The sequence below is a fragment of the Carcharhinus amblyrhynchos genome, chromosome 29 (genome assembly GCF_965287045.1).
Source record: "Carcharhinus amblyrhynchos chromosome 29, sCarAmb.v2.hapA, whole genome shotgun sequence".
Lineage (NCBI taxonomy): Eukaryota > Metazoa > Chordata > Chondrichthyes > Carcharhiniformes > Carcharhinidae > Carcharhinus > Carcharhinus amblyrhynchos.
Window position 1 is genome coordinate 10,413,196 of NC_137352.1, and position 576,716 is coordinate 10,989,911.

Below are 576,716 nucleotides of genomic sequence, written 5' to 3' on the forward strand. Positions count from 1 at the left end.
TGAAGAGTAAAATCCACTGTTGCAGTATCTTTCTGACAAGCATTCATTATTTATACTTTATCCCACAACATTGTTACTGTCAGGGGATCTATAACCAGTGACTTCTTTCATATCTCCACCAAACTGATTAGACATACTGATCCTCTGAACCAAGACCATTTCTCACTACGTACTGATCTCACCCATCATTAACAGAGCCACACCACCTCCTTTCCCTTTCTTCCTGTAATTCTGAAACTTCAAGTTCCTTGAATATTCAGGTCCCAGCCATGATCACTTTACAACCGTGTCTCTGTAAGGGCAGTCGTATCAAATTCCTTTATGTCTATTGTACAATTCACTCATCTTTTTATGGTGTTAATTCAGATACAAAATGAGATTCTCCCATCCCAACCTGCTAATGTTTTGGCCAGTCGGCCTGGGAGAATCTCACATCGGCCATTTTGCAGGATCTGCACAAGAGTTCACGCTGCAATTGAGCCATCCAGAACTGGGTTTCTGGTGGTGTCTGCACGGTGCGGGAAATCGGCAGGGAGGCGGAGCTGATTTGCAAAACCTAATTTAAATATCATTTCAAAGTAATTAGCAGGCCCAGGACTGGGCCCAATAGCAACTCCCACTCCGTCAGTATGAAAAGAAAGTGGCGGCGTTCAGACTGGGTCCCCACTTTCGGGGAACGAGTGGCAGGTGCCGCTGAAGTGAAGGGGGCAATTGGAGCCCCCAACTGGGGTCAGGCAGCAGGGTGGTGGCCCCTGGGCATGGGCCACCCTGGCTTTGCCAGCCTATGACCCTAGCACTGCCCAAGGGGCAAAGTGCCCATACCCAGAAGACACTTTGGCACTGCCCACTGGGCATTGGACAGTGCCAAAGGGTAATGCCTAGTGAGCATGGCCAGCTGGGGGCAGGGCCTAGGGGGCGATCGGGGTGGGGGGAGGGGGGAGGCCTGCTTGGAGAGGGGATTAGGGCGCTCCAGGACGGTGGCTGGGGGGGTTCGAGGTTGGGCCAGCCCAGGAATGCTCATGGGGTGGCCACAGTTGTATTGTGGTATAGGGCAGCACTGCAGGAGTCCTGGGCTGGCCAACGATTGAGCTAGCCGACAAACTGCTGGCTGACAGATGGGGGCCACTGCTCATGTGCAGAGCTCCAGAACAGTTAGACTCCAGCATGAATAGGCCCCATCCTGAGCTTTTAATGATAATCACGATTGTGACCTCTGCAGTGCACAGCGTGGGGGAAATTCGGGTCTGAACTCCCACTGAAAAAGCAATCGTGAATTACACCAGTTTTTCCAAAAATTCAGCGCTTAGAACTTTTTTCAGAGAATCGCCCCCAAAGTTTTTTTTTGGTATTTTCCCTTCTCTGACTTTATATGCTGGTGCACTATATGTTTCTATGCCCTGTCACACTCCGGTCATCATTACCTGCATCGTTGCCTTGACCTTTCTCTTTAACTTTATAAATCTCCCCCCCCCTTTTAGTTTAATCCCCAGTTATAAAATTCATCAATATACTGGTCCCAACACGGTTCAGGTGATACCCATCCCAATGGTATAAACTCTTCCCCAATGCTGTGCCAGCACTCCATGAACATAAACCTGTTGCTTCCAGCCCAATCTTCGAGCCACTCATTCAACTCTCTCTTATTCATCCTATGTCAGTTTTGCTCACAGCTCAAGATAGTAATCCACAGATGTTACCTGAAGTTCCCTAGCCGCTCATGCTCCTTTCTCTACAGAATCTCCTTAGAACTAACTGTGTCACCTCTTTCATTTGCAAATCTTTTGACAGTTCAGTAGCAGTGGATTTTAAGCCATGGTCAAAACTATATTGTGATTGCCTGACTTAAGTGTATTAATGAGGCATCCAGCACTCTACACACTACAACTCAGGATACTTGGGAGTCCCAATAACCACCACCATTTAAAATAGTGGCAAAACATTGAACATTTTGTTGGGGACAAAGAACAAAGGAAATTACAGCACCGGAACAGCCCTTTGGCCCACCATGCTGCCCAACTGAACTAAAACCCTCGACCCTCTGGGACCATAATCACTCCATTCTTATTCTATTCATGTATTTGTCCAGACACCCTTTAAGTCACTGTTGTATCCACTTCCACTACCTCCCCCAGCAGCAAGTTCCAGGCACTCACCACCCTCTGTGTAAAACATCTGCCTCATACATCTCCCTTACATCTTCTAAATATAAAGTTTTTAACCCTTTCTTCCCACTAACTCTCTCATCCATTTTGGACAGGACTTTAATTTCTAAGGCCACAGTATCTATCCCCCATGGTTTTGCTCTCCCTTCCCCTACACCTGCAAAATAATTAAAGCAATGTAAGAATGGGCAATCTGAAGTACATTTCCTTCTAAAGTTTTAATATTTGAAATCCGAGTTTATGTTTATAATGAGAATATTGGATTGCATGTAAATTCAACCTAGTCTGACATTTGGAGAAACTGATATTACCCAATTAGCACAAATGTACCAAGTCTCAAGAACGTGAGGAATGGGCAATGAGATGCAGGTAGATTTAACATCAGAATCCAGTACGTTTTGGGAAGAACAAATCCAGCTCTACTCCCACTTTACCTTCCATCCTTTCAGTTAACACACTTCCAACATAGCTAATTTCTCCCATTTCTTGTGTATTGGACTTTGCCCACCTTAAGAAATCTTAAGAGCACACCTTAAGAAATCTTAAGAGCAAAGGAGGAAGGTTGACATAGCCCATTACCTGCGAGCAAGTACCATGTGGATCTGTACAACATCAAGTGCCCGCATAAGCAGACAGGAAGGCAAATGTCAGATTCATGTGAATTCAGGTCACACGCTTACGAATTAAGACACATATTTGGCTCAAAAGGCTTGGCAACTTAGGAATGTTGATCAAAATAAAATTATTGCATTTTTTAAAATGCTTGTTAACTTTGTGAACAAAGTTAAAATAGAGGCCACAAGTCTCTGAAAATTAACAGCTCTGATTAAAATCACAATTCAGCTGCAGCCATACCACAGGTCTGGAGAGGGGAAATAGATTCAAATCCAGACCAGTGTTCGCAAAGTTCCCCACACAATCCGATAGAAATTGTAGACAACTCTGCTGGGCAGCAATGTTTTTGACGCAGAAGTGTGAAGCAGTACGATATGGAATTCCACTCAGTAACTAGCCCTTATCATGTCACCAAAGAGGACATACTAACCAGACAGGTTACTTTTTCACAGGAAGGGTGAAGCATATCAATAATGGAAAGTAAGCACTGTGATAGTATTTTAAAAGCATTCAGGCGTAGATATTTGGTCGTTTGAAGTTTATTTGTGTCACAAGTAGGCTTACATTAACACTGCAATGAAGTTACTGTGAAAATCCCCTCGGCGCCTCACTTCAGAGCCTGTTCGGGTACACTGAGGGAGAATTTAGCATGGCGAATGCACCTAACCAGCACGTCTTTCAGACTGTGGGAGGAAACCCACACAGACACGGGGAGAATGTGCAAACTCCACACAGTGACTCAAACCAGGAATCGAACTTGCCACTGTGAGACAGCAGTACTAATCACTGCGCCACCATACCAGCCCATTGGCTTCTTGATAAATAGTCAATCTGCAGTACTCTTTCAATGACAAATTGTAGTTACATGAAGGCAGGTATGGCTGAATTAAACCATTTCAGTTCGATCACAAAAAAATTAGACATTTAGTTTAATTATCGTTCCTAAAATTGCCAGGCCTGATTCAAATATGTTGCCTAGTTCACAGTTACAAATTACTAGTAGTTGCAGGTAAATAAATGATCCAGGCTTTGATATTCCACTACATGCACAAGGATTTTAAATATTTATGTATCATGGGATTGGAGTGTTGCTGGCATGGCCAGAATTTTTGCCCATCTCTAATTTTCCTTGGGAAGGTGGTGGTGAGCTGTCTTCTGGAACCGCTGCAGTCCATGTGGTGTAAATGCACTCACAGTGTTGTCAGGGAGGGAATTCCAGGCTTTGGCCCAGCGACGGTGAAGGAACGCTGATATATTTCCAAGTAAGGAGGGTGCGTGACTTGGATGGTGATCTTGGATGTAGTGGTGTTCCCATGAGCTTTCCTTATTCTTCCAGGCAGCAGAAGTCACAAGTTGGAAGGTGCTGTTGAAGGAGTTGCTTCTGGAATTAAACCGTTCAATCAGCAGAACAAGCTATTTACTCTGGAAGGTATTAGGCATGAATATATGTCTGTTGATCCTAAGGTTGCAGTTAAGCCACATTGTAGTAATCAGGGTATAGTAAACGTTACTCAATTCACATTCCATGTTATATTTGACCAGTAGAAATTCACCATAAGCATTTATTTGCCTTAAATATGGAAAATACTAATGTCCCACTGTTATCCTTCATTGCAATGAATTGCTCATTTAATTTAAAATATAGCAATTGTATACTTTTAATCAAATTCAAACTTTGGAAATTCAGAAACATATTGGGAAAATTACCATTTGCTAAAATAAATACCATGCTAAATGGTTAAATGTTGATTTTTAAGTATAATCTTTTCTACAAAAAAGGAAACTTTCATTTGATTCAATAATTAATATTTGAAAATATGCACAATTCTGGATATTTCAGAGTTGGCACAGCTTTGGTGACTGGCAGTATACAAACGCCATCTTTGCCTTGCATATCTACTAAATTTTTGACTCACATTTTGCATCTATGAACCTGCTCACTCCTAATGTTTGTTAGGCTCACTGGCCATGCTAAATTCTCCCTCAGTGTACCCGAACAGGCGCAAGAGTGTGGCAGCTAGGGGGTTTTCACAGTAATTTCATTGCAGTGTCAATGTAAGTCTACTTGTGACACCAATCAATAAACTTTAAACTTTACCTTCTCCCTTGCTGTTCTTTTAATCTAGCCCAGTTGAATCTGACAATGGCAGAATGAGATTATTTCTGAAGAAAGAGAATTTTTTGCTGAGAGTTCAGATGCATTACCATTTTTGAACTCCATGATAAAATAAGGATCTAGAAGTAAGGCGGCAGGAGATGTACTAGAGATTGCGTGAATGTTTAAGTGTGTTGCGACTTTATCGCACTACATGAATTAAAGTCCATAATTTTCCAAGAATGAATCAATTATAAAATGCAATAGCAACAGATCTCTTAAATTGTCACAAAGCATCAACAGCTTGGAGATACTTTATCCATCATCGTAACCCTTTACCCAACAATGTACGTGGGTAATACACTTGTCCCAATTTAGAGCACTAGTTTTTCACTGCGCTGGCAATAAAGGTAGCCAACTACAAATGTTGAATTTTGGACCAATTCCCTTAAGTATCACAGCTCTGATGAAGGGTCATCCAGACTTGAAATGTTGGCTCTATTCTCTCTCCACAGATGCTGTCAGACCTGCTAAGTTCCTTCAGCATTTTCTGTTTTTGCTTCAGATTCCAGCATCTGCAATATTTTGCCTTCTTTAAATATCAACTGCATCTGTTACCACCATAACACATTTCAATCAATCAGCTTAAGACACGATTACTATGTTACGTTGTGGTGCAAATGCACCCGAAACATCAACAATCCATTATTATCTCTTTGCCTAACTTGTCCAACATGCCAACAAAAACAGAAAATGCTGGAAAACTTCAGCAGGTCCGACAACATCTGTGGAGAGAGAATCGAGCCAATGTTTCAAGTGTGAAAAGGGTGATCAGATTTGAAACGTTGGCTCTATTCTCTCGCTACAGATGCTGCCAGACCTGCTGAAATTTTCCAGCATTTCCTGTTTCTGTTTCAGATTCCAGCATCTGCAATATTTTGCTTTTATCCAATAAGCCTACTGCTGTCAGAAAGCAGAGAAAAATAAAGAGCCTCCCAACTTTTATGCCCGTGCTCAACAAGATACTGCAAAAGTGAAGAGGGGAAAGGGACTCAGGAAAAGCGCTTACTGTTAACTAAATAAGTAACATTTGTCAGATCAAATTACATAGGTTTTATTTGTCATGATCCCACTTTCCAACTAAATTACTAGTTGCAAGTGACCCACACAATGTACTAGATCACTGAACCTTTTGTCCAACATAAACAAGAAAAAATACTTTTCAACATTTCCGAAACAGAAATAGCAAAGTATATTAATATACATTCAACATATACTGCGTATTGATTACTACAATACAAAGCAACATTAAAAATGTGTTACAGGTGAGAGATGGCACTGCATTTCAGTTCTGATTTTGTTTTCCTTAGATTGGCAGTTGACTCTCCCATAAATACAGTGTCATGTAAACAAAAAAAAGATACATACAATAAAAGCTTTCAGTGTTTCCTTGGTACCTTCCCGTCGAACAGCTGAATATCAAGTTTTTTACTTTTTTTCATCAAATAAATGGAACAAAAAATATACAAATGACATAAGTTGGACAGATGTGTAGTTTAGAAGCAGATAAATGGGTGATATTTAAATTTTCATCAGGTCTAAAAATTCTCTGTCCGAAGCTACTTTTTTTTGTTTTTTTTTAAAACCATGATTATTAAAATCACAGTTAAACACTGCTTGACTGGCTTAGTTGTAGTCTTTCTTTCCATTCGTGCAAATTCCTTTCGAAGTTCTGCTTCTTCCCCTTTTCTGAAGCAGCTAAATCTTTCAAACTTAAATTTCATTTTCTGATCAGTTTTAGAGTTCAGAAAGAAGCCCCAAAAACCTTGGGCAGGTTCTGGGTGTTTCAATATATATAAAAAAGATGACATGACATAGAAACATAATACGCACTGTGAAATTTCAAGGGTTAACATTAACAAATTTCACCTGGCACAAGGAAACAAGTCACATTACAATGCCATAAAAAGGGAAAAATACTTTAACAAAGGTGCAAGTTACAATTCAAATATAACAAAATCATCTATTTTGACAATTTATTTTTAACACGCGGTTCATTTAATTGATATCTTAAGGTAACTTAACAGGTTCTACGTGGATGGAAAACAAAAACCATAAAATCTAACTTGCTTTTTTAAAAAAAAAATGGCCGTACGCTTTTTTTTGGTAAATGACGCAGAAATTAACATGAGAAAGAAAGCACAACGACAAACACTGGAAAATAAAACTTAGGAAAACAAAAGCATATTGCACCACTGTTAGGCAAAAATCGAAAATGGAGGAGTATCAGAGGGACAGCAAGCAGTCTTATTGCTCACAGAGTAAAATAGGCCTCAGGGCGCATGCTGCACTGCTCAGTTACTCTGCCTGGATAAAGTGACATCACAGGGCGTGGAGGGTTTTTGTTTCTGCAGGGTAAGGCCAGGGCGAAAGGGCTTGACGCATGAGGATGTATGGGAATCATGGCTGTTTTGCTTTTTTCTCTCTTTTTTTTGTAATTTTGAAAACTTCAGGCTTCTCTTCTCGTGACCGTGGCACTGACAGATGTGGCAAGTAGCGCAACCCTCAACTGACAGCAGACAAGTCACGATATTGTGCTGGAAAGAAATACAATGAAGTTTTGGCGTGATGCTGCTAGATACTGTTGGCAAAATGGACCTTGCACCTCAAAGCTGAACACACTCATCTGTAAAACAACGAGATAAAACAAATGGTTAGTTTGCAATTTTTTAAATTTGCCAACTGTGAATTGTATCCAAACTCCCTTGATAGCTCAGTGAGTATTGAATTATTATTGTCACATGTATTATTACTATGAATTACTATTATCAAATGGGGTGGCACAGTAGTTAGCACTGCTGCCTCACAGCACCAGGTTTCGATTCCCAGCTTGGGTTACTGTCCATGTCGAGTATGCACATTCTGTATCCTCTGTGTGCTCTGGTTTCCTCCCACATTCCAAAGATGTGCAGGTTAGGTGAATTGGCTATGCTAAATTCTCCCTCAGTGTACCCGAACAGGTACCGGAGTGTGGCAACTAGGGATGTTCACAGTAACTTCATTGCAGTGTGAACGTAAGCATTCTTGTGGCTAATAACAAATAAACTTTTTTAATGTGTTGGTCTACAGTGAAAAGTACTGTTTCTGGTATGCTATCCAAACAAAACATACCATTCATAAAGTTCACAGAGGAGAAGAAAAGGATAGGGTAGAGAATATAGCATTGCAGATAGGGTAAGAAGAATGTGTGAGCTTAGTGCATGATAGGACCATTCAAAAGTCTGATAGCAGGGAAGAAGCTGTTCTTGAGTTGGTTGGTGCATATTTTCAGATTTTTGTACCTTTTTCCTGACAGAAGAATAGCACAGAATGACAAGGTTTCAGGCTCAATTTCTAGTACAGGGAAAGTTAGCTGGGACCCTAAATTAAGTAGCACTGGCTTGTAAGTGGCAAAAAAAAATCTGTCAGGGGTTTTGTTCTTATCATTATCTGTTGACTGTGTTTGTGTGTGAATGTAAGGACAGAATTTGGATCTGGAATGCTGTAATGGAAAATAGCTAGCCAACAAAGTTTACAGGTCAGTAATAGCTAGGTAGGCCCAGAGTGTAAACTGCATGTGCGTCAACAAGGAGCCAATTACTTCAGAAAGAGTGGAGAGAAATACCATTTAAATGCTCTAAATCTATAATATTTTCCTCAGAGCTCTAGAGAAGTTTGACCAATAAATGGATTTTTAAACATTTATTGTTCATCCCTTATCCTTCCAAGCACATGGGGTGACCCTTCTTCTATTAGATACTTAGTTATCCAGAAGCAAAGACGTGCAGGTTAGGTGGATTGACTATGATAAATTGCCCTTGGTGTCAAGGGCACTAGCAGGGTAAATACATGGCGTAATGGGGAATAGGGCCTGGGTGGGATTGTTGTCGGTGCAGGCTCAATGGGCCAAATGGCCTTCTTCTGCACTGTAGATATTTTATGATTCAATGATTCAAATATGCAATGAAACCGAACTTGTTGCCTGCAATGCCATTTTAAACTAATCATAAATCTTTCAGTACAAAAGGAGGCCATTCGGCCCATTGAGTCTGCACTGATCACAATCCCATCCAAGCCCTATCCCCCATGCATTTACCCTAGCTAATACCCCTTGACACAAAGGGCAATTTAGCATGGCCAGTCCATCTGACCTGCACATATTTGGTCTCTGGGAGGAAACCCATGCAGACACGGGGAGAATATGTAAATTCCACACAGACAGAGTGATCCAAGCCAGGAATCGAACCCAGGTCCCTGACGCTGTGACACAGCAGTGCCAACCATTATGTCACGCCAGAGTGAGTTTTGTTGATTTCAGCCATGGCTATAGTGGAAGTATTGATCAACATTTTCCCCAGTCACTACACAATGAAACCTGCTAAGAACTGCAGGTACATAAATAAGATCAAATTTAATTTTAATGTGTGTTTCAAGGTTGAAAAACATACTCACTTTGTTCAATTATCCAATCTACCCATTTTTCATTTTCTAGACTCATAGTTGTAGAATATTCACCTGGCATATTTGCAATTTAAGGGTGCCTTATGGTTGGGGTGCACTGGGATATGGGGGTGTGTGTGTGTGTGTGTGTGTGTGTGTGTGTGTGTGTGTGTGTGTGTGTGTGTGTGTGTGTGTGTGTGTATTTCAGATTGGAGGGAAAATATTACTTTACAACTCTCAAATACTATACTATAACCTGTTTACAGAGGTTTTGTTTCATCTATCAGATATACAGAACATGCTAAAATTTGCTGTTCAAGGATATTGGTAAAATTATATTCTTAACATGCTTGTATGACATTGCTAAACCCTCTACATTAAAAAGGGTATTAACTCATTTTAGAAAATGAATTCATGCCTCATTTAAATTAAGACAGATATCAGAAGGCACATTAAGCAGTCACTCACTACAGCCACACAGTATCATTTCAGCCTTGCATCATTATGGTATCATTCTTTTATCAACTGAGCTTGTCAACATTAAAGCGCACAAACTCATAATCCTGCAGCATTATGTCAAAAAAAAAACAAAACACCATAGAATACATTCCCAAATTTGAAATCTTGGCTTTGTTTTATTGAATCCAGGTCTCATAATGTAATACTAATGGTCAAATCACAGCTGAACTTGTGTGTTCAGGTCTGACAGCTATGTGGTGTGTCAGATTAACAGTAGTTGTAAAATGTGTGGAGAAAAGCAAGAATGATGCAAGTGAAAAAGTTTTAAGGAATGATTAAGGGGGATTTAATGGTATTAGCCACGGCTCAATGGGAAGCATTCTTGTCCCCGGGTCAGTAGATATCAGTTCAAATATTACTTCAGAGACTTGTGTACAAAGATCTAAGACTGACATGCTGGTCTGTAATTAATTACACCAGATTGGTACTTAGGGAGATGTTGCACTGTTGGAGGTGTGTCTTCTGGATGAGAGGTCAAACTGAGGCCCCACATATTCTCTTGGGCGGATGTAAAAGATCCCATTACAATATTCTGTAGGTGAGTACCCCGGCATCATAGCCAATACTTTTTCTTCATCGATATTGATAACACAAAAAAAAAGGTCCCTATAACATTGTTATTTATGGCTGCCACATTTTCTACATTACAACAATGACTACAAACTCAAGAGTACTTCAACAGCTCTGAAGTGCTTTGGGGTATTCTTGGGTTGTGAAAGGTGCTCTACGAATCTTTATATCCTAGAATCAAGATACATAAATTATTAAGTAGATAACATGAATACAGAATTTTGAGGCTAGTTTGGGCCAAATGGAGAGCTCAACATAATTTTAAATTATGGAAAAGGAAAATAATCTTGTAAAAAAACGGTTCATCTCAGGGTGTTGGCTGGCAGGCAGGCTATGCTGCTGGCTCAATAAGAAGGCTGGTAGCACCACTGGGTGAGGCGGACACTGATGAGGTAGTTCAGGGACAGCAAGGACACTCCAACATAGAGGCAGTACACCAAGTGAAAATAACTAAAACCAAGGGTGGTAAATCATTAGGGATGGATGATAAATTTCGTGCTAGGGTGTGCCTGCAATTGTAGTCATTAATGATGTGGAGGTGCCGGCATTGGACTGGAGTGGGCACAGTAAGAAGTCTCACAACACCAAAGTTAAAGTCCAACAGATTTATTTGGAATCACGAGCCTTTGGAGTGCTGCTTCTTGATGAAGGACCAGCGCTGCAAAAGCTCGTGATTCCAAATTAACCCTTTGGACTTTAACCTGGTGTTGCGAGATTTCTTGTGGCCTCTTCAATGCAGCATGGAGCCTGTCTCCTATTTTCTCCCAGTCTGCCTGAGGGAAGGGGGGTGGGGAGGCACCTAAACTAGTGTCCTCCACATGAAGTGGCGTCTGTTGCACCAATGGCAAAAATGCTGGTAAGGTTGAAAATTCACCCCTAATTGCATCTAACCCTGTTGCTATCCCTCTATTTTCCTGGCCCTCTACTTCAAGTTTGCCATTACAAGCTCAGGACATCTCAGCGCAAAGCCTGTTGAACTCATACTTCAGTTTGATAGGCATAGCTTTATTGTACAAGTAAAACTGTCCTCTGCATATATTTACTTTGATGATAAAAATGCCAATGCAAACCTATGTGAAACAAGACAAAATTTTCATACACAATAAAACTACTAGGAGCACAGACAAGCCAAATACACACGTTCTCCTATAACAAGTTATGTTGAAGCCCACCTCTGTATGCCTTACACTCCAGCTTGCTCCATTCCAAAGGCCAAATCAGCGTGTTTGTAGGTGAGAAGTTTGTTGTCAAATGGTGGATTCAGTTCTTTCAGAATGTCAGTGAAACATTTGGTGGTGTAGCAGGAACTGTTTGAATGCGGTGAACCCTCTCCCGGATTTGGATCAGCAGAACTCTGCGAACCTTCATCACACTCTGAAAAACCATTGAAGAATCCAACAAGACAGTAATTTAAAAAAACGTTTGCACTCAAACCTTTATGTTTTCTCATAGATCATTGTCAGCTACAATGAGAGCCAGAAACAGGGAATTCCAGAATTTTTATCAGCGTTCCAGTAGTAACATTTCTCATTTCTTGTTGCTATGAAGTTGCATATTTAAGGTTAAAACTGTGATGTTTGAAAATGTACATAATGAAAAGAAATGCTATGAAAAACAAACAAAAGAAATCATAGAGCATTGTCTCTTTAAAAAGCATGCGTCTTTCTGTGGATTTTAAACTGCAGCAGCAGGTTTGTAACATCTTCACATTCAAAGCAACAGCCAGTGTTCCAACATAGCAAAACAGGCTTTTGAATTGAACCAATTAGTTTAAAGCAAGCACACAGACACACAGGACTAATGGAATTCAAATGTGAGTTTTGTTGACAGCCTCAAGCCACTGAGATTGCAGAATATGAAGAGGTAATTCCAGGTATTTAACAATTATTTCCCCTTGACCATGTTTAGAGTAAGCTTGCATCTCTTTAGTCAGAAGGAGGGGAGGCGAGGCTCTCACATAGGATCCCGCAGTAATATCTGTATCTCCAGGAAATCACCATCTAAGTTGAAGGAGCTTCCAGCTTGGAAAGTATTCCAGACAAGAGCATCACCGAAGAATGTTTAAAGATGCCTAGTTGCATATTATTTGAGAACGATTGTATTCTATAAGGATTTATTTCATTATTCCTGAATGAGTCTTGCAATATTTGGACAGCAGTCTATTGGGATGTTATTTAGTTTGTTAATTGTTTCATAAAGTTGTCATCAGTTTAAAAAAAAGACTTGTTAATTATTCATTACAGCCCGTGGCAGATCCTGCTTTAATCTAACAAAACCAGTAGCTTCCTATGACCTCACACACATTCGTATAAGATTACTAGGCGAGGTATATCCCTTTGGGTGGTTCCAAAATCGCGCAGAGTGACACATCACCTCCATGTCCTAACATTGTTCATAATCTGACCTGTTGGTTTATGAAGGATTGACTAAGCCAAACTATGTTTATGTCACATGTAATTACAGGATTTTAATCAACATTGCTGGTATTAAAAATCACAAATCCACCATGTTCCAGTGAAAATCACAAGCCCAGTCACCTTAACAAATGTTTATTCTAAAGCTTCATCAAAACATAAACTTTAAATTTTTTTTCAGAAGGCCGGCTTCTTGTATTCCAATTGATTTTTTCTGATGAGAATAGGCTACCTGATTTTGTTCCCTTCCTGCATTCAGGTCATATATCTTTTGATGTACAGAATGAGCAGGCAAATTGCTATCAACCTTCGCTAATATCACTGATGTAAATGTTCCCGCGAGGTGTTAAAAGGATATGCTTTTTTTCATAAAATAAAAAAGATACTTTCCAATTCTTTTTCTGGCTGGGTTTAAAAAAAACAAAAAACTGTAATCGCATTAAGACAATAGAGAACTGCAGCTAGCCACAATATACAACTTACATTTCACCCAAAAGGGACAGAAACCCAAACTCCCCTGAGCATATGAAGGACCCCATTTCCTTTAGGCTTTTACACTATCCTGAAATTTTCCATAGTTTCTGAGATGAGGCATCAAAATGCAATTACCAATGACAAAAGCAAACACGGATTAATCAAATTCCTCTAATATATACAGCCAGCAGAAATTTAAGAACCGGTTACCAAGCCAGAAAGATCATGACTGGAATTTTCCCATCCTGCTTGCCTTGGGAATCACTGGGGGGGGAGGGGTGGATTTCCAGTTTTCGGGCAAGCACAGCTGGAACATCTCGCCTGAGAAGTCAGAATGCTCTCCTGAAAAGCTGCAAAGAAGCTGTCTCTCTATCTCTCTCTCTTTCTTAAACTCTTGTGCCAGAATTTGCAAAGGTACCACCCTAAAGAGAGAGATCTGCTGTAAACCAAGACTTCGTGGGAATAGAACGTGGAAATCTGCTCCATACAACAACTGTATCCATGATGACGGCCAAGCAGAATGACTGCAATGTGGAAACACTCCATCAGGGCCAGCCAAAGGACAGCTAACTTTGTATCCCTTTGTTTGTTTGTCTTCTTCACGAATTGGAAAAATATCTTTAAGCCTATCGTCTTATTTTACTATTTTACCAGTGTATATGGATGGGGGAATGTGTGTGATGTGGTTTTGATTTACCTAGTTGAGGAGCAAATTTTCTCCCAAAGTGTGGTGGGGATCTGAAAATTACTGCCTGAAAGGTGATACAGACAGAAACCCTCAACATATGAAATAAAAACAGTTGGCTATGCACTTGAGAAGCTGTAAACTACAGGATATGGACCAAGAGCTACAAGGGACCGGACAACTCTTCTTCAACTGGCAGGAACATAATGGGCCAAAAGACCTCTTTCTCAACTATACATCAGTTATTTTGCTATCTTGTCAATAAACTCAATTTTACCCAGATTATTTTGTGCAACCAAGGCATAACTTCTCATTTAATAAATTAAAAGCAGTCAATAAGAACATTTGATTGACACAATATTTGATGTAGCCCATGGAAATGAATGATGGCAATGAACTAGTAGCACAATGGTTAACACTGCTGCTTCACAGCTCCAGGGACCTGGGTTCGATTCACGGCTTGGGTCACCGTCTGTGTGGACTTTGCACGTTCTCCTTGTGTCTGCGTCGCTTTCCTCTGGGTGCTCCAGTTTCCTCCCACAGTCCAGGGATGTGCAGGTTAGGTTGACTGGCCATGCTAAAAATTGCCCTGAGATGTGGAGGTTAGAGGGATTAGTGGATAAAATATATAGGGATACGGGGGCAGGGCCTGGGTAGGATTGTGGCCTCTCTGTACTGCAGGGTTGTGGAGAACGCAAGACCATTCTCCAGAGATCATTCCAAAATAGAGAACATAATTTGTGCATCATGCAGCATGTAACCAACATTATCACATCAAAAATATCAACTTCTGCAAAAGCAGTGCATAGAGAGCACAACACCTTTCCCATTGCATTTATTGGAAAGGCAAATAATTAAACAATTAATTATTACACACTTAAATGATGCTGACGCCAAAACAGATTTGAGTTAGTGCATCCTGTGCAGAGGTATATTATTTTTGTGTCAATTTGCTAAGTATTTAACTTGTGTTTAAAGTATTATGGATAGCATACTCAAGAAGCTCTGACCTTCATTCTCTCTGGTCTGCAGCTGTTGGCTTCCTGTGAGTGACGACTGGCTAAGGACAACATCTGACATTCGGGCAGAGCTAAGCACCTTTCCAGCTAACAAACTCATCCCTGAAGGTTCCGCCTGATCCTTAAAAATAAAAGTTAAATGTGAGAACAAGGGTAAACGGGCACAGTAAAGAAACAAGCAGCACCATCAGTGTTTTATCCCTTCAAGGAAATCAAATAAAGGCCAGAACTTTCCGGCCATTAAGACCAGCAAGATCTTCCAGTCCTGGTAATGGTGTACCTCTGCTGCAGATTTCACAGCAGCAAGGGGTACATTCAACTGGAAACCCAGTTGACCACGGCGGGATCAGAAGATCATGCTGCTGGCAGAGGTCCTGCCGCTACCACGTAATACACAGCAGGTTGCATAGTAAATCCTGCCCAAGGATTTTCTTCTTTTATGTCTTTTTATAAACAGAAAATATTAGTGACATCATACGGAGAGGAAACTTGGAAAACTCCTTTGCTCCAGATGAGAGTTTAGCAATTTCTCCAGCTCCCAGATCACAAATCATAGAATCAAAGCACAAAGACACTCAGAAAAGAATGTCATTTATCCAACTGTTGCTTGATGCTTCAGCTGACTCTTTAGCGAACTGTTTAAATTTCTCAACTTCTTACATTGTCTCAGGCAAAGTTGTTTTGGAGCAACTTTGTGAGGCAGAGCGGAGTGGACACTGGAGGCAGATTGGAAGAGGTAGGGGTGAAGGCACAGTTGAAAACAAGACTTGAGTTTATCTTGAAACAGAAACACTGATAAATCAGACAGCTTTTAACCTTAATTTTGATGACTATCAATTAAGTCAAGACCAATCACTGTTGGGTTTTGCTGGGCAAAAAACTGTCAGGGATTCTGCATAACTAAAGCTCCACTGATTGTTTAATAACTCACTAAATATTCTGTTCTTTGCTTTAATAATCTTAAATATTGAAAACAAAGAAAGTAGAACAAATTAAACTTAAAACAAAATGCACCCCATTACTCAGACACCTTCTGTTACACTTTAAAGCAGGGATAATAAGCAGATATTTAATAATCAAAGATGAAAGAGAGTAAAAGTGATATGTACGTACATAAGCATCATCACTTGTCTGAATGGTGTGATGCCGTTGGAGGGTTCTAGTTGACTGTCTCGTTGTATAACTGACTCCATTGTGATCATTCACCTCCATTGGCTGCATAGGAGCTCTTCTCCCATCCATTCGATCCCCTGTCATGGACTCTGAAATGAGAGGATATTTATGTAGCTTCAATGCTTTTTTTTGGCCAGCCTCCCATCCACTGACTCTGTCTACACTTCCCGCTGCCTCGGAAAAGCAGCCAGGATAATCAAGGACCCCACGCATCCTGGACATTCTCTCTCCTGCCTTCTTCCATTGGGAAAAAGATACAAAAGTCTGAAGTCATGTACCAACTGACTCAAGAACAGTTTCTTCCCTGCTGCCACCAGACTTCTGAATGGACCTACCTTGCATTAAGCTAATCTTTCTCTACAGCCTAGCTATGATTGTAACACCACATTCCGCAATCCCTCCTTTCCTCCTCCCAATGTATGCTATGAACAGCATGCTTTGTCTGTACAGCGCACAAAAAACAATACTTTTCACTGTGTACTAATACGTGACAATAATAAATCAAATCAAATCAAAAAGTATCTCCGGCTCTTGGTTTTTAATAAATTAAGATACATTCAATGCAACTGTCCTCAATCTTTGAATGTGGATCATGATTTATATTTAAATTAATATAACCTTGTATAAAAGGAGAAATAAGAGGAACTTGATCATGAAGACATTACATGGGATTTTCTTGGGTCCTGCTGTATCTAAAGCTCTCCATTTAACTTCTTCATTGAAGAAGGTGGTAAAAATTTGAGTGCAAATAAAGAGGGAAATGAAAGGCCAAGGCATTTCAAGTTGCAGAGGGAAACAGAGAAAAAAGTCAGAGTGATTTGTTTGTGGGTAATGCACTACATTCAAAGTATGAGAAAAAAAACATACCAATAGGTAGGCAATATAATGTTCTGCTTTAGTAGAAGCATGCCTAGCTTGATCTGGTCAACAAGTAAGATCCCCCTATTTTCCTAAAATAGTTACAAGTTCTGGCATATCACACATTATCACTTTAGCAGCTGCATTACTGTCTATTCATCATGAGGCTGTTCAGAGTGCCAACTCGCTTTCTCTGCCCACTTTCTCCTCTGCTACTGGTGTCTTAGATATATAAAAGCTTTCAATAGCTGCTCAGTATCTTCCTTGCTGATGCTCCAACAGCTGATCAATGTGCTCTTTGTCTCAGTGAAATATTAACTTTTCACCCATTTTGATTGTCAGGAGCAGAGGTGCCCCAGCCATTGTGGGAATTAATCAAGGTTTTATTCTAAAAATCACATAGCACAGTGATTGAAAGAAGTGTAGATGATAAATGTGACAAAGCAATCACTTGTCACATTTTGAGTCAAGTACAATCTACTGTAGTTAGCAGCTGTTTGAATGGAAGACTGCATTTTTTCCAAGGCAAAGCAGGAAATGAAGTCCACGTTTGCACTCACAGTGAGTTCCTGTGCAAGGAATAGCAAACATAAATGAGAAACTAAGTTCAGATTGGAAAGAGAACAAAGCTCTCTTCTGGGAGCTAACAAAAAAAAAAATTCCTTCTGAAGCTATGCCCTTCGCAAGGACAAAAATGATCTCACCGTACTGCTGTGTACTATCAATAATAGCAAACTTGTGTTTCTGGTATGCTATCGCCCAGATCCATTGGCACTAACTGCAGCTCCCAGTTATCTTGAATAAGCAAAACTAATTGTTGAAGTAACGTTTATGCCATTAAGACAATTTTCATATTTTTCAATAGAATCTTTAACATACAGATTACACATTCACACCGACATCTAAAATGGTCATAAAGCTTTTAAGCCAGCTGAGTGCAGTTCCGAAATGTTTCAAGTAAGTTTATTTACTTCTGTCACAAGCAGGCTTACGTTAACACTGCAGTGAAGTTAATTGAAAATCCCCTAGAAGAACAAAGAACAAGAAAAGTACAGCACAGGAACAGGCACTTCGGCCCTCCAAGTCTATGCCGGTCATGATGCCCTAACTAAATTTTAAAAAACCTTCTGTCCGTACTTGGTCCTTATCCCTCTATTCCCTCCCTATTCATGTACCCATCCAGATGCCTCTTAAATGTTGCTCAGGTGCCTGCTTCCACCACCTCCTCTGGCAGCATGTTCCAGGCATCCACCACTCACTGCATTAAAACCTTCCCCCTCACATCTCCCTCAAACTTTCCCTCCAAAATCTGTAAAATTGTAAGGGACAGTCAATTGATTATTTGCACTTCTGAAGGCCTTGGGAATTGCTTCAAGTCAGGAGTTGATATGAGCTGCTTCTTTGTTTTTCCTACAATGTAAAGAGCAAAAGAACAGTCTGATAATGCCCATGAAATAATCTGGAATTTGCCCATCTTGTCCCACTGCCAAGAGGAATTCCTCTTGCTGGCCATTAGCAGAATGATTCTGGCAATTGTTAAGAAATCTGAAGCTTTGACTATCGTGTTTTATTTAGCATAGTAAAGCTACAAGAAGTGGAAAAAGATAGTTGAAATTTTAAAAAAATAATTGCCATGTTAAATCAAGAGCAAGTTGCGTTGAACTCAGCAACCTTATAGTGTATGGGCAGGAAGAATTAGTTATCTCTTTGAATCTGCACTTGCTGAGATATACCATATAGTGTTCGATCACAGAGAACAAGAGAACAATGAACAAAAAACTGTACAGCATAGGGACAGGCCATTCGGCCTACCAAGCCTGTGCTGATCACATTATCCTATCTAGACCAACTGCCTGTGCCCCTCTATTCCCTGCCTGTTCACGTGTCTATCCAGATAAGTCTTAAATGTCGCTAACTTGTCTGCCTCAACCAACTCAGTTGGCAGTGCATTCCAGGCCCCCCCACCCTCTGTGTAAGAAACTTCCCCCACATATCTCTACTGAACCCTTTCCCCCCCTCACCTTGTGTCCCCTTGTAGTTGTCACTTCTGACTGAGAAAAAGCTTCCAACTTTTCACCTTGCCTATGCCCCTTATAATTTTATAAATGTCTATCAGCTTGCCCCTCAGCCTCTATCATTCCAGGGAGAACAATCTCTCCGGGAGATATTAGGAAGACAGATTTTAGGATATTTTGGTGGATGTTGCTGGGCTGAAGATAAGAATGAGGTGGATGGGGGCATTGGGGACTGGGGGTTGGGGGGGTGGGGGGCGAGGAATGGTGGAGGTAGGTTGGAGCATGTGTCATTTCAGGACACTCATTCAGTATGTTCAGTAGCCAATTGCACAGGAACACCAGCAGAAATCTTAGAATAAGTTATCTGTTTTTTGAGGAAGTAATGCACAAGATAGAAAAAGGAAGAAATTGGGAGAAATACAAGGTGAAAACAATAGATGTTTAAAACTTTAAGTAGTGATAATTCTTCTTTCCTGTCCCTGTAATGATTTGCAAGAATAAAGGAGGGATTAGGTACTGTACAGGAACAGAAAGTCAACCTAGGCTGTCTTCAAATCTAATTTCATTTAATTATCAGTAACTCCTCAAAACTTGATGATTTTGCACATTTCCAACCTATTTCAACAACAAAGAATGCCTTGACAGAGCTTATTTCTTATTATGACAAACTCCGTAGCTCCAACTGTTTCTTCTGAACATCACAATAGCATTTATATAACACCTTTAATATAGGAAAAAACATCCCACAGAGAATTACTTTATAGAATCACAGAACCCTTACAGTGCAGAAGCAGCCATTCGGCCCATTGAGTCTACACCAACCACAATCGCGCACACGCCCTATCCCCATTACCCCATGCATTTACCCGAGATAGTCTCCTTGACATTAAGGGGCAATTTAGCGTGGCCAATCCATCTAACCTTATGGAGACATTGAAAAACAGAATGTCTCAAAATGAGTCAAGCAAAGATAACAAGGAAGGTAAACAAAGTTTGGCCAAAGAGATAGTTTAATCATAAGAAGTGTTGAGTAGAAGCGACCATATAGCCTCTTGAGTCTGATCCACCATTCAATATGATTATGACAAAATATAACAGCCTGAAAGAGGTAGAGGTGGAAAGGCAGAATTATTTAGGAAGGGATTTCCAAACTGTGGGGCCTAGTTAGCTGAAGCATTGACCACCAATAAGCAAAAGGGACAGAATACAACAGAAACCACTGTCAATGGGATGGAGGGTTCAGGGTATGGTGTGAGGGAGAAAATGAACTTTAGAGCCTGGAGGATGTCACAGAAATAGGAATTCCAAAAGTCCTTCCTAATATGCATCAGAGGTTTCAATAGCTATTTATGTATTTAGTATCTGGATATTATTAATTTGTCACCAGACTCTGCATTCCTCATTTTAAGCTTTGTCGCTTGCTGTAGCGATTGTACCAGTTTGTTACCATGCTGGTCTAATTTGAGAACTTGTAAGGATGGCTGAGGATATTAAGCTTTAAGTCGGGGGTTTGGGGGGTGGGGTGGATATTCCATGTGCCAAGCGAGCATGAAAACAGGTGAAATTCACACTTTTTATTTGGGCAACTTAGAAGTCGAATTTTATCACACATTGTCAAGAAAATCTTGACAAACTTGAAATTTACCAGTAGGGGGAGTTGTCCTAAATCACCAGAAAGCCAGCTGATAGCATCATGTACAGAGACTGCTGTGCTGCTATCAGCTGGTCTCCGTGCCCCAGTACTCCCACACCCTGCTACCGCATGGCTCTGTGGCCAAATCACGAAATAACACCCCCCCTCCCCCCACGATTGCAACCTTCCCTCCACCCACCCACCAATCGCCATTGCAGAGTGGCAGCGTTCCCACCTTCTCCCCACCGTTTGCTATTGCAGAATGTGCAGTGCCCTCTCCCCATTCCCCTGTCAGGTTTCACTGCCTGGTGCCCAGTGGGCAGTGCCAGTGTGCCAGCTTTTCAAGTGTGAGGCTGATTGCACTGGATACCCGGTGCGTTAAGATTGCGAGAGACAAAAAATCAGGTGTGAACCTGATTCCATGGCTCTCTCGCAATCTTACCAACTTGCCCCACCTATCGGCCACCAGGGTGCAATGTATGATCATCCCCAGGGTATTGAATTTAATCCCATTTTCTTTGCCACGAAAAGTTGATCTTGTGTCCAGCAAACATAAGAAAATTTGTCCAGAAGCGAAATACTGCAGATTCTGGAAATCTGAAATAAAAACAGCAGCTGCTGGAAACATTCAGTTGGTCTGGCAGCACTTGTGGAGAGAAACAGCATTAACATTTCAAGTCAATTTCAGTCCTGATCAACCTGAAATGTTAACTTCTTTTTCTCTCCAAGGCTTTGAGTATTTCCAGCATTTCTGTTTTTGTTTGAAAATGCATATTGTGCTCTAACTCATCTTTTGCCAGGATTTTTTAATGACTTCACTATCCATCCTTCCTCCTAAAACCTGATGCTTTTAAGAACTTGTCATGGGTCACAGAATCCTAAGCACAGAAGGAAGCCATTCAGCCCATTGAGTCTGCACTGACCACAAGGCTCTATCCCCATAATCCCATGCATTAACCCAACTGATCCCCCTGACATTAAGGGGCAATTCAGCATGGCCAATCCACCTAATCTGCACACCTTTGGACTGCGGGAGGAAACTGAAGCACCCAGAGGAAACCCACGCAGACATGGGGAGAATGTGCAAACTCCACACAAAGTGACCCAAGCCAGGAATTGAGCCTGGGTCCCTAGCACTGTGAGACAGCAGTGCTAACCTCACACCATTTCGCCCCTAATTGTCATTTGGATTTATCCAAATTCTTTGCAACAGAATTGCACTAGAATTGCACTCCTTTTCACCAACCTATTTAATCAAACTGGATTTACCCAAGACACAGCAGTCCATTTTTTCAGTACAAAAGTCATACATAAAGGTCACAGCATATATAATGATCTCAACAATCCTTTGCAACTTGCCTTTTACATTGTGCATAAATTGTTAATGTCCTTGGATCAGATATTTTCTAATTTTCTCTGACTCATATGCAGTGTTTTAATAAAAACAAAATAAAAATCTGGAATGATTAGTAAATCTCAGCAGAGCTGAATCCCATCGCAGACTGCAATTTTCTAATGATCTCTTTAAACCTTATTTATAACAATACACTGATTTGATTTTACTTAATTTTTAAAAAATTTTATTAATGTCATTAGTAGGCTTACACTAACGCTGCAATGAAGTTATTGTGAAAATCCATAGTCGCCACACTCCAGCGCCTGTTCGGGTACACTGAGAGAGAATTTTAGCATGGCCAATGCATCTAACCAGCACGACGTTTGGACTGTGGGAGGAAACTGGAGCACCTGGAGGAAACCCATGCAGACACGGGGAGAATGTGCGGACTCTGCAGACACGGGGAATATGCAGACATAAGGGAGAACGTGTAAATTCCACGCAGACAATGACCCAAGCCGGGAACTGAACCTAGGTCCCAGCTGCTGTGAGGCCATCGTGTCTCATGCATGTGTATCCTTTCTTAAATAAAAAACTAAAACTGTATCCAGTACTCTACATCTAGTTACATCAATGCCCTGTACAGCTGTAGCAAAACATCCCTACTTTCATATTCCAATTGAAAACCGAGGACTGCATGAGAAAGCATTTGTGGTTTCATTGGCAAGTCAAATGCAGGAAAGGTCAGAAGATGCCAAAAAACGGTGAGCTTTGAAATAAAATTTGGGTTTTATTCTGGGCTAAGAGGAGGAGTATTCCCTTAGGCCCCACAAGGCAACCCTGGGTGACCCCCTCCTCCGGAGGCTCCCTTTTCCGCAACTTTGATTCCCTTCGTCACTAGGACGCTTACCGGTAGTTGTAGTGTTTTTTTTCTTGAGCCCCTAATCCTATAAATTAGCGCAGAGAGGATACCCGATCCTCTACACTGGTAGAGAATCCCACCCTCCCACCTCCTCTAACCTAAATTATAAGTGTGGGAAAGTTTTTTTTTCTGCTGGTAATTGTTTCAGGGATGGCAGTTCCGGCAGTGTGCTGCATCTCCTGTGGGATGTATGTGGTGAGGGACTCCAGTAGTGTTTCAGGGGATTTTACTTGTAAGAAGTGTGTTAGATTGAAGCTTCTGGAGGAGCGTGTAAAGGAGCTGGAGGTGGAATTAGAGGAACTCCGCATAATTCGGGAGGCAGAGGTGGACATTGATAGGAGTTATAAGGAGATAGTCACTCCTAGAAATCAGTCTTGGGTCACTGCCAAGAGGAGGGGAAAGAAGCAAGTGGGGGGACAATCCCCTGGGGCTGTTCCCCTCCAAAATAGGTTTTCGGTCCTGGAGGCTACAGTTGAGGAGGAATCAACTGGGGATAGCCAAAGGGAGCAGGTCTCTGGGGGTGAGCCTATCGTAAAAGCTCAGGTGGTTAGGGGATGCAAAAGATTGGGCCTCGTGATTGGGGACTCCACAGTTAAGGGGACAGATAGGAGAGTCGGTAGTAATGGTAGGGACTCAGGGCTGGTGTGTTGCCTACCAGGGGCTGGAGTCCGGGATGTATCAGAGAGGATATTCAAGACTCTTAGGGGAGAGGGAGATCAACCCCAAGTTATAATTCATGTGGGGACACATGACATAGGGAGGCTAAGGGAAGGGGATATTAAGCAGAGATTCATGGAGTTGGGGTGGAAACTAAAGGCCAAGTCAGACAGAGTGGTTATCTCTGGACTCTTGCCTGTGCCACGGGATAGTTTAGAGAGGAATAGAGAGAGGGAAAGTTTGAACTTGTGGCTGAGGGGATGGTGCAGGAGGGAGGGGTTCAAGTACTTGAGCAATTGGGGCTCATTCTGGGGAAGGTGGGACCTCTATAAGAGTGATGGTTTACACCTGAACCAGAGGGGAACAAATATCCTGGGGGGTAAATTTGTGAAGGCTATGCGGAGTGGTTTAAACTGATTCAGAGGGGGGGTGGGATCCTGAGTAGAGGGGGTGAAAGTGAGGGGGGCATAGATGGGGACTGCAATGCACGGCATTGTGGGGGTGGGGCGGAGCAGGGTTTGAAATGCGTATACTTTAATGCGAGGAGTATTTGCAATAAAGTGGATGAACTTGCAGCGTGGATCAGTACCTGGGACTTTGATGTTGTGGCCGTTTCAGAGACATGGATAGAGCAGGGTCAGGAATGGATGTTGCAGGTCCCGGGGTACAAATGCTTTAGTTGGAGTAGAGAAGGAGGTAGAAGGGGGGGTGGGGTAGCATTATTGGTCAAGGACTGTATCACAGTGTCAGGGAGGAAGTTTGATGAGGGCTTGTATGTTGAGGTAGTATGGGCGGAGATTAGAAATAGGGGAGGAGAGGTCACCCTGCTGGGAGTCTTTTATAGACCTCCAAAAAGTTCTAGAGAGGTTGAGGAAAGGATTGCGGAGACGATCCTGGTTAGGAGTGAAAGTAATAGGGTAATTGTTATGGGGGACTTTAACTTTACTAATATTGATTGGAATTGCTATAGCTCTAGCTTGTTAGAGGGATCAGTTTTTGTTCAAAGTGTGCAGGAAGGTTTTTTGACTCAGTATGTAGATAGGCCAACTAGAGGTGAGGCTATATTGGATTTGGTGCTGGGTAATGAGCCAGACCAGGTGCTAGACTTGGAAGTTGGTGTGCATTTTGGTGATAGTGACCACAATTCGGTTACGTTCACCTTAGTGATGGAAAGGGATAGGCATGAACCTCGGGTCAGTGGTTTTAGCTGGGGGAAGGGTAATTATGAGGCTATTAGGAGAGAATTAGGAAGCATAGGTTGGACTAGGAGATTACAGGAACTGGGAACGTCCGAAATGTGGAGTTTTTTCAAGGAGCAGCTACTGCGGGTCTATGGTAGGTATGTCCCTGTCAGGCAAGGAGGATTTGGTAGGGCTAGGGAACCGTGGTGTACTAAAAAAGTTGATTCGTTGGTTAGGAAGAAAAAGGAGGCTTATGTTCGGATGAGGCTTGAGGGCTCAGGTAGTGCACTAGAAAGCTTTAGATTGGCTAGGAGGGAGTTGAAGAGGGAGTTAAGAAGGGCTAAAAGAGGACATGAGATGACTTTGGCTGATAGGATTAAGGAGAATCCTAAGGCGTTCTATAGGTATGTCAAGAACAGAAGGTTGGTTAGGGCAAGATTAGGACCAGTTACAGACAGTAGAGGGAAGTTGTGTGTGGAACCGGAAGAGATTGGAGAGGCATTGAACCAATATTTCTCTTCGGTGTTCACGCAGGGGGACATGAATGTAGCTGAGGAGGACACTGGGGTGCAGGGGTGTAAAATAGACAGTATTGTAGTTGATACCGGGGATGTGCTGGATATTCTAGAGGGCTTGAAAATAGATAAGTCCCCTGGTCCGGACGGGATTTACCCTAGGATTCTCTGGGAGGCTAGAGAGGTGATTGCAGAGCCTCTGGCTCTGATCTTCAGGTCATCGTTGGTCTCTGGTATAGTACCGGAAGATTGGAGGACAGCGAATGTTGTCCCATTGTTTAAGAAGGGGAACAGAGACTTCCCCAGGAATTATAGACCGGTGAGTCTTACTTCTGTTGTGGGCAAGGTTCTAGAAAGAATTATTAGGGATAGGATTTATAGTTATTTGGAGAGTAATGAATTGATTAGAGACAGTCAGCATGGTTTTGTAGCAGGTAGGTCGTGCCTTACTAACCTTATTGAGTTCTTTGAGAAAGTGACCAAAGAGGTGGATAGGGGTAAGGCAGTTGACGTGGTATATATGGATTTTAGTAAGGCGTTTGATAAGGTTCACCATGGTAGGCTTCTGCAGAAAATGCAGATGTATGGGATTGGGGGTAATCTAGGTACTTGGATCAGGAATTGGCTAGCAGATAGGAGACGGAGGGTGGTGGTTGATGGTAAATATTCGTCATGGAGTTCGGTTACGAGTGGTGTGCCTCAGGGATCTGTTTTGGGGCCACTGCTGTTTGTAATTTTTATTAATGATCTGGATGAGGGTATAGTTGGGTGGATTAGTAAGCTTGCTGATGACACCAAAGTCGGAGGTGTGGTAGATTGTGAGGAAGGGTATCATAGTTTGCAGGGTGACTTCGACAGGTTGCAGAGCTGGGCCGCGAGGTGGCGGATGGAGTTTAATGCGGAGAAGTGTGAGGTAATTCATTTCGGTAGGAGTAACAGATGTGTTGAGTATAGGGCTAACGGGAGGACTTTGAATAGTGTGGAGGAGCAGAGGGATCTAGGTGTATGTGTACATAGATCCCTGAAAGTTGGGAATCAAGTAGATAAGGTTGTTAAGAAGGCATACGGTGTCTTGGCGTTTATTGGTAGGGGGATTGAATTTAGGAGTCGCAGCGTCATGTTGCAACTTTACACTACTCTGGTGCGGCCGCACTTGGAGTACTGTGTGCAGTTCTGGTCCCCACATTACAGGAAGGACGTGGAGGCTTTGGAGAGGGTGCAGAGGAGGTTTACCAGGATGTTGCCTGGTATGGAGGGGAGGTCCTATGAGGAGAGACTGAGGGATTTGGGGTTGTTTTCGCTGGAAAGAAGGAGGCTAAGAGGGGATCTTATTGAAACGTATAAGATGATTAGAGGTTTAGATAGGGTGGATAGTGATAGCCTTTTTCCTCAGATGGAGAAAGCTAGCACGAGGGGGCATGGCTTTAAATTAAGGGGGGGGTAGTTATAGGACGGATGTCAGGGGTTGGTTCTTTACCCAGAGGGTGGTGAGGGACTGGAATGCCCTGCCTGCTGCAGTTGTAAATGCGCCTAGTTTGGGGGCGTTTAAGAGATCTGTGGATAGGTTTATGGACGAAAAGGGATTGGTTTAGATTAGTGGGTCAGTGTTTTTTTTTAAAAAACTGGTCGGCGCAACATCGTGGGCCGAAGGGCCTGTTCTGCGCTGTAATGTTCTATGTTCTATGTTCAAGACTCCCTGGCTACTTACTAAACTTCCAGGGATCATTCCATAGGGTTCCTGTTGGCTCAATTTTCCCTCCAGCCTACTGATGGAGTAGTGAATTTGTCCAGAGGGTTCAAGCTACTATCAGGAAATGCAATCCATAAACTCATTCCTTGGAGCTTCACATGGCCATTTGCCCAGCCCACGCCTCCTCATTAGTAAATTCACCCCCATTATTTGTAGATGGAGAGCAATTGAACTAATCACTAAAAGTTGAGTCCATCACTGTTTGGATTTTAATAATGAACCGTGAAAATGGCATCTTATTTCAAGGTAATATATCTGGATTCATGCGGCAATTAATATAACAGACTGGTACTATCAAAAAAAAGACTACTCTTTAAAAAGTGAGTGACTGAGTGTGATCTTGAGTAGTAAGCATTTAGTTTATACCAGACTGTACAGCATCAAAACGAAAAGACATATGCAGATAATGCACCTTTCACAACTTTGGATCACCTCAAAATACTTTACAGTCAATTAAGTGTTTTTGAAGTGTAGTCACTGTTATAACATGAACACAATAGACAATGTACATGCAATGGGCTCCTATAGACTGTAAGGAGATATTGACTCAAATTTGTCACATTGGTTAAAGAATAACTATCTGTCAGAACACCCAGGAAAACTTTTTTTGCTTTTTGCCAGAATAGTGCTATGTGGAATCTTTTACACGTACCTGAGAGAATTTACCATCTCATCTGAAAGCCACCATCTAAAACAGCATTGCAGTCACTTGGTACAGCGCTGGAGTGTCAGTCTAGATTTTTTGTGTTTAAATTGTGACAGCAAGAAAGCTTCCCTTCTGTAAAAAGTGAAATGTTATGAATGTGCCTAATATGCCCATGAGGTCTGAAAAATACTTATCTTTGTCAGCGATAAACATAAACTTACGTGAATCTTGCATTACAGCATGTTGACAAATCTGAGGCTGCACTCTTATCGATTATATACTCAGTTATTGTGCAAATCTGACAACAGAAGCTCCATGTGCATATGGAGTCATGTTCCCAAAATTTATGAATGGTGCAAAGTGCTACCCAACCAGACAACAAGCTGAGCTTTTGGCTTCTCAACATCTTGAGGAAACAAGGTTTTAGTAATTAGAAGTCCACTACTTAGACTAAAACTATCTAAGCACAAACACTTGCTCTTACCTCTGCTTGGCACTTTGCTTCTGGCAAAACCAGGGACTGGCTGATGACTGTATGGCTGTGCCATCTCATGCACATGATTCATATTTACTAGTAGTGTCTCTGTATCCCCACATCTAATAGCATTAATCAGTGCTGGGTTCTCTTGGCAGCCTTTGGTGGGTGTGTCAGTGCAGTCTGTATTGTCCTGATATCCCTCCCTGTTCCCCTCACTCACACAGTCCTCTTCCATACTCTCTGAATGCATCAACGGGGAGTGGTGTACAAAACTGTGCCCTTGGGATGACGAAGGGGGTTGTGGAATATGCTCTTGACCTCTGACCTGTAATAGACGATGGTGCTGATGATAAGTTTCTGTACTTTGATAAGGCATATTTAACGCTTGGCGCTCTGATAAAGTCTGTTGTTGCCCACATAGGTTGGCAGTCATGTTCCCAGCATCCCCCACCCCTTGGTTCATGTGCCTCAGCAAGTCATATTCCTGCTGCTGCTGTTGTTGTTGTTGTTGCCGCTGGTGACGTTTTAAGAAATGTGCTGTCTCAATAGGAGGCAAGCGCAGATCCTGTTGTCCCGTCAAAGAATGTCTGGGTGATAGCAGGCCCTGGATCATATGACCATACTGTTGTGAAACTTGCTGGTGTCTTGTGTAGTCAGATGGTGTTGGGGAGAGCAATGCCTGATGTAGTGACGAGGCCGTGAGATCCTGCTGTTGTTGCTCATGCTGCAGGAGGGCTTTGCCAGCCATGTTTTGGTTATAGTTTAAAAGCGGGTCCATCTGTGCAATTTTCATGGCTTGGGAAAATGCTGCTGCTGGATTGAAGTTGTTAGTTACACATCGGAACGGCTCCTGATAAAGGTGAGGGTGCAAGTGTGTCTGATCGTAGCTCAAAGGAGAGAATCGACTGATAGGTCGACTGAAAACAAACAGAAATCAGTGTTAACAGCCAGTTAAAAGCATTATGAATAGACACATACAGATCAGCTGGGTGAGGGAGCCAGCTTCAGTGCAGGACATTAATAAAATATTTGTGTTTTTATTACAATTGGACTGCATTCGTGGCTCATTAATTGCCATATTTACAGGACTTCATTCCAGGGCTCACGGATGGTATTTGAACTCATGGCCTGTCTGTTGGTTCTAGGTCATAGTCACTATACTTCCATTCACACTGGGGGGCTTGAATACGCTCAAAGGCAGATAGGATGAAATTAGATCTGTATTGCTTTTGGAGGCATGATCATATATATTGTCAAACTTACAACTTTGGAGTTAATATCGCTTGTTCTTCTGCATATTTAACTAATTTCTTAAGCCCATTTAACCCTTTCAATACTCAAAACTGTAAGATCACATTTGGGGATCATGATAGGATTTTTTAGAACAACGTTTCAACATTAGTTATTTTCTTCTCCCCATTAATTTTGATTCCAACCATGCAATGCTGAATTCCCCAAACAAATAGATGGCAAAGCGATTCCCCCTCTCGACCCAGTTGCTAGGTGGTGAATGAGAATAGCTAAAATGCACTTCAATTTTCTCTCCTTTACAGTGTAAACATCTAACTTTTCTTTGCTGTCTTGCCTTAATAACGTAATTAGAATTGGGAGCTGGTTTTTCTGACTATTTCACAAATACTGGGATACACAGATTCACACTGGGGCAGCAATTCCAATCAGGGGTGAGGAGTTCTGGTCCCTGAACACTGGAAGTTTTAATGCCACATCATTCATGCTTTTTATTTGATATGTAGAGAATGGTTTAGAAAGTGGGAGGCATGTACAGGGGTTGGAAGAGGGGACAGAGATATGGGGTGAATGATCATGGTAGAGAATCAGTGATCAGGAAGATTGGGTTGGGGGAGTAGAAAAGGGTGGGAAGTTCGCCTTTCTAGGAGAGAAAAATATTACTTTGGTGTGGTGGCAGCTGGAAGGAAGCACACTGTTCCTGCTAGCCCATAGGCAGTGCTGGAAAGAAGCTCTTGTGTTTCCTGAGGTTCCAGAAACCTGGCAGGCTGTGATTATATTTAAAATAGAGCTAAGAAGTGAGACCTGCAATCTATAATATATTTAAATAGCCCACCTACTTCCTAGGAGCAGGTTGGTTTCCCCACCACCACTCCTCTCCTCACCATCTATATCCACTTGCCCATCCTCCACAACCCATCCCTTCTCCATTAAAATGGAAAGTAGGCCTTCTCAAGGTATGTTAGGATGTGAGTTTTTTTTTTAAAGGTTCTCCATCCTGCCCAACCCAAACCCACCTGTTTCTGGGGGCTTAAAATTACCCACAAGCTGTCTAAATCACCATGTCATCATTTACAATGCATGAAGCAACCCACAAGCCTCCTGAGGCACATAGTACTAATTTCGTGCCAAGGAATTGGTTCTTAACCTCAACAGAAGTTAAAAGAACGAAAAGATTAGAAGTCATCAGCTTAACTTCTCAATAAAATGTCCCTGATCCATACACTATTTCAACACCATAAACGGGAATATAACATTTAAAATAAATTCATACAAATCAGAATTCATTGCGTGGCGATTGCCATTTAAGGGCTGTGACTGATCATGTTAAACAGTTAATTTTAAAAAATATACGATTTTGGATAATTAAAAGGTCACTATAAGTAATCAACAGGTCATATTAAAATTACGGCTGGGATTTTCCACTCACCCTCCGGTGGGAGGTTTCCAGACAGCGGCTGCTTTGCACTGGATCTTCTGGTCCCACTGAAGGCAATGGTCACTTGCGTTGCTTGCCGGACACCTCATTGGGGAACATGCCACAGGGTGCTTTTTTGGAAGGACCAGAAGATCCTGCTAGCAAGAGGGCTGCAAAATCCCAGCCTGTGGCACTGATTGATTTCCAACTGATGTAAAGAACACGTTTCAGACATTCTGGAGAAAAACTTAGATCTTGAGGGCCTACACATCACAATTGGGTTCAAAGATAATCTTACCTGTTTGTCTCTGCACTGTCAGCACTCAGTTGTTTTGCTAAGGCCCTATGCTGTCCAAGCCCAAGTGATGGCATGTGCAATCCTCTCTGCTGCAGGGGTATTTGATTCCCTGGACTGATGATTCGGGGGTGCGTGGTGTGCAATGGCTGTCCAGCAGTTTGTAGCAAGTTGTTGCTGAGCATATCTGGTGGTTCTTGGACTTGGATTGTAACCTGCTGCGTTTGTGATTGCTGTGATAAACCAGACTGTAAATTCATTCGAGGCAGATTGAGGTTTGCAGGAGGAGGGCTATTACTCGGCTGTTGGAACGGTAAGCCTTGAAACTGAGATGGCGAGGAAACACAACCTAAGGAATTAAAAACAAACACGGGTGTTAGAGATGGAAAGGTGGTAGGACTGGAGGGTCTTAATGACATTACTGTTGCTAGAGAGGAGGTGCTCAACAGACTGGAGGGGCTGATTGTGGACAAGTCGCCAGGACCGGATGGAATGCATCCGAGGGTTCTGAAAGAAATGGCGGAGGTGATAGTAGATGCCCTGGTGGTTATTTTCCAGACGTCGCTGGATTCCGGGGAAGTGCCGGAAGATTGGAAAACGGCTAATGTTACGCCGTTGTTTAAGAAGGGTGCCAGGCAAAAGGCAGGGAAGTATAGGCCGGTTAGTTTAACGTCTGTTGTAGGTAAAATGTTAGAATCCATCATCAAGGAGGAAATAGCGAGGCATCTTGAGGGGAATTGCTTGATAGAGCAGACACAGCACGGTTTCGTTAAAGGGAAGTCGTGTCTGACAAATTTACTGGAGTTCTATGAGGATGTGTCTAGGGCGGTGGATAGAGGAAAGGCGGTGGATGTGGTCTTTCTGGATTTTCAGAAGGCGTTTGACAAGGTACCTCACAAGAGGTTATTGCAGAAGGTCAGGGGACATGGAGTTGGGGGTAGGGTGTTAGCGTGGATAGAGGATTGGTTGTCAAATAGGAGGCTGAGAGTGGGGGTCAATGGGTGCTATTCGGATTGGCGGATGGTAACTAGTGGAGTGCCCCAGGGGTCGGTGCTGGGGCCTCAGCTTTTTACCATTTATATAGATGATCTGGAGGAGGGAACCGAGTGTAGGGTGTCGAAATTTGCTGATGACACCACGATTGGTGGAATGGCAAATTGTGCGGAGGGTGTGGAGAGTCTGCAGAAGGATCTAGATAGGCTGGGCGAATGGGCCAGGAAATGGCAAATGGTATTTAATGTTGGCAAGTGTGAGGTGGTCCACTTTGGTAGGAATAATGGTAGGAAGGATTATTACTTACGTGGCGAAAAACTGTAGCAGGCGACGGTGCAGAGGGACCTCGGGGTCCTTGTGCATGAGTCGCAAAAACCCAGCTTGCAGGTGCAGCAGGTGGTCAGGAAGGCAAATGGGATGCTGGCCTTCATAGCGAGGGGGATTGAATATAAAAGTAGGGAGGTCTTGCTGCGGCTGTATAGGGCATTGGTGAGGCCGCAGCTGGAGTACTGTGTGCAGTTTTGGGCGCCGTACTTATGCAAGGATATTTTGGCCTTGGAGGGAGTGCAGAGGAGGTTTAATAGGCTGATGCCAGAGTTGAGGGGGTTGAGCTATGAGGAGAGGCTGAATAAATTAGGTTTGTACTCGTTAGAGTTTAGAAGAATGAGGGGAGATCTCATTGAGACATATAAGATGATGAATGGGATGGATAGGATAGAGGTGGAGAGACTCTTCCCACTCAGAAAGGATAGTAGGACTAGGGGGCACAGCCTCAAGATAAAGGGGGGGCAGTTTAGAACAGAGTTGAGGAGGAACTTCTTCACTCAAAGGGTGGTGAATCTCTGGAACTCTCCGCCCGTTGAAGTGGTGGAGGCTACCTCGCTAAATATTTTTAAGACGCGGGTTGATGGGTTTTTGATAAGAGAGGGGATTAAGGGTTATGGGGAGAGGGCGGGAATGTGGAACTGAGCCACGACAGATCAGCCATGATCTTATTGAATGGCGGGGCAGGCTCGAAGGGCTAGATGGCCTACTCCTGCTCCTATTTCTTATGTTCTTATTTCAGATAGTGAACTATTCAGCCATTTCAGATGGAAGTTAAGAATCAACCATATTGTTGTGGATCTGGAGTCACATATAGGTCAGACCAGGTAAGGATGGCAGATTTCTCCCTAAAGAACATTAATGAACCAGATGGATTTTACCTTATGACAATCAGTGCTCTTTTCATGGTCACCATTACTGAGACTAGCTTTATGTTCCAGGTTTATTAATTGAATTCAATTTTCTCCAGCTGCGATGGTAGGATTTGAACCCATATCCCCAAAGCAATAGCCAGGGCCTCTGGATTACTCGTCTCATAATATTATCATGATGCTACTTCTCCCCAATTATTTTGAGATAGGCCGCATCTGAGTACTGATTTTGTAACTAAACAAAATACTGGCTTTTGAAGGAAGCAATACCACCACCCACAATGACAGTGCAACAAGATAATAGGGAACTTCCTATTTGACGGTGCACCATATTTTCCTGCTGATTAGATTGGGTGAGTGTCACTTAACCAAGCATATAATACAATTGGAGTGAAATGAAAGTCACCGTAGTCCCAGATGACTTGTGGTGATTTAACCTGAGGGCCATCACAGCTCAGGCAAGGGGCTATGTTGAGAAGGTGGGGCCTTTATGGATAGTCTCAGCCGGTACAGGAATTGAACCCGTGCAGTTGGCATTGCTCCGCATTACAAACCTGCCACCCAGCCAACTCAGCTAACCGACCCAAGTCAGTTAGGGACAGTTATGTACACTTATGAAAGAATTTGGGCAGAACTTTACCGGCACATCCACCCAAGTTTCATATGATTCTGTCCAAGGCCAACAGAAAATGCCATTCTCCAAGCCTTGCACACCCTGGAATTGGGTTGTGCGTGCAGGTAAAATTCCGGCCTTTGTCTTTGGTTATTCAGGTGTCTGACATGGGAGGAACACTATTACCACGTTTAAGTTTCAAAATCAAGCATCTAAACAATCCAGATGTGTAGAAATTTAGTTTGCTTATTGTAAGGTGCACAATCCTTCTATAAGAAAATAATAAACTATCTGAGCTTATAAAAGTGTAAGAGCAGCTGGGTTGAAGCGGTCTATCACTAAGATTCTTATTGCTTGTGCAGCATTAATATTAGAGCATTGGCTTGCAGGGTTATGTGAAACCAAACTGGAAGAATCCTGGTCTTCGCTATCAACTCTACTGCTTCATTGGGAAACCAGGTTGCTAGTCAACCATTCGGTTCAGGTAACAATTCAGGAAAGTAGTACAAAGCATCGCCTGGGTTCCAAACTACCTCTTACAGGCATATCACCTTGGAGCCACATCGAGCAACTCCACTTACCTAGACAGAAAGATGATAAATTGAAATAAAAAAACTGCAAAAAATGTTCAGACTGGTTCATTTAGGCCTTCAAAATTAATATGGAAAATGCTTACCGCCGGATTGTATGATGGCCGTGGTGCCAGGAGAAGGGCTGTTATTAGATTTGCTGAAGAGATGGTTGTTGGGATGGTTTGGAGGAGGGCTTGACTGTTCATGCTGAATTTGTAACCTGAAAAAGGTGATTTTTTTCTTAATATCATAATTTGGAGGCAATTGTAAATAATGTAAATTAACTGATCATTGTTAATAAAATTTGCAAATATAGCACTGATCTAAAATACAACCCAAGATTCCGCTGATAATAACTTACCATGAGTGAGCCACTCCTATAAGATAATTTGAAATTGACAAACCCTTGTGGGTTATAGCCATAAGGTAAATTCTGCTGAATGCAATAGGCTTTGAATGTATTATCTGACAAGTAATGTCAGTTATGGTGAAGGTTTCACTTATAAATGTAACATTAGAATGTTCCCATTGTAATTTCACAAACATTTCAGATGGTGCAGTTCCACAAACGCTGCTTTAATTCCAAATTAAACACAATGCAAGTATTAAACACTTTACAAGGTCAATGGCGATGCCTGCAAGGACAGGCAGGTATTCGGGGGAAGACAGATTGTGGAGGGTTCGACTGCTGGGAGGAGGTGGTGGGAGAGGGTGGTGCTGTATTGGTTCAGTAGGGGCTCCTCCTCACGAGCATGGAGTTGAAGGTCCAATGATGGGGGTGATGCCCTGGACATGCAAGAGGGCCTCACAGTGGTTTTGGCATGTGAATAGGGAAGGTGGTGGTGAAAGAGGTGGGGAGGCCTGTTGAAAACACTCTGCTCCCTTGACCCACACACTTTACATCATGGATTCAACTCTTCATCCCCTTTAAGTGGCTGAGTGTCCTGAACCTGGGGAAATCCAACCGCCTGTGGTGAAAATGAAGGCACACAATCGCATCATAATTTTGAAATATCAAATCTGTTTATCGAATGCTCAGCCTACAAATAACGCACACTACGTTAAAGTTGTCGATTACTCACCTTTGCAGCTGGTGGGTGATGAACGCTGGCTGGTTTTCCATATGTTGTACCAAAGAAGCTGTTGACAATGGAGGTGAAGGTTGAGCTGGTCGAATACATTCCTATAGGCCAGAGAAATGGATAGTCACATCTGACAAAAATGCATTACTGTGCAGTGCATATGGCACCAAGCTTCACTAAAATCAAACATACTGATTTACTGTCATGGATTAGCTGGTCATTGTTTTTTTTACTTTAACATTCACTGTGGAATAAAATCATACTCTGAAATTTGACAGGCCCTGCTCTACTACGTTGGGCTCTCCTGTTGTTGTGAAAGCCACTTGATGAGGGCAGAACACTGTTGCCCTTTCTCCAAATCTAACAATGACCTCCTTGAAGTGCCCACTTGTCATCTTAAATTTCCCAAAACACTGGTAGCCCTTTAACATGCTACAATTGTAAAAGTTTCAAAACATATACCACACACCATCTACTCTGCCAAATTCAAATCCAGTTCAAATCATTTGATAATTTGATGTTCTAGCATTAAATTCCCATTATTCTGTGGAATTTACGTTGCTTGATTTGAATTGTTAAACATTCAAATACTTAAGCACAAAAAAAATTGAATTATCAGCAATCAACTTTATATTGTAAACAGTTCATGTATAACTTAAGACACATTTTAAGAATACAAAATAAGGGCAAAAATACTCCTAGGAGCTTTGGCTGGCGTGCCTGCCCCTTTGTGTCTCTACAGTGGTTTTTTTATCAATTTACATTACACAGTATGACTTCTGGGTGATCTATGTTTATCATGGATACTTTTATAATGGGGAGCTTTTGACATCTGATTTGATTTTAAAGTGTACTTTGTTGCTCCTTGAAGAATTACTTCATGATTAATTGATTCTCCTTTCCATTTAGCAAGCAGAAACTGTAGGCTGCTTTTGGGTGGGAAAGGAAGCTGTGTCTTCCAGATTGACTATTTTTGGAAGGGGAGTGTGCTAGGGTCCATCAGATTAGCCACACCATCAAACTAGCCAATTAGTACTTGGACTCACAGCACAGCCAGTATGCCACTGTAAATAACAATATTACCTGAATCTGTTGGTGTAGGATTTGTTGCTCTTGTTGGTAAAGTATGTGTTGTTGCTGTGTCTTCTCAAATATCTTTTCATCCATAGCATTTCCATACATCTTTTGCAAATGTTCACATTCCTAAACACAAAAATAGAGCTTAACACTGTCTTTTGGAGAAGAAACCAGTAATTAATGTTCCTGAAACACTGGATCAGCACTAATCAGTTTAATATCCACAAAAAGAATCATTGGACAAAATCTTTCAGCTCTTCACGCCAGCGGGACCTTCTGGTCCCATCGATGGCACACCCTTGTCGTGGGTTTCCGAAGGGGTGGAAATCAATGGGAAGTCCTATTGATAGAAGTGGAACCAGAACATCCCAGCACCAGCCCACGGTGTGCCACCTCCTGCCACCGAGAGACATGCCACAGGGAGGCCAGAGAATCTCGCCCCTTATGTAACAGATCCAAAATCTGAAAATATTCTGTCTATGAGACAAGGCAACCAGTGTGCATTCCTGATCTTCTTGGAAGTCACTAATCATCAGTTAAAAATACATGAGAAAATACTGATGATAAATATTTACTTTCAGTGGAAGATGCAAACAATCTGTTAAATGACCAGCATTTTGTAACTGTTCATAGCAAGTTCCACTCCATAAGTAATTTTGGCTTTATTAAGTATTAGCAGGTAATCATGCAGGTTAAAACTACTTCCCTTTTTTCTGTTGAAAGGTTAGGTCTGCACTTTCAAATGGAGATGGCAAGCCTTAAACCTGGTATATGAATAATTCCTAACAAGGCAGATAGCGTCCCCCTACTGTTTAATCCACTGTCATCCAAACTGTGGCAGTGGTTGGTCTTGATTGATGTGCTTCAGATCTAAACAAAGGCTGTCCCTTACGTAGTTTCAATTACACAAGATGACAAGAATAGTGGAAAGTACATGCAGGGTGTGGAATCTTTCCCATTGATCCTCCAAACTGAAGAATCATATTTTGGTTTTTTTTGGTTTAGCTATGAGAGGCTGAATAAACTAGGCTTGTACTCTTTAGAGTTTAGAAGAATGAGGGGAGATCTCATTGAGACGTATAAGATGATGAATGGGATGGATAGGATAGAGGTGGAGAGACTCTTCCCGCTCAAAAAAGACAGTAGGACCAGGGGGCACAGCCTCAAGATAAAGGGGGGGCGGTTTAGAACGGAGTTGAGGAGGAACTTCTTCACTCAAAGGGTGGTGAATCTCTGGAATTCTCTGCCCGTTGAAGTGGTGGAGGCTGCCTCGCTAAATATTTTTAAGACGCGGGTTGATGGGTTTTTGATAAGAGAGGGGATTAAGGGTTATGGGGAGAGGGCGGGAAAGTGGAACTGAGCCACGACAGATCAGCCATGATCTTATTGAATGGCAGGGCAGGCTCGAAGGGCTAGATGGCCTACTCCTGCTCCTATTTCTTATGTTCTTATGTTCTTAAAACACTGAGGAGCTGAAATTCTTCTGAAATTACCATTATTGTTCTCACATCAACTTTTTTACAACTCCCTCATAATATTAAAAGCAAAACAATGTGAATGTTAAGAGACCTAAAACAGAAAGTATTGGGGGAAAAAAGGTGGCATCTATGAAGAAAGAAACAGAGTTAATGCTTTCTCAGAAGAAGAATTATATTGGACTCAAAATATTTACTCTGTTTCTCTGATCACTCCTTCAGTTTGGATGACAATGGATAAAACAGTAGGGAGATGCTTTCTGTCTGGGTAGGTATTATTCAGATATTTCTCTTAAGGTTTACTATCTGTGTTAAGGGTCAGTACGGATAATGAAATTACACTTCACAAAGTTAAACAGGTTTTCCTAATCAATGTTGTGGAGTACTGTTACCTGTTGTAGCTGTTTTATACTGCTGTTGGTGGTTGTGCTTTTCTCCATTTTCTCCAAATGGGCTTTGAATGCCTGTATGCTAGCAGCACCGTCTGAGAAACGGCGAACTGGAGAGAACCTTTCAGTTGGAAGGTGCAGGGTGTTGGGGTCTTTGTAGCAAACACTGAAATAAAATATATTTTAAAATTGGGTTCCATGGAATGGCAAAAGAATCAGACTCACTTACACCACTTTAAACTCAAAATTCTGACTTAACCTTATTTCATTTTGCAGCTGTGTATATGAGGTGATAAGCTATCTCTGCATCCCACATACATAAATTCCTGTAAATTATTCACCGCTTCACTGTTTACTTTTCTCTGTTTCAGTTTGCATTAACCAACTTGCAAATGGAAAGAAACAACTATGTTACATAAAGATACTTAAATATAGATTAAATTCTTAAATAAAGTAACTTCCTTATACAATTCTGGCTTGGCCTCAGCAGGAATTCTCATTCTGGAGACTGCACTTTAGGAAGGATGTGGAAGCTTTAGAGTGGACGCATATAAGATTTACACAAACATTTTTAAATATGAGCGGCTTCAGCTTTATGAATAGTTTGGAAAAGTTGAGGTTATTCACAGAGAGGAGAAAATTTAATGGTGATTTGATGGATGTGCTGAAAATAATGAGGGGTCTACATGGACAAAATTGAGAAAAAGGAATCTTGAGAGGGTAAATAAAATCTGTTTCGGTTGCCAGGTTCAAGACTAGAGGGACACTGATTGAGAGTGATTCGAAAGGAACCAATCGCAAAGCAAGAGAAAAAAACTTTATATTGGGTTAGGGTCTAGAATGCACTACTTGAGGGTGTGATAGAGGCAAGTATAATCAGAGTTTCAAAAGAGAATTGGATAAGCACCTTAAGGGAAAACATCTGTGCCCTGGGAAAAGTGTGGTATGAGGAACAGCCAAACTGATCTTGCAAAAGCCAACACAAGCACAACAGGCATGGCAGGCTGAATAGTCTCCTTCTGTGTTATGATTCTATAAAGATCTGTTACCATATTTTTAAGCTTAGTAACTCTTCCAAGCAAGCTTCCTGAATTAAAACTTAGAAAGCATAAAACATTCAAAACAAACCATATCATACTAAATGGCCTGCAAAATGCTTTTTGTTATTTTCTTTTCTACGAATACTGTTTTAATTCCCACCCTCGCCATGAACCGTCTGTATTACCATAACAGTTTAACTGGCATCTGTTTACTTAATAGCAACAAAATTGCTTTAAAGAGACAGCATCACTGCACTGGGACTGCACTGCAGTCTTGGAGGACCGACTGGCCTACCCCTGCTGCTATTTTCCATGGTAAAAAGTCTGACAACACCAGGTTTAAGTCCAACCGATTTATTTGATAGTACACTCACTAGCTTTCAAGGTTAGTCCCTTCATCAGGTAAACTTCGTCAAGGGACTAACCCCGAAAGCTCGTGAGTGTACTGTCAAATAAATCAGTTGGACTTAAACCTGGTGTTGTCAGACTTTTTACTGTGTTTACCCCAGTCCAAAGCCAGCATATCCACATCATGGCTATTTTCCACACCAGGTCGACAAAGCCTGGCAACGCCGAGACCAAAACATTCTACTGATTTTTGAAGCAGAACTCATTGGAATTCAATTTTTCTGTTACTTGCCTGGCAGCCTTGGGGATTGTCCCTGACAATTGGCAGGTGTGTTGGTTGAGGGGGGTGGGGTGTGACAGTGAGACTTTGGAGTAGGGATGGGAGGCCATCACAGGAAGGAAAAGGAGAAAGGTCAGGACAAGGCGAGTGCAAGAGGGGCCGTGGAGGGAGAGAGAAAGATATTTAGGCTTGTGCAGTTGGGGAGTGGATGGATTGTAGAAACTGAGCAAAAGTGGCACCAATTGGATGAGATTGGAGGGCTCAGATAGTGCACTAGAAAGCTTTAGATTGGCTAGGAGGGAGTTGAAGAGTGAGTTGAGAAGGGCTAAAAGAGGACATGAGAAGACTTTGGCTGATAGGATTAAGGAGAATCCTAAGGCGTTCTATAGGTATGTCAAGAACAGAAGGTTGGTCAGGGCAAGATTAGGGCCAGTTACAGACAGCAGGGGGAAGTTGTGTGTGGAACCGGAGGAGATTGGAGAAGTATTGAACCAATATTTCTCTTCGGTGTTCACGCAGGGGGACATGAATATAGCTGAGGAGGACATTGGGTTGCAGGGGTGTAAAATAGACAGTATTACGGTTGATAAAGAGGATGTGCTGGAAATTCTTGAGGGGCTGAAAATAGATAAGTCCCCTGGTCCGGATGGGATCTACCCTAGGATTCTCTGGGAGGCTAGAGAGGTGATTGCAGAGCCTCTGGCTCAGATCTTCAGGTCGTCATTGGTCTCTGGTGTAGTCCCGGAGGATTGGAGGATAGCGAATGTTGTCCCATTGTTTAAGAAGGGGAACAGAGACTTTGCCGGGAATTATAGACCGGTGAGTCTTACTTCTGTTGTGGGCAAGGTTTTAGAAAAAATTATTAGGGATAGGATTTATAGTTATTTGGAGTGTAATGAATTGATTAGAAATAGTCAGCATGGTTTTGTAGCGGGTAGGTCGTGCCTCACTAACCTTATTGAGTTTTTTGAGAAGGTGACCAAAGAGGTGGATGGGGGTAAGGCAGTTGACGTGGTATACATGGATTTTAGTAAGGCGTTCGATAAGGTTCACCATGGTAGGCTTCTGCAGAAAATGCAGATGTATGGGATTGTGGGTAATCTAGGAAGTTGGATCAGGAATTGGCTATCAGATAGGAGACAGAGGGTGGTGGTGGATGGTAAATATTCATCATGGAGTGCAGTTACGAGTGGTGTGCCTCAGGGATCTGTTTTGGGGCCACTGTTGTTTGTAATTTTTATTAATGATCTGGATGAGGGTATAGTTGGGTGGATTAGTAAATTTGCTGATGACACCAAAGTTGGAGGTGTGGTAGATTGTGAGGAAGGGTGTCATAGTCTGCAGGGAGACTTAGATAGGTTGCAGAGCTGGGCCGAGAGGTGGCGGATGGAATTTAATGCGGAGAAGTGTGAGGTAATTCACTTTGGTAGGAGCAACAGATGTGTCGAGTATAGGGCTAACGGGAGGACTTTGAATAGTGTGGATGAACAGAGGGATCTAGGTGTGTGTGTACATAGATCCCTGAAAGTTGGGAATCAAGTAGATAAGGTTGTCAAGAAGGCGTACGGTGTCTTGGCGTTTATTGGTAGGGGGATTGAATTTAGGAGTCGCAGTGTAATGTTGCAACTGTACACTACTCTAGTGCGGCCGCACTTGGAGTACTGTGTGCAGTTCTGGTCCCCGCATTACAAGAAGGATGTGGAGGCGTTGGAGAGGGTGCAGAGGAGGTTTACTAGGATGTTGCCTGGTATGGTGGGGAGGTCCTATGAGGAGAGACTGAGGGATCTAGGGTTGTTTTCGTTGGAAAGAAGGCGGCTAAGAGGGGATCTTATTGAAACATATAAGATGATTAGAGGTTTAGATAGGGTGGATAGTGATAGCCTTTTTCCTCGGATGGAGAAAGCTAGCACGAGGGGGCATGGCTTTAAATTGAGGGGGGGTAGCTACAGGACGGATGTCAGGGGTAGGTTCTTTACCCAGCGGGTGGTGAGGGATTGGAATGCCCTGCCTGCTGCAGTTGTAAATGCGTCTAGTTTGGGGGCGTTTAAGAGATCTCTGGATAGGTTTATGGACGAAAAGGGATTGGTATAGGCTAGTGGGTCATTGTTTTTGTAACTGGTCGGCGCAACATCGTGGGCCGAAGGGCCTGTTCTGCGCTGTAATGTTCTATGTTCTATGTTCTAATTGGCAAAAAGGAAGCTGAAGGTTTCCTTGAGAAGCCAGCTTAACTCCAAAAGAAGGGCTGTAAAAGGCACTTTAAACCAACACGCCATGGAATCCCCTGGTTGTAAAAACTGCAATTGACATGTACACAGTAGCTTGAAGACTCATTTTCCACTAAATTTTTCAAGCCACCTCTCCTACCCATCGTTGGGGAGTTGATAACAAAGCCAATGGAGAAGATTTGACGTTCCCAATTTTGGGAAGCAGGAATGGCAGAGGTGGCGAGGAGTCACACGGGAATCCCAAAACAGTTTTTATGCCAGCAGGATCTCCCCAATTCATCCCACACCTTGCCAATGTTGTAAATGGAATTCCCCTTTGCATCAACATAAATATTATTATCAAGCCCACCCCCCACAATTGTCCATGCATGTCGGCACGACAGCATGTGACTTGAATCATGATAGGTCCCCTATGATGTCCATTTGGTATGCAGAACTTACTAGATGCGCACAGCTGAGTACAGCCCCAAGGAGGGGGTCATGCCTGGTTAGTACCATGACACTGTCCCTGGTAGTGACCCTGGGGAAGTTTATCTTTTTCTCAACCTTTAAAAAGCACCTGATTTTTTAAAAGCCTTAGCTGCTACTGCAGCGGGCCCTGAGCATGATGTCATGGAACGTGCCCCTTACCATTTTTTTCTCAATCAGTTCAAAAATACAGCGGGGAAAAACAGCAACACTGCTGACGGACTACCCTTCACTTTTCCCACCCGAGATGATACTTTGCCAAAAAATAACAAAAATCTGCCCAATGTATCTAAATGTGGTTATGGTTGGAGGTATGAAACTGGCCTGTGTTGGAAGTATATATGTGTCTCATATGTTGTAAGGAATGGATCCAATTCCCTCCTGCTGGTTGCCATTCACAGTATGACTGAAAATGAATAATGACCACTTGGACAGAAATGGCACAATGGTTAGCACTGCTGCCTCTCAGTGCCAGGGACCCAGGTTCATTTCCTGGCTTGGGTCACTGTCTGTGTGGAGTCTGCACATTTGCCCTGTGTGTTTCCTTTGGGTGCTCTGGTTTCCTCCCACAGTCCGAAGGACGTGCTAGTTAAATGCACTGGCCATGCTAAATTCTCCAGTAGTGTACCCAAACAGGTGCCGGTGTGTGGCGACTAGGGGATTTTCACAGTAACTTCATTGCAGTGTTAATGTAAGCTTACTTACGACACTAATAAATAAACTTAAACAGTTTTTTTATGACTGCATGAGTCAGCAACTATGAAAGAGGGAAGAAAGTAGTTGAAATATACTGTAATATCTGAACATTTTAAAATGTTGCTTCTTCTGCTGCCCTATCTATGGAAGTTAATTTGGCAGAGATTTAAATATTAATTTTCAAGAAATTAATCACGCTCCAAGGAATGTCATGGTTATAACATAGCAAACTCCAGAGAGTTCTGGGTCTAACTGTAAAAATTCTGGCTCTCAATGAGTTATTCCTTTCTTTGAGGTATATGGCATGTTACTTAAAAGTTCTCACAGGTAATATGGTTAAATATTAACATTATTTCAAGGGCTATTGAACATAATCATAGAATTCTACAGAGCAGAAAGAAGCCATTTGGCCCATCGAGTCTGCACTGACGACAATCCCACCCAGGCCCTACTGCCATAACCCCACATATTTACCCTGCTAATCTCCCTGACACTAGGGTCAGCTTAGCATGGCCAATCCACCTAACCCACACATCTTTAGATTGTAGGAGGACGTGCAAACTCCACACAGTGATCCAAAGCTGGAACTGAACTCCAGTCCCTGGCGCTGTGAGGCAGCAGTGCTAACCACTGTGCCATCCTGTACCACACACTGGATAATGATTTATTCATTATTTTAGTCAGAATACATTTTTAGTTGATTTTTACTAAAAACTATTTTTAAACTGAATATTACAATAATTTCAGAACAATACATTTGGCAATTAAATGTCTTTATAGTAATGTGAACATTTAGGTAACTACTTATTTTTAAAACACATGATACAAAATATGTGCAAAGTTTTAAAAAGTGGCTAAACCTAACCAAACTTAATAAAAAGTTTCCTAACAGAATTAAGGGTTTAAGATTTTGCAGCAAACAAAATATGGATAATGATGTTTTAGGGTGATGGTTCAAATGATTAACTGTCTGGATCGTTTCCAACAATTTTGTTAAATCAGCAAGTATAATTCCAAGTGTTGACACAGACAATGATTTTTATTTAGTCAATAATTTGCTGCTATTAACAATATCTGCGTTGGTATCTCTTATCACCACGTGCGAGAATTCCAATGTGGCAGCAACCCTGAAGTCCACTGGTCTAATTTTTCAGAATGAAATCAATAGCCTTCGTACCTGTAAATTTATTTAGTATTTGCTTTCAACAGTTCACTCCGACAATCTTTTGTAATAGATTTATTTATTAGTGTCACAAGTTAGCTTACATTAACACTGCAACGAAGTTACTGTGAATCCCCAAATTGCCATACTCCAGCGCTGTTCAGGTACACCGAGAGAATTTAGCATGGCCAATGCACTTAACCAACACATCTTTCGGACTGTGGGAAGAAACCAGCAGGAAATCCTTTCTGCTCTGTAGGATTCTATGATTATGTTCAATAGCTCTTGAAATAATGATTTTTTTTAGTCAATAATTTGCGAGAATTCCAATGTGGCAGCAACCCTGAAGTTCTTTCATAGTTGCCACACACCGGCACCTGTTTGGGTACACTGATGGAGAATTTAGCACGGCCAACGCATTTAACTAGCACGTCCTTTGGACTGTGGGAGGAAACCAGAGCACCTGGAGGAAACACACGGGGCAAATGTACAGACTCCACACAGACAGTGAGTGACCCAAGCCAGGACATGAACCTGGGTCCCTGGCACTGAGAGGCAGCAGTGCTAACCATTGTGCCATTTCTGTCCAAGAGTAAACCCACACGGATACAGGGAGAACGTGCAGGCTCCACGCACTGACCCAAGCCGGGAATCGAATCTGAGTCCCTAGCACTTTGAGGCAACAGTGCTAACCATTGTATCACCCCAACAGATTATATCTGAGGAGATAATAAACCTAATAAAATAATCACGAAGCCCTAAAATGTATGTGAAGCTGCAGGGCGTGGGAAATCCATCCAAGCATTTTTTTGTCAAATGTGAACCAATTAGCAAGGATGGTTAGGTTTGAAAAGTTGTAAATATTACAATATTAAATATATCCATACATATATGTATGTTTATATATATTCACATACAATATTTTGCACTTAATTTCTCAAGTAAAGTAAATAAGATAATTCAAATGTAGAACAGCAGGTATTGCGCATGCATGAGGTTCAAAGGGCTGAATAATGGGAACAGCGCCCCGACACAGGGGTCAGTGGCCTTAAATACAGGTCAATCCAGTAAAATAAGGGATGATTGGTCACTCCAGCCTCCTCCTTCCCACAAAGTTAGGTTCCTATCTTTGCTGTTCCCAATTCATTCCCTTCTTATTCCCATGCCCTTTCCTTGCTTTCCCGAGTTCCACCCCCACTCTCAAATTGTTGTAAGGTACACACAACTCAAAAACAATTTTTAAAATGCGATTTAAGAACATAAGAACATAAGAAATAGGAGCAGGAGTAGGCCATCTAGCCCTTCGAGCCTGCCCCGCCATTCAATAAGATCATGGCTGATCTGTCGTGGCTCAGTTCCACTTTCCCGCCCTCTCCCCATAACCCTTAATCCCTTCTCTTATCAAAAACCCATCAACCCGCTTCTTAAAAATATTTAGCGAGGCAGCCTCCACCACTTCAACGGGCAGAGAATTCCAGAGATTCACCACCCTTTGAGTGAAGAAGTTCCTCCTCAACTCCGTTCTAAACCGCCTCCCCTTTATCTTGAGGCTGTGCCCCCTAGTCCTACTGTCTTTTTTGAGCGGGAAGAGTCTCTCCACCTCTATCCTATCCATCCCATTCATCATCTTATACGTCTCAATGAGATCTCCCCTCATTCTTCTAAACTCTAACGAGTACAAGCCTAGTTTATTCAGCCTCTCCTCATAGCTCAATCCCCTCAACTCCGGTATCAGCCTAGTAAACCTCCTCTGCACTCCCTCCAGGGCCAAAATATCCTTGCGCAGGTGCGGCGCCCAAAACTGCACACAGTACTCCAGCTGCGGCCTCACCAATGCCCTATACAGCTGCAGCAAGACCTCCCTACTTTTATATTCAATCCCCCTCGCTATGAAGGCCAGCATCCCATTCGCCTTCCTGACCACCTGCTGCACCTGCAAGCTGGGTTTTTGCGATTCATGCACAAGGACCCCGAGGTCCCTCTGCACCGTCGCCTGCTGCAGTTTTTCGCCACGTAAGTAATAGTCCTTCCTACCATTCTTCCTACCAAAGTGGACCACCTCACACTTGCCAACATTAAATTCCATTTGCCATTAATAGACAGGTGATTAATAATGGATTTAAAACTTCATTCACTGTGTTTTTTTTAATGAATTTCAATACTGGAGGAAGTCATATTGGGAGTAATTTTCTCTTCCCAATGGCCATGGGAATCGTAGCGGGCAGGGGATAGACCATGCAATGGTCTGTTGATCTCTGGTAGGATTTTCCAGTTTTGGGGCGAGTGCGGCCGGACCATCCTGCCAGAGCACCATCCACAATAATCTCATCTCTGCATTCTTTTCCCATACCCTTGTTAATTTTGTTCAAGTGTTTATTTTGTTTTCTTACATAATCAGACTGGACTGTCTTCAATGATCATTTGTCAGACATGGCTCAGTTAATAGCTCTCATGTCCAAATCAGATAGCTGTGGATTCAAATCCCCCTCTAGGGCTTGAGCATAAAATCTCGGCTGAGAGAGTGCTGCGATGTTGGAGCTTTCAGATGTGATGGCACAGGCAGCATGGTGGCACAGCAGTTAGCACTGTTGCCTCATAGTGCCAGGGTCCTAAGTTCAATTCCAGCCTTGGGATACTGTCTGCGTGGAGCTTGCACATTCTCCCGTGTCTGCATGGGTTTGCTCCAGGTGCTCCAGTTTCCTCCCACAGTCCAAAGAGGTTAGGTTGATGGGTCAATTTAGCATGGCCATAGTGTCAGGGGGATTAGCAGGATAAATGTGTGGGGTTGCAGGAATGGGGCCTGGGTGGGATTGTGGTTGGTACTGACTTGATGGGCCAAATGGCCTCCTTCTGTACTGTAGGGATTCTATGTTAAACATATATAGATATTAAGTCAAAGCTCCATTTATCTCTCAAGTGCATGCATAAGATTCTATGACATCAATTCAAAGAAGAGCATCAAGTTAACCTTGTTGTCCTGGTCAATACTTAACCCTCAATAAATGTCATAAAAAACAGGTTACCTGGTCATTATTGAAATCGCATTGGTGCAGGCTTGTTGTGCACAAATTGGCTGCCTCATTTTCTGTATTACAACAATGACTACACTTCAGAAGTAATTCACTGGCTGTAAAGCGCTTTGGGACATTTTGAAGTCATGGAAGATGCTATCTAAATGAATATCTTTTTATGATAATACCTTTCATATTTCATAATCTTTCATTTCATTTGACTTCCCCCCTTTAAGCTTCGAATATTAACACTGGGTAAGAAATAATAAGCATTAATGTACACATAAGATTTGTTGCATGTGAATAATTTAAATTGTAGATAATTTAATAGTCTTCCATTTACTCATAATTATTTGGGTTCTTATGTATTGTTCCAGTTTCAAACTGTTTCCTATTGTAAAGGTTAGACTGATATCCTGCTCTCATTCATCTACTGCTCTGTAACCAGATAGGGGCTGTCTAAGAGCAATCTTGGATCATTCACCTGATAAATTATTCCCTTTGGCATTCCAGGAAACCGCAACTGTGCAATGATATCTACCCTCTTTACCACCGAAATAAGCCGTAGTTTAGAGCTAGCATTAAAAAACAGAAAGGTACATGGAAAGGAATTATCCTGTGCTGTTGTCCATTTCTAACGGTGCCCAGGAGATTTTTGTAAATAAATCTCCTTTAAAGATCCTTAAAATAATCTAAGTTGGTCACTCTGGAATCTATACACCTGCAGTAGTTCAACTCTAACATCTGAGGTTTCTGCGCAAAAGCCACTCACCGGCTGTGCTGCTCAGGGTGGGGAACCCAGGCCCGTGAACGGATTGCCTGTTGCTGTCCCAGCTGCCTCTGCAAATCTAGGGGAACCTCAGCTGTAGGGTTGGTCATTGCAAGGGTATGGCGTTTAGACCTGTTAGCCAGATACCTGCAACACAAGTGTATATTTAAGTTGAAATATATCTATGTGATATAGATACTATAATATTATCTAATAATTAGAAAGTTAGGATTAAATTTATTTTTTTAAATTATCAGTGATTATATGTTATTTATTAATCTTTTGTAAATGTGATATTTATTATTTAAGCGAAGGTTCTGAGCCTATTCGGATTCAAATAGATCATCTCTGCAACCAGTGACAGCACCAAGTTTTCCCAGTCTAGTCAATGGTGAGGTTTAGGTACCCTTATATTGTGCTTCTCAACTCTTTTATGAACACTGATCATGGATTTTCATCAAAATAAAGGTAGCAACACATAATATTGTCAAATAATCTTTTCTCCTGCCTGAGTTATTTTGCTCTCAATGGCAAATTGTGTGTGTTCCTGGAGCAAGAAAAGGTTAAATTTGTTTGAGCCAGAAAATGAATTCTTTAAAGGGGCAAGATTTTATCTGTGACTGGACCCTTATATTGCCAACAGAGCTCATATGATGCCAACTAAGGTACGGTCCATACCACTCCCAACCCCCAGCCTGTGTAAATTTTTAATAAGAACAGATCTTTATAAACACTAAACTACAAAGCATACATACTAACACTTGTGACATTGCTCAGTTAATAAGATATAAATAACATGTTGTTTAAACAGCAACAGCAATGTATTATTTTATAGCACAAAGGTGATTTAATTTGTTTCCTTTGTGCAATGACTAGTTCCAGACTAGTGACATAAAACAATAGTTGATCAGCACAATTGATATTTGCGGGTTGCTGCTTCAACAGGCAGAGACAACTTTTTCTATTCACATGGTGACAATCAGAAGTTTGAACAAATCATAATGCTTATTTGAGCAACTATTATTTGAGTCATTTACAACCGCTAACTGAAGCTATGGGCACATAGTGTCATGCATATTAAACACAAGACTTTTAGTGAAATAAAAATTTAGATATAGATCTCCCCTTTTAATAACCTAGTCCAGTACTTGTGCTCTGACATATTTGGTTGTTTTTTCAACTAAGGGTTTCTACCTGGCATTCAAATGTAGACAGCCACCAGAATTCCCAGTTCCTCCACCTATCAATTTCTCAAATATCTATGTATTTAGATAGCATCTATAACAAAGAGCAAGATCCCAAGGCACTTCACAGAAGTTTAATTAGGAAACAAAAATTACCAATACCAAGCCAAAGGAAATACTGAGAGGCGTGATCAAAAGCTTGTTCTAAAGTTAAGCTTCAAAGAGCGTCAATGGCAAAGGAGATGAAAAGGCAGATGGACTCGAGGGATGGAAGATCCAGAGCTTTGGTGTTTGAAAGCATGGTTATCGACAGTGGTTGAAGTGAGGGTGAATTTATAAAAGTCACATTAGAGTCCGGGAGATGGTAATGGCAGCTTTCAGATTTTCAACAATAGATGGACCAAAGCAAAGCCAGATGCAGAGTTGGGTGATATTATAGTTGTGCAAGTAAGTACTGGGAATGCTAAATGCATGCTTTCTTATGGGTATAGCCTGGAAATAGAAAGAGATCAACAACAAAGAACATCACTGCTACAGTTACATACCTTTGCACAGCTTCCTGATCTGGCTCTCCATCTGAGCTCTCCTCATCTACTGGTGTCACGACTGGCACAGCGTGCTGTGGGGAAAGTAAGTGAGTACAACACTCTATGTAGAATTAAATGTGCAAGGGCATGGAGGAGCTACAAAGAAAAGAAACCAAGAGCTGCACAAAGATATGCTGAACTGCATTCATTAAGAAAGACAATGGGCAACACTTATTTAAGGGTAACATTACCTAAAGAGAATGTGTGCTGTGCAGTCAGCCAATGTTTAGTTATTGCACAGCTAATAGTCCTAAGGATTTGGAAAGATTCTGACTTCTTCAAAAATTATAGCCATTAACTGACAGAATCATCAAAATTAAGTGACTTTACCAGATTTAAAAATCAATGCAGCAGTTATCCAGTATACTGTCTGCTGGCAAGAGGAGAAAAACAAGTATTTATCTTGATTTTTTTAATTCATTATAGAGGGGAAGTATAAGGTAACAGAATCTTATGAAATAGCCTGCACTAGGAAACCAGGCTACAAGTTCAAAACTTTTTTTTATTCATTCAAGGGATGTGAACTTCACTGGATAGGCCTTTATCAGTACTTCTTGCATCATCACCCCTCTTTTCTTCATTTGCAACATCCTCAGTGACATTCAGTCTTTCATAGGTAAAGATAACTTTTTTGGCAGGATTTAATCGGGCAGGACAACTTGGATCTTCCTTCATGTTTTGTTCAACATAAGCAACTGCATTCCTTGAGCTAGATGACGGTTCAAGTGGTTCTGTTGATGCAGATTTCAGTGGCAATTTATTGTCCAGCCCTAATTGCCCTTGAGATGAAGGTGTCGAGCTGCCTTCTTGAACCCTTCAGTCCTTGTGGTGTAGATATATCCACAGTACTGAAAGGAAGGGAGTTCTATGATTTTGATCCTGTGTGAAGAATAATAATGTATTTCCGAGTCAGGACAGTGAGTGGGTTGGAGGGGAACTTCTAGGTGGTGGGGTTCCCAGGTATGTGCTGCCCTTGTCCTTTGAAATGGTAGTGGAAGGCCCTGTTGCAGGAGCCTTAGTGGATTTCTGTAGTGCATCTTGTAGATGGTACACAGTCCTGCTATAGTGCATTGGTGGTGTAGGGGCTGAACGTGGAAGGGGTGCCAATCAAGCAGGCAGCTGTGTCTTGGATGGTGTCAAGCTTCTTGAGCGTTGTTGGAACGATACAGAAACAGTTTAAAAGGAAGCTCCTTCTGTTTGCCTTTAAGATCAATACACAGGAGAATATAACAATGATTCAAAATACTATGCTACAAGGTAAAGTTTATGATCGCTTATGGTCTCTAACAAGGCAAGCTCCTGTCAGCCGAATGAAAATACACAGGAAATGTATGCACAGAAATAAAAATTTTCAGGATATGTAACTAGTCTGCTCACTAATACATACCACTGGACACTCAGTGTCAGCATCATCCTGAACAATATGCCCGGATTATAGATTCAGCTGAGAAGATGCAATCAAATATTTTAAATTCTACCACATCGCTAACTGTGTATTCAGCATAATTCATCTAGGAAGAAAATGCCTGTTGTTTTATTGTCCCTCAGTTGGGACTGGTTTTCTACACAGTTGCATCTCATGTCACTACTTACTGGATTCATGGTGACTAATGGTGAAGGGCCTCTTGGACGTTTTAGTAACTGCTGGGCATGCAACTGAATGTTGGCTCCACCATCAGATGCACGGCGACCGAGAGGTCCCATCCCATTTAACAACTGTAGAGTTGGAGGCTGAAGCAAAGATTGTTCCTAAGGAATTCAAAAGAGAGATTTAGAAAAATGCAATAAACAAAATTAATTAAAAGTCGACTCCTGACTTTTGAAAATGTCCTGCCTAGTAATATCAGGTACAGCACATAAACAGAACATATTTTCCTTAATACAGTTTCCTAAAAGCCAATTTCTCATTAATAAGTTTATTAAATGTCACAGCATTTGCACATTATCACCGTGCAGGACTAAATGTCTTCTACAGAATGGAAGAAAAAGAAAAAGCTGTATGAGATGAAGGGAACAAAGAAGACTGGCATGAAAAAGCAACACACTAAACAAGAATTGAATATTTATGATACATACACAGCACCAGCCACGACACTGCTCATGGTCAGAGGAAATTTTAGCTGTTTAATCTAACAGATTTACAGTGCCCTCTCTGGATCAAACTTAAGAGCAGCTGTTTGGCCACTTGTAAACCAGGTAAGAACATCAGACATTAGCACAGCAGCATTATTTACGTGGGCTATTCAGTAGAAGATAATTAGAAGTATATATATCAATAACAGAAAGGAAGTACAGGAGAGAGAGAATGGGGTTTGAGCAGAGGGAAATGTTTATATTCATTATTTTACATAAATTCTGTATTTTGTTGATTAACAATGAAGTGTTCCTGATACTGGACTAATTTTATTACTGAAAAACTTGCATCCAATATCATGGTAGGGAAACTGAAAACTTCAACATGTCAAAAGTGTTGAAGAATCAATGCATTTGTATCCATCCCATTCCTTGTTCCACACTGCTATGCATAAACAGAAAAGTAGCTGCGCTTCTCATGTCAATGTTGTATAAAAGAACAGGATACCATTTATGAAAAATTTTGAAAATTACATATTTATACTTTAAATTTCAAAGAGTTAAATAGTGAAACATTCAATGAGGAATGTGCAGCATTGAACAAAATGAACTTAAAAATGTATGGTCAGAAGTAACTAGTTCTTATTGTAAATTTAATGCATTGTGTGTTTCTTGGCTGCTTCGTTTTTTTTTGTTTAGAAGGGCAACAAGGGCTGGGTAATAAATGCTAACACAGCCAGTGACACCCATATCCCAAAAATGAATATAATAAAAATCAACAAGCACAGCTAACCATATTTTTACATATTCGTAAGTAAAGTAAATATGCGGTATTTTTAATGAGTGCAATCCAGCAACAAGAATTTTCTAAATTACAAATAAACTGTTTGGTTTAGCCATTTTCAATTTGTCTTTTTATTTGAAGCAAAAGCTTAGAATTTTCCATTAACCACATCTTTTCACCAGTGTTCTGTCATTTAACATGCAAGTTATTTTAGGAAACCTGGGCACAAATAGCCACTAAGTTTGTTTATCATATTTAGTGCAAATTTATGAGATTTTTCTGAATCTGATTAACGTGGACATCAACACCAGACATTCCTATCCAATTGAAAATCTGACACATGAAGGCAGAAGGCTTATCCTTTATCTGCTCCCTGTACCTTCTTAGGAGACTGAAGGTGCAAGGACAGATAAAGCGGACAACAGGAGTAATCCTCATCAAGGATAAATATGCTTTTCCGCAGCCTCCGTCCGAAGTGCGATAAAACTGATTTGAATAAAGATGGCAGTTGTGAGTTACAGGCAGCTGAGGTTACAAGTTGTCTGATTTGCAAAGAATTGATATCGCACATAAAAGTTTTTAGTTTATTCTTATCGAATTAATAGTTGAGCTCGAGGTTACAAGGCTCCCCCGGTGCGAAAAGTGAATGCATCAAACGTTCAGGGTCAGGTTCAACTCACAGCAAGTTACTGATTAATGACATAGATTTCACAGACTGTCTTTTCAAAAACAGAAAGCTTACGTTTTATTTAGAAAATTTGTCAGAAAAAAAACTAACTCGAGGTGCATCATCAGTTTTTTTACATTTAGATATTATACTTAAAAACACCTGAGTACCTTCAACACAAGCAGTGAAATTGGTGGGATTAATCCTCACGTTTGGAACTTGTAGGGCAGAATTTAATACAAGCAGTGGGTGTTCCGACTTTCAAAAGGAAAACTGGTGGCACTCCCACCAGCCTGATCTCCAGCAGCTCCAAAGGAATAAAATTCCTAATAGACAGCGGAACCCCGTGGGGCTCTTGGCTGCACAGAGGGCATGAAATCGTCATACCATCTAGTGTGGAATCGATATAATGAGTCAGAGAGCTGCCAGCCAATCAGATTCTGCAGCTCTCTAGTACCAACCGGATACCAGTAGCGGTGGTCACTGTTGACTCAAGACTGCGACCTACACCAGGGATTGTTGCTAGAGTCTTCGCAAAAAGGTAAGTGGAGTGGGATGAGAACTCCAACGATGGTGGCACTAGCAAGAGGTGGGAGAGGGACATTGATGGAAGGACATGCATGTGGCTCCCCAAGTTATTCCCCATCCCTTCTAAATGCCAGTTCCTCTAGTGGGCCCAGAGTATCTGAGAATGAGGGATCCCTCAAATGAGGCCCACTTTGCTGGCCACTGAAGGCTTTGTTTGGCTTCCGGGCAGGAGGACTGCTAGCCATCTTTCCTGCCAAGAGCTTGATGTGTGTAGTGTGGCAATACGAAGCTGGCAGGTCCATTCCACATCCTACACGTTTCCCACCCCCAGCCCCCCACACCTTCCTGTTCTATGAGGTGGCACAGTGGTTAGCACTACTACCTCACAGTGCCAGCGACCTGGGTTCAATTCTGGCCTTGGGTGACTGTCTGTGTGGAGTTTACATGTTCTCTCCCATGTCTGTGTGGATTTCCTCTGGGTGCTCCGGTTTTCTTCCACTGTCCGAAGTTGTGCAGGGTAGGTTGATTGGCCATGCTAAAGTCCCCTTAATGCCCCAAGATGTTTAAGTTAAGGGAATTGGTGGAATAAAAACTAGGGCTTAGGGTCTGGGGAGGCTATTGGAGGGTCGGTGCAAAGTCAATAGGCCAAATGGCCTTATTCTGTACTGTAGAGATTCTATGTTTACACAGCAACCCCCTATCATTTGCTCCCACCCCATCTACCCCTACTTCTGAACCCGTCTCCATAAGTGCAGCGGGAGACATTAAATTCTCACTATAATCCCAGTTGACACTTCAGTACTTTTTTTCGGGTTTTCACTACTTCACTAACTAGCATACATATTGGTTGGCATTGTTTGACTTTACTCCCAGCTGGGATTCTCCAGTTCCACTGTAACGAATGGAATTTTGGCTGAGTGCCAAATTCTCTGTCAGCGATGGCGGGGAAAATGAAATGGGAGAATCTCAGCCATTATATTTTGTTTAAAAAGACCCTTCTCAGACAACACAATGAATTCTGTTTAGACATCCAATATGTGTCTCAGTTAGAATGCAGAATGGTAACACAGAACAAATCAATTATTCACCAGTCATAGGAAATTCAAAAATTTTGAATGGTACAATTGCATACTCTGAATGTGGAGCTTCACCTGCTGTGTAAACACTGTAGCATATTACATACAATTAACTCAAGCTCTCATCCATTCATTTAAATAGATGTAAAATCAGCTGGAAATCCCAAAATAGGCATTTGGCAGATAAAACTTCATCCTAAGAGCACAATAAATTAGCATCCTCTTTAGAATCCTGCAGATTAATTAAATGGTGTTTGCTGTATGTCTAATTTATACATACATATATACATTTACTTACACTCAAGCTGCCAATGTTACCACCTTCACCTGTTAATTGATGTAAAAATGGAAACTTTTTAGCACATTTTTCAATTTTCATTTGAAACCTCTGCAAATACCTGCAATACTTCCATGTGCCTTGTAGAGGCAATGTTGATGTACGGATCTGCTTAGGAGCACCACCAGCAGATACCGAGTAGCACTACATTCCTGCACTGATGTAAATTATAATTTCCATGGTAATCTCGTAAATGTGGGTTAAAAATCCTGGTTACACAATTTCTGGGATCAATAACAACAACAACAACCTCTAAATGCAGGAATGTTAAGTAAGTAGTCACTGGAAAGTTGTGCTGTACTGACCTTCAGCTTGGGGATAGCAGGGGTCCTTAGTTAAATCTCAAGTTCATTATTTATTGATAATTTTACAGCAGAAACAGCCATACCTTGTACTCCAACTGTGTGGCTGGTTGTAAATTCTGCGTAGGTAGCATGTTCTGCATTAGATTAACATTTGGAACAACTTGGAGGAAAGGAGCCTGAGGCATGACACGTGGAAAACCAGGCAGGTGGCATTTCTGCAGATCTTCAGTAACTTCAGTTCTACATCATAAAAACATTTAACAATTAATTTCATAATCAAATATCCTCCCATACTTAACCTTTTCCTTTAGAGTCAGCAATCAGATTTTACATTGCTCTGTCCACATTGGCAACCCTCTGGTAAGCCACCTGGATATTCTTGACATGCATATCTAAAGAATGACTGTCAGCAGGTTGTTCATGATGTGGATATGCCGGCGTTGGACTGGGGTAAACACAGTAAAAAGTCTGACAACACCAGGTTTCAGTCCAACTGATTTATTTGATAGTAAATTCACTAGCTTTCGGGTTAGCCCCTTCGTCAGGTGAATGGAGAGTTCACCATTCACAGAACTCTCCATTCACCTGACGAAGGGGCTAACCCGAAAGCTAGTGAATTTACTATCAAATAAATCGGTTGGACTGAAACCTGGTGTTGTCAGACTTTTAGCAGGTTGTTCAACCATGGAGAAACAATAGCTTGACCTTGTTCTCACTTGGCATCCACACATCTAAAAACTCAAGCAAAAACCACTTGATAGTAATTAAAAACAGGAAAATTACACAATTCTTTCATAGCTCAAGATCACTGGGGTCAGCTTAAATCTTCATGATCATCATTCTGACAGAGAACTTAGATCTGTTACTAAAACGGAATCTTCTTGGCGTGTATGCTTCAGTACCATACCAAGCCATGCATTTATCCACTAAACCATTAGGGAGGCTGTTATCCAATGTTTTAAACCAGCAGAACTATAATGTTTTCCAGTAATGTAATGTTCAATCATTAATCACCAAGGTTGCCAACTGCAATTAAGTGTAATCCAGGAGGTTTCATCGTATAACTTGCCTCCACACTCCAGCCATTATTCAGCCAACACATCCATCCTTGTGATGCACTGCCTTCCTACTTCAACTGGAAAGCAAAATGACTCATTACCCATTCTCTACCATTTGCAATAATTCTTATATCTGGTAAAAAGAAATATTCAAAGAAATGACAAAAAAAATTGTTTAATGTCCCTGTGATTTTCTTTCCAGGGCTGCACACAGCATTATCCTGGAGATTGACCTTCAATTCCTATGGACTCAGATCTATCCTGTGATCTGGCACATATTGGGTTACGGTAGGACTGAGTACAATACCACCCAAAGTGTGATGTAAGGGGACACATGACCTGCACCACATGCAAACCTAAGCATGGAGACAACTCCTAGTTTTCACCCTTTACCGTATACTTATAAATAATTAGTTATTAAAGACTTACAGTTAACTAAAGACTATGAAGATTTCATCAAACTACCAAGATGTAACCAACACCCTTGTAATCATTGGAATGAGCATTATAATTGCAGTCTATCTAACGTGATTCATACTTTTTGCATTGCGGTTCCCCATACAAAAATCTCTATCAATGCAAATAATTGAGCCTTTGTCCACATACCTTCCTCCACACACAGTTTTTAAATTTACCTAGTCCTGACTGGAGTACACATCCATAAGGCTTGGCTAGTACAGTTGAACTCGCTGTGTCTCAGGGCACATGATTCTCTCTTCCCTAAATCCCCACTGCTGTGAAATTCAGTCTGCACTAGCTCATTCTCTTTCTCATCTCCCCCAGTAATTCTGAGCATGGAACTCTCAAATTTATTCTTGAAATTCTTGTATTGAGAATATTACCATGACAAGCTCAAAATCAATTCTGAAGTAACGACCTTTACTGGTATGAACTAAGTCTGATGAAAACAGAACAAATGCAATAGAAGCACATTTCATTGTCCTCCTCGACAATATATACGTTTGGGCCCTTTCACGTTTCATAAAAAACACAGGGCCATTCAGTATCACTGCATGTTGCTTATTTTCCTGATATATATGTATAAACATGAAATAAAAGCAATTATGAATCAATGATGTTTATATTGGTTATTTAGACAAAGTCACCACATTGATAATACTAACCTGGGGTCAGCCACACCAACAGTATGTCTCCTCATGGATAGGTATCGTGCCAGTGCCTCCGGCGATGGTTCTTCACCTTCGTCACTATCTAGATTCATGTTACCGTCAGTCTGAGAAGAAAGTTAACAACACAACTGACTTACGGGTCACTGTTAGCCTTATTCACCATAATTAAATCTGACCCACTATTTGAAAACAAACATTTAGACATTTTGTAAAAGAAATCGTAGTAAGATCTTCATATAAACCCCTGAATCTATAAATTTTAGAATTACGAGCTTCTAGATAAAAATGGTACAATTAAGCCAATATTCATCAGGACAGACAGCTCAAGGCCCGAGTTGTGAAATCTAAATGACAAAGTGTCACATTCCAATAGCTAGCCTGGAAAGTAGAAGGCCAATGGCAGATCTTAACAAAAAAACTAAATTAACTAACAAATGCTCTATCAGTTATACTTTTCAAACAGATTTAAAGATTAGAATGCCGCAGACTGCCATTTTTCTACCAAAATAAAAATATTTGTAGTTTATGCATGAACAATAATAGAGTTGAAGCAATGCTTTATGGTTTAATGCCAGTTAGTATTTGTCACTTGAGAAGTGTCATAACATGTACATAAAAAAAATCTGCAATTTATCCTGATTGTTAGATTTAGAAACAGGATTAAGGTTAGCCTAGCAAGCCTATTAACATAAACACAGGAAATGCTATGCTAGAAAATTTCAGCAGGTCTGACATCATCTGTGCAGAAAGGGTAGAACTAACATTTCAGCCAGAATTTTATCGGCACGCCTGCCCCAATTCCGGGGATGACCGAGGCTTGGGGAGCAGCATTCTCCATTGGCCATGGGTGGAACTGTACAAACCTCAAGCAAACATGCCAATAAGATTCCACCATTCAAGTCTGGCTGACTCTTCAGGTTCCAGCATCTGCAGTAATCTGTTTTCGATGAGCCCGTTAACACAGCTGATTTCCAATGAAATCTTCACTGACTATTTAATTTTTTTTGGTACTTGTGTGTGTTTTAAGTTGGGACAAATTATCCGGATTTCGATTATAGAATCATAGAATCCTACAATGCAGAAGGAGGCCATTTGGCCCATTGAGTCTGCACTGACCAAAATCCCACCCTGGCCCTATTCTCACAACCCCATGCATTTACCCTGGCTAGACCCCTGACACTAAGGGGCAATTTCGCATGGCCAATCCACCTAACCAGCACATCTTTGGAGTGTGGAAGAAAGTCAGAGCACCCGGAGGAAACCCACGCAGGCACTGGGAGAATGTGCAAACTCCGTACAGACAGTGACCCAAGTTGGGAATCGAACCCTGTTGGAACCTGTATTGCTAGTTTTCACTTCCATTCAATACTAGAGGAAGTGATTGGTGCGGCATTACATCTGTTAACAATGAATTCGCGTGATATCAAATTACTCATTTTATTTATTGGGCCAGATTCTCCAACCTCACCCACGGCTGGGATTCTCCAGTCCCATGCTGTGTTTTAGATTTGGCTGAAAGCCAAATCTACTGATCTTGCTGGCAGCAGTACCCGGGACCTGCAAGACTGGCGAATTCCAGCCATTACGTACAAGTACATATTTGGCTTGTGTATTATTTCAAAAATACTGTTTGTGTCTTATTCCAGATATAAAATGAAGTAAATGGTCTCAAAAATAAATTGCTTGTTATTGTTTCTTTTATCTTACAGATGAGAATTTGGAACAAATATCAGCATTAGTAAAAGTTTAATAGATTATCACTTAATTGGAAATAATTAAGGTTCTCAAACCAAAAAATTAAAATGTCCAACACACAGTTATATGTAATTAGGTCTTCAGTGGATAGAAATGCCATTTATAAAGAAACATATTTATTGTACTTAAAAGAATGAAACAAGAAATCATAAGTTATGCATTTTAAATGTCAGAGAAAAATCTGTGCTCAAGTTTACAACCCATGTAGGGCTTGACTTTGCAAAAGTAAGAATAGAATCCCTACAATGCAGAAGGAGGCCATTCAGCTCATCAAGTCTGCACCCACCACAATCCCACCCAGGCTCTATTCCCGTAACCCCACATTTATCCTGCTAATCCCCTAATACTAGGGTCAATTTAGCACGGCCAATCCACCTAACTTGCACATCTTTGGACATCTTTTAATGTTAAAGGAAACCTTTCTAAATTTTTAATATAATTAATTTAAAAAGTATGCCCACTATATTATCAGCACATTTGTTCACCAGAAAAATAGAAGATCACTAGCTACAGAAATGATAAACACAGTGGGTTAGAAAGGGGATCTTGATGACTGGGTAGCTTCAGGGAACTTGAGGTTGTTGTGCATGATCTGAAAAAGGAGTGGGCCTGATGAGCTGAATGGCCTTTCCTCATCATCAATGTTCTTCAGTTTTATTCCTGTTCTTTGCTAACATGCAGAACTGGTGCCAGGATGAAGATTTCTGTATCTTTTAAATCTGTTGTCCTGTAACAAAAAGTCTCCATGAACTTAATCCCATAGCCCCTACCTGCCACACCCAAAAAGGGATATAAAAAACTATCAAAAAGATAATCTAATTGGGTAAGAATTTTTCAAACATGCCCCAGGAAATCCTGATTATCAACAAGTGAAGATTTGGCAGAGTGGTTAGCATTGCTGTCTCTCAGCGCCAGGGACCTGGGTTTGATTCTAAGCTTGGGTAACTATCTGTGTGGAGTCTGTACGTTCTCCCCATGTCTGCGTGGATTTCTTCCTGGTGCTCCGGTTTCCCTCCACAATCTGAGGGACATGCTGGTTAAGTGCATTGGACGTGCTAAATTCTCCCTCTGAACAGGCGTCGGAGTGGGGCGACTAGAGGATTTTCACAGTAACTTACTGTAGTGTTAATGTATGCCTACTTGTGACACTGGTAAATAAACTTCTAAAGATTTGAAGGGTTCCCCCTCCCCTTTCCTACATCAAAGAAAGAAAAATAAATCAGCCATAAATATTAAAGATTTTGTTCTCACAATTTCTGATTTTTAAAAATCCAAATATGGCTACTGTAGCCATAAGATGCCAAAACTGTTTGATGACCTCACCAGGAAAAATTCAAATAAATCACATTTGAACATATCGTGCATTTACAAAAATAAGGGTCTCATAACTGACCTGCACTATCTGGTTCTCTGGGTTGATGAGCTGCACTTGTGGCACATTTAGACTCAGTGTGTTACCTGTTTGCTCAGCCTGGTGTTAAAGATCATAGGAAAGTCAGAAAAGAAGCAATCAGTTTCTCCAAAATGTCATCCTCAACACAAAAGTCAGAATTATTCCATAGGTTTTCATACAGATATAGGTGTCAGCAGGGGATTTCTTTTTCTTCAAAATATTCTCGTCTCAAAATATATCAGCATGTACATAACAATTGGTTAAGACTGAAAGCAATCCCTGGCCAAGTTAGAAAACAATTAAAATGTAGAGGAGAGTGAGATCTTGGAATAAGAATTTAAAAATAGAAAACCAGACCTGGAGGAGAAAGAGTAAGAATAATATAAAAGAGGAAAATAATTCCAAGCCAAATAAACAAATACTCAGTAAATGAAGGCCTACATTTTTTTTTCCAAGTATAATTAAATACCACAGTCCGAATGCTAGAATCAATAAGGATTCAAGTGAATGACCAATTCCCCAGGAGAAATAATGGTGTTGCAGGAGTTTGAAAAACATGGGGGTGAATTCCATACGCAGAGGTGAAGAATGCTGCAGCAGACAGAAAAGCCTAGTCGCAAGAGTAATGCAAGAAATTAAGGATAACAAATTGATAGTCAAAAGATGCCCGCTTAGTTATTTAGTGGGTAATGGAAAGAACATGATGAGATGGCAAGGATATGTTCAGATAGTTGTACTGTTGCTTTGGAGAATCAAGGGGTATAAGAGAGTGGAGGAAAATAGGAGTAGGTAGATTAGCCATGGTCTTTATAGTGGTGGAGTAGGAACAAAGGCCTACAATCAATCCAATATAAACTGAGGAATAATGAATGGAAATGAGATAACAAAATCAACTACTGGTGCTGAGGAACAACTGCATTTAGATATTGCATCTTTCACATCCTTGGTATGCCCCAAAACTTATAAGGCTCAATTAATTACTTTCAAAGTGTCATTATGTAGATAAACACTGGAGCCAATTTATGCACAGAAATATTTCACAATGAGTAATGAGATAAACTGCAAATTATTTTGCTAGCATTGGCTGTGGGATGAATGTTGGTCAGGTAAAAGAGAATTTCTTTCTTTCCAAAAGTGTTAGGGATCTTTTTAAAAATTCCAAATGAATTGCTGGGCAGGGTCACAGTTTAATATTCACCCCGACACTGCAGCAATCCTTTAGAATTGCACAGAACTGGCAGAAAGAATATGTGCTGGTGTCCACAATGGAATTTCAACTTACAATCTTTTATCTGAGATTGGAGTGATATCTGAGCAAAACAAAAGGTCAAATATTGTTTATTGATCAAATGTTTCAAGTACCCCATTAATAACAACTTGTTTCTTTCAACTAGTTCTTATAAATGATCAGTGTACATTTCATAATAAGCAGTAGTGGATCTTCTATTGACTAATGACCACAATATAATGACACTAAAGATGTGCTAGCATTGGCAGCAAGGAAGACAACTGTAGCTTCATTTAAAGTGGAACATTTTGAAAGAGTATGAAATAAACTACTACATGTGGCAAACTTAAATAAAAAAGGTCTTAGCTGAGGAATGATGGAACACTTTTATAATTATAAACGTTGAAACATCCAACATAAGCATTTACACAAAAACACGTTTAAAAAAGTGGTATAAGATCAATAGAAAAAAAGGAAAGAAAGAATGATGAGAGGAGTATTTGGTGTTGTATTTTCCAGGATAAGTTGAAAAGATATTAGAGATACAAAGAGGAGCCTTGAGATAAACATTTCTGTAGTTGGCAAAACTAAAATGTTCTTCTTGCATTAGAATCAAAGATATGAACAAATTATCTGAAATATTTGATTAATATTTTCTAGAGGTTTTTATTCAAACACAATTCTAACTTGTTATTTAATTTCTGTATTCAGTATCTCAGAAAAATTGGAATTCCCCATGTCTATGTCTAAGGCATAAACTAGGGGCAATTAAGATCAGTAGATCCTCTGGAATGAGCTGTATACAAGATGCAGTGAAGGGGGAGACTAGTTAAGAAACTTGTGGGACATTGGCTATTAAAAAGTAATCACTAGACACTGGTGAGAATGCTAAAAGCTTGAAAGTAAGCATACATCATACAGCAGGTCCACTTAAATCAGCTATAAATCTGACCTAGCAACATACAGGCTCAATACCCATGCAGGTAAAACACTGGGATCTGTTTTGTAGCATTGACTGGAAGTGCACTTGCATAGCAGGAATTCCTAATATTCAAAAATTCCACTTACCTCATTCATCAATCTTAAAAAATACATAATAAAATGTTTGAACATACCATGTACAGAATGCAAGACTGCCAGTGATCCTAACAGTTTATAATGCACTGGTCAGACTAAATTTATTGTACTTAGTTTTGCAAACAAGCCACAAAAAAAATTGATACATGTGTTAGAAAGGGGCAATAATTGCAAAGATAAAATATATAAGGATGAAAACTTTGCAAATTACAAGAAGGGTCACTGAAGGGAAATCTCTTTGAATGCATAAGATCTAAAACCGTACCCATAATAATAATATTTCAAAGTAAGGTAGGGAAAGAGGGTGTAAATGGCACTAAATGGAAAGCTTAGCTTAAATTTAAATCGAATCAAGAAGAACTTTGCTCAGTGTGATAAATGTTTTGGTGACTGCAGGACAGGGATATGGAGGCAAAACCACAATGGTTGCTAAAAATTATAGTTTTATGTGATGGAAGAGGTAAGGTTTTTGAATAAATGGGTTTCAGGTCATTCAGTTGCCTCTTCTAGTCCCAAATGTTCTTGCGCTCTTGTGACAAAGCACTCCACAATTAATGGTCACTCAGGCTATGGCCATCTGCTATTTTGTAAAAGGTACTTGTCATGGAGAAAAATTAATTGGTGTTGTTTCAGGGTCACACACTACAAATGGAAAATGATCACTGGCAATGAGCAAAAGCCCACACTTGATTTCGGAGGTGTGAAATGATAGGAAAACATGCATTTCTGACATATGAAAGTGCACTTATTCCTTTAACAACCCAAAAATAAGCTGCACCCAACTAAGTGCTTAATTTTAATAGGTTGGCAAGCCATGAGCAACCATGCCCTGGTTGTTTGGGAAGCTGTAGCTGGATTTGTGCAGTTAACATGCTGTCCCTTCAAGACCTGCTGGCCAGAGGGCTGGCAGCTAGAGTCATAGAATCCTGCAGCGCAGAAGGAGAACATTCAGTCCATCAAGTCTGCACTGACCACAATCCCACCCACGTTCTATCCCCATAAATTTACCATAGCTAGTTCCCCTATCACTAAGGGGCAATTTAGCATGGCCAATCCACCTAACCGAGACATCTTTGTACTGTGGGAGGAAACCCATGCAGACACAGGGAGAAGGTACAAACTCCACACAGACAGGGACCCAAGCCGGGAATTGAATCCAGGTTCCTGGCGCTGTGGGGCAGCAGTGCTAACCATTGTGCCGTCCATAAACTCTTCAGTTCCAGCAGTGTCACCTGAAGTGGTGGCCACTTTGGGACGGCACCCAGCTGACAGGATGCAGTGACAGATGCCACCTTCTCAGCAAGGTAAGTGGGTTGGGGTGGTCACTGGGATCAATAAGACAGACTCAGTGAGGAAGGGGCAAGTAGATTGGTTGGTGCGGCAGGGAGTTAGAGGCACAGCCACTGCTGCTGGTTGTGGGATGAGTGTGGCCTGTGAGGGCCTAACAGTGCACAATTAAGAGCCAACCTTCCCTACAAAAGGCCACCAGGATTCACCAGGTGGTCTCCCCATGTGCCACTGGTAAAATGCAAGCAGCGGTGGAAAGACACCCATAACTGGCCATTTAGGCAGCAGAATTGGTCTCTGGATAGTAGAGCCATTCTCCTATTCTTGTCACTGGCAAAATGACATGGCAGCTGGAAGATAACAGGCCTTTGCCCACCATGCCTTCCCTTGCTACTTTCTGCCCTCCTGTGCTCCTTCCCCCTTTGCAGGTCCCATGCAATTCATCCCAAAATATTATTTCAACCAGTTAAAACTGTTGCCAATGTCACTATTGATAGCTGCACCTCCCTCTCTTAAATAGATTGCTTATTGTTCTCTTGGTTGTGTCTGTTGTGTACAAGCTTTGATGGTTTGTTGCACAATGTTTTTTTTGTCTAAAGAAGCAAAAACACAAGGTATTGTTGTGCTAACACACTGTGCCATGGAACAGTAAGACACATAATTAGAATGGTTGATACATAATTTGAGTAACTTAATTTCATACGTTCTCTGAAATATTACTGGTATTCATTCATTCAGTGTATGCACACTGTACCTCATTTTCCTGTAATAAAATGATTTAAGTTTGCATTTTAACATGTCAGATATGCAGAATTCAATTATATCACATCTCACAAGGCAGAAAAGACCAGTTAGCTGCCTTGGCCTCATAACTTGGCCCTACTTAACAAATCAAATTTCTGATCTCAGCTGAATGGGTCATCATTAGCACTGCTGTCTCACAGCGCGAGGGACCTGGGTTTGATTCCTGGCTTGGGTCATTGTGTGGAATTTGCATGTTCTCCCTGTGTCTGCATAGGTTTCCTCCTGGTGCTCCCATTTCCTCCCACAGTCCAAAGATGTGCAGGTAAGGTGCATTGGCATGCTAAATTACCCCTTAATGTCCCAGGATGTGTAGGTTAGAGGAATTAGTGGGGTTATGGGGATAGGGCCTGGGGTGGGATTGTGGTCAGTTTAGATTCGATGGGCCAAATGGCCTCCTTCTGCACTATAGGGATTCTACAATTCTATGCATTCTATAAATCTTCACAATGAAATAACCAACATGCTAGTTTGTTCTCTGTTGAGGAGGAGGAGAAATCTAACTCTTATCCTCTGCTGGTTATAAACCACTTAAGAACATAAGAACATAAGAAATAGGAGCAGGAGTAGGCCATCTAGCCCTTCGAGCCTGCCCCGCCATTCAATAAGATCATGGCTGATCTGTTGTGGCTCAGTTCCACTTTCCCGCCCTCTCCCCATAACCCTTAATCCCCTCTCTTATCAAGAACCCATCAACCCGCTTCTTAAAAATATTTAGCGAGGCAGCCTCCACCACTTCAACGGGCAGAGAATTCCAGAGATTCACCACCCTTTGAGTGAAGAAGTTCCTCCTCAACTCCGTTCTAAACCGCCTCCCCTTTATCTTGAGGCTGTGCCCCCTAGTCCTACTGTCTTTTTTGAGCGGGAAGAGTCTCTCCACCTCTATCCTATCCATCCCATTCATCATCTTATACGTCTCAATGAGACCTCCCCTCATTCTTCTAAACTCTAACGAGTACAAGCCTAGTTTATTCAGCCTCTCCTCATAGCTCAACTCCGGTATCAGCCTAGTAAACCTCCTCTGCACTCCCTCCAGGGCCAAAATATCCTTGCGCAGGTGCGGCGCCCAAAACTGCACACAGTACTTGGTGTCCCTTTCAAGAACAGTATGAACATAAGACAGTGCTAAGGCAAAATTAGCTAGCCATCCTCTCATTTACATAATATGCAGGGGATTAGAGGAAGAAAAGCAAACCAAAATGATCACAATAAATTAGTTAATTGATTGGGTTGTGTATCAATATTCATCAAGATGAAATTTTTAAAATATTCTCTAATTCAAAGAAGCATACATCTTGATCAAAAGCAGAAGTGAACACCATTATTTTCTAGCAAAATTAGAGGTTTAGGATATTACTCTAAGAGGATTAAAGGGTGGCAGGAATATAAATCTACAATTTTTAAAAATAAATAAGCATTGTAAACACATGAAATAACTTTCATAATTAACCGTGTCAAAAGTTCTTCAAAACCGGTTTTCCTTAATTATCAGAATTTACACTAAACAATTAGTTTAAAGTTTTAAAGTTTAATTATTGTCACAAGTAGGCTTATGTTAACATCACAATGAAGTTACTGTGAAAATCCCCTTGTCGCCACACTCTGGCACCTGTTCAGGTAGACTGAGGGAGAATTTAGCATGGCCAATGCACCTAATCAGCACATCGTTTGGACTATGGGAGGAAACAGGGGCACCTGGAGCACACCCACACAGACACCGGGGGAACGTGCAGACTCCACACAGACAGTGACCCAAGCCAAGAATCGAACCCAGGTCCCTGGCGCTCTGAGGCAGCAGTGTTAACCATTGTGCCATCGTGCCTCTTGATTTAACTGTTTGGCATTCATGAAGTACCAGTCACAGCCCTTTTATTGAAGCTAAGCACAACTAGCCTATGTTTACCTTTTTTAAGGTATATTAGAAAAATGAAGGAGTGACATTCAAACAAAAATCTATACGAGTGTCACTCTCCCACTCTCCTTTTGCAGCCAATCCTTATTAGGCCTTTACAGTGGCTAGATCACAACAAGAGCTAAAGTAATCTGTTCAATTGGTCTTCTTCCTTACACCTGATCTAGAGCATGAGCTGAAATAATTAACCTTCTGCTGTGTATTCCATACTGTTTTCTGGGACATTTGTCTCAATTTCAGAAGTAAAAGTACTTCAAACTCAAACCATTTGTGCATTGTGGCAGAATGTAGCATTTCCCAATAAACTATTCACAAAAACAACTTGGCAGGTGGATTTAACATGAATGGAATTGAGGGTAAATAGGGAGGGAAGGGGGTGGAGGAAGAATTATGTTACTGAAGTCTCGGATTTAGCCTACTTTGTAATTTTAGCTATGGCCAGTCAGGTTTCCATCAACCTTGGGAAATCAGGCAGCTGCAGCAAGGTGAAGAAAGCCTTGGGGAGAAGCAGAGTGCCTTCACAGCACTAATTATTTGGCCAGGAGGCTGGTTTGCTTCATCCTGGCCATCCTACATCATCAGGTGTTTCACCCCCCCGCCCTTCCCCCCACATCAGGATCAGATTCTCTCCTCTTAGCTAATTCTTAGTGCTTGAGGAACTGAAATGCCTGGTTAGAATTCTCAAGATATTTATAGCTTAACAAAGATGGCAAACGAGTACCTTTCTGAAAGTCGTTAACAGAAGTCAGCAAAATGTTCTGTACTGCATGACAATTGTTCCATTGTGCATTTTCTGGATGACATATTTAACATTTAATAACATTAGTCGACAATTGCATGGACATCGCTGATACATTACCTGGACATTTGCAGGTGACTGAAAGGGCATAGTGCGAGGCACACTAGGAGGTGCGGAGATGCGTAATGTCTTGTGCCGTTTTAGCTTGTCACACAGCAGGCTGTATATTGCACTAAAGTGATCATAGGCATCTGTCTTCAACGACTAGAAATAAAATTAAATTCAAAGTTAAACTGAAGCATACAGAGATTGGATTCGACAGCAACACGCAGCTGCCTGGTACTCAGAACTAGATCAATTACACAATACAGGTACTCTACATTTCACAGAACAGTTTGGGTTTTCTAATGAAAATGGCACCAATGATATCCCACTCTTTACACATAGGGTGCTATTAATCTTACACTCAGAAAACCAATACTGACACATATAAGAATTGTTAATCATGAACAAACCAAAAATAGATTTGAATTTGAAATAAAACAGAAATGATTCTGCAGCATATATACACAAGACAATAAATAAACAACATATAAATTAAGATCATAAGACGTTCACAATACCTGTAGTGTGCGTTCTCTTTCCAAACCCAACTCTGTCATGTACATGAGTACCTGCTCATTCAATGGTTCTGTCTTAATTTCTACTTTAATTTGCTTAGATTCTGATATTAACTATAAAAAACACAAAAATACATCATTTTACCTTCAGCTTTACTGCGTTTCGCAGGTTTATGAACTTCAACATTAATAACTGAAACTGAACACAAGCTAACTTCACTGGTGGTATGAAGTGCAGAGCAATTCTGACTACTTCCCATTGCATGTGAAGCTGGTTTAGAAAAGGAGACATGAATGTGATCTTTTCGATTGGATGGACCCAGATTCCAAATAACAAATTCACTCAGTATCACAACACATTTCTATTGCAGAAATAAGTATGGACTTGCATTCACCATAGCATCTTTTATCTCCTCTGGACTTTTATTCATAAATAATTAATTATTTTGAAGTATAGTCTTTAATGTTATGTAAGGAGACATAGCAACCAATTTGTGGACATTACAGTCCAATAAGCAATGACGTAAACAACCAGTCAGTGGCTGCAAGATCAAGTCAGTTGTAGTACAATTGGTATCTTGCTCCATTCCAGAGATTTGAACGTGTTAGTGGCTCTTATTTTAATGAAGTACTGCATGTCAACAATGCTGTCACTCAGGTGAGATTTTAAACAAGGCACTGTTCAATGGCTCCGGTTAAGCGTAAGAGATTTTTTGAAAGTGAACCCAATGTTCTGGTCAACTCTTATCCCTCACATAACACTTTATCACATTTCTCACTGGTGTAAATTGACTCCTACATTGGCAATGAAGTGCTAAGATTGTGAAAGTCGTGCCATAAATGCAATTTTTTATTCTCTCCATTTGATTTTGGTGGTGCTGGTTGAAAGATAAATGTTGGCCAGAAGACCTTGCATAATCTTTGGTCTTTTATATTGATCTGAGTGACAGACAGGATCTCGATTTAATGTCTCATCTAAAGAACAGCACCTCTAACACTGCAGTGTTCCCTCAGTAGGGCACTTGTTAGCCACCTAGGTTTTGCATCTTTTCTCATATTCACTGATCTGCAAAGCCCCACATACATTTGATAAAAATTAGAAAAAGGAAGTCCACTGGTATAGTCTCATCCTCAGACAGTACACATTTGGAATCTTGACTGAGTTACTACAAAGTTTCATGTGGTGTTTCACTTTGGGACAAAGAAATTCAATTAAATGTTCAGCTTGCTCACTATAAGAGTGGTTCTTATCCTATGATAATCTATGATCTGGCTCAGCCCTTGTTTTTTAATTAGGTTATTTTTAAAGATGAACTTTTTTTTGGGAGACTAGAATATAAATCAGTATTTTTGTGATATTGCAATATTCTCACCCTATCAAACTCTGGGTCAGGATCACCTATCTTCATCCATTTATGTTTGCAGATCTGTTCCACAGATAAGCGCTTGCTTGGGTCTAGCACAAGCATATGTCGGATCAAGTGCTCGCATTCTGAAAGGAACAAGTGTAATTAGTAAACACACCTATGCATTCAGTAGTGCACTGATTATTTTGCAGATCAGAATTATTTTGCTCAAATATGTTACTATAGTATGGAACACAGATACATCATAGAACATAGAACACTACAGCACAAACAGGCCCTTCGGCCCACGAGTTGCGCCGATCACATCAACACCTACCAACCTACAGACCTATCTATAACCCTCAATCTCATTAAACCCCATATACTCATCCAGAAGTCTTTTAAAAGACCCCAGCGAGTTCGCCTCCACCACCACTGACGGCAGCCGATTCCATTCACTCACCACCCTCTGAGTGAAAAACTTACCCCTAACATCACTTCTGAACTTCCCTCCTTGCACCTTAAATCTGTGTCCTCTCGTAGCAACCATTTCAACCCGGGGAAATAGCCTCTGAGAGTCCACCCTATCTATTCCTCTCAACATTGTGTAAACTTCTATCAGGTCGCCTCTCAACCTTCGTCTCTCCAGGGAAAAGAGTCCCAGCTCCCTCAACCTAACTTCATAAGGCATGCCTTCCAGTCCAGGCAACATCCTTGTAAATCTCCTCTGTACCCTCTCAATAGCTTCTACATCTTTCCTATAGTGAGGCGACCAGAACTGCGCACAATACTCTAAATGAGGCCTGACAAGGGTCTTATAAAGTTGCAGCATTACCGACTCCTAAACTCAAACCCTCGATTAATGAAGGCCAGTACACCATACGCCTTCTTGACCACCTCCTCCACCTGCGAGGCCGATTTAAGAGTCCTGTGGACCCGGACCCCTAGATCCTTCTGCTCTTCAACACTACTCAGACTTCTGCCCTTGATAGTGTACTCGTTCATCCCGTTGGTTCTGCCAAAATGGACGACTACACATTTATCCGCGTTGAAGTCCATCTGCCACTTCTCCACCCAGTCCTGCATCCTATCTATGTCCTGCTGCAACTTTTGCCATCCTTCCAGACCATCCACAACACCACCGACCTTAGTGTCATCAGCGAACTTACTTACCCATCCCTCCACTTCCTCATCCAGGTCATTTATGAAAATGACAAACAACAAGGGTCCCAGAACAGATCCTTGAGGCACTCCGCTGGTGACTGACCTCCATTCAGAAAAAGCCCCATCCACAACCACTCTCTGCCTTCTGCAGGCAAGCCAATTCTGGATCCACAAGGCCAAAGGCCCTTGGATCCCATGCCCTCTCACCTTCTCAAGAAGTCTTGCATGGGGGACCTTATCAAACGCCTTGCTGAAGTCCATGTACACTACGTCCACGGCACTTCCTTCGTCAATGTGTTCAGTCACATTATCGAAGAACTCAACTAGGCTTGTAAGGCACGACCTGCCCTTGACAAATCCATGCTGACTATTCCTGATCATGTCAAACCTCTCCAAATGTTCGTAAATCTTGTCCCTCAGAAGCCTCTCCATCAGCTTACCAACTACTGAGGTCAGACTCACCGGTCGGTAATTTCCCGGGCTATCTCTGTTCCCTTTCTTGAAAATAGGAACTACATCCGCAATCCTCCAATCCTCCGGAACCATTGACGACGCAAAGATCATCACCAGGGGCTCTGCAATCTCTTCCCTCGCCTCCCACAGTATCCTGGGGTACATCCCATCTGGTCCAGGCGACTTATCTACCTTGATAGAATTCAAAAGTTCCAACACATCCTCCTCCTTAATATTCACGTACTCAATCTTTTCCATCTGCTGCAAATCCATAACAAAATCTCCCAGATCAGCTTCCACTGTGAATACTGAGGCAAAGTACTCGTTAAGCACCTCTGCCATTTCTTCTGGTTCCACACAAACCTTTCCCCCCTCACCTTTTATAGGTCCTATCCCTTCTCTTCTTATCCTTTTACCTTTCACATATTTATAGAAGGCCTTGGGATTCTCCTTAATCTTACCCGCCAAGGTCTTCTCATGGCCCCTTCTGGCTCTCCTAATTTCCCTTTTAAGTTCCTTCCTACAGTCCTTATACTCCTCAAGATCTTTAACCTCTCCTAATTCCCTGAACCTCTTATACACCTTCCCTTTCCTCCTGACTAGGTTCAACACAGCCTTTGTGCACCACGGTTCCCGCGACCTACCAAAACCCCCTTGTCTCATCGGAACGTTGTCATTCAGAGCTCCAGACACACATTCCTTGAATATCTGCCACCTTCCTTCGGTACTTTTCCCTAAATATGCTATAAATCAAATTTTTGTGTTGCAGTCATAAGCATGTGTTTTGGGATTAAGATGAGAGATTGACTTTTCCGCGCATTTACTGTTGGTGTAGACTAGAATCGCTCTACAAAAGTTGCTTATACTGTCAGCAATCTATTAGTGTTCACGATTACTCTGAACAAAACCAGTAAGAATTTCATTTGCATGTTCTTAATCATGCCCAGTGTCCATTTGTGAAGGTGTTTAATAAATTTTGCATAAACAGCTGAATTCTCAGTGTTATAACTGAAGCTTTTATTACTTTGTTTTACAGCAAAGCCAGATCTATGCCTCATTAGACTGGAACCCGGTGCCACAGTGTGCATTTATCAATGACCTGAACACAAAGCAAACTGAGTAGATTCACAGAATTTACAAAACAAAAATTTTTTTTGTGTGTGTGTGAATAGTACATTTGAAACTAAATGTTCATGGCGTACACAGGTTTCTGAAGCGTTCAGGGGAGAATCTGAACTGAATCCAGAGAGAATGTAATAGTAGCGTTGGAGATGAAGTTGCATATAGAAAGGGAAGAAGGAAATTCAGTTGCAAGCTGGCAATTTATACTGGTATTGATCTGTTCATGTTCACATTAAAATAAGGGCCTATTGACATCCTCAGAGTGGAAATCACTGGCAGACTGCCATTCTATAGCAACTTACCTGAGGGGCTTGGTCAGGACGTTTAAAATAGCTACTATGAAGTTAGAAGTATTTTTCTTCTAACCATCAGCGTTAGATCACTTTGTCGGATGGTTTCCAATTGTCCAGGTGAAGTTGGTCCTTTAGGACAATTGTCAGGTGAAGCCTACAAGGGAACCCCCAAAGAGCCATCTTTGGGGTTGTCCCCAAATCTGATACCGGGGAGCTGGGAAGTCATGTTCCAAAGTGTGTATCTATTAAAATAGTTCTGAGTTACACAGGCATCAACCTTTAAACCAACGCAAAGATAAATGGAGATCAAATAAATTTTACCTTTCTGAGTTTATACCATGGGTGTGATTTAAAGGCTTGAGTTCTTGGCATGTAAAGGAAATTCCACTGCCAAACAGTATCAGCTAGTGTAATATCCTAACTAGGCTAACTATTATTCTTTCTTTCTTTTGAATCGCAACCTGCACTTACTCCCCTTTCTCTCCAGCAGAAACTAAATTAGCTTTTTCCTTTAGTTAAATGGCATATCCCAAAGTGAAAGTCTGTTCGGGAGAAAGTTAGTGAAATTGCTTTTCATTTGCTCTGATATCAATTGATCCACTAACCGTGAAAGTGCATAATATGCAATTTCCCATTTTTGGAAAAAAAAGAACTTACAATGCTCGGGCTTCAGTGACAGTGAGAGCTAGTGCACTGCCCTCTTACCTCCAGGATCTGTCAATGAATACAGCCCAGAGAGACAGCATTAATATCTCCCCTCACTGTTAACGAAAAGGGTTCTATATGAAATGAGATTGAGCAGTTTCAAACCCAATAATGAACAACTGAGCATAAGCACTCCCTACTAAATACACTGGATACTCACAATTATTGATGTCTTTTGCTCAACTTGTTTTGCTTTGTTGAGAACTGCAAACATTTGATTTGTGTTACTTCTTCAGAGTTTCTATTTTGCACATAAAACAAAGACTACCGGATATGTTGAAAGTTAATTCACTTTATTCAGTGTAGCACTAAATGGATTTGCCAGTTTATTATTTAATGTGCAAGTGTCCCTTCAGCTGAAGAAGTAGCAGTGGCAGGTAGTCAACTGGAGAACTTCATGGAATTCAGATGGTCCCACCACCATCCAATTTATCCTGGGGCTAAACTAAATTCAGTTCAGGGTCTAATTCACAAAACAGTTCTAAGTTGCCGGCAGCACAATGGCTAGGACTGCCACTTCACAGCGTCAGGAACCCGGGTTTGATTCCTGGCTTGTGTCACTGTCTGTGTGGAGTTTGCAAATTCTCCCCATGTCTGCGTGGGTTTCCTCCAGGTGCTTTAGTTTCCTCCCACATTCTGAAAGACACGATGGTTAGGTGCATTGACCCAAACAGGCGCCTGCATGTGGCAACTGGGGGAATTTCACAGTAACTTCATTGCAGTGTTAATCTAAGCCTACTTGTGACTAATAAATAAACTTTTAAAAAGTTTTCTAATTTACTAATTTTACAATATAGGTGTATATTACAATGTGGCATTGGGGTTTCATTTTGTACCAATGCTAAGAAATTGTAGGTAAAATCAGAGTCACAGGTGATTGCAGAGCTTCGTAGAGGGAGATTTCATTCTCCAAGCAATTTCAAACTACTTTTCACAGGCATTTCAGTTGCAGTGTATGTGAGGTGTCACAAATAACAAAAATATTTACAGAAATTCTTGCTGCCCACAAAAATATGAATCACATCACTTATTAAACTTTCACATCAGACTTTAAAAAGATAATGTTGTCTGGCCTCACCACAAACTATAATGTATTTATATCAAGTGATGAATATATGACAATATGACCAAAAATCCAAACACATGGGTTAAAATTTTCACTAATTCCTGCTGTCAACTAGAATGGTGTCAAGAACTGTTTCACGTGCACATAGTGCGGCTGCTGGTGCATGCGCATCTATTTCTGACGACTAGCCGGTTGATGGGAGATGTTTGAAATGGCATTGGTTTCACTGCAGCACATAGAATGGTCCAGCATCAATTCATCCAGGTCCCAATCTGCGATGGGATCTCAATCTCAATGATATTTTATGTGAGTGCTACCTTCTTAAACTAGACCTAGTACATTAAGGTTTTGTGCAGAGAATTTCTAGACAGCCCAGGCAGTTCAGTTGCTAGATACTGGGTTCGTCACTCATTCACAGAATCCCTACAGTGCAGAAGGAGGCTGTACAGCCCATCAAGTTTGCACTGAACACAATCCCACCCAGGCTCTATTGCCATAACCCCACATATTTACCCTGCTAATCCCCCTGACACCAGGGTCAATTTAGCATGGTCAATCAACCTATTCCGCACATCTTTAAGCTGTGGGAGGAAACCGGAGCACCTAGAGGAAATCCACGCAGACACGGGGAGAATGTGCAAACTCCACACAGACAGTGACCTGAGGCCGGAATTGAAGCAGGGTCTCCAGCGCTGTGACGCAGCAGTGCTAACCATCGTGCTACCATGCCAACCATTGGATAATGATTTATTCACTATTTTGGTTAGAATACATTTCTAACTGACTTTAACTAAAAACTGTTCTTAAACTGAATATTACAATAATTTCTCTGCATTGGAAATTGGAAATTCATTTGCTGAAATTTCCGGATTACATGTCTCCATCATTTACTGAATCATCAAAACATGTCTTGAAGAGGGAACAGTTGACAAATGATATGCAGACTAAGTAAAAAGAGTTTGTAATTGGTCATTAAAACACAGACCTAAAAATGGGTAACGTGGCTTTTATTCTTAGTTTGTGAAAAGCCAACTTGTAGGTTTTAATGCTGGCAGTCAATACTGGCTAAAATTGAAACTACAAGTGAACATGTGCAGGAAGTGTTGTAGTGCAAATAAAGACAGCCTTTTTTTTAAAAAAAGTGTGGTGGCGGTCAGTTACTTGGTGTTTGAGTTGCAGTGGCAACATACACTTTTATATGCATGTTGCAAACTGGAGCTTTGGATTGTGACTCTTACTGCCCATCACTGGGCATGTGCCAGAAGGTTTTGTAGGTTGATAATCAACTTATTTGCTTGTTACGAATGCAGCTTCATTGGCCATTCAAGTCTTGGGGTCAGACCAAACCTGGGACTTCCAGCTCACAGGCACAATTGCTGAACCACTATGCCTTATAGCCTCTTCGTTTTTAAGTGCACTCTGAGAATATGTTTTTGTTCCAACATTTTTCTTCCATTCACCAAAGATTGCAGATTGGGCTATTTGTAGAATTTTTCACCTGTACGGGGAAACTGTTCTTAATTTAATTTCATGAATTCCTATGTAATTCTATACAACATGTTCTCAAATGGTAACTTATTAAGTGTATTTATAACCATGGTTTTCATTTTTCATTTCTGTGCAAAACAGTTGAAAAGTTGACATCCCCAAAGAGCTCTTATCATAACTGCCGAAAGGTAGGAGCAGACACACAACAGAAAAAAAGCTATTATTTAATTGACATAGATCATAAATAAGTGGCAAGCAAGTCAACAAAAATAGCTCCATTTATAACAGTTACAACAGTTGTTGTAAGTAGGAACTTGAACCAAGTTAGGGAGCGAGTAAGTGAAGGAGTGATTAATAGAAAGTTTCCACCCCAAATACTAATCTATAGCAGTAACCTGCACTATTATTAAAACCACAACTGTCTGAACTCTTTGCAGTAGCAAAGATCACAGGAATTTGTGTGTTACCCACTGTATGCATGCAAGCTTGGGTCAGTCAGCAGGGAGTTGCTCCAACTACCAGAATAAATTGACAGCATGAACCAACTGTGGAGGTGTGAGCCAACTATTTAATCTGAACCAGAGAAACATATTCTACATGCTGGGAATTTGGAACACAATTTTAAGCAGGGAGATATATTTACGTTCAGATTAATGAAATATCTAATGCTATTACTGCCTCATGCTGCACTAACTTAAGACTTCTCTAAACACATAATTTCCTTTGGAAAACACTGATGAATTTTATTTGCATAATACTGCCCACTGACCTGTTCCTTTCTTCTGATTATAAAAACACTAATTTTACTGAATGCATATGATGAATGGATTAATAAATTTAACAGGATTTGTTCATTATTTGCATCTTAAAATTAGAATAAATTCTAGAAAATACTGCAGTTCATCACAAACAAATGATACAAATGGGCAGTGTTTCAAAAACTGGTATGCATATCAGCATATTATCACCAAAGGAAAATTCTAATTTACCAAAGATGTATGACACTTAATTGTTGCTTGAAACAAAGTTGCTTGATGATGAAGAAGTCTTGTAAATTGGCTGTATTTTAGACTTTTTTCCCCCAAAATGCCAGCAGATGTGGAAAGTTGTCTGTGCAAATACACAGCTGAATGGTGAGTGCATTACCAGTATCTATAGCCCAATTGAGGGGATCAAACAGAAGCTCCAAGTGTGTTTCATTCCCTATGATTAGACCTGTAATCTACCAACTGCCAATGTCTTGAATTATTTTGTATTGAGCCTAGTAAATTTTGGAACTTGAAAAGAATCCTGAAACCTTCTGACCCTTCTGGCACATAACGCACTTACCACGTGTAAACTTTCTTGAATTGTTATGCATGTGATATTGTTTCTGCAATCAGAATATTTGCACAAGACGATAATGGTAAGTGACAACAGGGTGTGTGACAACAGGACCTTAACTGATAAAACAGCAAATAAAAATCTACTGTACTTCATTTTGATCGTTAATTGGTTTTCTCCAATAGCTAAAATACCTAAGTGGTCTTTTTCAGCACTTACATTTGTATTTAAATTTTATTTGACAAGTCAAGTCATATTAATTCATATTGTATAAGTTTTCAGGAAAATCTTTTCTATGTTTCTACAATCCTAAGAGGACAAAACAATGGATTAAACAGATGTCAAAATTAACTGAAACCAGGTATTTCAATGAAAAACTGTGGAACCAGAAAGGAAAATCTGTTTTTAAGTAAAATCAGTCAACTGCCCAGACACAGAAGTTCCCACTTGATGAACCATCTAATACTCCAATTACTGTATTATTCAGTACCAATCAGTGTCAAATATAGCCATTAAGTCATGCACTCTACTGCTTCCAATTAAGTATTACTGACAGCTGGACTACAGGGAATAGGGTATAATAAGAGTGTTAACCACAAAGAATGAAAACATTGCCTTGGGGGATTAGTAACAATAACTTGTAGTTTTAGATCAATTTACTGAATGTTCAATAATCCCTTATAGATTATTGCACAGTGTATTCCACACAAAAAAAAGTTTGTATCTATTCTTGTAAATGTCTCAAGAATTTTCAAGTTGTGCAATTGCGTAATTATTGATGTTTAAAAGTATGCATAATTTTAACTGTCCAGAGAAAACTACATAAAAGCCACTGATTCCAATAATAAATGATGTGTTTGTGGTAATGAAATTTGGCACTCAACTTTAAGTGGCTTATAAATGCAACCTACACAATTTTACCATTTTCATCTCATCTAACATAAGGATTGTTAAGATGTTAAAACAAGAAATAAATTTTCAAATCAAAAATCGTTTAAAAATATTGCAAGAAGTGATATTCAAGTTTTAAAAAAATAAAAAAAACTGTATTGTGCTAATTCTGTCATTGTAAAGCCCCCTTCTTGAATCCACTTCTGAAGGCATTGGCACATTGTTCCACATCATCAGCAATCCTCTTGCTTTTAGTCCAAGTGTTCTTTCTTTACATGCAAGTTTAGACAACAAACATAAGAAGGCAAGTTAATCATAGGCCAAGCCTATGCTGTCCTCAATGTAATGTCCAATTCACCCTCCTAGTGTTGATGTCCAAGTTGCCCAGCCTCAACTTCTGATGTCTAACTCCTGCCCCAAGTGCCTCTTGTCCAATTCCCTCATCTCCCAATTTCTTATGTTCTGCACTCAATGCCCAATGGACCCCAACCAAAGATGTCATACATCCAACCCTTTCTACTGTCAATGTGCCATGGGCAGTGCCAAGGAAGTGGAGCCTGTTGGGTTGGGACCTGAGCAGGGGCTATTATAGTGGTCATGAAGGAGGGGGCACATCAGGGGCTATGATGGGAGGGCATAAAGGAGGGAGGGTCATGAAGGGGATACATGTTGGGAGTCATGGGGAGTGTATAAAGGGAAGTTGTGAAGGGGGGGGCACGTCAAGGGCATGAAGGGGGGGCATGTCAAGGGCATGAAGGGGGACCCATGGGGAGGCCACCAATGCCAACGATTTGTATTGGCAAGCAGGTGGGGGAAACTGAGGGGAGCAGCGGGGGCAGTATCCTGATGTCCGTGGGGGGGAGGAGGGGGTCTCCCAATGCACTGTGAGATTGAGCCTCACTTTCAAAATGGCATCTAATCGCTTTGCAACTGGGCTCACCAGCGTGTTTAGGCCCCTGCTCCTCCGAGAACAGCGTGCAGCTCGCCAAAAATAACTAAGCGTGGGACAATTGTGGTCCAGCCTGTGCTGGACAGACCGGCACATGGGTCCCTCTGGTTTTCTTGCTATTATGACACTTAGTCATTTTTTGGAAAAATCATGGTCTAAGGGACCTAATTAGTGTTTATTAGAGGGATATGTAATGAGATGAAGCTTATATCAAGTATCAGAACAACTTTTAAAATCCCATGTGATCTACAGAGGAACCAAACTAGGTCCTTAAAGTTTATTAGTCACAAGGCTTACATTAACATCGCAATGAAATTACTCTAAAAATCCCCTAATCGTCACACTCCGGCACCTGCTCAGGTACACTGAGGGAGAATTTAGCATGGCCAATGCACCTAACCAGCACATCTTTGGACTGTGGGAGAAAACTGGAGCACCCGGAGGAAACCCATGCAGACAAGGGGAGAATGTGCAAACTCCACACAGACAATGACCCAAGCTGGGAATTGAATCTGGGTCCCTGGCACAGTGTAGCATTGCTGTGAGGCAACAATGCTAATCACTGTGCCACCGTGCTGCCCCTGTTGCCCTCAAACATTTGCTGCTCTCAAAGACAAGCAAAGGAGACTTAAACTGTGAAAGAGCATGTGCTGTGAAGCTTACATTATTCCTAGCATCTGCAAAAATTACAAGAAATTCAGTAATATATAACATATGTAAGTACAAATATATTACAGTATATATTAGACGTCACTTCAATATCGTAGCCTAGAAGAGGACCATGATAAAACATAAATGCTCTTTCAACTACTGTGGTCACATTTATAAAATCATTAAAATGATTGTTTTTGAATCATACATCAATGTATAATTTTGCTGTTTAAAATTTATGTCTGTGAGGTTGCCATCAATATATCAGCGCCACTCTTATTCCCACTGGCTCAGGCTAAATGAAAGTTCTTACCTGTAGACATAAAGAATGGAATGCGGAACTTGCCACTCAGTACCCTGGCCCGCAGGTTCTGCAGTGTGCTGCCATCAAATGGTAGGGCCCCACACACCAGCACGTATAGTACCACCCCCAAGCTCTGCAAGAAATAGAACTTGGTAATGAAATGGGTCATATTGCCGTGAATCACTTCCTTTTAACTGCTTATACTTTTCTTACTCTCCCTGACCCTCCTGCTGAACTCCAATTTGATAATGCAAAAGAAATTGTTGACTCTCAGCTGCAATTTAATCAGTCTCATACTGTCATCTCAGCTGGCTGAATATCTCCATCCACACAAGGATGAAATCGGTTTCACGTTGCACATATTTCACAGAAGTGTTAGTGAAAGGAAACAGCAAAAGGAATATCGACATTTCTTGATTTATTTAAGAAACTGAGAGCTTGACAAATACTTCGCTCACGCACTGCGCATTTAGAGATACTGCAAAACTTTAGCCCTATGGCCGAAATAGTATTATCCATGAGTTAATGATTTTACTTTCTTGCATAAAGTGTATAATTTGTTCCATTTACTGTATTCTGAATGCATAAAATATATTGATTTGGAATAGAGCAGCATGGTAGTGGTGAGAAGTTTTCTGAACTCAACAGCCAAGCATAACATTAATTTCTTCAAAATTTACGTAAGTTCTATTTGACAATACAAAATGGCTTGTATTCCAGGTTTATTTTGTAAAGTACTATCATCTTTCAATAGTAAAACATCGAAACAATCCATACATTCGTAGAGGGGGATAAAAGTACTAGTTAACAAACTCTTATGACGCAACCTGCAAAAGGAAATCTGATGGCAACTTCAACATTTTTTTAGTCATTCAAGAGATGTGGGCGTTACTGGATGGGCCAGTATTTATCGCCCATCTCAAATTGGCCTTGAGAAAGTGGTGGTGAGCTGTCTTCTTGAACTGCTGCAGTCCATGGGGTTTAGGGAGGGAGTGAGTGCTGTCAGGGAGCGAGTTCCAGAATTTTGACCCAGCAACAGTGAAGGAACAGCTGATATATTTTCAAGCTAGGATGGTGAAAGGCTTGGAGAGGAACCTCCAGGTGTCCCCATGTATCTGCTGCTCTTGTACTTTTAAGATGGAAGGTGCTGCCTAAGGAGTCTTGGTCCTACTACTCTGCATCATGATGAAGGCAATGAGTGTTTGTGGATGGGTGCCTATCAAGCAGGTGCTTTGTCTTGAATGATGTCAATCATCTTGTTTTGTTGGAGCTGCACTTATCCAGGCAAGGAATTCATACATTCCTGACTTACGCCCTGCAGATTTTGTACAGATTTTGGAGAGTCAGTTGGTGAGTTACTCACCGCAGGATTCTTAAAGTGACCTACTCATGGTATTTATATGGCTAGTGGTTAAGTTTCTTGTCAAAGGTAACCCCCAGGACGTTGACTGTAGGTGATTCACTGGTGGTAAGGCCATTGAATGTCACAAGGAGATTGATTAGATTCTCTCGTGTCAGAGACGGTTATTATCTGGCAGTTGTAGTGCGAATGTTACTTGCCACTTGGCAGCTCAAGCCTGAATACTGTCCAGGTCTTGCTGTATTTGGACATGGACTGCTTCAGTACCAATGGTGCTGAAATCCCCACTTCTGACCTCAAGACAGAAGAAAGCTCAATGATGAAACGGCAGAAGAGTATTAGGTCTAGTGCACATGTCTGATGAACTACTGCAATGATGTCATGGATTTGAGATGGTTAACTTCCAAAAAACCACCACCATCTTCTTTTGTGCTAGGCATGACTCGAGCCAGCAGAGTTTTCCTCGATTCCCATTGACTGCAGTTTTGCTGGGTCTCCTCGATGCCATACACAGTCAAAAGTTGCCTTGATATCAAGGGCAGTCACTCACTCTCACCTCATCTCTGTCGGTCAGCTTTTTTATCCACATTTGAACCAAGGTCAGGACTGTGTGGCCCTGACAGAACCCAACTGAGCATCAGTGAGCAGGTTACTGCTCACTGTAAGATGTTCCTGATGATTTATTTTGTAATTTTGATTGTAGTGCAGTCAAAAATAAGTCATTTATTTAAATGCATTTGATAAATGCTCTTTTACTGATCGAGACCAGTCGTTGCTGGACGACAACTGTATAACATTTAGCCAAATGGGTGTTAAAATTTGATGTCTTTTTGAGAAGACAATATCAATGTAACCATTCAGATACAATACCTGCTTGGGAAAAACAATGGTAAAATAAAACCTGATAGAGGCACGTATGTACTAGAAGTTAAAGGAGCCTTTACAACTCACCCAAATATCTACTTTGGGACCATCATACTCTTTTCCTTCAAATAGCTCAGGAGCTGCATATGGTGGGCTCCCACACCACGTCTTCAGCAATTGTCCTGGGGTAAAGATGTTGCTGAATCCAAAGTCTGAAACACAATAATCTCCTTAATTTAGTATATTTAAGTAATGTGCATCATAATTTTTTTTAAATTGCTTTGGTAACAATTTTACACAGAAAATACACATTTATTTTTTCATATTAGTGCCTGGTATTTTGCCATAATGGTTTCAGATTAATGCACCACAGAATAAAAATATTTTGGTATTTGCACTCTGTTTTGTTTACAATTTGAACATAAGAACATAAGAAATAGGAGCAGGAGTAGGCCATCTAGCCCTTCGAGCCTGCCCCGCCATTCAATAAGATCATGGCTGATCTGTCGTGGCTCAGTTCCACTTTCCCGCCCTCTCCCCATAACCCTTAATCCCCTCTCTTATCAAGAACCCATCAACCCCCTTCTTAAAAATATTTAGCGAGGCAGCCTCCACCACTTCAACGGGCAGAGAATTCCAGAGATTCACCACCCTTTGAGTGAAGAAGTTCCTCCTCAACTCCGTTCTAAACCGCCTCCCCTTTATCTTGAGGCTGTGCCCCCTAGTCCTACTGTCTTTTTTGAGCGGGAAGACTCTCTCCACCTCTATCCTATCCATCCCATTCATCATCTTATACGTCTCAATGAGATCTCCCCTCATTCTTCTAAACTCTAACGAGTACAAGCCCAGTTTATTCAGCCTCTCCTCATAGCTCAATCCCCTCAACTCCGGTATCAGCCTAGTAAACCTCCTCTGCACTCCCTCCAGGGCTAAAATATCCTTGCGCAGGTGCGGCGCCCAAAACTGCACACAGTACTCCAGCTGCGGCCTCACCAATGCCCTTTGATATCAAGTCCCTTCCATTCTTAGTGAGTGAAATTGAGTGGCAATACCACCACTTGGAAATTCCCCTCCAAGCTATTCACTGCCACTTGGAAATATATCACCATTCCTTCACTGTCACGGGGTCAAAATCATGGAACTCCCTTCCTAACAGCCCTGTGGGTATATTTACACAAGATGGAAAACAGTGGTTCAAGAAGGCAGCTCAGCACCTTACCAAAGGTAATCAGGGATGGATACCAAATGCTGGCCTGGTCAGCAACACCCACATCCCCTGAATGATTTTTTAAAAAATTGATTACAAACAAATTATTTTGAGCCAAATTGTACCACAATGTGCAACAGTTGTAACTGATCAGCCATCACTATTTAGTTTATTTATTAGTCACAAGTAGCCTTACGTTAAAACTGTAATCAAATTACTGTGAAAATCCCCTAATTGCCACACTCCAGCACCTGTTCAGAAGCGCTAAGGGAGAATTTAACACGGCCAATGCACCTAACCAGCAAGTCTTTTGGACTGTGGGAGGGAACCGGAGCACCCGGAGGAAACCCATGCAGTCATAGGGAGAACATGCAAACTCCACACACGCAGTGACCCAAGCCAAGAATTGAACCCAGGCCTCCAGCGATGTGAGGCAGCAGTGCTAACCACTGTGCCACCGTGCCACCCACAAGGATAAAGTTGTAGTAAAGGGACAGCCAGCCAAGTCAACATGCAGAAAATTAACTTGAAGTCCCATATCTCAGCACAAAACCTTCCATTTAATCTGTGCAAGACATTCTTATATTTAATCTTAAGTGAACCCCTTTGGCTTGCGCTGATGTTTCCAAACATGAATTTTATTCTGAGATTTTATTTTGCTCTGCTTCATCTAATGAACTAAACAGTTCTGTCACCAACACGCTTTGAGCTGAAAATGAATAACTCTTTAATCAGCCTGATGTATAGTTTTTTACTCACCAACTGATGTCAGTGGGCAAACTTCTGCTATTAAATGAACTGGCTGGCCCAGGAAAAACATTGACAACAAAACTCACATTCCTCGAATGAACTCAATTCCAGGAGTACAGAATTATATTGCAACATAATTTGATCTACTTTGTAAGAACATTCTAGCACACTTCGTGTTGGAACTGATGTAAATTAATGCATGCAGCACTGTCTATCTCCTATTTCAGCAAAGAGCACATCAGATTATCACCATGGATTGGCGCACCATAAAAAAAATGTCAAAACCATTTCTAGAAAAACCACATTATTTATCATCCTAAACAAAATAATTTATCCCAGTATACCTCCTAAACATTACAGCTGTGTAAAAGCTCTAACAGAGAGAGGACTTTTAACCAATTGTCGCATTCTGTTATTACTGTCTGCTTTCATTGATGATATCCTGTTGAATTCTACCACCATTCAAGCATGCTTTATAGCCTTTAATAACTTACTAAATGGAACTAAGGTCATTCATCAGAACGGATTTTCGACTAGAACAGTGAACGACAAGTGTTTTGCTGTAGCTAACAGAGGCCCATTGTGTTGCAGTGTACAAAAACGTAATTCACTTCAAGGGGAAATAGATGATAAAAGATGAAGACCCTGTAATGCATCTGACGCACTAGAAAGTTTTAAATGCTCGAAATGTTTAAATGTGAAATGTTTATCAGAATTTTACACATTTTTGTAAACTAATTTCAATTTTTTTTTCTTTTAGTGAATTCCCAACACATTCCAACGATATGAAATAAATGCAACCGATTCGCTACTCAGGCATTTTAATTCTCGGGGTAACATCACAGTATAGACAATACAATGTCAGAAGGCATACAAAATAGCTCAGAATTTTGCATGGGCACTGTTTGAAATGGCAGTCACCATCCCAATCAGAGTGCCAAATTCAAAACCCTTCCCCAGTTAAAAAAAACTTCCCAAAGGAATTCTGTCAGGAGCTTGTGACGGAAACTACTGAGGCATATGAAAATGTCCAAGGATGTTGTTAATGTCACTTAATTAACTCACCAGAATGTATGTTCAAGCATCATATGAAAAGACCTCTTGTTAGCCATACTTCCCTCCAGAAGACTCCACTGAGACATCAACAGTCACTGTACGTCAAAACTAATTCACTAAGCAAAGTGTTTGCAGCCATTTCAATTAAGTGGAGTTAAATAAATGTGAGGATTAAGTAAATTCTTATTCCATCAATCCCAAATCAACCTAAATTCAAAGGGCAATTGAAGCAGGTATTCATTCATAAGGTTTGATGTGTTAGACTAAAGTCTGACATTTAGTATATCGTATTATTTCATTTCACGGACAGAAACTCAGTTTGAACCAATCTTTATTTAACCGAGCTTTCTTCTCTGAAGAAATATGTTTACAAGGTAACTTGAAGTTGTTCAGCACGATCTGCTTTGGTTGGTCAAGTAATGGATCCCAAGTCACTAAGTCAGTTAGAGACTTGGACTTTGTCATAATGAAGCCCATTTTTCTAGCAATACCACTTTGTAATTATGAAAATAAGAACAGTTACCCTGTTACACAGCAGAGTTACACAATCTCATAGTTCCAATGCGAGAACAGTGGATTTTCAACTGGTTCTGACTCTATCATTTTTAGTAATCCATGGTATTACTTCAAAGTTGGGGAAATACCACTTATAATTTCTGTTAAATCGTTCTCTTCATTCATTTTAACGCACCATTTTTCTTCCATGAATCAGACATTTTATTTACTGTGACAGCAATTATTAGATTCATAATTATAACTTAACACATATTTGTGTGTGGAAGCACAAGTATATCAACATGTTGTACTTAAATATTAACATAAGGCAATACATCATCAAGGATGTCCAACCTTTTGGAACTGGACCCTGGATGTATGTGTTAAAACTAACTAGTTGGCCACATATTTCTTTATGATTAGGATGCAAGCCCCTCCAATGCATCCACATCCCCAAACTAAAAATGAAATCTGGCATGGACCCCATCCAATTTTGTTTTCACTTTTCCTTCCTATTCACATCTCATCACTGCAGCACAGTTCTTCCTGTTCCAACTTTTTAATCCCCTTTTATTTTTCCCCATTGCATTTTCCTAGTTCTGTCTCCCTCCTTTTTCTCTAGTAAATACTGATGTCAGTATTTATCATTAAAACTGCCTATAGTATCCTCATCAGTGTTACTAATATATAGTTCCTGAACTTGTTAAGAATATTTGTCCTGTCTTCCTTCCTTCCCGTATGTTCTGCCTGAAGGCAGGTCCTTGGCACATTGTCTGCTGATTCACCCTAAGACATTTTCTTGGCAATTTACGCCAGTGGTGGTTTGCCATTTCCTTCTACTCTCATGAGCAGAGCAAGGGAGAAAGTCCCAAATCTACTTAAGCCAGAACAGGAATCGTACCCGCGCTGTCGGCATTACTCTGAACCACATGCTCATCATCTATCCAGCCTCCTCAAATGTATTAATTAATTGAACACTCACCTTCCAGCATTGTATTTTGTTAGCTTTCTAATTATTTCTGCTAAAATTCAGAGCATAATATTATTATTAAATATTTATATCACACACTAAATGAAAAAGTGCATTTCCATTTGCAATAAAACTGAAATTAAAAAACTCCAGAACACCTTGAACATACATTGTGGATTAGCCAGATTCTGAAAGCAAAACAAAACACCCTGCCAGCATTCTGTTTTAATCCCATTAATTAAAACTAGCAAGGTGATTTTCTTTGGTCTGACCTATGCAGGTACAGCCCTGAAAAATGCTTTAGTGTAATCCTCTCAAAGCATGACAGATGCACAGTATCCAGTATCAATTAGCCCACAGCCTTTTTTCATTCTCAGCAATTCAAATTCTGGATTTATTTTCTCTACATTTTCTGCAAATCTGTTAAGTGAATCAGTTACAAGGTTAAAAATTCCACAAGTGATTATTTTTAAGTGACGAGAAAAAAAATTAATTTTAGATTAATTATGTCTGGCCTTTTTAATGTGGTGCAAACCCAACTAGAAATAATCACTACATAAAATTAAACCACTCAACAAATATCATTTCAAGGCTAGAATTTTTAACAGCAAGGAAGTTAAAAGCAAGCTTTGATCAATGTATAGATTTTATCAATGGATTACTAGATAATTTTTTTTTTAAACCAGAACACTTTATCAGCTGCCATCCATCTCTGAGTTCCAAGATGGCCTTGTGGTCTGGTGTTTTGTAATATACGCTATTGATTTTCCATTAGCTGCATTAAAAAGGAACTGGATTCATATGAATTACTACACAATACCCAAATGTACCAAGTAAAAAATTCACTGTTACATTCCCATGGTATCTTATTACCACGCTGCATGCAATAAAGCTTAGATAAAATGCAACCTTGTACGATATGTTCAATTTCCTTTTTCAATGTATTATGCGTAAAATGAGCTACTGGAGGAAACTTAAGTTGATCATAATAGGGACAATTCAGATGAATTGAAATCTAAAAGATGAAAATAAGCTCATGCATCAACTTATTTTAAGGGAGCAGTGCACTGTTGTTTTCCAATAATTAAATGTGATTTTAATATTCCATTATACCTTGCTGACTAGTTTCCTCTGCTTTCACACGTTTGACACTTAAGAACATAAGAAATAGGAGCAAAGTGGACCACACGATCCCTCATGCCTGTTCTGTCTTTCAATAAGAGTACGGGTGAATTTCTATGTCAAGTGGGGAGGGGTGGTCTTATAGTCAGCTGAACTCAACCAATACAGAGACCACGAAAGACAGCATGTAGTTAAAAGTGAAAAGAAGTTTATTGCTAACGCGTGCATCAGAAGATAGCCAGCAAGCGCCGGTTACTCTTTCTACTGTAACAGAGAACAATTCAGCACAGAAACAGGCCTGTTGGCCCTCCAAGCCTGTGCCAATCACGTTTACCTATCTAAACCAACTGCTTATATCCCTCTAATCCCCATTTGTTCCTATGCCTATCAAGGTAGGTCTTGAATGTGGCCAACATAACTTCCTCATCCACCTCACTTGGCAGTAGTGCATTCCAGGCCCTCACCACTCTGTAAAAAAACTCCCCCTGCACATCTCCGCTGAAACTTTCTCCCCCCATCTTGAACTTGTGCCCCCTTGTAACTGTCATTTCTGCCCTGGGAAAAAGCTTTCAACTGTTCATTCTATCTGTACCTTTCATAATTTTATAAATTTCTATCAGGTCGCCTCTCAGCCTCCGTCTTTCCAGGGAGAACAATCCCAGTTTATTCATAGCTAATATCCTCCATACCAGGAAACATCTTGGTAAACCTTTTCTGCACTCTTTCCAAAGACTCCAAGTCCTTCTGGTAGTGTGGTGACGAGAATTGGACACAGTATTCCAAATGTGGCCTAACATTTAATACAATTGCAATATAATTTGCCAAATTTTATACTCAATGCCCCGTTCAATGAAGGCAGCATGCCATATGCTTTCTTCACCATCTTTTCCACCTGTGCTGCCACTTTCAAGTATCTGTGAACCTGTATTTCCAGATCTCTGTTGTCTATGCTCCTGAATGTTCCGCCATTTATTTCATAACTTCCACCAGAATTGGATCTACCAATTCAGTACAAGTGTGAGACCGATATACTCTTCTGAACACTTCAATTTCCCACCCAGCTCGTCCATCAAACTGGAGGGTTCATTTACAATATTACACATTATTGCTTTAGCCACTAACGCTCTACCTGTCAGCAGTATTGGGAGCTCATTAATTCATTGTACCCGAAAGTTCTTCCCTCATTCCTAGGAAACCTAACTACATAAATCCGGTAGATTCAAGAATATTGTTATCATTTGCAAATTTGAATTGGTAAGGGGAGTCAAGTTTATTGCTAATTATAATTCTCATTATCAGCATGAGAAAGCGTACCAACCTCGTTAATCATGAGCTAATACACTCCTGTACATTCTAGTACATTCCAAAGCCCTGATTAACTTGCAGCTGCCTGACTCAAGCTGTTAGGGAGAACTGCTCTCTCTATACTCCATTGCCTCAAAAGAATTTGGTCTCTCTCCCAGTGTCTATTTCCCATCATGTTGAGCAGTTAGATGGCACATTGGCCAAGGTTTGCAAAACACATTAAGAATACAGTTTAATTTCAAAATACTTGGTTAAATTGTGGTTATAGAGATAATACCTTAGTATATTGTATCTATATAAGGAACCTTATAATCTTTACCTTAACCTAGTCTACTTACTGTAGTAAGTTTAAAACAAGGGGTTTTTATACTATTACCCTTTTCTTATGCCCTATTCACAAAACTCTTGACTTTCTTAGTTGCAGTTGTAAGAAGTCTGTGGAAGTCAAATATATTTTTCAGCTAAGCATCCACAGCCCTCTGGGACAGAGAATTTAAAAGATTCTCAACCCTCTGAGTGAAAAGTTTTCTCTTCATTTCCATCCTAAATGGTCAACGCTTTACCCTGAGATTTTGACCCCAATTCTGGGCTCTCTAGCCAGGGATAACTGCCTCCCAACATTTACCCTGTCAACTATGTGAAGAACTTTATATACTTCAGTAAGATCACTTCTCATTCTTTTAAACTCCACTTTCTCTCCCTCCTCAGCTGACAGCCATGTCATCCTAAGAATAAATCTACTGAACCTTTGTGGCAACCCCACAAAGGATTCCTTCCTTAGGTAAGGAGGCTAAAACATTATACAACAGTACTCAAAGTCCTATATAATTACAGCAAAGACTTCTTTACTCTTATTCATCAACCCTCTCACGAATATAAAGTACGATTTTAATCGTTCAAAGTTAAATATCAGTTATTGCTCTCTTCTATTCTCTTGCTTTTATGACACAACACTAAAAAGTTCTGATATATCTAGGTTCAACCTCATAACTCACTTTTATATAACCGAAGCACTCATATTTAGACGTCAGCTAAATAAATTTAATTGTATTGATGATTTCTGGTTGTAGCTGGTATGCCTCTAGCAATATTTTCACACCTGACTAATAATTAAACCGACACAGACTGCTCCTCTTGCATTTAAGCAGGCTGACAAATCTGTCTCATCTGTGATCATTTAGCAGAATTTTCCAAATGATTTTGCACTGTGTAACAAACAGACGTGTGACATGTGAGCTCTTTTACTGCTAGCAGCATTAATGTTTCAAGCTAATTAGCTGAACACCCCACTCAAATCCTTTGAGGACTGCAGTGCTCAGCCTGCATATAATTTCAAATTTTGAAAGCAGAGCATGGTGCATTCAAATACAAGTGTGACAAATCTAAATCTGTGCCTAGAATTCCCAACAGTCAGTTCCAAACAGAGTAGGGATGGCAGCACAATGGTTAGCACTGCTGCCTCTCAGTGCCAGGAACCCGAGTTCAATTCCGGCCTTGGGTGACTGTGTGCAGTTTGCATGCGCTCCCCATGTCTGTGTGGGTTTCCTACCACAGTCTAAAGATGTGCAGGGTAGTTTGATTCACCATACTAGATTGTAGTGTCCCAAAATACGTAGGTTAGGGGGATTAGTGGGGTCAATACGTGTGGTTACGGGGATAAGGTCCGAGTAAAATGCCCTCTCGGAGAGAGTTAATGCAGACTCAATGGGCTGAATCGCCTGCTTCTGTACTGTAGGGGTTCTAAAACAAAGAACACAAAAAATGACAGCCAGGAGCAGTCTCTTCAGCCCTCCAAGCCTGCACTGACCATGCTGCCCAACTAAACTAAAACTCCCTACCCTTCTGGGGACCATATCTCTCCATTCCCATCCTATTCATATATTTGTCAAGACGCTCCTGAAAAGTCACTATCATATCTGCATCCACTATCTCCCTTGGCAGCAAGTTCCAAGCACCCACCACCCTCTGTGTAAAAAAACTTGTCTCGTATATATCCTTTAAACCTTGTCCCTTGCCTCTTGAACCTATGCCCCTTAGTAAATGACTGTTCCACTCTGGGAAAAACCTTCTGACTATCCATTCTGTCCATGCCTCTCATAATTTTGTAGACTTCTATCAGGTCGTCCCTCACCCTCCAACGCTCCAGTAAGAACAAATCAAACTTTTCCAACCTCTCCTCATAGCAAATGCCCTCCATACCAGCAACATCCATTCTATGATCCTATGAAAAATGAAATTGCTATTTTACAATATCTGAGAATCTGTAACTCACAATTTAAATATCAAAGGTGTTGCATCTCCCTTGACCCATGCTACGTACATTTCCCTAATTTTATTTGAGAACTATTATTACAAATAGGAAGAAAATTACTTTAACAAATAATGGAAAATTGTAAAACACGGGAAATAGACTGTGTAGCAACTTAATCTAATCTGTGCAGATCAAAAACTTATGCATTTTTGTGTTCATATGAATAATTGGAACAAAATATTTTGACTAAATATGCCTTACTTTTTTATCAAATATTATCTATTCTTAATTTAGCTCATTTTTTTCTTTTGTGTTGAACTTTGATGTATATTGTTATGAATGAGACTTTACAAGCCAATTATGTTTTAAACGGTTTCTCCAATTTAAGGTGAAAACAACATGTCCTCAAATGGGAGATCATGAAATCATGTGAACTCTGTCCGAAGACAGGCTCATGTGATTTGATTGCCACAGGGAATTGGTTTAGGTCAACAACAATAGAATGTCAAGTGCCAGTTTTCACGCCTTGACAGAGAAGAGGGGCTTATCCTGATCTTTCTGGGAAGACTATCAGATTCAAAGAGATTCACCAAACAAAAAGACTGTTTTGCATTAGCTGCCAAGCAGAATGGTGGTTGTACAGCACTTTTGGAATTTAAGGGCCAAGGAGTCAACAGAGATTATCTTGCTTCTGGAAGTCAGTTTGAGGATATTTAGAAGACTCAGCGAAGGGACTTTTCAGTGTGACAGCAAAGAGAGAGTCTTTTGAAAAGCCAGAGGTACATATCTGTGTAGGGTGAGAAATAAAGTATAAATAGGTCTTGAAGCGCAGTGGGTAATGCCCTTGCCTCTGAGCCAGAAGCTCTGGGTTTGAGTACCCCACCCCAGATTTGATAGTCAAGGAAGACGTGTCCATAATGTGGTCAACAGGTTGATGTGTCAATCTGAAAACCCTTCCAAACATGCCAATGGCTGATTGCACGGGCAGGAGAGATTCCTGGTCAGCCATGCTTGATGTGAAGTGGCACCCCTCAAGCTTTAAGCCCCTAGCTACAGATTCGCGACCTGTCCCGGGAATTACTAGCTGTGGAAGCAAATAAAAATCTGCCTTAGTGCACCACTAGGTGCAGGAAAGGAATTGGAACAATGTATTAATAGGTCATAAAGTATTTTCGGTTGAGGCAATTAATGAATTGGAAAGTACTTTCTCTATAATTTGAGGATGTAGCTTGCCTATTAATATTTAGTCTATGTTGATTTCAGATGGTTTATTACAGCAAAAGTCTTAAAACTGAAATCTTATCCTGCGATTCTTTCCATTGGTCACTGGGAATAAGTTATCCATTTCTCTGGGGATGGCAACAAACAGCTTGGATTAAGTGGCCAGTGTCAAAGAGATGGTGTTTGCCACTCAACACAAAGTAAGCTGTCCCCAAAATTATAGCAATCTTTTCGACATAGATTTCAACTTTCTCCACATTTTGGCACCGATTACATATGGGTGGTGTATAATGATGTAATCAAACAGCCCTTCCAGCCAATCACACTGAAGAATTCTTAAACAATAAGCCAGGAACTCTCAATCACTAATTTTCCTTCGCTTCTTAATATTTTTATAAAGTAAAATTGTGACATACCCATGGGTTTAAAAATAGGTGAAATATCATAATTAATCTTTTTTTAAAATCTTACTTTAAAAATCTACCAGAATTAAGGAATTTGATAGTTCACAAATATAAAGTTAGTTTTTCAGGGTCACAGAATTTGTTCACAAGTTATGATGATTTATTAGACCATTAAAAACTTAGTTACACCTCATTCAGCAAGGTATAACATTTTAAAAGGTTTAAACAATACGGTTAAAAGCATTAACATGGAAGTTCAAGTCAGATCAGTGATTTCTAATCAATTTCCACTGGCAAGGAACTTTAACAGTGCACCTCATGAAGGAGTATGGAATTACTAACAGCAGCTTCTGGATTTATGTATTTAACTGTGCATGTGCTGAATCAGAAATTGCTATCAATTTCACAGAACAAGGGCACAAAATCTGGGCCATTGAAACTTGTTAAAGCAATCACAAGAGTGATTTCAGTAGCATTTCATCCATCTGATCTAATCCTAATTCTGAGAAATCAATGCTACGAATAGGTTTCCACTAAAAACTCCAGGATCCAAAATCCATCATCTAAATCGCTAAAACATAAACTACATGCATGCAGAACTCAAGTTATTTTAGAACTATGATTTGAGTGTTTGTCAATGTTTACTAAAATAGTTTGCTTCATACTTCAAGTTATTTGCTTCTCTATTCTACCACATGCCATTTTCCTTGGGAGTGAATAGGGAGATTATCTGCTCCTAAATGTACAGCAAACCTGTTTTTGCATCGACTGCTGAGAGAAAACAAACACAATGATTGAAATTAGGGTCTCATCAATGTTACTTTCATCCATTGCAAAATAGCACTGCATAAAGATTTCAAAGTAATAATTCATTAAATGTACCATGAACGGTTCACTTTGCTGTCCTTTGGCCGAACGTTTGGTACTAACACACTGCCTGCATCAGTGTTTCATCCATTAAGACAATCTACTATATTGGATTTTCTTTTGCACACTAGTTTTGGAGCTACATAGTCCTCGGACCCTTCACATGCTAACCCAACTTAACATCTATTTGCCCTGCAGGAGTAACACGCTGTCTATTGTACTTTGCCTTCCGCTGATTTCCTCTGTTGCCTGTACTGTTCATTTATATTACGCAACTCTTTCTTCCCACAGCTGTCAACATTACCAAAAGGTTCATTATGCTGGGAAAAGCATGACTTGTTTGTAACTAAACCAAACCATTCATCGTTCCACTATGTTGCAATCACATTGCAATGTCTGGAGTCCTTAACTTCTTTAGCTGGCCTTTACAAAAACTTTAGCAGTAAAATTCTTGTATTCTTTAATCTTTTTAAGGTGATGGTATTTTTATAACTGAAGTGTATGCAAACTAAAGGCACCAAAATTATCAAATTGCACTGCAATTGAAGGAACATTTTGTGACTCTGTGCAGCTCTTTCATTCATTTTATAACAGGCACAGGTTATTGATATCAACATTTTCACAGATGCCATATCACATGAAAATGCATATTTTTATTATTACACAAGAGTAACCATCTTCAAAAGCTTATGCTACTTGCCTGCAGGCCCTATTCCCAAAAAATATAACTCACCACAATAAGATAGTAGTTTAAACCAAAGTAAACAGTGAAACTGAAAAACATGGAATTCAGTTTTACACCCAGTGACAGACAGCTCAATATTATGTGAGCATGCTAATGAACTGGTTTATGTTTCACATTCACAACTGATGATAGAATATAATAGAACTGATACATTAATTAAAAAGTTAAAGTTTATTTATTAGTCACAAGTAGGTTTACTGCGATAAAACAGTGTGAAAAGCCCCTAGTCTTCCAAAATATATTTGGGAGACATGATTGAAAAATGCAACAGCATCAAACCAAAGCCACATTCTGGTGCCTGTTCGGGTACACAAAGGAAGAATTTAGCATGGCCAATCCACCTAACCAGCACATCTTTGGATTGTGGGAGGAAACCAGAGCACCCGGAGGAAACCCACACAGACAAGGAGAGAACATGCGAACTCCACACAAGCTGGGAATCGAATCTGGGTCTATGACGCTGTGAGGCAGCAGCGCTAACCACTGTGCCACCCCTGCAAAATATATTTGGGAGACATAATTAAAAAGTGCAACAGTATCAAATCAAAGCACTGGCCAGCCTTATGTTATATTACTCTTTCAGAGACAACATTATTGGTATCAAAAATATCAATACAATCTGCAACCCTTGTGAATTTGAGATATCTATAAATTTAGAAGCCAGAAATGTTTATGCAGTAACACAAAATTGCAAAAATCAGTGTTTCATCATCAAAAAATTACGCTATTTAAGCTTTGATAGTTTGCATGGCCACACAGAAGCACGTAGATCAGAGGACTGTTTACATCTTCAAGTCTAAGTTGCAGTTAAATAGTAATTAATTTACTTTAGGGAAGTTTACCAGTTACAGCTTCAAATTAAAACATTGTCGAGAAGTCTCCACACAAACCACATGAATAAAACAATTGACTGAATGAGAGAGATACTAATTTCCAACATCCCACTTCAGTTCTGAAATTTCATAAGTGCCATAATTTACAAGTGGCATAATTATTAAATTCTTCATTGGGATCTCAGAAAAGCCAAGTTACCAGTACAATACTGTATTTGAAAGCATGATTTAGGCAAAATTAAATCCAAACTCACAATATATATTCACAAGAACAGTACATACTGGGACAAAATGTATTGTGAACTGTAAATTACTGATCCAGTTTGCTAATTAAATATAGCAGGAGAATTTTTTTTCACGGATGCTGCAAATTGGTTCCAAATTTGGTCCTGAGTACATTTTCCTGATCTTTAAATCAATAATTCTTCAGCTGAAAGAAGGCAATTTATTCAAGTGGCAACTATATTAAATCTTTTAGTTCAAAATAATAACAACCACTTTGAGATCAGTACTCCAATTAAGCTGGACCTACATGATTCATATTACTTTAAAAAACATTGTGTAGCTGATATGTATATTTTTAAGGGGAGAAAGACAAGTAAGGCTTGCTCCAATATGCAAGACTCCAATTCTGAGAATACAACTGACATTTAAACTTCACTACGTGTACTGGTGAATTGCATAAGTTTTCAGCAAGATGGAGCACTTTACATTGTAAAGCAAAATGCCTCACACTAGCGAAGTCTGCCTTGTCCTGAGTATCACAGAGCAACACAAACATCAACCAGAAAGTGGTCCAAAATCGAAGTCATCCTCGCTCACTGGCTAAGGAATGGCAAAGTATAAGGAATCCCCAAAATTAGAATATTAGAAACAAAATGCACATATTAAATGCTGCAAGAGATATGATAATCAAAAATAATCCAATTCATGATACATTCTTTAATCATGCACGGACACACTCAGGGGGACACGCACACACACAAACAGACATAACAGGGGCAAAAAGAGGCCATTTCCTGCGAGCCTGCTCCATTTAATAATCTGATCTATTTGTGCTGAATTCCACGTTCCCATCTAACCCCAATAATCTTTATTTCTCTTGTCTAACAAGAATCTATCTACCTCTGTCTTAAATACACGCATGCGTACACGCCCATGTGCATGTTCCCTTGCCAATCAATCAGCATTCTGTTCTCACACAGTGTAACTTGTGGTTTTGCCTTCATACTGATATTCTTGTGAAATATCCTGATCAATGCAAGATAAAAAATTATTCCAAGTTAAAATTTAATTTAACTTGCCTTTGATAAAAGCAGTAGCATACCAACAAAATCTTAATTCTACTTGGTGAAATTAAATTTTATAGCTTTGTAGAAAATGGCTTTGTATTTAAATTTGACATAGCTCTTCTTTTAGCAAAATTTAAGTAACTATTTATTCCTATCCTTGCATCTTTTCCCTTAAAAAGTTACGCAAGAATTACATTTTTATTTTCTGTAATACTAACAAGACCATTGCTTATTTACTGTAGATTAATGACTTGTGAAAGACTGCAGCCCTAATTACAACTTAAAATTGTATAGGTGCATTAACATTAACAAAGCATCCCAAAGTGCTTCAGAGGAGAATCATCAAATAAATTTGACATCAAGCTGAGTAGGAGGTAATAAGGCAGGTGAACAAAAGGCAGGTTAAAGAAAGAGGGAAGAAAGGTAGGCAGGCAGAGCCCAATTATGGTAAACTGCATAAATCATACAACTTGCATTTAAATCAATGTTTTAAAATATAAAATCATCAGGTTTGGATGCAGCCTCTTCAGACTGGAAAGACAAGGCTTTTCCATTTGTTTATAAAATATTAATATACTCTCAGAACCCTTGGGCCGTAATATTTTTGGTGATAGAAGTGCATGTTTGGGAGGGATATAAGACAACCTCACAACGTATATTGCTGTTCTAGTCCAGGAAATGGCATACAGACCCAGAAAATGGATTTTACTTCTCTGAAAATGTGTCAAGCCCAAGCATCAAAACCAATAAAATAATTTCAGCAAAATTGCTCCACGTACTTTAAAGAACATTTATTCAAGAATACCCAATATTATTCAATTAACTCATGAAAAAGGCAAATTAGAATCTACATAATATAAGGATTTCTTTGAAACTGTGGCATATCTCTGGGGTACAAGGTGGTCCTTTTCACCTTCAGCCAACAGATCTACTCACAAATCCATTTTCTATGAAGCTGTAATATTTAATTTCACAAAGTAGAATGAAGATTTCGCTAGTATGCTACTGCTTTTATCAAAGGCAAGTTAAACTAAATTTTAATTTGGAATAAGTTGAGGCAGAACAGTGCAATATGTTGCAATCAGAGATATAGGGGGTGATTTTCCCACCTTGCCGCACCTGGCACGGATCGCACCCATCCTGGAAAATTGGTTTTGTGCCCTGCGCCAAACGATTTGCAATCGTCCCAGTCCTTTTTTTAAATGGCATAAACTGGGATGGGGGAGCCTACCCCAGACCACCTGGGGGCTTCAATACCCTCCGATTCCCCCAGCGAGGCCATCATGTCTTGTCTCTCTGCCTATGGAGACCAGCTGTGATTCTCACCAGTCGGAAGCTTACTGAAGCTGTCCTTTACTAACACCAATGAATGTAATTACTTATATCTCAAGGAATTTAGTAGGAACACTTGTCACAGTCTCCTGAGCCAGTGCACCAGTTTCAATTGCAACAATATTCTCCAAATTACAACAGTTTGGCCTTTTAAGTGGAATATGCCACAGAACAGCAGTTCCTTAATATCAGACAATTTCATATAAAGTGCAAATGAAGTTAAAACACATACTTTAACCACCATCCAATCTATTACAGTGATTGCTATTGCCAATCCACTATCAAGCAGTCCACCACTAAGAAATGAAAATAGGTCTCCAGAGGGACTTTGAAACTTGAAGATTGACCTCCTAAGGAGGAAGATGCATCTCCCCCAAAATATATGTGTGGTTGTGTGTGTGTGTGTGTGTGTGTGTGTGTGTGTGTGTGTGTTGGTGGTGTCGGGTCTTCAACTGCATTCCATTAATAGGATACAAATGAGGTTCCTGTCAGCCATAGTGGTCATGAGCAAAAGATCCCACTCTAAACTCAAGCCAGCATGAAACCAATTTCTGGGCTTCCCACCATATTCTCCCCATCCCCATGCTTGCTATCAAATCTGCTGACAGGAGCTTGGAAGAATTCCACCCTAGGTTCCTAAGACTATGGCTGTAACATCCTTTTGACTTACACTGCTTTTTTTTAAACTTCCCTCTCCTAAGAAAGAGCATAGGAAATGGAACAGGATTAACCATTCAGCCTCTTGAATCTATTCCATCTTTCAGTAGAATTGTAGAAAATCTTCTACCTTACAAAAGCCTTTCTACACCATCCCTGTACCCTTTGATTATCCAAAATGTTGTCAATCTTTGACTCATATATATACACAACAACTGAACATTGACAGCAAGTTGCTGTGGAAAATTTCAAGGATTCATGATCCTTTAAAGAAATTTCTCCATATTCTAGTCCTAAAAAGCTGACCCTTTACTCTAATTTTGTTTGAAAAGAATTAATTGTTAACTGCCATCTTTAAACTGGGCATTACATTGCACCAAAATGTCTGGTAACAACAGTGTTTCAGTATGCTGCCATCAATATGATTGAATCACAGCTCTGTTATAAGTGACCCAACAAAAGTTACCCAACATAATTTATTCAAGAAAGTCACCATCCTGACCTCAATGTATTCAATATGGTTTGTAAGTAGATAGATTACTTATTTAGTTTGCTGGTATCTATGGATGGGATTAATGTCATAACAATCATTATTTTTAGACAGCTTGAAACCTTTCTAAACTAACACCACTGTACTCATGGTAAACGTTACAGATACAACCAAATACCAGTACAAGGCCAGAAGATCATAATTCAGATAGCACACATGTTTGCTCTTGGCTTCAACTTGCAATCTACCAGCCAGGAGCGAGATTTTTTCTTATATCCATGCACATTTTCATTGCTCACAACTCCACAGTCTACAATACTCTTATTTGGTCTATAAAACACTAAATTGATCCTCAGCGTTTTTAAACTCTGCTTTGACATTTCATCAGCGTTAACAAAATCACGATGGAAAGTATTGGAAAGAAAAGGTACAGACTTTCCGTGGCATTAGATCTGTTGCTTTCCAATTCTGGTAATCCTGCTCAATTGCTTTGACACTAGCTTTTATTTAAATTGCATCTTCAATATCCCAAGGCACTTCATAGGGTTGTTAACAAAACTTGTCACCGAGCTACATAAGCAGTTTATAGGACAAATAGCCTAAAGCTTAATCAGACAGGTAGGTTGTAAGGAGAGTCTTACAGGAGGCGAGGGAATTACAGAGAGGCCTAGAGGTTTAGCAAAGGCATCCAGAGCTTAGGGCCTTGGAGTAGCTGCCAATAGAGGAACAATTAAAATGTGACATATGCTAGAGGCCAGATTTGGAGGAACGTATGCAGCTTGAAGGGTTGCAGAGATAGGCAGACTGCAGAGATAGGAAGTGGCAAGAGTTGACAGTGAGGGATTTGAAAACAAAGGTGAAAAATGAAACTAACGTAGTCCAGCACGCATAGAAGTGATGAATGAATGGGACTTGGTGCAAGTAAAAACATCGGCAGTAGAGTTCTTACACAGAGCAGAATGTACAAGGTCCATGAAAATTGCAATATCAAGGCCAGAGGTAACAAAGGCATGGACAGAATTTCAGAAGCAGATGAGCTGAGATGGGGCAAAGTCAAGTAATGTTATGGAGCTGAAATGAATGGTCTAGGTGCTTCATGCATGTGAAGCTAGTCCTGGGGTCAAATGTCACACTAAGGTTGTGAACAGTCGGATTCCACCTCAGATAATTGACAGGGAGGGGAATAGAGTCTATGGGCCCAATTTTACCATCAAGTTGCGTCCATTTTCGGATGTGAAAACTTGGTAAGGTTGGGCATGAGGTGACTAGCATGATCTGTGCCTGCCTCCGCACCGGTTTCCCCTTTATCAAGACCGGAAAATGGCCACGATCAGGGCCACGCCAGAAACAGGTGCAATAGCCATTTAAATGCATTACTCTCTTTACCACCACATTCGCCCATCCAGATTCGGCGCAAAATAGACATGCTCTACAAAAGTCCAATTCGGGTGCTCCAGCTAGTGAGGAGTTTAGTGCTTGAGATTGGTGTTGGGGTGGGTGTGGGTCTGATAGCTCTCTGCTTGAGATTGTTGGGGCGGGGGCCTACTATCCTGCCTGTGAAGAGTGAGGGGAAGGGGGCTCTGCTGCCACTCTGCCTGAGATCAATGAGGGGGAAGGGAGGTCCGCTGCCACTCTGCCTGAGATCAGTGGGGGAGGGGGATAGAGGAGTCCGCTACCACTCAGCCTGAGATTGTTGGTTTGGGGGGGCCATGATCGGTCTGGGTGGCCGAGGCAGTGGGGAGATAAGGGGGTCAGTAATATTGTGGGGTGGGACAATGTCTGTGGGGACCAGGGGGAGACCATATCTGGCTGGGAGCAATGTGGCATTCTATCTTTTTTACTCTGCGCATGTGCAGTTGGAGGCTCCGATCAGAGCTGCAGGATTTCAGGTACATTAGGCTCCCCCCCCCAGACTTCTGCAGCACGATTTGGAATCACTGATATTTTTGCAGGCAGAGTGCATATGGGTGCCTGAGAATGGGTCCAGAAGTCAGATCTGAAATACTCCCAGTTTCAAGTTCACCCTGCATTTAGAATCAAAAATGGTAAAATAGGGCCCCATGGTTAAGGAAGGGAGTTTGCGGCAGGGACCAAAAACTATAACGTCAGCACTACGTAGAATCTGCAGCATAGAAACAGGCCATTCAGCCCACTAGGTCTAAGCCAGTGTTCATACGCTATTTGAGCCTCCTCCTACCTTATTTCATCTCACTCTATCAACTTGGCCAATCGCTGTCCTGATATTGTATCCAGTTTTGATATGCATAATCCTGTTCAGTTTCTGCCAATGATGACCCATTTCAAAATTATAATGGTCGATGAGATAGTAATGCTATTAACAGTCAGGGGAGGTAACAGGGCATTTTTTGGCACTTACGTTGTTTAGAAGATAGTAGTGCACATTTAATTCTGAGAAAATACTTCCTAATATTTTCTCTCTTTGAAGATAATTCTTTACATATGAACAGTATCCCGTTAATCCCCTTGACATTTCTTCATCCTTCTCCTTTGTAGCAGGCAGCATTAGTATTTGGTCTACTTTCAGAATGTCACCAATATTGTGTGACTCTGGCTGCCATGAATCTCATTTCTAATTTCATCACCATCAACTGCTCCCTCCACAACTTTCCCCTCCCTCAGCAATTAATATGGCTTCAGTCAGGATACACATGACAATCAAACTACAAATGTGTGTTCATTTGAGTATTAGCTACACTAGTGGTAGTGGCAATGGATTGACTGTCCCAAGTTTTACTTATTCTTTAAAATGAGTCAGAATGTAAAAATGAAGGTAAGTGCAAAAATGAACTGAATTCAACCTACTTCTCAAGGAAATGTTGGCAGAATACATACTGTCTTCTTTATAAAGACAAACCTGTGTAAGGCAGCTTCTTGGAGGAGTTTTCTACTCAAAGATTTAAACAGAAGCTTACAGTCTGTACTTGAGACTGCCAGGTGTGCATTGATGGCTGTGCAAAATCACGATGTACGGAGCAAAATTGAAATGTGAATGCACAAATATCAAAGTATTATAATGCCTTTTGAAATACAACACCCAAATCCCACGAGAATGAAAAATTTGAACTGAGGGCTTTTGAGTGCTGTAACGCCACAGATGGACATACATGGTTCCAATTTTCAAAACAGCAGGTTAGCGTGATTATTTCTTTAAATGAAAGTGCACACAGCTTTGACATCGTAAAGGCAAATCAGAAAATGACATTAACACCGAGGTTACTCTTAAAAAAAAGTATTGGCTGAGTGAAGTTGTTTACCTGCTCTTTCAGTAAGAATACATGGAATATTTGGAAAGGAACTGCAGCAGACTTTTTTTTTAAGTATGGTTTCAAAAAAGAAATGAATAACACAAGCATGAAACTGTGGCCTGATAGTAACTGAGTGCTGTTGGGATGGCAGAGGAGTAAAGGTTTCCCACAGATCCTACTGAATTTAATAGCAGGGTCTGTTTTAAATTTTTCCAAATTTCCTGTCTGATAGCTAACCAGCTTGACAGCTTTATTCAAGCCCAAAAGCAGCCAGGGAGCACATCAGTCTAACACTGCGAGGAGAGGTGAGTGGGGGGGGGGGTGCTTTAGCAGGGAATGGAGCTATCTCAGGGTTCGAATCAAAAGGGAGTAAAACACAAAAGCTTGCTGAGCCAGAGGAAGCAATTCTGCTCCTCTTGGTCCACAAGCACTGCTGTAAAAGCTTCCCTGATGGATCCAGCTCTGCATTCCCCTCTTCTGGTTTCCCAAGACTAGGGAAATTTCATCCACAGATGTCAAAAATAAAACTGTATTAAAATAGAGACATGCATCTTCATTAAAATACTTAAATGATCAACCTGCCACATGACAGCATGGTGGCACAGTGGTTAGCACTGCTGCCTCACAGCTCCAGGGACCTGGGTTCAATTCCCAGCTTGGGTCACTGTCTGTGTCGAGTTTGCACATTCTCCCAGTGTCTGTCTGTGTTTCTTCCTGGTGCTCTGGATTCCTCCCACATTCCAAAGATGTGCAGGGTAGGCTAATTGGCCATGCTAAATTGACCCTTATGGGATGTTACAGGGATTAGCGGGGGAAATATGTGGTGTTTCAGAGATAGGGTCTAGGTGGGATTGTTGTTGGTGCAGATCTGATGGGCCAAATGGCCTCCTTCTGCATTTGAGGATATCAATGAATCTATGAATGACACTGCTTTGGTCAGAACCTCATTTAATCTGAGTGGGTGAGTTAAATGGCAAATATTCCTAAAATTCAAATGGTTAATCTTCTATCTACAATTGGCTGTGCATCAGATTTTTATAGCTTTGTTAATTAAAATGTAAAATATCTCAAGAAATTGAAATTTTCTTTTATAGTACAATTTTATTTTAATTTCCTGATAACTTCTGCCAATTTCATTTAATTACTCTGTTGTTAATGTAATTCTTTTTTACAGATGTACACTGCTTTCCTCCCCAACTCATACGTCTGAAGTTTAACACACAAGAACAGGTTCAGGTTCAATGTTTTTTTTAAAATCTGAATTCAAGACTCCAAACTGCTCACTTCCGGGCTTTTGAGGAACTGAGACAAAGGGAGGGCAGCCAGGTGGGAATGAAAACTACTTGTTTTAAGGCGGCTGGTAGCCTTTGATTTAACTTGTTTTGCAGGTTTTACAGTGGCCAGCAGAGATCTCAGGCCTCACAAAACCTGGTCGTTGAAATAAGGCAATGACAACCTTGGGAGAAACTGGATTAATAGTAGAAGCATAGGGTAGCAGAATTCTTTTTAATGGCCTTCATACCTTTACTTGTCATCCAAGAAGAGCAGAAGTGTTTCCTCCTGGTCTGTCCACTTTCCACCACACGCACACACACACATACCCACCACACATACATCTACACAAGTTCGGAGATCCACCTCCCACAGGATTGGTTTGTGGATCAGAGATCAGACCCACTTTGTCCTCTAGCCTGCTCCTGAGTACTCACTGTTGTGATGTTACTGTTTTTAATATTCTTAAGAATATGGTGGTATTCTGTAAATCTGTGTGTCTATATGCATGCACACAATTAATTAAACTGGCAGAAAGTTAATAACGACAGCTTATCTATGAAAGCGGAGAGATAAACTGGTCAGGTACTTACTGCATGTATGAGAGGCAATGGTGAGGCTGGATTTCCAAGTAAATTGGTTGGTTTTAAAATTTGCATGAAGGGATAGGTACGGACTTTGCTTTTCAGCTGTTAAAGTTCAAAGGGGGGTTAGAAGTTACAAGGGACTTTTACAATTTACAAAGGTTTCATAAGTAAACCGGGAAGGTTATTAAATTTTATTGACTCAGGAGTGGAAGCAAGAGGAAAACATTTTTAAAAATTATATTTTGGAAAAGTTGAGTTCAAAGATGGGCTTGAGAAAAATCAAATCTGAGATAAAAGGGGAAAAGGACATTTATGGGAAGATGTTGAGCTGAGTTGGGGTGACTGTGGTGTGATGGCCATGTCCTGACAACAGCTCGGGGAAAGTGTAGAAGTTGTAACCGCCACCCAGTCAAGCGAGAGAAGTCTGGGTTTTCAGACAGCTGACTGTTTCAGAACTTTCTTGGACTTCCACAGCCAAGTGGAATTGTTAGAGGAGTTGTGTGGTATACCACTATTAAAGTGACAGCAGTTTTTGCCTTGGGTAATTCAACTGGATTTTTCTAGTTAAAAATCAATCAGGAAGTTGTTGCTAAGAATGGAGTTTGTGACTCAGTGGGTTTTTTTGGAGGGTATTTTGTCAGACACAGTTGGAACTGTGGAACTTTAATATTGTGCGCTTACATTTTTTCCCTCATTAATAAATACTTTAATTTTTATAACCCTAAAGGAAGTATGCTTCATGGATCAATCGTTTTCCTCCTCATTTTCAAAATACAAAAAAAAGACAAGTTTCTCTCTAGAATCTGGTTTGCTTAGCAAATAATATCTACCCAACCAGAAACCAAGTCTGTCAATCAGGCTGACTTCCCAGCAGAGAACTTTGTAGAGCCAAAAGGCATATGCTGAAAAATCTTACCTCCACAGGAAAATTCAGACCCGCATCTTCCAACCAAAACTCTAACCACACCACCAAGGAACGTAACATCAACCAACCCCACTTTCATCCTTCCTGTCCCCAATTTAATATCCAGACCATTGTTTTCAACTAAACAAAAGCCTAATAAAATCTGGGAGGCTTTAATTTTTTTTGGAACATGACATTTGCATATGAAATCTAACATTTCGACATTTAACATGACAAAATAACACAAATCTCATGGCAAGAAACCATACGTTAACTTCAACATAAAGTTTCCTTTTCCGTTATGTAAGTAATATATCATTGTTTGTTGACATCTATGTTATTTCTTTTCAGTCTATTTTCTAAAAGAACCTAAAGCCTGCAGACATTTTATTGAGGTAACAAATTACTTTCAAGTAAAAATGGTCTCCAGGCACATGGCCAGACATACTGATGGCTCCCAGTGTAGACATGTACACAAAGAGCCCGGAGGGTCATGAGCGGAAATTCCTTTCATGTGATCAGTTCAACACACATTTAGTAATAATTTAAAGCAATGGAATTAACTACTTCATGTTTAACCAAGATTTGAAGTGGACCAGGCAGACCTGAATAAGCTTTTCTTCAAGAGAAATCAGTCTGAGTAGAACATGACACCTTCAAGCTAAGCTCATAATTGAGCAAATTTTTGTCATTGGTGTAAACAAATTAGTGTTCATTGGTGAATGTGACAGGGCAGAGCTGTTAAAAAAATACACTAACGTACAGGGATTACAAATTTTAGAGTAACAATTGAGAGGTTGTAATTTTCACTTAATCCCACAAGTACATGCTGAATGGACACTTTGCCCAAATTACACAATATCACTTTTATAAACCTAACCAAGAACAGCCTTGTTTTGCATCATGTAAAATTCCTGAAATAAATACTCCTTGATTATATTCAGTCAAGCATACCATTTTGTGGAACCAATCCACAGTCACAATTATTAATCCTATGTAGGCTACTTATTCAACTTCAATTTGAAACATACATGAAAATATCAAACTACATATTACAGAAATTGCAGCCAATTTTAGTGTTTTAAAATCAATAGAAAATATTCCATCTTCATATTCTATAACTGCAAATCTTTGTACTGTTTTTGTGTAAATGATAGAAACGTAGAAGAACCACAGAATCCCTAGAGTGCAGAAAGAAACCATCAAGTCTGCAAAGACTCTCTGTAAAAGCATCTTTCCGAAGCTCTCCCCTCTGCCCTATCCATGTAATCCTGTGCATTTCCCACTTACACATCTTTGGACACAAAGGGACAACTTAGCATGGTCAATCCACCTAATTTGCACGTTTTGGGCCCTTTTTGTCAATGCATTCAATGCTTGATTGTTTCCCTTTACTCCTGATGATTGAAATCAGACAAGGTACTCAAGGTATGGTTTGAACCTAGTGTTGCAATTTAGTCATAACTTCATCTGAATTGTACGCTACTGTTTTGTCAATACAGTTCAACATCTTATTGATTTTGATTGCCTTGCTGCATTGCTTGGACTTGTTGAGTAAAGTCTACCAAGATATTAGTTTTTTTTTTAATTGGTCCTTAGCTATTTCAATGTCATATACATAGACTGTGTTCCCCACACTTCCGCTTTAGAGTTGGCATGTTATTTCATTCTGGAAGATATCACTGCCTAATTGTTTCCTTGCTTAACTTCCACACTCCTATTTTAATTTTGTCACATGCTATAAAATGTATGGCCATAAATCACCAGCCCTTTCTACATTTCTCTTGATTTTAATTTCCACTGACCTCAGAGCTTGAAAGGCTGAGGAATAGCCAGCATCCACCAAGATACGGGAAGCTATTCCCGATGAAGATAACATTTTCTTCAAAGTTATTCTCAATTTTGGTAGTATTAGTAGATTGTGCATGTTAGACACATTTTTCAGCTCTCTGTTTAGTATCCCAACCATGCACACTACTTGGAGTTCCCTTCATTTGGCAGCATTCTTTACTGCATGTGTGTTTATATTTCCCATGAGCATGATCAGCATGGTTTTTAACATGCCCAATTATTGCCAAATTAGAGGCAATCTCATGCTGGGTGGATGGCCACTATGGAATTAAGTGAAGCTTCCAAAAACATTTAACATGCACTCACAAACTGTTTATGATGCAAACTGTAAACATCGAGGCATGTCCATGAGTATTGCCTAATGCAAGCCTCATCCCATTGTTGATTCCATTTATTATATGATACAGTTTCACACTTAAGAAATATGTTCAAGATCTGCAGGAACAGAATAATGATTAGTAGGTGACTGCATCTTTAGAGCATTGTGGTACTCCAATATCATAAAACAGAAAGCTACTTGTACAATACGAGGCTCATTTGAAGATTTGTAGCTACATTTAAAAGAAAACATTTTAATTGTAGGAGCACAGAATCAAATTTTTCCTTACTATTATCCAAGAAAATTAGGAACCACCTAATACAATTCAGTTATTACTATAGTCTTCTTAGGAAAGTTACATTACTACACAGTACTGTGAGATGAAGAAAACCCACCCTATATTGCCTGCATAACAATAATTTAAATGGCATGCAAATAACATAACTACACTTTTTGAAATACTGCAGGATTGCAAGATTGTACTACCGATCTCTTCCCAGAGATAATCAGTAAATGGCAGCATCTACACCTTTACAGTTTGGCAAGTATCAAAGATGAGATATGACCATTCAGCCCAATGGACCCTTTAAATGCCTAACCCTATCAATGCATAGTCCAGTTAAATTCAAAATTTGCTTCTCACATCTTTTCAATGCTTTGACAGCTTTCTTCCCAACTCTTCATTCCACGCTGGCATTCTTCGCCTCCTGATTCACGTTTTAATGCCCTTCCCTCCCATTTCAGACGTGCACTCCTCTGTGGTACACCCCCTAGAAGTTTGCACCTCAGCACTACTGCCAATTCCAACTCTTGCTGCTCCAAATGACTGAACATTTGTGCGATAGTGAGTGACAATTCATGACATCAAACCAATTCCCTCCCAGTGCATCTCAGTATCTGTGTATTTGCAAGCAGGACCTTAAAATAGGTGTCTTTCAAGTTAAAATCCTGGAATTTTCTGTGTTTCACTTCTTTAATTTTAGCATCAAAAAAACCGAGAAAATTAGATCCCAAAAAAACAGTAAATTTGTAAAATTCGGTTGTAATTTTCAACATCACTAAGCCCGAAGTAAACATACAAGAGCTTCACAAAGTCGCAATTAAGCAAAATGTTCAATTATTTGCATAGTTCAAGACACTGTTTTATGTGGCTTACTGGCAGTTGCGAAAGTGACTGCCGCAAAATACTGTCAAGTTTCATTAGCACTAAATATAGTTGTGAATGGACAGTGCTACAATATGTTGATTGCTGAAATGTATGTTAACTCAGCAGATTACTATCATAATATCAAGAAGAAAATAATTTAAAGTCTGATGGAAAATATGAATAGCTAATACCAAAATTAAATTATCCAGTCTGTTTGATGAATGGTAAACTGTGACCATTGTACTGAATCTTTGTATTTTGTTAATGGCATTGCTGTCATCATTATCTAAGCTCTTCAACACATGTGCTGGCATTGCAAATGTAAAGCATGCATATTTCCAGGCCTGACTTTTGCAACAAAGGGGAAACAGGAGGTTCCCCCACCCCCACAAATCTATGAGGAAATCTTTTTTTTAACAGATTCACTGCCCAAGTAAAACCGAGCAATTTTCCAGTGATAATTAGTAAAAACTGATTTTGAAAGATTCTGATGGATGTGAAATATTATGAATCAACAATATGCTTTAACAGATCTGGCAAGGGCAAGTATAACGTGTCTCAGAATTTAGAACATTTGGCTAGACGTTAAGCCAAAAGTGTTTGTAAGAATGAAGGTCTGTTTAACAGAACAGTAAAAGCCAGGCACTTCCTCAAGGCTGTGTGAGGGGAGGTATTGAGAAAGCAAAAGAGAAGAGTGAAGGAGAGATGGAGGGTTGCAAATCCCAGAGTATTAGCATAGACCTCGTAGCAACTCACTTAACTTCCCTCTTTTTAATTGGTGGGCTGGCTGGTTTCAATCTACCTAAAAAGGGATGTTAGTTTACCCCTAATATATTCACAAAGCACTTGCGCTAACCACACTTGGTTCATTTCAATAGGATATCAAAAATCAAGAAGTCCACCCAAGAAAGCAGCCAACTAAGAAATCGGATGAATTAATTCCATGTGCGACTGTATTTGAAACCTGAGACTACGGGTGCAAAGCAAATGTTTATAACCACTGATGTGAGAGCAAATGTACTTGGAATATGAACTCAGCTGGACTAGTTCCTGTTAGTGCCAAAACATGTTTTGCACTCATCACATCACTCGTGCCAGTCAGCATAAATACAGTGTAACCGTAATCCATAAAATATGGTGAAGGATTCAAAGGGGATTTCTGTACCAGTCTAGAAGAAAGAAAATTACACATGCACTGAAGAGATTTCTTTAAAAATATGTATATGCTAACACTGATCATTGAATAAGTTGACAGTCAATCAGCAAAAATGTAAACGCAGAAATTTAAAGCCAAGCCTGTGGTCCTTAAACATGAACATCAGAACCATAGTGAAAGGAGAGGAAAAATAAGTTTGTCAGGAACTTTCATGGAGCAGTGGTAAGGATTAATTTAACGTTAGCCAAATTTAACTTAAAAACCACTTGGCATAATTCAAGACTGAACCGCTGTCATCTGTTATTTTCAGCACTAATCCCATTTTGTTTAGAGAATGGGTTTCAACATCAGAAATATTTCACCTTATAGTTTAACATTAATGGACCAACACGTCAGTAAAAACCACAGTAAATGTGAAAATATTGTGTTCCATTTGCTGACCTGGATTTGTTGCAATTTAAGCTTGTGAACAGCCACAGACATCAAGTCTAATATTACAGAAATAGATAACAAAAGAATGGCAATGCTCAAACATTTATTCTTCAACCATATGGTGTCTCCATACTGCACCTTTCACATTGATGCTGAGCCAAAGCTAGCTCCAACAGATGGTAAAACAATGCTAGTGCAGTCCCGAATTGAAGGAAGTGAGAACACCTTCAAGGGATGACTGCCTCCCTTTACTACCATTGGTGTGAAGCCTATTAATAAAAAATATTTGGCAGCTGATTGCTTCACCATTGCTTCCGAACTGCAAAAGAAAGATCTGAGTCAGAAGCTGGAAAGTCATTATTCAAACACAGCTCTTCTATTTCCCCACGTTGTAACAATGCAAGTGGGCACCACCACTTGTCAGGAAGCTAAGACAGTTTTAAGCAATCTGTATTTGTATTTGTGGGCATTAGAATCATAAGGGGCGATTTTCATAGATCATCACAGAATCATCATAGAAACCTACAGTTTAGAAAGAGGCCATTCAGCCCATCGAGTCTGTACCAACCACAATCCCACCCAGGCCCAACCCCCATATCCCTACATATTTTACCCGCTACTCCCTCTAACCTACGCAACTCAGGACACTACAGGGCAATTTTTAGCATGGCCAATCAACCTAATGATGTGGATATGCCGGCGTTGGACTGGGGTAAACACAGTAAAAAGTCTGACAACACCAGGTTTAAGTCCAACCGATTTATTTGACAGTAAACTCATTAGCTTTCGAGGTTTCCCTCTTCAAGAAGATTGGACTTAAACCTGGTGTTGTCAGACTTTTTACAATCAACCTAACCCAGACATCTTTGGACTGTGGGAGGAAACTGGAGCACCCGGAGAAAACCCATGCAGACACAAGAAGAATGTGCAAACTCCGTACAGACAGTGACCTGAGCTGGGAATCGAACCCAGGCTCATGGAGCTGTGAAGCAGCAGTGCTAACCACTGTGCTGCCCACTTTCCTGCACTCTCTGTCTGAGGGAATGACAGCACACTCAAAATCCAGAAAGCACGATTTTTTAAGGCAAGGATAGATAGATTTTTGAAAGGTAAAGGAATTAGGGGTTATACTGAGTGGGCGGATAAGTGGAGCTGAGTCCACAAAAAGATCAGCCATGATCTTATTGAATGGCAGAGCAGGCTCAAGGGGCCAGATGGCCTACTCCTGCTGCTAGTTCTTATGTTCACGCTGACGAACCTCCGAACTCCCATCTTACCGGCCCCTTGCTAGTGGAATGGTATGAAACACACCGCGGGAAAGCAGGAAGCTCATTTTGATACATTAGTATGTCATTAGCGAGCACTCTCTCCGGGGCTTCCCTCCTCGCTTAATATTCAGCAGTGACCCACGTGGTACGTCAAGCGGACGCCATTTATAAGAGGCTCACTTAACTGATAATCAGGGGTGGGAAGGCGATTCCTATCAGGTGTGTTGATAGTCACCTGAGACCTCAAATGGTGGGCTGGGAATATATTTAAATAGGGTGCCCCAATCTCAGTGCAGCCAGGTTTTGCTGGCGTGTTTAGCACCCTCCTCCCCACCCTACCCCATAACATGCTCCCTTGATTTTTGTTTACTGCAGAGTGTCATAACATCTGGGGAGAAACATACCCAGTTTTCTTACCAGAAACAATACTCTGCCATTTTTTGGTGAGATTTCACCCATGCTATAGTTTTAAGAAAGTTTAATTTTCTGTTACTATTTAAGCTTTTTCAGTTAGCTCATGTTAAACAAAGGTGCTTGCATGTATTATGGATTCTGGTTTCATTTCAAACTATCCCTGCATTTTAATTAAAGGGTTTACAACATGGAAAAACAAGGGTTAAAGAAAGGCTGTGCTGTTGCTTAGCAACCAGAGTTCATCCTAAGTTAGAAAGAATTTTTGAGTTTAACTTTAAGCTACAGCCAGAAGGAGCTGGACAAAACCAAAGGGTTACAAAGAGTAGACTTCCCAAAGGAACACATTGTGGTCCAGAAATTAGGGAATTGAGACAAAAGGTATGTCACAGGAAGATAATTAATTTAAAGGAACAATGAACAAGTTGAACAAGGTCCTATGCAGGAGAAGTCAAGTTAATGGACAGAAGTAGTACTCTGAGTTAAAGAGACAGCTCAAGAACCAGTTTCAAAGTCAGCTACGTAAGAAGCCAAACATCTGAGGTAAATCAAAAGTTTAGTGACCTCAATACAGTCTATGAAGCAATAGTATTCTGTCGGCATTGCTGAGTACCTGAAAGACTGGGCGAACGCTTGAATGCGATACAAGACAGAGGAATACTTAAAGGAGAGATTGAAATCCTGGAAGCGGATCATTGGTGAATGCATTCAAGAGAAAGCATTGCTTGAGAGAAGATTATATAGCGTGTTTTTCAAGAGTGGAATTTGGAAATACTCATGTGGAAGTCAGAATTCCAGTGAGACCAGTTGGCTCACAATGTGATAAGTATCTACGAGGGTTTAATGAGAAACCACAGAACTTGCATTGGGTGGCGTCTATCACTTGATTTCAAAGTGTAGAGTGTGTGCTGGTTTACTTGGCCTGCATTCTTACCAGGAGCATTATGATATATTTTGTAACTTATGTTACCTTTAAAAGTCTGTGACCATCTGTGAAGATATTGTTGGGGTGAAGAAATATTATAGTTAGTCTTTTCAGGTTTAATATTTTCTTATTTTGTTAAAAGTTAACTGGCAGTCTTCATCCACATGTTTAAAGAAAAATAAAAGTTACAGTCTTTTGAGCCAGGATTCCATTCTGGGACCTGACATTCTGATAGTAACATGAGCTGAGAGCATAACAACTGAAATACTGCAGCAGAAAATGTATCGTACAGACAGCATTCATCACGGAATCAAACTTATAAATAAATGATCAAAATCGTATTTCTTATAGATAGGAACACTACAATAGCAGGTGGCCATTCAGGCTCTCATACTACCTGTCCCCTGCCCCCATCCTCCATTGAGCTTGCTTTGCCATTCACGTAGATAAGGACAAATCTGTAATATATCTCCATTATATAGGAAAGTTGTTGTGCCATTGAATTTAATATGTTTATTTTAGGTAGCTCATTGTAACTTCTTTTGTCACATTTAAATTGTCATTTTCTAAACAAGTTGTGAAAACAAGTGTGGAATGTATCAAAATAACTGATTACAGGAAAGCTTAATGCACATTATAAACAAGTTAAAAGCAGCAGGGAATCTCAAAGTTTTTTTTTGGCAGACTTAAATTTTTGGCAAGATTTGCTCAAAGGGAGACATTAACTTAGGTACCAATATTTCTACAATTGGCAATGTGGGTGTTAGGAGGCAGCAGTCATCACTAAGGGAGGCAACCACTATTGATTTGAGCAAAAACTTCTGGAAGTAAAGATTCCAAATGGGTTCACATTCAAGTTCAAAGCCATTGCTTGCAGCAATTCCAAAGGAACTTCTTAGTACATAGAGATTCTTACCATTAATATTACTTAACCAGTCTTGCTGGGAGTAACTGTAGAAATAAGAACATTTACATTTTTAATAAATATCCCAAAATTGCTCTTTTCCTCTAAAATGGGAGAGTACTGTGAACACAAGGAATGCCCCCTTATATCTTTGCAGATGGAATAATGTTTTTGGCCAAACATTCTGCACAGCCACCATAAATGCCATTCCAAGTCAAACAAATAGAGCCGTGCAGAGGAAGAGCTGGAAGTAATTTTCCCAGGTCAAAGAATTAAGCTTCAGTGGTGACAGAGGTTTAGAGTGGTATTCTCCCATTTTGAGACTATCTACTGTGGCAAGGGGTAAAACATGGAAAAGGCCGGTGAACGGAGTTGAGAAACTCCATTAGCCATGATCAAATGGTGGAGCAGACTCGATGGGTCGAATGGCCTAATTCTTACATATTATTATATGTATTACATTCTTGTAATATATTATGGCCTTATGGTATTTCCTGCTACGGCCAGCAGAAACATATCAAATTTTCCAGCCCTGACCTCAACAATTATGCATCTGGATGCTTCACATCATTTTCAGTGGTGGGACAGATCTGGTTGGAGTGCAGTCTGCCATCGTATACGAGTTCCATATTAATAAGGTGCCCAACATCGCTGACCCACCACTGAAGAAAGAAAGTGGACCATCTGAAAATGAAGATAGATCTCCAGAAACATTCTGAGGTTGGAAGATGGACCACTGCAGAACACTTGATCTAGAAGATCCACCTGTGGATGGTCCCCCGATCCACTGCTGTGGTGCTCCAGGGACCAGGAGCTTCTTTCCTGAACTCCAGAGGCGGATCCAAGCATTGTTCAAATAAAACCTGACATCTGCATGTCAAGTTCTTCCAAATGCATTTCATGTTGGTGTGTTTTTCCACTGGCATCACGAAGAATCTGGGGGACTGGGCCTTCACCTGCATTCTTTTAACAAAAGATCCTACTGTAAATTCACACTGATATGAAACCTATTTCTGGCTCTCCTACTATATTCTCCCACAATTCCCGCCATCAATTATGCCAGCAAGGGCTTGGGAGAATTCCACCCATAATTGCAGGTCAACTGCATATGCTTTAAGCGAAAGAATGGTGTGTGGTGCAGGGAAATCTAAATTAAGTGGTAGCAGTTCAGAGTAATTTAAAAACAAAAGGATTTCTTGAAGCTAATTGTTGACTCATCAATAAAACCACACTGTCATTTGAAGCAGAAAGCACACTCAAATGAAATGCTAACACAATGCATCTTCTTTCACTTTTAAAGCCAAATGGCTGAGGTTGCCTTTGGAGTTTGGACGATAATCCATTCCATAAAACCAGTTTCTTCTACAAACAATGTACAACTTGCATCATCAACTCCGAAAAGCAGCTTTTCAACCAAATTAGCTGCATTTATTTAAGGAAGTGAATAGCATCAGCTTAAATATCCAATCAGGAAAAATGGGAAATTTCTAAAATACATCAAAAACAGCAATATAGCCATTCAGGAAAAATAAGGGCGAGTGAAGCAAGTGGTCTGAAAATGCCTGAACGACACAATTAAAACCAAAACAAAATGGACTAAAAATAATTTATGCAAAGTCTACAGGAAAGGGGGAGGAGAGAACTTTGGAAAGTACACACACAGATGGAAAAACAAAGGACATTAAATACATGCAAACCCTTTTTGCTATTGAAACAGAAAAGTAGTTAGAGAATTTGTTTCTAATTCTAGCACAAGGAAATATTTCCAGTTGTGCGGAGACCAAAACCAACATCCATAATTATTAGGTGGTCACTAAGAAATCAGGAAGAATTTCTTTAGCCGGAAAGTGGTTAGAATGTAGAACTCATCACCACAAGGAGACAAATAGTATAAATGCAAGGGAAAGCTAGATGAGGGAGTAAGGAATAGAACATAATGCAAAAAAGGAAAAATGGAGAAAGGGTACAAAGCTCTTGTGGAGCACAAACAATGACTTAAACCGATTGAGTCAAGTGGCCTGTTTCTGCATTGTACATTCAATTGAATTCTATGTAAAGTTGTGATGAATTATTTAATAATATTGTCAAATTTTAACCGCTATTACTTAAGGAGAATAACTTATTTTCTGACGCTAAAGGATTTCCAGCAAACATAAAGATAATAAAGAAATTCAAAATAACAATGGGTTGTGTGAATTCATTGCCTGTTCTTGTCTTCATAAAACATAATTCCTATTTTAAGGAAGAAGAAATATGTTTCCTACTTCCTTTCATGACCACATATCTCCAATTTTTCCTCTTTATGTGGAAGTACCAAACGAAATCGGCATTGTTTCATTCTATGGCACTAAATAATGGTGCTGAAAGGAATACAAACAAGAAGCAGGAGTATGCCCCTCAAGTCTGCTCGGCCATTTAACAAGATCATGGCTGATCTGATAACAATTTTAAATCTGCAACCCAACTACCCGCATTAACCCTATCATCCCCTTGCTCACCAACAATCTATCCACTTCCACCTTAAAATTACTCAAAGACTCTGCTTCCATTAGTGTTGATGTCCCCACACTTGAGAACAAATTCAGATGACACAAACTTAGCAGGTCACCAGTAACAATGAGACACTATATTCCCTCACATCCACTTCATTTTCTCTCCATACGTTCAAACAATGCAAAGCAAAACTACGTTTTCTAAAATTCCATTGTTTAAAAACTTTGGAAAATTAACATCTATATACCTGCTATCTTGATGTTGAGGTTAGCATCTAGGAGCAAGTTTTCAGCTTTCAGGTCTCGATGTACAATGTTTCGACAGTGGCAAAAGTGGACCGCTGCAACAATTTGCTTGAATTTCTTTCGGGCTTCTTTCTCTGCCATACGTCCATGGGCGACAAGGTGATCTATAATTTGAAAGGTTGAGGGAAATAGGAGGAGAAACATGAAATAAAGAGGACGCTCACGATTTTTGGCAAAATAAGAGAGTCATCACATTTTGGTAATACTAAACAAAGTACACAAATATTTGTGAGCACGTACATATATATATATCTGAAGTAATTATTGGAAATTTAGCAAAAGCATAATGTTAACTTTGAAGATAGTTTTCTTTTCATAATTCTCCCCTCAGTACCCTGCCATCACTCTGGCATCTCCACAAGCAAACGCAACAATCCAAATTCCTTCCCAGCTTCCTTTATAGCTATTTTTCAACAAACACAAAGCAAAATTTAATGCTGAGAAGATGGAAAATAGTCCTCCATGGTAAGGTTCTGTTGGGAAGTAAATGATTCCAATGAGTGACATATTTCAGAAATGTCAATGGTGTCTAGACTTCAAACTCAAGTCTACAGAAGTGTGGATACCACAGTACACAGTGCAGCCTTAGCATTCTGTGCACGAGACAGATTATATTTGGTTCAATGTTCTACTCAGGTTGCAGCCTTGCTACACAGCAAGGCACCAGAGTTCAGACAGTCTATTCAGGCTAGGAGGGAAAAACTGAATAGTCATATTTTGCCAGACTGGGCTCCCTGACTTCCTGGTGGTTATTCAAGAGCAATATTTGCAGCAACCAGAGGAAATGGCCACCTACAAAGAATAGTGTGCATACTCAGAGAATAGTATGTACTTTCAATTCAAAAGAAAGGCAACAGTAGTGCCAAATACATCATTTAATGTTCTATTAGGCAGCTTTAAGTTTAAATATAAACATGCCAATTCCATATGCAAGATAACATGAACGTTAGTTTGATAGATGTTGATGCTCAAGAACGGCTATGTTTATTACCCATCCATAGTTGCCTTGTGGTGATGAGCTTTCTCCTTCAATTGCTTGAAGTGATGACACTCTCAGAATACTGCTGGGGTAAATCCCAGAATTGTACCCAGCAACAATAACAAAACAGTGATTTATGCCCAAGTCAGAATGCCATGCGAACTGTAGGACAGAGATAATATTCTTTTTGGTTGGACATTTATAGGGACATAGCTTTGATAAGTGCTTGCTTTATGTCCAGTGATCTGAACACATTGGAGCCCAATAAATGCTGGACGCTCAGTTCGGTAATAAGTGAACCAGTCAGGTGAACTGCTTTGTCCTGAATGCTCTCAAGCATTTAGCAGCTGCACTCATTCTGACAAATGACAAGTATTCCATCATATTTTTAATTTGAACTTTTCAGATGGATTGTGAAGGGTAAAGAAGGGAGACACTCAAAGGCCCTTATCTGCTCTCGTAGGCATCAGGTGGACAAAGCTAATAAAACTTAGTTTCTCGTCAACAGAAACCCTTAGGACATTGATAGTGGTGCCAATGAATGGCAAGCAGATGCAGCTAGGCTCTCTTTTATTCAAGGTGGGCATTGTCTGACACTTTCTGATATGAATGCCATTTGTCAGCCTAGATTTACTCTAGGTTCAGTTGTAAACTGGCAAGAATTCCTTCCTTATCAAAGGGGTTGTGAACAGAGATCAATATTGTGGAATTGTAGGTGAATAACCTCACTTCTGACCTTATAATGGAAGGAAGGTCACTGATGGTGCAACTGAAGATGGTTGACATATTGATAGTAGGTAATGCTTGATGACACTATTAATGACTTCTTGCATTAATTTACTAATGATTGAAAGAATGCTGATGTGATGTTAGTGGTCAGGTTAGGTGGTGTCCTATTTGTTTTAGGCAAGACATCCTTGAAAAATTTTTCACTTTGTCAGATAATACCAGTGTCACATAGTTGTACTGAAAAGGTTTGGCTGGAGTAGTGAGTTCTCAGGCACCACTGTCTTTGCTGTATCCGATACACTTAGTCACTTTTTAACGTTATGTGAAGTGAACTGAATTTGCTGTACATTGGTATCTTTGATGATGAGGGCCAAAGGAGAAGGCCAAATGGGATCACCCACTTGATCCTTTTGACTGGTTACATTTCTGTAATAATCTTTAAAAGAATACAAGGGTAGCCTAACAATGACAGTATGAAGGATAGATGATCAACTAAAACAAAAATCTTGAATTCTTCCTTTGACTAAAATCTGCCGGTTCTTGCTTACACTGAAATCCCCAATTATTGCTCCTCAATGTTGCAATATTTCAGCAGGTAAAATGTAGAAAATTAATGCATCTTAGGATAGGGCAGGAATTTATAAATAGAACCTTTTCACCCCTACGCTTGAATGCTTATATGTAAATACACCATATGTAAATTGCCACGCCACAGAAATCATGATATAATTTCTATGACAAGCTTCCTTTCTAAATTTAAAGCTTTTGGGGAAATTATCACTTGCAGAGCATTTTTAATAATGGTATCAAGAGATTTGGAGCAAAGTGTGAAATAGAGTTGCGATGCAAATCAGCCCAAGGCTGCTTTCATGGCCTGTTCTTAATGTTCTCATGTTTATTTGAACTAAATTCAAAGCATTCCAACTGTGATGAAAAAGGATCTCATGACATTCGTCTGGTCAACAAAATGAAATATTTCACTTCAATGTGAAATGTTAAACTTGTAAAATAAATCCGGGAAGGGGAGCATGTGCCAGCAAGCTACTGCTCTACTAATGAGACTAACATAGTTAACGTTAGTACAGTTTATTTTGTTTAAATGTACAAATGAATCAGAACTGATACAAGTAACTACTGGAAAAATTAGATTCTACTAACGCTGACAAAAATCTGTAAATAAGGTTACCTCTGACCAAGAGGATTACTTTTCATTATTTCATATCATGCGTGGACTAAAAGTTGCTTTTTTTTCCCAGAAAGGAGAACTGGAATTTTGTCTCATTCTTTACCATGACCACAAGTTATAACCTGGGTTTCTCATCCAAGATATTTTCCCTTCTTCAACAACGACTTGATCCCTCCTCATAACTCTCTACACACTCACCACACATCACACCTTAACCTTCCCTTCGTATAAATTCTCCCACACATTTCCATTAACACCTTTAATCCTGCCAACTTACAATTTTACAAAATAATTCAAGAGTGCAGAATCGTTCACAAATACAATGATGGTGCTCCCCACCTCTCGCCAACACTGTATCACCCTCTGTGCTCACCTCCAAAAAACGTAAACACAGTATTCATCTTAGTGACAGAGAAGCCTATTTGTTTACCTGCCTTTGCTGAATTCCTCATTCCTCAGGAAGGCAAACACACCAAGATTCCCCTCCACTGTATCCTTGAATGAATACCTTTCTCCAGTTTCCTTCCTATCATGGCCTTTCAGCGCTCACCTTGTACTTGAGCCCCATTGCCTGTTCTCACAATTTTATTCTCAATCCAAGTAAACTGCTCAGTACTTCCCTTCCTGGTTGCCATGCTAGGTAATGGCCCTCTCTCTTCAGGTACTGTTCTTTCTTTTCAGGTCACCCCACTCCTTAAAAATCTAGACAATCTATCTGTGCTTGCAAGCTACTAATCTTGAGTTGTACTTTCCTCTTCAAACCACTTAAATTGTTGTCTTCCAAATCTGTGATCATTCTTCTTGCAACTCCTTACACGAAACTCTCCAATCAAGTTTCAATTTTACTACAATACTTAAAAGACTGTCACCAAAGTTGGAAATAACATCCTTTGTGACACTGACTGTAGTGCATTCTCTGTTCTACATCTCTGTAGTCTTTGACATAAACAATCTCATCTTCCTCCTATATTTGCTCTCTTCTACTATTACTCAATGGAACAATCCTCACTATTTCTACACGTGCAATCATAACCACAGCATCTCTAGCAATGCTTCCTGTTCCCATCTTCACACAATTATCTCCAAAAGTTCTCTAAGGATCTCGGACACATCCTCTTCCTCCTTGGCAATCTCAGTGAAGACACAGGATCAACTTACACGTGTATACTGCGACACCATTCAACAGTATTGTCAGACAACTATTTTCTGGCGAGCTGCTACTCCAACATGTTAAACAATGGGAAGACTGAAGCCATCATCTTCAGCCACAACTTGAAATGCTGTACCTCTGCCACTGATTACATGTGACTACTAGACCATCATCTTCAGCTGAACCATACTGTTCTGTGTGCTCTCCTGAGCTGGTTTCTATCCCTTATCCTTTCCATTGTGAAGATCACATATATACAACCCTATGTCATCACCAGACCCTGCCCTGCCTCACAACATCTGCTGATGAAATCTTCATCCATGCTTCTGTTATCTCCATACCTACCTATTCCAATGTTCTCCTGGTTGACTTCACAACTTCCATTTTCTGAAAATTTCAGTTCACCCAAAAATGTCCAACCCCACATCTAATCCAATTTGTCAGTCACCCCAGCACTCTGAGGTACTGCGGCTCCTAGTTCCTCACTGCCTCAATTTTGAAATTCTCATTCTTCTGATAAATCCCTCCATGACCTTATCCCTCACTATTGCTATAATCTCTTTAAGTCCACTATTAGCTGAAAGCTCTCTTTAGCTGCCTAGTTCCCATGATCTGGTATTCTGTGCTTCTACTCTTGAAACTCAGACTCTTCCTTTAAGTCCAACCTTAAAACTCTCCTCTGTGATTCAAGTTTTGATCACCTTAGGTTCAGTTTTAATTTTCCCTTGCGTCTTCTGAAACAACTTGGGGCATTATGTTCCACAGTATAAGCATTACACAAGCTTTCGTTGTTCTGAAACATGGAATGGAAGATTGCCTTACTGGTTCATCATTTCTCAACAAATTGACATTTTGTAACAATTTTGCATGGCTATGAAGAAATTCCACTTTAAATAAAAGTACAATCTGATCAATGCATTTTTAGTTTTGAATATTTTATAAGACATATCCATTCAAAATGTATACTGTAAAATCCTGCTGAGTTGAATCCCAGAGGATCCACCCAAACACGTGCTAAGCAGAATGCATCTCTATGTAATCTGATATGGCCGCAACAAAGCCTATGTCAAAAACAAGAGATTCAAATGCTAAATGAAAACACAGTAATACAGTAAATTTGTAAAAAAAAACTTTATTCAATGTATTCATACTTTACAATGACTTCAACCTGTAAAACGAAGGAATATTTAATTGAAAAATGCCAGGAGTTAGTTGTGGAAAAACTCGATAATCATTTTCTGTTAAGGATGCTGTCTTCACAAATGTGTGGTACAATGCACTTGGTCATCAAAGCAGTCAAACATGTTTTTGGTGTTTTTGTGCTGCAGTGCAAAACTCCCAGAGCATCTCTTGCAGAACTGTTTCAAGATGCTCAGCTTGTGTTCCATAATGGTGGACAAACTCAACGGTGGAATCTCCCACTCCTTTGCAAGGTCTGCTTTCTGCTTCACAGTCAGAAAACAAGCTTGGACAAGTTTGGCTAATCCGGAGTTACCAAGGCAGGATTTCGGTTTATTATGGGCACTATTCTATTGGACTTGTTTTTCTGATGGCAGGAATGTTGATGCTTTGAGATAACTAGAAGTTTGTCATCTGAGTTTGACTCATCACAATTTCATTGTATATTCCCTTACTTCACTACTATGAAAAAATGAATGACAATGATACACTATCAATTTTTTCAACCCCTATTTCACTCTAACCTTTAATTCCAATTAATTTTTTTACTGTGTTTATTCAAAAAAAATAATCAAAATTAATTTTAAATTAAACAGTTAAAGATGGAAACTATATAATCCTAAAGGCAGTGAGCTCCAAATTGGACCAGCTTTCCAAGAAATTTATAATTATTGAGAAAACATTTTTGGCTTCATTAAAAAAAATACAATTACAAATCTGTTACTGAAATTTTTCAAAATAACTTGTTAATCTACTTTTATCATTAAATTGAAAAATCACAAATGCTGTGCAGCAAGTCGAAGATGATTTCAATGATATGGTTTTGCTGACAATCGCGGCCAACTCCAACTTCCTTCCCATGGTTTGGGATGGCAGTAGAATGTTCAAGTCAGTTACTGCCTTCTAACTTTCTGCTAGCCATCCATTCCACAAATGTAAACTTACATAATTAGATGACTACATTTTCTACCCTATGAGATAAGGTCTTACAACTCCATTCCATCTCTGAGGTAGAAACCTTCATCCTAATGATGATAGTTACATTTCTGCATTGATTTCTTTGGGCTAAATATTTTGCTTTCTAACTTTAACTACACACATGTAATTTTCCAACTCCTATCAATATCATTGGCTAGATTGAGGTAAGCAACTCAACCAGTTTTACAGATCAAGTTGGCTAAGAATTGCTTTGCAAAAGGAGAGGTTCTAGGATTGTTTATAAAGTTGGTCAATTTGAGTATGAAATCAGCTCAGAAATAGAAAATGGCATTCCCTTCAAGACAAGCCAGTAATTTAATGGGGTAATTACTTAGCATAATAAAACGCATCGATTTACACCAATGGTTCCCACTAACCAAATTCAACAACTAAGCCAGGTTACCAGGAAGAAAAGAAGGATATCACCAAGGTCAGCTACGTGCCAAGAGGGCAAGAAAAAAATAAAAAGTCAACTTAACTCAAGTCGCACCCCAGTGCCTAGTAGCTGGTTACAGAAGGACAAAGGCACAGAAGGTGGTGGGCTCCTTAACAGGCAGAACTATACCAAGGGATCAGGTGAGGGCAAGAATTAAACCCAAATTTAGTCAGGGTGAATTCCACACAATAAAATACATCTCAAAGGCTATGCTACATACTTAATAACAATTTTTTTGTTATTTATCTTAAAGCTGACAGGATATTTTCTTCAAAATCTTAATATAATAAAAAATAAGATCAAGAAACTGAGTAGAATAATAACTAACTATAGGAAAGTTTTTTGAGAAATCCTAAGGCGTTACCAAATCTCTCATGTTTAAATGCTCCAGTGTTTCAAAATAAGATATTTTTATTGATACAAGTGCCAATCAAATCCCCCATCTCCAAAAGCCCAGGACCAGACATGTGCCAGGTTTTAAGGATTTTGGGTCCTCAGCCTACATAAAATAAAAAATAAAATGGTTTTATTCAAATTGTCACCCAGGATAGCAGCTTTGAACGTACCCTGTTTCTCAGGTCTTCCTAGATTTTGGGACGCTGGAGAAGGGATCCAGTCGGTACCTGCACTTGTCAAATTGCAAGTCACCAGCATTTATTTACTGAAGTATGGAAAAGGTTGGCAGAGCAGTTTCACCAGAGTAATAATGTGCAATTTGACAGAGAAACTTAATGAAAACAAAATGAATTCCTATAATGAAATAGCACTAAGAACGAATAGTAGAGGTCAAGACTGAAAAAAATATATATCAGCTAAAAGAACTTCGATAGAGAATAACCTGACAATTAGTGAAATGAGTCAGGAGAGAATTAACTGTTCAAGTAAATAATTGCTGCTCTTGGCAAAGAGCATCAGAACTGCTACTAACAAGGAACAAGATGTGAATGTTGGATAAGAAACTATGTACGGGAAGAGTTAACATAACTTACTTAGCTACTGCGAGGAAAGTCTTAAGGGATAGTGTCCTATAATTATCTCTCTTCCCTCTCATTTAGATGACAGCCTATTCATTTGTAAGGGGAAACATAAATGAACAGGAAACATTTAGGTTTACTAAATTAGCCATCAACTGCCATACTGGCATTGCTAAATAGGATGCGAGCAAATTACTTATCTGCTGCTTCTTAAAAAAGGTAGAGTCAAACTTCGTAGTATAGGATATCACTAAGACTTTAAAAAGTTCGGAAAAGATGAGTCAAAACTCATGAACTTTCATCATTCATAGCAATTAAATGACTCGTTCATTCTCAAAGAAAATCTTAAAAGATACTACATACTCCTATTTATTTTTGATCCCCATAGAGCCTGAATCAGTGGCAACGCCAAAAGCAGTAATGAGTTTTGTCCAATCCATAAACCCTAGCCCTTCCTATCATCAGCTCTCTGCTCTTTCCAGTTGGATAATGCACAAAATAGAACAGTCTCTGCCCCAGAGACCTGCTTCAATACTGGGATCTGTTCAAACATTGCCAAACAGAAAATTGTTCCATCCGGAGAGAACATCGCTCGCTTCTTTTTCACAAATTTTGTGTATTCTTAACTCCCAAACAGACAACACAGGCTGAATCAACCCTACTGCAATTAGCTTTCTATTTACTCTTTGCTTCTCAGCAGTCCATTCCCATGGAAGCCTCAGGTCATTTGGGCATTTCTTGGAACCTAATGATGTCAGAATCAGGGAACACACTAACCTTCTTTCAGAATACTCCCCATCCCACTGTGGTCTTTAAGAGACATCACACAACAGAAAATGCAGGCTTTTCCCAGCACATGGGCCATCACAATTTGTTCACAAGTTTTAAAAAATAATTGAAGTTTTTTTTTAAGAAAAATAACCAAAGTTTAACAGTGGAAAAAAATGTAAAGAATCTACTGGTAATCATTAATTCCAGCAGTAAACACAACTAAAGCATAATTTAAAAGATTATCTACAGCTATCACTCTTCAAACTATCAATACAAGAGCTGCATTGACATTCAATGGTTACTGAATTATTCCTGTCACTCCACCTCACTCTGGACTGGGGTTCAGTAAAAAGGCAGATGTTAATTTTGTGAGGGTTCCACTTATACCAGCATCCTTCACCCTGCCACGAGCAATTTATTTTTCCGTGCTGCATTTTTCTTTCTTGCTATCCACGTTTCCCAGACAAACAGTCTATTGCTATGGAATTCATTTTGGAAATCCATACAAATATAAATTGCACAACATTGTAATTATTGGTACCAGATGAAATGTCATATCCTATCCTATTTTTCAAATAAAAACACATATCCAAAATGACTGGGAAACACTGAGAACTTTAACTTCAGCAGTAGTACGGGTTATCGAATAAAGTAAACACTGTGCAATCTCCTTCATGTGACTGCAGAATTTGTTCAGTGTATGGCAAAGTGCTGTTTGTGTGCTGTTATAGTTAGTCCTTTGTACAGTGTTCAATTAAGGAGAGCCAAAGGAATGTGACACGGGCTGTTCAGCGAAGACGGCTGTAGTTATTTCCATCTTTCTTCTGCAATTTATTATTTATTTTGCAACAAAACTTGAAACAAGGGGCTATTCATTATACTTTTAAGTTCCATCATAAACTTTAATAAAAATGCTGCGCTGCTGTCAAACAGCCTAAAGCGATGGGGTTAGGGAATATTTCCATATATAAGCAAGCAAGCTTTTCTAATTTGAACGTTTTCTTTTTAATTTTCCACATATTTTAGTAATTACCTTTGAGAAATGCGTAAACAAAAGCTTGTTCCAGAATCACTTGGTTTATTGGAAAGTCTAATCTCCTTTTGGGGCTGCATTTATAGATAAAGCAATTGCTCCGACATCGTACAATCCATCTGGCATGCCAAACTTTCAGAAAGTCAAGTGTATTTACTTAAAGAACATCTGGTCTTCTTACATAATGAACCATCGGTGAAAAGATCCAAGAGGAACTATGCTTGATCAACTATCAATCTAAGACAGAGTAAAGCAGATCTGTGATCAGAAGAGGTCCAAAAATTTGAGTCCTTATAAGTGGAGTCAAAAGTGCTCCTCTTAGCTGGAGGCTTCAAAAAAAATCTTCAAATCAAAATGCATAACAAGATTTGTGTGTGAAGAGTACAGTATCATTCAGTGGGTTTGTATCTGCAATTAAATCAGTGCAAGACAGCAATGAATTGATTCTATAAATAATCACAGTTTAATAATAGTGCATTATCTTCAGCAAAGGTCTGTCCAAGACACCATCGTTGGCAATAGAATCAAGTAAAGACCCACAATTACTCTGTTCCAGGCTACGGCAGTAAAAAGGAAGTTGAAAGGCACCATCGTGTTGAGTCTCCAAGCAGGACAGGCGCCAAGAGAGAAGTACCATGGATGGGATTTTCCAGCCACACTCGTCGCAAAACTGGAGAGTCCCACCTGAGGTCAGTGAATCTTTGCATGGTCTGCCCCCCACCACAACAAACTACAATTCCCGTGGCAGGCAGGACGGGAGAATTCCGGCCAATATCTCCAACGCCATGATTGCAAAAGTTAGTTAGTAGCATGAATGCTATACCCAATGATGCTAGTTTCATTGCATAATAGAATTATGTTAGCTGTGTAGATATTATGCAAGTGAATTGGTCATTAGGAAATAAATAAAATGAGTGAAACAGTTTGTTAATTTGTTATCATCCATTCAGGTCCAGAGGACAAGAGATCTGCCACACTGATAGCAATTTCAAACTATTCCCCTTACTATGAAATTAAACATTTTTCTCAATGAAATTTCCATTTTAGTTGTGGTAGACTAAGAAATCATGGAGCTTCCATACATTGCTTCAGGTTATTTTAACCCAGCAATTTTCTGGCTGAAAAATAAGAGTTGCTGTAGAGGCATCAAGAATGTGATTGGAGACAAACAGCAAGAAAATGGCCTTCTATGAATATAAAATCAAATGAATAAAATAATTACTTTAGCAAATGGCACTATTGTTTTGACCAAGTGATCTATGCAGTGAACAATAAGAAACCAATCACAAGGTTTCCTGGAGTCAAAGAAATAACAAATATATTACCCACAAATAGTAAAAGATGTGACGTTTCTCATTCACACACACACACACATCAGAAACAAGGAAAGTTAAAAGGATACACAACTAGAAGTTCTTTGCTTGTCTTGACAAGAGGTAACAAGTGGAGTGCTACAGGCTTCATCCTCAAGTCCCAATTATTTACAATCTATATTAATGATTTGGATGCAAGAACAGTAGATACTACAGCCAAATTTGCAGACAACACTAAAATAGGTGGTAAAATAGTTGTGATGATGAAATAAGAAATTTGCAAATGAATATGAACAGGTTAAGTGAATGGGGTAAAATTTGGCAGATGGAGTTTAATGTGGATAGGTATGAGATTATCCATTTTGGTAGGAAAAATACAAAGGCAAATTATTGTCTAAATGGAAGGAAGCTTCAAAGTGCTTCGGTGTAGAGGGATCTGGGTGTCCTTGTGCACGAATCGCAGAAAACTAGTGTGCAGGTGCAGCAGGTAATAAGGGAGACAAATAGAATCTTGGAATTCATTCCTAAAGGAATAGAACCTAAAACTTACAAAGTGTTGTTGCTACTGTACAAAGCATTAATCTCTCCCTCAATGTCAGCAAAACGAAGGAGATAGTCATCAACTTTAGGAAGCGCAGTGGAGGGCATGCCCCTGTCTACATCAAAGGGAATGAAGTAGAAATGGTCGAGAGCTTCAAGTTTTCAGGTGTCCAGATCACCAACAACCTGTCCTGGCCCCTCCAAGAGGATTCTATCTTTAAGAAAGCTCACCAACGCCTCTACTTTCTCAGGAGGCTAAGGAAATTCACCACGTCCGCTACGACTCTCACCAACTTTTACAGATGCGTCATAGAAAGCATCCTTTCCAGATGCATCACAGATTCATTGAGAAGGTGGCCCAGTCCACCAGACAAACCAGCCTTCCATTCACTGACTCTGTCTACACTTCCCACTGTCTCAGAAAAGCAGCCAGCACAATCAATTATTCCATGCATCCTGGACTTACTTTCTTCCACCTTCTTTCATTGGGAAAAAGATACAAAACTCTGAGATCACGTACCAACCAACTCAAAATCAGTTTTTTCCCTGCTGCCATCCATTTTTAATATAAGTTGAGCTTTCTCTACACCCTAGCTATCACAGTAGCATTACATCCTGCACTCTCATTTCCTTTCCTATGTATGGTATGCTTTGTCTCTATAGTGCTCAAGAAACAATACTTTTCACTGTATGCTAACATGTGATAATAAATCAAATCAAATACTCCTGCTCTTATTTTCTATTTTTCTCTGACCTTAAATTAGTCTACTCAATTTCATGATTTGAAGTAATGTATTTAGTGATACAAATGCTAGGCTGTTAGAAGTGGACATCAATTGATCATAGAATAAGGCAAATCTCTATTTCAGTTAAGGGAAGCTGCAGAATAAGGACAGAACTATAAAGAGGGAAAATTCTGTGGTTGTTAAGCTACATATTAGGATTTCATTATTGTTCATCGAAAGATCTTCTTTACAGTATACCAGCATAATCCTTTCTCATTTAAAAAAAACCTTTTCCAATTTGTATTCATTTTTCATTCTTTCATGAGACATGGGCATTGCCAGCAAGGTCTGCATTTGTTGACCATTCTTAAAATTACCTTGCAATGGTGGTGCTAACAGCTTTGCGAACCGCTCTATTCCACGTGCTGTACATACACTTGTAGTGCTGTTCGGGAGGAAGCCCCAGGGTTTTGATCCAACAACACTGAAGGAATAGCCACATAACTCCAAGCTAAGATGGTACATGACCTGGAGGGCAACATGCATGTGGTGGTCTGTGCCCTTGACCTTCCAGTTGTTAGAGGTCATGGCTTTGGAAATTGCTGTTAAAGTAGCCTTTGTGAGTTGCCCAAGGGCTTCTTTCAGATGGTATACACTGTTGCCACTGTGAGCAGTGGTGCAGGGAGTGGATGTTTGGGTTGGTGGATGAGGCCGGGGGAGGGGGAGCTGAACAAGCAGGTTGCTTTGTCCTGGATGAGGTGAATTTTTTTTTAATATTGTTGGAGCTGCACTCATTAAGTATGTGGAGAGTATTCCATCACATTCCTGACTTGTAGAGATTAGACAGTGAGTTGTTCACCTCAGAATTCACAGTCTTTGGCTGCATTTAAATATAAATATCTTCCATGCTAAACACCTGAAACTAATTTTTCATTCATCTTTTCACAGAATACAAAATATGCAGAATCACACAGCATTTTTTGATTTACTCTAGCATTCTGGATTTAAAACAAAAGTCTCAAAACTTACGAAAATTGATGTTCTTTTAGTTTGAATAGAACTATTCTCAGTTAAAAGAGCATTAAATGTTTTTAGTCATTTTAAGCCCAATCCTGCTCAAACCACAGAAGTGTGAAAAGTGAGATTAAGGGTTACTTACCAATTCAACAGTTATTAACAGAATTTTAATATGGTGAATTAGTTTAATCTGGCTAACACCCGGAGGAGAAAAATGGCTATGTCACAGATATTTTTATTTAACGAACTGGTTGGCGAATCACTCCCATATATTTTACAAAATATTTGGACAATAAATAAACTTTGTTAAAACAAGCAAATAAAGTAACAATGCACTAAAAGGAATCCTCTTCAAAAATATATATGTATTTAAATGTTTACAGGCTAGCTCACAGTAAAGATATTCTTCATGTAAACTTATGAGATCACTGAGTGCAGCAAAATCTTTACACAATGCATATTATCTTAACGGACCCGATTTTGCTATCAAAATAATGGTGATATTAATGGTGCCTGTGAATATTTATACATAAATAGGCCCAGACACTTCACGGAGAAGCCAAAGTCTTGTCAATTCAAGTGTGAATATTCTTTTAATGAAGTGATAAATCTTAATTGATGCCAATCAACCTCTCTGGCACAGAAAATTTAAAATTACCGGTGTGGAGTCTCATTCCTTCAGGCATTATTTGTTGTTGGAGATTTTATAAATGTAAAACATTCCTTTTTTTAAAAAGCTTTTTCTTTGTCTCTCACTGCAATTTGTCTTTCTTTTTCTTCCTTTACACTATTTGACATTGAGTTTGTGCAAATATATACACTTGCTACTCAATCCTTTGCTATTTCACAATCCTTCAATCTGATCATTAAAAGAGATACAGAGTTGCTTGAACTGTTTGATTAGTCCCCTGAAGCCGTTTCCATCACTTTGCTGTTCGCACTTTCAGCAACTTTGCCACCTTAAAACTTTTAAAACCTAAATATATAAAGACAAGAAAACTAATATAGACAGTTGTTAGATGCCATGCTACAGCAAAAACTGCAACAATGATTTCAGTCACATGGACTGCAGGAATTCAAGGCGGCAGCTCACCACCACCTTCTCAAGGGATGGGCAATAAATGCTAGCCAGCCAGCGATGCCCATGTCCCACAAATGAATAAAAAAATCAATTATTCCTTAAGCTATCCAATGTAGTACTGGGAATCCCAACTACTTATATTGCAACTGTCTCGTATCACACCATAAAAATCACTTCTTAATAACCAGATGGATTAATCAGCATGAGGACGTAAAAGGCAATACAAAATTCCTCCATTATCTCCTCCGAAAGCAATCTGCACAAAAGGTTGTAAAGAATAATTAGGTTAATTCAGCACAGTCACAGAGAAATGGCAGATTCAAAACCAAACTTGCTGAAGGCTTTGGAGGGTAATGTTGTTCTAATTGCAAATTGCATGGCTGATTAGAAACTATGCCAACAGTAAAAGACTTGTGAATGGTTTGAATCTACTACTATTCTAAGAAAGGGCAGAGAAATTCCTATTCATATTTAAATAATTCTTATCACAATGTTACCAATTCACAGAAGTACAAGTATTTACCTTTAAGATGCTTTGTGAACAAAAGGATCTAGGCAGTTATGGAATATGATAAACTCAAGCCAGCTAAGAATCCAACATTAGGCAAGACTACATTTGGGCTGGTGAATTTGCGTATAGATTTTGAGTTAAACATGAAGTTCTGAATGGGGTGGGGGGAATTAATTGTTTTCTTCTGAAAAAGCTGCTCACAGTGTACTGCATGAGTAGAACTATCTCTAAACTTAACCCAAAGGTTCCTGCTCAGGTACGGTATAGGCATAAGGAGGAACACTCAACAATTAGCTTATTAATCTCCTGCTTTGTGCTGGATTTCCCTAACATTTTAGTACCTACAGAAATACAGGAGCACTGGATAATTAACCCTATTCACAAATAGACCACTGACCTTCCCAAATAAATAACATTCCCTCTCATAAGGCAAGTTTGAAGTGATGGATGAAAACTTCACACTGCTATTTCCTCATGCAGGTATACTCTCTCTATTTTTTAATTTAGAAAAAAAAATCCAAACACAAAAAAAAAACGGGTTGGCCCAAAGAGAAAACAACCAGTCACTGTTCAAGCTTAAAATTAATTAGAGGGGAATATTACAAAAAGGCAAATGAATTAAAGCAACTTCTACAAAGGCAAAATATTACTGATGCTAGAAATCCAAAACAGCACTGGAAATACCACCTCCAAAGAGGGAAACAGAATTTGAGGTTCACATTGGTGACTTATTGTTAGAAACTTCCAGTTATACCAAGGAGAGATGATATTTCTGGATATTTGCAATGAGAACATAAACTTTATTCCCATGTCTTAACTACCCCTCAAATTAACTTTCTCTCCTGCACCTTCCACCGTTGGGAAAAAGATGCAAAAGTTTGATGTCATGTACCGACTGGCTCAAGAACAGCTTCTTCCCTGCTGCCGTCAGATTTTTGAACGGACCTACGTCGCATTAAGTTGATCTTTCTGTGCACCCTGGCTATGACTGTAACACTACATTCTGCACTCTCTCCTTTCCTTCCGTATGAACGATATGCTCTGTGTAGCATGCAAGAAACAATACTTTTCACTGTATGCTAATACATGTAACAATAATAAATCAAATCAAATTTTCTTGCACATTTTTTAATTAAATAAACAACTTGTGTGTTTTAGCAGGCAGAAGAGCAGATGTTCCACAGAGTAAGAGATTGAGGGGAATTAATTATCAAACTAGAAAGTGACAAGCAAAGAGAAAGATAGCTGGGAATGACTTCACCTTCCACCATCAAAACAGGATTGGGGGAGAAAGACTGCCAATCAGATCATTTACAACATGATTTAAAAGAGCCAGTTGTAGGCTTGCACACACGCACGTGTACACAAGCACACACATCTTTAATATATCTCTGTTATTCAAACCCAGGTTTTCATAATTAGTTTTCAAATATGCTTACCAGGCAGCTAGCCAAAAATAACTTTAGTTGAAACTGGATGGGTGATCACCCTAATTTCTTGTAAATTTTAAAATTAACTGAACCTGCTACTAAATTTCCAATATAACAAACTCTTTTTCTAAAAGTAATATCCAAGTCCAGACGATTTATCTGAATATATTTCATAACAAGAGGTTAACACACAATGCAAAAAAATCACTTAGGCTAACAAAGGGTATCTCAAACCGAAACAAATAGTTCAATAAACCATCTTTTTCCCCTAACAGTAGTTAACAACTAATTTTTGAATCAAACAGTGGATGAAATTTAATAACCAATCGTCCCTTTCTGGACATGAGTTCAGAGATAGGGGGAAATGTTTGATCAGGCGGATAGTGCAGGCTGGGGACCCTGATATCTTCTCACCTCCCATAATCAAGCTTAGGGCAGAAGGATGTCACAGACTTTCCACCCAGAGGCCAACTGAGGTCCTTAAAGAGCCATTTAATGGTCACTTGTGGGTCTCATTCTGCCACTCCTATTACTTAACCAGTGCATGTGAGGCAATAGCCCAGAACACCCTGTGGGGTTCACACACTAAGAATAATGAAATTGTGCAAAACTCACATCCACTGATATTCTTTCAGCTCTTAAAATAAATCAGAACATGCCAAAAAGAACTGTAAACTGGTAAATGTAACACCAATATCTTGCGCCAGTCACAGATGATCAAAGGTCCTTTGCAGATTTGGTGGATTGTAATCAAATAGCTTGTCATTAATGTTGAGAAACAACTATGCCCGCATGTGACAAATTAATTAGAATATTTTATTTGTTTTGATGGTTTTATTTCATTAATGAAAATCACAAAGGCAAAATTTAGTAACAGCAACATTTCATGCTTCAAGCTAACTAATCCACCACAAAGCTATTCTGCTGATTCACTTTGTATCTAAACTGCTTTTTTGCAAATAGATGTTTCAATTTTTGTTTAATTCATTTGTGGGACTTGGGCTTTGCTGGCTGGTCAGCATTTATTGCCCATCCCCACATAATAAATTATAATATTTGGATAAAGAAAACTCAACTTTTCATTGAAAAGCAGTGTTAAAATAATTTATTACTTACCGATAACAATATAATAACATTTCAAACGGACATAATCAGGAGCATCAACTTAATGCCATTTATAAGTGAACATAAGAACATAAGAAATAGGAGCAGGAGTAGGCCATCCAGCCCTTCGAGCCTGCCCCGCCATTTAAAAAGATCATGGTTGATCTGTCGTGTCTCAGTTCCACATTCCCGCCCTCTCCCCATAACCCTTAATCCCCTCGCTTATCAAAAACCCATCAACCCGCTTCTTAAAAATATTTAGCGAGGCAGCCTCCACCACCTCAACGGGCAGAGAATTCCAGAGATTCACCACCCTTTGAGTGAAGAAGTTCCTCCTCAACTCCGTTCTAAACCGCCCCCCCTTTATCTTGAGGCTGTGCCCCCTAGTCCTACTGTCCTTTCTGAGCGGGAAGAGTCTCTCCACCTCTATCCTATCCATCCCATTCATCATCTTATACGTCTCAATGAGATCTCCCCTCATTCTTCTAAACTCTGACGAGTACAAGCCTAGTTTATTCAGCCTCACCTCATAGCTCAACCCCCTCAACTCCGGTATCAGCCTAGTAAACCTCCTCTGCACTCCCTCCAAGGCCAAAATATCCTTGCATAAGTGCGGCGACCAAAGCTGCACACAGTACTCCAGCTGCGGCCTCACCAATGCCCTATACAGCTGCAGCAAGACCTCCCTACTTTTATATTCAATCCCCCTCGCTATGAAGGCCAGCATCCCATTCGCCTTCCTGACCACCTGCTGCACCTGCAGGCTGGGTTTTTGCGACTCATGCACAAGGACCCCAAGGTCCCTCTGCACCGTTGCCTGCTGCAGTTTTTCGCCCCATAAGTAATAGTCCTTCCTACCAAAGTGGACCACCTCGCACTTGCCAACATTAAATTCCATTTGCCATTTCCTGGCCCATTCGCCCAGCCTATCTAGATCCTTCTGCAGACTCTCCAAACCCTCCGTGCAATTTGCCGTTCCACCAATCTTGGTGTCATCAGCAAATTTCGACACCATACACTCGGTTCCCTCCTCCAGATCATCTATATAAATGGTAAATAGCTGAGGCCCCAGCACCGACCCCTGGGGCACTCCACTAGTCACCAACCGCCAATCCGAATAGCACCCATTAACCCCCACTCTCTGTCTCCTATTTGACAATCAATCCTTTATCCACGCTAACACCCTATGGCTAACTTTCATCAATTATTTAATTTGCAATTAATTATTTCATTTACAATAATGGAACAAAATAAGTTACATTTATACAGCATCACGCTGTTTCCAGTCTGTCAAAGTTCTTCACACACAATTGTGTACAGGTTACTGGGTGAGTAAACATGGTAATAATTTTACACCCAGCAAATTCTCAGAATCAGCAATGAGGCCAATGACTAGTTAATTTAACCATACAATATATAATCCCACTTGCTATTCTGACCATAACTAACCTGAACTTTGCTCATGAGATTGAAAACACACACACACACACACACACACACACACACACACACACACACACACACACACACACACACACACACGTGGTCATTGCGCACCATCAACTATTAGATACTGGATGCAGCTTTACTAATTAAAAGCAGTTTTAAAATACTTCCAATTCTGAAGGTAAGGAAAATCTGGGTGGGATTTTACAGCCTCGCTCAACCTGAGGCCGGAAAATCCTGCCCGACGTCAACGGACCTTCCCATTGTCCATCCTTCGCCCACTCCAATTTCCGTAGCGGGTGGGGCAGTAGAATTCTGACATATATCTTTTTTAAACTTCTTTCAGTTGGCAGTATAAATTGAAGAGAAATATAATGAACCAACACTTTGCTGCTAGGTTTGCAAAGGAGTGAACCATACCTTTTCAAAGTAAAGCCCACCAGCACAAAGATACTGGAGTCTATTAAAAGATCTGATATATGCTTAGCAGAGAACCCTCCTGCTGAAACAACCAACCAGAGGAAGCCAGGGAACTACAACGAATTAGGTCAGCAACATGTGACCAATTTCTGTTCTCTCTGTTGCAATTGTATAGGGTGTTGGTGACACCACATCTGGAGTATTGTGTCCAGTTTTGGTCTCCCTATTTGAGGAAGGAAATGGCGGCATTGGAGGTAGTTCAGAGGAGGTTCACTATTTTGATTCCGGGGACAAAAAGGTTGATGTATGAGAAGAGATTAAACAGTTTGAGTTTGTTCTCACTGGAGTTTAAAAGGATGTGAGGGGACCTAATCGAGGTATATAAAATACCAAAAGGGATTGATAAAGTAAATGTTTCCTCTTATGGGGCAATCCAAAACAAGAGGTCACAAGTATGGCTTGTGAGGTGGTAAATTTAAAACTGAGATGAGGAGGAACTACTTCATCACAGAGGGTGATGAACGTGTGGAACTCACTGCCCCATAGAGTGGAGGAGTCTGGATCATTGAATGGTTTCAAGAGGGAGCTGGATATATTTCTAAGAAGAGAAGGAAAGAGGGATATGGGGAACAGGTGGGGAGGGGGATATGAGACAGGGAGAGATTAGCCATGATCTGATTGAATGGCAGAGCAGGCTCGAAGGGCTGAATTTGCCTACTTCTGCTCCTAATTCCTACGTTCCATGGTGCTCCATTTATATTTTCCACCCCAGAACAGAAAAATTAGTGGTTGGCATACTTTCTCCAAAAGAGAAATAATTCTGGATTGTGTGGAATCAAGCCCCAGTTTAGAGAAAACTCTAGAAACTCAACAGGAATCCAGATACTAGGGTTGGGGTAATATATTCTGGACAGATCACTGGTACACAGGCTAAATTTTCAGAATGGCAAGCGCTTAGTGTCATTCTTCCAAGGCGTCAGCAGACAACGTGTCCGCGCTGGCTCCAACGGGTCTGCTGCTATTTCACTCTCTATTGGCAGAAGGCAGAAGGACTTCTTTCCTCACTTGGAAGGAAGTCCCACCTTGGACAGCCATAGGCCAGATTGTCAGCCAATCTCCAGCCCATCCAGGTGGAGTGCTGCAGTTGTCGGAAAAGATACTGCAGCACCATGCCTGAGGCTGAGGATGGAATTCTCCCATCTGGGACTAAGTCCAGAGGCACTGCTGTGAAAGCCAGTGGGATCCACGATGAAAGGGCAAAAATCACACAAATTTAAAAATCACATAAGCTGCAAGCTGAACCTCAAACACAGGAAAAGCCATGTGCAAATGACAGGTTTTGAGAATTGTAAGCCCAGATAAGGCCCAAGGACTTCTAACCGAATGATGTGCAGCTGCAATTCTTGTCTGCATTAGAACAAAGAACAATGGAAAGGGAAGTTCAAATACCACTGGTCAGAGATACAGCTATCATTTTTTGATGATATAACATGCAAAAGTTTAAATTGGACGTTATACCCTTACGTGTCCGTAATGTAACCATAACTATGATTGGATAGAATAACTCCTATTCTGTTATTGGTGTATGCTAATTACTTGTAATCAATACTGTGTCTTTAATTATCTTCGTATTTCTGATTTTTCACTTAATGCCCTGAATGGATATTCAGGGTCATGTAACTGGCTATAGTAAAGATCATCCTGAAACCACTCTTGTTACTTTGTTTGGCTACTTGAGGAAAACGATAGTTTTAAATACAACAAGAAAGCCATCATAACAGCCCCTAACGCACACCATATCTTGCAGCCCCAGCCTCATTAATTATGCAGCTGGGTGTTTTGCACTGTATTCAACAGTGTGACAAGCCTGATGGCGTGTTGTCTGCTATGGTACCCAGGTGCCATATTGAAAAGATGCCCAACATCACTGGTTCACTGTTGAAGAAAGAGGTTGGACCTCCTAAAATTGAAGATGCATCTCCAGGAATGTTCTGATGCTGGAAGATGGACCTCCTCAATGCTGCTGAATCTGGAAAGTCCACCTCTAGTTATACTCCTCACCCACTGTTGCGGTGTCCCAAGGTCCAGGGCTGTTGGCAACCTGTGTTTGGAACTTGGCACGCAAACCCAAGCATTGTTCAGCTGGGTCCTAACACCTGCATGTCACATCATTCCAGACATGTTTTGCACTGCTGTATTTTCCCATCGGTGTTACAGAGAATCAGCGGTGGGTGGAAGATTTTGATCAGGCCTTGACATGCAACCTATTATGAAATGCAGATCATGTCCACCTGCAGCAGGTTTCCCGATCCTCCAGTGAGACCAGCAGAACGTGCTGCGGAAATTCACAATTTTTGCACTCTCGCCAAATTTACCTACAGTCCCTACCATCAAACCATGGTAGGGCCATGAGAGAATTTCGTCCAAAGTCCAGGGAATCACAATGATGGTAAATACCAAGGTCCTGGGAAGGACAGGGTAGGGAATATTCTATAAGGTCACATGGCACTGATCTCACAGACAGAGGGTAGGTCTGGGGGTTCTAGTTAAAAGTCTTAGAGTCATAAAGTTAGAGAGGTTTACAGCATGGAAACAGGCCATTCGGCCCAACTTGTCCATGCCACCCTTTTTTTAAGCCCCTAAGCTAATCCCAATTGCCCGCTTTTGGCCCATATCCCTCTATACCCTTCTTACCCATGTAACTGTCTGAACGCTTTTTAAAAGACAAAACTGTACCTGCCTCTACTACTACCTCTGGTAGCTTGTTCCAGATACTCACCACCCTCTGTGTGAAAAAATTGCCCCTCTGGACACTTGTATCTCTCCCCCTCACCTTAAACCTAATGCACTCTAGTTTTAGACTCCCCTACCTTTGGGAAAAGACATTGACTACCTACCTTATCTATGCCCCTCATTATTTTATACACCTCTATAAGGTCACTCCTCAGCCTTCTACGCTCCAGAGAAAAAAGTCCCAGTCTATCCAGTGTCTCCTTATAACTCAAAACCATCAAGTCCCGGTAACATCATAGTAAATCTTTTCTGCACTCTTTCTATTTAATAAGATCCTTTCTACAATAGGGTTGGCCAGAATTGTACACAGTGTTCCAAGTGTAGTCTTACCGATGTCTTGTACAACTTCAACAAGACGTTCCGACTCCTGTATTCAACATTCTGACCAATGAAACCAAACATACCGAACATCATCTTCACCACTCTGTCCACCTGTGACTACACTTTCAAGGAGCTATGAACATGTACTCCTATATCTCTTTGTTCTGTACTCTCCCCAACGCCCTTACTTGGGGCTTGGGTAGACTTCCTGTCCAAAGCTTGTCTGTCCCCACCATAACCATGCTATTTTAACTCATCCCCACACACACCACCCTGAACCCAGCTGAGGAATAGTTCAGGGGGAGATACAGAGAGGAAGAGAGAGAGCAGAAAATCCTGTTTATGACCATTGGCATGATGATGGGTAAAGGCAAAGCCATTCTTTTGAGGGTGTGTTACTACAACAGTAAATTAACTTTGCACTACAGATGCAAATATTGTCATTTATTACCAAGTGATGAAACTTGTATGACTTGGAAAAAAGCAGACTTAGGTAGGATCGAAATCTAGAAAATTCACTATTGCTAACCTTGCTGAAACAATTTTGAATTATCTTTTTAAACACTCCAGGTGTTTTGCACGAAGATGGGATAAAATGCAAACCTCTTACAACAACAGACTATTTACAAATGGTAAACTGTACTGATCCTGACTAAAAGCAAGGCATCCGTCTTGCTCATCAATAAATCTGAAGACTCAGAAATGCACTGGTTGTGTGAAAATGCCTTGGAATTAAATTACGTAGCTGCAAATATGATTTGCAAGACTAATTTCTCAGAAGCAATTTCTTCCTTTTCTTGAGCAAAGTAGCAAAGTCATTACATACACAAATTGGAAACTGATGAGCTCACTTCAAACTAAGACAATAGATTCATCCCTTTGGCAACGTGCTCCAATTTGTCTTTATTTTTTACACCTCCGAATATGAAGGGAGAGACACTTTTTTATTCAAAGAATGAGCACGCTGCTGGCTGGGCAAGCATTTATTGCCCATCCCCAAGGGCATTTAAGAGTCAATCATATCACTGTGGATCCAGACTCACATGTAGGCCAGACCAGGTAAGGATGGCTGATTTCCGTCCCTAAAGGACGTTAGTGAACAAGATAGGTTTTTACAAAAATCAACAATGATTTCCTGGTCATCGTTAGACTCTTAATTCCAGGTTTTTATTGAATTTGAGTTTCACTGTCTGTTATGGTGGGATTCGAATCCGGGACCCCAGTAATTATCCTGGGTCTCCGAATTACTAGCCCAGTCACAACACCACTGTGCCATTTCTCCTTCACTGAAAGGAGAAAGGTTTCTTCAGTAACCTAGGATAACCAAAGTGGATAGGTAACTTTTCAGGAACATTTAATTTTTTTTTTCAGGCATGAGATCTGGCTAGAGTTTAGATCGAGTATACTTCTCTTCAGAGAAAATGTACACTTTCAAAAGCAAATATACTATCCTCGAGTACAAAACTTCTACAATGCCCCTAGTGGAAATCATCATTGATCGTACTCCTAATATTCATTTCCAGCATTGTCACTCACCGCTAATAGCTCCCAGCAACACAGAATACTTGCTTATATCAGAACTGGGGAATGAGTTTCACAGGTGCAATTACTCAAATTAAAAATTCCAACCCATGGTGCAGGATGGTCAAAACCCAAAACCTCAATGTAGGTTTTTCAAGTTGTGCAAGGTTGTGTCAAGGTTTTCAAGTTTTGGGGCCACTGCTGTTTGTAATTTTTATAAACGATCTGGATGAGGGTATAGTTGGGTGGATCAGTAAATTTGCTGATGCCACCAAAGTCAGAGGAGTGGTAGATAGTGAAGAGGAGTGTCATAGTTTACAGAGAGACTTGGACAAGTTGCAGAGCTGGGCCGAGAGGTGGCAGATGGAGTTTAATGCGGAAAAGTGTGAGGTAATTCACTTTGGCAGGAATAACAGATGTGTAGAGTATAGGGCTAACGGTAGGACTCTGAATAGTGTTGATGAACAGAGGGATCTAGGTGTATGTGTACATAGATCCCTGAAAGTTGGGAATCAAGTAGATAAGGTTGTTAGGAAGGCATACGGTGTCTTGGCGTTTATTGGTAGGGGGACTGAATTTAGGAGCCGCAACGTCATGTTGCAACTGTACAAAACTCTGGTGCGTCCGCACTTGGAGTATTGTGTGCAGTTCTGGTCCCCACATTATAGGAAGGATGTGGAGGCTTTGGAGAGGGTGCAGAGGAGGTTTACCAGGATGTTGCCTGGTATGGAGGGAAGGTCCTATGAGGAGAGACTGAGGGATTTGAGGTTGTTTTCGTTAGAAAGAAGGCGGCTAAGAGGGGACCTTATTGAAACATACAAGATGATTAGAGGTTTAGATAGGGTGGACAGTGATAGCCTTTTTCCTCGGATGTAGAAAGCTAGCACAAAGGGGCATAGCTTTAAATTAAGGGGTGGTAGTTATAGGACAGATGTCAGAGGTAGGTTCTTTACCCAGAGGGTGGTGAGGGATTGGAATGCCCTGCCTGCTGCAGTTGTAAATGCGCCTAGTTTGGGGGCATTTAAGAGATCCGTGGATAGGTTTATGGATGGAAAGGGATTGGTTTAGGTTAGAGGGTCATTGCTTTTTTTAATTGGTCGGCGCAACATCATGGGCCGAAGGGCCTGTTCTGCGCTGTAATGTTCTATGCACACTCTGATTACTTTGTACCGAATTCAATGTTAATATATTCTGCTAAAGATGAAGGGCTACTGTTTCAACCTCTGGTATTTCTTCCATTGTGTTGTAGAAGGCAATGATTTGTAGTCCCAACTTACACTTTTGCCATAAGACAGCAGTCAGGCTTCACTGAGGGTAGATCAGCCACGCAGGTCATAAATAAGACAGGTCTGATACAACTACAAAATGGTATTTCTCTGTTGTAATGTGTGGCAAAGAACTGAAGACGATCATATAAATGATTCTTTTCCAACTAAGTTAGGCAAAGCCAGGATGACTAGCTTTTTTTTTCTTAGAAGGGACAGATAGCTCTATAAATTTCATGTAGATGTATGTATCTTGCCCATGGCATACACTGAAAGTAATTGAGGAAATGCCGTAACATATAGGAGGCATTTTCTAAGGTAGGAATTAGCAGATCAATATGAGGAGATATCAATGAAACATTAATGAAACAGATGGAAAGGAACAGTGTAACCACCGTTAGTTGGATTTCTATAAAAAGGGACAGCAACCATGCAAGTATACAGGAAGGTACTTCCCCCCCCATTTTAAATTGTTGCATGCATTCTAAACCCAAGCAAGATCCTGGGAATAGAAAGCCTGATGATTTGAAACAGTATCAGTGCAACATTGAAAAACCAGAAAACAACAGAAAATAAACATCAACTGATAAATACCTGTATTGTGATAATAAGGACCAAAGAACTTTTATCTCCTTTTAAGTAAAGCTGTGATATAGTTTAGTAGAAAAATAATCTGTTGCAGCTGCAGACTAAAATTAACAAACAGGTTTTCAAAATACAAGGGTAGGTTTGTATGTTTAAATATAGTGATTCAGTATGTCTGATTGCTAAAACTCCAACATAGCATAACAACAACTTTGATGGATGTTTTAAAGCCCTACATCGCTAACATTCATCTCAAACGATGATATTACTCACCAAATATCTCCCCACCACTTGCATACTCCGTCACCAAATAAATCATCCTTTCTGTCTCCATAACCTGTAGCACAAGGACATAGTATCAGATAAGGGAAACATTCTAATAGACCAAATTTATTGCCAAGTTTTGAAAATATTGGCTAATCATAGTCATTAAACATATAATACTCAAACAGAATTGGAAAAATGTTTATAAATGAAAAATAAATCATAAGAATATGTGGAAAGAGCAAGGGAATGGAACTAATTGGACTGTCTTAAAGCCAGTGCAAACATGATGGCACATGACATGCATTGGCAGCTGGGATCAAGTGAATCCCTTGAAGAGTATAGGGGGTGCAGGAGTAGAGTTAAGAGACAAATCAGAGGGGCAAAAAGGGAATGTGAGATTGTTTTGGCAGATAAGACAAGGGAGAATCCAAAGAGCTTCTACAAATACATAAAGAACAAAAGAGTAACAAAGGAGAGAGTAGGGCCTCTTACGGATCAACAAGTCATCTGTGTGCGGATCCACAAAAGATGGGTGAGATCCTAAATGAATATTTCTCATCAGTATTTATTATTGAGAAAAGCACGGATGTTAGGAAACTTAGGGAAATAAACAGTGATGTCTTGAGGAGTGTACATATTACAGAGGAGGTGGTGCTGGAAGTCTTAAAGCGCACCAAGGTAGATAAATTCCCAGGACCTGATGAAGTGTATCCCCCGACATTGTGGGAGGCTAGGGAGGACATTGCAGGTCCCCTAGCAGAGACATTTGAATCATCGATAATCATGGGTGAGATGCCTGAAGATTGGAGAGTGGCAAATGTTGTGCCCTTATTTAAAAAGGGCTGCAGGGAAAAGCCTGGGAAGTAAAGATCAGTGAGCCTCACATCTGTGGTGGGTACGTTGTTGAAAGATATTTTGAGACACAGGATCTACAGGCATTTAGAGATTCAAGGACTGATTAGGGACAGTCAGCGTGGCTTTGTGAGTGGAAAATCATGTCTCAAAAATTTGATTGAGTTATTTGAAGGGATAACCAAGAAGGTAAAGGGCAGCGCAGCTGATGTTGTCTACATGGACTCTAGCAAGGCCTTTGACAAGGTACTGCACGGTAGGTTGTTGCATAAGGTTAAATCTCGTGGGATCTGGCGGGGGGGGCGGGAGGGAGAGATATCTAAAGGAATACAAAATTGGCTTCTTGACAGAGGGTGGCTGTAGAGGGCTGTTTTTCAAACTGGAGGTCTGTGACCAATGGTGTGCCTCAGAGATCAGTGCTGGGTCCACTGTTACTTGTCATTTATATTAATAATTTGGATGAGAATATAGGAATCATGGTTAGTAAGTTTGCAGCTGACACCAAGATTGGTGGCTTAGTGAACAGTGAAAGAAGTTATCTCTGATTGCAACAGGATCTTGATCAATTGGGTCAGTGGGATGACGAATGGCAGATGGAATTTAATTTAGCCAAATGCAAGGTACGTATTTTGGTAGTTTGAATCAGGGCAGGACTTACTCAGTTAATGGAGGACACTGGGGAGAGTTACAAAACAAAGAGATCTAGGGGTACATGTTCATAGCTCCTTGAAAGTGGGATCACAGGTGGACAGAGTGGTGAAGAAGGCATTCAGCGTGCTTGGTTTCATTGGTCAGAACACTGAATACAGGACCTGGGACGTCTTGATGAAGTTGTACAAGGCATTGGTACGGCCACACTTGGAATACTGTGTGCAGTTCTGATCATCCTATTATAGAAAGGATATTATTAACTAGAAAGAGCGCAGAAAAGATTTACGAGGATGCTACCGGGACTTGATGGTTTGAGTTATGAGAAGCTGGATAGACTGGGACACTTTTCCTCTAGACCGTAGGAGGCTGAGGGGTGACCTTACAGAGATCTATAAAATAATGAGGGACATAGAAAAGGTAGATAGTCAATATCTTTTCCCAAAGGTAGTGGAGTCTAAAGCTAGAGGGCATAGGTTTAAGGTGAAGGGGAGAGATGCAAGTGTCCAGAGAAGCAAATTTTTCACACAGAAGGTGGTGAGTGTCTGGAACAAGCTGCTATAGGTAGTAGTAAAGGCTGGTACAATTTTGTCTTTTAAAAAGCATTTAGATAGTTATACGGATAAGGCGGGTATAGAGGGATATGGGCCAAATGTGGGCAGTTGGAATTAGCTTATGGGTTTATAAAAAGGGTGACATGGACAAGTTGGGCCGAAGGGCCTGTTTCCATGCTGTAAACCTCTATGACTATGAGCAGAATAGCCTCCTTCTGTACAATGCCATGATTCAATGGTATAAGGAAAAAAAGGAAAGAAAATGGAGAGAGAAAAGAAAGACAACTTTATATTGCACCTTCCATGACCAAATGATGTTCCAATCTACTTTAAAGCTAACGAAATACTTCTAATGTGTAGTTACTGTTTAACACATGGCAGCCATTTTGCACAACAAACTCCCACAAACAGCAATGTGATAATAACCAGATCATCTCTTTTAGTGATAGTGATAGAGAGATAAATATTGACAATCACTCGGGGATACCTTCCCTACGCTGCTTTGAAATAGTGCCATGGAATCTTTACATCCAGCTGAGAGGGCTGACGTGGTTGAATGTTGCATTCAAATGACAACATCTCCTGCAGTGTGGCACTTCCACAATACTGCACCAAAATGTCAGCCTTGATTTTTGTCCCAGAGTGGGGTTTAAATTTTCAACTTTCTGATTCAGAGGTAAGAGGTCTACCGATTGATCCGCAGCTGGCAGATTCTGCAAAGAAACTTGCCTCCAGATATCACATCAACAAATTGATTTCCTATGTTCGCAGACAAAAAGCAAATAAAAATTTGGTTCTCTCTTCACCTCTCATTATCTACCACTCACAAATTGTGCATGTTTCACTTTTTCCTTTCTGTCTTCAACCTTCCTCTTTATTCATGGCTGAGATAAATTTATACTGATGTCTTTATATATCCATCTATGTTTGTACCCCACCCATGCCTCTCACATCAGGTAAATATGCCTGTTTCCTCACCTATATGCCTTCTCCTCTGTGCACAGATTGCAACTTATGCTTTACTCTATATTGTGTCAGTATCACTTTCCATGTCACATTCTTTTTGTCTGTTTTTCTTTCAATATAATCAGCCAAACTATGTGCCTGCACCATCTTTCGTACTCTGTTCTCTTTTTTCCTTTCTTTAACCTATCAATTTGCTTTTTTCTTCCTTTCTCATGTCCACAGGGAACATTAAGTAAAATAGAAGCATTTTTCTGTTATATAATGAAGTAGATGCCAAACACTACAAATTTATTAATTCACATCCACTTCAATCTAAAGGCAAGGGATGGCATAGTAGTTAGCTCTGCTGCCTCACAGCAATAGCAAACAGGTTCAATTCCTGGCCTGAGTCAATGTGCAGACTCCACACAGACATTCTCCCTGTGTCTGTGTGTGTTTCCTCCCACAATCTGAAACACATGCTAGTTAGATGCATTGGCCACACTAAAAATTCTATCTTAGTGTACCTGAACAGGTGCCAGAGTGTGGCGACCAGGGGATTTTCACAGTAACTTCATTGCAGTGTTAATGTAAGCCTACTTGTGACACTAATTAATAAGCCCTAGTCAAAAACTTCAGTCAATGTTCATTTTATTATATGCTCTGTACCTTGAATTTTTAAAAGAAACACAGAAGATCAAGAATGGATAAGGTAGGAACTGAAGATAACAGTCAGCAAATAAACAGCAGTTAATGGCAGAAATCACTTTAATAGTGATTCATACAAAACGTTGCAACTCAATCTTTTTGCAAGCGACTGACACAGCTTACAAAATCTGACATCTGGTGCACAGACCATTGCCTGTGGTTTGGAACATCAGCAGACAAGTGTTCTCATTCTACAATTCCCCAGCCACCAATTCATAGGAAATAGTAAAAAACTACTGTGACAAGTGGCATACTTTCAAATGATCCCTATTATTATTTTACTCAAAAGACATAATAAATAAAACTTCACAGGTGACACTATATTCATTGTTCTTTCAGAAATGCAAAAGGCAGAAATATTACAGGCACTAGGCAATTATGAAGCTTCGAGCACAACTGAAAGAACAATAAAAATCTTACCATGGCACAGCACAATATTTGAGTTTGAGGGTATTACTAGACAGCCAATTTTTAAAAGTGTACCAGAACTCTTTCTGTCACATGAATTACTGTCTGTTTTCTTATATGCAGTTCATGGAAATTAAAACTCTCTTGAGAGCAAGTTATAAGGCAATTATGTATTCATAGTTAAAACTGTTCAGAAAATTAGACGTGAAAAGGTGATAGTCACCTGAACACCATCCTGCAGCACTCAAGTTAAGGATTTGAAGGAAATTAGTTTAATTTTCTTCATCTGACTGGAACATGACACTTTAGTCACAAGGTAGTAAAAATCCAAAAAACTGTCTAACTTCAACTGGCATTCCAGGTGGTATTCCTTGAATTTTACTAAAACTATAGTAGAATTTGTTCCATAAACTGCATAATGCATAAACTGTTCTGGTTACTAAAATGGTATAAACACTCTTTCCTGTTCGGGAATTATTCACTGGTACTCTTGTTATCACTAACAGCCATTTTTATGCTTAATATGACAGGAAAGTTCTTTTTTAAATTGGCAGCACAGTGGCACAGTGGTTAGCACTGAGGCCTCACATCACCAGGGACCCAGATTCAATTCCAGTCTTGGGTGACTGTCTTATATGGTACAGACTCGAAGGGCTGAATGGCCTCCTTCTGCATTGTAGAGATTTCATGGATTCTGTGTCAGGTTAAGGATTCGAAAAAAATTAGTTTAATTTTCTTCACCTGACTGGAATATAACATTTTAGTCATAAGGTAATAAAAACACAAAAATTGACTAACTTCAAATAGCATTACAGGTTATTCCTTGGATTTTACTAAAACTATAGTAGAATCTGTTCCATCAAACTATAATGCATAAACTGTTCTGGTTACTAAAATGGTACAAAAAGGAAGACTTGTAAGAAATGGCAAAAACTAAAGTTCTTTTACACTCAAAGAAATAAAGGACCATTGTTATTATTTCAAACAGAAAATTTGAGAAATACTCATGGGTCAGGAAGCACCTGTGGGGAGAGTAACAGAGTGAGCGTTTCAGTGACCTTTTAGCAGAACTCACAGCATTTGCAGTACTTTTCTTGTGTAAAAGGATTCTTAATGGTGGCGCTTCTCAGCTATAAAGTTAAATACTACTTCAACAAGCAATGTCATTAATTTCCTTTATAAGGAGGAACACCTCCATAAAATCAGAGAGATAATGTGCCTGATATTCTGCTCTACTGGTGGAAAACATGAAGTGAAAATCAATCCTTATAAAAGGTATAAGCCTCTCACCTGATACAACCTAATAATATGGGGGTGCCGGAGCATTTTCATGATTTGAACTTCTCTGAAGATCTTCTTCAGGTTTTCTTCCTCGAGTTGTGTTTTATCGACTATCTTAATAGCAACCTGAAAGGCAGAAAAATCTGAAAATTAGAAAACTTAAAAGATTCTATCCTAATTTTTACAGATGATCCAACGAGTATTTTTAATACATCTTTAATACATCAAAAGCTGCAGCTGGTTATAACATTATTGGTTTAGTGTTGCCAAATCTTCAATAATTTTCTCCATTGTCCTCAGCCAGCACACTCATCTGACCAGTTTTTCCTCTGGCCACGTATGTCTGGTTAAGTCACAGGCACTTTCACAATTTTATGGCTATAGACATCTCAAAGCTGGTACCAACAGATCTGTCACTTTTACCAACAAAAGAAAATGAAGCAGATTACAAAAGGATTAGGGCAAATTGGTAAAGCAGAATAACCAGAAAGTGCCAGAAGTACTTGGCAGTTTCGGCAGGGAGAAAAACAAGGCTAACATTTCAGGTCAATAAATTCTTCATTAAAGCTTAGATCTGGTTGAAATTTTGACAAGTAAAATGCAGGGGAAAAGGAAAAAGAGAAAGGGGCAAGCAAAAGGTGGCTTACAGGAGATTAAATGGCAATAACAAAATCATTGCCAAGAACTGCTCTCCCAAAAAATGGAAGCAGAAAGTGAAAAAAATGTCCAACCAAAAGATAGGTTATTGTTCCTCATGCTTCCACTGAACTTCACTGTTGCAAAAAAAGGACAGAGAGATCACATTTAGAGCGGGAGGGAGAAGCATTGCCTGTAATTACCCCCGTCCCCATGGCTGGCAATCTCTCTCGCATTGCCTCTTTCTACCACCTCTTCCGCCCCCCAAAATTCACCATCGCAGACAATTCCCATCTCTACCCCCATTGTCATGTTTCTGACCCACCCGCCCCTTGAGTGGTTATGTCAACTGCTGGAAAAAATAGTAGTGGTACCTGCCGGAACATCTGACACCCCCAGACGCTGCGCATTATGCCTTTTAGAAATATTTAAATACATGCAAATTGAGAGTTAGCAGCCATAACAAGATTGGCGTCCATGGCCTATAGGCACGACTTTCAATACATTACAACATGAAATGTGTAGTCTAAATATCTATAAACAAAATGCTTAAATCACTGGTTATAATTCTACAGAAAAACACAAACAAAATTATCTTTAACATTCAATATTCATATTTCTAGGCTGACTTATTTCCAAGTTATATTTGCTAAAACAAGGGTGCTCGACTACACTGAAATTGCCTCATTAACCATTTCTCTCAAAATGTGAGGTCAAATGCTTTGTGTTTTTTTTCCCAGAAATATCCAAAATATCTGTACAATCTAAAACCAGTTTTCAGAAAGGACAGAACATTAGAATTTATTTTTATTTTAACATGCAGGAAACCAATCATTTTTGCAGCTTCTATTCATCAGTGTCACATCAAATTACAGAACAGAATATACTGTTTTGCTATATGTGCTAATTCTCCTGTGTTTGTATTAATTTTCTGCAGAATAACCAAGCATGCTACCATCATACTTCTTATTTAACCATATCAATCACAACAATAAATTCACACTGAACATGTTCAGACTGCCCACACCATAACAAGGACAAAGCAAACAGGAGCAAAGGAATCCGCATGAGTCTAAACAATTAAATAGTTCAATCCATTCAAGTGACTTCAGAGTTTACTATCAAGGCCTACCACAAAAATTTATTTTCAAAGAAGAATTATAGGATATTTTTATATGCAGAAAATCCATGCTGATATTCTGCGATAATGTAGTGAAAGCAGTGCCAAAGGCTAAATTGGTTTGCTGTATCTACAGTAAAATCATTTACATTTTGATAAAAAATATTATTTTAAGGTCATTTTGAAACCATGAATACTATTTGAAGTGTACAAACCTATTTCACATGGTAAATTTTACAAATTGTAGTTGACAATTTAAAGGAATTTTTTGTTATTACATTTTCATTCTAAAGTGGCAAGTTTGCTAAACTTGTGTATTTGGGAATTTGATTTATTGTCACATGTATTTGGATACAGTGAAAAGTATTGTTTCTTGCAAGCTGTACAGACAAAGCAAACCATTTATAGAACACATAGGGGAGAAGGAAAGAAGGTACATGTAGTGTTACAGTCATAACTAGGGTGTAGAGAAAGATCAACTTAATATAAGGTGTATCCATTCCAAACTCTGATGGCAGCAGGGAAGAAGGTAGAAAGATCTTATATCAATTTCACTATGATGTCACATAATTGACAATGAACGTTGACATGTTTTGCACCATGTATATTTGGAAAAAGGAGGAGGCTTGATAAACACAGTGATTGTCAGTTTAACAAGTTGGAAATCAAAGCATTAAACATGCATTTTAATTTATAATTGGATCAGTTTCACCTACTGAAGGGAGCTCAAATTTCCATATCAAGGTGTACACATGCTTGGAACAAGAAAAAATTCTGAAGCTTGATTAACAGTTCTGAGAGGATGGAGTGTGCTCAATAAACTTGTCTGACGTGCCATCAAATGCTACCTTAAATCATGAGATACAACAGGACGAGAAACAAATTCACTGTTGCTAAGGTGATGTCATGTGGAAACAATGAAGATGGTACTGGCAGTTCTGTATAAAACAGGTCTTTTGAAAAAAAAATCCACTTCTAAATACAAGGATAACTTGTCAATTCTTGCAAGAAAAAAACTGAACGCTTCAAAATCTAGATTGGAAACATATTGTAAAGAATTTTGGATCTCCATAAAGGAAGGACCAGGAACTAAGTTGATCAAAATAAATTACTGCGGATGCTGTAATCCGAAACAAAAGCAGAAAATACTGGAAAATCTCAGCAGGTCTGACAGCATCTGTGGAGAGAAAACAGAGTTTTGAGTCTGGCTGACTCTTCGTCAGAGCTGATCAACTTCTTTTAACATAGGTCAGGTTAAAAATTGAATGAAGAGACGTTCAATATTAAGGGGGCAATTCGCCCATTCCACTGCACTGCTTTTTTAGCTGGGAGATTCGAGTGGTGGCCAATCTGCGCTGAGTGTCAGGCCTTCAGCATGTCTCCTAGTGCAGGATTTCCAGAGCCATCAGCTCCATGCTGGAAATTGGCGCAGAGCTGATAATATATATGCAGACACTGATATTAATATAACTTAAATATAATTAGCGGGCCTGGGGCCAGGCAGTGCCAGCCTGGGTCTCCTGGCACTACCCAAGGGGCAAAGTGCCAATGCCCAGAGGGCACCTTGACACTGCCCACTGCCATCAGGCAATGCCAAGGCGATAGGTCTCTGTTGGTGATCTCTGGGATCGGTGGGTAGAAAGGGAGGCCAGTGATCAGGGCAGATCATGGGACTGCAGGGTTTGGGGCGGGGGGGTGGGTGAGAGAGGCCCGGCACTGCGGGATTGCAGAGCTCGGAGCTGACAGATCAGCACATGCACAGTGGCCCGCTCAGTGCTATGCTGTCAGTTTCTCCAGAACAATAGACCCTGCTCACTGCTTTTGAGTGATTCATGGTAGTGCACTCTGCAATGCATGAGGCGAAGGAAATTTATTTTTAAGCCCCGCTGAGGGAAAAAAAAGCATGATTTACTCCAGTTTTCATGGGAATTTGACAGAATTTTTTGGAAGAATCACCCCCATGGATTTTTGGTTTAAAAGAAGTTTGAAAGCTGCTTTAATTACTCAGCAATTTTCATTAAACGTATAGCATTTTATTTTTGAAAAGCTGTAGATTGTACCCCAGTTCTGACAATTTCAGAAAGATGTTCTAATCTGATTTAGTGAAATACTGGATAACAACATTCATGATCACATCAGAAGAAAGAATAAAAATAACCACAAAAAATTCGTAAAAACTTCTCCAAAATACAACTGAAGTGTTACAATAGAGACTAATGAATATTGAATAAATGAATAATGGAGATATTTGTATTATGTAATAAATTTATATGTAACCTGTACAGAAAGATTCTTCAAAGGAGCTAGAAATCTCAAAATCTTCAAAACAGAGCAGAACCTACTAGAATCAATCTTGACTACAAAATGTAGTGAGGTACCTATTCTACAGAGCAACAAAGATGCAAATAGTTAAATGTAAATGTGATTATGCTTGGTCAAAGTATTCATTAATATGCAAGATCAGGCAAGGTGTGAACAGGCTGTAATTCTATGACCAGGATGCTCCAACATGCTTTCAATTGACTGAGAGCTTATTACTGAGATGTTTTTAGATTGCCTGTGGGATTTACTACCACAGAAAGTAGGTGAGGCCAAAACTTTGAGCGATTGCAAGAAGAAATTAGGTACAGCTCTTGGGTCTAAAGGGATCAGGATATTGACTTTGATGATCAACCATGATCAAAATGAATGGCGGAGCAGGCTCGAAGGGCTGAATGGCCGATTCCTTCTATTTTCTACCTTTTGTTGACATTTTTGTTTCTCATTTACTGTAGCGCAGCTTCAACGTGACAGCTCTCAAAGCAGCAACAGCTTTGATCAGTGCTGTTCCACCACGTTACATAGGAATGTGGTGTAATAGTACCCAGAAATCCAATCATGGTGCCTTGATAACATGTCCCAATATTTTTATTTGAACTGCCCTCAATTATCTTCTTTCAGTTCACAGTAGAAGACAATTGTACACAGCATACCATTACATATCCTCAAGAAATGCCACAGCCATGTCAGCTGAACATTGATCTCAATCCATGCTAAACAATATGTGCCATGACTCCAGAGTTTGGGATCTTGTCTGATGTTCACAAAGTAGAAGATTTCAAAGTCTTATAAAAGTAACTAATCAGTTACACAAAAGCTTGCACACACCTGCAATAAGAATTTTGGCCATCAATTTGCAAGAATACATCCATTGTGTAAACTGGCCAAAAGTTTTATTAAAAATGGCTCTTTACTTTTTTTGTACAATAACAAATGCGGACATCAAATAAATTCACTGTTTGAAGCTTAATGATAATTTAAAAGCACAGCACAAAAATTGCAATACATTTGCAGTTCTCTTTTACCTTGGAAGTAAATGGACAGTTTAAAGCATAACTATTTACAACCTAACATTCTCAACATCTTCCAGGGACTTGGAGGACTAGCAATTTAACCACTGTAAACACAGATACTACTGCCATTAAACCAAGCATGAAAACCTTACACCTTCTTCCCAGCAAAGCACCCTGGAACTCCCTTTAACAGTCAGGGCACCCAGTCCAGTTGTTTGGCAGTCCTCAAAGCAAGTCACATGACCCCTTTCATATTATCCTAAATTAGAAACACAGCCCCAGTACAATCTTACAAACCTTACCTTTGTACCATCCTTACAATATAACACAGCACAAGCAGCCTGCGTAAGAAGCGTGAAGTAAAGCCTCTAAATACTCCTGAAATTCTACTTGTGATGCTGTTGCTTTTAACCAACCCTTGATCACCTGCTTTATGTTGCTCTCCAGTGAGTCACTAACCCAAGCTCCAATGCTGTTGCCCCTCACTGCTCATAATGACAGACGCGAAGCCAGTAAGAATAAAAACAGAAACATAAGGAAGGAAAGGAGAAAATAAAACAAGAGGACAGTAAGGAGGCTGAGGAAAGGAAAAAAATAAAGACTCATATCTTGTAATGTTAAAAGTTATGTCTTACTAATGCTGATCTGTTACTGATCAAAATTGGCCAAAACTTTCCTGTTAAATTATTTCTGAAGTTACTAAATCATTTCCTAAAACCCTTTAAACGCTTACATAATTTTCTCAATTTTTATTTTAGAATTTCGACATTTCAGATCGTTATCATCCTCATTTCTGTATTACACATGGATAATAATCCAACCCTTAGGACATTTCAGAGTGCTCCACAGGCAATTAAGTACTTTTTAACTTATTGTGCAGAGAACCATGGCAGCCAATTTATGCACAGCAAGCTTACACAAGTAACGATGAACAGATAATCTATTTCAGCTATGCAGATTGAATGACAAATTTTGGTCCTGGAATGATAAACATTGGAGCACTCACTTGCACTTTTGAAAATAATCATAAGATCTTTTATGCCCACCTGAGTGGTAGATGGGCCAGGGTTTAACACCACACCAACACGAGACAATGAAGTAAAGGAAAAGAGCAAGTCTAAAATGTAGCAGAGTGGAGAGTCTCAAATGAAGGGGGAGTTGACAGAGGCTGAAATGAAGGACAGTGCAATTTAAGAAAATACAACATTGGCACTGGGCAAAGTAGTTTCAGTTCTGAACCCACACTTAAGTTCTATGCAGAAACATCCCTAATCAGATTCAATCCACTCACTGATTGCAGCACAAAATTGAACCTACCACTCCAAAATGCTTAACACCTTGAGTATACATAAGCTCATTATAAGCAAAAAACTGCAATAAAACATATTAAAAATGAACAAGAAGCAACATAAACTGCATCACCTAGCTAGCTTCTTTTATAAAATTTAATTGAAATGAATGACTGTTGACCACTTTAACTATTGTAAGTACTCTAACTTTAAAAGCACTTCAAGATTTTGCAGCCAAGGTTTCTGCACTGCCTCACTCCCTGCTGTCAGGCGAGTCTGTCAGAGTACTCCAGTGAACATTTGGATTTATTATCATTTTTTGAACAGTTATTACGTGTTTGTTTCATAATAAGGAGAGATAAGAATGATTATATTGATGGGTGAATGATGATGATTCAAAGTAGTGGCATTGCAACCTATACAGATTAGTAAGAGATGGCAGCTTCTCTCTCCGCCTACATCTGTCCCTCAAAACAACAGAAGTTCAAAGTGTTAATAATAAGCCATGGCTTATTGATGGTGATCAGTAACTGATCAAAACTGGGCAAAACTTCCCTATTAAATTATTTTGAAGTTACTAAATCGTGTCCTAAGAAGTTTTAAATGTTATAATTTTCTTAATTTTTATTTAGTATCTTTTGACATTTCATTAGTTTACATTTTAATATCTGCATTAGAAATCCAAACCAGCCCACTCTAATGCAATTATACTGTCTTAAGAATGCAGAAGGAAATTATTCACTATCCTTAGAAGGCACACTGTCACTAAGTACAGTAGCTCATTTATCATTACATAATTACATGTAGTTCCAATAAAGAATACTATTGCTGTGGCTGACAAAATTTGGTCTTTTTTTGACAATAAGATGATAAACTTTCACCTGTTTTAGGGTAAAGTCACATATCATTTTCTTATTTATTCCATAATTGAAGCTGTTGATAATAATTTCAAGACAAATACTCCTGCTTCAGTCTTCAATGTTGATGTTTGGACAATATGAGATAGAAAGGAAAGGTAAAACAGAAGCACAGACTCGATGTTAATTAATACTGGTTAGCTTAACTCAATTGGTAATACTTGCATCATTGAGTAAGGAAGTTGTGGGTTTCTGCTCCACTCCAACAGCTGGTCAAGACTGACATTCCAGTGAAATACAGTGCGAATGCTCCACTGCTGGAGATAACTGCCTTTGGATTTGGAATTTGAACACAGACTGTCTCTACTAGCTCAGCTGGATGTAAAAGATCAGATGCACTATTCATGATGTCCAAACTAACATTCTTCCTTAAAATACATCAACAGTTGAATAGCTCATCATTCAAGTGTTCTTCTGTCGTGTTGGCTACAAACAGTATGTGCAATTTAAATGTGGTTCATTGCTGCAAATACTTTAGGGCATTATGTGGACTTTTGCTGTTTAAAAGCAAATCTTTTGTCTTTTTATCTTTCACGGTCCTGACCCCCAAACCTTTCTGAATCATATCATGCAGTAGTTCACCTCAAGTTTTTATAAATTAGGTATTAGAAAATATCATTCTGGAAATTGAACCTCGTGTTCTTTATTCATTCACGGTGCCAATGGCATCACCTTTTATCCATCCCTAATTACCATCAGGAAGGTAGCATCTTCTTGAACCACTTTAGTTGTGTGGTATAAGTATATCCATAGTGCTATGTAAGGTGCTGAGTGAGGGAGGAGTAGTGAGTTCCAGGAACTGATGGAACAACAATTCAATTCCAAGTAAGGATAGTGTGTGACTTGAACAAAAATTTTCAAGTGGTGCTTCCATGCACCTGCTGCCTTTGTTCTTCTAGGTGGCAGTGGTCACAAGTTTGGAAGGTGGTGTCAAAGCAGACTTGGCAAATTGTTGTTATGCACCAAGTACACACAGCAGCCATTGTGCATGCGTGATGGGGAGAGTAAATGGTTAGGTCAGTGAATGGAGTAACCGATCAAGCAGGCTGCTTTGTCTTGCATATTGTTGAGCTTTTTGAATGTTGGAGCTGCACTTATCCATGCAGAAGGGAATATTCAACACACCTCCAACCTGTGTCTTTTGTGTCTTGTAGGTGGTGGACAGGCTTTGGGGTGTCAGAAGATGAGTTACTCACTTCAGAATTATCAACCTTTGACCTGTTCTTGGATCCACATAATTCATACAAGTGATTCAGTTAAGTTTCTGATCAATGGTGGCCCCTAGGATGTTAATGGGTCATGATCAGCCGGTGGAATATGTGTAGTCATCCATGGTTCTCTCCTTTTGAGAGATATACTGAAGATTCAAAAGATGGCTGCAAAGGAGAAGTAGCATTTACTGAAATAATATCTGTACTGTCTAATAATGAGGAGAGACTGAAAACAACTAGACAGACTGACTTGAGGCTAAGGGTGTGATGTATAGAATAAACCTTTAGTTTTTCAGTGGGGCACCTTTTGCAGTAAGGCGACCCTATCCAATCTGATAGATCCACCTAAAGACACAGGAGTGGAGCAGTTGCTTTATAGGAAAGCATTAAATGAGATTTGGGTTGTTGCGGTAGATGTATGAGCACAACTGCACTGATCACAGCAAATTTAAGGGATACTAGTGAAAATATAAATCAGGGTACAATAAAAACAAATTCTAACGGGTGGGTAAAAGAAACTAAAGGTACTAACAAATTATGCAGAAAAGGTAAAGAGAAATAGGACTATGTTTACATTCATGAAAGGAATCTAACAAATATAAAGTGTGGCCTGCATCAGTTTCATCATAGAGGCGTAGAGGAATAATTCAAATCAATGGGAAGCATATGTCGAAGGAATAATTTGTTTAGAAAAGATCATATGAGGAGAAATGGAAAAATACAATTTTAGTATTAAGGCACAATAGTGAGATGATTTAAAAAAGCAAAACAAAAACGCAGAGTTACTTTGTGCAGGATTAATAGATGATAATACAGATAAACAATTATTGAGTGTATGTTTTAGATCCCATGCTATAATGAAAGACTCTATCTGGAAATATGTGATGAAAAGTAGCATTTGTAAAGGACCAAGTAAAGATTTTAACTTAACCAGAAAATGTTAGGATGAAAACACAAGTGATATCTAGAGTTAATGGACGACTACTGTGACTCAGTTTGTAAAAAACAGCCTACAGTTTTGCATCGTGATCATGAGTAATACGGCCAATCAAATCTCTAGCAATAAGGTGGATGAGGATTAAGGCTTCAAGGAAAACGGTACAGAATTAAAATAGATCCAAAAGCAAAAAGGTAGAATTATAAAAGTAAGACATTAAAATAACATGAAATAATTCAAATTCAACCTGGCAATAAAAGAAAAGGATATTAATAAAAAATTAATTGAGAACAAGGAACAAAGAACAATACAGCATAAGAACAGGCTTTCGGCTCACCAAGTACATGGCGACACAGATGCCTCTGCATTACCTTCTTGCCTCTACATGGTCCATATCCCTCTGTCCCTGCCCATTCATGTATCTATCCAGATGCCTCTTGAACATTGTTACAGAATCTGCTTCCACCACCACCTCCAGCAGTGCATTCCAGGCATTCACCACCCTTTGTGTGAAAAACTTGCCCCTTGCATCTCTTTTAAACTTTCCCTCTCTCACTTTCAACCTATGCCCCCTGGTAATTCATCCTTCAACCTTGGGAAAAGGGCTGACTATTCACTCTATCCAAACCTGTCAATCTTATAAACCTCAATCAGGTCCCCCTTCATCCTCCGACGGTCCAATGAAAATAATCCAAATTTGTTCTACCTTTCTTCATAGTCCATATCCTCCAAACCAGGCAACATCCTGGTAAATCGCTTTTGCACTCTTTTCAATGCAATCCTCCCGGTAGTGTGGCAAGCAGAATTGTACACAATACTCCAAAAGCGGCCTAAACAAAGTCTTATACAGCTGCAGCATGATTTTCCAATTCCTATACTCAAAGCCCTGACCGAAGAAGGCGAGCATGCCGTATGCCTTCTTGACTACCTTGTCCACCAGAGTTGCCAACTTCGAGGAACTGTACATCTGTACACCTAGATCTCTCAGGATGCCAATATAATTGCTTTAAGAGAGAAAGAAAAATGGAGGTTGCCAACTTAAGATGGGAACTAATAAGGAAATGGCAAAAGGTGCGATGAACATACCAGCTGATCCATCAAGCCTGCCTCTCACCTTATGATGACTTGAGAATTATAACTAAACACTTCCCCACACTTCCAACCTCATCTTAAACGTAGCCTGCAGTAGCTTTTTAAAAAGATTCTTTGCCACAGTTTTTATTAAGGAGGCAACAGTAAAATAAAGACGCAGAATCACTTTTAGTGGATTAATAGATGATAATAGAGATAAGCAATTATTGGGTTTATGGGCAGCACGGTGGCACAGTGGTTAGCATTGCTGCCTCACAGCACCAGGGACCCAGATTCAAGTTCTGGCTTGAGTCATTGCCTATGTGGAGTTTGCACATTCTCCCTGTGTCTGTGTGGGTTTCCTCCGAGGGCTCTGGTTTCCTCCCACAGTCTGAAAGACGTGCTGGTTAGGTGCACTGACCCGAACAGGTGCCGGAATGTGGCGATTAGGGGAATTTCACAGTAACTTCATTGCAGTGTTAATGTAAACCTTACGTGTGACTAATAAATAAATTTTAACTTTGTGCTTTACTTAGATCCATGCTATAATGAAAACCTCTATCTAGAAATATATGATGAAAGGTGGCATTTGTAAAGGACCAAGTACAGTAAAGATTTTAACTAGCTAGAAAATGTTAAGCTATTGAGGACACAAGTTGACCTGGAAGTAAACTCAAGGTTTTGCAGCAGCAAGCTGACATATTATTCATATTATTACTAATATGGCTGTCAAACAGCTGTGCAACCTTAAAAATATATCTCAGGGGACAGTTAAATTGCACCCAAGAATCCTTATGGAACTAAGGGAAGAAACAGCAGGACTGCTTAATATGAACGTTCCAAAAATCATTGAAAACTGGAGAGGCACCTGGAGACTGGGAAAAAATTATGCTGTATTTTTATTTTTATGGTTAGCAAAATCAACCCAGTTACCTACCAACATTAATCAGGAGGTCCATTATGGGTAAATCTATCATAACCCTCCCATCCCTTGTTCCTAATATGCTTGTCTAGCTTCCTCTTAAGTTCATTTCATTTCAACTACTCCTTGTAGTAGGGAGTTCTACATTCTCACCACCCTTCGAGTAAAGGAGTTTCTTCTGAATTCCCTTATGACGACTCCCTTATATTGTCACCTTTAATTATAGTCTTCCCCACTACAGGAAACATTCATTCTGCTATTTCTTTATTCCAATGCTAATTTCTCATCTCTACCTTTGAAGGTCTATCAATTACTTAAGGCATTCTCCTTTTTTATATGCATGTAAAAGCCCTTACTTCCTGTTTTTATATCTAGGTTAAATTACACTTGTATTCTATTTTTCCCTTTTTATCAACTTTTTCATCACCCTTTGCTGGTTTCTAAAACTCACCAATCTTCTTAAAAAGATTTGTTGCCACAGTTTTTATTAAGGAGGCAACAGTAAAATAAAGATGCAGAATCACTTTTGGTGGGATTAATAGATGATAACAGAAGTAAGCAAGTGCAGCCACACCAGAGTTTTGTACAGCTGCAACATGACCTCATGGCTCCAAAACGCAATCCCTCTACCAATAAAAGCTAACACACTGTACGTCTTCTTAACAACCCTACCAACCTGGGTGCCAACTTTCAGGGACCTATGCATAAGGACACCAAGATCTCTCTGCTCATCCACACTACCAAGTAACGTACCATTAGCCCAGTACTCTGTATTCCTGTTACTCCTTCCAAAGTGAATCAGTTCATACTTTTCTGCATTAAACTCCATTTGCCAACTCTCAGCCCAGCTCTGCAGCTTATCTGTGTCCCTCTGTAACCTGCAACATCCTTCCGCACTGTCCACAATTCCACTGACTTTAGTGTCATCCGCAAATTTATTAACCCATCCTTCTATGACCTTATCCAGGTCATTTATCAAAATGACAAACAGCAGTGGCCCCAAAACAGATCCTTGCGGTGCACCACTAGTAACTGAACTCCAAGATGAACATTTCCCATCAACCACGACTCTATCTTCTTACTTTCTGATCCAAACAGCTAAATCACCCTCAATCCCATGCCTCCGTATCTTCTGCAACAGCTTACTGTAGGGAACCTTATCAAACATTTTACTAAAATCCATAATACACCACATCAACTGCCTTATCCTCATCCACCTCTTTGGTCAACTTCTCAAAAAACTCAATAAAGGTTTGTGAGGCACGACCTACCCTTCACAAAACTCGTGTTGACTATCACTAATCAAATTATTCCTTTCTGATGATTATAAATCCTATCTCTTATAATCCTTTCCAAAACTTTGCCCAGAACAGAAGTAAGGCTCACTGGTCTATAATTACCAGGGTTGTCTCTACTCCCTTCTTTAATCAAGGGGTCAACATTTGCTATCCTCCAGTCTTCTGGCACTATTCCTGTAGACAATGACAACCTAAAGATCAAAGCCAAAGGCTCTGCAATCTCCTCCTTGGCCTCCCAGAGAATCCTAGGATAAATCCCATCCGACCCAGGGGACTTATCTATTTTCATACTTTCCAGAATTGCTAACACCTCCTCCTTATGAACCTCAATCCTGTCTAGTCCAATAGCCTGTATCTCAGTATTCTCCTCAACAACATTGTCTTTTTCCTGTGTGAATACTGACAAAAAATATTCATTTAGCACCACTCCTATCTCTTCGGACTCTTCACACTCTGCACAACTTCCCACTACATCCTTGACTGCCCCTAATCTTACCCTAATCATTCTTCTATTCCTGACATACCTAGAGATAGCTTTCAGGGTAATTTTCTGCAATATGTCCTATTATGATCAAAAGACCAGGCTATATTAGATTTAGTAATGAGCCAGATTTAGTTAACACCCTGGGGAAAACAGGATGATCAGAAACAATATAGGAATATCATCACTCTAGGAGAATGTTGCCAGCGGGGCTCAGGGAGGTTGGTTTGTGGGATCTCTTCATTTCACATCTTCTTAAATGATCTGGAATCATGGGTGAATCTAAGTAATAGGCATCCTATAAGTGGGAACAGGAGATCTTTAAATGAAAATCAGATAGATACCTTGCAGAAAGTAATATTTTGTGATACAGTATATAAGAAATCAGACAATCAAAATAAGCTAAACGTAGCACATTTCAATGAAATGGGTAATTCTGAACCTATGGTTGCCAAAGCTTTGCAGGACTGCCTGCCTTTCCTTGCCCTATGTCCAAGTCTGTTGTAAACGAACTCATTCATAAAGATTGATGCCCATGATTCACTTTCAACTTTATTATTGTTGCATTATTCAGCTCAGCCACCATGACAGTAAAAGGCAAACCAGATGCACTTGGTGTTTTTTTGTCTAGAAATTCTTAAGTTCTTAAATGCATTTGTAGGATATTGCTATTATATTGCTTGCATAACTGCCAAGTTTAATCATATATACAACATTTTGGGTGACATAATAAAGGATGAAATAAATATTGGTATAAATCCATGAACTAGTTAAGGAGCTTTTTCTTCAAAAGCAGTTTTGCAACAACAGAAAACTGAAAAACATTTAGATCAAAATGATTCTTTTTCTTTGTCAATATTAAAATTTCAGGCCTTTTCAGCAGAAATGCATGGAAATTTAATCAAAAATGTGGATCAATACAGGAGAAAAACATGAAGAAAAATTAAATTCAAGTTATTTCTAGATCATCAACAAGCAGTTTGAGAATCACCAGAACATTCAAGCATCACAATATTTTCCACTTTCCTTTGATACAGCAATGATCCGTATCACAGGAACCTAAAGTTTAGCCATGATCAGACTACCACTCCCCTGTTAATTGTTATAAAGAATTTGCCAGAAGATGGTAAGTATCAGTCTAAACAGTCTTTCTGAAACATTTGGCTGATCTCATGGAAAGTAATGGATGAAAAATTCAGCTGTTATTCTCTATTCTCAAATAGTCATTTTCTGTGGAGGCCACAAAAAGGGGAAGATACAAAAACTCAAGAACAGCACATAAGCATTCAAAGAAAGTAGCACTGCCCACATTGATAATTCAATTGGGTCAGTCAGCTTTATCTGAATCATCATTTGAAATTCCCTAAAGCCAAGCCAAGTCAAAAATTACAATAAGTAATGATACCATACCTGTTGTACAAGTCTGCTTTTCAGTCACAAAGCCAAAAAAAGTCCCAATTTGACCCCCAGTCTGTGATGAGTGATTATACTCAGGCAAGACTGCAGCAGCAATGCTAGAGTTAACTGGCATTAGCTTTTGGTTAACAAAGGAAAAATAAAGTGTGGCTCAGATACCTAATCTCTGCATAATAATACTCTAATAGAAATGTGCATGTGCACTTCATGTGAAGACAGAATGTGATAGCTTCCCTCACCATCAAGTCTACAACTAAATAATGGTCAAATACTGAATCTAAACTGTCCTATGGAACCAATACGTAATGATAGTTCATGCCTTCAGGTGAGAAGAGGGGATAGGATGGGAGAACACTAGGAATGGGGAGGGGAAAGAACATCTTTATTATCTACTAGAGATTCACTCAGAACAGCAAATGTTTACACTATAAACAATTTGTCTAGAGATTTATACCAATAAGAGATTTGCACCTAAATACTACTGTCTTATTGTTGTATTGTGCAATACTTGTTTTAAAAGCAATGGATGTTCGATGGTGTTACTCCTTGTAAATTGGAAGGTACGCTGTTTACGACCGAAGCATTGTCTAATGTAATGAAAATCTATTATTCTTCTGTCATGGCAGTGTTTAGCTTAACAGGCCTATCCTTTTAAGGCCATGAAATCTCTCCGTAATAAACATCCTGAGATCAATTACAGATTAATTGCTGTTGCTGAGGGAAGTTTGGAGATTGGCGGATGTTTGTAAATTTCTGGCTCTAGATAAGAAGAAACTGAAATATGATGCGAGTCTGAAAGCGTACATATATTTATACACTATTAAAACTTCCGTCGTATTGTCCACAGCTAGTCAAGGACCTAAAATTAATTTTATGATATTTACTGTGGTTCAGCTGTTGGCTGCATATGAACGCTTATTCTTTGATACTACATAGAAATTTTACAAAACGGAATACAACTGGGCGAAAATAAAAATATGACACGCATTAGCATCTAGTTTCATAAATGCAACAAATGTAACATGATTTACCTACTTTACAAAATTTGAAAACAATTTTGCTCACTTTTCCCTCCCATTACTGGTTATTTATAATTTTGTTCCACCACAGGTGGTGAATCTGCAGTATCTGCTTACGGTGCACTCATTTCACCTGTTCAATCTTGTCAGCTCAAAATTATTTTCTCAATTGTTATAGAGCCCCATCATTTCTCTTGAATTTACACCAGTCACCTTTAACAACTCATAAGGTCAACAAAGGACTTTGCACAAATAGAATAGATCATAAAATCCTACCGTGCAGAAGGAAGCCATTCAGCCCATCGAGTCTGCACCGACCACAATCCCACCCAGGCCCTATCCCCGTAAGCCCATGCATTTACCCTAACTAGTCCCTCTGACACTAAGAGGCAATTTATCATGGCCAGTCAACCTAACCTGCGCATTCTTGGATTGTGGGAGGAAACCAGAGCACCCAGAGGAAACTCACACAGACACGAGGAGAATATGAAAACTCCAAACAGACAGTGACCTAAGCCGGAAACTGAACCCAGGTCCCTGGCGCTTTGAGCAGCAGTGCTAACCATCATGCCACTGTGCTTCCAATAAACTAACAAAAACCACGATTCGGCCTATCGGTGACAACAGCTAAATGAGGGCTCATCCGTGATTTGCACTCAGGACCTCTCGCAAACTTGTGAATTTTAACACTCAAAGCGAGAATCATACCCCTAGACACGAGGAGAACATACAAACTCCACACAGTGATCCAAGTCAGGAATCGAATCCGGGTCCCTGGTGCTGTGAGGCAGCAGTGATAACCACTGTGCCGCCTAGTTTAAAATATCTGTGTCGAAAAAGTAATCAAGTTCATTGTGAGCAATTGTCATGTCTGTTGATTCATAAAATGCTTTGAAAAAACACAAGGAGTTGGTTTCTTGGTTTCCTTTTGGTTGCAGATTTCACATCACTACCTTTTACTATTTCGATTTATTTATATTTAATCAATTTAATACCTGCTTAGTAACTTAATGTCTTAATTTTTTATTTGGTCATATTTTGTACACTTCTTTCAAATGTCCCCTCAACATCCTTTGCTCCAGGCACAACCTCAGCTTCTCCAACTTAAACTTTTAGCTAACATCCCCACAGCGTAAAGACTAGACTTATTGGGCGAAATTCCCAATTGCTATTCTTACTTTGACCTGATACCTATACGACTAATAGAATGCAAAAGCATTTGCTCCACTCCAGCAACAATTTAAAGCAAAAGTGATGCAAATCCCTAAGAGAAAATCAACAGCCAATTTCTGCACAGGAAGATCCACTATACAGCAATGAGACAATGACCAGATAATCTGTTCCTGTTTAAAATTTTGGTTACGGAGTAATATTTGGTAAAGGCACTAGAAGAATTCCCTAACATTATTTAAAATAGTGTCATGGAATCTATTACATTAATATGAAGTGGGAGATGGGGCCTTGGTTAACATCTCATCAAGAAAACCACCTTCAACTGTGCAGTATCCTCTCAGTACTGCACTGAAGCACCAATGTACATAATGTGATCACACTTCATAGAAATCATAGAATCCTACAGTGCAGAGGAGGCCATTCAGCCCATCGAGTCCGCACCAACCACAATCCTACTCTGGCCCTATCCCCATAACCCATGCATTTATCCTAGCTAGTTTCCTTGACATTAAGGGGCAATTTAGCATGGCCAATCCACCTAACCCGCACATCTTTTGATTGTGGGAAGTAACTGGAGCACCCAGAAGAAACCCATGCAGACACAGGGAGAACGTGCAAACTCCACATGGACAGTTTCTGGTGTGAGTCCTGAACCCATAACCTTCTGGCTCAGGAAGATGAGTTCTATCACATTTCAAAGGTGGACATCTTCTGAAACTTTCAGAAAGTTTATCCATTAATGGGTGGTCCAATTCACCACAAAGTGTTTTAGTTGAAGTACAAAGTTAATGTTTATGACTGACAGATAGACAACAACAGGACAGGAAGAAAGCTGAAATCAATCTAAAATGATCATTCATAATTTGTTACTATATGAACATATTCTTTGCAATAGTCATTTCCTCCAGACTTCAAATGTAAAAACCTTCATTCAGGTGTCAGCTTGACTCTGTGATCAACTTTGCCTTTGTGCAAAAATCGTAGGTTGAAGTTCTGCTCAAGATTCAAGCCCAAAATCTAGGCTGGCAAATCAGTGTTGTACTGAAAGAATGTGCATTATCAGAGGTGTCTTCTTTCTGCGGAGATATTAAGCAGAAGCGCCATCCTTCTAATCAGTAGAACATAAATAATCCTAAGGCATTATTTCCAAACAAGCAGGGTAGTGTTCTGGCCAATATTTCTCCCTCAGCCAATCTATCAAAACAGATTAAACAATTACCTGAAACATTTATGAATCAATAAATATGATGATACGTCCTACTGATTTGTTGTTTGTTGCGTATAGATGGAAGCAGATGGAGCCATGTGAATAAAGCACCAAGAAATGCTTATATATTTTCCGTTTTTAAAGAAGATGCTAACAATGTAACTGTAGGAATATCTTCAGAAAATATGAAGAGTGAGGGAAGGAAACAAATATTCAAAAGAAATGTATTAAAAGTGGCAATGAGACTGAAAATAGAAGTCATTGGGTCAACTGGTTTGCAAGAGCGGCACAGTGGTTAGCATTGCTGCCTCACAGCGCCAGGGATCGGAGTTTAATTCTAGTCTTGGGTGACTGTATGGAGTTTGCACATTCTCCCCATGTCTGCATGAGTTTCCTCCAGGTGCTCTGGTTTCCTCCCACACTCTAAAGATGTGTGGGTTAGGTGAATTGGCCGTGTTATTTGGACAGTTGGCCAATTGACCTTTAATGGCAGGTAGATTAGTAGGGTAAATATGTGGTGTTACGGGGATAGAGCCTGGGTGGGATTATTGTTGGTGTAGGCTCGATAGGCCGAATGTCCTCCTTTCTGCACTGTAGGGATTCTATACTGGCGCAAGACATTGTGGAGGCACTAACCACAGCTTCCCAATGGAATTGAGTTCAAAAAGAGGGAAATAATGAACTAGTTCGCCTTCGGTTGTAGACAAATTTCTAACATACATAATAATGTATGAAAGTGGAGAATGCTTGATCCATGGGAAGTCAAGGGCCAACCACATGGAGTTGTAAACAAATAGGTCATGCCTTACTAACTTAACTTTGAGGAAATCTGTGTGAAGATAAAAGCAAATGCAATCAACATATATAAATGTTCATATGGTTGATAATATGCCATTTAAGGGATTGAGATCAAGTGCAGAGAGGATATCGTTGCATTAATACTGTACTTGCTTGGAGCCAGAAAGCAAAGAGAAATGGGTGGATTGGCAGAGTGGGAGTGGTAATAGGCCCTAGCAACCTGCTTTGTGTAACTTCAACATTGCTCCAAAAGCACAAAAAAAATGCCTTTTTCAGAATCTTATCTATGTTCATTCTGGTAGGCTGTTGCACTGAGACGATGCAATAAAAAACAGTACATCATTTGATGTACGGTCTTCTAGTCACTAATAACTCTTTCTGCATTTCAATCTTTCTTTTCGCTTTATTTAATTCACAGTATTATGGCTCTTGCTTCTCTGAACTCATTCCTTCTGTATGTTACACAAATCTAGACACTAATTCTCCTGCTGCAACCATTCTTGAGATCTCACTATTTCAGTCTGGTTCCAAATCTGTGAAGCTTAACTTTCTCAGTCTTCAATACTATTTAGACAATAACGCACAAGTTTTTAAAGCTCACACTTGTTCTAATTTAATAACAACTTGTTTAACTATTCATGCTTCCTAAATCATTCCAGCCCGGGTCAAAAAGTGCATTATGCATCCTGACCCTTTACCTGATTTTCACAGATGTTTACAGTTTGATCATTTATCTTACAGTAATGGTTACCACTGCACAAGTACAGAATCAGCAACATTACTAAACTGTTCAGACACTACAACCACTACTATTGCTAAGATGCTTGCACTGTCCAAATAACAACGTTACTTTCTTTGGATTGCATTTGGCACACATTACAAACAGGAATATTGGTAATCATTACCAAAAGAAAATGCTCAGAATGCTGTACTCTTTTGGAAACTAGCACTCAAACTAATCAGTTGGATTGAAATGTCTGAATATTTGCTAAGCGTGCTTAGCCTGTTTCCAATCAGTCAACAATTAAAACTAGCAGCTCAACAACTGGGTTATAAGCGTTGATGAACTAAATATTTTATTTAGTTTAGGAATAAGAATCATAAGAAATAGGAGCAGGAGTAGGCCATCCAGCCCTTCGAGCCTGCCCCGCCATTCAATAAGATCATGGCTGATCTGTCGTGGCTCAGTTCCACTTTCCCACCCTCTCCCCATAACCCTTAATCCCCTCTCCTATCAAAAACCCATCAACCCGCGTCTTAAAAATATTTAGCGAGGCAGCCTCCACCACTTCAACGGGCAGAGAATTCCAGAGATTCACCACCCTTTGAGTGAAGAAGTTCCTCCTCAACTCCGTTCTAAACCGCCCCCCTTTTATCTTGAGGCTGTGCCCCCTAGTCCTATTGTCTTTTTTGAGCGGGAAGAGTCTTTCCACCTCTATCCTATCCATCCCATTCATCATCTTATACGTCTCAATGAGATCTCCTCTCATTCTTCTGAACTCTAACGAGTATAAGCCCAGTTTATTCAGCCTCTCCTCATAGCTCAACCCCCTCAACTCCGGTATCAGCCTAGTAAACCTCCTCTGCACTCCCTCCAAGGCCAAAATATCTTTGCGCAGGTGCGGCACCCAAAAATGCACACAGTACTCCAGTTGCGGCCTCACCAATGCCCTATACAGCTGCAGCAAGACCTCCCTACTTTTATATTCAATCCCCTTCGCTAAGCTGCACAAGGTTGAAAGAGTTCAGAAGAATTTAATGTTAATAAACTTGAAGTCTACATATGATTATACTGAGCTTGATGACCTTATTTTGTGTACAACACAAGAAAATTAAATAATAATTCATATCATTTTCATAATTGCAAAAAATTAGCAAGTTCGATTTGAACTTAATAAAGATGCATTTGAACTGCCCAATACAGCAAGTGTACCAAATTGGCAATAGCTGGAATGGTCCAGTGAAAATATTTTTTACTTGGATAGAAAAAACGATCTACACAACTGTTACACGGATTGCTTTCCATAGCATGATTCACATAAAGCACTAAAAGTATGAATTAGGCCAAAGGAAAACATCAAGGGGAGCTGCAGATCTGTGGCTACAGTAAAAGGTAATTAAAAATATGGAGACGACCAGCTGTGGCTGGCAATTTAATATTTTTCTTAAGCCAGTAATAATGCATTTTAATCTGACCCCTACATAATGTCTCCATTGTTGAGCCTGAAGCATTAATTCTGTTTTGACGAACAGTAGCTGGCAGTGTGCAGTAGTATTTCCTGTTGTTTGACTTTCAACAAGCTGTGGTTCCTTTGAATGATCCACTGATCTACAAATTGTGAAAAATGTGCAATGGTGTATTGCATTAACAATTATTTTTAAAAGGGTGAAAATGAAAACACCCCAGTGAAGCTAGTTCGATGTAGCAACTAATTTCAAGAAGTCACTTAACTCAAATCATGTCCAAACAAGGCCAAGTAAGATTTAACTTGAGCAAATTCATCATGGACCTACAATGGCTTAATACCTGTTCAAGGCAAACATAGGCAGAAAGCACAGCTTCATTTTGCCACAGTGACACAATTTCTCAAGTTACATAGGGATTTTGCGTGGGATAACTGTTCCAAATATACCAGTTAGGAATTCATACAGACAATATTCCAACTACCACATGCACTTTAATAACTTGGATTCTTTACTACTGTGTTAAAATCTATTGTTAAGATAAGAGAATTGCACACAGTCAGCCAGTGGGGGAAAAGCATATAATGTTGTAACCTTTGAGGAATTAATATCCATTTTGGGTTTGAATGCATAAGAATCTCTTCACAAAACAATATATTTCCCAGTCTAATAAAAACAGAAAATGCTGGCAATACACAGCAGGTCCAGCAGCATCTGTGGAGAAAGAATTAGAACTAACGTTCCAGGTCAATGACCTTCCATGAGAACTCAAGGCTACTTTCTGGCCTGATCTTTTTAAGACTGTATACATTAAACAAGGAACAAAGAAAAGTACAGCATAGGAAGAGACCCTTCAGCCCTCCAAGTCTGTGTTAATCACCATGTCTTAACTAAACTTAAAAAAAACGTTCTGCCCTTACTCAGTCCACATTCCTCTACTCCCTCCCTATTCATGTACCCATCTAGATGCCTCATAAATGTTGCTAATATGCCTGCTTCCACTATCTCCTCTGGCAACTTGTTCCAGGCATCCACCACTCTGCATGAAAAATTTCCCCCACGCATCTCCCTTAAACTTTCCTCCTCTCTCCTTGAACCCCTTGTAATTGACACTTACATCCTGAGGAAAAGCTTTGACGATCCATCTTGTCTATACCTTTCATAATTGTGTAGCCCTCTATCAGGTTTCCCCTCAATCTCTGTCTTTCCAGTGAAAACAACCCTAGCTTATTCAACCTCTCCTCATAGCCAACACCCTCAAGACCAGGCAACATCCTGATGAACCTTCTTTGCACACTCTCCAAAGCTTTCATGTCATTCTGGTAGTATGGTGACTGACTGCATGCAATACTCCAAATGCAGCCTAAGCAAGGTTTCGTATAGTCACAATTTCCCAACTCTTATATTCATAGAACAAGTATTACAGGCAGTTCTCGGACATATGACACAAAGCGGTTTTCAGGAACCAAGAAACATCGTAAGTTGGAACAAATTTCCCATGGGAACAATGGTATAACTGGGGGATTGTTTCCTGAACCGAGGCCAGAAATCACTAATGCGGCATTCAGTGGTGTGAAATGCTCTTGACTCCTGCCCTGTCAAGTCACTGTCTGCACTCCATAGCACAAGTTGCTCAGGTAGTGTGTGGGCTTTAATGAAGCCAATTCCCTGTTTAACCTTGAACTTCTGAATGCATATTAAATACAACATAAGTATATAAGTTGTTTAAGAAGGGTACCAGGCAAAAGGCGGGGAATTATAGGCCAGTTAGTTTAACGTCTGTTGTAGGTAAAATGTTAGAATCCATCATCAAGGAGGAAATAGCGAGGCATCTTGAGGGGAACTGCTTGATAGAGCAGACGCAGCACGGTTTCCTTAAAGGGAAGTCGTGTCTGACAAATTTACTGGAGTTCTATGAGGATGTGTCTAGGGCGGTGGATAGAGGAGAGCCGGTGGATGTGGTCTTTCTGGATTTTCAGAAGGCGTTTGACAAGGTACCTCACAAGAGGTTATTACAGAAGGTCAGGGGGCATGGAGTTGGGGGTAGGGTGTTAGCGTGGATAGAGGACTGGTTGTCAAATAGGAGGCAGAGAGTGGGGGTCAATGGGTGCTATTTGGATTGGCGGATGGTGACTAGTGGAGTGCCCCAGGGGTCGGTGCTGGGGCCTCAGCTATTTACCATTTATATAGATGATCTGGAGGAGGGAACCGAGTGTAGGGTGTCGAAATTTGCTGATGACACCAAAATTGGTGGAAAGGCAAATTGCGCGGAGGGTGTGGAGAGTCTGCAGAAGGATCTAGATAGGCTGGGCGAATGGGCCAGGAACTGGCAAATGGAATTTAATGTTGGCAAGTGCGAGGTGGTCCACTTTGGTAGGAATAATGGTAGGAAGGATTATTACTCACGTGGCGAAAAACTGCAGCAGACGACGGTGCAGAGGGACCTCGGGGTCCTTGTGCATGAGTCACAAAAACCCAGCTTGCAGGTGCAGCAGGTGGTCAGGAAGGCGAATGGGATGCTGGCCTTCATCGCGAGGGGGATTGAATATAAAAGTAGGGAGGTCTTGCTGCAGCTGTATAAGGCATTGGTGAGGCCGCAGCTGGAGTACTGTGTGCAGTTTTGGGCGCCGTACTTACGCAAGGATATTTTAGCCTTGGAGGGAGTGCAGACGAGGTTTACTAGGCTGATACCGGAGTTGAGGGGGTTGAGCTATGAGGAGAGGCTGAATAGATTAGGCTTGTACTCATTAGAGTTTAGAAGAATGAGGGGAGATCTCATTGAGACGTATAAGATGATGAATGGGATGGATAGGATAGAGGTGGAGAGACTCTTTCCGCTCAGAAAGGATAGTAGGACTAGGGGGCATAGCCTCGAGATAAAGGGGGGGGGCAGTTTAGAACGGAGTTGAGGAGGAACTTCTTCACTCAAAAGGTGGTGAATCTCTGGAATTCTCTGCCCGTTGAAGTGGTGGAGGCTGCCTCGCTAAATATTTTTAAGACACGGGTTGATGGGTTTTTGATGAGAGAGGGGATTAAGGGTTATGGGGAGAGGGCGGGAATATGGAACTGAGCCATGACAGATCAGCCATGATCTTATTGAATGGCGGGGCAGGCTCAAAGGGCTGGTTGGCCTACTCCTGCTCCTATTTCTTATGTTCTTATAATTGCATTAAAATCTTGAATGTCGAGCCAAAAGGATAAAACACTACTTTCTAACCTAACAAAGACAGTGCGATCTGTCCACTCATACAGATGGACAGCACAAAATGTCAATGCACACCTATGAACATGCTAGCATGGCATTGTAAAGTTAAATCCGACATAATAAAGTCAAAGTGGAGTGTCAATCTATAAACATTAGTGCCGTTCTTCATAACTCGAATGCCACAAAGCTGAGGACTGTTTGTGTTAAGCAGCTAACTGAGATAGCAGAAGTAGTACGTTATAAGATGCAACATTCCACAGTAGAAATATATTGATCTACTAACAGTCTCCTTTAATAAAGCACCTATCAGGGGCCAGGGAATATAGTCGTTTATGGCTCAATCAGGCAATAATCTAAGATGAACCATTTCCACTTCTTTTCCAGTTTCCTTAACAATTCTCAGTTTAGTTCCAACTACCAACATTCCTAGCTGTCGCAAGTGTCTATTCCCCTCCTCCACGTAACTGGGTTGTGATTACAGAACAGAACAGTAAGCTCACAGACATGAGGTGGATGGTTTACAGACATGAACTGGATGTGGTTAACCCAAATGAAGATTTATCACCAAATATCACTGGCTTAATGTTCCTAATATTGGAAAGTAAAAGAGAATTCATCTACTCTAACCAAAAAAAAGTTGCAGAATTACTAGCAGGCTAAATACATGGGGTTATGGATGGGATTGTTGCCGGTGCAGGTTTGATGGGCCAAATGGCTTCCTTCTGCATGGTAGGAATTCTAAGATTCTAATGGACCTGACTAAAGTATATTGCATTCTTCTCAAAGGAAACCTTGCACAGTTATGATGACATTATTATTCATGGTGAAGGAGGGTCATCACCTTGGTAAAAGACACTCTTGAGTCTCCCTGTAACTGGCTGATCTTCCAGTGCAAAGAACTGTCCTTGGTCGAATGTCACAGACAAGCACAAGATCCAGAACTACTTGTTGAGGGATACATTTAAACTTAGGGCAACCAGCAAGGTGCAATGGGGAAACGCCTTTCAGCTAATGTTCAGCGAGGAGTTGGTAATAGTATAAAAAAGTCTCAGACAGTGCCTAGTCCAAACCATATGTAACTGCAATGAAGCAATGCAGAATGGAACATAACCAATATATATAGTTGGGAAAAACAATGAAAGTATTAAAATGCTTGTAATATTCTCATTACTGAATTGCCGCACCTCAGAGTGCATCTTGTTCCCTGGAGAAAATGTGAATATCATTGCATTTTATAGTTATAACAATTTGAAATGTTTTGTAACTTTCCTTTCAGAGATTTTTATGAATAAACTATATTTTTCCCAAAGTAAATCATTTATCGTGAACTTGTCCGCCTCAGTTGGCTGGACGGTTGGTTCGTGACATGGAGCAATGCCAACAGCGCGGGTTCAAATCCCATACCAGCTAATTTATGAAGGCCTGTCTTCTCAACCTTGCCCCTCACCTGAGATATGGTAACCCTTGGGTTAAAACACCACCAGTCAGTTCACTCTGTCAAAGAATTGGGGGGAGCTGCCTAGAGTCCTGTGGGACTTTGGCCACTTTCATTTTTCATTTCACCATCTAAAAGTCACAATGCACAGTTCAACCCTTCACTACAGTGTTGTGGCTTCTGAGTATATTTTAGGAAAAGCTGCATTTTAATGAAACTTTGCTAGACAGCAAAGTGAAGGACGGCAGAAAGTGGGGTCCATCCACCTGGTTGAGTTAGTTGATGGATTTCACAAAGTGTAGATGGACTACTGCGGGAGGTGTGAGGATGGCACAAGATGGATCTAGATGACATACCATGACAACTAATCTCCTGGTAGCTACAAATAGAGACAGGTATGCTCCTTACATTAAATTCTTAATTCATTATTTCCAATTGCTTCTAGCACCACTAACATCAAAAACTACCAGGACTTCTCTTCATTGTTATACAGCCAAAAAAACTCTCGAGGCACAACCCAAGGCTGGAAGGGCAAAATCTGTTATTGTACTTCTGGACATTATTCATCATTCAGGTACAGCTAGTGACTAGAACAGCTGTAACAGTGGGAAAACTGACTTTATAGCAATCCGAGCCAACTCAAAGAGTCAAAAAACAAAGAACAAAGAAAATTGCAGCGCAGGAACAGGCCCTTTGGCCCTCCAAGCCTGCATTGACCATCCTGCCCGACTTAACTAAAACCCCCTACCCTTCCAGGGGCCATATCCCTCGATTCCCATCCTATTCATGTATTTGTCAAGACGCCCCTTAAAGTCACTACCGTATCCGCTTCCACTACCTCTCCCGGCAACGAGTTCCAAGCACCCACTATTCTCTGTGTAAAAAATCTGCCTCGTATATCTCCTTTAAACCTTGCCCCTCGCATCTTAAACCTGTGCTCTCTAATAGTTGACTGGGAAAAAGCTTCTCACTATCCACTCTGTCCATGCCTCTCAATCTTGTAGGCTTCTATCAGGTCGCCCCTCATTCCAGTGAAAACAAACCAAGTTTCTCCAAACTCTCCTCATAGCTAATGCCCTCCATACCAGGCAACATCTGGTAAAGCTTTTTTGTATCCTCTCAAAGCCTCCACATCCTTCTGGTAGTGTGGTGACCAGAATTAAACACTATATTCCAAGTGGGGCCTAACTAAGGTTCTGTAAAGCTGCAGCATGACTTGCCAATTTTTAAACTCAATGCCCCAGACAATGAAGGTATGCTGTATGCCTTCTTTACCTTCTCCACCGGCATTGCCATTTTCAGTGACCTGTGTACCTGTACACCCAGATCCCTTTGCCTATCAATTCTCTTAAGGGTTCCACCATTCACTGCATATTTCCCATCTGTATTAGGCCTTCCAAAATGCACTACCTCACATTTGTCCAGATTAAACTCCATCTCCCATCTCTCCAACTGATCTATATCCTGCTGTATCCTCTGATGGTCCTCATCGCTATCCTCAAATCCACCAATCTTTGTGTCATCCGCAAACTTACTAATCAAACCAGTTACATTTTCCTCCAAATCATTTATATATATTACAAATAGCAACGGTCCCAGCACTGATTGCTGAGGAACACCACTTGTCACAGCCGCCCATTCAGAAGTGCACCCTTCCACTGCCACCCTCTGTCTTCTTTGACTGAGCCAGTTTTGTATCCACTTTCCCAGCTCACCTCTAATCACATGTGACTTCACCTTTTGCACCAGTCTGCCATGAGGGATTTTGTCAAAGGCCTTATTGAAGTCCACGTAGACAACATCTATTGACCTACCCTCATCAATCATCATCGTCACTTCCTCAAAAAACTTGATCAAGTTCATGAGACATGACTTTCCCTTCACAAAACCATGTTGCCTCTCACTAATACGTCTCCTTATTTCCAAGCAGGGATAAACCCTGTCTCAAGGAATCCTCACCAATAATTTCCCTACCACTGATGTAATGCTCACCGACCTGTAATTACCTGGATTATTCTTGCTACCCTTCTTAAACAAAGGAACAACACTGGCTATTCTCCAATCCTTTGAGACTTCCCCTGTAGCCAGTGAGGATACAAAGAATTCTCTCAAGGCCCCAGCAATTTCCTCCCTTGTCTCTCTCAGTACTCTGGGGTATATCCCATCAGGGCTTGGGGACTTGTGTATCTTAGTGTTTCTCAAGAACCCCAATACCGCCTCCTTTTTGATCTCATTATTACTCAAACTATTGACACATTCTTTCCCAGACTCATAATCCATCAAGTCCTTCTCTTTGGTGAATACTGGTGCAAAGTACTCATTTAATACCTCACCAACTCCTCCAACTCCACACACAGATTCCCTCCATGGTCCTTGAGTGGGCCAACCCTCTCCCTGGCTACCCGCTTGCTCTTTATATATGTATAAAAAGCCTTGGGATTTTCCTTAATCCTGCTGGCCAATGCTTTTTCATGACCCCTTTTAGCTCTCCTTACTCCTTGCTTAAGTTTCTTTCTACTTTCCTTGCATTCCACGCTTGCTTCGTGTGTTCCCAGCCTCCTAGTTTTGACAAATGTTTCCTTTTTCTCTTTGTCTAGGCTCACAATATCTCTTGTTATCCAAGGTTCCCTAAACTTGCCATATTTATCCTTCATCTTACAGAAATGCACCGGTCCTGAATCCCTATCAACTTACACTTGAAAGCCTCCCACATGCCAGATGTTGATTTGCCCTCAAACATCTGCCCCCAATCGACATTCTTCAGTTCCTGATTAATATTGTTGTAATTTGTCTTCCCCCAGTTTAGCATCTCAAACTGAGGATTACTCTTATCTTTATCCATCAGTACCTTAAAGCTTACTGAATTATGGTCACTGTTCCCGAACTGCTCCGCTACTGAAAGATCGACCACCTGGCTGGGCTCATTCCCCAATACCAGGTCCAGTATGGCTCCTTCCCTAGTTGGACTATCTGCATACTGTTTCAAGAAGCCGTCCTGGATGCTCCTTACAGTCACAGAGGTTTACAGCATGGAAATAGGCCCTTCAGCCCAACTTGTCCATGCCATCCCTTTTTTAACCGTTAAGCTAGTCCCAATTGTCCACGTTTGATCCATATCCTTCTATAACCATCTTACCCATCTAACTATTTAAACGCATTTTAAAAGACAAAATTGTATCCACGTCTACTACTAACTCTGGCATCTTGTTCCAGACACTCACCACCCTGTGTGTGAAAAAAATTGCCCCCCGGGCCCTTATGTATCTCTCCCCTCTCACGTTAAACGTATGTCCTCTTGTTTTAGACTCCCCTACCTTTGAGAAAAGATATTCACGACATAGTTGATCTATGCCCCTCATTATTATATACACCTCTGTAAGATCACCCCTAAGCCTCCTGCACTCCAGAGAAAAAAGTCCCAATCTATCCAGCCTCTCCTTATAACTCAAACCATCAAGTCCAGGTATCATCCTCATAAATCTTTTTGCACTCTTTAGTAACTACAGAGAAATGACACAGCACTGAAGAATTGCACAAGCCAGCCGTACTTTTCATTAAATTCCTATTCCAAAATAGAAAGATTGAAAGAACTTTACTTTTATATAGCATATCTCAAACTCCTGTGTTCCAAAGGACTTCCGAACCAATTAATTACATTTTTAAGTTTAGGCATCTTTGTTATTGTTAGGGTAGCAGCCCAGAAACTCCAAAGTATGTTATGAAACCAGGCTGAACCCCAACGACCTTCTATCTTGGCATTAGTGTGAGGATGAGATGTTTCAATCCAGGCACAATTCTACTGACAAACTGGAAAGCTTTTATCAAAGCAAACTTTATTTAACAACACAGTTTAAATATATCAAATGAATTAGCTTAACCTTTAACAGTTGAAGAATACTTGAACATGACAAGATACAAGTCTTAATTGCAAACCTGTCACTGAGTCCCAATTCAAGCAATATTCCTCTGCGACATAAACCCCCCTCTTTAAAATTAGTTAGCAAAAAACAGGCATACTTGCTGTGACTTAGGTTACCAATCCTGAAGCTCTCAGAGAAGCCTTTTCAGAGAGAGAGAGAGAAAGAGAGAGAGCCGCTGCTTTCTTCTGGTAGCCCAGACAACAACTGCTTGCATTTTAAAATGAACCTTAAACCCTTTTCTTTCCTGCAAGCTTAGATCCTCCTATTAATCACACGACTGTCTCTGCCAATTAACTTAATCAAAACTCTACTCTGTTCTTTGAAACCCGAGGGGCAATTCAAGTAAACACAAATCCATCAGCTCTCCTTAAACAAGCACTCTGTGTCTAAAATGTATACTTATTTTGTACTCCTAACTATTAATTTGAAGATTTTCCTAGAGAAATTGGCATCCTGCAAAACAGATCTGAATTCTAAACTTACCCCTTACAAGAAACATGCTATAAATATATTTCTTAAAGGCACAGTAACATCATTACGTAAACAAACATAATATTCAATTGTACACAGCAAGCTCTCAAGAAAGATCAAATAGATAAATGACCTGCAAATATGCTTCAGTAGTGCTGGCTAAAGTATAAACGTTGGCCAAGAAACATGATAATCAGAATGGATCAAAAGTGATTCATTTCAATAATGAAACAAAATTATTAACTTTAGGGTGTTTTATTTGTTCTAGTAAATTGGAAAACACGCAGTATTCACTGTGTTTTCCAGTTTATTAGAATAATTTCTAGTACACTCACGTTACAAGAAGGTTATTCTTTCTACCATCTGAAGTATGAGTAGTCCAGCCCTGGAAGGAAAAAACAAACTCCTGAACTGGGTCACAAAAAGTAGAATGCGCAGTGTTCTAAGTTAAAATCTGTACTCAGTTAACAACTTTAGCCAGGTCAACAATGATATTACAACTGTCCTCAAATCACCAACGTTACTCAGTGACTGATCGTTGAAAATCCAGATATATCAACATTTGGTCTTGACAGCATCAGCTACAACATTTAGCATCACCTACAACATATCCCTCTCTTCCCCTTAAGATGCTCACTGACACTGCACACACGAGGAATATCATCTTGAGTGAAGTATCAGAGGGTTGCTGCCACCTACGAAGCTATCATAGTTTGAATCAATGCCTTTAGAAAGGAATAGCACAAGTAAAGCTGAACAAAAATTATAGCTTATCCAGCAAAACATTAAAACTGTATGAAAAAAAGCTGCACCTCAATAATATCAAGCACAAAGTTAAAGTCAATCCCATTTCGATGACAGACCATGTAATTTACCACTGATGTCCAACAGGATCCTGGTATGCATCATCTATGTGGAAGACAGCAACATTACAATACATCATAACTGTTTTCATAAGATGTACATTTTAAATCCCAACCTTCAACACAATCATAAAGGCCAACTTAATTAATGATATTACAGGTCTTTAAACCCTATTATTAAAAGTCTGGGGATTCTATCTAAGCCAGAAGTGAATCCTCTTATGCTGTAAGGACTTAGACATGTAGCTTGCCTTAACCAGTTTCATTTTATTGGCTGAGTTTACATTTTTTTTGATACAAATCATTTGAACATCCAGCAGGTGGTGCTGTAAAGGTAAACATTTCAGTTAAGATATTCCGTTAAGAAGTTATAGACTTTTAGGTAACAACAATGGAGCATTTAAATCACAGAACAGTATTAAAATATGAGGATTCATAAAAGGCACTCTTTGATTCCCAATACTTATTGTCACAAGCTCAAATTCCAGCATATTCACTCATCTACCTTCCTGTACTAGCACTCAACTAAAGTGCGGAACAGAAACACTGCTAGGACCACCCTTTCCTAACAGTTACATCAAATCATACCCCCGGTCATTTAGAAATACATACCACTAATCACTACATCACACTACTCCATATTCTACTATTCCTCCTTCTAGATGACAGGTACTACTGCAATTTGAAACCAACAATTCAGAGTATTAATCAACTCCACCAGTTACAAGTAACATTTAAGAGTGAAGAAGATATTAACATTTATTTACTTCTCTTTTTAGAGAAGATATTAAATGATGTTCCCATCTGCCTGTTCAGATGACCCAAGTCATTGTGACTTTGACATATTGTTGGATAACTTTCATCTTTCAACCAATACCAAAACAACAAATGTGCAGTAATTCATCTCATTGTTCTTTTTTGGGCCCTTTTTGTATGCAAATTCCTCTGCATGTGTCTAAACAACTGTCTACAGATCAACAGTAATTAATAGACCATGAAGTACTTTGTGATACCCTGAGATGTGAAAATTGACTCAAAAATACAAGTTCTCTCTTCCAGGATGCATAAAAGAAGTTTAAAAAGCCAATTAGATGGCAGTGTAGCATATTAAAACCCTAATGTACTGTAATAAAGCACTAATATACTGTAATATAGCACTACACGTGTGAACATATATCCACAGCTTCAAATCTCCACATGCTGATTTTTCAATACAACTACAATGGGAAGTTACCAGAGGTCTATAGGGAGAGATTCCAATGTCTACATGCATCTCTTAATCTAGTTACAAAGCAGCACCGTCACGTACCTACAGCTAGCCTTCTCACTGTTGGCTAGTCAGTGGCAGTATGGTAATACAGGTATACCCAAAAATAAGGATTTATTCATTATTATTCATGTTGGTTGCATAAATGCAATTTTTTAATTAAAAATTTCAGAAGCTGCATTTATATGAGCTGCAAAATATTCAAGTTTGAAGCTCAGAGAATTTTAAGCCAAGTGCTACTTATTGACTTACAGAACATAAAATATGAAACAATAAAACCTGCAACCAAATCAAGTCAATATTTTTCAAACGTTGCAAAGAAGTTGTAGTGTTGATCCAGTCAGAGGTCAACATTCAGAAGTTTTGTTATTTTGTTCAGTCCAATTACATTTATACCGCAACTTCATCATTTGCACAAAATTAAACTGCTTCATACTGGCACTGTAACAAAGTATAAGTGCAACCTTCATTAAATGTCCTTGAGATACAGCTCAGCATTTGATTTATAATGGTGATAATAGCTTCACACAGACTAGAATATGAATATGCATCATCATATGACTCAGCCATCAGAAATATTTATCAGCATAAGACAGGGTCAAATTAAATTGCTAAAATACATAATGGCATTGTATAGTAACTGGTAAATTCTGTGTGTAAATCCTAAGTAGCTGAAATCATTTGCAATATACCAGTAACTTCCAAAACTTGTAAATGCTACCTTCTTAGGTTAGTTACCACATTATTACTTGGATTTATTTTAAATATAGTGCCGATTTTGAAATAAAAATGCATACAGAAATGATTTTGCATCTTAATAATCAAAGCAATTTAAGGCCAATAATCAACCTTTTCTTAAGAGAAAGCATAAATCATTAACTGTGTAAAAGGACAAATGTTTGTTCCCACTTTGATAGTCTGTCAATTATGCACTCCAGAAGTGTCTTACACTTCTGTATCATCAGTTAAGCCTACATCAAAAACCAGGCAAGAACTTCCAATTACCATTATATGTTTGCTAGAGCTTTCAGAAACTATGTTCAACCTTTCAGATTACTTTCCTTCCACTACTGTACTTGGTAAATCGAGCTTGTTAAATAATGGGGACGATTCTCTGACCTTGCCACACCTGCAAATCGTGACAATTCCAGAGAATAGCATATGGGCCTAATAATCAGTTTCATGCCTCGCACCAGTTTGAGGTTGTCCTCGCGCCTTCCCAATGCCACAAACCAGATCATGGCCAGAAAGGGCACAAAGTCAATTTGCACGAGATTGTCTCATTAGCAATCATCCATCCTCCTGGAATGCTCCTACCTCTCCAGGGTGACGTCACGTCAGTGCAAATCACTAGTCTCCACTAGCAGTGACCTGGTACAATGGCCACACCAGGAGACCATCATGTGGAGATGCCAGCGTTGGACTAGGGTAAACACAGTAAGAAGTCTCACAACACCAGGTTAAAGTCCAACAGGTTTATTTGTAGCAAAAGCCACTAGTTTTCGGAGCACTCGCTGCTCCTTTGTCAGGTGAGTGGGATTTCAGTTCACAAACATATAAAGACACAAACTCAACTTACAAAATAAAGGTTGGAACGCAAGTCTTTACAGGTAATCAAATCTTAAAGGTACAGACAATGTGAGTGGAGAGAGGGTTAAGCACAGTTAAAGAGGTGTGCATTGTTTCCAGCTGGGACAGTTAGTGAGATTTTGCAAGCCCAGGCAAGTTGTGGGGATTATAGATAGTGTGACATGAACTCAAGATCCCAGTTGAGGCTGTCCTCATGTGTGCGGAACTTGGCTATCTTTTATCTCTTTTATCAATTGCTCAGCGACTCGCACTGTCATGTGTCGTGAAGGCCACTTTGGAGAATGCTTATCGAAAGATCAGAGGCCGAATGCCCATAAGCACTGAAGTGTTCCCCAACAGGAAGCGAACACTCTTGCCTGGTGATTATCGAGCGGTGTTCATTCATCCATTGTCATAGAATCTGCATGGTCTCCCCAATGTACCATGCCTCAAGACATCCTTTCCTGCAGCGTGTCAGGTAGAAAATGTTGGCCGAGTTGCAAGAGTATGTACCCTGTACCTGGTGGATGGTGTCCTTACGTGAGATGATGGCAACTATGTCAATGATCCAGCAAGTCTTGCAGAGGTCTTGTTGTGGCAGGGTTGTGTGGTGTTGTGGTCACTGTTCTCCTAAAGGCTGGATAGTTTGTTGCAGACAATGGTCTGTTTGAGGTTGTGCAGTTGCTTGAAGGCAAGAAGTGGGGGTGTGGGGATAGCCTTGGCGAGATGTTCGTCTTCACCAATGACATGTTGAAGACTCTAGAGACAATGTCGTAGCTTCTCCGCTCCAAGGAAGTACTGGACAACGAAGGGTACTCTGTCCACCATATCCCAGGGGGCTCAGAGGCCACTGAAGCCCCCAGGTGGCCAGTCAATGCCTAGAGTGTACTGCCCAATTGACAACATTAGAGACAGTGGTCCAAATTTTGCAGTCAGCTGTGAAGGAACAGTGCTCACTGTCCACAAGGTTTTGTGGAATTTAGAGCAAAGACTGGCTTTATCAATTATCTATTCAGCATGATGCCCTCTGCAGAACATTCAATTAGAAGATCCAGAAAGAATGAAGCACCTCAAACAACCACACTGAAGAATTCACACAAGAGCCCAAATCAGCAACAGATGATAGCAAATATAAATTTGATTTAAATCAAGTTCAGAAAGCAAACGAAAGATTGGAAAAGACAGATGGAACTAACAGACAGATAAAAGAGAGACAATTGGCTGCGGTCTTATCACTTCGCCCTGCCAGCCAATGGGCGCAGCGAGCCGATAAGATCAAGAGAAAGGCAAGAAATTGGGTTTGCGCCCAATTTCTTGCCTCTCGCGATTATAGCAGCACCAGCTATTCAGCAAGATCAGCCTCGCTAAAGGGTGCGAGACTGATTATGAAAATAGAACTTAAATATTATGTGAGCCCAGGACACAATCGCTCAGGCTCACTTGTGTGCGCAGCCTCACCAGTAAGGACCTTCACCACTGAGGATCACACATGGTCCCCATCAATGGAGACCAAATGTGGTGACCTTGCCAGTAGGACCAGCATCCACTGAGGACCCCCAGGGGGTCTGGGGCAGGGAAGTACATATTAGACAGTGCCAACGTGGCACTGCCCATCAAGCACCCTGGCATTGTCAGCCTGGCACACAGAGTGCACACCAAGTACTGGGCAGTGCCAAGAGGGTGAGCCAATGGGAACCGGGGCACATTCTCTGCAACCGCGGTGGCGGTGGGGGTGTTTGATGGGCTGCGCGCTCTGCAGCTGGCAATCCGCCAGTCCATGCACGGTGAGATCAACCATGGAGCCCCACAGGGGTGATCAGTCCAGATGAGGGTGCTAATCAGCCATGACAGGCAATAATAATGGGAGAATGCGATCAGCCACAGAGGCCAGTGATAACTGGGAGAGGCAGTGACTGACAGATCTCTGTGTTCACAGAACACAGGGATCTGAGCATGCTGCCCCCTACTGCTTTCTGACAACTTTCAATGAGCTTAAGCACCTGTCCTGTCCCCCTGCTGTCAGGAAACAGATCTTGCTTTTTCTTTCCACAGTGTGACGTAAGATTCGATTTTTTACTCACCCAAAAAAAGCATGATTCACTTCCATTTTCATGCTCGTTGGGCACTTGGAATTTTGTTCATAAGATGGCCCCCAATTGTATTTTAATCTTAAATACCAATTAACCACCAAACGAACAAGGCACATACTTTGTAAAATAAAATTTTCAAGACCAGAGATGTTGTTTGGTAGTCATCACCAAATATCATGCATTAAAAATTCACCTACTCCTAAATTCACTCACTTTTTCTGGCATTTTTAGTGGGGGACTAGCTCACAAATAAATCAACCTTATATCATTGCATGTATTTCAATGCTGAGTCCATCAGCAAAATCAGTCATACTGTATGCAGTGGAGTATCTGTGACAGCATCCTCCAGGTTTTCATCTGTGACTATGCGTGTGTAGACACCAAACATCTGATGTACCGGCCAAAGTAATGAGAGTGGTGGTGCCTCAATGAAATAAATCTGACCATTCTGCAACATGGCACATCAGAGTTTATAAATTAATTGAATTATTTTATGCATCAAAAACTTACTAAAACACACTGGAAATAAACAATGCCACAAAAAATTTGGTTTGAAGATTCCCCCATTCCACATATGCAGCTGCTCCATCCAATAAACTTGTTTCTGGTATTCTACTACGAGGAGATGTATGCCAAAACAATCATAACTTTCCCTTCTAGTTTCAAAGGGAAGCAACTCCAATCTGACAGTTATCTTCTCTGATGTGCCAAGAACACACAACATGGGGATTTCTAGGTAAAGATCCCGAATTCTCTGGCTGTATCATCTTATGTCAGTATTGGCAATAGCTAAGCCATAAGCAATTTTTCTCAAATCTGTTTCTTAAAAATCCTACCTTCACTTTCTAAACATCATTCCTTGGACAAGTGTAAAACAGAAAGTCTACTTGTGCCATTTATAACCATCCACTAGGAAGTAGATGATGCTGATTTTTTCCTATCTCCAAAGAGAAACAGTACTTATCTGTTGCTCACCATCCAGTTCGAGTCAGAACTAGCTGTAGGAAATGCAAAACAAAATGCTGGCGCCATATGCCATTGTGCTGTCTTCCGATGATGAATCAGCAAAAATGGCAATAGGAGATAAAGTTGCAGATGTTAATTTGATTATGGCCAAAAAGAAACTAACATCTTGTGAATCGGGAGAAGCAGTAACTATCTGGAGTTAAAGGTATTCGATTTGATTTATTATTGTCACGTGTATTAGTATAAAGTGAAAAGTATTGTTTCTTGCGCACTATACAGACAAAACATACCATTCATAGAGAAGGAAAGGAACGTAGAATGTACTGTTTCAGTCATAGCTAGGGTGTAGAAAAAGATTAACTTAAAGTGAGGTGGGTCCATTCAAAAGTCTGATGACAGCAAAATTGAAGCTGTTCTTGAGTTGGCTGGTACATGGCCTCAGACTTTTGTATTTTTTTCCCAACAGAAGAATGTGGAAGGGACTATGCCCAGGATCCATGAGGTCCTTGATTATGCTGGCTGCTTTTCCAAGGCAGCGGGAAAATGGATCACCAGGGGTTTATCTGGATACTTTGGAAACAAATGACAGACAAAATTTCTTCTTTTCTTACTTCAATGGCACAATATTTTATTGGATTTCATCTTTGTGGAAATTAAGTAATGAATGCATTACTGTGTTCTGTACAACAAAGGGTTATAAAGTAAACAAGAAACTATTTAATTTGCATTCAGGCAAGAGGCACTTCAATGTAAATGAAGACCAAGTCTGAGAGTTGTCATGAACTTGCAGAGGTAGGCTTCATTATACAAACCAAAACTGCTTCTGCAATATTCCAGTTTCTGGTAAGGACTTGTTAAACTAGCTTGAGGTCAAAAGGTTCTATTACAAGGATTCTCCAGAGATCATTCAATGTTACCTAATACTGGTTCCTCATCCTCAGCATGTCACTCACTGTCAACTACAAAGAACTCTGAAATGCTTTCTACATTTAGACTGACATAGCAAATTATTTCTTAGTTTTAAAACTATAGCGTTAATCAAAGCTATGGTCTGCCCTGAGCCACATGGGACCTATTCTGATGATATATTTTAATTAGTCTCTGATTTAAGAGAAAATGGCGTTAATAACTCAAATCTCTGAATCTCACTATAATATGCCAACCACATATGCTCTGACTCATGTTAGCTCAATCAGCTGCTAAATGGACTACATTAAAAGCACTGCACTTTGAGGAAGACAAAAAATGTAAATACCCATTACAATAAGTACAGTGCCAATCAGTGGGCCACGCAGCAGGATTACAGCCTGCCATTGCTGCATCCTCTGAGTTACTCTTTAAAAATCTTTCCCAAAGTATTTCAAACCAAATTTTTAAATTTTCATTGCAAAAAAACCAAAATTATTCTACAGCTATTAAAATAATACACAAATCAAAATAATTAACTCTTAAGAGGATCAAGGGAGTCTTCCTGGTCAGTACATTTTGTTTTGCAACTGACACAATATGACACAAACAAACATCAGTATTACAGCAAAAAAATCTATAAATATTTAAATGCCAACAGCAGCATTACTGTTCAAACATTAAGTTTAATTTATTAAATTAAGCTTTCCATTATATTTTCTTACACTTCCCATTCTGTATTTCCACCCATCTTATTCTTAAAAGTTGCTAAATAGGGCACATATAAATAAAAGATTTTCTCTTCGTTCTGCGCCTCCAAAATCATCACACCATGCCATGCCTGAAATGCACATTGTCACTTTAATACAGGTAGCTGTCAATGAGCATAGTGAACAAAACACTGGCACAGTTCAAAATATAACATTATTTTGAAGATCACCTAACCATAACAGCGTATACATTCCTGAAACAGAACAAATGATTCTCACCCTCTGATGCATATACATCAGGTGGGGAGAAGGTTAAGGTTTTTGTGGTAGTAGCCCCAGTGCTCGTCTGCCCCACCCTTTTGTTTTAGTTTAATTAAGGCATCATGGTCAGCATGGACTTGGAGGGCCAAAGGGCCTGTTCCTTTTCTTTGTTCTACATTCATTGCCATGGATCACATATTAGTAATGACCATTGGGACAAGGTACTGAACAGTTGGAGAGAATCAGCAGCAGGAAGGAAGGAAACTGGCAGGGAAAAGTCAAAGACAGGTTTGGCAGTTGAATAAAAACAGAGAATCAATTAAGAGAATCAATATAAAAGGAAATGTAAACTGAGGACACCAGAAACTAATTTTAAATTACAGAATAACATATTCACACTTAGAAGTTACTAAATCATAGAACAGATTGTCAACAAAACAGAGTGTAAACCCCCTTGGTAGCACAATTCAATATACAAATAGTAAGATTGTGATTCAGCAGGGAGTAAATGGATATGGTACTGCTGTCAAGACAGGAAGAAATGAAAACTTGCCTCAGCCCAAGAACTTAAGCTGATAAAAATAAATAGATGAACCAAGTGCTTTCTCTATTACGTTCACAAGTATAAAATATACTTTATTTACCAAATTTAAACAACACATTTAATATCAGTTAAAAATATTTGTAGAAAAAGTTTAACTGAAACTAGATATTAATCTGATGGTCTGATGCTTTTATAGAATACTTTCATTAGACGTTTTTAATTTTAGAATTGCCACAAAATGCAACAAATCTCCATAATCTACAAAATCTAGCATAGCAGTGACTATTATCCCACATAGACTACAGAAAAGACGAGTGAATATTCATATAAATGATTCCAACTATCAATTGCAATCACTGTAGTCGGTGATACAAAGACGACTGGGGGATTTCAGGATAACAGGATACGGTCGTGAGCGCATGGTCCCATGATGCACACCCTCCTCCACAGGGGACAAAACTCCGCTATACGGGATCCCTTGTGGGATAATGTACAACCAACTGGGGCCTGATTCAACATCCCCAGGCCTTTAAGCATTGAAAGGATAAGCTAGAAAAAAGGGGAACCTCAGGACACCCCTGTTGGCACAAGATGTGGCATGTCAGCATGCACTCTCATGCACAGTAACTAGTAACAGGAACCTTCTCTGGTCCCATCTCCCTGAGTCAGCCGGGATGTACAATATACCACGCAGCAAGATTTCCAAGAACTGAAGATGAGCCTTGAACAAGGACACTGCACTTTCCATTGACAGGGCTTTTTTTCTCTGTTTCGTCCATTCTCTTTAGGATATCTCATGGTTCATTAAAATGAGCATCAAACATCTGTGTCAGGGAACCGAAATCATCGTCAAAACCACCAATCATAATAGCAGCCATCACCTCAACATCAACAGCATCACCCAAGCATAGGCCTGTTCACTAGTGAAACCGCTACTGCGAACTGCGTCTCACCCCAGCCACCTCCAACCGCCTCGATCAAACAAGGATTTTATTGATTTAACCTGGCTCCCCTTTGCCAGAATTTAACCAGGATCTTAGCACAGATTATACACATCAGGAATGGATAATTATAGGTTGTGCATCAGGATAAAAAATGAATTAAAAGATGAGTAGTGCCAGAACTTGCGAAAATGCAGCTGCTCCCACACTTACATCACATGACCCCCCTCAAGGTCTGATGCTGAATGCTCTTGTTTTTAAATAAGAGAACTTTCATGGTCAGTAAAAGAGAAAGTATTTGAATATCATCCCTCTGGAAAACAAGCCAAATCTTGGCAATCTTTTACTTCAAAACCAATTCTTCTGGAATCATACAATTAGAACTCTCACTGTAATAATTGAGAGGAAGATAATTTGTGAAAAATACAAATTTAACGATTTCATCCATCTAATTAATAGCTCCATTGTAAAAGGTATAAATAAAAGTCCCTTTTAAATCAGCTTTGCAGACCCTAGAAAATGGCTCAAGTTTTATTCTTTTAGAAAGCTGCACATCAAAATACTTTTTCTAAAGTATCTCAGTTATAAAAATAGTATTCTATATTTCACAAAGCATGGTTCACTGTGGTCTACAATACACTTGGTTACCATTTTGAAATACTGCACTGCCAACAAAACAAAATAAATGCATAATAATACATAAAAATGATGATTAAATATGTTATAAAAGATGTGTAATCAAAGAACAAATCAGGTTTCACCAACAACTAAAATGTTGATTTTTTTAATTCCCCTATGAAAATGGTCAGCTCCACCAACAATTTCATGAATGCGTACCCACCACGATATTACAACCAGAAACATTGCTGAGGAACCCCTAGATTGACAAGGCTGATGGATAAGCATCCAGTTGCATGTAAATTATACCATTAATACTGCATCAAAATGGGCCCAATTATTAAGGCTGCCATTCACAATCTTTTATGTGCATGAATAACAGCTCACTGGAATGACAATGCTGGTAGGAAATTTTAATGCCAGCAATTTATGACAATAAATCTGCCAGCGGCCAATGTTTCAGATGTTTTTCTTTGAATACCATTTTCTAAAGGGCATTAATCCATTAGGCTACTTTCAGATGTCTTAGTGTGATCTTTTCTTCAGATCTTTTAACAAATGGTAAACCTGAATCAACAATACCATTAGCTGTACGACCAATGTTAAAACCTTCCACTGGACCAGCTTAAGTTTCTTATTAAATAAATAAAACAGGCAAAACCCTAGATGGATTGGACAGCTTTTTCATGACTGCTCCACAGGAATGGAGGGGGAGGGCCATAGAACCACAGAATATATACAATCTGCCATTTTAAAACAAAAAGCTTTATTTCCTTTTATGGATCTGTGATACACTCACCATTCCTAATGGGGTAAGTGAGCTGCCCTCAAAACATCAGCCAATGTAACATTAAAGACAGCCTCTCAAGAGATGCATAATAATGTTGAGCACCCCAAATGCCCTTTCCCAATTTACAGATAGAACGTAAGCAAGAAGAGTTTTATGAATACATTTGATTTGATTTATTGTCACATGTATTAACATAGTGAAAAGTATTGTTTCTTGCACACTATACAGCCAAAACATACGGTTCATAGAGAAGGAAACAAGAGTGCAAAATGTAGTGTTACAGTCATAGCTAAGGTGTAGAGAAAGATCAACATAATGCAAGGCAAGTCATAAGAACATAAGAAATAGGAGCAGGACTAGGCCATCTAGCCCTTCGAGCCTGCCCCGCCATTCAATAAGATCATGGCTGATCTGTCGTGGCTCAGTTCCACATTCCCGCCCTCTCCCCATAACCCTTAATCCCCTTGCCTATCAAAAACCTATCAACCTGCATCTTAAATATATTTAGCGAGGCAGCCTCCACCACTTCAACAGGCAGAGAATTCCAGAGATTCACCACCCTTTGAGTGAAGAAGTTCCTCCTCAACTCCGTTCTAAACTGCCCCCCCTTTATCTTGAGGCTGTGCCCCCTAGTCCTACTGTCCTTTCTGAGCGGGAAGAGCCTCTCCACCTCTATCCTATCCATCCCATTCATCATCTTATACGTCTCAATGAGATCTCCCCTCATTCTTCTAAACTCTAAAGAGTACAAGCCTAGTTTATTCAGCCTCTCCTCATAGTTCAACTCCCTCAACTCCGGTATCAGCCTAGTAAACCTCCTCTGCACTCCCTCCAAGGCCAAAATATCCTTGCGTAAGTGCGACAACCAAAACTGCACACAGTACTCCAGCTGCGGCCTCACCAGTGCCCTGTACAGTTGCATTCAAAATCTGACAGCAGCAGGGAAGAAGCTGCTCTTGGGTCAACTGGTACTGGTCAGACTTTTGTACCTTTTTCTTGACAGAAGGTGATGGAAGAGAGAATGTCCAAGGTACGTGAGATCCATAATTATGCTGATGGCTTTGCCAAGGCAGCGAGAAGTATAGACAAGGTCAGTGGGTGGGAGGCTGGTTTGCATGATGGTTTGCACTACATTCATGACCTTTTGTAGTTCCTTGCGGTCTTGGGCAGAGCAGGAGTCATACCAAGCTGTGATACAACCAGAAAGAATGCATTCTATGGTATATCTGTAAAAGTTGGTGAGAGTCATAGCTGACGTGCCAAATTTCCCTAGTCTTCTGAAAAAGTAGAGGTGTTGGTGGGCTTTCTTAACTATAGTGTTGGCAGTATACACATTAAATATTCAGTCCTTATTTTGTTTTGACATACTGATTGAACTTTAATTCAGACAGCATGTAAAATTATAGGAATGTCCAATTAATATCATTGCAAACCAATGAAGATTGATGTATTTTAGAAAAAGATGGTTGAGCAGTAAATATTGAACAACTTTGACCAGCACATGAAGACATTCCACTGGACCAGTTTACATTTCCTTTAAAGTAAAGCAGATACCTTATTTATAAAATAACCTTGCTTGTAATAAAAGAAAACTTCTAAATTTTAATTGCATCTGAAAAGCCGTTTTAAAAGGCATTTTGATTTTTGCCTTTTGCCACTGAACAACTAATAAGACGTGTGAAAGTTGGGTTTACATTTTTTAATAATCCTCTGCTCATTACTTCTTGCAATATGAGAGTTCTAATTATAGAATATTGGTTTCAGAAGAGTCCATTTGAAATAAAGCATTCCCCAAGCTTTCTCTCCATTTCCAAAGGAGAGGTAATTCAGCATTAATGCTCTCCCTTTTAATACTTACATCAATACAACAATAGTTTCGTTATTAACTGCCTTCAGCAACATATGGTAATGTGCTAAGAATTGTGAGAAATATACAAACTTTATTTCTTGATAATCTAGGATTTGGATTTTCTCCAAACGTAATGATATCCAGAATTTGTATATGGACTTCTTAACAAGATCTCTTTGAGTGAAACAATCAAGAAACATCAACGTTGCTTAACTCAAAATAAATATGCACAAGGAAAGGAATTAGCCCGTCCAAGTTCACCCATGAGAAATAGCCCATGTCACCTGTTAGCATCAAATTCTCTTTTGTGATTCTTTTTTTTTGCTTCCAACATCTTACCTGAAATCCATTCTTTATATCAAGATATTTTCATATGTTTTCTCAATGTGTTTCTTTTTCTGAATTGGCTAAGATTTTAAAGTCTAAAGGTTTGCAAGCACGGCATGTCACTCATGGTTTCTAATTTTGCACCGTACATCATAATTGCAGCATACAATTCAAAAACAAAGGCAAATGATGGTATTTAGAAAATAGCAACAAAACGTAAAAATAAGAGACAGTTGTTGACAACAATGGAAAATGTCGTTAATTTTGATTAATAGGAATTCAGAGAAAACCTGTGCTTAAGAAAAAAATATTAACAGTAGTTGGTTATAAAAAGTTACACAGGGGTGACTGCAGTTTTGTTTTCAGGTAATTTTTTGAAGCATTGCCTAAGTAAAATTAATATAATGGGAAACAGCAACTTAGACCTGGCCCATCAGCCACGCTTTTAGCGGACTATATCATTGTTTCTAATAAGCTAGAGCAGCAATTACAAGTATTCTGGCACTCCGTTATGTAATGCAGATTGATGAAATACATTGAATTATTGCTGCTGCTTAACAGAGATGATCCACCCACACAAACAATTTAACAGCACAAGGCAAACTAGTCTGATTTCTCAGCAAACATTACCCAGTCAATAAAGGGTTATCATAATTGCACCCCTGCTTTTTTACATACAGAGGCAGACATCAAAGTAAGCGTAGGCGTACAGATGAACAAGGATGCTTTCGCTGAGGCCAATATCTAAAATGCAGAGTATCCAAAAAAGAGGGGAAACAACGTCAGCAGGATACATATTTGCCAGGGAAGAGTAGGTTGCTTAGAGACGAGAGGAAAAAGCATAACCATACAACGTAACCTTTAGCTGGAGTGTTACAATGCTCCAACTAAGCAACACTCCCTTAATGTTACACAGGATTACCAGGACAGACATTACAGGTCATGATTCAAAATCACTGCTCTTAAGTATACAGCCATGTCTCATTTTTACTGATTAAAATCAAAGTACTGTACAGTTTAAAACAGACAAGACAATCCACTGAGACAACTGTAGTTTCCAGATTGTTGGAGAACAACTGGCTATTTCTACAGTGTTTGAACTGATCTAATATCTCACAATTAATGCAGAATAAGCAAGAATGAAAGGTAACATCTGATTATAAATTGTACCACATATGTAGAAATCACGTAAAATTATTTCAATTCTGTCCAAAAGGAGCAGATGGCAGGGAGGGAAAAGAGTGTGGCTTTAAGCAACTTAAAGAAATAGATCAACCAAATGTTGAACCATGCAGCAGATTGTGATGAATTACAAGGTAGACAGTCAATATACCTTTGCAGCCCCGTTAGTATTTATGCCCTGCTACTAGGGTTTAACCCATTTAGCATATAGCAGCACACGCTCATAAATCAAGTTCATGGACAGGTTAAAGCATTGACTTGTCGCACTTTGACTTTTTGGATATGAGTGCTTAAATGGATTCTCAGTTCCAGAATCTTATATCTAACTGTGCACAGCACGAATCGACAAGCTGAACGCAGTCACAAAGAGTGGCTCAATTATCCTGAAATGTGCGGCTCACAGTTAGAACCAAAGATAAAGGTATCAGCCTTGAATTTGATCTTTATTGTACCAAAAGGGAAGTCCTTTTTAACCCAGTGAGCTAAATTATATTTCTGAACTGATTCCAAGTGTCAAACATCCATCAGCTCACAATCCATCAACTACAAGTATCTTCTGCCATTTCTAGGGCAGAAAAGCATTATTTAGTAAATTAATTTAAAGGCAACAAAAACTATGATAAAGATACACTAATGAAGACAATTCAGATTTGAACCGACAGTATAACAATACCAAAAATAATGGACGATCATCACAACGGCACAGTGGTTAGCACTGCTGCCTCACAGCGCCAGGGACCCAGATTTAATTCCGGCTTTGGGTCTCTGTCTGTGTAGAGTTTGCACATTCTCCTGTGTCTGCACGGCTTTCCTCCAGGTGCTCCGGTTTCCTCCCATAGTCCAAAGATGTGTGGGTTATGTTGATTGGCCATGGGAAATTAATCTTGGACTCTCAGGGGATTAGTAGTGCAAAATATGATGAAAATAGGGCCTGAGTGGAATTGTGATAGCTGCAGGCTCAATGGGCTGAATGGCCACCTTCCGCACTGCAGGGATTCCACTGTTCATTATACTCCCAAAGCAGGGGGGATGTATAAAAGACAAAAAAAGTGAAATCTTCAGTAGGAAGTCCATTAAATTATCTTTTAATAGGGTTCACATGGTTTATCATCAGCACTGGCATAGACTGGACTGTTCACAGTTCTTCACTACAATACTATTGATCTCATCAGAGTGTGACCACTAACTCAAAACTTAGTATCTTCTGGCAACTTGGCTAAGTTTAACTCCACATGCTATGTAGAGTCTGTCATGACTGCCATAGCATCAGCCATCTCTCTGTGACTACCTCAACTCTGGTACTGCTGAAACCTTCTCAACCTGAAACTTCAACACTCAATTTTATGTACCTGCTCCATCTTCCATCCTTCATGAACTTCAACTTGTTTAAAGTTCAGCCGTTTATAAACTGTTCAATCGTAAATTTTGTTTGTCCCTCACTCGCAAGCTTGTAACCTTCAATGGCCCTGCTCCCCCAAATAAAGTTTAAAGCCCTCATCTTGAAGTCCTTTCAATTCATCTCTCCCAACATGATATTCACTGCATCCTCCTGCAGCTTTATTTGTTCTCCTACCCTATTGTGTCCTGTGACTCCCACGTTCTGCATCTTGCTTTCTTTTTGCCCACTATTGGTGACATAGCTTTATCATTTCTCACCTTTAAAACCCTTCTCATGAAACATATTTTCTATGAAACTTTGAGTTACCTGTTCCAACCTAATTGAGTGTCTATTCCTATATGTTTTGTTCCTTCCCTCCAACAACAATTCAACACCTCAGGTCATCTGCTAAATTATAGGCATAAATCCAACTTGTAGTCAACTTCCTGCTAAAGATTACTAATAAGTTCTATTCATAGAAACAGATTGGAGCAGGAGGCGGCCATTTGGCCCTTCAAGCCTGCTCTACCATTCATCACAATCATGACTGATTGTCCAACTCAGTAACCTAATCCCAATTTCTCCTCATAACCTTTGATCCCATTCGCCCCCAAGTTTACTATAAACTACTGAAAATTAAAATGCACAGGATATGTAATGCCAGTTGTTCCACAACTGCCACTTTTTCAACCAGATTGGAAATTACCATCAATATGTCCAACAAAAGCAAAGATTTCTCTCAAAATCATTTGTAAAACAACTACTCAAGGACCCACGAAGGCAACTTTGCTCCTGAAATACATATTCTTGGTTTGGCCTTCCAGAGCTGAACCAAATGTAAGTTTATCCCAAAGTCAGAGGTCATACGAAACCAGGTTACAGTCCAACAAGTTTATCTGAAATCATAAACTTTCAGAGCTTCACGTGACGAAGGAGCAGTGATCCGAAAGCTTGTGATTTCAGACAAACCTGTTGGACTATATGAGGTCATCCATTTTGTTAGAAATAATAGCAAAATGGACTGTTATTTAAATAGTGAAAAACTGCAGCATGCTGTTGTGCAAAGGGACCTAGGTGTCCTGTGCAAGAATCACAAGGAGTTGGTTTGCAGGTACAGCAGGTAATTAAGAAGCCAAATGGAATTTTGTCTTTCATTGCTAGCGGGATGGAGTTTAAAAACAGCAAGGTTATGCTGCAGCTGTATAAGGTGCTGGTGAGGCCACACCTGGAGTACTGTGTAAAGTTTTGGTCTCCTTATTTGAGAAGTGATATACTGGCATTGGAGGGGTTGCAGAGGAGATTCACTAGGTTGATTCCACAGTTGAGAGGGTTGCCTTATGAGGACAGACCGAGTAGACCGGGGCTATATTCATTGGAATTCAGAAGAATGAGGGGAGATCTTTTGGGAAAATATAAGATTATGAAGAGAATAGATAAGATAAAAGCAGGGAAGTTGTTTCCACTGGCAGATGAAACTAGAACTAAGGGGCATGGCCTCAAAATAAGGAGGAACAGATTTGGGACTGAGTTGAGGAGGAACTTTTTCACACAGGGCTGTGACTCTGTGGAATTCCCTGCCTAGTGAAGCAGTTGAGGCTACCTCATTGAACGTTTTTAAGGCAAGGATAGATAATTTCTTTACTGTTCAAAAATTTAAGCGTTATGATGAATGGGCGGTTAAGTGGAGCTGACTCCACGGAAAGATCAGCCATGATCTTACTGAATGGTGCAACAGGTTTGAGGGGCCAAATGGCCTACTCCTGCTCCTAGTTCTTATGTTCTTATGACCTTGTGACATGTGATATGTGACCTCTCATCTTGTGCACCCCAGTCCAACACCGGCATCTCCACATCATACCCCAAGATCAACTTTAAACTGAAATACAAGGCTCTTTTCCTCCACCATCAAAGTGAACAAAAACTTGCCCAACTTTTGTCAAAAATCACATTCACTATTTGCATTATGTTGTCAAAGATTTCAGAAGGCTGACTGAGCATAATAATTAAATTGAAAGTGGAAGAAAATCTCAGCTCTCATTGGAACACAATCCATGTGAACTGTCTTTTTTATTCTTTCAAGAAATGCAGGCATCTCTGGCTAGGCTTAGAATCCACATTACTTGTCAATTCACTGCCTTAGAAATAAATAAAGTGGACCAGGCAAAGTACTGGTTGGGGAGATGGAAGAAAGAAATCAGCTAATTTCAATCAGAGCAATCTAGTGCGATCTTCAAACATTTTATTTTACATCCAGTTCTGTTTCTTTTCTGATGCCCTTCTACACGTTCAAACTGTGGGCATCAATTTTAACCACCCCTTGCCCTAAGTTTTTAGTTTATTTATTCTTTCATGGGATGTGGGCATAGCTGGGTAGCCCAGCATTTATTGCCCATCCTTAATTGTCCTTGAGAACTACCCTCTTGAACCACTGCAGGCCATATGGTGTAGGTACACCCACAGTGCTGTCAAGGAAGGTAGCTCCAGAATTTTGACCCAGCAATGGCAATATATTTTCAAGTCAAAGTGGCGTGTGGTTTGGAGGGGAACTTTGAATTCCCTATTGCCTTTATCCTTCTAGGTGTAGAGGTTGTGGGTTTGAAAACTGCTGTCAAAGGAATTTTGGTGAGAAATCAAACAGGCTGTTTTGTCCTGGATGGCGTCAAACTTCATGAGTGGTTGTTGGAGCTATGCTCATTCAGGCAATGGCAAGTCACACTCCTTATTTGTACCATGTCAATGGTGGACAGGTTGCGGGAGGAAAGAGGTGAGTTCTTCATCATGGAATTCCCAGTTCTTGTAGACACAAAATCATGAATGTGATTTTTTTTGTCCCAGAAAAGAAGGAATGTTATTGTGAAGCTAACAGCCAAGGTCCCATAGAGATACTGGAGATAAATTAGATAGTGCTTCCTTGGAGAATCATATGAAAAGGATGGTACATATACACTTTAATTTTGTGCCAAAAAAATTATAATCCCTCCCTATATCGCAGTTTTCAGAGATTTTTTTCAATGGTAATTCAAGTTCTGTTTCATAGCACAGCACTGATTCATAGCAGGTTTATCAGAGCACAATGCTGTGAAATAAGCCTCAAATTGTCAATAAGAACATAAGGACTAGGAGTAGGAATAGGCCATCTGGCCCCTTGAGCCTGCTCCACCATTCAATAAGATCATGGCTGATCTTTTTGTGGACTGAGCTCCACTTATCCATCCACTCACCATAACCCTTAATTCCTTTACTGTTCAAAAATTTATTTATCCTTGCCTTAAAAACATTCAATGAGGTAGCCTCAACTGCTTCACTGGGCAGGAATTCCACAGATTTACAACGCTTTGTGTGAAGAAGTTCCTCCTCAACTCAGTCCTAAATCTGCTCCCCCTTATTTTGAGGCCACGCCCCCTAGTTCTAGTTTCACCCGCCAGTGGAAACAACTTCCCTGCTTTTATCTTATCTATTCCCTTCATAATCTTAAATGTTTCTATAAGATCTCCCCTCATTCTTCTAAATTCCAATGAATATAGCCCCAGTCTACTCACTCAGTCTCTCCTCATAAGGCAACCCTCTCAACTCCAGAATCAACCGAGTGAATCTCCTCTGCATCCCCTCCAGTGCCAGTATATCCTTGCTCAACTGAGGAGGCCAAAACTGTACACAATATTCCAGGTGTGGCCTCACCAGCACCTTATGCAGCTGCAACATAACCTTGCTGTTTTTAAACTCCATCCCTCTAGTAATGAAAGACAAAATTCCATTTGCCTTCTTAATTACCTGCAAACCAACTCCTTGTGATTCTTGCACAAGGACACCCTGGTCCCTTTGCACAGCAGCATGCTGCAATTTTTCACCATTTAAATAATAGTCCATTTTCCTGCTATTCCTACCAAAATGGATGACCTCACATTTACCAACATCGTACTCCATCTGCCAGACCCTCACCCACTCACTTAGTCACAAAGGGTCTATCTATATCCCCTTATAGGCTTTCAGCTTCCTCTGTAGGAAGAGAGGTAATAAGCCGTGGATAACGAAGGAGGTGAAGGAAAGTGTTAAATTAAAAGCGGAGGAATTTAGAGTAGCTAAGAGCAGTGGGCGAGAAGAGGATTGGGAAAGGTTTAAATGTCAACAAAGATTGACAAAAAAGTTGATAAAGGAGGGTAGAAGAAGCTATGAAGCTGGGCTAGCGCTTAATATAAAAAAGGATAGCAAGAGTTTTTATAAATATATAAAAAGGAAGAGGCTGGCTAGGGTGAACGTTGGTCCCTTAGAGGATGAGAAAGGGGACCTAGTGGTAGGGGATGGGGATATGGCTAAGGTCTTGAATAACTTTTTTGTTTCTGTCTTCACGGAGGAGGACGTGAATAATTTGCCAGGTGTTAGCGATGGAAAGGTGGTAGGACTGGAGGGTCTTAATGACATTACTGTTACTAGAGAGGTGGTGCGCGACAGACTGGAGGGGCTGATTGTGGACAAGTCCCCAGGACCGGATGGAATGCATCCGAGGGTTCTGAAAGAAATGGCGGAGGTTATAGTGGATGCCTTGGTGGTTATTTTCCAGACGTCGCTGGATTCCGGGGAAGTGCCGGAAGATTGGAAAACGGCTAATGTTACGCCGTTGTTTAAGAAGAGTGCCAGGCAAAAGGCGGGGAATTATAGGCCGGTTAGTTTAACGTCTGTGGTAGGTAAAATGTTAGAATCCGTCATTAAGGAGGAAATTGCGAGGCATCTTGAAGGGAATTGCTTGATAGGGCAGACGCAACACGGTTTCATTAAAGGGAAGTCGTGTCTGACAAATTTACTGGAGTTCTATGAGGATGTGTCTAGGGCGGTGGATAGAGGAGAGCCGGTGGATGTGGTCTTTCTGGATTTTCAGAAGGCGTTTGATAAGGTACCTCACAAGAGGTTACTGCAGAAGGTCAGAGGACATGGAGTTGGGGGTAGGGTGTTAGCGTGGATAGAGGATTGGTTGTCAAATAGGAGGCAGAGAGTGGGGGTCAATGGGTGCTATTCGGATTGGCGGTTGGTGACTAGTGGGGTGCCCCAGGGGTCAGTGCTGGGGCCTCAGCTATTTACCATTTATATAGATGATCTGGAGGAGGGAACCGAGTGTAGGGTGTCGAAATTTGCTGATGACACCAAGATTGGGGGAAAGGCAAATTGTGCGGAGGGTGTGGAGAGTCTGCAGAAGGATCTAGATAAGCTGGGCGAATGGGCCAGGAAATGGCAAATGGAATTTAATGTTGGCAAGTGTGAGGTGGTCCACTTTGGTAGGAAGAATGGTAGGAAGGACTATTACTTACGTGGCGAAAAACTGCAGCAGGCGACGGTGCAGAGGGACCTCGGGGTCCTTGTGCATGAGTCGCAAAAACCCAGCCTGCAGGTGCAGCAGGTGGTCAGGAAGGCGAATGGGATGCTGGCCTTCATAGCGAGGGGGATTGAATATAAAAGTAGGGAGGTCTTGCTGCAGCTGTATAGGGCATTGGTGAGGCCGCAGCTGGAGTACTGTGTGCAGTTTTGGGCGCCGCACCTGCGCAAGGATATTTTGGCCTTGGAGGGAGTGCAGAGGAGGTTTACTAGGCTGATACCGGAGTTGAGGGGGTTGAGGTATGAGGAGAGGCTGAATAAACTAGGCTTGTACTCGTTAGAGTTTAGAAGAATGAGGGGAGATCTCATTGAGACGTATAAGGTGATGAATGGGATGGATAGGATAGAGGTGGAGAGACTCTTCCCGCTCAAAAAAGACAGTAGGACTAGGGGGCACAGCCTCAAGATAAAGGGGGGGCGGTTTAGAACGGAGTTGAGGAGGAACTTCTTCACTCAAAGGGTGGTGAATCTCTGGAATTCTCTGCCCGTTGAAGTGGTGGAGGCTGCCTCGCTAAATATTTTTAAGAAGCGGGTTGATGGGTTTTTGATAAGAGAGGGGATTAAGGGTTATGGGGAGAGGGCGGGAAAGTGGAACGGAGCCACGACAGATCAGCCATGATCTTATTGAATGGCGGGGCAGGCTCGAAGGGCCAGATGGCCTACTCCTGCTCCTATTTCTTATGTTCTTATGTTGTATTTTGCCACTCAATTTAGTGTCATCTGCAAATTTTGACACACTATACTTGGTCCTCAATTCCAAATCATATGGATTCACCTATCACTGTTCATAAGCTCAATTATGCTGATCAGCTGTTTTACTGCCACCATCATAAATTTGGGACTGTCAGATTAGTTTTTTTTAAATCAATTATTGAAGTTGTGACCACAGCAAATTTACTATGAGGTTCTTTTTGGCCATGTTTGATCCAAATATTGGGAGCCAACGCAATTAGTGTGGAAGACACCAACCTAAAAGCAATTAATGCTGTATCATAAACAAATTATTCTGCACATCAGGTTTGGCATCAGTGACAGTTCAGGTTTACATCCAATCCAACTGAATTTCACATAAAACATAGTTCAAGTTCACCTGAAGACATTGACTCATCCAGAGGCAGAGTTTCATTGATATCTGATGCACTTAAGTAACAATTGGCCTTCTCTGTGTGCGTATATTGAGATAGGCTTTTCAATGAGAGACAACATTACAGTCAAGGCTGAGCCTTTCCTCGGGGCATTTACATCCAAGTACTTTCCACCAACAATCAACGTGGAACAACTAGAAGCTCATATTTATTCCTATTTGTCAAGTTTAATTTATAATTTGGTATGCACAACCTATATTTATTTTAGTAGAAATTGTACTAATCGTTACAATTTTAAACTACACAAATAATTGTGTTAGACAATCCAAAATAAGTACATGAACAGCAAAGCAAGGATTAAGATTACACCCAAGACCCTCCTCCCTTTCCATGTAAGACAGCACCTTCTAGTACCTACTCCTTATTCACCATCCAGGGCCCTAAACACTCCTTGTGAGTGCAATAGCGATTTATTCCTACTTGTTTTAATTTAGTAAACTGCATTCATTACTCAATGCCATCTCTTCTGCTTTGGGGAAACAAGTACAAACTGGGTGGCGCGTTTGCAGAACACCTCCATTCAGTCTGCAAGCGTGACTGAGCTTCCTATCACTATTCCCAACATCTTGCTTCCACTTTGACCATGGAAAGCCCCGTTGACCTCAGATAAGTTTTGCCAGTTTTGAGGCGAGCACGGCCAGAAAATCCCGGCCCTTTTGTTTTCTTACTTGTCCCATTACCACGTGCTTTGGCTTTGTACCACGAACCCTTCCGTTTAATCTGTATTACGCTCAACCGTATCACAGACCTGCCCCTTTTGTTCTTCTTCTGTAAAGAATACAGGCTTTATAAGATGGTTATGTTTTAAATAAAAATAGAGCATGTGATCTCTTGCTAGTTTTGCTGGTAATAAACTAATGTGACCAGGTTAACATCGGGACATAGGGCCAAATCTAGTACTAGTGAAATCCATGTGCCATGTTTCCAACCTGAAAACAAAGAACAGAACAGTTGACTTTACCATGGGAAGACTTACAGACTCTCAGGCAGTCAGATTAAAAACTTTGGGGAGACAGAGAGAGAGAGAGAGAGAGAGGAAAGCAGCAGCCATTGTGAGCAGCAGGGGAAAAGCTACTCTTGGTTTAGTTACCAGGAACAATACAGATGGGAGCATGTCATCTGGTCAAAGAGACAGCACCAGTAGAAATTAAAGGAAGAATTGCCCTAGCCTGGCCATGCTGCTGAACATGGAGTTTGGAGATTCTCAGAAGACTGAGGAAGGGGACCTTCCATGAACACAGGACTTTACTACTCAGCGGAATGGGAGAAGCCAGCCAACTGAAAGCTGGGAGTCATTTTGAACTGGTTCCTGAAAAGTCTATATTTCTGCAGAGAACATAACTAATGCATAAACGCAGCATGGGGTTTTCAAGTATGTTGAAATGCGACAAAGGGGCAACTTTTCCAAGTTGAGTGTATTAGTTGCTTCCTAAGTAGTGTTTAGTAAGATGTTGATTTTAGTTTAACAAAGTGAAAGTTTCAAAGCTTTCAATTCAAGTCCCCTTTTAAGAGTTATCGGTCTCTATCGAGATTGTGATACATCCCACTCTCCCTTTCACTTACTCAAAAATTATTACATTTCTAATGTTACTCAGTCCTGAAGGCCACAAACCTGAAACATAATGTCTGCTTCTATCCCCACACTTGCTGTCAGACCTGCTGAGTATTTCTACCATTTCTGTTCTTGTTTCAAATTTCAAGCATCTTCAGTTCTTTGTTTTTATTGAAAGGTTGCCTCCTGAAGGGAAGTATATTATAAAAATGCTTCCCTTCAGCAGCCCCCACCCAACCCACCACAAAGCAATTAGAAGTCTGCAATATCTACTTGAATAATCAAAAGCTCACGATCACATCACACCCCTAAAAGTACAACAATTCAGGGTATCATGCATCCAATAATCAAGCCAACAACGGGCTGAAGTGAAGACTTTTTAAATGACTACATTTTGAAATGAATAAAGGCCAATTATTTTACAAGCGCTCAATTCAATTGCTCTTCACCAGCAGAGCAAAAACCAAGGAGAAAACCGGGCAAGCAAACCATTTTATGCAGTTCCGGTACTGACTAAGTCACAAATTTCTTCCGCAGTTATCTTCAGAGCAATGAATGAGTACAGCTAACAATGGATTCAAATAAAACAATTAATTATGTTTCATATGTCTGTAAAGTTCTGCCTTTAGTCTCTGGGTTGGAAATTTCACCTGAACCTGCATAATAAAATTCCCAACTTAGTTGCTAAATTCAGTGCATGTCTGACAGATGAATGATGGGAGTTGTTTCACCATCTTCCTGCGCAACTACAAAGCACAAAGTGCACAAGGACAACTAACATCATATGACAACCAAGTTAAAAATGTCTCAGAACTCTGGTGCTTTACGGACAAACACAGAAGAGAGAGAGAGAGAGAGACAAAGAGAGAGAAATGCATGTGGGAGTTGCAATTTTCAACCCTTTCTTTTGGAACTGCAATACCCTGGGAGGAAATATACAAATAACTTATTTAAGTGCGAGTACCAGAAAAATACAAATGTGTCAATTTTTAAAAATTTTATACAGTTTGAGCAATTTAAATAATATTAGTGTTTCGGGTGACTTTGACGTAGAGGGGTGGAAAGAGTTTAAAGGGCCACTGGTTTGCACAAGGTCAAAAGGAACAAGATACTTAGCCCAAGTAGCCTGTGGTGATTTTGTCTCTGATGTGCATCTCACCCCTTCTTCTTGTGGGGAAATACATTACCATCAGTCAGCACAGTGCCACAGCTGCGATAAACAGTTCAGCATATTGAAAACTGAAGGCACGATCCTGTATCCTACTGATTTAATGCAACCATAAAGATAAAAAATAGCCATTCTTGGATGTCAGCAGTTATTCAATCTTGGTGTGTGCATGCAGGGAGAAGGGGAGTTCATAGGATGACAGCAAAGCCCAATTTTATCCTTAGTAGATATCTATATGTGGTCACTTTCCAACAGATGTCACCATATAACTATCAATTGTTGGGACAGTAACTGATTTTCACTTCACCAGTCCAGGAGTTGCTAACATAAGATATATTGCCCCAACTCTTACTGAAGCTGAGATCAGTTAACTCAACACCTGGGACCTTCAGGTATTCATGGCACTGAGCCATCAGGTAAGCTCATTTTTTTTCTGCAATGACATTTCATAACTCACACCATATGAATGAAGCAATCAAGAAATATTCCAGAAATAATCAAACTATCTATGAAAGGAACATCTATATATGATGTGCTCATGACTTCAGTCACCCGTGCCTTAAATTCTGCAATTCCCTCAGTAAATTTTACTACTTTGCTACCACCCTTCTCCCTTCAGGCATACCATAAATCCTGCCTCTTCAACCAAGGTTTTGGCTTAGGCATCTTTTCTAATATCTCAGGTGGCTTTGTGTTAGATTTGGTTCAATAATCATTTCTGTAGAATTATGTTAAAGGTACTACATAATGTAAGATGATGTGGAGATGCCGGCATTGGACTGAGGTAGACACAGTAAGAAGTCTTGCAATACCAGGTTAAAGTCCAACAGGTTTATTTGGAATCACAAACTTTTAGAACGCTGCTAACACTCATCTGAGGAAGGAGCAGTGCTTCGAAAGCACTGATTCCAAATAAACCTGTTGGACTTGAACATGGTGTTGTGAGACTTCTTACTACAATGTAAAATGCTATTGCTGCATTACAATATCCTCAAATACTCAAGGCTCAATCCAAAACAGCTCTTGCAAGGAGACAGACATGTCAAGAGAATTTCATTGTGCATGTCAAAGTGAAGCGCAGACAATTTGTGACAGCTCCACACATTTATACCACTGCTTACCATCATTTGTTTTACTGTGCTTGGCGAAAAGACTTCTTCAAAGTTCTTTCATGGGATATGAGCATCAGTGGAAAAGTCAGCCTTCGTGCCCATTCCTAGTTGCATTTGAGAAGGTAGTGATGAGTGCCAGGTACATACTTATTTTCCAAACAATTTTTATTTAAATACATAAATGTCAAATTTCAACATTACGCCCACAATATCATGAAATATGGGGGTGGGGAAATCGTAATAGGTAAGGGGGCAGACCATGCAAAGGTCCATTGACCTCGAGTGAGATTCTTCAGTTTGGGGCAAGGTGGACACAGAATCCCACTCATGGTGTATAAGTTATACTTTTGTTTTAGTTTGTGAGACCTTCAAGCTTGGAACTGCAATCTCCACAACAGCATGAGCAATATTTTCCTAGAGATCTGAGAAGTACGTAGGTCACTGATATTTACACAAGATTCTGATACTAAAAGAATAAAGGCCTCATCCAAGAAAACGGTTTGCACCTCAGTGTTATACACACACTTCTGATACTTACAACACCTATTTGATATGTATCAAATGTATACACAGCTCATTAAATACAAACAGGTTGTAGCTATTTTTAATTCTTTCTTGTCTAAGCTTTTGAAAATGAAGCAGTCAAATATATTAGAACAAAAATCTAAAAAAAGTTTAGTTCAATAACGAAAAGCTATTTAATCATTAAGAGTCTACCATGAATCCAATACCAAAGTAGTTTGAAAATTATGTCACAGAATTTGTCACAAAATTCTGCCCAGAAATCAGGTGGTTGGGGGGGAATTTTTCCCCAGATTTAGAAAGCAAGAATTAGTGATGTCATTGGAGACCTCTGCCAAATGTATTCTTAAAATACATTCATAACGATTGAGATGGAAAATCTATTGGCTGATAGAAATGATAAATGTATAAACAACAGACAGATGGGAGAAACCTCTAAAGACATCAATTTGAGATCTAGGAATCCAAAGATGCAAATAGCAGTCAGCAGTGACATATTCAATTGTAATAATGACTAAAAATCAAACGCTAACATTAAATGTTTACTAAATTTCCCCTGTATCAGGGAAGCAACGTAGCAACACGCTTACCACACCACTTTCCCCTAAGTATGGAATTCCCCCCCAACCACCTGATTTCTGGGCAGAATTTTGTGACAATTTCTGGCAACGGTGCCAATAAACAGAGAACTTTTATTCATTAGAAAACTAATATCAAATTTTAATCCCGACAAATAAAGGTGATTTCCTGTACTGTCAAAACAAGTTCTCTGGAAATGTATCAGTACTAGACTAAAATCGTAATCAGACTATTGCTTCAGTTTGAAAAAAAGACTTGCACTTATATATCAGGTCTCAGAACAGAATGCTATATATGAATTAATGCTACTTTGCACAAAGCAGGCTGCAGAAACATCAATGAGATGAACAGCCAACCATCTTATGCATTGTTGGCTGAGGGAGAAATGTTGGCTAGGAAATCAAGAAAGCTCCCTGCTGCTGTTCTACTACGAATGTCATGATATCTTAAACACTGGAACAGGACCTCTTCTAAACTGCTTCAGAAAGATGTTAATCCCTCAGAGACCTTAACCATCTTGTGAAGCTGGATTTATTTCCCTTTTGCAATTACGGGAGAGAGAGAGACACTAACTGGAATAGAAAACACACACAGTAGAAAGTTATAAATCTGTCGATAAGTTATTCAAATTAATTTTCACAAAACCATATCAATGTTAGTAGCCTACTAAACTCAGTATAATGAATTGAAAAGGAAAAAGATAGGTAAATAACCTCCATGTTCCAAAAAACATTTCACCTTTGCAGTTACACAATGGCAGAAATCAATATGATGAACTGTTTATCATGAAACTGAGTGAAGGAATGCAGAGAGAGAGAGAAAGAGAGATCATCACAGACAATTTACAATGCCCCTCCCAATGCTGAAACTTCAATATTTTCATTTCACTTTACGGCCTTGTCGCTCCCAACCCTGCAACTCTGAACTCCTACGCATTCCCATTCTTTGGCCCCATTGGCAGCAATGGCCAGAACTTTACAGCCACCACCTTCCCCCAAAGCAGCAAGTTGAAGCTGGGGGTGCATCAAGTTTCACCATTTAGTTTCCCTCCGGATTCCCACCTGCCCCGACCCAGATGTGATTAATGGCCACTTAAGGGCTTTTTTCCACCTAGCCTCAATTTTCAGGCTGGTAGACAACCAATGACTGAGTATGGGGAAACTGAAACAGCTTTAAACTTTGATCTCAGTCAGAAGACCCCTTCTGATTGGGAACTGCCCTTCCCTCAGGGACTTGGTTGCCACAACCCAGGCATGAGCACAAATCCACCCTAGATTAACGCTGATTAGCTTTTTTTTCCCATTTTTTCCCTTTTTGTAGTATTTTAATTTTAATAATGTTTTAATTTTTCAGTAGAAACTCAGATATATTTATTCATGGCATTTCTCTGTCTTTACTTTCTTATTGACTAGTTTCTGTCACTACTGACATGTTTAGAGATGGTTTCACTGGACAAGAGATCTGGACATTCGAGGAACAAGTTACACTGGCAGGTGTGTGCAGAGCTTTGGGCAAGAAATCCAAATGTCTGGGTTTCCTGCGTTTTGTGAGGTTAACTCCAGCTTGTCTTTGGGCCCTAACATAGCTTCCTTATCCAGCAGTCAACCAAACTGGCAAGCTTGGTTTCTAGTCAAGTCAAGAAAACTTTAGAGTTCGTTACAAGACCAGGTAGGTCCCATCCACAGTGCAGCTGGGGTTGTGTCTGTGATGCATGTTGTGGGGGAAACCAGTGGGAAACACTTCTGCTCATCCTGGAACACAAGCAGGGCAGAGAAGACACTTTGCTTCTCCCCAAAGTTGTCCTCACCTTGCGTCAGTTGCTGAGTTTCCTGAGTCTTAAGAATTCTGTGGCATTGTTAAGTCTACAGACTACATTAAATCAGAGCCTTTCAGCCTTATTAATATGTTTAAATTACCAACACATTGCCTGAGAGCGGGTTGCCCATCTACCTCTTGTTCTTCTGTAAACCCCAGAAGTCTGCTTCCCTACACACTCAGAGGGGGTGATTCTCACATCCCTCTGCACTACTTTTTTGGCGCAGCGGACCAAGAGACTCTGGCAACAGTCAATTCACCCTGGGCATTTAGGCTCCATGTCTCCCAGCGCTGGATTACAGGCGCCGTCGGCTCCAGGCCGGAAATCAGCACAGAGCTGCCTAATATATGCAGCTGGTAATTTTAATATAATTTAAATCCCATTAGCCCCCACCCCTGGAATCTTTCACTCCAGGGAGATCATGGCAGGCCAGACTGGGTCCAGACATGTTTGAGGGGCCAACAATTGGGCTGAGGTGAGGTGGGGAGGTCAGTCGGCCAGCAACGCGGGATTATGGGGCTGGCCGGTGATTTAGTTGGCCAACAGACAGGGGCCACAACGCATGTGCCAATCGCGGCGCCAACGGATCAGTGCATGCACAGTGGCCCGTTCAGCTCAATGCTGCTGGACTCTCCAGTGGGAATGGGTCCCACTCCCTGATTTCTGGAGTGAATCATGCTAGTGCACTCAGCACTAGTGCACAGAAGATGGCAGATTTATTTTAAAAATCCCGCTAAAAAAAAAGCATGATTTACTACAGTTTTAATGAGAATTCGGCACTTCGAATTTTTTTTTAGGGAAAATGCCATCCAGAATTTCCCAATTTATACATCTACCATACCCAATCCACACACTCACCTCTGCTAAAATACCTCTCATAATGTCTGCTGCAAGTCTTCTCCACTATCACTACTCCTTACATTGAAAAGCAATTGCAAAGCATTTTAAGAACATCAAACAGCACAACTGCAAGGGCATTCCCAAACCATGTCCCTTCTGTTCAGTATCTTCACAAAGATAGACTAAGTTCTGCTGTGGCACTCAGAGATTAGTCATGTCTCTAGTTTGAGTGAAACAATTATTTTGCCTTATACACAGAGCTTCACCAACACTAGAAAACATGGGTATGCCCTACTTCCCATAGGAGTAGTCTGATCCTGTCTCCTTGAAATAATAAACAAAATCAGCAAAAAATTACAAGCAGGAATGAGTAATGCAACGGGGCAGAGAGAAAATAACATGAAGAAAAAAATATAGTTTTGACATTTTTGAACTACTTCAACCCGGTGTGCCCAGTTTGTTATCCAATCGTTGATCGTCCTGAATGTTGAAAATCGATGTTCATTTTTCAATTTCTACAAAATTAAGAAAAAATAAACCAAGATTTTGTCTTCCACACAAAAGGAAAGAAAGATTCAACAAGTAGAAGTTTACATAGTACATATATCTTTCCTTTTATGTTCTTCCCTGCTGAGCCAGACAAAGTAACAAATTATAAATTACTTATAAATTATGCTTGGGTTGGATTCTGATAAGGCCACTCAGCTCCTAACCTCATTCCAGCCTTGACCCAAACGTAGACCCAAGAGATGAGGTCAGAACGACCGCCTTTGACATTAAGACAAAGTTTGACTGGGTGTGGCACCAAGGATCCCTCGCAAAACTGGAGTCAATAGGAATCAGGGAGAAAACATTGTATTGGCTGGAGTTATACCTGGCAAAATGGAAGATGGTTTCAGCTTTGGAGACCAATCACCTAAATCCTGGGACATCACTGCAGGAGTTCCTCAGGGTAGTGTCCTGGGGCCGACCATGTTCAACTGCTTCTTCAATGAACTTCCATCATAAGGATCAGAAGTAGGAATGTTCAATGGTGGTTGCACAATATTCAGCACCATTCTCAACTCAACTGGTACTGAAGCAGTCAGTGTCCATACACAGCAACACCAGAACAACATTTAGGCTTGGGCCGATAAGGGGTAAGTAAAATTCACACCACACAAGTGCCAGGCAATGACCATCTCAACAAGATAGAGAATCTAACCATCTCCTTTCGACACTTAATGGCATTAACATTACTGCTAACCATCCCACCTCCCCTCCCCTAGCAACATCATGGGGATTACCATTGACAAAAAACTGAACTGGACCTGCCATATAAATACTGTGACTATAACAGCAGGTCAAAGGCTGGGAATTCCGTGGCAAATAATTCACATCCTGACTCTTCAAAGCCTGTCCACCATCTAGTCAGGAGAATGATGAAATATTCTCTATTTGACTGGATGAATGCAGCTCCAACGACCCTAAAGAAACTTGACATCATCCAGGACAATACAGCCCATTTGATTGGCATCCCATTCACCACCTTCAGAAATTATTCCCTCCACCACTGGTGCACAATGGTAGTAGTGCGCATTGTCTACAAGATACACTGCAGCAACTTATCGAGGGTCCTTCAACAGTGACCTCAACCACCTGGAAGGACAAGGGCAGCAGATGCATGGGAACACCACAAGGGCAGCAGATGCATGGGAACATCACACTTGCAAATTTCTCTCCAAGTCACCATCCTGGCTTAGAAATATATCGCCACTTTTCCAATGTCACTGGGTCAAAATACTGGAATTTCCTTCCTAACAGCACTATGGATGTATCTACACGCCTGGACTGCAGTGGCTCAAGGCGACTGCTCACCGCTACCTCCACTTTTTCAAAAGCAAGTAGGGATGGGTATTAAACACTGGCCTATCTACCGACACCCACATCCTGTGAAAAAAATTTAAAACTTTACACTGGTTGAAAAAAAATTAAACCACAATAAATAATTTACCAACAGCTTACTGGCAAACTGCAGAATAATTTGCTTTTTAAATATAATTTGCGGCCTACCATGACATCAACAAAATAGTAAGCAGTGTTGCTGTTTGTGCTGCTGCTGTTTTTCTTTTAGAAACTACCCTGGGGAAACCCCTGTCACTACTTAATAACTTAAATCATTCACACAAACAGACCTTTGATGTCAAGATATGTTCTACACATCATTAATTTTTGTTTACTGTTGGGTACAATTTAAGCACAGCCTGGATATTAAAAATGCTAAGCTGCTTAAAAACTTCACTGGTATACTTTTTTTTAAAGGGAAATCATTCTTTTGTCTCAGTTTCAGTTAATAAATGTGACTCAGAAGATAGTGAAAGAGACTCTGGCTCCTGACTTTGTGGTGCAAAGCAAAAGGTTGTCATAAACTAATACAGATCTTAGATGTTTTCCTTCAAAACACTTTGCTTTTCCTGACGATTCCAAAGCAACTGTTAGACTTCACATAATGGAAATCAATCTGAACTGAACTCATAAGAGAAACAGAATTCATACAAATTCTAATTTAGTAGGGAAGTTAAAGAAAATGAGTTGTATCAAAGGTCATGGTGTGTCAGACTCTTATCTGATCGCAAACGATCAGAACTCTCTACTCACCTGACGAAGGAACAGCGTTCCAAAAACTAGCAGTGTTTACTATCAAATAAACCTGTTGGACTTTAACCTGGTGTTGTGAGACTTCTTACTGTATTTATCCCAGTCCAACGATGGCATCTCCACATCAGAATCTTCCACCCATGCCTGATTCTCTGTGACACCAGCAGGAAAACATACCAGTCCAGAACGTGTGGCGTGCAGAATTTGGGACTCACCTGAACAGTGCCTGGGGCTGCCTCCACAGAATATGGTGCTAACCCACCAGGTGCTTAACTAATGAGGTCAGGGCCATGGTTTCCCACTAGTCTGTGCAGCGAGAATCACTCCCTGTTCCCACCCCTCACCATGGGACTGAGTCCCAGACGGGAGAATTCTGCATAAGTATTTTATGCTTATACTAAATATTCCCACATTAAAAATGTACCAATATTCCAAGCACTAGTCCCTTGTGTGAATTTTAAATAGGTTTTTTTCCTCTGGGTTGACAAACTTAAATGATCCCAAGTATTCAGAATGTTCAAATTACAGGATGTTAGTCAGCACTAGATTTTTTGTGCAATGGTACAAAATTGTTCCATGGTCTCAGCAAACTGTTGCATTTTAACTGCAAGACTGAAGTCAAACTAAGAGACCACAGAAGTGTGAATCTGCAGTTGGGGTAAAGAAGCTGAAGTTAGTAGGATAAGTCCCAGGTCAAATCATGGAACAAATGGTCTCCTGGAATTTGAAATTGAAGAAAATAATACAGTTTTAATTCCAGTGATTGATAGGTGTTCTGCAGGGAATCTGAAGAAGAAAATGTGGGCGCTCACTACCCAGACAATTCAAAAAACCTCCCAGTGCACTAGCCTCACCAACATTGATATTGTTCTGTGGAACACAAGTAGAAAATGCCAGAAAATCTCAGCACATTGTATTGTTCTGTGGAGATCTCTTTCCATTATAATAAAAAAAAGAAAATGCTGGGGAAACTCTTCAAGAATCATCATATGGATTCAAATTGTTAATTCTGTTTCTGTTCCTACAGATGCTATCAGGTCTGTTCCTTCCACTAGCCTCTCTAAACACTCAAAGCTAGAATGGGCATAATGCTAGTTTTGGCTGGGGTAGGAAGTGGGCAGGTGGAAAAAGGGAGTTTTATGTTTCAAATATACAAATGTAACAGGAAATAACAAAATGCTGACTTATTTATTCCAGTATGGCAGTCTCAGACTGGAAGTTCTCCAATCATGCCCAACTGCAAAATGATCATCTTCAACCTGCAGGTGCTGTCTTCCTGGCACAAGTTTCTCTTGAGCCGCCCGTTCCTTCTCTCTGAACTCATGCAATTCTTTTCTGATATACAGAACTTCTACAGAAAATGTAATTTCATGTAATGCCAGAAAATAACTGTGCAAAGGCAAAATATGAAGAGTGTTTTTCTTTTTAAATGGTGACAATTGCCATCACTTCTGAATTACTAACAGTAGAGATTTATTAGTTAAAATTTGTCCTTAGAATTGTGCTAAATGAAAAACGCAGACAAACTTTCTCTGATTTTAAAATATAACTACCTGAGAAGTACCTTATTAGTTATTTTCTGTGTAATATAGATGATTACTCATCATGAAGGTAATTACAAGATGTCACAATATACTCTAGGTAATGAATCATTAATTTAATGACATGCCAAATTACTCCCATCACTCTTAGAGAAGGCATCCATGTGTGGTAGGCGTCTTATAGTTACAACAGTGTAAATGTACTACAGGGGTGTATGGCTCTCTGTTTAAAATTATAATTGTTACGTCCAGAGGCACCAATGGTATGATTTAACTTTGGCACATCATGCATTATAATTTAAACCCAGAGAGACTGCTCTGTAATGCAAACAGTGTCCCACAAACAACTAACACCGTACTATTGTTTCCATTATAATCTCAATAATCATACACACACAGGCAGAGAAAAAATTGTTATCAACCAGGCTCTCTCCTAACTCACCTTATTCACATTCACAATAAAAGCCAGCTTCCATGTTTGCTCCATTAACAATCAGAGAACACATGCCAGCCTGAAACACATCTGGAACAATGTGGGGTGCAGAAGTTGGGACTCATCTGAACAATGCCTAGGGCTGCATTTGGTGTTCAGAATGAAGGCACTCTCAACCCTTGGAACACCACAACAGTGGCTCAGGGGTGCATCTGCAGGTAGATCTTCCAACTTTGGTGTGCTTGGAGGGGGTTCATCTTCCAGCCTCAGTATGTTCCTGGAGATCCATTTTCGTTCTCAGAAGGTATTTCTTACGGTGTCAAAAGTGGTCCCAGCTAACAACTTCATTTTCAGGAGGTCCAGATTCTTTCTTCAATAGTGGGTCAATGATGTTGAGCGCCTTTTCAAATGGAACCCCAACATGATTGCAGACTACATGCCATCCAGGCTTTCCCCACCACAGGATACAGCATAAAACACTTAGGCGCATAATTAATGAGGGTGACTTGTTTTCCCAACAGCCTCCACAGCTGAAAACACTCCACATTTATGTCCCCAACACAGCACTTAGTCTTAAAATGGAAGAAATCTAACCCCTTACCTTCAGTCCCATTCTGGTAAATCTCTACCCACTCACTCCAAAGTCCCAGCATATTCCTTCAAGTAAGGTGCCTAGAATGGAACACAAACTCTGGCTAAGGCCTAATCAAGATTTTTTAAAGGTTTACCATAACTGTCTTACCTTGGTATGCTACACGTCTATTTTTAAAGCCGAGAATTAGAAGAATTTTTCTACCACTCTCATATATGGAATCTGAACAGCCACCTCTGCTGGACTTGTAACAAAGGCTATAAGAATTTGTCTACAGCTAAACTTTCTCAATGGCTACAATAATCAGACATAGGCAAATGTACACACACTATTTAAACAGCCTGCGTCAAAGAAGCTTTATCAGATGACATTTTGATAAAAAGGAGGTTGCCTTTCCCTGAAATTAACAGCTATCCTTTAACAATGTTTGCATAATTTCTTCCTCTCAGAAAGATGAAAGAATTATTCTAAGAATAGAGTAACTACAGTTGATTTTGAAACGCACTTCCATCTAAAGTCGTATTAACCATTTTAAATGCTGTGTGAGTCACAGAGCAGCTTTGCTTCCCGCATAGAGATCACAAAATTGATGACTGAATAATCTACCAAAATCTTCAGATCCAAAATCTCTTATCTACCTTACACAGAAAATGTTGCTTAATTCATACGCTCAGCTCAGGTACAGCTATTCAAATGACCTTACAAGGACTACAAAGGTCATAATTATTTCTCCAGTACTGGCACTGAGTTGGTCAATTTCAGGAATTAAGTGCTAACCACTGCGCCATCCACTGCATGACATATAACATCTGCTACATCCTGAGACTACCTTGATCTCTTATCCTGGGGCGGCACAGCGGCATAGTGGCTAGCACTGCTGCCTCGCAGCGCCAGGGACTCAGGTTCGATTCCCAACTTGGGTCATCGTTTGTGTGGAGTTTGCATGTTCTCCCCGTGTCTGTGTGGGTTTCCTCCGGATGCTTCAGTTTCCTCCCACAGTCTGAAAGACATGCTGGTTAGGCGCATTGGCCCGAACAGGGGCCGACGTGTGGCAACTAGGGGAATTTCACAAATAACTTCATTGCAACGTTAATGTGAGCCTTGTGACGAACAAATAAACTTTATTTGTACTTTTTTTTATTTTTACTTTATGCAGCAGGGATACATTGCAAAAATGAATATTATTACATATCAAGATATGGTGGTGTAATGATTATGGTTCTGGACTCGCAGCCCAAAAGTTGAGAGCTCAAATCCCAGCTTGGCCAGTGTGAAAGTGATTTCACTAAATGTGATCATTTGGGGGCGCACCAGAAAAAAAATGAATTGTCACAAATGAACAACTGGTTCACCGTTGACAAGAAGGGAATTTGCTATCCCAACTTGGACTTACATAACACGTATTTGACACTCTAATGTAGTCCCTATCAAGAAAACAGTCCACCATTATTAATTGTTGCATTACCAGTCAGACTTTCCATGGCACTGTAGACATGAAGGCAGGACCAAATGTAGTCTTCAGGTGAAGGAGGATTTGCAGACAGGGCATAAAATTGAGACAGGGCATACAGACATAATTCAGTCCTGTTTTAAAGTTGCATATTCTACGTATTGAGTGTATAATATTTCAAGTTAAACAGCAAAACATAAGACTATTTCTGAAAAGAGATGCAGAATGATTGGAGCAAAGAGGTTCCACTGCAGTATAGGCTAAGATGCTAAATGTTCCTTCAAAGATGCACAGGGGCAGCAGGAACAAGCAAGCAGTATTTTAGAAAGAGTTCCTTTAGACATGCACTTGCACAACTGCACAACGATCTTGAAGAGGCCGTGCAACTAACAGGCTACATATTGATGACAAAAGAATACAATTCTATGTGACATGTTACATAAGCATTATAAATTAATTATATATTATAAACTTACAACAGAAAAAATACAGGAAATGCATACAATCATAAGATTTTAATATATTATAAATGTCTACCTGCGGCGAAGGAAATTAATTCAATCTTAATATTCTGACATTCATGAAACATTCAAACAATATCTTGTGGTTTAGTATAGCTTCTGAACTGCTACAATTTAATTGCAGCCTCATAACTCACTCACAGACATCCTGTATTCCCCAAGCATGAATAAATCAGAGACCAAGTAGCACAGTGGATTATTAATACACAGTTCATTCACCTCTCTGGCTTGGATTCGAATTTTTTAAATAATTAATGGATTGTGGGCATCACTAGCAAGCCCAGCATTTACTGTCCATCCCTAATTACTCTTGTGAAGGTAATAGTGAGTTGCCTCTTTGGGGCACTGCAGTTTATTTGGCAAAGTTACTCACACAATGCTGTTAGATAAAGAGTTCCATAACTGTGATATATTACCATAGTGCTAAATTAGCATGTTGCTTGACTTGGAGGGGAGGACGGAGGTGGTGAGGTTCCTATGTGCCTGTTGTGGTGGTTCCTCTCTGTGCTAGAGTCATGTGTATGTTGTTGAAGAAGCCCTAGTGAGCTGCTGCTATGCATCTTGTAAATGGTAAACACTGCTGCCACATGTCAACAGAGGTGGGAGTGAATGTTTAAACTGGTGGGTGTGCTGCTTTGCCCTGGATGGTTTAAACTGCTAGTGTTACATGTAGGCTTATGTTAACACTGCAATGAAATTGCTGTGAAAATCCCCTCATCACCACACACCAGCATCTGTTCCGGTACACAGAGAATTTTGCATTGACCAATGCACCTAACTAACACATCTTTTGGGCTGTGGGAGGAAACTGGAGCACCTGGAGGAATCCCATGCAGATTCCGCACAGACAGTGATCCAAGCCGGGAATCAAACCTGAGTCGCTGGCACTGTGAGGCAGCAATGCTAACCACTGTGCCACCATGCTAGCCCTGTACTGAGCTTCTTGAGTCTTGTTGGCGCTGCACTCATCTATTTAAGTGGAGAATATTCCTTCACACTCCTGACTTGTGCCTTAAAAGTGGTGGAAATGCTTTGGGGAGTCAAGTAATGAATCACTCACGACAGAATTGCAGTCATTGACCTGCACATGTAGCCACAGTGTTCATGTGGTATCCATTTCTAGTGAATAGTGACACTTCAGGACAGTAATGATAGGTGATTTGATGATGACAATGCAATTAAATTTGTTGGGAGATGGTTAACTGTCTCTGGTCGGAGGTGCTCACTGCCTGGCATACATGCAATATGAGTGCTAATTATCAAATCAAACTAATAGAATGAAGATATCCAATTTTTATCTTTTGTAAAAGAAAAGTCCCACATGAAATGAGTCTCATAATCTTGATCTGTTTCTAACACACAAGCCCACAGCAGAAATCTGCCTTTAATATAACATTAATTGAGAATGTCAAAATCATGCAATCAGTGCTTGCAGCAGTATACCTTATTCTACAACTGAGAATGCTTTACGTTCACACTAGGTGCCTGAAATTGGAAATAGTCTATTCTTCAGCATTCATGTCCTTCATCAAATTTATAGGAAAGGGAAGAGTTGGCATATAAAAGATTGAGATTGGTAAGCTTCATGATAGATCTCACTAAATGATCTACAAGCTCAAAATACATTCAATCATGGTAAATAATGCCAAAAACACACTTCATTTATCTTTACAGTAACAATTTCTGCCTTACTTTAAATCTGACATTCAATTTTCAAACCTCTACAGGCATCATTCGATTGTTATCAGGTAAGTGATGAGATGGTGAGAGAGAAGACTCCAGCCCAGTAACAGTCACTCAACTGATACATCATACATTTTCATTCATTCTGATAACAACACATAGCAGCAAATGACTACAACACTAATGTGGCTGACTGCTTCCAAAGTGGATTCTTTTGTCTTATAAATATATGCTTAAAAAGAGTAGAAGGACTGGTAATTACAGTATTTGTGAAGTATATAAACTAATTTTCCACCATCAGTTACAAGTCCAATGATTGGAACTGGGTAACTGGGGCTTTTGAGTAAACCACCAAATACATATTTCCAGTCTTTTCAAAGGAAGTCCGAGAATCGCTTGGTTAAGACAAGGCCAGATAAAAATTTATTAGACAGCAAATGGATACTGGGTAAGAATGGAATCACATTATTCAATCAGAACAACTTGCCCTTCTGTAGTCATAAAAAATAACAAACATGCTATGCTTCCTAATATCAGATGGTCAGTGTGCACAACTCCTGCATTCTAACCTTGACACAGAACAAAAATCTATCCTTGCATGTTATCTATTTAAAAATCTCACTGTCTACAAGGTTCTCCCATCCCGATTTAATCTTTGTGTTATTAAAGACTAGAACAAAGGGCCTTTGATAGATAAGGTCTTCTAAGTGTCCATGACCAATGTCTCCTCAGGACAGTTGGTGTGAAGTTTATCAATTGCTGAGATAGGCTAATGAATTTCCTGTTACTTTCATCCCTTAGGGAAACAACTTTGGCGCCTACCTTGCTTTTCAAAGAGGAGCAAACTTTATAAATCCCTTTTGCAGAGAGAAATATTTTTTAAAATCTCAAAACATGATTAACATTTAAGATAAAAAATCTTATGTAATAACAATGACTGAAAAATAGAAGACAGCATATTTAAAACCATAGTTAGCACTGTTTGTGACAGCGCCAGGCACGTGAGTTTGATTCCAGCCTTTGGTGGCTGTGTGGAGTTTGCATGTTCTCCCAGACCATGATAAAATAGATAGGGTTACAGGGATTGTGTATGTGTGTGTGTGTGTGTGTGTGTGTGTGTGTGTGGCTGGATGGGGTGCTCTTTCGGAGAGTTGATACAGACTCAATAGGCCAAATATCTCCTTTTGCACTGTACGGTTCTATTTCATACAAAGTAAATGCATTAACTTCACTTTATTTTATTGACCCTGTAATATCACACCACCACAGTTGCTTTTCAGTCTGACAATGCCGGAGACAAGGTTAGTTAGGGCACCCAGGACTTGTGAACTATGCCTTGAGGAACAATTCTCCACATTACATTCATCATTAGCGGTTAGTCACAGAATGGTCATGCACTCCAAAGAAATCATTTCAACCAAATTATTTGGTAGCCGTGAAAGTTTATATTTGTTAGTATCTAAACATTTACGACATCTAAATTGATTTTTTTGTTTGAAAGCTGTGAAATTTAATTTATGCTCAAAGATTTCAAATACAATTTCTATGCAATTATAAATCCTTTCACAGCAGATAAATGGTCACAATCATTCCATACAGTACACTTTTCCAATCAAAATTTGGCAGCACCGTGGTTAGCACTGCTGCCTTAGTGCCAGGGACCCATGATTAATTCCGGTCTCGGGCCACTGTCTGTGGAGTTTGCACATTCTGCCAGTATTTGCATGGGTTTCCTCCCACACTCCAAAGATGTGCAGGTTAGATGGATTGACCATGCTAATTGTCCCTTAGTGTTACAGGGACCAGCAGGGTATATATGTGGGGTTAACAGGGATAGGGCCTGGGTGGGGCTGTTGCCAGTGTAGGCTCCAGGAGCTGGTTGGCTGCCTTCAGCACTGTAGGGATTCTACAATTCTTCTGTATGATCCTAATAATTCAGCATGAATTCAGTCCCCAATGAGGTATCCATGCAACTTTTTCAATGTTAATCAGCTATACATATTACCGTTTCACGATGCATAAAATTTGAGATCACAGAATAGTATTTGTATATAGCATTTGGGCGGCATGGTGGCACAGTGGTTAGCACTGCTGCCTCATAGTGCCTGAGACCTTGGGTGGAGTTTGGTCTGTGTGGAGTTTGCATGTTCTCCCTGTGTCTGCGTGGGTTTCCTTCAGTTTCCTCCCACAGCTGGTTAGGTGCACTAGCCGCGTTAAATTTTCCCTCACTATACCCGAACAGGTGCTGGAGTGTGGTGACTAGGGTATTTTCACAGTAACTTCATTGCAGTGTTAAATGCAAGACCACTTGTAACACTAATAAACAAAATAATAAAAATAAGTAACAACACATTTCAATCCTGATAGATTTTGTTAAGAAGAACCTTGGCTCAGTATAAGTTAATCTCTGTAGGCCACTTTTTCATCAGTGACCTTGGTGCCCAACAACGTTTAACAATGCCCTGAGGAAATAACAGACCACACCATGTAATCAGAGACCAACAAACAGTTGAAGCCCCTAGTTTGGCTTCATAAGCCATACAGCAAAGCTACCATATCACTTTGCTAATAATCTGCTTCAAACAACTGCAACTTTTAGTCACTAATCTTTTATCTGGACTGGTTAGGATTCAACTGTATAACTATCACTGAAGAATTTTCTCATAAACACAAGAAAATTAACCATAAATCCAATAGTATGATCTTGCCAAAATAGACATCAAATTCCTGCCAAATCAATTATTTGCCAACACATCATAAGCAATCTGTTAATTGTAAAACAGTAGAAACATGTTAATGAAAATACCTTTGTGGCATGCATTTCTCTGTGGACTACGCACAACATTATTTTCATCACTGACTATTCATTTTCCACAAGGAAGTTAATATTAACTGTGCTGAATGCGTTTTGAGTGAGATGTTCAATCAAGATCCCATTTACTCATCCAGGTAAGTGTTCACCATGCTGTGACTCAAAAAGGAATTCAAAATTTCTGGTTTCCCAATAAATATCCCTCAACTGTCACCTCCAAAAAGGCAGATTTGAAGACATACACTTCAAAATAATTAATTGTTTGCAATGATTGTAATGCACTTGAGGGGATACCCCAAGCACATGAAATGTTTTTAAAAAGTGAAAAGGCGTTAAGGGGCTTCTTCTTCCTCAAATGACAGGACTCTCAACAATGTCCAATCCAACCCCCGGGCCGCTGCTCTCACCTCCTCCCCTCCCTCCCAGAACTAGGTCTCCCTTGTCCTCACTTTTCACCCCATTATTCTCCACATTCAAAGGATCATCTTCCACCATTTCTGCCAACTCCAGCATGGTGCCACTACTGAACACAACTTCCCCTCACTCCCCGTCAACATTCCACAGAGATCGTTCCCTCCAGGACATCCTGGTACATTCCTCCATCACACCCAACACCTCACCCGCTGTGCAAGGCACTTTCACATGGAACCGCAGAAGGGTGCAATTCCTGCCCCTTTCCCTTTCCCTGCTCACCATCCCAGATTCCAAACACCCCTTTCAGATGCAGCAGCACTTCACATGCACCTCCTTCAATCTGGTCTATTGTTTTCACTGCTCCCAATATGGTATACTCTACATCAGAGAGACCAAACACAGACTGGGTGACCGTCTGGCTGAACACCTTTGGTCCATCGGCAAGTAGGGCCCAGACCTTCCTGTCACTTGCCACCTCAACACACTATCCTGCTCTCCTGTCCACGTGTCTACCCTTGGCATTTTGCAATGTTCTAGTCAACCTCAATGCAAACTGGAGGGATAGCACTTCATCTTCCAATTAGGCATTTTACAGCCTTCCGGATTGAACATTTGAGTTCAACGACTTCAAAGCATAAACTCGCCCCTCCACCTTCAGCCCATTTCCATTTATTTTATCTCATTTTGTTTTTTCCTTTCATCACATTCGTCCATTTTTATCATCCTACTTTCTCACTTCCATTTTTCCACTTCTCCATTCCAGCTCTCCTTTTTGCACACCCTGCCCCCTAAACCCTGCTTTCAGGGTAACTGCCACATTCCTCTGGCAGTCCCTTAACCATCTGTACCTCTGTTCTGCCATTCATACATTCTGATCACTTAATGGACACTTTTAGCATCTTTCTCAGCCTCTTCATCCTCATTTACATTTCCTTTGCCCAATTACGGCCCCTGTCCCACCAACCCTCATAGTATAAATCTCTCATTTTCTTTGCTCTTAGCTCTGATGAAGGGTCATCTAGACTCAAAACGTTGGCTCTATTCTCTCTCCACAGTTATTGTCAGACCTGCTGAGATTTTCCAGCATTTTCTGTTTTCGTTTCATATCACAATATCTTATGTTTAAATAAAACCGATCTAGCCACAAAAATATACAGATTGACCTAGAACTTGATGCACAGGGCATAAGTTCAAAATTTATGGATAATACGAAACTGGGAATCATTGTCAATTGTGAGGAGAATAGAGCACAACTTCAAACGGACATCAAGTTGGTGGAATGAGTAAACAAGTGGTACAGGAAAATGAATGTCGAGAATTGTGAAGTGATTCATTTTGGTAGGAAGAACACAGAGGCAATATAAAACAAACAACAATTCTAAGGAGCAGAGAGGTCTATGTACATTGAAGTGGTGGGCCAAGTTGACAAAGCATACAGCACCCTAGGCTTTAGTGTATTTACATGGATGCTATGTTAAACTTGTATTGTACATTGGGGGTTCGTCCTCAACTGAAGTATTCCTCCAGTTCTGGCAGCAAACTTTAGGAAACATATGAAGGCATCATAAACAGCATAAAAAACGTTCACAAGAATGGTCCCAGGTTGAGGAACTTCAATAACAGAGATGATTGGAGAGCCTGGGACTGTTTTCCTTGGAGAAGATTTGATTCAAGCATTCAAAATCATGAGGGGTCTGGACAGAATAGATAGGGAAAAAAATGTTACCACTTGTGGATGGATCAAGAAAAGAGGGCACAGATTTAAGGTTATTGGTAAAAGAAGCAATGGTGACATGACATGCTGTGCATGCTTAAAGCACTGCCTGAAAGTGTGGTGGAGGTGGGTTCAATTAGGCATTCAATACAGAATTGGACTGTTACCTGAAAAAGCAGAATATGCAAGGCTGTAGGGAGAAGGCAAGGGAATGGCACTAGGAAAACTGCCCCTATAGAGATACACCGGACAGACTTGACAAGCCCAACAGCATCCTTCTGTGATATAACAAATCTGTGAAGTACTGTGAGGTACAGCTGTAAGGTACTTGGAGGCATCCAGAGATTGTGAAGAGTGCCACATAAATGCAAATCTTTTTTTGAAGAGTAACCTTTGAACAAGGCAAATTAACATTGCCATTTGGCCTCTCCCTACAATCAGTTAAAAGTATCACAGGGAAGACAGCAAGTAGGTCAAGAAGTTGAGGGGAAAAAAAGTCCGATCATTGCAACTAGTGTGAGAGAAACTTTAAAATTTGGTTTGCAAACTCTAATCCAGTTATGTCCCACGAGACTGCACATGGTTGTGCAGCAGCAAGCAGGATTAAGAAATCATTCAATGCAGCGCTTTATGAAACTGTAGGTTCTTTGAGGACAAAGGCTAAACAATGCTTCTAGAGAGGTCCCTGGCTTTCTTGAAACAGAGCTAGGCATTTAAAAATAAAACTCCCAAGAATGCAAATCTTACATTTTATACTTTTGGGTTAAAAAAATGTTAAACCTTCATGCTGGAGATTTTTAAAAATTTTTTTAACTCCATCCTTGGTTACAAAGTCGGGCAAACCCAAATCCATTGCTTGTTTGCTCCATAAACCAAATTCAAAATCCAACTGAATCCAATTCAAGATCCCCTCAAGGGGACAAACGAGATCCAAGCTGACAAGATAAGCCATCGCACCCCATCTAGGGGTTGATCTTAGCCAAAAGGCTGAGAGGTGACGAAATATGCTACATTTAATGTCATAATGGCCTGACACAGTCTCCTGGAAGAATCTCTCACCTCCTAGTTTTAAGCATTCTTAACAGTCTGTCAAGTTACACTGCCACTTTTGTGCTGATTTGCATCCAATATACTCTGCGGCGATTCGAAGTGACATTGTAATTATGTCCTTAATCCACAACATTTAGAGTGTGCATTTGATCATCAATTTAGAAACGTTTCAGGAATATTTTTGGGTGTAGGATAAGGTGTGACATAACATCACACTACTATTCTTTTTAAATATGAAAAACTATGTGTCCTCATTAGTAATGGCTTCAAAATTAGAAACTAAGAATCAGCTAATTCAGCCCAACACAAGTAAAATCAAATTATCCATCATAATGTTATCCATTCCTCTCAAAACCAGACTGTTGAGAGTATTATCTCCAAAACAAAACTATATCACAAAAAGGACAACAAAAACTGAAAATACTGGAAAATCTCAGCAGGTCTGACAGTATCTGTGGAAAGAAAAAAGTCGATCTATACTCCGCAGGTGCTGTCAGATTTTTCAGCATTTTCTGTTTTTGTTTCAGATTCCAGCACCCGCAGTAATTTGCTTTTATCACAAAAAAGACAATAGATGAAGAAGAGAGTTCCATCGCAGACAGCGATCACATCAAATCAATAAGCAGCTCTGCAACCGATGGCAGCTTGGAGCTCAGCTTATGACCCACTGAATTTCTACATGACATCCCGTGAACTTCAAGTGGTTTTAGTATTTTGTTGCCCTTTAATGTAGTAACATACTTCAATGCATTTAAGAAAATAACTTAATAGGCTCTGTACACGTCTAAAATATAAATGACAACTCTGCACACTTTGCCAGAGCCTCATCATCACAATGTGGTTGACTTGAGGATGACCCGTGGCAGCATGTTGAGCTGTAGATTATAAAAGCTTGCTCTGTGGAAGGGGTGTGCTAGATGGCCTTCTCTCAACTTAAGCTTTATGGTCTACTGTGCGCCACAATGCAAGGAAGCAAAATGATACGGGAACATACGGGAACAAGTAGACCATTCAGTCCGTTGAGTCTGCTCTGCTATTCAATACGATCTTTGGGTAAGCATGCTCAAAGGCGGCCTTCAAGACACGCAACAACGCAGAATCACCAAGCAGAAACTGATAGCCAAGTTCCGCACACATGAAGACAGCCTTAACCAGGATCTTGGGGGTCATGTCACACTATCTGTAACCCCCACAACTTGCCTGGGCTTGCAAAATCTCACTAACTGTCCTGGCTTGGGACAATTCACACTTCTTTAACCTGTGCTTAACCCTCTTTCCATTCACACTGTCTGCACCTATAAAGACTTGATTATCTGTTAAGACTTGCATTCCAACCATTATCTTGTAACTGAGTTTGTGTCTATGTATGTGAAACAAATCCTGCGCTCACCTGATGAAGAAGCAGTGCTCCGAAAGCTCATGCTACCAAATAAACCTGTTGGACTTTAACCTGGTGTTGTGAGACTACTTACAATACGATCAGGACTGATCATCCACTTCAATGCCTTTTTTCTACACTATCCCCATATCCCCTCATGTCATTGGTATTTACTTTAAACATACTCACTGACTGGGCTTCCACTGCCCTCTGGGATAAAAAAAATTCCAAAAATTCATAACCCTCATAAATTCTCATCTCAGTTCTAAGTGGTTTCCCCACTATTTTGAAATTGTCTCCCCGGTTCTAGATTCCCCAACCAGGGGAAATATTTTATCTGCACGTACCCTTTCTATCCCTTTACGTATCTGCAGGCTCCAATGAGATCACCTCTCACCCTTTGAAACTCTATACAGAATATACACTCATTTTCCCCCAACTTCCTCTCATTCTGGGAACAAGGCTGGTGAAACTTTGTAGCACTCCCTCAGCAGCAAAAGTAAAGGGACTAAAACAACACAGTACTGCAGGTGCAGCCTGACTTAGGTTATGTAAATTAAAGCAAAACTTCACTACTGCTGTTAATCAAATCCTCTTATGGTAAAGGCTAACATACCAGTAGACATTCTAATTGCTTGCTGCACCTGCATGTTAGCCTTCAATGACTTATTGATGAGGACAGCCAGGTCCCTTTCTACGTCTACACTCAATACCCTGCCTATCTGTCCCTTCTACCAAAGTGGCTAACATAACATTTTTCTACATTATATTCCATCTGCCAAGTCTGCCCAAATCCTCTTGAAGGCATTATGCATCTTCCTCGCAACACACATTCCCACCTAGCTTTGTGTCATCCATGAGCTTGGAATTCTTAATTTAGTTCCCACATCCAAATAATTGATATATATTGTAAATAGCTGGGGCCTGAGTTCCAACCTGCCAACATGAGAATGACCCACTTATTTCTACTTTCTGTTTCACGCTGTTATCCAATCTTTAACCCATGTCATAGTATTGCCTCTGTCACGGTGGTACCAAAAAACTCCAAATTACATATGAACATACTGAACTTTTAAATAAGGCGTGTGATTTTAAAAATTGACTTACAAGCCAAAGATGGCTAAGGATGTAAATTCAGTCATTGGCTGATTTGTTGACAGGTCATACTAAGAAAAAGACAATGGGATTGCATCCTGATTCCAGACAGAGGCACATCAAAAGCATAAATGAACTGCCATCGCCTGTAAAGATAATGGGAGATGATGATCATCTCAGCAGAAATGAGATCCTGTGAGCAACATAACAGACCACTTTGTGCATTTTCACTTTCCAGGTCTATTTAAAAATTAGAATAAAAGTCAGCTATAAAACCTGGTCAGTGTTGACTATTGTGTCAGCGTGTGATACAGGAAGACTCTTGCAAATGTTTTGCAGATAGCTCTCTCTGTGTTTGCTGAAACAAGCCAAATCAGTCAAGCCACAGTTGAAAAGGAAACAGGGCAACTTCTCAGCTAAACGGCAGAAGCCTAGAATCTCAAAACTGACTATTCAGCTGCTAAAGTCAGCACTAATTAGAATCATGAGTCGCAACAGCTGCAACATTCCATCATCTACTCCTCATGATCCAGTCAAAGACGGATTCATTGAGGTGTTTTTTCTTACTGTCGGACTTAATTTTCATTTCTAATCTGCATAAATGTAAAGGGCATGTGTTTTATCATTTTTCTCATTCTTGGGCTTTAATAAACTCATTCTTTCTTTAACTCAAGAAAGCTTAGTTAAATTAGTTTCTTTTAACACATTCATATTGGGACTAAGAAAAGGTATCTGCAAAGGAAGGGATCAATTATTTTTGTAAATTAATCATGCTGCAACCAACCAAATAAAGAAAAGGAGGTAATTCAACCCTCCTCATCGGGGAGGTAACAATTTGGCGGCACCCAACTAAAATTTAACAAATTGGGAAACCTCACCTTGAGACAAGTTGTAACACCTCCTATCCCATGTCCTTTAATTTTGCTAACCAACCTCCTGTGGGGAATGTCATCAAAAAATCTTCTGAAAATCTAAGCATACTACAGCCACTAACTCCCCTTTATCAATCCTGTTAGTAACATTTTCAAAGACTCCAACAGATTGGTCAAACAGTACTTCCATTCGCAAATCTATGCTCACTATAGCCAGATCATTATTAGGCAAATGTCCATTTATAAAATGATGTGATAAGAGATTCTAGCATTTTCTCTACTAATCATGCATGGCTAACAGGCCTATAGTTCCTGTTTTCTCTCTCCGCCCCTTCTTAAATAGTGGAATGATATTTGCTATTGCACAATCTACACAATTTTTGGAAAATCGTCACCAATGCATTCACTAACTCCATCGTTAGCTTCTACACTAAGATGTAGGATATCAGGTCCCTGGGACTTATCAACCTTTAGTCTCACTAATTTCTCCATCACAACTTTCTTACTATTGCTAGTTTTCTTCAATTCCTCATTCTCCTCTTGAATCTCAAATTCTGGGAGATTTCTTATAACTTCCTCAGCGAAGACAATGCAAAATAATAATTTTGGTTCTCTGCCATTTCTCTATTCCCCATTATAAATTTTTCTGAGTCTGCTTGTAATGGACCCACGCCAAAACTTTCGTTTTTACGTACCTAGAAGTTTTTGCAGTCTGTTTATACGTTTTTGTGAGCTTATATTCACATTCTATACTCCCTTTCTGTCTCTGTTTCTTGGTCCTCCTTACTGTTTTCAAAAATGCTCCAAATCCTCAGGTTTATTACTATTTTTGACAACTTTATTTATAGGCCTTTTCTTTTAATCTCATGCATTACTTAACTTCCTTTGTTAGCCACGGTTGACGGACTTTTTTTGGGGTTTTTGTGCCTTGAAGGAATTTATAATTGCTTTAAACTCTGTAATAACATGGCAGGTACATTAATTGTTGGGAGCCAACAGATGATTGACATAGGAGAGTAAGGAGACAATTTGTTTAAAACAATGGTTTCCAAGAAAACAGAAAGAAGAAAGGTGTATGGATTGTGAATACTTCATTTAAATGCTAAGTGCTAATGACGTCAGTGGCTTGAAGGATTTATTGTGGAGAGTACAGAATAAAAAAAATTGGATTTACAATGTGCCTTTCACATACTGGGGAATGTAAAGCAGTTGATGGTCATTAACCCAGAATACGTCAATAATCATGCAATTCCAGTTGTGTACAGTCATCCTTGCACTGTCTGCTTCATCTTCCCAATATCATATGATCAAAATTCTCAGTAATCACTTGATTTCAAAATGGCTGACAAACTTTTTAAGTTATGCTTAATAATAAGAAATCTTTTAAAAATATGTAGGTTTCATAATATTTAAAACCATTGGGAAGATGGTCAAAGATTTCAGAATGTTCTGTATTGCTTTTTCTCCAGTTTCCAAGTGATACAGCTCCTTAGACGTAGGCAGCAATTTCTCGGGCACACAATATCTTTCAACTGGTTTCCCTGAATCCACATCAACTATTTTTGAAAAAATCTTAAGCAAAATACAAAACTGCAGCATTTTTCTACAATAATTCTGTAAATAAAAACTTATATTTGACAGTTTTACAGTACTCAAATTACGTGCTTTGTTTGGCTTCATTTTTGCTGAATACATTTAAGCCTATTGTTCCTTTAAAGTAGCACAAATGATAAACATCAGTTTCAGTGCAAGTATTGTTTGAACCCTTTGCCAGAAATGTACCTCAAGTGATTAGGCTGAATTGTTTTACGTTTTACATAGAAGATTTGACTTTGACTTGAATAAAAAATGTGCTTATTTATATAAACACTACCAGACTGAAGTACTGCTTCTGTTGATAAATGTCTTCCATTCCATATTATAACTGAAAAAGAAGCTTTTTAGCATTCACTGAGTTAATTGGACTGCCATTAATCTGGCAAAAGACTCATTTATGATTATGATGTCTCAACCCTTCTTGATAAAACCCATTTAATAATCTCTGGAGGCTCAACTAAACTTGGGATTGACCATCTCATAAATCAGTGCTTTCAGATCCGACATTATGACGCAAAACAGAGTATCCCTGACAGCCTGCTGCTATAGAATAAAAAGGAACGACGTAGACTGCAGAAATTCAATAGCCCATTTCCTTTTACTTCCTTTGTTCCTTAAATAATCAGCGTTCTTATTAGCTTCAATCTAGCTTGGCACATTTGCTAAAGCATACAGTTTACAACAAAAATCTAGACATGTTAATAAATTTGAATTTTAAGATTGCTGTAATGATTTGTATTATACATTATACATTCCTTAAATTTAGCTGCAGGAAACTGTGACCCAACAAGACTGAAGCATTTTGTGTATGGAAATTTTCAGCATCCTCACAGAATACCATCCAGCAAAGTCTAATGCATTGTATTTCAAAATAGTAGAGTCAAACTGCCTTTATAACCTGATTGACCATAACACCACTGGATCACACCACCATGCCCTTCCTTCAGTGAAGGTAATCCTCCTGTTTAGGCCTTCCCAATTAATTGTCCCACCAGTTTCAACCTCACGCATTGCTTTTTATTTCATTTGAATAAATCTTGAATAAACTAATTTATTTTAATCAATTTCTTTAGTCACCACTCTTAAAATAAAATTGTTCTGAAATAATTAAGTTCAATTCAGGGTTATCACAAAAATAATACTGTCTGATGTCTTAGCTGGTAAATGCAAATGGCTAATATAATACTGTGTTGTACAGGGCAGGCTAATCAGAGGTTCAATATCTGTACAATACTCAAGTTTACTGACCCCAGGATAGAAACAGAGGGTCGGGATAATAGCCCTGCTGGGTTAGGAATGGGCAGGGTAGAAAAAACAAAAAGTAAATCATGGATAGGGATTCCAAATCACGCTAAAGGGACTCCAACTAAAAAATGCCCCTGTGCAGATGTCAGTTAAGAATAGATCAGGGTTGAATGGAATAGCCCATCCTCTCATGTCTGCGTAACAAACATTTCCTGGTTCAGCACCTTCCTCATAGAAAGCAACAAAACTGGGCATAAAATATGAGAACACAGCCTTAATAAAAGTGAAAGGAAACGAACATCAAAAAAAGCGTAAACCAGATTCCCATTCCAACAATATCGATGTAAAGTGTGCATGTGGACTTTCAGACCAATTAATTTTGCTCAACCGTGATGATCAATACATTCTTCAACATACACAAAATATGACAGCATAGGAAATGTATATGGCTGCCAAAACCTGAGGAAATGTACCCTAGAAAAAGTCTCAAAGGAAAGCAAGGAAAAATTGGGGAAAATTTATTTGAGTAAGCAAACTTCCTGCTCATCATTTTATGGGAGCAAAGCAACAAACTTACATATAACAGTCACTGCACAAGGAACCTTACATATCGAAACAAGCCATTCAAGTCAAACAAGTGCACGCCACTATTTTCATTCCCCACAAAACATGGCCAATCCTTCTTCATCTACCCATATCACCATAATCTTGTTCCTTTCTCCCTCATGTTAAATGAATCTGTGCAACAACTTGAATTCAGGTGATTCTGAAACCAATTATTTATAAGGTCCGAAGCCCAGTATAACAAAGATACAAACTCGAAACAATCTTTTTCACCTTTACACAGTAATAGCATTCAGATCAAATAGACATGATATTCCCCAATTATTTTAGGGCAGAAATATGCATTAGCTCGAAAGTATTAATCACTGCTACAGCCAACAAGCATCCTGTCAAGCCCAACTCACTTCAGGGTGAAAGATTTTAATTAGCAGCCCTAAGCAAGTGGGAGCACAAAGCTCCTTGCACACTTTTCCACAGTTGCTAATAACGGAAGTGAAATAAATTCTCATTCTGGTTGTTTTCCCTAGTAAAACTAAAAAGGAGGTTGGAGTGATTCGCCTCTCCATCAACCTGTCACCTGAATGTAAAGGCATAGACAAAAAAATCTATGCATATAGACATTTTTAAATGAAAATAGATTCAATGCTGAAACCGTTTTTTAAGGTAATGTAAACCCTCAGATTTGTAGTTAAATTCACTGCACAAATTGTACTGCTACTAATAGCCCTGTGAAATTTGCATGTTCTCCTCATGTCTGCATGGGTTTCCTCTGGGTGCTCCGGTTTCCTCCCACAGTCCAAAAGGCATGTTGGTTAGATGCACCAGCCATGCTAAATTATCCTACAGTGTACCCAAACAAATGCTGGAGTGTGCTAACTAGTAACTTCATTGCAGTGTTAATGTAAGCCGACTTGTGACACTAATAAATAAAATAAACTTAAAATACCAGTGAAAGCATATTCAGATTTCACAAAATGCAGCACATTATATGTGAATTAGATATACATGTTTAATACAGATAGGGGAAAAAACCACATTTTGGAATTCTGGTACAAGAACAGAAGATGCAGGATATACACATCAATCGGTTTCTGCGGAGAAAAGGCCAGATTGCCATTTTAGACCATTTCCTTCTTCAAATCAAGATTTTCAGCATTTTCCATTTCATTCAAGGTGGATTTGGCAGCAATGCAATGCCAGCGTCAACAAAGCAGTAACTCTTATGTCCAAAAAGATTACACAATATAGAAGCAAATGGAAAAATGATTGATTCATCACAATTCTATGCTTCAAAAATGTCCATTGCTGACATAGTGGTAATGAGGATGGGCAGCAAGCTGAGCAAAATTCAGCTCTGTAAAAGTTCCTTCTCTTTAAAGGTTGCAAGGATCCCAAATGAAACACTTTGCAAGAGTCTTCAGGCTTTTTACAACAATAAGTAGTAAAAAAAACTATATGCTAACCAAGAGCATAAATTTAAGATCATCAGCAATAAAACAAAGGGTGAGCAGAAATTATCTTCACACAATGGGCTTTTAGGACATGAAATGTCCTCCTCTGCTGCAAAATTATACTAATTCAACACATAACTACTCATAATTGAGTACAATTTGACTCTCTCACTGAAAGTGATCACAGGATGGCAGTCATGTTTAAAAGAAAATATTACATTTATATAACAGGGTTACTCATTACAGCTTGTAGGGAAAGCAGATTAAAGGGGCAGAGTTTAGGGTACTTTATTATATATCTATTTTAACACCAATATTTGATATCAAAAGAGAAATTATGCACAGTTTCCAGTAGTGACATCCTTCATCTTCAGTAATACAAAAATACACCAAAAAGGAACATTGCTGGAGCCCAAAAACAAAAGTTACAATCTGCACAGTCAGACATTATTTCATAGTGAAGGTACTGCATGTGCACAAGACTGGTTGGGCCCACAACACGCCTGTCATCTTATTCCCTCACCTAGCCACACCCAACTATGACTTATGGTCCAAATCTTCCATCACTGGATCGTCGGAGATGGGGTACAAGTTGTTAGATGCATGTCAGGGTTAGATGCATAAACATACATGGAAATTGCCTGAGAAGTTTAAACTTCAGATGGGTTGATAGCCTACTGCCCATGAATGTCTCCATCCCTGAGCTTAGGGAGAAGACTGAGGCCAGATAGCCAGAATCTATCTGCATACTTACCCAGGAAATATTGCATTGTTTATACATGCTTTAACTTGGTGATTAGCAAAGGTAACCCTCCTACTCACAATAAATGGTTGCAGTGGAAGAATCACTTAACATTAATCTTTAGGTTCAAGCTATTTTGTTGTAAGCCTCTACTTTAGAGTTGTAGGCCTACAAGAAGCCCAACTCTCAAAATGTTGCAGCTGTTTCTATTCAATCAATGTTACAAGTTTTACTGGCAATTCTCTCAACAAGGTGATCGCGCCACACTCATTAGTAGCACATTAATAAACCCAACTGAGGACCACAACCAACTGCCACCTCTACAATCCCCCTCCAGCGACCTGACTACCTCCCAACCACTCGCCGCCACCCTTTCTCCTTCTCCAAAGCTTCTGCATCCTTCCTAAAATATGATACCCAGAATTGGACAGAATACTTTAACTGGGGCCAAACCAAACTCGAGTTTTGTAGAGGTTTAGAAGAACTTTCGTGAAAACTTAGCGTAATGCTGCATAACATTCCTCAAATGTTTTATACATTTAGAAGAATCATTAAAGAGAAATAGATAACCAGTTGTGTTGTTAGTGCTAAAAATATAAAGTTGAATAAAATATTTTGTTTTGCACACACAAATCAATAAGTACAAACAAGATCAGAAGTAATCCAAATCCTCAGGCCTGACAAGACTCAGCCTGTAAATTCCTTTCCATCAGCTAGTTCTAGATGAAGGTAAACAAAGCTAGTTTTAGTATGTGGCGAATAGTCATGCTATTTGTAGTGACCTCATTTATCAAGGAAGAACATAACATAAGAAATAGGAGAAGTCAGCCATTTGGCTTTGGACTCTAATTCACCATTCAATATCATGGTTGATCTTCCACTCAACTCCATCTTCCAATGCTAACCCCATATCCCTCCATTTCCTTAGTATCTAAATACTTATGGGTTTGGGGTAAGAATTCCAAAGATTCACAATCCTTTGAGCGAAAAAGATTCTCACCTCGGTCCAAAATAGCCAACCTTTTATTCTGAAACTGTGACCACCCACCCAGAGTTCCAGACACCTCCCCCACCCAAATAAACAACAGTTACCATCTTCCAGCACCTCTATTGCAAAGCTCCTTAAGAACATTGTACGTCTCAATGAGATTAATGCACATTGTTTTAAACATCCAGGAATACATGAAGCCCTGTTCCATATAACCATAGGGCAGCTTTGCTTTAGTTAAAGGAAAATCCCACTGGATTTGCACAGGATAGTGCACACCAAGGGAAAAAGAACAAAAATACTGACGTGGGTTTCCAGTCTTTTCAATTTTTATTTTATATTTCCAGTATCTGTATTATTTTGATTCTTCTTGAGGATTCCTGCAAAGTCTTACACAATGTCATTTTCTCTTAATTTAATGACTTCCATCAACAAAACTCCATCAACAGGACAAGCACAAACACCGAACACGACAAAAATATCAAACAGCTTAAACTGAAATCCAACAGAAGGTGCTTCAAATCCATCTTATCAGCAGTATTAATTAAAAGAGCATCCTGCTGATTTTTGGTTTAAAACAAGATTTTTTTTATTTATTCTTGGAATGTGAACATTGCTGGCAATGCCAACATTTATTGCCCATTCCTGATTGCCCTTGGGAAGGTGGTGGACAGCCAACTTCTTGAACTGCTGTCATCCAAGTGGCATAGGTATAATTATCATGCTGTTAGGGAGGAATTCAAGGTTTTTGACCCAGTGACAATTCCAAGGATTCATAATTTTCACTATACTCTTTGGTAGTATTTCAATGTATTGTTTCTTTCTTCCAAAAAGAGTCTAAAATGACAGGCAGTTGCTCATCAACTGAGCCAAACTGAAGAATTCCCTTCTACTGATAACAAACCTGAGGCACATTAGTAAGAGCAGAACAGTAAACAACAAAAATTGACCCAGCGTGCTATTTTAGCAGGGAGAACAGTAAGAAACTGATAACATGGAGAAAAGCTCTATTATAAATTTAAGATGAGCAAATTGAACGAAGTATCCCCTCAGAATAATATCCAGATTTTAAGTAACATCCATTTTCAGATCCTTATTTTGCTCTGTAGTATGTGCTGCATCAAGACGGCACTTTCATTTGTGTCCTTTAGGACACAACTACAGAATTTACTGTACAGTCTACTCTTAATTTAAATTGTCAGACTCAAATTATCTAAAATGCAAATTTTAGGCAGTGTTTTTTGCTGTGTTATTCACATCGTTTAACGTAAAATAGTGGACACTTTGATTCTCATCAAAAATAATAGATTTAAATTATCAGAAACTGGCTGTCTATAAACAGCAGCTGAAAGCAAAGCATTCTCAGAATGGCCATTCCTTGTTTTCTCAGTGGTTGCATCACAAATCCACCACTCTCATGTTCTAATAACAATGAAGAACTCATGGACTTCCTCGTTACCCCATATTCTTAACAGCGACTCCATCTCCTTTCCCAAGTTGGCCTAAGTTGAACCACCCTGTTCTCAACTTCAGTGTTTTATTCGGCAAACCGACTGACTCCATGGGCAGGATGTTCAAGTCCCAATGAAATCGGAACGAAGGCGGACAGGGCCCAAAAATAGTGAGGCAGCCACTATCCTTGGACACTGTTCCCAGAACTAGCCATTTTGGGGGAGACACATTCAGGGCCTAGCAGCTGGCAGCCAATTAGGCTCATTTGGAGCCTAATTGAAAGCACTTGAAGGAGGCCAACTGGATATTCAAAAAAGAAAAAAAATATGCAATCATTTAAACCTTAACATGTTGAAGGATGAGAACACAATGGAAGCATTCACTTTTAACGAAGAAAACAAGTATGAAAGTCTCAGGACTGAGGAAACAGAACAAGCAGTCTTAGAACCAAGAATAGAAACAAATGGAAAAACATGAAAGATAATACACAACATGCTGCAAAGGAAATATTAACAAAACAGAAAAGAAAAAGTAACCATGGCAGATGAGATGCTAGCGATGAAGACAGAAAGAGGAAACAAACACAGCCAAGCAAGGTGAAACTGAAAAGAAAATAAAGAATACATGTAGGCAGACTAAAGAGAAATGGTATGATGGGTTATGTGATGTATTAGAGCTGGAAAGAAATCACAAAATGAGGATTAGTCACCAGAAAATGAAACCTTTGACAGGTGGAAAGGGATAATAACCGTTAGTGGGTGCAGAAAGGCAAAGCTGGGAAAGTAATGTTTGAAAGGGATACAGCAGCAAAAAGATGGACAGAATATATGTACAATGATCCAAATTGAGAGTTTGTGGGGTTGCGTTGCTGGTTAAAGAGGAAATTAGTGCAATAGTGAAGAAAGATATTAGCTCCAATGATGTGGAAGCTGTAAAGGTAGAGCTGAGGACCATCAAGGGGCAAAAAATATTAGTGTCGTTGTATATAGACCCCCAAATTGTAGAGGTGATGTTGGGAGTGGTGATTGGTGACACATGCGACAAAGGAACATCTGTAATTATGGGTAATTTTAATTTGCATATAGATTGGATAAATCAAATTAGTAACAATACTGTAGAGGAAGAATTCCTGGAGTGTATACTGGATGGTTTACTGGACCATTTACATTGAGGAACCAGCTGGAGAACAGGCTATCCTAGAACAGCAATTGCGTAACAAGTAAGGAATAATTGGCAATCTAGTTCTGAGACACGCCTTGTGGATGAGCAACCATAATGTGATAGCATTCTTCATCAAGATGGAGAGTGACGTTAATTCTGAGACTAATATTCTGAATCTAAATCACAGCACTTGGAAAACAGTGGCAGGATCAGACAGAGTCAGTAAGGATTTACGAAAGGGAAATCATGCTTGACAAATCTACTGGAATTCTTTGTGGTAACTAGAGAATTAACAAGAGGGAGCCAGTGAGAGTGTGGTTTATTTGGACTTTAAGAAGACTTTCGACCACATCCCACATAAGAAATGTAAAATTAAAATGTATAGCATTGGGGGTTATGTATTGAGATGGGTAGAAAACTGGTTAGCAGACAGGAAACAGATCAGGAACAAACAGGTCTTTTTCCAAATAGGAGGCAGTGATTAGTGGGATACCACAGGGGTCAGTGCTGGGACTCCAGCTATTTACAATACATATTAAGGATTTAGGTGAGGAAACTGAATGTAATATCTCCAGATTTGCAGATAACACAAAGCTGAAGGTGATGTATGAGGAGGATACAGAGGTGCTTCAGTGCGATTTGGACAAGTTCAGTGAGTGGGCAAATGAATGACAGATGCAGCACAATGTGGGTAAGTGTGAGCAAAAAGGGAAGGCAAATTATTATCTAAAGCACTACATATTTAGAGAGAGAGGGATGTACAATGAGATCTAGGTGTTCTCATACTGCAGTTGCTGAAAGTAAGCATGCAGGTGCAGCAGGCAGTAAAAAAAGGCAAATGGTATGTTGATTTGCATTGCAAGAAGAGTTGAGTAAGAAACAGGGAAGTTTTGCTGCAATTATTCAAGGCCTTGGTGAGACCATACCTGGAATAGTGTATGCGCTTTGATTTCTTTAACCAAGCAAGGATGTTCTTGCCATAGAAGGATGGCAGTGAAGTTTACTTGCTGATTCCTGGGATGTGGGGCTGACATATGGGGAGAGATCGAGTCAGTTAGGCTTAAATTCACTAGACTTTAGAAGAATGAGGGGGATCTCAGAAATTTTTAAAATTCTAACAAGACCAGACTGGGTTGATGCAAAAGGATGTTCCCAATGGCAGGGGAGTCAAGAACCAGGGGTCGTGGTATAAGGATATAGGGTAAACTATTTAGGACCAAGATGAGGAGAAATTTCTTCACCCAGGGAGTAGTCAGCTTGTGGAATTCACTAACACAAAAACCAGATGAGGCCAAAATATTATATGTTTTCAAAAAGTAGTCAGAGATCATTCTTGGGGCTAAAGGGATCAAAGGATATGGGGGAAAGTGGAAACAGGTTACAAGTTAGAAGATCAGCTGTGATCATAATGAATGGTGGAGCAGGCTCAAAATGCTTAATGGCCTATTCCTGCTCCTATTTTCATGTTCCAATGTTTCAAAATGTGGAGGCAAATGAAAGATCAAACATTATAACAGAGATAAAGAACATTTTGAAATTGATGAGTACAGGAAAAGCTCCAGGTATAGAAGTAACAAAAGAGTTTAGTCCTTGAAGAAACAGAATTAAAAGTGGTAACGGAAATTCATGATCAAATATATACCAAAGGGTACATTCCAAGTGACTTGAGACATTCATTCATTATTCATTAAGTTACCTAACAAACCTGAAGCAATGAAGAGAAATCAATTTAGAACTAGAAGCTTGATTAGTCATCTTATTCAATTAATCTTGAAAATGATAATAAAAAATAACATATTTGAAGCATAAATTGGTAAACTGCAGTCTGGATTTAAAGCTGGAGTAGGAATAAGAGAGGGAAAATTTAACCTAAGAACAATCTTCAATAAATTTCTAGAAGTAAATAAAAACATATATTATATGTAAAATTAATATGCCTCACAGACAACGAAAAGTGTTGGATCGTATTTATAGATAGTGTTGCAGAAATGTAACAGAGACAGTAAAGATGTGAGATTTATCCAGAGCCAATCTTAAAACCAAATAATGAGCATTAGGCTACAAGATGGACAATCAGACACGTCTCAAGCGGAGAGAGGAATGTGACAAGGTTGTCATCAAAATTATTTAATCTGTTCACAGAACAAACATTTGTGCTGACAAGTGTTTAAATAAGTTGGAATTTATATCTATTATATATGTGTGTGTGTGTCTTTGCGTTAAGGAAGTTAGAATAGTTTCGGTTTCATGTATGTTTGTTTTACGAGCCTTGGCGCCTGGAAGTCTGGAAGAACTGGGTTTTTTAAAATTCATTTTACAAGATGTGAGTGTCCTAACTGCCCTCCATTTAGAGGGCATTTGAGAGTCAACCACATTGTTGTGGATCTGGAGTCAAGTGTTGACCAGACCAGGTAAGGACAGCAGATTTCCTTTCTACTAGATGAGGTTTTTAATGACAATTGACAATGGTTTCATAGTAAATTTCAGACTTTTATTAAATTCAAATTTCACCATCTGCCACAGTGGAATTTGAACCTGGGTCCCCAGATCTTGCTCTGGATTACTAGTCCAGTGACAATACCATTGAGGTTCTGCAACCCTGAGGATTAGAAGATTGGTTGAAGAGGTTGAGAGTTTAGGGATTCAAAAGCAAAATCGAAACCTCACTGTTGCCTAGTGACAGTGGTTAAGTGACACATTGGCAAAGAAACACAGGAGTTGAGAGGCAATTCAGTACATGTCAGAGGGGGAAGACAGTTTCTCAGATCTCTGAGCAGAAAAATTACAAGGCTAGTGTGACATTGGTTAACTCAATAGTCAGTTATAGGCCTTGTAGTGACATGATTAGATTAGCTGTGTTGCTACTGAAACAGTGAATTTAAAGTGCAGTTATTCTTAGGTGTCTTAGGGACAAAGAAATGTTGGGTGAGGAGGATCAAGTGAATGCTCAAGAATGCACAGCAGAAAACCATTTGCACATGCGCCAATCCCAAGCAGGAAGCCCATGTGTCAAGCTAGTGGTAACACTCCACTGGTTTGTGTGTCTGCAAAGGGTAAGGGAATACTGGGAAAGTGAATTGTCTTCTTGCATTTGTATTGAGATCTTTCTGAACTTTTGTCTGGTGTAACAGTGTCCTTTTTTTTGTTTTAATAAATATTATTTTTTATCAAAGTTCATCAGTAGGCTCCTCTGAATTTGTTCAGTAACTTTTCTCCATGGCTTTCTAAGAAACAGTTATGATCTATTAAAGCAGGTTTCACTTTGGGATCTGATTTGTCTAGTCTTAAAATCTGCTGGAATTGTTAACAATATTTCAGTATGTATTTCCAGAGATAAAACATGAAGGCAAGAACATAAAACACTTGCAATATGCTGACAACACAAATGCTATTTGCAAAACCATAAGAAGCCTGACAAAATAACAGATCAAGAAAAATTTAGAATATGGATCGAGTATGCCCACCAAAAAGACAAAAACAATGGCCTAAGTAGAAAGAATACATTTGAAGAAACTAGAGCAAAGATTGAAGTGGATTGTGTCACACACTAGAACAAATAGATAAATTTGTCTACTTTGGATAAATTATAACAGAAGATGGTAGATGCGATGCTGAAATTAGAAGTAGATAGGGATAGCCAAAGATAACTTTATGAAGATAAAGAATGTGTTAATAACAAGAAAACTCAAGTTTGTAACAAGAGGGAAGAAAGCTCATAAGATGCAAGATTCTATCCACTTTCATGTATCCTTCAGAAACCTAGACAATAATAGAAGAAAATGGAAGTCTTTGAAATGTGGATGCCAAGATGAATGCCACAAATTCCACAACAGAATACAAGGCCAATGAAATGATGCTTGAAATTGCAAGAACAGAACAAACTCTAAAAAGTGACATCCAAAAAAGAAAATGTCAATATGTTGGATATTTTCAAGCTGAAAAACTAGAGATCCTCTTCTAGAAGGAAAAGTAGAGAGCTGTAGAAAGTCCCACACATAATTAGATGAGGGACGTCACAGAGCAGTTGCAGAACACTTACATTGGTCATCTGAGGATGGTGTAAGACAGACGGGTGTGACATACTATGACAGCTGATTTCCTGCTAGGGAGTAGCTACAAGTGCAGCTGCAGTTTTTCAATTCAACTGTCTGAGGGGAGGTGCACCGAAATGTGCAAGGCTTCCCTGGCGCAACGTTACCCATAGAAAGAAATCTTTTCACAATATAGCCTAGCAGCCTTTTCTATTTTTCACTTAAATTACATTTAAAGTTACTGAAAGGATACCTGCAAGTAGCTCTCAGCTACTCATTCTTTACTGTAGCTAGCTGCTTCTCTCAAGCTGGAAGACCTTTGATTGGCCTTCCTTCAAGAGCCTGTCTGCCACGCTTAATTGGACATCCATTCTCTAGCTTGTCTTCTCAACTGAGGAAGGGCATTGTTTGGGGCGAACATGATAATATCACAAAGGAAAAACAATAAATGTTGTTTTCTATCTTAAGTCTTTCATGAGATGTGGGGGTCATTGGTAAAGCCAGCATTTGTTGTCCTTGAATAAGTGGCTTGCTAGGCCTTTGCAGCGGGCAGTTAAGAGTCAACCACATTGATATGGGTCTGGAGTCAAACATAGAGCAAACTGGGTAAGGGTGGCAGATTTCCCACAGAGTTGACACCCAGCTGAATGCTACCACGCATATCTTTACTGGAACACCATGCTCAACGCCAATCCCTCGGCTCCCATCCTGGCAAACATTACTCCTCCACATATCCAACGACTTGCAACAGTCCACAAAATGACAGAAAAGTTCATAATGCACCCCCCCCACCACTTCATGCTGATCTATTCAGCCCATCCAAGGTGTGACTCCCATTAAGGCGGCTGATCTGGTAAAATCCTCCTACACAGGACTTCAATGCAAATTCCACCTGGACAAATGAATGGGAATCATTGGACACAACAATCAAGTATCTGATCTCAAACTCAACCCAACAACTGCCTAGTTTCAACCTTCCAAGGAAAGAGTGGTTCACCCTCAACAGATTTAGGACCTACCATATGCTTGGTCAACATCCACTGATGGGGTATTAGTAGCAGCCCTTTTGTGTGTATCTGGGACTGAGCAATCTTTGCGCCACATCACAGAAGAGTGTCCAATCCACAGACTCAGTGGAGGCTTTTAAGTACGCAACACAGCAGGACCTGAGGATACTGCTTTGCTTACAGAGTTTGCATAAGCTAAACGAAATAAAGAAATAGTCCTTTACACATTTTTCCCATTGAGTACAATAACTACCGATACACTAAATTGAAAGCATTCGGAGAACAAATCATTTAATTTTTTTGCAAATCATTTAATAATTAAAATTAAATAATCTTAAATAAAATTAAATTTTAAAATTAAATAATTAAATAATCAGATAGGATAATAGGACTAGGGGCACAGCCTCAAGATAAGGGGGGGGGGGCGGTTTAGAACGGAGTTGAGGAGGAACTTCTTCACTCAAAGGGTGGTGAATCTCTGGAATTCTCTGCCCGTTGAAGTGGTGGAGGCTACCTCGCTAAATATTTTTAAGACATGGGTTGATGGGTTTTTGATAAGAGAGGGGATTAAGGGTTATGGGGAGAGGGCGGGAATGTGGAACTGAGCCACGACAGATCAGCCATGATCTTATTGAATGGCAGGGCAGGCTCGAGGGGCTAGATGGCCTACTCCTGCTCCTATTTCTTATGTTCTAATCTAGAGAATAGTGTGTATCTGGGCATAAACAGAAAATGCTGGAAAATCTCAGCAGGTCTGACAGCATCTGTGGAGACTGAATAGAGACAATGTTTTGAGTCTAGATGATCCTTCATCAATGTCTGACGAAGGGGCAACCAGAGTCAAAACGTTGGTTGTCAAGCCTGCTGAGATTTTCTAGCATTTTCTGTTTTGGTTTCAGATTCCAGCATCTGCAGTATTTTATCTGTGTGTATATGTGCATTACCTGTAAGGACGTTAAAGTACGGGGTGGATTTTGCAATCAGCAGCAAAGCAACACCTGATTACCAAGAAAGCTGCCCTCAGATGTATGGTAATCTCCAGGAGTTCAGCAGTAATGATGCCGGCAAACAGGTTAAATCAGGCAGCATGGTGGCATAGCGGTTAGCACTGCTTTCACACAGCGCCAAGGACCCGGGTTTGATTCCTGGCTTGGGTCACTGTCTGTGTAGAGTCTGCACATTCTCCCCATGTCTGCATGGGTTTCCTCAGGGTGCTCCGGTTTTCTCCCATGGTCTAAAAGATGTGCTGGTTAGGTGCATTGGCCATGCTAAATTCTCCCTCAGTGTATCGCAACAAGCACCGGAGTGTGGCAACTAGGGGCTTTTCACAATACCTTCATTGCAGTGTTAATGTAAGTCTACTTGCGACACTAATAAATGAAGTTTGTAAAGAATCACACCGAAGCACTGTTACACCCAGCAAATCACAAAGTTAAAAATCACTGAGTCCCATCACTTCCAATTTAAATTTTCAGATTATAAAATGGTGAATTGAATAAAGATAGAAGAGAAAATGTTATAATAAAACCTCAAATATATTTTAAAAGTCAAAATTCATCATAATGGAAAAATCTGACATTCCATAAATATAAAATTAGCTTTTCAGGACCAGTGAAGGTGTTTAGCAATTATTATGAACATAGTACATCTTTGCAATTCCAGTTAGACCTTATTCAACAAGGTGGAATTTTTGTCAAGGGTCTTTACAGCGAGATTAACAGCACACAGGCTGAAGCTTTGTTAATTCACTGACTGCTTAGAGACTGCATTTTTGAGGACCTCAACGATGCAGCCTCCTGAGTGGAATCACTGAAATCAAATTCTGGATTTCTACTTTATTCCACACACGCAGACTCCTGAAGCTGCTGTCAGTTTCAGTGGAATAATGACAGCGAGCACTGACAGGTTCTCCATCATTATCATTTCAGACTCTCAATCCAGAGAGACAGGTAATTGCTTTATAACTAACATTTACCAGAGCCCAAAGATGAGATTAGTTAAAACCAGTCTTACCAGTTGTTGTAATTATTTCACATATTGTGGAGTTTGTGTGGCATTCTTTATGCTTACTTGGCTACCATCAAATATTGTGAGGTTCACATACAGCAAATATTTTCCATACAGATGGCAGCAAGGTAACAGCCACTGCAAATTTATCAATATTAATCTATCTACTTGTGCAGAAAAGATTTACTAGCATGATACCGGGACTTGATGATTTGAGTTATGAGGAGAGGCTGGATAGATTGGGACTTTTTCCCCTGGAGCGTAGGAAGCCTGGGGTGATCATATAGAGCTCTATAAATAATGAGGAGCATAGATGAGGTAGGTACTCAACATTTCTTCCCAAAGGTAGGGGTGTCTAAAACTATAGGGCATAGGTTTAAGGTGAGAACAGAGAGAAATAAAAGGGTCCAGAGGGACAGCTTTTTCACTCAGAGGGTGGTGAGTGTCTGGAACGAACTGCCAGAGATCGTAGTAGAGGCTGGTATAATTTTGTCTTTTAAAAAGCACTTAGACAGTTACATGGATAAGATTGGTATAGAGAGATATGGGCTAAACGTGGGGAACTGGGACTAGCTTAATGGTAAAAACTGGGCAGTGTGGACAAGTCAGGCAGAAGAGCCTGTTTCCAGGCTGCAAACCTCTATGACTCTTATCAAGACCTATAATCTATTGGAAAACAACATTCCAGTACTGAATTTGCAGCTGATCAACAGGCCTATACTTTAATCCAAGCTTTAATCCAAAATAGCACTGAATGACAGCTTTCACTGGAGGAACAGTAGTTGCAATCTTATTAGAAGATATCATTGCATTGAACTGCTGCTTCAAACTGTCAGGAACACCAGTTCTGATGTCAATTGTCTGCCCTTACTGCTTGGCAGACATTTCTAGGTCATCTTCAGTACTGCAAAGAATCACCTTCCAACACTGCCTATTTGTTTATTGTGGGAAACAAAAAGAGGTTCACTCACAAGTGACACATCATTTACTGTTCATCTCATTTCCTCTGCAGTTTAAGGTCAGCAAGTCTATTTGACCACATTTTGCAACACAAAATAGGAACATTCCCATTTATTTGAAAATGGTATTCTGTCCTTTGAAGATCTAAATTTGTTGGTACAGTGCAAATATACTATTGTATACCTAAAAGAGGTCAACTGTGAACGCTTAAGGTATATTTATTGTGCAATCCACCATGAATTACAAATTTCACACTTTCACTTTACACATGTATCTTTATTGTAACAGCCCTGCACTCCTGTATCCACTTTCAGTTAAAAACTCAATTTTCCCCAAATATTTTTAGTGCACCATTAAAAAAAGTTATGTTTTACCAAACTATCTTTATTAAGTGGCCTTCTACAATAATCTGTACTGTAAAAAATGGATTTGTCACAACTTTAAGGACTTGAGGTTGTCAAAAAGCCACCGGAAAGATGTGACGGTTAACTTCTTTTATGTGCAAGTTATTTTCTGTACACGAAATACCTATCTATCAGCTGCCTATTCAGCATCATTATTTCCTATGCATACAACTGCAACAGTAATAGAATTTTTGCATAAGATGTGTGCATAAGCAACTTCAAGAAGCTGTAATAGCTCGTAGCTTGGAAGGTGAAGATACTTTAAAATGTTGTACGCTACTATTCTGACTGAGAAATGCAGAGAGACACATAAATTGCAAGGGACTCCTCAGTGATACTATCAAACGGCCTTCACTCAACTCACTGGAAATGGAGAACCACAGATTATCTCTATGAAGGGCACTGGCTTCAGCACGGAAAACCATGTTTGTCACTGAAACTCAATATCAGAATACAGCATTGCATCACTATAAAATAGCATTACCCAAACTACACTAGCTGTTTATAGAATCAAACAAAGTCTAGGTGCATCTGATCAAGGCAGGCATGAATTCAAATTTTAAAAATATATTTCATAATAAAAACTACTTGTAAATGGTATTTAATGATGATATGGTCCAAATCAATGTTCCGTCTTTCAGATGTGACATAAAACCAAAACCCCATTTGCCTTCTTGGGTGAATATGAAAGATCCCAGGACAGTATTTTTAAGGGGAGCAGGGGGGTTATCTGCAGTGTCCTGGATATTTATCACTCACTCAACATCATAGAAAAACATGATCAGGTCTTATCACATTGCCGTTTATGGGAGTTTGTGGTGTGCATATACTCATCACTGTGTTTCCTACATTACAATAAGAAGTCTCACAACACCAGGTTGAAGTCCAACAAGTTTATTAGGTAGCAAAAGCTACTAGCTTTCGGAGCGCTGCTCTTCCTACATCACAACAGTGACTAACTTTCAAAGAGTGCTTCACTGGCTGAAAAACATTTTGAGACATCCATTAGCCATGAAAGACCCTATATAAATGCATGCCTTTCTTTTTCTGTGAAATACGTACTAAACATGAACATAAAATCTTTTCAATAAATAAAATTATAATGCTGACTTTAAAAAGTTGCATTAATGTTTTTATCTGACTTTTAAAATATTTTTATTCACCAGTCAATGCTGATGACCTCAATCAAAAGATTTGTGCAGGAAGTGTTACCAGGTCATGCAGTCCAAAGGCACTATATGGTACAGTTGAAATTATGTCACTTATCATTAGGAATTAATAACTGTGACCTTGACATTGCACCATGTGGTAATCACATACGTCTGCCTAGTGCAGTAAACTGAGGGTTAATTCACACACCAGTTTCAGTGTCATAGCAAAGCAGTTTCTGCTGCATGGCAAAGTTGGTGTGTAAACAGAGAGTCGGGTATTGATCTCAAAGCAGATCAGACTGGAGTCACCCCGCCCAAAATGCAGATGCCAAACTTCTTGAACACAACCCTTTTGTAGCCAGGACTCAAATTTAGAACAAAGCAAGAACACAGCTAGAGATTTGCTACCAAGACTGAAAAAATATGAAAAGTATTAAATAATTGACCTTTCCTCCCTGCAGATGATGCAGAAAATATTCCTAATTGATTCCAAGTTTAACTAACTGTCCAGAGCACATGCATTGTGATGTTATCAGACACAGATGTCATGAAGCAAAGTAAGCAACAATTCTTTCACTATTTAAACCCAGGAAATAAAGTCTGATTTGAGAGTAACACACAAAGGGTGACAGAACTGCTGAAATCACTGTTCCTTTTCCAACTCTGTAATCAATATGCTTTTGAGAGGAAGATTTGTGCATGTGTTTTTTAATTCCCAATTGAGTGGACATTTTGAATAACCAGAAGCAAGATTTTCTTGGGTTTAAATAAAGAAAGAGGTTTGTTTATTTACACACTAATACTGAAATCTAACACTTCAGCACTCATTCACACACAGTCATACATACAAACACACTCAATACAGTTGAAAGAAATAGTCCACTTTTATAAGTTATAACCAAATAAATCATGTGCTGCCTGTGCTGAGAGAGCAGGTGGTATCAGAGCCATGAGCGCAGGATATTGACACAGCTGAGAGAACATACAACCAGGTGGAAAGCAGGTACTGCGCATGCATGGAATTCAAAGGTCTGAATTACAGGACAAACAGCATCTCAGTGGAATACAGTCTGTGACACAAGACAGTGAACTCAGATACATGACAATCCCATAAAAAAGGGGACAGCTGATCAACCTAAGTGAAAAGCACACATCAGAATCTTGACAATCATATAAATGTTAGCATTTACTGAAGATCCATCAGGGCACATCCTCTAAATGGGCTCTGACAGGATGAATGCATGGGGTTGCGGGGCTGGGGCCTGGGTGGGATTGGTGTCGGTGCAGGCTCAAAGGGCCAAATGGCCTCCTTGTGCGCTGTCAGGATTCTATGGTACTCAAAATTTTTCTTAGCCTCTAATAAGCTGGGAAAAATGTGTTGGCTGTTGGAAATTGTTTTCAGCTCCAAAACAAAGGTATCACTTCTAGACTTATATGCCACTGGGAGGAGAAATGTAGCTTTGAAAAGAAATTTTATTTTTTATTATTTACACTATTTTTTCCACAATACATTTTAGTGACATCATGCAGTAGGAATATCTACCGATAACGCCCATCACATTTCCCTCAATCACCGCAAAGCCCAGGTACTTCAAGTATCAAACTAAAAATCAATGTTGTTTCCAAACGAGAGAGTAGGAAGCTACATGGGACGCAGAGACTTGAGAACATATCAATTAACGCATCCTCTTAAGTTGGAAAAACACTTTCTGAAAAAACTCAAAATTTGTGAATTTTATTGCTCATCAGGGTGAAGAATGTCAGTGCTTGAAAATGGAATCTGAATTTACAGCAGTAATCTCAAATCAAATACGACACAGTGCATGCCACTCTATTCTGCTTCAATCTGCCTCATCTTCCAAAACCATAACAGGACTTTTAGAACAACAGTATGAAAGGAATGTCAAGTTTGATGTCCATTTGCCTTTAGTAGTTGAAATGAATATTGGTAAGAAAAACTAAAAGCAAAGTCTATCACTACAGTGACAGAACATATTCTAGATTTATGAATCTCATTGCACATGCAGACAATTAGTATAAAATTAGATTTTCGTATGGTAATTCATGGATCAAGAAACTATTTAATTACAGAACATTTCTGTATGCAGTGTAAAAGAAAGTCATAAAAAAGGGAAAAAATATAAGGAACCCAACAGGTGTAAAATGGCACTGCAGATTAGCACGTTCTGCTCTGGAACTAGGATTCATATGCAACTCAGACTGATGTAATGAACCTCTTTACTCTAGAAAGTTATGTGGGTTGTTTATAAGATTTAAATTGGTAGTTTTACTTTGCACTCATAGAGCTTACTTAGGAGCAAAGTTGAATATGCAACAACAGCTTTTACTTATTTAGCACCTTTAACATAATAAAACATCATGTTGCTTCACAATAGCATGATAGAACAAATTATTCACAATGGGACAATGATGATTGATGATTTTAAATCAGCATTTAAAGGAATTCGGGACTTACAGCACAAAGAACATTATGTACTCTGACACTACTCTATAATGGACTTACTTTTCACGGGACAAAGAAAGACTTGCATTGATATGGTATCTTTCATGACTTCAGAATGTCGCAAAGTACATTTCAGCCAAGGAAGTACTTTTGAAGTGTAGTCACTAGTAATAGGCAGGAGCAAGCTACTATAAACAGCAATTTGATACTAATCTGTTTACAATGATGATTGAAGAATAAATAATCGGTAAAATACCGAGGGTAACATATTTGCTCTTCTTTGAAGTTATGACAAGGATCTTTTACAAACACCTGAAGCAGCAGACAGGACCCCAATTTAATGCTTCCGCTGAAAAATAATAACTCGAACAATGCACAACATCCTCAGCATTACAGTATCAACTGTGATTTTTGTGCTCAAGCCTTTGCACATTTACGGTTTTGCAATTGTAAGAACATACATATATAAGTAACATTATAAAAGGTAAGATTTGAAAGTATTAGTGTTATTTCCGTCAGAGCTGAAAAAGCCAAGTGAATAATTATTTTTAATTTATGATGGGGTGAATGGGGAAAAATTATTTAATTTGCTTAAGGAATCGATGACAAGGGATCGGTAATTTACCATGAGATTAAGGGAAAGAGATTAGAGATTTCATTACAAAGTGAGCAGCATTGTAATTGGATGACACTGGTAACAACCCAATCTTTTTGGAGCAAAGAAGTTGTAGGGCTTTAGGAGAAAGCAGCCCTGGCAATAGGATTAATTCTGGATTGGTCTAACACAGAACCAGCAAAGACAAAAAGGACAAAATGATGATCTTCTGCATTTTAAATGTCTACAGTTTTAATTGGTCTCATCTTTGAGAAGTCAATACTTTTAAGCATTGAAACAAGTTATGTAATTACTGCTGCAGGCTTCACTGAACAAGCTAACGCATTCTACAGTACTAACTAATTGTTATACTGGCTTCTGTATGAACCTACTTTTACAAAAGTAGCCACATTTTGAGGATGCAAAATATTTATCTGTATTTTCAGTTATATGCACTCTGGCTTCTAAATGTAAAAATCAGGATGTTGCTGAATACTGAAACTTCCAATCCCTTTCACCTTTCAACAATAACAATTTACATGTCTGTTGATTCCTGAAAGTCTGCAGCAATCCAGTGAAAAACTGATCAAACAGCATTGACAAGACACCAAGCTTTTTTTTCCAATGTCTTAAAAATGACACTGGCACTTGTGATCAAAAAGAAGTTTCAATATTTAATTAAATAATAATGAATCTACATGTTGATCAGAGGATTTTAGTGCAGGGGAATTCAGTTGCAAGAGAGAGGCTGCAAGTAGCTATGATCAAATTAAACTGAAGATAAATTATCCTTTGTAAAAGAGCATCGAGTTTGTGCATATGCCTTCAATACTGTGCTGACTGGTTGATCCTCTGCCTGAAGCAAGATGCCTACCAAATGTATAACCTACATGACTCGCTTCCAACTTTGGGATAGATGTGCAATTACATTAACAGTCTGAAACACTACAATGGGTAGCAAAGCTAAATGCAAGACAAAGTTCCTTCAACTCTAACCTAACAAGTGATTCAATCCCCACCTCAGAGAAGTGCTCTCTCATGCACTATTGAAACACTTCACCGACTTCCATGTCATCCATGGTCTCATTTATATAGCTTCCTTGCCAGCCAGCGGACATCATAATGCACTTTCCAGACATTAAAGAACTGTAATTATAGGAAACAACAGCTAATTACCAAAAAGGGGGAACTTGGAGGGGGTCAATGAGCAGAATTGCCAATTTAGTGTTAAATTAGTAATTGATTGAATTGAATTGTCAAAATTCACAGCATATCCCTTATGGCCAACAGAGAGAGGATACTTTTATTTAGTTGGTCTGGACTGGATCATCTGAGTCTCTACAAGTTCAAATGCCAATGACAAATAGACACATGACTGCAACATGGTCTTACAATTTTAGATTTCCAAAACAAACCCAACAGTCAATGCATTGTTTCAATAAGTAATAATAAAGTCTGACTTAATAATTAAAACCGCAGAGTCACAACTCAATGAATCATATAACATAAAAATAACTTTGAACTTTTCTTTTTAGTGGAATTGGAAATAACTTTCCAGTGATATTTTATTAAAATACTCCAGACTTTATTTACGAAAGCAAAAATTGATCTTGAAATGCATTAATTTTTCCTGCAGCAGTAGCCTGGAATGAGGTGCTGGAGACAACCTCCATCGTGGGAAGACAAATTACTAAAGAAGTCAATGCAGCTGGGAGAGAAGGGTGGGGGATGGGGGTGGGGGATGGGGGTGGGGGCCCAACAGAGGAAACAATGAAACAAAAATTCATTCTGTTACATGATCACATATGAGAAAAGTAAAGCAACAAATCAACAGTAATGGCTTTAAGGCCTGACTGAGTATCATTCTAAAACAATTTCTCAGCTGGGATTGCTGTTCAGCAGATATGTCAAAAAAAAGCTATAGTATTATTTCAAAAGAGGTTGAAAAAGGAAAAGATGTTTTTTGAAATGAAAAGTTCAATCCTTTGACATCTTTAGATGTCCCCCTTTTCAGATAATTCTTTAACTAATAGTTCCAACATCACAGTCACACACGGCCGTTGTTGAACATGAGGCTTTTATCACATCAACAACCTGTTCAAATATATCCAGTCATTTGTTTTAATAATGTATTGGCAAACAAGATCTAAACTCATGTTTCTTTTACAGCCATGGACATGAAAGGAGAGGCACAACTCACTCAAAACTACAACTAATACAACTGGAAAAAAAATGTATTTGTAGAAAATTATATTCCTCCTCTCACTTGGAGGAGGTTACCTACAACCACTAACTATGCTGCTAGTTAATTCTTTCCAACTACAATTCAAAGCCATAACCATTTCCATGCAAATTCCTAACCTTGTTTTGTTTGGAGATATCCTGCAAAATCACTTACAGATGAAACCTACTTATTACAAAATATAATCAGATCGTTTTTGAACGGTTAGGTTTGTTCTGCAGGTAATTAATGTCTTTTGAGGTGTTCATGAGCCATACCTTTTGAGGTGTTCATGAGCCACACACCACCCTGATTCTTCTACTGGTTAAACTCTTCACCTTCCCAATGAGAGATGCTCAAGAATAGCGCAGGTTAACTCATTTTCCGTTTTTTTTCTTCCCCCAGAGGCTTTAGGTCCTCTCAGGATTTCTCTTCAATCTTTTTCCCAAAAGCTACGCTAGAATCAAAGCTGAGGGAAATAAGGGTATTGTAGACAAAAGCTGCATCCTACCACCACATAAAACAATACATTTGTGCAACAACAGGTGTCAAATGGGTATAACCACCAAAATATAGCTTTCTCAGGATGAAGACCTTGCTGGATTTGAGATTTTTTTGGATTTTGGATTACCTATCCATGGAATGGGCAGCTTGTGTAGGATTGATTCCCCTTTCCCAACTCACTATAGCTTGGTTTGCACAGAAGTTACCACTAAACATTATAAAGATGCAGTCTAATCACTAAAACAAAAATCAGTTGTGACAGATGCTGAACAAGCAAGGAGAGCCTATAGGTAGAGCAGAAAAACAGCTAGCTGCACAGTTGCACTTTTGAGCGCCGTGACCAGCTCATTGAGCATATTTCCAGCTTCTGGGTCACCATTGTAACCTCCATCAGTGCATTACAAAACCATTTCATTGATGGAGCTTGGAAAGAAACCGGTCCCGCTTACCTTCCACTCCACATTCTCCCCACCCACCCCATCACCAGTTTGCATTTCGATATGTCTCAACTGATGCAGTTTACAGAAAAGATACATCAGGGTGCAGATATTGAGAGAAAGAACTCTGGCTGAATTCATGCTCAAGGATCCTATGGAAAACTATAGCAATGCCTTCCAAGACCAGCTGATTTAGCATAGACCGAGGATTGAACCTAGATTTCATTGTTGATTGTCTTTCCCACTGAAGCACCAAGTTCCATGCGTGCACAACGCTTCCCAATTCTGGCCACTGGAATCAGTTCAAGAATGACCTCTGCATTCCCGTGCTTACTCACAAAATTTTCCAATTTTCGGACAACCAGATTTTGGACAGTGCAACTCCATTCAAAACTTTAAAAGTAAAGATATATTGCTTGAAACCAAAGTCCATGCAATTTCTAACAATATATTACATCATTACATTGTCTTTGGCTGCATTTACTCTACATTTGCAATGTCAGCACAAATCAGCACTTCATGCTGATGTTGTAACTACCGCACCAAACGCAATCTCTGTCTAAACCAAATACAAAAGAGACAAATAATTGCAATAACCATAACCAGGAACGATACTCAATTCTCCCCCACTTTCAATCTTTGGTTGTTGACAGTCAATTCATGTACCATATGTCAAACCACAGATATTTTCTAGCTCCTGCCAGTATATTGGTCAAGTAACATTGAGGGCAGAGGGAAGTGCCCTCCAAGATGCCATATACCACAAGGTAGATTCAGATAGCAGCAGCTTGGCAGATATTGTGAGTATGTAAAAGAACAACATGCAAAATAATGTTTTTTTGCAACAGTAAGTTTAAAAAGTTACCACAAATCCATGCACAAATCAACACAACCAGACAGTCAGAGACTTGGACAGATATCAAAAATGAAAAGAAAATGCCGCCATATAACCTTCTGGTCAGACCACATCAGAAATACCACATTACGGCTACTGGTTTTCCAATGGAATGCATATTTTTGAAGTTTAACCATGCCAGCCTCCTCCAAATCCTCTCAATCACTGTTCTAGTTAAGTGGAACTGCTCTCCTTTGGTTTCACTCTCCGATAATAACTAAAGAATTGACATTATTGGCTTTTCGCCCTTTTAATAGGATCATGACAGGAAGGGATGGACAAAATTAGCTCATGAGAGGGAATAATGGGAGATGATACAGAACTAGACAAGGCCATGAGTTCAGAGTTGGGGCAGAGGTGAGACAATTGTTTAAACACAGGTCAGTTAATTGCAGGAAAGAAGTAAATACTTTCTTCAGCCAAAACCAATCATTTTCCTTCAATTAAGTAGCAACAAAAATTCAAAAATATGTTTACTTTTCATTGTTCCATTTACAGACTACTGGAGCATAAAATGTGTAAAACAGCTGAAATGTAACATTTCATATAGAGCCTGAATTTTTCTAAGTACCATAATCAAAAGAACAAACTCCACATATGGCTTCGGAATCCACATTACTTGTTAATTCACAATCTTTAGAAAAAAATAAACTAGACTCGGAAAACTTTTGTTTATGGATTGGGAAGGATAAGGAGGGATGGAAGACAGAAATCAATTGATCTCAGTCAAGACAACCTGTACGATCTTCTAACTTTTAATTTCACATCCAGTTTATTTCTTTTCTATCTACAAGGGGGCCCAAAATATGGGTTTCAATTTTAATCTCCACCTTCCTTGTCACCTTACTCTTTCACAGGATGTAGGCATCGCTAGGTAGTGCAGCATTTATTGCCCATCCTTAATTGCCTTTGAGAAAATGATGATAAGCCACCTTCTGGAAGCACTGCAGGCCGAGCAGTGTAGGTACACCCACGGTACTGTCAGAAAGGGAATTCTCAGATTTTGAGCCAGCAAAAGTGAAGGAATGGCAATCTATTTCAAGTCAGGATGATGTGTGGCTTGGAGGGGAATTTGCATTGGTGGTGTCTGCATTTTTTAAGTGAAGCCTTGACAGTGAAAATAGTCTAAGCCTCACTCTGTGCTCTCTTTGGGGGTTTATACATTGCTCCCACCCTAAATATATCCACACCAATTAAAATCAAGACTGCGTGGTCCGTAAAAAGGATTTGTATTCATGGAGTCCAGAAGTTGGGTTACAAGGCCTGTGTTCTCATCATCCTGCTGTACGGCTGTGAAGCATGGATGACTTCCATGTATCAAGAAAGGAAATTCAATAATTTTGCTCTTCATTGTTTGGGGCACATTCTTAGCATTTCCTGGAAGTACAAAATCAAAAATGCAACAGTCCTCTCAAAAGTAAACCTCTGAAGTATGCTACTACTCATCAAGTAGAGGTGCTTTCATCAGCTTGGGCACACTTGCAGGATGGAAGGTGATGCACTCCTAATGATTTTCTGTATGACAGCCAGAGCCAGAAAAGCTGTAGGTCAGCCAAAGCTCCATTTCAAGGATACTTGCAAGCGTGACATGAAGATCCAAAACCTCAATTTTCACCACCTGGGAAACACTTGCCAAAGACATTGAAAAACAATGACTTGCCTGCCTCACCGTGGTGATCAGTGGACACAGCAGCTTCACATCAGGCTCCAACACTGAAAACAACAACCACAAACACAACTGACAATCGCCTCATATGCGGCACTTATGACAGAAACTGCCTCTCATGACTGGTCTCTTCAGCACTCAGCAAAAGTGCATCATATGAATGCATCCCGCGTTTATTATCTTACACAGATGGAGGATGCTGAAGCAGAAAAAAAATGAACTTTTTGAATATTTCAGGCCAGGAAATGCAGAGATAAAAGACAAGATTTTGCTATTAAGGTAGCAATTAAGTTAGCTGTTACTTATGTGCAAATGATACAGCAACTTTAGACAAGGGATAGACGTGCAGCTAAAAGTTACTGTTTGGGCTAGGCTACTCTGTCATTAGTTTCACAAAAATGGCATCTCGTTGTCTATCTCATCTTTCTTTTCCTTTTTGTCACTGTTGTAATCCATTGTGTTCAGACTCCTATTTCTCTATCTAGCTGAAGTGACATTCAATTCATCCCTTTTAATCCCCATTTCTTATCAAACACAGAAGATGCTGGAAAAATCTCAGCATGTCTGACACATGAGAAAGAATGGAATCAACGTTGAGCCTGAATACCCTTCATCAGAGCCAAGACTCGTCCAGACTCAAAATATTGGCTCCATTCTCTCTCCACAGATGCCATCAGACCTGCTGAGATTTTCCAGCGTTCTCTGTTTTTCTTTCAGATTTCAGCCTCCGCAGTCTTTTGCTTTTATCCATTTTTCCTTCTGCCACTTATTTCCCAATTGGTAACTCTCAGTGGTTTCAGAAATACATTCTATTGGTTGCCTTGAACACTCACATCTCCCATGCTGCACTGTTTCCATGCTTGTGAGCTGAATGGTGCAGGAACCAAACTGGCTAATAGCAAATTCTATTAGCTGTTGTGTGATGTCAGTGTATCTTCAAGACTTCTTTTAAACATAAGAACATAAGAAATAGGAGCAGGAGTAGGCCATCTGGCCCTTCGAGCCTGCCCCGCCATTCAATAAGATCATGGCTGATCTGTCGTGGCTCCGTTCCACTTTCCCGCCCTCTCCCCATAACCCTTAATCCCCTCTCTTATCAAAAACCCATCAACCCGCTTCTTAAAAATATTTAGCGAGGCAGCCTCCACCACTTCAACGGGCAGAGAATTCCAGAGATTCACCACCCTTTGAGTGAAGAAGTTCCTCCTCAACTCCGTTCTAAACCACCCCCCCTTTATCTTGAGGCTGTGCCCCCTAGTCCTACTGTCTTTTTTGAGCGGGAAGAGTCTCTCCACCTCTATCCTATCCATCCCATTCATCATCTTATACGTCTCAATGAGATCTCCCCTCATTCTTCTAAACTCTAACGAGTACAAGCCTAGTTTATTCAGCCTCTCCTCATAGCTCAACCCCCTCAACTCCGGTATCAGCCTAGTAAACCTCCTCTGCACTCCCTCCAAGGCCAAAATATCCTTGCGTAGGTGCGGCGCCCAAAACTGCACACAGTACTCCAGCTGCGGCCTCACCAATGCCCTATACAGCTGCAGCAAGACCTCCCTACTTTTATATTCAATCCCCCTCGCTATGAAGGCCAGCATCCCATTTGCCTTCCTGACCACCTGCTGCACCTGCAGGCTGGGTTTTTGCGACTCATGCACAAGGACCCCGAGGTCCCTCTGCACCGTCGCCTGCTGCAGTTTTTCGCCACATAAGTAATAGTCCTTCCTACCATTCTTCCTACCAAAGTGGACCACCTCACACTTGCCAACATTAAATTCCATTTGCCATTTCCTGGCCCATTCGCCCAGCCTATCTAGATCCTTCTGCAGACTCTCCACACCCTCCGCACAATTTGCCTTTCCCCCAGTCTTGGTGTCATCAGCAAATTTCGACACCCTACACTCGGTTCCCTCCTCCAGATCATCTATATAAATGGTAAATAGCTGAGGCCCCAGCACCGACCCCTGGGGCACCCCACTAGTCACCAACCGCCAATCCGAATAGCACCCATTGACCCCCACTCTCTGCCTCCTATTTGACAACCAATCCTCTATCCACGCTAACACCCTACCCCCAACTCCATGTCCTCTGACCTTCTGCAGTAACCTCTTGTGAGGTACCTTATCAAACGCCTTCTGAAAATCCAGAAAGACCACATCCACCGGCTCTCCTCTATCCACCGCCCTAGACACATCCTCATAGAACTCCAGTAAATTACTGATGTTCTCTGTAGCTCACGGCCCTGGCTGATATAATTTTTGCCGGGTTGTCTACTAGGTGCCCTTTTATTGCTCCTTAAGTAACTTAAATGGGGTTACTTTGGGAATTAGTTCTATAACCCTGCATTGTCAGGAGGAAGAATGTTTGCAAGTCAGGTGACAGGAGATCTTTCATTTTCAGTTCTGAGCTGCAGGTTTTAGTTTTTAGAAGGGGCATAAAGCTGGAAAGAAGTGTCTCTCTCTCTCGCCTTCCCTGGATTTTGGAAGTTCTGCTGGCTAGCTGAAAGCCAGGCTTCTACCCTTCCTGCAGTAGAAAATTTGTTATTGGTAGCTTGACCAAAGTCCCTCCCTGGTGTTCTGGGAAGCTGTCCTGAGCGTATCAAGAGAACTGCAATATTCATCCAAAGGACTCAGTTCCAGTATCACATGACCATTAGTCTTTGCTGTATTATACCTATGGAAGGGTTTTTGTTGATGGAATTGGTTTGATTGGAACATTTTATACATTCCTCTGGTTGTTTTGTTTTTGTTGTAATTGATGAAAGTTATTGCTAATTTTCTTTGTATACATGTTAACTATTTTCTTAAATAAACTTTGTTGGATAAAAGCTCCCTAGTGGGTCATTTGAATCATATCTGAAGTGAAGCTTCTCATGCTTATCCTAGCCAAATTCAAGATGCAAAACTTATGATCCAGGCAGGCTCCATAAAACACTTTGGAGTTCCTAACCTGAACAAAAACACCTGCAAAGTCTAGCCCACTATTTTAAAATCACATTTTTAAAAAAAATTGCAGAGGCGTGACTCCAGGATGGTAGTCTGCCTCCCTGGAGCAGGGGTACAGGACATAATGGAAAGGGTAGAGGGAATTTTGAAAGAGGAGGGGACCCAGGCAGAGGTAATAATACACGTAGGGGAGACGGACGTAGGAAGGAGGAATAGGGTAGATGTACGTAGGCAATTTAGGGAGTTGGGGTCCAAACTGAGGAGCAGGACCTCCAGGGTGGCATTCTCTGGGTTGCTGCCTAGTACCAGCAGGGCTAGGAATAACAAGATCATGCAGCTGAATGCATGGTTGAGGGATTGACGCAGGGTAGAGGGCTTTACTTTTGTAGACCACTGGGAGGTATTTATGAGAGAAGGGCAACTGTATAGGAGGGATGGGGAGAATTTGAATGGGAGAGGGACAAGTGTCTTAGCAGGGAGATTAGCTGGTGTGTTTAGGAATGGTTTAAACTAATAGGGAGGGGGGGTGGGGATGTGACTGATAGCTCATTAGACACTGGGGCCGGGAGAGAGTTGGGTGAAAGGAAAATTATCAGGGAGAAGGAGGTTCCGAGGGACACTGGTGGGTTGGACTGTGTCTGTTTCAATGCGAGGAGTGTGACAGGAAAAACGGATGAGCTTAGGGCCTTGATGTTTGTGAGGAAGTTAGATGTGGTGGCAGTAACGGAGACGTGGTTACGTAAAGGTCAGGACTGGCAGCTGAATGTTCCTGGGTATAAGTGTTTTAGGTGTGACAGAGGAGGGTTGAAGAGAGGTGGAGGGGTGGCACTGTTAGTAAAGGAGCACATCACAGCAGTGCAGAGGAAGGACAATATGGAGGAGTTAGGGATTGAGTTGCTGTGGGTGGAGTTGAGGAATAAAAAGGGAGAGATTACGATGCTAGGGGTATACTACAGGCCACCCAACAGCCCAAGGTCAGTGGAGGAAGGTATTTGCAGGGGCATTTTGGATAGGTGCAGAAAGAATAAGGTGGTTGTAGTGGGTGACTTTAATCTTCCTGGAGTGGATTGGAGGGGGCCTAGAGCTGGGGGTACGGAGGGAGAGGAGTTTGTAAAATGTGTGTTGGAAGGGTCCCTAGAGCAGTACGTAACTAGCCCAACTAGGGAGGGGGCTATACTGGATTTAGTGTTGGGAAATGAGCCGGGGCAGGTGGTTGAGGTTGAGGTAGGCGAACATGTGGCTAACAGTGACCACAAGTCCGTCTACTTTAGGATAAAAATGGAAAGGGATGAGTGCCGTCCGAAGGGGAGGGTGCTGAACTGGGGGAAGGTGAGCTATAGCCGGATTAGGAGGGAGCTGAAGGACACTGATTGGGAGGGACTGTTAGCTGGCAAGACCACAGTTGGCAAGTGGGAGGCTTTTAAGGGCAAACTGAAAATGTTGCAGGAAAGACATGTGCCGGTTAAGCGGAAGGATGGGAAAGGTAGGATTTGAGAGCCGTGGATTACAGGAGATATCGAAAACTTGGTCAGGAAGAAGAGGGAGGCATATGTTAGGTCAAAACAACTGGGTACGGAGAGTGCGCTGGAGGAATATAGAGAGAGTAGGAGGGAGCTAAAAAGGGGAGTTAGAAGGGCGAAGAGAGGGCATGAAATGGCTTTGGCTGATAGGATTAAGGAAAATCCAAAAGCATTTTACTCCTATATTAGGAGCAAGAGAGTGGTTAGAGGGAAAATTGGTCCTCTTAGGGACAAAGGAGGGGAGTTATGTATCGAGTCAGAGGGAATGGGGGAGATCATGAATGAATACTTTGCGTCGGTATTCACAAAGTAGAGGGGTTCGGTGTCATGTAGTGTCTTGGAGGGAGCTGTAGATCAGTGGCAGGAAATATCCATTACGAGGGAGGAAGTGCTAAGGCTTTTAGGTAGCATAAAGACGGATAAAGCTCCGGGGCCTGATGGTATTTATCCCAGGCTGCTTAGGGAGGTGAAAGATGAAATTGCTGGGCCTCTGACGCAAATCTTTGTCTCTTCTTTGGACACAGGTGAGGTCCCAGAAGACTGGAGGGTAGCTAATGTTGTACCGCTGTTTAAAAAAGGTAGTAGGGATAACCCTGGTAATTATAGACCAGTGAGTTTGACATCAGTGGTAGGAAAATTATTGGAAAAAATTCTTAGGGGTAGGATGTACGAGCATTTGGAGTGTTGCGATCTGATTAGGGATACGCAACATGGCTTTGTTAGGGGGAGGTCTTGCCTTACGAATCTGGTAGAATTCTTTGAGGAGGTGACAAAAACGGTTGACGATGGGCGAGCCGTTGATGTCATCTATATGGATTTCAGTAAGGCGTTTGACAAAGTCCCTCATGGTAGGCTGGTAGAAAAGGTTAAGGCACATGGGATACAAGGACAGGTAGCTAGGTGGATTGAAAATTGGCTGGGCAATAGGAGACAGACAGTAGTTGTCGAGGGGACCTTTTCGGGCTGGAGGCCAGTCACCAGTGGTGTGCCACAGGGCTCAGTACTGGGACCTCTCCTCTTTGTAGTATATATAAACGACTTGGAAGAGAGCGTACGTGCTGTGATCAGCAAGTTTGCGGATGACACCAAGATGGCAGGATTGGCAGATACCGAGGAGGAATGTCAGGTGACACAGCAGGATACAGACAGGTTGGTATATTGGGCAGATAGGTGGCAGATGGAATTTAATCCTGACAAATGCGAGGTGATGCATTTTGGAAGGAATAATGCAGAGAGGAGCTACGTGATAAAAGGTAGACCGATTAGGAGCATAGAAATACAGAGGGTCCTGGGAGTGCAGGTTCACAAGTCTATGAAGGTAGCGACACAAGTAGAGAAGGTTGTGAGGAAAGCTTATGGAATGCTAGCCTTTATAGGAAGGGGTATAGAGTATAGGAGCTGCCGTCTAATGCTTCAGTTGTACAGAACGTTGGTTAGACCGCATTTGGAGTACTGCGTCCAGTTCTGGTCACCTTACTACCGGAAGGACGTGGAGACTCTGGAGAGAGTGCAGAGGAGGTTTACCAGGATGTTGCCTGGCATGGAAGGACTGAGTTACAAGGAAAGGTTGGAGAAACTGGGACTCTTCTCCTTGGAAAGACGGAGATTAAGGGGGGACATGATAGAGGTATATAAAATACTGAAGGGAATAGATAGAGTCAATAGTGGTAGGCTGTTCCCTAGATTGGGGACAATTACGAGAGGTCACGATCTAAGGGCGAGGGGGGAGAAGTATAATTTGGATATGAGAGGAAGGTTCTCCACGCAGAGGGTCGTGGGGGTATGGAATGCGCTACCGAGTAGGGTGGTGGAGGCAGGCATGTTGGACTTGTTTAAGGTTTACTTAGATAGACACATGAGCGAAACAAGGATGGAGGGTTATAGCAGAGGGTATTAAATAGGGTCAGAGCCTCGGGACGACACCGGAAATGTACAATTACATGTTAACGTTTTTGTCTTTTTATTCTGCAGGTGTCAGTCCACCTTGTTGTCAAACGAGGGACATGCACACGGTGGGTCGTGCGTGGGCTGCTCTTGGAGGTTCCGGGAGTGGCCTAGTACTTCGTGTCGGTGTGTGTGCTTAATCCTGGACCAGTAGACGGGCGCCACAACAGCTCAGTGACTAGCACTGCTAGCTGTGCAGATACATGGATTTGGGCCTGTGTCTGTGGGAGTTTGTGCATTCTCCCTGTGGTTGTGTGGGTTTTTTCCGGGCGTTCCGGTTTCCTCCCACAGCCCAAAGATGTGGTCTTAGGCTGACTGGTATACCAAATTGACACTATTCTCCCCTGAATCTGGCTAAGTTAGGGGTTCCACTCACATATACACAGGGCAGGGTAGGTGTAGGAGGATGCGGTGGCGTGGGCTCGTTGGGCCGAAGGGCCTGTTTCCCGTGCTGGGTTGTTCTTTGTTCAAACTCATTTTGAATGATAAAAATATTAAGATTTCCTTTGTATATAAAATAATCTCAGTCTTGTCAGTTGCAATCTGCTGTCAATTTTAATAAATTCACTAGAGATGGTACGTTAATTGTACAAATATTATATGGAGTCAGATGTCAATGTGCAATGCCAAATTACAACTGAATTTAGGGATTTGAACTCACTGTAAATAATGCATGTAGATTACAATCTTGATTTTGAAGAGTTGCTTCACTTGGTAGTGAAACTGAGGCATGAAACATGGGTCTAAGATTCCCTCCCTGTTGGCTAAATTACAGATTCCATATCTAACATTGTGATTTCCAGCTAAATCCAAGATTCACCCCAGCAGACTGGATGGTTGGGTGCAATTACCAAAAGAAGGGAATCTGAAAATAATTTGCATTGTTGAGAGTAATAGGTTAGAGGGTATTGTCTTTATGAATGTTGAAATCTGAAAATTTTGCTTGCAGCAAACTAAGCTAACAAATACCTTGTATACATCTTTGTGGGGAGTTCTGTCAAACCTCACTGTAAAAATAATTATATTATCTCCCAATTTGAATTTCCGCAATTATCGCATACACAGCTTTATAATATAAAACATTATGCAATTGTCTCTTACATTGATAGACTAATGTCATTCAGGGTACACGGATGCACAAAAATTGTTTGGAGTTTATTAAATCTAACCTGAAGTGGGCATGAAAAAGTGACCAAAATGAAAGATACCATAGTGTGAAACATAGGCTCTAACTACATTCAAAGCAGCATGAGGCTTTATTCAGACACTCCCCCATACATTTGAGTCATCCTATAGAGGTCTTCAATAGTTTTCCTATTTCAGCTTGACTACTCATCATCACTAGGAACTACAGATAAAGCTTTCAAGCAATAATCACAAAAATTCACCTCAATTTCCAAACAGTAACAAAAAAGCTCAAAGCTCCCCAGAATTTAAGATAACAGCTGAGCCACACCAACCAAGATTTTGCTAAGGTGATTTCAGGCAGGATGGTGATGGTAGAGGTGTTACAAATGACATCAGCAATCTAAGGTCAAGGAGGGGGGAAATGAGTCAGGGTTCCTGCTCCTGATTTCTAGCTTGCGGCCTCAAGTTGGAAACATATATGCAAGTATGGAGAAGACAGAACTGGGCTCAGCTGTAATGCCTCCAGGCTGTCAACACTCTCTGCACTCAAGCTTGAATAATAGCCACTTGTGTGAGGCATACCTCAGCAAGGAATCAACACCTTCAGGAGATAAGGGAGAACATTGAGGCAGGAGAAAAACAATTCAAATGACACATAATGCTGCATTTTGTTTTCCTTCTTCTAGTGATAGATGAAGTCATTCAATTTTCACTTTGCAGAATGCATAAACGGAACAAATAATTTACAAAGGCTACTTTGTAATACACTGCCTTGAGGAAAGTGGTCTACTGCTTAAATGGAGCTCTGTTTAACCCTCCTGTGCTCTCCATTAGTGTGTGCTGTAGTCAATACAAGCTTAATGCAGAGGCTATAAAAACAGAATCCTCGCTTTCGCATCTAGAGACATAGAACAGAGAAACAAGGCAGCAGCATTTAATGACTTCAAACCTCAGTCATAAGATCTAGGAACAGGAGTAGGCCATTTGGCCCCTCAAGCTTGCTAATCTGCTGCAGTATCATGTACAGTTTTGGGCACACATCTGTAGGCAAGATATTGACAGAAATTTTCAACTGTTCATGCCAATGGGAACTTCCTAGTCTTGCCAACAGCCCACCCGTCACGTGAAATATGCTGCGGGGGGCCAAAGAATCCCAAAAAAAGCAATGAAAAACTTGCAATGCAGATTCACTAAAATGTTACAAGGAACAAGAATTGCAGTTCTGATGAGAGGTGAGAAATATCAAGGTCATAAAGGTGCACAGCCAATGAAAAAGTCACAGGGAGCATTTGTTTCCACCAATGGCAGGACCATTACAGATGGGTATAAATTTAAGATAACCACCAAAAGAATTAAAATGAATTAAATGAATGAAAAGAAAACAATTATGGAATTAAAGCATGGAATGTTCTGTCACCAATAGTCGTTGCAGTAGAATTGATAAATGATTTTCTTAAATAAAAATGACATTTGTTTAAAAACGCAAACTATCACAGGGAACAAGCAGGCAAAGTGGTTGACCCACATGAAGAAAAACGTTGTATAGACTTGATGGACCAAACAGTTTGCTCTTGCTACACTTGAAGTTCAACAGTATTATAATTTAATTATTATTTTTCTTGTCACTAAACTTCATTTGTGAACCATCCACCTTTTTACCTTATTAACCCGAAGCTGGCTTAGTATGTGGAAACACTTAAAATGGCATTATAAAAGGATACATAATTACCAAGATTTTTAGCAAATAATCACTAGAATTCTTAAAACGATGCATGGTTGATATTTACAGGAATGATATTTACACAGCACATACTCGGCAAAGTATACCCATCACTGGAAAGCCTGTTGACTTGGGTTACAGCAAAATCTATTTGCAGTGGTGACCTCCTTCCCACGTCAGACTCAATAAAAGCCCCTTTCCTGAGAAGCGAAAGCTTTAAAATATTCTGCAACTTTTAGTTCAGGTGACTGAGTTTTCCAAATAAAAGTTCAAATTCAAAAACAGCATCACATTTAAAACTAATGTTAATGTTGACAATAAGAATCAATCATATCACAGAATCATAAAGGCACTGAAGAACGCCATTCAGCCCATCAATTCCATGCCAGTTCTCTGTAGCAGAATCTAGTCCCACTCCTCCACTCTGTCCCTGTAGCCCTGTAAAGGTTATTTCCCTCAAGTATCTTCAATTTCCTTGTATAAATCAACCATCTCCACTTCCACTAATCTTATAAACAAGTTCCAGATTATTAACACTCGTTGCATAAAAACATTCTTCCTTACATTCCCTGCATCTCTTGTCTAAAATCTGAAATCTGTATCTTTCAGCCCTTGTACCATCAGCTAACAGGAACAACTTTTCTCGGTTAACCTTATTTGAACATATCATATGTGTACCAACGTGTCCCAGGGCAAGATCCGGTCCCCCCCCCATCAGGATCAACAGAGAAACGCTCCCAAACATGGAACATTTCCCTGACCGGGGGGGGGGGGGGGGGGGGGGTGCAACCTCTCATCAGAGGCTGACATTAATGCAGAGATGCAGCATCTTGTCCCATCTGCAAGCATTGCCTTTGGACACCCAAGGGCAAGGGTCTATAACCATCATGACATTCATGCTAATGCCAAGATCCTTTTGTACAACGCAGTCATCCTGCCAACTCCTCAAAAATTTGGGTTATGTGCAGATGTCAAGTCACCTCAAGGCCCCTGGAAAGGTACCATCAACGCTGTCTGAGACAGATTCTCCACGTCAATTGGGAGGTCAGGCACACTATCAGTGTCCTTGAAGGAGCCAAGCGTTTTCAGCATTTTCTTAGAAATGGGCAATCCTTTCCTCTCTAACTGTTCACTGCAGTGGTGATTTTTAAAATTTCAACTGTGAATGCTTTCACACTATGAAGGAACCTAATGCAGTTGCCAAGTTTAGCAAAATAATAGAATCATAGAACCATAGAAAACTTGCAACACAAAGGAGACCATCTGGCCCATCTTGTCCATGCCAGCCCAAGGACACCCAGGTACCCTTTCTAATCCCACCTTCCTGCGTCCAGCTCACTGCCCTGCAACTTATAGCACTTAAGGTGCAGATGCAAGTACTTTTTAAGAAGAGCTTAGGGCCTCTACCTCTACTACCAACTCAGGCAGTGAATTCTAGACACCCATTACCCTTTGCAAGCAAAAGTCCTTCCTCAAGTCCCCTCTACAATACACCTTCTGCCACTAATCTTGAATACATACCTTCTGGTTCTAGAATTCTCCAAGGGAAATAATTTTATCCTGTCCACTCTTATCTCTTCCCTCCAATTTGGTATACGTCAATCAAGTCATCCCTCAGCCTTCTTTGTTCCAAGGAAAATAACCCTAACATATCTAATGTATCCTCACAGCTACACTTTTCTAGCCATGGCAACATTCTTGTAAACCTTCTTTCCACTCTCTCCAGAGCAATTACATCTTTCCTGTATTGCAGTGACCAGAATTGCACACAGTTCTCCAGTTGTGGCCTCACCAGTATTTTACACAATTCCAATATTATACCCTTACTCCTTTGGAAGCTAACTTCCATTTAGTCCAAGCCAATTATTCTGATTCACATATTAATACGTGCTCAATCTGTATTTATACTTATATTTGATCCTTTGTTTGAAAAGAAACAAATTTTTCTATTTCCTCCCCCATTTACAAGAAATACACAAAACTTGTGGCCAACACAGTTCCTTGGCCTCTGTCAACAGTTCTCTTAGCTGATTTCTTTAACATTTGTGACAGACTCGTTCAGACCTCATGGTGTTAAAATGCATTTTGCTTTTTTGGTCAGCATCTACCCATGTAACAATACATAATAAACTCCACAGCTTTTTTGGGGTAGATGCAAAGGGAAATCAAACTCCATCATCTGACCACTTTGATAAAATCACCCCAAGTCAGCATTTTTAAAAGTATTTGAATGGGGAGATTACCCTTAATATCAAGCATTCAAATCTCAACTACATCAGACTAGCTGAGGCCGTACCACATAGAAAAGACCCGTTGTAGCAAATGGAATACCCTTCATTCAGCTGACTAAAGGATGACTAATTATTTTCACAAACCTAGTCTGAGTCAGAAATGTAACAAATAGTTTGCTTCTACACGACTTAATAAATGGTGCTCTAACATGCCCTAGAATAATTACAATTTACTTTCAATCACTTAGCTGCATGTACTCAAGTTCGAGCAGTATCACCACAGCAATAGCTACTAAGCAGCATGCACTTAGATGGTTATTTTGTCCCTGTACCAAGAACTAGCATTGTTGAATTAACAGCTTTACATCCTAAGGGCAGTAACAAGCACACTTCGATCATTTCAGTATCTGCTGTTTTTCATGATGATGCTGCCTTACATTACAAGTGTTTCTTTCATATAAAAAGTATTTCACCAGTTTAAGTATAGTATCTTTAGAAATCGTAGTCTGATGATCTTATTCATTTTCAAGCAAGAAAGGGAATTGTAAATTACCTGCTCACAATAAAATCACTATTAGCTTTGATAATTCTCTAAAATTGATCATTAATATCAACATAATTGTCCTACAAGTTTTTTTAAAACTCATCTTAAAGTCAAAATGGCACCTAATTTGATGGCAGTAAACAAAAACAGTTGTGAATTTCATAGTTCCCAAACTGTATGTAGGCTGTTTTTTTACAAATTTTCAACACAAACAAAAAACACAGCATTGTCAATCATTGCAATTTTACAAAAATGATTTTGCAATGACTGTTTTAGGATTATTAAAAGTATGATAAACAACATATACCAGAATAATTACAGAAGGGAACCATGTTGCAGTAAATATGTGTATTATGTGATATTTCTCATGACTTAGTCAAGCAGATTTGCAAAGTGGCAAAATAATTCCAAATAGCTAAAAAAACCTCATGGAAACAAAAGGCTTATACAATGATGTCCTGATTCTACAGCAAAACTGGTAAATAGCATACAGTACACATTTTTCTCCACAACAATAGTTGTAAACTGTGGCAATCAGACTGGATGAAACAGAAATTGAGGATACAAACTGCTGGCCTAGCAAAGTTTTTCACTGGTATCTTTGCATGTTGAAACGGAGAGAAATAAAACATGGCTTTGTTCTCCCACAGAGTAATTTTTCAATTTCAGTCAGATTGTTAGCAGTAGCAAGCTGTTTCCCCACAAACGGGAAGGAGGAAAGGGTGAGTGAACCCAGACTACTCCTATTACTACTGGCCAAGTGCAGGATTGGGAAACAGGTCACTAACCAGATCTTTCAACCAAGAGGAGCAAAAAGGGAAGTTTAAAAATAAACATAGCGTAGATCACTAAATTGTAAATGGGATTTATACTTCTTCAAATGAAACTAATCAGATAACACAAGTGAAACAATCTCTGGACTGGTAGTAAAGGTTGCATGTAATGGTTCCCCTGACATTATACCACACATTTCAATTTTTTCTTAATTATTGGAGGACAAAATTATAATACTTCGGGTCATGCAAACTTGACTCTTACCCGCAATGATGATTTGCCAAAAGAATTAGGAGCAGGAGCAGGCTACACACCCCACCAAGCTTTTTCTGCCAATCATCAAGATCATAATTGATCCTTGACCTCAACTGTACTTCCCTGCTTGATCCCCATGTTCATTTGGGCCTAAAGTCCAAAAATCTATCCAGAATTAGCCATGAATATACTTAATTACTAAGCATCTGCAGCCCCTGGGGTAGAAAATTCCAAAGATTTTAGAACTCTGGGAAGGAAATTCCTTCTCAGTCCAAAATGACTTTTCCCTTAAACTGAACTATGTCCCCAAGTTCCAAATTCTCCAACCAAGGGAAGCAGCCTCTCAGCATTTACCTTGTCAAGTCCTCTCAGGATCTTTTATATTTCAATTAGATCATTTTTCATTCTTCAAAGTCCAGAGAGTAAAGGTCCACATCTCAAAAGTCTGTCAAGTGAGAACTTGAACATACAAAGGCTGCACTTGTCACTCGTTATTCAAGTGATCCAACAAATTTTAAAATAAGTTAAATTTTAAAATCTGTTGAAACTTGCCATCACGCTATAGAGAAACTAATCATGTATTGACTGTCTCAGCCCCATAAAGCAGTACATTACTACTCTTGTAAAGAAAGGACCGGGTTTAATGTCTCCTGTACAAGATTATTTACGTGCAACATACAGCCAGGAATTTCATGCTGTCTCATTCATTTTACAAGAATCAAAGGCTGCATCACATAACATTACCATGATTATGGCTTCACCAATACATAAGGGGAAATGATTATTTTGGCAAGAAAAGAATCAGGAAACATATTAGAGAAGAAGAGTTTTTCACCAAAAACAAGTAGATCTCAAAGTACCTCAAATGTAGTTAACTGTTCTGAAATATACTAGCGAATAGAGGATGCAACAACCATTTTATGCTTTAAAAAAATCCCCAAAACAGCAATATGATGAACAACTTTGTAATCTGATTTTGGTGATAGTGGTGGAAGAACAAACATTGGCCGGGACATTGGGCGATTTCAGCTTTTCTTACTCTGTCATAGGACCTTTAATACCCACTTTCATGTAAAATGGCATATCAGACTTTAGTTCAACACTTTGTCCAATTACAGGGTACAAGTAAATGCAAGGTGTAAGGAAGTCAAGCTTATAGCAAGGCTACAACTTTTGAGGTAGACTAGAGCCAGTACATCAGTAGTGTTCACTAAAGGGGACACAAAAAGTTTAATCCTATTCCAAAAGTGTACAAACATAGTAAACAGATACAAATAGAAGTTAAAATACATGTTTTATAACTTAGGGCATGAAAACTAAAACTGTTGTATGAGAATACATGGTACCAGTACATAATCATTGCATACATTCAAATGACAAAAATAGTTCAAGTAATTTATAAATTGACAATGGGTCTATATGAGTGAATTATAAATTTTCAAATTAATGAATTGATGGTATTAGATGAGGGCAGTGACTTTCTACATTTAAGATCATTATAGTCCCAGATAACCAGAGGTTGCTCTCCCCTTTGAATGGAGAGAGCTAACTGCTGGTGACTTAACCTGAGAATCACCATACTTCAGGCAAGGGACAAGGTTGAGAAGGCAGGGCCTTCATGGATAACCTCAGCCAGCACAGGAATTGAACCCATGCTGTTGGCGTCGCTCTGCATTACGCACTAGTCGTCAAGTCAACTGAGCTAACTGACTCCTCTTTCTATATCTACCATCTGGTAGGTTGCAGATTTAAGACTAATAGTGTTGTAATCTAACAGTTAGTTACACTGAAGCAAATCAATAACCATTCTTCAGATTGAGTGAAAGTTTAGGCATGTCCATTCTCATGATTTATTTTCTGCATTAAAATTGCATATCCGCTAGAATTTAGATTTGGTGTACAAATGTTAGCCAACTCTCCAGCTTTGCAATTTTTCATTCTATTTCTATCACTTACAAGTGCCAAATAGCCTCACTTTAGAATCTCACCAGCAGGATCACTTCTGGAAGTCAACTGAGAAGAATTAAAACTAACAGCCTTTTGTCTCATCTAAATCAGTTTTTTTTAAACAATAAGCAACAAGACAATTATGAGGCTAATACAACAGCAAAGTACTCCAAAAGGAGGAAATTTGAAATAAGGACAGAAAATTACGGAAACACTCAGCAAATCTAGCACCATTTGTGGAGAGAGAAACAGTTAATCACCAGAATTCCTACTGCCTCACCCGCCACGGAATCAGAGCGACTGAGTGGTGGGCAACGTTGACCTCAGAGCGAGACCGTAAGATCCCACCAAATGTTTCAGGTCACTCTTCAGCACATAGGAAACATTAAGTCAATTTCACTCTCCACAAATACTGCCAGATCTGCTGATTATTTTCAGCACTTTCTGATTTCATTTCATGATTATGCAGCTACTAAATTAGAAGGAGCAAACAATATGAGGGAACTGAATTAATTTATATGCAAGGCTACAGTGGGTTGTTTAAAAAAACTTCACCAAAAATGTTGGAAAATATGCATTTTATACTTTCTTTACGTGTCGTTAATAACGACAAGTAACAAATATTTCTGCTCCCGTCTCCTAAATCAACCTTCTGTGACAGGACTTCTTCAAAACCATACTATGGCCTCCATAAAACAGATTGTCTCAAGGGTACAGAATTTCATTGCTAAGTGAGTGAGACATTATTACATACACACACAAAAGTATACCCCACATATGACTATGACTTGTGGAAGAGAGTTCTGTGCAGCTTCAACTGTACAGAGCTGCTGATGCCAACAAATTTCCTCTTAAAAATCACTAATCAGCTGTAGGCCATTTGAGCAATCACATACACAACATAAAGCTACAAACAGTGCAAATATCAGTAAAGCAACTTGATTCTAAAGTTCCATTTACGAAACAACAGTGGTTACTATTACCACTTTGACATTTGGTTTACTCAATTATAATCTGCTATTTTAGCCTCACGTTGATCATAGAGTGAGAAAATGCTGAAATACTGTATAAACCTTTGACTGTGGCTAAGCAGAGGATTCAGGCAAGGATGGATGATTCCAAAACTTAACATTCTAACATACGAAGAGACGCACAGTGATTAAGTTCACAATTGAAAACAGAATATGTGATCCTCGTCTGAAATATAAAGAAGCATGGATAATATCAATGCAAACACATCATGTGCAACAGATTGGGAGTACAAAATTAAAAGGTGTGAATGCAAAATGATTTTTAAAATGCTACCCAGAGTGGCAAATATGAGGCAAATGCACGCTATAAAAACAGCTAATACCACAATAATCGACTCATTCAAAAGAAAAAAAATTAAAAATACAAGACCAGGAACAAGATTGAAAATTGCAAATTTAAGATTAAAGAAAGATGGGCTATTATTTGCTGTCCATTATTTTAAGTGTAGTATTATTTATGTAGATGCACAGCTTAGCACAGAAATTCGAAAGTTACTTTGAGAAAATGGTCTCTCACTGTCTGCTTCAGCACTGAAATGGATTGGACATCGCTAGCTTCTATTTGAATGCAAAAGATACAAAGTAAAGTTTGATCCGATCAGCCAGGCCTCATTCGAGATCAGATCCCAGAGGTGAAAGTATTGTACTCAAATTCACTCTGCCACACAGTCTCTCTATTATCTCTGGTCCTCTAATTATCACTTTGGCAGACAAAACTAATATCAAACCAGACACTGAATCAGTAGTTGCTAATTTAAAAATAATACCAAGTGTGAAGATCACACTCAGAAGGGGTGAAGCTGAAAGCAAAGCACATCTCTTCTCACACCATTGAAATAATATGATGCTTGGTCCAATAGCATGCTGTAGGCAGATTAGAAGCAAAGGATCTGTCAGTAAGTAGAAACCAGGGTTCATTTTTAAGTAGTCACGGCAATTACAACTAATATTCAGCTTGTCAAATCAGCCATTTCAGTCATCCTTACATGATAACGTCATAATACGATGACTCTTCCCAAATCAGTAACAAAGAGTTTTACACTTGAGATTTACACAATTTCCCACACAAGGTCCCAAAGCTTAGCCACTTTGCAAATGTGAACAAGTCAACACCATCTACTTTCAACAACTCTTCAGCAGTCTGCAGCAAGATTATACATTTGCTCATTGTCTCACTGATTACATATTTCTATTATTTTCTTGCCCTTCTTTTTAGATTCCCTGCCCTACTCAAGTAATGCAACATTTTGTCAATTGACCCAACAATGATCTGAAGAAAGTGGTAAATTTGAGGTTGTCTTGCAAGTCTGGCACATCTAGTTCAAGGTAAGCAGGTCTTCAAATTAACAAGGAGCCTCGCAAAAACCTAATAGCTCATGTTTTACTAACTTGCAGAGCAAAGCAGATGAGTCCAGCCCCTGCTGGCACTTCATGAAGCTGTTACAAATGTGCTTCAATTAAGAATGAGATACAATAAATAAATGGAACTCATGGTCAAGGATTTAATCTATGCTAATGGTTTTAAATACTCTATTCAACTTGATTATATGGCACCTGGTGTGCTGTAATAGGAAACATCTCCACCATCCCAAACACAACGTGTATTTTGCAACTGTCATCCGATTTGTTGAACTGAGAAAAACGTCTCAACTGGTAAAACTAAAATGCCTAAACATAGTGCCATCACAGTGTTGTTAAACTCACATTTGCAAAGGATGTTTGAAGTTGGAAGCAACATTACACAGTGTCTCACAGCAATAGGAGGAAATTTTCCATCCATTTTCTCTCCCATGTGGTAATTTGCTGATTCTTGTCATACTAACAGAATGAGTGACCAAAAGGGAAGATGTTTTCCCACTAAGAAGGCAATGCCCTGCCATCTATACTTGCATGCCTTTCAAGAACTACAAGTTATCAGCACTTTTCATCAGGATATGATGTCTGTTATGTTCAAAATCTACAATAAGAATAGGAGAGTTTCAAGTGTAAAATCAGGCCAAAGACAATACAAACTACACATGAAATTATATTATTTAAAAATTTACAACATTCTTTTTATCTGAAAATATTTTCTAATTGTTTTTATTCTTAAAGTTTTCAAATTCTGACAAAGTCTTTTTTATTCATCTAATGCCTTTCACCTCTCAGAAACACCTCAAAGGACTCAACATAAAATCAATCACCTTGAAGAACAGTGAATACATGCAGGAAAATACAACATTTACTTTGCTCTCTGAGATCAGCTTTATAACAAAATAAAGAAGCATTTGTTGTATTATTTAAGGGAGAAAAAGTGACCAGACTACCTTGAAAACTTCCTGCTCTTCAGATAGTGGCAAAGGGCCTTTATTATCCAGCCAAATCAATGAAACAAACAAAGGCCCTCATTAAATTGTCATTCAGAGGATGACACCTCTGGCAATGCAGCACTCCCTCAGGACTCCACTGGAATGCCAATGGAGTTTTTGCAATCAAATCCTTCAGTGACAAGTACAGCTAATTTGCTTGCCTCTCGTGGAATGCATTGCTATAAATTAACTTCACAGCTAGTTCATATAAAGAGTACACATTAGGAAATCACAATGAACACCATTACATTGTCAATTTGATTAAATAGATGGGAAAACTTGGAACGACTTTATCATTAAACAGGAACAGAGTGACTTAGTCAACAATAACTTAATTTTATAGTGAGATCTTGCATTGTAAGAATGGGTGCTACAACAATCTCACTATTTCAACTGAAGTGTTACTGTACTGTATGATGTGAATTGAGGTCATATTAGTTTCAATTCATTACTTGTTGTAAGCACTAGAATATATAATTGGAAAAACTAAAAAAAAACTCTAGAAATGAATGCAATTAATTTTAGCTGATTGTTAGAAACCCAACCACGTTCCTCAGTCCTTTGTCCTTCCAATACCAAACGCGGTTTCATGCATTGCCACAGCACGCAGCTCAAGCCTTTTTTTAAATTCACTTATGGGAATGTGGACATTCTTGGCTAGGCCAGCAATTATTGCCCATCTCAAATTGATTTTCAGCAAGTATTGGTGAGCTGCCTTCTGAACCGCTGCAACTTCAGTTAGTGTAGGTACACCCACTGTGCTGTTAGGGAGAGAATTTCAGGGTTTGGACCAGCAACAATGAAGGAATGGCTAATGGTTCCAAGTGAATATGGTGAGTGTCTTAGAGAGGAACTTCCAGGTGATGTTCCCATGTGTTGCAGCCCTTGTCCTTCTAGATGGTAGTGGTCATGGGTTTGGAAGGTACTGCCTCAGGAGCCTTGGTAAATTCCTGTGGTGCATCTTGTAGATGGTACACAATGCTGCCACCGTTCGTCGATGGTGAAGAGAGTGAATGTTTGTGGATAGGGTATCAATTGCAACGCTGCCTTACGCACCTCTTCCTCCTTTTCCTCAATTTTTCTCATATTCACAAAGTTCAAACCACTGATTGGAACCTATCACTCCAAATCTCATCTCTTCTTGACACTCACCTTCTATGCCCTCTATTCTTTTTCCCCGACACCAAATTGATTCCTCACTGCACAAATACACAACCATCTCTTGCCACCAGATGCTTACTTATATAATCAGTGGCTCATTTCAGTCAGGCTGTGTCACTTTCAAAACTGCTTTCACCCTCCTCTTTAAAAAGAGCACCCTCAAACACTTTTTTTCCTTCGAAAATTGCATTATACCTTACTTCCTTTCCCCCCACTAAGGTTTTTGTATTCCAGCATCCGCCAACTCTGTAACACTGTTAAGTGGTATAAATTGTATATTCCTGTAACTAAAAACAGAGGTACCATAAGCAGGTTGGATCAGAGTTATTTCCGTTATGTTGAAAGGTCGGAAAGTACAAAAGATTTGTATAAAACGTTAGTTAGGCTCCCATTAATTTTAGGTCACCCATTATAAAAAAGACAAATATTGAAAGGGAACATATGGCATAGATTCCCACAGGATGATAGTAAGGATGAAAACTATTGTCATTAGGATAGACTTGAAATAGATGGGTCAATAATCTGGAACAGCTTCACATATCTTGAAATTTTGCCATTCTCTGCCCCACACAAAGTCCTACTCACCATCACTCCGCCTTTGCCACCTTCCATTGTCTCTCCTCCCCACTAACTGAAATTCAAAAACTTTGCACTCCGCTCCATATCTCCATGGCATCATTTACACCTAACTTGCAAAGTTTTGAGTAATGCATGCCAGCATGCACCACCATTCTTCTAATAGTCTTCTTTGTAAATTATCACATGCCACAATCAAATAGCGACTTCAGTTGCCCAGTCTCAAACTGAAACACTGTCATGAGGCCACTCTGTGATCCACCGCTCTTCCCTTCTTCACAAACCTTCTAAATACTTACTGTTCTTCACTACACCCAAGATCATCTAACTCAACGCTCAGTTTCAATATTTACTTACATTAGTCACTTTGGGACATTTAACTTTAAATATAAATACTATTTGGATTACATTATAATGATTTTTTAGCAATATCATTTCCCAACAACAGGGAATGTTTGCCTCTGAAGATGCTTGCTGAAAATATAAAACAAGGAACTAAATGTCATCTCTACATGTCAGCTTGAAAACCCAAGATGCTTTTTCTAATGGTTATTTCTATTATCCATATTATATTCTGCTTGTTTGGAAAATGATCAACTATAATACTACAGCTCTATCTACAACAGGTCACATAAGACTATTAAGGTATCAAGAGTATCTTTGGCATCATTACCGGGACCAGAGCTCTTGTCGGAATAACACTTAAAAACAGAAGCAACGGACTTAATTTTCTTAGCATACTAGCTCAACATCAGAAAGATAAAAGTTAATATATGGAATGTTTTTAGATTGGAAATATTTTCCACACATAAATAAAGAACTATTGGAACCTGAACTCAACCTAGTTCCTATTGCAGGATACAGATGTGCATGGCAGTAGCTATCATAACACTCAAAAACATACCCTGTCATCTGGTATGTATTACAGACACAATTTTACATCAAATATCAATGTGAGTGCTCCAAAATTGTCGTATGACTTGTTCCTAGTCCTTTGCATCCTTTTCTGATAGTTTACACTCTTGGCTTCAACCCTCTAAATTATACAGCTATTTTGTTATTTCAGGCTATATATATATATAAAATTCTCCATTAAATATATTAAAATGCAGCAAAGTTACGCAGACTTCCCCCTCTCCTTTCTGGAAACTTGCAGTACTCTGTCAGATTCCTTGAATGTCAAGAGCAATGTTATATCAAAATGTATTAACTATCTAAAAATATCAGACCAAAATTCAGTAAGTAGTCCAGATACAATGTGAAGGTTTGTTTCAGATGGCATCAAAAATACTCAAAAGGGAGGAATGAAGATTTGGTTTTCATTAGCTTGACATCCACCAATCACAACTCAAACAACACTATTCGCTTACACACAATGATCAAATTTCAAAATCCAAATGTAAACATAGATAAGAAAATTGAATGTATTTCTCTAAAACTGCAAAGTCTAACATGTAGTTTGCGCATTCACAGTTTGTGTTCTCTAAACAGATAGGTACAGGATTGTCTGTGCAATGTTAACAAGAGAGAAACTTAATCCAAATGTTATCTTGGTAGGCAAATTGACATGATGCAGGACTGACCTATATGGACTAAGTGGACCCCAGGTCCAATCCAAACTGTTATTGATTAGGCTATCTTAACTCAGATGGTGCAAGAATTTTGGAATTGCTGCAAGTCTCTAGGCTAACAGAGGATGAGAGAAATTTAGCCAAGATATCCAGGGACACCTGCTGAAAACACATGGAGATGGACATCAGGTGAGAAAATGAATGGATTTGGCTATAACATACCACCAAAGGTGAAATGGCCCACCAATTAAGGTATCAGACCGCTATAACATAAATAGAGCCATTGGAAATAATAGATAAACGGAGAAAGCTGCCATAATTTTTTTTAAGTCGCAAATTCTAAAAGCTTAGATTATTTTTCTACTGTGATATATATTTTGAAATAGAATACGCTCATGAAATGCCAAACATTATCGGCTTTATATTCCTACAATAATTAATCAGTTTTTGTTACATTGAAAGGGCACAGAAATCAAGATACGGTAAATTTGTATAAAACATTATTAGACCACAGCTGACAACATCACAAGTAATTTTAAGTATTCCATTATGAAGAGGACATTAAAATCACAGGGAACATCCTGCATAGGTTCCCCAGGATGGTAGCAAGGGTGGGAAACTACTGTTAGGGAGATAAATTTAAAATACCGGTCTATTATCTGGAACAGAGAAAACTAAAAACAGATTAGTCTATATTGTTAAAACGTTTAAAGTTTTCTGGTAAAGTAAACAGAAATACTGCATCCTCCAGTTAGAAATCAATGATGAAGAATCCTCAATTTAAAATCATCACTAAAGTAGCAAGAAGACAGCTTAGGGAAAAAAACTGCTTTACGTAGAGACAGGCACTAGTGTGTTTTAAGTAAGAATTGGATAAATATTTTACAGAGGATCATACAAGACAAAGAAAAGATATCAGGCATTGGAATTAATTTTGGATTGCTTCAGCGCAAAGCAGACATTGACCATACAACCAAACATACCAATCTCCTTCTGTGCTCTAAACATGTGTGATCAGATTAGTCCAACATGGCTTCTGCTCTCTAATGAAAGTGTGCATAACTCCATTCTTCCCCAGGAACAATTGGTTCAATCTAAATTATAAACAGCTACTGACCAAGAGTGCAATGAAGCAACTCCTGACTGCAACTGTTAAAGAGATTCCCAGTTCACAATAAAGGCTGTCAGATTTAGAACTGTACCAGTTTTATCAATAAAGATGAAATACCTTCACTAATAGTAGTTAAACACCATCTTCTTTTTAAGCTTTATTTTCTCTTTACAGAGAACACAGTTCAAAAGACTTGAGGGTGAATCAGAAATTTTCAAACTCCTGTATTAGTCCAAGGCACACTACATTTCACCACATATTGCAAATTTTCAAGCAGCAATCGGAAGATCATTGCTTGCATCATGTAGAGTGTGAACCTTAACCAAAGGGATGCTTGGAAAATCTTAATGAAGTGACCCACAAACCACCAAAGTTCAATATAATCTAATTTTTAAGTAAGCAGCTTGGTTTTGAACGCATCATGAGGAAATATTCACCGAAAATCTCCATCCTCATTCATTGTTGGGATTCTCTGGTGCCGCTGAAAGTGAACGGAGTTTTGGCTGGAATGTAAACATTCTCACTTGCAACAGGACAGGCATGAACGTGATCCGAGAATCCTGCCCATAATTTCTGAATATAAGCAGCAGACTTTTGATCTGTTCTTGGGACATAAGCAATCCATGTATTGCTCCTTGCTAGATGGACCTTCTTTGTGAACTTCTGTAGTTCTTCTGAAATGATGCTCCAAGAATGGTTTCAGGTAGGAAATCCCAAAATACTGACCTAGCAAATATATCCAAATTAGAGTGGCATATATTTAACTATACCACCATTGTCAAGAAATTTCACTTCACTTTCATTCTGAGCCTGATCTCAATGTCACTGAAACTAAGTGAAATGTCAGGACACCTGGAAGAGTGAATCTCTCATTACGTTTTGCTTAGGAGTCAATTTGGCCTTCACACTCAATTTCCACTCCAAGTTTAATATTAGTGTGAAGCAATTTCAGTTTTTCACTAAACCTGTGGAGTGTGACTGTACTACAGAATCAGAATCTGATGCTATGTGTTCGTTTACAAAAACGTGTTTTCCACTGTGATGCAAAATTATTTATTATATGAAAATGGTTAAGTAAACAAAAATGTTTTGCCTCAAAATAAACAAATGCAATATTTATGAAAGTCTACAATAATAGGCAAGTGATGACAGATTATATGCACACACTTGAAGTGTATCATCTCTTCCCTCATGCACAAAAAATTACAGAGTAAGTTTGCTAAACAAAATTGGGCATCAAGTGGAAACAATCCATTTTTTATTTGGCAAACAACTAAGACTTCATTTGGTAGTTCTAAATGTTTACATTCCACGTACTCTTACTTTTAAAAAGACAAAAGTGGACAAAATGGTCAAAACCCTTGTACTAAAACAATGTATTTTCCCATAGTTAAACAAAAATAAATAAGACTTGATCCTAAAATTTAAGTTGTGGAACTTAGCTCAAAACTAGCAAGGCACTTTTATTTTGACAGTCCCCTCACCATCTAAATATCATTGTTAGCGATATTACATATCAAAATAAACTTCAATGGATCATTTTGCTGTCCCTGAGAATGTGATTGCTTTAGGGAAGATGGTGGCATGGCTGTAATGTCACTGAACTAAGAATCCAAATACCATGGGGACGTGAATTCAAATCCTACCATGGCAGCTGCTGAAATTTGAATTAAATTTATAAAGATGAAATATAAAGCTAGTCTCAATAAGATGATCATGAAACCATCACTGATCCTTGTAAAAACCCATCTGCTTCACTAACAGCCTTCAGAGAAAGAAATCTGCCATCCTTTCCTGATCTGGCCTACATGTGACTCTGGACACACAGCAATGTTCTTGTCTCTTACAAACCTTCTGAAATAGTCTATTAAGTCCCTCAGCAGAATAGAAATTAGCGACATCCATATCCCATGAAAGAACAAAACAAAAACGTGTGCTTGCAATTCAATTTCTTTTATCTCTATGCCATTTATTGCTCTTAATATGCAATAGAATAATCAAGTAGCATGCTTATGAAGCAACCAGTTGCTATAAACCAATCTCAGCACATCTGGTCCATATAGATAATTTAGTGGACTCCGACCTATACCGAATAAATCTCTAAAACCATCAACAAGACATGGGGCAACCTTTCAATGGCTTATGTACACAAACATGATCAAATCTCTTGCCTGGAGAAGGATTTTGTTTGGCAGCTTGAAAACAACTTTAAATGTTGGCATCCAGATTCATCTTCAAGTCAATGACATCTGGTGATGTAGAGCGGAGAAGCTACTTTTAAAGGGAAAGACCTTAGCAAGCAATAGGTCACAAGATGTTCCAAGGTTTAGCTAGCCTTTCCATAGTCAGACATCAGGGCATTGGAGGGGAAGATGGTAATCTTCACTTGATCCCGTCTGTTTCCCACATTACAACAGTGATAACATTTTAGAAATATATAAGTGGTTGTAAAGCAACTTGAGGCATTCTGAGGATATTATAGGCACTATATAAACGCAGTACTTCTTTAACTGCTCCAACATGTATTCATCATAAAAGCAAATTAAAATCAACAGACACGAAAGACCTATTGGTCCATCCAGCCCGCCCCACATAAATGTGAGAATGCCAATTAACAGTGTTCCCAAGTCCAAAAAGCAATAAATTCAACATCCCCAAAATAGATTAATGTTGAACAACAACTACCTGGGATGGGTAGGAGGAGGAATGAAATTACATGAAATCAAAGGAAAGTGCAGCTCAATCCAAACCTGTTGCCACTGTTTTGATCTCATTATGCTTATTTCCCCAGTAAGCAGAATATATTCAATATGGCTATCAGGAATGAAGTATAGTCCTTACCAGAAGAGATAAGAAACTTTTACTACAGTTGGAAAATCTACTGCAATATTTTGACATATTGTAATACTAAACTTCACTACTACAAATGAACCTTGATAATCTGATTTTCATGCAAGTCTTAATAAATCATTCAGAATGTCTGAACTACCAAATTCACTCTGACTACTGAATTTTACCCAAGTGGTGCAGCACTGTAGTGCGGAGGTGAAATTCTGCACAAAATAAATTCTATTTTTTTCCATATAAGCCCATGCAGTGTGAAGTCTTTTTACTTACAATGAGAGGATTTCTTCCTACAACAGTTGATGCTTCCAAAGGATAGCTCAAATACAGAAAAATGCTTTGCAAGGCACACAGAAAAATTAGGTATAAAGATAATAGAAAAGTTGGGGTGAGGGTTACCCAGAGTCAGCAAAGCATAAGTGGTATTTTATAAACAGGCTTTTGAAAGAAAAGTGGAATTGAAGTGGTAAAACAGAGGGATTGGAACTCTGAAGGACATAGACACAATAGCTAAAAGAACAGCCAGTGGCAATGGAGCAAAGATCTCTGATTTGGTGTTGGAGATTTACAGGATTCATGCAGAGAGGCATTGATATCACTGAAATGGATAAGTACAGTCTTGGTGGGATTTAAAAACATTGACAAGGATGTGGATTGTCAGTGGACAACCCAAGAAATTATCTGAGCATGAGTTAAGACATGAGTAGCGATAGCAGCATTCAAAATTAACTGTAATTTGTGGATAAAAGCAAATCCCCACGGATGCTGGGATCTAAAGCAAAAGCAGAAAATGCTGGGAAGTCTTAGCAGATCTGACAGCATCCTTAAAGAGAGAATAGAACTAACATTTTGAATCTGAATGATCAAGTGCTCTGCCAAAGAGTCATCCAGTCTCAAAACGTTAGCTCTTGTAATGTGTGGAGGCTGACATTGAGAAACCAGTTCTTCAAGGTATAAAGGTGTGAACATAGGCAGCTATGTGAACAGAGGAAGTTAGATAGGCATGGAGTCAGGTGCTACAGAGGCAGAAGAACTTTCCAAACAAGAAATGAGACACTCAGGGAAGCATCTAACTCCGTTACACTATGTTAACTTAACATTACCACAATTGTGCAGTTCCTGCTTGAGGCCTCTCCCTGCCAGACTGACACAATATAATTACAAAAATAAATCTTTTTATTAAGTGTTTCTATCACACTCAGGAGGCTTCAGGTCAATTCACATCCAACAATCTGCTCTGAAAACTCTGTTCACATTTCGACAGCTGTGACAAATTCTATCACAGCAGCTGAGAAAATCTATGACATTCTAAAATAACTGACAATATTCTAAACAAAATAACCCATAATGGTAGAAAGAAAAAAATCAATTTGCCCCATCTCCCAACAGTAACCAGTTCTTTAAAATATTCCAGGGTCCATCAAGATCGCCATCTTTTCCAAAAATGAATCATTTCTTTCTTGGGCCATAACCTGTCTGTGTACTAGGTTTTGCTGAAATACGTCAGTTTGTTTGTCTGGAAAAAAATGTGATTCAAAAACTAATGAATGAAAACATTAACTCTGACAAGAAACAATTCAGTTTGTTTCTGGACTAACAAACTGAATCCCTACAGTGCAGAAGGAAGCCATTTGGCCCATCGAGCCTGCACCAACAACACTCCCACCTAGGTCCTATCCCTATAACCTCATTTACCCTGCTAGTCCCCCTGACATTAGTGGCCAATTTAACATGGCCAATCAATCTAACCCACACATCTCTGGAAAGCCGAAGCATCCAGAGGAAACATATGCAGACACAGGGAGAATGTGCAAACTCCACATAGTTAGTTACCGGATGCTGGAATCCTGGTCCCTGTGAGGCAGCAGTGCTAACCACTGTGCCACCTGTTGCCCCAGGGACAAACAGTCACCCAAAGTGTCACACCTCCAGACTTAACTCAAGTTGTGTTGAAGTTGATGAAGTCAAGACCTAAAATATGTAGCTATGGTCAAAGCTAAAAAGAATGGCTTCAGGTTTGCCAGCTCTGAAACAGGAGGAAATTTCAGCTCAGCCTGTGTCTTAATATCAGCCAGGCAGTTGAAGTGAGCAGCAATAACCCAGGGTCAATGAAGAAGGCACCAAGATTAAAATGGGCATCACTAGCAGACAAGAAAATGTTATTATCATGTGCTGGAATTTGTTGGAAGGAATTAGTTTACATATAGCTTTTTGTTGGTTTTCACATCGATGAGATAAGCTATAATAGGGTAACACTTGGATAAGCAGTTACAATAAAATCACAAAGGAGTTCAGGTTTCATAAATCATGAACCTAAACATCACGTTTTTTTAGAGAACTGTGACATTCTCACAATTTTTTGTGATACAATTTCATATGATGCACTGATCATGGATTCTATGCTGAGGCTGGGCTATAGTCTCTTCCTGTACCATACCCAATTCCTCTCTCTGATGGGTCTGCTGCTGAATCAATCCCACAGCTGCCTCTTTGTCCTTCTTGCTCTCCCTGCGTAACAAAAAAAATCTTTAAAATTCACACGCACATGCTCTACCTGTGTGCACAATTGCACAGTCAATGATGTCAGAGTCAGACCAGTAATGATGCAGGAGCAGCAATTGTTTCCCTGGAAACACTCCGAGGCAAGCAGGCTGGCTTCAAGTAATAGGGATTTCTGACAAAAGGGTTTATAAAATTAACACTGATCTTTATTATGGACTTGAGTCACAAAAGTACAAGTTTTGGATTGATGGGTATTGTGCTGATTATTGCCTTTACTGTATTAACTGAAACCGACAAAATTATGGCATAGTCTGCTTTTGCCAGTATTAGTCCAGACCTCTGTCAATCAGAGCAACATCTGATTAACACTACCCAATAATGCTCAAAACTGACCCTCTCACAGGTCACATAATTACTCTTGCCTTTGAACTCATTAGAAAGCGGCGCCAGATTACTGATGATCAAATGGACTATTTGAAAGCAAGAATGTAGTACTTTAATTATTATTGGATAATAAGGTTGCTCATAACAACCAGTTTTCTAAAATTTATATTCTTTATGCTATCACTGGAGGATTGTGTTTATATAATGGTCTCATGGCAACATTGCAAAAATTAATTCCACAGAAGGAAAGAACTCCTCAATTAAAATTTATTTCTAATCATTGGATAATTCAATATTTAGTACAAAATAAATTCAGAATTACCTTTTCAGTGACATCTTAGTATGAAAATTATCATGTCTTAATCAAACATAAACACATAAATATAACTTCTAGAAATTTCTCTGACTACTTAACAGAAAGAGACATCTCCAGCCTTCATTACACTTCAAAATTTACAATACCCCCGAACCTATAAATCCCACTGTGACTAACATGGGTATTGCTTTAGGCAATAATCGGAGACTAAAATCATTCCGGTACTCAGTCTAGAATTTTTAGAAGTCTACTTCACTTAAAAATATCAATTACTTGGAGGTCAATTTAGAAGTATGGAAACAAATGCAGCCCAATCCAAAATAGGGATGTGTTTGGCATCTGCTAACTTCATACCTGTTTTCAATAGTTCTGTCTCATTAAATGCACCACTAAGACCCTTCTGATCAGGCATACTCCATCAAAACTCAAAGTCAACATTTCACCACCATTTCCTCATAGAAGCACGACAATGTTTCATTGGCTTACCTCCCACTTCCCTGAAACCAAAATAAAATCCTTTCTTGGCGATGCCATGAAATGGAACGTTCCATCTCAGGGACAGGGAAAAAAAAGCTATCAGCCTTTATCCTACATCAGGAAAGTACATTTCAAGTAAGCCGTTCAGAGTAACTTAGACAGCAGCTGTGAACAAGCTGTGACTTGGACCACCTCTCCTCACTTCCCACTTCTTCAAAAATAAACAGGATAATGACAATAGGCCTCACTGTGGGATTTATGATAAGGAAAAATATGACGGAAAAAAGGTACAATTGTTTCCTAAGATCATATATTTTGAAATAGCCTCATGTCTTTCCTAATGCAATGTCACTTCTGCACCAAAATGAAAAACATTATAAGATTATGTAATAAAGTTATCACTTTAACAACATTGATAAGTTTCTCCCACACCAGAATAGGATGATTCACTCTGGGTCAGTCTTGTTCATATCCTAGTGACCAAATACAAAGCAACATTGGCAAAAGCCTAAGAACAAGTCACGTGCCTGCTCTATCAGTCACAAAATGACAAACCTCTGGAAAGGAAAGGTCAAATTGGTGGTGATGGTTGTGTGTGTGTGTGTGTGTGTGTGTGTGTGTGTGTGTGTGTGTGTGTGTGTGTGTGTGTGTGTGTGTGGGGGGGGGGGTGTATAATTGGTGCATTTTAATTAGAAAATGGTTGCATTCAAAAAACTTCCACGTTATAATAATGGAAAACATACATCTTAAAAACATTACAAAATGTTAGGATGGAACACAAAATTGATTGGAAAATACAGTTCTACTAAATCCTGAAATCATTAGGGGATATAGATCATATAACAACAGTAATTGGAAAAATTAACCCATTAAACTATATCTCTACATCACAATCACAACAACATTGTCAATCAACTAAGCAACACTAAGTAATACTAAAGTTCTTGTCCATTGTTAATCTGCTGACCAACTTTATTCTCTCAATTAACTGATGCTAAAATCGATGTGACATCTAATGCAGCTCCAGAGAAGAAAGGTTTCAAACTGTCTCTCGAAAAAAAAGCAATTCTCTATTTTTAATACTGGCATCTTTGAGGGTTGTACTCAACTGCCTACAAAATAGGGATTCCACCCCTAACAGTAAACATGGTGTGATGGCAGCAATATAAATTAATCACTTCTGTAATACAGTGCAGAGATTTTAATGAGGAAATCTCTGAAATTACTAAGTTTAAATCTATAGACATGCGAGGACAATGGCTGGAAGTGCTCAAATACAGGGACAAGTATTGGTGGTTGATACACAAGTTATCTTCAAACTGCAATACTACTTATAGAAAACATCTTTCTAACTACTGTACATACATCATCGCAGTAACTACATTCTATTGCCACGATACAGCAAACTTTTTAATGGGCACTTACTTCAAAAATAGTTGACTAAGATTAACCTTTTAAAAAAGGCATTAACAATCAGTCTCTTGGCCAAATGCCATACATTAAACATTTAAATTGTTAATGTAAAGCAAGACACCCCTTAGTGTGTTGCAAAGAGTCATTCAGAATATCCGATTAACACTAACAATTATGATCAATGACATTATCTCACACAAGTGCAATTTTATCATTGGTTCATATATCATGCTCACCTCAAGGCTACAACTGCAATTTCAAACTAAAACTGGTTTGGAAAAGAAAACAATTCTGCTTTTAATTTTTTGTTCAAAATATAAAGCAAAAATTATTGCAGCAGGCAAATAAATGTACTGATTACTCTAACAGATAAAAAGCTGCTCCCACTTTTGGACTTGTCATAAAATGCAATAAATTACACTTCACTGAAAAACAGTTCACTGCTCTGTGGAAATGCAATATCAAACCTACTTTAATGGTAGTATTAAGCATTTTACAAACTGTGCTGCAGTGTGTCTGTTACTATATAAAATTTGAACAGCCACAGAACACGAAGTGGACTTCATATTCTTCAATCTTAACTTAAAACTATATTAATGTACATCAGCTGGCAGATGTTTAGACACCCCTGCTTTTTGTGAAATCTGACACTTGTTTGTCCATTAAATATTTCGATCAAATCACAAAAAGTTCCATCTTACTAAACAGCCCACATTTAATGAGTAATTTTTACCCCATACACAGCCATTACAAGAAATCTGCTCGTCAATAGTAATCGCATTCAACACACTAGAAATGGGTAAATGACCAACTTGTGCCCTACGAAACTAAACTACTGCAATTGAGTCTTTTAAGATCAATTTCAAAATTGTAAATTGTTGCCGAACTCTGCAAGCAGCAATGTTACTTGAAATAAGCTTATAAACTACGATTGTTTTGATAAGACACCACTGAGTGTTTTCATTTCACCAAGTGACAGGGATTGCAATTAACTGGACGTTTCAATGGAGCAACGGGTTAGTTAACTCACTGGAAAGTGTGTAGGTCCAGCCTGGCCGTTAAACAGTCTCCACCCACCCCCGCCGCAAACTTGTTCCAATATTTATTGGGGAAAGACAAAAAAAACACTTTCACAAGGGGACAGAAAAGGGGAGAGAAGGGGCCAGGTCAAATTGACAGCTCCGGACTGGACTGACACCCTCCGGCCGGACAATGTTACATATAAAAAAAGGACTGATTTTCACAAACAAACCTCGAAAGATAGAGAGACTGAAAAAAAAGGGGCAGAGGGAGGAACCTCTAACAAAGTCTAGATTGAGAGGAAGGGGAGAGATAGAGAGAGAGAGAGAGAGAGAAGGGGGTGAAACAAGACATTTTTCCCCTCACTTGCTCCCAGTGACAGCTGTCAAACACAGACGGGGGTGGTGCGAGGAGGGAGGATTTTATTACCCCCTTTTTGTAGAAAAAATAGAGAAAGAAAGTAACCCCCTCAGCGGAATGGGGGGGGGGAAAGAGAGGAAAGCACCTTCTCCCCTCAGGAGATTTTGGGGGGAGGTACAGAAGCCAGGAACCGTGAGGTGATAGAAGTTGAGGGGCGGGGGGGGGTGTCACTGCTCTAGGTGGTGGGGAGGGTAAATCACAGATAGACACAAGACTGGGCAAGAGAGAGAGAGAGAAAGCAAACCCCCGGGGTCAGTGGGGATAGAGAGGAAAGCAGCTTCTCCCCTCAGGAGTCGGTGGACGGCGGGGGGGGGGAGGTGGAGGGAAGGAATAGAGGCCGTGAGGAGATGATAGAAGTTATTACCCCGTGCAGTGGGTAAATCACAGATATCTATGAAGGTTATACACAAGTGAGAGCAAAAAAAAGAGATGATGGGGAGATTAGAAGCAAAATTAAAATAATATTTTTTTCTGAGGGGGAGGGATACGTTACTTTGGCCTTGGTGACGATGTGAGTGGCCAGCTTGACCACGGCGAAGTTGCCCTTGCCGATGGTCCTCTCGATCTCGTAGTAGCCGATCCGGGCCGGCCCGCTTTTGTGCGGCGGCTGAGGAAGGTTCCCGTTCCTCACGGCACCGCTGGACGCCATCTTGTCGAAAACAGCCGGAGCCGGAGCCGGAGCGCGCGCGCGGGCACGCCGGGCGCGGGCACGCGGCGGGGAGAGGGGGGGGCGCGTGCCTCCCGCCTCGCGCACGCACACCCTCACTTGGCGGTTGACGCGAGGGGGAGGGTGGCGCGTGCTCGCTCCGGGGCCTACGCCGAGCGTGCTCGTTCTCCCGTGGTGTCGCGCATGCGCGCTTCCCCCAGCGCCCGCGGCGGTGACGCTGGTGGAAGAGCCCGGGAGCGTTGACGTCAATGCAAATGAGCTCGGGGTGGCCTCCGGCTTGTTCAGTGTTGCCTTTTTGCATATCACTTACTGTACACACACATACTGTATATGTATGTATGTATCTATGTATGTATGTCACCCCCTCCGTGCCTAATTGTGCCAGGGATGTGCACTTAACATCAGTCCAGTTTGGAAGTTTGCAATTATTATTTTTTCTTGTAAATCATTGTATTTTTTCCAATCTCTCCCCTCCCAAGCCCCTCAATCAGCAACTAACATTAAAACAATGGGGGTGGTGGGGGGGACGTGAAAGGCTTGCAAATAACTCAGCAAATTAATCAGCATAGAGAAAACGTTAACGTCATAGGTGACATCACTCCGATACCAATTTTCACTCATTGCTGATATTAACTTTAGGGAGCGTAGGGGGCGGCACGCCAGTGGGTTATCATTGATATTTGCTTACAAAGTCAGTGGTTAGCGCTGCCGCCTCAGAGCGCTGGGGACCCGGCATGGGTCACTGTCTGTATGGAGCCTGCACGTTCTCCCCATATCTGGGTGCTCTGATTTCTTCCACATTCTGAAAGACGTGCTGGGTAGGTTGCACTGAAATCAGGGGATTTCACAGTAACTTCATTGCAATACTAATGTAAGCCTTACTGGTGACTAATAAATAAACTACTTTTACATACCCCTGTCTCCATCAAAAGTGAGAGTACAGAGCTTCAGGTTTCTAGGTGTTCAGATCACGAACAATTCGTTCTGGTCCCTCCACACCAATGCTATTGTTAAGAAAGCCCACCAGCCTCTACTTTCTCAGTAGGCTAAGGAAATTTGACATGTCCACCAATACTCTTACCAATTTTTCCGATTGCATGATAGCTTGGTATGGCTCCTTTTCTTACCAAGACCACAAGAAACTACAAAGGGTTGTGAGCATAGCCCAATCGCATCATGCAAACCAGCTTCCTGTTGGGAAAATGATACGAAAGTCTGGGGTCACGTAACAACCGGCTCAAGAACAGCTTCTTCCTTGCTGCCATCAGATATTTGAATGGATCTACCTTGTATTAAGTTGATCTTTCTCTACACACTAGCTATGACTGTAACACTACACTCTGCACTCTCTCATTTTCTTCTCTATGAATATAGCATGCAAAGAACAATACTTTTCACTGTATACTAATACATGTGACAATAATAAATCAAATCAAATCAAACCATCCATTGATTCTGTTTACACTTCCCACTGCCTTGGGAAAGCAGACAGCATAAGCAAGGACCTTACTCACTCTGGACATTCTCTTCCACTTTCTTTGGTCAGGAAAAAGACACAGAAGTCTGAAAAACATACCAATCATCTCAAGAGCAGCTTCTTCCCTGCTGCCATCAGGCTTTTGAACGGTCCTATCGCACATTAAGCTGATCTTTCTCTTCAACTGAAATACTATATTCTGCAACCTATCCTTTCTTCTGTCCTATGCATTTTTTGAACAATATGCTGTGTTTGTAACAGCTCTCAAGAAACAATACTTTTCACTATCTCCCAATATATGTGACAATAATAAATCAATCAATTAATAAATCAATCAATTTTCCTGCATTTTCTGCTTTTATGTCTGATTACACCCAACCAGTTCCTAGGATTAGAGAGTTCCAACTCTGTACTTCTCTCTTTCTCCTTTAAGACATTCCTTCAAACTTAGCTGAGCTAACCAAGACTGTGACCAAAACCAGAAAATGCTGAAAAGTCTCAGCAGGCCTAACAGCATCTCTGAAGAGAGAAGAGAGCCAAAGTTTCGAGTCTGGATCAGTCTTTATCAGGGCTGAAGACAGCACTGACAAAGAGTCATCCAGACTTGAAATGTTGGTTCTATTCTCTCTCCACAGGTGCTGTCACAGCTACTGAGATTTTCCAGCACTTTCAGTTTTTGTTTCAGATTCCAGCATCCACAGCAATTTGCTTTTGCCAAACATTTGGCCACCAGTCCTAATGTCACCTTATGTGGCTCAATATCATGTTTTGCTTCATAACTCTTCGGTGAAATGCCTTAGGATGTTTGATTACTTTAAAAGAACTAAAATAATATATGTTGCTGTGGTTACTAATATTTACATAGCTTATCTCTCTTACTCCATCCTCCCTCCTGGGACCAAGAGTTTTAAAAACCCAACTTTGAATTACAGTTCAAAAGCAGCAGTTCAGAGGCCTCAACTCCAACTGTATAATACATTGTGAATTCATAAATCTGACAAATTTGTGGTTTAATGCAGAAGTTTCTACTATACTGTCAAATTGCCATTTAAATCCCAGCTGGTCCATTAATGTCCTTTAAGAACTTGCCAGCCCTACACGGGACTCCACATATTCTCTTGTCTCTTAATGCCTCTGGGTAAATGGAGATCAGCAATATATGCTACTTTAACAGCATCATTCACTTCCCATAAACTAAAAGAAAACACACTTTATTAATTTACGTATTTTAAGAAAGCATACTCATATATTAGAGTCAAAGAACATATAGCTCGTCCATGTCGCCCTTTTTTTTAAACAGCTAAGCTAATCCCAATTGCCCGCATTTGGCCTATATCCCTCTATACCCATCATACCCATGTAACTGTCTAAATGTTTTTTAAAAGGCAAAATTGTACACGCCTCCACTATTCATGATTTTATAAAGCACTATGCGCTCCAGGGAAATAAGTCCTAGCCTATCCCATTGTTCCTTATAATTCAAATTTTCCAGTCCTAGCAATTAACTGCGGGATAAATTGCATTGTCTTCATTGAACAAAAAATGTTCCAAAAGGTTTTTTCAGTTTCTTGACAAACGTACGTCACTAGATTGTCATCTAACTGCAACAACATGTCACTTTTTCATGTGTCATCATGGATGTTCTTTTAAAAAACAGCATAACATTTTTACCGAGACTCAGGTGAGTCTCCACAAAAGACTGATATAAGATATTTTTGTTTCTTTTTAAAGTAAAGTTTTAAAGTTTATTTATTAGTCTCAAGGAAGGCTTACATTGCAATGAAATTACTGTGAAATTCCCCAGTCCCCACACTTCGGTATTTTTTGAGTAAATGTACCTAACCAGCATGTCTTTCAGCCTGTGGGAGGAAACCCACGCAGACATGGGGAGAATGTGCAAACTCCACACATATAGTGACCCAAGCTGGGAATTGAACCTGGGCCTCTGTGAGGCAGCAGTGCTAACCACTGTGCCACCGTGCCGCCCAAACAATGCTACATCTTGTTATTTACCTTGTTGGCTATTTAAGTTCATGGTTAAATTGAGCTGATATTGCTGAATCTTATTTCAAGAAAACAGAAATCCAACAAATCCTGTACATTGGCTAGTGATTCCTTAACATTAGATTTGTGAACAAGTTATCAATTGAAGTTATATGCTACTTAGTGAAAGTGGAAAATAATTTGTGACATAGGTGTACAACTTACATTGAACTGGAATATACTGGAAACTTAAGCCATAGCAATGGTGCATCTGGTACAGGTAATAATTAATACTTCCACGAATGGCTTAGTCCATCACCTATACCATGAAACATTTTTTTTGAAGTTTATTTATTAGAATTCAAAGTAGGTTTACATCAAAACTACAATGAAGTTACTGTGAAAATCCCCACACTCCATCGCCTGTTCAGGTAAATTGAGGGAGAATTTAGCGTAGCCACATACCTAACCAGCACATCTTTTGGACTGTAGGAGGAAACTGGAGCACCCGGAGGAAACTCATGCAGACTCAAGGAGAACATGCAAACTCCACACAGACAGTGAACCAAGCCGGGGAATTGAACGCGGGTACCTGGCACTGTGAGGCAGTGGTGCTACCCACTGTGCCAGTGTGCCATTTTTCCAATTTCCTGAACCTTTTGCTCAGCTCCACCTTTTCCCTTGCCAAGTTAGTTGAACAGCTTATTCTAATTCTGGTGCCATTAAAATCGAGAAATTGGGTTTGCTAATGAAAACTGAAATTGTTGCAGAGCAGAATAGTACTATGTTGGCAGGAGAGGGTGAGCATACAGGAAACTAAAGAGAACCATGTTTAAAAGCAGTAACATCGCCACTGGGAAATTTTACTACAGTTGATGTCTCAATTCTAAATGTTCTTGATGTAACCAATCAAAGCAGAACTCTTATTTTTGAAGGTTTAATGTAATGCGAATGCACGTTATTTATGGGTATTTCACACAGAGCTGCATACTGTAGGTGATCCCTGAAACACTGATATTGTCTCATGGAGTGATTCCGTAAGCACTTTCTAATATCAACTATGAGTGAAGTACAACACTCTCCCTAAAATTCCCAGCACCCAGTTATGTCCCTGTGATACAAAGTGAGATTTACAGAATTACTCTTTGTTCTTGGGGAAATATTTATTCAGTTTTTATCCCTGTTTATATGTTTAAACCATTTGCTGCCAGATATGAATAAACAAACAAACTGGGTCAGAATTCCTGTAGAAATCAACAGTCAAAAGTAATTCTTAACTGTTTGTTGACCGCACTGCTCCCAATCATGATTGTTGCAGCATCTCCCAGTTACTTCAAGGCAAATTGTGGCATAAGTTGCCACTGAAGGATTAGGAGCACAATACCTAACTTATGCCATTCATTGCTAATTTTGCCATTGCAGGTTATTATATCCAAAAGGTTTTTATTATGTGGTATAATCACTTCCTATGCATGAAATTAAAGAAGAATTCTTAGACTAAAGCGCAAAGGTTTCCAATGACACTTCAGTGAAGTAATTTTGCTTTAACTTTATACATCAAGCAAAATGATTAACCTGCAGGGATGGCAAATTATCCATCTGTGATGTTCTGTGAAGTAAATTGGGTTATATTTCCATTTATAATTGGGTTATTATGTCCATTAAAACCACAGAAGTGTCCTTAAGTGACAATAACTCACCTAATGTTCACAGTTATCTGTTTCTTTGCTACCCAGTTCATCCTTCATTACAAAACTCATCATTTTTTGTTTTATTTTCCAAGAACCACAATTCTCTAAGACTCATTTCCTCCCCCAGTTTTCCCTTTCAAGATGTGTCACAAAATGAAGCTTGGTACTTGGCCAGTGCATTCACTATCAGTCAAGCAGCCCATTGCTCAAACCTAGATATTGCAGTGCCAAGCCTGGTCTTCTACCTCTAGACCTACCGAAGCATATCCTCCAAGGCCATCTGCCATCTTCCCCACAAAGAGTCAAAGCCTTCCACCAGTTATGCTGCAAGCACAGGGATAGAACAGCATAAGAGCAGCAGGGCAAATGGAAGTTAAGCACAAGTGGAATGAATGCATAGGAGTGATTAGTTGATGTTTACATGCAATGTGATATGATTTGGTTTATAAATTTCATAAATGATTTGGAATGGTTACTTTGTGTTGGCTTTTAGTTCTGCAATGTGACAACGCGGACAACATCTCAGTGACAAAAGGAAGGTAAGGTGTGGGACTCTTGACCGTTGATGAGTGGAAAATTGGGGTTGCATTTACTGAAGTCGCAGTTAGATGAGCTTTGGATACACAGTTGGATCAGAAATTAGCTGCATATCTGAGGGGTGGTGACGCCCTAGTGGTATTATTGCTACATTTTTAATCCAGAAACTCAGCTAATGTTCTGGGGACCCTGATTTGAACCCTGCCAAGGCAGCAGGTGAAATTTGAATTCAATAAAATATATCTGGAATTAAAAGTCTACTGATGACGATAAAACCATTGTTGTTTGTTAGAAAAACCCACCTGTTTCACTAATGCCCGTTAGGGAAGGAAATTTGCCATTTTTACCTGGTCTGTCCTACGTGTGACTCCAGACCCACAACAATGTGGTTGACTCTCAACTGCCCTCGGGCGACTAGCGATGGGCAATAAATGCTGGTCCAGCCAGCGATGTCCATGTCCCATGAATGAATAAGATAAAACTACTCTTACCAACCTTTACAGATGCACCATAGAAAGCATTCTTTCTGGTTGTATCACAGCTTGGTATGGCTCCTGCTCTGCCCATGACTGCAAAAAATTACAGAAGGTCATGAATGTAGCTCAATCCATCACATAAACCAGCCTCCCATCCATTGACTCTGTCCACACTTCCCGCTGGCTCAGCAAACCAGCCGGCATAATTAAGGACCCCACACACCCCGGACATCAAGATACAAAGTCTGAGGTCAAGTACCAACCAACTCAAGAACAGCTCCTTCCCTGCTGCCCTAAGACTTTTGAATGGGCCTCCCTTGCATTAAGTTGATCTTTTTCTACAGCCTAGCTATGACTGTAACATTACATTCTGCACTCTCTCGTTTCCTTCTCTATGAACAGTATACTTTGTCAGTATAGTGTGCAAGAGACGATTCTTTTCACTGTATACTCATACATGTGACAATAATAAATCAAACCAAATCAAATCAAATACTCTTCCTGGACTTCAGTTGCTCATACTGCTGGTGCCAAGGGCTGTGTCTTCCTGAATATGAGATTGTGCAGCGTGCAGCAGACCACTACGAATATTGATATGAAATCTGATAATGCTGCAAGGCTCCACCAGAATGATTCAAGCTGTAGAAGCATTGCTTCAGTGGTCTGATCAATCACATTTCCTATAGCAGCATGGCTCTTGTTGGATGCCTGCTGTACAATTCTGTCTGAGTTGAGCACCAGACTCATGAGCCATATTGTCAAAGTTTAGCCTCTGTTGCCCAGTAACCACCCTTTTGGTTTGCCACAGCGGCCCAATTGTTGACTGCTGCCTGGATACCAGCATGCGGGGCTGTGGACAGTTGCATTCCAGCTGGACATTGAGTAAGTAGGTTCCCTCTCAGTTTCTGTGAATCTCATAGGGTGAAATGTCTCTACTCCAGCTGTCTTGGAATATAGAGTCTGAGTGATCTCCCTTGTACAAAGGCAAAATGGCATGTGTAGCATGGATAAAGCAAGTGTTGGGCCATATTTTGTAGGCTATACTGTCACACCTTCTTTAGGCCAGCACATGTCAATTTCTACTTCTTACTTAAAAACTCAAATAGACAAAGCTGTCAGAGTGAGACAATTTTCAGGTGCAAGATTTCCTTTAACAAAAATAAAGGTATAAAAAATAGAAAACAGCAAGTAGTAATTGAACATGGGACAACAGAGAAGACAGAGCTCCACAAATGCCTTTCTTAATCTTTTCCTTTACCCGTCCTCTGTTTCTCCAATCCTCTATTACCATCAACTATTGGCTTTTCCTTGGCATCTGTGGGACTTGTGGCATAGTGGTTAGCACCGCTGCCTCACAGCACCAGAAAACCGGATTCAATTGCCGGTTTAGTCACTGTCTGTGTGGAGTTTGTGCATTCTCCTCGTGTCTGCCTGGGTTTCCTCCGGGTGGTCCAGTTTCCTCCTACAGTTTAAAGATGTGCAGGTTAGGTTGATTGGCCATGCTAAATTGACCTTTAGTGTCAGGGGGCTAGCTAGGGTAAATGCATGGGGTTATGGGGATAGGGCCTGAGTGGGTTTGTAGTCGGTGCAGACTCGATGACCCGAATGGCCTCCTTCAGCACTGTAGTCTTCCACGTCTATGAAATCCTTTGCTTTCTGTCATGCGAAGCAGGCATATCCCAGCATGCTCGTGTCCAGCTTTTTGATAGATGACTTTCGTTATTGCTGTGCATGCTGGGATAGCCCTATCTCCATAATAATCTTATTTTTCTCTCATTCTCTAAAATCAGAAGGCACAGGAAATTTACGGTTTACAAGAACAATGTGTGCACCCAAGAGGTGTGATCCTCAACAAAGAGAACAGAAACCTTCCACATCACGATCCAAGAAAGCTGATGGCCTAAGAATTACATATTTGTTGAATTTTACAATACAGACAATCTGGTCCATCGTTCCGATATAAATCTATGTTCCTATCCCTTTGCCCAAATAACACTGCCAATCTGCTTTGAGAAAATTGTTAATATGTGTCACAACTTAGCAAAACTTTTTTTCCCAACAAATGTTAATGTCGAAACATTCCTTTTTAATGAGAGATGGAATCATTTTCTTACTAAAGAATGATAATTTTATCAGCATTCCGATTGGAGTCTGATGCTATGTTACAACCCTTTTTTTATCCTTGTAGCTAGCGCCTGGATGACCTTTGTAAATCTTGATATTAATGGTATTTCCTGTAACTGTTGAGTGATTATACGAGATAAGGTTGTGCCACTGTTTACATTTTTTGAGTTAAACATTCTGGTACATTTTTACTTAATTTGATTCAGGCATAGGTCCAGCAGGTCTAATACAGGTCTGGGCATTTGATGTCTCTTTCCTGATGTTCAGTGTACAGCAATTGTGCTTTGCAAGGAACATTGGCCATTCAGTGGGGTAAAATGCTGTTGTTATCTTTGATGTTCTTTGTGGCTGTGCTGATGCTTTTGGCTCTTCTTAATCTTGACTTCCTACAAAATCTTTTAGTTCTCATCCTATTCTATTCATTTTCCTAGTTTTGTTCATTTATCCTTTGTTACTGCTAATCAACTACATTTATTATATTCTAGCTGGTATTTTGTGTTGATGCTCAGAATATTTGGACAATGGTGTAATCCACCAAAGAATTACTCTGATGCTAAGGCTCAGCTAGTTGTAATAGGGCTGTGTCACTGCACACCCTGGTCAATTGGAGGCCTATTCTCTTCAACAACTCCAAATGTTAATTAGATAGTGTAGATTTTGCATCTCCAACATTTTTCTTCTCTTTTTATAACTTTCCTGCAGCTTGTTTTGTATTTGTAACAAAATGAGAAACTTTGAAAAGTGACGTCTGAAATGTGAGAGATTCAAAACAGTTAAATATGGAGATAAGTGATCTGCAGGTCCTGTCTATCACTTCTAAACTGTTCATTTTAAATCCCTACATTGCAGAAGGAGGCCATTTGACCCACTGAGTCTCCACCAACTCTCTGACAGAGCAGCCATCCAGGTCTTTTCCCGTAACACCATGTATTTACTCTGCCTAACCTACACATCTTTAGAATGTGGGAGGAAACAGGAGCACTCGGAAGAAACCCACACAGACACAGGTAGAATGTATGAAGACAGTCACCCAAGGCTGGGAATCAAACAGTGCGGAGAGACAGCAGTGCTAACCACAGTGCCACCATGTCACCCTAATTGCAGAGATATTTTCTTAACTGTCTCTTCTTCTTGTCAATGTACTTTCCTTCTTTCTCTCTTCCTTTCTTGACACCATTGACTCCCGTTGGATATGGTTCCATGGGCACCAGCAGCCTTCTGTTTCCTGGTCAGAGTTGCTGTTCCCCATTCTCAAGCTCAGACAGTGAACGTTAGCAGGCTATTCAACGCTTGGGAACATCACCTTTTGATTCAGTCCTGTTCTTACCTCACCACCACATGCGCACTTTCCGGGGGGAGGTGGAAGTAATGGAGGTTGGGGGAATGTAGTGGAGGGTTACTGGATAACAGAGCAGGTACTGGTCGATTTTCACCTCTCTAGACCAGAGTCCTTGATGCCGGCTGTAACACTTTTTCAGGATTAACAGTGAAATAATGGACTCAACACAGAATAGGAATGAAACCAAACACGTTCGTATGTGGTTTGTGTACTTTGACTTATCAACTCATCCATTGGTAACTCTTCATTTTTGTCCTTTGGTTCTATGTTGCACTCCATACTTCCCTTACCAGGTGAACACCTGGTTTACTCACCATGTTACAGATTTAAAAAATTAATGCTTTTTTTTCCCCTGACTTTTTAAGTCATCCCCACACACCAAACCAAACAATCCGGGCATCAACTTGCTCTGAAACGCATTCACTGGGCTGCTCTAATGAGAAAAAATGAATTTGCCTTTACATAGCACCTTTCATGTCCTCTGGATATTCCAAAATGATTCACATTCAACAAAATAATTTTGACTTGTGTTCCCCGTGGTAGTTCAGAAAGCAAAACAAGATTCTAAAACAGCATTGAGATAAAGACCAGTTAATCTGTTTTAATGGTACTAGTTGAAGGATAAATATTGGCCAAGACACCACAGAAAACAAACAGAAAATGCTGGAAATTCCCAGCATTTTCTGACAAAGGGTCATCATACCCAAAACATTGGCTCTGTTCTCTCCCCAGAGATACTGTCAGACCTGCTGAGATTTTCCAGCATTTTCTGTTTTTGTTTCAGATTCCAGCATTCGCAGTATTTTGCTTTTACCATAGAGAACATTCCAGCTGCTCTTCGCTTAGAGACTATGATCTTTGGTTCCGTGCTACAGCAGCTCCAGGAGTGCAGCACTCCTTCAGTGATGCACTGGAGTGTCAGCCTAGATTATATGCTTAAACCTCATGGAATGTGACTATGAACCCATGGCCTTCTGAGTCAGGGACAGGTATAGTATCACTGAGCTAAAACTGACACCCTGATAATTACTGGGGCTTTGCTGGACTGGTTCAGATTTATGGTGAGTGAGGGGGTGGGGGGGTGGGGGGCAGGGAGTGAGGGGGGTTGGGGGGGTTGGAATTGTTAAAATAATGCACGTTGCATGCTCTCTCCACAGAGGATCAGGCATTCACCCCAGAAAACATCTGCGGTACTCAGTACAGGTAGCGTGAACAAAGCAAGTTTGGAACCAGTGCACTAATTGTTTGTTGAGTTCATTAGGCCTCTAAGTTCATAGAATCGCTACAATGCAGAAGGAGGCCATTCAGCCCATCGAGCTAGCACTGACAACAATCCCACCCAGGGCCTTTCCCCATAACCCCACATATTTACCCTATTCGTCCACCTGACACTTAAGGGCAATTTAGCATGGCCTAGCAACCTAACCCACACATCTTTGGACTGTGGGTGGAAATCGGAGACCCAGAGGAAACTCATGCAGACATGGGGAGAATGTGAAAACTCCACACAGACCGTCGCCCGAGGCCAGAGTTGAACACGGCTCCCTGGTGCTTGAGGCAGCAGTGCTAACCACTGTGCCACTGTGTCACCCGTTGTACTTGCCTAACACATATAACAGCTGGAGTACCTCAAGAATGTTCCACCTCCACAGAGCCAGTTGTAATGAGCAATGTAGGAAGGAAAAGCATTTTTTAAAGAAATCAATGTTAAGCACTTCTTGTCCTTTGCCTCCTGACCCCTTTGCACTCTCTTGGTCAATTCACCCATGTATCCCCTGCACTTCTCACCTTTTACCCAGTGCTAAGTGCTCCTGACCCCCCACCAGGAAAGGAGTCAGACAACGAAAAAGCCGCCATCAGCCCTGCTGTGGTTGTTGACATCCAAAAATATGGCCCTGGGTTCTCCCACACGACATACAAGAAGAGTCTAGAGCACCAGTGAAGTGTGCATGTGAAGTGACCTTGCCTTTCCAGGAAGGTTGGTCCATTTGTGTCTAGGCTCAGAGCCAACTGTGCTCGGGTGCCATGTTTGGCTTGATTATCAGTCCCAACAAGTCGCCATGTGAGGAATTACAGCTCTGAACTTTCACCTCTATGTTCCTTAGTGCAGTAAGTACACTGTCCCTTATCTGTTTTTAATGTTACATCTTATCTGTTCAACAAATACACACTCGCATTTTAACACATTGCCATGCCACCTTAGGCAAACTGTTTTTTCGCAGGCAAGGAGGAGAATACTATGTAATGTGATGGGGGCCATCCAAGCAATTTATATCGAGGTGCTATTATTAAACAAAATTCTGTTTCTTACAAGTCGTCCAGAAAGACTTTGGATACCATTTTTGCCTTCAAAGTACAAAAGCTACAGGTTAACCTTCCAAATACGCAGCTCAAAAACAGACAAAGGTAAATAGAAAATGAAATGCAGGCCCTAAAAATCTGATATAGAAACAGAGGATGTTGGAAATCTGCTGAAGCCCTGTCTGCATTTGCACAGAGAAATAAAAATGCTTCTTGTTCTACAAACAAAATGCGCTGCTGCCTTTCCTCTTCCCAGATGTTGCCATGTATTGCCAAAATCTCAGTGAGCAAAGCAGTCTGGAGAAATATTTGCAACCTTGGGAGCTGATAACAGGCACACAGCATCCTCCCAGATGGACCAAGAGACTAAACATTCTCAGATGCCGGGTACCCTCTTAAATTCCTCTGTAGCTGCAGTGGCTTAGTCGGTAACATACTTGCTGGAATCTGAATGTTGTGGTTCCAGCCTCAGTCCAGAGACTTGAATGGATAATCCAGCTGGCAGCACTGATGGAATACTGCACTGCCAGTGGTGCCATCTTTCAGATTAGAAGACAAACGGCTCATAGGTCTTATCGAAATGTGGAACATAGGGATTAGGAGCAAGAGTAGGCAATCCAGCCCTTCGAGCCTGCTCTGCCATTCTATATGATCATGGCTGATCTCCACCTCATTCTAACTCCACTTCCCTGCCTTTTTCCCCAAAGCTCTCTATCCCACTTTTGGTCAAATATTTATCTCTCTCTTTCTTGAATCCATTGATTGATTCTGCATCCACTGCACTCTGGGGCAGTGAGTTCCATAGATTCAAACCATCTGTGAGAAGTAGCTTCTCCTTAGCTCTGTCCTGAACCACCCCCCCTCTTACTTTACAACTTAGGTCAAGAGATCATGACTGCCCTAGAAGGGGGAATATTTCGTTAATATTTACTTTATCAATCTCATTGAGCATTTTATATATTTCAATCAAATCCCCCTCATTCTTCTGCACTCCAGCAAGTACAAACCCTAGCTACTCAATCACTCGTCATGTGACAACCCCTTCAAACCTGGAATCAATCCAGTGAACCTCTTCTGAACCACCTCCAGTGCCACCATATCCTTCCTTAAAGAAGGCGACCAAAACTGAACACAATACTCCAAGTGTGGTCTCCTTATACAATTGTAACAACACTTCTCTACTTCTATACTCTTGCCCACAATTCAATTTCAATCAACCTCAAATATGCCTATTCTGGCCTGGTGACCAATCGCGCTGCACCCAGTCCACTCCAATATATCAGTGCTATCAGATTCTTTCCCAGAATATACAAGTGAGTCAGGGAATTGCGGACCTTCCTCAATGAAATAACTCCTCAGGGGCCAGTGCCCTTGACCTTTATTTACATACCCTATTCCACTCCCAACAGTGCTTCAGGTACACAGTCAGAATTCAGAGTGCCAGAAGACCTGACACTCCCATTTTTATATATCTGTGAGATCCCTGATTGGGCAGGCAATTATGACTTCAATCTGGGAGTTCATACTCCAAGAGGCCCACCTCATGGGTCTCATTGAAGTCATTACTCCCAATACCTCAGAATATCGCAGGACACCTTGCCAATTTTTTTCCTCGCTAAAGCTTTGGCATGGATAGATAATGACTGAATTCCTTTATTGTGAAAGGCTAACAAATCCATTCCTGATTGTTGTGGGTTAATATTCAAATCCATCAGGCAGGTAAAATGTCAGTTCTCTGCAATTTATCCATCTGTGTGGCTATTGTTTTGTAAAAAAAAATGCTCATTGTGTGAGACTGCAGAACTGTAATCTCTGCTTTAATATTTCACAATAAATACTTGGATCTCTTTTCCTGGTATTCCTTGTGTGGTCTCTCCATTTTGTTCCTTTATTTGTTGAGTATTTGTTCCTCTAAGCCAGTGGAGATGCCATTTATTCTGCATCATTTTCAGGTGTCCTTTCTATATTGTCTCATTGGAGATGCATTTGGTGTCCATAGTAACCGTTTCACTCTGTTGTTATGTGTGTGATTGTGGTGACAATTTGGAGCAGACTTTCTCCATTAATATTTTTTGAGGAAAGGCCGTTAAACCTTTCATTCATTTCTCACTTGTGCACAAATTATTTTCTGTTCCCCATCTTTTGGGAAAGGTGGAATTGCACAGTGTCCTCAGGATGTAGATATGATGGCAAGGCCACCATTTATTGCCCATCCCTTTTTGCCTTTGAGGGGTGACATGGTGGCGCAGTCGTTAGCACTGCTGCTTCATAGCACCAGGGACCTGGGTTTGATTCCCGGCTTGGGGTCAACATCTGTGCAGAGTTTACACATTCTCCCCATGTCTGCATGGGTTTCCTTCAGGTGCTTCAGTTTCCTCCCACAGTCCAAAGGCGTGTGAGTTAGATGGATTGGCCAAGATTAATTGTCCATTAGTGTTAGGGGGATTGGCAGTTTAAATATATGGAGTTACAGGGATAGGATAGGATGGGATTGTTGTTGGTGCAGGCTCGATGGGCCGAATGGTCTCCTTCTCCACTGTAGGGATTCTATAATTCTATTCCATGATTCTAATGTGGTGATAAGCTGATTTCGACAATTCAATTAAATAGTTTGCCAGGCTATTTCGAAGGGTCAATCCATTTGTAGGTCTGGAGTCACAGCCTAGGTTAGGTAAGAGTAGCAAATTTTCTTCCCGGAAGCAAATTAGATTGCTTTTTAATAAATCTGGTAGCTTCATGGTCACCATTCCTGATACAACCTTTCAATTCCAGACTTCCATTAACTATTTGACTCGATATTCCCAGCTGTCGTGTTGGGTCTTGAACTCATGTTTGCAGATCATTAGTCCACCCTTGTGGGCAGCACAGTGGCACAGTGGTTAACACTGCTGCCTCACAGCACCAGGAACCCAGGTTCGATTCCCAGCTTGGGTCACTGTCTGTGTGGAGTTTGCAAGTTCTCCCCATGTCTGCGTGGGTTTACTCCAGGTGCTCTGGTTTCCACCCACAGTCTGAAAGACATACTGGTTAGGTGCATAGGCAGCTCTAAATTCTTCCTCAGTGTACCCGAACAGGTGCCAGAATGTGGCAACTAGGGGAATTTTCACAGTAACGCCATTGCAGTGTGAATGTAAGCCTACTTATGACGAATAAATAAAAACTTAAACTTTAAAAACTTCTGGTTTACTAGTTCAGTAATGTAACCAATATACTACCATCGTCCTTTTAGACAGCCCCTCACCACAAACCACTACTTGCTGCAGCTCCAGTTCAATGGTTGCAAGATGGCTGATAAATCCAGTGCACAATCTGTAAATTCTGCTACGTGTGGTACAGGTAGTGCTTGAAGGGTTGGGGGGATGGGTTCTTTGAAGGTTTGCGCATTTCGTTTCAAACCTCAGTATCACCTCTGCATTTTTCTGAAAAAGTGTCTCGATGTGTTTGCTGCCTTCCCAACTCAACCTTCTCCATTTTGGTCGGTCACAATCCAAGGTCTCCCGTGAGTCGGTGGGGATGTTTGACCTTTTCAGAGGTTTAAGGAAGTCCCTAAAGCATTTCCACTGTCCTTCTGGAAGTTTCCTGCTTCTCAGTAAGGTATTAAACTTCAGGGGTGTGTTTTGAAAGACTGGGTGGTTCAGCTGATTGTGCTGTGGCGTCCAGGTAGAACCTCGCGGTTTAAGACCCAATCCAGGACTTAAGTGCCTCGATAGCAGAATTCATTGAATTGATATTTTTCTTTGTTGACTCCTTCTCCGAAACATGTGATAATGCCATTGCTATCTGACCCCACAACATATAGCAGAATCACTGGATCGTGATAGGGGCAGAAACCTTGCAGACCAAGAGAAAACGAGGTCGATTATAGACTCTCTAATGCTGCTCTAGCTAAATTAGTGCAGAACAGGGATCCAAATTGGAATTTTCCTGGTCTGCGTTGCCCTGGATTCATCTATTGACCCTTGAAAGTACTCACTAGTGATTTATTCAGTGTTAAATGCAAGCTCTCTATTTCAGCCTTTTCTGCACAGTCTCTATAGTGATGGCTTAGATTAGTGATGTTCCGTAATTCCATTTGGCTTTGTTGAGGTTTTTAATGGATGCAATGAGGAGAGGTAGTTATTTAATTTGTCTTGTGGTTATGCACAATGGGCTATGTTGGAAGTCCAAAGTGTCGTCACGTTGTGGCAGAAAGTGATTCATGCAATTATCTCTGCCGTCCTACATTACCCGTGCTCACACTTCCTCACAAGCAGAAAGAGGAAAAGCAGACTTCCTCTGTTATACCCTCTCACCATCTCCATGCTTCTGGTGCCAGCTCCAATAGAGGCCAGGGAGAATGTAACTCACCTTCCCTGCTGGGGCATACAGCCTGAAATGGGAACCGGAAACAGGAAATATACCTACCCACGCTTATGACAAAAGTTGTGCGTGTGCCATAGCTAAGAGTGCCACACCTAAAAATAACACGCCGGTAAAGTCTGAGTTGCAATCTCATCTGTGGCTCGGTAGTAATACTTCTACCTCCGAGCCAGGAGGTTCTGGGTTCAAGCCTTGATCAAGTCCCTTGGACTTGAACCAACTTCAATGCCGTACTGAGGGAGTGCTACACAGTCAGAGGTTGCATCTTTCAGTTAAACTGAGGGCCCATCTGCCTTCTCAGCTGGACGTATACAAAAAAGCCCATGGTGCTATTTGAAGAAGTGCAGTGTCCCATGCCAATAATTTGAAGCGAAATGCAGAGGAATTTCTTCAGTGAGTGGTGAATCTGTGGAATTCAATGCCACAGAAGGCTGTGCCCAAAGCCATTGAGTATATTTAAGACAGAGATACATCATCCCTTGATTGGTAAGGCGGTCCAAAGTCATGGGGAAAAGGGAGGAAAATGGGGTTGAGAAACTAATCAGCCATGGTCGAATGGCGGAGCTGACTTGATGGGCTGAATGGCCTAATTCTGCTCCTATATCTTATGGTCTTCTAAATCCATCAGCTAACATCACTCAAAAAAATTATCTGGTCATTAGCACATTGCTGTTTGTGGGATCTTGCTGTGCAAAAAGTGGCTCCTGCATTCTCTACGCTAATAACTACAACTCAGAAAGTCCTCAGTTAGCTGTAAAGCACTTTGGGGAGTCCTGATGTCATAGACTCATAGAGGTTTACAGCAGGGAAACAGGCCCTTCGGCCCAACTTGTCCATGCCGCCTTTTTTTTTAACAACTAAGCTAGTCCCAGTTGCCCACGTTTGGCCCATATCCCTGCGTACCCATCTCACCCATGTAACTGTCTAAACGCTTTTTAAAAGATAAAATTGTACCCATCTCTACCACCACCTCTGGCAGCTTTTATCTTTAAATAGAGGGGGGAAATTAATTTGCATGAATCTGCTATGCAAGTAAATCCACCGATCCCCCACAACATCCTCCCACCTCGACACCCCGCAACCCCAAGCCTTTATTGACTCAGAAAACACATTTATACCACAGCAACCAAACACAAATGAACCTTTTTTTAAAACGCTAGGCAGCCATTTCCTTTTGCTCTGTGTGACCTTGACAACCATGATCAAAAATTTACACGTAGTAGCCAATCTGGAGAAATTTCTCTCAGAAACAGTAATTAGCCTCCAAATGACCTTAGGATGTGCCTTTCGCGAGCTCTCCCCAGAGAGGATCAGTTGGCATTTTATTTTTAAGAATTGCACTGAAGTTTCTAAATGAGAACAAAAATTAGTTTAAAAGATACAGATTACATCTAGACTGTTTTTTAATGGGGCTAAAAAAAACCAGAATGTAAATAAAATGTCGTACCGGTGATAGATTTATTAATTTGCCCTATTTTAACTTCATAATACTTTACAAAAGGAATTAACTTTCAGACCAAAGTCTCTAATTCTGGTTCGATTTAATTACTGAGATTGTAATAACATGAAGTCTGTTGTGTTTCTACTAAAAATGCCATTAGCCATGTAGATGTGGCTAAGATCCTAGGGCTAACCGACTGTCAAATGGTTCTTGAATCTAGTTATGTGTCATCCCCTTCTCTCAGTGAGAGTTCAGTGACAATCCTAAAGATCAAACAAGAGTAATAAATGGTAATGACTTCAGTCAGGCCACTGAGGTTGGCCAATTGGAGTATGAACTCCCTGATTAAGGATCCAATTGATGGGCCAATCAAGGAGTCTTTTCCTTGTACTTAACCGAGAGTGTCAGTTCCCCTGATACCCCCCTAGAGGAAGATTGCTAACTGCTGCCACTCTGTGCTGTTAGAGCTTGTAAATAGAAGGATTTTGATGAAGGGGCTTCTGCTTCCGAAGACATATCACATGAGGAAAAAGCTGGAAAATCTCAGCAGGTCTGGCAGCCTCAGTAAGGAGAGAAAAGAGCTGATGTTTTGAGTCCAGACGACTGTTTGTCAAAGTTTTGACAAGCTGATGTCTCAAGTCCAGATGACCCTTTGTCAAAGCTTTAACAAAGGGTCACCTGAACTCGAAATGTCAGCTGTTTTCTCTCCTTACAGATGCTGCCAGACCTGTTGAGATTTTCCAGCATTTTCTCTTCTGGTTTCAAATTCCCACAATTGTAGTAATTTGTTTTTATTGCATAAACATATAGGTTATCACATCTCTGTATTAAGCAGAATTAGAGACTGCTGTTTATTAAATCTGAGTTATTTGGGGTGTATTTATAATTAAATTAGTATGATTCTGGAAATTTGCGCTTAAAGGTTCATTATAAAGATCTTTCTCTTGAATGGAGAATAGCATTTATACAATGTGTTGTGTAAAACATCCAGATTCACTTGAGTCAGAAGTTCATAGGTTCAAGCTCAACTTACAGAATCAGACATGATATTCCAATGACGTGAAGGAGTGATCCTTTTTCAGACGAGATTTTAAACTAACCTGCCCTGTCTGCTCCAGTTGTTCACATTTTGTGGCAATATTCAGAAAATAAATGTGATACTGCCTAGGATTTAAATGGGGAGTCCTTGATTGACCTCCCAGTAGGACTGGTAGATTGGTAAAGTTAATTTATTAGTGTCACAAGTGGGCTTACATTAACATTGCAATTAAATTACTATGAAAATCCCCAAGTCGCCACACTCTGGCACCTGTTTGGGTACAACCGAGGGAGAATTTAGCGCAGCCGATGCACCTAACCAGCACATCTTTCAGACTGTGGGAGGAAACCAAAACGCTCAGAGGAAACCCACGCAGACACAGGGAGAATATGCAGACTCCACACAGATAGTGACCCAAGTGGGAATCAAACCCATGTCCCTGGTGCAGTGAGGCAGCAGGGCTAACCACTGTGCCTCCCTGTCACCCATGATGAACTATTTAGATAAAAGTCTTTATTTCATCCAGTGATGGTGCAGTATTCTCTTTGACTGCTACCAATATTCTCTTTAGCCAAATGGTAGAAGTCCCATCCTGAAAGGATTTTGCCAAACTCTGCCCAATGCCCTGCACCGCCAAGAAAATTGCCAAAATGATTGTTGCTTTTACGCTTTGAAAGTGAGTTTGGTTTCCCTCCTGTGTTTAGGAATGGATCCCTTGGTTCTGCCAAGCCCCAGGGTTGGTGAGTAGACTAGGTAGGTCCTTGTCAACTCAACTAGATAGCTGGCTGCTACATGGTGGTTAAGGGAAGTATCATTCATTCCCCCTCTGACCTCCTATTCATGATTTCCTGTTCTCCAGGTAGCAGCCTTTGCTTTGGGTCAAGGCAGGATTAAAGTCTACCTCAGCTGGGACAGGGATTTACACTCCCCACCCCCTCATCCTGATATTGGTGTTAATTTGATCCACACACGTACCGTCCAGTCAATGGGAATGGTGACACTCCACCCACTATACCATCCCAATTACCGCGCGTTCCCTACATTCTCCATTCCCCACTCCCCAATCCCCCCCCCGAACCCTGCCACCTCCTTCAGATAGGTTGTAGACTTGGTAATGGGTGCTCTTTAATGAACCATCATCTTTTCATTGTATGGATTAACACTTTGGAGAATAACATCACTCTGAAGGCATCCTCCAGATTTTAAAGAATCCCAAAATAAAATGAGTTCTTCAAATATTAGACACATAGGAATTGGGATAATGGGAATATCGAATACCTTTCTGTGAAATGTTGACTTCTCCAAGTGAAGCTGAGCATAACTCACCAGCACTTGTGATTCTTTACACTGCAAAGCACTGAGTCTTCTCCATTAATTCTACGAGAGTAAGCATTATTCTGTGGGAGTGATGTTGTCTTTTGGGGCTGAACATTACCTTTTACTAAACCAAACAAGTAATGATTCACTGCATTGAAAATAATAATAACACACTCAATTAAATTGTCACCAACTTTAGGTCTACACAAAACCCTGCTTGAAAGTCAAAGAATGCACTAAGGCTGTGAATAAATGTTCCCTCCTGCAAATGAATGTACCTCACTGAAGGTTATCCTGGTTTCCCGAGAGAATTCCAGACCTTCCTCAGAGGTTTTCCCTGATTTCCTCCCCAACCTCTTCAACCACCCCCAAACCACCACAGAAAATAACAAACTGACTTTGTAGCTCATGCTTGTAAATGATCTTCTTCCCTGTTGTTTGACTTGCTGAAGGAATCCCGTCTCCTCATAAGGAAACCCTGTTAGCATTGGAACGATGCCTAAATGTCAGTAGACAACAAAACTCATCATAGCATGAAAGTGGGCCTGTTCTTCTATAAATACGTTTGTAGGAAGGTTTTCCCATGGCCTCCCATCACACCATTCGCCCCCCACCCCAACCCCCCCCCACCCCCCCAACCCCCCCGGCAGCATGTGTTGCAGTAGCAGAGACGGCCCACCATGGGCCAGTGGTGGCATCTTTTAGTCCCCCTGCTGTCAATAGGGTTTCCCAATGTATGCACCCACTTGGCATGGGTTCACCATCCGCGGGACCAGAAGATCCCAATGGCAGGAATGGCCTGAAGATCCTGACCTTAGAACTCTACAATACAGGAGGAAGCCATTTTTTCACTGGAAGACGGAGGCTGAGGGGAGACCTGATAGAAGTCGACAAAATAACGAGAGCCATATTCAGGGTGGATAGTCAAAGGCTTTTTCCTAAGGTGGAAGTGTGAATTACAAGGGGCCACAGGTTCAAGGTGACAGGGGGAAAGTTTAAGGAGATGTGCGGTGGAAGTTTTTCACGCAGAGTGTGGTGGGTGCCTGGAACGCTGCCAGAGGAGGTGGTGGAAGCAGGCACATTGGCAGCATTTAAGAGGCATCTGCATGAATAGGGAGGGAATAGAGGGATATGGACCGAGTAAGGGCAGAAGGATTTTTTTTTGGTTTAGTTAGGGCATCATGATCAACACAGGCTTGGAGGGCTGAAGGGCCTGTCCTGTGCTGTACTTTTCTTTGTTCTTTGTTTTGTTTTATTCAGCCCAGTGTCTCTGTCAACTTTCTGAAGCAGCTAATCTCCTTCATCTCTCCTTTCCCTTTATCTATTAAAAATGTATTTTTTCAGACATTTATCCAATTTCCTTTTAAATGCCTCAATGAAATCTATGGTGTATTCTGCTAAGGTATTCTAAGCCAACCTGGTCCATTTGTTAATTCTCCTGACCACTCTTTTAATTTTTAACAATGGTGATCTTAAAATTTATACAATCCAGTTACCTCCTCAGCAACCAGCAGGTATTGTTGTGAATGATGAATCAGGGAGATCTTCTTGTTGCAGCTTGTCATGGCTGCAGCAATTCTTACCTTGTGAAGGGGTTTATTGTTAAGAGTGAGACGCAGTTGCTAGCATTTTTAAAGAAACAAAACGATTCTTTCAGAGCCTCACTGCTGAAGAGACTTGAAATAAGCCTTTGGGTTAATACAAAGCTCATTAAGAAAAGTAAAGTTATGGTTCCCAGAGAAAATTGTATATAAAGAACATGGTTGATGCAACCCATTTCTCCCCCTCCCACCAATCCATGATAGACAAGTCTAACTTTGACCCAGTTAGACATCCATAACATCATTGTGTCATCAACCAATTTTATTCACACCACTCAATGTCAAGAAATGGAAAAAAGGCACTGGATACTGTAATGGCTCTGGAGCTGACAATATTCTGGCAATAGTACTGAAGACTTGTACTCCAGAACTTGCTGCACCCCTTGCCAGTACAGCCACAACATTGGCAACTACCCATCTGTGTGGAAAACTGTCCACGCGTGCCCTGTCCACAAAATACAGGACAGATCCAACCCGGCCAATTACCGCCCTATCAGTCCACTCTCGATCATCAGCAAAGTGATGGAAGAGCTCATCGACAGAGCTATCAAGCAGCATTTACTCAGAAATTACCAGAACCTGGACGCCCCGTTTGCATTCTGCCAGGATCACACATGTCGTGACCTCATTACAGCCTTGGTTCATGATATGGAGATGCCAGCATTGGATTTATTTACTGAGTCTTGGTCCAAAAATGGGCAAAAGAGCTGAACCCCAGAGGGTGAGGAGAGACTGACTGCCTTTGGCATCAAGGCAGCATTTAACTGAGTGCAGCATCAAGCAGCCCAAGAATAACTGGAGTCAATGGGAATCAGGGGGAAACTCCTCACTGTTTGGAGTCATACTTAGCACAAAGGAGTATGTTTGTGGTTGTTGAAGGTCTATCATCTCAGTCCCAGGACATAACTGCAGGAGTTCCTCAGGATAGTATCCAAGGGTCAATCACCTTCAGCTGCTTTATCATTTGATTTGATTTGATTTGATTTATTATTGTCACATGTATTAACATACAGTGAAAAGTATTGTTTCTTGCTATACAGACAAACCATACTGTTCATAGAGAAGGAAACAAAAGAGTGCAGAATGTAGTGTTATAGTCATAGCTAGGGTGTAGAGAAAGATCAACTTAATGCAAGGTAAGTCTATTCAGAAGTCTGACAACAGCAGGGAAGAAGCTGTTCTTGAGTCAGTTGGTACATGACCTCAGACTTTTGTATCTTTCTCCCAAAGGAAGAAGGTGGAAGAGAGAACGTCTGGGGTGCATGGAGTCCTTAATTATGCTGGCTGCTTTGCCTAGGCAGCGGGAAGTGTAGACAGAGTCAATGGATGGGAGGCTAATTTGTGTGATGGATTGGGATACATTCACGACATTTTGTAGTTCCTTGTGGTCTTGGGCAGAGTAGGAGTCATACCAAACTGATACAACCAGAAAGAATGCTTTTTATGGTGCATCTGTAAAAGTTGGTAGGAGTCTTGGCTGACATGCCAAATTTCCTTAGTCTCCTGAGAAAGTAGAGGTGTTGGTGGGCTTAAGTGTCAGCATGGGGGATCCAGGACAGGTTTTTGGTGATCTGGACACCTAAAAAACTGAAGCCCTCAACCCTTTCTATTTTGTCCCTGTTGATGTAGACAGGGGCATGTTCTCCTTTATGCTTCCTGAAGTCGATGACAATCTCCTTCATTTTGTTGACATTGAGGGAGAGATTATTGTTGCTGCACCAGTTCACCAGATTCTCTCCCTCATTCCTGTACTCTGTCTTGTCACTGTTTGAGATCCAACCCAGTACGGTGGTGTCATCAGCAAACTTGAAAATTGAATCGGAGGGGAATTTGGCCACACAGTCAAAGGTGTATAAAGGAGGATAGTCGGGGGCTGAGAACACAGCCTTGTGGGGCACCGATGTTGAGGATGATCATGGAGGAGGTGTTGTTGTCTTTCCTTGCTGATTATCAATGACCTTCCCTCCATCATAACGTTAGAAGTGGGAATGTTTGCTGATGATTGCATAATGTTCAATACCATTTGCAACTCCTCAGATACTGAAGCAGTCTACGCCCACATTCAACAAGATGAGACAACATTCAGACTTGGTCTTATAAATGGCATTTATGCCACACAAATGCCAGGCAATGATCATTTCCAACAAGAAATAATCCAAGCATCTCCCCCGACATTAAATTATATCACCATCGCTTAATCCTCCACTAACATCTGGTCACTACAATTGACCAGAAACTGAACCAGTCATATAAAATTTGTGGGTGTAAGAGTAGATCAGAGGCTGGGAATTCTGTGGTGAGTAACTCACCTCCTGATCCCACAAAGCTGATAAGACACAAGTCAGGAGTGTGATAAAATATTCTTCCCTTGTCTGTATTACCAGCTTGAACAACACAAGAAACTTGCCACCCTCCGGACAAAGCAGCCCAATCAATTGGCACCCTATCCACAACATACACTCCCTCCACCCCACTGATGCATAGTGGCAGCAGTAGGTACCATCTACAAGGTCCACTGCAGCAAGTCACCAAGGATCCTTTGACAGCACCTCCCAAACCCATGACTTCTACCATCAAGAAGGGCAAGGGTAGAAGATGCATGGGAGCAACACCACTTGGAGTTCTTGGCCAAGTCACACACCAGCCTGACTTGGAACTATATTGCCATTCCTTCGCCACTGGTGGGTCAAAACCTTGGAATTCCTCCCTAACAGCATCATGGCTGTCCCTACAGCACATGGGCTGCAAGAAGGATTCTCTCTTGTTGGAAATGACCAACTCCATCTCAAGGGCAATTAGGGATGGGCAATACATCACGGACATGTTGTCTCCTCCTCACTTTCAGTGGCTATGCAACTAATCTTATTCCTTAAATTTTAACCTGCTTCCCATCTGTCCTTCTTGTTCCATTGCTCCTTTCCTAGATGCCCAATGGGACCCCCCAATTATCAGGCTACTCTATGGTCCTTATATTTTGTTTCCCCCATGTGATCATGGTCCTTGCCATCCACAAAACTATTGCTGATGACTTCTTTAACAGCCTGGGTCTGACCTAACCACAGGAATTCCTCTCCCCTCACCCCCTTCCCACCTACACCCCAAGGCAGCATCGACCCACTCAGCTGATTGTTCCACTAGCTCTTTGTCTGAACTGCTGTGGTGACAGAGTGGTTCTTATTGTTAGATCCTGTCTTGGCCTCTCCCCCTATAAGTAAAGACAATGTTACACAATTGTTCCATTTAAGACATTACATCAGCGTTAGAGAGCCATGATCTGTGGGAGCATTTATTGTTTATTTAATAGATGTACATGTGGCACAGAGAGTAAAAACCAAAGGAAGTTCATTCTGAGAAGTGATTGGGATGTAAGCAGGTGCTACTTATAGTGCTGGGGAGAAAAAAACAAAAATAAAAGAGATTTAAAGTCATTTGCTAAAGGAGCAAATGTGATATGAGAAAAAGCTCCACAAGTCACAATTGTACTGATAGTTGTGTTGTGATTAGGGTTCAAAAAGGATGCATAATTAATTAAGCTATGTAAACAGCGAGTGGTTGGGTCTGGAATGCTCTGTCTGGAAGTGTGATGGAGGCAGTTCAATCTGGGATACCCAAGAGGGCATTAGATGATTACTTGAATAGAAACAATGTGCAAGAAAAGTTTAAGTTTGTTTATTTATTATTGTCACAGGTAGGCTTACACTAACACTGCAATGAAATTTTTGCTGTCAAAATCCCCAAGAAAGGCAGGGAAATGACACTAAATCGTGATGCTTGCCTGGGGAGCCAGTGCAGATACGATGGACCAAATGGTCTCCTCCTGTGCCACAACAGTTCTGTGATTCTGCAAATATTGGGACGGATGGAAGGAAAAAAGCAAGATGAATGGAAAAATTATGTGGAAGGAAAGAATCAAAAAGGCACCACGACACAGTTTCTGCAGATGCAAAACAATAACCAAAACAGATTTGACATTTTGCCGCTGATTGTTTTACATACACCCTCTTACAGCTAATTTTACTGTAGACTAACATCAGACTGAAGGTGGGTATTCTTGCATTGAAAACACTGGAACAATAGGGGCTGACACACAGGGCCATTTTACTCCGTGAACATGAGGATATTTAAAGGGGACTGTATTGTCAAGAACTTCCTGTTTACAAGAATCACAGTTGTGGCATTGCTGTCAAACCACAGTTGCAGTATTATCAAAGATGGGCCCTGACAGTTTGTGCTTGCTGGGCTTTTTCAAATGATCACTGTGTTTCACAGATTTCAGAGCCAGGATTGTCAACCTGTAAACATAACTTTATCGTAATAATGACAGTAAATTTCAGCTTTCTAACGCTGTGACAGCACTGAATGTGTTAGTTTTTAAGCTGCTTTATCAATATTTTGGGATTTTTAGATTACTGAGTGAACATTGAATAATAAAGACAGATAAGATATAAAGCTAAACTTCAACTGAACATTTCTGATCATTTTGTGAATAACAGATTTAATGTTATTACTTTAAAATAACTATTTTAACTATCAGCTATTTGTTTTTCATTACTCTTAAAACAATATTGATTTTTGACTTTTTTTGTTATCTGGAGGGTCTACTATATGCTGGAAGATTGTAGAACAGTTCAGCCTATACTCTCCGGAATTTAGAAGAATGAGGGGAGACCAAATTGAGGCATTCAAGATGTTAAAAGTAGACATGGAGTGAATGCTTCCTCTTGTAGGGCATTCTAGGACAAGAGGTCATAGTCTTAGGATAAAGGGTAGCAAATTTAAAACAGGGTTGAGGAGAAACTACTTCTTCCTATGGGTTGTGAATCTGTGGAATTCACCACCCCAAAGTGTGGTGGATGTTGGGACAGAGAATAAATTTAAGGAGGAGTTAGACAGGTTTTTAATCAGTAATGGGTTGAAGGGTTATGGGGAGAAGGCAGGAAAATGGGGATGAGGAGCATATCAGCCATAACCGAAAGACGGAGTGGATTTGAGGGGCCAAATGGCCTAATTCTGCTCCTATACCTTATGAACTTATGAACTGTAATGTCAGGGCTTAAGGTACCTTTTGACTGTTATTAAAATATTACGCTGTTTTGTTGCTATTGTTACAAGACTATGTGTCTTTATCTTTGAATAAACATGATTTTTCAACTTTCAACTGACTGGAAATATTGTAGTTTGAACTGAGACAGAAAAACGTAAGCCAAGTTCCTCGATGAAGGTGAGAATAAAACATCCTCAGGAGAGTTTGAAATGAGAGACATTTCCTATAATCCAGATACCCGTTGAAACTCGTAACTGTCTCAGGGAGAGACATTAAAATCCAAAGGACTGGATATTGAAACAAAGGTTGCCACAGACAGAGCCCCCAAAACCTCTTGGGAAATTCACAAAGTGCGAAGTATTTTAACGGAAGTTTGACAAGAACTAGAGAGGGGTTGCAAGTGACACAGGCAGTATCCAGAAAGCTTTCGGCAGAGGGAACAAGTTGAGGGCTGTACATTCTCCCTTTTGGAATAAGTGTGTTGCCCACTTCGAGAACACAACTCTGCCAGCAAACTGAGATCTCATAATCATTGCAACATCTCCTACACCTGCCCACGCCCGTGAAACCAGCTCAGCTAAATTGGTCACAGTGTTTTAAAAATCTATGCCTCAAGGACAATCAAAGGACAGTTAATTGTTTGTTCTTTTACCTTTTTTATTGGACTCTTATTCCTGTTATTCCATGCCTGTAAGTGTGTGTGTGCGTGTGTGTGTGTGTGTGTGTGTGTGTGTGCACGCATGTGTGACTGTGCATATGTCTGTGCGCGCGCATGTGTGTGTGTGCTTGTGTGTGTCTATGTGTGTTTGTGCATATGTGTGTGTGCGCATGCATGTGTATGTGGTGCGTGTGTGTGTGTGTGTATGTCCATGTGTGTATGAATGTGTGCGTATCTGTGTGTGTATGTGTGTGCACGTGTGTGTGCGTGTCCACACATGTGTGTTTGTGTGTGTGTATGTGTGCGCATGTGTGTGCGTGCATGTGTTTTTTAATGTCTTTTCTGTATCTCTCATTAGCAGCTAGTTTTGGAGCACTATTTGAGCACCGGAGGTGGCTACAAGGGTTGGAAATCCCATGTATCATGCAACTTAATAATGGACAAATGCCTTCACCAAAATAAATCTCAGACCAAAAAGGCATTCAAATAATATTCCTTCATACCTTTTCAAATTTCATCTTGCTCAGGGGTTGCCAACTGCTGTTAAATGTCTTTCTGGAGGTTTCATCTCCTGACTTGCCCCCACACTTCAGCCATTAGTCGCTGACACCTCCATCTTTATGACACATTGCCCTCCTCTGCCAACTGGAAATTAAGAAGACTCATTACCCAACTGGATGATGCTTGTCTGTCAGCCGAACAAAATTTCCCCATTTTCAATATCTGTGTGTGTGTTAGGAGAAAATGACTAAAACAGTTGATGTCCCGATGGGTTTTCTCCAGAGTTACACACAGCAGCGTCCTGGAGACTAGTCTTCAATTCCTGGAGACGCCAGGCCAATGGGAAGGTTGGTAACCCAACCCAAGGGCTATCAGTATCATATGATTCAGAACGAGTTTTATTAGAGTCAATGCTACAAAAATGTATTTATTATCTTCCATCTTTACTAGAAATATCTCTTTTCCCATGAGCAACCTGTCAGAACAGACTGTTTATGTAGCTTAATCAATTAGTGCCCTTCTTGAACCTTAATCACAACATAATTTAGGTGCATTGGCCGGGCAAATTATCCCTCAGTGTAGCCGAACAGAGTGTGGCAACTAGGGGAGTTTCACAGTTAACTTCATTGCAGTGTTGATGTAAGCCTACTCGTGACACTAATCCATAAATAAACTTAGTGGGTGGCATGGTGGCACAGTGTTTAGCACTGCTGCCTCACTGTGCCAGGGACACAGGTTCGATTCCTGGCTTGGGTCACTGCCTATGTGGAGTTTGTATATTCTCCCACGTGTCTGAGTGGGTTTCCTCTGGATGCTCCAGTTGCCTCCTACAGTCCAAAGATGTGCGACTTAGGTTGATCAGCCATGGTCAATTGCCCCTCAGATTCAGGGGGATTAATCGGGTAAATATGTGGGGCTACGGGGATAGGGGCTGGATGGGATTGTGCTTGGTGCATCAGACTCAATGGGCCGAATGGCCTCCTTCTGCACTGTAGGGATTCTATGATGATAATCACCTGTACAATTGTGATTTGTGGAGCTTTTGTTTATTCTAGAACGGCATTTTATTTGAGTGTGGCATTCAGGAGGCCTGGTAAAACTGAAGTCAACTGGGAATCACGGAGGAAGCTCTTCCATGGTAAGAGTTAAACTAGGCCCAAAGGAAGGTGAGCTTGTCTGAGGAATTTGGGCAGGATGCAGGCCCAACTATTTTAGTTGCCTTTTCAATTACCTTCTCTCCACTGTAAGGTCAGAAGTGGAACTACTTATTGGTAAATGTACTGTGCTCAATTGAAAAATAATTAAACAATCCATTCCTGCACGTGACAAGCCCTGGGCGAACATCCAGGCTTAGGTGATAAGTAGCAAATAACACTTGTCCTGCACAAGTGCTAGAAATAGCCATCTCCACAAGAGACCACCTACCCAACTCCTCTTGACGTTCAATGGCATTTCCCACCAATCAACACACTGTGGGGTGTCACAATTTGCCAGAGACTAAACCGGAATGGACATATAAATGTCGTGGCAACACCCACAGGTCAGAGACTGTATATTCTGTCTTCAGAAGCTCACCTCCTGACTCTCTAAATCCTTTCCACCACCTACGAGACACGGATCAGAATGTGATGGAACACTCTCCAATCACCTGGGTGAGTGCAGCTACAGCAATGCTCAGGAAGCTTGACATTATCCAGGGAAAGTCAGCCCAGGTGACCATCACCCCAACAACAAAGCTAAACATCCACTACGGCTACCAGTCATATACAGAGGCAGCAGAGTGCACTATCCATATACTACAACATGTCATCAAAGATTCTTCATTGGCATCTCCCCAAACCCAAGACCTCCATCACCGAGAAAGACAAAGGCAGCAGGTAGATGGGAGCACAGCCACCTCTAAACTATCTTTAAAGTTAAACCAATTTGACGTGGACATGTATGACTGTTACTCTATTGTCACTAGATCAAAAATCCAGTGGCTCCCTACCTGACAGCGTAATGGAAGTATATTTGCCACGCAGACTGCAATGGGTAAAGAAGGTAGCTCACCATCACAATCTAAAGGCAGCTAAGGATAGACACTAAATCCTCATCGTGCCACCAATCTCACATCCCAAGGAGTAATGGATCATCAGGAGAGCATTGAAGTGGCAGAGATTCATGATCTGTGTTCATTGCTTTCTCCCTTTTCTCTTCCAGTATGCCACAAAACCATACTGGGGTTGTGGGAGAGTAAAGGGAGCTTGGGGCATATTACCCATGGCCTCAGACAGGACCTCTTCCACCACCCAAAGTATGTTGCTGCTGGACACCAGGGTACTATCAATGCCATGCACTACAGGCAGAGACCAATAGACTCTTTCCATCTGCTTATTGTACACTTTAGAGTGGAGATTACTACTTTATGTTGTTTTTCTCATATAAAACAGAAATTACACTGCTGACTGGGTGGCACGATAGCACAGTGGTTAGCACTGCTGCTTCACAGCTCCAGGGACCTGAGTTCGATTCCCGGCTTGGGTCACCGTTTGTGTGGAGCTTTCATATTCTCCTCGTATCTGCATGGATTTCCTCTGGGTGCTCCAGTTTCCTCCCACAGTTCAACGATGTGCAGGTTAGGTTGATTGGCCATGCTAAAATTGCCCCTTAGTGTCCTGAAATGCATAGGTTAGAGGAATTAGTGGGTAAAATGTTTAGGGGTATGGGGGTAGGGCCTGGCTGGAATTGTGATCGGTGCATATTCGATAGGCTGAATGGCCTCTTTCTGCACTGTAGGATTCTATAATTCTATGCCTTTTGTGATGCTCTCCATTTAAGGTTCTTCATACAATTTTATTCTCTGCATTAAATTTGTTAACTAAAGTCATCTATACCACTTCCATCTGTCCTTGGTGACGTACACAGCTAATACCTGCTGGGATAAAGTTTAAAGTTTCTTTATTAGAGTCACAAGTAGGCCTACAAGTAGGCCTACACAAGTAGGCAGCACAGATTCGTTAAGGGGAAGTCGTGTTTGACGAACTTATTGGATTCCTATGAGGATGTGACTAGTGCTGTAGACAGAGGGGAACCGGTGGATGTGGTGTTTTTAGATTTCCAAAAGGTGTTTGATAAGGTGCCTCATAAAAGGTTGCTACAGAAGGTTAGGGTGCACGGAGTTGGGGGTAAGGTGTTAGCATGGATAGAGGATTGGCTGTCTAATAGGAAGCAGAGAGTTGGTATCAATGGGTGCTATTCTGGTTGGTGGTTGGTGACTAGTGGAGTGCCGCAGGGATCGGTGCTGGGGCCTCAACTATTTACCATTTATATTGAGGATCTGAAGGAGGGGGCTGAGTGTAGGGTGACAAAATTTGCTGATGACATGAAGATGAGTGGAAAAGCAAATTGCGTGGAGGGTGTGAAAAGTCTACAGAGAGATCTGGATAGGCTGAGCAAGTGGGCGAGGACCTGGGAGATGGAGTATAATGTTAGCAAGTGTGAGGTTATCCACTTGGGCAGAAATAATAGTAGGAGGGATTATTATTTAAAAGGCGAAAAGCTGCAGCATGCTACGGTGCAGAGGGACCTGGGGGTCGTTGTGCACGAGTCGCAAAAACCCAGTCTGCAGGTGCAGCAGGTGATCAAGAAGGTGAATGGAATGTTGGCCTTTATAGCGAAGGGGATTGAATATAAAAGCAGGGAGGTCTTGCTGCAACTGTACAGGGTACTGGTGAGGCCGTAGCTGGAGTACTGTGTGCAGTTTTGGTTGCCGCACTTGCGGAAGGATACATTGGCCTTGGAGGGAGTGCAGAGGAGGTTCACTAGGCTGATACCGGAGATGAGGGGGTTGGACTATGAAGAGAGACTAAATAGACTGGGTCTGTACTCATTGGAGTTTAGAAGGATGAGGGGGGATCTTATAGAGATGTATAAGATGACGAAGGGGATGGATAGGGTAGAGGTAGAGAGATTCTTCCCGCTTAGAAAGGATAGCAGGACTAGAGGGCACAGCCTCAAGATAAGGGGGGGCAGTTTAGATCAGAGTTGAGGAGGAACTTCTTCACTCAAAGGGTGGTGAATCTCTGGAATTCTCTGCCTGTTGAAGTGGTGGAGGCTACCTCGCTAAATATATTTAAGTAGCGGGTAGATAGGTTTTTGATAGACAGGGGAATTAAGGGTTATGGGGAGAAAGCGGGAAAGTGGAACTGATTCATTTCAGATCAGCCATGATCTTATTGAATGGCAGGGCAGGCTCGAAGGGCTAGATGGCCTACTCCTGCTCCTATTTCTTATGTTCTTATGTTCTTACATTAACACTGCAAAGAAGTTACTGTGAAAATCCCTTAGTTGTCACACTCCGGTGCCTGTTCGGGTACACTGAAGGAGAATTTAGCATGGTCAATGCATATAACCAACTCGTCTTTCGAATGGGGGGAGAAAACTGGAGCACCCGGAGGAAACCCACAATGACATGAGGAGAACATGCAGGCTACGCACAAATGGTGACCCAAGTTCCAGGAATCAAAACCAGTCCCTGGCACTGCAAGGCAGCAGTGCTAACCCACTGTGCCACCATAGATCTCATTTTTACCACTTCGCAGGAAACATCAAAGTGCATCTAGAAATGATCTATAAGTGTGGATCTTTATTTTCTCACAAAGCAAAAAGCAAATAAAAAGCCTGGAAGAAATTTGACCTGTAAATTTTGAGATATCTGTGTTTCGTGCGACCTACATGTCATGCTTCCAGCATTTGTCATCCCCATTGGTGAAACACTAATTCAATGTCATTGCAAGTTGTCAGCCCTTTGCAGACATGTTGTTCAAAGCCAACCTTTAAGTGGTGGAATTAATAGTGGTTTTACACTGTTTGGATCATACTGACATACAAAGGTTCAGTACTTGGCTTATGCCAAGCTTTCTGAGCACAACCAGGATGACAACTGGGCCCATCTCAAAAACATTGTTCTTAAGATATGCTTATCGCTAGTTTGATCAGCAGTTCATTTCTCAATCCCTATTCGTTCTCGAGAGGATGGTGGTGAGCTGCTTCTTGAAACACTTCAACTACATGTAATGTACCCACAGTGCTGTTCATGAGAGAGTACCAAGATTTTATGGGGAGGCAATGGCCTCATGGTATTATTGCTAGGCTATTAATCCAGAAACTCAGCTTGTGTTCTGCGGGTTCAAATCCTGCCGTGGCAGATAGTGGAATTTGAATTCCATAAAAAATATCTGGAATTAAAAATCTACTCAAGACCGTGAAACCATTGTCAATTGTCGGAAAAACCCATCTGGTTCACTAATGTCCTTCAGGGAAGGAAATCTGCTGTCCTTACCTGGTCTGGCCTACATGTGACTGCAGAGCCACAGCAACGTGGTTGACTCTCAACTGCCCTCGAGCAATTAGGGATGGGCAATTAATGGAGGCCAGCCAGCAACGCCCATGACCCACAAATGATTTAAAAAAAGGAAATATTGATCCAGATACAATAAAGGAATGGCCAATATTGTTCCAAGTCAGGATGGTGATTGACTTGGAGGGGATTATATAGATGGTGGTGCTCCTCTGTGCCTGCTGCCCTTCTCTTTCTAGGTGTTAGAGGTCGAGTGTTTGAAGCTGCTGTTAAAGGCACCATGGTCATTTGTTGCATTTTGGTACACGCAGCTGCCCCTGTGAACCAAGTGGAAAAAGTGAATGTTTCAGTTAGCAGATGGAGTGCTGACCCATCAGGTTGTTTTACCTTGGATGTTGGCAACCTTCTTGAGTATTCTTGCACTCATCTAGGCAAATGGAGACTAAAGCTTTTTTAAAGTTTACGTATTAGTCTTGTATTAGTTCATTAACATTGCAATGAAGTTACTGTGAAAATCCCCTATTCTATTGACTATTGACCATTCCATCAGACTCTTGACTCTTCACAGGTCTCCAGTTTGAAAAACAACCCTCTGTAACCACCTTCTGTCATCAAGCTAATTTTGTATCCATTTGGCTACTTCACCTTGGGTCCCATGAGATTTATCCTGATCCAACAACCTGCCATGCGGTACCTTGTCAAAGGCCTTGCTAAAGTCCATATAGACAACATCAACTGCACTGCCCTCATCTACCTTCTTGGTTATCCCTTCAAAAAACTCAATCAAATTTGTGAGAGATGATTTTCCACTCACAAAGACATGCTGACTGTCCCTAATCAGTCCTTGTATCTCTTAATGCCTGTAGATCCTGCCTTGCAGAATACTTTCTAACAATTTACCTGCAATAGATGTGAGGCTTATTGGCCTGTCGTTCCCAGGCTTTCCCTGCAGCTCTTTTTAAACAAAGGTATGACATTTGCCACCCTCCAATCTTCAGGCACCTCACCTGTGGCTGTCAACAATTCAAATATCTCAGCTAGGAGACCTGCAGTTTCCTCCCTAGCCTCCTACAATGTCGTGGGGTACATTTGTGTAGCATGAATGTTGCTTTCCACTTATCAGCCCAAACTTGAATATTGCCTAGGTCTTGTAGTATGTGGGGTCAGGCTGCTTCATTACCTGATGAGTTGAGAATTGTCCTGAACACCCTGCAAACCATAAATCATTGGCAGCATGGTGGAAGAGTGGTTAGCACTGTTGCCTCACAGCACCAAGAACCCAGGTTCAATTCCAGCCTTGGGTCACCATCTGTGTGGAGTTTGCACATTCTCCCCATGTCTGCATGGGTTTCCTCCCACAATCCAAAGATGTGTGGGTTAGGTTGATTGGCCATGCTAAATTGACTCTTGTGTCGGGGGATTAGTAGAGTAAATGTGTGGGGTTACGGGAATCGGGCCTGTGTGGGATTGTGCTTGGTACAGACTCGATGGGCTGAGTGGCCTCTTTCAGTACTGTGGGGATTCTATGGACATAAGACCCAAAGATCTATATCAGAAGTAGGCCATTTGTCCTATCAAGCCTGCTCCACCATTCAATGAGGTAATGACTGATCTGATATGGTAATCCTCAAATCCATTTCCCACCTTATCCCCATAACTCCTGAGCTTCTCACTAATTAATAATCAGCAAACATCCCAATTTCTCACCTTATGTTGGAGGGAAGGTTTCAGTGACCCAAGCTAAAAAGGGAGAGGATTCTCTTCCAAGAACACAGCAGGAAAATGCCTAATTCTTGACTAACAAAAAGCCAATGTTCATTTCCTCCATCCAACTTCCTTTACGGAAAAGCTGCTTTTTTTGGAGTTAAACTATATGTAGACACATTTTCAAAGGGCGAAAGTTAAATGATATCAGAATTAAAAGTTTTAAAGGTCCGAAAGTTTTGTTGGAGATTGGGGCCCTTCGGCACCAAAGCGATTTTATTCAGACTCTTTTTTACTGGGGAAAAGCTGTTGTTCTGATTAGATGCCACCTGCAAAAAGCAAAGTGACACAAGAAATCCTTTAATGGCAGGTGTGTAGCCCTAACATGCCTCTGAAACTGGAAAGTCACTTTTGGCTCCAATGTCTAATTTTCCAAGAGTCCAATATTAGATTTTAAGAACCAGCCTCAGAAAAATTATACAACGAAAGATACACTGAAGCTATTTTTTTTTAAATTTCCACCTATTTTTTAATTGCTTATCTTTGCCACTTTGGGTCGCTCTGCGCCAACGCTACAGCTCAGAAAGCCCACCAATGCCTCTACTTTCTCAGGAGGCTGAGGAAATTCAGCGTGCCACTACGGCAATTTTTACAGATGCACCATAGAAAGCATCCTTTCCGGATGTATCACGGCTTGGTATGGCTCCTGCTCTGACCAAGTCCGCAAGATACTACAAAGGGTTGTGAATGTAGCCCAGTCTATCAAGTAAACTGATCTCCCATCTATTGACTCTGTCTACACTTCCCTCTGCCTCAGAAAAGCAGCCAGCGTAATCAAGGACCACATGCATCCCGGACATTCTCTCTTCCACCTTCTTCCGTCGGGAAAAGCAAACAAAAGTCTGGGAACAAAGACCAACTGACTCAAGAACAGCTGCTGCCATCAGATTCTTGAATGGACCTTCTTCATGTCAAGTTGATCTTTCTCTACACCCTGTAACACTACATGACACTACACTTCTGCAATACTACTTTATGCACTCTCTCCTTTCCATCTCTATATACAGTATGCTTTGTCTGTACAGTATGCAAGAAACAAGACATTTCACTGTACACCAAAACCTGTGACAATAATAAATAAAACCAAAATCAGTTCATATAAAAACCCAATTGAAAATAGGAGTGCTTTACAAAACTGAAAACGTAGTGCTTGTAGAAAAACGTGCAGATAACCTTTTTTTTAAAGTTGTACAAAAGGTGGAGACCAATTGTGCGATATATGCCGTTGAACAAGTTTAGAGAAAAGACGAGGAAAGTCACAAAGGTATTATCTCAGGAATTAACTAATTAAGCTTGCACTTTGAAAGCTTATCAGTTATAAATGTAAATCATTGTTGTTGCTGGAGGGAATATAGCGGGAAATAGGAAGTTCCATAGTTTTGAAAACTTGGCAAGCGTGCTGTGGGAGGTGATGCAATCACTCAATTTTAACACAATGAGGTTGCAGGGAGAAGGAAGAAGATATTTTAACTCTAGTTAGAACACAATAGGAAAATTCAGGAGACACAAAAAAGGTTGTGATAAAAAGAGACAGGTTGGGGCTACAGGTCAGGCAATGATCTTTTAATCCCCAAACCTTTTCCTGTATCCTGTCCAAGACGGGAAGATGAGTTAGAAGAGATTTACCAGAAATGACACAGGAATATGTCCAGCCACTTTGTGGAGTAAGTCATTAATAGACAAATATACAGCTCCATTAGGCTGATATGAATTCTGATTAAATATGCATTTAATTATATTAATTAGTTATATTAATTAAATGCACATACCAACTATTAATTCAGGACAATTTCCTTTAATAAGTATGATGACTTTGCCAGATAATGAAAGTTCAATTAACAGTGCTTGAATTTATTGATATCAATTCTGATCATAATGAACACTTGGGAAGGCCACATAATTGAGACAGGACTATTGAAAAAAATGTCCAATACTTTAACTTTGCTTACTATTGGCCAGAGGGACTGGGAACTTATAATGTGAACAGGACAACTTAACCAGGATTTGACTGCGTCAATAAATCTGACTTAAATTTCTCCACCAAAGTTCATGAATTCCACAAATAATGCAGCTTCCCTCTTAGTGGTAACATTTTTGCACAAAATAATTTCACCCATTCTGGGTTAAAAAGAAAACATTTTGGAAAAAATGTAATTGTTGTACTGCTGTTAAAAAAGATCCTTTTGTGCAGATGTAAGTGGCACTGTAACCAAGGCAACAGCCTCCATAATTGCCTTATATACCCAGGCAAAAGATTGGTACTTTGCAAGTTTCCTGTGTCATGTGTCCCTTTGTAAAAGCTAAGCTTTTATTCCAAGACTGACTTGAATCAAAACTGGAGTTCACCTTTCCTGTTCATTTATAATGCTCATACTCTAACCAATTAAATATGCACTATTCAGAGCTGCGAGCCATAACAATTCCAGACCTTAATGTCTATTTGCTTCTTTACTCGAATCATACTTTGTACAGGGATAAAACTGATATTCTGTTAATAATATCAAGCTGAGTCATTTAGAGCCCAGTTTAATAGGTGTGCTGCAAATCTTAGGTGTTTAATAGGTGTGCTGCAACTGTTCCAGTTGAGGTTATTTTGCATTAAGAAATATGAACCCTACAATAATTGGAATTAAATAATGTAAATAAATAGACCAGGAAGAGATCAGCCACGATCTGACTGAATGGCAGAGCGGGCTCAGAGGGCTGAATTGCCCACTGCTGTTCCTAACTCCTACGTTCAATAAGAACTTCGTCGTATCTCACACCACTAAAGGGTGCCATTTGGCCCATTGTTGAAAGAGCCATCCAATGCCCTAGTCCCTGCAAACTCTTCCTTTTAAAATATTTATAAAATTCCCTTTTGAATTTACTTCCATCATCCTTTCAAGAAGCACATTCCAGATCATAACAGGCCACTTTGTGAAAATTATTCTTCCTGTCAATGTTATTTTGTGCACTTTGCTAAAACACCCTTCTGTTCATGAACAGTGGCTACTTATTTACTTTATTAATAAATATTCTTCATAATCTCGAACAGCTATAATAAATCTCACCTTAATCTTCGCTGTTGTAAGGATGACAATCCTAGTTTTGCTAATCTCTCCATGTAATTGAAATATTTCATCCATGTTATCATTCAAAGGAAGTTTTTCAGTACAACTACAACACGAGCATTTATCCAGTGATCTGGAAACTTGCCCAGGTTGCCCAGTCCACAAAACTCACAGAAAATCCAATCTGTCCAAATGCACCCCACCAGGTATCTCTAGATCATCAGCAAAGCAACGGGGAGGTGATGCCCGACTGGTATTATTGCCAGATTATTAATTCAGGAAACTCAGCTAATGATCTGAGGACCTGGGTTCGAATCCCCTCACTGCAGATGATGGAATTTGAATTCAATGAAAAAAAATCTGGAAATAAGAATCTACTGATGACCATGAAACCATTGTCGTTTGTCGGAAAAACCCACCCCATTCACTAATGTCCTTTAGAGAAGGAAATCTGCCATCCTTATCTAGTCTGGCCTGCATGTGACTCCAGAGCTACAGCAATGTGGTTGACTTTCTGCTGCCCTCGGGCAACTAGGGATGAGCAATAAATGCTAGTCAGCCAGCGATGCCCATGTCCCATGAATGAATAAAAAAAGTGATGGAAGGTGTCATTGATAGTGCTATCAAGTGACACTTTGCAATAACCTGTTCACCGTTGCTCAGTTTGGGTTCCACCAGGGCCACATGGTGGAACCCAAACATGGAGATCCAAACATGGACAAAAGAACCTAATTTCAGAGGTGAGGTGAGGTGAGAGTGACTGCCCTTAACACCAAGGGCAGCATTTGACCAGGTGTGGCATTAAGGAGCCTAGCAAAGTATAAGTCAGTGGGCAATAGGGAGGCTGGGGAGGAACATGTCCACTGATTGGAGTTGCAAGTAGCATAAAGGAAGATGGTTGTGGGCTATGGAAGGCCAGTCACCTCAGTCCCGAGACATCACTGCAGGACTTTCCTCATCAGCTGCTTCAAAGATTATCTGCCTTCCAAAATAAAGTCAGAGATGAGGACATTTGTTCATGATTGCACAATGTACAGGAACATGCGCAACTCCTCAGATACTAAAGGAATCTGTGTCCATGTGCAGCAAAACCTGGACAATATCTAAACTTGAGCTGATAATGGCAAAAAAACAATTCACCCCACACACCTGTTGGACAATGACCATCTCCAACAAGAGAAAATCTAACCTTTTCCCTGATGTTCAACGGCATTACCACAAGTCAGACCAGAGTATGATGCTGGCAGTAGGTAGGTGAACATTGTAGTGCAAAAAAAGTGAAAAAATAGAGGAACCTTCAATAGTAAATGGTAAAATACAATTTCCACCCTTCCCTGAGCCACTTGACCCACTGAATTTTCTTCTGGCAACAACAACAAAATTAAAACACTTCTTGAAAAACACAAGAAAATATATCAGGTGGGAAGAATTGCCAAGAAATCTGTTTATTTTGGCACAAGATGAAAGAATGTCTAATGTGTTCTATCATGAAAGATTTAATATTTCAACAAACACTGAAAACACAGTCAGTGACACTGAAGTGTAGAAAGTAATACTCCAGTTGTTGCCTTAGACACTGAGGATGAAATATTCAGAATATTAGCTTTGTGGAAATAGGTAGAGATGTGATATTGATCCTGAGGATTTTGAGATACTGAAAGTGTAGAGAATGACTAGTAGAAATCATATTGTAAAAACTGTAAATCTTATTAAACTAGAATCAAGCCAAGTAAATTAAAGCAAATAGAAATGGTACAGTGGTTAACACTGCTGCCTCACAGCACCAGACTCGAGTTTGATTCCGGCCTTGGGTCACTGCCTGCGTGGAGTCTGCATGTTTGTGCGGGTTTCTTCCGGGTGAACGTAGAACATAGAACACTACAGCACAAACAGGCCCTTCGGCCCACAAGTCGTATCCATACCTACCAGGTCTATCTATAACTCTCAATCCCATTAAATCCCATGTACTCATCCAGAAGTCTCTTAAAAGACTTAAAAACGAGTTCGCCTCTACCACCACCAACGACAGCCGATTCCACTCACTCACCACCCTCTGAGTGAAAAACTTATCCCTGACATCTCCTCTGTACCTGCTCCCCAGCACCTTAAACCTGTGTCCTCTCGTATTGACCATTTCAGCCCTGGGAAATAGCCTCCGAGAGTCCACCCTATCTATACCTCTCAACATCTTATAAACCTCTATCAGATTCGGTTTCGGGTGCTCCAGTTTCCTCCCACACTCCAAAGGTGTCCAAGTTAGGTGGATTGGCTATGCTAAATCACCCCTTATTATCCAATGATGGGTAAGTTAAATAGATTAACCATGGTGAATGTACAGAGTTACGGGGATAGGACAGAGGAGAGGGATGGGCTGAGACACTCTGACAGAGAATCGGTGGAGACCTCCTTCTGCACTGTAGGGATTCTATGATTCTATAATCACTGCTTTATATCATGTGGCCAAATAATCTTCTAACTGGAGTATTTACTGGGACATTAGTGACTGTATTACAAAATGGAATTAATTGTGTGAAACACCATGAGCTGTTTTGATAGCACAGCACTATATTAATGTAAGTATTATTTAAAATATTGCAATCCAGCTTATTTTGGACAAATGTACTGTCGTGAACCTTCACCCGAGGTGCTTACATTTAAGAAATAGTTTTGTGAGATGTTGCAGAAGTTTAAGACCAATAGAATCAAAAGATTTTGGATCAGGTACTGTTATGATGTGGATGAGAGGAGCGTCCAGTTTATCAGCTCCATAGTCCACAGGTTGTATCATTAGTTAAAAAGTTTAATTCACCCATCAAAATGGCCAATCATTTAACTTTGCTACTGTTAGGCCCAGAATAAAAGAGATTTTAATCAGGCTTCTTTCAATAAACCCAGAATGATTGATTTATTTTACTCAAAATTTATTTTTTAAAACAAGTTGTAAGAACTGGTACGCATACACACAAAATTATACTCCAAGGGTATTAGCTACCTTACCCTTTTAAAAAAAATACTCCAATGCACACATGAACATGCACACACAGCAAACAGATAGGCAGCAATGGGTGTTATAACAAAAAGGATAAAGTTCACAGGGTTTTGTTGCTGTTGATCTGGAATTCCCTTGTGTGAAGATGACTGAAGGTTCTCACCAATGGAGTGTTGGCATAGAAGAGACTGTGGGACTGGTTCAATTCCTCTCATCTCAGCTTTTCATATTTCTAAATGCAGACAAATTATACCCAACTGTAGATTCTCTGGCTGCAGGTTGATAACCACACATGGAATTTCAGGCAAGGCAGAGGGAGAGAGAGCGAGTTAAGGATCCTTCCTTCTCCACTTTTTTTTCCCAAATACACTTGAGTCAAAAACAACAGGTCCAAAACTTAAAGTTTGTCTCTGTCATGTGATTTCCATTAAATCATCAGCTTTTACCAATCTTTTTCCCACAAGTTAAAGTGATTGAAATTCAGTACAAACAAACAGCCCTTCCCCTTTAATTACCAGGCTGGTCAGGTGATTTCTTGAAAAAGTCATGCTTGTTACCAGGTGAATTTACAACTTTTTTTGAAAATCAGTGCCCAAGTGTCCATTAATGCAATGTCATTCCATACTTTAAAATTAAAATCTGGTTTCGAACAATGGGATTCTAACAGTACCAAAGTCACAGCAATGCTGATTTTCCTGTTGCTGAAACAAACCCGTAGGGTGGGACTTTCCAGCCGCGCTCACCCCAAGGACGGAAAGTCCCACCTGAGGTGGGTCCCGCCCACTGCGATTCCTGTGGCAGGTGGGATGGGAAAGTTCTATCCCTGGAATATGTGGAATTCTGAAATGTACTGCTCTTTGTCCAGTTCCTCATCCCAAGAAGTGAGGCTGCCATCCAGGAGACTTGCCTCACAAGTTAATACAATCTGTATTCTATGAATTGAAGTTCTGATGGAGCACAACATCCCAGAATCTCAGCACCAGCTACCCTTCCCTGCACAAGACGTATCATGATCTGTGGAAGTACAGGCTCCAATAGCCAAATAGTCTTTCTTCCTTCCCTTGTTTATATCATTATGTACTGCCACGCTACAGGTATGTCATACACTTCCACTGCAAATCGATTGGAGTCCTTTAAACTGTCTCCCAGATCTTTCTGATGAACTGAAACCATAGATAAAATGTAACAAAATTAAGCCAAATGTACCATTTGTATCAGATTGTGACATTAAGCCAAGTGATACCAATACAAACACAGATCTTCACAAAAATCTACAGTAAACAGTTAGATTTCCTGTCAACTTTCCGTGATCAATTCCAATGTCCACATTTATAATGGAAACTGCTTAACTAAAATGTCATGCTGCAGAATCACCATGAGTGGGAGGGTGTAAGCACAGTGTGACAGGTTGACTTAGGCATATTCCATTATAAATGGGGACACTGGAATTTAGAACAGAAAAGGGAAAACAATTGAAGTACCTTTACAAGCACAGATCTAATTATACCCTGCCCTTAAATATCACTTCAGTTGTTGACTACACTTGATCTTGCCTCCCCATGGGTTATTGACAAGTTGTGATAAAAATGAAAATGAGATGGGGATATTTGATGGATCCTGGAGCTAAGTGTGGCAGAGTTTTGACCTCCCAGACCAGGAGACCCTCAATTTCAGTCCTAATCTCGAATGGCAAAGTTAGTGTATAAATCTATCCTACCATGTACACAAGGCATAGCCATCGAGTCAAATTCCAATCACAGCAGAATGAGACTCACCTAAGGTGGCAATCTTGTCTCTAGGACTTGACTTGACTGCAGTCTAATGTGACAATACTGTGCCTTTAAGAAATGTATGTAAGTCATGTTTCTGTGCTGAATGTGTTTACTAGTTCCATCCATTTTATCAGAGCCATTTTGTCTAGTTCCAGAAGCAGTGTATTGTTACTGCTGCAACATAATTGATTTTAATTGATGCAATGTTTGTTTTGATTTGAACTAATGCAGGGTTCTGTTGTTTTGTCTTTTCCCCTGGGATACTGCAGAGTGGGGCATGATTGGGTTGATTGACAGATAGGGTCATGTGACTGGGTTTGGCTAAGCTTGCACAGGGAACTCAAGCTTAGACTGCTTTTGGGATTTTTAGAGAGAGGTCGCTTTCTCTGCATCTTGTGCTCTGTCTAAAGGGGAGACTGGCATCTGGCAAGAAATAAGCCTTTCCTCTGAGATTCTAACAGTTGCAGACAGAGCTTTCACTGGAATTTGTTGCATGAAAATTAGAAAGCAAGTGTTTGTCTGGATCACTCTCCAGAAGTCTCAAAAGGCAGAAATCTCACACCTACATAAGAATCTTTGGTTTCTGTGCCAATTGGTTCTAAAGAAGGGATTCATCTTTGTAGTGGATACTGCTAAACTGGAACAATAGAGATAGCTAGTTGTTATGAATTATATTTTGTTGTGTTTAAGCCTTTTAATTGGTAACAGTTATGCTAATTCGTTTGGTTATATTCTAACTGTGTTCTTAAATAAAGCTTGTTTTGATAAAAAAAACTTCCTATTGGCTCACTTGAATCATACCTGGAGTGAAACACCTCATGTTCATCCTAATGCCAAAATCAAATGTAAAAGTCTAGACTAACTTCCTACCTTGAAGTTTCTGATTGATCTTTAACACTAATGTCAAGGGAAATTGGTAGTTTAAAAAAAAATTCTTGGAAAATGAGCATTTTTGGGAAAACCAGCAACTGTTGCCCATCTCTAGTTGCCCTTGAGAAGGAACATCCTCCGTTGGTCACTGGAAGTGGTCAATGCTCTTGACAGCCCAAGTGAGATTCACAACCAAGCAGCATAAAGGGGTGTCCTGTTAATTGCCAACTATGTTCTGTATCAATCAGGCTGGCAATGCACCAATCGGATTGGCAATGCAATTCGACAACAGTCTGAGTCCCAGGTCCACTGCGTGACATTGGTCTAGTGGTCCGTGTGGGAGATTGTCCTGCACAAATTCCAAATGAATCTTCCATCAGAAATAATGAAGGACTAAAGCTTGGCAGTGGATTGGATTGTTGTAATAGTTCATAGGAGGCAGTGGACAAGTGTAAAGACAACTATTAGATGTCCAAAGATGTCCAAGTTAGTTGGGTTGGTCATGTTAAATTGCCCCTTAGTGTCAAGATGTTAGGTTAGGGGGTAAGCAGGGTGAATGCAGGGGTTGGCCTGGGTGGGATGCTCTGTCAGAGAATTGGTGCAGACTCGAGGGGCCAAATGGCCTCCTTCTGCACCTTAAATACATCCATGTTCTTCATGTAGGACCTTCCACAGTCTAACGTTCACACACTCCCCACTGCATGTATTCCAGTATTACGGAAACCTTTGCCTTTCTTCTCTTCTCTGCTCCAACAAAGGGTCTACAGTCGGGACGTTACTGTCCTTTACTCTTCACCAATGCTGAAATTGCAGACCCCGAGCATTTTAAGAAATAGGAACAGGAGTATGCCGTTCAGCACCTCGAGCCTTCTCCACCCACCATTCAATAGGACAGTGGTTCACTTTCACTTCCTCATGTCCACTTTCTATCACCTCGATTCCCTTACTGATCAAAAATCAATCTACCACAGCCTCAAATATACACAAGGACTCTCCCCCCACAGCTCCCTGTGACAAGGAGTTCCAAAGACTCCCAACCCTTTGAGAGATGAAATTCCTCCTCGTTCAATCTTAAATTGGATCCCCTCTATTCTGAGTCTGTGCCCTCTGGTCTTAGACTCTCCCATAAGGGGAAACATTTTCTCAGCATTTACCCTGTCAAGCCCCTTAAGAATTCCACATTTTCTGTTTGCTCCTCAGATTCCCAGCATGTCATTTTTGTAACAAGTAACAAAAGCTGATTAGGAAATAAGTAAATTTAGAATGAACACAATTACAGTCAGGGAGAGTAAACTGAAAGCGTTAAGGGAACTGCGGAGAAGTCCTTTATTTTTAAAAGTTTATTTATTAGTCACAAGTCGGCTTACGCTCACACTCTAAAATCCCTGAGTCATCACACTACAGCACCTGTTCGGGTAAATGCACCTAACATGCACATCTTTGGACTGTGGGAGGAAACCAGAGCACCCAAAGGAAACCCACACAGGGAGAATATGCAAACTCCGTGCAGACAGTTATTTGAACAATAATGTAGAAAAAAGTTAACTGAATTTAAGCAATTATTTATTAGTTTTCTGAATAATAATTACATTTCCAATGCTGTTAATTTTTTTTAATTCATCCATGGGAAAAGAGCATCGCCGGCTGGCCAGCATTTACTGCCCTTCCCTAATTGCCCGAGGGCAGTTGAGAGTCAACCAGATTGCTGTGGTTCTGGAGTCACATGTAGGCCAGACCAGGTAAGGAAGGCAGATTTCTTTCACTAAAGGACGTTAATGAACCAGATGGGGTTTTCTGACAATGGTTTCATGGTCTTAATTCCAGATATTATTTTTATTGAATTCAAATTCCACCATCCGCTGTGGCGGGATTCGAACCCAGGTCCCCTCAGAACATTAGCTGAGTTTATAAAGTCCAGTGAGAATACCACCAGTATTACTGAATGCTCCACAGAATTAAGAGAAGAGGTGTTTGAATATCTGATCATTTTCCATTGTGATTTACACTTGCTCAGAACTGAAGGCATCATCCCCCCACCCACCTGCCCACTCACCGCCCCCCCCCGTCCCGAGCCCACATCCTCTCAGTCCCCTCCCACAACCTCTCTCCGCTGCCCACCCCCATCCACCTTCTCTTTCTCCCTTTCTGAGTAAATCGGGCTGCCAATTTGTCGGTAAAATATTTGTCACTTGTGCTGATGTGACGCAGGTTGCCCAGGGTAACTGTGAAATTAACCCGAGTAATCTTGTTGTTACTCATAGCAACAAACTGCTTCAATTTAAGTGGGAACAGACCAAAAAAAAATCCAACTGCCAACCTTTCTCCAGCACTCACTTAATCATCAAAAAATAATCAGCAACAAAACAGTTTCATTTTTAATATTTGCTACATTGTAGAGTGAAACAGAAGGTTCCAAAATAAATATTATCTCTCGCCCTGGTTCTTTTGATCCTCACTCAATATACATGTAACGATCTAAATATCAGACCAGGTGCATATTTATTACAATGCACCTCATGGCAGAAGTACATTGTTTTAGATTTAGTAATTTAAGATTCCAATATTTCACATCCAAGTCAAACAATGCATCTAAAATTGTAAATTAAGTGTTTGATGCGTTTCACCAGGTAACCCAAGTGAACTGTAAATTATTAATGTACTTTTCCCGATTGTTTGGGAGGGGGAAATGGACACATGAAGCCATCTAGTGGCAGGGATTTTACAGAACCACTGCTGGAGGTTTGAGGAGAGAGATGTATTTTGTGAAGCCTTTGTTCAAATCTACATTACTGCAGGAATGTGTTTGTTGCCATGGTTGTAGAACAGTGGATTTGTCACAGAACCATAGAATCCCTGTTCGGCCATCGAGTCTGCACAGACTTTCCGAGAGATCATCTTACCCAGGCCCTCCCCACTGCTCTATCTGCATAACCCCACACATTTATCATGACTAATCCAGCTCATCTACACATCTTTGGACACTAAGGGACAATTTAGCGTGGCCAATCCACCTAACCTGCAAATCTTTGGACACCAAGGGATAATTTAGCGTGGCTAATCCACCTAACCTGCTACCTTCCTACACAAATGTAGATTTGAACCACAGCTTCACAAAGTACACGGGGGAAAACTCCACACAGTCACCCAAGGCCGGAATCGAACCCTTCGTCCCTGGCACTGTGAGGCAGTAGTGCTAATCACAGTGCCACCCTTTACTTTATCCCCCCACCAATTTTGTAAAGAAGAATTAATGTAAATAGTTGGGTGGGCTTCCATCTAACCTCCTTGAAGGGAGCATTGTATGTGAAAGAACTCACTCCATCTTGGATTGGTACTTGTGACGACAGCGTACTCACAGGCTGTCCAAAAACATCGTGGCTCACTTTTGCCTGCTGCTAACACCTGAGATTGCCTCCCCAGTGCACAGTTCCAGGTAGGCAAATTGAGTGCCTCGACTGTAAAGTTGTCCAGCAACATCTGAGAGCCATGGTGTTGCACATTTCACTTAGCCTCACCTTTGACTCAGAGCAGGAGATTAACAAGGCAAGGAGAAATGCCACAGGAAATTTTTAAAAGCGCTTTTATACAGCGTCTTTCAAAATCTCAGACGCCCCACAGCACTTTACAGGCAATTGACTACTGCTGAAGTGTAATCGAGCTTGTAATGTAGAAAACACTAGCCAATTTGCACACAGCAAGGCCCCCTAAGCAGTACTGAGATTAATGGCTAGATAATCTCATTTAGCAATGTTGGCAGAGGGATAAATATTCCCCCGGGTGCCGGGCAAACTCGCAGTTCTTCAAATCAGTGGAATAATGGAAGTTTGCACATTTACTGCAGGGAGCTGACCTGACCTTATCTCAACAGAAAGACAGTCACCCTTGACAGCTCTAACACTCTCAGCACTGCACTGGAGTGTCAGCATTGATTTTGAGCTCCAAGCCTTGAGTGGGGCTCCGGCTCAAGTCTGACTCAAAGGCGAGAGTGACAAGGGAAAACTGACACTTACAAAATAGATGTAAGATGTCAAGAAGTCTGGCGATGAGTCAATCAGTTGGGTAGCAATGGGTGGGTGGCAGGGTTTACAGAAAAAGCACCAATCAAGGTATTCCAGGAAAACTGATAAGATTACTTTCGGAGGCCCACTCGATTTTTTTTTAGAATTCATCATTGATTTTGCTTTTTACATGTTATTTTTGATACCAATACTCCACATATAAATCTGTCAGATCATGGTGTGAAGTGATTGGAATTTATTCTGGCGTGGATTACTGGTAAATAATGCTGCTCTATGTATTATAATGCAGTGATTCATTCGTAAATAATGGTTCTTAGTGGTTTCCAAACATCGGGGCTGCGTGACAAAATTTTCCCTCAAGCATGGATTTCGGAGCAGGTATCCAAGGGAGACCAGAGGCAATTCGATTTTAATTTGTGGAGCACAAAACAGCCACAAACGATCGTCTCTCTGTCACCCAACGTCTGTATTTTTGCCGTATGGGAAAACATGATGGCAACCGTGATTCGGCTGCTTCCTAGGTAGCTGGTGTTATTGTGTCAGTGTTTAGGTCAGAGGTCAACAGATTTTCTAGCCACACTCGCCCCAGTGGCGGAAAATCCCACCCCAGGTCAACAGACCTCTGCATGATCCGTGTCGCGCCAGCTACGATTCCCCCAGCGGGCAGAGGTGGGAAATTTCCGCCCTAGGAATGAGAGGTGTCCACAGCCCCCTGAACTAATACTTCCAATTACCCCTCAGGAATGTGTCAATATTTGCAAAGATCAGAAAAAGAACGTCCTAAATCCGTAATCTGGAAATTAATTCTGTCTATTAAAAAATTGATTTTTGAAAATTTCAACCATTGATAAAAAGGGTTAAGATCTTTCAGATAGATCAGGTTTGCTATGATAACCTCAATTAGAGACTTCACCTACAATCATCTGGCAAAATGAGAGATGGGTCTGCTGATATATGGGTAGCTGTATCTGAGTGCAAATCATACAGACAAACCCACCCAACATCTGTTTGGTGAACATGTTGGACGGGTCGTTAGTGATACAGAGCGATGCTAACAGCGTGGGTTCAATTCCCATACTGGCTGAGGTTATTCATGAAGGGTCAACGTTCTCTACCTTACCCCTCGTGTGAGTTATAGTGATCCTCAGGTTAAAGTCAACTCTCCCACTCAAAGGGGAAAGCAACCTATGGTCATCTGGGATTCTGGAAACTGTACCTTTATCTTTTTTATTGTAGCCGTTACCCCACAGCTAAACCCACTAATAGCTTTAACCATGTTAAGCTCAACACCCTGCAACCATGGGATTCTCTGTTACATTGGATCTCGATTTTGATTACTGTAGTTGTTAATAACAGGAAATGTTGAGGAAAGCATTGAAACTTGGATTTCTATGTAATTTGAATCTCTTCTGCATCTATTTCTGATGCTGGTCTCCAATGCAAACAGGATGAGGGGTGCCATTCCAGGTCTCTGCCTATGTTTCTTCTCAAAAACTCCAGAAAGGATGAACAAAATAAACCTGTCATACAGAGCATGAACTGGAAATAATGGGGGTTATTTTGAGTCTGCACTAATCTAGTCATAACCCTAACCCTAAACTTAACTCTCACCCTAACCCTAACAATAATCCTAACACTAATCCTAATCCTAACCCTAATCCTAACCTAACCATAATAATAATCCTAACCCTAATCCTAACCTAACTATAATAATAATCCTAACCCTAATCCTAACCCTAATCCTAACCTAACTATAATAATAATCCTAACCCTAATCCTAACCTATAATAATAATCCTAACCCTAATCCTAACCTAACTATAATAATAATCCTAACCCTAATCCTAATCCTAATCCTAACCTAGTCCTATACCTAACCCTAACAATAATGCTAACCCTAATCCTAATCCTAATCCTAGCCCTATCCCTAACCCTAACAATAATCCTAACTCTAATCCTAATCCTAACCCTAGACCAACCCTAAACCTACCCTGACCCACACCCTCCCCCTAACCCCATCTCCCCCCCAATCACCTAAAATACGGCAGAACCAGACTATAACCTTGTTTTCCTCTCCCTCCACAACCCACAACCCCCATTTTCCCTGCCTGCCCATATGAGGGTACCTCTCCCATTCACCATCCTGCACAAGAAAAAGCTAACAGGAGTAAAAATGTATTATAAAAGGGAAAAGTTCCAGGAAATAAGACAACAAGCCAAAATAGAAGGCAAGACATCACCGGGGGCAACAGGGGTTGGACATGAGCTGAAAGAAAAGTGGCAGAGCACGAAGAAAAGGGGACATGTCCTCTCTCTGTCTGACCCCAAAAACCTAACCCTAACCCTAACCCCTCAACATCTAAAGAGTGCAATTGGTGCTGGTGAGTTTCTGGGTTCTGATCTCACTGGCTCTTCAGTGGAATGGAGTGAAACACACTGCGCAGGAAGCTCATTTTAATACATTAACATGTCATTAGCGAGCACTCTCTCCGGGACTTCCCTCCTCGCTGGATATTCAGCAGGAGCCCGCCATTTACAACAGCTCTACATCAGAATTAACCTGGTGCCTTCACCTCCGAGGGGGAGTTTGGAGGTGAGTCCTCAGGTAGCCTGCATCCTCTGCAGTGTGCATTGCTTAGGAGATACTGGAAAGGACTCAGGGGGAACACAGATAAGTTCAACTCAAATCCGGGGGGGGCAGGTGTGGGCCCCAGATTCATCGCTCCAGGGAGAGGGGTTGGGAGGGGCAACTTGCAGGCCTTATCCTTCCTTCAGACTGGGGCACCCCTTGCTTCAAAGGGGTTGTGAAAGCTGGTTTCCAGGCAGCGCTTCCTGTGTCCTCCTTCCTAGGTTCCTATCCATATCGGAGCTGACGGAATGCCCTTCTTTAGGTGGAGCTGGCAAGAGGGTGGGAGGGGCATGGCACTGCCATTCCCACACTCCACTGGGATGAGGTGACAGGTGAGCATGGTGGTTCCCCCAGGCTTGGTGGCATGAACAGACAGGGCAGAGTCTCTGTGGGGGAACAAAGTGAAATTTATTGCCAAACATTCCAAACAAAATGGTGTTCTATCAACACTAGCGCCTCTATTCACTCATGCCCACTAAATGCCTACAGTTTCTTAATCTTCCTGACCCTCCCATTACTGGTAGGTGTATCCCCAGGATCTACAGCAGAGGTTGAGGCAGCTTGCTTACGCCATTTTGCCTGAGACGATTTTGGCGGGCGTCCCCCGGAGTCTGGGACCTTGAGGATCCAGCCTAGATTTGGGCAGCATGGGCGTTTGCCAGCTTCTCCTCTCAGTGTCAGGGGCTGGAGATGTGTCACTCACAGGGAGAAGGGTGTCAGATGGACAGGAGATGCTCAGGATCTCGAAGTTGGAGGGCCCCGGGCTGTTGTCCTACTGATCTCCTCTTCGGTTCCTGGGAACCCCAGTGCTCCTTCCTGGGATGGAGCGACAGCTCGAGGTGGTGGTAAGGACGGCAGATTTCCTTCCCTAAAGGACATTAGTGAACCAAATGTGTTTTTCCAACAATCGACAATGGTTTCATAGTCAATAGTAGATTCTTAATTCCAGATACGTTTTATTGAATTCAAATTCCACCATCTGCCGTGGCGGGATTCGAACCCGGGTCCCCAGAACGTTAGCTGAGTTTCTGGATTAATAGCCCAGCGATAATCTCACTAGGCCATCGCCTTCCTATAACTGGTTGCCAAAGGCACATACCTTGCAAGCAGGCCTTCCAGGGGAGCTTATTGAGTGCAGCGCTCAGGAGCAGGAGGGTCATGTCTGGGTATCAAGCTGGCACTACCCTGGCAAACCCTGGTTAGTGCCTGGGCGCTGCTCACTTGTTGCCCTGGCAGAGCCTGAGCAGTGCCAGAGAGGGGTTCTGGGAGGGTGGGGGAGGAGATAGGGGTCACCAAGGTGAACTAGTTTGCTTGCTGTGTGTTAGTGCCTTTAGAAATGGTTCATGGGATGTTTAGGTTGATGGCGGAGCAGAGGGCGTTCTGCCAGCCATACCTCGTGGGACCCCTGCCCTGAAATTATTTTCTAACTCTCTGACTATTTAGCGGGAAAAGCCGCCATTGACGTTCGGTGGCTTCAGGCCTGTTTTTCCCGCCCGACATGGCCCTTTGCCGATATCGGGGAAAATCTTGGCCGTGCTATCTGGTGGATAAGGAAGATGGAAAGAGAAGCAAAATGTATGCTGGATGCTGGAAGTCTGAACAATGCTGGATAAACCCAGCGTGTCCAGCAGCATCAGCCGAGAGAGAGACAGAAGTAACGTTTCCGGTCTAAATGATTCTTCATTGGCCCTGGTAATACTGTCGCACGCTAAACCCTTGTGGCACAGTGGTTAGCACTGCTGCCCCACAGCGCCAGGGACCCGGGTTCAATTCTGGCCTCAGATCACTCTCTCTGTGGAGTCTGCACATTCTCCCAGTGTCTGCGTCGGTTTCCTCCATGTGTTCCAGTTTCCTCCCGCACTCCAGAGATGTGCAGGTTAGGTTGAGTGGCCGTGCTAAATTACCCCTTAGTGTCAGAGGGGACTAGCAGGGTAAATTCTGTTGGTTTCTGTTTTAAAAAAAAGTTTGCAAGTAACTATTTCTAATTGTACAATTTTAAGATAGAACAATGCAAAAAAAAAAGAAGAAACAAGTTTGTAATTGAATGGGGTTACGTGGATAAGGCCTGGGTGGGATTGTTACAGGCTTGGTACAGTCTCAATGGGCTGAATGGCCTCCTCCTGCACTGTCAGGATTCTATGATGTTGTGACACAACCACAGTCCGAAAAGAGATCATATTAATGGCTGAACAGGAAATTCTTCATGCAAATGTGCATTTAGATTGAACAACTGGAAGGGGCATTGTTACACTAACAATGTAACAGTTTGATAACGATACGAAAATCTATTCTTTGTCATGTTGATCAAGGCATAGGCATTGACCAGGGTTATCTCGCCTGTCTTTCTTGGAAATAATACTATGGGATCTTTCATGTCCACAGATGTGTCCTGAGTTTAACATCTCATTCGAGCAATGGCATCTTCGACAGTGCAGCATTCCTTCAGCTCTGTGCCCGACTGTCAACTTGCATTTCTGTGCTCGAATATTGGAGTGGGACCAAAACCTGGAACCTTGTGGTTCAGAGCTGAGAAAGCTGCTAGCTGTACCATGGTTGATATCATGATTAGTGGCACAGTGGTTAGCGCTGCTGCGTCACAGTGCGAGGGACCCGGGTTCGATTCCCAGCTTGGGTCATTGTCTGTGTGGAGTCTGCATGTTCTCCCCATGTCTGCGTGGGTTTCCTCCGGGTGCTTCGGTTTCCTCTCACTGCCCAAAGGTTAGGGAGAATGGCCATGCCAAATTGACCCTCAGTGTCGGGGCACTAGTGGGATAAATGTGTGAGGTTAAGTGGATGGGGCCTGGGTGGGATTGTTGTTGGTGCAGGCTCGATGGGCTGAATGGCCTCCTTCTGCACTGTAGGGGTTTTAAGATTCTATGGATGGAAGATTAAATGAGCTTCCTCACATACAGCTATTCTGTGATCTGGTGCTTTTTACCCTCTGTGCTGTTATAGATTATCATTGATGACAAGTGTCAGAAGAACAATGACCTCTTGTTCCAACATATGTAAGTGCTTGCATTACAGGATCTCTCGCAGAGTACATCTGCTCTGACGACATTGCTACATCCACAGGAAACACAACATATGGCTTTTCAGGAAGGGAAATAAATGATTAATCTCCTGTGAAAGGGGACAGGAGTCTCTCAAGCAGGTTCTGGACCTACATTACAGGGCATGTGGATTAAACTGGACCGTGTTCGTGCATCATCCTTGTAAAGTAACCAGGCAACAGGCTGTAGGGAGAACAAAGCTGGATCCTGCAGCAATGTGATCCTGTGCATTTATAACCCACCCGTACCCCGGCTACAACCCGTACCACCAAATCTCACTCTGATTTTCCCAGCTCAGTGTGATCGAACATAACTGTGAGAGGAAAGGCCAACCAGAGGTTTGATGATTTGTGATGACGACAAACGAAGCAGAACAGAAAGTATTTCTCTTTATATCGTGCCCTTCACAATCCGAGGATGTGAGCATCTCTTGGTCCACAAGAATTAAATGGATTTTTCTAATCTTAAAGGGGCATTAAATGTTCAGCAAAATTTATTTCCAAATGGCTCAATTCAGTGATGTGATGGTTTTGAAACAGTATTTGATTGCCACAAGCCGGAATTCCCACCCTGAACACTGATCAGTGATTTTTCATAAAATCATAGGATTCTTACAGTACAGAAGGAGGCCATTCAGCCCAACAAGCCTGTGCTGACGACAACCCCACCCAGGCCCTATCCACATAGTTACTCTACTAATCCCCCTGACACTAAGATGCAATTTACCATGGCCAATCCACCTACCCAACACATCTTTGAACACTAAGGGGTAATTTACCATGGCCAATCCACCTACCCAGCACATCTTTGGACTGTGGGATGAAACCAGAATACCCGGAGGGAACCCATGCAGACATGGGGTGAATGTACACTCCATACAGTCACCTGAGGCCGGAATTGAGCCCGAGTGCCCAGGGCTGTGAGGCAGCAGTGCTAACCACTATGCCACCGTGCCACTGAACGTTCTTTACGTGATAGAAAATTATTGAAAATGGGGAAAAATGGTTGATTTGCTGACAGTCAAATCTCATCCAACTGGATAACGAGTCGTTTTACTTCCCAATTGGTTTAGGAAGGCACTACATCACCAGGATGGATGTGTTGGCGACTAATGGCTGGAACCTGGAGGAAAGTCATGTGATGAAACCTCCAGGAATACATTTGATTACATTTGACAACCCTATCGATGTTGTAAGTTCTTTGCACTCTCTCTGGGGCTGAAATATCTCCTGTGCCTTGTGGACCAGAACTGGTCACAAAACACAAGATGTGTCTGAGCAGAGCACCATGTTGTTTCAGCATAACCTCTTCCAAACTGTACTCAATTGTTACAGTTATCCTCATTTATTACTCTAGTTGCTTTGTTAATCGTTGTTCTGTAACAATTGGACAGATACCGATTTCTCTCTTTTCATGTAGTGCCCTTGTTAGCTAAGGGTTGCTGATCATTGTTAGGAAATGACTGCTCTAGAGTAGTACAGCCTCTACTCTACTGGGACAAGTGTAGGTCCCAGGAATTATCTCAGCTGGTATAGAGATTGAACCCATGCCATAGGCAGCACGGTGGCACAGTGGTTAGCATTTCTGTCTCTCAGCGCCAGGGACCCAGGTTTGATTCCCAGCTTGGGACACTGTCTGTGCGGAGTTTGCACGTTCTCCCTATGTCTGCGTGGGTTTCCTCCGGGTGCTCCCCCGGTTTCCTCCCACAGTCCAAAGATGTATGGGTTAAGTTGATTGGCCATGCTAAATTGCCCCTCAGTGTTAGGGGGCTAGCAGGGTAAATACATGGTGTTACAGAGACCTGAGTGGAATTGTTGTCGCTGCAGGCTTAATGTAAAGTTTATTTATTTGTCACAAGTAGGTTTACATTAACAATGCAATGAAGTTACTGTGAAAATCCCCCTAGTCGCCACATTCCGGCGCCTGTTTTGGATGCACTGAAGGAGAATTTAGCACATCTTTCAGACTGTGGGAGGAAACCATAGCACCCGGAGGAAACCCACACAGACACGGGGAGAATGTGCAAACTCCAGTGACTAAGGCCGGAATCGAACCCGGGTCTCTGGTGCTGTGAGGCAGCAATGTTTACCACTGTGCCACCGTGCTGCCCTGTTCAATAGGTTGAATAGCCTCCTTCTGCACAGTAGGAATTCTATGATTGGTGTTATTCTGCATCATATTCTGGCATTGGGCCAACTGAGATAACCAGCCCCTGTATATAATGCATGAAGTTTATTGAACCCTCAGGGTCTCATTCAAAAGCTAATTCAACATTATTCACAAAGTCAACATCTCCTCAGTAGCTGCAAATACTTTGCCCGAAACCAGATTTATCAATGCATTGTTGAAAAGTTGGATACAGTAATTGTGGATTGGTGTTTGTAAAATTGTAAAATGCTAGGGAGAAAGCATTGAGTGGCCTCATTAAAAGCTGGTGCTTTTTCTGTGCTTAGAGAGTTTAAAAAATGCAAGTACGTAGCACGCCCCAAACTGAAACATTTGTATCGAAGGCCAAGCAGCGGTTTTAACAAAACAACAGGCTTTTCAATTTAGCCAATCAGTTTGAATTAGGCACCTAAGAACCTATTAAATTTAAATCTCATGGTCTTGACAACCTAGGACCAATCTTATTGTGGGAAATATCGATATGTCATCACAGGTATAAAAGAAGAGGAGAGTGAGACAAAAAGGAGAGAGCAACTGCCACCTGCCACAGCTCAGAGCTCAAAGCACCATCCAGATAGCAAAGGCACCAAAGAAGAAAGCAGCTCAGGAAAGGAAAATCAACAGAGAACGCCCAGAATATTCCAGAAGACATAAAACCTGGTTGTAATTTGCAGAGTGACTAAAATTCTGTTTTTGTTGTTGAGTGGGAATTGTATTTGTTTGGAATTACATGCCATTAGAATCTTGTTTTGTTCGGGAATAGTTAATAGTTAGAGGGGATATATTTGGTTTGTTAATAGTTTGGTTAATTTGCTCACTGTTAAATAAATAAATTGTTATGTGTTGATTTTAGAGAGAGTGTCAGGGATTTATTTCGTATTTAACCGCTAGAACTTGCTGAAGAGCAGGTCACACCATTTCACACACACTTTATACAGATTATAATTTGAGGCATTCCTCTTTGGGTGTTTCGGTGTTAGTTCTCAGAGCAGGGATGAATCTCCGCTTACCTGGCGCTTAAAGTGGCAGAGTTTAGACTGAAAGAGTCGCTTGAGGAACTGGGCACAGCAATTATTGAAACAGGGATATGTCACCAACTTTCTCCAATGCTTCACAGGTGAAGAACAGAAGCTATGACAGCCTCCCAGTACCAAAACCCTACTGGAGATCATTTGTATAAATATATAAAAAGGAAGAGGCTGGCTAGGGTGAACGTTGGTCCTTTAGAGGATGAGAAAGGGGAGCTAGTGGTAGGGGATGGGGATATGGCTAAGGTATTGAATAACTTTTTTGTTTCTGTCTTCACGGAGGAGGACGTGAATAATTTGCCGGGTGTTAGCGATGGAAAGGTGGTAGGACTGGAGGGTCTTAATGACATTACTGTTACTAGAGAGGTGGTGCTCGACAGACTGGAGGGGCTGATTGTGGACAAGTCCCCAGGACCGGATGGAATGCATCCGAGGGTTCTGAAAGAAATGGCGGAGGTTATAGTGGATGCCTTGGTGGTTATTTTCCAGACGTCGCTGGATTCCGGGGAAGTGCCGGAAGATTGGAAAACGGCTAATGTTACGCCGTTGTTTAAGAAGGGTGCCAGGCAAAAGGCGGGGAATTATAGGCCGGTTAGTTTAACGTCTGTGGTAGGTAAAATGTTGGAATCCGTCATTAAGGAGGAAATTGCGAGGCATCTTGAAGGGAATTGCTTGATAGGGCAGACGCAACACGGTTTCATTAAAGGGAAGTCGTGTCTGACAAATTTACTGGAGTTCTATGAGGATGTGTCTAGGGCAGTGGATAGAGGAGAGCCGGTGGATGTGGTCTTTCTGGATTTTCAGAAGGCGTTTGACAAGGTACCTCACAAGAGGTTATTGCAGAAGGTCAGGGGACATGGAGTTGGGGGTAGGGTGTTAGCGTGGATAGAGGATTGGTTGTCAAATAGGAGGCAGAGAGTGGGGGTCAATGGGTGCTATTCGGATTGGCGGTTGGTGACTAGTGGGGTGCCCCAGGGGTCGGTGCTGGGGCCTCAGCTATTTACCATTTATATAGATGATCTGGAGGAGGGAACCGAGTGCAGGGTGTCGAAATTTGCTGATGACACCAAGATTGGGGGAAAGGCAAATTGTGCGGAGGGTGTGGAGAGTCTGCAGAAGGATCTAGATAGGCTGGGCGAATGGGCCAGGAAATGGCAAATGGAATTTAATGTTGGCAAGTGTGAGGTGGTCCACTTTGGTAGGAAGAATGGTAGGAAGGACTATTACTTACGTGGCGAAAAACTGCAGCAGGCGACGGTGCAGAGGGACCTCGGGGTCCTTGTGCATGAGTCGCAAAAACCCAGCTTGCAGGTGCAGCAGGTGGTCAGGAAGGCGAATGGGATGCTGGCCTTCATAGCGAGGGGGATTGAATATCAAAGTAGGGAGGTCTTGCTGCAGCTGTATAGGGCATTGGTGAGGCCGCAGCTGGAGTACTGTGTGCAGTTTTGGGCGCCGCACCTGCGCAAGGATATTTTGGCCCTGGAGGGAGTGCAGAGGAGGTTTACTAGGCTGATACCGGAGTTGAGGGGGTTGAGCTATGAGGAGAGGCTGAATAAACTAGGCTTGTACTCGTTAGAGTTTAGAAGAATGAGGGGAGATCTCATTGAGACGTATAAGATGATGAATGGGATGGATAGGATAGAGGTGGAGAGACTCTTCCCGCTCAAAAAAGACAGTAGGACTAGGGGGCACAGCCTCAAGATAAAGGGGAGGCGGTTTAGAACGGAGTTGAGGAGGAACTTCTTCACTCAAAGGGTGGTGAATCTCTGGAATTCTCTGCCCGTTGAAGTGGTGGAGGCTGCCTCGCTAAATATTTTTAAGAAGCGGGTTGATGGGTTCTTGATAAAAGAGGGGATTAAGGGTTATGGGGAGAGGGCGGGAAAGTGGAACTGAGCCACGACAGATCAGCCATGATCTTATTGAATGGCGGGGCAGGCTCGAAGGGCTAGATGGCCTACTCCTGCTCCTATTTCTTATGTTCTTATGTAGCCAAATCATATTTTTTATTCTTCCATGTGTAGAATTTGCACATTCTCTCTGTATCTGCGTGGGCTTCCTCTGGATGCCGTGGTTTCCTCCCACACTCCAAAGATGTGCAAGTTAGGTTGATTGACCATGCTAAATTGACCCTTAGTGTCAGGGGGATTAGCAGGGTTAATACATAGAATTGTAGAGATAGGTTTTGGATAGGGATTGTTCTCAGCGCAGACTCGATGGGCTGAATGACCTCCTTCTGCACTGTACTTAGGAAGTTGTACCTTTAACACAAGTGATTAGTAAATTCCCCAACACCAGAAGCCTTTTTGATTTCCTGAAAAAGTGTTCATACATGTTGGATTCACAAGGCTGCAGATATTGTGGGTTCCCTGATTGATGTTTTATGAAGACAATCTAAACTGAAATACATTAATTTAAAGATTACAGTTCAAAGATGAGGGGGGGGGGGTGGATTTCAGTCCAGCCAATCCTTTTCCCCTTATCCAATCAGCGATTGTTCTGTAGTTGATTTAGAACCCGCTTCATCTTCAGATTTTTTTTCTCATTTATATTTTCTGATGACTTTGATGCACATCAAAGGTGAGTCACGTCCGTCTTGGAACGAGAACTTCCAGTGCCTGTCTAGGCTGGTCTCAGATACAGGGTAAGGACAATAATTCACCAAAGATTCTGCCTGCTGCATTCTACTTCCATTTCACATTCCTTGCCCCTCTCCAGATCTGGATACAGATTTGCACACCACCACACCGACACCGCCCAACCCCCCCACCATGATGTGCAGCTTTACGGCAAACATCCATTCTGAAATTACTTGCAGCCGCTCATGTCAATCGTACTGTCATTGTACATCAATGTTGACAGGCCTGGATAGAGTGATCATGGGGAAAATATTTCCATTAGTTGGAGAGACTAGGATCCATGGGGACAGCCTCAGAATAAAGGGACAACCCTTTAGAACTGAGATGATGAGGAATTTCTTCAGCCAGAGGATGGTGAACCTGTAGAATTCACTGCCACACAACACTGTGGAGGCCCAGTCGTTAAAACAGAGACAGATAGGCTCTCGATTGGTAAGCAGATCATAAGTCACGGGGAAAAGGTAGGGAGAATGGGGTTGACAAACCTATCAGCCATGATTGAATGGTGGGGCAGACTCGATGGGCCGAATGGCCTAATCCTGCTCCCATGGACAGGACTTTCTGGCCATGCTCGCCCCGAAACCGGACAATCCCACCCGAGGTCAATAGACTTTCCACGGTCCGCCCCTCGCCCTCTCTGATTCCCGTGGGAGGGTAAAATTCATCCTTATACCTTATGGCCTTATGACATATGTTCCAATCTTTTAAGAGGTAAGGCTTTCATTCCATTGCCTTGGGTTGGAGATATAAGATGAATGAGCAATAGTTTAACTCACTGTGCCCCTCTCCGACAAGGATGACTTTTTTTAGATTTCTAACCGGAGCATTCATTGTTCTCACTGAACTGGCCCACTATTCTCTTCAGCTTGTGATGAGGGTGTCAAATGTCCTCATTCAATCAGCGCTAATGTTCAATAAGAAGCCCATGGTGTCAGTAGGACTTGAACCAACGTTAACTTAGAGAGCAATTTGTCTAACATTTTCCAGCATCTCCACCCAGCCACTGGCTATTGTTTTATCTGTTTCAATAGGTACAGTATGAGAGAGATAAATACCGGGATTCTACTGCCTTGCCCGCCACAGATTCAGAACGGGTGAGGGGTGGACAACGGAAATGTCCATTGACCTCGGGCTTGCTCGAGCGAGGTCATAAAACCGCGCCCAAAGTCAGTGATGGGCAACGTAGGATAGTGAGTGGCCCTCCTCCATCTCTGCTGGCCACAAGATTGAAATTGGGCTTGTTCACTAATCACGACCCCATGAATAACTTTAAATACACACTGAATATTTCATAATGAGTTAGAGAAAATGCTTGATCATTTATACATTAATAAATAGACCTGTCGTCAACTTCAAATGATAAAAGAAAAATAAATGTAGACACTTTGGACACACAGGGAGTGCGTGGCTCTCACGGTCAATGTTGTGAGCAGTCAGCACCCACCTCACTTCACTCACCTTTGCTTTACGTGCGAATCACTTCAGTCTCACCGGGAGGGAAGAAATCTACGTGGATGGGAATCAGTGGAATGTGGACACCCTGCTTTAGGACAACAAAACATCTCATGGGCCACACTCAGAACCCAGATGGGCCGCATGTGGCCCCCGGGCTGCAGTTTGCCCACCGCTGGATAAAGCCCATGATTTTAACTTTGTTTACACTCTTTGAGCCTCGGGGGAGAGGTTAAAACTTCAAAACTAAAACCTAAACCATCGCCATTCACAACCGCCCTGAAGCGGAATGATGGCTGCTACCAAATTGCAGCTCCCTCACCAGCCGGGCAAGTAATAAACTGGTCTGGGCTGGCGGCTGGGACTCAGAGCGCTGATAATAAAATGGGGCTGTGGTGTTAACATCGACACGGTGGCACGGTGGCACAGTGGTTAGTGCTGCTGCCTCACAGCACCAGGGACTTGGGTTCGATTCCCGACTTGGGTCACCGTCTGTGCAGAATCTGCATGTCCTCCCCATGTCTGTGCGGGTTTCGGCCAGGTGCTCTGGTTTCCTCCCACAGTCCAAAGATGTGTGGGTTAGGTTGACTGGCCGTGCTAAATTGCCTCTTAGTGCCCTGGGATGTGTAGGTTAGCGGGATTAGAATGGTAAATTTGTGGGGACAGGTCCTGAGGCAGGATCATTGTTGGTGCAGATTTGACGGGCCGAACGATCTCCTTTTGCACTAGGATTTCTGTGATTCAAACTCTTCAGGAGCACCACTCACTGCTGGAACCGAGTGCACCTGTTTGCCAGCTCTCTCCCTGTCCGCGTATAGGTGCACGCAGAGTTCTGGATGAACACTATTCAAATATATGACGTGCAAACGAGCTATCATTCAAACTATTCAGGGAAAGTCGAATGACTTCAGGAGACAGAGTACAAACATCAGTGACATCAAAGGTTTCGTCAGCACAGGCCGACATTTACATTTAAACAAAGTTGGCAGGAGATCTCGGGCTGGATAAATGCACTGCAATGTGCGGTGCTGAGACTGTTTCTGCTTGGTGCTGCAATAGCTAAATTCGGCAGGGAAGGACCTGGGGCGATGAGATGCTGCTGTCTGCTCACTTTGTCCTCGGAAAGGGGTGGGAAATAAAAATCAGATACGGTTCCCACTGCCAATAAAGAAACAGAAACGTTCATATAGCGCCTTTCCCATCCTCAGGGCTTGGCAGAATACTTTCAGGGGAAGCGATGGCCCAGTGATGTTATCGCTAGACTATTAATCCAGAAACTCAGCTAACGTTCTGGGGACCCGGTTTCGAATCCCATCACAGCAGGTGCTGGAATTTGAATTCAATTTAAAAAAAACTGGAATTAAGAATCTACTGATGACCGTGAAACCATTGTCATCTGGTTCACGAATGTCCTTTAGGGAAGGAAATCTGCCGTCTTTACCTGGCCTGGCCTACATGTGACTCCAGAACCACAGCAATGTGGTTGGCTCTTAGATGCTCTCCAAGGGCAAGTAGGGACAGGCAATAAATGCTGACCAGCCAGTTACACCCACGTCCCACCAATGAATAAAACAAAATTTGCACTTAGGAAGTCACATTGGCCATGATTTTGTTAACTGTAAATCCACTTCTACATAATACAATTCTGTTCCAATCAAAAACTGGTACAGCTCAGCCCTGAAGGCAACAGAGAATCAGCACACAACTCAGCGGCCAACATTGCAATCTGGAGGCTCCCTTCTCTGTAGGAAAAGAACCATCCAACATCCTATTGCTTCCTACTGCTGTATAATTTCAATGCATGTCCTTTAACAGCTCCTCCTCAGTTACTGTTATATAACACAGACCAGCCAATGCACTGCTAACTGTTAAAAAGTAACTCATTGTGTGAAATGTTTTGAGCCGCTAACTTATTGGGTGGGATTTTCTCGACCGTGTTCACCCCTAGACCAGAAAATCCTACCCAAAGGTCACTGTACCTTTGCATAGTCCATATCCCACCCATTATACAATGGGAAAGTTCCGCCCATTGTATAAATTGTGAGAATGGGTTTTTAAAAACATTTTGCGCAGGGTTGGTACCCGTCCGTGTAGTGTTGTTGTGACAGGAGTCAGTCACACGTAAAGCAAAGGCTGAAATGTACTCCGATTGCTCACCACATTAACTGTGAGAGCCGTGTGCTCCCTCTGTGTCCAAAGTATAAATATTTCTTTTTGCAGTCCTTGCCAATATTTACCTCTCACTGAATATCACAAAACCAGATTATCTGCTCACATTGTTACATGTTGAAGCTTGCTGTGTGCAAATTGGTTGCTGTGTTGCCTTCATTACATTGTGGCTATGCTGTGAAAAGTGCTTTATTGACAATAAAGCATTTTGAGGTGTCCATGGTGATGGAAGAGGCTATATAAATTCAAGTCTTTCTTTTTACAACAGGAATTTACATATGCGGGTCCACCTTAAAGATAGAAATTAGAGTCAATATTCTCCCAGCTCACACTTTGATAATGGCATTGTCTGATTATTTCAGCTCCCCAGGGCCTTTTAAGCCTGATTGGGGTTTAGTGGCCCATTATAAGAACGTAAGAAATAGGAGCAGGAGTAGGCCATCCAGCCCTTCGAGCCTGCCCCGCCATTCAATAAAATCATGGCTGATCTGTCGTGTCTCAGTTCCACTTTCCTGCCCTCTCCCCATAACCCTTAATCCCCTCTCTTATCAAAAACCCATCAACCCACGTCTTAAAAATATTTAGCGAGGCAGCCTCCACCACTTCAACGGGCAGAGAATTCCAGAGATTCACCACCCTTTGAGTGAAGAAGTTCCTCCTCAACTCCGTTCTAAACCGCCTCCCCTTTATCTTGAGGCTGTGCCCCCTAGTCCTACTATCCTTTCTGAGCGGGAAGAGTCTCTCCACCTCTTATCCTATCCATCCCATTCATCATCTTATACGTCTCAATGAGATCTCCCCTCATTCTTCTAAACTCTAACGAGTACAAGCCTAGTTTATTCAGCCTCTCCTCATAGCTCAACCCCCTCAACTCTGGCATCAGCCTAGTAAACCTCCTCTGCACTCCCTCCAAGGCCAAAATATCCTTGCGTAAGTACGGCGCCCAAAACTGCACACAGTACTCCAGCTGTAGCCTCACCAATGCCCTATACAGCCGCAGCAAGACCTCCCTACTTTTATAATTAATCCCCCTCGCGATGAAGGCCAGCATCCCATTCGCCTTCCTGACCACCTGCTGCACCTGCAGGCTGGGTTTTTGTAAAAGCGTTGTAGGCTTTTCAATGGATGGCTTCAGAGGATCAAAGGTCAGCATACCTGATTCATCATGTTCCTGACTTTGCAGTGAATAATCATTATGAGAGGGTGGAGAGGAAGAATTTGTGCCCCAGGGCAGTGCTTCCTGGATGTAGAGTGTCTTTGAAAAAGATAGAAAGGGAATAAGAAGGCTTGCGTTCATTTGGTGCATTCAACATCGGAGAATCCCAAAGCAATTGCGAGCTGTTTCTCGGCCCTTTGGCTAAGATCAAGTGGAGTCTTGCTGTGCTGCACTTGGTTAAAGTCGTGAGGTTTCACTGAAACTTCATTTGAAGCAATTTTCCAAAGCGGGATCTCGGCCTTTTGGCTAAGATGCAAATGAGATCAAGCTCTGGAGGAGGTGGAGGAGGAGGCCCAATCCATCAGGCAAACCAGCCTCCTATCCATTGACTCTGTCTACACTTCCCGCTGCCTGGGCAAAGCAGCCAGCATAATTAAGGACCCCACACACCCTGGACATTCTCTCTTCCACCTTCTTCTGTCGGGAAAAAGATACAAAAGTCTGAGATCACATACCAACCCATTCAAGAACAGCTTCTTCCCTGCTGCCATCACTTTTGAATGGACCTACCTTGCATTAAGTTGGTCTTTCTCTACACCCTAGCCATGATGGTAACACTACATTCTGCACTCTCTTGTTTCCTTCTCTATAAACGGTATGCTTTGTCTGTACAGCATGCAAGAAACAATACTTTTCACTGTACATTAATCCATGTGACAGTAATATATCAAATCAAATCAAATCAGGTTCAATGCCTGCTCCAATCAGCTTGGATCATGTAGATCAAACCCAGGACTCGAAGGCCAGCCTGTCTTGTCAGTTCGGATGTGGAATATCTCACTTGTTGGGACTTTGAACTGGACTTTGAATGGATTGAATTGGATATTAGCAAAAAAGAAATTTCTAGCCGCTAATATACAAACAGTGTGGAAAAGCCGAGTCGACCTGCAATCCCCCACAAACTGCAACATTATATAGACAATCTGTCTGAGTTAAAGGCAAAATCCCGTGGAAGCTGGAATCCAAGCATAAAGTGCTGGAACATCTCAGCAAGTCCGACAGCATCCATGGAGAGAGAAAACAGAGCCAACATTTCGAGTCAGGGTGACCCTTCTGTCATCCTGACCTGAAACGCTGGCTGTATTCTCCCTGCACGGATGCCGTTGAATCTGCTTTAGTTGTTGTTGACTGAGGGATAAATATTGGGGAAGACACTGGGGAGAAACCCAAGGCACTTCGTCAAATACTGCCCTGGGGCATCAACATTTATATCTACCCGAGAAGGCTTTGTGTCTCATCTGAAGTGGGTGGGGGGAAAGGCAGAGGGCATGTAGATGGCACGGTGGCACAAGTGGGCAGCATGGTGGCACAGTGGTTAGCACTACTGCCTCACAGCGCCAGGGACCTGGATTCGATTCCCAGCTTGGGTCACTGTCTGTGCATGTTCTCCCCATGTCTGCGTGGGTTTCCTCCGGGTGCTCCTGTTTCATCCCACAGTCCAAAGATGTGCAGGTGGATTGGCCATGCTAAAATTGCCCCTTAGTGTCAGGGGTTGTGGGGATAGGGCTTGGGTGTGACTGCGGTTGGTGCAGATTTGATGGGCCGAATGGCTTCCTTCTGCTCCTTCCTAGAATAGGGATTCTAATGTCTAAGAGCACAGCACTCCCTGACGACTGTACTAGGAGTGCCAGCCTAGACTTTGTGCTCAGATCTCAGGGGTGAGATGTGAACCCAGGGCTACCTAACTCAGAAGTGAGAGTGCCACTCATTGAGTCAAAGTAGACATCCTGGATGTAACTCTGGGTTCAGAGTCGAGCCTCACAAAATCTATCCTTGGGAAAGTGTATTCTACTGAAGTATCATTCCACTTCCTGTTTCCCCCCCCACCATCCCCACTTCCCCTGCTCCCACCTGTCCCTAGCCTGGCATCTCATCATGGTGAAAGTTCCAAACATGACCTGATCGATAGGGGGAGCTGTCGAGCACTTTGCCCCATTGAGGGAGGAACATTTGGAGGGAAATGCTACTCTGCACCAACCCCGTGCTTTATTCACACCCAATCATTGAGCATCAATGGAATTGGGACACATGACATGTTGGCTGGGTTGAAGGATGAGGGTTCAGCCATTTCAAAACTCAGAGGAAGAGAAATTTCTTCCCTTGTGGTTGGGAATTTTTGAATTCCTGATTCTGGAGGGCTGTAGGTGCTCAATCATTGAGCATGTGGAAGATAGGGGTGGGTGAGGCTTCTGGGGGAGGCAGTGGCATTGTGGTAATGTCACCTGACTAGTAATCCAGAGACCCAGGCTAATGGTGATGAAGGTTTGAATCTCACAATGAGAGCTGGTGAAATTTAAATTCAGTTAATAAACCTGGAATTAAAACGTCGTAACAGTGACCAGGAAACCTTCGTTGTAAAGACCCACCTAGAATCATGGAATCCCCACAGTGCAGAAGGAGGCCATTTGGCCCATCGAGTCTGCACCAACCACAATCCCACTCAGGCCCTATCCCCATAACCCCACACATTTACCCTTCTCATCCCCCTGACACTAAGGGTCAATTTAGCATGGTCAATCCCACTAACCTGCACATCTTTGGACTGTGGGAGAAAACTGGAACACCCAGAGGAAACCCTCAGACACACAGTGACCCGAGGCTGGAATTGAATCCTGGTTCCTGGTGCTGTGAGGCAACAGTGCTCATTCACACAGGAAGGAAGGAAATCTGCTGTCCTTACCTGGTCTGACCTACATGTGGCTCCTTACAACAATATGGTTGACTCCTAAATGCCCTCTGAAAGGGTCCAGAAAACCACTCAGTTCCATCTAACTGCTACAAAGTCTAAAAATAGGAATGAACCTGGACAGGCCAACTGGCATTGACCCAAAGCACTGGAAATGACAATGGCAAACCCTCTATCACCCCTGCAAAGCTCTCCTCATCTGGGGACTTATACCAAAGTGGTGAGAGCTGTTTCACAGACCAGTTGGCAGGGTGGCACAGTGGTTTTTGGTGGTTATTTTCCAGACGTCGCTGGATTCCGGGGAAGTGCCGGAAGATTGGAAAACGGCTAATGTTACGCCGTTGTTTGAGAAGGGTGCCAAGCAAAAGGCGGGGAATTATAGGCCGGTTAGTTTAATGTCTGTGGTAGGTAAAATGTTAGAATCTGTTATTAAGGAGGAAATTGCGAGGCATCTTGAAGGGAATTGCTTGATAGAGCAGACGCAGCATGGTTTCATTAAAGGGAAGTCGTGTCTGACAAATTTACTGGAGTTCTATGAGGATGTGTCTAGGGCGGTGGATAGAGGAGAGCCGGTGGATGTGGTCTTTCTAGAATTTCAGAAGGCGTTTGACAAAGTACCTCACAAGAGGTTATTGCAGAAGGTCGAGGGACATGGAGTTGGGGGTAGGGTGTTAGCGTGGATAGAGGATTGGTTGTCAAATAGGAGGCAGAGAGTGGGGGTTAATGGGTGCTATTCGGATTGGCAGATGGTGACTAGTGGAGTGCCCCAGGGGTCGGTGCTGGGGCCTCAGCTTTTTACCATTTATATAGATGATCTGGAGGAGGGAACCGAGTGTAGGGTGTCGAAATTTGCTGATGACACCAAGATTGGGGGAACAGCAAATTGTGCGGAGGGTGTGGACAGTCTGCAGAAGGATCTAGATAGGCTGGGCGAATGGGCCAGGAAATGGCAAATGGAATTTAATGTTGGCAAGTGTGAGGTGGTCCACTTTGGTAGGAAGAATGGTAGGAAGGACTATTACTTACGGGGCGAAAAACTGCAGCAGGCGACGGTGCAGAGGGACCTCGGGGTCCTTGTGCATGAGTCGCAAAAACCCAGCTTGCAGGTGCAGCAGGTGGTCAGGAAGGCGAATGGGATGCTGGCCTTCATAGCGAGGGGGATTGAATATAAAAGTAGGGAGGTCTTGCTGCAGCTGTATAGGGCATTGGTGAGGCCGCAACTGGAGTACTGTGTGCAGTTTTGGGCGCCACACCTGCGCAAAGATATTTTGGCCTTGGAGGGAGTGCAGAGGAGGTTTACTAGGCTGATACCGGAGTTGAGGGGGTTGAGCTTTGAGGAGAGGCTGAATAAACTGGGCTTGTACTCGTTAGAGTTTAGAAGAATGAGGGGAGATCTCATTGAGACGTATAAGATGATGAATGGGATGGATAGGATAGAGGTGGAGAGACTCTTCCCGCTCAAAAAAGACAGTAGGACTAGGGGGCACAGCCTCAAGATAAAAGGGGGGCGGTTTAGAACGGAGTTGAGGAGGAACTTCTTCACTCAAAGGGTGGTGAATCTCTGGAATTCTCTGCCCGTTGAAGTGGTGGAGGCTGCCTCGCTAAATATTTTTAAGATGCGGGTTGATGGGTTTTTGATAAGAGAGGGGATTAAGGGTTATGGGGAGAGGGCGGGAATGTGGAACTGAGCCACGGCAGATCAGCCATGATCTTATTGAATGGCGGGGCAGGCTCGAAGGGCTAGATGGCCTACTCCTGCTCCTATTTCTTATGTTCTTATGTTCTTAGCGCTGCTACCTCACAGCCCCAGGGACCCAGGTTCGATTCCTGGCTTGGGTCACTGTCTGTGCGGAGTCTGCTCATTCTCCCCGTGTCTGTGTGGGTTTCCTCCCACAGTTTGAAAGACATGCTGGTTAGGTGCATTGGCCATGCTAAATGCAGTTTGTCTGAACAGGCACCAGAGTGGGGTGACTAGGAGATTTTCACAGTAACTTCATTGCAGTGTTAATGTAAACCTACTTGTAACATTAAAAAATAAACGTCAAATTTTTAATCAAGCAATGTAGTCATCCCCACGGAATCATATCTTACAAATAATCTCCCAGATACCATCACCATCCCTGGATAAGTCCTGTCCCACCAGGAGGACATACCCAGCAGAGGTGGTGGCACTGTGGCACACAGTCAGAAAGGAGTTGCCCCGGGACTCCATAACATTGACTCTGGCCCCCGTGAAGTCTCTTGGCACTGGGTCAACTGTGGGCGAAGAAACCAACCTTCTGCTGATTAGCACCTAACTAGCCCCCCACCCCACACTCCCCTCTCCCCCCCCTCCCTCAGCTGATAGGTCAATACTCCCTCCATGTTGAACAGCACTTGGAGGGAGCTCTGAGGGAGGATTGGGTACGGAATGTATTCTGGGTGGGGGATCTCAATGGTCATCACCAGGAGTGGCAGCATCGCAGACCGAGCTGGCCAGGTCCTAAAGGACGTAACTGCTAGACTGGGACTGGGGCAGGCAGTGAGGAAGCCAAAACAAATTTGACCTCATCCTTGGACTGACCTCAGTGAGGGTTATGAGGTGGGCCTCTTGGAGTATGAGCTCCCTGATTGAGGTAACGACAGTCCAGATTCTGACTGTGTACCTGGAGCACACTTCAGAGTGGAATTGAGTTTGTAAATAATGGGAATCTGGTGAAGGGCTTTTGATGAATATTCCAATCCTTACCAATCTGCAGATGCAGCTGTCCTTGATAACATCTGTAGGAGTGACGGCCTTAGAAAAGAAAGTCTACACCAGAATAGCCTCCAGTGTGTTGTGTGACACTACAACCATACTAAAGGGGATGGACTTTGAACAGATCTAGGAACTTAAAACTGGAAATCTATGAGAAGCTGTGGGCCAAGTGACTTGCCCTTGAGTCTTTTTGATTTGATTTGACTTGATTTGATTTATTACTGTCACATGTATTAGCACACAGTGAGAAGTATTGTTTCTCACGCGCTATACAGACAAAGCATAGAGGAGGAAACAAGAGTGCAGAATGTAGTGTTATGTCATAGCTCGGGTGTAGAGAAAGATCAACTTAACGCGAGGTAGGTCCATTCAAAAGTCTGACGGCAGCAGGGAGGAAGCTGTTCTTGAGCTGGTTAGTGCGTGACCTCAGACTTTTGTCACTTTCAGCATCCCCAAGAAAGTCTGAAGAAGAGGATAACATACATTATATCGCCATCTGATTAAGCACAGTGTTTTCCATTTCAATTGTAAGGGAAAGTTATCATTGAGCTGAAGTCAGCGCTATTTATAAAAAGCTTCAGAATGGATGGTTTTCCCAGCAATGGTGTCCGTGTAGTAAGACTGTAAAGTAAGAGGAAGTGAACTTTCGCAGTTGTTATTAGCTTACAGAGCGAGAACTCTTGTCAGCTTCTGGGCAGTGATCAGAAGCAGACACTCACCTTTCAAGTGGTTATTATTCTTAACTTATGGGAACCTCTGTGATTCACACAACTGACTGAACATGTTGGGTGTTTACTGTGCCCAGTTCCCTGACACAGAGGTTGCTGCAATTCTGATCACCCAGACAGTTAACCCCAGGATGATGTGCCAAAGTAGTAGGAACTCATGCAGAGCAGAGGCCTTTGGCTTCAATTCCAGCTCTGAGTCAGACAGAGAGTGACTACAATCACCCACACTCTCATTCTTAATCATTACATGGTGGCCTCCCCATTAGAATTGGGTCTGGGTGAGAGTAAGAGCAGCATGGTGGTTAGCACTGATACCTCACAGCGCCCTGGGACCTGGGTTCAATTCGCGGTTTGGGTCTCTGTCTGTGTGGAGTTTATATGTTCTCCCCGTGTCTGCATGAGTTTCCTCCGGGTGGTCCGGTTTTCTCCCACAGTCCAAAGATGTGCTGGTTAGATAGATTGGCCATGCTAAATTGCCCCTTAGAGTCAGGGGACTAGCTAGGGTAAATACATGGCGTAATGGGGGATAGGGTCTGGGTGGTCAGTGCAGACTCGATGGGCTGAATGGCCTCCTTCTGCACTGTAGGATTTTATGATTCTATGATGCTATGGGTGACAGTAAGGGCGGCACAGTAGCACAGAGGTTAGCACTGCTACCTCAAAGTGCCCGGGACCCAGGCCCGATTCCCGGCTTGGGACACTGTCTTTGCAGAGTTTGCACATTCTCCCCATGTCTGCGTGGGTTTCCTCCGAGTGCTCCGGTTTCCTCCCATGTGCAGGTTGGGTGGATTGACCCCATGGTAAATTGCCCCTTAGTATCAAGGGGACTAGGAGGATAAATGCGTAGGGTATGGGGATAGGGCCTGGATGGGATTGTGGTCGGTGCAGACTCGATGGGTCAAATGGCCTTCTTCTGCACTGTAGGATTCTATGATTCTATGGGTGAGAATAAGGGCAGCACGGTAGCACAGAGGTTAGCACTGATACCTCTCAGTGCCGGGGACCCAGGTTCCATTCCCGGCTTGGGTTGCTGTCTGTGTGGAGTTTGCATGTTCTCCCAGTGTCTGCATGGGTTTCCTCCGGGTGCTCTGGTTTCCTCCCACAGTCCGAAAGTCATGTTGGTTAGGTGCATCAAGTTGGGTGCATTATCAGTGTCACAAGTAGGCTTACATTAACAATGCAATGAAGTTACTGTGAAAATCCCTGAGCCACCACACTCCAGTGCCTGTTCGGGTATACTCAGGGAGAATGTAGCACGGCCAATGCACCTAACCAGCACACCTTTCGGACTGTGGGAGGAAACCGGAGCACTTGGAGTAAACCCACGCAGGCATGGGGAGAACGTGCAACTCCGCATAGACAGAGACTCAAGCTGGGAATCGAGCCCGGGCCCCTGGCGCTGTGAGGCAGCAGTGCTAACCACCGTACCGCCCCATAATATTATGTCACAAATAACATTCGAAACCAAACATTACTTCTCAGCAGCACACTGCAAGCGCTCGGTTTGTGAACTCAGCTGCCACCTACTGATGTGGCATAGAACTGCAAGGCCTGCAGCTTGCGTCAAGATCAACCTCCACAGAATTGTGGATTCATAGAATCCTGCAGGGCAGAAGGAGGCCATTCAGCCCATCGAGTCTGCACCGACCACAATCCCACTCAGACCCTCTCTCATAACCCCGTGCATTTACCCTAGCTAGTGCCCCTCCAAATGATCAGGAAAGATGTGTAACTGGGAGAGGATTAGATGAATGCTGATTCCCTATTTTTCTCATTCTCTAGGACATCTCCTTATTTTTTTTTTGCAGCGACGCGACATTGTGTGGAAGGATTATGTTTGAAAGCCAATGTCCAGATATACCCGCGATCAGCATGCACAGAACTTGGAATGATTAACTGCAGCCTGTAAGCACGCCAAACCCTCCCACTAACTCAGCTCCGATGAGGTGGAATTGTCTCACTCATAGTTTTGATCTGGTTGTTCAATGAGTCACAAAGCCACAATTAATCATTAGCTCAATGACTCAGCGCTAACATATGCCTGCACAGAGGAAAGGATAAGCTTTATCACTGCAGCAGTCAGCGGAAATAAAATTCACAGTTCCTGCTCCTATTCCACACTGGAGGCTCACTCTCTTGACACAGATCATAGAATCCCTACAGTGTAGAAGGAGGCCATTCGGCCCATCGTGTCAGCACTGACCACAATCCCACCCAGGCCCTATCCCCATAACTCCATGCATTTACCCTAGCTAGTGCCCCTGACACTAAGGGGCAATTTAGCACGGCCAATCCACCGAACCTGCACACCTTTGGAGTGTGAGAAGAAAGCGGGACCCAGATTGGAATCCCAGTTTGGGTCACTGTCTGTGCGAAGCCTGCACGTTCCCCTGATAGATACGGGGAGAACATGCAAACTCCACACAGACAGTGACCCAAGCCGGGATTCGAACCCGGGTCCCTGGCGCTGTGAGGCAGCAGTGCTAACCACTGTGCCACCCATTTACCCGAAAATAAATTTTAATAACTAGGGGTCATAGTTTGAGGATAAGGGGGTAAACCTTTTGGGACTGAGATGAGGAGAAATTTCTTCACCCAGAGAGTGGTGAATGTGTGGAATTCACTACCACAGAAAGTAGTTGAGGCCAAAACATTGTGTGATTTCAAGAAGAAATTAGAATCATAGAATCATAGGACCCTACAGTGCAGAAAGAGGCCATTCAGCCCATCAAGTCTGCACCAACTGCAATCCCACCCAGGCGCTACCCCCATAACCTTACATATTTTACCCGCTAATCCCTCTAACCTGTGCATTTTAGGACACTAAGGGGCAATTTTGGCATGGCCAATCAACCTAACCCTCAATTACATACATCTCTCAGGGCTATATGGATTAAAGTTTATTTATTAATGTCACAAGTAGGCTTACGTTAACACTGCAAAGAAGTTACTGTGAAAATCCCCTTGTCGCCATACTCTAGCGCCTGTTCGGGTACACTGAGGGAGAATTTAGCACGGCCAATGCACCCAAGCAGCACGTGGTTCAAACTGTGGGAGGAAACCAGAGCACCCGGAGGAAACCCACGCAGACACGGGGACTCCACACAGACAGTGACCCAAGCCGGGAATCAAACTCAAGTCCCTGTGAGGTAGCAGTGCTAACCGCTGTGCTACCATGTACATAGATATTAGGGGATATGGGGGAAAGCGAGATTGGATTTGGTGGATTAGCCTTAATAAATGTGTAGGGTTACTGGAATAAAGCAAGGGTAGATTTGGGTAAGATGTTCTTGCACAGAGTTGGTCAGACCTGATGGGCCAAATGGCCTCCTTCTGCACTATGGGAAAATCTATGCCTCTATGAAATTCAGGGACTTGAAGACACCCTCCCCGAGGCTGTCAGGTCATACAGATAATCAATGGGATGTTTTGTTTAACTTGAAAATATATCATTTGGATTAATGTTCCGTTTTCATTACCGTCACCTGAACATTGGACTTAGCAACATCTAAAATGTGGGGAGAAGGATCCAACATCAGCCAATGACAGGGTTGCGGGGGGGAGGTTTAATTCCAGTGAAGGTGGCAGGAGTGACAAATGCATGAATAGGATGGGAATAGAGGGATATGGTCCCCCAGAAGGGGTAGGGGGTTTTAGTTCAGACAGACGGCGTGGTCGGTGGGTCGAGGGGGACTGTTCCTGTGCTGGAATTTTCTTTGTTCTCATTCTAAATTCTCTTCAGCACTCCTGCTACCAATTTCTACCTGCTACATTTTCTCTCTGTTTAGCTATGTGTAAAATGATAGCTCTTGCAATGTCCACAGGATTAATCCATGCCCCCTGCCTACATTCATCAAATTAGATCAAATTTACAGAGCACCAAGTGCTCTGTGCCAGTGTTGATGCTTCAAAGAACAAAGAAAATTACAGCACAGGAACAGGCCCTTCGGCCCTCCAAGCCTGCACCGTCCATGCTGCCCATCTGAACTAAAACCCCCTACCCTTCTGGGGGCCATATCCCTCTATTCCCATCCTATTCATGTATTTGTCCAGGTGCCCCTTAAAAGTCATGACCGTATCTGCTTCCACAACCTCCCCTGGCAGTGAGTTCCAGGCACCCGCCACCCTCTGTGTAAAAAATCTTGCCTCATACGTCTTTAAATCTTTCCCCTCGCACCTTAAACCTGTGCTCCCTAGTAATTGACGCTTTCATCCTGGGGAAAAGCTTCTGACTATCCACTCCGTCCACCTCATCTTCCTATTGCCCCTTCTTCAAACACAATGGACCTCGCCTTGATTGGTGGTAAAAGCCTACCTCCTCATTGGCTTAAATCCACCAATGAAAGGCCAGCCCTCCAGTTCAAGATTCTATAACCAACAGCAGCAGAAGCTGATTGGCCAAGAATGGAACGAGGAAGCAGCAAGCCGACCCAGGCTGAACGCTGGAAACTTATTGTTGAAAGAACAGAGAAACTTGCATTTATATTTCACCGATCATCTGATACCTCAAAGGTCTTCAAAGCCAAGAAAGTACCCTTGAAGTGTGGTTACTGTTGCAACTTAGGAAACGCCAATTTGTGCACAGCAAGCTCCCACAAACAGCCATGTGGTAATGAAAGATCATCTGCTCTTGGGTATTAAGTGAGGGATAAGTATTGGCCCAGCACTAAGGATAACTGCCCTGCTATTCTTTGAGATGATGTCTCAGGACTCTTGATGTTTTCCTGAGAGGGCAGATGGGGTCACAGTTTAGTATCCCATCCATTGAAAAGTTATAGCATAGAAGGAGGTCATTTGGTCCATCTTGTCCATGCAAGCCTAAGGACACACAGGTGTTTTTTCTAATCCCACCTTCCTGCACTGGCCTATAACCCTGTAGCTTACAATTAAGGTGCAGATCCAAGTACTTTTTAAAGGAGTTTAGGGTCTCTGCCTCCACCACCAGCTTGGGCAGAGAATTCCAGACACCCCACCACCTTCTGCGTAAAAATGTTCTTCCTCATGTCCCCGCTACACCGACTGCCGCTTATCTTGAATCTATGTGCCCTGGGTCTAGAATTCTCAACCAAGGGAAACAATTTTATCCTGTCCACTCTATCTCTTCCCCTCATAATGTTGCACATCTCTATCAAGTCAGCCCTCAGCCTTTCTTGTTCCAAGAAAATAATCCCAATCTATCCAACCTCATATCTGCACTTTTCACGCCCTGGCAACATTTTTGTAAACCCGCTCTGCACTCTCTCCAGAGCAATTACATCCTTCCTGTAATGTGGTGACCAGAACTGCGCGCAATGCTCCAGTTGTGACCTCACCAGTGTTTTATATAATTCCAATATTATATACTTACTTTTATATTCTATACCTCTGCCAATGAAGGACAGCATTCCATATGCCTTCTTTACAACATTGTCAGTGTGACCTGTGTACTTGCACACAAAGACCTCTCGCTTCATCTACTCCCTTTAGTACATTCCCATCTATTACCTGTTCCCTATGAGAGTTTGACCTCCCCAAATGCATTACCTCACACTTCTCTATGTTAAAATCCATCTGCCACTTTACCGCCCACTCCATCAACCCACTGATATCCTCTACGCTATCCATAATCTTTGTGACATCTGCAAATTTTCCAACTGTGCCCCCCACGTTCACATCTAGACTGTTAACATGAAACACAAACAGCGAGGGTCCCAACACCAAACCTTGTGGAACACAACTTAAAACAACTTTCCATTGGCAAGGGCATCCATTGAACATTACTGTTTGTTTCCTGAAAGACAGCACCTCTGACAGTGTATTGGAGAATCAGCTTTGACCATTGCACTCACGCCCTGGAGTGGGACTCGAATTCACAAGCTTGTGACTCATAGATGAGAGTGCTCACAGAATCACAAAATAATTACAGCACTGAAGGAGGCCATTCAGCCCATTGTGTCTGTACTGGCCCTCTGAATAAACATGCACCTGGTGTCATTCCCCCGCCTTCTCCCTGTAACAATGCACCCCCTTCCTTTTCAGATGTGATGAATATCCAGTTCATAGTTTAATATCTTAAGAGGTCATTTTTGATTGTAGGAAGAGCAATGTTGTAAAGAGCAAGGTAAATCACTCCTTGCACAGGGTAGATATTTGATTGTTTGATTCAGAACTAGTGAATGTTAAAGATTGTTAAGAAAAGTTTACAGATGTTTCCTGAATAAGGAGTAATTAAATACTAGCATAGAAACATTGAATAGAATCAGGAGGAGGCCATTCAGCCCTTCATACTGCTCCACCATTCGTTATGATCACAGCTGATCATCCAACTCAAAAGCCTGATCCCGCCTTCCCCCATATCCTATGATCCCTTTCACCCCAAGAGCTATATCCAGTTCCTCCTGGAAAACATACAATGTTTCAGCCTCAACTACTTTCTGTGGTAATGAATTCCATAGGCTCGCCACTCTCTGGGTGAAGAAATTTATTCTTATTTCAGTCCTAAGAAATTTATCCCTCATCCTTAGACTGTGACCCCTGGTTCTGGACTCCCCCAGCATGGCGAACATCCTTCCTGCATTTACTCTATCTAGTCCCGTTGGAATTTTATAGGTTTCTATGAAATATGGAGGGATAGCAGCACAGTCTTTGGAATCAGACAGTAAATTGTGACCCTGTTTGACCTCCCTAAGTGCAGTACTGATGTGGAGATGCTGGTGTTGGATTAGGGTGGGCACAGTAAGAAGTCTCACAACACTAAGTTAGCCTGACGAAGGAGCAGCGCTCCGAAAGCTCGTGACTCCAAATAAACCTGTTTATTTGGACTTTAACCTGGTGTTGTGAGGCTTCTTACTAAGTGCAGTATCTCACGCTTCTCTATGTTAAAATCCATCTGCCATTTTGCTGCCTTCTCCACCTAGAAACCACGGTGGACCATTTGAAGAGGGAAGTTTGCCATCTCCTGCTGGTGTTGTGAGACTCCTTACTGTGCCCACCCCAGCCCAACGCTGGCATCTCCACATCATGGCTACCATTAAACAGATGGAGCAGAATTTCCTGTGACATTGCCAGGGGACGTTACGAATTTCCCTCAGGAAGTATCAGTGCTGCTGGAGGTATAGCTGTGGGAATGTGTAGCTTCTGGCGGGGGGCTGATCATACTCCATCTGGTGGTGGTGGCATGCAGTTGCAGGTGCGGGTGCATCTACAGCTGGGCTTTGTAATGGGAAAGTTTGATCACGGCATTACCTAGACCATGTCCTCAAACTGGGATTTGTGTAGCCTTGGGAGTGTGCAGAGACTTTCTAGATGGAATAATCAAGCAATTTGCAACAAAAATGATCCACTTTCACGAACATAGAATCCCTACAGTGCAGAAGGAGGCCATTTGGCCCATTGAGTCAGCACCGACCACAATCCACCCAGGCCCTATTCCATAACCCTACATATTTATAGCCCTAATCTCACTGACTCTAAGGAGCAATTTACCATGGCCAACCAATCTAACCTGCACATCTTTGGAGCGTGGAAGGAAACTGGAGCACCCGGAGGAAACCCACACAGACACGTGGAGAACATGCATCCTCCACATAGACAGTGACTTGAGGCTGGAATTGAACCCAGGTCTCTGCCTCTGCAAGGCAGCAGTGCTAACCACTGTGCCACCATGCTGCCTCTGACATGCAAGCTTTGATCCTCGCCAGTGGTTCCACCACAGGCCCAATGCACTTTCAGACTGGGGTCAGGCAAGGCTGCATCATCGCAACAGCACGCTCCACAACACAGATACAAGCAAAATACTACAGCTGCTGGAAATCTGAAATAAAAACATGCCTGAGTTCTCCATTCTGTGCCTTTCACTTACCAGAACATCCTGTATAGAGATTACAGAACAGGGAAATGCTGTATCTGATGTCACCTTCACTATTACTGAATCCTCACCATCAGGGAACTTGTATTTAAAGTACTATAAACAAGGAACAGAAAGAGTGTGAGTCAACAGGATAGGTCATCACAAACTCCCATACAGCACACTGTTGGGCACGCACTGTTGTTGACATAGAAAGTGCTCTAGAATGTATAATATATACATTGTAACTGGGATAAAAAGAGTAGCATAAACACATTGCAATAGCTTTCAAGTGTCCAGGGTGAGGAGAGGCAAAAACTGGCTAGGCTTTCTGCTTCCAATATCTATTATTTACTATGGTTTTATACTATTATATACTGTGGTATTATCGCTAGACTATTAATCCAGAAACTCAGCTAATGTTCTGGGAATCCGGGTTCAAATCCCACCACAGCAGATGGTGGAATTTGAATTCAATAAAAAAATCTGGAATTAAGCATCTACTGATGACCATGAAACCATTGCTGAGTGTCAAAAAAACCCATCTGCTTCACTAATGTCTTTTAGGGAACAAAATCTGCCGTCCTTCCCTGGTCTGGCCTACATGTGACTCCAGAGCCTCAGTAATGTGGTTGACTCTCAACTGCCCTTGGGCAACTAGAGATGGGCAGGCAATAAGTGCAGGTCAGTTAGTGATGCCCATGTCCCACGAATGAATAATAAATATAAAATTTGATTTGATTTATTATTGTCTCATGTGTTTACAGTGAAAAGTATTGTTTCTTGTGCACTATACAGACAATGCATACCATTCACAGAGAAGGAAATGAGAAAGTGCAGAGTGTAGTGTTACAGCCATAGCTAGGGTGCAGAGAAAGATCAGCTTAATGCAAGGTAGGTCCATTCAAAAGTCTGACAGCAGCAGGGAAGAAGCTGTTCTTGAGTCGGTTGGAACATGACCTCAGACTTTTGTATCTTTTACCTGATGGAAGAAGGTGAAAGAGAGAATGCCTGGGGTGCGTGGGGTCCTTAATTATGTTGGCTGCTTTTCTGAGGCAGCGGCAAGTGTAGGCAGAGTCAATGGATGGGAGGCTGGTGTGCGTGATGGATTGGGCTACATGCATGACTTTTTGTAGTTCCTTGCGGTCTTGGGCAGAGCAGGAGCCATACCAAGCTGTGATACAACCAGAAAGAATGCTTTCTATGGTGCTTCTGTAAAAGTTGGTGCGAATCATGGTTGGCGTGCCAAATTTCCTTAGTCTCCTGAGAAAGTAGAGGCGTTGGTAGGCTTTCTTAACTACCATGTCAGCATGGGAGGACAGGTTATTGGTGATCTGGACACCTAAAAACTTGAAGCTCTCAACCATTTCTACTTCTGTTTACTTTGTCCTTTACCAAGTTAGCAGCAATTGAGGTTTTAAAATCTCTGTTCAAGCCATATTTTTAAAATAGATGCAGTGATATTTTCAAGCAGGAGAGACTGAGATTGAATGCTGGTAATAGCAGAAGCAATAAGTAGTCTCACAACACCAGGTTAAAGTCCATCAGGTTTGTTTGGTAGCATGAACTTTTGGAGCATTGCCCCTTCACCAGGTGAGTGGCAATGCTCCGAAAGCTCGTGCTACCAAATTAAACATGTTGGACTTTAATCTGATGTTTGAGGCTTCTTACTGTGCCCACCCCTTTACAACATCGGCAACTCCACATCATGAATAGCCTAAGTGTAAACGAGACCATGCCCCTGTCTACATCAATGGGGACCAAGTGGAAATGGTTGAGAATTTCACGTTTTTGGTTTTCAGATCACCAACAACCTGTCCTGGCCCTCCCATGCTGAGACTATAGTTAAGAAAGCCCACCAATGCCTCTACTTTCTCAGAAGGCTAAGGGAATTTGGCATGTTAGGTACGACTCTCAGCAACTTTTACAGATGCACCATAGAAAACATTCTTTCTGGTTGTATCACAGCTTGGTATGGCTCCTGCTCTGCCCAGGACCACAGGAAGCTACAAAACGTCATGGATGTAGCCCAATCCATCATGCTGACCAGCTTCCCATCCATTGACTCTGTCTACACTTCTGGCTACTTCAGAAAAGCAGCCAGAATAATTAAGGACCCCACGCACCCAGACATTCTCCCTTCCACCTTCTTCTGTCGGGAAAAAGATACAAAAGTATGAGATCACATACCAACCGACTCAAGAACAGCTTCTTCCCTGCTGCTGTCAGACTTTTGAATGGACCTACTTTATACTAAGTTGGTCTTTCTCTACACCCTAGCTATGATTGTAACACTACATTCTGCAGTCTCTCCTTTCCTTCTCTATGAATGGTATGCTTTGTCTGTACAGCGCACAAGAAACAACACGTTTCAATGTATACTAATACATGTGACAGTAATAAATCAAATCAAATCAGAAGCTGTCCTGGTGCTGAGCTCCCCTGGTACATGATGTGGAGATGCCGATGTTGGACTGGGGTAAACACAGTAAGAAGTCTCACAACACCAGGTTAAAGTCCAACAGGTTTATATGATAGCAAAAGCCACTAGCTTTTGGGGCTTTGCCCTTTCGTCAGGTGAGTGGGGAGTTCTAATCACAAACAGGGCATATAAACTCACACACTCAATTTACAGGATAGAATGTGAGCTTTTACAGCTAGTCAAATCTTAAAGGTGCAGACACTGTGAGTGGTATCAGTATTCTGTAAACTGAGTGTGTGCCTTTATATGCCCTGTTTGTGATCAGGATTCCCCACTCACCTGACGAAGGGGCAGCGCACCAAAAGCTAGTGGCTTTTGTTACCAAATAAACCTGTTGGACTTAAACCTGGTGTTGTAAGACTTCCCCCTGGCTCCCCAGTCACTGAGGGAGAACGCATTTCCCTGCAGTGCCGCCGGAGGGCGCTGCGGGAGACGAGGGGAAGGGCACATGCGCGGCGGAGCAGGCGATTGACAGAGGGGCCGACCAATCGCGCGCGCGGCCCGCCGAACGGAGGGAACCGATTGGCGGGGCGGGAGGGAGGTGTCGGCCAATGGGGACGCGGAGGCGGGGGCGGGACTTCTGCTGGGTGATTGACGGGCGCGGGCGGAAGTGGGTGGAATGCAGGCAGCTTGGATACATTTGTTGCAGAGCCGGGAGCAGGCCAGGCAAGGAAGAGACTGAAGTGGATACAGAGGGAGGCCAGTGGATACATCTCAGCCTGCCCTTCCCTCCCTGCACAGGTATCAGCTCCCCTCACACTTGGGGACCCAGAATGGAGCTGCCCTCCCCCTCCCGCCACCCCAGGGCCAGATACCTGCTGCTGCTGCGGGTGGGCCTCCTCAGGCAGGATGCACATTCCTGTTCTGTGGCATTGTTACGTCTTTATTTTTCCAAAACATTTTTTTTTAAAATAACTCTCCTGTGTCTAAACTGTACCAATCCTCTGTCGAGGTTTGAGCATTAGCTTTCTGTGTGATCTCTGCCTGGAGAGAGGGAAGGGCTGGGGCTGGATGGGGGTGAGGGGGAATGAAACCCCATTTCCAGCAATGAAACAAAATGCTTGTTGTGTGAGGGGGAGGAGGCAGTGTCTGCAGGTACATGCAGTCACTCCAAGCCTTACTCTGGGCCTTTTCTTTAAATGTTATTTTCTTTCTAGAGTTGTAGGCCTGGGGTTTTTCAAACTGTTGAGATAAGATGTGTTGGGCATGGCAGTCTTTTTTAAGGAATGACCCCTTTGCCTAAGACTGGCCATTATCAATTTGTCTGCTTTTTGTGGGGGGTAGGGGGGGGTCATTTATAAAATATCCCACTTGGATTTTGGAGTATTTGGTGGGTGGTACAATGGTTAACGCTGCTGCTGCCTCACACCTCCAGGGACCTGGGTTCGATTCACGGCTTGGGTGACTTGTCTGTGAAGTGTTTGCACGTTCTTCCTGTGTCTGTGTGGGTTTCCTCCAGGTGCTCCGGTTTCCTCCCACAGTCCAAAGATGTGTGGGTTAGGTGCATTAGCCATGCTAAATTGACCCTTAGTGTCCTGGGATGTGTAGGTTAAAGGGATTAGTGGGGTAAATAGGTGGGGTTGTGGGGATAAGGCCTAGGTGAGATTGTCAGTGAACACCAGATGGGCTGAATGGCTTCCTTCTGCACTGTAGGGTTTCTATGATTTCTAAGTGAAACTGGCACCTGTCACTGATGTCCCTTATTTGTAAGTGGCATTGATTCTGGGTTTTTACAATGGGAAACTATTCATTTGTCACTAATATTCTTTTATGAAGCAAATATAGGTGAATTAAAGTAGTTATGTAGGTCAATATAAAAGGGTTGAGGTATTTTAGTTTAGTTGGGAATTTTCTACTTGGCAAGATTGGATAATGTGTTCACTGTTAATCTGGGTGGGTGGCACAGTGGTGCACAGGATAGCACTGCTGCCTCACAGCACCAGGGACCCAGGTTTAATTCCTGGCTTGGGCCACTCTGTGTGGAGTTTGCACGTTCTTGCCTGTGTCTGCGTGGGTTTCCTCCGGGTCCCTCCCACAATCCAAAGATGTGTGGGTTAGGTTGATTGGCCATGCTAAGTTGCCCTTTGTGTCAGACAGACTAGCCAGGGTAAATGCATGGGGTTACAGAGATAGGGCCTGGGTGGTGGGATTGTGGCCGGTGCTGACTTGATGGGCCGAACGGCCTCTTTCGGCTCTGTAAAGATTCTATGAATATGGGCGTTTGATCTTGAAATTTGTCTCTCCAATCCAATTAAATGTGAAGTGTTTTGGTGGAACCCATAATCTTATTTTGCCTGTATAATTACTTTTGCTTAAATGGTTGCGTGATCAGGAGAGGGCCGTGGAACCTGATAGAGCTAGATTTAATATCGATACAGGTCTCCATTAACCTGAGGCTGATTCTGTTGTCTCTGTCATTTCATTTCAGCTTTAATGCATGAGCAACTTTTCAAAAGCAGCTCCCCTTGTGATCGGGGGGGCATTAATAATCTGAGTGCAATTTTCATAAAATCAGAAATAACAGATTGCCCAAAATAAAGGAATAACTAAGGTCCTTTCCAATTTAATTTTTAAATTGGGGCTAAGGACAAATGAGATCCTTTTTGTAATGTCATGGTTTTCATTCCCGGGATGATGGTTTCCTGTACAGCAGCAAGGTACTTCTGTAGCACCTTTTAATGTACTGAAACATCCCAGGGTGCTTTACAGGATCATTGTCAATCAAAAGGTTGTGGAATAAAGTGAATGCTGTGCCCGAGATGAAGGGAGTCAGACTGTCCACAGCACACATTGAGGACATGCTGGCAACCATTAACTGAGAGCCCTAAATAAAGACTCAGGCTACAGGGTAGCACCCAAGCGTCAGTGAGAAAATCCAGATGAATCAGGGAGTGACGATCTTAATTTTGACCTGAGTCTGAAGACTGTAGGTGGGACTGAAGGAGACGAGGCCCCCCCTTTGGCTTTGGGGATGTGTTGGAGGAAGAGGCTGGGTGATGAAACTTTTCAACACCGTGAACTTGGGGATTGTGAGGGCCATTTTTAATAAACCAGTGGCCTAAACGTTTTCCCAAACAGTGGAACTGAAAACGAATCCCCTTATTGGCGGTTAGCACTGCTGCCTCTCAGCGCCAGGGACCCAAATTCGTTTCTGGCCTTGGGTGACTGTGTGGAGTTTGCACATTCTCCCAGTGTCTGTGTGTTTCCTCTGGGTACTCCTGTTTTCTCCCACAGTCCAAAGATGTGCTGGTTAGATGGATTGACCATGCTAAATTGCCCCTTAGTGTCAGGGGGATTAGCAGGGTAAATGGGATTGGGGGTGGGGGGGGAATAGGGCCTGGATAGGATTGTTGTCAGTGCATGTTTGATGGACCGAATGGCCTCCTTCTGCACAGTCGGGATTCTATGATTCTATCCTATCTCTCTATTTCTAATCTTCATTGTGTGAATAATGGAATTTAATAGAATTTATGGCTCACAGACCATTGGTCCATACCAGTGTTTATCCTCTACATCACCATTCTTCTGCTTTATTTTTTCATTCAGGTAATGTGGGTGTCTCTGGCTAGGGTGGCATTTATTGCCCATCTTTAATAGTCCTTGAGATGGTGATCTGTCGCCTTGAACCATTACAGTGTTTGTGGTGAAGGTTCTATCATGGTGCTGTTAGGCAGGGAATGCCAAGAGTAGTCTGTTGGGCCTTTTGTTGCTGACTGTCTAAGTTCTGGCATCATCCTTCCACCGCCTTTTTATTTTGATCCCAGTGTGTCTGTTTTTTAGGGACCAGAACCATGCGAGGTACTCGAGTGTGATGTTAGGCAGCCCAACACATTAATGCATTTTGATGAAAGTGAGTTAGAAGAATCGCAGCATCACGCAATCCTGTTCAGGACTGATGGTGCAAGAATGTGAGTGTTGTTTGTTAATGCAGATGAACAGATGGTAACTTTTCCAGCGTAACGCTTTAATTGTGAATTCTCTGTCAATATGTGCATCAGTGCAGATGCTGCAGCATGGGAGGGTTGGCAAGATGGTGGAATCCAGTGTAGTTGGACGGTGTTCAAGGTTTAAAGCTACTGTGCAATTAATGTGTATTACCTCGCTTGATGGCTTATAGATCTTGAAGCTTGAGACTCCACACTTGGTGAAAGACAAAAAAAACTTGTCACTACCGTTGTCTGATCTGAGAAGTGCTTGGATATTAAAGGAAACGTTTGTGGAGATGTGGGTAATTTTCTCAGAGTATAAATGATAAAAAGGGTGAAAAACAGCATGTCATTTAGTAACTAGGCTGAGGGGATGCAGCTTCAGGCTCCAAGGTGAAGGGAAAGCTATGGAGATGACACTAGGAAGGAGGAGCTGATGAACGTCTCCGTATTTGAGGAAAAATGTAGTGGCATTGGAGGCAGTTCAGAGGAGGTTCACTAGATTGATTCCAGAGATGAGGGCTTTGTTGTATGAAGACAGATTGAACGGTTTAGGCCGATACTCTAGGGAATTTAGAAGAATGAGTGGAGATCAAATTGAGGTATACAAGATGTTTGGATCACAGTCTGCGTGGATTTCTTCCAGGGGCTCCAGTTTCCTCCCACAGTCCAAAGACGTGCGGGATAGGTGCGTTGGCCATGCTAAATTGCTCCTTAGTGTCCTGGGATGCGGAGAGGAATTAGTGGGGTAAATATGTGGGATAGGGCCTAGGTAAGATTGTTGGTGCAGACTTGATGGGCCAAATGGCCTCTTCTGCACTGTAGTGATTCTATGTTAAAAGGCATGGATAAAATAGACGTGGAGTGGATGTTTCCCCTTGTGGGGCACCCTAGGACGAGAGGTCATAGCCTTAGGTTAAGGGATAGCAAATTTAAAACAGTTGAGGGGAAACTACTTCTCCCAAAGAGTTGAGTCTGTGGAATTTGCTAACCCAGAGTGTAGTGGATACTGGGACAATGAATAAATTTAAGGAGGAGTTAGATAGATTTTTAATTGGTTATGGGGAGAGGCAAGAAAATAGGGATGAGGAGTATATCAGCCATGATCGAATAGCAGAGTGGACTCGATGGGCCGAATGCCCTAATTCTACTCCTGTATCTTATGAACTCTGTGCATTTAAAGTATTGTATGGAGCCACCCTCACTGTGCCTTGCAGCAGCTCAATCAAACTGCTTTAACCTAGGCCTTTTAAAAAATATTTTCCATACTTCCTCTGGGGCAGGGGTCAAGTTTGTCACCTAACGTGATCAGGCTCTCGGTTTTTCTTGTGTCACTGAGTTGGTGTTGGAATGGGGGTGGAGTGAGTGGGTGGGCAGTCACATGCCGCGCTCTTTTTGCCTTCCAGGTGGAGTTTGAGAGCCAGGACACCAGGACAGGCATGTTTCTTTTTATGTTCTTCCTTGATTTGTGGGGAGGTGACATTTCCAGGAACTTTATTGTGGTGTAAACTGACTGTTTATGTGAGTTACTTCTGTGTGTGTGTGCACGCGCGCGCGCATATATGTCTTACTTCTGTCTGTGTGTGTTACTTGTGTTGACTTGCGTCCCATCGTTTGCCACAGAGATAATTCGCATCCCTCCCCCCCCCCAATGTAAAATCAGAGATTCTTATAGGTTACGCAGCCCGAGGATGGCCATATTGTTCCAACCATAAGTCAACCTGGACAAAAAAAGGGAAGAGGCAGATGGAGCACTCTGCAGATAACATGGTAACATGAAATTTCTATTAGGCGAGTCTTAAATTCCATGCAAAATGTCACTAACGCATAAACCAGTGGTGGGCAACCCGTGGGGGGCCATATGTGGCCCATCTGGGTTCTGAGTGAGACCCCATGAGATATTTTTATTGACCCTTAAACATGTGCTCGATTGCCACATTCTGCTAGTTTCTGTGTAGTTTTCTTCCTACTGATGAGACTGAAGTGATTCGCACGTAAAGCAAGGGCAAGTGAAGTGAGGTGTGTGCTGATTGCTCACAACATAGACTTTGCGAGCCATGTGCTCTCTGTGTCCAAAGTGTCAATATTTCTTTTGTTTTTATCATGAGGTTGATGACAGTTCTATTAATATATGAATAATTGAGCATTTTTTATAACTCATTATTAAATATCCAGTGTCTATTAAGTGTATTTAATCTTATTCGTGGAGTCATGGTTGGTGAACAAGCCCGATTTCAATCTTGTGGCCCATTGAGATAAAGGAGGACCAATCATGCAGCCCACTCACTAACTTACGTTGCCCATCGCTGACTTTGGGCAGGATTTTGTAGACTCGCTCGAGTCAGACTGGAAATTCCTGCTCGAGGCCAACGGACATTTCCATTATCCGCCCCTCACCCACTCACTAGCCTAGGCTGCCCACCACTGATTTAAACTATCCTCTTCCTGGGATGTTTTGATCTCTTGCAACTTCTGGTGTGGCTAAGAGGCAGCAACTGCAAAGCTGACACTCAAGCTGTAGTGAATGTGAGACATTGTAATACTTTAGAACTGGTTGTGTACACAAAAGTTCAGAGTTTGACCTTCTAGTCCCAAGCTATTATCCCTGGATTGCACTTACGGTTATGGGTGAAGTAATGAGAGCTGCAGCAATGCCTGTCCTAGTGGGAAGAGCATTATTAAGAGACCATTAAGGCTACCTTGCAGGAAACAGACTGGTTACTGCTAAGAGTCAGGGCTGGCCTTTCACCTTTTTGTTGAATTCATTTGTGGGACATGGGCATTGCTGGTTGGCCAGCATTTATTGCCTGTCCTTAGTTGCTCTTGTTCAACTAGCAGCTGAGTGTCAACCACGTTGCTCTGACTCTGGAGTCACGTATAGGCCAGAGCGGGTAAGGACGGCAGATTTCCTTCCCTACAGGACATTAGTAAACCAGGCTTTTTCCCAACTGTCGACAATGATTTAAATTCAGATTTTTTTGTATTGAATTCAAATTCCACCATCTGTCTCAATGGGATTTGAACCCAGGTCCCCACAACATTAGCCAAGTTTCTGGATTAATAGTCTAGCGATAATATCACTAGGCCATCGCTTCCCCACCTCCCAAGACCTGAGATAAAATCTAGCTTGAATTGACAGCGTGGACGTCCCCTGTGCCTACTGGCTGAAGATCCCCCTACGCGAAATGAATTTAGAGTCTGTGCACAGGGCAACATGATGGCATCAGAGGCCAGCAATGCTCCCTCTCTCTGCCAGGGACCCAAGTTCGATTCTAACTTTGGGTGGCTGTCTGTCTGGAGTTTACATGTTCTCCCCGTGTCTGCGAGGGTTTCCTCCCACGGGTCCAAAGATGTGCAGGTTAGGTGAATCGGCCATGCTAACTTACCCCTTGGTGATCAAAGATGTGTAGGTTAGGTGGGATCAGCCATGCTAAATGTGTGCAGGTTGCAGGGCTAATGTGACGGGGCCTGGGAATGATACTCTGTCAGAGTGTGGGCGCTGGCGCGATGGGCTGAATAGCTTCTTCTGCACTGTCAGGATTTGATCCCGTGACTTGATTGTATTTGATTCTGGAGACCATGAACCCACAGGATCAAACACAGCCCGAATTTGGAAATCTCTCCCAGAGGCCACAAATAGGAAAAATTGAGCAGGAGCAGTGCATTGAGCAGTCCTGAGCAAACACATTATTACATAGAAGATAGGAGCAGGAGGAGGCCATTTCGCCCTTCAAGCCTGCTCTGCCATTCATCACGATCATGGCTGATCATCCAACTCCATAGCCTAATCCTGCTTTCTCCCCATAACCTTTGATCCCATTCGCCCCAAGCGCGATATCCAGCCATCTCTTGAGTACATTCAATGTTTTGGCATCAACTACTTCCTGTGGTAATGAATCCCACAGGCTCACCACTCTTTGGGTGAAGAAATGTCTCCACATCTCTGTCCTAAATGGTCTACCCCGAATCCTTGGGGCAATTACTCTGTTTCTAACAGTGCTGTAGCTGACCTGGAAGTCCAGGTACCTAAAATGGGAGTATTTTATTTCTCAGCACAAATATTTGAATCCTTTTATAAGCAGCAACTGTGCCATCATAACTGTTCTTAAACCTTATTGGGGCAAGTGTGAGTTGGTATGGATTCCAGAACTTTTATATAAGCATAGTGTCAACACAGAGCGTTGTTCTGGCTTGTCAGAATTGCTACATTAGTCAATATTGGAGACAGACGTGGAATGTTTTGAGTGCAGCAGGGGGATAGATATTTTTTGATTTTGAGTTTGTACACTGCATTACTCAGACAGAATTTTGAGTTGTTAAAATAGAGAAATGTATAAAATGGCAGCTCGGTGTCTTAACAACAGTCCTGTTTTGTTTTAAAAGCATCAAAGACTAATTTACTGACAGGCAGTGGAAGCAAAGGAATTGCTGTGTTAACTGCCTTGGCAGCAGGCCTGGTGAAGGATATTGCAGTCGTGCCGTGGTGCAAGCAGCCACTGGCCTACCTCCAAGCCGTGGTTTGATCTGCCCTGTTGGTGTCTTGTAAGTCGTGCTTTTAGCCGAGTGCGGGTTGAAGATGTGGCAGGGGACTTGCTACTCTGACCTAATGACCAAGACAGCTTGGCGTCAGGCTGTATAAAGTGTGCGCTGTCTCTGGGCCCCTGCTTCGGTGCTGCAGTGCAGCAGCAAGTCCCCCATTACCTGATTTATATCCTCTGTCTCTTTATTTCTGGTGTGTTGGCTTTTCCATGCAGCGCATCAGAATGACAAAGTGCCTGAATGTGACTGACCAGTCATATCACCCGCGCAACCAAATACGACATGCATGGAGGGGGAGGTGTATCTTCCTGGTTTATATTTTCCTGATTGGTTTCACCCTCTTTATTTTGCTCCTTTTTTTTTCCCACTCTCCGGTCATATTTTCTCTCCAGCTATATTATTTTAGTTATTTCATTCCCCCTCTTCCTTTAGCTTCTGTGTCCCTCGCTTTTAGTTTTCCTTTTCGTTGCACCTTGACTTTTCCATGGCAGGAATTGATCGCGGACCCTTAAGGGATTTCTTACAGAAAAATCTGAGGCTCTCGCTGAGAGCGAGTGCCAAGGACAGTGAATCTCCTTGAGCTTCCCTAGGGTCCTAGTGTCCTTCTTGATCGGTAAAAGTACAAGGAGAAAGAATTGGCGGGTAGCCTTGTAGCCGGAGTCAGATAACAAGGCACCGGAGGGGATCCCCTGCCAAATCGGACATTTCCAATGATGGCCTTTTGGCAATCCTGCAACTAAATGATTAGCTGAAGACGGTTAAGGTGTTTGAATGTACTGATGACCTGTAATTGGTTGCAGGAAGAATGGGATAGCTTAGCAAAATGGCAAATATTGTGGTTAAATGTGAAGCAATAATGAGTGCGTCGACTCAATGAAAAGAATTCTCAATGATGGGGGCAGCAACTGTTACTACTTTACAACCTTAACCATTCTTTATTTAGAAGGTAGAAAGACAACCTTTTCATCTATATATTCTATAATATAGAAGAATAATCACTGTTGTATTCTGGGCCAATGTGTGCACCGCAAGCTTCCACAAACAGCCATATGATAATATCTGGATAAACTTCTTCACTGATACTGATCAGGGAATACATTTAGTCTGGGTCTCCCTGGGCAAACTCCTCTCCCCTTCCTCTGATCAGACCTCAGCTTAGTGTCTCTTCCCAAAGACAGCACCTCTGACTGTGCAGTGCTCCTGCAGGCCCACGCTGGAGTGTTAGCCTCCAACTTGTGCTGCAGTCTGTGGAGTAGAGCTTGAACCACAATATTCTGCACCAAGAGAGGAGCGTGCAAGTCTCCAGTACGTCACTGTTAATGGTGACACTGACTCACTGTCTAAATAAATCCAGTGCATTAGCCTAAGCCGTTGTGTCATCTGCATTCTGAGGTGGGTCCTCCCCGCACCCCCCCCCCAAAAAAAAAGAAAATGCAACAAAGGAGAACAATTGTGGACTTTCAGTTGGGAAATCTGTCTCCTTTCCTAAATGCACAAGGGCACAGATTCACAAATGCTGGACCGTCACCACAATTTCCCCAAGTCTCCATTCTTAATCTGAGTCTGCATGAGTGGTGGGCAACCTGTCGCCTGGGGGCCACATGCAGCCCATCTGGATTCTGAGTGAGGCCCCACAAGACATCTTCTTGGCCCACATGCGGGTTTGCCACGTTCTACTGATTTTTTTTTTTTCCTACCAGCTTAACTGAAGTGATACATAGGTAAAGTAAGTGAATTGAGGCATGCTGATTGCTCACAACATTGACTGTGACAGCTGTGCGCTCCCTCTGTATCCAAAGTCTAAATTTTTTTTGTTTTTAACATTTGAAGTTGATGAGAGTTCTATTAATATATAAATGATTCAGCATTTTCTATAACTCATTTATGAGACATTCAGTGTGTGTTAAATGTATTTAATCTTATTCACGGGGTCATGCTTAGTGAACAAGCCCAATTTCAATCTTGTGGCCCACTGAGGTGTAGGAGGGTCACTCGTGGCCCACTCACTAGCCTAGCTTGTCCATCGACAGTGCATCTTGATAGATTATTTGGCTGGGTGCATCACAACCCAGCCCTGTGTTCTCCTTACTGCATATCGATCTGTGTGCCTTGTCCAGCTTAGGTCACTGGATGGCCCAGTGGTTAGCACTGCTGCCTCTCAGTGCCAGAGATCTGGGTTCAATTCCAGCCTTGGGTGACTGTGCAAACTCTGCACATTCTCCCCGTGTCTGCACGAGTTTCCTCCAAAGATGTGCGGGTTAGATGGATTAGCTGTGCTAAATTGCCCCTTAGTGTCAGGGGGACTAGCTAGTGTAAATGCTTGGGGTTATGGGGACAGTTATGTTAACAGTTATGGTTAATATAATTAACAGTTATGGGGACAGGGCCTGGGTGGGATTGTAGTCGGTGCAGACTCAATAGGCAGAATGGCCTCCTTCTACACTGAAGGATTCTATGAATTGAGTGCACCCAGTTGAGGGAATGAGAATCGCCTTATAATTCCCTCAGAAAATTGGTTCAGATACCCAGGTTCCTAATGGATATAAATAGATGGCATTATCTGAGGCACCAGAAGTGCAAACAGGCTGGTACGGTGAATAAAAATGTCACAAATACTTTGATGTTGGGATTAACAGCAACGCTGACTTCTATTTTTATAGCACCTTTAACATCAGCACCAAGGCTGATCTACGCATCAGCTGCAGGAAGACCAAAGCAATGACCACTGGTCAGCAACAGTGCCCCCTCCCCACAATCAGCATCAGGCAGCAGAACATCGAGGATGTTTACCACTTCGCCTGCCGACATCTTCAGGGAGGATGATGTAGAGGTTGATGTCCACATAAGAATTGGTAAAGCAACATCTTCCACAGGTTAAGGACCAACACCATCAACACAGCCATGACGCTCTGACAGTACATGTTTATAACAGTAACAAACACAATCTATAGCAGCAAGGCATGAGGGAGAACGGCAAAGGTGTTATGCAAGTTGGATGCCTTTCAGTAGTGCCGCCTACGTAAGATCCTTAGCATCGCATGAAGAACCAGCATTTCTAATGAAGTGCCACAAAGGACTCGTCAGAGGATAGCGTAACAGCAAGACGACTGATGCCGGCAGGACGTGTATTTTGCCTCCCGCCGGATGGACACCACCAGATGGAAGAAGACAGGGCCGTCCAAAGAAAGACCGGACAAACTACATTTATGGAAATCCCCCAAGAATGAGAGAGCCCCTGGGCTGGAGTGAAAGAGATTGCGATGGACTGAGGCCAGTAACAGATTCTTGATGGCCATTGTCTCGTGCTCCTGGAGGAACTGAGACAAGTCTCAAGTTTAATGTTATGTGATGTATGCCAGAGTGCTTTGCAGGGGGTTTTCATGAGCCACGTAACCCAAAGTATTGTCAAAGGGGTAGATTTTAAGGGATTTTAAGAACAAAGAGAAGTAGAGAGCTTTAAGGAGGTCCCAGAACTTGGCCCAGGCTGATGAAGCAATGAAAATTGGGAATATGCCTGAGGCCAGAATTGGGAGAACTCGGATACCTTGGAGGATGGTAAGACTGCCAGAGAGTTCAGAGGAGAACAAGACCACAAGGTGCAATGATGCCACAGCGATTAGCACTGCTGCCTCACTGTGCTAGGTACTAGGGTTCGATTCGGGCCTTGGGTCACTGTCTGTGCGGACTCTGCATGCTCCCCTTTGTCCACTTAGGTTTCCTTCGGGTGCTCCGGTTTCCTTCCACAGTCCAAAGATTAGGTGGATTGACCATGCTAAATTGCCCCTTAATATCCCAAGACGTGCAGGTTAGAATAATTAACCAAGGTAAATTTGTGGCGTTGCGGGGATACAGCAGGGGGAGCAGGCCTAGGTAAGATGCTCTGTCAAAGAGTTGGTGCAGATACAATGGGCCAAATAGCCTCCTGCACTGTTGGTGTTTTATGAAAATCAAGACTTTGCCAGACTGAGTCTCAATGTAGACCATCGAGCACAGGGGTGAGAGGTGAACAGGACTTGGTCCAAATTAGGTCCAGCAGAAGAGTTTTGAATGAATGGAAATTTACTTATAAAAGGTGGAATCAGTGGTTACTGGGATAGGATGAGGTGAACTTGGTCTCTGGAGCTACTGCTTTGTTTGATTTACATTGGTTCAACCAAGACTTGAGCTGTCACACTTTATTAAAAAGAATAATCTAGGCTGAGACTGTCCACTTCATGAATCGCACAGCCACCACAAACCACCAGCTTTGATTGAAAGTATCTGCCATCGTTCACAATGGAATGGTTTGTGCTGAAAGGTAATTCCACGAGAGGTTATTCTTACCAGGGGTGTAAGACTGGGAGTGCAGAAGTTTTAACTTTCTCTTTGCTAACCACCATACTGTTTGGTGTTCTGTGGAGACAGAAACCGAGTTAATGTTTCAAGTCGAAGACCGTTCCTCAGAAGCGGTTCTCGATTTAACAACTTATGAACACAAGATGGAAATGCTGGTATTGGACTGGGGTGTGCCCAGTAAGAAGTCTCACAACATCAGGTTAAGGCCCAGCAGGTTTATTTGGAATCATGAGCTTTTGGCACGCTGCTACTTCATCAGGTGAATACTTAGGTGAGGATGAAGGAGCAGCGCTCTGAAAGTCTGTGATTCTAAATAAACCTGTTGGATTTCAACTTGGTGTTGTAAGATTTCTTACTTATGAACACGTACGGGGCGGCACGGTGGTACAGTAGTTAGCACTGCCACCTCACAGCACCAGGGACCCAGGTTCGATTCCTGACTTGGACTGTGCGGAGTCTGCACACTCTCCCCGTGTCTGCGTGGGTTTCCTCCAGGTGCTCCGATTTCTTCCCACAGTCCAAAAGACGTGCTGGTTAGGTGCAATGGCCGTGCTAAAAATTCTCCCTCGGTGTACCCGAACAGATGCCGGAGTGTGGCAACTAAGGGATTTTCACAGTAACTTCATTGCAGTGTTAATGTCAGTCTACTTGTGACACTAATAAATAAACTTCTAGACTTAAACAAAATAAAGACAGGAGCAGGTCTGGACGTGGTGGTTCTAGAGTTAACTGTTCTCGATTTAACCGTTTACGAACACAGACAAAGATAGGGACAAGGGGAAGGGTCAAGAAAGAACAAAAGGAGAGGTGTGTGTTGGGGTGGAGGGCAGGAGTGATTAAATGACAAGGGGTGATGGTGCAAGACAATATGTAATGGAAACGGAGCAATAAAGAAACAAAAGATTTGCTCAGAGGAGGTGTAAATGGCAACAGCAGAACCATCACTCAACCTTGGAGGAAAATGGGAGCAGTGGGTATAATGTAAAGTTATTTAGTTTAATGTCGCAGCCAGAACATTGTCTCTGTTGTTTATTTATTATCATCTTCTTCATCTTTCTAGACCCAGTTTTTAACCAAGGAGCACGCAGCACACCGGCTTCAAGTGCTGGTTCCACATCTGAGCCACTGCTCCCTACTTTATTCCTGGTGTTCAGTGCTGGAAACCGCCTCTGGAAAACGATGAGCCAAGAAGGTTTTAACTCAGCTGCAGTTCCACTCTGCGCAGAGGATGTCCAGGGAGACGGCCGATGGAAATCACTGGTAAGAATGCCCAGCTGCTCCAGTGATTAGCTGGTACTCGTATGAAACTGGATCAGTTTGCAACGCGCTAACGGCAACAAACGCTTTGTTCTGCACGATTTCTCATTACATTAAATTTACCTCCCAACCCACCCTCAGTATCCGGACCAAAAATTGAGCCTCTCTGAAAGCTGCCAGGTTAGGCGTTTCTTGCTTTCCAGCCTCTGTCTGACTGATGGTTAGACTCCTTGCTTGGAGTTCAGCAAGAGTAGCCTATTTTGACCGCCTCTTTTCCAACCCCCTCCTCCCTACAGGGCGGTGCTCACCCTCTGCACACCACCTTTTGTCACCTTGGAGATTTGAATGTTGAGTCCCCTTAAATGTCTCCCAAGGACCCACATTTAGCAGAACACCGGGCGTGGGAATGTTCAAAATTAAAGCCACTTGTATACTTGTTGTGAGAAGACAAAGATGTAGGAGCCACAGGTTGAGCTTCGATGGCTGCAAAGCATGTCCTAAGGATGTGAACGGTGCTACTTAAATCCAGTTTCTTCCTGAATTAGTGTCATTCTGGTGGTGGAATAGAGTTTCTGCTGAAATTCTAATGAAAAAGTTCCATAAAGGGGAGGCATGGTCGCACATCGCTTAGCCCTGCTGCCTCTCAGCGGCAAGGACCCAGGTTCGATTCCCGGCTTGGGACACTGTACAGAGTCTGCACGTTCTCTCCGTGTCTATGTGGGTTTCCTCCCACAGTCTGAAAGACGTGTTGGTTAGGTGGATTGGCCATGCTAAATTCTCCCTTGGTGTACCCGAACAGGCGACTGGGGGATTTTCACAGTAAATTCGTTGCAGTGTTCATGTAAGCCTACTTGTGACACTAATAAGTCAACTTTAAAGTGTTTGTGACTGAGCCCCAGCTGTGTGTGTAGTTCCTACTGCAGCAAGGTTTTTAATCTTCTGAGAATAATTCTTTGTTTTGATGCGTGAAACTCCTCAAAGAGCTCGATGACTGAATCACCTGACAGGATTGAGTCTGCAGCCTGAGGGTGTTCAATAATCATCGTGAAGTGAGATCCTCCAAATTCTCCACCACCAAGAAAACCAATTGTTCTTATTTGACACAGCACAGCCTACACCTTTGGAGATGTAATGTTCAAACCCACCACCTGCCTCGGCTAAACCCACCTTCTATCTCGACAGTGAGTCAGAGCACTATACCTTCACCTTTGATCGTAGAGTGTTGAATGAAATAGATGTGGTTGGCCTTGATTCATTCTTCCTTTGAGTACCAATGTGGTATAAAACCTCATTTTAATGTCAATTAAAGTACAGGTTTATAAGGAGGTAGTGTTGTAGGAGTTTGAGAAGCTATTCTGAAAACTATAAGCTTTGACTGTGCAAAGTAGTATCCCTCCTTGAATAATTTGAGTTGCATCAACTCTGAAGTGTCAGGGTGCAAAATTATATATTACCTTTAAATGTAGCATCTGTATTTATCTGTCCCACCAATTATCCCTTCTCTGTTCTTGCCCGAACCCTTTGTATCTTGCTGTAGCCATGTATTTCACCATTCTTTGTCTATCCTATAATTACTGATCGAATTAAAAAACAATGAGCTGGTTTCAGGAAGAAAAAGAGGCTGTAACAGGAAGGATGAGATCTGACAGGATAAAGGGATTTATTTATTTCAACCTGTCTGCGTTGATTTAGCCCAGGATGTCCTTTTGCCGATACTTGACATACAGGGGGAGAATAAAGTACAAATTTCCTGCCTTCCCTAAAAGCCAGTAGTTCCCATTGAACTCCAGTCAACTCCATAATCACACGAGGCAGAGCTTCCATAACTGGGTGGCACAGTGGTTAGCACTGCTGCTGCTGCCTCACAGTGCCAGGGATCTGGATTCAATTCCGGCCTCGGCTCACTGTCTGTGTGGGGTTTGCACATTGTCCCCATGTCTGTGCGGGTTTCACCCAGGTGCTCCGGTTTCCTCCCACAGTCCAAAGATGTGCTGGTTAGGTTGACTGGCCATGCTAAATTGACCCTAGTGTCAGGAGGGCGAGCAGGGTAAATACGTGGGGTTATGGGAATAGGTCCTGAGTGGGATCTGTCCAGACTCGATGGGCCCAATGGCCTCCTTCTGGACTGTAGGGATTCTGTGATCTTGCATGGATTGAAATGATTTGTCAGTTTTTGGAGAAATAAGCGCAGATGGCCCTGTAGCGCCCAGTGCATTAATCGAATGTGTGTTGATGTTGTGTTGAGTAGAAAGGTGCAGGTTTCAATGAGATTTTTATACTTGCAGCACAACCGATTTGTCCTGGACTGCAAGGACAAAGAGCCTGATGTCCTTTTCGTCGGGGACTCCATGGTGCAACTCCTGCAGCAATACGAGGTAGGTGAGCTCCGGAGTATCCTCTACCCACTAAATCCCTGCAATGCTGCTATCTTTCGTCTCCGTTTAATTCATGGCATGTGGCATGGCTGGCAAGGCTGTTGGTTGCTGCCCCATTTTTTTGGTTTCCCTGGGAGAAGATAGCAGTCCAGTTGAGTGATTTGCTGGACCACTCCAGAGGGCGGTTAAGAGTTACCTGCATTGTTGTGAGACTGGGCTCACTGCCTGGTAAAGATGGCAGGATGAGTAAAGTGCTGCAGGTGCTGGAATCTGAAGCAGATGATGGGAGAAACTCAGCTGGCCTGTCAGCATCTAACAGAGGAACTTGGCAGAATGTTCCCAAAATGACAGTGGTGACCCAGTTGGGTTTTTACACCAATTGTACAGCTTTGTGAGCACTTTCACTGTAACATATTTCCAGATTCTTTGTTTTTAAACATTTCGTGTTCTCAAATTGTCATATTAGGGATTACACTTAAATTCTTCTTGGATTGTGAGCCTCGCACTGGTTCAATAACATAACCACTCGTAGCACTCCTGTTCCATTATGATCAAACTCAAGGATATGCTCGACATACAAATAAAGCTTGTAGCTGGTCCTTGTACAGGTCCCGCTGTACAAGAGAACCATCATGACCTCAATTCCACCACTTGTTCAAAACTAGCATTTGAGTAGTCACTTGATGGTATGGAACTTTCCGCATTGGGTGTTGCAAGGAACAGACTGCTGAAGCTTTTCGTCTTGAGCTCTTCAGAACCAATTCAGATGAATGCCAAATCTCAAAAAGAACAGCAGTTTACACTGCATGAGAAAAGGTTGCGGACTGGTTGGCAGATGGACTCCGGTGACGCCATCTTGCTAACCCATCAGTACCCTTGTGCGGTATAAATTGTTGTTCCCTTGGAAATTTTGTATTCTTATGATTCTGTCATGATGAGTGTAAGAGGAAATGTTTTGACAGCATGTCCCTTTTCTCAGCAGTACTGAAGCCATTCATTCCACCCAATTCTATCTCCCTCATGCTGTCTATCAGTGTCAAAGGCATGTTAGGAATCTGAAATTCGTACATGCTGTGATTGCTCTTTCCAAAATGATCCTTAGCGACAAGACTATTTATCAACCCTTCTTTGTTACATACTATTAAATCTAAAATGGCCTGCTTCCTGGTTGGCTCCATAACATATTGCTCTCTCAAGCAATCCCTCATGCACTCTTCGAAATCCCCTTTGAAGCAACCCTCGTAAATTTGATTAATTCAATCAACATGCATGTTAAAGTCACCTGCACTCGAATGATCTCAGAACAAAGAAAATTACAGCACAGGAACAGACCCTTCGGCCCTCCAAGCCTGCACTGACAATGCTGCCTGAATGAACTAAAACCCTTTACCCTTCCGGGAACCTTATCCCTCTGTCCCCACTCTATTCATGTATTTATCAAGATGCCCCTTAAAAATCACTATCGTATCCGCATCCACTACCTCCCTGGCAGAGAGTTCCAGGCACTCGCCACTCTGTGTAGAAAATTTGTCTCATACATCTCCTTTAAACCTTGCCCCTCGCACTTTAAACCCTATGCCCCCTGGTAATTGACTTTCCATCCTGGGATAAAGCCTGTGACTATCCACTCTGTCCATGCTCACTGTAATCTCGTAGACTTCTACGAGGTCGCCCCTCAACCTCCGTCGTTCCAGTGACAGCAAACCAGATTTCTCTGACCTCTCCTCATAGCTAATACTCTACATACAAGGCAACATCCTGGTAAATCTTTTCTGCACCCTCTCCAAAGCCTTCCACATCCTTCTGGTAGTGTGGTGACCAGAATTGAACACTATATTCCAAGTGCAGCCTAACTAAGGTTCTATAAAGCTCAACATGACTTGCCAATTTTTAAACTCAATGCCCTGGGTGATGAAAGCAAGCACGCGGTATGCCGTCTTGACTACCTTCTCCACCTGCGTTGCCACTTTCAGTGACCTGTGTACACCCAGATCCTTCTGCCTACCAATACTCAAGGGTTCTGCCATTTATTGTATATTTCCCATCTGTATTAGACCTTCCAAAATGCATTACCTCACATTTGTCTGGATTAAACTCCATCTGCCATTCTCTCCATCCAAATCTCCAACTATCTATAATCATCCTCATCGCTATATGCAATTCCACCAACCTTTGCATTGTCTGCAAACTTACTAATCAAACCAGTTATACTTTCCTCCCAATCATTTATACATATTACAAACAGCAAAGGTCCAGCACTGATTCCTGAGTGACCTGATGTTTAGGTTGATCGCGAGGCAACAGGATAACCATGTGTGATTTTTGTTTGTTTGGATAGATCTGGAGGGACTTGTTCTCACCACTGCATGCACTTAACTTTGGGATTGGAGGAGACACCACAAGGCACGTCTTATGGAGGCTGGAGAATGGAGAACTGGAAAACATTAAACCCAAGGTAGTGGGAGAAAAATGCTTCCAAACAGTTCAAAATGGCCTACGTCAGTGTGGACTTGTATTGAAGTGCTTGTCCTTTTGAGATGGTTAAAAAATGTTTACTCCGTTCTTAAAGTTACAAAGCCAATGCTCAGAGTGGACCAGGCAAACCTAAATCCATTCCTTGTTTACTCCAGAAACTAAATTCAAAATCCAGTTGAATCCAATTCATGATGCCCACAAGAGAGACAAATGAGGTCCAAGCTGACGAGGCATGGTACCCCATCTTGAGCTTGATCTAACCCTGATCTCAGCCAAAAGGCAGAAAAGCGATGTGCCTTTTGAGATGTATTGATCCATAAAAATTATATTACTGAAAACTGTGTATCTGCTACTAGATTGAAAGAATTAATAGATGGGCAGTTTAACTTTTTGGTTACTGTGATTATTTATATAATAAAGGTGAAGTTAAATGCTAGGATTGAGTAAAAATGCAAACTGTTTGTAGGTAATTGTCCTCTGGGTGGGGACCAACAATCACGAACACACAGCTGAGGAAGTAGTTGGTGGGATCGAGGCTATTGTACAGCTCATTAACATACAGCAACCTCAAGCCAAAGTGGTGGTATTGGTAAGAGTGAATTACTTATTTTGTTTCTTTGTATCAATTGTCTTTAGAGTCTTTGTTGTGAGGGTGGAATGGTAACATATTAGTTTTGCTGTACTACCATCTTGCTCCAAAAGTTGATGGGGCGAATGGCCTGGTCCATCAGTGGCCTGCTCCACACAATGGTAAAATAATTGTTCGTTAACCAACCTCCAGAATGATTGGACTCAGGTTTGCAATTGAAGTATTTCCTCATGAGGTGAATTTCCAGATTATCCAGGGAAGGCACTGTGAGCTAAACATGACTTGAATCTGTACCCCTAGATCTTTGTTCTGTAACTCTCCCCAGTGTCCTACCATTAACTGAGTAAGCTCTGCTCTGGTTCGATCTATCAAAGTGCATCAACTTGCATTTATCTAATTTAAACTCCGTCAGCCCACTGGCCACAGTAGGTTTGTCAAACATTATTTCCCTTTCATAAATCCATGTTGACTTCATCTGACCCCCATTAATATTTTCCAAGTGTCCTATTATCGCATCCTTTATAATAGACTCTCGCATTTTTCCTACTACCAATGTTAGGCTAACTGGTCTATAATTCCCTGTTTTCCCGTTCTTTTTTTAAACAGCGAGGTTAAATTTGTTGCTCTCCAATCTGGGACTGTCCCAGAATCTACAGAATTTTGGAAGATGATGACCAATGTACCTATAATTTCCAAGGCTACCTCCTTTAGTATCCTCAGGTTTGATTATCAGATCCTGGGCATTTATCAGTTTTCAGTCCCATGAATTTCTTCAGTGCTTTTTTTAGTTGTACTAATTTCCTTCAATTCCTCCTCCTCACTAGACCCTTGGTCCCTTAGTTTTTCCAGGAAATTATTTGCATCTTCCTCAATGAAAACAGGAGAAAAATAATTGTTTAATTAATTGCCCTGCCGTTTCTTCATTCTCTATTATAAATTCTCCTGTTTCGGACTTAAAGGGACCTACATTTCTCTTCACTAATTTTTTTTATCTACTTAATAGAAGCTTTTACAGTCCTCTTTTATGTTGGTTGCAAGTTTTTAAACTTTATTCAAATTTATTTTGTTAATGTCACAAGTAGGCATTAGTAGCAATGAAGTTACTGTGAAAATCCCTGGATTGCCACACTCTGGTGCCTGTTTGGGTACACAAAGAGAGAGTTTAGCATGGCTAATGCACCTAACCAGCACGTCTTTTGGACTGTGGGAGGAAACCAGAGCACCCGGAGGAAACCCACACAGAAATGGGGAGAACTTGCAGACTCTGCACAGAGTGACCTGAGCCAGGAATCGAACCTGGGTCCCTGGCACTGTGAGGCAGCAATACTAACCACTATGCCACTCCTCTTACACTATTTTTCCCCTCTTTATCAATCTCTTGATCCCCCATTGCTGAATTCTGAAATGCCCTCAATCCTCAGGCATGCTACTCATTCCAGCAACTTTATGTAACTTCTCTTTGGATCTAATGCAACCCTTAATTTCTTTTGTTAGTCATTATTGTGTCACTTTCCTGTTGTGTTTTTGCACTAGAAAGGAGGCAGATCAGTCACCTTCAACCAGTATCTTGCATTTTCTGACAGCTGGTTGTAGAACAAGAGTCCTGGGAACGGTTTAATCTTCAGTACTCTCTGTTGGTGATTGCTTGTGTACAGGAAATTAAATAAGCAATGCAGTGTGATGTGTGCTGCACTGCCAGCGTATTGCCTCTTGAGGGCATGGAAGGAAAAAGCCATCCTGGGCCACACTGGACCCAGAACATCACCAGCTGAAGTCTGAGATTAATTTTGTTGCCTACTTGCTTGACTGAGATGACATGTAGTACAGACCGAGGGGGGGAAAAAACAGGAGAATAAACCACTAACCCCAGGGGCATCTTCATCCTACTCTGAGCTGCCACTGACCCATAGCATTGAATTATTTCACCCCTCACACCCCCAGCTCTCTCTCACCCAGAGATAGAATTATTGAATAGAGACTGAGGTTTACTCAGTTCCTAACCTGAGAGCAATCAATTGTCACATTTCAATCAAGTGACCATAAGGTGGATGGTACAGTGGCACTGTGGTTAGCAATGCTGCCTCACAGTGCCAGGGACCTGGGTTTGATTCCAACCTTGGGTGATTGTGAGGAGTTTGCACATTAAGACCATAAGACATAGGAGCAGAATTAGGCCACTCGGCCCATCGAGTCTGCTCCTCCATATTTTTCTCATCCCCATTCTCCTGCCTTTTCCGCATAACCCCTGATCTCCTTATTAATCAAGAACCTATCTATCTCTGTCTTAAAGACACTCAATGACCTGGCTTCCACAGCCTTCTGTGACAGAGATCCACAGATTCACTGCCCCCTAGCTGAAGAAGTTCCTCCTCCTCTCAGTTTTCAAGTATCATCCCTTTAGCCTGAGGTTGTGCCCTCTGGTTCTATTTTTTTTCTACTAGTGGAAACATCCTCTCCACATCCACTCTATCCAGGCCCCTCATCCTTCTAAACTCCAATGAGTATGGACCCAGAGTCTTCAGCCGTTCCTCATACGACAAGTTCTTTATTCCGGGGATCATTCTTGTGAACCTCCTCTGGACTCTTTCCAAGGCCAGCACATCCATCCTGAGATTTGGGGCCCAGAACTGTTCACAATATTCTACATGGGGTCTGGCCAAAGCTTTATACAGCCTCAGAAGTACATCCCTGCTCTTGTATTCTAGCTCTCTCAACATGAATGCTAACATTGCACTTGTCTTCCTAACTGCCAACTGAACCTGCACGTTAACCTTAAGAGAATCTTGAACAATGACTCCCAAGTCCCTTTTTTTTTCTGATTTCCTAAACATTTTCCAATTTAGAAAACAGTCTATGCCTCCATTCCTCCTTCCAAAGTGCATAACCTCACACTTTGCCACGTTGTATTCCACCTGCCACTTCTTGACCCACTCTGCTAACCTGTCCAAGTCTTTCTGCACCCTCCCTGCCTCCTCAATGCTACTTGTCCCTCTACATTCTTCCCATGTGAGTGGATTTCCTCTGGGTGCTTCAGTTTCCTCCCACATTCCAATTTGCAGGTTAGATTGATTTGGCCATGATAAATGGTCCCTTAGTGTCCAAAGATGTGTGGGATAGGTGGGTTAGCCATAGTAAATGTGTGGGCTTATGGAGATAGGGTGGAGGGAAGGCCCTGGGTGCGATGCTTTTTTTTTAGAGAGTTGATGCAGACTCAATAGGCTGGATGGCCCCTTTCTGCGCTGTAGGGATTCTATGATTCTAAGATTTGCAACTAAAGAAAATGCATTGGCTCTCCTTGTATTTATCTCAAAAGAGGATAATCTGGATTTCTCTTGTGTTTTACTTGGTGATGCTTCTTTCTCAGGGTCTCCTGCCCCGTGGTGAAAAGCCCAATCCTTTACGAGAGAAGAACGCAGAGGTAAACCAGCTCTTGAAACGGTCCCTCCTGAAGTTCCCAAACATGCAGTTCCTCAACGTTGACGCAGAGTTTGTGCATTCCGACGGCACCATCTCCCACCACGACATGTTCGACTACTTGCACCTCACCCAGATTGGCTACGCCAAAGTCTGCAAACCCGTCTATGAACTGCTTGTCCAGCTGTTGGAGGAGACACCCGAGGAGAAACAAGCCACCCTGGCATGATTGGACAGCAGACCCTTCGTTCGTCATCATCGCCCCTTTCACCTGGGATCTGACCAGCGCTACATATAGAATCCTGCAACACTCCTGCCTAGACTGTCCTGAGTAAAGGCATCTTGATTTGTTTCAAATAATTGAAGTGCAGGGTTACCTGTGAAGTGGATGCTTTATGTTCCATAAGCAATGCAGCCCAAGCCTTAGGCTACACCCAATATACGCCATGCAGCTAATATACACATTGTTCTGTTACTGTCATTGGGCATAATGAGGTCATTTATATTAAACGTAGCTGTGTGAGCCTGCGATAATTAGCCAACGATGTCCATATATTAGGGGAACAAAAATTGTCTCCCAATAATTTTATAGCTGATTTGGAATAATGGGAATCCCTGTTTACACCCAACTCTCTCTTCCGTATGGATATGGTGGCCGCAGAAGTTAGAGTATTGCTGGTCGTGTGGTACAGAGATTTTTTTTACACAATGTGACACGTGTACAGATTTTTTCCGCCACTGGGAGTTAGTCTCCCGTACTTTGTAAATACGGCATTAGGGAGCTGTGGAGACCTCTAGTGGTAGTGACAGTGTAGTACGTGTTGTCTTTTCGCCATTTTGGGTTCACCACTGGTGAATATGGTTGACATGTTGCCTCCATTCTATGACATTGGGTCGCTTTACTTTTCGGATTTGAAGATTTTAATGCAACTTGCCACATTTGAATTGGAAAGGCAAACCGCTTCCATTTTTGTGCCACTTTCAGAGCAGACAATCTTGTTTTTGCCACTGCCGATTTAGTCAACTGGCGCCAGTAACCCAGCACAGAGTGTGCTTCTAGAATGGGAACAAAGGGAGTCTTCATTCAGTTTTAATTCTTGTTTTATTTGATCTCTTCCCACCCCTTTCTGTGTTTTGTTTCACTGAGCTTTGTAGTCTTTGGAAGAATGGAGTGGATGAGTTAATGAACTGTACCTGTCTTGGACCCTTTGTGATGTTGACTGTAACTTCATGATAATTACCACAGCAGTTAGGGGCTGCCATTCCTTATGTAAAATTTCCCACTCCCCACCAATGACATATCTTTAGCTGCCTCATTATGTTGGCCGGGGTAAAGGTTCCTGATAATGTCCACCTGTCCTTTAGAGTCAATGTTAACTGTTTTGAAGTTACAGCAACTCCACACCATCGATTATTTAAGCATTCAACAGGACACCAAAGAAATTAGAAACATTTTCTGTGTGGCACAGTGGTTAGCACTGCTGTCTGGCAGCAGCAGGGACCTGGGTTCGAATCCCGGCTTGGGTCACTGTCAGTGTGGAGTTTGCATGTTCTCCCTGTGTCTGCGTGGGTTTCCTCCGGGCGCTCCGGTTTCCTCCCACACTCCAAAGATGTGCGGGTTAGGTTGATTGGCCATGCTAAATTGCCCCTTAGTGTCAGGGAATTATCAGTGTAAATATTGGGTTTTGGGTGGGACTGTGGTCAGTGCAGACTTGATGGGCCAAATGGCCTCCTGTTGGGATTCTATGATTAAAGTGGGAGTGAGGTTTGGGCAGTGCGCTGCTGGGTTGGACTTGGCCACTGACATTACTTTCCCACTGGAAGGATACAGTCATGCTGCACCCTGCTGAACCTGGACTGAGGGTCATGGCACCAGATGCAGAATAGGACCAGCCTTGTTGGCTTGTGACCAGGTTTACTGTGAAACCAATGTCACAAAGAAAGGGACATAGTTTATCCACACCCTGCTGGATATCAAGCATCATCCTGTTTGTGTGGGGTTGTTTCTATGACTTTCCTTGCTGAGGGAAACTTAGAAAGGAGGAATGAGGGAAAATTCTCTGCGAGGACTTTGCAAATAGTTTGTTTTAATAAAAATTTAAAACCTGCTTCTAGAGCTCGCTTACTTGTCAGGAGCAGCTTGCCTTTTGTTTGTACAAGTTTGTTACTTAATACCATTTGTCTCAATTCCACCAGGGAATATGTATTTGAAGTGGGTGCCTTGTTCCCAGGTTACCATCTGCACCACACTTCTAGCATGAGCCAAAGGGGCAAATGATGGCAGTGAATGAAGGGAAGAGAGAGGAGTCCCTACATGGACTGCCAATTGAGTAGAGATGAGTAGGTGAGAATTGAACCCGTGTCTTCCTATTCTTTACTAATTGCCCTAACGCACAGCATTATTACTGCACCCTAATTTTGTAGGAATTTTTATCACATCTGACCTCTTGTTTGAACTCCATACTTGTCCCTTCAATTGTGCCTTGAATGGATGCTGGACCACATGCTTGATGGCAGCCACACCATCTCATTCACTGAAGAGTGAAATACATAGCCAGCAGAATCTGAAGTAACTATTGTATTGCTCTTCACTGCGATGCACCTTTTTTTAATTCATCATTTAGCTACTAGTTTGTCATCAGTTACAGACACTAATTCAGTACCGTTTAATGACTTGTCTCAGTGATTTAGGCTAGTCCCTCATCATTGTATTTACTTCAATGCTTGTCTTTGATGTTAAGCAGAATAGAACCCAACAACACCCAAGTTCAGTATGAATGAGGCACCAGGACAGGGATCATAACATGGGGAGCATGAGAGCAACCTGGTCTTAGAGCAAAGTGGGAGGACAGGAGTACCCAAAGTCCTGGGGCTTTCCCTGTGTTAATCAGGCTGGGGACCTTCATACCAACTGAAATTGCAAGAAAAATGTGTTCCACGCCAGTCACTACTTAAATTTTGAGAAAATTCTTAAATTCTATGTTTTAATTCCTGAATTGTGCATTATCCTTTCAACAAGAACAACAGTTGTTTGGCACTTGACAGAGGATCCCTGACCTTAATATGCTGCATGGAGTGAATTGCAGGATTCTATATGCTGCTGCAGTGACACAACTTGACAAATCTTGCTACACCGTTCCACATTGAAATGTACACACATCACCCAAGTATTAGCACTGGCTCTTTATTCCATTAATGCTGCACAAATAGACACCTGTCTGCAATCTGAAATGCCTGCAGTAATGATACACTGAAACGATCTATTAACCCAGCCACCTGGATCTAACACACTGCCGGGAGTCTTTTAAATACTTTAATTTTTGAAGAATTTTGTTTTGGCATTTCCGAGCCCTTTTTCGGTTTGTAGGTTGACTCATTTGGCCTAATCTCATGAGTCACGATAGAGAAGGTGGCACGATTGGCCAATCAGTTGCCGTTGTATGATCGTAGGTGGTCACTGTGGAGTTAATCACATGCCTGTGTCTCCACACCTCTGAGGATGCGGACAGATTGGCAAGGGTAGATATGTAGTCTTGAACCCAATACAGCAATGGCTGGCTGGTAACTGGCTACAGGGCTGTGTCAGAGAATGATTGAAAGGGAATTTCTACTGGAAAACAAGTGTGTAAAGTTAGTCAAGTCCAAACACAGTTTGCCCAACATGTTTCAGAATGCTTCAGAATTTTAATAGGATTGAATGGGAACAACACATTTTAGATTCTGTGTTTGGGATAAGCATCTTAGAGTTCCACAAACGCTGCACAGCAAATGTGTACATAAATATTTCTAGTTCCACAAGGAAAGGCAAGCTAATGTTATACTTAAACAGGACATTAAATCTTAGTGTTCAATCCCTTTCATCTTTGGCCAGGTCTAAGCCCTGTGACTTTCTTGGAACCAGTAATAGTGCACCACATGTCAATGGCCTGAATTACTGGGACGTCTTTTAACTCTATTTTAGTAATGTTTTGTTTTTTTTCCCCTTGTGCGTGTAAAATATATGCACTGCAACTTAAAATGCTCTCTTGTGTTACTTGGGAGGTGGGTTTGGTGCTGCGAAGAGGGTTTTACAGAAGAATTATGGTGTGCAGTGACATATACCCAAAATTCGAAGCAGAAAATTATGTAACAACTTGCCTAAACAAATAAATTGTGAGTATTTCAACTGAACATAACGGGGCATTGAACAAAAGGGGGTAATTTCAATGAAAGTTAATGAGATTTATTTTTCTGAATGGTTGATAGGTGCAAAGTCCCAGACACTCAGGCTCACGGTCCTCTGAGGGACCAACACATGCATTGAATCAATTCTTGACTCTAAGTTGATCTTGGGTGAGTGATATTTAATGTCGTGTCTGCCTGTATCTTATACACACCTTCTGTATCGAATGTACCTGAAAACACTTTCAAAGTATATGTGTATATGTACTATTTCTGCTTTGCTTGCCTGTGAACAGGTTAAACCAGCCATGGGCAACTGCTACGATCTTGCAGAAGCAATTAAAAATCTGCCTTTGTACCCCACCTTAAGTCCCCCAGTTAAATTGTTAGTTTCCCACCTGTCACCGATTCCACAGCCTCCCTTCAATCTAGCACAGTCAAACTTTACCCAATACACTGAAATGCTTGACTGGCTAGGTTAAGATGATGCAGCATGTAAGTCTTAAGCTCGATATATGGGTGAAAATATGATTCTCCATTTTTTCTTTAAACCGGTTGATAAAAGCTAGGTTTCCACGCTGCTCATTTCACTAAGCAGTTCTATACTCCAGAAGACAACTACCTATTCCCCCTCACACGCCTGTGCTCTCTATATTGAAGTTTCCTACATTTTTTTTTGAAAAGATATGTTATAAGAGGTGTTCCTGGAACACAGAGCCACGATGTGTTGACTGGGCACACTACATGTACTGCAACAAAACAAAATCAAAAAGCTTTTTTGAAAATACTTCCTCCATTCTCATATTTTACTATTCCGATATTGGCATGTATGATCTCAGCGTAAGATTATGCTTCCAGAAACACATTGTATAGTAATGCTTGATAAAACTCTGTGCTGTAGCCAAACACTTGTCTGTTACATGTAAGATTGAAGAAAGCATACAGTACTGTTTACTTGTTGTTTGGATGACTTGCTGAATGGTAGTATATATGCTATTTAAAAAAAAAGAATGTGTAGCTGTTATCAGACACCTGACAGCAGTTGTGTGTTGTGCTTAAATGTACTGTAATTTATGCTTTAATGTACTGTAATATTAAAACATGAAAGGTTAAAACTTTGTATTTCTTTTTGGAGAAAACTTCCATTTGCAGTAGGAAATTTTCTCCATGGCATTTTGTGGTGATGCTGAATAATCTATAACGGCAGCGGAGGTGATGGTCTAGTGGTATTATTGCTATACTATTAATCCAGAAACTCGGCCAATGTTCTGGGGACCCGCATTCAAATCCTGCCATGGCAGATGGTGGAATTTGTAATCAAGAAAATATATCTGGAATTAAGAATCTACTGATTGTACTGACAGTCAACAATTGTCTACTGACAATCGATCATTAGAAAAATGCATCTGGTTCACTCATGTCCTTTAGGGAAGGAAATCTGCTGTTCTTGCCTGGTCTGGCCTATGTGTGACTCTAGAGCCACAGCAACATGGTTGAATATCAACTGCTCTCTGAAATGACCAAGCAAGCTACTCAGGTCAAGGGCAACTAGTGGTGGGCAATAAATGCTTCAATACTGTGCAATCGCCAAAGGAACCATTAGGTTGCTTTGATGCATACAATGGCCTGAGATGCTTCACATGAATATTACAAACAACTACAAGCCAAGCCATATGCAATGATATTATTACAGACGGCCAAAAGCTTGGTTGGAGAGGTAGGTTTTCAGAAGCGTATTAAAGATGGAAAGTGAGGCAGAGACAGAGGTTTAGGGACAGCATTCCAGAGCTTGAGGTTCAGGTACTTGCAGGCACAGCCAGCGTTGGTGGAGTGATTATAATTGGGAGTGCAGGAGAGACTGGAACTGGAAAGTGCAGATATCTTGAAGTGCTGTGGGAACAATAAGTCATCTCACAACACAAGGTTAAAGTCCAACAGGTTTATTTGGTAGCACAAGCTTTTGGAGCGCTGCCCCTTCATCAGGTGAGTACACAGGTGAGGAGCAGTGCTCCGAAAGCTCGTACTACTAAATAAACTTTGGACTTTAACCTAATATTATGAGACCACTTAGTGTGCCTACCCCAGTCCAACGCTAGCAACTCCACATCAGGCTTGTGGGAAGGAAACAGATCGGGGAAGGTCAAGGCTACAAAAGGATTAGAAAACAAGGATGAGAAGTTTAAAAGCAAGACGTTGCTTTTGCTGGGAGCTGACGTGGGTCAGTGGGCATCAGGGTGACAGGAGACTGGCTGCGAGTTATGACACGAGCAGCAGAGTTTTGGACAACCGCAAGTTTATGGAGGATAGAATGAATGTGAGAGCAATCAGGAGTGTGTTGGAATAGTCAGACAAAGAGGTGACAAAGATCTGGCTGAGGGTTTCAACAGCAGATAAGTTGAGGCAGAGACAAAGCCCAGTGATGTTATGGAGATGGAAACAGGTGGTCTTAGTGATGGCATAAACATGAGACTGGAAGCTCACCTCACAATCTGACAAATTGGCTTAATCTCAGACTGTTGCTGGGGACGGGGGGTGGCATCAGTAGCTAGGGAATATAAAACTTTGTACAAATGCTAAGCTTTATTAGATCAGCTTCCATTGGCTGGTCACCTAATTGAAGTGTTATTAGATTATAGAGAAAAATTGATTCAAGAAAATAGTTCACCAGAAGTAACCGATATTGCTGTGAGTACGATGAATGGGTCAGCAACGGTGGAATGAGGAACAGAATTAATGTTTGCGTTATGAAGAAATGTTACTTGCTCAATCTTTGCAGCACTTTCTGCTTCTAATTCCATTTTCCAGCATCCACAGACATTCGCTGTAATGAAAGGTTCAAATATCAGGTGACTTGAGTTAAAAGTCTGGTGCAAAATAATAGCTGAAGAATTGAAGCACGAACTTTTTTTTAAGATTGTCTTACCAAAGCTTTAAATTTCAACAATCTCTCCCTCAATGTCAACAAACTGCAGGGAGATAGTCATCATCTTCAGGTAGCGTAGCGGAGAGCACACCCCAGTGGGCATGAAGTAGAAATGGTCGAGAGTTTCAATCCGCGCGCCCCCCCATGCTGACACTATAATTAAGGAAGCCCACCAAAGCCTTTACTTTCTCAAAAGGCTAAGGAAATTTGTCATCTCAGCTATGAATCTCGCCACCTTTTACCGGTGCACCATAGAAAGCGTTCTTTCTGGTTGTATCCTGCTCTGTCCAAGACCACAATAAACTACAAAAGCTGTGAATGTAGTTCAATGATGTGGATGTACCGGCATTGGACTGGGGTAAACACAGTAAAAAGTCTGACAACACCAGGTTTTAGTCCAACCGATTTAGACCAAGTTCCACACACATGAGACCGTCCTCGTGTGTGGAACTTGGACTAAATCGGTTGGACTAAAACCTGGTGTTGTCAGACTTTTTACAATGTAGTTCAAACCATCCATTGACTCTGCCTACATTTCCAGCTGCCTCGGAAAAACAGCCAGCAAAATCAAGGACCCCACGCACTCCAGACATACTTTCTTCCACCTCCTTCCACCAAGAAAAAGATACAAAAGTCTGAGACCTGCAGTGGTCATGTTCCATCTGACTCGAGAACAGTTTCTTCCTTGTTGCCATTAGACTTTTGAATGAACCTACCTCACATTAAGTTGCTCTTTCTCTACACCCTAGCTATGACTGTAACACTACATTCCGCACTGCCCCATTTTCTTCTCTATGAAGAGTATGCTTTATCTGTATAGTGTGCAAGAAACAATACTTTTCACTGTATATTAATATATGTGACAATAATAAATCAAATCAACTCAACGGCTATCAGTGCACTCACTGTCTTAGGATCCATTTAACCACACTGATCTGAGGAAGGTTTTCTGTGGCGACCAAGTCTTTTCCAACAGGGAACTAGAAAAGGCCAAGTTAAGTCCTGTTGCACAATAATTAGCCCCCTGTAATTGTCCCCTCGCCTTGGTGTCATGTAACTAGTTTCTGATTAGCTGGAATGGAGAACTATGGGCAGCTCTCCTAATATTTTACATCCACATATACTCAAGGGATTTAAAAATACAAACATTTCTCCTGTAACTCAGGCATACAAAATCCTTTTTTAAAATTAAAGTGCCTTTGATTGTACAAAACTTTAAAAATTGTGGCTTCTCTCTGGATTAATGAGTGATTACATGATGTAAGAGAGGTACTGAGATTCCCCAGTGTATACTGAGTTACTCTCAAGCAAGCACACAGATGACAAATGACCACACACAGTCTTGATCTTGATCCCAAGAAAAATGGGTCAGAGTTCTGATGCTGTTTGTTATTCAGTTAGCTTGAGAATAAATCTGTGTGTAGGGCAGGCCTTAACTGTGATTATAAAGATGTCCACAATGATAACCCACGCTCACACTTCGATAACTCACAGTCACACTAGGGGTTTTATCTGGAGTCACAAAATTGCCTCTTCGTTTATGTGAAAAAAAGACTTTCACAAAACTTCCAACTGACTGAAAACTGGGCCTTTTAGCACAAGAGATTGCAAACTGCTTTCAAATGTAAGACCCCCAGTGGCAGCACGGTGGTCAGCACTGCTGCCTCACAGCGTAAGGGACCCGCGTTTGATTCCTGGCTTGGGTCACTGTCTGTGTGGAGTTTGTACCACCTTCTTGTGTCTGCGTGAGATTCCTCCGGGTGCTCCGGTTTCCTCCCACAGACTGAGAGACGTGCTGGTTAGGGTGCATTAACTATGCTAAATTTTCTCTCAGTGTACCCGAACAGGTGCCGGAGTGTGGCAACTAGGTGTTTTTCACAGTAACTTCATTGCAGCATGAGTGTAAGCCTACTTGTGACTAATAAACATTAATTTTAGAAATTACCAACCTCTCATGAGAGCAAGTGTGAAGAGTGAGACATTTCAAAGAGTCAGTTTAAAAAGAAGGGATTGCCCATTTAAGAGAAAGATGATGAGATTTCTTTCTCTCAGGAGGTAGTGAATCTTTGGAACTCAAAAGGCAGTGCAAGCAGAGTCTTGACATATTTTTTAACGCAGGGGAGATAGATTCTTGATAAACAAGTGGGTGTGAAAGGAAGATCGAGGTTACAATCAGATCAACCCTGATCTTGTTGAATAGCTGAGCATTCTCGAGGAGCCAAGTGACCTACTTCTGCACTTAATTCATACACTCATGGGTGTGGTTTTCCCACCCCGCTGCACTGGTCAAGTAGCACAGTAGGATAGGAAATGTCTGCAGGAGTCCAATCATGGGAATCATGACCGGCGTTCGGCCTCTCCACAGTCCATCAGAAACCCAGCAATTTCTGGAAGATGGATCATAGAATTAAAAGGAAGGAAACGGTCTCCAGCAAAGCGCCATTATCTGGACTTCAATTCAACTCCAAGGGAACCAGCTAACTTCAAACAGTCACAACGTTCACCAATCTACACCTCCGGGAAAAGTAAAGGACTTAATCAAAAATATTTTTAACATTTATTTGGATTCTAACTTTTCTTACTTCTGATACCTGTGTGTGTGCATCACACCTTTTATTATTTTTCCTCCAGTTTAGTAGATGATGAACTGACTTTTCCTTTGACTCAAAAAAACCTGGTTTGGTTGGTTCCTTGTTAAAAATTAAATACATTTGGCTTGGCAAAGGCATCTACGGTGAGAAGAAATTTAAAAACCTTTGTCACAACCAACCGAGGAGGCTGAATAAAGAGAAGCCAGTCTGTTCCTTCCTTACCCAACTGTGACAGTGATTTCAAGGTCAGCTGACAACCACATGACACAGTGGATGAAATGAAGAAATGGTAATATTTTAATCGGATGCAGAAGGCAACACACTCTGCATTGTATCTGTCCCCTGCTGCTACCTCCTCTCGTTCACCTTGCTCTTTCTGCACAGGTAAGAATCATAGAATCCCTACACTGCAGGAGGGCTCCATTCAGTCCATCCAGTCTGCACCCACCCTTCGACAGAACATCTCACTCACAACTACCTCCCATCCTATCTCCGTACCCTGTACGTTTCCCATAGCTAATCTCCCTAACTTGGGACACTAAGGGGCAATTTAGCATGGCCTATCCACCTAAGCTACACAACTTTGGCGTGCAGAAGGAAACTGGAACATCCAGGGAAAACACATGCAAGGAGAACGTGCAAACTGCACACATACAGTCACCCAAGACTGGAATTGAACTGGATCCCTGGTGCTGTGAGGCAACAGTGCTAACCATTCTGCCACCATGCCACCTCTCCTGGACTTGAAAACTCAGTTCTGCCACTGGCAGTTACATGTTTTTTTGAAAATTTGTTCTCAGGAACTGGATATGAGTGGAGAGGCTAGTATTCGGTGCCTTGAGAATGTAGTGATGTGGTGGAATCCACCCTGTTCTCCGCTCTGTAGCAATCTTAAAGTTAAGTTTGTTTATTAGTGACAAATAGGCTTACATTAACGCTGCAATGAAGTTACTGTGAATATCCCCTAGTCACCACATTCTGGTGCCTGTTCGGGTACACTGAGGGAGAATTTAGCAAGGTCAATGCACCTAATCAGCACATCTTTCAGACTATGGGAGGAAACCGGAGCACCCAGAGAAAACCCATACAAACATGGGGAGAAGGTGCAAACTCCACGCAGACATTGACCCAAGCTGGGAATTGAACCCGGGTCCCTGGCACTGTGAGGCAGCAGTGCTAACCACTGTGCCACCGTGCTGCCCCAATACAGCTTCAAAGTTTATAAGACCATTTCTTAATGTAGATCAGGATAAACCACATTGTTGTAGGCTACATTCATGAATAGGCAAAACCTGATAATAGGTTTCTGTATGGAAATTAGTTGAATTTCTCCAACAATCCAACAGATTTGTGGTCACTTTTACTGAAACAAGCTTTGCATAAAACTGATTTTGAACTCTCAAATTGTGGCGGTGGGATTTGACGTTAGGTTATGCTTGATTATTAAATCAGGCTTCTGGACAACTTGTCCAGGTGTTATGGTTCAGGTCAGAAACTCCAAAGTGTTTCATGGAACACGCCTAAGTCATAAATTTTGCACTTTGAATTTGGCTATGATAAGCATGATATACTTCACTTCAGGTATGATTCAAATGACCCACTCGGGAGCTTTAAGAATATAGTTAACATGTATAGAAAGAAAATTAGTAATAACTTTTATCAATTACAAATAAAAACAAAACAACCACAATAATGCATCACACTTAATGAATATATCTAACATGTCTCAATCAAACAAAACCCTAGCCATAGACAAAACCTTTAAACAGGTTCGACACAGCAGTCTGACATTCACATGATACTGGAATTGAGTCCTTGGAGAATTGAAAACTCTCAATATTGTAAGTTCTAATATTCATCTTGACACACCCAGAATGGTTTGAAGTCAGAACAGCTTCCCAGAACCCCAGGTAGACTCTGGTCAAGCAGAAAAGCAGATTTTCTACTTCAGGAAGGTAAGAAACCTTGCTTTCAGTGAGCAGCAGAATTTCCAAAACCAGTGAGAGAGAGAGAGACACTTCTTTTCAGTTTGATGCCCCTTCTAAAAACCTACAGTCCAGAACTGAAGATGAGAGAGCTCCTGTCACCTGACCTGTCAACCCAGTTTTCCTCCTAACAATGCAGGGTCATAAAAACTAATCCCAGAAAGTACCTGAGGCCCCAAGGTACCTTAGGGCCAAAAATAAGAAACAATAAAAGGACTCCTCATAGCTTGGTGCCAATGACATCAGCTAAGGTGGTGAGCTGAGAAAACACGAAGTTGCAGAGATCATGATTTTAAAAAAAACCTTTCTTAAAGGTACACTAACATCACAGAGGTACAACCCCTGTCAACACTGCAAAATAGGAAACAATATAGATTTTATTAATGCCTAATTGTACAGAAAATTTGAAGAACTGAATGTAATACCTGAGGGAGTCAGAGGGTATAAACAAGTGATTCTAATATGACCTGCAGCTCAGCTGTTTCTTTTATATAATTGGATTGTTTTTCCAACTTCAGTGTAGGTTTGGAGTGACTTTCCAACACAGCCAGACAGCAAATCATCTAACTGTTGCACAGAGTCATGTCATCAGAGCCTGCTTCCAACCACGGTTGACATAGGGTTACATAAATTATCTGTGTGTGATGGCACAGATAACCCAGAGAGGCTGGGTTGCTGTGGCAACACACACTTGCCTCCTCCAGCTGCACCGATTGTGTCAGTATCAGTGTCCTCTATGGGGGAGATGGTGGGGTAGTGATAATGTCACTAGACTAATAATCCAGAGGCTACTGTCTTGGAACTTGGGTTCAAACCCACCATGGCAGCTGGTGGAAATAAAATAAAATAAATAAATGCAACTAATTAATAACAAAAAAATCTGGAATGTAAACTAGTCTCAGTAATGGTGACCATGGTGAATGGCACGGTGGCACAGTGGTTAGTGCTGCTACCTCACAGTGCAAGGGATCCGGGTTCAATTCCAGCACCAGGTGTCTGCCTGTGTGGACCCTGTACACTCTTTCCCTGTCTGTGTGGGGTTTCCTCCGGGTGCTCCGGTTTCCTCCCACAGTCCAAAGATATGTGGGTTAGGTTGATTGGCCATGCTAAATTGCGCTTTAGTGTCGGGGGATTAGCAGCTAAGTATATAGGGTTACGGGAATCGGGCCTGGCTGGGGATTGTTGTCAGCGTAGGATCAAAGAACCAAACAGCCTCCTTCTGCACAGGAGGGATTCTATGATTGTAAGACTATGAAACCATTACCAATTGTCAGAAAAACCCCATCGGGTTTGCTAATGTCCTTTAGGGAAGGAAATCTGCCATCCTTCCCCAGTCTGGCCTACATGTGATTCCAGAGCTATAGCAACATGGTTGGTTCTTAACTACCCTCAAAGGGCAACAGCAGATGGGCATCATATGTCGGCATTACCATCCCATGTAAGAATAACAAAATATCAAGCTGTTACTTCCATGGTGTTATCGTTCTGTCCGGTTTTCTGCCTACCTGACTATATATTCCCTCCACCATGACTCCCAGTGTCATCTTTTTCTCTGTCATTGCTTTGTGCCACATACCTAAATTTCCATTCCTCAACTACTGATAACAATCTGTTTGTGCTGTCAGCATCCCCCTGTTGTAACACCCATTGTGTTGTAATGATATTGTCACTGGACTGGTAATCTAGAGACCCAGGGCAAAATCTGAGGATGTGGGTTCAAATTCCATGATGGCAGATGGCGAAATTTGAATTCAATTAAAACCTGAGAGTTGAAAGTTACTGGTGATCGTAAAACCATTGCCATAAAAACCCATCTGGTTCAGTAACGTCCTTTAGGCAGACAGTGTATGTAAAACTAGGAGATTAATGTGAGGAATTACAATTGAGGTGGTATGCTCATTGTTTCAGCACATGTTCCGCCAGAAGGAACTTTGTGTCAATTTTTGCCCTATTTTTGGAATATCACAAGGCTATGGATCCAGCACCTAACCACACCTCAAACCCAAAAGCATTTGACACATTAAAAATCATAGTGAATAGATGTTTTATTTTCCGTAATGCAGCAGCATCTCGTTATCTTGAAGTCTTGTTAAATAATAATGTCTGTAATGCTTGTGTGGGTTTTCTCCAGGTGCTCTGGTTTCCTCCCACACCCCAAAGATGTGCTATTAGGCTGATTGGTGGTAATAAATTGTCCCTAAATTAGTTTTCCCTCAATGTGGAATGCCATAAGCATAGATAAGGGTCATGGGTGGAGGGGGGACTCGTAATGTTAAAATGGTGGTGCGGGCTTGTTGGGCCGAAGGGCCTGTTTCCTGGGCTGTTTTTGTTCTTTGTTCAATGTCTACTCAATAATGTAACTTAAAATTTACATCAAAAAAAGACTTCTCTTTATCCAATGCCTTTTCACATTTCTCAGATTTGTATTAACACAATAATAAATTTGGGTCTATCATTGATGTTTCTCGATAGATCATGTGGCACCGACCATTTCCTTAAGCAGGCACAACACTGTATCCAACAGATAATCACGCCCACTGCCTTGTGTCTGCTGGAGCAGTGGCAGGTCCTTATGCTTTGGATTGAATCCCTGTGTATTTTGCACATGCCCTCCTTCAGTCTCTCAGATGGTGGATAATTTTGTAAACTGTTTGATTTTGGTGACACAGTGGTTGGCACTGCTGCCTCACAATGCCAAGGGCCTGGGTTTGATTCCTGGCTTGGGTCACTGTCTGAGTGGAGTCTGCACGTTCTCCCTGTATCTGCATGGGTTTCCTCCGGGTGCTCCAGTTTCCTCCCACAGTCTGCAAATGTGCTGGTTAGATGCATTGGCCATGCTAAATTCTCCCTCAGTGTTCCTGAACAGGTGCTGGCAACTGGGGAATTTTCACAGTAACTTCATTGTAGTGTTAATGTGAACCTACTTGTGACAGTAATAAATAAGCCAAAATTCATAGAGCACAGAATAAGATCAAACAAACCCAGGGCAATCAGTGTAACTTCTGTTTACATTTTATCACTAAAAGTAAATAACATGCAAGCAACAGCCTATTTTTTATTTGTTTATGGGATGTGAGCATTGTTGGCTAGGCCAGCATTTATTGCCCATCCCTAGTTGCTCTTCAGAAGGTGGCGGTGAGCTGCCTTCTTGAATTACTGCAGTCCCTGAGGTGTTAGTTCACCCACAGTGTTGTTGGGGACAGAGTCCAAAATTTTGACTCAGTGACTGTGAAGGAATGAAGCTACATTTCCAAGTCCAGGTGATGGCGTTCCTGGGTATTTGCTGCCCTTGTCTTTCTAGATAGTAATTGTCATGGGTTTGGAAGGTGAACATAAGAACATAAGAAATAGGAGCAGGAGTAGGCCATCTAGCCCCTCGAGCCTGCCCTGCCATTCAATAAGATCATGGCTGATCTGTCATGGCTCAGTTCCACATTCCCGCCCTCTCCCCATAACCCTTAATCCCCTTGCCTATCAAAAACCTATCAACCCACGCCTTAAAAATATTGAGCGAGGCAGCCTCCACCACTTCAACGGGCAGAGAATTCCAGAGATTCACCACCCTTTCAGTGAAGAAGTTCCTCCTCAACTCCTTTCTAAACTGCCCCCCCTTTATCTTGAGGCTGTGCCCTCTAGTCCTACTGTCCTTTCTGAGCGGGAAGAGCCTCTCCACCTCTATCCTATCCATCCCATTCAACATCTTATATGTCTCAATGAGATCTCCCCTCATTCTTCTAAACTCTAACGAGTACAAGCCTAGTTTATTCAGCCTCTCCTCATAGTTCAACCCCCTCAACTCCGGAATCAGCCTAGTAAACCTCCTCTGCACTCCCTCCAAGGCCAAACTATCCTTGCATAAGTGCGGCGACCAAAACTGCACACAGTACTCCAGCTGCGGCCTCACCAGTGCCCTGTACAGCTGCAGCAAGACCTCCCTACTTTTATATTTAATCCCCCTCGCTATGAAGGCCAGCATCCCATTCGCCTTCCTGACCACCTGCTGCACCTGCAGGCTGGGTTTTTGTGACTCATGCACAAGGACCCCGAGGTCCCTCTGCACCGTCGCATGCTGCAGTTTTTCGCCACATAAGTAATAGTCCTTCCTACCATTATTCCTACCAAAGTGGACAACCTCACATTTGCCAACATTAAATTCCATTTGCCATTTCCTGGCCCATTTGCCCAGCCTATCTAGATCCTTCTGCAGACTCTCCACACCCTCCGCACAATTTGCCGTTCCACCAATCTTGGTGTCATCAGCAAATTTCGACACCATACACTCGGTTCCCTCCTCCAGATCATCTATATAAATGGTAAATAGCTGAGGCCCCAGCACCGACCCCTGGGGCACTCCACTAGTCAGCAACCGCCAATCCGAATAGCACCCATTGACCCCCACTCTCTGCCTCCTATTTGACAACCAATCCTCTATCCACGCTAACACCCTACCCCCCAACTCCACGTCCCCTGACCTTCTGCAATAACCTCTTGTGAGGTACCTTGTCAAACGCCTTCTGAAAATCAAGAAACACCACATCTACCGGCTCTCCTCTATCCACCGCCCTAGACACATCCTCACAGAACTCCAATAAGGAACCTTAGTGAGTTCCTGCAGTACATCTTGTATATGGTACATACGGCTGCCACTATTCGTCAGTGTTGGAGGGAGTGAATTGCAGTAAAGGCAGGAATCAAGCTGGCTGCTTTATCCTGGATGGTGTTGAGCTTCTTGAGTGTTGTTGGAGCTGCACCCATCCAGGCAAGTGGGGAGTATTCCATCACACTCCTGACTTGTGACTTGTAGATGGTGAACAGGCTCTGAGGAGTCAGGAGGGGAGTTACTCTCCACAGGATTTCTAGCCTCTGACCTGCTCTGGTGGCCACAGTGTTCTCACGGGTATCTTAAAGAACTTAAATATCACAATCACGTATTGCCTCGTTTCACTGCCCTGAACAGTTTTCTCATAGGAACATAGAAACTGGATCAGGTAATTCTCCCCTCCATCATTTAGCTGGAACATGGCTTATCTATATCTTAACTTAACTACCTGCTTGATTCTCGAGCCCTCCCATCAGCAACAATTAATATTTACAAAGCACCTTTATCATAGTAAAACATCCCAAGACACCCCACAAGTCTGTTGCTAAGTGTGTTACAGGGGAGGCAATGGCCTAATAGTATTGTCTCTAGACTCTTAATCCAGAAACTCAGCTAATGTTCTGGGACTTGGATCCCACCATGGCACATGATGGAATTTGAATTCAATAAAAAATATCTGGAATTAAGAATCTACTGATGACCATGATACCATTGTTGATTGTCAGAAAAACCCATCCGGTTCACTAATGTCCTTTAGGGAAGGAAATCTGCGTCCTTACCTGGTCTGGCCTCCAAGTGACTCCAGAGCCACAGCAATGTAGTTGACTCTCAACTGCCCTCGGGCAACTAGGGATGGGCAATAAATACTGGCCAACCGGCGACACCCATGTCCCACGACTGAATTAAAAAAGAATGAAAGTTGACAGTGAGAGTCAGAAGGAGATATTATGGCAGATGATCAAAGGTCAAAGAGATAGGTTTTAAGGAGCAGTGACACAGTGGTTAGCACTGCTGCCTCACAGCACCAGGGACCTGGGATCAATTCCAACCTTGGGTGACTGTCTGTGTTTGCACATTCTCCCTGTGTCTGCATGGGTTCCCTCCGGGTGCTCCGGTTTCCTCCCACACTCCAAAGATGTGCTGGTTAGGTGGATTGGCCATGGTAAATTGTAGTGTATGGGTAAAGGGTAAGATACTCTGTCAGAGCGCAGGTGCAGACTTGATGGGCCGAATGGCCCCCTTCTGCACTGTCGGGATTCTATAATTAAAGGAGGGGAGAGACAGTTTGTGAGGCAGAGAGGTTTGTGGAGGGAATTTCAGTGCTGAGGGCAGAATTGCCAATTGTGGAGAGATTAAAATAAGGGATGGTCAAAAAGGCAGATATCTCCAAAGATTATGGGGATAGAGGAAATTATAAAAATAGAGAGGGTCCAACCGTGGAGAGTGGATTGTTCAAATAGGCTCTGAAATAGGACCAATATTAAGGAGATCAAGTAGGTAGAGGTTAAGGAGAGGGGAAGGAGTGTTGTGGTGAAGGGGGGAAGGTTGGAGTAGATGCCTAGTTGAAGTTTAAGGGCCATGATGTGAAGATGCTGGCATTGGACTGGGGTGAGCACAGTAAGAAGTCTCACAACACCAGGCTAAAGTCCAACAGATTTATTTGGTAGCACGAGCTTTTGGAGTGCCGTCCCTTCATCAGGCGAGTGAGGTTTAAGGGGCTAGGGAGCCCCTTCACGAACAGGGGCGTGAGTGCTGATACAAACTCAGTGAAACTGATCTGCTCTAAGTGGAGAAAGACTGTATCCCACTTGAGTTCTTACTTCATATGTTTTTAAACCTGAAAAGAACTATAGAAAAAAAAGCACAAAATTAATCATAAAGGATTTTTTAAAATGCAAAATTCCAACATTTTCCTGGGGAACATCTTTGCCACAACAATTGAAAAGAATATTTGTGCTAGGAATAATCCTTTTGCTATCTGCCTCAATAAAAATCAAGCCTTCCTTGCTGGCTCTAAGTGGACCAATGATGATTGGAACTGTGTGAAGGAAGGACTGATGCCCTGACGTCAAGCTATCCCCAGTCAGTATTTGTTTACAAGAGGAGACGCTTGTTGCTGCAGCTCAGAGAGCCAGCAGTGTCATCAAACAAGACTCCATTTGTAGAGAGAGAGGGGAGGGGGGGCGGACAGTAAGAGAGAGAAAGAGGAGGGTGTCAGGGAGAGAGGAGGGAGGAAGGAAATAAACTCTTGAGAGGGAGGGAGGAAATAAACTGCAGAGAGAGGAGACGCGAGCAAAGGTTGAAATTGACAAGGCAAAGACATGAAACTGATCAGATCCATTCAGTATCTGGGAACAGCCCGAGGACCATTGTTGCCAATCAGAAGCTGACCAGGGTTGAACAGGGCGACAATGTAACAAATCTTCGGCCGATGTAGCGAGTTTCAGGAATCCCCTCCTTCTCCTTTGGATACATTTTTATTTGGCTAACCTCGGGATCTTATCTCTCCTGGTTTGTTGCTGACATGGGATTCTCCATAAGCCGGGAAGGTTAAGAAATCTCTCTCCCCCCCCCCCCCCCCCGCTTCTGTCTGTGTGCGGATTGACCCCAACACCGGAACCGGAGTGCCCCTGTGTTTTATTTAATTTTTGTTTTGCAATGCTGGCGGATTTTCCGAGGCCGGGAGGCAGGACTATGCGGCGGATCTGGAGTCAGACACGGTGGCACTGGGCTTTTCTAATGAATCTCTTTCTCCTGGGCTGCTTCCTGCCGAGGGGAGCCGAGGCCCAAGACATTATCCCAGTGGACGGGGTATTCGATCATCCCTATCTGGTGCGCGTCAACAACCACGTCCAGAATATATTCGCCTTCAATCACACCGTTTCGCGGAATAAGGTAACCAAAATAAAAATCTTTCAGTTGTTGCAATTCCCAATGTCAGTAAGAAAGTTTGGACAGCCCATCCCCCCACCACCACCACCCCTCCACTGGCTTCGATGAAGTCATAAGACGTGGACCAATGTTATATTGTGACAGCCAGGATACACTCAACAGCAACCCGGATCCTGCAAGAGTTCAAACTGCAGCTCACTGCAGAATAATCCCCCTGCGTGTTGGGTCTCTTTTCACTGTGGGTTGTGGGAAGAGGAAAAAAAAACTCAGGCCCTCCCAAATATTAAATCCAAACTGCACTGTCGCTTTAATTTGGGGAGCTGTTTTACAATATTCTCCAATGTGCTTGTTGCTCATTCGCTCCCCAGGGTGTCACTTTCATGCAAACAGTGTGGCTCTGGGTGCCCCAGCACCTTTTACAGTAAAAGTAGGTATGTCAATAAAGGGAGCAGTTTAAAAATAAAAATTGCATTTGGGGAGCTCAGTGATGGGCACCCGAGGCTATAGTGCTAGGCTAGGGTGGCACAGTGGTTAGCACTGCTGCCTCACAGCATCAGGGATCCGGGTTCGATTCCCGGCTTGTGGAGTTTGCACCTTCTCGCCATGTCTGCGTGGGTTTCCTCTGGGTGCTCCAGTTTCCTCCCACAGACCAAAGATGTGCAGGTTAGGTGGATTGGCGGTGCTAAATTGCCCCTTAGTGTCAGGGGGACTAGTTAGGTAGGGTAAATTTATGGGGATAGGTGTGGGATTGGGATTGTAGTTGTGCTTACTCGATGGGCCGAATGGCCTCTTTCTGCACTGTAGGATTCTATGATGAGTGGGTAACAGGAGTGGAGCGCTGTAATAAGTCTGTGGAGGCAGAACTCCCTTCACCAAAATCCCTTTATTTAAAACTCTAACAGCAGTACACAGAGTGCTAGTAGTCAGCAGTAAGGATCATCTGGACTCGAAACGTCAGCTCTTTTCTCTCCCTACAGACGCTGCCAGATTTTCCTGCTGAGATTTTCCAGCATTTTCTCTTTTGGCAAAGACTTCCTGATTGGCCCACTAAATTTAATCTTTAATCAGGGACATCTTTTTATGTTCATAGGCCATCTTCAATGGCCTAACTGAAATCATTACACCCTCCTCCACCACTGTGCTGCAAGATTGAAATTGGAGATTTGCACTAAGCAAGTCCCCATCAGTGGAATTTGATACATCTATTACACACCGAATATTTCATAGCCAGTTACAGAAGATGGTTAAATAATCATTCCTATATTAATAGAACTGTGATCAACTTCAAATGGCAAAAACAAATGAAATATTTATGCTTACGTTACCTACATTAATGCAACTCCTGCTTTGATCTGCCCTTGGTGTTTTTACGGCTTCCTTCAGATTTGAAAGCTGGTAAGTGTGTTGGGCAGAACCTACTGGAATGTTTGCCCTGTGAGAGGAGCAGTGTGCTTCATAGTGTTTCCTAACGTTGTGTTTTTTTGGGTGGATTGTTAATACCCGATTGCAGATTAATCACAGTGGTCTCTCTTTTTACTGAGTAACAAATTAACCCAGCTCCCAACTCTCCCGTACTATTTTACCCTCCACTTGTGTTTCTCTTTTTGGTTACTCTTTCTTCTTCTGCACTTTTGATTTTGCACTTGAATCTCTCTCTTCGCTACGCTGCTTCAACACAAATCCACGAGGCAGGAGCAAAGATACAACAGCGAAAAAATTAATATCACCAAGTGCAACTTCAGACACATACCCTGACATTGTGACCGCAACAGTCTCCCTGCACTTGTGTACCCAGAATGCGCTGGGCCTACTGTCTGAACCAGGCCAAGAGTAGCAGTGCGATCCGGGCATGAGCTATCAGTGTGATTTCAACACTAGCTATTAACGGGATGTTTATCACTGAGTAATAGCCAACAGGCCACACTCAGTAATAAGAACATAAGAAATAGGAGCAGGAGTAGACTATCTAGCCCTTCGAGCCTGCCCCGCCATTCAATAAGATCATGGCTGATCTGAAGTGAATCAGTTCCACATTCCCGCTTTCTCCCCATAACCCTTAATTCCCCTGTCTATCAGAAATCTATCTACCCGTGACTTAAATATATTCAACAAGGTAGCCTCCACCACTTCAATGGACAGAGAATTCCAGAGATTCCCCACCCTTTGAGTGAAGAAGTTCCTCCTCAACTCTGATCTAAACTGTCCCCCCCTTATCTTGAGGCTGTGCCCTCTGGTCCTGCTATCCTTTCTAAGCGGGAAGAATCTCTCCACCTCTACCCTATCTAGCCCCTTCATTATCTTGTAAGTCTCTATAAGATCAGCCTTCTAAACTCTACCGAGTACAGACCCAGTCTATTCAATCTCTCTTCATAAGCTAGTGTAATGTAGGAAATGTAATTCAAGACATTCTTTTGTAATGTAGGAAAAGTAATGTAATGTAAGACAGCAACCAATGTGGCCAACAAACAGCAATGTGATGATGACCAGAAAGCACTCCCTCAGCACTGCACTGGAATGTCAGACGTGATTTTTGTACACAAGCCCCAAGGTGGAACTTGAACCAGCAGACTCAGAGACAAGAAGGACACCAAGCCAGTCACTGGGTGATCACACTAAAGACTCACAAATGAGCTGTCTTCATTACTATGAGGTGTAACTTCAACCCTGGCCATTTCAGGAATGAAAGCAAATTGCTGCTTTCTCAGAGCAGATCCGGCAGGAGAGAGAAAAACAGAGATCAATTTTTCAGTCCTGTCTGCTGTGGGAATTGGGGTGGAAAATTTGATGGAGCGTTTCAACGTCACCTAAAGATTAAAGCCTCGCCTGATAGACAAGGGGATTAAGGGTTATGGGGAGCAGGCGGGAAAGTGGAACTGATCCACTTCAGATCAGCCATGATCTTATTGAATGGCGGGGCAGGCTCGAGGGGCTAGATGGCCTACTCCTGCTCCTATTTCTTATGTTCTTATGATGAAGGAGCAGTGCTCCGAAAGCTCGTGCTACTAAATAAACCAGTTGGACTTTAACCTGGCGTTGTGAGATTTAAACAACCTGTTGAGCTCAGGGTGGAATTGATTATCTCAGGGCAGCAATGATTGGAAAATCCCACCCACAGAGTTAGTGTTTGGACTTTGGTTCTCTCTCCGCAAACGCTGCCAGACCTGCTGAGTTTATCCAGTAATTCCTGTTTTTATTTCGGATTACCATGCTGGAATTTTACCACCTCACCTGTCTGAAGCTTGTATGGTTGCGCCCAAGGCCAAGAGAGAATGCTGTTCCGTGAGCCTCGATTCCGGGGAGGGTGTGCTGGTAAAATTCCGGCAACAGTTTCCGCAGAATTTTCCTTTAATTTTGGCCATTTCTGGACCTGGAATCTCCTCGGTATTTGCACCTGGGATCTCCCATACATCCTAATGCAAACCAATTAGGCGGCTTACAAAGATCAAACCACATTGGGGCGGCACGGTGGCGCAGTGGTTAGCACTGCTGCCTCCCAGGGCCAGGGACCTGGGTTTGATTCCCGGCTTGGGTCACTATCTGTGTGGGGTCTGCACAGTCTCCCTGTGCCTGCCTGGGTTTCCTCCGGGTGTCCCGGTTCCCTCCTACAGTCCAAAGACGAGCTGGTTAGGTGCATTGGCTGTGCTAAATTCTCCCTCAGTGTACCCAAACAAGTGGTGGAGTGTGGCAACTAGGGGATTTTCACAGTAACTTCATTGCTGTGTTAATGCAAACTTACTTATGACTAATAAATAAAATGAGAAAATATCTCTGAATAGATCTCATATCACGAAATTGCCTGTAGACTTTGCCCCAACAGTAAATAGTCTCTGATTTGTTTTGTGAGGGGGGTGTGGTGGGGCCGATTTTCACAAAACTGCAACCAGACATTCAGGTGTGACTGGAAACCAAGTGCAGAATTCTCTGGCCGTTCACGCCAGCTGGGATTCTCCAGTCCCGCTGCAATGAACAGAGATTTGGCTGAGGGCCAAATATTCCATCCTCGCTGGCAGCAGCGGCAGGGCGTGAACAGCCGGAGAATTCCGGCCAGAGTCCTTTTGTTGGAAGATTTTTTTGAACGTTTCAAATCATTTATTCTGCGCTCTTTTGTCTGCATTCATTTCACAGGAAAGGATAAATTACATAAAACATTGAAAAGCTTCTGATTGCAGCTTCTTGAAAGTATTCTGCCAAATATGAATGATGATGAAATGAGTGAAAACTTTTTAATTTTATGACATATAAAAAATATATTAAGACCATAAGACATTGGAGCAGAATTAGGCCACTCGACCCATTGAGTCTGCTTCGCCATTCAATCATGGCTAATATTTTTCTCATCCCCATTCTCCTGCCTTTTCCCCATAATCCGTGATCCCCTTATTAATCAAGAACCTATCTATCTCTGTCTTAAAGACACTGAATGATCTGGCCTCCACAGCTTTCTGCGGTGAAGACTTCCACAGATGCACCACTGTCTGGCTGAAGAAATTCCTCCTCATCTCTGTTTTAAAGGATCGTCTCTTTAGCCTGAGGTTGAGCCCTCTGGTTCTGGTATTGATGTGGGTCACCTGACCCACCATTTCCTTATGTGGCAATGTTAAATTTTGTTTGATTGGGACGTTAAATGTGCTATATGAATCCAAGTTGTTGTTGCACACTCCCTAGGCCGCAATGTTTACAATTAGCGCACCCACTCTAAGTTTGGGTGTATACTCATGTGATTGAGAGTTATTTGAGTGTGACTTGGTATCAGAATAATTGCAGCAACTTTGGTTACACTTAACCCTGGGAATGCATCCCAGGGTTCTGAAAGAAATGGCGGAGGTGATAGTGGACGCCTTAGTGATTATTTTCCAAACCTCGCTGGATTCCGGGGAAGTGCCGGAAGATTGGAAAACGGCTAATGTTACACCGCTATTTAAAAAGGGTAGCAGGCAAAAGTCAGGGAATTATAGGCCGGTTAGTTTAACGTCTGTTGTGGGAAAAATGCTTGAATCTGTAATCAAAGAAGAAATAGCGAGGCACCTTGAGAAGAATTGTTTGATAGAGCAGACGCAGCACGGATTCGTTAAGGGGAAGTCGTGTCTGACGAATTTATTGGAATTCTATGAGGATGTGTCTAGTGCGGTGGATGGAGGGAAACTGGTGGATGTGGTGTTTCTTGATTTTCAGAAGGCGTTTGATAGGGTGCCGCACAAAAGGTTGCTTCAGAAGGTTAGGGGGTGTGGAGTTGGGGGTAAGGTGTTAGCGTGGATAGAGGATTGGTTGTCTAATAGGAGGCAGAGAGTTGGTATCAATGGGTGCTATTCTGATTGGCGGTTGGTGACTAGTGGAGTGCCCCAGGGATCGGTGCTGGGGCCTCAGCTATTTACCATTTATATAGATGATCTGGAGGAGGGGGCTGAGTGTAGGGTGTCGAAATTTGCTGATGACACAAAGATAAGTGGAAAAGCAAATTGTGCGGAGGGTGTGGAAATTCTGCAGAGGGATCTAGATAGGCTGAGCGAGTGGGCGAAGACCTGGCAGATGGAGTACAATGTTAGCAAGTGTGAGGTTATCCACTTTGGCAGGAATAATAGTAGGAGGGATTACTATTTAAAGGAAAAGCTGCAGCATGCTACGGTGCAGAGGGACCTGGGGGTCCTTGTGCAGGAGTCGCAAAAACCCAGTCTGCAGGTGCAGCAGGTGATCAGGAAGGCGAATGGGATGCTGGCCTTCATAGCGAAGGGGATTGAATATAAAAGCAGGGAGGTCTTGCTGCGGCTGTACAGGGCACTGGTGAGGCCGCAGCTAGAGTACAGTGTGCAGTTTTGGTCGCCGCACTTGCGCAAGGATATTTTGGCCTTGAAGGGAGTGCAGAGGAGGTTCACTAGGCTGATACCGGAGATGAGGGGGTTGAACTATGAAGAGAGACTGAATAGACTGGGTTTGTACTCGTTGGAGTTTAGAAGGATGAGGGGGGATCTTAAAGTGACGTATAAGATAATGAAAGGGATGGATAGGGTAGAGGTAGAGAGATTCTTCCCGCTTAGAAAGGACAGCAGGACTAGAGGGCACAGCCTCAAGATAAGGGGTGGGCAGTTTAGAACGGAGTTGAGGAGAAACTTTGTCACTCAAAGGGTGGTGAATCTCTGGAATTCTCTGCCCGTTGATGTGGTGGAGGCTACCTCGCTAAATATATTTAAGTCACGGGTAGATAGGTTTTTGACAGACAAGGGAATTAAGGGTTATGGGGAGAAAGCGGGAAAGTGGAACTGAGCCACTTCAGATCAGCCATGATCTTATTGAATGATGGGGCAGGCTCGAAGGGCTGGATGGCCTACTGCTGCTCCTATTTCTTATGTTCTTATGTTACTGCTGCAGCGTCCAGGTTGTAATCGAGAAGGCAATTCTAGGCTATCAGTCAGTATGTTAACCTTTCCAATATGCCTAATGGCAGGCAGTAAAGAACGGGAGAGTTTCCTTGTCAAGCAGACCATTCAAGGATATTGAGGGAAATTGGAGATCGGGTGAATGGAAGGAGTTACAAGATAGGTTGGTCTTATTGAATGGAGTGACTTGCTGGAGAGACTGAATGGCTGGCTGCTGTTCATACGCTTTTGTGTTCAGATCAGAGCTTGGGGGGGGGGATCTGATACAGCAATGGTACAATATTAATTGGCTATTTCCAACCCCATTTCACTTTGACTATGAATGCCTTTAAAGAGAGGCTTGATGCAAACATGTGGGAGGAGGGACTCAGGATCTGGCTGGGAAGAGGCTCATTGACATGGCCTGTTGAGTCAAATGGTCTTTTTCTGTGCTGTAAAGAATTATATAAATGCATGAGGCACCTTTACCTTCAACCCCGGTAATGAAACTGCTCACTTGGAAAGGTGGGCTTCACTAATTTCAGGTTCAGCTATTCCGAGATCACTGATTTCAGATCCACAGATTGTGGGTTCACTGATTTCAGAATCACTGATTTCAGGTCCAGCTATTCTGAGTTTACTCATTGTGGGCTCACTGATTTCAGATTCATTGATTTCAGGTTAAGCGATTTCAAGATCACTGATTCCGAGTTCACTGATTTCAATTCAGCGATTCTGCATTTACCTTGATGAAGACTAAAAGCATGAGCATGGCTTCATAAAACTGGAATACAAGTCCAGACACCAGGGACATGATTTTATATGTGGGCTTATAGACCCTGCCATCATGGTCAAAGGTGGGGGGGGGGGGTCAATAGTCTGTGCAGTGTAGGGATCAGTCACATCGCTGTGACTTTCCCTAAGTTGACCAGTTAGTACTAGAGGGAGGGCTTTCTGTCTAATTTCAGATGGCTGATGGGTTCTTGAAGCTGAAGAACCAGTAGGAGGTATACCAGCTCAGAAGATGCAGAAGCTAGCCCCTCTAGATAAGTGAGGGAACCAAGGTGCAAGCAAAAGCCCCCTTAGCAGCAGGGCCACCATTGTGGATAGGGGAGGGGTTGTGGGGGGAGGGTTTGACTTCTCCACAGGGCGGGCAGTGGTGCCTGCTGCAGTCAGGCAGGTGGGGAGGGCTTCCATGCCAGTCTGGAGAGCTGCCCCCTCCTCCTTATTCTGCCAGGAAATAGCCTCGAGGCGGCTACACTGTCCCCCATTGCCTCTGGACGCCCGCATGGGCTTCTGACAATGGGCCTCAATAGGCCTTTAACGAGATTAATTCTGTCACTTGTGGTGGAGAGATCTGCCACCCCACCAACGCTGCTGTGACAGCTGTGGGAAAATATTCCGGGGGCAGATGTTGCCAGTGAACTGGTGTGCCGAACAGTGGTGTTAATGTTTTGTGCCCAATTCCAGTGGAGCCTAATGATTCAGCTCCAAGTCCTGAGAATCCTGTGTCTGATTGAACGGTGCCATCTTTATTACAGGCAGCTGCCTGAGACATTGCAAAGGGCAATGATGGTGCATTTGTGGGCATGTGTGGGTAACGCTGGCAATGTCAAAAATATTGCCCTTTTAAAAATGGGATTTCTTTTAGATTGTAGAGTATTACAGTGCAGAAGGAGGCCATTTGGTCCATTGAGTCTGCATTGACCACAATTCCACTCAGGCCGTAACCCCATGCATTTACCCTAGCTAGTCCCCCTGACACTAAGGGGCAATTTAGCATGGCCAAATCACCTAAGCCACACATCTTTGGACTGTGGGAGGAAACCGGAGCACCCGGAGGAAACCCACGCAGACACAGGGAGAACGTGAAAAATCCATACAGACAGTGACCCGAGGCCGGGAATCAAACCCGGATCTTTGGCGCTGTGAGGCAGCAGTGCTAACCACTGTGCTACCGTGCTGCCCATCTCCACCCAAGTTTGAATGTTATGCTGTGAAGACATTAGTCTTGTGGAATGAAATCACATTCTCAGAAGTTTCAAAGCCTGCTTCGTATTTGGGATGTTGAATATAGAAAAAAGGAAACAGTTTTCTAATTTTTCGTGAAGAAGGGAACAAATTCCTTCTCAATCAAGAGACACGGTCAAAGGGCCAATCTGTAGCAACCTGCATTGGTTCCCTCTCAATGTTGGTTCCCTTTGCTCCAATCAATTGATTTTTTTCAAACACTGCTAAATTAAATTCCTGCCTGTCTCCAAATTCCTGCCCATGGTTACTGCCTTAGTCCTTAGTGATCTCAAAGTTAAACTGCTGAACACAGGAAATGTGTTTCTTTTTCCCACGAGTCACGAATTTGGCATTGAAGATTTAATGGATTTTTTTTTAAAAAGGCTGAAATTACAATCTTATACCTGGAAAGTTGCGTTAGATGCTTCAGAGGATAATAGAAGCAAAATGTCCCATACTGACAGTCTCACAAAGCGAGTGTTACAGTGAAGAGGGAGTCCACATTGCTGCAGCAACATATACTTGTCCATGTTTGTTGTGCTCCAGGATTATAGATGGTGATAGGTTGCAGTTTTCACTCCTGGCCAGTAATCTCTCCTGTTCTTATCACTTGCCCTTTGGTGTGTATTGTTAGGATTAGCAAGTTGGCACTCAACCTCCGCCAAGGAAGCTGAGTGTTCTGAATGCAATTTCCTTGGCTGTCAAGTCCTGGAATCAGAGAGGCCCAATTTTTCCATGCTACCATTTTGTTTTAAACCCCTAAGCTAATCCCAATTGCCCACATTTGACCCATATCCCTCTATACCCATCGTACCCATGTAACTGTCTAAATGCTTTTTAAAAGACAAAATTGTACCTGCCTCTACTGCTGCTTCTGGCAGCTTGTTCCAGACACTCACCACCCTCTGTGTGAAAAAATTGCCCCTCTGGACACTTTTGTATCTTTCCCCTCTCACCTTAAACCTATACCCTCTAGTTTTAGACTCCCCCACCTGTGGGAAAAGATATTGATTATCTACCTTATCTCTGCCTCTCATTATTTTATAGACCTCTATAAGGCCACCTCTCAGCCTCCTACGCTCCAGACAATAAAAGCTCCAGTCTACCCAGCCTCTCCTTATAACTCAAATCAGTAGCATCCTAGTAAATCTTTTCTGCACTCTTTCTAGTTTAATAGTATCCTCTCTATAATAGGGTGACCAGAACTGCACACAGTATTCCAAGTGTGGCCTTACCAATGTCTTGTACAACTTCAACAAGACATCCCACCTCTTGTATTCAATGTTCTGAAACCAAGCATGCTGAATGCCTTCTTGACCACTCTGACCACCTGTGACTCCACTTTCAAGGAGCTATGAACATGTACCCCTAGATCTCTTTGTCCTGTAACTCTCCCCAAAGTCCTACCATTAACTGAGTAAGTCCTGCCCTGGTTCAATCTACATCAGCTCGGATTTGTCTAAATTAAACTCCATCTGCCATTCGTCAGCCCACTGGCCTGATTGATCAAGAGTGGGACTTGAACCTGCAGTTCCTGGCTCAGAGGCAGGGACCCTACCCACTGAGCCACAGGACCTTCATTGAAATCAAATACAATATGCATAATTTGTAAAAGGGTACGTTAGCAGCTCTTGGATGGAATTTTTTTTGTCACAGGCCAATTAGTTACACATTGGGCCCTATTTTACCGTTTGGATTCTAAGTGCTGAATCTGGGTGTGATTCAGATCCGACTTGTAAACCTGTTCTCAGGCGCCCCCCCATACGCACTCAGCCCGAAAAAGAATCTGCGAGCCTGAATTGCGCTGTGAGTGGTCTCATCGTGCCCGAAATGCTGCTGCTCCGATCAGAGCCTTCAACTGCGTATGCACAGTGAAAAAAATTTGAAAAACTCGCCCCTGTCATATCGCTCCCAGATCACAGAAAGCGGATGAAGTGGCCTGGGAGCGATGGCCCCCACAGACATCACCCCATCCTCACAACATAACTTTATCCACCCACCATCCCACTACCCAGATCGATCATGACCCCTTGCCCCCTTCCCCCCCCCCATCGATCGCCTGCAGAGTGTCAGCAGATCATCCCCCCCCCCATTCCTGCCACCCCCACACTCCCTTCCCCACCAGAGCATGATCTGCCCCCTCCCCCACTAGAGAATGATTGGGTCTCCTCCTCCCCGCCACCAGAGAGCGATCTAGCCCGCCTTTCTCTCCTCCCCCCACCACCGATCTGAGTCAGAGAGCCGCCGGAAGCTCTGAACTCACCAGGAGCTGGAGCGCCCGAAATAGACCTTTGCCGAGCATGTCTGCTTTGTGCCGAATCCGGATGGGTGAACGCGATGGTAAAGGGGGAAATGCTGGTAATGTTGGGCATTCAGCTCGTTAAGTCAATTTAAATGCACGCAAATGCATTCAAATCGCCATTGTGCCCGTTTCGGGCGCGGTTCCAATCGTGGCCGTTTTCAGGCCTTGGTAAAGTGGGAATCTGCGTGGATGTGGGCACGGATCAGGCTATTCACCTCATGCCCAACTTTACCACATTTTCGTGCCCAAAAACAGGCACAACGCAATGATAAAATTGCCCCATTGTGTGGTCCTACACATCACAATTAAAGTTTAAATGTGTCTTCCTATTAGAACTCCAACAGCAGGCAGTAAAGAAAGCAAATGGTATGTTGGCCTTATAGTGAGAAGATTTGAGTAAAAGACTAGGAATGTTTCACTGTGATTGTACAGGGTGTTGGTGAGGCCATACCTGGAGTATTGTGTGCAGTTTTGGTGTCCTTCTCTGAGGAAGGATGTCCTTGCTACAGAGGGAGTGCAGTGAAGGTTTACCAGGCTGGTTCTTGGGATGGCAGGTCTGTCATATGAGGAGAGGTTCAATCGGTTAGGATTATATTAATTGGAGTTTTGAAGAGTGAGAGGGGATCTCATAGAAACTTATAAAATTCTAACAGGATTAGACAGGGTAGATTCAGAAGGAGTGTTCCCGATGGTGGGGGAGTCCAGAACTAGGGGTCATAGTTTGAGGTTAAGGGATAAACCGTTTAGAACTGAGGCGAGGAGAAATTTCTTCACCCAGAGAGTGGTGAATGTGTGGAATTCATTATCACAGAAAGTAGTTGATGCCCAAACCTTGTGTGATCTCAAGAAGAAGATAAATATAGCTCTTGGGGCGAAAGGGATCAAGGGATATAGGGAGGATGAGGATATTGAATTTGATGATCATCTGTAATTAAAATGAATGGCTGGGTAGACTTGAATGGTCTACTCCTCGTTCTGTGTTTCTAATGTACATTGACTGATTAAGATTAATAACGTGACAACAATGGTAACAACAGCCCATCCAAATATGGAGACCCAGAACATGTGAACAATTTCGTAAGAAATACATATTCTCTATGTATGAGCTGCAATATCCTTTAATGCAATGTAATAAACCTTGAAACTGCAGCTTAAAACAGTTTGGAACCACAATGCACTCTGTCCTGAAACTACTTTTAATGTTCTGTAAAGCCACAGTCCAATGCACCCTCAAACTTTATGTACCTGGTGCCTTGGTGGTACATTTTTACCTGTTTTATTTACCCTCCTGAAGGCTGATCTACATTATAATTGAATATAAAACCATTTGGACTGAGAACTGCAAGAAACTTACCTCCTCACTGCTTATCTATACAAATATCCTTGTGAACCTGTGGCCGGAGAATCAGGGGAAACAGGGAAGTTCATGCCCAGCATAGAATCATAGATTCCCTATTGTGCAGAAGGAGGCCATTTGGCCCATCGAGTCTGCACCAACTACAGTCCCACCAAGCCCTATCCCCATGCATTTACCCTAGCTAGTCTCCCAGAGGGGCAATTTAGCATGGCCAATCAACCTAACAGACAAAGAGGGATCAGAGTGGGAATCTGCAAAATTTGGGAAGCAGGAAGCTGGAGATGATGAACTACAGGGAGAGGGAGCTGGGAATGTGGATCTGGAGGCATGAAACAGGAAAAATGTGAACAAGAAACCAGGGGCTTGCCTTTGAGTATCAGATAGAGACTCCAAACATGGCCTGTAGTGGCAGCAATCACCTAATGGTGATTTTCCCTGATTGGCAAATTATTGACCAGGAGGCACGCTCCAATAGAATCACTGAATTGTTATGGTACATTTAGCCCATCGTGTTTTGTACCAGCTCTCCAAACGAGCGTCACTTAATGCCATTCTCCTGCCTTTTCCCCGTATCTTTGCACTTTGTTTCTATTCAAATAACCATTTAATGCCCTCACTGATGCCCCAGTGCTGAAGAGGAAAATGATGCAAGGAAGCCTCGGACTGATAGGAAATTGGGATCAAAAAACTTCCACCAACCAGCAAGCTTCTATGTTTGACTTCATCACTAAGACAGGGTGGTATATTCTGTATTAGAGAAAGTGTTCCTGTCCTTTTCTTTGTGCGTGCAGTGTTGCTCAAGACCCCACCCTCTGCAAAACAGAAATATTCTCCCAGTCTATTGGAATGAAATGTTTTCCATTCTTTCTGCAGACAGAGGGTGTCCGCGTCCATGTGAATGTTCTCTCGGAGCAGTCGAAGAGCCCGGTGCTCTTTGTCATCCGACAACAGAAAGCTGTGCTCTCCTTCCAAGTGCCATTGATCCTCCGAGGGCTGTAAGTATCGCTGGAGCACCGACACGATGAATATTTTGAAGTGTAGTCACTGTTGTTGGAAGCACAGTAAGATCCCACGAACAAGCAGGGAGCTGAATGGCAAATGAGGTGGTTTTGGTTGGGGGAGGAATTCTGGTCAGTTGCACCGGGTTGATGCCACTTGTTCTTTTCCAAGTATTGCTGTGGGATCGTTTATGTCCATGTCGGCTGGTAGGCGTTGCTTCAGTTCAGCATCTCATCTGAAAGATGGCGGTCAGAATTCTCCAGTCTCGTACGGCACACTGCCAGCGAGAATGGAGAATTTAGAGCTCCGATTAATCTCTGTTCACAACTGGATAATCCCAGTCGCGGGCAAGGTCGGAGAATTCCTGATAACATCGCCAACACAACAGTATCTTTATCAGAAAATGCTGGAAAAGCTCAGCAGGTCTGTGGAGAGAGAACAGAGCCAATGTTTCAAGTCAGGATGACCCTTAGTGACATTGGCTCTATTCTGTCTCCACAGATGCTGCCAGATCTGCTGAGTTTTTCCAGCATTTTCTGTTTATGTTTCAGATTCCAGCATCCGCGGTAGTTTGCCAGTATCTATCAGAATTGAATTAAACTGTCAGCTCAGTTCATGTGCTAAAGATTGGGACCCACGTTCTCTGACTCTGTGGTTAAAGTGCTGCCGATAATTTTACCCAGTGAGCAGTGAAGCCATAACCTGCTTGCTCTGCACGGTGGCACTGTGGTTAACACTACGGCTTCACAGCGCCAGGGACCTGGGTTCGATTCTAGCCTTGGGTCACTGTCTGTGTGGAGTTTGAACATTCTGCCCATATCTGCGGGGATTTCCTCCCACGGTCCAAAGATGTGTAGGTTAGGTGGATTGGCCATGCTAAATTGCCCCTTAGTGTCAGGGGGACTAGCTAGGGTAAATATGAGGGATTATAAGGATAGGCCCTGGGTGGGATTGTGGTAGGTGCAGACTCGATGGGCCAAATGACCTCCTTCTGGTGGTATCTCTGTACATTTCCTGACTGTATCAAGGCAGCTGAACATGGCCCAGGCAGCAACAGAACTGTACCGATTGACCAAGGACTCCCAGAATGGAGCTCCTGATAAGTGGTTTTTGCTGGGATTGAATGTTGCGAAGTGGATGGTGTATTTTTCACTCTGTGACCAAGTAACATGAAGGTAAACATTGTCTACAGTCACTCGTGAAGAATGGGCCCTTGGATGAGTGTACGTGCAAATATATTCTAACCTGAACCACCAATGTTCAAGAGAAGAAAGAAAGAAAATGAACATCTCTATCTTTAGACACATTAAGACATTTATGATTGTTGGCTTGACTCGTTGGTAGCACTGGGGTCTCACTCAGAAGATTGTGCAATCAATCCCTATCCCAGGACTTGGGAACTTAATCGGGACAAATGACTCAGTGTAGTGCTGAGGAATTATTGCATTATTGGACATGCAAGGTGGGATTTTCCACCCATGCTAAATTGCCCCTTAGTGTCCCAAGATGTGCAGGTTAGGTGTGTTACCCATGGTAAAGGTAAGGGGTTACAGGGATAGGGGAATGGGTGGGACTGGATATGATGCTGATTCAGAGAGTCAGCACAGACTCGATGGGCTGAATGACCTCCTCCTGCACTGTCGGGATTCTATGATTCTAAATTCTGTCATATTTATCAATTATCAATCCGATCGAGAAGTTGACCTCCAGTTTGGAAAATAAAGCATCGTTCTGAACAAGTTTGCAGTTAATAATGAGGCAATGTCTAACAGCTCCCAGATGTGCCCGACTGATAAGGTTATGCCACATATTGTCTCCAACTGGAATCAGTGAGTGTAATGTTTATAGATAACTGGGAAACCATGCGTACTTGCTGAATGCGTGGCACACACACATCACCTGGCTTTACACAACAGGGAGTGGAATATTACATGTAGCTATTGATCTTTTCTGATGGTCTCCTTGTGCCTTGAGTTAGAATGTCATTCCACGTATGAAGAGCAAAGGTTACGGCAGCTTCTAAAGGGCGATTGGGGATGGGCAATAAATACTGGCCTTGCCAATAACAGTCGCAGTCACAAAAGAACAAAAGAAACAATCTTTGCTCAGTCAATAAAGATCTGCCACATTGTAGCACCAGCAAGAAAAGGTTTCCTCTGAATATTATCATTATCACACTTATCATTAACACAGAGAGAAAGGGGGGCATGGTGGCCCAGTGGTTAGCACTGCTGCCTCACAGAGCTAGTGATCCGGCTACAGTTCCCAGCTTGGGCCACTGTCTGTTTGGAGTTTGCACTTCTTCCCCGTGTCTGCATGGGTTTCCTCCGGGTGCTCCGGTTTCCTCCCACAGTCCAAAGGTTAGTGCGGGTTAGGTAGATTGGCCAGGCTAAATTGCCCCTTAGTGTCAAGGGGAACTAGGAGGGTAAATACGTGGGGTGATGGGGATGGGGCCTGAGTGGGAGCGTGGTCTGTGTGGATTCAATGGGCCGAATGGCCTCCTTCTGCACTGCCAGGATTCTAAAGGAAAAAAATGCCTTGACAGCTTTGAAAGAAGTAACACAAAATTCCCATCTTCTACATTCAGATGCAACATTTGTGCAATTGTGCATTTCTTTAAATGCTGTCTTGGAAGAAGATCCTGATGCAATAATTCTAGTTCTTGAAACAAGAATTGGTTTGTGTCACTAATTAGGCTCAAAATTCCCAAAATAGCCAATCCTTAAAAGCAGATCATGCAATATTGGCAGAGAAATAAATGACCGCAAGACGGATGAATCACCATCGCCAGGGTTTTGTGTAGCAGCTTGATGTGTGTGATGAAGAGATGCGAACTACTAGTTGGGTCAAATTTCTTGCTGCAGGTTTTTTAAAATTGGATCACCTCCAAGCTATTTTTGTCCTGCATTCCTGTTGTTTTTTTTATTATTATTTTCCAAGGAGATGTGTGTCATTAGCAAGAATAGCATCCATTTCGAATCCCTACTTGCCCTTGAGAATCACAGAACCCTGACAGTGCCGAAAGAGGCCATTCGGCCCATTGAGTCTGTACAGACCACAGTCCCACCCAGATCCTATCCCTTTAAGACCACATATTTACCCTGCTAGTCTGCCTGCCATTTAAGGGGCAGTTTAGTATGGTCAATCCACCTAACCTGCACTAATCTTTGGACTGTGGGAGGAAACTGGAGCGCCCGGAGGAAACCCACGCAGACACGGGGCCAACTTGTAGTCTCCACACAGACAGTGGCCCCAAGCTGGGATTTGAACCGGGTCCCTGGGATTGTGAGGCAGCAGTGCTAACCACTGTGCCACCGTGCTGCCCAAAGAAGATAGTGGTGAACTGTTATAATCCATGATGTTACATTCATACTGGTGTTAGGAAGGGAGTTCCAGGATTTTGACCCAGTGACATTGAAGGAATGGCAATGTGGTGGCACAGTGGTCAGCACTGCTGCCTCACAATGCCAGGGACCTGGGTTCAGTTCCGGCCTTGGGTGATTGTGTGGAGTTTACACGTTCTCCCCGTGTTTGTGTGGGTTTCCTCCAGGTGCTCTATCTTCCTTCCACAGTCCAAAGATGTGCGGGCTAGGTTGATTGGCCATACTAAATTGCCCCTTAGTGTCCTGGGGGATTAACAGATTAAATGAGGCTATGGGGTTAGTGCCTTGGGTGGATGCTCTGTCAGAGAGTTGGTGCAGACTTGATGAGCTGAATTAGCTTCCTTCTATATTGTAGGGATTCTTATGAAACAACCCCAAGTCAGGACAATGTGTGGCTCAGAGGAGAAGCTGGAGATAATGGTGTTTCTGTGCATCTGCTGCCTTTATCCTTCAGGGTAGTGGAAGCTGCTGGTTTGGGAGGTTCTGCTGAAAGGAGTTTTGCTGAATTTCTGCACTGCATGCTACATTATAGTGCCAGAGTACACCAAACGTGGAATGAGTGGATGTTTAAGGCAATGGGTGAGGTGTTGATCAAGCAATCTGCTTTGTTGTCATGGTTGGCACTGCTACCTCACAGCGCCAGGGGCCCGGATTCAATCCCTGCTGTGGGTGACTGTCTGTATGGAGTCTGCACATTCTCCCCGTGTCTGCGTGGGTTTCCTCTGGGTGTTCCAGTTTCATAGAATCCTGACAGTACAGAAGAAGGCCATTCGGCCCATTGAGTCTTACCAACCTCAATCTCACCCAGGCCCTATTCCCGTAACCCCACACATTTACCCTGCTAATCCTCCTGATCCTAGGCTCATTTTAGCATGGCCAACCAATCTAACCCTCACGTCTTTGGATTGTGGGAAGAAACCGGAGCACCTGGAGGAGAACCACGCAGACACAGGGATAAAGTGTAAACTTCACACAAACAGTCACCCAAGGCCGGAGTTGAACCTGGGACCCTGGTGCTGGGACGCAGCAATGCTAACCGCTGTGCCACCATGCTGCCCAAAGAAGATGGTGGTGAGCTGTTATAAATCACTGTGCCACCTTGCTGCCAAGATGTGCAGGTTAGGCGGCTTGGCCATGATAAATTGGCGCTTAGTGCCGGGATTAGCAGGGTAAATATGCGGAGTTACAGGGATAGGGCCGGGATGGGATTGTGGTTGGTGCAGACTCAATGGGCTAAATGGCCTCTTTCTGCATTGTAGGGATTCCATGATTGTTTTTACCTGGGATTAAGATTAAATTTACAGTAATCCATGGGATAAATCCATGTATGTGTGTTCCTTGTATGAACCTCACCTGCTGGGAAGAAATGTTGTGAATGTAGGAATCGTGACAGTTTTCTAACCAATGTGTTCCTGGTAAGAAGGCTCCCTACATTATGGACTCATAAACCAGCCCCATACTGGTTGTGGTAAATGATGTTGGCTGTCTGACACATATCAGGGACTTCCACCAGGAACCTCCTTCTGCAAATCTCCCTAAACTACATCGTCCTACCACCTTCTTCAAATACCTCTTAACAACTTATTTATTCAATTGTAACTCTGTCCCATCCTTTAAACTTCCCAGTCTCTCCTACCATCTCTTCATCCTCTTCAGTATCTTTCTATGAACATTATCCTTATCCCTGAAATAGGGTAACAGGTTTCGTGCATCGCTGATTCACAATGATGACATTGGTTAAATCCATATACACGGGGTTGGGGCTTTTTACTGTGTTTTAGATTGGTAATTAAGTCCATTTGCAAATCAGTGACCTTACTGATCTGTTGATTAGGAAAGCTTTCGAGTTATCTGTCTGTGCAGCAATGCCACTAATTGTATTCTCAACCGAGTCCAATAGCCTAGAAATTCATCGATGGTGTGGCCTATTTCTCTGGTGCAAAACAGACACCTAAATGGAATTGAGGAGGAACTTCTACAGAGTTGAGGAGGAACTTCTTCACTCAAAGGGTGGTGAATCTCTGGAATTCTCTGCCCGTTGAAGTGGTGGAGGCTACCTTGCTAAATATATTTAAGTCACGGGTAGATAGGTTTTTGATAGACAGGGGAATTAAGGGTTATGGGGAGAAAGCGGGCAAGTGGAACTGATCTTATTGAATGGTGGGGCAGGCTCGAAGGGCTAGATGGCCTACTCCTGCTCCTATTTCTTACGTTCTTGTGTTCTTATGTTCTTAAACATCCAATATGGCGGATAACACGAACAAAATTTGGACAACAGTCCAAGGATGTGCAGGTTAGAAGTGACCACGCTAAATTGACCCTTAATGTCCCAAGATGTCTAGGTTAGGGGGATTAGCAGGGTAAATGGATGGGATTATGTGGATAGGGAGGGGGTGGACCTCATGGGACGCTCTGTCAGAGAGGCGGTGCAGATTCGATGGGCCGAATGGTGCCTTTCTGCACTGTAGGAATTCTATGGTAAGATTCTGCACCAGATATGCACCACCCACCACATTGACAAAGGTAGGAAAAGCGGTTCCCATCGCCCAGGCCCAAAGCAGAAGTAATGAAACACGGAGTTCCCTTTATGCAATTTGTTTGCCTTAACCAGGGGACCAGTGGCTTTACCAGGGGCTGTTAAAGAGACGGCCATTGTAGAAGTACACTTTGTAAAACATCCTTACCTGGATGTGAAGCTGGTGGTATAGGAGTACTTCATTTCTCCATGTCCTGTTGCAGTGGAGGAAGCCATTGACAGTTCCTGATCCCTCCAGCTGCCTCCTATCTCTCGGGATCCCATCCCTCCTTTCTCAATTGCCCCTCTCCTATCTGTCTTTTTTACCCCTCCCAACCTCTGCTGGGCACTCCCACCCTCCCTTATCCTACCCAGAAAGTTAACTCTAGATGTTGACCTTCCTTAATGTGAAGTACAAGCTCCTGTCAGCAATCCCGAATGATTCCCCTTTGTGGTTTGAACTTGTGTCGTGTTGGCGAGTTGTCAGTTGCAGACATTCTCGGTCACGACGGTTAAGTAGGGCAACCTCAGTATGATTCACAAGTGAGCCCACGCTTTGGCAGAACGTGACAAACCACTCCCCACATTTATTCTAAAGATTGCAATTCTTTTTGGTTTTGTGACTGAGAAATGTCTTTTGTTGGAAAAGGCATGGACTGATTGCAGAATAGAGTAAGAAGTCTCACAACACCAGGTCAAAGTCCAACAGGTTTATTTGTAGCAAAGGCCTCGAGTTTTCAGAACTGCCTGTTTCATCATCAGGTGGGTGGGAGTTCTGAACTCTCATCCACCTGACGAGGAAACAGCTAATTCCAAAGGCTAATGGTGTTTGCTACAAATAAACCTGTTGGACTTTAACCTGCCGTTATGAGACTTCTCCACATCCTGACTGCAGAATGCAGACTTTCCCCTGAATTCCAACATCATAGAATCATAGAACCCCTACAGTGCAGAAGGAGGCCTTTCAGCCCATCGAGTCTGCACTGACCACATTCCCATGAAGGCCCAATTCCTGTAACCCCACGTATTTACCCTAGTTAGTGCCCTTGACACTAGGGTCAACTTAGCAGGGCCAGTCAACCTAACCTGTACATCTTTGGAGTGTGGGAGGAAACCGGAGCAACTGGGGGAAACCCACGCAAACACGGGGAGAATGTGCAGACTCCACACAGACCGTGACCCAAGGCTGGAATTGAACCCGTGTCCCTGGCACTGTGGGACAGCAGTGCTAACCGCTGTGCCACCGTGCTGCTCTTGGGCAAGATTCTCCAGCCTCCCAGACGCGTGTTTCCCGCTGGTGGGAGGTGGCGCGCTGTTTGCTAGTGGCAGGATTCTCTGGTCCCACCTCCATTGAAGGGAATGCCCATTGATGTCACACCATGCTGGGGAGAAATCCGAGGGCGGGGTTGTGCTGTCGGCGGGACTGGAGAATCCGCTGGCATGAACGGCGGGCGAATTCCAGCCTTTGAGTGTCTTTCAACATCTACTTGCAGTGGTTGGCAACTCCAGCCTCGCAGCGCCGGGGATCCGGATTCAATTCCAGCCTTTGGTGACTGTGTAAACTCCGCACATTCTCCCCGTGTCTGCGTGGGTTTCCTCCGGGTGCTCCGGTTTCCTCCCGCACTCCAAAGATGTTCGGGTTAGGTGGATTGGCCATGATAAATCGCTCCTTAATGTCAGGGGTATTAGTGTCGGAGTAATACATGGTGTTACAGGGATAGGGTTTGAATTGGAATTGTTGTCGGTGCAGGATCAATGGGCTGAATGGCCTCCTGTGCTGTAGGGATTCTGTGATTCTATTCCATTTTATTTACATAGCGCCTTTAACATAGCATTAATGTTCTAGGGTGCTTCACAGGACCATTATTGACAGAATCTAATGCTATATTAGGAGAGGTGACAAGAAAACCCTGTTAAAGGAGCTCTAGATTATTATTAAGCTTGTTCGGTATTTGCACAGATAGCTGCTGCTATATTCCCTACCCACACAGTAACACAGCAAAGGAGGCAGCACGGTGACAGAGTGGTTAGCACTGCTGCCTCACAGCACCAGAGACCAAGGTTCGATGCACTGTCACTGTCTTGTGGAGTTTACACGTTCTCCTTGTGTCTGGGTGGGTTTCCTCCGGGTGTTCCAGTTTCCTCCCACAGTCCAAAGATGTGCGGCTTAGGTGGATTGGCCGTGCTAAATTGCTCCTTTGTGTCAGGGGGACTAAATAGGATAAATGCATGGAATTATGGGGATAGGGATTGTGGTTGGTGCAGACTTGATGGGCCGAATGGCCTCCTTCTGCACTGTAGTGATTCCATGATTCTCAAGTCTGTGTATAATTGGGTTAGTCTCGTTCTGCTGCTGAGGTTGACCTGTCGTTGACCAGGTCTGTCCAGATAAAGGCATCATTGAACCCAGCCTCGCGTGACCAGAAATAAAAGGCAACCTAACTTCAATAACAGCTCCCGACAACTCCTGAGTGTCACAAGGCTGCTGGTTAGTTAATTCCTGAGCAGAATGGAGCCTGAATTGAAAACAGGAAACGTTGGCAGCGCTCTACAGGTCAGCAAATATATGAGAGGAGAGAGAAAGAGAGAGTTGGCGTCTCAGGTCAATGTCCTTTCCGTAGAACCAGATCCTGACAACGTGGCCAGTAATTGCTATTCTCTTAAAGTTTAACAGCATTCGGACTTGGTGGCCAGGTGTTGGAATACATTTACAGCCCCTGCAGTCTCTTCTTGAGTATATAACGTCGTTTAGAGATAGAGCGGCTCAGCTGGAGACGGTGTTGGTAAATTATTGCAACAATTTTTAAACTGGGCTCAGGGGACACTTGGCACTGCCAGAAAGTACCTGAGATGCTCCCTGGTGTCTGTCAGAGTCCTGTATTGACTGTCTGAAGTAGCTGCTCCACTATCTATCTATTTTGTACGACTTCTTACACCCTATCATCTTGCAAGAAGGAGAGGATAAGTGGAAAGTGCACATAATGATTCAGAGACACGAGTTCAAATCCCAGCACCGCAGGAGGGGAATTTAAATTCAAATCATCAAATTAAATCTGGAGCGAGTCTCAGTCATGGTGGTCGTGCAACATGCTACAAAAACTGATCCATTAATGTACTCCAGGGAAAGAAATCTGCCATCCTTACTCATAGAATCACTACAATGCAGAAGGGAACCATTCGGCCCATCGAGTCTGGACTGACACAATCCCACCCAGACCCTATCCCCATAACCCCATACATTTATCCTAGCTGGTCCCCCTGACACTAAGGAACAATTCACCATGGCCAATCCACCTAACCCGCCCATCTTTGGACTGTGGGAGGAAACCCGAGTACCTGGAGGAAACCCAAGCAGACACGGGGAGAAGGTGTAGACTCCACACAGACAGTGACCCAAGACAGGAATCGAACCCAGGTCCTTGGCACTGTGAGGCAGTGGTGCTAACCACTGTGCCACCGTGCTGCCCACTCAATCCAGTTCACATGCGCGCCAGACCCAACGCAATGTGGTTGATATTTAGCTGTCCCCTGACATGGCCTAGCAAGGCATCCAGTTGCATTCAAGAAGGTAGCCCACCATCACCTTCTCATGGGTAACTAGGGCAACCAGGGACACCCATATCTCGTGAATGGATTAAAACAGGATATCGAGAAAGAGAGAAAGAGGTTTGACCTTTTGTAAGAATTTTAAAGGAAGGTTGAACAGCAGCAAAGGCTCATGGAGAGAGTTGTAGTGTGGAGAGCAGCATGTGGAGATTTAGCAATGGGCCTGGATTGGAGCAGAGGTGGGTGTGAGCTTCGAGACGTGAAGAAGATCGCTTGGTTAAAAGGTGGTGAGTTGGATGTAAAGTTGGAAAGCCAGAACGACCCTGTTGTGTCAATGAATGGGAAGCAAAAGAGCTCGCTGAACTTTACAACCAAAAAGGGGTCACAAGGAGGTCGTGATGGATTCTCCCAATGGGACATTGTTCTGTTGTTTATTGTGCCTAGCCTAATAAATCTCTGAATAAGTTCTTGGTACTTTTTACTACATTGAAGGTGTTACAGAAATGAACGTTGTTTGCCTTCTTCCATTGTGTCTTTGTGGAGGACTCCTTGTCAGTCTACCAAAATAAGAAGGTAGTGTTATCACCCGAGAGTGTTGGTGGGTGGGATTTTCCAGCCCCTCCCACAGGCAGAATCTTTGGGTCCTGGCGAAATTGACAATTTGTGGTGGGTTCCCCAGCGATGGGGGCGGACAACCCATGCAAAAGCTCATAGATTTCAGCGGGACTGGAAGATCTCACTGGCAGCCAATGGCTCACTGCATCTGCTGCAAGGCAACCGCCATGGAGCGGGGGGGAGGGGTGAAAATCTTGACCACTGTTAACTGGCTAAACTGCCACCCCTACAACCTTCGTGGGAGTTTACCTCTGTTATCCTGATGACAGTTTACATCTCACCCCATGAGGATGTGTAGACTGCACTGGAGGATGTGTAGACTGCCCCTCCTTATCTTGAGGCTGTGCCCTCTAGTCCTACTGTCCTTTCTGAGCGGGAAGACTCTCTCTATCTTTACCCTATCCATCCCTTTCATTATCATATACGTCTCTATAAGATCCCCTCTCATCCTTCTAAACTCTAATGAGTACAGACCCAGTCTATTTAGTCTCTCTTCATAGTCTAACCCCCTCATCTCTGGTATCAGCCTAGTGAACCTCCTCTGCACTCCCTCCAAGGCCAAAATATCCTTGCACAAGTGCGGCGACCAAAACTGCACACAGTACTCCAGCTACGGCCTCACCAGTGCCCTGTACAGTTGCAGCAAGACCTCCCTGCTTTTATATTCTATCCCCCTCGCTATAAAGGCCAGCATCCCATTCGCCTTCTTGATCACCTGCTGCACCTGCAGACTGGGTTTTTGTGACTCATGCACAAGGACCCCCAGGTCCCTCTGCACCGTAGCATGCTGCAGCTTTTCCTTTAAATAGTAATCCCTCCTGCTATTATTCCAGCCAAAGTGGATAACCTCACACTTGCTAACATTGTACTCCATCTGCCAGGTCCTCGCCCACTCGCTCAACCTATCTAGATCCCTCTGCAGACTTTCCACACCCTCCGCACAATTTGCTTTTCCACTCATCTTTGTGTCATCAGCAAATTTTGTTACCCTACACTCAGCCCCCTCCTCCAGATCATCTATGTAAATGGTAAATAGCTGAGGTCCCAGCACCGATCCCTGGGGCACTCCACTAGTCACCAACCGCCAATCAGAATAGCACCCATTGATACCAACTCTCTGCCTCCTATTAGACAACCAATCCTCTATCCACGCTAATACCTTACCCCAACTCCATGCCCCCTAACCTTCTGAAGCAACCTTTTGTGCGGCACCTTATCAAACGCCTTTTGAAAATTGAGAAACACCACATCCACTGGTTCCCCTCTGTCTACCGCACTAGTCGCATCCTCATAGAAATCCAATAAATTCGTCAGACACGACTTCCCCTTAACGAATCTGTGCTGCGTCTGCTCTATCAAACCATTCTTTTCTAGGTGCCTCGCTATTTCTTCTTTGATGAAGGATTCAAGCATTTTTCCAACTACAGACGTTAAACTAACCAGCCTATAATTCCCTGCCTTTTGCCTGCTACCTTTTTTAAACAGCGGCGTAACATTAGCCATTTTCCAATCTACCGGCACTTCCCCGGAATCCAGTGAAGTTTGGTAAATAATCACTAAGGTATCTACTATCATCTCTGCCATTTCCTTCAGAACCCTGGGAAGCATTCCATCCGGTCCTGGGGACTTGTCCACCTTCAGTCCCCAGTAACTGACTTCATTAGTAACTGTGTAGAAGACTGTGTGCCAAAGAAGCAAATCCGTGTGTTTCCCAACCGGAAACTATGGATGAACAGGGATATCCACTGCTTGACACAGTCCAGGTCTGAGGCGTTCAAGTCAGGCAACCCAGACTTATACAAGAAACCCAGACACGGTCTAAGGAGATCCATCAAAGCTGCCAAAAGATAGAATTGGGCCAAGCTAGAGCCCCAGGTTAGCCCCACCAACTATGGCAAAGTCTGCAAGACTTAACAGGTTACAAGATGAAGGCATGTAAAATCGCTGGCTCCAACGCACCCCTCCCTGATGAGTTCAATGCCCAGATTCACTACAGTCCACCTATTGCTGCAACAGCAGACACCAAGTCCCTGGCCCTACACTCAACGCTGGATAACACCTATATCAGGCTCTTATTTATTGACTACAGCTCAGCCTTCAACACCATTATTCCTACAAAACTCATCTCCAAATTCCATGGCCTGGGGCTCAGCCTCTCCCTCTGCAAATGGATCTGACACTTCCTAACCCACGGACTGCAATCAGTAAGGATAGGCACCAGTACCTCCTCCACAATCATCCTCAACACCGGTGCCCCACAAGGCTGTGTTCTCAGCCCTCTACTATACTCTTTATACACCTCTGTCTGTGTGGCCAAATTCCCCTCCAACTCAAATTTCAAGTTTACTGATAACACCACCATATTCAGCCAGATCTCAAACAATAATGAGGCAGAGCACAGGAAAGAGGTAGAGAACCTGGTGAACTGGTGCAGCAACAATAATCTCTCCCTCAATGCCAACAAAACAAAGGAGATTGTCATCGACTTCAGGAAGCTTAAAGAAAAACACACCCCTGTCTACGTCAATGGGGATGAAGTGGAAAGGGTCGAGACCTTCAAGCTTCTCGCTGTCCAGATCACCGACAGCATGTCCTGGTCCCCCTATGCTGACGCTACAGTTAAGAAAGCTCATCAATGGCTCTGTTTTCTCAGAAGACTAAGGAAATTTGGCATGTCAGCTACAATTCTCACCAACTCTTACAGATGCACCTTAGAAAGCATTCTTTCTGATTGTATCACAGCTTGGTATGGCTCTTGCTCCGTCCAAGACTGCAAGGAACTACAAAGGGTCATGAATGAAACCCAGCCCATCACGCAGACCACCCACTTTCTCTGTCTACACTTCCCGCTGCCTCAGAAAAGCAGCCAGCATAATCAAGGACCCCACACACCCCGGACATTCTCTCTTCCACCTTTTTCCACCGGGAGAAAGATAACAAAACTCTGAGGTCATGAACCAACTGACTTAAGAGCAGCTTCTTCCCTGCTGCCATCAGACTTTTGAGTGGATCTACCTGATCTTAAATTGATCTTTCCCTACACCCTAGCAATGAGTGTAACACTACATTCTGCACTCTCTCCTTCTGTCTGAGGGGTATGCTTTGTCTGTATAGCGCACAAGAAACAATACTTCTCACTGTATACCAATACATATGACAATAATAAATCAACTCATCTAATACACAAATCTGAAGGATCTCAGAGACTCTAGGATACTTTCAGGGACCCCATGTGTCTTGTTTGAAAATCAATTTACCAACATTGCATCCAGTTGAATCTCTGCATCTGACTAAATGTGCTTAATTCCGTTTCTTTTCATCGTTCTGTTTAAGCAGATGTGCTTTTTTGTTGTCCTTTGAACTTTAAAGGTGTATTAATGGCTCTCTCCTTCCCCTCAGCCTTTACCTAGACCTGTTCAGTTGCTTGTCCTGTCTGCTCCTGGTTTATAAATAACCTGTGTGTGTGCTGCTGGATAATGTCTCACAGTGTGTTTGTTTAGTCCTGTCAACAGGATCAAGTGTGAACGGGTGTTGTAATCATCTTCAGCACATTTCACATTGAACAGTTTCGGAGCACTTCACATGTTAGCCTCAGGCATACTGCTTATCCCTATTCAAAATGCTTCTCGTGCAGTGAGTCACTTGGTTATGGCACCCATACATACCATTAACGTGCAGAGTTCAGTTCCTCCTCTGTGGAGCGAGCAAGTCTAGAGGGTGGACAGAGAATTGTGTGCAATGTGCGGCAGAGGATCTGGCCATTCGGCCCAGCTAGCCCATTTGTGCTCCACACAAGCTCCTCCCAACCTACTGCATCTAATCCAGTCAGCATAATCTTCGAATGATAGAATCTTTGCAGTGCAGAAGGAGGCCATTTGGCCCATTGAGTCTGCACTGCCAATAATCCCACCCAAGCCCTATCCCTGTAACCCCATGTATTTTACCCTGATAAAGACCCTGACACACGGGGGAAATTTAGCATGGCCAATCAACCTAAACCCGCACGCACATCTTTGGAGTGTGGGAGGAAACAGGAGGACCCAGAGGAAACCCAGGCAGATAGTGGGGGAGAACGTGCAAACTCCACACACACTGTCACCCGAGGCAGGAATTGAACCGGGGTCCTTGGTGCTGCGAGGCAGCAGTGCTAACCACTGTGCCGCCGTTCTGAGGAAGAACCGCACAAACTCGAAACATTAATTCTGTTGCTGTCTCCAGACGGATGTTGCCGGGCCTGCTGTGTTTTCCCAGCCGTTTCTGTCTGTATCGCAACACAATCTTTTATTCCTCGCTCTCTGACGTGGTTACACAGCTGGCCCTGAATGTGTCACGCTGTCCTCTTCAATTCCTGCCTGTGGTAATATGCTCCACATTTTAATCATTCTCTCTTGGTAAAGGTATTTTTCCTGAATTCCCTTTTGGATTTTTTACTATCTTCTACTCATTGCCCTCAGTTTTCCCCCACAAGTGAAAGTACCTTTCTCCACTTTCTCTACCCTTCTTAATTTTAATTATCTCTCTCGGGTATTCCTCAGCCTTTCCTTTCCTAATGAACAGTATTCCTGGTGGTTCAGTGCACAGTTTTAAAAATTTGTTTGTGGGATGGGGCAGTTGTTGGCTAGGCCAGTATTTATTGCCCATCCCTGAATGCTCTTGAACTGGGTGGTTTGCGAGGTTATTTCCAATGTGGGTGGCACAGTGGTTAGCGCTGCTGCCTCACAGTGCCAGGAACCTGTGTTCAACTCCTGCCTCGGATAACTGTGTGGAGCCTGCACATTCTCCCTGTGTCTGTGTGGGTTTCCCCCCAGGAGCTCCAGGTTCCTCCCACATAGTCCAAAGATGTGTGGGTTAGGTATATTGGCCATGCTAAATTGCCCCTTTGCGACAGGGGGATTGGCAGGGCAAATATGTGAGGTTGTGGGGATAGGGCCTGGGTAAGATTGTTGTTGGTGCAGGCTCGATGGACCAAACCTGCACTGTAGGGATTCTATGATTGTTAAATGTCTGGAGTTGCATGTAAGCCACATTAGTTACGGATGGCAGATTTCTGTCCCAAAAGGGACGTTAATGAACCAGATGAGCTTTTACAATCTGATGTCATTTTAATTGAATTCAAACTTTGTCATCTACCATAGTGGGATTCGAACACGGGTCCCCAGAGCATTGCCCGGGGTTTCTGGATCACTAGCCCAGCAACAGTACCATTACACCACCACCTCTTTGTGTGAGAATTGATTTAAATTTTCGGGCTAATGCAGGGTTGCTGGAAATCAGCAAACGCCCTCTCTGATGACTGCTCTCCTTGACCTCTGTTGGGAGCCATTTCTGGGTGAATTCAGGGTTGGGCTCAATGGTGATGGTTGCCACAGTCCAAAAGCTTGCAGATATTCTTCATGTAGAACCACACATGAAGAATGGCTGTTTGGGTGAGAGAGGACAATGTGCCCAGTGTCTGCTGAAATGTCCAGGAAAAGAGAAAACAAGGTTTCCAGTGTCCTGTTTGGTTGATCAGTCAGAATGATAGTGTGGGGTTTTCTCTCAGATCCCCCCCCCAACTGTTTGCTGCGAATGTTGCTGTGCACTTAATGCCCAAAATAATCTCCCTCTCCCTCCTATAGTTATCAGAGGAAGTACGTCTATCAGGATGTGAGTCGCACACTTTGCCAGCCGGAGATAAAGAGTGAATCGCAGATGCAATACTTCTACGTGGATGTTTCAACACTTTCGGAAAAAAATGCCTCGGTCCAACTGTACGTGAAACGTATAGAGCATTTCGTCCTGAGGTAGGTGAAACGGGACAACGATACGTGTGAGTCTTTCACCCTCACCGGGCTCTGCTTCCAGGTTTCGACATCCTTTTTCTTTCGCCACCAGGTTTTTATCATGTACATGGCCTCTATACAAAATACGGGTCAGTTTCTGGGGAATGTTACTCTTCTCCGTTAAATACTGCAAGTTTTATCCTTACCTGTCTGTCAGTTTGTAGAAGGTCTGGTGGCCCAGTGAGTAGTGTCCTGCCTCTGAGCCAGATGCTCTGGGTTCGAGTCCCAATCCAGGACTTGGAGGCCAAGGATGGTTGAGTCCGCAATGCAGTCAAACAAATATAGTGTCAACCTACAAAATCCTTCCAACACGGAAGAGCGGGAGAGACTCCTGGTCAGCCACGCTTGATGTGGAGTGATGCCTCTCAAGCTATGGGATGCTTGGCAACAGACTAGCGACCTGTTCCAGGAATGGAAGCACACAAAAGTTTGCCTTAGTGCGCCACTAGGTGCAGTTAGAGAATTGGAAAATCGGTCAATTCAATTGTTCTTAAAAACTAATCTCTTATGTCAGGTCAACATCGAGCAGTGGAGATAACCTGACTGAGGTGGAAGGGAGATAAGGCACATGAGAGGAGGGGAAGGGGAAGGGAATATGGAAGGAAAAAAAGAGGGGAGGAGGAGGGAAGGAAGAAGATTCGAGAGAGAGGCAAGAATTGGAGTGAGGGGAAGAGGGAAGGCGAAGGGGCTTAGGCAGGTGGTGTGATGAAGAGGAAATAATGGAGGATTGGAGATGAAGGGGATGATGGAGGTGAAGGAGGAAAGAGAGAGAGGGGAATACAGAGAAGAAAGAACATCACGAGGCTGCGAAGGAGGCAGTGATACTGGGGCCAAGAAGAAGGTGGAAGAGGATGGTTGGGTGAGGTGAGGGAAAGAGGCAGACATGATGGAGGGCCCTTAGGTGATATTACAATCAGTGGGTAAATGATGTCTCTGTGTGGTAATTTTCAACATTAAACTGGGGTCTGCCAGAAGGCCATTTTCTCCTCCATTAGCGCCTAAAACATTCTTGGCCTTGCCTCTAAGTGTAACGTCTGTTCTTACCAGATTAATATCTAACCACTAAATTGTTCTTTGGAGCAAGGAGATGCGTCAGGGATCCACTCCGTGATTCCCAGTGCCTCCATTGCCTAAAGAATAGGCGAAATGAAGATTAATGTGCTCATCAGTAGAGTAAGATGGAATTGGCTGAAAGATGTTTCCATCTGATCTTGTCTCATGAGACTTAAATTATCAGTTGTTTTCAAAAAAACCTCTAATTAGCTTTCCGTGGAGACATCAGAAAATAATAACTCGTGCTCTGAACGGCAAACTCGTGTAGTATTCATTGTGTTGACAGGAATCCAAAGCTGTAACACCACCACAGGCTGGGAGAAAGCCAAGAGCTCGGCTCTCACTGGATGGGTGGGACTTTCCAGCCTCACTCGCCCTGAAACCGGAAAATCCCGCCCGAGGTTAAGGAACCTTTCCATTGTCCACCCCTCGCCTGCTCAGATTCCAGTGGCAGGCGGGACGGTAGAATTCGCCCCGATTCACTGCTTCCACCCTCTCCGCGACCTGATCAGATGGCGAAGAGGGTGGCATAGTGATGACATCACGGGACTTGTAACCCACAGGCCCAGGTTTGGGGACGTGGGTTCAAATCCCACCAGGCAGCGGGTGAAATATAAACACAAGTCATTTTTATAGAAGCTTAAACTAATAATTTAGAAAAGCTGGAATTGAAATAGCCACAGTAATAGTGACCATAAAACTATTGTTTATTCTTTTAAAAACCAATTTGGTTTGCTGATGTCCTTTAGGGACAATCTGTATGGTGTAATGGGTTAATAGAGTAACTATTTGAACTGATTTATTATTGTCACATGTATGAGTATATAGTGAAAAGTATTGTTTCTTGTGATCTATACGGACAAAGCATACTGTTCATAGAGAAGGAAAGGAAAGAGCGCAGAATGTTGGAGTCATAACTAGGGTGTAGAGAAAGATCAACTTAATACGAGGTAAGTCTATTCAAAAGTCTGATGGCAGCAGGGAAGAAGCTGTTTTTGAGTCGGTTGGTATGTGTCCTCAGACTTTTGTATCCTTTTCCTGATGGAAGAAGGTGGAAGAGAGAATGTCCAGGATGCGTGGGGTCCCTGATTATGCTGGCTGCTTTTCTGAGGCAGCGGGAAGTGTAGACAGAGTCAGTTGGATAAGAGGCTGGTTTGCGTGACGGACTGGACTTCATTCACCACCCTTTGTAGTTTCTTGAAGTCTTGGACAGAGCAGGAGCCATACCAAGCTGTGATACAACCAGAAAGAATGCTTTTTACAGAATGCTATCTGTAAAAATTGGTGGGAGTCGTGGCGTATATGCCAAATTTCCTTAGCCTTCTGAGAAAGCAGAGGCATTTGGTGGGCTTTGTTAACTATAGCGTCAGCATGGGGGGTCCAGGACAGGTTGTTGGTGATCTGGACAGCTAAAAACTTGAAGCTGTCGACCATTCCTACTTCATCTCCACTACGCTTCCTGATAGTCCGAAGACTATTTTGTTTTGTTTGACTTTAAGGGAGGGATTATTGGATTATTGGGAGGGATTATCGAGGGAGGGACCGTTTTGTTGACATCGAGGGAGAGATTATTGCCCTGATCATGTGTAATGCAGACCATGATGTAATGGTGACATCAACAGTCACACGCTAAACTCTGGAGAGAAAATAGATCATGCAGCACCTCCTCTGTAACCCATCTTGTATGTTTAAACCTTTTTGAAGTAAGCACCAAACTAAGACTACAGTCTCGCTAGATAAGATAGACCATGTGTGTTAGAAAACAGCAATCATGAGTGTATGAAACCCGATAGTGAGAGTGGTGACACTTGATGTCGTTGATAGGACCAGTGTAGGAAAGTGCAGGAAAACCTGGTGGAAGGAAGAATCTACAAACCTACTGAAGAAGGAGGCAAACTGGGGAGCAGTAACGATGCCTGTAACCAGAGAGCGGTCACTGCTCCTACTCTGCTTGTTCAGAAGTCACAAGGACTTGCAGAGAAGCCAAAAGTGGGTGTTATGGAAGAAACACTTTCTCCGATATCGATTAGCATTGGGCTTTCGTGCCAAAAATCAGAAGCATCAGATTAGTTTGTTTCGTTAGGCCACACAGGGTCGGTGGTCAGTGATGTCCCCTTGAGACAGGCGATGTAAGACACCATCCTCAAAGCCTTTAACATGTATTTTGGCATGAAACAAAACCTCAGGATATGTGAGTGCGCTCGAACCAGAGCTCTCGAAGTCCAGGGGAATCAGTCAAATGGTTTCTTATCGAACTATATCACCTAGCTAACTCTGGCAGATATCAGGCATTGAAAGATGAACTCATTCAGAACTGCTCTGTGATGACCTCACCAAGGCCAAGGAAGTTCCTAAGCTCATAAGATATAAGAGCAGAATTAGACCATTCAGCCCATCAAGTCCACTCTGCCAATCGATCATGGCTGATATGCTTCTCATCCCCATTTTCCCATCTTCTCCCCATAACCCTTCAACCCATTACCAATTAAAAACCTAACTCCTTCTTAAATTTACTTACTGTCCCAGCATCCACCGTACTTTAGGGGAGCGCATTCCATAGATTCACAACCCTTTGGGAGAAGTAGTTTCTCGTAAACTCTGTTTTAAATTTGCTACCCCTTATCCTAAGACTATGACCTTTAGATCAAGAGATTCAATACATGAACAGGTCTAACTTAGAGAAATAAATTGGGTTAAATTCCACTGCAACACCAAGCCTCTAGATTAACACCAAGCGTTGAGGTCACCCCATTCACTTAACTGGGGGCTGTGGCCCAAGGGCAATGTCCCCAAGCACTCAAATGCCCACCAAAATGGGGGAAAGGGCAGGAAATCCAACACCAACCACGTTGCAGTTGCCAAGATTGCCAAGTAGGAACAGAATGGTTGCAGTGCAGAAAGACTGGACATTTCAAGCACTCCTGTAAATCCAATAACTTCAATAGAGGAAGGAAATAAGTGAACATTATTGAAATGCTTTCCATTTATAAAATTGGAAATTATGACAGAGACAAGATTACGGAGTTGCTTGTGGAGGTAAATCATCTCATTGAAGACTTGTTCAGTTACAATGCCAGTTAAAGACATTGACCAATTTTAACGTTGACACTGGAATTGGTGTTAACACATTCATGGGTCAGCTGGAGTAGCTTTAGCCAATAGCCCTTCACCTACCAGATATTAAATTGCAAAGTCCGACTGGCACAAAGTTCCTAATCAAAGGCAGGCTAATTATCTGCCTTGGTTACAAGCAACGACAAATCATTAATTCCCTCGATGTTGTTCACAATAAATGCATGCTGGCAGCATGGAGTCTGCACATTCTCCCCATTGTCTGCTTGGGTTTCCTCTGGGTGCTCCAGCTTCCTCCCATAGTCCAAAAGACATGCTGGTTAAGTGCATTGGCCATGCTAAATTCTCCCTCAGTGTACCCGAATAGGAGCTGGAGTGTGGCGACTAGAGGATTTTCACAGTAACTTCATTGCAGTGTTAATGTAAGTCTTTTTGTGACTAATAAATGTACTTAAAAACATCCGTATTGAGTGGTGATGTTGGCATACTGCTAGGTTTTCTGGAAAAACCAAGTGGTGACTCACATTTGGACAACATGGTGCCTTTCATGGGAGAATTTCCAACGTGTTATGTAGAGCCAGTGGGTTCTGAAGCTACAGCAGCTGAGTGAGCAGTGATTTCCTCTCCATCATTGAGGCATCTTCCACCACAGGAGATCCTCACGTTGGGAATCTTTCAGTTCCAAAACAAAGCAAGGCCAGAGGGTGTGGATACAGAAGGGACTACAGGAAACAGTAACCATCCTCAGGAAGACCTTCTGGACCTGGGTTGGTCCTGTCCTGAAGAAGGTCATACGGATGGAGCCTGTAGAACTCGTGAGTGACCCTTTAGAAGATGAGGTCCTTGACGTTGGTCAAATCTGTCGCCAAATTATGTGAACCAAAAACAGAAAATGCTGGAAAATCTCAGCAGGTCTGACAGCATCTGTGGAGAGAGAATAGAACCAACGTTTTGAGTCTCGATGACCCTTTGTCAGAGCTCTGTTTAGTTTTGAGGAGTCAGCTTACTTTGACAGCATTCAAATCTTTATTCCACTCGACCTGCTAATGCAATGCCTTGTTGGTTAATCATGTGAAATTATCCAGGGAGGACAGGCTTGAATCCTTTGAGATTAACACCGCCAAAGAGTTAGCAGCACATGTTTCCACGGGGAAAATAAATTGACACTCATACTCCGCTGAACATCATATTCCCACTCACTGTCCTTCAGCACGAATGCTGAGGCAGAATCTTCAGTGTTTCTCATAGGATTCCTCCAGTGCCGTTCGGCCCATCGAGTCTGCACCGACCACAGAATTGCAATGTAGATGGTTTAAGATATAGTTTCACCTTGTTGTTAAGAAGTTGATGGAATCCTTGGGGGCAGGTGCGGTGTAGCGGGCTGCAGTGTCAGGGGATGTAGCGTAATGGGGGTCATGTAACAGGATGAAGTGTAGCAAAGTGTAAGGTAATGGGGGTTTAGGATAACAAGGGTGTAGGGTAACGGGGGTGTAGGGTATGGGGATGTAGTGTAATGAGTTATTAGAGTAGCTATGGTAATGAGTGATATAGATGACAATGTATCAATAATATCAGTGGTTGTGTCTAGACTCTAGGGAGAGAGGATGGAACGCTCTGTACTCATGAGGAATATCCCTACTCTGTAACCTGTCGTGTATCGTGTAATAAACCAGGTTGACGTTAGTACCAGAGTAAGACCGCAGTCTGTCTGGAGCAGACAGGCCACACGTAACGAGGAGCCAGTAACCGTGCCATAAAAGTGTACGAAACAATCTGTTCTCCTTACCCGGTCTGGCCTACACGTGATCTACAGCAGTGTGGTTGGCACGTAACTGCTTTCATTAGGAAGGCAGAACAAATGCTTGCCTTGCCAACAATCACCAGCCCACATTCCACGCTGGTTTATAATTTTTTGTTAAAGTCGGGGTGTTATGATGGCCACGGGGGGATCAGCTCCCCGTGCGTCTCGTAGATGATGAGCTTCCCTATTCAGTGGGTGGAGGTTTGTTCATGGGGAAGGAGCAGCCGAGGGTTTTAAAACCAGCTGGCTGCGCTCAGGCTGGCGGTCACAGGACTCTGGGTTTGATCTGTGCTCTGTAGCCGCAGAAACAGTAACTTATTCGCCTTGGTGTTAATGACAGAAGACTGGCCTCAGCCAGGTTATTGCCCAGGAGAAACTTAATCCTGGGTCAAGTTGGCAGTAAGAACTTTGAACCGTCCATCTTGTTAGAAGACGTGGAGGCCCTTGAGTTTGTGTGCTAATAATTTAAACCTTTTTATTTATATCACAGAACCGCAGAACCATTCCGATTCAACGCAACACCAGCTCAACCTCAGGTAAGGACTGATACTGAAAGTTACTGCTCAGCCTAAGGAGGTTTCAGTGGAGCCGTCACCTATCAGCTTGTTCCCTCATTAAATAAAAAGGATACAATAAAGTATGGGTGGGGCAGTTGGGTGCCCGTTCACAGAGGTGGGGTTGAACAGGCTCTGGTGAGACGCCTGGTCTGTCTCATTTATTACTAACAATCTCACTCAGTCAGGTGGGGAATCTCCAACGGGAAGAGAGAGAAGAGGGGTTAGAGTAGGGGGAGAGAGAGAGCAAAGTATGTTTCCCAGATTTCTTCAGTTATATGTCAAGATAGATCAAAAACATAGAAACTAGAAGTAGGAGTAGGCCATTCGGCCTTTCGAGCCTGCTCTGCCATTCATTTTGATCATGGCTGACCATCAAATTCAATATCTTGATCCCGCCTTCCCCCATATCCCTTGATCTCTTTAGCTCCAAGAGCAAATCATCAAATCACACAGTGTTTTGGCCTCAGCTACTTTCTGTGGTGGTGAATTCCACACATTCACCACCCTCTGGGTTAAGAAATTTCTCTTCACCTCAGTCCTATAACTGATCTTTGAAGGCAGAAGCCCTTTCACCAAAATCTCCTTTATTGACAATTCTAAAAGCAGTACACAGAGTGCTAGCAATCAGCAGTCTACCTTCATGAGTGCCAGAGGAACTGACACGCCCAGTTAAATACAAAGAAAAGAACCCCCTGATTGGCCCATCAATTGACTCCTTAATCAGAGAGTTCATACTCCAATAGGCCAACCTCAATGACCTGATTGAAGTCATTACAAGTCCTAAAAGGTTTACCCCTTCTCTTCAAATGATGACCCTGAATCCTGGACTCCCCCACCACCAGGAACATAAGACATTGGCATTCAATCCCTTGGATTGTTCGAACTTTCCCCTATCCTCCCCTAGAGATTTGGACGCCCTGGCTTGGGGTGAATTCCAGGCCCAATTGACTGTTACTCAGATATGAGTGATCTGATTGAGGGAGAGGTCGCAGCCATTCCAATTCTGGCTTCATCCAGTGTTTACACTATTACATCAGTCATGTTTGTGAAGGAACTTGGAACATTTCTTTAATGTTAACCAATCTATAGAAATATGAGTAATGCCTGTTATTGTTGTTAGACTCTGCAATTAGCAGTTAAATGTCCATAAGGGCATTATGGATAGCTTTTTTTTATTCATTTGTGGGATATAGACATCACTGGCTACCCAGCATTTATTGCCCATCCCTAGTTATCCGAGGGCAGTTGAGAGTCAACCACATTGCTGTGGCTCCTGGAGTTACATGTAGGCCAGACCAGGTAAGAACGGCAGATTTCCTTCCCTAAAGGACATTACTGAACCAGATGGGTTTTTCCAACAATTGACAATGGTTTCATGGTCATCAGTGGATTCTTAATTCCAGATATTTTTTATTGAATTCAAATTCCACCATCGACTGTGGTGGGATTCGAACCCGGATTCCCAGAACATTAGCTGAGTTTCTGGATTAATAGTCTAGCAATAATACCACAGTATATAATAGTATAAAACCATAGTATATAATAGATATTGGAAGCAGAAAGCCTAGCCAGTTTTTGCCTCTCCTCACCCTGGACACCTGAAAGCTATTGCAATGTGTTTATGCTACTCTCTTTAGCCCAGTTACAATGTATATTTATATTATACATTCTAGAGCACTTTCTATGTCAACGATAGTGCAAGCCCAATGGTGTGCTGTATGGGAGTTTGTGATGACCTATTCTGTTGACTCACGCTCTTTCTGTTCCTTGTTTATAGTACTTTAAATACAAGTTCCCTGATGGTGAGGATTCAGTAATCGTGAAGGTGACATCAGATACAGCATTTCCCTGTTCTGTAATCTCTATACAGGATGTTCTGGTAAGTGAAAAGCACAGAATGGAGCTCGGGCATTTTTGATTTGATTTATTATTGTCACAAGAAGGCATACAGCACGCTTGCCTTCATCAGTCAGAGCACTGAGTATAAAAATTGGCAGGTCATGCTGCAGCTGTACAAAACCTTAGTTAGGCCTCATTTAGAATATTGTGTACAATTCTGGTCACCACACAAACAAAAGGATGGGATGCTTTGGAGAGGTTACAGAAGAGGTTTACCAGGATGTTGCCTGGTCTGGAGGGTATTAGCTACGAGGAGAGGTTGGATAAACTCGGTTTGTTCTCACTGGAGTGACAGAGGTTAAGGGTGACCTGATAGAGGTTTACAAGATTATGAGTGGCATGGACAGAGTGGATAGTCAGATGCTGTTTCCGAGGGTAGAAAAGTCAAGTACTAGGGAACATAGGTTTACGGTGTGTGGGGAAGAGTTTAGAGGAGATGTGCGAGGCAAATCTTTTACACAGAGGGTGATGAATGTCTGGAATGCGCTGTCCGGGGAGGTGTTGAGAGAAGTTACGAGAGCAGCATTTCAGGGGCAACTAGACAAATACATGAATAAGATGGGATTGGAAGGATACAGACTCCATAAGTACATATAGTTTTAGTTTAGGCAGACATCATGATCGGCGCAGGCTTGGGGGGCTGAAGAGCCTCCTCCTGTGCTGTATTTTTCTTTTATCTTTGTTCTTTGTTTTGAGATACAGTGAAAAGTATTGTTTCTTGCGCGCTATACAGACAAAGCATATTGTTCATAGAGTGCATAGAGGAGAAGGAAAGGATAGGGTACAGAATATAGTGTTCCAGTTACAGATAGTGTGAAGATAAAGGTCAGCTTAACATAACCTAGGTCCATTCAAACGTCTGGTGGCAACAGAGAAGAAGCTGTTCTTGAGTTGATTGGTAGGTTTTCTCAGACACTTGTATCTTTTTCCCGAGAAGGTGGAAGTGAGAATGTCCGGGGTGCGTGGGGCCCTTGATTAAGCTGGCTGATTTTCCAAGGCAGCGGGATGTGTAGGCAGAGTCAATGGATGGGAGGCTAGTTTGCCTGTTGGACTGTATATTAGGGACCTGTGTGTGACTCCCAACAACAATTTTAGTTTTGGAACTGGGGCAAAAGCATGAGGGGCATTGTAGGATACAAGTGAATGATAGATTGACCAAGTTAGGGTCCTTGAGGGGTGGCTTACAATGGACTAACTGTGGACCCCTTGAGAACAAAGAAAAAGGCAGCATCTACAGTACAAGGAGATAGGACAAATAATCTTTTACGTGTTTTTGTGTTACCATTGATTTCTCATTGCATTTAGTTTTTGCATTCCTGAGGTTTGAGCATTGCAGGCAAGGCCAGCATTTGTTACTCACTCTTAATTGCCTTCTAGAAGGTGATGGCGAGCCACCTTCTTGAACTGTTGCAATCCATCTGGTGTAGGTGCACCTACTGTGACAGTTTAACTTAAGAGGACATTTAAGAATTGATCACAATGGGGTGTGAGTGGTATCACAGTAGGCCAGACCATGTAATTTTCTTCCCTGAAGCGCATTAGTGAACCAGATCATTCTTTGTGACAGCCAGTGTTTTCTTGATTGTTATTAAAGAGACTAGCATTTTATTACACATTTATTAATTCACTGAATTTAAATTTCTCTAGTGGTTGTGGTGGGATTTGAACTCATGTCTCCAGAGTATTAGTTCAGTATATTACCACCACTGTACCAACCTGCAGTCTCCGCATGTGGAAATGTGGAAAACTTCAAACACAATGAAATAAAAAAGTTAGAAGAATTAATCTGATGTTTCTATTGAATGGCCACCAGGATCAACTTTGTTGAATCTTACTTAAAACTAGCCTCAGCAAGGCAATGGCCTGAGAATTTTAGTTTAACTCATTTTTGTTTAACTGCTTACAGTAGAATGGCTCACTATTATATGTTGTCCTGTCCATTTCTCAGATGTATGTTGATCTCTTGCCAAAACTTAAATTCAAAAGTTTGGTTGATAAGCAGCTAGTTCACCCTATATCATGGTTGTTGCCAACTTGGAACAAATAGGGATTCTCGATTGAGAATAAACATGGGGAAACCTAGCAGAGGCTAGGAACCTATTCATATAAGGTGATTGCCGAGATTGCAAGGAGCCCACAGTTAGTTTGTCCACTGTAAGCCACCCCACAAGGACCCTAACTTGGTTATTCTATCACTCACTTGTGTCTACGATGCCTCCTAATGTTTTTGTCCCAATTTCAAAATTAAAATTATTGTTGGGAGTCACACACAGGTCCCTAATATACAATCCTTCATGCAAACCAGCCTCCCATTCATTGACTCCGTCTATGCTTCTTGCTGCCTTGGAAAAGCAGCTAGCATAATGAGGATTTTCTGTAGAAACCTGAACCTCATTTCCTTTGGGGGCCTTATTTGCTTATCTTTCTTCCTCTCAATTTGTTTTCAGTGTCCAGTCAACGATTTGGACAATAATGTTGCATTTATTGGCACCTATCAAACTATGACTAAAAAAGCAGCGATTACTGTACAGGTAAGCTCAGTATTACATGTGTGAGAAGGGGTATGTTCTAGTTAGAGTTAACCGGTGTTTTCCATTAGTGTTGTATGTCAGTTTGGTGGCTCCCTAGCCTCTGAGGGCAGAGCCTAGACTGACACGTCTGGAGGAATTACTGCACTCTCAGAAGTGCCACCCTGTGGATGAAATGTTAAGCTGGTGAGCTGACTGTCCGTTCTGATGGACAGAAACGATTGCGCTGCTCAGAAAGAGTGGAGAGTTCTAGTGTCCTGATTGATACTGTTCTGTCAAGCAACACTATCCAAAACAATACATCTCGCAATGCGCCAGACACCTCATCTGCTGTGTGTGGGATCTTGCTGTGTGCAAGTTAGCTACCTCCTTTGCCTACATAACAACTGTGACTGCACTCCAAATGCTGTGGATCACTTTGGGCATGCAGAGCTTTGGATGAGGTGCTATATAAATACAACTATATTTTTTCTCTTTTCCTAAGTTGAAGCAATGTGTGAGAGTACGTGTGTTTTACTAAAGTCTAGCATTAGCAGCCATTGATAGAACTGCATTTAAGGCTCTGTCTAATGGATATTTGATGATCTCCGGTTATGTAATAGATCTCATTTGTTTGGTCTTATTTGAATGCCCAGGAATGGTGTTCATAGAATCCCTACAGTGCAGAAGGAGGCCATTTGGCCCATTGAGTCTGCACCGGTCACAATCCCACCCAGCCCCTATCCCCGTAACCCCACATAGTCCATGCTGCCCTCTTATTTTAACCACTAAGCTAGTACCATTGCCTGAGTTTGGCACATATCCCTCGATACCTATCTTACCCATGTAACTGTCTAAATGCTTTTTAAAAGACAAAATATTACCAAATGTAGAAAAAACATTTAAAACAAGTAATCTGATGTTTCTGTTGCGTTGTCTTGTATAATAGAATATGTACTCCGCGTCAATTAAATTGTTACGGTTAAGAAAAACAGGAATTGGGTATCAATTGTCTTTGAGTACATATAAATAGGGGATAGCTGGGACACTGGGCTGGTAGAAGAAGAGCTGTGAGACTGAACAAGCTCTCTCAATATGGAAAAGCTCTGTGTCCTAGTTTCTGCTTCACCGATTAGCCTGAATCCTGTTAGCATTGTGCCGCTCTGTTCCTGGTTATCGGGCACCTATTATTCTGCTTTTCATTTCCTGCAGAAGAAAGATTTCCCAAACAGCAGTTTTTATGTGGTGGTGGTGGTGAAGACTGAGGATGAGGCGTGTGGTGGAGCGCTGCCCTTTTACCCATTGAAACAAGGTATGTACAATGGGTTCTTTTCCCTGTCAAAGGTACAGCGGTGTCCTGATATCCATTAGAATTAAGGGGACCTTTCTAAAAGGAGGCAGGGAAAGCACACAGAACTTCAATCAGTCAGGATGAGATGTGAGATAGGCCAACTAATGTAACAAGGTTACTATGTAAAGAGGGCACATATACTTGGGTTGCTAGTATAGTGGCTAGGGTAGTGGACCAATGACCTGGAGATGGTGAGTGTTTTTTTACTATTCATTCATGGGACATGGGCATCGTTGGCTGGCCAGCATTTATTGCCCATCCCTAGTTGCCCATGGAGGGCAGTTGAGAGTCAACCACATTGCTGTGGCTCTGGAGTCACATGTAGGCCAGACCAGGTAAGGAGGGCAGATTTCCTCCCCTAAAGGATATTAATGAACCATATGGGTTTTTCCAACAATCGACAATGGTCATCAGTAGATTCTTAATTTCAAATATATATTTTATTGAATTCCTATTCCACCTTCTACCATTCTATACTTGGGCAGATGGGATTAGAGTTTTTGGGGAGGAAGCAGGATCAAGCTATTGAATTGGATGATTAGCCATGATCATGATGAATGGCAGAGCAAGCTCGAAGGGCCAAATGACCTTCTCCTGCTCCTATCTCCTATGTTTCTATGTGGGGATTCAAACCCAGATTAGTCTCATCTTCACCCGGCCTGGCCTACGTGTGACCCACAGCATCATAGTTGATCATTAACGCCCCCCCCCCCCAAGAGTATGGGAATAGCCTGGGGAGGTAGAGTTGAGGTAGAAGATCAGCTATTATTGAATTGAATGTTGGAGCTGGGCTGAATGGCCTACTCCTGCTCCAATTTCTTCTACACTTACATCCTCAGGAGTGGCTCGGTAAGCTGCTCAATTGTGCCAATTTGCCAGGGAAAATTTTGCATGCAATGGTACAAGAAGACAGCAAATCAATGACACCCACACCCCATGTAGGAATAAAGATAGAGTTCTGATATATTGGACTTCGAGCAGGCCATTCAGCCCTTGGGCATGTTTCACTGTCACCATATTGTGGCAGATCTGTATCTGAACTTCCAGGTTTTGCAGCTATTGTGGGCACTGTGATCTGAGTGTTTTATCTCTCTGTCTCTCTTCAGATGAGCCAGTTGATCGGGGGAACCGTAGTAAAGTCCTGACTGTGACCGTGGCGCCTGCTGTCAATTGTAAGTAGTTCCGTTTGGAGTGCCGGATCAGGACAGCAAAGTTTCTTTCCAGGAACTCTTTCAGAGTCAGTGGACCCCGAATGGACCAGCCGTTTGAAGCCTGTGTCATGGAGTGGTATTGACAGTATCAGCTGTCAGCACTTTACACCTGACCTCGTGTCCCCGAGCCTTTGGTCATTGTCTCTCTGAATCTGCAAATCGTGCCCATGAGGAATTCACTGATTTGATTTGATTTGATTTATTATTGTTACATGTATTAGTATACAGTGAAAAGTATTGTTTCTTGTGCACTATACAGACAAAGCATACCGTTCATAGAGAAGGAAAGAAGAGGGTGCAGAATGTAGTGTTACAGTCATAGCTAGGGTGTAGAGGAAGATCAACTTAATGAGTGTTAATTCCGTTCAAAAGTCTGATGGCAGCAGGGAAGAAGCTGTTCTTGAGTAAGTTGGTACTTGACCTCAGATTTCTGTATTTTTTTCCTGAGAGAAGAAGGTGGAAGAGAGAATGTCCAGGGTTCGTGGGATCCTTAATTATGCTGGCTGCTTTTCCAAGGCAGTGGGAAGTGTAGACAGAGTCAACGAATGGGAGGCTAGTTTGCATGATGGATTGGGCTATATTAATGACCTTTTGCAGTCTTGGGCAGAACAGAAGCCATACCAAGCCGTGATACAACCGAAAAGAATGCTTTCTGTGGTGCATCTGTAAAAGTTAGTCAGAGTTGTAGCTGACATGCCAGATTTCCTTATTCTCCTGACAAAGTAGAGGCGTTGGTGGGGCTTTCTTAACTGTAGTGTTAGCATGGGGGGACCAGGACAGGTTGTAGGTGATCTGGTCACCCAAAAACTTGAAGCTCTCGACCCTTTCTACTTCATCCCCATAGGGCACATCCTCCAGTACGCTTTCTGAAGTCGATGACAATCTCCTTCATTTTGTTGACATTGAGAGATTATTGTTGCCGCACCAGTTCACCAGATTCTCTATCTCATTCCTATATTCTGTCTCGTCATTGTTTGAGATCCGACTCACTATGGTGGTGTCATCAGCAAACTTGAAAATCGAGTTGGGGGGCACTTGGCCACACAGTCAGAGGTGTGTAGTAAAGGGCTGAGGGCACAGCCTTGTGGGGCACTGATGTTGAGGATGACCAGGCTGTGCCATTGTCCAGCAGATGAAGGAAGGAGAGTGCTGATATTCCAGCTACCAAGCAACTAGTGAAGATAAGGGTGATACGGTGGCACAGTGGTTAGCACTGCTGCCTCACAGCACCAGGATCTGGGTCAATTCTGGCCTTGGGTGACTGTCTATGTGGAGTTTGCACATTCTCCTGTGTATATCTGGGTGCTCTGGTTTCCTCCCACACTTCAAAGATGTGCGGGTTAGTTGGGTTGGCCATACTAAATTGCCCTTTAGTGTCCAGATGATGGGCAGACTAGGGGATTAGCCATGGTAAATGTGTGGGATTACAGGGAACGGGAGGGGTGTTGGTGGCCAGCCATGTTTTCGTGTTTTGAAAACCAGGAGCGATTTTCGCTGGTGTGACGTCACACCAGCAGGGGGAGCATTCAGTGCTCCTGGAAACAACACCATTAAGTCATTTACTGATAGTTAAACACAGTCATTTTCAAAGGGACGGGAACCTGATTAAGTCCCTGATGAGGGCGGGGAGAGGATGTTGGTGGGCAAGATCTCAAACTGCGATCTCGCTGCCACAAATCCTATCAGAGCCTCCTGTGAGAGTTAGCAGCCATTATGGGATTTGCATCCATGGTGAATGAGCCCATAGAATTGCGCCCCCTGTCTTTTAGATGAGATGTTAAACTGAGATCTCATTGCCCCTCCCCCAACCCACCCCTCGGGGAATATAGAAGGTGCCACTTTGAAGGCAGGCAGGGGAATTATCCCTGGTGCCCGAACCAATATTTATCAATACCACAAAAACAGATTGTCTACTCGTTATCACATCACTGTTTGTGGGAGCTTGCTCTGCGCAAATTGGCTGCTGTTTCCCACTTAAGACAGATCAAACCCAAGATGGGGTGTAATGTCTTATCTTCTCAGCTTGGATTTTTTTGTCTCTCTTGGGGGAACCATGAATTGGAATTAATTGGATTTTGGGTTTTGGAGCAAGCGAGGAATGGATTTGGGTTTGACTGGCTTTGTAACTTTAAGAATGGAGTAAAAAAGAAATGTAAAAAGGGACTACACTTCAAAGTACATCGTAGGCTGTAAAGCGAATTGAGATGCCCCAGTCTTGAAATACTGTAGGGTAGGCACAGTGGTTAGCACTGCTGCCTCACAGCGTCAGGGACCCGGGTTCGATTCCCAGTTTGGGTCACTGTCTGTGTGGAGTCTACACATTCTCCCCGTGTCTGCATGGGTTTCCTCTGGGTGCTCCAGTTTTCTCCCACAGTCCAGAAGATGTGCTGGTTAGGTGCACTGACCATGCTAAGTTCTCCCTCGGTGTACCCGAACAGGCGCTGGAGTGTGGAGACTAGGGGATTTTCACAGTAACTTCACTGCAGTGTAAATGTAAGCCTGCTTGTGCCACTAATAAATAAACTTAAAATTAATGGAAGTACCTTTTTACTGTTTTCATTCAAAAATTTTAGGAAATGGTGTATCAGTCTGTAACAGCCCAACTCTCTTTAATCGAGTGTTTCTCCTTTCTGATTTCCGTTTGACAGCTGTGGCCTACGTAAAAGGGACACTATTCAGCCTGGGGATTTTCCTGGCATTTTACCTGCTCACACTGTTCATCGCGTGTTGGGAGCACAATCGGTAAGTGTCCCTGGAGCATCTCTGACTATCGCATGCATTTGTTTTTTTACACAGCTGCTCAAAGAATTACTCCAGGCCAGAAAATCCGTATCCTTCTTGAGAATAACACGGCTCCCGTTCAAAGTATTTTCTGTTCTTATCCACTGCCTCCACGTCCCTGCAGAAAGGAAATCTGTTGTCAGCCAGTGGTTCCTATTGGAAAGAGTGTGTTTGCTGAGTAAGGACAGCATTGGGTTTAGAAATATGATGAGTTTTTCCAGCATCAAACTTGCAACCCCAACACAGTGAGTGGAAAGCTCCAGGTCATGAGGGGTTACCAGCAGTTTCTACCATTGTGGGGCTGGCAGGGAAGAAGACACCCAGGGCCCACATTCAAAACAGACCATTGGCCCTTTTGTTGCTTTGCCCTGAACATTGGCACCCAGGTAAACCAAGTCCATTTGTGGCCTAACCCATGTGCCTTAAAGGCGTGTCTGCCAGCCACCAGCATAAAGGCAAGTCTTTCATTCACACTCAGCTGTCTGCAGAGCACTAAGGAACAGGAGCTGCTCTCATCCCCACATTCAAACCAGAGGCCACCTCACTAGCAACAGAATGCCATCTCCACCCCAGCACAATGCTGTCCCCAATTCCTTCCCCAGTCACCCTTTCTCTCTCAAGTTCCTTCCTCTTCAATCCCTATAGGTGGAGCAGCAGTATGATTATGGAAGCTTTTCTAACATTCTGGGTACATCCAGTAGGTCCACATGCTCCATAGAACCATAGAATCCATACAGTGCAGAAGGAGGCCATTTGGCTCATTGAGTCTGCACCTACTCTCCGAAAGGGCATCTTACCAAGGCCCACTCTCTCGCCCTATCCCTCTAGGATTTAGCATGGCCAATCCACCTAATCTACACATCTTTAACCACTAGGGGATATTTAGCATGGCCAATTCACCTAATCTACACATCTTTAACCACTAGGGGATATTTAGCATGGCCAATTCACCTAATCTACACATCTTTAATCACTAGGGGAAATTTAATACAGCCAATCCATCTAACCTACACATCTTTAATCACTAGGGGATATTTAGCATGGCCAATCCACCTAATCTACACATCTTTAATCACTAGGGGATATTTAGCATGGCCAATTCACCTAAACTACACATCTTTGGACACCAAGGGGTTATTTAGCTAGGCCAATCCACCTAACCTGCACATCTTTGGAGTGTTGGAGAAACTGGAGCACCCGGAGGAAACGCAGGTAGATACAAGGAGAATGCACAACCTCCACACCGACAGTCATCCGAGACTGGAATCGAACCCGGTCCTCCAGTGCTGTGAGACAGCAGTACTAATCACTGTGCCACTGTGTCCCTTTCACTGCAGTGGAACAACCTACTGCTGCTCAAACTTAAAGAATGAACACCATATCAAGGGGGTCGGTGATTTACTAACAATGTTAGTTTTTACATTATTTGTCCATTGGCAGGTTGAGCGTTTTGGAAGACTGGGAGATTTTCAGCACACTAGTGCCTTGTGCCTCCATAAAGATGATAGTAAACATTATCCTTCAACAGTGGGACATTCTGTGCCTGAATGGACGTGTTTGCTGACTGTTCCCTTTCCCATCATTTACAGGCAGCAGAGGAAGAGAGAGAGACTCCTGGGGAAAAGCATCTCAACTCCCGATCATTGTGGTAACTAAGTAGCCACTTTAGTTATGTTTGGAAAATGATAGTGGGTGTTTTATGTTCCGTGTTTTCTGCACATTTAGAGCCTGCCTTGGTTCATAGATAAGAAACACTGTAATTTTCCACGCTTGTTGCCTGGCGACTATTTCCTATTCTCAGTGCCCTGATTCCCCCGGTGCAGTTGACAGCTGATGCTGCAACATAGTACAACCTGATTTAACAACCTAATGAGCTATTCGGTGTGCATGGGTCCAGGTATATTGTTGGCCTGGGTTGCAGTGGGGATTATAAACCTGTCGAATTGTCCAAGCCCCGGCTGATTCATCCTGAGGCTGTGCTATTTACAGGGGCAGTGAAACTTGGCGAGGCTGCATTGAGCCTTTTCCCAGTGAGGTTTCCTGTCGGAGGTGGGGAGTGGGATGTGCGGGGGATACCGGGGAGGTGGTGGTGTCCTCCTGAACTACCCATTGTGATTTCAGCTGAACATAGGATCATAGAAAAGGAGCTGGAGGAGACCACCTTGAACCTGCTCTGCCACTTAGTAAAATCATTGCTGATCTTCCATTTCATAAGATCTAGGAGCAGGAGTAGGCCACGTGGCCCCTCGAGCTTGCTCCGCCATTCAATAAGATCAAAGAACAAAGAAAATTACGGCACAGGAACAGGTCTGTCTGCTCTCCAAGCCTGCATCGACCATGCCGCCCAACTTAACTAAAACCCCCTACCCTTCCGGGGATCATATCCCTCTATTCCCATCCTATTCATGTATTTATTCAGTAACCCCTTAAAAGTCACTACGGTATCCATTTCCACTATCTCCCCCGGCAATGAGTTCCACACACCCAAGGGGTTGTCCAGCCATCCGACCTGGCTGCAGAGTTTAGATAATTCTCATTGTTCTGTTAACATCAGGGATACGCTTAACAGAATGCTTTTTAAATTCATTTATGGGACGTGAGTGTCACTGGCTGGATTATTGCCCATCCCTAGTTGCCCTTGAGAAGGTGGTAGTGAGCCACTGCCTTGAATTGCTGCAGTCCCTGATTGGTTGGAATAGACCATAATATGCATGATTTAAATATTCTATGAGACTTAAATATGCTACTCAGTGTGAATCAGAACTGTTTTTGCTTCAAACCAATAATTGTGCATTTTGAGTGAAATGGAATAATCCCAGTGGCAATGGGGAAATATCTTGCAAACCCCCTTTTCCCACCAGCTCGGGGACAAGTTGATATCGACTGTTAACATTTAAAATACATCAACTCCCCATCCTGAATGTACTTTGCATTTTCAGTTTATTTGTGGTTAGTTTCCTTTGGCTGTTGTGGTATCTGATGGTGAGATGCTCTTGTGTGTTACTGTATTGTAATTCTACAGTCTCTCTGCCTCATTGATTCTCAACAATAATCTTATCCTTTCCATTTTAATTTCTGGCTGCCGTTATCTTGTGGTTGATTACAAATACAGATCCATTATTAGGTAAGACGCAGTTCTGAATAGTTTGATGGTGCTGCACTGTGGTTGCAGTGACAGGCTGACATTCAATCATCACATATTTCAAACTGATTCTTCCCTGTCCTACAAGGCACAACGTCACTACAGCATCAAGTGAAACAAACACACGTGTGTGGAAACAGTTGGAAGATGGAGCCAAATGCCAACCTGTCTCTTTGAGTTACAACCAGCCCCACGGTGGCACAGTGGTTAGCACTGCTGTCTCACAGTGCCAGGGACCCAGGTTCGATTCCAGCCTCAGGTGACAGTCTGTATGGAGTTTGCATGTTCTCCCAGTGTCTGCGTGGGTTTCCTCCCGCAGTCCAAAAAATGTGTAGGTTAGGTGGATTGGCAATGCTAAATTGTCCCTCAGTGTCCCAAGATTTGTAGGTTAGGGGGATTAGCAGAGTGAATACATCGGGTTAAGTTTAAGTTTATCAGTGTTATAAATGGGCTTACATTAACACTGCAATGAAGTCATTGTGAAAATCCCCTAGTTGCCACACTCTGGCACCTATTGGGTACACAGAGGGAGCATTTAGCCAATGTACCGAACCAATACATCTGTCGGACTGCGGGAGCAAACCAGAGCACCCGGAGGAAACTCACGCAGACATGGGGGAGAACATGCAGACTCCACACAGACAGTGACCCAAGCCGGGAATCGAACCCGGGTCCCTGGAGCTGTGAGGCAACAGTGCTAACAACTATGCCACCCTGGGGATAGATGCTCTGTTGGAGAGTTCATGCAAACCCAATGGGCTAAATGGCCTCCTTCTGCACTATGGTGTTAAGTACACTCGCTGAGAAATGTGAAGGGAAAGTCGGTGTTGTTCCTCACGCAGCTTACAGGGTGAATGGGACACAAAATGCTGCCTCATGGGGCAACGAGAATGATTAGACATGTAATGCTGCTGATCTAATCAATGCCTGCAAACCTTGCTGTTCATTAAAAATGAATGGAGCTGAACAGATATGTTCCCATTACAGGCTGGGAAGGATGGATTGATCATTATCAGCAGTGATCATTCAAATTGAATTCCACTATCAAACTGTTCCTCTTGCTGGAGCGTGGCCTCCGCCACTGCCTCTGATGGAGATTCTGTCAGTTCAAAGAAAACCTACTTGTAGCAACCTTAATGTCTCTCTCAGATCAACTTCATTTCCAATGATCAAGAATTGTTAATGTATTTTTAAAGTCACTTTATATGAATGTGTGTTTTGTATCTTATATATGATATATATGATGATTTAATCTGTTCTCTAATTCTAGCTTCTTGCACATTCCTGATTTGTATCACTCCATATTTGATAGCTGTGCTTTCAACTGCCAGCACTCTACACTTTGAAACTTCCTCCCTAAGCCTCTCAGTCTCTTTCTTCCACTATTAAAATGCTCCTCAAAGTACCTACCTCGTCAGTCAAGCTTTTGGCCATCTGTTCTGATGTCCCCTTACACACCCTGGTGTCAATCCTTGTTTGACAATTGGTCTGGTTAAGGACTTTGGAACATGTTGTTATGTTTGAGTGTGGCACGGTAGCACAGTGGTTAGCACTGCTGCTTCACAGCTCCAGGGTCCTGGGCTCGATTCCCGGCTCAGGTCACTGTCTGTGTGGAGTTTGCATGTTGTCCTTGTGTCTGTGTGGGTTTCCTCTGGTTTCCTCCCACAATCCAAAGATGTGCGGGTTAGGTTGATTGGCCATGCTAAGAAATTGCCTCTTAGTGTCCAAGGATGCGAAGGTTAGAGGGATTAGCGGGTATAATGTATGGGGGTAGGGCCTGGGTGGGAATGATTTCGATGCAGACTTGATGGGCCAAAGGACCTCTTTCTGAACTGTAGGGTTCTATGATTCTATGAAGCTCTGTTAAAGGTTCTATATAAATGCAATAAGTTTTGTTGTTGCGTTAATAGATATCAAAGCATGACTCCAATATGAAAGGAACTAAATGACTGGAAATGACCACCTATGCTATTGGCGGATGAGCATTTAAATTGCTCAGATGACTTCCTGTATTTTAATGAGGACATTGATCCACTCATTTAACGCTTCCTGTTAGATAATTGAGGAAAGTAGGTTTTGCATTAAGCATGTGTGTGTCAACACTGGAAACAGTCACTGCTGAATAAAAATTACTCAAATGTTTCAAGAGTTTTGCTCCTGCTCATAACAAGCATTCTATTTCAGCTTATTTTCTGTACATTCCTCTGCTCTTCCACCCAATAGAATCAAAAACATTAATGGAGTAATTCTAATCACGATGGAACAGCTAAGAGTGAAATGAATGCTATCCCTTTCTTGTTTTTCTGCGGTTGACTGTATAAAGGAAAAAGTATTTGTTCGTCACCAGTAAGACTCACATTAACACTGCAATAAAGTTACTGTGAAATTCCCCGAGTGGCCACAGTCCGGCATCTGTTTGGGTCAATGCACCTAACCAGCACATCTTTCAGACTGTGGGAGGAAACCCACGCAGACACGGGTGAAAACTTGCAGACTCTGCATAGACAGTGACCCAAGCTGGGAATCGAACCCAGGTCCCTGGTGCTGTGAGGCAGCAGTGCTAACCACTGTGCTACCGTGTTTAAGTGAAATAATGGAGGCCAGTCTCGGACCAGTACAGTAGAATTGCCCATAATCCTGCACCAATTGACACAAAATTGACCAAATCTGTCGAGTGGGAAAAGCAGAATGACAGCAAAAGAGAAAATGCTGGAAAATCTCAACAATCTGGCAGCATCGATAAGGAGAGAAAAGAGCTGATGTTTCAAGTCCAAATGATTCTTTGTCGAAGTGTCAAAGAGTCATCTGGACTCGAAACGTCAGCTCTTTTCTCTCCTTATAAATGCTGCCGGATTGATGAGATTTTCCAGCATTTTCTCTTTTGGTTTCAGATTCCAGCATCTGCAGTAATTTGCTTTTGAGCAGAATGACAGGCTCAGGGAATGGAACAACTTTCACTGATGTACCATAAGCGCTCTCCTGAGGCTGCATTTAGGATGTGTTCTCCGATTAACGTGAAAGTGGTTTGACTTTACACTCAGAGCAGTTAATGCTCACATTTTTAGCAGAAATGGAAAACGAAATGCTCGCGGTTTCAGGCTCCACACACACAGCGAGCAATTATCTGTATCCGAGTGAAATATGGATCCCAGAGGATCTTCAGGATGCAGTATCTATTCCCATTTATTATTGCCTGATGAGATTGAAGCTTTATGCTTTGCAGTTACCACATGTGGATATTGACCTGTGGTATTCACCCTGGGATAGGGGGGGAAGGTGGGGGAATCATGACATTAAATTTGATGATCAGCCATGATCAAAATGAATGGTGGAGCAGGCTCGAAGGAATGAATGGCCTACTCCTGCTTTTATTTTCTATGATTCCATGTTTCTCCCTTCCTGCTGCAGGTTTTCCATGCTAATTGAACTTGCAAGCTCACAAGTATTTGGTGTTTCATAGTTTTGTACAAGGACACCCTCCTGTGTTCTGTTTGTTTTTTGTACAGTGCATGTTCAGGAGTGCTGACTGTAATTCCCTCTTGGAGCCTGTCAGCAATATTGTCAGCAGAGTTTGGGGACATTAATAAATCTCCTGGATGGTATCTGAATGTCTTGTTTGTTCCTTTGGGGCAGCACAGAGGCACAATGTTTAGCACTGCTGCCTCACAGCGCCAAGGATCCGGATTCAATTCCCAGCTAAGGTCACTCTCTGTGTGGAGTTTGTACATTCTCCCCGTGTCTGCGTGGGTTTCGCCCAGGTGCTCCAATTTCCTTCCACAGTCCAAAGATGTGCGGGTTAGGTGGATTGGCCCCTAGTATTAGGGGGATTCGCAGGGTAAATAGGGCCTAGAGTTGGTTGGTGCAGGCTCAGTGGGCCGAATGGCCTCTTTCTGCGCTGTAGGGATTCTCTTGTGACAACATTCAAGTATTTCATATATGGCCTTCTTTAGGAAACTGGTGGAAATATGTGCAATGTAACTGTTAAAAGTTATCACATTCCATGGACGAAATTCATACGGAATCCATCATTTCTGTGTTAAGTAAATTAGTGAAAAACATTTTAAAGTTTATTTATTAGTGTCACAAGTAGCTTACATTAACACTGCAGTGAAGTTACTGTGGAAATCCTCAAGTTGCCACACTCCTGTTTGGGTACACTGAGGAAGAATTTAGCATGGCCAGTGCACCTAACCAGCACGTCTTTCAGACTGTGGGAAGAAACCAGAGCACCCAGAAGAAACCCATGCAGACACTGGGAGAATGTGCAGACTCTGCTCAGACAGCGACCCAAGCCGGGAATCAAACCCGGTTCCCTGGCGCTGTGAGGCAGCAGTGCTAACCACTCTGCCATCACAGCTACTTAAATGCTTATGCAGGGATTCAGTAGAGGTGTAATCAGAATTGGATGCCAAGAAAGATTAGGAGACATTAAGAAGGGTGTCCAAAAATGTGGCCAATGTGATGTCTTTTAAGGAAGTTCTTGAAGGAAGAGAGGGAGGCAAAGTGGTTTAGTGAAAGGTTTCAGAGTGTGGGGTCTAGGCAGTTAGACACGATCTTCAATAATGGGTTAAGACAGAAGAGGAAGCATAACAATCCCTATTACCCTTATTGCTGAATGTCTCATATTTAAATCCCTGAGCTTTGGTCTCCCCATTAGTGAGAAAATCTCCGCATCTTCAAATCCAACTCGGACTAAATCTTACAGACCTCAATCAGGTCATCCCACTTCTTTCTGAGCCTCTGGCACAATGAGTTTGACTTGGTTCCAAATGTATTATTGAGCCATTTGAGTTGGGGGTGGGTGGGGGGAGGTCACGGGATTATTTCTGAGTCCCCTCCTTCACTGAGCGTGTTAGGAGGAAATTACTCATGTTTCTAATCTGACCTCGGTTGTCATGGACTGCAGCCCATTTTGATATCCTGATCTTACAGTCACAGATGATCGGTTAAATCGTGTTGTGTGTCTGGTTATTGAAGCCGTGTACGTTCTAGCTGCCTCTTTGTAATCAGTTTATTGGAGGCCATTGAATTGTTCGGTGTCTCTGTTGGAGCCCACGTGGACTTGGCACATGTTCCTTAATCTGCTGTTTCCTGGCAGAACCTTAATGTCCCATTCATTGGCCAATTAGATCACAAGATAGGAAATTCATTGCCTTAGCGCGGAGCCGGTCATATGCTAATGATCAATCTAGAAATTAAACATCGGAATTCTTAAAGTTAAAGTTTATTTATTAGTCACAAGTAGGCTTACATTAACACTGCATTGAAGTTACTGAGAAACTCCTCTAGTTGCCACACTCGGCGCCTGTTCAGGTCAACGCACCGAATCAGCACATCTTTCAGACTGTGGGAGGAAACCGGAGCACCTGGAGGAAACCCATGCTGACACGGGGAGAACATGCAGATTATACATAGACGGTGACCCAAACCGGGAGTTGAACCTGGGTTCCTGGCACTGTGAGGCAACAGTGCTAACCACTGTGCCACCATGCCACCTTTTTACAATGTAGTAGATTTATGCCTTTTCTTGTCAGACATTTTTTGCACTCCAGTAATGCTAGGGAGTAGTGAACATGCTGTTTTTGGACCCTCATTGCCAGCCTCAAGTCCTTCCAGGTCAGGTTAATTGCAGAGGAAATCTCTCCATAATGACAGGCCTCAACCATAACCTAAAGGAGCTTTCCCAGTACCTGTTTTGCCTAGAAACTTATAAATTATAAAATTCTCACAGGGTTTGACAGGGTAGATTCAGAAAGAATGTTCCCGATAGTGGGGGGTGTCCAGAACTAGGGATATGGTTTGAGGATAAGTCCTTTTAGGACTGAAATGAGAAGAAATTTCTTCACCCAGAGAGTGGTGAATCTGTGGAATTCACTACCACAGAAAGTAGTTGAGGCCAAAACGTTGTCTGATTTCAAGAAGAAATTAGATATAGCTCTTGGGGATCAAGGGATAGGGGGAAATGGGGGATCAGGATATTGAATTCGATGATCAGCCATGATCAAAATGAATGGCAGAGCAGGCTCGTATGGCCAAGTGGCCTAATACTGCTTGTAGTTTCGATGTTGCTATGAGATATCTCCATTTCCTGTACCAGCCACACTTTGGCCCTCTGTATTCACTTGTCAAGTTAGTCCCACGCTAAGGGACAGTTTGTAGGGTGCGTCCATTCCATATTGAATCAGGAATGCTCCAACCTCGATCCGAGCGGTCTTCACCAACAATGCAAGATAGGCAAAATTTAACCTGCGGCATATCACACGCCATGACCACATCTCTTTCTCATTGAAATGACGGTAAAAGTAACTTGGGTATGACATAGGAGAGGTGATCGGTTCACTATCAATGCAAACTGGAGGAACAGCATCTCATCTTCCAGCTAGAAACATTACAGCCTTCCAGTCTCATCATCGAATTCAACAATTTCAGATGATTAGCTTGACCCCTTTGTTTTCATTTTACTTAATTTTTCTACCCCCGCCCCCCCCCGCTCTTTCCCCCTATTTTATCTCCCATTTCTTACCTTTTCTCCCCCTTTGCTTGCCCTTTCTCCCTTTTTTCTAAATTTTACCTCTCTCCCAACCACTCCCCCCTCCCTTCCCCCCCACATTTTCACCTGTCACGGTTTACCAGTTGCTTTGCCGTTTGGTCATTCACACCTTCTATTCTCTCTATGGGCTGCCATTAGCAGCCTTTCCCCATGTTTTTGTGGCTATGATTCATCTTTCATTCCCTCAGTTTGCAGTATAAATATCTCCCCCTTTCTACACCTTTTAGCTTTGACAAAGGGTCATCTGGACTCGAACCGTCAGCTCTTTTCTCTCCTTACAGATGCTGCCAGACCTGCTGAGATTTTCCAGCTTTTTCTCTTGGTATCAAGTCACTATCGTTGATTGATGACACTACTGAAAATCAATTTCATTGCTGGATATTTTCAGTCAGCATAAAGAGACAATCTTTATATTATTGATTTGAACTGGATTAAAACACTGGAGGCGAATTGTATGTTTTTCTTTTGTGATTGAGTGAAGTGTGTAGCCAGTCAGAATCACTGTGAAGTAGACCGGGAGCAACCATCTGAGGCCAGAATTGAACCCGGGTCCCCGGCGCTATGAGGCAGCAGTGCTAAACACTGTGCCACCCCAAACATGAACAAGCTAACAAGATCAGGCATTGCACCCCATCTTGGGCTTGATTCAACGCTTGATCTTAGCCACGAGGCCTTTGAAAGAAACTGTTCCCATTGGTGAAAGGATTGAGAAAGGATGATACAGGTTAAGGTAAGTGGCAAACACAAAGCAATGGGGACACGCAGTGAGTGGTTTGGATCTGGAATGCGCTGCCTGAGAGTGTAGTGGGTGCAGGTCAATCGAGACTTTCAAAATAGAACTGAATCGTTATCTGAAAATTAAAATAATCACAGGGCTATAAGGGAAAGGCAGGGGACTGGCACTGGGTACATTGACCCTTCACAGGGCCAGCATAGACATGATGAGTCAAATGGCCTCCTCCATGTTGTAACAGTAGGAAGCCTCACAACACCAGGTTAAAGTCCAACTGATTTATTTGGAATCACGAGCTTTTGGAGCACTGCTCCTTCATCAGGTGAGTGGAGAGGTAGGTTTCACAAACACGGCATATATAGACAAAGGCACAATTGCAAGATAATGGTTGGAATGCAAAATCATCTCCACATGTTATTACTGTTCTGTGATCTTCTGATTAATTTATTAAAACCCAGTATCTGTTCAGTTTCAGCTGGCAGTTACACTCCCCAGAGCCCTGATCTCTACACTGGAAGTTCAGCGTGCCAAAGCTATGGCTCTTTTGGTAAGACCAGCTATTGAATAATGTATTAATGTGAAATATTTTAGGGCATGACTTTGGAGGCTGTGCTCCCACTGCAGTATCTCACTTTAATGTCATTGTGATGAGGCGAGATGGGGGCTGAAGGTACATGCCCAATTTGAAATGCATTGTTTTCCAATTACCACAGTCGGTGATTTCTGTCCCTGATTTTCTAATCCATGCTCCAAGTTTGAGAATAGATCTTTGGAGGCTGCTGTATGGGAGTCAGAAGGCATGCATCTTTCTGTATCTCTATCTGGCGATGTTAATAGGCTGAGACTCTAGCACCCGTGTAAGCATGTTTTGTGCCAACTGATTCTGAAGAGAAATTTACGTCTGTGGGGAATATTGCTTAAATTGGAACTATAGAGACAACTAGCTGTTAAGAATTATACTTTGTCATGTGGGTCAATCAGAGCACATCCGGAGTGAATGGTGGTTCTAATGCCAAAATCAAACAAAAATTGAATCTAAGTTAACTCATAATATATGTTGGAATTTCTGATCTGATCCCTAACGCTTGCACTGTGTGATTCATTGGCAAGGCCACCAATTCTTGCCCTTCCTAGATGCCCCAAGAAGTTAGTGATTGCCTCTGTCCTTGAGACATATTCCCAGCAGTGGGGTTGCTACAGCTCTGGCTTTTAAGGCCCATTCAGACTAAGTGTGGAACTGGAGGCCAGACAGGATAATGAAGTCACATTTCCTTGCCTGAAGGTCATTAGTGAACCAGTCAGCTGCTTACCACCTCTTCACTCCCAAACTGAATTAAATCTCTCCAAATGACGTGACGTGATTTGGAATCAATTTCTCCAGATTATTAGTCCAGGCCTCTGGATTGCTATGACTCTATAACATCTGCAGAATAGATTTATAAAATCTGAGTCTCATCCTAAATGCTGCCAATTTCTAATGAGCAACTTCGAATATTCTGCCGAAATCATGTGGTGCAGTATTATTTTGAGGAGATTTGAGTGGATTGTTTTTGTCTACTACCACTGCCCTTGTCACCAGAAGATGCAACAATCTATTTGAATTTTTCTCTGTCATACAGAAGGTAAGAATAGATAGATAGGACTTTCTCCCTAACGGCACTGTGGGTATACCCACACCACATGGGCAGAGGTTCAAGACAGTAACTCACTACTGTTTCATCGGAAGGAAGTCTTCAAATGCAGACAATAAAAATATAACAAAACTTACTCCAACTTATAAATCAAAGGAAGGGTTGAATAAAGAAACTTCATTACTCCAAACTTGGGACCTCGTCCTGGGCCAATCCAAGTTCCCCATAGTTCCCAACAGATTCTTATTTATAGTGAGTCAGCTGACCATCACATCGTTCTGTAATTGGTTCCATGGCTTACTGGGTCAGCTGACTCTTACAGCTTTTTACCATTGGTCACATTACATCCAATACAAAGTTGTCACCAGTTACATTCTAACAACTACCACCTTCTCAAGGCCAATTCGGGCTGGACATTAAAAACACTGACCTAACCACTGACAGCCACATCCCTGGTAGAATAAAAAATATATACTAATGCTTCTATCCTGGTATCTTCTCACTGGGACTCGGGACAAGAGTAAAGGGATATTTACTAAGGGTAATCACATGAGGAGCAATGAACAGACAAATATTTTGATGGGATTAGCAGAAGAAGGTGGAGAAGGGCTCATGTCAGTCAGCATGGTTCTGCTGGGCCGAATGGCCTGCTTCAGTGTTGTCAATATAATTCTAACTGATTTTATCTTCATTGATTATTGCAGAGAATGGCTCCATTCTTGGATCTGAGGCAATCACGGACAGCATGGAGTCGGATTCTACCTATGGTTACATGGGTAAGCTGTCAACTCAGATTGTTCATCGTAACGTCTCCGTACACGACCCAGTTCAGCTGATACAGAGTTTGGCTCAGATCGTTTCACTGAGCATTCTAAATCAGTTCAATCATCATCCATTTTGGTTGCCAACTCTCCAAGCACTCTTCAAGGATAGAAGATGAATTAATATTTTGAGCACTAAGGGGATCCAGGAAAATAGGAAATGTGGAGTTGATGCCAAAGATCAGCAATGATTTTTATTGAATAGTGGAATGGGTGTGAGGGGCTGATTCCCGTTTCTCTCAAGTTCTTGCAAGCAAAACTTCGATTTGATTTGATTTGATTTATTATTGTCACATGTATTAATATTACAGTGATAAGTATTGTTTCTTTTGCACTATACAGACAAAACATACCGTTCATAGAGAAGGAAACGAGAGAGTGCAGAATGTAGCATTACAGTCATAGCTAGGGTGTAGAGAAAGATCAACTGAATGCAAGATAGGTCCATTCAAAAGTCTGATGGCAGTGGGGAAGAAGGAAAATCACGGCTTTATGTATTTTTCCCTATTCTTCGAACACTTTGGATAATTATTTCTGGGTATGTTCATAAGTTCATAAGATATAGGAGCAGAATAGGCCATTCAGCCCATCGAGTCCACTCCACCATTCGGTTATAGTTGATATGCTCCTCATCCCCATTTTCCTGCCTTCCCCCCATAACCTTTCAACCCATTACCAATTAAAAACCTCTCTAACTCCTCCTTAAATTTACTCACTGTCCCAGCATCCACCGCACTTTGGAGTTGCAAATTCCACAGATTCACAACCCTTTGGGAGAAGTAGTTTCTCCTCAACTCTGTTTTAAATTTGCTGCCCCTTATCCCAAACCATGACCTCTCATCCTAGAATGTCCCACAAGAGGAAGCATCTGCTCCACGTCTACTTTATCCATACCTTTTATCATCTTGGATATCTCAATTTGATCTCCCCTCTTCTAAATTCCAGAGAGTATCGGCCTAAACTAGTGAATCTCTCTTCTAGGTACTGCCATTAATGTCTTAATGCATTTACTTTCTATTTATTTTGAAGCCATTTTGACTTTTACAGGATTGTGTTTTGACTCATAAACTCTCTCTCTGCACCCCCTCAAAGTTGCCAACCTAAATAACGCAGCAGAGATTTAGTGAAGGTGATGGTTAATAACAAAATTCTGCTTCACCTGATCTCGGCAGGGCCTGAACAGAGAAATCTGAAGTTATGGATCTACTGAAATTTGACGTTGATCTCCCCTCATTCTTCTGAATTCCAGAGAGTATAGGCCTAAACTGTTCAATCTGTCTTCGTCCGACAAATGGAAATGGGGGAAATGAGTAGATTGTCTGGGCAGGTTTAAATATTCCAAAAATACATCCAGTCAGGGTCAGCAGGCTGGGATGACTACTTGTTGATAGGTCAGGTCATTGTAGAGTTGATCAATAAAAGGCCCCATCACATCATCTGCAGAGTGGACCCAGGCTTGATCCAACGCTGTTATAATTTATTTATCATTATTTTGAAGGATGTGTTTTTATCACAAGGTTCTTCACAATTTGAATCGAAAACAGTCAGTGGAAGCTGTTTTGTCTGTACCCATGACTGTTGGATCACACTAGGGAGAAGTTCCTTTTCTCACTGTAGTAATGGTTCCAATGTAATGCAGACAAGCACTCACCTCCCCTGTGTAGTTTTACAGAGCAGCTAAATCCAGCAAGAAACTACAAAGGGTCATGAACGAAGCCCAGTCCATCGCACAAACCAGCTTCCCATCCATTGACTCTACCTACACTTCCCGCTGTCTCTGAAAAGTAGCCAGCGTAGTGAAGAACCCCATTTACCCAGCTCATACACTCTCCCATCTTCTCCCACCTTCCCACTGGAAGTCTGAGGTCAGTTACCAACTGACTCAAGAACAGCTTCTTCCCTGCTGCCATCAGACTTTTGAATGGACCGACCTTATGTTAAACAGATCTTTCTCTACACCCCAGCTATGGCTGTAACACCGCATTCTGCGCCCTCTCCTTCCCTTCTCAATGAATGGTATGCTTTGTCTGTATAGCGTGCAAGAAACAATACTTCTCACTGTATGTTAACACATGTGACAATAATAAATCAAATCAAATGTGGAGACTGACCTAGAGCAGGAGAGGGGGGAGGAAGGGGAGGGGGGATATATCTCATGAGATTTCAAAATACGAATCAAGGAACAAGACAGAGAGGAAGAGGAGGTAAGAAATGGGTCTGAAAGCCACACTTAGGCGATTGGACTAATGTAGTCGGAGTTAGTGGCATTTATAGAAAGATGATGCTAAAACCACCTGAGTCACAGGTAAGGTTATTAATTTATCAGCTTGCAAGGATGTGTCAAAAACATTTCAGTAACCAAAATCTTTCCCCTCACCCAACCCCTCACCAAGTCACTCTCTTTATAACCCACTGTTTAACATTCCATCCAATTACTTTTCACTCAATAGGGCAAGACCAGTTCAAAGGACAGAACTTCCGTATTCGTCTGCGAGGTTTCGATATTGGTAGTGTCTTTTAAAAAGAGAATAAAAAATTTTAACCGCGAACAGAATCACAAGAGAATCACTGCACGCTGAAGATCTGATCGACACGTCCCAAATGTTTTTAATCGTTACTGGCCATTGTCATGTTGTGAAACATAGACTCAGCAGTTTCACGTGGGGAATCAGCTGTTGCGTTTGGGAGTTATCTATTCACTTTAAAGTTATACCAGACTGGGGTGTTAGTTAAAAATACACTTTGTCTCCAGCTGGAGATAAAGATTACAATAGTGTTGAGTTAGCTGGGCTTTTAATCCCAGGACTAGGCCAGGGCTTGATTGTTAGCCCATCTACTTCTCCGGAAAGTGTGCTTGTGCGTTAACACCATGTAAGGGCTAAAGTTCTCTTGAAGAGGAATTGCTGGGTGATGTTCAGTGTCTGCTTGTGGATGTTGGTAAGTGTCCACTACCTGTTCGTGGGACCCTATCCAGTGAACACCAGGAGAGGAATTTATGTGAGGGAGATGGGGGCAGGAAGAGGTAGTGATGGGAGGGGAAGAAGCTAAAGTAAGCATCATATGAACGTGTGTGTATGTGTGTGTGTGTGTGTGTGTGTATAGCACGGTGGCACAGTGGTTAGTACTGCTGCCTCACAGCGACAGGGACCCAGGTGCAATTCTGACCTCGGGTCACTGTCTGTGTGGAGTTCGCACATTCTCCCCGTGTCTGCGTGGGTTTCCTCCAGGTGCTCTGGTTTCCTCCCACAGTACAAAGATGTGCAGGTTGGGTGGATTGGCCATGCTAAATTGAACCTAGTATCAGGGGGATTAACAGGGTAATGTGTGGGGTTATGGGAATCGGGCCTGGGTGGGATTGTGGTCGGTACAAATTTGATTCGCCAAATGAGCTCCTTCAGTACTGTAGGATTTTATGAATGGGAGCATGAGGAACCAGCTGGTGTGGGGTTGTGCTGATGTATGTAAAGTTGAAGCTGCTAAGTCTATGTACCAAATACTGATAGTTGTGATTTCAAAGTGTCATATCATGAAAAGACACCAGAATGTAAATCCAGCAGACGCTCTGTGTAATGTTCTCATTAGGAGTGGGCTAAATTGATAAGGGTTCATTTCTAGAGAACATGCATTTACAGGTTATGTTGAAAACTTCAAGGTGTATGAAGAGATTTCACAAAATCGTTGGCTGTAGTGAAGGAGTCAAATCCCAGGGCACAAGGTTGCCTCACAGCGCCAGGGACCCAGGTTCGATTCCCAACTTGTGTCACTGTTTCTGTGGAGACAGTGTCTGCGTGGGTTTCCTCTCAGTGCTCCGGTTTCCTCCTGCACTTCAAAGGTTAGGTGGATTGACCATGCTAAATGCACAAAGCTATGGATATAATGCGGGATGGATGGGCCTGGGTACGATGCTCTTTTGGAGAATCAGTGCAGACTCAATGGGCTGAATAGCCTCCCTCTGCACTGGAGGGATTCTATGGTGCAATGGTAAAAGAAGTCAGTGGGAATACTAGGCATGGTTGTCACAATGCAGAGTGTATGAAGGACCACGAGGTAGGCCTTCAAGACTTAACAATGGGAGCTCTTTATTGAAGGAGTGTACTGTTCCACAGTCCATCCTGAACTGACTCCCTGAGCTCCACCCCCAGGGTCACATGACCCACACTCTTAAAGGTGCAGCACACACCCCAATCTACATGTATCACATTTTCCCCATTGGGTATTCATGGGAAAGAACATTATTGTGGATGTTTAGAGCAGATTTTACCTGAGGGTTGGGTTCTGGAGAGGGAAGCAGTTGAGAAAGATGATGAAATGAGAAGAACACGTGTAGGATTATCCACCCAAAGAGGACACACCTTCATTTTGTTAGCCAAGACAACTCGTATCATTTTAATGACATTTTCCCCCCCCCTCCCGATTAGTTCAAACTCAAGTATGCATTAACTCTCTTCTGATCTAAACAGCTGCTTGGAAGCTGGGGCTTTAGGACAATGGGGTGAATTTTCCCACCAAGGGAATCGTAGCGGGTGGGGGGCAGCAGACTATGCAAAGGTCTGTTAACCTCGGGCAGGATTTTCTGGCTTTGGGGCGAGAGTGGCTGGAAAGTCCCACCCAGTGTGTCTACATTCTGACAACCCTTATGAAGAACTTGGGTAGTTGGATCTGATTTATCCAAAAGACTTGTTGGAATAAATGGGTTCATCTTATTTTCAAAAACCTGTATTTCAAAGATTGTATATTAGTGGTTACAGTCTACCTGAGAATATTACAGTGAGGGTCTGCTGTTTTATCAAGGATCTCCTCAACTGGATTCTTAAATTTACCTCAAATCAAGTGTTGATGCCATTTCATGCATGCCTTATATCTGTCATGATCTAATTCACAGACATTGGAGAATGTTATGTAGCTTTCTCAACACTGATCTGGAGATAGTAATCAAGTGACTGAATTGGGCTAATCTCAGCCCTGAGATAACCATGAGGCGCACGTGTTACAGACCAAGCTTGCAGTTCATGCGTTTGATCGTAACACAGAATTAAAATGTGATCTTATTGTCAACTGTTAGCCAAGAGAAAATATTAAAGTGCGTCGATTCATGGCATTTCTGAATCAGCAATTCAGCGATCGATTTGAGTGAGAAGCTCGGTGGAGTTTAGGTGGCATCTTATTAGCAGATATCAAACCAAGTTCATTTTGTTAACCCATTTAATTAACAACTGCATAAAAATAGAATGTAAAGAAATGGCTCATTGACCAGTGCTGATTTAGAGCAAGTTAATCCCGGAACAGCATTGGATTTTAGCTGTTATAAAAATGAAAAATTAAGAAAAACACATGAATATTCATGCATTACATGCTTACAGCATTGAGCTCATGAATGTTAATGATTTATACAGACTCAACATATTCCTAAATATTGGGGGAGGCAACAGCCTCGTGGTATTAACGCTAGATTATTAATCCAGAAACTCAGGTGATACTCTGGGGCCCCGGGTTCGAATCCTGCCACGGCAGATGGTGGATTTAATCTGGAATTAAGAATCTACTGATGACCATAAAATCATTTCCAATTGTCAGAAAAATGCACAAATGTCCTTTAAAGAAGGAAATCTGCCACTCTTAACCTGGTCCGGCCTAAACGTGACTCCAGAGCCACAGCAATGTGGTTGACTCTTGATTGCCTCTGGACAAGGGCAACTAGGGATGGGCAATAAATGCTGGCCAACCAGCGACGCCCTTGTCCCATGAAGGATTGAAAAAAATTAATACAGTTGGTGTGTGATTCCATCAGGCACGTGGGGCATCTTTTCAAATCAGGAAAGTCCCATTTAAATCTGAGGTGTGCTCACTGATGTGTGGCAGATAGGGAGTTGCCATTGACCTCAGTTCCCTAGAGGAGGGTAGAGACAGGGCCTTAATCGGCTAGAATTCCAGACCTGATGCTCAAGGAGTTCACATTGGGTGAGGACAAAATCTGCTTTGTGATGCCTTCCAGAGACGAACAGCCTGCCAATGCTCACTGATCGATTATCGGACATGAAGAAATACTTGTTGGCAGTGAGATTTTGGAGATTTGCTAGCATCCCTGGAACATTAGCCTTGACGAGAGGCTGTACTTTTGAAGGGTACTGCCTAACTACACCCTGTGGCTCTGGGCAGTGTTTTTTTTTTGGAGATATTTGTTCTGGTTTCTCCTGTAAGCAGAGTATTTTGTGGCCAAGGCTTGTTGCACACTAACCTTTTGTTAACCTTCCCTACCCCTCCACAGAACGACCGTTAGAAAATGTGATCCGACCTCGTCTTGACTCTCTCAGTTCCATTGAGGAGGATGAATACGACACTCTGGCTGACATTGATTCCGATAAAAATGTAATCAGAACCAAGGTTTGTGTCTTCAAATTCACTCAACTAATTTTCCGAGGTCCCGGATTCGAATCCCACCACAGATGGTGGAATTTGAATTCAATTAAAAAACAAATCTGGAATTGAGAATCTACCGATGACCTTGAAACCATTATTGATTGTCGGAAAAACCCATCCCGTTCACTAATGTCCCTGAGTGAAGGAAATCTGCTGTCCTTATCTGGTCTGGCCTACATGTGAATCAAGAGCCACAGCAACGTGGTTGACTCTCAACTGCCCTGGGGCAACTAGGGATGGGCAATAAATGCTGGCCAGCCAGCGATGTCCATGTCCCACGAATGAATTAAAAAAAACACAGCTTTTTTTTAATTAAGGTACATTCTTGGGAAGTTCTTGGCCATCAGTGGAAAGCCTGGTGTACAATCCCCATCCTGCAAACAGACGTGAATTATCTAGCTATTTCAAAAGACAAATGTTATCTCGTTGGCCTTTGGCTGGTGACAGGTTTCCTGTTCTAAAGACGAGTGAGCCAGCTAGACTTTTAATTAAGCTTTTTAAGTCCGACGATGTGGGCGTTAGGTGGATTGGCCATGCTTAATTTCCCCCTAGTGTCAGGGGGGTCTAGCTAGGGTAAATACATGGGCTTATGAGGATAGGGCCTGGGTGGGATTCAGACTCTGTGGGCCAAATGGTCTCCTTCTGCACTGTAGGATTCTATGATTAATGATACTCCGACACTTATTATTGGCACCAGTTTATTGAAATTTGTTGTTACCATCTCAGGCTGCCACAGTGAGCATTTAAACTAAATCCTACATTGGATTAGAACAAAGAATGAAGAAAATTACAGCACAGGAACAGGCCTTTCAGCCCTCCAAGCCCGCACCGACCATGCTGCCCAACATTACTAAAACCTTCTGCCCTTCCGAGGATCATATCCCTCTATTCCCATCCTATTCATATATTCGTCAAGATGCCCCTTAAAAGTCACTACTGTGTCCGCTTCCAGTATCTGCCCCAGCAACGACTATTAACCCATGTCTCGCATTTCCAACTTCTGGATAATTGGGATTAGAATAGATAGGTGCTGGACAACTGGCACTTGGGCCGAAGGGCCTCTTTCTTTGTTGTAAAGCTTAACAGGTGGGACTTTCCGGCTGCAGTCGCCCCAAAACTGGAAGCACCCCCGAGATCAACAGACCTTTACGTGGTCCACACTCATCACCACCACCACCACCACCACCACAGTCTCCCCCCTCCCAATGATTCCTGTAGCAGGCAGGACAGGAAACTTCCCTCCGTGACTCTATGATTGTGACTAACTTCTTGTAAACCAGGAGGTGGGATGAGGAATCTGCTTCTAATTCTCTGAAAGTTGTCTCATGGCATTTGATTTATATTTTTCAGACTGTGAGGTGACTACATGTCACTCGCCGCTCCCTGGACAACAGCCACAGACACGGAAAGAGCGGCGAACCCTTTCTAAACACCTCTTTCTTTCTGTCCCTGCAGAAGTTTCTCTACGTCTCTGACCTTGCCCGGAAAGACAAGCGAGTTCTCAGCAAAAAATACAAAATCTATTTCTGGTTAGTCGAGTTTCTAACGTAGGGGATTGTTAGAATTTGTTTAGGGTTGTTCATTTTCATTCAGTTTTCACCACCATCCATCCCCACTTCCCCACAGCTCTTCAAGGCTCTGATTCCAGCTGGGAAGCTGGATCACTCGGGACGATTCTCCCAGATCAGAGCAGAGAGCCGGGAGACTCCAGCAGAGGCCGTTTTGCGAACTCCCCACTGGGAGCCATGGCCACTGCAAGTCTCCAGCCACCGGATTTCTGGTGCTGTCAGCTCCATGCCAGATATTGGGGAGGAGCTATAAGCAGATTCAGATGTAAAATTTTTTTATAAAGTTTAAAGTTTATTTATTTGTCAGAAGTAGCTTTACATTAACATTGCAATGAAGTTATTGTGAAAATCTCTTAGTCACCACACTCCTGCACCTGTTTGGGTACACTGAGGGAGAATTTAGCATGCCAGCGCATCTAACCAGCACGTCTTTCACACTATGAAAGGAAACCCATGCAGACATGGGGAGAATGTGCAAACTCCGCACAGACAGTGACCCAATCATACCCGGGTCCCTGGCCTGTGAAGCAGCAGTGCTAACTACTGTGCCACCGTGCCATCCATTTAAAAGATAATTGGGTAAATACTTAAAGGAAAATGTTTGCAGGGCTATGAGGGGGGAAGAAAGGGGGTGAATTAACCAGATAATTCTAGCACAGATACAATGGGCCGAATAGCCTCCTCCTCTGCTGTTTCTGTGTGACATTCTACTGAGGTTTATTTCACAAAGTATCTCCGGGATGTTGCATTCCTGAGTATATTTTAGGAATGGTTGGGGAAGTCTGAGAACAAACGTCTCCTGTTTGTGTAACTTCTGTTGAATTTCTGAAGGTTAAAGAATATTTTGGCTATTTAAGAATGATACAATTTTCTTCATTTATCAGGAATATTGCCACAATCGCTGTTTTCTACGCACTGCCAGTGATTCAGCTGGTCATCACATATCAGACGGTAAGAAGTTGAATTCCACACTTACTGAAACATTTATGTTTGTGGGGATAAGATTCTTGGGTTTGAATAAACTGAAAAAATATATATAATTACGTGTACCTCAAATGTATCATAATCAATGTTACCTGATTATTTGCAGTTTAATTTGTTTCACAAACGTTCTTGTGTAATAAAATCCGTTATTATTCTCTGAAAACATGCACATTTTCAACAGCGGTTAGATGTTGCACTTGAGTCTGAGCGATGCTCAGTGGTTTGTGTGCCAGGCCAGTTTTGGGTATCAGTCCACTACCTTTTCCTTTATGCGGACCACTGGATCATCATCAAAAGTTTTTTGTTTTGCTGATTTCCACACCTGCCTTTCCCAGTGATGTGAATTAAACAACCGTGAACTGAGTGTTGCGACGGCTGCTCCTCCCCCTTGCTCCAGACTCAACACAGAAGCAGGAAAGAAGAAACTGTGATTTGATTTATTATTGTCACGTGTATTACTATACCGTGAAAAGTATTGTTTCTTGTGCGCTATGCAGACAAAGCATACCATTCATAGAAAGGAAAGGAGAGAGTGCAGAATGTAGTGTTACAGTCATAGCTGAGGTGTAGTGCAAGGTAGGTCCATTCAAAAGTCTGATGGCAGCAGGGACAAAGTTGTTCTCGAGTCAGTTGGTACGTGACCTCAGACTTTTGTACCTTATGGGACAAGTTGGAAGAGAGAATGTGTGAGGTGTTTAGTTATGCTGGCTGCTTTGCCGAGGGAGCGGGAAGTGTAGGCAGAGTCAATGGATAGGAGGCTGGTTTGCTTCATGGATTGGGCTACATTCACGACCTTCTGTAATTTCTTGCAGTCTTGAGCAGAGCAGGCGCCATACCAAGCTGTGATACAACCACAAAGAACACTTTTTCTATGGTGCATCTGTAGAAGTTGCTGACAGTCATAGCTGTGGAATGAGAATGGTTCATCAAAGTCTCAGTCCATAGAGGCAATGAATAGCCCAGAGAATTTTAGACTTGGGCGGGATTCTCCGATCTCGTTCACTGCCAGCGAGAACAGAGAATTTGACACTAGCCAAAACTCAATTCACTGCACCAGCAGTGGAGAATCCCAGCCGCGGGCGAGGTCGGAGGTTCCTGGTGATGTCTGCACCAGCACAGGCTGAAATGATAACTTGGGGAAATTTCCCGACAATCGTGTTACTGCCAATTAGTGTGTCTGTGTCAGGAATTGTTTATTATGTCAAAGGGGTAAAGCTGCATCACACTGACCTCCAACATTACTTTCACACTTTTACACTACTGTACTATTAATTCAGTAAGGACTCAGAAAAACTTCACACTTACATCTCCAGACTCAATGTCTTCATCACTAATCTGACCAATTGCAACTCAAAGTTCCGTCACATTTTGTTTCCCCTGTCTTGTATCCCACTTTTCTAACCATATCTATGCCAGCTCTAGACCCCTGTGTCTCTTCCCTTCCCCTCTGTCCATCCAGAGTGACTGACCCTCCAGCCAACTCTCCAGAACGCCCTCCCTCAACCGCTTCATCTCATTAATTCTCCCTTTGCCTTTGGAAATCTCCTGGAAACCCACCTCACCTGGCTGTTTGGTCAGTACCCCCCCGACTCCGTATCCAGACCGTGAGATGGAACAGGCTTTTTTTATTACATTAAGGGCGCTATGTAAATATAACTGTGGACAGAAAGTTGAGTCGGGCAGCGTTCCGCCAACAAATGCCAAGTTGTCACCTAAACAATTTTGGGAAAGAGCCGAATGGATAAATGATCTCTGCTGATCAAAGCCTGTGGAAAGATTGGGAGGCCAAAGAGACTCAAGTGTACTCGCACACAAAATATCAAAAACCCATTGTCAGCAGGAAATTATTGACAGATTTATTCATCATCTCATCCAACAGGTTTTCAATATCACAGGAAATCAAGACATTTGTTACTACAATTTCATGTGTGCTCATCCACTGGGGGTACTCAGGTTAGTGACCGCACCGCTGCTGCTTCTTAAAAAATTCATCCATGGGACATGGGCGTCACTGGCTGGCCAACATTTATTGTCCATCCCTAGTTGCCTGAGGGCAGTTGAAGTCAATCACATTGCTGTGGCTCTGGAATCACATGTAGGCCAGACCAGGTAAGGAGGGCAGATTTCCTTCCCCAAAGGACATTAGTGAACCAGATGGGTTTTTCCGACAATGGTTTCGTGGTCATCAGTAGATTTTTAATTCCAGATATTTTTTATTGAGTTCAAATTCTACCATCTGCTGTGTCAGAACCAAGTCCCCAGAATATTAGTTTCCGAATGAACCTAACTCACACCCAAAGAGTAGTGAGTCTGTGGAAGTCGTTACCACAGGACGTAGTTGATGTCAAAACATTGAATCATTGAATGTGTTCAAGAGACGGCTGAATATAGCACATAGGGCGAATGGGATCGAAGGTTATGGGAAGAAAGTAGGATTGGGCTATTGAGTTGGACGATCAGCCATGATTGTAATGAATGGCAGAGCAGACTCGAAGGGCCAAATGGCCTCCTCCAGCTCCTATCTTCTATGTTTCCAGGTAATAGTCTCAGGATAATACCACTGGGACATTGCCTCCCCCATTATTTATTGCTTTCCTGTGCTTGCCTATTTGGAGTTAATTGTGTGTTTTCCTTTGACAGTGCATTTAACAATATCCTGAGTAACCTTGGATACCTGATGCTGGGCTTGCTTTTCCTGCTCATTGTCCTGCAGCGAGAAATTCTGCACAAACGTGCCCTGATGCGGAATGACATCTGTGCACTGGTACACACCACCTTCCTGTTTGCTTTACCGCTCGGGTTTGTATTAATGATATTGCAAATGGCTAATTGTGTTTGGAACAAGCTGGGGTGGACAATGCAGGTGACTGCATATGCATTAAATTACCTTTATTAACAACAACCTGTATTTATATAGCACCTTTAATGAAATAAAACTTAAGCAGGAGGCTTCATATGGGGCATTCTAAAATAAAGTATGACACTGAGATGCACATTAGATTGGATGATCTCAACATTGTCAAAGAAATAGTCTAAAGATGTGTAGATTAGGTGAATTGGCCATGCCAAATTGCCCTTTGGTGTCCCAAGATGTGCAGGTTAGGTGAACTGGCCATGCCAATTTGCCCCTTCGTGTCCCAAGATGTGTAAGTTAGGGAGCTTATCTGGGTAAATATGCGGGGTTGAGATAGGACGTGGGTAAGATGTTTTGTCGGAGAGCCAGTGCAGACTCAATGGGCTGAATGGCTTCCTTCTGCACTGTAAGGATTCTGTGATAGTTTATAGGCACTATCTTAATGGAAGAGTGTGAGCTAGAGAGGTGGAGGTGTAGAATTGGAATTCCAGAACTTGGGAACTACACAACTGAAGGTGCAACCTCCAATGCTGGGGTGATTAAAATCGAGGTTGATGAAGAGACAAGAGTTAGAGGAATATAAGGATCTTGGAGGATTGTGGGAATGGAGGAAATTGCAGAGATAGGGAGGGTGAGACCACGGAGGCATTGAAAACAAGGATGAGAATTTTAACCATCGAGGTATAGCTAGACTGTGATTCTGTGAAGGTCATTGAGGGGGGTGGGGTTGATAGGGCACTAGGACTTGCTGTAAGATGACAGATGGGAAGCAGTGTTTACAGGGGGTTGAGTATGGGAGTGCATTGGAATAATCCAGTCCAGTAATAATGAAGGCATGAATGAATGGTGGCACAGTGGTGGACGGCACGGTGGCACAGTGGTTAGCACTGCTGCTTCACAGTGCCAGGGACCCAGGTTCCATTCTCGGCTTGGGTCACTGTCTGTGTGGAGTTTGCCATGTCTGCAAGGGTTTCCTCTCACACTCCAAAGATATGCTGGTTAAGTGGATTGGCCATGCTACGTTGCCCCTTAATGTCAGGGGGACTAGCTAGGGTAAATGCATGGGGTTATGGGGATAGGATCTGGGTGGGATTGTGGTCAGTGTCGACTTGATGGTCAAATTGTCTCCCTCTGCACTGTAGGGATTCTATGTTTCTATGAATGAATACTTTGCGATACTATCAAGTGAATGTATTTGTGTTAAATTATTTTGGCTGTCATTTTAAAATGGATAGGTTAGCATTTGTTTTTAAACTAAGAGATGCAGGAAATTCATGACAATGTTTCGATTTAATACAATGGATAGATTTGCCATTTATCTGGCACGTTACATACCTCAGAATGTCTCAAAGTCTTTTCCAGCCAGTCAGTCACTGTCAGATTGTTACTGGTGTAAACACAGAGGAACATAGCAACCAATAGGCTCATAGTATGACCACCCAATAATAGAAGTTCATTTTTACACAGATTCTTTAATAAACCATCACAAGATCTTTCACAGGAGCATTATAAAAGAGCATTTGACACTGAGGAAATACTGTAACAGATGACCAAAGAGCTTTAAGCAGCATTTTCAGGGAAGGAGAAGAGATATCAATGTGGGGTGGATTTAGGGGAGAATTCTAGATCCTTGACAGCTAAAGGCATGGCCAACAATTGTTTGCATTTAAAGTTTATTTATTATTGTCACAAGTAAGGCTTACATTAACACTGCAATGAAGTTACTGTGAAAATCCCCTAGTCGCCAGTCCGTGTACACTGAGGGAGAATTTAGCATGGCCAATTCACCTAACCAGCACATCTTTCAGATTACGGGAGGAAACTGGAGCACCAGGAAGAAACTCACACGGACACGTGGGACAGTGGCTCCTGCTGCTGCCTCACAGCGCCAGGGACACATGTTCAATTCCAACCTCGGGTCACTGTCTGTGTGGAGTTTGCACATTCTCCCCGTGTCTGCGTGGGTTTCTCTGGGTGCTGTGGTTTTTCCCCAGTGAGCCAAAGATGTGCAGATTAGGTGGATTGGCCATGCTATATTTGCTCCTTAGTGTCCCAATAATGTGTAGCTTAGGGAGATTAGCCAGGGTAAATGTAGGGAGTTATGGGGATAGGGCCTGGGTGGGATGATCTGTCAGAGAGTCAGTGCAGACTCGCTGCATTGAGTATTTTTTTATATGGGACATGGGCGCACCAGCTGGCTGGCGTTTATTGCCCATCCCTAATTACCCTTGTCCCGAGAGCAGTTGAGAATCAACCACATTGCTCTGGCTCTGGAGTCACATGTAGGCCAGACTGGATAAGGATGGCAGATTTCCTTCCCTGAAGGACATTAGTGAATGGCCTCTCCTGCACTGTAGGGATTCTATGATTTTATGAAGTGTAAATATAAAAGAAGAAGAATCCAGTGGCAGACCTAATATAACTGGGAACAATATTGTAATTGTCCTTCTCTCTGTCTCTGCAGGAGTGTGGAATCCCTAAGCACTTTGGTTTGTTTTATGCGATGGGGACTGCTCTCATGATGGAAGGACTGCTGAGTGCCTGTTACCATGTGTGCCCGAACTACACTAACTTCCAGTTTGGTGAGTTTGCGCTTATTTGTAACATCGTTAAGGATTCCCATGTCATCTCTGGTTCAGGAGCAAGAGCTGGGATCGGGCTCTGTGTGCAGGCTGTTCTGTTGGTGGTGAGAGTCCATTACAAATGACCATAACTGACCGCGTCCCACCATGCAACTCTGAAACAAGCAGAGAAGCGTGTTTTAAAAACCAGAGTGAATAGGTGGTAATCTTTCAGTGGCAACATGTATTGGAGGCGCCAGGCAGTGTGTCACTGTGAGTGGGAAGGGAAAGATGACAGTTCTTCAGAATGAGGAAAGGAGAATGGGAAGATGAATCACTTTGGACTGCTCTGTCACTTACTGAGCTGTTACAGAGCAACCCTGCATAAGACCCAGAAAGATAACTCTACCCAGAGATTGAATGGACCAAAAAAAGAGAAGATAAGGGACTAGATATTAAAACACAGTATGTAATGCCCCCTGATGATCTCTTCTTAACAGCAGATATCTCCCTGGCTCCACATATCCTTACAAAGCAATGGCTGGGGAAAGGCTTTGAAAAAGAGCAGCACGGTGGTACAGTGGTTAACACTGCTGTCTTACAGCGCCAGGGTCCCGGGTTCAAATCCTGGCTTGGGTAACAAGAGTTTATGCATTCTCCCCATGTCTGCGTGGGTTTCCTCTGAGTGCTCCGGTTTCCTCCCACAGTCCAAAGATATGCGGGTTAGGTGGATTGGCCATGCTAAATTGCCCCTTAGTGAGGTAAATATGTGAGATTGTAAGATAGGACCTGGGTGGGATTGTTGTCGGTGCAAATTTGATGGGCTGAATGGCCTCCTTCTGCGCCATAGGGATTTTATAACGGGAATTATCCGGTCGTTTAGACCGGCAGGATCAGAGAATCCCACCGGCAGCGCACCCCCACCTGTGGGTTTCCTGCAGGAGCTGGGTAACATGAATGGGAATTCCCATGGGAGACAGAGGGCTGGGGAATCTCACCCTGTATCTTTCAAATAAAGAAAGATTTTCATTTATAAAGCGCCAACATGACCACCAGACATTGCAAAGCACTTTATTGCCAACGAAATAAGAACAGAAAATGCTGGAAAATCTCAGCAGGTCTGACAATATCTGTGGAGACAGAGTAGAGCCAACGTTTCAAGTCCAGATGACCCTTTGTCAAACCTCTCCATTCTTTTCTCACAGTTGTTGTCAGACCTGCTGAGATTTTCCAGCACTTTGTTTAATGTTTCAGATTCCAGCATCTGCAGTATTTTGTGTTTATTACAGTCAATGAAATTTTTTTGAAGTGTAGTCAATTTTAGGAAATGTGGCAGCCAATTTGCGCACAGCAAGATTCCACAGACAGCGATGCGATTAATGTGTGTGTAACCTGTCTCCGCGATGCCGATTGAAGGCTGATACACTGGGGGTAAATCTTCTGCTCTTCTTCGAAATAGTGCGACGTGATCTTCTGGCTGGAATTCTCCAGCCGTTTTCGCCCCTCTAGCAAGGACAGGGATTCCGGCGCACAACCAAATGTTTGATCAGTACAGCGGGATTGGAAAATCTCACTGGCATGAACGGCCAGAGAATCCCTCCATCTACGTCCACTTGAGAGGGAATCTGGGACCTTGGTTTAATGTGTTATCCAAAAACAGTGTAGCACTCCCTCAGTACTGCACTACTGAGTGTCAGCCCAGACTGTTGTGCTGAAACCTGAACTGGGATTTGAACCAACAACCTTTTGGCTCAGAAATGAGAGCATTTCTAACTGAGCAATGGCTGACATGTGTAAGGCATTTTGAAATCTTTCCCTAATGTTGCTGGCCCACACTTCTGGGCCACAGTCCAAGGCAGGTGGCTCGGATAACCATTTGAGTTAAGCGCTTCCAACTATTTTTGGCTCTTGTCTTAGTTGTTCTCCACACCCCAGCAGCCCACGAAAGGAAGTTCTGCGGCATCAGAACCTATGAGCCCATCAAGGTCTCTCAGCAAAGGAGAATCCTTTTAGTGACTGTGGTGTCCGTTGTTTGGTATTTGATTATATCTGTTCTCTGTGTCTGATTGCTTAAGCCTGAATGTGGTCACCGAGAGAAAGCAGATAAGCAGAATGGAGATAAGTTGCTGTAAGGGGAGATCTTATAGAAACACAAGCTTATGAAGGGAATAGATGAGAAAGAAGCAGGGAGGTTGTTTTCACTGGCGGGTGAAACTAGAACTAGGGGACATGGCCTCAAAATAAGGGGGAGCAGATTTAGAACTGAGTTGAGGAGGAACTTCTTCACCCAAAGGGTTGTGAATCTGTGGAATTCCTGCCCAGTGAAGCAGTTGAGGCTACCTCACTGAATGTTTTTAAGGCAAGGATAGATAAATTATTGAACAGGAAAGGAATTAAGGGTTATGGTGAGTGGGCGGTAAGTGGAGCTGAGTCCACAAAAAGATCAGCCATGATCTTATTGAATGTCAGAGGAGGCTCAAGGGACCAAAATAACTATTCCTGCTCTTAGCTCTTATGTTTAAGCAAGAGAGCAGGCATTTTAAACCATTGAATAAAATTCCTGTTACTCACACAGAAGCTAGTCTATCATCTGATAAGAGTCAGAGATATACAGCACAGAAATAGGCCCTTTGGCCCAACTCGTCCATGCTGACCAGGTTTCCTAAACCGAACTAATCCCATTTGCCTGTGTTTGGCCCATATCCCTCTAAACCTTTCCCATCCGTGTACCTGTCTAAGTGTCTTCCAAATGTTGTAATAGTGACCCCGCCTCTACCACCTCCTCTGGCAGCTCATTCCATTCACGCACCACTCTCTGTGTGCAAAAAGGTCCTTTTTAAATGTGTCCCCTCTCACCTTAAACCTATGCCCCGTAGTTTTGGACCACCCTGCTCTCTGCAATATAATGCTGGATAAACTCAGCAGGTCTGGCAGCATCTGTGGAGGGAGAAACAGAGTTGACGTTTTGGATCTATTGACCTTTCTACAGAACTGAAGCGTATCTCCTTGGTGTATGGTAGCACAGCGGTGAGCACTGCTGCCTCACAGCACCAGGGACCTGGGTTTGATTCCGGCTTGGGTCAATGTCTGTGTGGAGTTTGCACATTGTCTACGCAGAGACCAGGTACTCAGGTTTCCTCCCACAGTCTGAAAGACGTGCTGGTTAGATGCATGTCTAAATTCTCACTCAGTGAAGCCAAATAGCGCCGGAGTGTGGCAACTAGTGAATTTTCAGTGACTTCATTGTGGTGTTAATGTAAGCCTACTTGTGACACTAATCCATTTTACAGTGAATAAGTATTGAGGTAGGAATGTGTTACTTGCTGTGTCCTGATGCATGTTTCTGTTTGGCACACAGATACATCTTTCATGTACATGATAGCAGGACTCTGCATGCTGAAGTTGTACCAGAAGCGACACCCGGACATCAATGCCAGTGCCTACTCTGCTTACGCCTGTCTTGCCTTAGTCATATTCTTCTCTGTGTTGGGAGTGGTGAGTATCACAGTTCACTGGGAAAGAAGCACTTCTGATTCTGATCATCCAAACCTCTGCTGCCCGTGTCTTAACCTGCAGCGGGGCCCCTGGGAGTCAGGCTGGGCAACCCCGGAACATGCAGAGCATGCTGGGTGTGGAATCAGCCTGCGATCTAGCATTGAATCACTTTTAAAATTAAACATTTAACAGCCATCCAGTCCTTAATGATTGGATTTATTATTATCACATGAATTAACATAGTGAAAAGTATTGTTTCTTGTGCTAAACAGACAAAGCATACTGTTCATAGAGAAGGAAAGGAGAGAGTGCAGAATGTTGTGTTACAGTCATCGCTAGGGTGTAGAGAAAGGTCAACTTAATGCGAGGTAGGTCCATTCAAAAGTCTGATGGCAGCAGGGAAGAAGATGTTCTTGAGTCGGTTGATACGTGACCTCAGACTTGTGTATTTTTTTTCCAACGGAAGAAAATGGAAGAGAGTTTGTCCAGGATGCGTGGGGTCCTTAATTATGCTAACCTCAACCCTCATCCCCTACCATACAGTCACCATGCCAACCCATGCCAGCTCATGCCCATGACCCCTCATACCCTTCATGTCAACCTATGCCCCCCACTCATGCCCATGATCTGTACACCCATCATGTAAACCAATGTTTTCCAATCTGTGTCCCATTGTGGTCTCTGTGCCAACTTAGCATCAACTCATGGGCTGGCATGTTGGCACAGTGGTTAGCATTGCTGCCTCACAGCACCAGGGACCCAGGTTGATTCCAGCCTTGGGTCACTGTCTGAATGAAGCTTGCACATTCTCCCTGTGTCTGCATGGGTTTCCTCTGGGTACTCTGGTTTCTCCCACAAAAGTGTGCAGGTTAGGTGGATTGGCCATGCTAAGTTGCCCCTGAGTGTCCAAAGATATATAGGTTAAGTGGATTAGCCATGGTAAATGCAAGGGGTTACAGGGATAGGTTAGTAACGAGGGCCTGGGTAGGATGTTCTTTCAGAGAGCACCGTAGACTTGATGGGCCGAATAGCCCATTTCTGCACTGTTGGAATTCTCTGGTTCGATGGTTGATGCCAACCCATGTCCCCCACCCCCACCCCTTGTCAGACTTACTAGCTAACTCCTCTACTCTCCATCATAGGCAGACCCGGGACTCGTGCTGAGATGAAGTTCAAAGTATCCACTACAGACTTAATTTTTAAAAAAACACTCTCTCTCACAAATAATTAGGGCAACGTGTTGACAGAGTGGTTAGCCCTGCTGCCTCACAGCTTCAGGGACGCATGTTTAATTCCCAGCTTGGGTCACTGTGTAGAGTTTGCACATTCTCCCTGTGTCTGCATGGGTTTCCTCCAGATGCTCTGGTTTCCTTCCACAATCCGAAAGATGTGTTAATTAGATGCATTGGCCATGTTAAATGCTCCCTCGGTGTGCCCGAGCATGCACCTGAGTGTGGCAACTAGGGGATTTTCACAGTAACTTCATTACAGTATTAATGTAAGCTGACTTGTGACACTAATAAATAAACTTAAACTTAAAACTTAAAAACATTGGCTACATTTACATTCCTTCAACTACACTGTTCCTGATAACAATGATCATTTCATTCAATAACATAATCACTTATAAAAACAGCAGTGGAATTCATAATTTCACCACCAAGGTTCCATAACCATTTGGAGCTGTCAATCAAACTGAAATGGCAAGCACCCCACTGTGATAATACACCTCGGTGAGATCAGTCATGCAGCACTAATCCACTAATGGTAGCCATTAGGCTTATTTCAACAGGCAGAGTGGAATAGCAAATATTTGTTGCCCTTGAACTGAGTGGCATTCAGAGGGCAGTTAAGAGTTTACCACATTGTGGCTCTGGGTTTGGAGTTACAGTAGACCAGATAAGGATGGCAGATTATCTTCTCTAAAGGATATTCGTGAACCAAAGGAGTTTTTAACAATAATCATTACTGAGCTTAGTTTTCAATTCCAGATTTTATTGAATTCTTCCGCTGCCGTGGTGAGATTTGAACCCGTCTTTCAGAGTCCAGTATCTGCAGTGATTTGCTTTTATCCCTGGGCATTGGCCTGGCCCTCTGGATTACGAGGCTAGTAACACTCTATTGCACCAAGCCTTCCAATCTTGGAGGCGCAGTGACTAACAAAGCCATCTAGTGAAAGAGTGTGGAAGGTCCTTTGATTTATCCAGCTCACAATAATCGAGTGGGGACGGGTTCCCTTTGGTTCTGGGGGTGGGTTGTGGGCTGCAGGGGGGTGAGAATTGTTGGGCGGTGAAGTTGGCGGTGAAGGAGGAGAAGTGCAGTCTGTCCTCGCTGTGCATTTCCATCAGAAATTGACACAAAGGAGAAGCCAAGAGAACTTGTTTCTAATTCTCTTTATTTTTGCTTCTTTCTGGGCAGGTTTTTGGGAAGGATTACATTGTATTCTGGGCTGTTTTCTCCTTTATTCACATCCTGGCCACACTTCTACTCAGCATACAACTCTACTATATGGGACGCTGGAAACTTGGTAATTATTGTTTCTTTGACACTGGGATTTTTCTGGGGATGTTCAGCAAATAAACCTTTTCTTTACCTGTCTGTTTTCTCCAGCTTTATTTGTCATCGGACTCAGGGGACCAGCTGTAACCCAAGCCTCCCTCTGAGAATGATAAGTTCATGGGGGGACAAACTTAACGTGGGTTGTAGTATTCGCAATCACCTTCCCTTTCTGTTGGACGTCTAGTGGAAACTATTGATTTGGGTGTAACACAAATGGCTGGATCACCGTTAATCCAGTAAGAAGTCTCACAACACCAGATTAAAGTCCAGCAGGTTTGTTTGGAATCACGAGCCTTCGGAGCTCCGCTCCTGCTCCCTCCTGACTCACCTGATGAAGGAGCAGCGGTCTAAAAGCTCGTGATTCCAAATTGGAATTGGACTTTAACCTGGTGTTGTGAGACTTCTTACACCCCAGTCCAACGCCGGCATCTCCACATCACCATTAGTCCAGTCAGCACTTCCAGTCCATGATTGATTTCCTTGGGGGAGATTTTTCCGGCTGTACTCGCCCCGAGCCCGGAAAATCCCACCCTGGGTCAACAGACCCCTACATGGCCCTGTCCCGCCCACCACGATTCCTGTGGCGGATGGGACGGACAATTTCTGTTTTATTCTATCATGGGATGTGGGTGTTGCTGGCAAGGCCAGCACTCGTTGCCCATCTCTAATTGCCCTCAAAATGAGCGGCTCACTCGGCCATTTCAGAGGACAGTTAAGAGTCAACCACAGGGTGGTGGATTTGGAGTTACATGTAGGCCAGACCAGACCAGACCAGGCGGCTTGGTGGTACACTGGTTAGCACTGCTGCTTCACAGCTCCAGGGTCCTGGGTTCGATTCCTGGTCGGGTCACTGTCTGTGTGGAGTTTGCACATTGTCCTCGTGTCTGTGTGGGTTTCCTCCCACAGTCCAAAGATGTGCAGGTTAGGTTGATTGGCTATGATAAAATTGCCCCTTAGTGTCCTGAGATGCATAGGTTAGAAGGATTAGTGGGTAAAAAAAAGTAGGGATAGGGGGGTAGGGCCTGGGTGGGATTGTGTTTGGTGCAGACTCGAAGGGCCTCTTTCTGCACTGTAAGGTTCTATGATTTTATAAGGGAGGAAATTAGTGAACCAGATTTTTTTTTAACAACACAATGATGGTTTCGTGACCACCTTAATTAGACTAGAGGCGAATTGCTGAGTTACAAAACTGAACAGGGTATGGGTGTAATTCCTTCAAGGATGTCACTATCATGGATTACATGACTCAACAGTAATTGACCACATTGCAGGAAGTATTGTCTATCGATGTGCCATTGTCAAAGGACAGATTCAGTGTTGGATTTTTGCTTTTTCAGACACTGGGATCTGCAGAAGAATAATTCATGTGATTTACACTGACCACATCAGACAGTGCAGTGGACCGGCCTATGTAGTAAGTGCCTCTCACGCGTTCTAGATTCACAATAGCCAGGAAGGGGATTTCTCTCTTTTTGGCTGTGATGGTGAAATAGTCTGACATGGCTACTTGTGTGAGACGTTCTCCAAGCTGTCAATGTCTTCAGGAGATTAGGGGGAGAAAATTGAGTGGAAAGTGATGAAAGAAAACCATTGACACAAGTGATGCTCACCACATTACAAGAAGGACATGGAGGCTTTGGACAGAGTGCAGAACAGGTTTACCAGGATGTTCCTTGGTGTGGAGGGTATTAGCTATGAATAAACTGGGATTGTTCTCCCTGGAAAGATGGAGGCTGAGGGGGCGACGCAATAGAAGTTTATAAAATTACGAGAGTAATAGATAGGGTGAACAGTTGGAAACTTTATCCCTGGGCAGAAATGACAATTACAAGGGGGCACAAGTTCAGGGTAAGGGGGAAAGGTTCAGTGGAGATGTGCGGGGAAAGTTTCTTACCCAGAGAGTGGTGGGGGCCTGGGATGCACTGCCAAGTGAGGTGGTTGAGGCAGTTATGTTAGCGACATTTAAGACTTATCATGATAGGCATATAAACAAACAGGGAATAGAAGGATATAAGCAGTTGGTTTAGATAAGTAAATGTGATCGGCGTAGGCTTGGAGGGCCGAAGGGCCTGTTACTGTGCCGTACTGTTTTTTGTTCTGTGCTTAGCGAAGCCTAGATCCCAGTGCTGGGTTATGGAGATCACACTGCAGCTCAGTGAGCACATTGAATGAAGTCCTGAAGCAACTTAATCAAATGCAGCGTAATCAGTGAGTGGTGCGGTGACACAGTGATTAGCATTGCTACCTCACAGCGCCAGGGACCCGGGTTCAATTCCCGGCTTAGGTCACTGTCTGTGTGGAATTTGTACGTTCTCCCCGTGTCTGTGTGGACTTCCTCCTCTCGAAAGGTTAGTGAATATTTGGAATTCTCTCGTGCAGCAAGCTGTGGAGATTGAGTCCTTGAACATCAAGGCTGAGATTGATAGGTTTTTAATCAGTTGGTGAATTAAGGGTTATGTAGCAGGAAAGGCAGGAAATTGGACCTAATGAGTGTTGAATCAGCCATGATCTTGCTAAATGGCAGAGTAGGTTTGAAGGGCCTACTCTTCCTCAACTCCATTTTAAATGAACACACCTTTTTCTGCAACTGTGCCCTCTGGTCCCACACTCTCCTACAAGTGGAAACATCCTCTCAACATTTACCCTGTCTAACTCACTAAGAATCGTACATATTTCAATCACATCATCTCTCCTTGTTCCAAACTCCAAGGAGTACAGACCCAACCTGTTGGGACTTCCCTCACACGACTGTCCCTCCATACCCAGGATCATCCAAATAAATCTCTTTAGTGCTACCTCCAATCAGATATCTTTCCCTCAATAAGGACCAAATCTGTGCACAATATTCTAAATGTGGCCTCACCACTATCTTGTACAGTTGCAGCAATAAATCTTTACTCCTCGTTAGACTTTTAATTCCGGTCTTTTTATTGAGTTCAAATTTCACCATCTGCCGGGGTGGGATTCGAACCTGGGTTCCTCCCAGAACATTACGCTGAGTCACTGGATTACTAGTTCAGCGACAATCCCACTACGTTATTGCCTCCCCTCAGGAGGAATCCATTTCAATCGCAGGAAGACCCCAGTGCGAATTTTCCCCGTTCCCCCTCATTAGACCCTGAATCCAGTGTAGCCACTGGCATCGCCCCCACCACCACCCCCAGCTAAATCGACCTGTGGGAAAGTGCGTGCCCAGCAAGCTCAATACCAACATCTGCAGGTTTGCTCACAGCTCCCGTTTTCAAACCTGTCACCAAAGGACAGGGAGGCTTCCATCCATTGTCATCCTTGGAATCTAACAGCAGTGTGAAAAGGGGAATGGTAAAGGTAGAAACAATGATTTTAATTCACTGCTGGAAGGTGGATTCTGCACATTCTGAGCCAGTCCAGTCATAAAAGCTCTCAATTTTCGATAGCAGTAATAGGAAGACAGATTATTACTTGAATGGGTGTAAATTCAGAGAGGTGGATACTCAGCGAGACCTTGGTGTCCTCATGCATCAGTCACTGAAAGTAAGCGCGCAGGTACAGCAGGCAGTAAAGAAGGTAACATTGGCCTTCATAGCATAGCCTTCATAGGGCAGCACAGTGGCACAATGGTTAGCACTGCTGCCCCACAGCACCAGGGACCTGGGTTTGATTCCTCATTTGGGTCACTGTCTGTGCAGAGTCTGCACATTTCCTGTGTCTGCGTGGGTTTCCTCTGGGTGCACCAGTTTCCTCCCACAGTCCAAAGACATGCTGCACTGGTGCATTAGCCATGCTAAATTCTCTCTCAGTGAACCTGAACAGGCACTGGAGTGTGGCGACCACGGGATTTTCACAGTAACTTCATTGTAGTGTGAATGTAAGCCTACTTGTCACTAAAAAATAAACTTTAAGAGGATTTGAGTATAAGAATCAGGATGTTTTACTGCAATTGTACAGGACATTGGTGAGGTCGCACCTAGAATATTGTGTTCTTCTCTGAGGAAGAATGTCCTTGCTATAGAGGGAGTGCAGCCGAGGTTTACCAGGCTTATTCCTGGGATGGCAAGTCTGTCATATGAGGAGAGACTAAGTTGGTTAGGATTGCATTGATTGCAGTTTAGAAGAGTGAGGAGGGGATCCCATAGAAATTTATAAAATTGTAACAGGGTTAGAGAGGGTAGATTCAGAAAGAATGTTCCCAATGGTGAGGGAGTCCAGAACTAGGGATCATAGTTTGAGGATAAGGGGTAAATCTTTTTAGGACTGAGGTGAAGAGAAATTTTTTCACCCAGAGAGCGGTGAATGTGTGAAATTCACTACTACAGAAAATAGTTGAGGTCAAAATCTTGGGTAATTTCAAGAAGAAATTAGATATAGCTCTTGGGGCTAAAGGGATCAAGGGATATGTAGAGAAGGTGTGAATAGGATATTGAATTTGATGATCATCCATGATAATGAATGGTGGAGCAGGCTTGAAGGACTGAATGGCCTCCTCCTGCTCCCAGTTTCTATGTTTCATCTCACTAAAATCTTTCATCTCTTTTTCTTAGGATCGGATGGTATTACTTATTATGGGGAATATCGTGAACTGGTCCCTGTAAGTATGAGGCTGCCCTGCCTCTCCTGATCAACATCCATGTCTTGTTAATTGTCAGTGTGGAATCCCTAAATAAACTCAACTGGATTTGAAGCATTTCACCAAAGGAGGTTTGCTGGAATTGTACCAGAACTGGGAGCTAATAACAATCAGGAAAGACTGATTGGCTGGAACCTTACTGTTCCGCCCACCACCAGAATCGGAGTGGATGAGGGGCGGGCCATGGGAAGGTCTGTTAGCCTCGGGCGGGGTTTTATGGGACGAGCAGAGCGATAAAATCCCACCCATTAGGTTTGGGCTCTTTTCTATAGATTGAGGGGTGATCTAATAGAGGTGCTTAAAATTATTACTGGGTTTGAATGGGTCGATGTGAGGGAACCCTGAACCATTAATGTGAGGTAGACACCAGTAAATCTACAAGGAATTCAGGAGAAGCTCCTTTACTCAGGGTATTCTCTATAAAGCATAGTTGAGGAGATTTGCATAGATACATGCAGGGGGAGACTCATAGACACATGAAGGAGAAAGGAATGGAGGATTGTTGGGGTTGGATGAAGAAGGGAGAAGGAGGCTCATGTGGAGCTCAAACACTTTATTGAGATACAACCAGAAAGGATGCTTTCTATGGTGTATCTGTAAAAGTTGGTGAGTCATAGCGGACATGCTGAATTTCCTTAGCTTCCTGAGAAAGTAGAGGTATTGATGGGCTTTCTTAACTATATAGCATCAGCATGGAGGGATCAGGACAGGTTGTTGGTGATTTGGACACTTAGAAACTTGAAGCTCTCAACCATTTGCACTTCATCCGTGTTGACATAGGGATTCTATCCTGAAGTTGATAAGTAAACCATTCATGCAGAGGGTTCAGGAGCAACTCAGCTGCCCCTAGACTGGCTCTGAAGGGCAATTTGTGAACAGGTTAACTAAAGGGTGGAGATTACACTCAGAGAATCGGTTCTATAAAATGCTTTCACAACCTTGGGTAGCACAGAGGCTAACACTGCTGCTTCACAGCTTTAGGGACCTGGGTTCCCGGCTCGGATCACTGTCTGTGTGGAGTTTGCACATTCTCCTCGTGTCTGCATGGGTTTTCTCCGGATGCTCCAGTTTCCTCCCACAGTCCAAAGATGTGCGGGTTAGGTTGATGGGCCATGCTAATATTGCCCTTAGTGTCCTGAGATGTGTAGGTTAGAGGGATTAGTGGGTAAATATGTAGGGACATCGGGGTTGGGATTGTGGTTGGTGCAGATTCAATGGGCTGAATGGCCTCTTTCTATACTGTAGAGTTTCTATGTTTCAACGTCTTGGATGTATTTTCACTTCTCAAACTGTTATTGGGCGTCCAGAATGTGTTGCCTGGTTTAGTGATAGCAGAAACTCTCAACGCATTCAAAAGCTACCTGTACTGGCTGCGGTTAATCATGAAGAATCATCAAATCGTACAATGCAGAGGAGACCCTTCGGCCCATTGAGGCTGCACTGACACACGAGAAACACCTGAACCCCCACCTAATTCCATTGACCAGGACTTGGTCCATAGCCCTGAATGTTATGATGTGTTGAGTGCTCATCCAGGTACTTTTTAAAGGATGTGAGTAACTCGCCTCCACCACCCTCCCAGGCAGCATATACAGACCGTCACCACCCTCTGAGTAAAGGCATTTTTCCTCACATCCCCCTCAAACCTCCTGGCCCCTCGCCTTGAACTTGCGTCCCCTCGTGACTGACCCTTCAACTAAGGGGAACAGCTGCTCCTTATCCACTCTGTCCATGTCCCTCATAATCTGGTACACCTCGATCAGGTCACCCCTCAGCCTTCTCTGCTCCAAAGAAAACAATTCAAGCCTACACAACCTCTCTTCGTAACTTAAATGTTCCATCCCAGGCAGCATCCTGGTGGATCTCCTCCGCACTCCCTCCAGTATGTTCGTATCCATCCTATAATGTGGCCACCAGAACTGCGCTCAAATCTGTCTTCTCAACCTTGCTCCTTGCCTAAGGTGTGGTGACCCCCAGGTTAAAATCGCCACCAGACAGCTCTTCCCCTCAAAGGGGAAAGCAGCCTATGGTTATCTGGGACTATGGCGATTTTACTTTTTTGCCTGGATCTACACCTGAAGTGCTGTAACCGCAAGGCCGGTGCTGGAAGGTGGGATTAGATGGACGGCTAATATTTTCTTTTTTGCCCCGAATGCATGGCCGTTTCTGTGCTGTAACTGTAGGAAGCAGAGCAGCCACCTTTACACACAGCAAACTCCCACAAACACTGAGACATTGATAATCTAATGATCTGTGTTAGTCTTGCTGCCTGAGGGATAAAACTGTTGAGGATACAAGGGCAAGCTTCCTTTTTTATTCCCTGAAATAGTGGCACGGGCTTCGCTTACATCCTTCTCATGGGGTCTCAGTTTAATATCAGAAACACAGCAGCTCCACCAGTGCAGCCCTCTCCCAGTGCTGCAGCTTGGGTCCCTGGTACACGGCCTCAGTGTGTGACCTACTCTCTCCCAGCTGAGATAGCCACAGTCCACGCCAAAACTGGAAAGCTGCAAACCAAAACACTCCTGTGCACACCTGTGTGCACACCTGTGTGCATACCTGTGCCTGTCCCGTTCTGTAGCCCCTGCAGAAAAAGGCAATAGTGGGACGGTAGCTCAAAGTTGAACTTCGACCTCTGGATAGTGTCCCTGCTCTCATGGTAGGACGGGGAATGTGAGAAAATTGTATAAACTCTCTGTGCACTCCCTGTGTCTGCGTGGGTTTCCTCCGGGTGCTCCGGTTTCCTCCCTCAGTCTGAAAGGCGTGCAGGTTAGATGCTAAATTCTCCCTCAGTGTACCCGAACAGGTGCCGGACTGTGGCGACTAGGGGATTTTCACAGTAATTTCATTGCAGTGTTAATGTAAGCCAACTTGTGATACTAACAAATAAACTATAAACTTGCTGTTGAATGTGTGCTATCACAGTGCCTGCTTCATCACCCGACACAGCTGTTAAGTAGTCTTGCATTTAATTTTCAGGGCTGCATATGGACTCATCCTGAGGCCCAAAGATTTTGCCTCCTACCTGCTGGCGATAGGGATCTGCAACCTGTTACTCTACTTTGCGTTTTACATTATCATGAAGGTAAGAGACTGACCAATCACAGCACAGCGAGAGGCCATTCAGCCCATCTGATCCATGCTCCACATGGCCCTCCTCGCACTCACCCCATCAACATCTCCTAATCCTTTATGGATTTATCCAGTGTCCCCTTAAATGTATCTCTATTACTCATTCCGAACTCTTTCTCCCACACTGACCACCTACCGTTGGCTTAAGTTGGTAGTTTTTGATAAGGTGAGGCAATGGCCTAATGGTTTTATCGCTAGACTATTAATCCAGAGACTCAGCTAATGCTCTGGGGAACAGGGTTCAAATCCCACCACAGCAGATGGTGGAATTTGAACTCAATAAAAAATTTCTGGAATTAAGAATCTAATGATGACCATGAAACCATTGCCGATTGTCAGAAAAACCCATCTGGTTCATTAATGCCCTTTAGGGAAAGAAATCTGCCGTCCTTATCTGGAATGGGCTACACGTGACTCCAGAGCCACAGCAATGAGTCACATTGCCCCCCTGAAATGGCCTAGCAAGCCACTCACGTTTCAACAGCAACTAGGGATGGGTAATAAATGCTGGCCAGCCAGTGACGTCCATGTCCCACAAATAAATTTTTAAAAATCTGTTTGGCCACATTATGAACTCACCTTCCTTGGCTGCCAGCTCCTGGGGTGGGACTCAAACCCTGGGTTTCTGGCTCAGAGGCAGGGTCAATACCCACTGCGCCACAAGATCTCTAGTTGACAATTAGCTCTCTGTTAACCAAGTACCAAATGTGTTTGTTGGACATTGAGGCAATAAACAATATTACAGAGCTTTAGTTAAAGCAGCGTTGCGTTAAGATCAGTTGACTGTTGATTTTTTTTCTGAGTTACTGAAGCTGCTGTTTTCTCTGTTGCCCTAGTTACGGAGCGGTGAAAGGATCAGACCCATTCCCCTGATCTGTATTGTCTGCACAGCTGTAGTCTGGGGTTTCGCTCTCTTTTTCTTCTTTCAGGGTCTCAGCACATGGCAGGTAAGCACATCCTCCGTTAATCCATCCGGTCACTATTCAATATGAGCTTCTTGCCCTGCACTGCTCTGCAATCCTTTCTTGTCAGCACCCAAATCTGATGAAAGGCCTTTAACCTGAAGTATTTAACCTTACATTTCTGCCTTCGCAGAAGCTACTTAACTGGGCTAAACTGCCCCTTTGTGTCCCCAAGATGTTTAGATTAAATGGGTTAGCCATGGTAGATGTGTGGGGCCATGGGGATAGGGTGGGGGAAAGGGCCTGGGGTAATGTCAGAGGGAGCTGTTGCAGACTCGATGGGCTGACTGGCCTCCCTCTGCACCATGTGATTCTATGATTAACCAGTTGAACGTTTTGAGCATTTTCTGTTTTGATAGATCATTATTTAGCAGATCATCTAGCACAGTGGTTCCCAATCAGTGAAGACCACCTCACCCCCCCCAAGAAAGATTCAAAATTCATGTAAATAACTAACTGTTGGATCCATTCATTCCTTTGAACAGACAAGGGGATAGCACTGGTACGGGATTTTAAAATGAATTACTTTTATTGGAATTAGAGAAAATTAAATCAGAAGCAGAGAAAAAGCAAAGCAAACTTGGAGAGACTTGGGTCTTAAAGTGAACGTTGCTTCTAAGCAAGCCAGTCTCTGTACTGAATTCTTAACATGATTGTGAAACTGAGCTGATTTTGAAACAAACATACACTATATCTCAGCCCTTATCTCATTATTGTAATGTTCCTTCGCAGGCTGTCTCTGTCTGGAGAAACAAGTCTTGCAGCTGCTAAAACTTGTTTTGCCTGCTGTGTACCCTTCAGGAATGATGTGGGTATGCCGGCGTTGGACTGGCGTAAACACAGTAAAAAGTCTGACAACACCAAAACCTGGTGTTGTCAGACTTTTTACTGTGTTTACCCTTCAGGAATGCAGACAATTTTCACCTGAGCCAGCAGGCCTTCTGAGTTTTAAAATGTAGTCAAGTTAGTGAACCCCTACAGTCTAGCTTTTAAATGTAATTGCATAGGAAAAAAATCTTAGAATGAAGTCTTTGCAAAGACTGAAGCAAATAGGACGAAGCATACACAGGATCCCTCCTTCATCTAACCCTCATCTCCAGCTCAGTGTTCAGCACCTTCAAGAACTGATGAACCTTGGGCCTCCCGCGCAAGCACCAGCTGGAAAAAAGCCGCACGTATGCAGTTTACATTTTTTACGTTGCTTAGGCCCATGCACAAGTGTGCGCGTGACCAACAAGACTTGGAGTTGAAGACAAAGATCCTCATATGTCTGCACACAAAGCAAACACTCAAAAAGGGTGATAAGAAGTGGAGGGGAACGAGGAAAAGTAAAAAAAATCAGCAGAGAGGACATGGAGAAGTTAAAAATGAAGTTCCCAATAAGGGAAGAAGACAGAGATACGAAACAGGAAGCAAGGAAAGCTTCAAGGTTTTAGGTGTCCAGATCACCAACAATCTGTGCTGGTTCCCCCCATGCCAACACTATAATTAAGAGTGCCCACCAACACCTCTGTGTTCTCAGACGACTAAGGAAATTTGGCATTTCAGCTATGACTCTCACCAACTTTTACAGATGCACAATAGAAAACATTCTTTCTGGTTGTATCACAACTTGCTATGTCTCCTGCTCTGCCCAAACCATAAGAACCTACAAAAGGTCATGAATGTAGCCCAATCCATCACTCAAACCAGCCTCCCATCCATTGACTCTGTCTACACCTCCTGCTGCCTCGGGAAAGCAGCCAGAATAATCAAGAACCCCCATGCACCCAGACATTCTCTCTTCCATCAGGAAAAAGATACAAAAGTCTGAAGTCACTTCCAACCAACTCAAGAACAGCTTCTTCCCTGCTGCCATCAGACTTTTGAATGGATCTACCATGTATTAAGTTGATCTTTCTCTGCACCCTAGCTGTGACTGTAAAGTTACGTTCTGCACTCTCTCTTTCTCTATGAATGGTATGCTCCGGCTGTATAGCATGCAAGAAACAATACTTTTCACTGAATGTTAATAAATGTGACAATAATAAATCAAGTTAAAAAAGGAAGCTAAGAAAACAATAAACAGTCCCCAGGTAGAGAACGGGTTGCGAGAAGCAGATCTGAAGTGAAGTGGGCTCGGAGATATGGGGCGGGGGGGTGGGATTTTCAGACCTCCTCACTGCAGGAGATGGTCACACTGTTCGCCGATGGTGGGCTCTCCCGGTCCCACTGCCGTTAGTGGGACATCCTAATGGTTGTCCCCCATGCCACCAAGAATCCTGTGGTGACAATAAGCCATCAGCGAGAGCAGAAGATCCCAAACATGAACAGCCAGAAAATTCCATCAACTATATTAGACACACACCTAGTGATAAAGTTGTAAACTTCTCAAACTTATGAACATTGTATTAGATGGTGGCTTGACTTGTTTTTAGGAGGTTTTTGAGATAAAAAGTCTTTTGCTCAAGGGCAGATCAGCCATGATCTTATTGAATGGCGGGGCAGGCTCGAAGGGCTAGATGGCCTACTCCTGCTCCTATTTCTTATGTTCTTATGTATCTCAAGATGTTTTGAGTATAGCAGTGTGCTGTGATGTATGAAAGGTTGGGAACCACTGATCTGTTGGCTCAATAATGTAACATTATCCATTTCATAGTAGCCTCTACTAAAGTTTATTTAGCGTCACAAGTAGGCTTACATTAACACTGCAGTGAAGTTACTGTGAAAATCCCCATGTCACCACGCTCTGGCACCTATTTGGGTACAGTGAGGGAGAATTTTGCATTGACCAATGCGCCTAACCGGCACATCTTTCAGGTTGTGGGAGGAAACTGGAGCATCCGGAGGAAACCCATGCAGACACGGGGAGAATGTGCAAACTCCACACAGACAGTGACCCAAGCCAGGAATTGAACCGGGATCCCTAGTGCTGTGAGGCAGCAGTGCTAACCACTGTGCCACTGTGCTGCCCCTATTTGCAGCAGCAAATAATTTAACATGCTGAATAATTGTTTATTTTTCTTACTGTTTTACAGAAAACTCCAGCCGAGTCCAGAGAGCACAACAGGGAATGTATCCTGCTCAATTTCTTTGACGATCATGACATTTGGCATTTTTTATCCTCTATAGCACTATTTGGCTCTTTCCTGGTGAGTAACCCACTCCCGCCTCACCACCCCCTGTCCCCTCCTTTCAGATACTCTGTGACAACTGTCTCATTGACCCAGCTTTAGGTGGGTGACACAGCAGCACAATGGTTAGCACTGCTGCCTCACAGCGTCAGGGACCCAGGTTCGATTCCCAGCTTGGGCCACTGTCTGTATGGAGTTTGCACATTCTCCCTGTATCTGCATGGGTTTCCTCCAGGTGCTCTCACACTCCAAAAATTGGCTGTGTTAAGTTGCCCCTGAGTGTGAGGGGAATTAGCTAGGGTAAATATCTGGGGTTAGGGGGCTGGTTGGGACTGTGGTGGGTGCAGACTCGATGGGCCGAATGGCCTCCTTCTGCACTGCAGGATTCTATGATCTGTCTTAATATCTCCGTAAACCAAAACAGAAAGTGCTGGAAATACTCAGCAGGTGGGGTGGCATCCGTGGAGAGAGTAAAACAGTTAATGTTTCAGATTGAACTGATCTAATGAGATCACTGGCTTTAAAACATTAGGCAAGATTCTCTGGTCTCCCCACCGTGTCTCTCACGCTTGGCGAGAAGCAGCGCACCATTGGCTGGTGGCAGGATCTTCTGGTCCCGTCTCTGCCAATGGGATTTCCCATTGACTCCATCCCACATCCCTGGGAAATCCATGGTGGGGGTGCACCATCGGCAGGACCAGAATATCCCATCAGCGTAATACTTAAAATCATAGAAGTCCCTACAGTGCAGTAGGAGGCAGATCCATCAGGTCTGCACCAACCACAATCCCCCCCCCCCAAACCCTATTCCCACTACCACACATTTCCCCTGCTAATCTCCCAATGCTAGCATCAATTTAGCAGGGCCAGTCAACCTAACCCACATACCTTTCAGTCTGTGGGAGGAAACCGGAGCACCCGGAAGGAACTCACGCAGACACGGGGAGAATGTGCAAACTCCACACCGACAGTGACCCGAGGCTGGAATTGAACCCATGTCCCTGGTGCTGTGAGGAAACCTCACTAACCACTGTGTCACCATGCTGCCCAGCTGGAGAATTCCAGCCATTCACTCTGCCCCTCTCTCCATTGCTGTTGCCTGACCTGTTGAGTATTTCCAGAATTTGATGTTTTTATTTCAGATTTCCAATATGTGGCCGATAACATTTCCTTGTTGAGGTTTGGTGTCAAATCTTGTTTGGATAAAGGGACATTTATTTTAAAGGTGTTATGTAATTGCGTGCTATTGAATGGGATTTTCCAGCCCTTCCTGTCGGCGCGATTTTCCAGTCCTGCTGAGGGCGACACCCCCCCCCCCCCCCCACCCTGTCCCTGTCACTGAGGGTTCCCCAGCAGCAGGGTGGGTGAGCCATGCAAAAAGCTATAGATTTCGGCAAAGCCGGAATATCACCCCCCAAGTGGCCCATGGTGAGCAGCTAGAAAACAAGTCATAAAGAAGGGGTGCCAAAAAATCCCAGTCATTGTTGTAAATTGCCGAGAGAGAGCTGAAAATGCACATCAGGGACTGCACTGAGTTCAACTCTTATTTGCTGTCATCTGTTTCACAGGCCGATCCTCATCCATCTTTTTCAAGCTTTTATTTTTGCCCCAGTGTATCTCCGAGTGTCTTCCGATCAGTGCTTCCCTCTCACAGTCCCTGCTCTGTATGAACAGTTTTCTCTTTATAGACCAAGGTGCTTCAGCCTTTCCTGGTGGTTTTAGGGTTGCCAACCCCCAGGATTAGCGGGAGCCTCTGGCAATTGGAGACTAATCTCCAGGACGCTGCTACGTTAAACCCTGGAGCAAAATCATCAGGACGTTCAAAATGATTTTTTCTTTTGATTATCTCTTTTTACCACATATATAAACATTTGAAAATGGGGCAAAAGAAGGCTGTCGAGCTGACAGTCAGACATCATCCACTGAGTCACTTTGCGTTCCATTTGAGGTAGGAAAATATTGCATCACGAGGAGGGATGTGTTGGCCAATGTGACTAATGGCTGGCGTGTGGGGGACCAATCATGTAATAAAGCCTCCAGTGATACATTTAACTGCAGTCAGCAGCCCTAGCTAGTTATAACCTGTCTGCTCTGGTATCACTGCGTGGCACAGTGGTTATCACTCCTGCCTCATAGTGCCGGGGACCCGGGTTCGATCCCCGGCTTGGGTCACTGTCTGTGCAGAGTCTGCACGTTCTCCCCATGTCTGCATGGGTTTCCTCCAGGCGCTCCGGTTTCCTCCCACAGTCCGAAAGACATGCTGGTTAGGTGTGTTAGCCATGCTAAGTTTGCCCTCAGTGTACCCAAACAGGTGCCGCAGTGTGGCAACTAGGGGATTTTCACAGTAGCTTCAATTACATTGCTAATGTAACACTGATAAATAAGCTTTAAACTTTATTAAAGGCGACTAAAAAAATGGGTAACGTTTTTTATTGAGCCAACAGATCAGTAGTCATAGAGTCATACAGAGTATGGAAATGGGCCCTTCAGCCCAACTTGTCCACGCCACCCTTTGTCTTTAACCACTAAGCTAGTCCCAATTGCCCACATTTGGCCCATATCCCTCTATACCCCTCTTACCTGTGTAACTGTCTAAATGTTTTTTAAAACACAAAGCTGTACCCGCCTCCACTACTGCCTCTGACAGCTCGTTCCAGACACTCACCACTCTCTGTGTGAAAAAGTTGCCCCTCTGGACTCTTTTGTATCTCTCCCCTCTCACTTTTAAGCTGTTAATTTTATCAGTTTTGTGAACCTTAACAACTGCCTCTCACTTCCTCCTCCAGATTTTACTGACTCTGGATGAAGACCTGGATCACGTGCAGAGAGACAAAATCTATGTCTTCTAATCCCTGGCACAGAGACACCGACTGCACAGCAGACCTTTACCTTCATACTCGGGGCCTGTCCCTCTGGAGCAAACAAGACGAGAAATGGGGCTCACATTGTGGCTTCGAGCAAGCTTTGGAGACAACCAGAATCTCAAGAGCCAGTTGCACGACATCAGTCCTTGAGATGCCAGCTCTTACATTTAAAGCAAAGTGTTTTTGTCATTGTTGGAGATCTTTGTGCCATTGGTCTACAGCTGAAGACATTGTGCTGCTGAGGTGATGAGCCTGCTGGCTCCCCCAGTCAGTCAGCCCCTTTACCTTGCAGGCCGCAACATCATCTCCTTTCCCAGCTTACTCATCAGAAGTGGACCTCGTGTTTGAAGGAATTTCATTTTATGCACAATTTCTTTTGGAATAAAAACCAGATCTTCGCGACAAGTGGAAACGGATGCTCTTCGTTGGAGAAATATTTATCTGCACTTGCTTCATTTTGCCTGTCCCAGCCAAAACTATTGATGGAAGAAGAGTATGGGTATGAAAAATGAACGCATCCAAGGCTTTGAAAGCCAAAGGGTTTTTTTTATAAATATGCTTTGCCACATAGTCAGTAATGGAAAGCCTCAGCTGTTCATGTGTTGGCAGGCATCGGTTTTGATGCCAGATTGGCACTATTGTTGCGTTGGGTGCATCCATCAGCTCAACATTGCAGGCCCGTTCAGTGAATTCAGTCAGCATTGAACCCCTGCTACTGACCAACCTATACAGAGGCTCTGAAACGGAGGGGGAATCTGTCAGCAGGAGGGTTTTAGAGATTTAGTTTAGATACAACTGAGGGGGTTAGAAAATTAGAGTTGAGGAAAGTCAATCCACAAAACCAACTCCACAAATTTGTAATCTCAGGCAGAGGTGATTGAGTTTCACCTTGCTGCTGATTGTTACGGGGTCAAAAGGAACACGAAACGTCTGAATCCAGACTCGAATGCAAACTGGATTCTCAATCTTGCCAAAAGGAATAATGAAACTATAATCTGAAACAAACAAAAAAAAAACTTTTGCTGGCATTGGCTGGCCTTGAAGGTAAAATTGGAAACTGGGGTTCACCGTCATGAGAACACCAACTTCAGTTGGCAGGTACGGTGAAGGTTCCTCCACAATATATCGATTTGTATGTGATACGGGAATACTTGGTGCTATTGCTGGGCGTAACGTGTTAAAATATTTCCTCACTCCTCTTAATGTTACATGATAGTCTAGCTGGGGGGGATTTCCTCCTTCCCTCCAGAGGGTGTGAACATTCTGGACTGTAAGGTCCATCGTGACTTATATTGAGGCACAATCTACATTGTAGCAAGCACATTATTAATAAATAATCCATCACTGTGCATTCTTCAATCTCCTCAGAATAGTTCTGAGAGAGATTGACCTCCCCACAACCTGCTCCAGACGTACTGGGGCCTCAAGATGAGTATAGGAACAGGCAGTGGGTATGTCAGGTGCATTCACGTTTTAGGCCTACAACACATAACATTTGTGTATCCATATATACCAGGTGCTGTCTACACCTGCTTGGTGTCCACAATGGCAGGTATTGTTGTTGTTTACCATAGGCACTGGCACATTTATAACCCAAAAAGTCCAGCTTCCAGAAAGATCGAAACATGTCCGCACCGATGGGTTTCCTTGGCTTAGTGACAATATCCATTTCAGTGAGGTGGCATGGTGGCACAGTGGTTAGCACTGCTGCCTCACAGTGCCGGGGACCCGGGTTCAATTCTGGCCTCAGGTCACTGTCTGTGTGGAGTTTGTATGTTCTCCCCGTGTCTGCATGGGTTTCCTTCAGGTGTTCCAGTTTCCTCCCACAGTCCAAAGATGTATGGGTTTGATTGATTGGCCTTGGTAAATTGTCCCTTAGTATCAGGGAGGTAAATACGGGGATAGGATGGGATTGTTGTCGGTGCAGGCTCGATGGGCCAAATGGCCTCCTCTGTACAGTAGAAGTTCTAATGTGCTATCAATGCCCCCTCAAGGAACCTGGTGTGATTGAAGTCTCCAGTAGCATTTTGGATGTACGCATCTTTTATTGTTGCATTCTCCAATCGAACAAGTGATTTGGTTTAGCACAAGATCCCACAAACCTCTCCATTTACCGAGTGCCGTATATAATGTATTACCTGAAGGTGCAAGTTTACATAAAACGCCCCCAAGACAACACAACTGCCTGTACCTATTTTCGGATCTCTTGCTGTACCGACCCACTTGTTCTACCCATTGTCGTACATTACACTCGTAATATCCACATGGGCTCAGTGCGTGAGTGAATGATTCTTACAAAGTTGCTGTATTGTTACTAGAAAGGAAGAATGAAGTTAATCATAAATCAGATAGCTAGATTCTACTTTTAGAGAGAAATGAATAGTAAATGCTGCTATAATTTATCGCTGCTGCTGTATTAACTGCTCCGTCCTGCTGTGGCTCTTGATTGTAAAGTGTCTAAATACTCAGCAATGACATTGGCTCAAGGAGTCAGATAGCACAACATTCTTGATAATTTTGTTTTAATTTTCCTTGAGTTCAGTAAAATCTAAACAATTCCTTGGAATATTTTATAGATGATTATCCATGGTACTTGCAGAGGCATCTATTGAGGACCTTAATGTCGACATATAGAGAGCCAGTAGGAGCAAGGGTCAACCTGTCGCAACTGGTGAGGAGGAGGGTTAGACTAAAGCTGTGTCTCCTAAGGTACCGGTGTGAGCATTGGGGCTTTGCCGTGGCTCCACTAGTTTGGCATGTTATTTCTGATGACTGCAATGCGGCAAGCTCTTTTTTGGCAGCACCGGATAAATTGATAAGAGTTTATTTTTGTAAACTGGTTGAAAACTGATTTACGAAACACAGTTGAGAAAAATCAAGCTGGGTGCTTCCATGATTGGCGGTTGCCAATTACTGAGCAACATTGGTGATGGGGATGAGAAAAGTATCAGCCATGATTGAATGGAGGAGCAGACTCGATGGGCCGAGTGGCCTAATTCTGCTCCTATGTCTTATGGTGACTACGGATGTAGGTTTATTCTCCCTTTTTAGTTTCTATACATCCAGTCGGCACGTTGCTGTCCTGAACTATTAGACGACTGAGTGTGCCGGTGAAGCAAGTACAGATCCCAATTTCCTGCTTCATTTCCCCAATTTCCTGAACCGTGGGCCTGCCTTTGTCTACCTCAAAGGAAGGAAGTGATGCGGACTGGGATTCGACCCCTGACTCTGGGACTTCCATCCATGTGATGCAGTTAGTCAGGTTTGCACAGTAAATGTTGTAATGTTAGTTCGATATGATGCATTTTATTCCCTTTGACCAGCAGGGAGAAATCCACCATTCTGTTGTGTTATGAACTGAGAGGCCATGCTGACACAACACCACCTACCTTTAGGCTTAATTTGGCAAACCTGTTTGCCCCAATCCCAGTGAAATGTTAATGTACACCCAACAATTTATCTGGTAACCAGAGAATGTTTCATTGCAATTCTCCTCTTTCCAAAAACCCGTTTGAAACATTTAACTGCAACAGGGTTGAGTGTGTAGCTTTTTTTTACTCCTGTTTTGACGATCGGCTGAGGGACTTGGCCTGATCATCATGACATTGGGGGATTGGTTTGTTTGCAGTGGCAATGCCCTTAGTTGTGAAACTGAAAAGGGATGGAACAGACAAACCCAGCACTGCACACCTCCTAAAACTGCCCTTAGTTCGATTTCCTATTCCTAACATCCTACTGCCAGGTGAAAATTATCCCTTATCATGAGATTTATCAGGGCCAAATACTCCTCCATAGTCAGTAAAATTCAAGCACAAACATATTTATTGTTAATTCCCAACTTTTGGCTACTCAATAATTTCCTTACCGTCCCTCACCTCCTGGATTCCAACATTGGAGAACACCATGTACAGAATTTGAGTGCGGCCAATCTAATTCCAAAACATATGGAATGCTGGGTAAAGTCAGCCATGTTGGTACAAATAATGCAGAGGCATTGGAGAAGATACAAAAGTGATGTACAAGGATGACAACAGAACTGCGAGATTATATCTACCAGGAAAGGATGAAGACTGAGTCTCTTTGCCTTTCTTGAAAGGACAAGGCTCATATTCACTATAAAAAAGAAAGGTTTTGACAAATAGCAAATTCAGAAAGATCTTTTTTACTTAGAGTGTGGTGAGAATGCGGAGCTTCTTACCACAGTGCATCGTTAAGATGAACACTACAGATGCATTTAAAGGGAATCTAGGTAAGCACATGAGGGAGATGGGAATAGAGGGTTATGTTGAGTTAGATGAAGAGCATAAACAGGGCATGAGATATATGGGTGGGTTAATTGGCCTTTTATTCATTCACGGGACATGGGCATCACTGGCTGGCCAGCATTTATTGCCCATCCCTAGTTGCCCTTGAGAAGGTGGTGATGAGCTACCTTCTTGAATCACTGCAGTCCATGTTCTGGGGGTTGAACCACAATGCCGTTGGGGAAGGAATTCCAGGATTTTGACCCAGTGACTGTGAAGAAACAGTGATGTATTTCTAAGTCAGGATGGTGAGTGGCTTGAAGGGGAACTTCCAAATGATGGTGTTCCCATGTACCTGTTCCCTTTGTCCTTCTGGATGGAAGTGGTCGTGGGTTTGGAAGGTGCTGTCTAAGGATCTTTGGTGAATTTCTATCTCGTAGATAGCACTGCTGCTACTGAGCGTCGATGGTGGAGGGAGTGGATGTTTGTGGTTGTGGTGCCAATCAGGTGGCTGCGTTGTCCTGGATGGTGTCGAGCTTCTTGAGTGTTGTCGGAGCTGCACCCATCCAGGCGAGTGGGGAGTATTCCATCACACTCCTCACTAGTGCTTTGTAGATGCTGGACAGGTTTCAGGGAGTCATGAGATGAATTACTTGCCTCAGTACTCCTAGTCTCTGACCTGCTCTTGTCACCGCTGTGTTTATGTGGCAAGTCCACTCGAATTTCTGGTCAGCGGTAACCACAAGAGTGTTGCCTGTGTTGTATATTCTATACCATGGTGACATTGACATTATCGCCAATCTCTGCATCTGTAAGTCTATTGTTGCTTCTGGGTACTTAATATTTTATATCTTCCTGTTGGAGTCAGTTGGCTAACCAGACAAAGGTAATTTAGAGAACTCGAGATTGTATCTGTGGATTATTGCTAATGTTGCTGCTTGTGGCAGGGTGTACGTGCCTGGTGAGAGTGGATAACCCCATTACTGTGGCAATACGAGGGGAGATACAGATTGGAGTGGAGAACTGTGCTAATATTTACTTACCTCTCATTCAAACATCTGAAAACTTCTTCATTTTCAACATCTCACTAGCTCTGAATCAAAATGTCCAACCTATCCGAGGAATGATTACCTTACTCTTTCCAACACTACACCTTCCCAAGATGAAACATTACCTGTTAAGATATTAAACCATGAACTGGATATTCATTACATCTGAAAAGGAAGAACGTTAAAGGTTACGGGAAGAAGGTGGGGGAATGACGCCAGGTGCATTGTTCATTCTGAGAGTCAGTACAGACATGGCGGGCTGAATGGCCTCCTCCAATGCTGTAATTATTCTGTGAGCTATCCCCACATGGGTTTCAGTTAACTGTGTCAGCAGTCTGGTGTGTACACATCATCCAAAGACCAGGGCTGTCTTTAGCCAATTGTTCTCTACGTACTTTTTGTTTAACAAGTCTTGTGAATGCAAAAGGGTTGAAGGGTTCACTTTATGTTTACAAAATTCGTAAAGAATGAATATCCTGCCTTTGTTTTATGTGGCAGTAGTTCACAGTTTCGGGGCCTTTATTAAAAATTGTTTTGTTTACGGTTATTTAATTTTACTACTTACTGTACAGCTTTGTTTTCGTTGTAACAGAAAAATGTTCAAATATAATAAAGTCTAAAACCTACTTTGTGTCTATGAGACTGTGGGTGGAATTTTCCCTTTTTTATGCTGGGTGTAGCCGGAGGGGGGTGGATGGGAAAAGTGGTCCCAAAGCTGTCGGCCCCAATAGTGGCTTTGTCCACCATCTCATCTTGCCCAGAACTTGGCCGAAAGAACATGAAGGTGTTGGGGGGGTGTCCCATGACTTGTTGGTGGGCTCTGCCAGCAACTTTGTTTCTTAAAGATGGGGGTGCCGTTTTTAAAGGCCATCCCTGTACACACGATTTAGAACGGAACACCTTCTACACTCTGACACTACCGGGTCATGAACCTCCCCCGCCCTGAGTGATGCACTCACCTCAGTAAAACCTTATCCTCAAACTGTGATCCCCTAGTTCTGGATTCCCCCACTATTGGGAACATTCTTTCTGAATCTACCCTGTTAGAATTTTCTGTTTCTATGAGATTCCCCCTCACTCTTATAATCTTGAAGAGAAACCTCATCAGGTGCACGCCCTGGGAGACCAGTCATAAGTCACACCGGCATCTCTCACGCTGACGTGAATAGACCATTGAACCATAGAACCCGACAGTGCAGAAAGAGGCCCTTCGGCCCATCGAGTCTGCACCGAACACAATCCCACACAGACCTTACCCCCATAATCGCTACATATTTTACCCACTAATCCCTCTAACCTACACATCCCTGGACACTAAGGGGCAATTTCTTAGCACGGCCAATCAACCTAACCGGCACATCTTTGGATGGTGGGAGGAAACCCACGCAGACACGAGGAGAATGTGCAAACTCCACACAGACAGTGACCCGAGCCAGGAATCGAACCCAGGATCCTGGAGCTGTGAAGCAGCAGTGCTAACCACTGTGCTACCGTGCCGCCCCCATTAGACGATCTAATGGCGAGAATGATCAGGTGGAAAGGTCTGATAATTTATTACAATGCGGGTTGCCGAGGTTTAACATCAGAATTTGCATTATATCACTGGCTGGCAAGGAGGAGGGGCCGGGGGGGCAGTGATAATTACAACTCTACAACCGCCGACGTAAAACACGGTTTGGATCTCTCGTGAGATTTTCCACTCCTGCCACCGAGAAGCAGAAAATCCGGGAGCGGGGGTTGTGATCTGGGCCCTCTCCCAAGTGATCATCCTTGAACTCAGACACTCGGAGCAGGATTCTCTGGCTTCCCCATGGCATCCTCCTCAAGGTGGGAGGTGGCCCACCGTTGGTCAGTGACTGGATCGTCTGGACCCCCCCCAACCGCTGTCAACGGGATTTCCCATTGAATTCGCCCCACACTGACAGGAAATCCACCCAGGGGTGCTTCGTTGGCAGGACCAGAAGATCCCACCGATGTAAACAGCTGGAAAGTTCAGGTGTTGATCTCAAAAAACACTAGAAGCAGGAGGAGGCCATTCAGCCCGTCGAGCCTGCTCTGCTTTTCATAATGATCACGGCTGATCAGCAATTTCGATATCCTGACCCTGCCTTTCCCCTCCCTCTCCCCCCCCTCCCCCCTTCCCCCCCCCTCCCCTTCCCCCCTTCCCCCCCACTCCCCTTCCCCCCTCCGCCCCCACTCCCCTCCCTCCTCCTCCCTCCCCCCCCCTCCCTCCCCCTTCCTCCCCCCCCCCCCCCCCCCCCCCCCCCCCGTATCTATGTACATGGTGGCCCAGTGGTCAGCACTGCTGCCTCATAGCGTCAGGGACCCAGGTTCGGTACCAGGTGTGGATTTCTTCCCACAGCCCAAAAAGACATGCTGGTTAGGTGCACTGGCTGTGCTAAATTCTCCCTCAGTGCACCCAAAGAAGTATTCAGAATTAGTTTTTATACATGTTGCTTCTCAGTGATAGGGGGTCCATTTTCACCTTTGTGATTTGTGCGGTAATCTATTACAGTTGGGGGGGGGGGGGGGGGGTGGGGGTGCACTCCTTTAGCCATTCCCATTTCTTCCCATTTTTATCCCATAAAGGCATGCCGTGCATCCCATTGGATTACTGACTGGGAGCAGGGTGAAGTCACAGGTCCAATCCTGTGATAATTAAGGGGCTAACCCGAAAGCTAGTGAATTTACTATGAAATAAATCGGTTGGACTGAAACCTGGTGTTGTCAGACTTTTTACTGTAATTAAAATCATCATTTGAATATCACAGGACTCTGAACAGAGTAAAATATTTCAGTCGCCTAGCTATTCTGAATGGAAAACTACCGAAAAGCTCACCATACCTCATGTAAAATCTTACACCCGTGCTCTGGATCCCAGAATATAGTCGCAATGAGACAAAACTGCAAATTAACGGTTGCTACAGAATTAAAATAAAAGTGATTCAAGAGGGAAAGAGGAAATCACAAACTCATTGCAGATTAACCTGATGGTGATTCACATTGACTGGCGTGGACAGCACGGTGGCACAGTGGTTAGCACTGCTGCCTCACAACACCAGGGACCCAGGTTCAATTCCAGCCTCGGGTCACTGTCTGTGTGGAGTTTGCACATTCTCCCCACGTCTGCATGGGCTGCCTCCGGGTGCTCCAGTTTTATCCCACACTCCAAAAGATGTGTAAGTTAGGTGGACTGGCCATGCTAAATTATCCCTTAGCATCCAATGATATATAGGTCTGATGGAGTGACCATGTTAAACTGCCCCTTACCATCTAGAGTTGTGCAGGTTAGGTGGATCGACCGCGCTAAATAGCCCCTAAGTGCCCAAGGGTGTGTAGACTAGAATCATAGAATCTCTACAGTGCAGAAGGAGGTCACTCGAGTCTGCACCAACCATAATCCCACCCAGGCCCCATCCCCATAACCCCATGCACTCACTTTAGCTGATCCCCCTGACACTAAGGGGCAATTTAGCATGGCCAATCCACCTAACCCGCACATCTTTGTAAAGTAAGGGGCAATTTAGCATGGTCTGGTAAGCTGCTCTCTCCCCAGCATCACACCAATTTCCTTAAATCCTTGTCACACCTGTATGGGAAGGTGACTCTAACAAGCTGTCTGCAAAGTGCACCACCCAAATTGTACCAGCCTGGGCTCAGCTGGGGAGTGGAGACGCAGGGGCTGGACTGAGATCTGTCCGAGAGAGGAAGAAAATACATTTATGTAGCACCTTCCAGACCATTGGGTCATCTCAAGGTGCTTGACAGCCAATGAAGTACTTTGAAATGTCAGACGGATTAGTTAAAGCAAATCAATCAGGGAATTTAAAGAGCCCTGTATACATTCGACACCCTTTCTAATTGGGTTGAAGTTGCTGAAGTGGTTCAGTAGCAAAACTGTTCCTAATATGAAGATTTATTGTCAGTTATTGCTACAGTTATTTATCTGACCACATTTCCCTTAACTAAGAATGCAACATCCAAATCATCAGCTGCAATTGTTTAAATTTCCCCCCCAATATACATTATCATTTTGGGCTCACAGTCGCCACCAGTATTTCCAACACAACATTCTTCATTTTGGTTCTTTCTGGGTTACTTTGTGCACTAGGTCATCGACAACAGTGATCAGCAGTTTGAGGTCATCACTGCGCGACATGCGGTGATCACCGCTCTTTCGGAGGATGACATCCACATCGTCGCTCTTGAGTTGTTCTGCGACCTTGAGGGACGTCTGCCAGGGGACAAGCTCGTCGTTCATGCTGTGGAGGAGGCGCACTGGGCACGTGATGTCGATGCTGCTTTGTAGCAAGCAGTGCTCCTCCGCCTCCTTTACAAAGTTGTACTGAATGGTGTACATGCCACCCTCAATGTACTTGGAGGGCCTCTTATACTCACCCATCTTCGCAGCTTCCATTCTCACCTGTCGAGGTATGGGGAAAATGGAACACCAAAATTGAGTGCATGCTTCAAGTGAGGCGCATGAGGAGAGGCAGTGGCATAGTGGTATTATCACTGGACTAGTCATCCAGAGAACCAGGGTAATGCTCTTGGGACCCGGGTTCGAATCCCATCGTGACAGATGATGAAATTTGAATTCCATAAAAATCTAGAATTAAAACGTTTAATGATCACCATGAACTCACTGTCGATTGATGTCAAAACCCATCTGGTTCACTAGTGCCCTTTAAAGTTTATTTATTAGTCACGAGTAGGCTTACGTTAACACCGCAATGGAGTTACTGTGAAAATCCCCTAGTCACCACACTCCAGCACCCGTTCGGGTACACTGAAGGAGAATTTAGCATGGCCAATGCACCTAACCAACCAGCTCTTTCAGGCTGTGGGAGGAAACCCACACACACACACATGGGGAGAACGTGCAAACTCCACACAGACAGTGACCCGAGCCAGGAACTGAACCCGGGTCCTTGGCACTGAGAGGCAGCAGTGCTAACCACTGTACCACTGGCCTGTCCTCACCTTGTCTGACCTACATGTGACTCCAGATCCACAGCAATGCAGTTGATTCTTAAATGCCCTCAGAGATGGGCAATTAAAGCTGGCCCAGACAGCAGTGCCCACGTACCATGAACAAATAAAAAAAAACTCACCCATGTGTATTTTTATTTCAGATTTCCAGCATCCGCAGTATTTTGCTTGTATTTGATGTTTATAATTTTGAGTTTATTACACTTTTTTATTTTTAATATTTACTAAATTATTTTTATTTTTAATAAAACAAAAGTAAATAAACTCAAACTTAGAGCAAACTTGTGCATATAAGGACACGTGCCTGTTTGTAAATAGAACTCCCAGTCACCTGATGAAGGAGCAGCGCTCTGAAAGCTTGTGGCTTGTACTACTGAATAAACCTGTTGAACTTTAACCTGGTGTTGTGAAACTTCTTACTGCGCCCACCCCAATCCAACGCCAGCATCTCCACATCATGGATTTTTAAAATTCAGAGTCAAGTATATACGCAGATGAATAATGACTTTAACCATCAATATAAAAGATTAGAAGCTTGCATAATGCTCTATGAATAATAATACTGTTATGTCTTTTCTTAAATTTATTCATGGGACATGGGTGTCACTGGCTGGCCGGCATTTATTGCCCATCCTTAGTTGCCCTTGAGGGTCAGTTGAAAAATCAACCACATTGCTGTGGCTCTGGATTCACATGTAGACCAGACCGGGTAAGGATGGCAGATTTCCTTCCCCAAGGAACATCAAGAAACAGATGGATTTTTCTGACAATCGGCAATCGTTTCATGGTCATCAGTAGATTCTTAATTCCAGGTATTTTTTAATTGAATTCAAAATCCACCATCTACCATGGCGGGACTCGAACCCAGGTCCCCAGGACGCTAGCTGAGTTTCTGGGTTAATAGTCGAATGATGACACCATCGTCTCTCCCCAGATGCTGCCAGACCTGCTGCATTATCCAGCATTTTCTGCTTTTATTTCAAAATCAGACAAACTCGGTGATACACTCTATCCACTGTATCATTTACGTGCACTGTGGAAACATGTATATACAACTTAAAGTATAACCTTTGGAGGGAGTGTCCTTAATTCATGCTAACTAACCTTGTCGTTCATTGCTCTCAACATTGCAATTCCAGGACAGCGTAAACACATGAGGCATTTTCAAATTAACTTTCCTTATGCACAGCTGTCTTTCCCTCAATATAGAATGGGGCAGTGCAGTACTCAGAATAAATACATCTGGGAACCAAAAGAAAGGTGTGCGGGTTAGGCGTTAGTTGCCCCTTAGTGTCCCGGGATATGTAGGTTAGAGGGATCAGCAGGGTAAATATGTAGGCTTACAGAGATACGGCCTGGGTGGGATTGTCGTTGGTGTGAACTTGATGGGCTGAATGGCCTCTTTCTGCATTGTCGGGATTTTATGGAAATGTGGCGTGGGCTGATCTCAATTCCCTGAAGATTGTGATGGTGATTTTTTTTTCGTAATTAAAAATATAACTATGTAAAAGTACAAGTTTTTAAAGAAGTGACAGGAGGAGTTAAAAGCTCTGCAATGTGCAACGTGCAACGTGAACCTTGCAATACTGACAGCAAAACTTAAACGCTTCTGCGCTGCTCAATGCAAGTAAATAAGCAAACTGCCAGACATCTTGAGCATGCATAATGTGAATTCTGTACTAAAATTGTATGTTTAGTGAAAGTGTCAGTGGAGTGAGTGGGGCAAGAACACTGAGAAACTATACCCAGAGTGGGTAATTACGCATAATGGAAATAAAACGGCAGCAAATACACTGATCTTTGAAAAGGTATGACAATGTTTTGAGTATGCAACTTTTGTCACAATTTCTAAAGATTCATCTGTCTTGAGATGGTATAATTTCAGCAACTTTCTGTCCCTTTTGGTTAGCGAGTGAGTGAGAGTGTGAGTATGAGTGAGTGAGAGTGTGAGTATGAGTGAGTGAGAGTGTGAGTGAGTGAGAGTGTGAGTGTGTGAGTATGAGTGAGTGAGAGTGTGAGTATGAGTGAGTGAGAGTGTGAGTATGAGTGAGTGAGAGTGTGAGTATGAGTGAGTGAGAGTGTGAGTATGAGTGAGTGAGAGTGTGAGTATGAGTGAGTGAGAGTGTGAGTATGAGTGAGTGAGAGTGTGAGTATGAGTGAGTGAGAGTCCCGAGGCTCCACGGACCCAGGTTCAATTCCCGGCTTGGGTCACTGTCTGCGTGGAGTTTGTATGTTCTCCCCGTGTCGGCATGGGTTTCCTCCCACACTCCAAAGATGTGCGGGTTAGGTGGATTGGCCGTGTTAAATTGCCCCTTGGTGTCAGGGGGACTAGCAGGGTAAACACATGGTGTTCCGAGGATAGGGCCTGGGTGGGATTGGGATTGGGATTGGGATTGGTGTCGGGATTGGTGTCGGCGCAGACTCGATGGGCCGAATAGCCCCCTCCTGCACTGCCGGGATTCTGAGATTCTATTGCAGACGTGCGCATGTTGTAACACTCCCTGTTCCCCGCGCACTTTTTATTCACAGAATTATTCCAATGTTGGTGCATTTTCAATCTCCTACCTCGGGAGGGAGCTGGTTGAAAGCAGTTACGAAACTGTCAGCTGCCGTTGCTATACCAACCATCCCAGCCACCCTCTCCGGCCTCTCAAGGCCAGCCAATAGCATCAGCCAGCCACCCATGCTGGAGCCAACGAGAATCTGAAATAGAGGAGCGGATCAGTCAGCTCAGACACAAACTTAACATTTTTCACATCATAGCACCCTCCCCAAACTTGGAGGTGTTAGACAGCCAGTCTAAAAAAACAGGGATCTGTTTAAAGCACGTTCCAATGACACATTTTCATTTTGCCCTGGGTTTTAAATTAGGGAAATTCTACGAATAGCGCTGCCCCCATCTTTTGTTTTGCCTGTGTAGAGGCAAACTGCCTCTTCACTCACCAATCCTGGGACATGGATGGCGCTGGCTGGCCAGCATTTGTTGCCCATCCCTAGTTGCCTGAGGGCAGCTGAGAGTCAACCACATCGCTGTGGCTCTGAAGTCACATGTAGGCCAGACCAGGTAAGGATAACAGATTTCCTTCCCTAAAGGACATTAGTGGACCAGATGGTTTTTTTCCGTAAATTGACAATGGTTTCATGGTCATCAGTAGATTCTTAATTCAAGATTTTTTTTATTGAGTTCAAATTCCACCATCTGCAGTGGTGGGATTCAAACCCAGGTCCCCAGAACATTCAATGAGTTTCTGGATTAATAGTCTAGCGATAATACCACTGGGCCATCGCCTCCCCTGTACTCCTAATGAAGAGCAGCAAGATCCCAGTTTCGTGCGTGCCTGAGTGCGAGCGTGACTGAGTGCGTGCGTGACTGAGTGCCTGAGTGCGTGCGTGACTGAGTGCCTGAGTGAGTGCGCGCGCGCGAGCGAGCGAATGTCTGTGTACATGTACGTGTGTATGTGTGTGTGTGTGCGCGCGCGTGCATGCATGTACACGTGTGTGCATGAGTGGAGAGGGTGGTAAAGCATGAACAAATGATTGCTATTTCACAATTAATGCAGACTAAAAGAAGTTAGAAACAACTTGGTAAAAGAGCAAAGGTAAGAATGTAGCTATCACAGGGGTTTCCATGGCTGACCTGTGGTCCCGTGGTGAGATTATCCAAGACTGTCAGCACATCGTCCTTCCAATCTCTTAGCAAACAATCCTTGAAGTTCCCTTCAGAACTGCCACAACCTGTGTAATCAAACCTAGGCAAAGAAGAGTAGACCAGGTGAATGACTGATTGTAAAACATCATGTCAAACTAAATTCATATTTTAGAGATCAAATTTGACTTGAGTATAACCCATAACATGACCTCAGAAATTCTACATTTTACACGTCAAGTGTAAACTTTCCATCAATAAAATATTCAAGTTACTACAAAGCAGCTGTGATAAGGTAATCGAGTTTATCAGATACAGAATGATATTAAAGTGGGTGGCCTGACAGTTCATTGGCAGTACAATACCGGACTCTCAGCGCGGGAGACAGGACTTCGAGTTTCATCAACGCCTTTGATCTTCATCAAGGAACATCTTTGAGCAGACCACAAGTCCAGTTCCCTGGCCTCTTGGCAGTTCTCACTGTCAAGTTGCTTTTAACTGTAATTAGTTAAATCAATCATCAAAAAATCTCTTCCCAGATCATCCCTGTAGATCAAAGGATATTTATATCTCTACGCTTCAAACATTCAGTTATATCGCCGTGATTTTAAGTCATTGTTGGGTTTGCAAAGGAAACTCCAGATCGAAAATGGTCTCTATTCACTTTACTGAAATCTAAAATTGCTGTTCAGAGACTCTTCTGTTGTAGAGGTGCAGAACTCTCTTCACCTATATGTGAATTAAATTACATACTTTAAAATTATTGTAGATAATTAATGATGTGATTTCCAATCCGGAGACACTGAAGTGTTGAACAAGCTAAAGTTCCAGGCAATGGGGGGAGTTTTCCCGTCTGGTCCGTAGGAATCATAGCCACCGGGTGTGGACCATGCAAAAAGTCTGTTGATCTCGGACGGGATTTTCTGGTTTTCACAGAATCCCTACAGTGTATCCCTACAGGAGGCCATTTTCTTTGTTCTTTGTAAGGATGGATGCATTAATTTGATTCTGTACTTACCTATTTACAGACCGTCCCTCAATCTGTACTAACCTGTATCATAACGCTGGCATGGGCATGGGAGGGGCTGCCTACACCTACCTCCTGGTCTTGCTGCAAACTCCCATGGCACCCAACCATTCCTCCATGAGCCTCACCCCGTGAGACATGCCCCCACACCCACCCCCATCACCAGACACACAACAGCACTTAGCATTTATCTTTTTCCTCGGGTGGCACTGCAGAGCAGCATGGCGGCACAGTGATTAGCACTGCTGCCTCACAGTGCCAGAGACCCAGGTTCAATTCTGGCCTTGGGTCACTGTCTGCGTGGAGTCTGCACATTCTCCCCGTGTCTGCATGGGTTTCTTCAGGTGCTCAGGTTTCCTCCCACAGTCCAAGAATGTGCTCGTTAGGTGATTAGTCAGGGTAAATTGCTTCTTAGTGTCAGAGGGGCTAGCAGGGTAAATGTGTGGAGTTATGGGGATAGGGCCTGGGTACGATTGCAATCAGTGCAGACTCGATGGGCCGAATGGCCTTCTTCCACACTATAGGGGGTGCATTAGAAAAATCCTCAGGCTCCTTGGGTGGGAGGGTGGGTGTCGTTCCAGCAGCAGCTACCGCCTCCTCTATGGTGCTACCAAGCACAGGATCTGCTGGTCTCTGATTTGGGGAAAAAGAGCTGCCTCTATCCTCTCCACTGCCTGATGGCAGAAGGCAGAATGAACTTTCCTTTTAAGACTGCTTTTTTCGGGCAGTCCATGAGAAACCTACCCAAACACAACATGCCTCTCACTTCAAGTCAATGCTCTCACATTAACCCTGCTTTTCTCCACAGGTTCTTCCAGACCTGCTGTGATTTTCCAGCCTTTTTTTTCAGTCAGATTTCAGGTTTCCAGCAATCTGCAGTATTCTGCTTTTCAATACTTGCTGGAGATTCATGGAACGGTCAGATAAAGGTTTGTGTTCATGATCTCTGCACAGTGTCTTTCCAAAGTTAATCCAAGAGGGAAGCCATAAGGCCATAAGATATAGGAGCAGAAATAGGCCACTCAGCCCATCAAGTCTGCTCCGCCATTCAATCATGGCTGATATCTTTTTCATCCCCATTCTCCCAACTTTTCTCCGTAATCCCTGATCCCTTTATTAATCAAGAACCTATCTCTGTACTAAAAACACTCGATGACCTGGCCTCCACATCCTTCTGTGGCAAAGGGTTCCACAGAATCACCACCCTCTGGCTGAAGAAATTCCTCCTTATTTCTGTTTTAAAGGATCTCTCCCTGACCCTGAGGTTGGTTCTAGTTCTTCCTACTAGTGGAAACATCTTCTCCATATCCGCTCTATCCAGGTCTCACAGTGACCTGTAAGATTCAATAAGAACCGCCCTCATGCTTCTAAACTCAGAGTCCTGAACCATTCCTCATAAGACAAGCTCTTCACTCCAGGGATCATTCTTGTGAACCTTCTCTGGATCTTTTCCAAGTACGGTGACATTCAGGCATTTTCCCATCAAAGGACGGTAAATCAGCCTGAGCCACTTTGCTGCTCCTCTTACTGTCCAATTTCAGAGAGCACTGCGATTTCCTTTTCGTTCGTCCAAACACTACCTTTACACTCTCATGTTATGCTGGACTGAATCCACTGCAGACTGAAATCTCTGACTTTTGCCTTCTGCCTGGTGTCACAATGATGTGACATGTGCTTGTGTGATTTTAATCTTTAATTGCATTGGCTGGTCTCTCAAACAGTCATAAAAGGACTTCTAAAAAGTGAGCAAAGGCACGGACTTAAGATGGCTGCCACAAGTCACCTGAGGTCTGGCATTACAAGTTGACCCATTTTCTGGAAGGTTCTCTTGTGAATTAAAATGAATACATGTCAAGGCAACCTTCTATGGAATTTCACACCTGCTGAAATCAAGAACTACGTCAAAAGGAGAACTGAAACTGTAAAACTTAAACTATCAGGCACTTACTTTTTCCGTTTCTATAAGGTTACCTTTCAAGTAGAGACAGAACGTCTACCAAGACGAGAGCTGTATTCCAATCCCATCAAGATGGAAGATGGATCATTCAAGCATTAATGGCTGGGACACTACACAATCTAACCATGTAGGCGATAAAACAATAGCCACAGTCTATCCAGGCACGAACTAATCAATCACCTTCTGAAATCATCATGGGGAGAGAAGCTGAATGACTAGAATAACCATTTATAAATGTATTTTATTACAACACCTCCGGTGGAGGGATGGCCTCTGGTATCGTCCCCAACACCAACCCACCTCCTTTAAAGGCTCTCCTTCAGGGGCGGAAGATTCTGGGCCAACTCTGGTTTCCCTCTCCACGAGTTTCTCCAGCATTTTCTGTTTTTATTTCTCCATTACTCTTTCAAACAAGCTTTTTTCTAAGGGGCGAGGGCCCTCAAGCTATTAATTCTGTCAAGTTTGATCAGTGAGACGCGTGGGATAAGTGCGTGGCGGAGAGGGCTTCGCACTTACACTCGGCAGATATTTATTTGTTCCCAGGGAAATGGTAGCAGAGCAGACAAACGCCAAAGGACATAAACGGGGGGACCCTGGTGTTGGGAAAGCACGTGGATCTAATTGTTTTGATTTGAAGGCTTTTTCAGCGCACGCACATTACATCGAGTGAAAACATCAACTTTGGCTCCAGCGCAAGTACAAAGGGGGTGGAATTCCTGTCACAGCAAGAACATCTGCCTGCGCATATTTCGCCTCATAATTAGCAAGCTCGCCCACAAGGTGCAGGTTACAAAACCCGATATTCCCACGTTGCGGGGGGGGCTACTGACTGTGATGAGGTGAGTGAGACAGGCTGGACTGCCCAGCCTGTGCCTTGCTGATCTCCCCTGCGCTACAAGAGTGTTCAAAACCAGGCAGGGAAACAGCCACTTTCCAGGAGAGGAGGAACTGCAGTCCCTTCCAGGCCTCTCGTATCTTTCCCGAGGAGTTTTAAATGATGAACGACAAAGATTCACCAGTTGAGTCGTGCAAAGGTCAGCCTCCCCCTCTCTCATCACCGGCACCAGTTAGTCCCTCTGAGACTTCCCTGAGCTGTTCACTCTCACAAAGGTTTCAAGCCTCATCAATTTCTTTGGCTGCACTTTGAACATTGCAAATGTAACTCAAAATGCATTCCTCCTGTGAAATACTCCCTTTGGTATTGTAATAATTACTTGGCACAGGGTGTGGTGTAAATAGAATAATCCTCTGTCAAATGTAAACACAGCTATATGTACACGGTGGTATTTAAACACCAAACTTAACCCCACTTCTTAACCAACCACACAACCATCCTCTGAGAAGCAGAACGTCAGCTCGGTAACACAGCACACTTCTGAGTTAAGGAAGTTGTAGATTCTCCCCATGTCTGCGTGGATTTCCTCCGGATGCTCCGGTTTCCTCCCAAAGATGTGTAGGTTAAGTGGATTGGCCAAGCTAAATTGCCCCTTGGTGTTGGGGGGTGGTGGTGGTGGTGGTGGGCTAGCTGGAGTAAATGCATGGGATTATGGGGATAGGGCCTGGGTGGGATTGTGGTCCAGGCAGATTCAATGGGCCGAATGGCCTCCTTCTGCACTGAAGAATTCTACGATCTAGATTCTAGCCCTCTTCCAGACTACCTAATCTTTGCTGACACTGTTGGAAATTCTTCAGATGATACTTTAGCCTGTATCCTGACATAAATGGACATAAATGATCTAATGTCATTCTTCAAAGAGGACCAGAGGAACTCTCCTGCCGTCCTTGACCTATATATTGATCCCTCAAACCATCACTGACAGATTACTTCATCATTTTTGCATGCGCACAAATTTATGTCTTTTTATCAATTCATCCACGGGACATGAGTGTTGTTGGCTAGGCCAGCACATATTGCCCAGACCTAATTGTCCTCGAGAAGATAGAGGTGCAACGTCTTCTCGAACTGCTGCAGTCCCTGTGCTGTAGGCACACCCACAGTGCTGTTAGGGGGAGAGTTTCAAGACTTTTGACCCAACAACAATGAAAGCACAGTGATACATTTCCAAGTCAGGTTGGTGAGTGGCTTGGAGGGGAACTTGCAGGTGGTGGTGGTGTTTCCAGCACTGTTGCCCTTGTCCTTCTAGGTGGTAGTGGGTTTGGAAGGAGCGTTGGCTACAGTACTGCTGTGACTATACTGCAAAAGTACTTTCTTAGCTGTGAAGTGTCTTGCACAGCGCTATACAAATGCAAGTTCTCTCTCTCACTCCAAAAGCAGTGGAATAGGTAAACAGACACAGTGGATACTAGCAACAGGGTTGGAATCTCAAAATGTTGGGTGTTTGTGGGGAGATCAGGGGAGGCGATGATCTAGTGGTATTATCGCGAGATTATTAATCCAGAAACTCAGCTCATGTTTTGGGGACCTGGGTTCGAATCCCTCCATGGCAGAATTTGAATTCAGTAAACAAGAAATATCTGGAATTAATAATCTACTGATGACAATGAACCATTGTTGATTGTCAGAAAAACCCATCTGGTTCATTAATGTCCTTTAGGGAAGGAAATCTGCCATCCTTACGTGGTCTGACCTACATTGGGGCCACACCAGGTAAGGATGGCACAGTGGCAAACACTGTTGTCTCACAGCATCAGGGACCCGGGTTCGATTCCCAGCTTGGGTCACTGTCTGTGCAGAATCTGTGCATTCTCCCCGTGTCTGCGTGGGTTTCCTCCGGGTGCTCCAGTCACCTCCCACAGTCCAAAGATGTGTGGGTTTGGTGGTTTGGCTAAATTGCTCTTTATTGTCAGGGGTATTAGCCGGGTAAATACATGGAATTATGGGAATAGAGCCTGGGTGGGATTGTGGTCGGTGCAGACTCGATGGGCCGAATGGCCTCCTTCTGCACTGTAAGGATTTTATGATTCTATGATACATGTGACTCCAGAACCACAGCAATGCAGTTGACTCTCAACTGCCCTCCAAGGGCAACTAGGGCTGGGCAATAAATGCTGGCCAGCCAGTGACACCCATGTCCCACAAATGAATAAACAAAAAGATTTGGGCTCTTTGTGCAGTGAAATCACAATCGCGTGTTTAATAAAGAGAAAGCATTTAAACAGTTAAGAAATGCCCGACGGCTACATGCTTAGAATATCGACTTCGATTTGAACTTTCAAAGTTCAAATGCTAATCAGCATTATTTATGAAGCAAATATATTTCCTGCGGTGCTTAGTAACAAATTCAATCCAGCAGATTTAGTCCAGTGGCCAACCATTGTGAGCAATGAGTGGAAAGCAGCTGAATAGATTGCTAACCATTGAAACGCAGAACATTTTGAAGAGTAAGTCAACAGGACATTATGTGACCTGTCCGTTCCTCTCCTAGCTGTTCCATTTTATTTACATCATTGGTCACTTTGATTAAGTTGGTCCACTGTGGGAACATCTGAATGTCAATGTTACAGCTCAACAAGCAGGGGCGACAGAACCAACTGCACCAATGATTTTATCATTCTACACCATATCAAGCCATCTATTTCCATCCAATTAAATATTTCAGAAATGTATTTTGTTATTCATTTATCTCGATGTCTCTTTCGTGCCCCAAGTTTAAAAAAGTAGAGTTTATTTATTGGTCGCGAGTAAGGCTTGCATTAACACTGCAACAAAGTTACTGTGAAATTCTCCCAGTCGCCACACTCCGGCACCTGTTCGGATCAATGCACCCTAACCTGCACGTCCTTCTGACTGCAGGAGGAAACCCATGCAGACACGGGGAGAACATGCAGGCTCCACACAGAAAGTGACCCAAGCCAGGAATCAAACCCAGGTCCTTGGTGCTGTGAGGCAGCAGTGCTAAACACTGTGCCATCATGCCGCCCCAAGTTTAAAGTTTAATTATTAGTGGGCTTACATTAACATTGCAATGAAGTTACTGTGAAAATTTCCTAGTCCCCACACTCCGGCGCCTGTTCAGGTACACTGAGGGAGAATTTAGCATGGCTAATGCACCTAACCAGCACGTCTTTCTGACTGTGGGAGGAAACCGGAGCACCCGGAGGAAACCCACACAGACACAGGGAGAACGTGCAGACTCTGCACAGACAGTGACCCAAGCCAGGAATCGAACCCGGGTCCCCGGCACTGTGAGGCAGCAGTGCTAACCACTGTGCCGCCGTGCCGCCCTCTCACCGCCCCAGATATTGAAAAGCAAGCCAAAGGAGGTCACTCTCGCTGCGCCAGTGATAATGCGGATGCAGATGTGTGTGGATCGAACAGATGTGGCGGATGCAGGTGTGGGTGGACGTGGACAGGCAAGCCAAGATCAAAGGGTGCAACCAGCAATATACTAGAGAACGGAAGCGAAACTTAGAGATGTAACTTTTAATAATCATCTCAACATTTAAAAGAATGTGTAAACTCTCAGTGACTTCACAGTGTGGTTCAAACTCAGCTAGGTCAACATAAACAGCAAATTTGGCAGCTTACATCCTGAAGGAATGGGGCTGAGCCAACAAACCCACTATAATTTATAATTTCACAATCCTGATCTGTTCATTAAGAATAAAGTACAAATAAGGGAGGCCATTCAGCTCATCTATTTCATCCACGCTCCATGTGATACCTCACACTGTTTTAAACTGCCTGAGCAAGTCAGAGGTGGCTTTTCCAGAGTTCTTTTTATCCCTCTGGACCCTGAGCTTTTCTCTGGTGTCCTGCCTCTCCCAGGGGATTACACGGTGAGGGGGTTAGGGAGTGTTTCACCATGATGCCCCAGTAGTCATGTGTGGGACCCGGTTTGACACACCAGCTGATATTATTCATACCTTTAAATAAAAACCTACAGCACACTATCTAGCCTTACTTCATTGACTGGTTTTAACCTTCACCACGGCAGCAGTGACTAGCACTGCTGCCTCACAGAGCCAGGGACCCGGGTTCGATTCCTGGCTCGGGCAACCATCTGTGTGGAGTTTGCACATTCTCTGCATGGTTTCCTCCGGGTGCTCCAGTTTCCTCCCACAGTCCAAAGATGTGCGGGTTAGGTGGTCTGGCCATGCTAAATTGCCCGAGTGTTAAGGGGACTAGCTAGGGTAAATGCATGGGGTTACGGTGATAGGACCTGGGTGGGATTGTGGGCAGTACAGACTCGATGGGCCAAATGACCACCTTTTGCACTGTAGGATTCTCTGATTCATTATATCCAGAAGCCCATTCTAAGAAGCGGTCTCTGTCTGACATCATTCTGCGCTGATAACTTTGACAAGGTACCTGACATAGGAGTAGCCAGCAGATCGACAGAAGTTCTCCAAAGCCACGGCTTTCTCTGCATTCATGCTGGACATGAATCCCGACAGGAAGACAATTCCAGGGTTCTGCGCAGAAATTCTGTGATAGGCCAAACGAGGCAAGGACAGCCTGGTGAGGAACTGGATGGAAGACATCTCTCTGTGGATGAAGAAAGAAGTCATTTTTTGCTGCAATTAGAGACGCGTTTCTGACAAGCCAACTCATTTTGTGGGGCAGCACAGTAGTTAGCACCACTGCCTCACTGCGCTAGGGACCCGGGTCTGATTCAACTCCCTTCCTAACAGTCAGTGTACCTACACCTTATGGAGCGGGGCATTAATTGCTGGTGTAGTCAGCAATATCTATATCCCATGACTGAATAAAGACAGAAACCATGCACGGCAGTGGCAAAAAAAGGGTCACTGGCCTCAGGTCACCATCTGTGTGAAGGTTGCACATTCTCTCCGTGGGTCTCCTCCGGGTGCTCTGGTTTTCTCCCACACTCCAATGATGTGCAGGTTAAGTGGATTGGCTATGCTATATTGCCCCTTAGTGTCAAGGAGATTAGCAGGGTTAACACATGGGGTTACGGGGATAGGAACTGGGTGGGATTGTAGTCGGTGCAGACTCGATGGGCTGAATGGCCTCTTTCGACACTTTATGGATGCTATGAAATTTCTATGAAAATCTCAGGCAAGCTATTTGAACATGGAGGCCGTCACAAGCTGACACAGCACTGCATCCACCCAAAGTTCAAGCACACTTTCCCTCTCGGCCAGTGGGAGCGTTAACATTGTACTCTTCCACATAAAATACAGCACAAAAACAGACCATTGGAACCAACAGGCACGAGTCTTGTGCTCCACAAGTGTAGCCTCCTGCTTTTTGTGGTCCAACCCTATCCACAAAACCTTCTATTTCCTTCTCCCCCACCATGGATCCAAGGATGAGCAAACCCAAAATATCAGTGGTTAACACTGCTGCTTCACAGCGCCAGGGACCCGGGTTCGATTCCTGGCTTGGTTCACTGCCTACGTGGAGTCTGCACGTTCTCCGCGTGAGTTTCCTCCGGTTTTCTCCCACAGCCCAAAGATGTGCAGGTTAGGTGGATTGGCCATGTTAAATTGCCCCTTAGTGTCGGGGGGGATTAACTAGGGTAAACACATGGGGTTGTGGTCGAAGCAGACTCGATGGGCCGAATGGCCCCCTTCTGCACAGTAGGATTCTACGATCTGCTTTGGTGAGAACCCTGAACTGAGATCGAGTTTGCTGGAACTGCCTTGGTTTATGTCGCTCACTCCTCGAGTGCCCTCGCAAAGGCTCCGGTGAGCCACCTTCTCAAAGTGCTGCGTGTGCAGTGAATGCACGCCCACAAGTTAGGGAGTTCTCGAGTTTGTGGCTGCTGCCAACATTCTGGAACTCACTCCCTAATAGCACAGTGGATGTTCCTACAACACACAGACTACATTGGGGTTAGCGTAACCTTAACCCTAATGCAGCAGTTCAAGTAGGCAGCTCACCACCACCTTCTCAAGGGCAATTAGGGATTGGCAATTAATGCCAGCCCAGCCAGCGACATCCACATCCCTTGAATGAATTTTTTAAAATAGCCACACTGTAGGAAGTGACATAGTTCCAAGTCAGGAAGGTTTGGTGTTCCCCGATAGTAGATCAAAGTTCAAAATTGCACTCTCCAATGTGTTCACAAGGTTCCTTATTCTATCAGTCTGGGTGGTCAACAAGCCCAAGATTGGGTGTTATTCCTTTTCTTGTCAGCTTGGATCTTGTCTCGCTTCTGGAGATAATTAATTGGATTCAATTTGAATTGTTTTTTGGAGCAAGCAAGGAGATACTTTAAGGGATTTGACCCTCTGACAAAGGGTCATCCAGACTCGAAATGTTGGCTCTATTCTATTGAGGCAGCACAGTGGTTAGCACTGCTGCCTCACAGACCCAGGGACCCAGCCTGGGGTCACTGTCTGTGTGGAGTTTGCACATTCTCCCCGTGTGGGTTTCCTCCAGCTGCTCCGCTTTCCTCCCACACTCCAAAGACATGCATTAGCCGTGCTAAATTGTCCCTCAGTGTACCCAAACAGACAACAGAGTGTGGCGACTAGAGGATTTTCACAGTAACTTCACTGCAGTGTGAATGTCAGCCTACTTGTGACACTAATAGATAAACTTTACTATTCTCCCTCCACAGACGCTGCCAAAATTCTCCAGCATTTTATAGCGTCATAGAGGTTCACAGCATGGAAACGGGCCCTTTTGGTCTCAGATCCCAGCTCTTTGTAAATTTACTTTTATATCATGTTGGAGTAAGGGTTTGCCTGGTCCACTCTGCACACTGGCTTTGTAACCTGCGGTAAGAATTAACCAAAACAACGTAACCCCCTCTCCAACCCCACTGACTGTAACTTTCATAATGGAATAAAAATAAACCCCCTCCCCACCCTCCACCCCCTTCCTCTCCTAGTTGAAGGCATTGAGTCAATGCCCATCTCCTCATTGGGATTTGAGTAGTTGCCTTCCTGCTCCCAGCGCTGTTTCCAGCCCAGCCCAGCCCAGCATGCGGAGTGCGGCAGCTCCCACTGGGACAACCTGTACCTCCCACCGCGTAGATAAACAGCAGCAATACCTTAACCAGGACTACACCAGGAAAGCAATTAAAGCAAACCCTTAACTTTAACCCCGATAACGCTGAATCATCGCTACGGACAAAGAACAAGGACAAAAACACTAGAAGCGTTTCCTCTACTTCGCTTCTCGCAATTTTCTCCCTCTCTTAAACCTTGTTTCTTTTTTCTTCCCTCTCTCTCCTTCACTCCCTTATCTTGCTCACCAAGTTTCATTTCACACCCGTTCCTCAATAATGTTCCATGTATTTTTTTATTACAGGGGTCCATTCTGTTATTCACTCAAACGCATGAGTTGTGTTTATGTAGCTGGCAATGCATTAAGACATTAACTTATTTACTGGAGCTTTTAAAATTCATTTCAGTTAACTCTTTGATTTCATATATTGAATTAAGCCCTTCATTCATTAATATGTTAATTCATTCACCCTTTCACTTTCCGCCTATTTAATTGATGCTAATGAATATGCACTGTGCCTCACAGCGCCAGGGACCTGGGTTCGATTCCCGGCTTGGGTCACTGTCTGGCGTTTCTACATTCTCCCCGTATCGGCGTGGGTTTCCTCAGTGTGCTCCGGTTTCCTCCCACAGTCCGAAAGATGTGCTAGATAGGGTGCATTGACCCGAACAGGCGTCAAGTGTGGTGACAAGGGGAATTTTACAGTAACTTCATCGCAATGTTAATGTAAGCATTACTTGTGACTAATAGATAAACTTTAACTTTACTGCTGCCTTACAGCACCAGGGACCCAGGTTTGATTCCACAACTGTGTGGAGTTTGCGCATTCTCCCCGTGTCTGCATGGGTTTCCTTGGGGTGCTCCGGTTTCCTCCCACAGTCCAAGGATGTGTAGGTTAGGTGGATTGGCCATGATAAAATTGCCCCTTTGTGTCAGGCGGGATTAGCAGAGTAAATACATGGGTTTACAGAGATAGGGCCTGGGTGGGATTGTTGTCAGAGCAGAGTCAATGGGCTGAATGGTCTCCTTCTGCACTGTACAGATAATGTAATTCTATTTCAGGTATTTTGTAACATTAGCTGGGTAAACACATGGGTTTACTGGGGTAGGATCTGGATGGGATTGTTTTCAGTGCAAGTTCAATGGGCCAAATGGCCTCCTTCTGCACTGTAGGGTTTCTATGAATTAGCATGTGGTATTTCCCCCTTCCCCCGGGCAGTTAATGAATATACAGAATGGTGCTACATCTGTATAACACCTTTGAATGATGTTAAATATTATATTTCAGAGTTCTTGGACCTTCTCCCAATTAATTTGTTTTAAATTCTTATGGTTTATTTTTTTCTGAAGCATTTTGTTTAACAGGCAATTATTTACTCTGTGTTGGTTCTCCTGTTCAATTAATCTTTGAAGGCATCATTTGAAAAAAAGAGTGGTCTGCCTCTAATTAAGCTGCGAATAAATAAAATATGACTCAATGATGTTGTAACAGCAACCTATGAAAGGGGATGTAGAAAGAAAAATAATACCTGTATTTGTGTAGCATCTTATCAAGTTCAAACATCAGAAGGTGTTTCACATAATGAATTGTTGTGTGGAAAAACACAGCTGCCACTTCCCACAAGCAACATAATGCGAGGGACATTTGATGTACAGTCTGCTGAGAGAGAACAACTTCAGCAATATAGCACTCCTTACTCGCAGCATTGGTGTTTGCCTATTTATCACCTGGAGTCTAAATGCACAGCCTTCTGTGTCGAGCTGACATGTACTGGATTAATATAGTATAAATGATTGTATTGCATTGTTTGGAATGCAGAATGTTTTTCCAAACCTTCTGGGGAATATTTACATGGTAAGAAGTCTCACAACAGACTTCTTACTGTGTTTACCCCAGTCCAACGCCGGCATCTCCACATCATGAATATTTACATGGGAATTTCTGGAAAATGTTGTTCCAATTCTCAATCCTGAAAGTTATTGACTGCAGAGCCTAATACGAGCAAAACAGCTCATGGCAAAATAATTAAATTGCACAAAAAAAGACTTCACATTTATGCACTGGATCGTTAATCCAGCAATCTTTAATCTTTACTCCAAATATCTTTAATCTTTGATCTGGGCCTGTACTCATTGCAGTTTAGAAGGATGAGGGGTGATCTTATTGAAACTTACAGGATACTATGCGGCCTGAATAGAGTGGACATGGAGAGGATGTTTCCACTACCGGGAAAAATAGAACCAGAGAACACAACCTCAGGCTAAAGACTCAATCCTTTAAAACAGAGATGAGGAGGAATTTCTTCAGCCAGAGTAGTGAATCTGTGGAACTCATTGCCGCAGGAGGCTGTGGAGGCCAGGTCATTGAGTGTCTTTAAGACAGAAATAGAAAGGTTCTTGATCGATAGGCAGATGAGACTTTATGGGGAAAAGGCAGGAGAATGGGAATGAGAAAAGTCATGATGTGGGTATGCCGGCGTTGGACTGGCGTAAACACAGTAAAAAGTCTGACAACACCAGGTTTTAGTCCAACCTATTTATTTGATAATATTCTCACAAGCTTTCGAGGGGTTACCCTCTTCGTCAGGTGAATGCATTCACCTGACGAAGAGGGTAACCCCTCGAAAGCTTGTGAGAATATTATCAAATAAATAGGTTGGACTAAAACCTGGTGTTGTCAGACTTTTTACAATGAGAAAAGTATCAGCCATGATCGAATGGTGGAGCAGACTCAGTGGACCTAATTCTGCTCCCCAGGTTTATGGTTTCATGGTCTTTAATGTCATTTCAGAGTTGTTGATTTCTGTAATTCATGATATTTGGGTCACTTCTGTGTGGAGTTTGCACTTTCTCCCCATGTCTGTGTGGGTTTCCTCCGGGTGCTCCAGTGTCCATGAGACGTGCTGGTTAGGTGCATTGGCCATGTTGAATTCTCCCTTAATGTATCCGAACAGGTGCCAGAGTGTGGCGACTAGGGGATTTTCACAGTAACTTCATTGCAGTGTGAATGTAAACCTAGTTGTGACATTAATAAATAAACTTTTAACTTTAACGCATGGACAATACACATAATTGGCACTGTCCCAAGCCAGGGATAGAAGGTGAGTTGTCCATGCTAAATTCTCCCTCAGTGTACCCAAACAGGTACACTGTTTATTAGTCACAAGAAGGCTTACATTAACATTGCAATGAAATTACTGTGAAAATCCCCTAGTCGCCACACTCCAGCGCCTATTCGGGTATACTGAGGGAGAATTTAACATGGCCAACGCACCCAACCAGCATGTCTTTCGGACTGTGGGAGGAAATCAGAACACCCGGAGGAAGTCCATGCAGACAGGGGGAGAACATGCAAACTCCACACAGATAGTGACCCAAGCCACGAACCAAGCCCATGTCCCTGGCGCTGTGAGGCAGCACTGCTAACCACTGTGCCTCTGTAACTTCATTGCAGTGTTGATGTAAGCCTACTTGTGGCATTAATAAATAAACTTTAATTCATGGAAAATACACATAACGGGGGCTGTTTTCATAACAATGAATAAGATTAAAATATGATTTGACCGAGCTGTTTGTAATGATGGGGCAAGTGTCGCTTTTGAGGTCAAGAATAAAGAGACACAAACTAACGGTTAGATTTAGGATGAAGAGAAGGGACCTTTTGTGATACTGAGAACTGTGATTTTTTTAAGCTTAGTGCCTGAAGCTGACAACATGGTGGTTGAAGAAAAAGAGGACAAACTGCTCACTTATTTTGCAACTGTTTGTGGGATCTTGCTGTGCACAAATTGGCTGCTGAATTTCCTTCATTCAAATATCAACTACACTTCCAAGAGAGCCTCATTTGGCTGTGCAACACAGTGGGACATCGTGAGGTTAGGCTGGGGAAGGTGTGATACAAATATCACTTCACCTTAAAAAGAGAACTGTCAAGAAATCTCTTTGAACAGGGCACGGTTCCCTACTTAAGAAATTGTCAATGTAACTTGCATAAAGTTAAAAAGTTTATTTATTAGTCACAAGTAAGGCTTACATTAACACTGCAATTAAGTTACCGTGAAATTTCCCTCATCGCCACATTCCAGTGCCTGTTCGGGTCAACGCACCTAACCAGCACATCTCTGGACTGCGGGAAGAAACTGGAGCACCCGGAGGAAACCCACACAGGCATGGGGAGAACGCACAAACTCTACACAGACAGTGACCCAAGCCGGGAATCGAACCTGGGTCCCTGGAGTTGTGAGGCGGCAGTGCTAACCGCTGTGCCACCGTGCCAGATGTTGGAAAGAAATGCCTGCGAGTGAGGTATCAGTCAGGTGTTGCCCTCCTATACTGTCAGTGTAGTTCAGGAATGCAAGTACAGCCCAGAGATCTTTCACTGAGAAACATTCCAGTGTGGGTGATGTAGTGAACCGTACACTGACGAAGGGCAGGGATGTTAAGGATGTCTGACAACTTGAGAGCTGATCACCCTAGACAGAAATGCAATTAGGCTTTCAAAGTATGCACATTATCAAATTCTTCTGACCACGGTCATAAAAAACATTCTCAGGATCAGCATTATTCACAGGCTGATGAAAATGTGCTTCAGGGTGGAAAAATGCATGGAATTTTAAAAAGAATGGCTCGTGCAAGAACTCAAAAAGCAACATAAGTGATCGCTCAGTAATTCGGTTTAGCTTATTTTAGGCAGCTGGCATGAGGGAGATGCCGGGTGCAGTAGTAGCATCAATGGGATTAGTAATCCAGAGACCCCGGCTAATGATCTGGGGAGGGACACAGGTTCAGATCCCACCATGGCAGCCGGCGGGATTTTGATCCAACGAACGATCTGGATTTGAAAGATGTAGATTCAGTAATGGTGACCATTACCATTATCAATTGTAAAAACCCAAATGGTTCATTCATGCCCTATAAAGAACTGCTGCCCTTACCCCCAGAGTCATGGCAACTGCCCTCTGGAATGGTGTGGCAAGCCACTCAGTCTGAGACCAATTAAGGATGGGCAGCAAACGAGAGGGGATCTGATAGAAACTTATAAAATTCTACCAAGTTAGACAGGGTAATTCCCAAAGTTTAAAAGTCTTATTTATTAGTGTCACAAGTAGACTTGCATTAACACTGCAATGAAGTTACTATGAAAATCCCCTAGTCACCACACTATGGCACCTGTTCAGGGGGCGGCACGGTGGCACAATGGTTAGCACTACTGCCTCACAGTGCCAGGTACCTGGGTTTGATTCCCGTTTTGGGTCACTGAGTAGAGTTTGCACGTTCTCCCTGTGTCTGCCTGGGTTCCCTCCAGATGCTCCGGTTTCCTCCCATAGTATGAAAGATGTGCTGGTTGAGTGCATTGATCTGAACAGGCACTGGAGTGTGGCAACTACTAAGCCTATTTGTGACTAATAAATAAACTTTAAAAAAAACTTTAAAGATACACTGAGGGAGAGTTTAGCATGGCCAATGCACCTAACCAGCACGATTTTCAGACTGTAGACATGGAGACAATATACAGACTCCACACAAACACTAACCCAAGCCAGGGATCGAACCCCGGTTCCTGAAACTGTGAGGCAGCAGCCAAGCCACCATGTCGCATGGTGGGGGGAGTTCAGAACTTGGGGGGGGGGTCATAGCTTGAGGATAAGGGGTAAACCTTTTAGGACTGAGGGGAAGAGAAATTTCTTCTGTGTAGTTGTGTGGAATTCACCACCACAGAATGTAGTTGACGGTTGCATGATTTCAAGAAGAAGTTAGTTATAGCTCATGAGGCTGAAGGGATCAAGTGATAATGGGGAGAAGGGGGGATTTGGATATTGAATTTGATGATCAACCATGATCATAATGAATGGCAGAGTAGGCTCAAAGGGCTGAATGGCCTACTCCTGCTTCTAGTTTCTCAGTGGGATTTTCCAGCCGGCTGCCCCAAGACTGGAAAATCCTACCCAAGGTCAACGGACATTTGTCCCGCTATGATTCCCATAGTGGATGGGACAAGAAAATTCCTCCATCTATGTTTATAAAGTTTTGAACATTATTTTCCAGAGTCTCAAATATCTACTGATTGAAATTTGAACATGTTTTTCTTTACTCTTTCATGGATGTGGCTGCCAGTGATAGCCACATCCATGAAAGAATAAAGAAAAAAATGTTCAAACTTCAATCAATAGACGTTTAAGACTGCTATTGCAACATTAGTCCAAAGATATGTAGTTTAGGTCAATGCTAAATTGACCCTAGCGTCAGAGGGATTAGAAGGGTAAATATTGGGGTTAGAGGTATAGGGCCTGGGAGGAATTGTTGTCGGTGCAGATTTAATGGGCTGAATGGCCTCTTTCTGCACCGTTGGGTTTCTATGATGATTATCCTGGAATATGCTTTGATTTGATTTGATTTATTATTGTCACATGTATTAGTATACAAAGAAAAATATTGTTTCTTGTGCGCTATACAGACAAAACGTACCGTTCATAGTGAAGGAAACAAGAAAGTGCAGAAGGTATTGTTACAGTCACAGCTAGGCTGTAGTGAAAGATCAAATTAATGCAAGGTAGGTCCATTCAAAAGTCTGACAGCAGCAGGGAAGAAGCTGTTCTTGAGTCGGTTGGTACGTGATTTCAGAATTTTGTATTTTTTTTCCCAACAGAAGAAGGTGGAAGAGAGAATGTCCGGGGTGCGTGGTGTCCTTAATTATGCTGGCTGCTTTGCCGAGGCAGTGGGAAATGCAGACAGAGTCAATGGATGGGAGGCTGGTTTGCGTGATGGATTGGACTACACTCACAACCTTTTGTAGTTCCTTGCAATCTTGGGCAGAGCCATACTAAGTGGTGATACAACTAGAAATGATGCTTGATAATAGTACCATTAATAATATTGCATGGATTATTTATCTTCTGGCACAGAAAGGGTTTTTTCCCATCAGCATTCCCCCTCCATGCTCCCCCGGTGATTTTGTACACCATCCAATGTGCCATTGAGCTGCATGGAGGACAAAAGCTTCCATGTTCTAACAATGAGCTGTGCCAAGATAGCCGATTTCAGTTGGGGCTGGGATTCGGATGTTGCAGTTTCAACCCTGGGAGTGTTCTCCCTCTTGCCAAGTCTCCATTTGTGAATATCAGGGAGAGGACCAGGTTTCCTGGTCAAATAGCCTATCAGCATTCACCAACTTGGAAAAGGTTGTCCTTGCACCAAGCAATGTTGTTCCACTCCAGGAGATGACGGGAGGGAATACTGAGTTTGTTGGTGATTAGGGATCTAGCATTAGAAACCGCACGATTCTTTCTTCTAATCATGTGTCAATCATATTACCTTTGAAGGACTTCCTGAGGGTTACTTCATGTAATGTCATCAAAATTTAGTCAATCATTAAGGGGAAGTGATGGCCTGGTTGTGTTATTGCTAGACCATTAATTCAGAAATTTAGCTAATGTTCTGGGGATCCGGGTTCGAATCCTGCCACTGCAGATGGTGGAATTTGAATTCAGTAAAAAATATCTGGGATTAAGAATCTACTGATGACCACAAAATCATTTTCGATTTTCGGAAAAACCGATCTGGTTCATTAATGTCCTTGAGGCAAAGAAATCTGCTGTCCTTACCTGGTCTGGCCTACATGTGACTCCAGAGCCACAGCAATGTGGTTGACTCTCAACTGCCCTCCAAGGGCAACTAGGGATGGGCAATAAATGCTGCCAGCCAGCGACGCCCATGTCCTATGAATGAATTTAAAAAAGGCATGAGTTTTAGTGTTTATATTTGCTTTCATAAATCCGGCTTCTATTAGTTTGTTTACTTTGCAGCAAAAATGTTTTAGTTAATCTTAAGCAACAATGAAAGCACATTTATTAACAACACAAAGGCAGTTGCAATCCCTGGTTTTGCTTACTTAATTCTAGGGAGCGTTTGGGTTTTAGAGGTGGGTAGGTGAGTGTGACATAGCAATTGGATTGAAGAGTTAGGGAAAGGCTTAGTGAGCGATTGTAGTTTAATTGGCATTTCTCCATATCCCTTCCCTGCCAAAGGTTGTTACAGTGCTAGCTGAGGTGGTCATTACTGAGCTTAGTGCCTTTGCGTTAAGCAGGTGTGAGGAGAAAATAAGAAATTAAAACAGTTTCATTCACAAATTTTTCATATATGTGTACATGTGAAGATTGAGTATATTTTTACAGTGCAGCACAGCAAACTGGCCACCAGAGGGCATCAATAGTTGCCATTGTAATGCCCATTTATAAAGTACCTCCTGAACATACTCGGTGAATAGAGATGGTTACAATTTTTTTATTGGATAAGCTGAAGTAGGTATCGCTGGCTGGGCCCAGCATTTATTGCCCACCCTTAATTGTCCTTAAACTGAGTGGCTCACTAGACCATTTCAGAGGGTATTTAAGATCCAACCACATTGCTGTGGTTCTGGAGTCACATGTAGGCCAGACCAGGTAAGGACGGCAGATTTCCCTAAAGGGGATTAGTGAACCCCAAGGGTTTTTACAACAATCGCCATCATAAGATTTTTAATGAATTCATTTTTCACCATTTTCTGCCATGGTGGGAATTGAACCTGGAACTCCAGAGCATTACCCTGGGTGTTTGGATTCCAGCCCAGTGACAATACCACTACGCCACCGCCTCCCCAATGATTGGCAACGCAATGACATGACCGGAATGTAATAGGACATTTAAAATTTATTTGTTGATGGGATGTGGGCTTCACTGGCTGGGCCAGCATTTATTGCCCATCCCAAATTGCTCCTGAGAAGAGCTGCCTTCATGAACCGCTGCAGCGTGTGTGCTGTAAGTACACCCACAAGGCTGTTAGGGAAGAAATTTGACTCAGCAACAATGAAGGAACAGCAAATCAGGGTGGTGAATAACTTAATGGGAAAGTGCAGGTGATGGTGTTCCCAGGCATCCTCTTTTTGTCCTTCCAGATGATGGATAATTGGAAGACACTGCAGAAAAAGCCTTGGTGAGTTGCTGCAGTGCATCTTGTAGACGGTACACACTGCTGCTACTGTGTGTCAGTTCTGGAAGGAGTTAATGTTTAGGGTGGGGTGCCAACTGAATGGGCTGTTTTATCTTGGATTGTGTTATGGCTTCTTGAGTGTTGTTGGAATTCTTCTCATCCAGGGAGAATATTCCATGATACTCCTAACTCGTGCCTTGTGGATCGAATTTGGGGAGTTAGGAGGTGAGTTACTCCCTGCAGAATTCCCAGCCTCTCATCTGCTCTGGTAGCTACGGTATTTATGTGACTGGTCCAGTTCAGTTTCTGGTCAATGGTAAGTCCTGGGATGTTGATGGCTGCAGAAACATGACATGGCTGACATTTCAGTGATGTAGTTGGTGGTATAATGATATAACAGGTGGCGTAATGATATGCCTTGGCCGCTGAAGAAGGAATCCTCCTTATTGCTAACAATCTGACACAGAAGTACAGTTTTAGTGGCGTCTAATTCTAGCTATACTGGAATGTACCCTCCCTAAATTCAGCGGAATGACAAGATCCCTGTAATCATTAAAATACAATGTTATGTCTCTTGAGCAAAGCTGAAATAAACCAGAAATTTATGTTCCACGATCACTTCACCATAACCACAAATAAATGTTATTCAGAATGCATGTGTGTTACCAAAACTGGTGGGCGAAGGGATTCAGTCAAAATATCTGTAATTATTACTCTTTATAATTCTGATCCTAGTTCTGATAAACATTTATAATCTTTTTAGCCTTGAGCAATGTGGTGCATGAAAATAAGTGTCATCATGTAACTCTGTTTGGGAGAGGACAATATTCATTACTTCTTAACTCTGGTCTCCAGCTGTAACATCACATCTAAATCCTGGGACTCACTCTCTAACAGCACAGTGGGTGTACCCACACCACATAGACTGTCAAAGGCAGTTAGGATTGGGCAATAAGTGTTGATCTAATCAGTGATGTCCACATCCTGTCAAAGAATAAATTTTAAGAAGTATGTGTGTGGTTTACAGGTGGGAGAAATATTACGTGAAGCATCAGACCACCCACCTACGGAGTTCCAATTATAGAAACATAGAAATTAGAAGCAGGAGCAGGCTTGCTATTCATTTTGATCATGACTGATCATCAAAATTAATATCCTGATCCTGCCTAGCTACGACTCTCACCAACTTTTACAGATACACAATAGAAAGCATTCTATCTGGTTGTATCACAGCTTGGTATGCCTCCTGCTCAGCCCAAGACCTCAAAAAACTACAAAAGGTTGTGAATGTAGCCCAGTCCATCATGCAAACCAGCCTCCCATCCATTGACTCTGTCTACACTTCCTGCTGCCTCGGCAAAATAGCCAGCATAATTATGGATCCCACGCACCTTGGATACACTCTTTTTCACCTTCTTACGTCAGGAAAAAGATACAAAAGTCTGAGGACACATACCAACTAACTCAAAACAGCTTCTTCCCTGCTGCCATCAGACTTTTGAATGGACCTACCTCGCATTGAGTTGATCTGTCTCTCCACCCGAGCTATGACTGTAGCATTACATTTTGCACTCTCTCATTTCTTTCTCTATGAATGGTATGCTTTGTCTGTATAGCGTGCAAGAAACAATACTTTTCACTGTATATTAATACATGCAGCAACAATAAATCAAATCAAATCAAATCGCTTTCCCCATAGATCCTTTGATTCCTTTAGCTCCAAGAGCTAAATCTAATTTCTTCTTGAAATCACAATGTTTTGGCCTCAACCACTTTCTGTGGTAGTGAATTCCAGAGATTTTCCACTGTCTGGGTGAAGAAATTTCTCCTCACCTCAGTCCTAAAAGGTTTACCCCTTATCCTCAAACTGTAACCCCTAGTTCTGAGCGCCCCCATCATCGGGAACATTCTTTCTGAATCTACCCTGTCTAATCCTGTTAGAATTTTGTAAGTTTCTATGAGATCCCTTCTCACTCTTCTAGACGCCAATGAATATAATCCTAACCGACTTAGTCAATCCTCATACGACATCCCAGGAATCAGCCTGGTAAACTATCGCTCCACTTTCGGAAGCTCAAGAGTGATCTACTCCTGAGGGAACTGTTTTCTGTAAAATTGGATATAAATCCTATCCCATGACTTCTTCATTAAGTGTTCCTTTATACTGTAAAACTACATTAATCATATAGACATGCATTATTGTTAAACAGTAACCCATTGTACTTTGTGGATTGGTTCGCTGACCTGTATTTTTTTTAGTAACATTACAATTTGGAGAAAGTCATTCTGGAAGCATGTAATCATTACAAGCATGTAATCATTACAAGCTGGAGGAGGCCATTCAGCAGCCCCCTCAGTTCTGTTCCAGCATTCAATCTACTCAGGGCTGATCTACATCTCAAATGTTTTATATTTGTTCACAGGCTGTGGGCATTGTATGCAACACCAGCACTCATTGCCCATCCCTAACTGCCCTTGGGAAGGTGGTGGTGAGCTGCTCCCTTGCACCGCTACAGCACATGTCGTGTGGGTACACCCACAGTGCTGTTGGGGAGTTCCAGGATTTTGACCCAGCGACCGTGAAGATACCATCTACTTGCCTTTGCTCCATGTCCCTGGTTACCCTCTCGCCTGCAAAAACCTATTTCAGCCTTGAAATCTCCAACTGGCCAAGTATCCTTTCTCCGGAAGGGGACGGTGTACTGTCTTCTTGAACCTCTGAAGTCCATTGTCCCAGTGACCTACCCTTTTTGTGGGAGGTCAGTTGAGATGTCTACTATCCTTTGTGTGAAAAATTATTTTCTGGCTCACTCTCGAAAGGCTTTGCTCTAATTTAAGTTATTTTCTTCCCCCACCAGAAGAAATATTTTCTCAGTAGCTATCCTTGTGAGATGTTAAACACTATCCTCAGTTCACTCTCTAATCTTCTGTACACGGAGGAATACAACTACATTTATGCAAGATGTCCTCATAATTTCACCCTCTAAACCTCAGGATTATTTTGGGCAAATCTGCATTGTGACTCCAAGGTCAATATATCCTTCCTGAAATCCAGTGCTGTAAACTGATGGGATCTGACCAGGGCTGTCTACAATAGCAATGTTACTCACCCTGAGGCCATCCTAAAGACAACCCAATACATATTAAATTACAAAAGCAATGAGAATAGTGTTATCTGGAATATCCTTGAGTCTCGATCCATTGTGGATCATGCAGTATGGTACCTTTCTGACTTCCACTCTGATATCCCGATTTCTGGGAACATTGTCTCTCTGGCGTTGGACATTGTCAACGAGTGCCCATTGCCCACGATTAATGACTCAAGTCCATTTCTCATTGTTAACTCAGTTACACCATCTAATCCCAGCAGTGGCCTGTGTATATGAAGCACTCCCAGCTCCTTAATTTAAACAGATCTGTGCCCTCTGATCCTGAATTTGAAAAGAGAGGGGGCTGCTTACTCCAACGAGGATTCCCATTAAAAAGAGTTAATCCCTTCCCCTCTCTATCATTTAGCCTTTTCATTCAGGACGGCGCTGGTGTAGTGGTATTGTCGCTGGCCGAGTAATCCAGAAACTTCAGGGTAATGCTCTGGGGATCTGGGTTCAATTCCTGCCAAGGCATATGGTGAAATTTGAATCCAATAAAAATCTGGAATTAAGAATCTACTGATGATCATGAAATCATTACCAATTGTCAGAAAAACCCATCTGCTTCACTAGTGTCCTTTAGAGAAGGAAATCAGCCGTCCTTACTGGTCTGGCCTGCATGTGACTCCAGGGCCACAGCAATGCCCTCAGGGATGGGCAATAACTGTTAGCCCAGCCAGCAATGCCCACATCCCATGAACGAATATAAAAAAAGTACGCTTACGCATATCCCTCAGGCATCAGCCTGGGAAAAACAGTCTGCTGATATATTAAAGGAACAAGTCACTTGGAGGCAGTTTATTTGGATGTAATCACTGTTACCTCCTCTTACCAATTCTCTCTCTCTGCGCTGTTCCATTTCAGAAGCTTCAGTTTGGGAACGGCATGGTGGCACAGTGGTTAGCACTGCTGCCTCACAGCACCAGGGACCCTGGTTCGATTCCCAGCTTGTATCACCGTCTGTGTGGAGTTATAGCACATTCCCCCCATGTCTGCGTGGGTTTCCTCCGAGCGCACCGGTTTCCTCCCATAGTCCAAAAACGTGCAGGTTAGGTGAATTGACCCCATGGTAAATTGCCCCTTAATGTCAAGGGGACTAGCAGGTAAATGCATAGGGTTATGGGGATAGGGCCTGGGTGGGATAGTGACCGATACAGACTCAATGGGCCAAATGGTCTCCTTCTGCACTGTAGGATTCTAAGATTAACAGCCTCAATCACGTTAATCCACTCTAGTGCACAACGCATTGGAAACTTTCCAATCCTGTGTTAATTTCATAAAGATGTTCCATTTTATGGGAATAAAATGTTCACTTTGGAATAAACACTGGGCCTGATTTGTTGGAAGACTGTTCTCAATATCCCACATCGTTGAAGTCATAAAGATAACTCCTCTTCAGAGTCACCATCAAGAAATGAAGTATGAAGCTGACTTTGACACTGTTAGCCGCTGGCAAAAAAACACATCCAAAAATTGGAACAAAACGCCAGGCATAACACTGAAACTGTACACCACAAGCAGAAACGGATACCAGGCAATAGTTTCACTTTTTTAATCTCAGCCTTCAGGTGGCAGTCGTAAACCACAGACTGTTTGACTTTTATAGCTGATGACTTCATCTCAACCTCGCGATCAGAATCGTGACTTGACACACCTGGCTGAGACATTGCTCTCCACAAATTATATTCCAGCTGCCATTTTCTAGAATTTTATTTAACGTGTATCGCTTACAGCCCCTCAAGCCTGCCCTGTCATTCACAGAATTGCTACAGTGCAAAGGAGACACAGTGGTGGCACAGCGGTTAGCACCGGTGTGTCACAGTGTCAGGGACCTGGGTTCAACTACAGCCTTGGATGACTGTCTGTATGGAGCTTGCATGTTCTCCCCATGTGTGTGTGTGTTTCCTCTTGATGCTCCAGTTTCCTCCCACAGTCCAAAGATGTGTAGGTTAGGTGGATTGCCCATGCTAATTTGCCCTTTAGTGTTCAAGGATGTGTGGGTTAGGTGGATTGGCCATGCTAAAGTGCCCCTTAGTTTCTAAGGATGTGAAGGTTGGGTAGATTAGCCATGCTAAATTGCCCCTTAGTGTCCAAAGATGTGCAGGTTGGGTGGGTTGGCCATGCTAAATTGCCCCTTAATATTCAGATCAGCGTAGATTAGATTGTAGATGTGTGGGGTTACAGAGATAGGGTGGGGAAAAGGGCCTGGGTAAGATGCTGTTTCAGAGAGTTGCTGCAGACCCAAAGGGCTGAATGGCTTCTTCTGCACTGTAGGAATTCTATGATTCTAAGGAGGCCATTCGGCCCATTGCACTGACAACGATCCCACCCAGGCCCTATATATTTTCCCTGCTAATCCCCCTGACATGAAGGGGCAATTTAGCATGGCCAATCAAGCTAACCCACACATCTTTGGAATGTGGGAGGAAACCAGAGCACTCGGGGGAAACCCACGCAGACATGGGGAGAACGTGCAAACTCCATATAGATGGTCACCCAAAGCTGGAATTGAACCAAGGTCCCTGGCGCTGTGAGGCAGCAGTGCTAACCACTGGGCCATCACGCCGCAGTAAAGGTCACTTACTGAATTGTACATGTCTCCCTTTGCTGTATGATTTGGTGCCTACTGTTGTAAACTCCCTTCCAAAAACTATGACCAAACATCTTTTAGGAATTACAATACTAAACTCTAAAGGAAATCAGCTTTAGCATAAATGATGACTTGGGACTGTGCTCAAGGCTCTAAAGTGGTGATGTTGGAATAAAAGAATGTAAGTTACAGTTCTTTGACATTCCCACACCAGGAAACTGGAGTGAAAGAGCCAAACTCACTTCAGTTAGGAGCCTTAGAGCCAACAGAGACTGGGATCCCCTGAGACTGGCATGGGAGAGAACCTGTTTGACAGGCTCACACTCAACTGACTGGACAGGAATGGAGTTTGATCCAATTTTGACTGGTTTTCTGTGCTCCATTTCCTGTTCTGAGCTGTTGCTGTTTTATTGGAAATAAAAATATCTATTGTTGGGCTGAGTTTTCTTGTTCTTTAGTGTAATAAGGTGAACTTGACTCCTGATTCCAATAGTGTACAGTATCACAATATCGTTCAGTAATCCCTCCCATGCCGCTGTGCTGATTAAATTCAAATTCATTCCAAAATAAGCCAAGAGTACTTTGTTCTTAAGGGTGGCACGGCGGCACAGTGGTTAGCACTGCTGCCTCACAGCGTCAGGGACCCGGACTCGATTCTCGGCTTGGGTCACTGTCTGTGTGGAGTTTGCACATTCTCTCCATGTCCGTGTGGGTCTCCTCTGGGTGCTCCGGTTTCCTCCCACAGTCCAAAAGATGTGCGGGTTAGAACATAGAAAAACTACAGCACAAACAGGCCCTTCGGCCCACAAGTTGTGCTGATCACATCCCTCCCTACTAGGCCTACCTATAACCCTCAATCCTATTAAGTCCCATCAGGTTAGGTGGATTGGCCATGCTAAGTTGCCCCTTGGCATCAAGGGGGTTAGCCAGGGTAAATACATGGGGTTATGGGGATGGGGCCTGGGTGGGATCGTGGTCAGTGCAGACTCGATGGGCCGAACGACCTCCTTCTGCACTATAGGATTCTATAATTAGGCTATTTCAAAATGCTTAGAAATAAGTTCTAGGCTTTAACACATTTTTTTCAGCTTTCAGATTATAGAAATGTTTAAGACTCATGGATCACAAGGCAGGGACATTACAGCTGTAATGAAGTACATTACAGTTTCTAGTCATCTTCTGCAGTTCTGGGATGGAGCTGACTGCAGACAACAACAACAACAGCATCTAGCATTTATATGGCATCATTTGGACGGTAGGATGACATAGTGATTAGTATTGCTGCTTCACAGCGCCAGGGCCCTGGGTTCAATTCCAGCCTTGAAGATTGCCTGTGTGGAGTTTGCACATTCTCCCCATGTCTGCGTGCGTTTCCTCCGGGTGTACAGTTTCCTCCCATAGTCCAAAGATGTACAGGTTAGTTGGATTGACCAGGCTAAATTGCCCCTTAGTGTCCCAAGATATGTAGGTTAGGGGATTAGCAGGGTTACGGGGATACGGCCTGGGTAAAGTGCTCTGTCAGAGAATCGGTGCGGATTTGATGGGCTGAATAACCTCTTTCTGCACTGTAGGGATTCTCTGATTCTGTGAAAATCCCCCCAGCCATTTCACAGTTGGGTTAATCAGATAATAATTGACATTGAATCAAAAAAAGGAGAATTAGGGACATGAGGAAGGTTTTAAAGAGTGTCTGAAGAGAGGAGGGAGTGATAGAGAGGCCTAGAACTTTCCAGAGTGTGGCCTTATTGGCTGAATGCACAGTACTGTGGGGAAAGAAAATGGAAACAGCACAAAAATCCAGGGGTACTCATCTCTTCCTCAGCTTCTTATATAGTTAACCATCCATCCTACCTTCAACCAATGTAAATCTGGATCTGCCAATAATCTGCAAGTGATTTAATTCAGATTAATGTGGGAAACTGACCCTTTGCAGTTGGATCCCTGGCTCTGAATTTAAACTGTAAGAAGTCTCACAACACCAGGTTAAAGTCCAACAGGTTTACTTGGTAGCAAAAGCCACTAGCTTTTGGAGCGCTGCTCCTTCGTCTGGTGAGTTGGGGAGTTCTGATCACAAACAGGGCATATAAAAGCACACACTCAGTTTACAGAATACTGATTAGAATGCGAGTCTTTACAGCTAATCAAGTCTTAAAGGTGCAGACAATGTGAGTGGAGAGACCATTAAGATTAGGTTAAAGAGATGTGTATTGTCTCCAGACAGGACAGTAGGTGAAATGTTGCAAGCCCAGGCAAGTCAAGGGGGTTACAAATAGTGTGACATGAACCCAAGATGCTGGTTGAGGCTGGCCTCATGCACGTGGAACTTGGCTATCAGTCTCTGCTCAGCGACACTGCGCTGTCGTGTGTCGTGAAGGCCGCCTTGGGGAACGCTTACCCGAAGATCAGAGGATGAATGCCCGTGACCGCTAAAGTGTTTGCTGGAGACATCTCTTTAACCTGTGCTTAATGCTATCTCCACTCACATTGTCTGCACCTTTAAGAATTGATTACCTGCAAAGACTCGCATCCTAATCAGTATTGTGTAAACTGAATGTTTGTCTTTACATGCCCTGTTTGTGATCAGAACTCCCCACTCAGCTGACAAAGGAGCAGCACTCTGAAAACTAGTGGCGTTTGCTACCAAATAAACCTGTTGGACTTTAACCTGGTGTTGTGAAACTTCTTACTGCGTTTACTCCAGTCCAACGCCGGCATCTCCACATCTGAATTTAAACTCCAATAGATTCCTAATCTAAAAATTCAGAAAAGTAAGAGATACTTGGGTTGATCTATATTCAAAATAGGTTACCCAGGTCACAGTTTGTTCAAAAGATACATGAACAAGTTTCACCATCGCAGTCACACCACATTCCCTCCCCACCCCTACTCCCTCCCCCCTACCCCTAAATGATACGCACCTGTTTTTTACAGAGCAATTCAATACCTGCCCAGTGGGCCGTGTTTCGCTCTCTAGTCCTCTCTGGTCTGGGACAGGATCCTTCTGACTCGTACGCTAGACGTGGAACTTGATTCTTAGACAGACTGTAGAAATACGCTGATATCTGCTGAACACTTGATTATTTGAAATACATCTAAACAGGTTGTGGAGTAGCCATGATTCCAACCTTCGATTCCAGTCTCTCTCTCTCTCGAGTTTAACACATGTCTGACTAGTAGATTATCATCTACATCATACATTGGCATATCCAATCCTGTTAAGCCTTAATGCTACCCTCCCATGTAAGCTTTCCTGTTTTTTTGACATGAAACTATGGTCAGGATTTTCCGCTCATTCACGCCAGTGGGATTCTCTGGTCCTGCTGCAGTGAACGGAGATTTGGCTGGGTACCAAATTCTCTTTCCTCAGTTGGATGAATGGCCAGAGAATTCTGGCCTACATCTTTAACCATTTATATTACATTTCTGTAACTCCCTCTTGACAAGTAGCCAACTCCTGTTCTGACTCTTCTCCCCTTCCCCAGGTCACAGCACTGGGGGAATCAATCTCCCACAGTATTCCCAGCCCTTAGGAACGATGTTTGGGAGACATGACAAATTTCTTCTACATCTGGTTAGACGTCATCGTTCTCAGGGAGCACAGCACTTTTATCAGCATTGCTAGCAGCATAGCTGTAAGCTTCAGGATGACAGAATTGCAACGACTACAAAGACTTTTCAAAGAGAATCAAACATTGGATCCTCTGGGACTAGAAGAGAAGAATTCAGGACATTGAGGAACTTAGGGCGGCACAGTGGCTAGGGTGGCGTGGTGGCCCAGTGGTTAACAATGTTGCCTCACAGCATCAGGGATCAGGGTTCAATTCCCGGCTTGGGTCACTGTCTGTGTGGAGTCTGCATGTTCTCCCTATGTTTGCACGGGATTTCCTCCGGGTGCTCCGGTTTCCTCCCACAGTCAGAAAGACGTGCATGTTAGGTGCATTGGCCATGCTAAATTCTCCCTCAGTGTACCCGAACAGGCGCCGGAGTGTGGCGACTAGGGGATTTTCACAGTAACTTCATTTCAGTGTTAATATAATCCTCGTTGTGACTAATAAATAAATTTCGCTGCCCCCTTGAAGAACTCTGGGAAGAATCTTCAGAAGACAAACAATCTTCAATCCCAGTGAAGATTGCCACAGCTTTATCATTCATTGCTGTATCAAAGGCTGAAAAGGCATCGAAGGTCTAAGATTTCGGTGAACTGAGATGGCAAAGAAAATAACAACTAACTTCCTATAAGACTGTGAGGAAATGAAGGAGGGTTGATTTCACAGTGACATTTCAGGAGAATCGTCTGCTTTCTCCAGGCAGTGTAAGGAGAGCCACACTCCTCTCTGTACAAGGTTGCCCCACGATGGGCGATGGGAAAAATTCGTGAAGAGATGTAGTCAAGACACCCTCAACTTCTGTACTGCGAGAAATTTCCTGTAGACTATTAACCTGGGGATAAGTTTGCAGTGCAAGATTCTGCAGTTTCAAAGTGTTAAAGATTTAGCCACAGCTTCTGTCTTGATCTTTCTCTGGAGGTAGGAAAAAGGACTTTCAGCTAGGACTGAAATATGGTTGGCAAATGACTTTTTTCCCAAAGGGGAAGACAAATCATTCACTGGGACTTTGAAATCCGAGCGATCACTTAGGCCTGCAAAAGATTCTTCCTCGTCACTGTCTAGTGAAGAGTGAGTTGAGGCCCAGTAGGTCATCATGGGGATGGTCACCATCTGCTGCATTGCCCTCTGTATCCTCCACCTCTTAGTTCATGAAGAACTGAGAGATCCACAACTTCAAATTCTGCCCCAAGATGGTGTCTCTGTGAAAGAAAGCGACTTGCCGCTGAGTGTATAAAGCTTTTGACAGCCGAATCTCCACTGCTCTTAAATATAAGGTTGAAGGTTGTTGCCTGAAAGACTGTGGCCGGAATCTTATCATCATTCACACAGGCGGGAGTTTGCCATCCTGCTGCAGTGAATGGAGATTTGGCTGGCCATCTAATACTCCCACCTCGCTGCGGCGTGAACGGCTGGTAAGAACGCGCCCTGTGAGACATTCAGATGAGCATCATCTGATTTTTGCAGGACTGCTGGAAGTGAGCCAACATTGCCAATCAACAAGGATATACTTTGATTGTGAGGAACATAGAGAGAATCAGTGATCAGTTGCCCCTTACATTTAAGAGGAAGAAAGCTCTTGTCTTTAATTTGGAGCATTTGATGCCTGGACCTACTTGGCAATTTGATGTTTGATGGATGAAGGATCATCAGCTGAAACCAGTCAAGATCGTTTGCTAATGTGACAACAGCAGCTCCAGTATCAACTTTAAAAGAAATATCGAAGCCTTGAACTTAGATTGTAAATGACCAGTGATCCATCCATTGACTCTGTCTACACTTCCCCCTGCCTCGAAAAGCAGCCAGCACAATCAAGGACCCCGTGCACCGCAGACATACTCCTTTCCACCTTTTTCCATTGGGAAAAAGATACATAGGTCTGAGGACACATACCAGCCAACTCAAGAACAGCTTCTTCCTGGCTACCATCAGACTTTTGAATGGACCTACCTCGCATTAAGCTGATCTTTCTCTACACCTTAGTTAAGACTGTAACACTACATTCTGCACCCTCTCCTGTCCTTCTCCCCTCGTGTACTCTATGAACAGTATATTTTGTCTGTATATAGTTATCTGCTAACCTGTCCTTGTCCCTCTATGCAGATGCTATAGTTAAGAAACCTCATATCCCCCATCTCTAAACTCACCACAGAAAAGATATCGAATTCCACCCATATTCACTTTGATTCTGCACAATACTTCCTATCTATTACAAAATAAGAAACATGTTTTGTTGTAATCCTGCAGTGATGCAGAACTTAGAGGTTAATTCTACCTGCAGCAACAGAATTGCTTTGGTTTTCCTAATTCCTGTGGCTAAACTGATAATATCTCGAGGGATAATTCCTTCTGCATGTTACTCATTACAAATTACACACAATGCAAAGCCATTAACCTGTTAGTTTTTATAAGATCTTTTAGCACAGAAATGTCACCACAGACCTCAGATGTTGGGTCAGGTGAGTTGTATTGACAGATCTGCAGCTCTGAGTTCTGATAACGCACCGTACAATTAAGTACCGAGACACAGAGTGTGCCTTGTGATTCCTCAAGCGTGGAGTTCCTTCCAGTCCAGCCTCACCCATGCGGCTGACCGAGGGTAGTGGAAACGGAGATGGATCTTTGCTGCTCTGATTGATTGGAAATTCTTGCCACTGGGGAAAGAGCCGTACAGAGCAGAGGCCCCAGAGCAAGGTTCAAGATGAGGGGCAGGAGGTTTAGGAGGGATGTAAGGAAAACTCCCCACCCAGAGGGTGGTGACGGTCTGGAAATGTGCTGCCTGGGAGGGTGGTAGCTGCAGGTTGCCTCACATCCTTTAAAAAGTACCTGGATGAGCACTTGACACATCATAACATTCAGGGCTAAATGCTGGCAGATGGGGTTAGGTGGGAGTTCAGGTGTTTCTCGCGTGTTGGTGCAGACTTAATGGGCCTAAAGGCCTCTTCTGCACTGTATGATTCTATGATTAATTGATGCGTTAATTATTCTATTTTTATCAGAGTGCTCAAAAGAACATAAAGAGAGGCTGTTGCGAAACGAGTTGAGTAGGTAGAAGATAAACACATAGGATGGATTTTTCTGGTCGTTCCCACTGATGAAATCTTAAACATTAAGGTAGACAAGTCCCCTGGACCTGATGGGATATACCCCAGGATACTGAGAGAGGCAAGGGAGGAAATTGCTGGGGCCTTGAGAGAAATCTTTGAATGCTCACTGGCTACAGGGGAGGTCCCAGAGCATTGGGGTATAGCCAAAGTCGTTCCTTTGCTTAAGAAGCGTTGCAAGGATAATCCAGGTAATGACAGGCCAGTGAGTGTTACGTCAGTGGTAGGGAAATTATTGGAGAGGATTCTGCTAGACAAGATTTACTCCCACTTGGAAATAAATGTATATATTAACGAGAGACAACTTGGTTTTGTGAAGGGGTGGTCGTGTCTCACTAACTTGATTGAGCTTTTCGAGGAAGTGACAAAGATGATTAATGAGGGAAAATTACAGCATCAGAACAGGCCCTCCAAGCCTGCACTGACCATGCTGCCTGTCTGAATTAAAACCCCCTACCTTTCTGGGGACCATACCCCTCTATTCCCACCTTCTTCATGTACTTGACCAGACGCCTCTCAATCTAAGGGACTACCAGAAGAAGTGGCTAATCTAGAAGTCGTTGTTTGAGGGCCTTGTATGTGTGTGAGGTTTTTTTACTGTTTTTCCCTGTTCCCTAAAATAGCAGCAGTGATTCCATTTCAAAAGTATTCATTTAGCTGTAAAGTGCTATGGGATGTTACGAAATGTTGATATAAATACAAGCCATTTCTTTTTCTAAACATGTAAGCATATGATGTGATTGCCAGACTATTTCTGAGGGAACTGGTCCAAGGATATTAAATAAAAATGGAAAATTTCACAATATTCAGGACCTTGTTTCTGATTCTCAGCACAGCAAGCAAGCTTTTTTCTTCTTGTTAACACCAATTCTCTGCCTTCCTGTCCAGACAGGAGAAAATGGCTTTCTCAATCAGTGACCCCCAGCCACAAGATTTAGTATCCATTCCTTCCTCCTCTATCACTGGATTCTGGTTTCATTAAGCTCTGTCGGCAGGATGCAATGGCAACAGTTCACCAAGTCTACAGCCACAAATCCTCCCAGCCATGCATCATCTACCACCACCTTCCATCACCTGCACGTTCCCCTACAAATCATCCCTTATTCCTGCCCATCCATCCCCATTCCTCTGCCAAAGTAGAATTGCCAGCCAAACAACTCTTTTGGGGTGGTTGTGGCATAATGGACAAATAATCCAGAGGCCCAGGATAATGCCCTGAAGACCTGTGTTCTAAGTTGAAGTATCAGTGTCACGAGTAGGCTTGCATTAACACTGCAATGAAGTTACAGTGAAAATCCCCTGGTTGCCACATTCCGGTGCCTGTTCAGGTACACTGAGGAGGAATTTAGCATGGCCAATGCACCTAACCAGCACATCTTTCAGACTGTAGGAGGAAACCAAAGCACCCGGAGGAAACCCATGCACACACCAGGAGAATGTGCCGACTCTGCACAGACAATGATCCAAGATGGGAATCAAATCCAGGTCCCTGGTGCTATGATGGAGCAATGCTAACCACTGTGCCAGTGTGCCGCCTTGCTGGGTTCGAATCCCACCACAGCAGATGGTGACATTTGAATTCAATAAAAATCTAGAATTAAGAATCTACTGATGACCATGAAACTATTGTCAATTGTCATAAAAACCCATCTGGTTCACTCATGTCTTTAGGGAAGGAAATCTGCCAACCTTACCCGGTCCGGCCTATACGTGACTCCAGCACATTAGCAATGTGGTTGACTCTTAACTAGTCTCTGAAATGGCCTAGCAAGCCACTCAGTCCAAGGGCAATTAGGGATGGACAATTAATTCTGGCCAAGCCAGCGACACCTACATCCCTTGAATGAACACAAAATATATTAAGGACAAGGTGATGATGGCTAATACAAGACAATGTGATAACAGTTAATAAATTCAACTAATTCATCAAAGTATATCTGGAATGTAAGCCAGTCTCACTGGTAGTACCTGTGGAACTATTGATTGTCGCAAAAACCCATCTGGTTCACTAATGCCCTTTAAGGAAGGAAATCTGTTGTCTTTAGCTGGTGGTGCCTATATGTGACTCTAGACAAAGGGCAATGCCCTTAGTGATGGGCAATAAATGTTCACCTAACCAGTGATGGCCACATCCATGAATGGATAAAGAAAGAGAGTTAACGAAAGTCACCATACTTGACTGCTGCTTGCCCAGGTTAAATCTCTCCTCTAATTTCCTCTCCTTCCCGCTGGAGCAAGTTGCACCCATTCATTTTGACACCTGCCTAATCATTGGCCCCAAACGTTACTTGAAACTGTATCTGCCCTGCCTGGCGGAGCTGTGAACCTGCCTTCAATCAGCTCTCCTCACTGTGTAATTAGCACCAGATGATTTCACAGCAACGCAGACCCGTAATTAAAAGGCAACAGAGTAGATGTTGCAAGTCCGCTGCAAAGCTCTGAATATGTTTTATTTAGACATTGCAGTTGCCGATAATATCAAACTTTAGCAATGAAGTACTGCAAGTCCTTATGCGACACTACCTGTGGGGATCAACGTCTGAGGAAAATATCAATTAGAGCTGCCAATTCTTACCACCATCAGTACAGGGCTTCCCTTTAGCAGCACGGTGGCACAGGTGAGTGGCACAGTGGTTAGCACTGCTATCTCACAGTGCCAGTGACCTGGATTCAATTCCGGTCTTGGGTCAGTCCACTGTCTGTGTGGAGTTTGTGCATTTTCCCTATGTCTGCGTGGGTTTCCTCCGAGTGCTCCCACTGTCCGAAGGTGTGCAGGATAGGTAGATTGGCCGTGCTATATTGCTCGTTGGTGTCCCAAATGTGCAGGTCAGTGGGATCAGCAGAGTAAATACATGGGGTTATGTGGATAGGGTGTAGATGAGATGTTCTGTTGTAGAGTTGGTGCAGATGGGCCAAATGGTCTGCTTATGCACTGTAGGGATTCTATGAAGCAATGGTCAAGATCAAGCTAAGCCAAGGGGATTTGAGTGAATTAAAATCTAGCCCAGTTATGAGTCACTACCTTCACAACTCCAGGTTGAAGTCCAACAGGTTTATTTGGAATCACGAGCTTTCGGAGTGCTGCCCCTTCACCAGCAGACCATTTGGCCCATCTGCACCAACTCTACAACAGAACATCTCACCTAGACCCTATCCACATAACCCCATGTATTTACTCTGCTGATCCCACTGACCTGCACATTTGGGACACCAACGAGCAATATAGCACGGCCAATCTACCTATCCTGCACACCTTTGGACAGTGGGAGCACTCGGAGGAAACCCACGCAGACATAGGGGAAATGCACAAACTCCACACAGACAGTGGACTGACCTGATGAAGGGGCAGTGCTCCAAAAGCTCGTGATTCCAAATAAATGTGTTGGACTTTAACCTGGTGTTGTGAGGCTTCTTACTGTGCCTGCCCCAGTCGAACGCTGGCAACTCCTCATTCAGAAGAGTGGCAAGCTGAGAATGATGTTGGGAAAGTGGAACAAAGAAGGAAGTATTGTAGGTGTGGAATAATTTGTCTTTATCATTGATTTCCATTGGTCCAGTTTGATGTGATGTAATGCTCGGGATCTTTAGGACATAACTTATTCACTACACTTTCAGGAACATTCTTTTTCAGGTCAATCCTCTTGCTCCATCTTTGGTGGCTGTGCCTTCAGACGTCTGTCTCACAAGCTCTGAAATGATCTTACTAAATGTCTCTTTTTCTCCACCTCGCTACCTCTAAGATGCTCCTTAAAACCTAATTCTTTGACCAAACTTCAGGCCATCTGCCTGTCTTCTGTGGCTTGGTGCCAAGTTTTGTGCATGACATGCCTGTCAAGTGCCTTGAAACACTGTGTTTATGTAAAAAGATGCTACATAAATATAAGTTGTCATTAATTTAATAACAGAAAATGCTGGAAATACTCACGCAGCATCTGAGAACAAGCAGATAATGGTTCTGCTGATAGGTCAGCAACCTAAAACTCTGTTGACTCTGTTTCATTCCCCGAACATGATTCCAGAATTTTCTGTTTTTACTTCAGCATTCTCACATCCGCAGTCTTTTGCTTTCATAAGAAGCTTATGTTGGTTGAGGTCTTAGAACCATAAAACCACAGAATCCCAACAGTGCAGAAGGAGGCCATTCAGCCCATCGAGTCTGCACCAACTCTCTGAAAAAGCATCCTCCCACCACCCCACTGTACCCCCATAACACCACGCATTTATCACAGCTAATCCACCTAACATGTACATCTCTGGACACTAAGGGGCAGTCTATTGTGACCAATCCACCTAACCTACACATCTTTAGGACATGCAGGGGCAGTTTAGCATGGCCAATCACCTAACCTGAAATAATACTTTTCACTCTATATTAATACATGTGACAACAAAATCAAATTAAATATATTTACTTCCCCATGGAATTCTGTAGGGTTGCCATTTTCATAGAATCTCTACAGTGCAGAAGGAGGCCATTTGGCCCATCGAGTCTGCACCAACTCTCTAACAGAGCATCCCACCCAGTCTCTAATCCTGTAACTCCACATATTTAACCCACTAATCTCCCTCCCTGGGACAATTTAACACAGCCAATCCACCTAACCTGCGCATCCTTGGACTGTAGGAAGAAACTGGAGCACCTGGAGGAAACTCACGCAAACAGAACATGCAAGCTCCACACAGCCACCCAAGGTCAGGACTGAACCTGGGTCTCTGGTGCTGTGAGGCAGCTGTGCCAATCACTGTGCCACCCTTGTGGTGCAGTACCCCTGCGTCTGAACCAGAAGCACTGGGTTCAAGTCCCACTTCAGGCTTAATGGCCACAGAAAGTGCCTTCACAATACATGGCCAAACAGGTTGCCTATTTACCTGCAAATCCTTCCAACACACGCCAAGGGCAGGCAAATGGGTGGGTGAGATGACTGGGGGCTCTACCGTCACTGTCCATAGCTCCAGACTACTACATGCATGCGAAAATGATACCGGTGCAGCTCTGACTCCCAGAGAGAACTATAACGCACCTTTTGAGGGATGAAATGTCAATCCAGCAGCACTGTTATGTGGTGGATCAGCCAGCAGATGTCAGGACTCCCCAATGGAAAGACAGCACCAGAAACTACCCACCCATTCCTACAAGAAGATGTGCAGCCGAATAATATGAACGGGGGGGGAGCAAGGACGTGAAGAGGAAATTACAAACAGGATTAAAACATTTAAAAAGAAGTAATTTAAAGTCAGGAGGGCTCTGTATCCGAATATTATTACTTCAGCACAGTGTGTCCCTGACTGTCAAACTTTTAATGTTAAGATGTCACTCATCCTCACGGAATCTTTGACCAGTGATGGATTTGTCAAGTCTCTCCCTTGGTAGCCTTAACTAGTAGCTCCTTTAATCGGTCCAAGAAACCCAACTAGTAAATATTCTGGAAAAGTTACCAACATGAGTTACCAACATTACACATTCTGTTGAGAGGTGATAATAAAAGGGTGATGCCTAATTCAACAGGGATCTACTGAGTTGCTGTCCATAAATGGACGCTCTAGTTTAAAGACACTGGGCTTTGAAATCACCATGAGTTTGGAATGTTGGGAATGTGTCAATTTCTCTGAACCTGCCCCTTCTCACTTATTGTCTTTATTTGCGCCTTTTACCAAATAAGGAGGCTGTCTCAATATTGATTGCCCATTTAAGGCGTTGCTTTCCTTTTTTTCACCATGAGTTGACGTCATGGTGATAATGAGACCTTTTTTAGTCTGAGTTCCAGCCTGGAAGCCCACACTGTCGGTTCAGGATCGAGCCCTGCAGCATCTGATTCTCTGGTGGAAAAAAAAGTAAGTAGCAAGTTCGCTTTTTGTCATGGCAGATGTTGACATCGCGACTTCTCTAATTTCTCAATAGTACTTCATGCTGAATCGAATTTGATGCTGCTTGTGCTGGGGATATCCTCCCTGATTAGGAATTGTTTTAAAACTGACCCAGTCTTTAATCGGGAGCGAATTGTACAGCCACAAATAAGTAACAGATTGGTTACACTGACTTGTTAAGCTATCTAACCTAAAGGTTCGAGCGGAACTTTCTAAATACCATCTTGCGAGTTGTTACTCTTGTCCCCAGGTGTGTTAGGCACTCTAGCATATGTCTGGAGGGAGTGGTTTTAAGGATTTTAATATAACCTACGAGGTAAATTCGCCACCACCCTGCACTGTGCAACTAGAGAGAGTTTGTGGGTGAAATGTTGGGTGTGGCTCGCACTGAATCTGATGGGGCGTTTACAAGAAAGTTATTGTTCGAAAGGCACTTTTTCAAGATTGGCAATAGGATTTTAAAATAAAAATTTTAGTTTGTTTAGATTTGAGATATTTTGTGGTGATTGTAGGAACGCTTCGGGTGAAATTCACTGGGAAATGGGATTCAGTAATAACGGATGGCGATTAGAAAGTACGCTGTAGATTGATAAATCCATTCTGGATGTAGTGTATTTTCCACCATGGACGTTTAAGTATCCCATCGAGTTTTTTCTTTCCTTAACTCCAAATATAGTCTGGTACCTGAACACTCTATTCTTCACCCTGGGGCATTCTCTCTGGTTCAATTAAGCTAAATTAACCCCAATCCCCTAGGACAGGTGAGCTATGTGAGAAGTCCCACAGTTCCAAACGGGTGGTGTCTTTTTTTTGTTTAAAAACACTTAATCTGGATCAGTATCTGGGTCATAATTCAAAGCTAATTGCATTCTTTCATCACGAATAGATGACTTCCTGATCCAACCCTTTTATCCAACTTGGACAGACCGCGGCTTATTTCCTGAGACCCGCGTGTGACTTCAACAACCTTGCCTGCCTTCCAGGATACTTAAGTCCTCCTTTTCTTATGCGATTTCCTCCCAGCCTTGTACGCTCCAGTTCCTGACCAGTTTTTAGCTGGCATCCTGTGCGTACTGACCCTCCCATCATTGTTCTCTGACCTCCCTCCCTAAATCTGCCCAGTCTCTCTCAATCCAATTTAAATTACCTTCATGTCTTGGGTCGTGTTTTCTTCTGCTGAAGATTTGCGAGTTTTTTTTAGTTTTTTCAGTTGACATTTGAAATGGCAGCTTGTTGAGGAAATTATAAGTTTTAGACATTCTTGTGTTGGCTGCAGTGCTTGCAACTGATGTGAAGGTTTTAAAACCACATCAAATGCTGCTTAAAAACTTCATGGTGTGCATACATTTTTCTATTCAACTACAACCATTAATTTGACTTGGCAAGGAGACAGTGGTTAATGCTGCTGCCTCAGTGCTGGGGACCTGGGTTCACTCCCAACCTTGGGGTCACTGTCTGTCTGGAGTTTGCATCATAGAATCTCTGCAGTGCAGAAGGAGGTAATTTGGCCCATGATGTCTGCACGAACCACTATCCCACCCAGGCCCTATTGCCATATATTTACCCTAGCTAGTTCTCCTGATGCTAAGGGGCATTTAGCATAGCCAGTGCACCTAACCTGCAGATCTTCTGACTGCGAGGAAACTAGAACACCTAGAGGAAACCCACGCAGACACAAGGAGAACATGACCCAAGCCAGGAATCAAATCCAGGTCCCTGGTGCTGTGAAGCAGCAGTGCTGACTACAATGCTACCTGTTCCCCATGTCTGTGTGGGTATCTGCTGAGTGTTCTGGTTTCCTCCACAGTTCAGAGATGTGCAGGTTAGGTGGATTGACTATGATAAATTGTCCTTTTTTTATATCGGGGGCGGGGGGGAGGCTAGTAGGGTAAATGGGGGTAGGGTCTGGATGGAATTCAGTGCAGGCTTGATGGGCAGAATGGCTTCCTTCTGAACTTTAGGGATACTATGACTTATTAGGGAATTGAGTCTTTTTTCCTTTTGGGATGAGTTATTAGTCACAGCCCTAAACCATCACACTCCTGTGCTATCTAGGGATTATTTCAACAGCACTGAAGCTGAAAATGGATGGTTAAATCATGTGAGTAGAGAATGGGGAGAGGAAATACATATTGAGAGATACTAAACCCTCAAGAGAAATCTTGATGTGGCTTTTGGTCACCTGTCCTAAATCTTTTTGGCTTGATGCATCCATTGTCTGACCTTTTCTTATTTATGGGATGTGGGTGTTCTAGTATTGATTGCCCTCAAAGGTGGTGGTGGTGAACTATCTCCTTGAACTGCATTCCCTGAGAACATTGTAACATTCCCTAGAAATACAAATCGTTGCTAATGGTAAACTAATTTCACAAAAATCAAAATTATTGTGCCACAATGTTCAACCGTTGAATAGGTTTACTGATCAGTTTCTTATTATGGAATAAACAAGTTCCTAGGCAACTGGAGTTGAATGGTACTCTGAACAGCTGCTTGTGTTATCAAAGTGACTATGTACTTGGCTGCATTGAGTATCACGTGGAGAAACCTTGAGATACATCAAGGCCATCATAACAAGCCTGACCATAAACTATAATCAAAACCAGATTGCTGAGGTAGGTCTGGCATGTTGCAACCTGGTAAATTGATGTTGGATTGCTACCCCAATGAATGGGGGACCTGTTGATTTGTCCCTTTTATTTTTGAAAAAAAGATTTTTCAGTTAATTTGGAATATAGCAAGTTGAGTTAAAAGGACCATTCATTCATGGTGCCACCCAGTACACTAGTTATCTAATCTTATCCTTTTCAATTGCTTGCAAAGTGCTGGTAAATTCCAGAGGAATGTGCAATGTGGTGGTAGCCTTTATTGTTCATTACATTCACCACTAATGGGCAACTTTGGCATCAATGAATTCCTGCATTTCCCCCCCCCCCCAGCAAGGTAACGACTGAAAATAAATATCCACTGGTCTATAGTGGAACGTTGCCTCCACTTGTATGGGTAGTTTTTGAATTTGAAACCATTTCTATCTAAGTCCATGACTTTTTAAAAACCTCGTAGAATTAATTGCTATTTCAGCTTAGTTGTTTTGGGGAGGAGGAGAAAAGATGAAATATGACATGGAATTGGATGGGTGCTTTGTGTTAGTATGGGATAAATCTTTTGGAAACTCAACTAGTTATTAGTGGGTTCTGCTGACTTCCCATCAGAGAATCCAAATGGAATTTCTGGGCCTCTATTTGATCTGTTGGCCAATGGGCAGCATTCTGACAGCTTTGATTGGGAGAGTGATCTTTTGTATTAACCTTGTCAGTCACACCCATTGGGGGACAACCTTTAGCAAAATACAGCAACCATCAGCCTATCCTTTGCCTTGCTGTCTTCCCATGGCCATAACAGAAGTGGAGATGCTGGCTTTTGAAAGCTAGTGGCGTTTACTACCAAATAAACCTGTTGGACTTTAACCTGGTGTTGTGAGACTTCTTGTTGCATAACAGAAACACCAAGTATAGGTCAGTCGAAAGATCTTCTGGTGTTACTCATCCTTAGTTAACTCTTGGTCAGGAGAGCTGAGCCAATGGCCAGTTTCCGGGCCAAGCTTAAATTTGCAGTGACACTGGGGGAAAAAATTTTTTAAAAAAAAAAGCTTAGCTGGTCAAGCCAGTGTCTGTGCAGGGAGAATTGGGTCAGTAACATCTGCATTCTGATGGATAGTTCCCTTAATGTTAGGAATCACTTGAACCCTCACCAGCAATCTCAAATCCATTTTAAAACATTTATATTGGAATGCAATTGTGTGAAGGTGTAGCTGACTGGATTATGGTAAGATGACTTGCGTCTTGAGGGTTTTTCCCCATCTCCATTGGCCACCTTTGTCCCTGGAATAGACAAATCTTCAGATTGAAGATTTTTTTGCAGCCTTGAAGAAAAAGCTGAAACCTGTTAACACAAATGGGGCATGGTATTGTGGTGTAGTTTTTTGGACTTTGCCTGTAACAAAAGATGGTTTTATCTAAACCAAGGGCCTTCCATGGTAGGAGCAGCTGCCTCAGGGGGAGAATGAGTTTAACAGTGACAAGGTGGGGAATGCATGTTTAACAGTGAGGCTGATGAAAAAATAGCTGTGGAGAGAGAAAGGTGTAGACTTGTGCATCCCTTGTTCCAGACGTGCAACAGGATGAAAATGATCTATCCAAGTTTAGGTTAGCACAGGATTGGGGATCAGAACAGCCACTTCAACTACTCAATCCTAACATCTCCCTTTTTAGTAACCAATGATTGTCTTGACCACCCTAACTGGAGGTTATTTTGTACATCTTCCCTTGTTTTTTAAAAAATAAATCCTCCCATGACATACTGGTTTGAACTTTCACAGTCTAATATTCAGACTCATTCTATAGTGTGAACTATAGTGCAGGATACACTGCCTTTTGAGCCAAGAAATTGTAGGTTTGAGTCCCACCCTAAGACCTGATGGTCATAGGAAGGTATTCTTAATGTAGCCAAACAGGTTAAATATCAAATTGCAATTCCTTTCAGCATGCCATCCTAATAAAAGCAGGAGATTCCTGGTCAACCTGATGGAAAGACGTTTGGAGCCTCCATTATTCATAGCTCCAGACTGATATGGATGCTGCCACAGGAACTCTCTTCCACTATATCTACTTCCCAGACTGTCAAGTTTAGCTTAGGTTCTGACACAAGCAACCTTTCTGCATTGCATCAACTCTTGAACCTTTCCCTTGCTAACCAGAACTGGACATGCTGCAGGTTTGATCATTAACTCCAATGGCCCATTTGCTTTAGCTATAAGGTTAAACCTACTGACCTGTTCATGTGATCTCTTGTGAACAAAACATGGATTGCAACAAAAACAAAGCATTTTTTTTTTTCAGGGCCCTTGTCCCTGCAGGTCCATAACCAATAGTATGGTGCATCATGCAGTTGGAAAGTAGTTCAACCAACTTGCCATGCAGTTAGTGTAACCTACTTTCAACACTAGAGGAAAGCTAACTAATATTCAACTGCTTTCTTTCTTGCAGTACTGTCAAAAGTAAAATGTATCCCATATTTGGTTGGATTGCAGACTCCTTTTCATGCCTAATCTCCTTGTGGCAACTTGTTTAATATTGTAGATGGAATGTGAATTGCCTTTCTGCACCAAGAATGTAGATGAAAGAACAAAAACGTTAATCATTTGTAAAGTTCAAACATCAGTAGCTAAGCAGTCATAAATATAATCACATTGGCATATTGTAAAGCTGCCAGACAGTATAAAATGCTTGTCTTTAAGCGATGTTGTGTTGATTGCTTTGGCAAGTTGGGATGGTGGGCGGTATTTGGTGGCTGATTTATTTAATTCATCATATCCTGAGCATCCCCAGAATTTCCACTGACACCTTCCAGCATCTGTTTTCACTTGGTAGCCAGATTCATGTTGAGCACCCTTCATCTCAGTCACAACAATCCTATTGTTTGAATCTCTCCTGTGTCATTCCATCTGGCCTCTGTCATTCACTACTTCTACATTTCCTCCCTTCAACAGATGATCAGCCAGTTCAATCCATTTTCATTTCTCTTTGATCCCACAATCTTTGACTTCCTGATTTGTCATTTCCCATTAGTATCCAATCCTTGTCCCTCTGATGTCCTTATCCCTCTTGTGTTGATTGAATGTGGCCCAAGTTCCTGCATTTGTATAACCAGGTTAGTGTCTCAACTGCCTTGTAGATTCTTCCATCCAATTTTCCATCTCAACCTTCACTGCAGTCCTTCCAATTATTCAAAACTAGAGCTAATCTGTTGCCTAACTTCCATTTATCATCTACTGATACTAGTACTTGAAACTAATCACTTCGCCCTGTTATGGCTTCAACCCTATGTGAGCACATGTAAAAGATCCCATAGCACACCTGCCCAGTGCCTTAACCAATATTGCAACCATTTGTCTGGTCTTATGACTTGTCTTTTGGATTTTCTTGCGTACAAAAATGGATTTTGCATTTGTCAGATTGTCTGTAAAAACACTTTGATGTTTGTGTTCAAAGTCTCCTTCAGTTGGCAGCACTCTTGCCTCTGAATTGCAAAGTTCAGGTTCAAGTCCCACTCCAGAGCTTGAGCACTACTGAGACTCACTCCATTACAGTACTGATCTCTCTTGAATGAGATGGTACCTACACCTGATTTGATGGATATAAAGTATTCCATGTCAACCTTCCAAGGATAGGTGAGAGGTCCCTGTTCTCCTGGCCAGTATTTATCCTTCAATGACAATTATTGGCTGTTGCATTTACTACATCACAACAGTGGCTTTGCTCTAACATCTGATGCTCATTGAAAGTGTAATATAAATTCAAGCCTTTTCTTTTGTAGTATTGTTCCTAACTCCAAATCTGCTTCTGCCACAGGTATTAATTAACTGCTAAAGATGGCCAACTCGGGACCTGCTTATGGACTTAGTAGAGACATTCGAAATAAGATTGAGAAGAAGTATGAACCAGAACTGGAGGAGCGGCTAGTAGAGTGGATTATTGCTCAATGTGGGGCAAGTGTGGGTCGACCTGAGCCAGGGAGATCTGGTTTCCAGCTCTGGCTCAAAGATGGCACAGTGAGTATCATCTTGAAGGAATGTGGTTGCTGTTCATTCAAGGATTGGTTCAATGGAGAAAAAAAAAGCTTTGAAGAGTTGGCATTTCTATAGCCCCTGTGGTATTGCCAAATGGAAACAAGTAACCACTTGGTTGAGCACCTCAGATATTGGGGATGTACTGAGTGCCAGACCTTTGGTAATTTCAAATTAAGACTTTTTCACTGTTCCTGGGCACCTGGATTTGTACCTTTTTTTTAAACTTCAATAGTGGGGTACACATTCCTCATCACTAACTGTGCCATTTCATATATGTGAAAGCAGCTGAATGGCACACAATATTTCAAAAGCTCACTGGCCTCATGCTGCAGTTCTGATTTGATCCCATTGCCACATTATCCTGCCCTGACCCAGATTCTGATTGTGAAATACATCTGATACTGTAGCAGCTCGCCATTATAGTCAATGTAAGTGCAAATTGTATCTATTGTAGAATGGGAATGATGCATATGAGCAACAATATTGCATCATTCTGGGCTGGGTATCTTCAAACCCTTGATCAATAGATTCTAGGACACAAAGGGACATGAGGATTGGGATGGAGAAGGGGAGCTGAGATCAGTTGTGTTCTTGCTGCAGACTTGTGTTAATCATATGGCCTGCTCACAGTTAGATTTTTGTGTAATTATAATCCATGTATCAGCAATTTCCATCATTTAAAAAAATTAAGTTATTTTATGGTGGGCAATGATATTTCAATTAAGGGTCCAGCACTCTCATTGTTCTCCACTGGAATAAGTGCAGTTTGATATTGCTATATACTGTGTGATGTGATACAATATCATGAAGTATTTCTGTTGCAGGTACTCAGCCTGCTGATAAACAGTCTCTATTCTGAGGACAAGAAACCCATTAAGAAGATTCAAGACAGTGACAAGGCCTTTAAACAAATGGAACAGGTGTCCCGATTTCTGACTGCAGCTGAGGCATATGGAGTCAACAAAACTGACATCTTCCAGACCGTAGATCTGTGGGAATGTATGTAGACTTGTTAATGGAGCTTTTTGAAGTCAGGGCTCCTCTTTGTTTACTGCTGAGCTTGAGTGACTAGTTTGTAAGCATCTCGAAATTTAATTAATTAACTTTAGATACCAGAACATGGCATTTGCCTGGTCACTTATTGTTTACAATGCACTTCAATCATTTTTTAATTTATAAATGGAGGCATTTGTAAATGGGTGATCAGCTGACACTGTCTAGTCCTTGGGTGTGAAAGAAGCTGGTGAGGCTGCAGCAAGCAGCGAGATGTCTGTTCCCTGGTAGGGAGTTCCTGCCAGGAGGAATCCACCATCTCCAAAAAGAGGGAACAGACACAGAATAACACTTTGAATATAAATATGCACCCCTTCATTAAAGATGGGATTAATCTATAGATTACCATGTTTTTATTAGCTATCCAACAAATGAGTATTATACTTGTGTAATTAAAACTTAAGATGTTTTGCCTGCATTGTGTGCTCTGGTAAATGTTGAAATGGCTGGAACACTTTTTTGTATGGAGATATAAAATTCACATGAATCAGTATTTTGGAAGACTATAGTTCAGTATTTTTTGTGGTTTAATGTCTAGTCCATAAATGAGTAACTGCCTATCAAATAATTGAAAATGAAGCATGGGAAAATATTTGGGTATAGTGTTGCACTGTAATGCTTTTTAACATGCCTATTGTGTCTTGTACCCCTGAGAACTCAATTTCTAAAGCAACCTCAGCAGAAATATGTTGTGGTGGTTCCAGAGCAATGTTTTCTTAACCACCACACAATTGCAATATTAGCATGTCTAGGCTGGTGGTTGCTATTTACTGTTGAGGTGGTTGTTCATGTAGTGAGTCTGTTCCATATTAATGTAATATTGTTGGTGAATGCACTTAACTTTCCCCCACATTCTTTTCACAGCAAAGGACATGGCTGCTGTTCAGAGGACCCTCATGGCTTTGGGAAGCATTGCAGTAACAAAAAATGATGGACATTACCATGGTGATCTAAACTGGTTCCACAAGTGAGTAGCCAAGTCCATACGTAGCACAAGCATGGTTTCCTTGATGGCAATAAACCCACATTATGCTTATTTGCCTGCTGCATTTCCCCCATGCATAGCAATAGGATTTGTGACCATTTCTCTTTGAGGTTTGCAAGAATGTCATGACCCTGTGTGCATTAATGAAGGTAAATACATAATGATGCACTAGTGTGACTTTTTTAATCAGATGACTTAGTAAATTTTATTCAACAGTGATTCGCATTGCTGTCTTACAGCACCAAGAACTTGGGTTCAGTTCCTGGCTTGGGTCACTTTTGTATGGAGTTTGCATGTTCTCTGTCTGCATGGGTTTCCTCTCAGTCCAAAGACATGCAAGTTAGATGAATTGGCCAAGCTGAATTGTCCCTTTAGTATTCCTGAACAGCTACTGGAGTGTGGCAACTGGGGGATTTTCAGATAACTTCATTGCAGTATGAATGTGAGCCTACTTGTGACTAATAAATAAACTTTACCATGTCTGTACAAAGTTACCCAAAACACACAGCTTGTACTATTTTCTTCCACAATGTGGGGAGTAGACAACAGTAGGCATATCTGTCAGGGTACACTGAAGCTTATGGCAGGGTGACCCAACCTTGAAGCAGACATTTATTCCACCATTTTAGCGTCAGACTTTCACTGTGACTGCTGACATTTCACTTGCTGCGTTTAATTATTGTACCAGCACATTCCAAAAATCCAACCTCAACCATGAGGGAACACTAGTCATCTTCACACTATTATTGGTTGCACTCCATTACTCAGCACAGTGAGTGACCAGATAACTTGATTTAACTCTCAACGTGGTACAAGATGTTGCTTGTAAACATGAGTTGTAGATTGACTTGATGACAACTTGACATTTTTGTAATCATTTCTGATTGCCAACGGCATGTTCCATGTAGCCATCATATGGCCTTGTATGCTGTCCTGTACTGTGTTCAGCCTTAGTCCAACATTATTAACACAGCCACAGTTGAGCTTTTTCTTACCACTCCTCACTTGGGTGTCATCTGGTGTGTGGAAACCTATCCAATCTATTGATGCTTGGTGAACTTGTGATTATTTTACAAGCTTTGAGTTCAGGCACAAATCCTCTGGGATGGGGGCAGTCATTGAATGATTAAACTTTTTTGTTTACTGGTTTGGGGGTGGTACTCATCTAGGTGCCTGGTACCAGCTCTACAAGTACAACAAATTAAAATTAGCTGAAACCAGACTGCAAGGCAGAAATTTGTTTTTAAATGGAACTTTTTGGTTTTGTTTTTTTTTTGTTCAATCCTTACTAAATCCAGTTCACTTTAAGCAGTTTTGAATTTGGGGAGAGCTGTTAGGATTGTGCCTTTAGCACAGGGCACGTGTTCAGACCAGCCTGACAAGTAACTTGCTATTTTCCTTCTGTTTCAGGAAAGCACAAGAAAACAAGCGTGAATTCACAGAACAGCAACTGGCTGAGGGGAAGAACATCATTGGCCTCCAGATGGGAAGCAATCAGGGAGCATCGCAGGCTGGGATGGTTGGCTACGGACAAACCAGACAGATCATTAGCTAAAAAACAATAGTAATTGAACTCTGTAAAAGCATGATTTTTACCACTTAAGTCCAAACAGCTTGTAACACTAAACATTCAATTGTGATGTAAACAAGTCATGGTTATTTATTATTTGGCAGTTTCCTTTTAAACAAAAAAATCTGAAATAGTTTTATTCCCCCAAAAATATGGGCTGTAATTTGGAATTATTACCATAAATTTACATACCCCAAGCTGCCAAGGACTACACGTCACATTGCAAACTTGTAATTTCAACCATGGCTGTGGAATTGTGTATTGAGCATGTTGGAAAAGCTAATTGTTTTATATGGCTTAACCAGGCTGCTTTTACCTTTTTTACTTTGTCACTGTTGACCTGATTTAGCTAGTAAAGAAAGTGTACATTTTAAAAATGCACAAGTCAAATTATCTTTGGATTAATTGAACAAGAATGCATAAAGGGGATTGAATGATTTCTGTAAAAGGCCAAAGGGAATGTGTGAAATTGACAACCTATTCTGTTTAAACTACCTTTTGCTGCTCACATTTTGCCCTCAATTCACCCCTTTGTTTTTGTCATTCGCACACAGTACTGAAAACTGCGGGGAATGTGTTCTTGCTGGCAAACTTTGATTCCAAAAAAACATTACCCAAGTTTACTATAGAAGTTTAAGGAAAGAAGTAAGCACTTGCAACACTGCAACTGTCTTTGCTGGGAGCCAATAAATGGGTGTAATTAGTTGGGGTTAATCTGCAATTTTTAAAGCAGATTCTTCTTGTATGAAGGACTCACTTAGGATAAGTTACTGAAACAAATGTTCTGTGTCCCTGCTGAGAATTGTTGTTTCAAGTATGTTGTACATTAATTTTTTGTTAAACAAAAATTCTGATCATTTTAGCCCTAAATTTTGTACTTTTTTTGCTTTTGTCATTTTGAAACAGTAACAACTGAAAATAAAGTTCAAGATGGAGAATTGTTGTCACCTTGCTATGTCCAACTTTTCAAAGGTTCTTTCCAAACCAAACATCAGTTACTGAAAATCATCTGCCACCAGCCAGATCTAATGGAAGCTTGGAAAACTTCCTTTTTTTTGGTCACCCCCAGTAATTCTGTAGGAAATGTCCAGTCTACATGTGACTCCAGGTCCATAAATGTGGTGGATTCAACTACAGAAGGCAATTAGAGATGGGCAATAAATGCTGTCCAACAACACCATGTTCCATGTGTGAATAAATGCAGTAGTTACTTATGTGCAGCAAGAATCACCAAGTTGATCAGAGAACAACACTCCTTGGGTTGGTTAAGGGATACATTGATCAGGACTCTGTGAATGAAGGGCAAAGGTGATATCTTGGTTTCATTTTATCCACCTGCAGGCAGGATAACAATTAAAGAAGCCCCTTCTGTCAAGGCAGAACTTTCTCAATATTGTGCTGAAGAGTCTGTTCAGATTAAACCAACTTCTTGCCTTCTGCCACAGGCAGATAAAGTGAGATTGACATGAAGGGAATTGCATTGAAGGGAGGTGGGGTGGGGGGGGGGGGGGGGAGAGAGAGTTTCCTTCTGATCCAAAGGTTTGTAAATATGAAGCTGGCAATTGTCTTCCTCCCTCCTGGCTCACAGGTTTTAAGTACAAATTTGCACCTGACCCAAACTCCCTGAACTATATGTACTTTGTACTAAAGTTCCCATGGCAGATTAGACCTGATGATGAAATGATGTAGTTGTGTAAACAACACTTGTACCTAGTATTTACTTCCTTCAATGCTTTGAAGACCAGGTTTTATTAACTTGTCCTTCTGGTTCATGGAACCTTTAATACTTGGGCAAGTCACAGCTTAATCACTCAGCTACCTCTCTGCACTTTTCCAGTGCAATGATTGCATTCTAAAATGTGATTTCTTCACCAGACTTCCAAACCACCCACTTCATCTTGGAAAGTCTGTTGCACAATACAAAGAAATTTTAACACCTATCTGCATGCAGCTTTATATACACACACATGAAACTTAAAATCACCAAATTGATCTCAAAAGTTCTCAGTTAATTGAGGTCTTACCTGCCCTCTGAGGTGAATGTAAAAGACTGTGCCATTATTTCAAAGATATTCTTTCCCCAATAGCCTGGCCAATATTTATTCTCCATCAATTGCACTGAAACAGGTCATCTTATGATCATATTGCCTTTGGTGGAACTTAGCCCTGTATAGAATGGCTGCTGTATTTCTTGCAAAATTGTGCATGTTAAAACAGTACGCCATTGACTGTGAGGCAGTCTAGATTAGTTATCAACTATTTTGAGGAAAAATTTAAATTCTGCCATCTGTGATCCAATAGTTTACTGCCTGCCCCCAACCTCAGGCATATCTCTTGTTGGATTTACAAATTTTATGCTTGTTATCCATGTGGTCCTCAAATGAGATTGCCAAGGAACAGTGCTGAGTGATCTCTTGAATAGAGGGGGCTTGACAGGGTCAAAGCTGAGACAATCTCTCCCTTGGCTGGATAATCTCAGCCTGAGGGGCATAGTCTCAGCATAAGGGGTTGGCCATCTGGGATTGGGGTGAGGACAAATCTGTTCAGTCAATCTTGTGACTCATTGGGAGTTACCCCAGAATGCTGTAACTTCTCAGGTATTGAGTACATACGAGGCTGAGATCACTGGATCTCCAGGCGTTCAAAGAATGTGTTACAAGAGCATTCAAGCTTGTAAGGGGATAAAAAGTCTTAACATGCTAAATTCTATCCGTTTTCCTATATGTTCTGAAACCTGGACAATAAAAAGATCTGTGGAAGGAAATAGATGCTGTTGAAATGTGGAATTTTGAGACATGAGCTTAAAAAGTTTCATATCCAGATTATGGTCTGAAAAATGAAGATGCTTTTGAAATTGACGTCCAAAAAGTGATTCTCAGAAAATAAAAAGTCAACGTTTTGGCCATTTGTGCTGCATAGGTGTCTCTTACAAAGTAGAGGGATCACAGTTTTTCTTATTCATTTGTGGGACTTGAGCATTGCTGGCTGGCCAACATTTGTGTGGAGATGCCAGCGTTGGACTGGGGTAAACACAATAAGAAATCTCACAACACCAGATTAAAGTCCAACATGTTTATTTGGTAGCAAAAGCCACTGGCTTTCAGAGCGCTGCTCCTTCAGCAGGTGAGTGGAATTTCTGTTTGCAAACAGGGCATATAAAGGCACAAACTCAATTTACAAAATAATGGTTGGAATGCGAGTTTTCACAGTTAATCAAGTCTTAAAGGTACAGACATTGTGAGTGGACAGAGGATTAAGCACAGGTTAAAGACATGTGTATTGTCTCCAGCTAGAATGGTTAGTGAGATTTTGCAAGCCCAGTCATGGAGGTTACACATAATGTGACATGACCCCAAGATCCCAGTTGAGGCCGTCCGCTTGTGTGCAGAACTTGGCTATCAGTCTCTGCTCAGCGACTCTGCGATGTGTATTGTGAAGATCGCCTTGGAGGACGCTTACCTGAAGATCAGAGGCTGAATGCCCGTGACTGCTGAAGTGTTTCCCAACAGGAAGAGAACAGTCTTGCCTGGTGATTGTTGAGTAGTGTTCATTCATCCGTTGTCGTGGCGTTTGCATGGTCTCCCCAATGTACCATTCTTCGGGACATCCTTTCCTGCAGCGTATCAGGTAGACAACATTGGCCAAGTTGCAAGAGTATATAGCGTGTACCTGGTGGATGGTGTTCTCACGTGAGATGATGGCATCTGTGTCGATGATCCGGCATGTCTTACAGAGGTTGCTGTGGCAGGGTTGTGTGGTATCATGGTCACTGTTCTCCTGAAGACTGGATAGTTTGCTGTGGACAATGGTCTGTTTGAGGTTGTGCGGTTATTTGAAGGGAAGAAGTGGAGGTGTGGGGATGGCCTTGATGAGGTGTTCATCTTCATCGTTGACACGTTGAAGGCTCTGGAGAAGATGTTGTAGCTTCTCCACTCCAAGGAAGTACTGGCCGATGAAGGGTACTCTGTCTGCCATAACCTGTGTTTGTCTTCTGAGGAAGTTGGTGCAGTTTTTCACTATGTGATGTCGGAACTGTCGATTGATGACTCGAGTGCCACGTCCTGTTCTAATGAGGACATCTTTCAGTGTCTGGAGCTTCCACCCTAAACATGTTAAAGGAGCCATCCCCTATAGGTAAGCCCTCCATATATACAGGATCTGCTCAGATGAGATGGCAGCAGACACCTCCAGATGCTGAAAGATGCTGAAGTTGGGGAGCACTTCAGCAGTCACGGGCTTCAACCGAGATCTTGGGTTCATGTCACACTATCTGTAACCCCCATGACTTGCCTGGGCTTACAAAATCTCACTAACTGTCCTGGCTGGAGACAATAAACATCTCTTTAACTTGTGCTTAACCCTCTCTCCACTCACGTTCTCTGTACCTTTAAGACTTGATTACCTGTAAAGACTCACAATCCAACCATTATTTTGTTAATTGAGTTTGTGTCTTTATATGCCCTGTTTGTGAACAGAAATCCCACTCACCTGATGAAGGAGCAGCACTCTGAAAGCTTGTGGTTTGTGCTACCAAATAATCTTGTTGGACTTTAACCTGGTGTTGTAAGACTTCTTACTTCAACATTTATTACCCTCCCTAGTTGCCCAAGGGCAGTTAGAATCAACCATATTTCTGTAGTTCACAAGTAAGCCAGACAAGGCAAGGATGGCAAATTTTCTTCCCTAAGGGACATTAGTAAATCAGATGGATTTTTCCAACAATCGGCAATCGGTTTCATGGCCATCAGTAGATTCTTTATTCCAGATATTTTTTATTGATTTTAAATTCCACCATCTGCCATGGAAGGATTCGACCCCGGGTCCCCAGAACAGTGGCTGAGTTTCTGGATTAATAGATGAGCAATAATATCACCCGGCCATTGCGTCCCCTGTCGGGGAGGTTGGATGACAAATGTCACAGGGTGGTTGCAGACAAGTTACACTGGATGCGTGAGGATGACACAAGGCAGACAATCTCCTGGCAGGAAAAGCCAAGCAAAACAGGATAGTGGGGGAAATCAGGTGAGAAAGCAGAGTTGAGCTAGAAGATAAGTCATGATCCTATGTGATGTAGAGTGTGTGTTTGAAAGACAATATGGTCTACACCTGCTCCTTGTTCAATTAATTGTCTAATTAGTCACTGCAAATGAAGCTATTGCTTTCAATTGAAGGTCAGGATAGATTTATAGTTCTACAGGAGGGGAGGCAGTGGTGTTGTAGGATTGTCACTGGTCTACAGACCCTGGTTAAACTCTGGGATCAAACCCCATCTCCAGCAGATAGTGAAATTTGAATTTAATAAAAATCTAAAAATCGTGGTCTAATGATGACCATGAACCCATTGTTGATTTTTCACTATAAACCTATTCCTTTTAGAGAAGGAAATCTGTTGTCCTTATTTGGTCTGGTCTACATCTGACCCCAGACCTACAGCAATGCAGTTGACTCTCAAACGTCCCCTCAGGAATGGCAATAAATATTGGGCCGAGCCAGCAATGTCCACATTCTGTGGATGAATTTTAAAAAAAAATCAAAGAATGGATTTCAGCCAATTTAAGGAACTTTTTGATCACAGTTGGCAGTTTAACTATGGTTTGTGTTATGGGTTCATTTGGTGTCTCATTGCTGAGGTATTAAGACTTGTATATTTAAACATGAACAACGTATTGTTAATCTTATGTACAGATTCCAGTTACTGCTATTATTGTGCTACAGCTGCTGTGTAGGTTCCTATTGTCTGAATATATTACCATGTGACTTTATGCATCATACCATGGCCATCGTTACTCTTCAGCCAATCATTAACTCTTGCTCTGTTGAATAAGTTTACATTATAATGACATGCAGGCACACACAACACATGGTAATAGGATTGTGGTAAAACACCAGATTACACAAAGCATAAGGCAAAGTTACCGCTACTTCTGAGCCAAACCACAATGGGAACGGGTTGGGTTCCCAAATTACTTGAGTCGTTACAGATGGAAAATACCAGTACAGGGTCCTGGGCAATGATTGCTTTATAATTGTAAAAGCAGACTTTAGACATGGCACAGTGGTTAGCACTACTGTCTCTCAGTGTCAAGGACCTGGGTTCACTGTCTGTGTGGAGGTTGCACATTCTCCTCGTGTCAGTGTGGGTTTCCCCTGGGTGCTCTGGTTTCCTCCCACACTCCAAAGACGTGCGGGTTGGGTTGATTGGCCATGCTAAATTGTCCCTTAGTGTCAGGGGGATTAGCAGGATAGATTATGTGGGGTTGCGGGAATGGGGCCTTGGTGGGATTGTGGTCCGTGCAGACTCAATGGGCCAAATGGTCTTCTTCTGCACAGTATGAATTATATAAAGCGACAGGGTGCCTGGAGAATGAAGAGAGTTTAGTGTCAAAATTAATGATATTCCATCTGAATGTGGTGTATTTGTCCAACATGTAGTTCTGAACATGAAGCTGTTCACATTGTTCCATCTACACAGGGCGAGAGCTTCTGATAGTGACTGTCTATAATGTATTGGGAGAATGGCCATTGATTTCTGTACAAAGAACATTCCTGGCTTTACCTCCAATCAATTAAAATAAGCAAAAATATAAGGGCTGGGATTCCCACTCCCATTCTCGTTGGATGGGTTTAATAACGGGAATGGAAAATATAATGAGAAATCGCGTTTAACATTAGCATGAAAACTTGCCACAATTGGCCCTCTCCCCCATAGCGGGAGGCCACCTTTCCTTCCGTTCGATGTAGGGGATATCATTTAAATACACTTGCTTCTCATTATCAAGCCCATAATGCCAGAATCAAACCTCCCCCCCCAACTCCACCAAAAATCCACCCTGGTGTCTGCGCGGGTTTCCTCTGGGTGCTCCGGTTTCCTCCCACACTCCAAAGATGTGCAGGTCAGGTTGACTGGCCATGCTAAATGCCCCCTTGGTGTGAGGGGGATTAGCAGGGTAAGTACATGGGGATAGGGATTGTTGTCAGTGCAGGCTGGATGGGCCACATGGCCTCTTCCTGCACTGTAGAGATTCTATAATTCTATGCTGAGAACCAGCTAATCCGTTATTAGTGATGTTAGTTGAGGGTTAAGTATTGGTCAGAAGAGCAGAGATACCGTCTTGGCTCTTCTTCAAAATAGTGCAATGGAATATTCTACGACCCTCTGGAGGGGCTGGGAGATGGGGGCGTTGGGGGAGGGTTGGCGATGGTGTCTTTGTTTCACATCTCGTCGTGAGGGTAATGAGCAGCACCAGGCTCGAGGTGAGTTCAATTACCTTCTCGCACCTTGAGAATTCACGAGGAAGAAGGCCAGCTGGTACTTCTCCTCCTAGTCCGAAATGTACGGTAGCACAGTGGTTAGCACTGCTGCTTCACAGCTCCAAGGACCGGGTTTCGATTCCCAGCTTGGGTCACTGTCTGTGTGAAGTTTGCACATTCTCCCCATCTCTGCGTGGGTTTCCTCCAGATGCTCCGATTTCCTCCCACAGTCCAAAACTGTGTGGGTTAGGTTGATTGGCCGTGCTAAAATTGCCCCTTAGTGTCCCCAGATGCGTAAGTTAGAGGGATTAGCAGGTAACTGTGTGGGGATAAGAGGTAGGGCCTGGGTGGGATTGTGATTGGTGCAGACCCGATGGGCCAAATAGCCTTTTTCTGCACTGTCGGGTTTCTGTGATTCTATGAGGTACCGAGGCCAACTGTAAGACAGTCCTTGCAGAAAGCAGCCAACAATGCAACTAGCAATTGAACCCAAGACTCTCCTGATACTCGATTCAAATGTAAAAGGAAGAACTTGCATTGATTCTATGATTATTGATAGCTTCCACATCCACATAACATCCCTAAGTACCCATTGATTGCTTTTGAGGTATAGTAGGCAAGTACATCAGCTACCAAGGCCCTTTGAGCTCTGAGGAAAATGTACAAACTCTGCACAGACAGTCACCCAAGGCCAGAATCAAACCTGGATCCCTGGAGCTGTGAGGAAGCAGTGCTAACCACTGTATCACTGTGCTGCCCACAATTAGTGGGAGCTTGTTGAGTGCAATCTGTTGTATTTCCTGTAATTCAAAAGTACTCTATTAGCTGCAAAACTGGGTCATGAAAGCAGCTACTTAAATGCAATAATTCATTTTCTTTATTCAAAAAGACCAGAAGGATGGCACCTCATACCTTTGGAATGGACGACTGAGATGTATTAATTGCTTGGGCTTAGGAAATTGGGTGTGAACTGTTCAGAATGTTCTGATATGAATAGGCTAGCCTCAAGCAAATCAAACACAATTAAACCAACAATTGACAAATTAGATATGGCACCAACAATCAGCAAAGTTTCTGTGGTATTTGCCAAAGAGGAGGTGCTGTTCACAATGATATCGTGCACTCAACTGTTTAAACTCTAAATGTTTAGTTTTGTTAAGTAGAAAGAGTATTAACTGGAGTACAAAACCTCCCCATCTTCCGCAGTTTCTATTATTTATTTAGTAAGTTTCGAGACACCTTTTAAAGAATATTCTTATGCTCCCTGATAGACGTGACGGTAAATGCATTAAGTGCAGAACTGAGACTATAGGGAAAGAAGATCTTTATTGGTACAGGGTTGGGAATGAGCAAATCATATATTTCAAGTTTTCATCTTTCAGAAGGTAATAGATCTTATAGGAGACAGAAAGTTGGGACAGGAGGGACATTTTCAGGAAGGCAATCTTGCCTAGTCAGGGATCATTGCTGGGGCCACAATTATTTATAATATATATTAACGATGTGGGCGAGGGAAGTCATTATATTATTGCCAAGTTTGTGGATAACCAAAAAACAGATGGGAGGGCAAGTGGTGAGGATGGACAGCACGGTGGCACAGTGGTTAGCACTGCTGCCTCACAGTGTCAGGGACCCAGGTTCGATTCCTGGCTTGGGCCATCGTCAGTGCAGAGTCTGTACGTTCTCCCCATGTCTGTGTGGGTTTCCTCTGGGTGCTCCAGTTTCCACCCACAGTCTAAAGAAGTGCGGGTTAGGTCAATTGGTCATATTAAATTGGCCCTAGTGTCAGGGGAATTAGCGGGCTAAATATGCGGGGTTATGGCAATAGTGTCTGGGTGGGATTGTGGTCGGTACAGACTTGATTGGCTGAATGGCCTCCTTCTGTTGGGATTCTATGATGACATAAAGAGTCTACAGAGAAATGCAGACAAATTAAGTGAGAAGGCAAAAACCTGGCAGATGGAATATAATGTGGGAAAATCTGAAGTTATGCACTTACGTTGGGAGAATAAAGGAGCTAAATATTATTTAAATGGAGAAAGACAGCAGAAAGTTGCTGCTCAAAGGGATTTGGGATCCTTGTACATAAATCACAACAAGCAAGTGTGCAAGTTCAGCAGGGAATAGGGAAGGTAAATGGAATGTTGGCCTTTGTTTTCAAAGGAAATGGAGTATAAAAATAGGAAGTTTTGCTAAAACTATACAAGGCACTAGGTAGACCACAGCTGGGATATTGTGAACAGTTTTGGTCTCCTTATCTAAGGAAATATATATTGTCATTTGAGGCAGGCCAGAGAAGGTTCATTGGAGGGATTTTATTAGGAGGAGAGATTAAGTAGGTTGAACCTGTACTCACAGAATCATAAAATCCCTACACTGCAGAAGGCGGTCATTCAGCCCATTGAGTCTGATCACAATCCCACCCCGGCCCTATCCCTATAACCCCCATGCATTTATCCTAATTAGATCCACTGACACTGAGGGGCAAGTTAGCATGGCCAATCCACCTAACCTGCCCTCATTGGAGTTTAGAAAAATGGCAGGTGAACTTATTGAGATATACAGGATTCTCAAGCAGGGTTTACATGGCAGGATATATGCCAAGAGGCTGTTTCGCCTTGTGGGAGAACTTAGGACCAGAAGATATAGTCTCAGAATATAGGGTTTCCCATTTAAGACAGAGATGAGGAGGAATTATTTCTCTCAGAGGGCGGTGAGCCTGCGGAAATCTTTACCACAGAGGTTACGTATGTTCAAGGCTGAGACAGACGGATTTTTAATCAAGGAGATGAGGTGGGAAAGTGGAGTTCAGCACTATCATATCAGATCGGTCATGATCTCATTGAATAGCGGGGGAGACTTGATGGGCCAAACAGCCATTTTCTGCTCCTATGTTTTATGGTCTTAATGTTCCAGCTTAGAACGTTTACACCAACAAGCTATGTTTTCTGCCAATGTTATACTGTATTACTCCATGACATAACTGTGGATGACAGCGTTCCTAACTTTACTAATTGACCCTATGGTTAAAGTCTCCACTCATTAGTACAAAATAATCACAACAAAATAATTGGGACACACAGTGACAGCAGAGCAATAAAATAGAAGGAGCGCCGCAGTTAAGGTCGCAGACTACTATATGCTGCAGAAACATAGGCAATGATTGGAAAGGGATATACCGATATCTCCATGTCTAGGGCAACATCTTTAAGTGAATAGTTCCCAGTCGCTGCTTCTTCAAGGGCCCCACTGTTAACAATCCAAGCAAGAATTGATTTACATGATTAAATAAATCAAATCTCTGCACTCTTCAAGGTACACGGTGGCACAGTGGTTAGTACTGCTGCCTCACAGCTTCAAGGACCTGGGTTTGATTTCAGCCTTGATCACTGTCTGTGTGGAGTTTGCACATTTTCCCTGTGTCTCTGTGGGTTTCCGCTGGGTGCTCTGCTTTCCTCCCACAGTCCAAAGATGTGCTGGTCAGGTGGATTGTCCATGCTAAATTGCCCCTTAGTGTCCCAAGATATGTAGCTTAGATGGATTGGCCATGGGAAATGTGTGGGATATTGGTGCAAAAGGTTAAATCACACGGAATCAAGGGTGAACTAGCTAGGTGGATTCAGAACTGGTTTAACCATAGAAGACAGAGGGTAGTGGTGGAAAGGTATTTTGCTGAATGGAGGTCCGTGACTAGTAATGTTCCGCAGACCTCCACAAGGGGCAGCTCAGTGGTTAGAAGTGCTGCCTCACAGCAGCAGGGTCCCAGATTCAATTCCAGCCTCAGGTCACTGTCCGTGTGGAGTTTGCATATTCTCCCTGTGTCTATGTGGGTTTCCTCTGGGTGCTCCGGTTTCCTCCCAGAGTCCAAAGATTAGGTTGATTGGTCACGTTAAGTTGGCCCTTGGTGTCAGGGGGATTAGCAGGGTAAATGTGTGGGGTTATGGGAATAAGGCCTGGGTGGGATTGTAGTAGGTGCAGACTCAATGGGCTGAATGGCCCCATCAGTACTGTACGGATTCTATGAT

At 42.3% G+C, this 576,716-nt stretch overlaps 5 protein-coding genes across 11 annotated transcripts; 3 read left to right on the forward strand and 2 right to left on the reverse strand.

The window, feature by feature from the left end:
- Positions 1-5,970: 5,970 nt before the first annotated feature.
- Positions 5,971-287,459, reverse strand: sik3 (SIK family kinase 3). 5 transcript variants are annotated; one of them, XM_080214518.1, is made up of 25 exons: positions 287,269-287,459; positions 148,469-148,585; positions 143,070-143,133; positions 117,252-117,413; positions 83,160-83,284; positions 80,858-80,981; positions 70,467-70,585; positions 69,097-69,207; positions 68,594-68,737; positions 61,430-61,507; positions 58,276-58,385; positions 56,177-56,333; positions 51,917-52,072; positions 50,282-50,355; positions 48,556-48,699; positions 38,557-38,719; positions 36,696-36,815; positions 35,613-35,713; positions 34,635-34,750; positions 31,160-31,505; positions 28,203-29,113; positions 16,146-16,294; positions 15,024-15,153; positions 11,613-11,814; positions 5,971-7,558 (listed from the first exon to the last, which is right to left on the reverse strand). In XM_080214518.1, exons 1-24 carry the CDS (start codon positions 287,422-287,424, stop codon positions 11,624-11,626), a joined length of 4,068 nt encoding a protein of 1,355 aa, XP_080070644.1. In that variant the 5' UTR covers positions 287,425-287,459; the 3' UTR covers positions 5,971-7,558; positions 11,613-11,623. The 5 variants fall into 5 exon arrangements, with proteins under 5 accessions (XP_080070644.1, XP_080070647.1, XP_080070648.1 ...); XM_080214521.1 differs by lacking the exon at positions 287,269-287,459 and adding an exon at positions 214,073-214,090; XM_080214522.1 differs by lacking the exon at positions 287,269-287,459 and adding an exon at positions 205,113-205,142.
- Positions 287,460-368,549: 81,090 nt separating this feature from the next.
- On the forward strand, positions 368,550-392,962 carry pafah1b2 (platelet-activating factor acetylhydrolase 1b, catalytic subunit 2). Of its 2 annotated transcripts, none has more exons than XM_080214624.1 (6): positions 368,550-368,685; positions 381,805-382,004; positions 384,287-384,376; positions 386,715-386,831; positions 387,318-387,440; positions 390,805-392,962. In XM_080214624.1, the coding sequence occupies exons 2-6, from the start codon at positions 381,924-381,926 to the stop codon at positions 391,081-391,083; spliced, it is 690 nt and encodes a 229-aa protein (XP_080070750.1). In that variant the 5' UTR covers positions 368,550-368,685; positions 381,805-381,923; the 3' UTR covers positions 391,084-392,962. The 2 variants fall into 2 exon arrangements, with proteins under 2 accessions (XP_080070750.1, XP_080070751.1); XM_080214625.1 differs by lacking the exon at positions 368,550-368,685 and adding an exon at positions 376,294-376,412.
- A 16,720-nt stretch (positions 392,963-409,682) lies between these two features.
- sidt2 (SID1 transmembrane family, member 2) lies at positions 409,683-509,062 on the forward strand. Its single transcript, XM_080214841.1, has 26 exons — positions 409,683-410,009; positions 422,899-423,020; positions 438,702-438,866; positions 445,322-445,367; positions 447,166-447,267; positions 449,735-449,818; positions 451,007-451,106; positions 452,252-452,317; positions 455,005-455,098; positions 456,727-456,785; positions 466,032-466,109; positions 467,898-467,969; positions 474,280-474,395; positions 475,887-475,960; positions 476,884-476,950; positions 478,863-478,936; positions 479,624-479,747; positions 482,302-482,419; positions 485,757-485,893; positions 488,312-488,420; positions 489,790-489,866; positions 492,973-493,019; positions 496,038-496,143; positions 497,027-497,137; positions 500,170-500,283; positions 503,052-509,062. Exons 1-26 carry the CDS (start codon positions 409,773-409,775, stop codon positions 503,112-503,114), a joined length of 2,562 nt encoding a protein of 853 aa, XP_080070967.1. The 5' UTR covers positions 409,683-409,772; the 3' UTR covers positions 503,115-509,062.
- A 2,079-nt stretch (positions 509,063-511,141) lies between these two features.
- LOC145359919 (palmitoyl-protein thioesterase ABHD10, mitochondrial-like) lies at positions 511,142-528,028 on the reverse strand. 2 transcript variants are annotated; one of them, XM_080214784.1, is made up of 5 exons: positions 527,973-528,028; positions 525,317-525,493; positions 517,052-517,163; positions 515,980-516,117; positions 511,142-512,845 (listed from the first exon to the last, which is right to left on the reverse strand). In XM_080214784.1, exons 2-5 carry the CDS (start codon positions 525,487-525,489, stop codon positions 512,498-512,500), a joined length of 771 nt encoding a protein of 256 aa, XP_080070910.1. In that variant the 5' UTR covers positions 525,490-525,493; positions 527,973-528,028; the 3' UTR covers positions 511,142-512,497. The 2 variants fall into 2 exon arrangements, with proteins under 2 accessions (XP_080070910.1, XP_080070911.1); XM_080214785.1 differs by lacking the exon at positions 527,973-528,028 and adding an exon at positions 527,636-527,732.
- Positions 528,029-555,073: 27,045 nt separating this feature from the next.
- On the forward strand, positions 555,074-566,378 carry LOC145359765 (transgelin-like). The gene is made up of 5 exons (XM_080214542.1): positions 555,074-555,174; positions 561,615-561,814; positions 562,657-562,831; positions 563,750-563,852; positions 565,281-566,378. Exons 2-5 carry the CDS (start codon positions 561,635-561,637, stop codon positions 565,423-565,425), a joined length of 603 nt encoding a protein of 200 aa, XP_080070668.1. The 5' UTR covers positions 555,074-555,174; positions 561,615-561,634; the 3' UTR covers positions 565,426-566,378.
- Positions 566,379-576,716: the final 10,338 nt, after the last annotated feature.

Coding starts and splice junctions, on each gene's coding strand:
- sik3 (XM_080214518.1), bottom strand. CDS start 287,424: ATGGCGTCCAGCGGTGCCGTGAGGAACGGGAACCTTCCTCAGCCGCCG. Junction 58,386..61,429: donor CAGAGAACCAGATAGTGCAG/GTCAGTTATGAG, acceptor CTTTCTTCTCAG/ACTGACGGTAACATGAATCT. Junction 29,114..31,159: donor GACAGTGCAGAGACAAACAG/GTAAGATTATCT, acceptor GTTTGTTTTCAG/TCGACCTATCAGTCGATTCT.
- sidt2 (XM_080214841.1), top strand. CDS start 409,773: ATGCTGGCGGATTTTCCGAGGCCGGGAGGCAGGACTATGCGGCGGATC. Junction 467,970..474,279: donor TTCTACCTATGGTTACATGG/GTAAGCTGTCAA, acceptor ACCCCTCCACAG/AACGACCGTTAGAAAATGTG. Junction 475,961..476,883: donor AAATACAAAATCTATTTCTG/GTTAGTCGAGTT, acceptor TTCATTTATCAG/GAATATTGCCACAATCGCTG.
- LOC145359765 (XM_080214542.1), top strand. CDS start 561,635: ATGGCCAACTCGGGACCTGCTTATGGACTTAGTAGAGACATTCGAAAT. Junction 561,815..562,656: donor TCTGGCTCAAAGATGGCACA/GTGAGTATCATC, acceptor TTTCTGTTGCAG/GTACTCAGCCTGCTGATAAA. Junction 562,832..563,749: donor GACCGTAGATCTGTGGGAAT/GTATGTAGACTT, acceptor TTCTTTTCACAG/CAAAGGACATGGCTGCTGTT.
- pafah1b2 (XM_080214624.1), top strand. CDS start 381,924: ATGAGCCAAGAAGGTTTTAACTCAGCTGCAGTTCCACTCTGCGCAGAG. Junction 384,377..386,714: donor AACTCCTGCAGCAATACGAG/GTAGGTGAGCTC, acceptor TTGTTTGGATAG/ATCTGGAGGGACTTGTTCTC. Junction 387,441..390,804: donor AAGCCAAAGTGGTGGTATTG/GTAAGAGTGAAT, acceptor CTTCTTTCTCAG/GGTCTCCTGCCCCGTGGTGA.
- LOC145359919 (XM_080214784.1), bottom strand. CDS start 525,489: ATGTCTTCCATCCAGTTCCTCACCAGGCTGTCCTTGCCTCGTTTGGCC. Junction 516,118..517,051: donor ATCTCACCACGGGACCACAG/GTCAGCCATGGA, acceptor CCTCTATTTCAG/ATTCTCGTTGGCTCCAGCAT. Junction 512,846..515,979: donor TCAACCAGCTCCCTCCCGAG/GTAGGAGATTGA, acceptor ATACCTCGACAG/GTGAGAATGGAAGCTGCGAA.